The sequence below is a fragment of the Rhinatrema bivittatum genome, chromosome 15, assembly GCF_901001135.1.
Source record: "Rhinatrema bivittatum chromosome 15, aRhiBiv1.1, whole genome shotgun sequence".
Taxonomy (NCBI): domain Eukaryota; kingdom Metazoa; phylum Chordata; class Amphibia; order Gymnophiona; family Rhinatrematidae; genus Rhinatrema; species Rhinatrema bivittatum.
The window spans coordinates 76869316-77397923 of record NC_042629.1 but is presented as its reverse complement, the minus strand read 5'-3'; the positions used below and the strand labels follow the sequence as shown (position 1 = coordinate 77397923).

The following is a 528608-nucleotide window of genomic DNA, read 5'->3' as shown; positions in this document are numbered from 1 at the left end:
AGGCGCGACCCTAGCATTCTCCTCTCGGGCATAACCCCAGCACCTTTACTGTATTACATGCAGGTACTGGTGTGTGAATAGGTATCAACAAAATAATACTAATGAGGATAGAATAAGAGCATTAAGGCCAATCTCGGATGTCCCTCCATACAAACTAAACACTTCATAATCCCTACCATTCCCTCAGAGATAGATAAGAACATAAGAAAATGCCATACTGGGTCAGACCAAGGGTCCATCAAGCCCAGCATCCTGTTTCCAACAGAGGCCAATCCAGGCCATAAGAACCTGGCAAGTACCCAAAAACTAAATCTATCCCATGTTACTGTTACTAATAATAGCAGTGGCTATTTTCTAAGTCAACTTAATAGCAGGTAATGGACTTCTCCTCCAAGAACTTATCCAATCCTTTTTTAAACACAGCTATACTATCTGCACGAACCACATCCTCTGGCAACAAATTCCAGAGTTTAATTGTGTGTTGAGTGAAAAAGAACTTTCTCCGATTAGTTTTAAATGTGCCCCATGCTAACTTCATGGAGTGTCCCCTAGTCTTTCTATTATCCGAAAGAGTAAATAACCGAGTCACATCTACCCGTTCTAGACCCCTCATGATTTTAAACACCTCTATCATATCCCCCCTCAGTCATCTCTTTTCCAAGCTGAACAGCCCTAACCTCTTCAGCCTTTCCTCATAGGGAAGTTGTTCCATTCCCCTTATCATTTTGGTTGCCCTTCTCTGTACCTTCTCCATCACAATTATATCTTTTTTGAGATGCGGCGACCAGAATTGTACACAGTATTCAAGGTGCGGTCTCACCATGGAGCGATACAGAGGGATTATGACATTTTCTGTTTTATTCATCATTCCTTTTCTAATAATTCCCAACATTGTTTGCTTTTTTGACTGCCGCAGCACACTCCTATGTATTTATCCCGTGCTTTCCTGAATTCAGAGACTGTCCTTGTCTCCTCCATCTCAATGGGAGTCCATTCTATACATGCACTACCCTCTGTAAAGAAATATTTCCTAAGATTATTCCTGACCCCAGAGTTTTATATCTTCTTCCCTCTCCCACTTCTGAAGCCATTAACACACATCAATACTTCTGCTAGTCACTGCCATTGCTGTTTTCTCTACCTCCTTCCAACCTGAACATAGCAGGCTCATAAGAGCTTAATAAATTGCCATACTGGGTCAGACCAAGGGTCCATCAAGCCCAGCATCCTGTTTCCAACAGAGGCCAATCCAGGCCATAAGAACCTGGCAATTACCCAAACACTAAGAAGATCCCATGCTACTGATGCAATTAATAGCAGTGGCTATTCCCTAAGTAAACTTGATTAATAGCAGTTAATGGACTTCTCCTCCAAGAACTTATCCAAACCTTTTTTTAACCCAGCTACACTAACTGCACTAACCACATCCTCTGGCAACAAATTCCAGAGTTTAATTGTGCGTTGAGTGAAAAAGAATTTTCTCTAATTAGTCTTAAATGTGCTACTTGCTAACTTCATGTAGTGCCCCCTAGTCCTTCTATTATCCGAAAGTGTAAATAACAGATTCACATCTACTCGTTCAAGACCTTTCATGATTTTAAACACCTCTATCATATCCCCCCCTCAGCCGTCTCTTCTCCAAGCTGAAAAGTCCTAACCTCTTTAGTCTTTTCTCATAGGGGAGCTGTTCCATTCCCCTTATCATTTTGGTCGCCCTTCTCTGTACCTTCTCCATCGCAATTATATTTTTTTTTGAGATGCGGTGACCAGAATTGTGTACAGTACTCAAGGTGTGGTCTCACCATGGAGACATTATGACATTTTCCGATTTATTCACAATTCCTTTCCTGATCATTTTCTGGTATCTCTGGAGACCTGGAGATTTCATTGAAGTTGCTGAAGTCTCTGGGTCAAACCCAGAGAGTAGGGAAGGAAGAGCTTAGTGACCAGTCTCTGAGGGGAGGGATATTACTGAAGATAGGGAGGGGAAAGAGCTTAGTTTCCAGAGTTAGGGAGAAATTGTCGATGTCCCTTTCTCATGTTTATCATCAAATTCCCCCCTCCCTATATCTCCATCTGCCCTGAAATACACCAAACAAACAATGCCCCTAAACCGCTTAATACTGGCCTGCAAGGAGCCCCTAATAATGAGAGAGAGCTGTGCCTCTTCCAGCTTTGTACCCTGGCAGATGGAGCACAGCCTGTGGCCGCTGCATCTCCTGTCATTGAGCGTGGTCGTCCTGCAGAGGACACGCTCTTTAAGCTTGTTTCCAAGTCAGCTCTTGCTGCTTGGTTGGTTCTTTCTTATTTATGTTGTTTTATTTATTTGCTCATCTTTTAGACTTCTTAAGCAAAACAATTCTACCAAGGGGTTTACATAGCAGCACAAATATAAATTACAAGAAACATAAAACAAGCATAAAAATGGTGAAACGGAGATAAAATATAATAACACAATAAATTCAACTTCAGTTTTAAAATGTATTGCAGAATATATTTAGAGATCCTTCAGTTTTTTCCCCATTTCATCAGATATTAAAACTCCCCTAGATCTGATTAGTGTTCAGATCTGGTTAACTAACAATAAACTGAGAAGGCAGCGTTGAGCAGAATCAGCAGATCTGTACTGCCAGCTTTCCCACTAGTCTGAAGTTGAAGGGATTTTCAACGAGGTAGGAAAGTTGAAATATTTGACTGTGCAGTCTGTTGTACAGAGCTCTGTATGCTTTAGAAATTTAAGCTGTTTCTGAATTTAAACAATTGTCCTCCAGTTCTCCAGACCGTAGTTCTATTGGGATTGGATTATTGCACTGAGGTCTATTGGCTCTTCCCTCATCCACCTCATGGGCTTTGCAGATTGTTCAGAATTCAATGGCACAAGTTGTTACCATCACTTCCATGCATTCTTTTCTCAATGCACTGCTTACCGATAGGATTTAGAATATATTGAAACTATGAATAACGATGCTCCCCAATGTATTAGCAGGCCAGAAAGGAATGGGAGATCTGCTGGACAATGCCTGTCTGATGTCCCGTCCGTGTGTTTAGTGAGGCTGCTAGATTCTTGGGAAAAGATGTTTACGGAACCTCTTACGGGATATTCTCTGAAGAGAGTCCTAACTTTTATATGAGTGAGCATTTTCCCAGAGCTTGGAGAAAGAGTTGCTGCTGTTTTGACCAGACACAGACTTGCTGGTGATTTTAAATGCTCATTTGGTTATTTTTATAAGCTGCTTGGAATGTCAGATAAAGCGGCATAGAAATGTTTCAATAAATAAATACATAAAGTCTGCATTTTATCCTCCTGCTGTGTGAAATGTTTTACAGATTTTTAGGTAATCTGCAAACGTTAGATTTTTTCCTCAAGTTAATATACAATGGCATTAATAAAGATACTGGCAAAAGCTGGTCATAGCACCAAGGTCAGAGGGTATCGCACTGGTCAACACTGCTGACCACCATAATGAAATCTAATTATTACAGTAATGGTGAACAACTACTGCATAGAAATATTTATTAGACAAATCATCTTGAAAGCATGTGTCCTATTAATATTAGCCACACAAATCTGTGTCCCAGTGGGAAAAAAAAGGATGTTTTTTACATTCTATAGCAAAACATCAGTACTTTGCAAAAGACTGCACTGCTGACTCCCTTTTAAAGCTGGTGCACCACCAAATGCCCTTGTCCTGCTTCTCTGCTGCATGAGACATGTCAGCATCTTTTGCTGCAGCATTGGATCCTGCTGCTTCCAGGACTTGAGAAGAGTCTCAGCGGGCAGTGAGGGGGAGAGTCGTTACTTGTCTCTGACAGCACAGCACTGCAGGTGCGGCTGCATCCAACTGCAATACTGAGTTACGTTTCTGAGGGAATTCTAGTGGTGCATTGATACTGCTGAAGACAGCACAAGACATTCAGCTCTGCAACAAGAGCTCAGCCAGAGCCCATTGCACTCTGCTGTGCTTACCCAATTCTAATACAAAAGGAGTGCCCCTGTAACCTCCTGAGCTCTGCTCCCCTCTCCCCCCTATACTGTAACACTAGAGGAGCTCCCCCGTGTCCCTGTAACCTCCTGAGCTCTGCTTCCCTCTCCCCCTATACTGTAACACTAGAGGAGCTCCCCCGTGTCCCTGTAACCTCCTGAGCTCTCTCCCCTCTCCCCCTATACTGTAACACTAGAGGAGTTCCCCCGTGTCCCTGTAACCTCCTGAGCTCTGCTCCCCTCTCCCCCCTATACTGTAACACTAGAGGAGTCCCCTGTGTCCCTGTAACCTCCTGAGCTCTGCTCCCCTCTCACCCCTATACTGTAACACTAGAGGAGCTCCCCCTATACTGTAACACTAGAGGAGCTCCCCCGTGTCCCTGTAACCTCCTGAGCTCTCTCCCCTCTCCCTCCTATACTGTAACACTAGAGGAGTCCCCTGTGTCCCTGTAACCTCCTGAGCTCTGCTCCCCTCTCCCTCCTATACTGTAACACTAGAGGAGCTCCCCCGTGTCCCTGTAACCTCCTGAGCTCTGCTCCCCTCTGTCCCCCTATACTGTAACACTAGAGGAGTCCCCTGTGTCCCTGTAACCTCCTGGGCTCTGCTCCCCTCTCCCCCCTATACTGTAACACTAGAGGAGTCCCCCATGTCCCTGTAACCTCCTGAGCTCTGCTCCCCTCTCCCCCCTATACTGTAACACTAGAGGAGCTCCCCCTTGTCCCTGTAACCTCCTGAGCTCTGCTCCCCTCTGTCCCCCTATACTGTAACACTAGAGGAGTCCCCTGTGTCCCTGTAACCTCCTGGGCTCTGCTCCCCTCTCCCCCCTATACTGTAACACTAGAGGAGCTCCCCCATGTCCCTGTAACCTCCTGAGCTCTCTCCCCTCTCCCTCCTATACTGTAACACTAGAGGAGTCCCCTGTGTCCCTGTAACCTCCTGAGCTCTGCTCCCATCTCCCCCCTATACTGTAACACTAGAGGAGCTCCCCCGTGTCCCTGTAACCTCCTGAGCTCTGCTCCCCTGTGTCCCCCTATACTGTAACACTAGAGGAGCTCCCCTGTGTCCCTGTAACCTCCTGAGCTCTGCTCCCCTCTCCCTCCTATACTGTAACACTAGAGGAGCTCCCCTGTGTCCCTGTAACCTCCTGAGCTCTGCTCCCCTCTCCCTCCTATACTGTAACACTAGAGGAGTCCCCTGTGTCCCTGTAACCTCCTGGGCTCTGCTCCTTTCTCCCTCCCTCTATACTAGCCTGCAGGCTGCTTCTGGCCCCAGGTGTATGTCTTGCCAGCCTATAAAAATCTCCCTGCCAATGGGCAGCTCAGCTCAGAGCACTGTGAATGCTGCATTACTTGTGGGTTTCCCTGCCTCCCTGAGTAAGAACATTCCAGTAATTTTTTTTGTGCTCTGTACCAAATCCTCTATGGGCCGATACAGTAAAGTCTGCGGGCCACTCTCCTGTGCGCGCGATTCAGTATTTAAATGAGGCCCGGTGGTAGAAACAGGCAAAAGGAGGCGCTAGGGACACTCTTTCTTTCTTTCTTTCTTTCTTTCTTTATTTATTTATTTAAACACTTTTATATACCGGAATTTAGCTGGCTGCCTTCATTCTAGCGCATCCCTAGCACTAGACCTTTGGGTTGGCACTAATTTCTGAAAGTAAAATGTGGGGCTTGGCTGCACATTTTATTTTCTGAATCGCGCAGGAATACCTAATAGCGCCCTCAACATGCATTTGCATGTTGAGGGCGCTATTAGGTTCAGGGGATTGGACGTGCGTTTTTGGCCCCTTACTGAATAAGGGGTAACGTTAGCTCGTCGAAAACGCGCGTCCAATGGCGGGTTAACAGTGTCCTCCGTCAGAGCGCACTGTACTGTATCGGCCCGTTTGTTTGGTAAAATAATATGTGCAGTCCTCGCGCCTTCCAGCAGAGGGCACCAGCAATCTATAGGAAGTGAAGAACTGAAGCTTACAACTCAGCAGTGTCCTGGACTGGAGAAGCTGACAGCTCCACTTTGAAAGCTAAAAGCAGGACTCTAGCCTCAGTACTGCAGCTCAGAACAGCAAGTGGGTCTGCAGGCCAGGGGAAAAAAGATTAAGGGAAGGTTCTAAACAACTGTATTGTGTTTTTATTTCCTGATTTATTTTTCAGAGTGAGTTACAGAGGTGTTAGTAGCTTACATTCATATGACAGAAGAGAAAAAATAATAGTCATGAATGAGATAAAAGAGGAGTGCAACACTTGCGGGATATATAAAGAAGTCAAGGTAGCATTGTGCATGTAAGATAAAAAGATAGTATCAAAAACCAGGATTTAAAGAATGGAATGGTATGTGTTATAGTGCAGGGCAGGATGATATTAGTCAGCTGGTGGTATATGAATAGCAGTTTTGTCTATCTGAAAATCAGGACCAAATTTAGGAATAGACAAAATAGGCAAATTCCCCCTGCTGCTCATGGATTTCCAGGGGTCCTCTCCCTATAGAAGCCATGACCTTAAATCTGGCCCTGTTGACGTATGCAAGGAGATAGGGTCAGAGCTGGCTCCGCTGGAGTTTGGGAGAGCGAGCTTGCGGACAGAATTATAGTACAGTGGTAGCCAGTTTCAGAGTCTGAGAAGGAATAAGATGAAGGTGTACTTGCCAATTTAGGGCAACCTGGAGTTTTGGGAGCAGGGAGTCATAGCAGGGCCCCTGTTTCAGATCTCTACCTGCAGGTGGGTTTGTAGGGGAAAGGCCTATCCCTTATAGCTTTGCATTGAGCCCAGAAGGGGATTGGAAGCCAGTGAGAATCACAGAATTGTAGAAATGTGGTCTCTGTAGTTGCTCTTCATTGGGAGAGCCACATACAACGTGTTACAGTGCTCCAGTCAGGAAAGTACAAATGCACAGGTGGTCTTTCTCCGTGATTGTCAGGAAAGGCTTGTCTTTTTGTCAATGATACCAAAATCTGCAACAGGGTAGCTAGCCAGGAAGATGTATTTATTTCATTGGTTTTATATACCATCGATACTGTTTACAAGTAAATATAACATAAGCTAATACCGTACATCAGAGTAGTACAAATAAATTACAACTTAAAACAATGCTAAAATAGTAATATTATGGGGCAGGAGCCTGGGCACCTGTTGATATTCAGATTCAGTCTGTGCGTTGATCCTCAGTTTTCAGGTTTAGCCTAAAAGGTTTAGGGTCTGGTTGTGTTCCAGATTTTGGGGAAAACATGAGGAGGGATCTAGTGAAGTTCAAAGAATAGTCTAAGATTTAATACTAAAAAATTGTTCTGCATTTAGAATGCAAAAACCGAAGGGAGAGGTGCAGTATAGAGGGTGGAAATCTTCTATGCATGAAAGGAGCAGGATCTTGGGGTGACTGCATCTGATGATCATAAGGTGGCCAAACAGGTGGATAAAGCAATGGTAAAAGCCAGAAAGCTGCTTGGCTGCATAGGGAGAGGACTGGTCAGCAGAGAAAGGGAGGAGATGCTGCCCCTGTACAGGTCCCTGGTGAGACCTCACTTGGATTACTGAGTACAATTCTGGAGCCTGCACCTTCAAAAGGATATAAACAGGATGGAGTCAGTCCAGAGGGGGAGGCTGCTAAAATGGGCAGTGGTCTTCAGTCTAAAGCAGATGGGGAGAGACTTAAAGATCTAAACTTGCACACCCTGGAGGAAAGGTGAGATAGGGGAGATATGAGAGAGACAGTCAGATATCTCAGAGGTTTCCATGCACAGGAGGCTCTAGAATGAGGGGTCTTGGGATGGGATGAGTGTGAAAAGGGGGTCGACTCGAGAGTAATCTTAGGAAATATTTCTTTACGGAGAGGGTGGTGGATGGAAGAGCCTCCAGTGGAAGTGGTAGAACTGCAGAAGCCCAGGATAAGCGCAGGGCATCTCTGAGGGAGTTGGTGTGGATGAGCAGACTAGGTAGGTTGGATGCTCCTTTTCTGCCATCATGTTTCTATGGTTTAAACTGCTCGCCTTGCCTGAGGTGCTGGAGGGTCTTTCTCTCCGCCGTGGCAGACTTGCAGGCTCCAGGCTCGCGTGTGATTGCCAGTGGGGCATCACTGAGCGCTGGTTTGGCGCAGGCAGGCGAGGCAGTTGGCGGCAGAGTTTCAGTTTATTCCCTGTGGCCCTTCTGCAGATGTCTGAGAGGCGATGATGGCTGCGTCTCTGTTTGATCCCAGTGATTGGATGTTTTTATTTCATCAGTCGGGGGTCTGAGGTAGAAGCAGAGCAGAGTTGGTGAGAGGATGGATGCCTGAGGGACGCCGCATGGCAAGAGTTTGGCAAATGGGGGGGTATTACTCAAATCTGACCACGGAAATTGATCTTAAAAAGATCTTGCCAGATCTAGCAGCAGTGATCTGTACCCTAAGGGAGTGCCTCATGCTTTCAGAAGTTGTAATCCCAAATATATGGCTTGGACTTTCGGGGGTGGTTTACACCCGAATCTCTGTTCCTTGGGACGTTTGTTGGATGTCCCCCAGCATTGCTTGGAGAAGGGCTGGAGAAACCCTCTGCTCCCAGGCATTCATGGGGCTGCCCAGAGCGAGGTTTGTCCTGCATGGCCCGTGCAGGCGGAAAGCAGGAGCTGCAGTAAATCACCCCAGAGTGAGTGGGGAAAGGAACCTGCAGAGGGCTAGGGTCCCATATCTTCCAAGTGGGAGAAAGGGATCTTCCTGTCAGGTCAAGCAGAAGATGTGACCTTGGGAACTAATAGCACTGCAGTGGCTACAAGGCAGGCTCCGCTTCAAACAGTCCCATTACACTTTGAAGTGGAACTGGTAGATTTCTTTTCTTTGCAAGGGAATTCAAAGCTTGGCAGCTTTGGAGAAAGGTGCTTGCTTTCTGCTTTTGCCAGCTCTGGAGACTTTCAGCTGTGGCCGAGCTTCTGGCTGCTGTGGGGGAGCAGGCGGTGCTTTCATCTGGTAGCAGGGAGCCCATTCGTGTCACTGGGCCAGCACCCGGGGAGCACTATACTAGCGCTCCAGTGCCCTGGCAGAGAGGCTGCACGGAAGGATCTCGTCTTCAGATGGGGATTTGCTCAAAGCCCAAGCTTCAACAAGGCGAAAGGAACTGGAAGACTTAATCAAGGCCGGGCTTGGGCAACTACCATGGGGGGCAAATCTTCAGGCCAAAGAGGAGCCTCTGCTTCTGCTTCCTGGGCAGCTCTGGGGATGAGTAAAGTCCGAGATCCCTACCTGCCTGGGGCTTTCATGCAGAAAGCCGAGGTTTTGGGGAGGCGCAGGACCTCCCTCGCTCTCCGATGAGAACTTTCCCTGTCCTAGGCCGCGCCCCCTCCCCTCCTTAAAGTGCCGGCGCCGCGGCTGCGGCACTGGGGCAGTGCTGAGCTCGGCACTTTCCCGGAGGGGGCACTGCAGCACTCGGCGCCGCTCCTGCTGCCTCACTCGCCAGCCGGCTCTGCCGATCTCAGGACCCTGCGCTGCTTCCCGGGCTCCGGATTTGGGAAGTAAGAAGGAAATCGCTAATGGTGTGGCAGGCATTGTGTGTCACTGTGTCCTTGTGATGGGACTGGCATTGTGTGTCACTGCATCCTGTGTGTTAGGGGCTTGGGTCACTGTGTCCTGTGTGTGATGGGACTGGCATTGTGTGTCACTGTGTCCTTGTGATGGGACTGGCATTGTGTGTCACTGTGTCCTGTGTGTGAGGGGCTTGTGTCACTGTGTCCTGTGTGTGATGGGACTGGTATTGTGTGTCAGTGCATCCTGTGTGTGAGGGGCTTGTGTCACTGTGTCCTGTGTGTGATGGGACTGGCATTGTGTGTCACTGCGTCCTGTGTGTGAGGAGCTTGTGTCACTGTGTCCTGTGTGTGATGGGACTGACATTGTGTGTCACTGCGTCCTGTGTGTCAGGGGCTTGTGTCACTGTGTCCTGTGTGTGAGGGGCTTGGGTCACTGTGTCCTGTGTGTGATGGGACTGACATTGTGTGTCACTGTGTCCTGTGTGTGATGGGACTGGCATTGTGTGTCACTGCGTCCTGTGTGTCAGGGGCTTGTGTCACTGTGTCCTGTGTGTGATGGGACTGGCATTGTGTGTCACTGTGTCCTGTGTGTGAGGGGCTTGTGTCACTGTGTCCTGTGTGTGATGGGACTGGCATTGTGTGTCACTGCGTCCTGTGTGTGAGGAGCTTGTGTCACTGTGTCCTGTGTGTGATGGGACTGGCATTGTGGGTCACTGTGTCCTGTGTGTGAGGGGCTTGGGTCACTGTGTCCTGTGTGTGATGGGACTGACATTGTGTGTCACTGCGTCCTGTGTGTCAGGGGCTTGGGTCACTGTGTCCTGTGTGTGAGGGGCTTGGGTCACTGTGTCCTGTGTGTGATGGGACTGGCATTGTGTGTCACTGCGTCCTGTGTGTGAGGGGCTTGGGTCACTGCGTCCTGTGTGTGATGGGACTGGCATTGTGTGTCACTGCGTCCTGTGTGTGAGGGGCTTGGGTCACTGTGTCCTGTGTGTGATGGGACTGGCATTGTGTGTCACTGTGTCCTGTGTGTGATGGGACTGGCATTGTGTGTCACTGCGTCCTGTGTGTGAGGGGCTTGGGTCACTGTGTCCTGTGTGTGATGGGACTGGCATTGTGTGTCACTGTGTCCTGTGTGTGATGGGACTGGCATCGTGTGTCACTGCGTCCTGTGTGTCAGGGGCTTGGGTCACTGTCCTGTGTGTGATGGGACTGGCATTGTGTGTCACTGCGTCCTTGTGATGGGACTGGCATTGTGTGTCACTGTGTCCTGTTGTGTGAGGGGCTTGGGTCACTGCGTCCTGTGTGTGATGGGACTGGCATTTTGTGTCACTGTGACCTGTGTGTGAGGGGCTTGGGTCACTGCGTCCTTGTGATGGGACTGGCATTGTGTGTCACAGCGTCCTGTGTGTTAGGGGCTTGGGTCACTGTGTCCTTGTGATGGGACTGGCATTGTGTGTCACTGCGTCCTGTGTGTGAGGAGCTTGTGTCACTGCGTCCTGTGTGTGATGGGACTGGTATTGTGTGTCACTGTGACCTTGTGATGGGATTGGCATTGTGTGTCACTGCGTCCTGTGTGTGAGGAGCTTATGTCACTGTGTCCTGTGTGTGATGGGACTGGTATTGTGTGTCACTGTGTCCTGTGTGTGAGGGGCTTGGGTCACTGTGTCCTGTGTGTGATGGGACTGGCATTTTGTGTCACTACGTCCTGTGTATGAGGGGCTTGTGTCACTGCGTCCTGTGTGTGATGGGACTGGCATTGTGTGTCACTGTGACCTTGTGATGGGATTGGCATTGTGTGTCACTGCGTCCTGTGTGTGAGGAGCTTGTGTCACTGTGTCCTGTGTGTGATGGGACTGGTATTGTGTGTCACTGTGTCCTGTGTATGAGGGGCTTGTGTCACTGCATCCTGTGTGGGATGAGACTGGGATTGTGTGTCACTGTATCCTGTGTGGGATGAGATTGGGATTGTGTGTCTGGTGGAATTGTGTCGCTGCGTCCTGGGATTTCTGTTTCCTGGGATTGTGTGTCACTGCGTCCTGTGTGTGATGGGACTGGCATTGTGTGTCACTGCATCCTGTGTGTAAGGGGCTTGGGTCACTGCGTCCTGTGTGTGATGGGACTGGCATTGTGTGTCACTGCGTCCTGTGTGTGATGGGATTGGGATGTGTGTCTTGTGTGACACTGGTCAGTATTAGAGATTTGCTGCCCTGCAGGCTGTGGGCTTGTCCCATGTAAGTGCAGTGGTCAGCACATGGCTATGGGTCAGCACATGGCTATGGGTCAGTAAGGAGCTGAAGCCAGTCTGTAAATTCTCAACAGAAGCAGAGTCCCTGCCCAGGGTTTGAGGGCTCCGACGTGCCCGGGCTTGTCCTGTGTGTTAGGGGCTGGCTTTGGGAAGGATTTTATTGTAAATTCTAACTGGTTCACGAATGGAAACGTTTGCACGGAGAGAAAGCTGGACCCCAGCCTGGAGAAGGTTAGAATGGCTGCTGGGCACCTGTTAGGATGTTGGCTTCATTCGACCCCTCTCTGCTTTCATTTCTTCTTGCTTCAGTGCTCACTTCACAGGCACACGGAGGGGATGGACGCTGCTCAGAGAAGCCAGACCTGCTGGGAACCAGAGCTGAAGCCTTCTTGCGACAGACACAGTGGTAATGGAGAAGAAGGGGGTGACAGATACGAGAAATGAGAGGGGGCTAGAGTGTTGATTCTCCAAAGTTTAATATCATTGAGCAAATGAGCAGAATGTGGTGTAGGACTGCATCAGACGTCTAATACTGAGAGACTGCACGGAGCTCCAGCTCTCACAGGATGAGGGAGGGAGCTGCCCTCCTTATAGCCCTAACATGGCAGAGCATGCCTGGCACACATGCACAGGGCAGTGGCAGGGAGCTGCTGGGGGTTTAACTGTGGGAATGTATAAGATCTTCTGAAAAGTGGTATAAAATCAAAGAGGAACAATCTTAGGTGGGCAGACTGTCCTGCAGCAGCCCCTGCTATTCCAGTACTGAGAACACCCCCCTCCCCACACACACACAGCTCTGCCAATGCACCTCACTCCTGCCTGAAGCACCCCCTGCTATTCCAGTACTGAGACCCTCACACACAGCTCTGCCAATGCACCTCACTCCTGCCCTGCAGCACCCCCTGCTATTCCAGTACTGAGACCCTCACACACACAGCTCTGCCAATGCACCTCACTCCTGCCTGAAGCACCCCCTGCTATTCCAGTACTGAGACCCTCACACACAGCTCTGCCAATGCACCTCACTCCTGCCCTGCAGCACCCCCTGCTATTCCAGTACTGAGACCCTCAGACACAGCTCTGCCAATGCACCTCACTCCTGCCTGCAGCACCCCCTGCTGTTCCAGTACTGAGACCCTCACACACAGCTCTGCCAATGCACCTCACTCCTGCCCTGCAGCACCCCCTGCTATTCCAGTACTGAGACCCTCACACACAGCTCTGCCAATGCACCTCACTCCTGCCTGCAGCACCCCCTGCTATTCCAGTACTGAGACCCCCACACACATCTCTGCCAATGCACCTCACTCCTGCCCTGCAGCACCCCCTGCTATTCCAGTACTGAGACCCTCACACACAGCTCTGCCAATGCACCTCACTCCTGCCTGCAGCACCCCCTGCTGTTCCAGTACTGAGACCCTCACACACAGCTCTGCCAATGCACCTCACTCCTGCCCTGCAGCACCCCCTGCTATTCCAGTACTGAGACCCTCACACACAGCTCTGCCAATGCACCTCACTCCTGCCTGCAGCACCCCCTGCTGTTCCAGTACTGAGACCCTCACACACAGCTCTGCCAATGCACCTCACTCCTGCCCTGCAGCATCCCCTGCTATTCCAGTACTGAGACCCCCACACACACAGCTCTGCCAATGCACCTCACTCCTGCCCTGCAGCACCCCTGCTATTCCAGTACTGAGACCATAACACACAGCTCTGCCAATGCACCTCACTCCTGCCCTGCAGCACCCCCTGCTATTCCAGTACTGAGACCCCCCCCACACACATAGCTCTGCCAATGCACCTCACTCCTGCCCTGCAGCACCCCTGCTATTCCAGTACTGAGACCATCACACACAGCTCTGCCAATGCACCTCACTCCTGCCCTGCAGCACCCCCTGCTATTCCAGTACTGAGACCCTCACACACAGCTCTGCCAATGCACCTCACTCCTGCCCTGCAGCACCCCCTGCTATTCCAGTACTGAGACCCTCACACACAGCTCTGCCAATGCACCTCACTCCTGCCCTGCAGCACCCCCTGCTATTCCAGTACTGAGACCCTCACACACAGCTCTGCCAATGCACCTCACTCCTGCCCTGCAGCACCCCCTGCTATTCCAGTACTGAGACCTCACACACAGCTCTGCCAATGCTCCTCACTCCTGCCCTGCAGCACCCCATGCTATTCCAGTACTGAGATCCCCCACACACAGCTCTGCCAATGCTTCTCACTCCTGCCCCGCAGCACCCCCTGCTATTCCAGTACTGAGACCCCCACACACAGCTCTGCCAATGCACCTCACTCCTGCCCTGCAGCACCCCCTGCTATTCCAGTACTGAGACCCCCACACACAGCTCTTCCAATGCACCTCACTCCTGCCCTGCAGCACCCCCTGCTATTCCAGTACTGAGACCCCCACACACAGCTCTGCCAATGCACCTCACTCCTGCCCTGCAGCACCCCCTGCTGTTCCAGTACTGAGACCCCCACACACAGCTCTGCCAATGCACCTCACTCCTGCCCTGCAGCACCCCCTCCTATTCCAGTACTGAGACCCCCCCCCCACACACACAGCTCTGCCCATGCACCTCACTCCTGCCCCGCAGCACCCCCTGCTATTCCAGTACTGAGACCCCCCCCCACACACACAGCTCTGCCAATGCTCCTCACTCCTGCCCTGCAGCACCCCCTGCTATTCCAGTACTGAGACCCCACACACAGCTCTGCCAATGCAGCTCACTCCTGCCCTGTGGCACCCCCCTGTTATTCCAGTACTGAGACCCTCACACACAGCTCTGCCAATGCACCTCACTCCTGCCCTGCAGCACCCCCTCCTATTCCTGTACTGAGACCCCCACACACAGCTCTGCCAATGCACCTCACTCCTGCCTGCAGCACCCCCTGCTATTCCAGTACTGAGACCCACACACACAGCTCTGCCGATGCAGCTCACTCCTGCCCTGTGTCACCCCCTCCTATTCCTGTACTGAGACCCCCACACACAGCTCTGCCGATGCAGCTCACTCCTGCCCTGTGGCACCCCCTCCTATTCCTGTACTGAGACCCCCACACACAGCTCTGCCAATGCACCTCACTCCTGCCCTGCAGCACCCCCTCCTATTCCTGTACTGAGACCCCCACACACAGCTCTGCCGATGCAGCTCACTCCTGCCCTGTGGCACCCCCCTGTTATTCCAGTACGGAGACCCTCACACATACACACAGCTCTGCCAATGCACCTCCCTCCTGCCCTGCAGCACCCCCTGCTATTCCAGTACTGAGACCCCCACACACACAGCTCTGCCAATGCAGCACCCCCTGCTATTCCAGTACTGAGACCCCCACACACAGCTCTGCCAATGCTCCTCACTCCTGCCCTGCAGCACCCCCTGCTATTCCAGTACTGAGACCCTCACACACAGCTCTGCTAATGCACCTCACTCCTGCCCTGCAGCACCCCCTGCTATTCCAGTACTGAGACCCCCACACACAGCTCTGCCAATGCTCCTCACTCCTGCCCTGCAGCATCCCCTGCTATTCCAGTACTGAGACCCCACACACAGCTCTGCCAATGCTCCTCACTCCTGCCCTGCAGCACCCCCTCCTATTCCTGTACTGAGACCCTCACACACAGCTCTGCCGATGCAGCTCACTCCTGCCCTGCAGCACCCCCTGCTATTCCAGTACTGAGACCCTCACACACACAGCTCTGCCAATGCTCCTCACTCCTGCCCTGCAGCACCCCCTGTTATTCCAGTACTGAGACCCCCACACACAGCTCTGCCAATGCACCTCCCTCCTGCCCTGCAGCACCCCCTGCTATTCCAGTACTGAGACCCCCACACACACAGCTCTGCCAATGCTCCTCACTCCTGCCCTGTGGCACCCCCCTGTTATTCCAGTACTGAGATCCCCACACACAGCTCTGCCAATGCACCTCACTCCTGCCCTGCAGCACCCCCTGCTATTCCAGTACTGAGACCCCCCCAACACACAGCTCTGCCAATGCACCTCCCTCCTGCCCTGCAGCACCCCCTGCTATTCCAGTACTGAGACCCCCACACACAGCTCTGCCAATGCACCTCACTCCTGCCCTGCAGCACCCCCTGCTATTCCTGTACTGAGACCCTCACACACAGCTCTGCCGATGCAGCTCACTCCTGCCCTGTGGCACCCCCCTGCTATTCCAGTACTGAGACCCCCACACACAGCTCTGCCAATGCACCTCACTCCTGCCCTGCAGCACCCCCTGCTATTCCTGTACTGAGACCCTCACACACAGCTCTGCCGATGCAGCTCACTCCTGCCCTGTGGCACCCCCTGCTATTCCAATACTGAGACCCCCACACACAGCTCTGCCAATGCAGCTCACTCCTGCCCTGTGGCACCCCCTGCTATTCCAATACTGAGACCCCCACACACAGCTCTGCCAATGCACCTCACTCCTGCCCTGCAGCACCCCCTGCTATTCCTGTACTGAGACCCTCACACACAGCTCTGCCGATGCAGCTCACTCCTGCCCTGTGGCACCCCCCTGTTATTCCAGTACTCAGATATAGCATCCCCAAGTCTCCCTAGAGCTCCTGGAGCTATGCTGCTGCCTTTCCCTGGAGGTCATGGTCCATTGCAGGCCTGCCCATTGCTCAGGTGACCTCCTCCTGCGCTGCACAGGTAGTGCAGAGTGAATGCTGCCTATCGATTGAATTCTGATGCTGGGAGACTCTGACTGCAGTGGATTGTGTGTGTGGAAATGCGCTATTGGCAGGATGGCTGCTGCAGAGGTCAGCTTGAAAGGAGGAGGTGAGGGCAGGGGCTGAGATCCCAGACTGAGGCAGTAATAACTTAATTTCTATCATCTTCAGCCTCATGGGCTCTCCCTCCATATTTCTGCTGTCATAAAATGATTTCCAGGAGTAAGTGGCACTGACCACCGAGCTGCCTCCCTTCCGAAAGCCCCGCGTAGCACCTGTCACATGGACAGTGGTCGAGCATTCGCTGAAGGGAGAAGCCCTGAATTCTGATTGTATGCAAGGCTCTTTCACCTGCTGCCTTCTCTAGTCTCTCGCTCCTGTGGGTAAGAGACACGACTGCAGCAGGGTCACAGTGGTGTCTCCACATGAGCTTTTCTTCACAATTAACCCCTCCCAAGTCACTCAGCCCTTGGCCAGAGGCCACACGCTGCGGCTTGCTCCACAGCCCAGTTCACATGGCTTCTTGGTCTGGTGGTAGACGTTGTTCAATGCAGGTGATGTGAGTGCTGCCTCTGCAGCGTTACCAGCCCTGGCCTGCAGCAGGAATTGAACTTGCATCTTGCACATGGCAGGCTGCAGCATCTCCCTAACCCATTGCAAATGCCCTGCCTCCTCGTCTTCTTATTTCCCCACCTGCCCTTTAGACTGGCTCTGTTGCCTCTCTGGGTCAGGGGCTGCACTGCATTCTGCCTTCTGCTAGACCCGGCCTTCATACTGTGAGGGTTTTAGCTGCAAGGGCTGGAGTCTGGCTTAGGGTTTCCCATTTCCACCCTTGTCCAGATTAGCGGATATAAGTTCGTGCAGGCACTTTGTACGGGATGATTTCTGAAGCAAGCGTGCACACAAGTTCCCTGTGAGCATTGGTGTAATTTGGACCTCTGGCAGGCTGCAGACTTACGAGGCTGTAATTCCTTTAGCTCTCGAGCAGCCTGCGAGCTGCAAACTGTCTGGGGCCTTTCTATCTGTGGGTTCTGTGGCTGCAGTGATTAGGGCTATTTCTGCTTTGTCCTGGTCCTAGCCAGGCCTTTAGTGGCTCCTGGTGTAATGAGAGCTGGCTTTAGGAATGTATTCAGGCTTGCACACCCGCTGCAGGTAGAAATCGCTCTCTGTATTGTTCTTATCTTGCCTTTTGCTTTGCTCTGCAGCTTGCTTTGGGCGCCAGGCGTTTAGTAAAGTGAGCAGGGATTGGAGAGCAGAGATTGCACTTCCTGCAGTGATGGCAAAGACTTGGGATCGGCTCCGATGGAAATTCAGTGCTCGGTGTCCTAACACACAATTTCATTTTGTAAAAGCTTCTGACGCAGTAAGCCAATGACTTGTTAAAGCATAAGACAAGGCTTAGTGCACAGCAGAATGTGGCCTGTGCTTATATAATTCATGCATTCTGCACAGGAAGCAGAAATCCAGCTGCATGTGTGGCAAATGTAACATCCCACACTGGAAGTTTCCAGTGTTAAAGGGGGGTAAAGGCCGATGCCATCATTAGCATTGGATTTCCATGTTGCGCACACACAGGCCTGTCCTGTGCGCGTGATTCAGTAAAATAAAATATTTAAATTAGGTCCGGCGGTAAAAAGAGGCGCTAGGGACACTAGCGCGTCCCTAGCGCCTCCTTTTTGACAGGAGCGGCGGATGTCAGCGGGTTTGACAGCCGACGCTCAATTTTGCCGGCATTGGTTCTCGAGCCCGCTGACAGCCACGGGCTCGGAAACCGGACGCCGGCAAAATTGAGCGTCCGGTTTTCGACCCACGAGCCACGGGCCTATTACAAAATTATTTTTTTTTTTTACTTTTTTTATCTTTTGGGGCCTCCGACTTAATATCGCTATGATATTAAATTGGAGGGTGCACAGAAAAGCAGTTTTTACTGCTTTTCTGTGCACGTTCCTGGTGCAGAGAGAAATTAACATCTACCTTTGGGTAGGTGCTAATTTCTGAAAGTAAATGTGCGGCTTGGCTGCACATTTTGCTTTCTGAATCGCGCGGGAATACCTAATAGCACCCGCAACATGCATTTGCATGTTGCGGGTGCTATTAGGTTCGGGGGGGTTGGACGCGCTATTACCCCTTACTGAATAAGGGGTAACGCTAGCGCGTCCAATGGCGGGTTAGTGCGCTTCGCCGGAGCGCTGCACTGTACTGTATCGGCCTGACAGTTTCTCTGAACGACCTCATTACATGGGGCTGCCGAGCAGTTTCAGCCTCTTCTCTCTCTCCCCTGGGCGCTTGTCGTGTCTTTTTTTGTTTTTTTGATGTAGATTTAGCTCAAGGCGAGTTACATTCTGGTGGTAAGTGTGGGCAGTCACATGGGTAGGGTGGGGCCTGGGCAAATGAACTGCCTAAATGCTGATGTGCATAGCTGCACCCCCATTGTGGTGCTGGGGGCCCGTGGTGGACACAGTCACATCTGGGGAAGCTGTGACAGGACTATGACTAGGGGGGTCCATGAAAAGTCCAGGAGCTCCTGAATGTACCTTTTCCTGCTTTCCTTTATTTCCAGCTGGCGCTGCTGAATTCAGATGTTGCAGATTCTGCTGGAAGAGGAGGAATCGGTGGCTCCTGAGAGCAGCTCTGGTAAGGGCACATGAGCAGGGGAATGTGGCGAGGTCGGGCGGGCGCGGAGCTTTACTGGAAGAATGAATACAATTCTAAGAATGTCCTCCGTCCCAGATACCGGCCCAACCTGTTCTCGGGTACCGGCCGAAAACATCCACCTTGCAGGGCTCCTCTCCCAGCCAATGGCAGAGCTGCTTTGATAATGCTTAGTGATGTCACTGGCCTGAATGAGCTGGTGGCGACATGTCCTCTGTATTCAGGACACCACCTCAAGTGCAGAAGGCGAGCAGTCCCCAGGTGGCTGGGGGTTGCTGCCAGGCATGCTGGAGGAGCGAGTCCCATTTCTGATGTAATGGCAGGACTCAGGCCCTGTGATTGCAGAGTTGTGGAAGGAGCCCTGAACCTGCCGCGTAATGGGAGGGGAAATGATCGCAGCCGGGGACTGAGCTTGAGATGCACCCAGCATACTCTGCCCTCACAATCAGCTTCAGTTCTGCTGTGGGCACTGTGTGCTCTCTTCTCACTGGGTCCCTCCTGTCCTCACATCACTGGGTCCCTCCTGTCCTCACATCACTGGGTCCCTCCTGTCCTCACATCACTGGGTCCCTCCTGTCCGTACATCACTGGGTCCCTCCTGTCCTCACATCACTGGGTCCCTCCTGTCCTCACATCACTGGGTCCCTCCTGTCCTCACATCACTGGGTCCCTCCTGTCCGTACATCACTGGGTCCCTCCTGTCCTCACATCACTGGGTTCCTCCTGTCCTCACATCACTGGGTCCCTCCTGTCCTCACATCACTGGGTTCCTCCTGTCCTCACATCACTGGGTCCCTCCTGTCCGTACATCACTGGGTCCCTCCTGTCCTCACATCACTGGGTCCCTCCTGTCCTCACATCACTGGGTCCCTCCTGTCCTCACATCACTGGGTTCCTCCTGTCCTCACATCACTGGGTTCCTCCTGTCCTCACATCACTGGGTCCCTCCTGTCCTCACATCACTGGGTCCCTCCTGTCCGTACATCACTGGGTCCCTCCTGTCCTCACATCACTGGGTCCCTCCTGTCCTCACATCACTGGGTCCCTCCTGTCCGTACATCACTGGGTCCCTCCTGTCCGTACATCACTGGGTTCCTCCTGTCCTCACATCACTGGGTCCCTCCTGTCCTCACATCACTGGGTCCCTCCTGTCCTCACATCACTGGGTTCCTCCTGTCCTCACATCACTGGGTCCCTCCTGTCCTCACATCACTGGGTTCCTCCTGTCCTCACATCACTGGGTCCCTCCTGTCCTCACATCACTGGGTCCCTCCTGTCCGTACATCACTGGGTCCCTCCTGTCCTCACATCACTGGGTCCCTCCTGTCCGTACATCACTGGGTCCCTCCTGTCCTCACATCACTGGGTCCCTCCTGTCCTCACATCACTGGGTTCCTCCTGTCCTCACATCACTGGGTTCCTCCTGTCCTCACATCACTGGGTCCCTCCTGTCCTCACATCACTGGGTTCCTCCTGTCCGTACATCACTGGGTTCCTCCTGTCCTCACATCACTGGGTCCCTCCTGTCCTCACATCACTGGGTCCCTCCTGTCCTCACATCACTGGGTCCCTTCTGTCCGTACATCACTGGGTCCCTCCTGTCCTCACATCACTGGGTCCCTCCTGTCCTCACATCACTGGGTTCCTCCTGTCCTCACATCACTGGGTCCCTCCTGTCCGTACATCACTGGGTCCCTCCTGTCCTCACATCACTGGGTCCCTCCTGTCCGTACATCACTGGGTCCATCCTGTCCTCACATCACTGGGTCCCTCCTGTCCTCACATCACTGGGTCCCTCCTGTCCTCACATCACTGGGTCCCTCCTGTCCTCACATCACTGGGTCCCTCCTGTCCGTACATCACTGGGTTCCTCCTGTCCTCACATCACTGGGTCCCTCCTGTCCGTACATCACTGGGTCCCTCCTGTCCTCACATCACTGGGTCCCTCCTGTCCGTACATCACTGGGTCCATCCTGTCCTCACATCACTGGGTCCCTCCTGTCCTCACATCACTGGGTCCCTCCTGTCCTCACATCACTGGGTTCCTCCTGTCCTCACATCACTGGGTTCCTCCTGTCCTCACATCACTGGGTCCCTCCTGTCCGTACATCACTGGGTCCATCCTGTCCTCACATCACTGGGTCCCTCCTGTCCGTACATCACTGGGTCCATCCTGTCGTCACATCACTGGGTTCCTCCTGTCCGTACATCACTGGGTCCCTCCTGTCCTCACATCACTGGGTCCCTCCTGTCCGCACATCACTGGGTCCCTCCTGTCCGTACATCACTGGGTCCCTCCTGTCCTCACATCACTGGGTCCCTCCTGTCCGTACATCACTGGGTCCATCCTGTCCTCACATCACTGGGTTCCTCCTGTCCGTACATCACTGGGTCCCTCCTGTCCTCACATCACTGGGTCCCTCCTGTCCTCACATCACTGGGTTCCTCCTGTCCTCACATCACTGGGTTCCTCCTGTCCTCACATCACTGGGTTCCTCCTGTCCTCACATCACTGGGTCCCTCCTGTCCTCACATCACTGGGTCCCTCCTGTCCTCACATCACTGGGTCCCTCCTGTCCGTACATCACTGGGTCCCTCCTGTCCGTACATCACTGGGTTCCTCCTGTCCGTACATCACTGGGTCCCTCCTGTCCGTACATCACTGGGTCCCTCCTGTCCTCACATCACTGGGTCCCTCCTGTCCGTACATCACTGGGTCCCTCCTGTCCGTACATCACTGGGTTCCTCCTGTCCTCACATCACTGGGTTCCTCCTGTCCTCACATCACTGGGTCCCTCCTGTCCTTACATCACTGGGTCCCTCCTGTCCTCACATCACTGGGTCCCTCCTGTCCTCACATCACTGGGTCCCTCCTGTCCTCACATCACTGGGTTCCTCCTGTCCTCACATCACTGGGTCCCTCCTGTCCTCACATCACTGGGTCCCTCCTGTCCTCACATCACTGGGTTCCTCCTGTCCTCACATCACTGGGTCCCTCCTGTCCGTACATCACTGGGTTCCTCCTGTCCGTACATCACTGGGTCCCTCCTGTCCGTACATCACTGGGTCCCTCCTGTCCTCACATCACTGGGTCCCTCCTGTCCTCACATCACTGGGTCCCTCCTGTCCTCACATCACTGGGTTCCTCCTGTCCTCACATCACTGGGTCCCTCCTGTCCTCACATCACTGGGTCCCTCCTGTCCTCACATCACTGGGTTCCTCCTGTCCTCACATCACTGGGTCCCTCCTGTCCTTACATCACTGGGTCCCTCCTGTCCTCACATCACTGGGTCCCTCCTGTCCTCACATCACTGGGTCCCTCCTGTCCTCACATCACTGGGTTCCTCCTGTCCGTACATCACTGGGTTCCTCCTGTCCTCACATCACTGGGTCCCTCCTGTCCTCACATCACTGGGTCCCTCCTGTCCGTACATCACTGGGTCCCTCCTGTCCTCACATCACTGGGTCCCTCCTGTCCTCACATCACTGGGTCCCTCCTGTCCGTACATCACTGGGTTCCTCCTGTCCTCACATCACTGGGTTCCTCCTGTCCTCACATCACTGGGTCCCTCCTGTCCTCACATCACTGGGTCCCTCCTGTCCTCACATCACTGGGTCCCTCCTGTCCGTACATCACTGGGTTCCTCCTGTCCTCACATCACTGGGTCCCTCCTGTCCTCACATCACTGGGTCCCTCCTGTCCTCACATCACTGGGTCCCTCCTGTCCGTACATCACTGGGTTCCTCCTGTCCTCACATCACTGGGTCCCTCCTGTCCTCACATCACTGGGTCCCTCCTGTCCGTACATCACTGGGTTCCTCCTGTCCTCACATCACTGGGTCCCTCCTGTCCTCACATCACTGGGTCCCTCCTGTCCGTACATCACTGGGTTCCTCCTGTCCTCACATCACTGGGTCCCTCCTGTCCTCACATCACTGGGTCCCTCCTGTCCGTACATCACTGGGTTCCTCCTGTCCTCACATCACTGGGTCCCTCCTGTCCTCACATCACTGGGTCCCTCCTGTCCGTACATCACTGGGTCCCTCCTGTCCTCACATCACTGGGTTCCTCCTGTCCGTACATCACTGGGTCCCTCCTGTCCGTACATCACTGGGTCCCTCCTGTCCTCACATCACTGGGTCCCTCCTGTCCGTACATCACTGGGTCCCTCCTGTCCTCACATCACTGGGTTCCTCCTGTCCTCACATCACTGGGTTCCTCCTGTCCGTACATCACTGGGTCCCTCCTGTCCTCACATCACTGGGTTCCTCCTGTCCTCACATCACTGGGTCCCTCCTGTCCGTACATCACTGGGTTCCTCCTGTCCTCACATCACTGGGTCCCTCCTGTCCTCACATCACTGGGTCCCTCCTGTCCGTACATCACTGGGTCCCTCCTGTCCTCACATCACTGGGTCCCTCCTGTCCGTACATCACTGGGTTCCTCCTGTCCGTACATCACTGGGTCCCTCCTGTCCTCACATCACTGGGTTCCTCCTGTCCTCACATCACTGGGTCCCTCCTGTCCGTACATCACTGGGTCCCTCCTGTCCTCACATCACTGGGTTCCTCCTGTCCTCACATCACTGGGTCCCTCCTGTCCTCACATCACTGGGTCCCTCCTGTCCTCACATCACTGGGTCCCTCCTGTCCGTACATCACTGGGTTCCTCCTGTCCTCACATCACTGGGTTCCTCCTGTCCGTACATCACTGGGTCCCTCCTGTCCTCACATCACTGGGTCCCTCCTGTCCTCACATCACTGGGTCCCTCCTGTCCTCACATCACTGGGTTCCTCCTGTCCTCACATCACTGGGTCCCTCCTGTCCTCACATCACTGGGTCCCTCCTGTCCGTACATCACTGGGTCCCTCCTGTCCGTACATCACTGGGTTCCTCCTGTCCTCACATCACTGGGTCCCTCCTGTCCTCACATCACTGGGTTCCTCCTGTCCGTACATCACTGGGTTCCTCCTGTCCGTACATCACTGGGTTCCTCCTGTCCTCACATCACTGGGTCCCTCCTGTCCGTACATCACTGGGTTCCTCCTGTCCTCACATCACTGGGTCCCTCCTGTCCTCACATCACTGGGTTCCTCCTGTCCGTACATCACTGGGTCCCTCCTGTCCTCACATCACTGGGTTCCTCCTGTCCGTACATCACTGGGTCCCTCCTGTCCTCACATCACTGGGTCCCTCCTGTCCGTACATCACTGGGTCCCTCCTGTCCTCACATCACTGGGTCCCCTCCTGTCCGTACATCACTGGGTCCCTCCTGTCCGTACATCACTGGGTCCCTCCTGTCCTCACATCACTGGGTCCCTCCTGTCCGTACATCACTGGGTTCCTCCTGTCCTCACATCACTGGGTCCCTCCTGTCCTCACATCACTGGGTCCCTCCTGTCCGTACATCACTGGGTCCCTCCTGTCCGTACATCACTGGGTCCCTCCTGTCCTCACATCACTGGGTCCCTCCTGTCCGTACATCACTGGGTCTCTCGTGTCCTCACATCACTGGGTCCCTCCTGTCCTCACATCACTGGGTCCCTCCTGTCCGTACATCACTGGGTTCCTCCTGTCCTCACATCACTGGGTCCCTCCTGTCCTCACATCACTGGGTCCCTCCTGTCCTCACATCACTGGGTCCCTCCTGTCCGTACATCACTTGAACAGTTTGCAAGGCATTCATTCGTATGACTTTAGGTTAAGTTTGTCATCTTGTGACTTGCAGTAACCATCCTTATTAGAATTGCTAAGCAAATGTCCCAGGGAGCCTGCAGCCTCCCCTCCCGCGTGTGCATGTTAAGCATAGAAACAGCCGCTATGGACCCTCTGCCTAATTTACCTGCCCTCACCATTCCCATCACAGATCCCCTGTATTATTACGTGAATTCACCACCTCCACGCGGAGGCCGTTCCACGCATCTGCTGCCCTCTCTGTAAGGAAATATTTCCTACGATTATTACCGGGCCAACCCCCTTTCTCCCTCATCCCATGACCCCTCGTTCTAGATCCTCCTTTCCATTGAAAATGGCTTCTTTCCTGTGCATGGAAACCTCTGAGATATCTGAAGGTCTCTATAGGGGCTGCCAACATTTCCACAGACTCGACAGCTGAGGACTCTGGGGGGGAAATCACAAGGAGGCTTTTGTTCCCCCCTCCTTCCCTCTGTCTCTCTGCCACCCTTTCCGCCCTCTGGCTGTCTGTCTGTCTGTCTGCCACCCTTTCCTCCCTCTGGCTGTCTGTCTGTCTATCTGCCACCCTTTCCGCCCTCTGGCTGTCTGTCTGTCTGTCTGCCACCCTTTCCGCCCTCTGGCTGTCTGTCTGTCTGCCACCCTTTCCTCCCGCTGGCTGTCTGTCTCTCTGCCACCCTTTCCGCCCTCTGGCTGTCTGTCTGTCTGCCACCCTTTCCGCCCTCTGGCTGTCTGTCTGTCTGCCACCCTTTCCTCCCTCTGGCTGGCTGTCTGTCTGTCTGCCACCCTTTCCGCCCTCTGGCTGGCTGGCTGTCTGTCTGCCACCCTTTCCGCCCTCTGGCTGTCTGTCTGTCTGCCACCCTTTCCTCCCTCTGGCTGGCTGTCTGTCTGCCACCCTTTCCTCCCTCTGGCTGGCTGGCTGGCTGTCTGTCTGCCACCCTTTCCTCCCTCTGGCTGGCTGGCTGTCTGTCTGTCTGCCACCCTTTCCGCCCTCTGGCTGTCTGTCTGTCTGCCACCCTTTCCTCCCTCTGGCTGGCTGTCTGTCTGCCACCCTTTCCTCCCTCTGGCTGGCTGTCTGTCTGTCTGCCACCCTTTCCTCCCTCTGGCTGGCTGTCTGTCTGTCTGCCACCCTTTCCGCCCTCTGGCTGTCTGTCTGTCTGCCACCCTTTCCTCCCTCTGGCTGGCTGTCTGTCTGTCTACCAGCCACCCTTTCCTCCCTCTGGCTGGCTGTCTGTCTGTCTGCCACCCTTTCCTCCCTCTGGCTGGCTGTCTGTCTGCCACCCTTTCCTCCCTCTGGCTGGCTGTCTGTCTGTCTGTCTGCCACCCTTTCCTCCCTCTGGCTGGCTGTCTGTCTCTCTGCCACCCTTTCCGTCCTCTGGCTGTCTTTCTGTCTGTCTGCCACCCTTTCCGCCCTCTGGCTGTCTCTCTGCCGTCCTTTCCTCCCTCTGTCTGTCTCTCTTCTCTCCCTGTCTATCTTGCATTCTCTCTCTCTCTTTGGAAAACTAAAACAGATATTCCTGCCACAGATTAACGATTTCTGACCCTGATGCCTCTGCCCGCAGAACATATTATTACCATTGCTAATTATTACTGCCTCCTTTTTTTTTTTAACTTATAGTCTTCTTTTATGACCCTTCATGATTATATTCAGGGACCTTAGGCATTTCTGCTTGTATTACTGAAGCCTATGAGTGACTCAGTTCTTGTCTTTGTTGTTGGTGGATATTTCAGTCCTGGGGTGAACCAGCAGAGCTTAAGTCTGGTGTCAGCCTCTGATTCTGAACTTTCTACAAAGCTCTGTCCCCCACTCACTCTGGCAGTGCCCACCCCCTCCTCTCCCCGGGGCAGGGGGGGGTCATGGCAGGGTCATCGTCTCCCTCCTCTCCCCGGGGCAGTGCCCACCCCCTCCTCTCCTGGGGGCAGTGCCCTCCCCCTCCTCTCCCCGGGGCAGTGCCCACCCCCTCCTCTCCTGGGGGCAGTGCCCTCCCCCTCCTCTCCCCGGGGCAGGGGCAGTGTCCCCCTCCTCTCCCCGGGTCAGGGGGGGGTCATGGCAGGGTCAGCGTCCCTCTCTGTCAAGTCGATGTCTTCCCCATGCTGCAGGATTACTTAAGCGACCCCTGAACTCTGTGGCACTGACCTCATCTCCCCTGCTGGATTTTTGGGGCTGAAACTTCCCTCTGCTCACCCAGGGCAGCCTTAAAAGCTTTTCTCTCACACTGTGCCCGACTTCTTTATTCTGCAGCGCTGCCCTCCTGCTTCTTCACCGCTGCCGGAGCTGAAATGCGCTTCCTTGGCGTGGCAGCAGCGCTGCCCTCCTGCTTCTTCACCGCTGCCGGAGCTGAGATGCGCTTCCTGGGCGTGGGAGCGGCGCTGCCCTCCTGCTTCTTCACCGCTGCCGGAGCTGAGATGCGCTTCCTGGGCGTGGGAGCAGCGCTGCGGGCTTTCTGCTCTCTCTGCTGCCAGCTGTGAGTGTTTCTTTGGCAGTGTCTTAGCTGGTTGTTGTGAGCTATAGAGAAGGAAGCAATCAGCAAGTATACTGTCCTAGAAGTGCTGCACATTATACGGCCTCGCCCTGCCTCTGGGGCTGCAGGATGGACTGAGCAGGGAGCTCGCCCAGAGTCGAGAGGGACACCAGCCTTGTGCTTGCAGGTTTGACTGCTGCTGAAGGCCCTTCCTTAGTGCATGGCTTGGCCCTGGCTGCCGCTTTAAGCATTTGGTAACGTTTTATAGGGTTTGGGGGGTTTTATTTTGCACAGAGATGCTTTGTTGGGTCTCATTCTCCTGTCACTGACATCACTGGAGATGCCCCCTGCACCTTTAGATACTTGGAAATTGCTTAACGTTTCTCCTGCCTCCTCAGACCTCCACCCAGAAAGATGGAGCAAAGCCGTCCTGTCCTCTCCCGCACAGGTCCCGTTCACACCCAGCACTGGCGGGCCACCTTTTTGCACTTTGAAACATATTTACATGCGTTTCCTCACATATTCTGAGCAGAGATTAGCGGGGGGAGAGTTTTGGTGGGGACATGTTTACAGGGAACCTATGCATGCAGGTGATGCCTTACCCCCTACATATCCCGTTTCCTGGCTTCCATGCATTACTGTAGCCTGCTGCTGCTCATAATTTAACCTGCTCTCCGGGCTGCTAGTGGGGAGGCGGTGCAACAAGTGAGCCTGACATGTGCGTAAAATCGTGCCCAGCAACTGGGACTCCGTTTCTCTCCTGAGCACGCAATGCTGCCGTCTTACAAAGGCCTCACTCAGCTAACCTTGTGCGTCCCTAGCACTCAGAGGCATTGGATGTACAGGAGACGGGGCCAGGAAAATGGGCGCTCAAGGCAAGCCTGCATTTTATCCCGCCGCACATAACTCGCGCACACTGTTGCGTGTACACTGTGTGCACAGAATTATTTTTTTTTGGACTCGATCCCTTACATTTTTCCGCTAATTTTAAGCGCCGCAAGCAATAGCTAATAACCTCGCCTCCATGGAATTTACACGTGACGGGCGCTATTAGTTGTGCGTTTGTTTGGACGCATGTTTTGGATGCACTAATCCTCTTAGTGCATCGGGTGTTAGTCTAGCGCAGCCGATGGCGGGTTAACCTGTACGGTAAGCTGGGCGCACTGCTTCCCCCTGCTGGATTGTTTGATGGGGGGAGCACTCGGCTCTCTGAGGACCTGAGAGGACACACGGACAGACGCTGATGGGGGGGCGAGAGACGCACTGCCAGCTTCTGACTGCTTTTTGGGATGCTAAAGCCCAATAAAACACCAGAGAACAAAGCCAAGTTTTCAGGCTTTTTCTAAAAAGGACACATGGTCTTCAGGAACAAAGGCAGCGCCCTGTGCCCGCGAAAGCCCTCAGTCCAGTATCAGCCGAGGTCAGGGGCAGAGCAAAGGTGGCAACATCACAAGAACATAAGAACATAAGAAAATGCCATACTGGGTCAGACCAAGGGTCCATCAAACCCAGCATCCTGTTTCCAACAGTGGCCAATCCAGGCCATAAGAACCTGGCAAGTACCCAAAAACTAAATCTATCCCATGTTACCATTGCTAATGGCAGTGGCTATTCTCTAAGTGAACTTAATAGCAGGTAATGGACTTCTCCAAGAACTTATCCAAATCTTTTTTAACCTAGATACACTAACTGCACTAACCACATTCTCTGGCAACAAATTCCAGAGTTTAATTGTGCGTTGAGTGAAAAAGAACTTTCTCCGATTAGTTTTAAATGTGCCCCATGCTAACTTCATGGAGTGCCCTCTAGTCCTTCTACTATCTGAAAGAGTAAATAACCGATTCACATCTACCCGTTCTAGACCTCTCATGATTTTAAACACCTTTATCATATCCCCCCTCAGCCGTCTTTTCTCCAAGCTGAAAAGTCCTAACCTCTTTAGTCTTTCCTCATAGGGGAGCTGTTCCATTCCCCTTATCATTTTGGTTGCCCTTCTCTGTACCTTCTCCATCGCAATTATATCTTTTTTGAGATGCGGCGACCAGAATTGTACACAGTATTCAAGGTGCGGTCTCACCATGGAGCGATACAGAGGCATTATGACATTTTCCGTTTTATTAACCATTCCTTTTCTAATAATTCCCAACATTCTGTTTGCTTTTTTGACTGCCACAGCACACTGAACCGACGATTTCAATGCGTTATCCACTATGACACCTAGATCTCTTTCTTGGGTTGTAGCACCTAATATGGAACCCAACATTGTGTAATTATAGCATGGGTTATTTTTCCCTATATGCATCACCTTGCACTTATCCACATTAAATTTCATCTGCCATTTGGATGCCCAATTTTCCAGTCTCACAAGGTCTTCCTGCAATTTATCACAATCTGCTTGTGATTTAACTACTCCGAACAATTTTGTGTCATCTGCAAATTTGATTATCTCACTCGTCGTATTTCTTTCCAGATCATTTATAAATATATTGAACAGTAAGGGTCCCAATACAGATCCCTGAGGCACTCCACTGTCCACTCCCTGCCTCTCCTCCCACGGTGGCCCATGGCACTGAGCTCCTTGCCTCTCCTCTCATGGTGGCCCATGGCAGTCAGCTCCTTGCCTCTCCTCTCATGGTGGCCCATGGCAGTCAGCTCCTTGCCTCTCCTCTCATGGTGGCCCATGGCACTGAGCTCCTTGCCTCTCCTCTCATGGTGGCCCATGGCACTGAGCTCCTTGCCTCTCCTCTCATGGTGGCCCATGGCAGTGAGCTCAGATTGTAAACATAGGCCACTCCAAGACAAGACAAGGTAAAACACCAGAGAAGATGAAATGGCTCTGGCTGGAATCCCCCTGTGATTGCCGCTCTGGCATTAAGCCACAGAAGATGAGCGAGAGGCAGTTGGCACAGGAGTCTTCCCTACGGTTCTCTCTCTGATTTGGTCGCTGTTGTTCTTGGCAGACGTCTGCTGCTCACAGCATTCAAACTCCCTTCACACCAGGCCGAGCCCGGCTCCGAGCCGGAGTTCAGTGCCAGGAAAAATAGTGGAAAGTGTTCTAAACATCAAAATCACAGAACATATAGAAAGACATGGTTTAATGGAACAAAGTCAGCATGGCTTTACCCAGGGCAAGTCTTGCCTCACAAATCTGCTTCACTTTTTTGAAGGAGTTAATAAACATGTGGATAAAGGTGAACCGGTAGATATAGTATACTTGGATTTTCAGAAGGCGTTTGACAAAGTTCCTCATGAGAGGCTTCTAGGAAAAGTAAAAAGTCATGGGATAGGTGGCGATGTCCATGCTCACACACATTTACAGAAGCTTATGCTCGCACAGACTAACACTCATGTATTCACACACACACAAGTTCATGCTCACACACACTCATGCTCACGTGCATTTACACAAGCTTATGCTTGCACAGACTAACACTCATGTATTCACACACACACACAAGTTCATGCTCACACACACTCATGCTCACATGCATTTACACAAACTTATGCTCGCACATACTAACACTCATGTATTCACACACACACAAGTTCATGCTCACACACACTCATGCTCACGTGCATTTACACAAGCTTATGCTCGCACATACTAACACTCATGTATTCACACACACTTATACAAGCTGATGCTCGCATGCACTCATGCTCACGTATTCACACACGCAAGCTGATGAACGCACTCATGCTCACGTACTCACATACACTTGTGCAAGCTAAGGCTCGTACGCACTCTCACTCATGTTTCCACACGCACACTTGCAGTCTTTTACTTTCATTCTTACACTCGCATTAATTCACACACTCTCGCTCACACTTGACCATACCCTCGGGCATTCGCTCACAGAGATGCATCCATGCCTCGTTCCCCTCCCCTGGATTTGGATGATGCGATTGGCTGATCTTGTTGTGTGTCACATGGTTGTGACATCGGTCTTCAGGTCCCTGCAGCACGGAGCTCATTTTGAAAGATCTGAGATCTTGGAGGCAGGGAACTTCTTTTTCACTCTCAATTCATGAGAGAATGGTGCAGTATCTCCCCTCTCAACTAGGACAGAGGTCCTGGCCACACCCCCTCCCCAACCAATTGGATTTTCAGGATATCCCTAATGAATATGCATGAGAAATATTTGCATTCATTGGTGACAGTGCATGCAAATCTATCTCATGCACATTCATTACAATATCCTGAAAAGCTGAGTGGCTGGGGGCTCCAGGGACACCCAGAGCTTGTGCTGGAACCTGGGAATGCAATGCTTGCAGTTTTCATCTGCTAGCCCCAGTTCTTATACGCCCTTTCTCTGTTAGTTACCCGTTGTGGCTTTGTGGGAATCATTATCCCTTCCTTATCTCTGCAGGGTGTCGGGAACACGTTCCAGGGAGGTGCCAACTGCATTCTGTTTATCCTGTGCACCCATGTCATCCGTAGCCGGCTGCTAACGCTGCTGTGCTGCTGCGGCTACAACCGCTCTGCCGCCGTGTCCGGGACCTGAACTCAGAGCCTGCAGGATTCAAACAGCTTCCTCCTCTGGGCTTTACCTTCCATCGCACCTGTTTGCAGTCCGTAACCAGACGTGTGGCAGAATTTAAACGTGATGACAGCCAGGGCCCCGCAGAGGTGAGGCAGGCAGGTTCATCATGGTGCATTCCTCTGTCATTTTTATTATGGGTTGTAGCATGCAAAGCTGGAATTGGGCCTGATCGCAGCTTCTGATGGGGACCCAGCATGGACTGTAGCAATCCTGTCTTATCAGAGCCCCTGAGGGGGATCCGGTCAGAAAGACTTGAAACGGACAATTTTGGGATGATTAGCCGCAGACTCCTGCCTCTGGCACCCAGGGTTAGTGCGTACTTCACGTCTCTTGTTTCTAAATGTGATACTTCAGATCTGCAGCTGAGTAACACTGACCTCTCGACTGAAGTGAACGTCCATCTGAGACTCAGAGAAATTATTCTGATCCATCAGAGCCTACAGGGCCCTTTACCTCCCCTTCTGTATTTGACTGGCGTGCAAGTGAGAAAGAAATGGAGGAAGAGCACGGTGGTGCTGAGAGACACCTGTAACGGGCAGGGGATGGAGGGAGAGCGCGGTGGGGCCGAGAGACGCCTGTAACGGGAAGGGAATGGAGGGAGAGCGCTGTGGGGCCGCGAGACGCCTGTAACGGGCAGGGGATGGAGGGAGAGCGCAGTGGTGCCGGGAGACGCCCTGTGATGGGAGGTGTAGTCATGCTCATGGGTCTCGTATGATGGGAGGTGTAGCCATGCTCATGGGTCTCGTATGATGAGAGGTGTAGTCATGCTCATGGGTCTCGAATAATGGGAGGTGTAGTCATGCTCATGGGTCTTGTATGATGGGAGGTGTAGCCATACTCATGGATCTCGAATATTGGGAGGTGTAGCCATGCTCATGGGTCTCATATGATGGGAGGTGTAGCCATGCTCATGGGTCTCGAATAATGGGAGGTGTAGCCATGCTCATGGGTCTCATATGATGGAAGGTGTAGTCATGCTCATGGGTCTCGAAAAATGGGAGGTGTAGCCATGCTCATGGGTCTCATGATGGGAGGTGTAGTCATGTTCATGGGTCTCGTATGATGAGAGGTGTAGCCATGTTCATGGGTCTCGTATGATGAGAGGTGTAGCCATGTTCATGGGTCTCGTATGATGAGAGGTGTAGTCATGCTCATGGGTCTCGAATAATGGGAGGTGTAGCCATGCTCATGGGTCTCGTATGATGGGAGGTGTAGCCATGCTCATGGGTCTCGAATAATGGGAGGTGTAGTCATGCTCATGGGTCTCGAATGATGGGAGGTGTAGTCATGCTCATGGGTTTCATATGACGGGAGGTGTAGCCATGCTCATGGGTCTCGTATGATGGGAGGTGTAGTCATGCTCATGGGTCTCGTATGCAGACTTGTACATCTGTTGTCAGCAGGAGTGCCAAGTTAGGGGCAGAGTTTCATGATCCCATCCACCCCTGTGCTGCAGTCACCGGAGACTGTCTTCATGCCTCACAATCTTAGGGGGATGGGCAATTGTATCATTTCCAAAGTTTTATATTTGTTATTAACTTAAACCATTTTTTAAATGTTGGCATTAGGATCGCATAATTTCTTTCAGCCATGATGGGGAATATGGAGCAGCTGGAGCTGCAGGCCTTTGACTGGTAAATCTAGAGCCACAGCATGAGGCGCTGCAGCTGTGCTCCCTCCCCGATGCAGGACTTCATTACTCTCACTCCCAGCCATAGCACATCCTTACAGGTCTTGCAAACGTTGGGGAAAATACTTTCACATAACCCCTGTGCTTTGGGACACAACATCGTGAAGAGGATGAGTGAGAGTCTGCAGGCAGGGTGTGAGGGCAGAGTGGCTGCTGAGAATGAGCTGGAAGTTTCTTGCAAATCTCGCTGAAGGCTTAGCATATTGCTTGGTCACTAAGCTTGAGCTTTATAAGGAGCTGGCACTGGATAGCACTCTTCAGACCTCAGTATAAGATTATTGTAGGTCTAGAGAAAGAAAAGCTGAGTTTGCGTTATCAAACTGGACCTGCTTTCTCACCTGTTTGGCTATGGTTGACAGCCCAGATAGTTTTATCAGGCTTGTAGTTGCTGGATTGGTCTCAGGCAGAAACCATCTCTCTAAACTTCAGATTCACGAGGCGAGAGCTTCCTCCTGTGCTGGATCCCCGCACGGAAAGCTCTTCCTATTGAATTGTGTGGAGAAAAAGATTTGACAAGTTGTAGAAAGCAGGTTAAGGCCTGGATTTTAATGAGGCTCATCAGTGCTGCGTTACACTTGAAGCCTTCATTCAGCCTATGTTATTTATTTACATAGCATCCTTCCGAACATGATTATAACATACACAGTGTATAGAAACTTCAAAAATTAAAACAATTCATCATTACAACAAAAACACTGATATCAGTAGATCCCAAAATACACTTCTGCAAATCATTTGACTGCATAGGAAATCTTAAAGCAGTGCTATCAACAGATCTCAAACATTTATTTTTACAAGTCATTTGATTTCATAGGCTAACTTGAAAACCAGGTTTTTAGTTCTTTTTTAAAAAATCTTGAAGTCAGAAGAGAACAGAAGAGATTCCAGCATGGTAGCCTAGGGCCTGCGTTTAGGAGTGCACTTTGCAATGATGCGATATCTGGTGGTCACAAGTGGTAGTGGCAGATGTAAGAGAACTTCACAATGTAAAGCTGCGCATGGCCAGTCTGTGTCTTTATTAGTGAGGATTTGTGAATCAGAGTTAAAAGATAACCAAATGCGTGTGGCTGCATTTGGTCACATCTGGAATGATCTTCATGTGCTTGCTGGTAATCCAACAGGAGTGAGTTACAATAATCTGCTAGAGTCTTACATTTTATATTTCTGAATGTTTATATTGTAATCCACTCTAAATGATGTTTAGGAAGTACAGGGAATATAAATAAGAAATGCTGGCAGCTGTTTCCCCTCCATAAGGCATCAGCCAGGGTTGCCCTCTTCTCCATGCTCATTGCTGAAACTCTGAAATTCTCTCCTCAGTTCTGCGCTATCTTCTCACCAATAGTCATAAGCATTGATGATGTCCTGCTGCCTGTATCTAAGATGGAATTCCTAGACCTAGGGTTATTCGGGAATTTCTTCTGCTATGAGATCAACTTTGACAAATCAGAGGAAATACAAACAACTTCGACCTGACCCCTTTACGTAGATTTCATTTTCCTGAATGAGATACCTGGAGATGAACATAAGAACATGCCATACTGGGTCAGAGCAAGGGTCCATCAAGCCCAGCATCCTGTTTCCAACAGTGGTCAATCCAGGCCATAAGAACCTGGCAAGTACCCAAAAACTAAGTCTATTCCATGTAACCATTGCTTATGGCAGTGGCTATTCTCTAAGTGAACTTAATAGCAGGTAATGGACTTCTCCTCCAAGAACTTATCCAATCCTTTTTGAATGCATCCAAGAAGCTGGCAAAGAGTTACAAAGCCAACGAACCCTGAATTATTGCTTGGAAGGTTGGTAGGTGATAGCAGTGAAGAAACCTTCCAGAGCTTCTTGAGGATCCAGCTCACAAAATTCTACAAAATCTCTCTCATTTTCATTTCATTTTTTTTTTTTTTAATTAAAATTTATTAATCGCCTTTCACAAATGGTCAAGGCAATTTACAATAAACACATACATAAAATAATTGAGAAACATAAAACATGAATTTCATATAGAAAATGATTGAGAACATTGAACAGTGTCAACAAAACATTGCCCATATTCAAAGATATAAGCAATTGTTGAAAACATTTGTGAATATCCACAATCATCAGTCATATTCCAAATCAACAGAGTTGCACTTACTCTATAAGCCATAATCCCAGACTTCTGTAAGAAGGAGTAATTAGATTAAAGCAGCTGCATATATGGTTAACAGATATCATAAGCACGACTTTAGTGAGATTCATTTGGAAGAAAAACTAGCCAAGGGTTCACTTTGTATGTGCTTGCCCAACGCTCCCAGACTTACATCTCAAGCAATGACGATCGCCCAACGCCTTGACATTGGAAGATGGTAGCTCTCTGGGCAGGTCACTGCCACCATGCACTGAAAAGCATCTGCTGGTGGGTTTTCAGCTGAAACTGGGAATCCCCACTCATGCTCGTTGCCAGACGTCCAGGGCTAGCTCTTTCTTTCCTTCTTTTGGCATTGCAAGGATGAAACGCCCTGTTTAATTTTTCTGAATGTTACTCCTGGAATCCACCAGGATCATTTGAATGTGGGAATATAACTAGATAACAATCAGTGATGCTCTTCCTTTGCCTGCCTCCTACAATCTCATTGATTTATGTTACACCAAATAGTAAAGTCCTCCATTCCTTGACTCACATCCAATGGCAGTTATGGCTATGATACTTTTCCTTGAAATACACAGAGAAATTAAATGCTAAGGGGTTGTTGGAATAGCAATTTGGAGATCTCCATTTCCCCAAGTGAATGGTTGACTGTTTGGAAGAAAATTATTAATTGAATCTGATTATTCCCGTCAGCCATTCCAGATGTTCTGTGAATCTCCAGAATGCTAGCAAGAGTGTGGGGTCTGTCCCTCCTGTACTGTGGTCTCCGCCCTTTCTGGACTGAAGTTCTGAGTCCTGCTGATTCTTCCACCAGCCCTACGTATGCGACTGAGTCCAGTAACATTGCGACCGAGGACCTCTCTCGCCATCACCAGGAACTCCCAGGCTACTGAGGCTCTTAAACTGCTGAAACAGGACAGGAGCTTGCATTGCACTGAGGCAGGCGTGAGGCCCATTTCAGCTTTCAGATTCTTTCTGCGTTTCACCTGCCTCCATTGTGTTAAGCTTAAATAATTATCTGTTCCACTGACCTCTGTTCTCTGCCAGATGTGGAGCTTTCTCCTGCTACAGCATGTCACTCTGTCTGTCTGCTCTTACCTGTTTGCAGGGCCGCCATCAGGAATTTTGAGGCCCCATACAGCCAAAATGTCTGGGCCCCCAAGCGCACCTGCCGCCTGGCGGCTGCGGGCCCCCATATGTGGCAGTAGATCCTGGGGCCCCATACTGCAGGCCCAAGAATACTGCCCTGATGGCGGCCCTGCCTGTTTGTACCCGTTACTCTCTACAGGGAAACGTCTTTTAATAAACAGTTCAAAGCTTACCCTGCAAAGCCCTTTCTTGACTGGTTGGATTTTCCTTGGGACTCCTGGTGTGCCCCCTGCCACATGATCTGCAGCACCCTGGCTATCATTGTGCTCCCAGAGCACAAATTGTGCAAACAGGTTAATGATCCTGGGCTGTCACTTTAACCAAGGTTATTACCAGGCAGGATTGAGTGGAGCTGATCTGATGCCAGCCCTAGAGTAAATTCAGGGCTCTGGATGGCCTTGCACGCTCTTTGCTTGGGTTGGGGATGCCTCACCAGCTCCGTGGCCCCTGGCTGTGTCTGATTATCCCTGCTCTGAGGTCTCACTCAGCAGCACATGGTAGACGACACAGTAAAGCATTCACTCTGTGATGAGGAATGGAGGCAGAGGATGCATCAGCAGAGAGAGGCAATTGTTGGAGGGCGTGATCCATGAGCTGAAAAGGTTTCATTCCCTGTGGGTTCCCCCCTTACGCTGGGAAGAAAAGTCACAAGGAATGGCAATAGGATTTGAACCTTGGCTTCCCTGGTTTGCAGCCCAATGCTCTAACCTCTCACTTTTTGGGACTGTTATTTTTTTGTTCTCAGTCTTCGGCGTCTGCACTGGGGGCGCCGGAGAAATGTTTAATGGGATGAGGAGGCCTTTGGCTGCCCCACCCCCTGGGCCTAAAATTGGACTCCCCCATTCCCTATTGCCTGCCCTCCACCCTTCTCCAGGATCTGCCCCCTGGGGGTGTGAGAGGTGGTGAATAGAGGGAGTCTGGGTGTGTGACGCACTCTGTCTTAGGGCTGGTACAAGGGTATTAGATGCCCTAGAGAAACCTTACAGCCTCCCCTCCCATCCCCACACAATTAAACCTTATGCATTCTTTTCCATTTTAAAATTAATTAACTTCTGCAACCTAAAAAGGCAGATTGCACATGGAAAATAGACAAAGTACAATCTTCTGAAGTAAAAATATCACGTACAGCAAAATATATATTATATAGGCATACACTGCAAGAAAACACACTTTCAATAATAATATTTAATAGACTTAATAAACGACCTTTCTCATAGTAATCAAGGTGGTTGATTGGATCTCATATGGTATTAGGCCCATGGTAAAGTGCACTGGGGGTGGACTTGGCCCACAGAAAGCCAGGAACAAACTGAACTACAATTCCAGTATAGGAAGCCTTCCATATCATAACTGCCAGCACTCAACCTATGGAAAAGCCAGACTGCAAATATTACATCAGGCCCTAAACACCAATACCCCTCCTATTAGGAAGACAGATGAAAGCCAGGTTGTTGTAAATCCCTGCACAGAAACTACAGGCTGGCAGAATACCTAAAGCCTCAGTCACACAAGCAGAGCACAGATAGACTCTCACCAAATACAGAATAAAGAGATGATAAAATATAAATTGAAACGTGCAGACAAAAACTGAACTGGAAATTACAAGAAGCCAAACTCTGAAAGCAATGCAAACACAATCAAGAAATATAAAACATTAAACAGGGTGCGATGGAATTTTTCAGCTCCTAAAAATGTTGTCTGGCACCTACATTTTGGGAAAAATGTTCCAGCCCTTCCCATTATGGTGTGTGGCCTGTGCCTTTCATGTGTGTGGTCCCTGTCTCGGTGTCTGCCTCTTTGTGTCTCTCTGTCTGTCTTCTATCTAGGGTGGTGTCTCTCTGTTTTTCTGTCCTGTCTCTGCCTGTCTGGGTGTTGAATCTCTCTCTCTGAGGTGTGTTTGTCTCTCTGTCTGGGTATGGGATAGCTGTGACTGTGTGCCTGGTCCCTGTCTCTGTGTGTGCTCTGTCTGTGTTTCTGTCCAGGTGTGGTGTGCCTGTGTCTCTGCCTGTCTAGGTGTTGAATCTCTCTCTCTCTGAGGTGTGTTTGTCTCTCTGTCTGGGTATGGGATAACTGTGACTGTGTGCCTGGTCCCTGTCTCTGTGTGTGCTCTGTCTGTGTTTCTGTCCAGGTGTGGTGTGCCTGTGTCTCTGCCTGTCTGGGTGTTGAATCTCTCTCTCTCTGAGGTGTGTTTGTCTCTCTGTCTGGGTATGGGATAGCTGTGACTGTGTGCCTGGTCCCTGTCTCTGTGTGTGCTCTGTCTGTGTTTCTGTCCAGGTGTGGTGTGCCTGTGTCTCTGCCTGTCTGGGTGTTGAATCTCTCTCTCTCTGAGGTGTGTTTGTCTCTCTGTCTGGGTATGGGATAACTGTGACTGTGTGCTTGGTCCCTGTCTCTGTGTGTGCTCTGTCTGTGTTTCTGGCCAGGTGTGGTGTGCCTGTGTCTCTGCCTGTCTGGGTGTTGAATCTCTCTCTCTCTGAGGTGTGTTTGTCTCTCTGTCTGGGTTTGGGATAACTGTGACTGTGTGCCTGGTCCCTGTCTCTGTGTGTGCTCTGTCTGTGTTTCTGTCCAGATGTGGTGTGCCTGTGTCTCTGCCTGTCTGGGTGTTGAATCTCTCTCTCTCTGAGGTGTGTTTGTCTCTCTGTCTGGGTTTGGGATAACTGTGACTGTGTGCCTGGTCCCTGTCTCTGTGTGTGCTCTGTCTGTGTTTCTGTCCAGATGTGGTGTGCCTGTGTCTCTGCCTGTCTGGGTGTTGAATCTCTCTCTCTGAGGTGTGTTTGTCTCTCTGTCTGGGTTTGGGATAACTGTGACTGTGTGCTTGGTCCCTGTCTCTGTGTGTGCTCTGTCTGTGTTTCTGTCCAGGTGTGGTGTGCCTGTGTCTCTGCCTGTCTGGGTGTTGAATCTCTCTCTCTGAGGTGTGTTTGTCTCTCTGTCTGGGTATGGGATAACTGTGACTGTGTGCCTGGTCCCTGTCTCTGTGTGTGCTCTGTCTGTGTTTCTGTCCAGGTGTGGTGTGCCCGTGTCTTGCCTGTCTGGGTGTTGAATCTCTCTCTCTCTGAGGTGTGTTTGTCTCTCTGTCTGGGTTTGGGATAACTGTGACTGTGTGCTTGGTCCCTGTCTCTGTGTGTGCTCTGTCTGTGTTTCTGTCCAGGTGTGGTGTGCCCGTGTCTTGCCTGTCTGGGTGTTGAATCTCTCTCTCTCTGAGGTGTGTTTGTCTCTCTGTCTGGGTTTGGGATAACTGTGACTGTGTGTCTGGTCCCTCTCTCTGTGTGTGCTCTGTCTGTGTTTCTGTCCAGGTGTGGTGTGCCCGTGTCTTGCCTGTCTGGGTGTTGAATCTCTCTCTCTGAGGTGTGTTTGTCTCTCTGTCTGGGTTTGGGATAACTGTGACTGTGTGTCTGGTCCCTCTCTCTGTGTGTGCTCTGTCTGTGTTTCTGTCCAGGTGTGGTGTGCCTGTGTCTCTGCCTGTCTGGGTGTTGAATCTCTCTCTCTCTGAGGTGTGTTTGTCTCTCTGTCTGGGTATGGGATAACTGTGACTGTGTGCCTGGTCCCTGTCTCTGTGTGTGCTCTGTCTGTGTTTCTGTCCAGGTGTGGTGTGCCTGTGTCTCTGCCTGTCTGGGTGTTGAATCTCTCTCTCTCTGAGGTGTGTTTGTCTCTCTGTCTGGGTATGGGATAACTGTGACTGTGTGCCTGGTCCCTGTCTCTGTGTGTGCTCTGTCTGTGTTTCTGTCCAGGTGTGGTGTGCCTGTGTCTCTGCCTGTCTGTGTGTTGAATCTCTCTCTCTGAGGTGTGTTTGTCTCTCTGTCTGGGTTTGGGATAACTGTGACTGTGTGCTTGGTCCCTGTCTCTGTGTGTGCTCTGTCTGTGTTTCTGTCCAGGTGTGGTGTGCCTGTGTCTTGCCTGTCTGGGTGTTGAATCTCTCTCTCTCTGAGGTGTGTTTGTCTCTCTGTCTGGGTTTGGGATAACTGTGACTGTGTGCCTGGTCCCTGTCTCTGTGTGTGCTCTGTCTGTGTTTCTGTCCAGGTGTGGTGTGCCTGTGTCTCTGCCTGTCTGGGTGTTGAATCTCTCTCTCTGAGGTGTGTTTGTCTCTCTGTCTGGGTTTGGGATAACTGTGACTGTGTGCCTGGTCCCTGTCTCTGTGTGTGCTCTGTCTGTGTTTCTGTCCAGGTGTGGTGTGCCTGTGTCTCTGCCTGTCTGGGTGTTGAATCTCTCTCTCTCTGATTTGTGTTTGTCTCTCTGTCTGGGTTTGGGATAACTGTGACTGTGTGCTTGGTCCCTGTCTCTGTGTGTGCTCTGCCTGTGTTTCTGTCCAGGTGTGGTGTGCCTGTGTCTCTGCCTGTCTGGGTGTTGAATCTCTCTCTCTCTGAGGTGTGTTTGTCTCTCTGTCTGGGTTTGGGATAACTGTGACTGTGTGCCTGGTCCCTGTCTCTGTGTGTGCTCTGTCTGTGTTTCTGTCCAGGTGTGGTGTGCCTGTGTCTCTGCCTGTCTGGGTGTTGAATCTCTCTCTCTCTGAGGTGTGTTTGTCTCTCTGTCTGGGTTTGGGATAACTGTGACTGTGTGTCTGGTCCCTCTCTCTGTGTGTGCTCTGCCTGTGTTTCTGTCCAGGTGTGGTGTGCCTGTGTCTCTGCCTGTCTGGGTGTTGAATCTCTCTCTCTCTGAGGTGTGTTTGTCTCTCTGTCTGGGTTTGGGATAACTGTGACTGTGTGCCTGGTCCCTGTCTCTGTGTGTGCTCTGTCTGTGTTTCTGTCCAGGTGTGGTGTGCCCGTGTCTTGCCTGTCTGGGTGTTGAATCTCTCTCTCTCTGAGGTGTGTTTGTCTCTCTGTCTGGGTTTGGGATAACTGTGACTGTGTGCCTGGTCCCTGTCTCTGTGTGTGCTCTGTCTGTGTTTCTGTCCAGGTGTGGTGTGCCCGTGTCTTGCCTGTCTGGGTGTTGAATCTCTCTCTCTCTGAGGTGTGTTTGTCTCTCTGTCTGGGTTTGGGATAACTGTGACTGTGTGTCTGGTCCCTGTCTCTGTGTGTGCTCTGTCTGTGTTTCTGTCCAGGTGTGGTGTGCCCGTGTCTTGCCTGTCTGGGTGTTGAATCTCTCTCTCTCTGAGGTGTGTTTGTCTCTCTGTCTGGGTTTGGGATAACTGTGACTGTGTGCCTGGTCCCTGTCTCTGTGTGTGCTCTGCCTGTGTTTCTGTCCAGGTGTGGTGTGCCTGTGTCTCTGCCTGTCTGGGCTGGTGACTCTCTCTCTGTGAGGAGTGTTTGCTGTGTAAAGAGACAGCCCAGGATCCGGGCAGTGTCTGTTTCTGCAGGCACAGAGCAGTCTGCTTTGCTGTTTGAATTTACCTTTCCCAGAGATGCTTTGCTTGTCTGAAAGTGGAATTTAGGACTGGGTAAGTGGGACATAAAAGCAGCCCCAGATGTTTGTTAGTCCTGGCATTGGGTACGGGCAGTGCAAAGCCCAGGGTTGGTGCCTCCTTTCAGGCTCCCTCTGCCATTGCTTTACTGTGGGGCTGCAGTAACCGGCACTGATGGCCCAGCAGAGGCAATTCCCCGGATTGCGGGTATTATTTGGGGGGTATAATTTTTTTTACTAATATGGAATTTAAAGTTAGTGATGCCACCTCTGTGCTTTGTAGTCCATGCACACAAGCTGCCTCATCAGCTAATCCCAGTGCAGCTTTCCACCAGCATCCAGTGGTGCACTGGAATCCAGCCCTGGCACAGCTGGAGGCCTTCTTCCAATAGCACAGCTGTGGAGGGAACTCCTCTGATTCAGGGGCCGGGCTCCTTCTCTTTCTGGCTGTGGCCTGTGGCTTTGGTTCCGTGTCCTGCACGGCCCCACGGCTGCCGGCTTCGTAAATAAAGAAATAAAAGCAGCGAGGGCAGCGGAAAGCTTTGTGCCTGCGCGATGAGAGCTGAGCTGCGGCCCGGGGGAGACGCGCAACAGGCGCATTGCGCTTATCTGCTTAGAAGGGCAATAAAGTGACTACGAGCGGCCAAAGGGCAGGGCCAGGGAAGAGGAAGGGATGGGCTCGGAGGACATGGAGAAGGTGCCCGGGAGCGGGCAGCGGCAGGGGGTAAGTGTGAGGGGGGCAGGGAGGAACCGCAGCCTCCAGCAGCGGCCCAGGGGGTCCTCATTGCGCCTTTCTCTCTCATGCAGCGCCTGACGCTGGTGCTCGGCCTGGCCACTCTCATCGCCACTTTCGGATCCTCTTTCCAGTACGGCTACAATGTGGCTTCTGTTAACTCTCCCGCCCCGGTGAGTAGCACTCAGGGCATCCCCAAGCCCTAGGATCTGCTTCATTGGCCGGGGGCTCACCGAGAGAGACTGGGGGAGGGGGGAGACTTCAACGAAAAGAGAAAAACTTATCCAGAATATGCCACAGGGTGAGAGGTCTGGCACACTCAGTGACTTGGCAGGGTGAGAGATGTGGCACACTCAGTGACTCAGCAGGGTGACAGGTCTGGCTCACTCAGTGACTCGGCAGGGTGAGAGATGTGGCTCACTCAGTGACTCGGCAGGGTGACAGGTCTGGCACACTCAGTGACTCGGCAGGGTGACAGGTATGGCTCACTCAGTGACTTGGCAGGGTGAGAGATGTGGCACACTCAGTGACTCAGCAGGGTGACAGGTCTGGCACACTCAGTGACTCGGCAGGGTGACAGGTATGGCTCACTCAGTGACTTGGCAGGGTGAGAGATGTGGCTCACTCAGTGACTCAGCAGGGTGACAGGTCTGGCTCACTCAGTGACTCGGCAGGGTGAGAGATGTGGCTCACTCAGTGACTCGGCAGGGTGACAGGTCTGGCACACTCAGTGACTCGGCAGGGTGACAGGTATGGCTCACTCAGTGACTTGGCAGGGTGAGAGATGTGGCACACTCAGTGACTCAGCAGGGTGACAGGTCTGGCACACTCAGTGACTCGGCAGGGTGACAGGTATGGCTCACTCAGTGACTTGGCAGGGTGAGAGATGTGGCACACTCAGTGACTCAGCAGGGTGACAGGTCTGGCACACTCAGTGACTCAGCAGGGTGACAGGTCTGGCTCACTCAGTGACTCAGCAGGGTGAGAGATGTGGCTCACTCAGTGACTCGGCAGGGTGAGAGGTCTGGCACACTCAGTAACTCAGCAGGGTGACAGGTCTGGCTCACTCAGTGACTCAGCAGGGTGAGAGATGTGGCTCAGTGACTCAGCAGGGTGACAGGTCTGGCACACTCAGTGACTCAGCAGGGTGACAGGTCTGGCTCACTCAGTGACTCAGCAGGGTGAGAGATGTTGCTCACTCAGTGACTCAGCAGGGTGAGAGGTATGGCTCACTCAGTGACTCGGCAGGATGAGAGGAATGACACAGTGACTCAGCAGGGTGAGAGGTATGGCTCACTCAGTGACTCGGCAGGGTTAGAGGAATGACACAGTGACTCAGCAGGGTGAGAGGTATGGCTCACTCAGTGACTCGGCAGGGTTAGAGGAATGACACAGTGACTCAGCAGGGTGAGAGGTATGGCTCACTCAGTGACTCGGCAGGGTGAGAGGTGTGGCACGGTGACTCAGCAGGGTGAGAGGTGTGGCTCACTCAGTGACTCAGCAGGGTGAGAGGAATGACACAGTGACTCGGCAGGGTGAAAGGTATGGCTCACTCAGTGACTCGGCAGGATGAGAGGTGTGACACAGTGACTCAGCAGGGTGAGAGGTATGGCTCACTCAATGACTCAGCAGGGTGAGAGGAATGACACAGTGGCTCAGCAGGGTGACAGGTCTGGCACACTCAGTGACTCGGCAGGGTGACAGGTATGGCTCACTCAGTGACTTGGCAGGGTGAGAGATGTGGCACACTCAGTGACTCAGCAGGGTGACAGGTCTGGCTCACTCAGTGACTCAGCAGGGTGACAGGTCTGGCTCACTCAGTGACTCGGCAGGGTGACAGGTATGGCTCACTCAGTGACTTGGCAGGGTGAGAGGTATGACACACTCAGTGACTCGGCAGGGTGAGAGGTGTGGCACAGTGACTCGGCAGTCATTAAGGACTCAGCAGGATGATGGAAGCTGGACTGTAATCCTGGTGTTTCTCTGCCTTGTCTAGTTCATGAAGGAGTTTTACAACCAGACGTTCTCCAGCCGGACGGGGCAGTACATCAGTGACTCCATCCTGCTCATGCTGTGGTCATTCACAGTTTCTCTCTTTCCTCTGGGTGGCTTCGTTGGGTCTCTCCTGGTCGCCCCCCTGGTGAATAAGTTTGGCAGGTAATTGCTAGTTGGATCTGGGGAACTTCACGCGTCCAGCTTCCTCAGAGTTAGGAATTTCTGGATAAGATTTGAGCTAAGCGCTGCTGTCTGTTTTCAGGTTTAGCATTATCTTTGGGTTAGGGATGAGTAGGAGGGAAACCAGCTTTTCACCAGAAGGTGCATTTAGATGTGCTAGAAAGCTAACCCTTCCCTGGGGCAGAGGCGGTGAGTAAAAGGCACCCATGGGTCCTGCTGCAATGCCCCATAAAAGCTGAGCAGATCCGCTCTTCTCTCACCTCCCTGAGCTTTCCTCGCATACAGGACAATTCAGTAAAAGTCGCGGGAGAGCGGGCGAGTGCACAGGTCACTCTCCTGTATGCGCGATTCAGTATTTAAATGAGGGCCTGCGGTAAAAAGAGGCGCTAGGGACACTAGCGCGTCCCTAGCGCCTCTTTTTTGGACAGGAGCGGCGGCTGTCAGCGAGTTTGACAGCCGACGCTCAATGTTGCCGGCGTCGGTTCTCAAACCCGCTGACAGTCACGGGTTTGGAAACCGGACGCCGGCAAAATTGAGCGTCCGGTTTTCAACCCGCGAGCTGTGGGCCAATTTTACTTTTTTTTTTTTTAAGTATTTTTTACTTTGGGACCTCTGACTTAATATCGCCATGATATCAAGTCGGAGGGTGCACTTTCCCGGTGCTGGCAGTAAAATGTGCGGCTTGGCTGCACATTTTACTTAGTGAATCACGTGGGAATAACTAATAGGGCCATCATCATGCATTTGCATGTTGCGGGCGCTATTAGTTTCGGGGGGGTTGGTCGCGCGTTTTCGACGCGCTATTACCCCTTACTGAATAAGGGGTAATAGCGCGTCCAAACGCGGGTTAACAGTGCGCTCTGCCGGAGCGCACTGTACTGTATCGGCCTGATAGTCTGTACCAGGAGTCTGTGTGTCCCCAGGATCCATCCCAGCAAGGAACCCAAACCATCCCCCAGATGTTTAGGACTCACTCAGCAATCTGATCTCATCCCCCTCACCCCAGGTCCTGATGGCTCCATTCCCTACATGTGTCTTGCCTCTAACAAGATATTCCATATTTTTAGCTCCTGTTGGCAGGACAGTGTCTCATGTATTGTCAGGAGAGTGAGTGAAGGAAGCTACAGGAGTAGATTTAACTTCTCCATCTCTAAGGAGCAAGTGAATGGTACCTGTAGAGGTCTCCCATGGTATGCGCCCAGCCTATGGCTATCGGAAATATACACTGCAACAGCACCTCCTAGGGCACCAGGACACGTCTGTCCAATGCAAGCTGAATAAGGGGTAAAGCTAGCGTTTCGAAAACACGCGTCCAAACGCGGGGTAACAGTGCACTCCGTCGGAGCGCACTGTACTGTATCGACCTGTTAGGGAACAGCCACTGCTATTAATTGCATCAGTAGCATGGGATCTTCTTAGTGTTTGGGTAATTGCCAGGTTCTTGTGGCCTGGTTTTTGGCCTCTGTTGGAAACAGGATGCTGGGCTTGATGGACCCTTGGTCTGACCCAGCATGGCAATTTCTTATGTTCCCTAAGAAGCACCCCCTTTCCTTTCTGATATATAAGTTAAGTATCCCGTGTCTCTGTCTCTCTCTACCAGGAAAGGGACCCTTCTTCTGAACAACATCTTGTCCATTATCCCAGCTCTCATGATGGGGATCAGTGAGGTGGGGCATTCCTTTGAGATCATCATCGTAGCTCGATTCCTCATTGGGATATGTGCAGGTGACAGTGAGAAGAGAGATTCTCTGGTGCAAGCCTCACCTCTCCTCCTCTCTCCTCATCTCCTTCTTCCCTTTCCTCTCCATATGGTGCCCATATATACTGCTATCAGCCTCCCCTTACAATGAATCCTTTCTCTTCCCTCTTCCTCTAGGCTTGTCTTCCAGTGTGGTGCCCATGTATCTGGGAGAGATGTCACCCAGGAATCTACGGGGAGCAATAGGGGTGGCACCTCAACTATTAATCACTATTGGCATCCTCATGGCTCAGATTTTTGGAATTAGGAGCATCCTAGGGAACCACAAAGGTAAGGACAAAACACCTATGCACATAAGAATACAGGAAGCACTCTAAGAGTGAGTGAGATACCAGCAGAAAGAAATATATATTTGGTACTGCATGTGTGCAGAGCAGGACTTAATTTGGGGAGAAAATGCTGGGAATGGCATTCCACCCCTTCTTTTCAGACTTAAGAGAGAGCACCAGGGATGTTCTACTCCAGCCCCTCACATCCAAGCAGCCTGCAGGGAAGAGGGAGGTAAATCAGAAGGAGTAAGCAGAGAAAAGAACAGCCATACGGCTTCCTAATTTAGCCTTTCCCCTCCTGTTCTGCAAGGAACAGGAATGGAGGGTGTGAACCTGCAGCAGACACTGAAGTTAGGGATATGCATTCGCTTGTCCATTAGTTTCTAATGAATGGACAAATGAGTGCACAAAACGAATGGGGTGCACTTATCTAGATGCCCATAGACATAAATGCATTCCATTCGTTTTGTGTGCCTGGCATCCATTCGTTACATACATGCTTAGTAGCGAAATGAATGCAACAAATGGATGAACAAATGCATATCTCTAATTTCAAATAGTGGTTGAATTAGCACAAGTTTGATACTTGTGAGCAATAATGCCAATAATCAAGGATTCAGTTCTGGCTACTATGCTATTGTTAAAATATTTCAAGCTTGTGCTTTTTTTTTCTGTTACCCAGGGCTTAATTTCTAAAGAACAACCTAGAACAGATTTTTGGCATCTTTTTCACAGGAGCTGATGGTGTAAATCAGTTCTGGTGGGAAAAGGACACAGCTGGAGACTGAGCACTAGTGGGAGTTGGGGGTGGTGTATCACTAGAGTAAAGAGGAGGAGGAGGGTTTTTGGGAGAGAGAGAATTCACACCCAATGCTGGCCCCACAGCCTGGACCCTGGGTGACATAAAGGCTGACCCTCTTTTCCTCATGAAGAAAAAATGAGTTGGTACTGCCCTTGTATAGGTCACCTGGGAGACCCCAGTGCTCACTTTTGGAGGCTGCACCTTCACAAGCCCGTGGAGAGGATGGAAGTGGCTCAGAGAAGCGCTACTGAAGTGGGATAAGGCCTGCAACACAAACTCTACAAAGAGAAGCTTACGGAACTCAAAGATACGCCTCGGAGGAAAGATATTACAGAAGGAGCAAATATTTAGCAGGCTTCAAGAAAGTACAAGAAGGTGATCTTTTCCATAAAAAGGAAATTCAAGGACAAGGAGTCCTGATCGAAACTTGCAGGCAGGAAGGTTCGGAGGAAGCATGGAGAGGGGGGAGATGTCTGGAACAGCCTAGCACAGAGGTGCTGGGGAGCAGACCCGGGCCAAAACTGAAGCCTTCTTGGGACTCACAAAGGAGAACGGTAGGAAGGAGGCTGCAGAATTGCAAACAATCCAGCCTTGGCTTTCTGGAGAAGCAAAGAGAGAGCGATAAAGAGATCAGGAAAGCACCAGTTAGTGTTAGTGATACTGCAGGCTGGGACCCAGCAAGCTGCAACTCTACAAAAACCAACTGATCATTCATGGCCAGGAATGGACCAGCCAGGCCACAGAGAGATTGCCGGATTGATATTTGGCCAACAGCCTTATTAGTTTTGTAACTGCTTAGATTAGTAGATAGCTTGGTGGTAACATTTTGGGATTGGGGGATGAGTATTGGATTAAGTCTGGGAACTTGTGCTGAACCCGAAGACAGTAGACAAGACAAACGGGCCGATTCAGTAAAAACGCAGGAGAGCGGACGAACGCCCACTCTCCCGGCGTGCGCAGTTCAGTATGTAAATTAGGTGGTGCGGTAGAAACGGGCAAAAGGAGGCGCTAGGGACACTAGAGCGTCCCTAGCGCCTCCTTTTGGCCCGGAGTGGCGGCTGTCAGCGGGTTTGACAGCCGACGCTCAATTTTGCCGGTGTCGGTTCTCAAACCCGCTGACAGCCACGGGCTCGGAAACCAGACGCCGGCAAAATTGAGCGTCCAGTTTTCAGCCCGACAGCCGCGGGCCAAATTCAAAATTTTTTTTATTTTTATTTTTTTACTTTTTACAGCCTTCGGGACCTCAGACATAATATCGCTATGATATTAAGTCGGAGGGTACCCAGAAAAGCAGTTTTTACTGCTTTTCTGTGCACTTTCCCGGTGCCGGCAGAAACTAGCGCCTACCTTTGGGTCAGCACTAATTTCTGAAAGTAAAATGTGCGGCTTGGCTGCACATTTTACTTTCTGTATCGCGCGGGCATAACTAATAGGGCCATCAACATGCATTTGAATTTGCATGTTGAGGGCACTATTAGGTGCCGCGGGTTGGACTTGCGTTTTCGGCTCCTTACTGAATAAGGGGTAAGGGAAAACGTGCGTCCAAGGGCAGGGTAAGAGTGCGCTCCGTTGGAGCTCACTGTACTGTATCGGCGTGAAAGTGACTTGGATAAGGAGCAATATCCTGCAAGCTGCTGCAGCTCGCAATGGGGAACTATCCTTAGCAGTGCGGACAATTATCTCCTGTGTTCCTGTGTTAGGCTGGCCAGTGCTGCAGCTAGAAATGGGGAGTTATCCTTAGCAGTGCGGACAATTATCTCCTGTGTTCCCGTGTTAGGCTGGCCAGTGCTGCAGCTCGCAATGGGAAGCTATCCTTAGCAGTGCGGACAATTATCTCCTGTGTTCCCGTGTTAGGCTGGCCAGTGCTGCAGCTAGCAATGGGGAGCTATCCTTAGCAGTGCGGACAATTATCTCCTGTGTTCCCGTGTTAGGCTGGCCAGTGCTGCAGCTAGAAATGGGGAGTTATCCTTAGCAGTGCGGACAATTATCTCCTGTGTTCCCGTGTTAGGCTGGCCAGTGCTGCAGCTCGCAATGGGGAGCTATCCTTAGCAGTGCGGACAATTATCTCCTGTGTTCCCGTGTTAGGCTGGCCAGTGCTGCAGCTAGCAATGGGGAGCTATCCTTAGCAGTGCGGACAATTATCTCCTGTGTTCCCGTGTTAGGCTGGCCAGTGCTGCAGCTAGCAATGGGGAGCTATCCTTAGCAGTGCGGACAATTATCTCCTGTGTTCCCGTGTTAGGCTGGCCAGTGCTGCAGCTAGCAATGGGGAGCTATCCTTAGCAGTGCGGACAATTATCTCCTGTGTTCCCGTGTTAGGCTGGCCAGTGCTGCAGCTAGCAATGGGGAGCTATCCTTAGCAGTGCGGACAATTATCTCCTGTGTTCCCGTGTTAGGCTGGCCAGTGCTGCAGCTAGCAATGGGGAGCTATCCTTAGCAGTGCGGACAATTATCTCCTGTTGTTCCCGTGTTAGGCTGGCCAGTGCTGCAGCTAGCAATGGGGAGCTATCCTTAGCAGTGCGGACAATTATCTCCTGTGTTCCCGTGTTAGGCTGGCCAGTGCTGCAGCTAGCAATGGGGAGCTATCCTTAGCAGTGCGGACAATTATCTCCTGTGTTCCCGTGTTAGGCTGGCCAGTGCTGCAGCTAGAAATGGGGAGCTATCCTTAGCAGTGCGGACAATTATCTCCTGTGTTCCCGTGTTAGGCTGGCCAGTGCTGCAGCTAGAAATGGGGAGTTATCCTTAGCAGTGCGGACAATTATCTCCTGTGTTCCCGTGTTAGGCTGGCCAGTGCTGCAGCTAGCAATGGGGAGCTATCCTTAGCAGTGCGGACAATTATCTCCTGTGTTCCCGTGTTAGGCTGGCCAGTGCTGCAGCTAGCAATGGGGAGCTATCCTTAGCAGTGCGGACAATTATCTCCTGTGTTCCCGTGTTAGGCTGGCCAGTGCTGCAGCTCGCAATGGGGAGCTATCCTTAGCAGTGCGGACAATTATCTCCTGTGTTCCCGTGTTAGGCTGGCCAGTGCTGCTGGCAGTGACGGGGATTCCTGCTGTCCTGCAGCTCGTCTTCCTGCCCTTCTTCCCTGAGAGCCCCAGGTACTGCCTCATCCAGAAAGGAGATGTAGAAAAGGCCAGAGAAGGTAAGAATGTCTCTCTCTCACCCCCTCCGCCCTTCACTCCCTGCCCTGCTTGCAGACCTCTTCCTTCCTCCCCTTGCAGGTTTGAAGCGACTGAGAGGTTGCGAGGAGGTAGAGGAAGAGATTGAAGAAATGCGGCTGGAGGACCAGTCAGAAAAGGCCGAAGGTCAACTGGCAGTGCTAAACCTTTGCTCCTTCCGACCCCTGCGCTGGCAGCTTATCTCAGTCATCGCCATGAACATGGGGCAGCAGCTGTCTGGCATTAATGCGGTGAGAGGGCCCAGGCTCCTCGTCCCCTCTCCTCCTGCTCACCAGCCCTTTCTTTGTCTGTGCCCTGAGTGACAGAGGTTTGTATGATTGCAGGTCTATTATTACGCGGACAGCATGTACTCCTCGGCAGGTGTGGAGGAAACCTCCGTGCAGTATGTCACCGTGGGAACAGGCGCCGTGAACGTGGCGATGACCTTCCTGGCGGTATTCTCTCCTCCTCGCTGCAATGTCCTGAGAATGTTTTGTGCCTGACAGTCTGCCAGATGTTTGCTGACACCTGTTTTACCCTGGCCTTTTTGTACAGGGCAGCCTGCAGAGCCTGAGCTCCTGGCCGGCAGGATGAAATTATTTCTTTCTTTATTCTTTTTTGTTTTGTTTTTGCTCACTCTTAGTACAGTTGCTGACACCTGGCCGCCCTGCGCATGGAGAATGAATGTTGGGTGATGCTGCCTGTGCAGTGTGTAACTGCCGTGTGTATGTGCACTTTCCTACAGGAGGTAAACATGTTGACCCTCATAAAATGACCTTTGAATGTTCAACGCTGTTTGCTTTGGGGTAAGGGGCAGCAGTTACGTAGAGGCAGGGAAAGAAAGCATTATCATTTCGTTTTGCGATTACATAAGAACATAAGAAGCTGCCATACTGGGTCAGACCAAGGGTCCATCAAGCCCAGCATCCTGTTCCCAACAGAGGCCAAACCAGGCCACAAGAACCTGGCAATTACCCAAACACTAAGAAGATCCCATGCTACTTATGCAATTAATAGCAGTGGCTATTCCCTAAGTAAACTTGATTAATAGCAGGTAATGGACTTCTCCTCCAAGAACTTATCCAAACCTTTTTTGAACCCAGCTACACTAACTGCACTAACCACATCCTCTGGTAACAAATTCCAGAGCTTTATTGTGCGTTGAGTGAAAAAGAATTTTCTCCGATTAGTCTTAAATGTGCTACTTGCTAACTTCATGGAGTGATTCCTAGTCCTTCTACTAGGGTATGTACTTTTGTAGCTGTGGTGTGTTGCTAGCAGATCCCCTTCATGTACTGTGCTTCTACAGGTCATGTAAGAGCCTTACCCATGTTCTCTCCTCACCAGGCCCTCATTGTGGATGCTTTGGGTCGAAGAATTCTTCTCTTGACTGGATTTGGCATCTGCTGTCTTTCCTGTGCTGTACTAACAGTGGCCCTCAAGTTTCAGGTCTGTATCTGCTACACTCTGACCCGGAGTCGTAGTGGGGTTTTGGGAGGCGGGGTGGAAGGGGGCAGATAGTAAAACACTCCTCGGCAGGCTGCGTTGTGGAGAAAAGCTTGTGCTTTCTCTCTGTAGAAGATGACATTACCGGAACTCCTGGTTTTGTGCTGTCAAAATGCCAGGAACATCTTTTGACTTACAAGCTACATCCTTGTTTCTTGGTTGTTTAGGAATAATGCAATAGAGAGAAATGGAGGAGTCAGTTGACTCTCTCTGCACATGTTTCAAACATTTGTATTCAGATATTTTTATTGAACGCACAAGAAGTTTTGTTAACAATTTCCATTTTATTTTATTTATTTATTTATTTATTTAAGAACATAAGGCTTGCATTCTGGGTCAAACCAAGGACCCAGGGTCCATCAAGCCCAACATCCTGTTTCTTATATAGATCTCTATCGTATCTTCCCTCAGCCGTCTCTTCTCCAAGCTGAACAGCCCTAACCTCTTCAGCCTTTCCTCATAGGGGAGCTGTTTCCATTCCCTTTATCATTTTGATCGCCCTTCTCTGTACCTTCTCCATCGCAATTATATCCTTTTTGAGATGCGGTGTCCAGAATTGTACACAGTATTCAAGGTGCGGTCTTACCATGGAGCGATATAGAGGCATTATGACATTTTCCGTTTTATTCACCATTCCCTTCCTAATAATTCCTAACATTCTGTTTGCTTTTTTGACTGCCGCAGCACACTGAGCAGACGATTTTAAAGTATTATCCACTATGATGCCTAGATCTTTTTCTTGGGTGGTAGCACCTAATATGGAACCTAACATTATGTAACTACAGCAAGGGTTATTTTTCCCTATGTGCATCACCTTGCACCTTGTATCATCTGCAAATTTGATAACCTCACTTGTCGTATTCCTTTCCAGATCATTTATAAATATATTGAAAAGCACCGGTCCAAGTACAGATCCCTGAGGCACTCCACTGTTTACCCTTTTCCACTGAGAAAATTGACCATTTAATCCTACTCTCTGTTTCCTGTCTTTTAACCAGTTTGTAATCCACGAAAGGACATCGCCACCTATCCCATGACTTTTTAGTTTTCTTAGAAGCCTCTCATGATGACCTTTGACAAACGCCTTCTGAAAATCCAAATATACTGCATCTACCGGTTCACCTTTATCCACATGTTTATTAGCCCCTTCAAAAAAATGAAGCTGATTTGTTAGGCAAGACTTATGTTATATGTAAACCGATGGGATGTTCACAACGGCTGTCGGTATATAAAACTGTTAAATAAATAAAATAAATAAAATAAAGACTTCCCTTGGGTAAAGCCATGTTGACTGTGTCCCATTAAACCATGTCTTTCTATATGCTCTGTGATTTTGATCTTTAGAATAATTTCCACTATTTTTCCCAGCACTGAAGACAGGCTCACTGGGCTATAGTTTCCAGGATCGCCCCTGGAGCCCTTTTTAAATATTGGGGTTACATTGCCCACCCTCCAGTCTTCAGGTACAATGGATGATTTTAATGATAGGTTACAAATTTTAATTAATAGATCTGTAATTTAATTTTTTAGTTCTTTCAGAACCCTGAGGTGTATACCATCTGGTCTAGGTGATCTGCTACTCTTTAGTTTGTCAATCTGGCCTACTAAATCTTCTAGGTTCACAGTGATTTGGTTCAGTTTATCTGACTCATCACCCCTGAAAACCATCTCTGGAATTGCTATCTTCGCAACACCCTCATTAGTAAACACAGAAGCAAAGAATTCATTGAAATTACTCATTATTACTGTGCTGCTGATTTTGTTAGCATTTCATTGTCTGTTATTTCATTCTGGCCAGGTGGTTGGCAATACACCCCCATTACTATTTTATTCCCTTTTTCACCTGGAATTTCTATCCATAAAGATTCAACATTGCAATTTGTTTCCTGCAGAACATTTTATCCTGTTTGAATCAATGCTCTCTTTAACATACAGTGCCAGCCCTCCAAGAATTTGATCCATCGTATCATTTTGATATATTTGTAGCCTGGTGTGTCAATGTCCCATTGGTTATTATCCTTCCACCAGGTCTCTGAGTCACCAATTATATCTCCCTCTTCATCCAGTGCTATGCACTCTAACTCTCCCATCTTATTTTTTAGACTTCTAGCATTTGTATACAGACATTTCAAAGTATGTTTTTTGTTTGTATTAACAACCTATTTATTAGTTAACAGGGTTATTTAGAGTCTTCCTGCTCTGTCTGCTCTTTATTTAAAGGCACCTGGGTTACTTTAGTATTATTTATTGGAACTTCATTGCTTTCCTGTTAGACACCTCCCAAGGGAGTGTTTAATAAAAATGCAAATAAAGCATAAGAAAGAAAAATAGTAAATAAATAACCAAAAGTAAATAAGTAGGAAAGCTAAGAAGAGCTTGGTCACTAGCACCCCCAAGCTCACCTGCTACAGATACCAGCCTGGCCTCTAATCCACAGCCTTTTAACCCTTTGGAGGAGGATGCTAATCTATTGTACAAGAGAATGTATCTAATCATACAACAAAAATAAAGTTAAACTTGCAGTGCCTAGGACATAAGTCTATTGTATGTTTCAGTTGCATCATCAAACCTAGATGATTTGCAAGAATTCAGATGCTAATAGCTCGTTGTAGCCTCTATAGAGAACCCAAAAGCCCTGGATTAATCAGGCAAAACTCAGCAATGGGATCTTGGAGAATGTAATGGGCTACACTCCTGAAATAAGATCAGCCGGGCCATCTGTTCTTCCTGTGTTAGAAATGGCAGCAGCTGGTGGGGCTGGAGCGTAGGCTCCGTCCATCCCAGCATGGACATTCGATAGTCCGGTAAAGTCTAACCTCTGATTGAATTCCACAGACCACCATATCCTGGATGCCGTACCTCAGCATCGTCTGTGTCATCATCTTCGTCATTGGACACGCAATTGGGCCCAGTAAGTACGCAAGAGCTCAACTTGGTATCCAGGAAAATTTAGGGCAGTGGGGAGGGCATGGGTAGGGGATTCAGAAGATCACACGTAGGAGTTGGGTGGGGCTGAGGCTGAGATTTTATTTATTTATTTATTATTTAGATTCTTACTTTCTGCTTTTCGGCACTTCAAAGTGTACATCAAAGCAGATTACATTCAGGTACTGTAGGTATTTCCCTAGCTCCACAGAGCTTACAATCTAATGTTGTACCCGAGGCAATGGATGTGCTGTGACCTGCGATGTGACTGTGCAGTGAGTGAGGTTACCCCCAGCTCCAAGCACTGGCATAATCCCCTGAGTTCAGCATAAGGCACTGGATCATCCTGGTGGCACGGGGGAGGCTCATCCAGTGTTAGAGATGCTGTGGAGGCAGCGTTCACGGCCCCTGGGAGGAGGGAGATCCAGTAATTGTGCAATGGTGAATGTCACAGGTGCTAGACAGATCCCCAAGAGCAGATCTATTTCCTGTTACTCCCAGGGCTAGTGATGTCTTTCTTAAATCTACCTGACCAATAATGATTTATGGATTTGTCATCCAGGAACTTGTTCAAACCTGTCTTAAACTCCGCTATGCTTGTCGCCTTGACCACGTCCTCTGGCAACAGCTTGATGTGCGTTGAATGAAAAGAACTTCCTATGATCCGTTGTGAGTCTGTTGGTTGTTAGTTTCATGGAGTGTCCTCTTGTTTTAGTGGTATTTGAAAGGGTAAATAATCGTCCTTTCCACCCCACTCAACATGTTATAAACTTCCATCCTATCCCCTCTCAGCCGTCTCTTTTCCAAGCTCTAACCTGCGTTAGCAGAGATGCTCCATCCCCGTTGTCATTTTAGTCGCCTTCCTCTGCACCTTTTCCAGTTCTGTTCTGTCTTTCTTGAGATGGGGGCGACCAGGACTGCAGGCAGTACCCGAGGTGCCCTCTCACCATGGCTCGGTACAGGGCAGTATATTTTCTGTTTTGTTCTTGAGATGGGGGCGACCAGGACTGCAGGCAGTACCCGAGGTGCCCTCTCACCATGGCTCGGTACAGGGCAGTATATTTTCTGTTTTATTCTTGAGATGGGGGCGACCAGGACTGCAGGCAGTACCCGAGGTGCCCTCTCACCATGGCTCGGTACAGGGCAGTATATTTTCTGGTTTATTCTTGAGATGGGGGCGACCAGGACTGCAGGCAGTACCCGAGGTGCCCTCTCACCATGGCTCGGTACAGGGCAGTATATTTTCTGTTTTATTCTTGAGATGGGGGCGACCAGGACTGCAGGCAGTACCCGAGGTGCCCTCTCACCATGGCTCGGTACAGGGCAGTATATTTTCTGTTTTATTCTTGAGATGGGGGCGACCAGGACTGCACGCGGTACCCGAGGTGCCCTCTCACCATGGCTCGGTACAGGGCAGTATATTTTCTGTTTTATTCTTGAGATGGGGGCGACCAGGACTGCAGGCAGTACCCGAGGTGCCCTCTCACCATGGCTCGGTACAGGGCAGTATATTTTCTGGTTTATTCTTGAGATGGGGGTGACCAGGACTGCAGGCAGTACCCGAGGTGCCCTCTCACCATGGCTCGGTACAGGGCAGTATATTTTCTGTTTTATTCTTGAGATGGGGGCGACCAGGACTGCAGGCAGTACCCGAGGTGCCCTCTCACCATGGCTCGGTACAGGGCAGTATATTTTCTGTTTTATTCTTGAGATGGGGCGACCAGGACTGCAGGCAGTACCCGAGGTGCCCTCTCACCATGGCTCGGTACAGGGCAGTATATTTTCTGGTTTATTCTTGAGATGGGGCGACCAGGACTGCAGGCAGTACCCGAGGTGCCCTCTCACCATGGCTCGGTACAGGGCAGTATATTTTCTGGTTTATTCTTGAGATGGGGGCGACCAGGACTGCAGGCAGTACCCAAGGTGCCCTCTCACCATGGCTCGGTACAGGGCAGTATATTTTCTGTTTTATTCTTGAGATGGGGGCGACCAGGACTGCAGGCAGTACCCGAGGTGCACGCGCAATATGATTTTCTCCATTTCATTCTCCATTCCTTTTTGGAACGTTCTGTTTGCCTTTTGACTGTCACTGCTCATTGAGCTGAGGATTTCAAAGTATTGTCCACAAGAACCCTGGGTGGTGACCCCTACCGTGGAGCCCAGCATCGTGTCCCTGTAGTTGGGATTATTTTTCCCTACGTGCATCACTTTAGACGGGATAGACGTTTATAAAACCTTGGGTGGGGTGGAACGGGTAATCAAGTTGTGACTTCAGCCCTTTCCCACAGGCCTGCCTGTCTCCTTAACATCTATATTGCTACGTTGGGATTGCTGTAGTTTATCTATGTCGATGACATTCATTTTTTACTCTGGGAGATACTGGAGATGTTTTCCCCTTAGCTCTGTTTGGACTTTCTATGTCCCCATTTAGTGTTCATAAGAAGAAGCTTTTGTGGATAGGTGAGCAGGCTCCGGCATTAACTAAAGAGAATAGTGTGCTGCCAGTACAAAACGACGGGGACCTTCTCCAGGCGGTGCTCGATTCCAGCTTCACACTCAAGTTGCATATTACGAAGTTAGCCAGAACTGCTTTAGATAAGCCGAAGTTCCTAAACCCATTAAGATGCACACTTTCTAAGGATGTATTGTGTCCAGTACTTCAGTCCCCTGTTTTACACCATTTAGATGATTGTAATAAGCAGTTCTGGTTCCTAGGGCCATCAGGTTAGTCGCTGCTCTGGGATATCTTTATCACATTACCCCAGTCTCGGTGGCTTCCAGAACTTGCTATATGGGGAATATACCCGCTCTGTGGCACACTGCGTTCAGCAGCTCTTATATGCTAGCTGTCCAATCAGCAAACCAGGATGAAGGTGCCTGACCCTTTCCAATGGTTTCCTGGCTGAGGTTAGGAGTTTGTTAACCCAGCATGAATGAAACGCTTCCTTATCATGTAAGCGTGGGCTATCGGAATACCTTTGTACACTATGTAGGTTGATTATTGTTGTTCACACTAAACAGTTTTATTGAATATAGCAGAATATGAAACTTTTTAATAAATAAATACTAGAACAAGGGGACTCTCCATGAAACTGACCAGCAGACTCACAACAGGTCACAGAAAGTGCCTTTCCCTTCAGGGCACAATCAGGCTCTGGAATCTGTTGCCAGAGGACGTGGTTGAGGCAACGGGCAGGGCGGGGTTTAAATGAGATTTGGGCAAGTTCCTGGAGGAAAAGTCCATAGCACCCGCTTAGCCAGGTAGAGTAAAGAAAGCTACGGCTACCCCTGGGAGTGAGTAACAGGAAATAGATCTGCTGTTTGGGATCTGCCGGGTACTTGTGACCCAGACTGACCACTGTTGGAGACAAGACGCTGAGCTTGATGGACCTTTCTCGGACCCTAGCACGGCACTTACCTTCTTATGTATTTGTCCATATTAAGCTGCATCTGCCATCCAGATGTCCAATCTCGTAGTCATGCAAGTTCCAACAACTTTAAATAATGTTGTGTCATCTGCAAATTTGATCACATCACTCATCGCTCCCAATGAATGTTAAATAGCGCCGGTCCCAGTACCTGTGGCACTCCACTAATGACCTTTCTCCATTTGAAAATCTGACCACTTAGTTCTACCCTCCTGTTTCCTGTCTTATATCCACTTATCAATAAAACACTGCCTCCTATCCCAGGACTTTGTAATTTCATGGGAAACTTTGTCCAACGCCTTCTGAAAATCCAAATTCCCTTCCCATCCTTTTCTCATTATCCTGTTTACAGGCTTTCAGATATCTCACACAAAGAGGCAAGCAAAGGGAGCTTTAATGAGAGGTCCAACATCACACAGGAAGGGAGTGAGCGAGTTAACTTGATGGGGTTTCTGGTGCTATAGAAATCAGGACAATAGTGTCAAGCCATGGGCAGACAGTGCCTTGCTGAAGCACTACTAATAACGACCTCCCTTCCTAGGTCCCATTCCATATGTGGTGACCACAGAAATGTTCCGTCAGTCCTCAAGGCCTGCGGCATTCATGGTGGCAGGATCGGTGCACTGGCTGTCCAACTTCACAGTGGGACTCATCTTCCCCTACCTGGAGGTGAGCATGATGGGTACTCTGTAATGCTTCCTACTCTGTCTGTGGGGGGGTGTGACGGGAACCCCAGAGCTCACCTTCCTCTGTCTGTGGGAGGGTGTGACGGATACCCCAGAGCTCACCTTCCTCTGTCTGTGGGAGGGTGTGACGGATACCCCAGAGCTCACCTTCCTCTGTCTGTGGGTGGGAGTGACGGGTACCCCAGAGCTCACCTTCCTCTGTCTGTGGGAGGGTGTGACGGATACCCCAGAGCTCACCTTCCTCTGTCTGTGGGTGGGAGTGACAGGTACCCCAGAGCTCACCTTCCTCTGTCTGTGGGAGGGTGTGACGGATACCCCAGAGCTCACCTTCCTCTGTCTGTGGGAGGGTGTGACGGATACCCCAGAGCTCACCTTCCTCTGTCTGTGGGGGGGGGGGGGGTGTGTGACGGGAACCCCAGAGCTCACATTCCTCTGTCTGTGGGTGGGAGTGACGGGTACCCCAGAGCTCACCTTCCTCTGTCTGTGGGGGTGTGTGACGGATACCCCAGAGCTCACCTTCCTCTGTCTGTGGGAGGGTGTGACGGGTACCCCAGAGCTCACCTTCCTCTGTCTGTGGGAGGGTGTGACGGATACCCCAGAGCTCACCTTCCTCTGTCTGTGGGAGGGTGTGACGGGTACCCCAGAGCTCACCTTCCTCTGTCTGTGGGAGGGAGTGACGGGTACCCCAGAGCTCACCTTCCTCTGTCTGTGGGAGGGTGTGACGGATACCCCAGAGCTCACCTTCCTCTGTCTGTGGGTGGGAGTGACAGGTACCCCAGAGCTCACCTTCCTCTGTCTGTGGGAGGGTGTGACGGATACCCCAGAGCTCACCTTCCTCTGTCTGTGGGAGGGTGTGACGGATACCCCAGAGCTCACCTTCCTCTGTCTGTGGGAGGGTGTGACGGATACCCCAGAGCACACCTTCCTCTGTCTGTGGGAGGGAGTGACGGGTACCCCAGAGCTCACCTTCCTCTGTCTGTGGGAGGGTGTGACGGGTACCCCAGAGCTCACCTTCCTCTGTCTGTGGGGGGGAGTGACGGGTACCCCAGAGCTCACCTTCCTCTGTCTGTGGGGGGGGGGGGGGTGTGACGGGAACCCCAGAGCTCACCTTCCTCTGTCTGTGGGTGGGAGTGACGGGTACCCCAGAGCTCACCTTCCTCTGTCTGTGGGGGGGGGGGGGGGTGTGACGGATACCCCAGAGCTCACCTTCCTTTGTCTGTGGGAGGGTGTGACGGGTACCCCAGAGCTCACCTTCCTCTGTCTGTGGGAGGGTGTGACGGATACCCCAGAGCTCACCTTCCTCTGTCTGTGGGAGGGTGTGATGGGTACCCCAGAGCTCACCTTCCTCTGTCTGTGGGAGGGAGTGACGCGTACCCCAGAGCTCACCTTCCTCTGTCTGTGGGAGGGTGTGACGGATACCCCAGAGCTCACCTTCCTCTGTCTGTGGGTGGGAGTGACGGGTACCCCAGAGCTCACCTTCCTCTGTCTGTGGGAGGGTGTGACGGATACCCCAGAGCTCACCTTCCTCTGTCTGTGGGAGGGTGTGACGGATACCCCAGAGCTCACCTTCCTCTGTCTGTGGGGGGGGGGGGGGGGTGACGGGAACCCCAGAGCTCACCTTCCTCTGTCTGTGGGAGGGAGTGACGGGTACCCCAGAGCTCACCTTCCCACTCCCCCAGGGCCCTCATTATAGTGACTGCTCTCACTCTGCCTATGCTCCCGTTATAGTCTCTGCTCTCACTCCCTCTGTGCTCTCATTGTAGTCTCCACTCTCTCTCCCCCTGTACTCTTGTTGTAGACTCTTTTCTCTCTTCCCCTGTGCTCTTTTTGTAGTTTCTGCTCTCACTCGCCTGGTGTTCTCATTACAATCTCTGCTCTGTCTCCCCCTGGGCTTTCGTTCTAATCTCTGCTCTCATGCTCCCTGAGCTTTCATTGTAATCTCTACTCTCACTCCCCCTGTGCTCTCGTTGTCTCTGCTCTCACGTCCTCTGTGCTCTTTTTGTAGTTACCACTTTCACTCCCCCTGTATTCTCGTTGTTGTCTCTGCTCTCACTCCCCCTGTGCTCTCGTTGTAGTCACTGCTTTTACTCCCCCTGTGCTCTCATTGTTGTCTCTGCTCTCACTCCCCCTGTGCTCACGTTGTTGTCTCTTCTCTCACTCTCCCTGTACTCTCGTTGTAGTCACCACTTTCACTACACCTGTACTCTCGTTATTGACTCTGCTCTTATGTTCTTATGTTCTTATGTTCTCACTCTCCCTGTGCTCTCACTGTAGTCACCGCTTTCACTCCCCCTGTACTCTCGTTGTAGTCACCGCTTTCACTCCCCCTGTATTCTCGTTATTGTCTCTACTCTCACTCCCCCTGTGCTTTCGTTGTTGTCTCTGCTCTCACGCCCTCTGTGCTCTCGTTGTAGTCACCGTTTTCACTCCCCCGTACTCTCATTGTAGTCACTTTTACTCCCCCTGTACTCTCGTTGTCTCTGCTCTCACTCCCCCTAAGCTCTGTTGTTGTCTCTGCTCTCACTCCCCCTGTACTCTCGTTGTTATCTCTGCTCTCACTTCCCCTGTGTTTTGTTGTTGTCTCTGCTCTCACTCCCCCTATGCTTGGTTGTTGCTGTCTCTGCTCTTACTCTCCCTGTACTCTCGTTGTTGTCTCTGCTCTCACTCCCCCTGTGCTTTGTTGTTGTCTCTGCTCTCACTCCCCCTGTACTCTCGTTGTTGTTTCTGCTCTCATTCCCCCTGTACTTTGTTGTTGCCTCTGTTTTCCCTCCCCCTGTGCTTTGTTGTTGTTGCTGTCTCTGCTCTTACTCTCCCTGTACTCTCGTTGTTGTCTCTGCTCTCACTCCCCCTGTGCTTTGTTGTTGTCTCTGCTCTCACTCCCCCTGTACTCTCGTTGTTGTTTCTGCTCTCATTCCCCCTGTACTTTGTTGTTGCCTCTGTTTTCCCTCCCCCTGTGCTTTGTTGTTGTTGTTGTCTCTGCTCTCACTACCCCTGTGCTTTGTTGTTGTTGTTGTCTCTGCTCTCACTCCTCCTGTGCTCTCGTTGTTATCTCTGCTCTCACTTCCCGTGCTTTGTTGTTGTCTCTGCTCTCACTACCCCTGTAGTCTCGTTGTTGTCTCTGCTCTCACTCCCCCTGTGCTTTGTTGTTGTTGTCTCTGCTCTCACTCCCCCTGTACTCACGTTGCTGTCTCTGCTCTCACTCCCCCTGTGCTTTGTTGTTGTCTCTGCTCTCACTCCCCCTGTACTCTCGTTGTTGTCTCTGCTCTCATTCCCCCTGTACTTTGTTGTTGTTGTCTCTGCTCTCACTCCCCCTGTACTCTCGTTGCTGTCTCTGCTTTCACTCCCCCTGTGCTTTGTTGTTGTCTCTGCTCTCACTCCCCCTGTACTCTTGTTGTTGTTTCTGCTCTCACGCCCCCTGTACTTTGTTGTTGTCTCTGCTCTCACTCCCCCGTGCTTTGTTGTTGTTGTTGTCTCTGCTCTCATTCCCCCTGTGCTCTCGTTGTTGTCTCTGCTCTCACTCCCCCTGTACTGTCGTTGTTGTCTCTGCTCTCTTCCCGTGCTTTGTTGTTGTCTCTGCTCTCACTACCCCTGTGCTTTGTTGTTGTTTCTGCTCTCACTACCCCTGTAGTCTCGTTGTTGTCTCTGCTCTCACTCCCCCTGTGCTTTGTTGTTGTTATCTCTGCTCTCACTACCCCTGTACTCTCGTTGTTGTCTCTGCTCTCACTATCCCTGTGCTCTCGTTGTTGTTGTCTCTGTTCTCACTAGCCCTGTGCTCTCGTTATTGTTGTCTCTGCTCTCACTCCCCCTGTGCTTTGTTGTTGTTGTCTCTGCTCTCACCCCCCCCCCGTACTCTCGTTATTGTCTCTGCTCTCACTACCCCTGTGCTCTCGTTGTTGTTGTCTCTGCTCTCACTCCCCCTGTGCTTTGTTGTTGTCTCTGCTCTCACTCCCCCTCTTCTTTGTTGTTGTTGTCTCTGCTCTCACTCCCCCTCTGCTTTGTTGTAGTCACCGCTCTTGCTCTCTTACTCTCCTTTTGCAGAAAGGACTTGGACCTTTCAGTTTCGTTATCTTCGGGGCTATTTGCCTGGTGACATTACTGTACATCTACTTCATAGTCCCTGAGACAAAGAACAAGACTTTCCTAGAGGTCAGTGAGATGATGGCCAAGAAGAACAGGCAGGAAGTTCCCTCAGACTCAAAGGAAATTCACAATCTAAACCCTGCCCTCCACATCTTGGCAGAGAAGGAGGCTATGGCTATCACCAAACTTTAACCCAGTATGCAAAGCAGAACACGTGGAAAGCTCAGACTGGACCAAACCTCCAAGTGATGTGTATTTAGACTGACAGCTTAATCAATTTTTGTATTTAGTAAATTCTTTGCAATTAATAAATACTTGTTTTAATTCAGAAGGGGAACGCGAGTGCCTGATCACTTTTAATCCAGCATCTATAGCACTTTCCCAGTGCTGTTACTGCTTCTACAACAGGAGTCAGGAAAGGGTCACTATGGGAAAGAAGTGGCTGTCATCAAGCAGGAGAGGGATCTAGGTGAGCTCCTTCTGAACAAACAATTGGGAAGTTGATAGTATACTTGTGCACATAAGGGTGTGTATCAGTAGAAGGAAGCGCACCTCTGCACAGATCTCTGGTGCAGTTCTGGACACTCATCTACCAAAGGACACAACAGCACAGAGTCTTGGTCAGATTGTAAGCTCCATGTGCCCGCAGGTGGGTGTGAAGGGATACTCTGACCTCATCTTCCTCTATCTGCAGAGGGGTGTGAGAGATGCCTGCAGCTCACTTTCTTCTATCTGCAGGTGGGTGTGAAGGGGTACTCTGACCTTATCTTCCTCTATCTGCAGGGGGGTGTGAGAGATGACTGCAGCTCACTTTCTTCTATCTGCAGGTGGGTGTGAAGGGGTACTCTGACCTTATCTTCCTCTATCTGCAGGGGGGTGTGAGAGATGACTGCAGCTCACTTTCTTCTATCTGCAGGTGGGTGTGAAGGGGTACTCTGACCTTATCTTCCTCTATCTGCAGGGGGGTGTGAGAGATGACTGCAGCTCACTTTCTTCTATCTGCAGGTGGGTGTGAAGGGGTACTCTGACCTTATCTTCCTCTATCTGCAGGGGGGTGTGAGAGATGCCTGCAGCTCACTTTCTTCTATCTGCAGGTGGGTGTGAAGGGACACTCTGACCTTATCTTCCTCTATCTGCAGGGGGGTGTGAGAGATGCTTGCAGCTCACTTTCTTCTATCTGCAGGTGGGTGTGAAGGGTCACTCTGACCTTATCGTCCTCTATCTGCAGGGGGGTGTGAAGGGATACTCTGACCTTATATTCCTCTATCTGCAGGGGGGTGTGAAGGGATACTCTGACCTTATCTTCCTCTATCTGCAGGGGGGTGTGAGAGATACCTGCAGCTCACTTTCTTCTATCTGCAGGTGGGTGTGAAGGGACACTCTGACCTTATCTTCCTCTATCTGCAGGGGGGTGTGAAGGGATACTCTGACCTTATCTTCCTCTATCTGCAGAGGGGTGTGAAGGGATACTCTGACCTTATCTTCCTCTATCTGCAGGGGGGTGTGAGAGATACCTGCAGCTCACTTTCTTCTATCTGCAGGTGGGTGTGAAGGGACACTCTGACCTTATCTTCCTCTATCTGCAGAGGGGTGTGAGAGATGCCTGCAGCTCACTTTCTTCTATCTGCAGGGGGGTGTGAAGGGATACTCTGACCTTATATTCCTCTATCTGCAGGGGGGTGTGAAGGGATACTCTGACCTTATCTTCTTCTATCTGCAGAGGGGTGTGAAGGGATACTCTGACCTTATCTTCCTCTATCTGCAGGGGGGTGTGAGAGATACCTGCAGCTCACTTTCTTCTATCTACAGGTGGGTGTGAAGGGACACTCTGACCTTATCTTCCTCTATCTGCAGGGGGGTGTGAAGGGATACTCTGACCTTATCTTCCTCTATCTGCAGAGGGGTGTGAAGGGATACTCTGACCTTATCTTCCTCTATCTGCAGGGGGGTGTGAGAGATACCTGCAGCTCACTTTCTTCTATCTGCAGGTGGGTGTGAAGGGACACTCGGACCTTATCTTCCTCTATCTGCAGAGGGGTGTGAGAGATACCCATATATATAGAAATGACGGCAGAAGACCAAACGGTCCATCCAGTCTGCCCAGTAAGCTCTCACTTTTTTTTTATCCCCCATACTTATCTGTTTCTCTTGTCCCTTGTAAGTGACGTTTTGTTCTATTTCCCTTCCAACCCGCCATCCCTTCCACCCCTGCCATCGATGTAGTTAGCAGCGCTGGAGCTGCATCTAAGTGAAGCATCAGTGCTTGAGCTGCATCTAAGTGAAGTATCTAACTAATTGGTTAGGGGTAGTAACCGCCGTCATAGCAAGCTACCCCCACGCATGTTTATCCAGCCTGTGCAACTCAGTCCTTATTGGATGTTGTCCGAATATAAATCATCTTTACTTCATTCCCCCTGCCGTTGAAGCAGAGATCTTTTCATCATTCCCCCTGCCGTTGAAGCAGCTCACTTTCTTCTGTCTGCAGGTAGATGTGAAGGAATACTCTGACCTCATCTTCCTCTATCTGCAGAGGGGGGTGAGTGATACCCACAGTTCACTTTCTTCTCTCTGTAGGTGGGTTTACAGTGTACATATAGTATGTGGCTGTGTATACCAAGAGCCACTATAGAAATACTAAGTAGTAGTAGCAGATGACAGCAGATAAAGATCAATTGGTTCATCCAATCTGCCATTTTGTTCTTGGTCTCCACTGGTAAGGAGCTCTCCCAGTTGCCATCCGTAGATGTGTGACTAACTGCAGGGTGTCATTGCTTTATTCACCATCCTGGGCTGGTGAGGTACAAGCACCCAAACGTAATCCAGCACCCAGGTCCTCCTACCTCCCACCCTCTATCATTTCACCAATAAAGAATGGAAAGGTAAAGCCGTACATATGCACTTTATTTCTGCTGGTCCTTCCCCCCAGAAGCGAGCAGGAGACGGGGCAGGCGTGCATTAATGTGCCGAGAGGAAGCAACTGCGCTGTCTCTCCCACATTTTACAATTAAACATGCAGAAGATGATCTCTCTTTGCCATCTGTCTGGTCCTCCTATCCCCTCCCTACTGTACCTCTCCCCACCTCCCCTTTTCACAGACAGCTGGTATCTACCTCCAGCGTCACTCCCCCAGAAAGGGTCATTCGTGTCTTGCCCCAGGCAATGATGTTGCCCGTCAGATCCTCGTGACGACACTGACTTAACCTTTTCATGTCCAAAGGGCTGAGCGTATGGTTCCAGAGGTTGATGTGACTCATCCACCCTGTGAAGGCATTGGAGAAGATCCCAAGGAGATCGTCCCGGTCTTTGCCCAGAATAAGCACCCCACCCGGCTGTATCACATACCCCTTCTGGATCTGCTGCTCCTTGCCAGTGGCACCGTTCACCCAGAGCTCAGCGGCTCCCGATTCTGAAGCCCACCTCACACAGTAGTGAACCCACTCCTCAGAATTATGAAACAAGCGGAAATCCACAAAGTGCCCCCCCACCCAGAGCCCCACATCTGCTCCCACCGTCACTACCAGCTCACTCTCACTTTCCCGGGTGGAATAGGAAAAGATGGTCTCGCTGCCCTGGTTCTTGGTTCTGATCCAGAAGCAAAGACTGAAGGCACGAAGCTGCAGGTCTCCCAGTGGCTGAACCTCCACGAAACTGGCCATGTTTTCAGGGGAGAAATAAAACGCAGGAAATGTCAGGGGCTTCCCACCTGCAAGACGTAAGAGATGGCAGAGTGACTGCAGAGTCTGAGGATGCTCTGGCCCTGTCCCAGGGAGGGAGACCAGAGATGGAGAGACAGAGAGGGACAACATTTTCAAACCTGAGGCAGTGACTGCTAGGAGACAGCAAAGAAAGGAAGAGAAAACCCTAGAGAAGAGAAGGACTGGGAAGGGGGGCCCGAAGGGACACGGCGCTGACCCTCCCTCACCCTCCAGGCTGCTGCCTTCGCCTTTCTTGCCGAGGAAGTGGGTTTTCATCTCTCTGACGTCCACCTCCATTTGATCCAGTTTTGTTCCAAGGTCCCCAGAGAGGCAGTGCTCTACAGAGTAAGAGACAAGCAGAAGTCACTGACGCCATCACAGCGATGGCACGCAGGAAGAGTGGGAGGCGGCACCAATGCACTGCCCACCCCCAGGCACCACGGAGTGCACCCCACTAATCTCATGCAGCTGCTTTCTCTGCTTGGGCCCCCATGGATCTCAGCCCCTCAGCCTCTCTCCCACAGTGGCCAATCCACGAAGACCACCTCCTCGTTATTCTGATCCCAAGAAGATTTAATGCATGTGTCCTCCAGGCCTTTTTTACACCCCTCTGCGCTATCAGAGCTCAGCATCTCCTGCAACTTCCCTCTGATTGCAGATCCTAATGATGAGCACTGCCACTTCCTAATTCAACATAGTTTGCTGAAAAAGAAGTATAATGGGGTTGAATTATTGAATCACTGAACTAATCCTGTTTTTGGATTAGTCTGGGTGTGGGAATATGAAGAATCCGAGCAGACCTCTTGTTTCTTTACGCCCACTCCGTCACACGTTGCCTTAGTGATACAATAGAGCAGGAGTAGCCATTTCTGGTCTTCAAGAGCCACAGACAGGCCTGAGAGAGATTTGCATACAATGGAGGCAGTGCATGCAAATCTATCTCATGCATATTCATTGTGGATATGCTGAAAGCCCGACCGGTTTGTGGCAATGGAGGGCGGGAGTTGGCCAGCCTTGCATTAGAGTATTCTGAGCCCTGGGAAGGTCTCCCACAGGAGGATGCTTGCCCTACCTTTGACCAGTTTGGGTGAGAAGCTTGCCTCTACAACCCTGTCGTTGAGGGGTTGGGCGTGCCGGTAGTCATTTCTCAGAGTGTTATTGTTCCAGTCCAATAAGCTGCTTTCCAGAAGTGTAATCTGAAAGAGAGTTTTACTGGCATGGAGTTAAGAGGGCTGGTGAAGGATGCAAGCCTCTGCTGAAATAAGGGGTGGCTGAGACGCTTTTGTGGATGTGCTCATGTTCATGGTCCTGGCAGCAGAACCAAACGTTGCTATCTTAAATTGCTTTAAAATATTTTTTACTTTATACAATATACGGAACCTTTGCTTTCCTTACAGGGCTGGCGCATCCCAATAGGCAAACTAGGCGTCACCTAGGGCATCAGCCATTAGGGGGCGACAAAGAGCAATCACGTGGGGCTGCGAGAGGAGCCCATCCCACTCACAGCCGAGAGGCATAGAGACTCAGCGGGCCACAAGCAGCGCGCGCGCGTGTGTGTGTGTGTGTGAGAGAGGGATTGTGCGTATGAGAGAGCAATGGTGTTAGTGAGAGAGAGGGAGGGAGGCTTGTAAGGGTGCATGTGTGAATGAGACAAGGAACCTAAGTGTGTGTAAGAGCGGGGGCCTGTCTGAGTGAATGAGGACAGGGCTGGAGCCAGGGCCTGGACCGGGTGGATGGGGGAGGGCGCAAAGCAGAAGATTTGCCTAGGGCATTTAATAACCTTGCACCGGCCCTGTTTCCTTACCAGAAGGAATGCACTATCTGGCTGGGGAGGCTCAGAGAAATGTAGTGAGAAGAGGTTTGGGTTTTGACTCCCCCAAGAGAAAGCTGCAGGTGCTGTGCTCTAGCAGTATAGAAACCTCTGCCACCATCTTGGGGTGTGGATTTTTTATTAATTTTTTTCCAGGGGACAGGATCTTCCTGCCTCCTATTATTTTTGCTAATTTATTAAACAGATTTCTCCTGCATTGCCCTCTGGGGACAGTTTTTTAGTTGACTTATTTTGACCTATTTACTCTTTTTGATCCATTTTTGGAAACCTTTCTTGTGAGAGCCTTGGTGCCCCTTCACAGAAGATTTGAGGACTGTAAGGTTAGATCAGGGGGTAGGGACCTGCTGCTGCTCGCTGTCTTATCTCCAGTGGAGAGATCAGTCACTGACCCCATGCAGAGGAGTTTCACTTTTAATTTGCTTTCCCAATCTAAGAACATAGGAGCATAAGAAATGGCTTCCAGAGACTTTGCTAAAAGAGTGAGGTCACTAATTTATTCAGATTTATTGTTCATTCAACATGAAATTTTCAGCCAATTGTGATCAATGCTGCTTTAGATGCTGGAGATTGTCAGTGCTGTTTACAGAGCCTGGGAAAAGGGCTGTGCACGTTGGTTAATGAAAAGGTTCTTAAAGCTGCAGAGGCAGCCCTGGATTTCAGAAGTGTAAGCTCTCCGTGGAGTCTGTTTGATTTCTTGTGCCTCTGGGTCCTAGCCCACCAGAGTTACAATACTTTGTTCTGGATTTGATGCACTATAGAGCACTAATCCTATCAGAATGCTCTGAGTATTTCTATGGGAACGCTGTCAGGAAGCGAGCCGGACACTCATGCAAACGCACATTTTCTGAGCATAAACATTACTGCTGATGCAGCAAGGAGTTCTACGCTCACAAAATGTGCGTTCGATCAATGTGAGGTCAGCTCAGTGCCCTGGCATGGAAATCTCGTGCAAATGAGGGCATTAAGCAAGGCTTCCAGTTGCAGAGAGCTGCGCTGGCCAAACAACCCTTTCTTAGTGCTGGAAACTTAACTGTGAAGTGGGAGATGGAGTTATGTGCCAGTGCTGCGGTGCTGGTATTAAAAACCCATACAAGCTCAAAAACAGTAAAAAATGAAGTCAGGATTTATCAGGGTAACCATGGCCACTTAGCTGCATAAGTACTGATTTATCTGCCTATTTGACCATGGTTTTGTCACTGCCACTTCTCCTCCTGGCCTTCCCCCTTCCTGAGTTAAAGTGTGTGTTTGGCCTTTGCTGAATGCGCATTTCCCAGTTAATGCGCTTTTTCAAACTCCCGATGCATTTCATTAGCTTACTATTTGAATCTGAGCGTTAAAGCCACACATTATTACAGTTTGGTGCGCTGGGGTGGAGCATGGCTATGGTGATTGCGGCGTTTACCTGAGTGTGTGATAGTATAATCGGAATATCAAAGATGGTCCAGAGCACATTCTGGGTGCAGGGTGGGGTCGTTAAGGAGCCCTGGTATCTGTAAAACTTTTCCAGGCTTTCTGGCAGCATGGCCTCCACATTCAAGGAGCTTAGTGTAGTTGAGAGTCCTAGGGAAAGGAAAGCGCTAGATGTGAATTTAGATAGTGGCAGAAGAGCCGGTGGCAGATAACAGCTGGCAAGAGACAGCAGAGAGTCAGGACAGGTGGACAGGCACCTGGGCTGTGAGAGTTTCAATAAGATTAATGCACAACTACTCAGTGAGTGGCAGCGCTGGGATCCCCCAGATCCTTCTAATTACTTTTCCTTATCTCACCTGAGTGTCACTTACCTGGATGGCGGATTTTGGATAACTTGGAGATAAAGTCGCTGTAGTAAGTGTTCTCGAAGTTACCATCCTGCAGAAAGAGATGTGAGGTCTGAGGAATGCCCCGGTGTAAAATGCAGACCTGCTCTCTCAGGCAGCAGGAGGAGACTCGGACAGGACTAATAATGAGAGGGTTGTGAGGAGACAGTGCAGTCCCCTCCCAAACACCCAAGCCATTACTGAGTGAAAGAAACCCCTCTAACACTCTTTTGCCAGAGGAGTGCCAAGCTTCACCTGTGTCTGCCCCTGACTCTGGCATCTTCAGCCTGTCTGCATTTTGCACTCAGTAGCCCATGCTATAAATATTTCCCATCACAATTCTTTAAGAGGCTTTTCCTCCAGGAAAGGAGTGCACTGTACTATGCTTTATTCAGCTGCCTTGTGCTGGGCTGCCCTCTGACCTCTGACGGTGCGGAGCTAAATCTTGCTGCTCTGTGCCTGTTCCTGTGCTGTGCCTCATTCTGCCTTCCTGTCACTGGGCCAGCCCATTGCTGGGGGGATTTCCATACCGTGTAGAGGAACGCCAGCACTGCCAGCCCATCCGGCTTATCCTTGGCCTGCTGGAAGCTCTCATACAGGTCTGAGTTATAGTGAACAATGTGAAGCTGTGGAGACAAGTGAAGGTCAGTTAGAGGTCATTAGTCCAGTGTGGACAGAGCCTAGGACTCAGAGACTGGCAGGCAGTGCCTGGCATGGAGCCTGCATTGGTGCTGATAGTCTGAGGTAAACCCCTGGCAGACAGGGCTGCATCTGACAGGACTCTCCTCACCTGGATGAGAGATTCTCATCCACGCAAATCTCATAATCATAGTGACAATAAGAGGGACACAGCTGGGTCTAGAACCCGTGTAGAGGTAGATACAGTCACCTGTCCAGAGTTACACAGAGTGAGTGGCAGAGCTGGGATTTAGGTCCAGGAGTCTGCCCTATGATCTCTCCTCCTATGCTCACCTCTGCCAGGTATCTCATGCCATCCACGGTGTGCTCTGAGCCACTGAATTCCAGGTCCATCCCACCCCAGTGCAGGTGCATCTGGACAGCTGTGTAGCAGTGCGGGAGCCCTTGAGAGATGTTCATAGTGGAGGGCAGGGCGATCTGCACTGAGAACAGAGCGCCACAGTTACATGGAAAGGAAGGGTGTCTGACCCTGATACCCCTAGAGACACCCATAGCCACCCTCACACCACTCAGAAACATCATGACCCTGGCACTCTCAAAGACGCTGACCTCACCCAGAGGCATTGATAGAGAGAGATTATGAAACTGTCAGGACCCAGAGACACATGACCCTATCAAACCCGAGAGAAAGACCACATACTGACAGCGCTGAAACCTCACAGAGAGACCTTCTGATTCCAGCACCTTCAAGAGAGCTCACACTGACCCTAATGCTGATAGCCCTCAAAGACACCCACAGAAGGACATCCTGACTGTGCTGTATGGAAGATGTGTCGTGCATGAAACATCCCCACCTCCTCCTCCAGCCTCCAGCCATGCGAATTCTGACAGGAGCCAAAGCAACACTGCACGGTATTCAGTTCTACATCAACCTCACTGCTCCCACCCGAAAGCAGGTTAAAACCCAATGCATGAATAAACAGGTCCCAGGGTACCTATATCTCTCTCACGTGCCCACAAGAAAGCTCCAGTTCTCCCAATCCTCTCTTCTTTCCTCTTCCCCTCCGGCCCTGCCAGATCATCCAGTACTAGAAGCCTTCGGCTGCTATGCACAAATATTTGGCGTAAGATTCCACCTTCAGCCCTGCTCCCTCACTTTCACAGCTAAAGAATGGCTCTTCTTCCTGGCAGAAACCTCCGTCCGCTGACCTAACCACCGAGGCCACGTGACTACCTATCTTTAACAAGGCCACGAGCCACACATGTTGGATTCTTACTGCTGTGCTAACTGAAAGACCTGACTCTGTCTGTTAATAAATGTATTGTAAGCAGGCTTGAGGAATATCAGATGTCCAGGGGGATACTAGGAATGAGGGGAGAGAGCTTTGCCGGAGCTGCCACCACTATAAGCACAGCTCTGCCTGTGCTGCAGAAGGAGAAAGAGCAGGCACTGGTACGTGAAGGGGCCAGGGGGTCGTAACCCTGTCTGTTTGCCCCGGCTGCATGCACTAGATATCCATTAACTCCTGCCCCCACTTACCTGAGTGGCCATTGTTGGTCATCATGAATTGGCCTTGCTGAGGTCCATCGTAGCCGTTCATCCTCAGCTGCAACAAGCGGGGATTGTGCCTCACTTTCTTCTTCTGAATGTCAATGGGAGACTGGTGCTTCCCGCCACAGTCCGCGTAATGCTTTGCCCAGCTGCCTTCATCCAGCTCTCCATCTATAAGGAGCAAGGGCGGTGTGAAGGGGAGGGAAAAGCTCCAGCAAAGACCCCCAAGGAAGATCCAAATCCACCTGAGAAGTATCTCTGCACAAGGAGCCTGTGGCTCCCAGGAAGCTTAGCAAGGGCGGCCTGGCGGGGCCACAGGACGGCGAGGGAGCTTGGAAGTGAGGGGCAGAGTGCAGCAGGACGCTAGGCACTGGTTGGTTTGTGAAGGCTTTCATCATTCTCTGCGTTACTGATGTGGCAGCACAAGTAAGAACATAAGAACATAAAAAGTTGCCACATTGGGTCAGACCAAGGGTCCATCAAGCCCAGCATCCTCTTTCCAACAGAGGCCAAAACCAGGCCACAAGAACCTGGTAATTACCCAAACATTAGATAGATCACAAGCTACTATTCCTTACTGATTAATAGCAGTTTATGGATTTATCCTCCAAGAACTTATCCAAACCTTTTTTAAACCCAATTACACTAACTGCACTAACCACATCCTCTGGCAATGAATTCCAGAGCTTAACTGTGCACTGAGTGAAAAAGAATGTTCTTCGATTTGTTTTAAATGAGCTACTTGCTAACTTCATGGAATGCCCCCTAGTCTTTCTATTATCTGAGAGAGTAAGTAACCAATTTACATTAACTTGTTCAAGACCTCTCATGATCTTAAAGACCTCTATCATATCCCCCCTCAGTTGTCTGTTCTCCAAGCTGAACAGTCCTAACTTCTTTCTTTCCTCATAGGGAAGCTGTTCCATTCCCTTTATCATTTTGGTCGCCCTTCTCTGTACCTTCTCTATCGCAACTATATCTTTTTTGAGATGCGGTGACCAGAATTGTATACAGTATTCAAGGTGCGGTCTCACCATGGAGCGATACAGAGGCATTATGACATTTTCCGTTTTATTAACCATTCCCTTCCTAATAATTCCTAACATTCTGTTTGCTTTTTTGACTGCCGCAGCACACTGAACCGACGATTTCAATGTGTTATCCACTATGACGCCTAGATCTTTTTCCTGGGTGGTAGCACCTAATATGGAACCTAACATTGTGTAACTATAGCATGGGTTATTTTTCCTTATATGCAACACCTTGCACTTATCCACATTAAATTTCATCTGCCATTTGGATGCCCAATCATCCACTCTCACAAGGTCCTCCTGTAATGTATCACAATCTGCTTGTGATTTAACTACTCTGAATAATTTTGTATCATCCGCAAATTTGATAACCTCACTCGTCGTATTCCTTTCCAGATCATTTATAAATATATTAAAAACCACCAGTCCAAGTACAGATCCCTGAGGCACTCCACTGTTTACCTTTTTCCACTGTGAAAATTGTCCATTTAATCCTACTCTCTGATTCCTGTCTTTTAACCAGTTTGCAATCCACAAAACAACATCACCTCCTATCCCAGGACTTTTAAGTTTTCTTAGAAGGCTCTCATGTGGGAGTTTGTTATGCTGGTATAGTAATCTGAAGCTCAAATCCCTGGCAGGGCGCACTACACTAGGGGGAGTTTAGTTCCTCTTTGTCTGGTCCCAGAAGCTTTCACTATCCAACCTGCTCAGCTCAGAAGAGAAAAGCCGAGCCTGGGGAGAGTTGCATGCTATAAGGGCTCCACAGAAGCATTAGAAGAAGCTGGGTTGCCCCAGGTGCACTCCTCCTCTCCTCCTTACCGTTATATGTCCATTCTGGCATGTGACAGGAGCTCGGGTGGGCAGCAGTAAGCAGGAGCAGCAGCAGCTGAGGCAGGCAGAGAGCTCTCACACCCATGACCATGCTGAGCATTGGGCTCTGCAGCAGGGGGCTTTTAAAAGCCCAGAAAGTGTAAATAATAATTTTAAATGACCATCCGCTCTCACGCAGCCTCCCCTCTACTTCCACCACCACTCTCTCCTCTTTTCTGCTCCTCCTCCCCCAACAACAACAGGAAAAAAACATCCTTTCCACTTTGGACCTTTTATTGATCTGTTAGCAGAGGTCGTTAGCACTTATCAAAATAGTTATTCAGTTACTGTGTCTCTTTCCTTGGTGAAATTTGAGTGCACATGAAATTGTGGCAAAACTCTGCATGTCCCTGCCAGGAGCGATGCCTTGTCTCTAGCACCCCTGCACGCTGATGCCAGGGGCCGTGGCACATCTTCTCTCTGTCTCTGCCAGGAACGATGCCTTGTCTCTAGCACCCCTGCACACTGATGCCAGGGGCCGTGGCACATCTTCTCTCTGTCCCTGCCAGGAGCGATGCCTTGTCTCTAGCACCCCTGCACGCTGATGCCAGAAGCCGTGGCACATCTTCTCTCTGTCTCTGCCAGGAGCGATGCCTTGTCTCTGGCACCCCTGCACGCTGATGCCAGGGGCCGTGGCACATCTTCTCTCTGTCCCTGCCAGGAGCAATGCCTTGTCTCTAGCACCCCTGCACGCTGATGCCAGGGGCCGTGGCACATCTTCTCTCTGTCCCTGCCAGGAGCGATGCCTTGTCTCTAGCACCCCTGCACACTTATGCCAGGGACCGTGGCACATCTTCTCTCTGTCCCTGCCAGGAGCGATGCCTTGTCTCTAGCACCCCTGCACACTGATGCCAGAAGCCGTGGCACATCTTCTCTCTGTCCCTGCCAGGAGCAATGCCTTGTCTCTAGCACCCCTGCACGCTGATGCCAGGGGCCGTGGCACATCTTCTCTCTGTCCCTGCCAGGAGCGATGCCTTGTCTCTAGCACCCCTGCACACTTATGCCAGGGACTGTGGCACATCTTCTCTCTGTCCCTGCCAGGAGCGATGCCTTGTCTCTAGCACCCCTGCACACTGATGCCAGAAGCCGTGGCACATCTTCTCTCTGTCCCTGCCAGGAGCAATGCCTTGTCTCTGGCACCCCTGCACACTGATGCCAGAAGCCGTGGCACATCTTCTCTCTGTCCCTGCCAGGAGCGATGCCTTGTCTCTAGCACCCCTGCACACTTATGCCAGGGACCGTGGCACATCTTCTCTCTGTCCCTGCCAGGAGCGATGCCTTGTCTCTAGCACCCCTGCACACTGATACCAGGGGCCGTGGCACATCTTCTCTCTGTCCCTGCCAGGAGCGATGCCTTGTCTCTAGCACCCCTGCACACTGATGCCAGAAGCCGTGGCACATCTTCTCTCTGTCCCTGCCAGGAGCGATGCCTTGTCTCTGGCACCCCTGCACACTGATGCCAGAAGCCGTGGCACATCTTCTCTCTGTCCCTGCCAGGAGCGATGCCTTGTCTCTAGCACCCCTGCACACTTATGCCAGGGACCGTGGCACATCTTCTCTCTGTCCCTGCCAGGAGCGATGCCTTGTCTCTAGCACCCCTGCACACTGATACCAGGGGCCGTGGCACATCTTCTCTCTGTCTCTGCCAGGAGCGATGCCTTGTCTCTGGCACCCCTGCACGCTGATGCCAGGGGCCGTGGCACATCTTCTCTCTGTCCCTGCCAGGAGCGATGCCTTGTCTCTGGCACCCCTGCACACTGATGCCAGGGGCCATGGCACATCTTCTCTCTGTCCCTGCCAGGAGCGATGCATTGTCTCTGGCACCCCTGCACACTGATGCCAGGGGCCGTGGCACATCTTCTCTCTGTCCCTGCCAGGAGCGATGCCTTGTCTCTGGCACCCCTGCAGGCTGATGCCAGGGGCCGTGGCACATCTTCTCTCTGTCCCTGCCAGGAGCGATGCCTTGTCTCTGGCACCCCTGCAGGCTGATGCCAGGGGCCGTGGCACATCTTCTCTCTGTCCCTGCCAGGAGCGATGCCTTGTCTCTGGCACCCCTGCAGGCTGATACCAGGGGCTGTGGCACATCTTCTCTCTGTCTCTGCCAGGAGCGATGCCTTGTCTCTAGCACCCCTGCACACTGATACCAGGGGCCATGGCACATCTTCTCTCTGTCTCTGCCAGGAGCGATGCCTTGTCTCTAGCACCCCTGCACACTGATGCCAGGGGCCATGGCACATCTTCTCTCTGTCCCTGCCAGGAGCGATGCCTTGTCTCTAGCACCCCTGCACACTGATGCCAGGGGCCGTGGCACATCTTCTCTCTGTCCCTGCCAGGAGCGATGCCTTGTCTCTGGCACCCCTGCACGCTGATACCAGGGGCCGTGGCACATCTTCTCTCTGTCCCTGCCAGGAGCGATGCCTTGTCTCTGGCACCCCTGCATGCTGATACCAGGGGCCGTGGCACATCTTCTCTCTGTCCCTGCCAGGAGCGATGCCTTGTCTCTAGCACCCCTGCACACTGATACCAGGGGCCGTGGCACATCTTCTCTCTGTCTCTGCCAGGAGCGATGCCTTGTCTCTAGCACCCCTGCACACTGATGCCAGGGGCCATGGCACATCTTCTCTCTGTCCCTGCCAGGAGCGATGCCTTGTCTCTGGCACCCCTGCAGGCTGATCCCAGGGGCCATGGCACATCTTCTCTCTGTCCCTGCCAGGAGCGATGCCTTGTCTCTGGCACCCCTGCACGCTGATACCAGGGGCCGTGGCACATCTTCTCTCTGTCCCTGCCAGGAGCGATGCCTTGTCTCTGGCACCCCTGCACGCTGATACCAGGGGCCGTGGCACATCTTCTCTCTGTCCCTGCCAGGAGCGATGCCTTGTCTCTAGCTCCCCTGCACACTGATGCCAGGGGCCGTGGCACATCTTCTCTCTGTCCCTGCCAGGAGCGATGCCTTGTCTCTGGCACCCCTGCACACTTATGCCAGGGGCCGTGGCACATCTTCTCTCTGTCCCTGCCAGGAGCGATGCCTTGTCTCTGGCACCCCTGCACACTGATGCCAGGGACCGTGGCACATCTTCTCTCTGTCCCTGCCAGGAGTGATGCCTTGTCTCTAGCACCCCTGCACACTGATACCAGGGGCCGTGGCACATCTTCTCTCTGTCCCTGCCAGGAGCGATGCCTTGTCTCTAGCACCCCTGTACGCTGATGCCAGGGACCGTGGCACATCTTCTCTCTGTCCCTGCCAGGAGCGATGCCTTGTCTCTGGCACCCCTGCAGGCTGATACCAGGGGCCGTGGCACATCTTCTCTCTGTCTCTGCCAGGAGCGATGCCTTGTCTCTGGCACCCCTGCACGCTGATGCCAGGGGCCGTGGCACATCTTCTCTCTGTCCCTGCCAGGAGCGATGCCTTGTCTCTAGCTCCCCTGCACACTGATGCCAGGGGCCGTGGCACATCTTCTCTCTGTCCCTGCCAGGAGCGATGCCTTGTCTCTGGCACCCCTGCACACTGATGCCAGGGGCCGTGGCACATCTTCTCTCTGTCCCTGCCAGGAGCTATGCCTTGTCTCTAGCACCCCTGCACACTGATACCAGGGGCCGTGGCACATCTTCTCTCTGTCCCTGCCAGGAGCAATGCCTTGTCTCTAGCACCCCTGCACTCTGATGCCAGGGGCCGTGGCACATTTCTCTGTCCCTGCCAGGAGCGATGCCTTGTCTCTAGCACCCCTGCACACTGTGAGAGCCTCCTCCTCATCCCCACCCCCCTCTGACACCGCTGCAGCTTCCTGTGAGACCCTCCCGGTGCTCCAGTCTCAGCTTGAGTTTCCCTTTAAGAAGCTGTGACACAGGGAAGGGCATAGAGCATGCTCAGTAGGATGCTGATGCTTTACAGCAGCCATGCTTAAGGGCAGCAGAGTGCTGGATGGGCTGATGCATATAGGGGGCAGAAGGGTGGGGTAAGGTTTCCTCACTCCTGCACAGATCCCTGCTGCCAACAGGATGGCAGTAGGCCAGAGTGCAGTGGAAATCTGAGTGAGTTGCAGGACTCAGTTTGGAAACTTTCCTTCCAGATGGACTACTGGACTCCTAAAAGCAGTGCAGCCAGAAGAGTCCTAGAGAAGTATATTATTTCAGGAACTGAAGTCCTATTATAGAAGAAGGTTGCAAATAAGGTTGGCGCCATTCCACCTGGCACCGAGGCGGAGGGGGCTACCCACCAGCACCGGGCACTTTTGAGATGCTTCCCTGAAGAGAAAAGCTAAAAAAAAATGAAAAAAATCAGCTTTAAAATGTGAATGGAGATCGCTATAAAGAAAAACAGTGAGTATGAGACCCGCCCCCTTGTGATGTCATCCAGCCCAGCTTCGAGCCAGTAAACGGCGCCATTCCACCTGGTGTCGCGCACCAGGCATCGCGTGCCAAAGGGGCACAACAAAGGGGCACTCCCCTTTTTGCACCCCTTCGTGCAACCCTTGGTGCTACCTTTTTTTGTTTTTTTTTCTTTTTAACTTCTATGTTTCTTCCACTTTTGTTTACCTTTCTCTTTTTTCATAGTTGTTATCCCTTGTTAACAATTTTCATTGTTATTAATGTTAAATGTATTTGACAAAGGTAACTTTTTTTCCTGCATCTCCTGTTTTAATGTAAACCGGTATGATTTGCATATTTTACAAGAATGTCGGTATATAAAAATTAAAAATAAATAAATAACTGAAAGACATTGGATTCTTAAGAAACTCCATTAGTTTTTTTCTGTTACTAAAACTCAGAAAGATGATGGCAGAAAAATGATCATTTGCATGAATTTAGGGCTGAATTTTCGAAACAGGTATATGTGTGTATGGCTTTTGAATGTTGTCAGGGGGCTTGTTGAGAGAGGATTCTGTGCATGTTCTGAGACGCAGTGGAGCGAGAGCTGGGGGTAGACTTTTCACAGCACGCGTGTAAAACTATTCGCACACATTTACAGCTGCTCCCTGCAGGGCTATGTGTGTGCCTGCTAGTTTTCAAAGTGGAAGCCTGCAGTGAAGATGTGGGTTAAAGTCTGTGGCCCTTCCTATAGGCAGAGCTGAGCCCTACGTGTGCTCGGATAAAATTACCCTGGTAAGAATATTTAATTGAATGTTGTTTGCATGACTGATGAAGTGTAAGTTATGTAAATAAAGTTATCTTTGGTGAGAACAAATAACTGTTTCTCCCTCTCTCTGGCTTTTCCTCAGAAGCCGTCGGTGGTTACCAAAGGGAAAATGAAGAGGTCCAGCCTGTGACTTGAACTCTGAGTAAGTGTTACATCTGCACCTTACTGTGGGACCCTGTAAGAGACTCTGTCCCACTCCCCAACACTGCCCCTGCTCCTCCCTGCCCCCTCCGTACGCCTTGGGCTGTCCTCTCACCCCCTCTGTCCACTCCAGCTCAGCTCCTCCTTTCTCGTGGGATGGTCATTGCTTTGTTTTGCCCTCAGAACATGGGTTTCTCTGTTGGCCCGGTCCTGCTTTAAGCCTCTGGTGAGTGCATCCTGGGTTCTGGCAAGGGCTGAGAGACCGGGCTTGGAAAGCAGTCAAACTGCACTCTGAATATCACAAGGAAAGGAATGGGAGGACTTGGGTTTTCTGCAGGGATAATGAAGGTCCCTAAATAGGAATTGTGAGTGGTGGCCTAAGTGGGTGACCACCTGGGGCCCACACCTTTTGGCAGGGGGAAGGAAATGGCGCTGTTTGCATTTTAATTCTATTTATCTAATTCCCCCACCAAAGTACTGAAAGGACCACAATGGCACTTTCTCTGCATTTATGTTTGATTTATGTTCCCTCTTTCAGAGATTACAGGGATAGGGCAAAGTGAATTTGAAATCAGGAAATGCTGGGCTTGCTTATAGGTCATCACAATTTGATCTTGAAGGGGCCCCAGATAACCACCCTAAGGCCACCCAGTGCTTTCTTTATCAGCTCAGGTTACCCTTGCAGGCAGACTCAGTCCTGAAAGCCACAGCTCCCTGACTTAGTAACATCGGGCAGACTGCGGCATTCGCTCTGCCCGTGCGCTGCAGTAGTACAGCGGCTGGGAGAGAGCTCTGGCCAGCCAAGGGTCCCTTCCGAGCTCACTGACCTCTGGCACCTGCAGGAGGGGCTCAGGCCTTAGAGAGGACATATCACTTTATAAAGCACAGGTCAGAGGGCTGGCAGAGCGTACTCGGTGCAGCTTCCTGCCCTCTCCACTGCTGCCACTTTGTCACTCTTTCTTTCCATATGTAAGGCACTACCTAGGCCCCTCATGAGCCAAACTGACCCCAATGCAGTAGCGAGCATTAGCTGCAGCGCACGGCTCGACCCACGATTGGACACGTGTTTCAGACATGCATCTACAACCCCCGATACAAAATGGGGGCTAGCGCGTCCAATCACACACGCGTATCACATGCAAATGCACGTTAATGAGGCTATTACCTATTCCCCCACGCAAAAAAAAAAAAAATCAATGCTCGCCCGGAGCAGGCGTTAATTTTGCAAGAGCCCAAAAAGTGTACAGAAAAGCAGAAAATACTGCTTCGGAAAATGGATGCTCTAAAATTCAGCAGCTGTGATCCTAAGTGGCTGACAGCCACCTCTCCCAGGCTAGGGACACACAGTTCCCCTTAGCGCCTCTGTTTACCTCAGCAGCCTATTTCCATTTTGCATCGGGTGCCCCGGAGAGGTGGATCAGCGCTCAATCATGAGTTCCCTTATAAAGCGCACCCATATTGGCTCGGCCTGTGACTTTGGCTCCAGTAGTTTGCAGACCATCCCTGCAGGCACCTCCTCAGAGGCACAGTAAGAGCTGAGGTGCCAGGAGCTGGGGCACGTTTTGAGAGGAAGGTGAGTTGGTGCCTGATCCCGGGGAAGAGACTGGGAGAGTGAGGAGGAGTGTGGAGAACAGCTGTTTGTGTTTTCCTGCTCCTGCCCGAGGAGCTCAGGAAGTTGCTGTGACTCAAGAAGAAGAAACTGCTAGTTTTGCTCCTGTTTGCTTTTGGAGGAATATTTTTCACCAGTTCTGAACACTTTGGGAAGGTTCTGCCACTATAAATCCGGTCAGTAGCAGCAGAGAGAGGGAGAGGAGATCCCAGCCCCTCTCTTTCACTCCAGGGCGTTAGGATCCACTCAGCCTGCAACACTGGCAGAGAGGCACTTTTGGACTGTTTATTTTTTGTGTGAAGATTATCTGGAGAATTTTATTTTTTGTAATTAACATTTTATTAGTTTTTAAGAAGATACAGTACTCTTATAGCCAAGAGATAATATCAATGCTAAGAACAACACAATAACAGCTAACAATCAACCCTCCCTCCCATTTTCTATCAAGAGTTGGCTAACATGATAAAGCAGAGACTTCCACATCCATCTAAACGTACATCAATATAATATGTGATTGATTAAGCATGATAGAACCTAAACAAGTTAGAGAGGACATCATGGCAGACCATGTGGTATCACCGGGGTGAATCCCCTGGCCGGTCATCAGCGGGAATCCGTCCCTGAATGTAGAACATAGTTATCCGGTTTTCCTAATAAATAAAGCATGAAATAACAGAAAATAGCCATTATGCTTCATGTGCCCTGATTAGATAGCGGCTTCCATGTTTTATGAAAAGAGGCCAGTCGATCGTACCTAGCTGCAGTAAAATAAGATAAGCGACTTATGGCATGAACGCAACTAACTCGGGTATCTTCTCCGATTTCCAATAGGAAGCAATTGCTAGACGCGAGGCAGAATCTCGGTTGTACATTGGATAAGCCAGGACCAGGGACATTGAGTAAGACCGAGCTATTGTCAGGGAGCAGGTTAGTTTTAAGGGTGTTAACAATCCATGAAAAACTATCCTCCATAAAGAGGCTATCTTAGGACATTCCCACCAGCACCTATGCACCCTCATTTCCTCCAGCACAGATTAGACCGATTGGCATAGATTTTGTGCAATTTCTCAGGGGTGAGATGCCGGCGATATAACAATTTGAAGCAATTTTCTTGTAAATCTGGTGAAAATGGAGCACTTACCAGCATTAAAATAAACCTTACTCCAGGTTTTTAAGCCTAGAGTTTTCCCATATCAGCCTCCCATTTGAGGATATGTAGAGGATTATGCAAAGATGATTCGATAAGCAATCCATAAATTTTAGAGATTTTGCCTCTTATAGTGGTCGCATGCATACAAAAATTTTCAAAAAGTGATCTAGAAGGGCACAGCGTCCGCCTTTGGAGTAGGGATTCAGTAAAATGTCTAATCTGAGCGCAAGCTAGAAAGGAAACGCTCTCTAGTGAATATTTTTGTGTGTTGGTCTCTAGAGGTAACGTTGCCTTGTATCAGGAGGTGTTCTCTGGTTGTGATCCCTGGAATAAAGGGGTCTGAGACCCGGCTGGGAACGGGGGAGTCTGAGAATAACCAACCAACTTCCTCTTCCACCTTCTCCTTCTCCTTAATACGTATCTGCAGAAGTTCTGTTGTGAATCGGATAGTAGAAAGACTAGGGGACACTCCATGAAGTTAGCATGGGGCACATTTAAAACTAATCGGAGAAAGTTCTTTTTCACTCAATGCACAATTAAATTCTGGAATTCATTGCCAGAAGAATTGATTAAGGCATTTAGTATAGCTGGGTTTTAAAAAGTTTTGAATAAATTCCTGGAGGAGACTATTGTAATGTGGAATTGGTGGGTCTCTCTAAACAAATGTTTACAACGTTTACAGGTGGTGCAGAATATGGCAGCACATTTAATTTTTGGACTCCCACGTAGGGTGTGACACCTTTATTAAGACCCCCTTCATTGGTTACCTATTGAAAAGCGGTTTAATTTCAAACTAATGACTCTGATGTATAAGGCATTAAATGGAGGGGGCACAGATTATTTACAAGAAAAGATTAAGGGTTATGTGCCTACCCATAATCTATGCTGAAAATCAGTGGCGTTGGAGTTGGTTCCATTGAGGCAAGATAAATGTAAAGCATCAAATAGGAAAAGGATGTTCTCAGGTCTGGAACTCGGCACCACTGGAACAGAATTATCTTAATTTCAGAAAAAAGGTAAAGGCCTGGGTAAATTTGAAATTGAGAACAGCATAGATAGATGGGGCTTGAAGTGTATAGAGTAGGCCATTTAAGTATCAAGTTAGGCTATTGTATTTTTATTTGTTTATGAATATGTATACATTTTCATTGTAAACCACTCTGGCCAGATCTGATACCTGATGAGGGATATATAAGAAATGAGAAATACATAAATAAATTGCTGTTAATCAAGTTGATGCACTGTAATAACTGAGACCTGGAGCTGCCAGTGAAACCCACCCCTCTAGTGGTTGGAGTGAGCTGGGAAAGGCAGGCCTGGAGCCAGCAGCGGATTCCCGATGACGACCGCCCAGGAGATACCACGTGGTCTGCCGAGCGCAGCTCTGTCACGGAGCCACCGGCAGACTCATCCTGCCAAGGGCCAAAGAGTACAGAGCTACCAGCAGTAGGTGGGGCAATGCAAGACTGAAGATTGTTTAGGGTGCTGCCTAATCTTGCACCAATCCGCCCTGGTCTTGCAGTACACAAGGCTAAGGGTTTCATCTTGTGAGCCGATGCAGAACAGTGCATTCAGCCCAATGCACAGCTTTACCCGTTTAAACGCCTTCTTGCATTAAAAAATGTGAGCACTGCTTAGCGCCCTGATATAGAAATCCCATGCAAATGAGGGCATTAAGCACTACTCCCTGATGCAGAGAGGTGCATTGGCAATAACCCGGGGTTTCTTAACATTGGAAACCTAACTCCTGGGTCAGAGACAGAGTTATGTTTCCAATGCTGCTGTGCTGGCACTAGAACCCTTAAAAATCACCAAAAAAGAAGTCAGGATTTACCAGGCCAACCACCCCTACTTAACTGGATAAGTGTTGTTTCCTCCTGGTCCGTTTCAGTGATAACTCCCACCCCCCAAGTTCCTTTCAATGCATTTTTGAACTCTGGATTCATTAGCATAGCATTAGCTTACTGCATCCGGAGTTTTTAAAAACTGGAATCTGTGCTTAAAAGTGTGCCCTGAAATCTAGCACCCAGGCTCTTAATGCGCAGGTTACTGCACGGGCCTGTGAGCTAAGCTGCAGCTTTTTAGATAACAAATGCTCTTCTCTGTGCCCAGCTCAGTTGTATTTTTCTGCTCTTTCTATATGACCTCACATACCCCTGTTCCATTACTGCAGGTTTTGCATGGTAGGGAATCCGATTGCTCGATCCAAAAATCATTCCTGCATCTTAATTCTCTTACAGTGCAGTACAGCAATGCTCCCCATATCCTCCCACTATCCCTCTGGACACAGACACCCAGCCCTCTCCCTTCTGAAGCGTAGTGCCACCATCCCAGCAGGAACTGACCCAGAGCTCATGAATAGCACAAATCTCAGACATGGAATTTCAGCATTCAGCGGTGAGAAAAACGTTTGCATGTTAAGAGGTCTGTAACGTGTGTGCACTTACTGGAAAATGGAAGGGGTGGGGAAGTTGCAACGCTGAGGCACTCTAGCAGTCCCTGGGCTGTGATGAGTCAGGGAGGCCCTCAAGGTGAAAGGAAGATTTCAAAGGCGTGTTCATGCCATTCACAGAGGGGCCCATGCAATACACTGTTTAACCTGCAGTTGGACGTGGGTTATGTAGGTGCAGCCTAATCCCCTGATGCAATGGAGCAGGCATTAATTTCTGTACAGAAAAGCAGAAAATACTACTTTTCTGTATTGTTGCGATATTAAGTAGGAGGAAGGAAAGATTAAAAAAAAGTGCTGGCGGTCAGGTTCAGGAAACAGACGTTCAGTTAAACAGTGTGCTCGTTTTCCGAACCTGTGGCAGTGCGCAGATTTAGAAAACGGAGGCTGAATATCTAAACCGGTGGATGGCCCCATACAGCTGGTCTCTCCCGCGAGCAATGGACCCTAGCGCCTCCTTGACAGCGTGACCCCTAATTAGAATATTGCATGGCGCCCCCAGGAGAGGTGCCTGGGGGCATGTTAGGAAAGTGTTTTATTGCATCGGCCCAGAAAATACATAAGAAATTGCCATACTGGGTCAGACCAAGGGTCCATCAAGCCCAGCATCCTGTTTCCAACAGAGGCCAAACCAGGCCACAAGAACCTGGCAATTACCCAAACACTAAGAAGATCCCATGTTACTGATGCAATTAATAGCAGTGGCTATTCCCTAAGTAAACTTGATTAATAGCAGGTAATGGACTTCTCCTCCAAGAACGTATCCAATCCTTTTTTAAACCCAGCTACACTAACTGCACTAACCACATCCTCTGGCAATAAATTCCAGAGTTTAATTGTGCATTGAGTAAAAAAGAACTTTCTCCGATTAGTCTTAAATGTGCCACATGCTAACTTCATGGAGTGCCCCCTAGTCTTTCTACTATCCGAAAGAGTAAATAACCGATTCACATCTACCCGTTCTAGACCTCTCATGATTTTAAACACCTCTATCATATCCCCCCTCAGCCGTTTCTTCTCCAAGCTGAACAGCCCTAACCTCTTCATCCTTTCCTCATAGGGGAGCTATTCCATCCCCTTTATCATTTTGGTCACCCTTCTCTGTACCTTCTCCATCGCAACTATATCTTTTTTGAGATGCGGCGACCAGAATTGTACACAGTATTCAAGGTGTGGTCTCACCATGGAGCGATACAGAGGCATTATGACATTTTCCGTTTTATTAACCATTCCCTTCCTAATAATTCCCAACATTCTGTTTGCTTTTTTGACTGCCACAGCACACTGAGCCGACGATTTCAATGTATTAACCACTATGATGCCTAGATCTCTTTCTTGGTTAGTAGCACCTAATATGGAACCTAACATTGTGTAATTATAGCATGGGTTATTTTTCCCTATATGCATCACTTTGCACTTATCCACATCAAATTTTATCTGCCATTTTGATAACCAATTTTCCAGTCTTACAAGGTCTTCCTGCAATTTATCACAATCTGCTTGTGATTTAACTACTCTGAACAATTTTGTATCACCTCAAATTTGATAACCTCACTCGTCGTATTCCTTTCCAGATCATTTATAAATATATTGAAAAGTAAGGGTCCCAGTACAGATCCCTGAGGCACTCCACTGCCCACTCCCTTCCACTGAGAAAATTGTCTATTTAATCCTACTCTCTGTTTCCTGTCTTTTAACCAGTTTCCAATCCACGAAAGGACATTGCCATCGTGTGACTGTGCTAGTTCCAGAGGTCAAACAGATTTTAAAGATTTGAGATTTCCAGAAGCAAAACCAGTGTAGATGCACTGCAATTTTGACGGTATGAATAGAAAAATCTAACAAGCAATCTTGGAGATCTCACAAGATCCATATCTATCTGGTTGTCTGAGAAAGCTAACAGTTGACAGATAACTGGATATATCCTTACATATGTGGCTATTTGCTTCTAGTTTGCTAGGTAGCCCTAGCCAGCTATCCGCTGCCAAATAGCCGAATAAGTGGTAGCAGATAACGGGTCAGTAAGGTCTTATCCGGTTATCTATCGGCTTGCTAGGTGGCTAGCGGCCGCAGACTGAGCCTCACCCCGGCGCATGCTCACTGCCCGACTCGCTCCCGCTTCCGCGCGAGTGCAGCTCAGCACGTCCAGCCCGGGCGCGCTCTCAGCGGCAGGCGCGCGGCCGCAGCCCGACCAATCGCAGGGCAAGAGAGGCGGGCCCTCTGCCGGCACCGTCCAATGGGAGGCGGGCCGGCGGGGCGGGTTTCCCGGTTGATAAGGGCGGCGCGCGGAAGGAGCCCGGTCCCAGTCCGTTTGTCCAGAGCGTAAGCTGCTTCCTGTCGCCGCCCCCCGCCAGGTAAGAGCCGGTCCTAGCCCCGGGGGCGGTTTGTAACGGTTCTGGCTGCTGATGGCTCTTCTCCCCTTTCCGGTGCAGCCGAGGGCTCCTCCCCGCTGTTCTTATTTTCTGATTGGTAAATGTCCGTGAGCGCCTCCGGTAAAGGAAGGCGCGGTCTCCGGCCTGGAGCCGTTACCTCCCGGCAAAAGCCCTGCGCCCCTCCCGCCCTGGCTCCGATGCTGCGGTGTTTTTTCTCTCGGAGCCGCACAGCTCCCCCCCCCCCCCCCCCCGGCGGCGGCTGCACTATAAGAGGGGGGGGTTCCTTCTCTCGGAGATGCACAGCTTCCCCCCCCCCCCCCGGCGGCGGCTGCACTATAAGAGGGGGGGGGTTCCTTCTCTCGGAGATGCACAGCTTCCCCCCCCCCCCCCGGCGGCGGCTGCACTATAAGAGGGGGGGGTTCCTTCTCTCGGAGCCGCACAGCTCCCCCCCCCCGGCGGCGGCTGCCCTATAAGGGGGGGGGGGTTCCTTCTCTCGGAGATGCACAGCTTCCCCCCCCCCCCGGCTGCACTATAAGAGGGGGGGGGGTTCCTTCTCTCGGAGATGCACAGCTTCCCCCCCCCCCCCCCCCGGCGGCGGCTGCACTATAAGAGGGGGGGGGGTTCCTTCTCTCGGAGATGCACAGCTTCCCCCCCCCCCCGGCGGCTGCACTATAAGAGGGGGGGGGGGGGTTCCTTCTCTCGGAGATGCACAGCTTCCCCCCCCCCCCGGCGGTGCCTGCACTGTGAGGTGGGGGATGGGGGTTCTTCTCTCGGAGCCGCACCCCCCGGTCGCTGCTGCACTGCTGACGGTCCTGCGTCACGTTCCGGGGCGGCACGCGGGAGGAGCTGCTGGGGAGGTCATTGCAAGGACTCGGGGGGAAATGGCTTTTGGTGCGGAGTTTGTGAAATGCTCCCCTAGCCCGGGCTGCTCGCTGCTGCTTTCCCTGCCCTCCAGCCCGTGTAAAGGCTCGGAAACCTGAGCTGGGCGCCTCACCCTGCTCACAAGCCTTCAGCTGAGCAGCAGCTTCTTTGTTGCAGGTGCCACCTGGCAACCCTGGAAGGGCTGCTCGCTAGTCATGTGCCTGCCGGGTCCCACCTCTTGTGTAAGGAGGGAGACGTTTTGGGCCAGTAAGCTCTCATGCACGGGTCCGACTGTGGGAGCAGCACTCGTTTGTCTGAATACCACAGTACAGTTTCCCTCCATCTTTTTTTCCTACAGTAAATCTTAGGACTCCAGTCATGGGGGTTTGTATGGGAAACATAGTAAAGCACACTCCATCTAAGTTTTTTTTATTTTTTTTCCTTTGGGTAAAAGGTAAAGAGAGAGGGGAGTGTGGAAGCTGGCAGACAAGTCTGTAGGGATTTCCCATATCTGGCAGGACCTGAGGTACCTACCTTGTCAGCCTGCCCCATGTTATGAAAGGGAAACTCGACAGACTTTATCTCTGACTCTGCTTGCACGTGCAGCAGCCTCTGGCCACATCTGACTTTATCCTTTCAATGCTTGCTCTGTTTGACGATCTTCATGCACTCACTTTAAATCAATACTAATTTTAGACTCTGAATTTGGGTATGAATGGACTGTCTTTTCCTTTCAGCAGAAGACCACCATGTCTGTCTTGAAAATCCATGCTCGTAGTATCTTTGACTCCCGTGGTAATCCTACTGTGGAGGTTGACCTCTACACTGCAAAAGGTTAGCGTTGTGGCTTGGGCTTGTCCCTCCCTGCAGTTTCTGGGAGGGGGAGGGGGCTTGACTCGCTGAGCCATGCTTGTTCACACCTGCTCACCTCTGGGGGGTGGCAAGAAATATGCTTTGGGAGGGACTGGGCTGACACATGTTCCAGTGTGCACTTGTGTTCAGGAATGCACACTTGCTTAGCTCTGCTGCAGGCTGCATTACCCACACAAATCCATAGCATGGGATATGTTTTTGGCCATTAATTGTGAAGGTGCAGTGTTGGTCCATGCAGGAACTTTGTGCATTTATGGCTCATTATATAGCTCATTACAGAAATGCAGCAGGAAGTGTCTGCATCCTGGGCACTTACTGAGAGGACGAAGGGTGCAGGCTGAATCTAGGCAGGCACAGGCCTGTTGGGGATTAGCTTGTAATCTGTTGCGGCTCTTGCACAGCAGCCAGTCTTTCTGGAAAAGATTTAAATTGGTGCATTGGCATGCACTGGGTATGAATGTTAGATCCACAGGAGTCTCTAGCAGTGCATATTTACTGCTGTCCTGGCCTGGGGAGAACATCAGTGCATTAGCAGCTGGCACTTGCTGGGCGTGAGGGGGGCCCGTTCTAGAAACAGGATGCCTTGCTATGTTCAGGGCACAGTATCGGTTACCCTGCTGCTGGTGAAGTTGCTGGGGAGGAATCCTCTTTCTTGTGAGCACAGGAGCCTGTAATGTCGTCTTTGTGCCACACTGGGTAGAGCTGGCACCAGAGAGCTGGGAATGTCTTTTTGTGTAAATGAAGGGAAAATGACTCATCTTGGGCAGTGTGGACTCTCTTGTAGCATTCCTGTTCATTTTGGATGTGGAAATGTGAGGAGCAGACATGTTAGACAACTTAACCAATCCTCACCGTCCCCTCCCCCTTAAAAAAAAAAAAAACAAACCCAGGGAAGGTTTTACATCTTCTTAGAGTGGCTGTTAAATGTCACAATGCCTACAAAGAGGGAGCAGGTGATCCAGAAACTCTCTTAATCCTGAATCCTCTTCACGACCTGGAGCTTTTCCGAAGATGAATCTGGCCTGCTTAGTGGAAGATGAGCTGAAGGGACACAGTAGATGAGAACCACTGCCTGTAGTCTCATTCTGACCCAAGGGGCAGGAATATTTCCTGGCATTGCTCTTATTATCCTTAGGTGGGTACAAGAGTGTCTGCCTGTCCCACCAGAGGTGGGTACTGGGTTTGGAAGCCTTTGCGAATGTTTCAGTGATGACCTGTCAAGGTCCTTTCCTCCTTATTGTGGAGGATATAGCAAGGCTGCCTTTTCAGCTCTGCAGACAAGACTCCCTGAATACAGAGGATGTGATTCCCTCTCACCTGGCTCTGCATGGCCTGCCCCTCACTGAGTATTGCTTGTGGAATACAGCTGTGTCCCTTCTTGCATTTGGGAGCTGTGGCTCTATCACACGTCTGCAGGCGAGGGGTTTATTGCTTGGTTATATCTGTTTTATGAAGGTAATGTGTGGTAACTTTAGGTGTAACACTTCTGCAGGGGGAAATCTGTACAGATTAGAAGCCCAGACCTTTTGCAGGGCAGATTGGATGGACCTCAGTGATTTACTGTTGGGTTATGTCTTTCTGTCATTGTGCCCGAGTCTTCAAGATAATCTGAACATTGGACTGCAGACTCGTGGTGCCGAGCTGGAATGAGGTGTGGGCATGTTGCTGGGTGGAAAACCCAGAAGACCACCTGCAGCCTTGATGCTTTGCAAACTGCAGGGTACAAGATCTCTACTATTCAGTCAGCAAAGAATTAAGCTGAACAGATAGGTTTGTAGCCTCCTCCCTCACTTGCCCCTTTCTGCCTTTCCTGCTCAGGTTGCTTCCGTGCTGCTGTTCCCAGTGGTGCCTCCACCGGTATCTATGAGGCGTTGGAGCTCCGTGACAATGACAAGACGCGCTTCCTGGGAAAAGGTAAAGAACGCTTTGTGACATTTTGGGCTAGAGGAATTTCATGCCACAAACCAGCTGTCCTGATTGGCATAGATGGTTTGTGCTGTTTCCAAATAAGTCTTCCCAGTATAAAACTAGATGACACTGCAGTGCAAATGGAATGTAAAAATATAAACCCAATTCCCCCTAACTTCAGTAATCTGAGAGCTGGCCAGGAACCTGCAGATAAGGAGCATGGATGGCCTTCAAACTGAAGAGTTACAAATAAAGGAGCCAGATTTTGCCTCCAAGTTTAATGTTGAAGAGCAGTTGTCCCCTTTTTGTTACTTTCTATTCCTGCTGCCTTCAAGCTTAGCGTTGATTTGCATTCAGTGGTTATGATACTTAAGTAGCATTGGGTTGTGGCACATTGTGCAGTGGCTGTTCACTTGTACACATATGGTCCTTCTACCAGTTTGTGCTGTGTGGGTAGCGCTCATTCATAACGCAAGAAATGCCCAGCATCTGGTCTCCAGCGGATCACCTCCACGTGAGGTAGGAGAGGGCCATCCCCGTGCTAGTAAGGTAGCAGGCTGCCCCAGGGAAGACAGACTTCAGTCAGCAGATGGATGTAAAGTCTTCTCAAGGACTGTGCTGTTGTGCTGTGACTCTTCTATATCTGTTCTTGCCTTGGTAAGAACCAAATACAGAGGTTACTGCTGCTGAAAAGCACAAGGCATAGTCTTTATTTATTTATTGTTTATTTATTGAGGCTTTTATATACCGACTTTCTTGATACAAATCAAATCAACTCGGTTTACAATGAACTAAGCAGAATATAAAATTAACCAATCAACAAGAGATACGGAGCATACAGTGACATTATAACAAGGAAGCCTTAACTTGGAGTAGGAAAATAAAGAAGGGGTGAACGGAGCAATAAATATATAAAGTGAAATAAATAGAATAAATACTTTATTGTAAGAATGCTAATAAAAGACCAGGCCAGCATATTCTGATCTGATGCCATTTTTAAAATATACTTTCGTGGCATTGTGGCTTTACCGGCAAACTCTTCACCAGGGCAAGAGACTGTTGCATATTAAAGGTTAATGCGGTCTTTGTAAAGAAGCTGTTGAGATATTAGGATCTTTATTTGTAGGTGCCTTAAAATCTGCCAGGGTAAGGGTTGCTCTCTGCAGGGGAGCCATGCTTGCAGTGTCCCTCTTCAGCCCTGTTCATCAGAAGTGCCAAATCTATGGGCAATTACTCTTAACTTCCGTTGCACAGCACTTGGTCTTTCTAGATTCTGCTTTCGATAACTTGGGCATATCTGCCTTTCAGTCTACAGAGCTGTAGGTTGTTGAGCAAACTGGACTAGTTCAAAGTGATGCCTAATGGGAGTTTAAATTTCAGCCCCTACACTCCTTCTTTTTTTGTTTCTCTTCTGTCCTTCATGTACTCTGCTCCACTCAGGTGTCACTCGAGCTGTGAAATATGTAAACGAATTCCTGGGACCCGCGATGTGCACTCAGGTAACATGCGTGTGCAGCTTGCATTACACCAGTTGCCTCAAAGTGCATGGGGTTTTGCAAACTAACCTTGCCCGGCAGGTATTCCTAGACTATCTGCAGTCTCCATGTAACTCCTATCAGAATAAAGCCCAACCAAAGCTAGTGCTGACTTTGGATGGGGGCACAGAGTTCAGCACCTGTGGAGGTTGTTGATCCTCTAGTACCTGCTTAAGCTGTGTGGGGTTAGATTAGTGATTGATTTTGCTTGTCCTTCCAGGTGTATCAAAAGCTGTTGAGCACGTCAATAAAACCATTGCCCCAGCTCTGGTTAAGAAGGTAGGAGTTTTACTAACCTGTAAAGTTGAACTGGCATGTACTCTTCCCCTCAACCTTCGTGCTGTGCATGGCAAAGCCTGGGCCTGCAACCGTACTTATTCTGATGTTGGAATAACAACTTGTCAAAGCCTGGTATAAGAGATTCCTGCCTGCTCTGAACATGCAGGCCACCGCAAACCTTTTAAGAAGAGATGCTAGAAAGTACTATAAAAGTGAGAATCACACTCTGGCCTAAAGAGAGAAGGTGGGGTGGTTTAATGTGCTACGGAACAGTGCACATTTTGGCTAAGCAGCCTTTCCTGAACATTCCCAGCTCAGCCCCTACCAGCAGATGGAGGCAGAGCACAAAACCTTGGGGCACTGCAGGTGGCACTCAGTAGTTTGTCTCCAGCCGATGGTAGAGGTGCAGCCCTGACTGATCTACAGTTGGAGCTGCTCCCTGAGGTGCCAGGCTTCTTAGTGGGCCATCCCTCGAGCTGAGCCGGGCAAACGGGGGTTGGATTCCCCTGGCTGTAGTTGCCTGCTGTTTCTGGGGCCCCCCTTTGTGCTCTGAGCTCCCCTCCTGTCCTTGAGTGGCAGACTCGGAAGTGTGCTGCTGAAGTCCTGGCTCTTCAAACATTCCCAGATGAGGTCCTCAGCCCCGTCTATCCATTGCTCTTATTAGGCCTCCAATTCAATACCCGTCTTCTGATATGTGAACTTGCTCTCAGTTGGATTTCCTGCTTACTGTATATTATATTTACTCTTGTTACGTTCCTTCAGTCCACTGCCCAGTCCCTGTTTGATGTCATTTTCTACCTGCAGTTTTCATGTAAACCAATATGATGTATCTATTAATATTGGTATAGAAAAGCTGTTAAATAAAATAAATGTCCCTGCTGAGGTGTTTTCTTCTTTATTTTAGGGATCAGCTTCTGTAGTGTAGTAGTTTGTTTAAAGAAGACACTGAGGGACAGCCAGGAGAGTTGGCCTGTGGTGCAGGACCGTGGCTTGCTCTGCTGGTCTTTCAGGAGTGAGGAGGAGTGGCTGCTGATGCTCTGGGGGGGGTTTCCCAGGCAGGGAACCTCTTTTGCTCCAGCATGTGTGGGTTTATTTTTAGCTCTGTGCAGGCCTCTGCCTGCCCATGTAGTGCTGAATGGACAGCGGGCCAAGGCGTCCTCTGTTCCTGCTGCGTTTTGCAGTTCTCTGAAGCCTTTTTCCTGTGTGAGACTCCTGTATTTGCTGACCTTCACACTTGTTTTTGAGTGGTCTGCTGGGACCACATGGTGTGGCCTTGCTCACAACGGGGGCACAGCAACAGCAAGAATGTCTGAGAAACTGCATGTGGAGGCCAGTGGGACCGGGTCAGCTCACCTTAACTCCCTTTCATGTGCACTGGCTGTGCTGCAGGGGGGGGGGGGGGATCTACACTAAGAGTCCTAAGACCTGGAGGGCCTCCTGGTCTGTTGGGGGTGGGGGCTAAGATAGGGACATCACCCCCTCCTATTGCCATGGGGAATCGCAGTCGGGGGACTCTCTCCCCTGCGGCACAGGTTTGTGAAGGGAAGGTCTCTGAGCCTAGCGGCCCTGAATGGGTTTCAAAGTGCCTTTCTGGGTTTTCTCTGGAATTTATTTGTCCTTGTGTATGAGGTCAGGCAGCCAAGTGGAGCTCCAAGGAGCCCCCTCTGACTGTCCAAGAGAGCTCGAGTGTCCTTGGGGGCATCCTCTAGGAGACTGGATAGGTATCGCAGGCTGCTTGTCCAGATCAAGACCCTAGGGATCTGGGGACTCTGACAACCTGTTGGGAGGAGTAGGCGGCCTCTCCAGCTACAGACCTGAGGGAGACTGAGGACCAACCTTCAGAGGAGGGTGGCAAGAATGACCTGGACCTCCCAGAAGCAGCTGGAGTGGAGGGTGACAACCCCTAGGAGGTGGTGGTCTTATTTAAGAAAGAGGAGCTCCAGCCACTCATTCCTCAGGTCTTGGAGGAATTAGGGATCAAGCTGACTCAGGAGGGTGTTAACCCCATCCTGGATGGCCTGCAGGGCCCCCCAGTGCCTTTCCCATTCCAAAGAAGACTCAGAAGCTCAGTTTATTTAAAAATATTTCTATACTGCTTTTACAAAGTTTAGTCAAAACGGTGTACAGAGGTGTCAAACTAAAAAAAAAATAAACTCTATTAAAATTTTCAAAAAGCATATAATAAATACAAAAATAAAACCTTAATTATTAAAGATCAATAATAATAAGGTGCCATATGATTAAGGCAGGCTGGAAGGGCCATGGTGAAGCTGTATCCCTAGTTGGAGGAACACTTAGAGTGCCTTAACGCCTAAGGTCATTGCTGCGGTATCAGCTGTGACCAAGAAGACAATCCTGGGGCAGCGGCCCTCAAAGGTGTCCAGGATCACAAGCTAGAGGTCCAATTGAAGTGTTTGAGGGTTTAGCTCTGAACCTCTGGTTGTGTGTACTTGCTTATGCTGGATTCAGGGACTGCAGGAGCAGGTGTCTCCAGGGGTACTGTCCCCCCCCACACAGACAGCCTGTCTGGTGGTAGGGATGGTCTGTGGCAGATGCTTTGTGTGATCTGATGCACAATACAGCTAAGAGTACGCTCTTGGTGGTAGTGGCTCAATGCCTCTTGTGGTTGCATGATTGGTCGGCAGGCGTGTTGTCTAAGACTGTTATGTAACCTTCCCTTCAAGGGCAAGCTGATCTTTAGGGAGGATTAGACCAGCTCATAAAGTCTCTGGGTGAAACAAAGGGCAGACTCCTGGAGGATATGGTCATCGGGAGCTCATTTTCAGGAGACATGGAGTTCTTCCACTGTGGGGCAGAAGTCATCAAATCGTCAGTGGGCCTTTTGGGGCCTCAGCTGGTTCTGCTGGATGTGGCTTTAGTCAGGGATCTGGAGCCAGTAAGCCAGCTCAATGAAACCAGGGGCACCCACTCCTCTGTTTTAGTTGGGGGCATCTTATGATTTTAATATTGGGTCAGGGTCACCTCTGGATACTGGAGGTAATAAGGGATGGTTACAGCTTAGGTGGTGAGTGGGTGAGAACTTTCTGGAGTTGCCCAATGCAGTAGAAACTCTGTGCAGGCTAAGTCTGGAAGCCATCCTCCCGGTTCCCCGGCAGGGAGGTATTCCATCTTTGTGGTACCAAAGGAGGGCATTTTCCGTTCTATCTTGAGTTTGCAGAAGGTGATCTTGAACTTAGTGCCATGATTCCAGATGGAGACCTTGTGTACAGTGATCGTGGTTCTGCAAAGGAGTGTCTGGTGTCCTTGGACCTCTCTGAGGCTTATTTCCATATTCCTATCCAAAAGGAGCATCACAAATTGCTGTGATTCAAGGTGCTGGGCTGGCATTTCCAGTTTCAGGTTCTTTCATTCTCATGTATGTGGTAGCAGCAACCTTGAGACAGGAGGGGATGTTTGTTCACCCCTACCTGGACAACTGACTCATCGAGGTGAAGTTGGATGCGGAGTGTACTTGGGTGTAGTGGGTGAGGCAACTCCTGAGCTCCCTGGGTTGAGCCACTCAATCTCTGGAGTACTTGGGGGCACACTTCAATATCTGGCAGGACAAGGTATTTGTCTGAGGACAGAATGTCGAAATTGTGGGAGCAGGTTTCTCACTTGCTGAATCTTCCAGTCCTGCAGGTCTGGGATTATCTGCAGGGGCTTCGATGTCTGAGCTGGTTCCATCTTCCCATTGCAGAGAGCATTACTGTCTCAGTGGCACCCAATGTCCGATGAGTATTATGTCCCCTTACCACTAAAACAGGAGGCCAAGACCAGCCTGGAGTGGTGGTTTCTGACCAATCTGGGCAAGGGCATGCCTCTGGAAGTCCTAGATTGGGTGGTATTGACCATGGATGCCAGCCTCAAAGGCTGGGGAGCAGTGTGCAGGGCATTGGAGCTGTTTCTGCCCTGGTTCAGATATTGTCAACAAAGTAATGACTGCGGCATATCAGTTGTCAAGGAGGTACAAGAAGCCTTGCTTCGGCTTGGGAGGCTCAGCTGCTGTTTGCATGGGCAGAGTGCCACCTTGAAGCGATCCCACCCTCTCATGTCATGGGAGTGGACAACTTTCAGGAGGATTTTCAAAGCAGACAGCAACTGGACCCCATGAAGTGGGAACTTCCTGGAAGCCTGGAACCACATTTGTGCCAGGGGGGAGTTCTCAGGTGGATTTCATAGCAACCAGGGCAACTCAAAGGCATTCAGGTTCTTCAGTTGTAGGAGAGAAGTTGGCTCGGTGGGCCTAGATGCTCTAGTGTGTCCCTGGCCAACAGGTCTTCTGTATGTTTCCTCCATGGCCACTCATAAGTCGAGTGCTTTGTCACATAAAAACACATCCAGGGACAGTGGTTCTGGTCATGCCAGAGTGGCCACGTCATCTGTGGTTCGTGGACTTGGTGCATCTGGCCGTGGATGGTCCTTTTCGGCTAGCTCACCTTCAGGGGTTACTTCGCCAGGGTCCCATATTTTCAGATCAGGAGGATCAACTTTGTCTTGCAGCTTGGCTTTTCAGGCAGCAGCTGTGTATGAGCATAAGAACATAAGAAAATGCCATACTGGTTCAGACCAAGAGTCCATCAAGCCCAGCATCCTGTTTCCAACAGTGGCCAATCCAGGCCATAAGAACCTGGCAAGTACCCAAAAACTAAGTCTATTCCATGTAACCATTGCTAATGGCAGTGGCTATTCTCTAAGTGAACTTAATAGCAGGTAATGGACTTCTCCTCCAAGAACTTATCCAATCCTTTTTTAAACCCAGCTACACTAACTGCACTAACCACATCCTCTGGCAACAAATTCCAGAGTTTAATTGTGCGTTGAGTGAAAAAGAACTTTCTCCGATTAGTTTTAAATGTGCTACCTGCTAACTTCATGGAGTGCCCCCTAGTCTTTCTACTATCCGAAAGAGTAAATAACCGATTCACATCTACCCGTTCTAGACCTCTCATGATTTTAAACACCTCTATCATATCCCCCCTCAGTCGTCTCTTCTCCAAGCTGAAAAGTCCTAACCTCTTTAGTCTTTCCTCATAGGGGAGCTGTTCCATTCCCCTTATCATTTTGGTAGCCCTGATTTTCTACCCTTCAGGCTAGAAGGCCTTTTACTTCCATAGCTTGTTCCCTGTACGTACCAGGATCAGTCCAGGACACCTGGGTTGTGACTCCGCACCAGTAGATGGAGACAGACTAAAACTTGTGGGCGGAGCCATATATGCCCCTGTGCCAGTCACAGCCCCTCAGTCTTACTCTGTCTCCAGTAGATGGTGCAGGTCCGGTCACAGCTCCTTCCTGACCTGATTCTGGTATTCCGTCGGGGTCGGTTCTTTGTCTTGGTTTTAGGCCAGTTTGGGCTATAGTTGTTTTTATTTGGGAATTGTTGAATTTTGACTTTTTGCATTTTAAATTGTCACTGACGTCCCGTCCGCCCTGCCTCCCAGGGGGGTTGTGAGGTCCTGAGGGGACTACCCCCCCTGGTTGAGGCCGCTGCTAGGGTCGAGGACCCGGCTTTACCAGTAGCAGCGTCAGGGGTGACACCGGGGAGCCCGGTTCACTCACCCCTGCTGGATTAGGGCTCCAGGACTGTGGTCAGTGACAGGGTTTTGTAAAAAAAAAAAAGAAAATGAAGGAAATCAGTTGTTGCTTGTTTTCCGGCTCTTCGTTCCTTCGCGTCGCCGCTCCGGGGGGGGCGCCGCTGGCAGGGGGGAGGTCGGTTCATTATTTGTGAATCGCGTTGCTCGCTGTTTCCCCGCGGTTGCGTCGGCATGTCTCGTGGCTCGTCCTGTCGGGCCTGCGGCTTGGGTCGTTGGCTCCCCGGGGCTTCTCAGGTCCTGTAGGGACCATCCCCGCTGGTGGAGCACTGGCTGGGCTAGGGGTCGAGCCCGGCTCACTCACCCCGGCCGAAACGCTGGACCGCTGCAAGGGACAGTTCCCGGTAATTTAATTAAAAAAAAAAAAGGGGAAGATAGCCGGAGCGGTTTTCGTTTCGGCGCAAGCGCCGGGGTTTCTTTTTCCTCTCGCGCGGTTGATTCGGCGTTTTTTGTTTCTCTCTCCCCCCCCCCCTCCTCCCCTTCTCCCGCCGCATAGGTCGGCCTGATCGACTTGCGGCTCCAGCGCCGCGCGCCTCCCTCGCCCTCAGCTGTCCTCGGGCTGCGACACGGGAGGGGGGGGGCACGGGATCGGCGACCTGGCTTCGGGGGGGGGTGCTGGTTCAGCGGCAGCCTCTCGCTGTTGTGAGGGGACCGTCCGGCGGTCTTTCCCAAGCCGTTGCCGTCTGCTGCGGGACAAGAAAGTAAAAAATAAATAAATAAATAAATAATTTCTGCGCCGCCCGCTCGCGCGCCATTCGCGGGAAAGTCGGCCATTTTGGTGCCGGCGCCAAGCGCGACACCGAGCGCAGCAGGCTCCGGGGATTCCCCTCATTCTCCCCCCCCAACGTCCGGCTCCGCCGTCGGTTCGCCGTCGGGGGCAGTGGGGGGACGGCTGGGGGAGAAACGACGAAACCTGAAGGATCTGTGCCCGGGGTTTTTCTTTTGGCCAGGCATGGGGCCTGCAAGGCCCGCACAGCCCACAGGCGCCCGGATGGCTAGGCGGGGGGGCCTGCGAGGCCGATCCCGCTGCTCTAGACACGTCCTCGGCCGCGGACCGCAGTGGGGCGATTCCTAGCCAAACGTCCGTTCCGGGCCGTACCGCCTAGAGTGGGCACGGACCCTGCCTCTGAGTCTTCGGATCCGGACATTTCCAAGGGGGCCCCCCCCCCTCCTCCGAGGGGGGCTGAGGGAGAGGTCTACGTCTGAATCGTCAGGTCCGGAGATTTCCAAGGCGCCCTTCCCGCCTCCGAGGGGGGCTGTGGGACATGGCGTGCCACTGCAGGGGGCGGCGAGGCAGTAACAGGCTTCGGAAGGGGATGGCTCGAGATTGAAGGAGCTGGCCCCTGATTCCCGCCAGCCTGGAGGAGTTGGGAATCGCCCCGCCGCCTGAGGGCTCTCGGCTGGGCTCCATTCCTCTTCGCCTCTCTGTGACAGCTCTGCTCTATTAAGTGTGGGATTCTCCGGCTTTGAGCCTGAAGGTCGCGAAGACTATGGGTATGCTCTCTCACTTGCTGGAGGACGACTGATTTCCCTGGGGGACAACAGGGTTTTCAGGCTGCCCGAGGGCAGATCCAGGACGCGGTCTTCGTTTTTCGGCCAAGTCCCGCTGTTGTGGTTCCAGGAAGTCGCGCCCTCATAGGTCGTCCGGTCAGTCGTATTGGTCTTCCTCCTGCGGCAGCAGTCTTTTCGGGGGAAGCGAGGGAGCCCCGGGGTCGCCGGGACCAAAGCTTCGCCATGAAAGGTGGTCGGCCCCTCTCTCGCCGCAGCCCCAGCGCCCCGTCCCCACAGCCAGGGCGTGGTTGCTGTCAGTTTTCAGAGATGGGCCGGCGTACCGTCAGACCAGTGGGTCCTCCATGTGCACAGACGCGGCTACCTCACCCGTCCCGGTCAACCTCGGCGGGGACCGTTTCTCTGTTTCCGTCATCGTCCCAAAGACAGCCGGCACGTCCAGATCTCTTCTGGATCTCAAAGGGATAAACCGATGCCTTCGCGTTCCTCACTGGAGGCGGTTCGGTCGGTCATTGCCGTGGTCCGGCCCGGCGGTTTTCTGGCCTCCCTAGAGGTCTCGGATGAGTATCTTCACATAGGCATTCCGCCGTCGTTCCAGCGCTTCCTCAGGTTCGGCGTTCTAGGACGGCATTCCCAGTTTCGTGCGCTCCCGGTTGGTCTTGCGACGGGCCCCGTACATTCACGAAGGTGATGGTCGTGGGGGCGGCATCCTTACCTGGACGATTGGTTGATTTGGGCGACGTCCGAGGATCAGTGTCGGTTGACTGTGGCCAGGGTCCTACAACTGTTGGCAGTCCCTAGGAGGGGTGGTCACCTTCAACAAGAGTCATCGGACACCCACGCTGACCTTGGAATATCTGGGAGCCGTTTTCGCCACGAAGCAGGGCACGGTTCCTGTCACACGAACGGAGATGCTAACGGCGAGCTCAACTAAGGCGCTTATTGTCTCTCCGCTGGCTGCGGGTCTGCGACTACCTTAAGGTCCTGGGTTCTATGGCTTCAACACTAGCGCTGGTTCCCCAGGAGTTCGCGCATCTGCGACCCGTACAGTCGTCCTTCCTATCCCGCTGGATGCCGGTGTCGGAGGAGTTCCACTTCCTGCTTCCACTAGCAGGACACGCAAGCCCCAGCATGCGCTGGTAGCCGGATTCCAGTCGCCTGTTCTTCGGATGTGTCTCTTCTGGTGACCAACTTGGACGGTGGTAACCGCGGCTGCCAGTCTCTCCGGTTGGGGAGCGGTCTGTCTAGGAAGCTCAGTCCAAGGCCTCTGCTCGGGGTCGCCAGCCCAGTGGTCTATCCACAGACTAGAGACCGGAACGGTCCGTCTGGCTCTGCAAGCCTTCCTACCGTTAGTGCGGGGTAAGGCGGTCCGAGTGTTGTCAGGCAACGTGACCACCGTGGCCTACATCAACTGCCGGGGCGGGACAAGGAACCCACAGGTGGCGGAGGAGGCTCAGCGCTTGCTGACCTGGTCAGAGCTACTTCTCTCCAACGTTACAGCCTCTCGATTTGCACGAGTCGACACCGCTCAGGCGGTTTTTTTTTTTCTCAGCAGTCATCGCCTGGGTCCCGGAGAGTGGGAGCTGGTGGACGAAGTGTTTACATGGATCTGATGTCCACGGGGCACAACGCGAAGGCTCCGCGTTTTCAGTCGCCGTCCAGAACGGGAGGCAGAAGGCGTCGCTGCGTTGGTACTCCCCTGGCCGACGGCTGTTCTGCTGTCCGTCTTTTTTCCCGTGGCCGATGTTCGGCGAGATTCTGCGGCGCATGGAGTTGCACCCGGCCAACGTGATCCGGCCGCATCGACCGTGGTGCGCAGACCTCGTCCAGATCGCGGTAATGATACCCTGTCGGCTCCAGGGAAGGGCGGGTCTGCTCCATCAGGGCCCCGTCTGTTTGGCGGATGCGGTTCACTTCCGCCTCGCGGCATGGTTTTTTGCAATGAGGCAGCTGCAGGGAAAAGGTTACTCAGATGCCATGGTAACCACGTTGCTACGATCCAGGCGGCAGTTGACGGTCCCTGGCTTCTGTCCGTGTCTGGGTGTTTTTTTGAGGAATGGTGCGTCCCGCGTGGGGTGTTCCCCACGGCGGCTTCCGTCTTCGACATTCTGGCGTTCCTACAGGCAGGTCTGGCCAAGGGTCTGGCGTGCAGTTCTATGGCTCCAAGTAGTGGCGCTTGGTTGTTTGTGAGGTGCGGTCCAAGTTGTGGCGCTTGGTTGTTTGTGAGGTGCGGTCCGTGGATCACCCCTGGCTCTTCACCCGGATATATCCTGTTTCCTTCGGGGAGCTAAGCACCTTCGTCCTCCAGTGCGTCTATCCTGTCCGGTTTGGAACCTCAATTGGGGCTCTCCGCTTTAGGCGCGGCGCTGTTTTGAGCCCTTGAAACGCGCAGCGACTAAAGATCTCGCGTTCAGGACGGTGTTCTTGGGCGATTGCCTCGGCATGGCGGGTTTTCGGAGTTACGGGCCTTGTCCCGTAGGGCTCCCTTTTTTGCATATTTCCGATTCCGGAATTTTCCTTGCGGACGGTTCCTTCTTTTCGGCCGAACGTGGTGTCGTTTTTCCATGTAATTCAGTTGGTAGAGCTGCCCGCTTTCGCGGTCAGGGAGTCCTCTGCTTCTACGGCGAGGGGTTTCCGGAAGCTTGCCGTGCGGAGTTCCCGCCTTCGTTTTCTGGAGGTCTCTAATCCGTTTCCGGTCACACATCATCTGTTTGTTTGGTTCTCTGGTCCCGAGAACGGGGCCGCAGTGTCCTGCACGACGATCGCCCGTTGGCTCAAGGAGGCCATTGGTCCGGCGTGCTTGGTGCGGGGGAAAACCACTTCTCGTAGGTCTTCGGGCTCACTCCACTCGATCTCAAGCTGAGTCTTGGGCGGAAGCTTGTCCGGTGTCGCCTGAAGGGATTGGCAGGGCGGCTCCCTAGAAGTCATGGCATACCTTCTCGGGCTGTCTGGCGGTCGTTGCATGCCTTCTCAGGCCTTACCAGTTGGATGGCCGAGCTACCGATTCCGGGGGATTTGCGGATTGGGTACTCCGAGCGGGACTCTCTGCTTCCCACCCTCGGTGAGTTTGCTCTGGTACATCCCAGGTGTCCTGGACTGATCCTGGTACGTACAGGGAAAGGAAAATTAGTTTCTTACCTGATAATTTTCGTTCCTGTAGTACCAAGGATCAGTCCAGGATCCCGCCCGCAGTGCTACGCTAAAGTAACGGGGAGTCCGCTCATCGTTGTTTTCCGTAGGCTGACCTCTTGTTTCTTCGCTCTCCCGGTTGGGGAGTCTGGTCCCTGTGGGGGCGTTGGAATTCTTGCCGTTTGCATAACAAGTTTGTAGGGTTAGCTATGGTTGCCTTTTGGTATTTTCTACTTTGACATTACGTATGACTGAGGGGCTGTGACTGGCACAGGGGCATATATGGCTCCGCCCACAAGTTTTAGTCTGTCTCCATCTACTGGTGCGGAGTCACAACCCAGGTGTCCTGGACTGATCCTTGGTACTACAGGAACGAAAATTATCAGGTAAGAAACTAATTTTCCTTTAGTGTGGAAGGTCTTTGAGTCCTGGTGTGGCCAGTATGGGTTAGATCCTCTGGCTTCTATTCCACAGATCTCGTCTTTCTGCAGCATGGACTGTCCAAGGGCTTGGCTTATAGTTTGCTCAGAGTCCAGGTTTCAGCTCTGGGTTGTCTTGGGTGCAGGGCAGGCCTTTGGCATCTCATCCAGATGCCATTAGCTTCCCCAAGGAAGTGAGGCATGTGAAGCCTCTGCTTCAGGTCTGTCCTGACTGGAATCTTAACCTGGTCCTGAGAGTCCTCTGTGAACCTCCCTTGCCTTTGGGTCGCGCCTCCTTGAAGGATCTTACGCTAAAGATGGCTTCTGGTCAGTCTGCTCGGCCAGATGTATTTCAGAGCTTCAGGCTCTTCCTGTCACAACCCTTTCTTACGTTTTTCCACCGACAAATTGTCTGAGTACTGTGCCTTTTTTTTTTTGTCAAAGGGTAGACTCTGCCTCACTGTGAATCAAACAGTGGAGTTGCCAGGTTTTCCAGACTCTGCCTTGAGTGGAGATCTTCACCTTTTGGATCTTTGACATGTGCTCTTGTGGTACTTGAAAGTCACCAATTCTTTCCGAAGGTCAGACCATCTCTTTGTGTTCGGTGGAGCGAAGAAAGGAGAAGGCATCAAAAGCTACTTTGGCCCAATGGCTGAAAGGCTATTTCTGTGGCCTATATTGCTAAAGGTCGTGTGATCCCCGGGCGGCCTCTTGGGCTGAGGGTCACTGGGTGTCACTGCAGGAAACGTGTAGGGCCGCGGTGTGCTTCTCCCTGAATACTTCCACCAGGCATTACCAATTGGATGTGGGGTTTTTGGAAAGTGTTTGGAGAGCGGTCTTTGGGGTTCCTGCCCAGTTTAGGGAGCTTTGGTACCTCCCACGTGTCTGGATTGATCTGGGTATGTTCAGGAAAGGAAAACTGGTTCGTTCCTGTAATACCTGAAATCAGTCAGAGGCCTGCCCTGGTATTGTTACCAAAAGACTGACCTTTCTGGCACTCAGGTGTGTGGTATTGTCTACAGAAAGGAAAACCATTCGGGTAAGTAACTTCTCCAATATTTGATTGTTTAGTTTATCCAGCTAACTTTAGGACTACTCTGTCATAACCAGACTTAGCCTGATAAATTGTCTAACTGAACTCTGCCCCAGAATGCCTCCAACTTATCTGGCTGACTTCATCTGCTTACATTAGCTGGATACGTCAAGCATTTAGAGTAGCAAGAAACTTTTTAAAACTGGAGCTTAGTGGGACTAACTTAATTTTGACCCCACAGTGTGTTAATATATTTTTCTGTCCTGCAGAATGTGAATGTTGTGGAGCAGGAGAAAATTGATCAACTGATGCTGGAGATGGATGGGACAGAGAATAAGTGTAAGCTTTTTTTTTTTTTTTTTTTTAACTGGCGTCACATTCTGTAACAGATGATGGGTTTTGTCTCAGATTCTGGCCTGTGCAGTTGCCTGTGCTGCAGATTCCCAGGAAAGAGGCAGCCAGTGAGGCTTAATGTGTGGCTGTCCTAGGGCTTAGATTCATGCTTGGCTTCATGTTCCTCCTCTGATAAGCTGGTGAAGCACAATCCTGGGATGGATGGTAAGGAAGCCAGTACAGTGCGCTCTTGGTTTTGTTGGCTGAGATTCATTGAGCTACCTTCTTGTATTGTAGCTAAGTTTGGGGCCAATGCCATTCTGGGGGTGTCCCTGGCTGTCTGCAAAGCTGGAGCTGCAGAGAAAGACGTCCCTCTGTACCGTCACATTGCTGAGCTTGCTGGGAATTCGGAGGTCATTTTGCCAGTTCCGGTAGGTGATAATGTAGATCCTCGGCTCTTGCCATTAAACTCCCCTTATTGTCTGCCTGAACTGTAGCTTCTCATATTGACAGCTCTTTGCACTGAGGCCTGTGTCCTAAGGCCTCTGAACTGCATAACTATCTGTACATAAGACTTGCCATACTGGGCCAGACCAAAGGTCCAAGCCTCTTATCCGGTTTCCAACGGCGGCCAGGTCACAAGTGCCTGGCAGATCCTAAGGGGTTGATAGATTCCAAGAACAAGCAGTGGATTTCTGCAAATCTACCTCCAGGAACTTGTCCAAACAGTGTTTTTTTGTTTTTTTTTTAAATGCAGCTACACTAATAGCTTTCATCACATCTGGCATTGAATTCCAGAGCTTCATTATGCATTGAGTAACAAAGTATTTTTAGTTTTAAATGTACAGTTTAACTTCAGTGTGTGCCCTCTAGACGTTTGTATTTCTTGAAAGCAGGGGAGAAACTGTGAATTCCAGTGGTAGTGCTTATCAGCGTGCTTTCAACATCCGATTCTCCCCTCCATCCCTCAGGCATTCAATGTGATCAACGGTGGCTCCCATGCTGGCAACAAGCTGGCCATGCAGGAGTTCATGATCCTGCCTGTCGGGGCCAGTAACTTCAAGGAGGCCATGTGCATCGGGGCAGAAGTGTATCACCACCTGAAGAATGTGATCAAGGAGAAGTACGGCCAGGATGCCACCAATGTGGGGGACGAGGGTGGATTTGCTCCCAACATCCTGGAGAACAAGGAAGGTACACACACAAGGTCCTCCTGAGAGCCACCTTATCCCAACCCCCTTGTCAGTAGGCAGGGAGATTCTGGGTTACTTTCAGCAGTTATCAGGCAGCTTCAGAGGAACCTATGCCTGCAAAGACATTACACGATCAGACTAACAGATCCCTAAAGCAGCACTAATAGATCAAACTGGTATTGCTTCTCAGTTGGTCTAAATGCCAGCTCTCCTGTAACTTCTATATTTTCCCATTTTAAATAAAAGGTGTATTTTAGATTTGATGTTTCCCTGCATCAGCTCCTTGACGTTCCATAGTAGGACACTTTTTTTATTTTATTGCTAAGAGTTTAAACTGACCAGGATTTCTTGCTTGCACTATGGATTCTTGCTAGTTCTGCTGTTCTGGGTGGGGGGTCTCTAACATTGAGCTGGGTGGCTGCAGGGGGTGAGTGTGCTAATATGTAAGCTCTGGAGCTGAAACCTAATATGCAATGAGCCAGAAATGCGACTGGCATCCACTCAGCTGCTGTTCTGTGAAATAAAGCTGAGCTGAGTTCTGCACACAGTCACTCAAAATGAGCTTAGCTTGTTACTTTACACGTGTGGCCTGGCTGACCCTGTCTCTAGCTTTCATCCTTGTGAGCTGAGGGCTTATTCCCTATTTATATAGCTCATAATGATAGTACTTCCTCTGCCTCCGCTGCCAGATTGCAGTGGGTGACTTCATAGCTCAGCCACTGCTAGCAAAAATAACTTCCCTGTGCATACCCAGATCAGCCCAGACATCGCCGCTTAACCCAGTGTGCCACCTGCAGTTCCTCAGTACTTTTGTCTCAGCAGATGGAGGTGCAAAACCTGCACTTCTGTATCTGAGTTATTTGTTGTTTTTTTTTAATTTGTAGCAATAGTTTCTTCCCAGGAGGTTGGCAGGGGTTGTGGACCCTAATTTGCTTTTTGTGCTGTGGAGTGGTGCAAAAAGGTCAGAAGGCATCAAAAGCCATGATTGTGCGTTGGTTGAAGGAGGCTGTTGGATCCACATTTGTCGTGGTCATCCTATCCTGGAGGGGTTAAGGCTCATTCTGCCTGGGCAGAATGTCAGCTGCTGTTGCCATAAGAGATTTGCAGAGCAGCTGCTTGGAAGTTCTTACACATCTTTGCCAGGCTCGGAGGGCTGCCATTCTGTTGAAAGTATACTTCAAGCTTTGGTATATCCCAGAAGTCAGGACTGCTCTGCTATGTACAGGGAAAAGATTTGATTCTTTCCTGTAGCACCACAGTTGAGTCCAGCATCCTGCCTGGTGGGGGAGACTGAGCAGACTCTCCAAATCTAATCTGTTTACTATAATTCTGAACTGCACACCTTACAACTAAAGTTCCAAACTTGGTTATAGTTATCAGTTACAAATTGTCTTTCCTCTGCTAGTTTTGGGGATAATATAGCATTGGTTTATTAGTGTGACTATTTTCTGCTTGGTACTTAGTAATACTGAGGAACTGCAGTTGGCACACTGGGTTATGTGGTGGTGTCAGTAAGTCTCAAACTGGAAAGGAGGCAAAACCCAGGAGTCTGGACTGATCTGTGGTACTACAGGAATGAGAACTTGCAGCTAAGAACCAATTTTCCTTTAAAATGTACAAGGAAGGGTGTGTATGTGTAGCTGGTGTTGCTGAACATGGCAGTGGTAGTTCACACTAGTACTACACGGTCCCTGTTGGTGTTTCCAGTGGAGGTGGCTCATGTGCTGGTCACTTTTTTTTCCTCAGCTCTGGAGTTGCTGAAGACTGCTATTAGCAAGGCTGGCTACACTGGGAAGGTGGTCATTGGGATGGATGTGGCTGCCTCAGAGTTCTACCGTGATGGCAAATATGACCTGGACTTCAAGTCAGCTGATGATCCCAGCCGCTACATCTCCTCAGACAAGTTGGCAGACCTCTACAAGAGCTTTGCCAAGGACTATCCAGGTAGGAACAGGGAGTGTACTGAGTGGCTGAGCAGCCTGTCAGTGACTGGCTTGGAACAGAAGTAAGGGAAAATGTTGGTGGGGGTGACTGAACTGGCATAACTTGCCCTCTTTGTATAGAAATTAAAGGGTGCCTGAAGGTCACGGTACAAAAGTAACTTTGCATCTCTCTCTTCAGTTGTCTCCATTGAAGACCCCTTTGACCAGGATGACTGGGCTGCTTGGTCCAAGTTCACAGGCAGTGCGGAGATCCAGGTGGTGGGGGATGACCTGACTGTGACCAATCCTAAGCGAATCGCGAGAGCTGTGAATGAGAAGGCCTGCAACTGCCTGCTGCTCAAAGTCAACCAGATTGGCACAGTTACAGAGTCCCTGCAGGCGTAAGTGCACACGGATGGCCTGGGGAGGAAGCTAGTGCTGTGCCAGAACCGGAGGGGGTTGTACGTATGTCCTGGGTCTCCTTTACTAGCAAACCTCCTATGGAAGAGGTGTCGGGATCCTGAGAGGAGGCGCAGAATGAAGGCCTCGTGTGTGGCAGTCTGGAGAGAGACCTCAGAGTCCTGAAAGATCTATACAAGCTTGCATTTCTCTAGCACTAATTGAGCTTAATCTCCTTAAGATACAAACCAAGAGGCTGTTGAGAAACGTTAGTTACAGTAAATATATTTAACAAATCCATTGAGCTTGGCTGTCAGTGCCTGTTAGTCTTACTCTGGGGGCAGGGAGTCTGTGCCACTGTTATGCAGGATCTTTTTTTTTTTAATTTACTTTTCCTAGCGTGTAGCAGATGGACTCGGGGCCAATGGCTATAGTGTGCTGATAGCACTTGGAGACGGAGTCAGGTTTCAGTCTGACGTCAGCACTACATACACCCGTGCACGAGGCTCTGATCCTCAGTCTTTTCCATCTCAAAGAGGTTCAGGACTTCACAAACGCTTGCACAGTGTTAGAAAACCAAACTCCAAATTTAAGGAGTAAACAAAGAAAACCTTACCTCCAAAACAAGCCCCGTTCTGCTGCGGTGATACCTACGGGTCCCGCCCCCAGTCTAATGCCTGCGATCCCTCAGAATAAGCCTTGGTCCTGGCGTGGACTTAGCCCCCGGGAGAGGCAGTGGGTGCAGAACAGAGCACGGCAGTGAAGATATCCCCCCCCCCCCAGCCAGAGACCGCCTGGCAGAGGACCGGGAAGTGCCAAAACAAGGTAAAAGAGAGAACTTTTTCTAAGTCTCTGTTCCCTGTACGTACCAGGATCAGTCCAGGCAAGGGTCCTCCCACGTGGAGACCCCCTGGGGGGGCTGCCATCTTATCGTGTGATCACCGGCTCCCCCCCAGGTCACTGCATCGTCTGCACAACCAAGCCATGTGCACAGCAGGCAGCCAGGCACACACAGTACTTGTGCACATAGCGGCGCACGCATCTACGCCATGCGCACAGCGGCACGCTCAGGGGTGCCAAGCGTACAACTAGGCCCACGTGCACAGCCACGTGTGCATCTCTGTTCCTATGTGCATAACATAGGCGCACCCAGAACACATAACCAGGCCTCTAGGCACACTCACCTGTACAGGATACGCGTGCAAATCATGGCACCACCGTCCAAGACAACTAAAGGTCCAGTCCTCTGCCCGGCATGCCACCTGAGCAGCACGGCCCAAGGTGACCTCCGCCCTGTGCCTGCTATGCAAAGAAGCTTGGGGGAGCCGAGACAAGGACTCCGGATCCACCAGCGAGACTACCCCAGACCTCTCTATTCCCAATTCGGCCCCAATACTGCCCAGGCAACTTCACCTATGAGGGACTATGAGCCTCCAAAAAGGGCTTGATGCTGGAAAGCACAAGGTCAGGACTGCCTCAAGAGTCTTAGCAGTGGGAGTAAGCACCAGATGCTGGGCATGGCTCAAAACATCACTTATGCCAGGAAATCCAGGATAGGTTGGCAGATCTTCCATGCACAGGGGACAATCTGTTTGGCCAGAAAATTCAGGAGGCAGTGGCACAACTCAGATCACCATGAGACCTTGCGCCAGCGGTCCACTGTTCCTTCAGACTTTTCATCCAAAGTGCGTCTGAACACGATAGCTCCACGCTGTCGGGCATATCTTCAAGTGTTTTGGTTTGACGGCAACCCTGGAAGTAGTGCCATGGGTGAGGGCACATGCAACCACTTCAATACTTCCTGCTGTCTCAAGACTATTCGATTTGCCTCCACTTACCGATGGAAGTATGCTCTAGGCTCCAGTAGTGGCTGCAGGAAGCTCATCTGGGCAGGGGTGTACCTCTGTCCCCTCCGAACTGGCTAGTCCTCACAACAGATGCAAGCCTCTGGGGCTGGGGAAGCTCACTGTCAGGAACTGAGTGCCCAGGGGCATTGGACAGAGGAAGAGGCCCTCTGGAAGATAAACCACCTGGAAGCCCAGGCAGTCATAAGAACATAAACTTCCATGTTGGGTCAGACCAAGGGTCCATCAAGCCCAGCATACTGTTTCCAACAGAGGCCACAAGAACCTGGCAATTACCCAAACACTAAGAAGATCCCATGCTACTGATGCAATTAATAGCAGTGGCTATTCCCTAAGTAAACTTGATTAATAGCCATTAATGGACTTCTCCTCCAAGAACTTATCCAAACCTTTTTTAAACCCAGCTACACTAACTGCACTAACCACATCCTCTGGCAACAAATTCCAGAGCTTTATTGTGCTTTGAGTGAAAAATAATTTTTTCAGATTAGTCTTAAATGTGCTACTTCATGGAGTGCCCCCTAGTCCTTCTATTATTCAAAAGTGTAAATAACTGAGTCACATCTACTCGTTCAAGACCTCTCATGATTTTAAACACCTCTATCCTATCCCGCCTCAGCCGTCTCTTCTCCAAGCTGAACAGCCCTAACTTCTTCAGCCTTTCCTCATAGGGGAGCTGTTCCATCCCCTTTATCATTGGTATCTACAATTCAGGGTCAAATGATTCATGTAATGTCTGACAGTGCAACAGCGGTAGCCTACATTAAACTGTCAGGGTGGAACCAAAAGCCAGCAAGTGTCACAGGAGATATCCCTCCTTATGGAATGGGTGGAAATATATCTACCAATATGTCTCCTACATTGCAGGAAAAGACAGTCGGCAAACTTTCTAAGCAAGTAGAGTGGGTGTTATTGGCCAAAGCAGCTCGCTGGGATCTGCTGGCCACATCTCACAGTGCAAAGGTTCCCTGATTCTTCAGTCGCAGAAGAGATCAGTTGTCCCTGGGGATAGACGTGCTCGTTCAGACCTGGCTGGACCAGGAGCTGCTTTACAACTTCCCTCCATGGCCCCTCCTGAGCAGGATTATTCACAGAATCGAGCCCCACAGGGGGGATTAGTGCTAGTAGCTCCAGATTGGCCCAGGTGTTTTGTGGCATGCAGATATGTGGGACCAGTCCTTGAGAGGGCTTGCCTGATGAGAGGATATTCAGCAGCAATAATTGCCACCTTACTCCGTGCATGGAAGTTCTCTACTTCCCTAGTGTATCTGCAGGTCTGGAGAGTATTTGAGCCTGGTGCAAGGAACAGTGTTTCCCCTTAGATGGTCAAAATCCCACTAATTCAGGAATAAAGATTTGGCTTTTTAATCCTTGACGGTGAGGTAGCGGTGCGCTCCTGTTTCAGGGGCAAGGTGAACGGATCCTGCCTGTCGGTTCATCTGCACTTCCGGCCACCCCTATGGTGGCCGATTCCCCTGTGGAATCTTAATCTAGTTCTGAAGCTTTTGGCAGGGCCTTCCTCTTGGCTGCTGTGCAGTCTTTTCCTTGAATGCTCGGCACATTGCCAGGAACCATTCCTCCTGATGACTCCAGGAGAGTTGCAGCTTCTTACCGTTGCATCCTTCTTGCCCAGGGTAGTCTGAATCATTTAAATCAATCTATTTTGTTACCATTCCTAGATAAGCACAGGGATGTGGAAGAATACTGCCACATTTGAATGTTAGGCTTTTGGTGCAGTATCTTGAAGTTTCAGAACCAGTCCGAAAGATGGACCACCTGTGTTGTCCTTCACAGTGGAAGGAAGCAGGGTGAACCATAGATCACTGGATGAAGAAGGTGGTCTCGGTCCTATGTGGAGGTAGGACAGCCATTACCTTCTCAGGTTAAAGCTCATTCCACCAGGGCTGAGGCAGTTTCATGAGTGGAATATCTGCCGCGTGGTGCCATGGTCTTCCTTGCACACCTTCTCCAGGTTCTATCGCCTGGACGTTCAGGCTCGGGAGGATGCAGCCTTTGCAAAGGTGGTGGTGGTAACTGGACCACGGGCAGCTTCCCTCCCCGATCGGGAGTAGCTTTTGTACATCCCATCTGACTATCCAGGGAAATGGAGAAATTACCTGAATTTGATTTTCTGTAGTGTAGACAGGTGGACTCTGTATCTCTCCCAAGTCTGCTTAAGAATGGTCTTACATGAAGGAATCGTAATCATGTACTATCTTCTCCTTAAATTGAAGGCACACTCAATTCAAAAATACTCATTTAAAATCTATCACATGAATTTAATACAATAGAAGTACAACAAAATTAGACCTAATACATATGTAGTCAGTTTACACTAACTCATTCATTCCCATCCATGCCTGCTTACAGCAGTACTGTCCAGTATGCATAATAAAAATTACATATGCAATATGTCAGTGCTAAGCTGCAAAACACTCAATGCATATATTCATGAAAAAATACACTTGTTTTAACAATGTAACATTGTATCATTAAAGGGTAAATACAAATATATCACTGAAAGGTAAGTGTAACGTGTAAAAAGACTAAAGGATGCTTGAGGTCTCAATAGCAGCAGAAACTACATCTGATAATCTACAATAAGCACAACGGATCTTTCCCAGTAGTTTTGCCCATGGAATGGAGATGGGTAAGATGTCATAGTCCAGTCCCTAGATCAGGGCATCTATAATCTTACTGGGGTTCAGTGTTTGGTTGAGTAGTTATGGTTATCAGTTTTTAATCAAGTTTTTTCAGTAGTAAGTCCACGGTGGCTTTTGAAGAGAATACTGAATGGCCAAGGTCACTGCAGGGGATGTATCTAGGGTGACGTTAGCTTTGAAACCTGACTCCACCTCCGTCTGCTGGCAGGGGAGCACATAACCCATTGCTCCTGAGTCTGTCTACACTAAGGAAAATGAAATTCAGGTGAGCAATTTCTCCAGAGGGTAGGTGCTACTGTTAAGCCCTCACACAAACTTGGAGCGGCCATGTGTGTGAACAGAACATGCAGCATTGCAAAGTGAGCTGCTAGGATCTTTACTGGTATACACTCTGCCACTGCTGTGCTGTCCTTCTGGCAGCTTGTGGCTCTTGGGGGAAATTGAACTGTGCGGTACTGTAGTCCTGCTGCTGCTGTGTGACCAGGAGACTGAACAGCCCAAGCAAACTGCTTGACCTTTGCTGTGGTAAGTCAGACTGACAGGTTAGTGGGTAGACAAATTGAGGGCATAGGAGGGAATGAGTTGGTGCTTGGAGTGTGGGAGGGTGTCAATTGATAAACATGGGTAGTGCTTTTGGTTGGTTTGATTTTAATTTTGGCAATCCAAAGTATCTGGAGCTGCAGGGGGCTCGGACTTCTGCATTTTGTACCAACAACCACAGCGATATGCAGAGTGCCAGATTAAAACCTCCAAAATCAAGAAGCACTAGTTATGCACAATTATTGTACCAGGAGACTTCTACACCAGAATGTTTTCAGTCTAAGTTGTTCCTCAGAATTCCCTGCAGTGTAAGGCAGCACTGGTGCTGCTCGTACCTCCATGTGGATACTTAGTCCTGTGCTTCTGCTTCAGTGGGACAGGATAACTATTTTTTTTTTTTTTTACTCTGCTTTTTATTTAGCTGTAAGCTGGCACAGACAAATGGCTGGGGTGTGATGGTCAGTCACCGCTCTGGAGAAACAGAGGACACCTTCATTGCTGACCTGGTGGTTGGTCTCTGTACTGGGCAGGTGAGTGCTCAGCTGATATGCTACAGGTTTAGGGGGTTAGAGTGGGGCAGTGTAACCTCTGAATATTTGCCACTTCAGTCTATGGCTTATATCCTATTAAACTGCATCACTGCTTGCAGTACCTGACCCTTAACTCCCCTGAATTGCCCTGTAGCTGCTCAGTCTTCTCCTCTCCTCTTACAGATAAAGACAGGAGCTCCCTGCAGATCTGAGCGTCTTGCTAAATACAACCAGCTGCTGCGGTAAGTGGAGGGGAGCGGGTAGAGTTGGAGACAGCAGTAGCTGCTGCTGTGAGTGAGCCCTGTTCTTTCCAGGTGAATAATCATAGCTGTTTAAAGGTGCAAGGGGTTAGTCTCAGCATCATCTGCAGCTCATGGCCCTGTATAAAAATACTGCAGGCCCCATAGGAGTGAGGGTCCTGACTTCATTGAACAGGCAGCACGGGGTGCATAATCAGGATAGCCTGGATGTTTCTCACTTACCCACTCAGTCATGGACAAGTCTAAATATCACTCTACGGCAGTGTTGTGCATGGGAAGGATCTTGTCCATAGCTTCAGATTGTGCTGGACTGAACCAATGCTGCCTTGCGCCCATGGGCTGGGATAGCATCCATGATCAACTTGTTCATCTGCTCTCTCCTCGTTACAGAATTGAAGAGGAGCTGGGCAGTAAGGCGCGCTTTGCTGGCAGGAACTTCAGGAAACCACTCGTTAACTGAGGTGCCCTCAGAGGATGAGGTCCTGCTGCAGGCACGGCATGCACTCACTTGATCATCGAACGCACATGAGACCCTCACACGGGCAGCAGCTGCTTCTTTCTGCCGTGTGAGCTCCTCCCTCACTCTGCTCTGCTTCCCATGAAGCTACAGCTTCTCTTGCACTGTGATGTCTGTCTGTCTGTAAAAATTGTTTGACTCCCTTTGTGCCTCTGAGCTTAAATGGTCTATCTTTAGTAATGAAGTTGTTATGAGGGTACCTGCTAACGGTTTCAGCAAGAAATAAAATCTGTCCGTGGTAATCCTGCCATGTCTGTGTGGGGGTGACTGGAAGCGTTCAAAGGTGGATGCTATTTGCTTGGTTTATTGGGGAAAGCTGAGACTTGCCATGGGTCTTCCTACTCTGTAATCACAGACAGGGGTAGAAATATTTAGGAAAAAAGTACTAGCTGTAACCTTTTTTGTTTTTTAGCTTCTCCTCTAGCCATTTTTCTCTGTAGGCATGCAGATGGACTCAGGACCAATGGGTCTAGTGTGCTCCTGATAGCTTGAAATCTGACCTCGTCTCCCATCTGCTGACAGCAGCCTACATCTACCTGTGCAGGAAGCTTAGCTCTTCAGTATTTATCTGTCTCCTAAGCAGAAAGGGACACTAAACCCAGTGTTAGGAAGCAGGAAACATCTGGATGGAATTTTCTGAGAGGGGTCAAACAACTCTGCCCATCATTAAAGTGGCTGGTGCCCCTCTGGAATCTCAATCTAGTACTAGACTTCCTAGCAGGAGCTTCCTTCAGTCCTACTCATGGTCTGTCATTGCAGCTCCTGCATTGAAGACTGCATTCCTAGTGGCAATCTGTTCAGCCCGTTGCATCTCCGAACTTCAAGCCCTATCCTGTCGAACAATTCCTCAGGTTCACAGCAGGATCCATACAACTCACACGGTCCCCTCCTTTCTCCTGAAAGTGGTTTCTTAATGTCATCTAAACCAAAGCATATTGCTACCATCTCCAGACAAACATAAGACTCTGAAGACTCATGCAATCTTCGCCATCTAGTCCAATACTTGGAAAGATCGGAATCTGTACAAAAGACCACTTATTTGTCCTTCACAGTAGAAAGAAACAAGGAGAAGCAGTCTCGTGGGCAACCATAGCCTGCTGCATCAAAGATCTAATCAAGGTCTACGGAGAGGCCAGGGAAGCCTCCACTTCTACAAGTCAAGGTCCATTCTACAAGACCCCCAGGCAGTCTCCTGGGCAGAAACCAAGCTGCTGTCCCCTGCTGAGATCTGCAGGGTGGTGACATGGTCCTCCATCCACAACCTTTTCCAGGTTTTACCGCTTGTATGTCCAGGCCAGTGAGGACACAACCTTTGCAAGGGCAGTACTAAGTGGGCCATAGGCAGCCTCCCACCCAGTTCAGGAGCAGCTTTTGTACATCGCATTGGTCCTGAGTCCATCTGCTACACACTAGCAAATGGAGAAATTACTTACCTGATAATTGAGTTTTCCTTAGTGTAGACTGGACTCTGCATCCTGCCCCGTCATCCTCAGGTGACAATCCCAGAGAACAAGACAAGCATGGGTAAGCCAGGTATTACCCCTAGTTCAAGACGCTGAGTGCACTGGTGTTCTCCAATTTGGAAATCAGTTGAACCAGTCCTAGTTAACTTTGATTATTAAAACACATATATATATATCCACAATTGCTGTTGGAGGAGAATACTGAAGAGCTTCCTGCAGGGGTATATGTAGTGCTGATGTCGGATTTCAATCTGACTGTCTCCCATCTGCTATCAGGAGCACATTATACCCATTGGTCCTGAGTCCATCTCTCTACACTAAGGAAAATGAAATTATCAGGTAAGTAATTTCTACATTTCTGCTGCTGACCTCAACTCTTCCCTTTTGACTTAGCACTAGCTCTGGCTGTAGCTAACAAAAACAGATTCCCCAGCATGGGTGCTAGGGCTCAGCCTTTATTCAGAAGAAAATAGGATAAAGCATAAACATTGGCAAGTTAAATGTAAGACATTGATAAGACAGGCTAAGAGAGAATTTGAAAAGAAGTTGGCTGTAGAGGCAAAAACTCACAGTAAAAACTTTTTAAAATATATCCGAAGCAGAAAGCCTGTGAGGGAGTCAGTTGGACCGTTAGATGATCGAGGGGTTAAAGGGGCACTTAGAGAAGATAAGGCCATCGCGGAAAGATTAAATGATTTCTTTGCTTCGGTGTTTACTGAAGAGGATGTTGGGGAGGTACCCGTAATGGAGAAGGTTTTCATGGGTAATGATTCAGATGGACTGAATCAAATCACGGTGAACCTAGAAGATGTGGTCGGCCTGATTGACAAACTGAAGAGTAGTAAATCACCTGGACCGGATGGTATACACCCCAGAGTTCTGAAGGAACTAAAAAATGAAATTTCAGACCTATTAGTAAAAATTTGTAACTTATCATTAAAATCATCCATTGTACCTGAAGACTGGAGGATAGCAAATGTAACCCCAATATTTAAAAAGGGCTCCAGGGGCGATCCGGGAAACTACAGACCGGTTAGCCTGACTTCAGTGCCAGGAAAAATAGTGGAAAGTGTTCTAAACATCAAAATCACAGAACATATAGAAAGACATGGTTTAATGGAACAAAGTCAGCATGGCTTTACCCAGGGCAAGTCTTGCCTCACAAATCTGCTTCACTTTTTTGAAGGAGTTAATAAACAAGTGGATAAAGGTGAACCGGTAGATGTAGTATACTTGGATTTTCAGAAGGCGGTTGACAAAGTTCCTCATGAGAGGCTTCTAGAAAAAGTAAAAAGTCATGGGATAGGTGGCGATGTCCTTTCGTGGATTGCAAACTGATTAAAAGACAGGAAACAGAGAGTAGGATTAAATGGGCAATTTTCTCAGTGGAAGGGAGTGGACAGTGGAGTGCCTCAGGGATCTGTATTGGGACCCTTACTTTTCAATATATTTATAAATGATCTGGAAAGAAATACGACGAGTGAGGTTATCAAATTTGCGGATGATACAAAATTGTTCAGAGTAGTTAAATCACAAGCAGATTGTGATAAATTGCAGGAAGACCTTGTGAGACTGGAAAATTGGGCATCCAAATGGCAGATGAAATTTAATGTGGATAAGTGCAAGGTGATGCATATAGGGAAAAATAACCCATGCTATAATTACACGATGTTGGGTTCCATATTAGGTGCTACAACCCAAGAAAGAGATCTAGGTGTCATAGTGGATAACACATTGAAATCGTTGGCTCAGTGTGCTGCGGCAGTCAAAAAAGCAAACAGAATGTTGGGAATTATTAGGAAGGGAATGGTTAATAAAACGGAAAATGTCATAATGCCTCTGTATCGCTCCATGGTGAGACCGCACCTTGAATACTGTGTACAATTCTGGTCGCCGCATCTCAAAAAAGATATAATTGCGATGGAGAAGGTACAGGGAAGGGCTACCAAAATGATAAGGGGAATGGAACAACTCCCCTATGAGGAAAGACTAAAGAGGTTAGGACTTTTCAGCTTGGAGAAGAGACGACTGAGGGGGGATATGATAGAGGTGTTTAAAATCATGAGAGGTCTAGAACGGGTAGATGTGAATCGGTTATTTACTCTTTCGGATAGTAGAAGGACTAGGGGACACTCCATGAAGTTAGCATGGGGCACATTTAAAACTAATCGGAGAAAGTTCTTTTTTACTCAACGCACAATTAAACTCTGGAATTTGTTGCCAGAGAATGTGGTTCGTGCAGTTAGTATAGCTGTGTTTAAAAAAGGATTGGATAAGTTCTTGGAGGAGAAGTCCATTACCTGCTATTAAGTTCACTTAGAGAATAGCCACTGCCATTAGCAATGGTTACATGGAATAGACTTAGTTTTTGGGTACTTGCCAGGTTCTTATGGCCTGGATTGGCCACTGTTGGAAACAGGATGCTGGGCTTGATGGACCCTTGGTCTGACCCAGTATGGCATTTTCTTATGTTCTTATGTAAGAAAGCTACAGCCTGGATGGTTTTCCCCCTATTGTAGAGGTTCTCTGAGTAGCTAGCCCATGTTTGTGGGGTTAACATGCAGTTGCAGTGGTACTGTAGATAGTGATCATGGGCCCTGCATTACAAAAAATTTCACTGCCTGTTCATAAATATCTCTGGGCGATGCCTGGCTAAAAGACAGGAAACAGAGTAGGATGAAATGGACAATTTTCTCAGTGGAAAAGGGTAAACAGTGGAGTGTCTCAGGGATCTGTACTTGGACCGGTGCTTTTCAATATATTTATAAATGATCTGGAAAGAAATATGACAAGTGAGGTAAGCAAACTTGCAGATACAACATTGTGCAGAGTAGTTAAATCACAAGCAGATTGTGATAAACTGCAGGAAGACCTTGTGAGACTGGAAAACTGGGCATCCACATGGCAGATGAAATTTAATGTGGACAAGTGCAAGGTGATACATATAGGGAAAAATAACTCATGCTGTAGTTACACAATGTTAGGTTCCATATTAGGAGCTACAACCCAAAATAGAGATCTAGGCATCATACTGGATAATACATTGAAATCATTGGCTCAGTGTGCTGCGGCAGTCAAAAAAGCAACAATGTTAGGAATTATTAGGAAGGGACTGACTAATAAAACAGAAAATGTCATAATGCCTCTGTATTGCTCCATGGTGAGACCGCACCTTGAATACTGTGTACAATTCTGGTCGCTGCATCTCAAAAAAGATATAATTGTGATGGAGAAAGTGCAGAGAAGGGCAACCAAGATGATAAAGGGGATGGAACAGCTCCCCTATGAGGAAAGGCTGAAGAGGTTAGGACTGTTCAGCTTGGAGAAGAGACGGCTGAGGGGGGATATGATAGAGGTGTTTAAGATCATGAGAGGTCTTGAATGGGTAAATAGAATCTGTTATTTACGCTTTCAGATAATAGAAGGACTAGGGGGCATTCCATGAAGTTAGCAAGTAGAAAATTAAACTCTGGAATTTGTTACCAGAGGATGTGGTTAGTGCAGTTGGTGTAGCTGGGTTTAAAAAAGGATTTGATAAGTCCATTCCCTGTATGTACCTGGATCAGACCAGACTGCTGGGTTATGCCTCCCTTCCAGCAGGTGCAGTCAGAGAACAAACTGAAAAGGCACCCCCTGATAACCCAGGGTGCCATCTGCGATCCTTCAGTATTTCTCTGACTCCAGCGGGTGGAAGACAGCATAACCTGTGGTCCTGGTCTTACTAAATTAATTCTGATTTATTCAACAGTACTTTCTTTCTATACTTTGTGGACCCTCAGGAGGCACCCTGGGCTCCGTTACCTCGGACGGTCCCTGATGCAGGGACGCTGCCAGATCTGTTGGCTGACCCCGTGCCCCAGGACCCAGGTCAGGATCTGGGCGATGATGTGAATTCTGCCGCTCCCGTTGAAGGGGATGATCTGCTGGTGCTTCGATTGTTTAGGAGGGAGGAGCTAGATCCTCTAATTCCACATGTGCTTACAGAGCTGGACTTGCCAGTTCCACAATCAGTGGCGGATCGACACCTGGGGCATCCGGTATTGTCCGGTCTTCGCGCTCTGCCTAGATCTTTTCCATTCCACCCAAGCCTCTTGCAGCTCATGACTCTGGAATGGGACGTTCCTGAAGCCACTCTGCGTTAGCAGAGCCATAGAGAAGCTCTACCCGCTCCCAGATGAATATTTGGACCTCCTTAAGATTCCTAAGGTAGATTCATTGCCAAGCACACTACCATTCCAGTGACTGGCGCCACAGCCCTCAAAGATCTACAAGACAGGAAGCTTGAGATCCTTCTGAAACAAATTTTTGAAGTGTCTGCTCTTGGGGTTAGGGCGGCAGTCTGCAGTAGTTTCATGCAGAGCCACTCTTCGATGGATTCAGCAGCTGCTTATGGCACATGAGCTACCCCCGGCAGAGGCGGAACAGGCAGACCGCCTGGAAGCAGCCGTCTCTTATACGGTGGATGCTCTGTATGATCTCCTGAGGACCTCCTCCCGAGCAATGTCATCCACGGTGGCAGAGAGGAGACTACTTTGGCTGCGCCATTGGTCAGCAGATGTTTCTTCCACATCTCAGTTGGGATCCTTCCCTTTTAAAGGTAAGCTTTTATTTAGACTATCTGGTACAGCTTATCAAGGATTTGGGGGAGAACATGGTTTACAAATTGCTGGAGGACAAGCCCAGGTCTATTCATCCTTACAATTCCTATAGGGGTCGTTTCCAGGGCCAGCAGCATTTTCGCTCGGCTAGGGCCCTGCCTTTTCCTTCTCAGCAGGCTCCGTCGAGGTTGCAGGCTTGGGCACGTTCCTTTCGAGGCAGGCGGCCTCTCCCAGATGGAACTTCCCAAGGTTTCTCCAACACCAAGTCGGCACAATGAAGGTGCGCTGGCCCATTCCTCCGTTCCGGTGATAGGGGGCCGTCTCTTTTTTTTTTTTTTTTTTTTCGAGAGGAATGGATCAAGATCACATTGGATCAATGGGTCTTAGACATTGTAAATCGAGGTTAGCTTTAGATTTTGCTCGCCCACTGCGGGACCTTTTCTTGGTATCTCCTTGCGGGTCTCGAGTGAAAAGGCAAGTAGTACTCCAGACCCTGGCTCGCTTGAAGGACCTAGGAGTGATCATTCCAGTCCCGCCAGGAGAGTGCCGGACCAGCAGATATTCCATTTACTTCATAGTTCCCAGAAAGGAGGGCTCATTCCGTCCCATCCTAGACTTTAAAGTCAACAGAGCTCTTCGGGTTCCCCGTTTTCGCATAGAAACCTTGAAATCCGTCATTGCAGCTGTACACAAAGGTGAATATTTGGCCTCTTTGGATCTGACAGAGGCTTACCTGCACATCAGCATACAGGAGCATAATCAAAGGTTTCTCCGGTTCATGGTGCTAGGAGAACATTACCAGTTTCAAGCACTACCTTTCGGTCTGGCGACGGCACTGCGCATACTCACCAAGGTCGTGGTGGTAGCAGCGTCTCTGCAGAAAGAGGGGATTCTGGTTCATCCCTATTTGGACAACTGGCTCATTCGGGCGAAGTCACACCTATGCGAACAGGCAGTTCAGTCTGTGTTACTGCAGCTTCAGTCACTCGCGTGAGGTCAACTTCCGTAAGAGCCAGCTGGTTCAGTCACAAGAATTGGAATTTCTAGGAGCCCGATTCGACACGGTGGTGGGCAAGGTTTTCCTTCCCATGCAGAGAATGGCCAAGCTCATGTTTCAGGTTCGGTGGCTGCTGGCCCTCCCATTGCCCACCGTTTGGGACTACTTAAAGTTCTTGGTTCTATAGCTTCTACTCTGGAGTTGGTCCCATAGGCGTTCGCTCATTTGAGGCCTTTGCAGAGGGCGTTACTTTCCCGCTAGGATCCCAAGTCCAAGGCGTTTCACCTTCAATTGCCTCTCCTGGATCCAGCCAGAAGCAGTCTCCAGTGGTGGCTAGTACCGGAGCACTTACAGCAGGGGATGGATTTGGAGAATCCACAGTGGCTATGACAACGGATGCCAGCCTTTCGGGTTGGGGGAGCAGTTTGCCAGTTGCACTCTGCTCAAGGTCAGTGGTCGGTTCCAGAGTCAAAGTGGTCCATCAATCATTTGGAAACCAGAGCGGTTTGTCTGGCATTGCACAGCTTCCTTCCCCTGGTCCGCCATCAGTCTGTAAGGATCCTATCCAACAATGCCACCACGGTGGCCTACATCAACCGGCAAAGAGGAACACTGAGTCGGCTGGTGGCCGTCGAAGTGGACAAGCTTATGGTATGGGTGGAGTGCAATCTGTGGCGTCTCTCATAGCCGAAGTCAACAACATCCAAGCAGACTTTCGCAGTCATCAGCAGCTAGACCCCGGGGAGTGGGAGCTATCAGAGGAGGCGATGCAGCTCTTGACCAGGCGGTGGGGTGTTCCCCACCTGGACTTGATGGCGATGCGATTGAACGCAAAAGCGGTACGGTTTTTCAGCCGCAGAAGGGACTACGGAGCAGAAGGGGTAGATGCTCTAGTCCTTCCTTAGCCCAGTGACATGCTTCTGTGTTCCCTTCTTGGCCTCTAGTGGGCAAAGTGCTCAGACGGATAGTAGCACTGGGGACCGGTAGTTTTCGTTGCTCCAGAGTGGCCGTGGAGACCATGGTTTGCAGACCTAATCAACTTGACGATCGACAGTCCCTTGCATCTCGGGCACCTTCCGAACCTTCTCCGACAGGGTCCAGTATTTTTCGATCAGGCGGATCGCTTTTGTCTAGCAGCTTGGCTTATGAGAGGTGACGGCTGAGGAAAAAAGGTTATCCTGAGGCAGTGATTTCTACTCTGCTTCACGCTCGTAAGACTTCCACGTCACTTACCTATGTGCGGGTCTGGAAGATCTTTGATTCCTGGTGTAGCGGTTTCCAGGTGTCCCCGAGAAGGGCAACAGTGGTTCACATTCTTGCGTTCTTACAGGAAGGCTTGAAGAAAGGTTTGGCATATAGCTCGCTGCGTGTTCAGGTGGTGGCCTTAGGCTGCTTGCGCGGCAAGGTGGCCAGTACTTCCCTTGTGGGACATCCGGCTGTGGCCCGTTTTCTGAAGGGAGCCAAACATTTGAATCCTCCAGTATGACCGGTCTGCCCTTCATGGAGTTTGAACTTGGTTCTGAGGGCGTTATGCCACATGCCCTTTGAGCCTCTTAAGCGGGTCATGTTAAAGGATTTGACACTTAAAGCGGTATTTCTTGTGGCTATTTGTTCGGCGAGATGGATATCAGAGCTTCAGGCGTTGTCTTGCAGGGAGCCGTTTTTGCGGTTTTTAACCTTGGAGTTTCGCTTCGAACGGTGCCATCCTTCCTTCTGAAGGTGGTGTCTGCTTTTCACTTGAATCAGTCAGTTGAGTTACCAGCCTTTTCAGATTTGAATCGCGATTCCCCTCAGCCTCAAGAGTTGAGAAAAGTGGACGTTTGTCTGGTCCTTCTCAGATACTTAGAAGTGACTAATGCTTTTCGCTTGTCAGACCATCTTTTTGTTTTATGGAGTGGCCCTAAAAAAGGGCAGAATGCTTCCAAGGCTACTATGGCCTGCTGGTTAAAAAAAATCCATTGCCTTAGCATCCATATGTAAGGGTAGCATGATACCTGCTGGTCTTAAGGCTCATTCTATCAGATCTCAGGTGGCGTCTTGGGCGGAGAGTCAAAATATTTCTTCTCAGGAGATTTGCCAAGCGGCGACTTGGAAATCTTTGCATGCCTTTGCTAGGCATTATCGCTTGGATGTCCGGGCTCCAGATACCAATTGTTTTGGTAGCGGAGTGCTCAGAGCGGGACTTACCGGGTCCCACCCCAGTTAAGGCGGCTTGGGTACATCTCAGCAGTCTGGACTGATTTGTGTATGTACAGGGAAAGGAAAATCGGTTCTTTCCTGCTAAATTTCATTCCTGTAGTACCATGGATCAGTCCAGACAGCCACCCAGGAAGTCCGGTAACTCTGTTCATTTTCTTTCTGTTTATTCCTGCACAGGACGTTGGACGATGATAAGCTCTGGCCTAGGCAGTGAGCAATGGAAGAATCTACACTTCTTGCGTGTACATAGTTCACCATATTGGGCCAATTGGTTATTTAGTTTTCTTGGTCTAGTCAGTGGCTGTTATATTGGTTTTTTTCATTCTACTTGGATATTGTTTATGCTGTAGGATCGCAGATGGCACACTGGGTTATCAGGGGGTGCCTTTTTAGTTTGTTCTCTGACTCCACCTGCTGGAAGGGAGGCATAACCCAGCAGTCTGGACTGATCGGTGGTACTACATGAATGAAAATTAGCAGGTAAGAACCAATTTTCCTTTACCTGCTATTACTAGCAACAGTAGCATGGGATAGAGTTAGTGTTTGGGTACTTGCCAGGTTCTTACGGCTTGGATTGGCCACTGTTGGAAACAGGATGCTGGGCTTGATGGACCCTTGCTCTGACCCAGTATGGCATGTTCTTAGTGACTGCAGGAGGCCCTATGCGATTGTAGTGGCCCTATCTCAGAACTACCATTTTGTCAGTTTGGACCTAAGGTCATACATGGTAGTATAACAGGGTTTTGCTGTGGCAGATTGTTCCTTCACCTTCCTATGGGCTTCCTGCCCTCAGCATTCACTTCCCCATCATCAGGTGCAGGGGCGAGCCTAGCATCTCATTTTAACTGAGAAGATGTCTTCCTCTTCACTAGTCCTCTCCATGGACCCAAATAGGTAAGACCCAATGTGACTGCTGTGGTGTACTGAAAGATATTTCTCTTAGGACAGTAGGATGTTGAAGCCACCCGTGCGTGAGGACTATCAGATGAAATCCAGCACGGAAAACTTCTGCCAGAGTTTCCAGAACTTTGCCTTGGCATACTGAGTATGCCAAGGCAGGGTCCCTCTGCAGTCTGTGTACCTCTCTCCCCCTGCCACCCAGAGCTGTTACATCATGGTTTGAATGAGCTATTACCTTTTTCATCTTCTAATTCAGGGGTCGGGAACCCATGGCTCGCGAGCCAGAGATGGCTCTTTTGAGGGCTGCATCTGGCTCGCGGACAAGTGTCGCCACACTTCGCGGTTCCCCGCTGACCCAGCTGCTCCCCGGTCCTCCGCCGCCCGGGCTTAAAATGCTGTCAGCCCGGGCGGAACGCGGCAGGACAGCTGGAGTCAGCGGCACCGGCGTGCTCTCTTCTCCTCCCTCCCCCCCCCCCTCCCGCGGCCCGGAAGAGGAAGTGGAGAGCATCGGGTGCCTGCGCGGGAAGAAGAGACCTCTTCTTCCCGCGCAGGCACCCGATGCTCTCCACTTCCTCTTCCGGGCCGCGGGGGGGGGGGGGGGGGGAGGAGAAGAGAGAGTCAGCGGCACGACTGGAGTCAGCCGGGTGCCTGCGCGGGAGTCATCGGGTGTCAGCCGGGTGCCAGCGCTGGAGTCATCGGGTGCCTGCGCGGGAATCTTCCCGCGCAGGCACCCGATGCTCACCACTTCCTCTTCCGGGCCGCGGGAAGAAGAGAGCGCACCAGCGTGCTCTCTTCTTCCCGCGGCCCGGTAGAGGAAGTGGTGAGCATCGGGTGCCTGCGCGGGAAGAAGAGGCCACGCTAATGTCCGACGGGAAGAAGACTGCAGCGCGGCTCGGAGGAAAATGAAGAGTTTCAACCGCGACCGATGGGACTCCGCCTTCGCCTCCGCGAGGGCTGAAAATGAAGGAGGTTAGCGTTGGGAAGAGGCTGCTGCTGCTGCTGCCGCGAGTTCCCGGGGTGGGGGTGGGGGAGAGTGATAGTGAATGAGCGAGCAAGCATGTGTGTTTGAGATCCTGTGTGTGTGAGTGAGAGATTGCATGTATGTGAATGATTGAGAGCCTGTATATGTGAAAGAGAGTATGTCTGTGATTGAGAGCCTGCCTGTGAGAGAGAGCATGAATGTAAGTTTACCATTGGGAACCTGTATGTGTAAGTTTGTGATTGAAAACCTGTTTGTGTGAAAGAGTATGTGTGTATGATTGAGATCCTTTGTGTGTGAGAGAGATCATGTGTATGTATGATTAAGAGCCTGTGTGTATAAGTAAGAGAGAGATCATGTGTGTCTGTGTCTGATTGACAGCTGGTTTAGGTGATGGAGTATGTGATTGAGAGCCTGTGTTTCAATGAGAGAGAGAGACCATGTGTGTCTGTGTGTGATTGAGAGCTGATTTAGGTGAGGGAGCATGTGATTGAGAGCCTGTGTGTAAATGAGAGAAAGAGAGGACATGTTTGTAAGCATGTGAATGAGAGTCTGTGTGTGAGAGAAATGTGTGTGATTGAAAGCCTGTGTGTGTGTGTAAGCGTGAAAAGATAGACAGCATGTGTGTAAATGTGTAATTAAGAGCCTATATAAGTGAGAGAGAAAAAGCATGGGTATATGTGAGTACTGAGAGCATGTGTGTATAGGTGTGTCATTGAGAGCCAGTGTGAGAGAGAGCGCTGGTATGTGACTGAGAGAGAGGAGAAAGTTCCAAGCAAACCACTCCGCCTCCTCCTAATTCAGAACAATCTCAGGACACCTGGATATCAAACGTTCCCAGGTATGCAGAGCAAAAAAAATTTTGTATCCTTATTATTTTTCATTACTGGGTCTTTGTGTCTGCTATTTTGAAATATTTTGTTGGTATCTGGAAATGTTTTATATGAGTTTTTAATTATTGGATATTCCACTCATCAGCTGTTTCGAAATATGTTCTTTTTGTTAGTACAGTTTTAATGCTGATGATTTTATATTTCTTGATTTGTTTTATAAGGATGGGTGATGTTTCTTTTTTCCTTTGTTACACTGCATACAGAGACTCTGGCTTGTTGCAGTTTCCAATTCAGTTTTTTCTGCATGCTTCTTGTTATGCGTTTTGGTCTCTTTATTCTATGTTAGGTGAGGGTCAGCACATGTGATTCAGGTGAGGTTTTCTGCTGGCGTGTTGTTTCTGTGTAGGACTCTATAGCAGCCTGACTTGGTCCGTTTTCCTAATAGGAGATGTATTGGTGTCTTAAGGCCTGGTGTAATATTTTCAGAGACTTATTGTACATTAAAAGTGTGATCTTACATAAAATGCACACATTTACTTGTATTTAGTTTTAAACATATTGTATGGCTCTCATGGAATTACATTTTAAAATATGTGGCGTTTATGGCTCTCTCAGCCAAAAAGGTTCCTGACCCCTGTTCTAATTGGTGGAAAACTTCTTCCCTTCAGGTTTTCACATCCGATAGACAGACACTACACCCTCTCTGACCCCTCCTCACCTAGGTTTCTCTGTCTTTTTGGGTAAATTTTGTTTCGCATTAACCTCCCCCTGTGGCGGCCTTGCCTGCAGGTCTTTGCAGCCTGCTGCCATTGTTTTTGTATCTCTTGTTTATGGCCACAACCAGTCTTCATCAATGCCCAAGGGCTATGTCTATCACAGACCCTTCTGATGTGTGTTCTTTGCCTGGAGCCATTTCATGACATGCGGGGTTGCTGCAAGTGCACCCAAAGGGGACGTCAAGCTCAGCTTGACAAGATGGAGAAACTCTTTGGGGTGATGAAGTGTGAGCCAATGACTTCAGTGTCTGCACTAGTGGAGACCACATTGTTAACAATGGCAAGAGTCTTATGCTGCCAGTGGATAGGGGCATCAGAGCCCAGCCATGCTCAGTCTTCTCCAGCGTGAGGAGGACTGTCCTCATCTTTCACCTCTGCAAAGGGGAAAGACCTGGGCTGAGCCCCAAGTGAAGCTGAGGAAGCATAGGCACTGGCCACCTTTGCCCAGTGCAGGGTTCTGGATGTTCCAGCTCATGCCATAATGCCTCCCCAAGTGACCCTCATAGTGAGGAACACCTATTCCTGTTCATACCCCAGATCAGTCCATACAAGTTGGTTTTGCATCCCTACCAGCAGATGGAGGCAGAGAGCAAACCTTTGAGGCTCAGCTACTTAACTGAGAGCCCCCTGCAGTCCCTCAGTATTTCTCTGTCTCCAGCAGATGGTGGAGGTGCAGATCTGCAGTCCCTCAGTATTTCTCTGTCTCCAGCAGATGGTGGAGGTGCAGACCTGCAGTCCCTCAGTATTTCTCTGCCTGCAGCAGATGGTAGAGGTGCAGACCTGCAGTCCCTCAGTATTTCTCTGTCTCCAGCAGATGGTGGAGGTGCAGACCTGCAGTCCCTCAGTATTTCTCTGTCTCCAGCAGTGGTAGAGGTGCAGACCTGCAGTCCCTCAGTATTTCTCTGTCTGCAGCAGATGGTAGAGGAGCAGACCTGCAGCCAAGTTCAAAAAAAGAAAAAGGTTTGGCTCCCTAAGTTGCTAGGTTCCTTTGTGGACCATCCTTTACGTTGAGATAGGTGACGGGGTTTGGAAATCCCTGCTGAAGCCTTTAGAGGACTCGAAAGGCAGGGGTTCTGGCTCCCTGAGTTCCTCTGGACCCCCCTCACCAGTTCCTGGCTACAAGACTCTGGCAAGTATTCCTGTTTTTTGTGTACTGCCTCCCCCTTGTTTTCTTTTTAGGCTGCTGGAACAGAGTTAGGAGGGAGGCCGCAGCTGCACCCCAGAGGTCCAGGAGTTTTATTGCTGGCGGTGCAATGTGTGGTTGGAGGCTGTCTTTTTAGAGCCAAGTCTGGGAGGGCTCGATGCCATTGTGGGCGCTTGGTGACAGCATTCGGGACCCTGTCGGCATGGTGCCAGTAGCAGAGCTGGGGGGAGAAGTGGTTGCTTCTGAGGGCAGCAGACAAGCATTTTACCTGCTGGCATCAAGGCCACCAGTGAGGGGGGGGGGGGGCAGCTATCTTGCTTCCTTGGGGTAGAAGGCAGATAAGAATTGGAAGTCAGTGGTGGAACCCCCCCCCCCCCCGATCTATCAGAGGGTGTTGGAGCTGAGGACTGGGAGAGCAGGGAAGAGTCCGATGAGATCGCTGAGCATACGAGTGATGCAGAGGACCTGGTTCCTTGCTGCTCAGGTCCACCTAAGGAGGGGGCCCCAGGCAGAAAGGACCCCGTGCTCCCATTATGCTAAGAATCCCACAGGATTGAGCAGGCAGCCATGAGTGGGGAAGCTCATCAATTTTCAGGGATGCACAGGCACCAAGACTGCGTGAGCAGCATGGCCCTCATTGTCAGACTACATCATGCTGAGGGCTGCAAGAGAGTCCGGGGGGGCTGCTCTCTCACCTGGGCTATGGATGTTCTTTGGCGGAGGTTAAGCTGTTTGGTCCTAGCTGCCAGAGATTATGGAGTGCGACGGCTACTACGGTAGATGCAAAGGAAAAGAAGCCTCCTTAGGAAAGGAGAAGATCTGTGTGCAAAATAAATGTCCAGTGCCACAACGAGGCCAATTTTCCCCGCATTATAGAACCCCCCTCTCACCTGAAGGGCTGGGACCCTATCTGTGTCTCTGGCCAGTGGCTCCTTCTCCCTAACACCTCTCAGCGTGAGCAGCCGTGTCCGCCCAGTGGCAGGCAGAACACCAAGTCCCTTGTGCTTGAAGTGGATTCTCTCCCTCCTGGTTTTTCATCCGTGGAGGGGGAATCTGTTTTCCACTGCACTATCTGGTCCTGCATTAATGCATGGATGTAGGCTTTCTTCTTTAAAAAGCCATGGGTTTGGCAAGTACACTGTAGTTCATGCACAAAACATGACAAAATATATAAGACAGGGAACTGAAGCGGGCTTATCTCCTTTAATTTACTACACTCTTACTGGGCAGATGGAAGGGTGGTTGCATTATTTATTCAGAAAAATCTGAATGCACATATTGAACACATGGTACCAGAGGCAAAAAGGGGTTGGATTAACAAACCTGCAAGAGGATTCAATGAAAATGCCAAGTAATTTTTCACTTTTTCTGCATTTTCTTTTTATTCTTAAAGGGTGTGCAGTCTTGGCTAGTGTTACATATGCTTTGCTACTGTATGTCTGCAATCTCACTGTAAAGTGAACAGGGAGGGGGGAGGGTGCCTGAGCGCTCCGTGCCCTGTGAAGGGAAGTGGAGACCAGAATCCCAGAGTGTGGGGGTTGGCTGGAGCACTAATGATGCAGTTTCAAAGCTTGGCAATTTAACAAGGTTTTAAGTTGTGATTTTTTAAGTGCCTAAAAGGTGGCATATGAATCAGATGACTAAATAAAGGTTGGTTTTAGATCTGATTTTGAATTATGTTCTCCATCCACAAAGCATGGATGAATTGCCCCTGATGTGGGTGAAGATATACGCAGCACAGAAGGGCCCCCATCGTTCAGATCTGAAAAGTGTCGCGTGTTTTTGTTTTGTTTTTACTATAGATGTGGAAGTTGCCTTGTAGGCTACTGCACACATGTGTGTATCTCTTCAATGTTTTTCCTGCTCCCAGTAGAGCAAGAAATTGCCCCAGCTGTTATCGCTGTGTGGACAGAACAAGCATCTGGAAACATCTCAGAAGATAAGTGCCTTGCTCTGTCAGAGCAAGGTCCATGGAGCCCAGCATCGGGTCCCTGCTAGTACCAGTCCCAAATGCCTGTCAGATCCCCAGTAGTTGATCTACTCCTTGTATCTCACTTCCAGGGATAAGCTCTGGCTTTCCCAAGTCTACCTACCTAGTATCTTTATGGGCTTCTCTGCAAGAAATGTGTCCAATCCTCTCTTAAACCCCCCCTCTTAGTTGTGTTGACCACATCCTCTGGCAGCAGCTGCTTCACCTTCCATTGTCTCAGCTACATCCTTTAGATTGTAAGCCCTACCTAGCGTATCTGAATGTAATCAGCTTTGATGTGGCTGCAAGGTGGAATATAAACAAATAATTCAATTGCTTGATTATGGGCTGAAGGTTTGGAAGCATGGCGGCATAGCTGGAGCGACAATGCAGTTGGCGCTGAGCTCCTCAGCACTGCCACCCACTCTTGCCTTTGGAGCGGAGATGCTCCAGGAGGTCAGTAGTCACAGGAACACTCCCTCCCCCTGAGAGAGGAAAACTGGTGCCAAGAGTAGGAGACTTTAACCTCCAGGTAGCCAAAACACCAAGAACTTTAGCCTATGAAATGTTTTTAGAAGTAATGGAAGCCCTGGGATGATCACAATTTGTCTTGAAAGCCACTCATAAAATGGACCCCACTCTAGAACTAATCTCTGCTAATACCAGTAATAGCTTAATCAATACTTCGCACATGATATTGCTTTGGACTGATCACCATTTAAAAGTGGAAATAACCTTCACTAACCAAATCCATAGTAATATAGAGAATGAACTTACTTTTACCTGCAGGAAAAAGATAGAGATGGAAGTACTTGCTGAAGCCTTAGAAAATAAGCTCCATGAAATAAATCAAACCAATTCCACATCAGCATTTGATTCCTGGTATAAGATTGTCAATGACATAGCTGAAAACCTTAATAGTTTTTGTCTAAACAGGACTAATAGAGAAAGGAATAACTCAAAATATAAGAAGCCCTGGAACAATGATGAATTAAGAAGCACTAAACAGAACCTTAAACTAGAGAAACAATGGCGGAAATGCCCCTATGCTGAATCCCTAGGAAAATATAAATCTTTCCTTCTAAAATACCATACACTAACCAATAAAGCAAAAAAAGATTATGCTAAACAGATTCATGGGGTTATATTTAATTCTAAACTGCTCTTCGAGGTTAAGAATTTAATCAAAGGGAGATCAAGATGGCCACCGGCTTAACCACACACTTAGAAGCTCTCTATGCGATTTTTTTCATAAAGTATATTTTCTTCTTTCTACAATGCCGCACAGCAAAAGGAAAGCAAAATTAAGAGAAGTTTCGACTTCATCCCCTTTACCTAATCAGTGACAATTGCGAATTGAGCCATTCTTGTCTCTCGGTGGCAAATGCCACCGAAAGACAGGGCTGCTGTGGAAGGTGGTGAGGAGCGAACAATGATTCCACAGGCCAATGAAATATCTTTAAGTCCCGGTGTGCCGATGACTCCCTTGCCTCCATTTGCAGTTTTCGATCTTAAATCTAGTGAGCAGACCTCTCTCGAGGCAGAAAGGTCCCAGAAGCAGATGCTGGAAGCCCTGAGAAGGGATGCCATTTTGGTGCCGCCTTTGGAGAGTCCTTGTTTGCAGGACTCCACAGGCTCTTTGGGTGTTTTGGACATACTTTCTGCTGCAACGAGTAATGGGAACCCTACAGAAAGAGGAGTTCGGGACTCTAAGATATGCTCTCTACCACAACCTTCTCTGACTAAGCCATCGATAATAACCCTAGATTCCATATGGAATGCCCTGGTATCATTGGGAAAAAGCTATTTCTTCCTTAACAGTAGTATTGATGGAGACTAATACCAAGCCATAGACAATGTAATCTGATATTTCTACTCTAGATGTAAAATTAAGAGACTTGGATGTGTGATTGACGTCTGCTGAAGCGGTTCAAAACAAATTGGTTCATTCAGATATTATTTACTTGATGAAGGTGGAAAATTTGGAAAACTCCTTGAGAGAGCTGAACCTGAGGGTTTTGAATTTCCCATATATTAAATTGATCTCCCCAAAGGAAATATTCAAGAATTATTTAACCCAGATTCTTAAGTTCTCGTTGGAAGGTATTCCTGTAATAACAAAAATTTTCTATCTTCCTTCATCTAATGGAGTGATTCCTGAAGATACCTCTCTAAATATATCGGACACCTCTCTAAATATATCAGACATTTTGGAACTTACTCAAGAAACTAATATTAATAATAGGAAAACATTGTTGGTAACCTTTTGCTTTCCCATCAGAGAAAAATTTGGTCTTGAGATTTTTTTTCAGGAATAGATCTGAGTTGTTCTATGGACAAAAAGTGTGGATGTTTCTGGATGTCACCTTTAATCTCCATGAGATTAGAAGTGACATCACGAGGCGCAAGTTTAAATTTAAAATATCCTTGTAAATGATTATATTTCAGACTTCTAAATATTTCTTTTTTGAGCCTTCTCAGCTAAGAGCTAATGTTTGCTGTGGGAGTTTTGGCAATTATTATTAATACAGGGGCTTTAGTTAAGTAAGGGATTTCCTTTTGCAATCGCTCTTAAAATTCTCCTCCTTTATTTTCTTTTGTTTGGTAATGAGATACATGTAAATGTTTCTTGCTATATAAGATGTCATTTTTATTCTTGATACTGTATCTCAGTTTCTGGTGCAAGTTAATCTTGTGTTTATTTTTGAAAATTCAATAAAAATAAAATTAAAAAAAATCTAATCAAAGACCTGACATCTTCCAACTCAAACTATTAACTTCATAAAGGCCACCTGCAATGAATATGCCACCGCATTCTTAGACAAAATCAATTCATTGAAAACACAACTCCCTAACTGTTCACCAACAAAAGCATCTGATGATTGGTATGGCATAGTTAGTCTGTCGACATTGGACCATTTATCGAAACTGGAAATTAATCAAATCATTACTAAAATTAAACCTGCCATTCACCTATTTGACCCAATCCCAGACTGTTCCTTGAAACAAGTACATGGGACCGTCACTCAGTCTACTATAACATTAATTAACTTGTCTCACTCAGAAGGATCTGTTCTAAATGGGTTAAAACAAGCAGTGATAAAGCTGATCATAAAAAATAAGACAGCTGGGAGGCGGAGGAGCGAGGAGGAATTTTGATTTCCAAAGAACTTTACCTGAATTTGCCTGTTTGTTGAAGAAGGGGTAAGGTGGAAGCCCGGCCCCCTACCCCGACTCACAGTTGAAAATCATTCGAAGACTTCCGGGTGTGCTGATGTCATCCAGGGGCGACTGGCTGAGGTTTAAAGCCAGCCCTCTGCGCCAGCCCCCTGCGCCGCCGGCGAGTCACCAAAGGGGCGCGCGGCTTTGTTGAAGCTGTATTGAATATTTCCTTTGATTTATTCTTTTACTGACTACAGAATTCAGCAACTGTGAGTAATATAATTTCCTTCCTAGTATCGCTCCGAAACCTCCATTTAACTATAGGAGTTAAGTTATATAAGGCTTGTGAAGGAAGTTTGTTTTTGATCAGTGGGTACAAATATTGAGTTACCTAAATAAGTATGCCTCATACAAAGAGAAAGGCAAGAATTAGGGAGATGACCACATCATCTCCCACATCAGAGCCTTTACAACCATAGAGCTCAACTTTCTTTCCACCAGCACTTATTAAAGATCCGGTGAACATGGCCATTGAAGAGTTTGGCTTAGAGTGGACGCCAAATCTTCCGGCCGAGGCATCTTTGAGTCCCGGAGCTCCATAAACACCTCCTCCACCTCAAATAATTCCTTTTGACTCTTTAGTTATTAATTCCTCTAAAGATGAGAATGGAGAAGGAAACCAGGCTAAAGAGGGAGAAAGTGAACCAAGCACCCTGAAAGATGTCAAAACCTGAAGAAATTACAATGGATTCTATTTGGTCTGCAATAAAATCGCTTGAATTGGCAATTGTAAGTTTAACCAAAGTATCTGAGATATCAAATCAGCAATTTAACAAAATTGAGGCTGAGATCTCAAATTTGGATAAAAAACAACATGTAACTGAAGGAAGACTGAATAAGTTGGAAACCTGCCACCAGAGATTCACTAAAACAGAGATTCTTTATGAGAAAAGACTTGAGGCTATCGAAAATACTTTGAAGTATTTGAATTTAAGGGTTTTGAATTTCCCAAGACATTATTTAATACCACCAATAGATATGTTTAAAGAATATCTTAATGTCATTTTGCAGATGCCAGTAAAATCTATTCCCCCTTTATCAAAAATGTATTATGTTACGTGGATGGTAAATTGTTAGAACCACAATTAAATTTGTCTGAAATTATAGAAGCATCCACAGAAACTAAAATTGCAACCAGGTTGACACTGCTTGTCTCATTTGTATTTCCAGAGGATAGAGATGCTGTATTTCGCATCTACATGAGGAAAAGACTAGAGAAATTCCACGGAGCGCCTATCTGGATATACCCTGATTTCTCTAGACAAACACAGTTGAGGAGGAAGCAATTCCTTGCTTGTAAAACTGAAGTAGAAAAATCAGGGGGGAAAATGATCATAAAGTTCCCATGTAGATGCGAGATATCGCGACAAAATCAGAAGTATATTTTTTACGAAGTGTCACAATTAAGAGTGTTTCTGGAATCACTAACCCATGAGTCTTTAGTCTTGGTTAATGAGACAAAGTAAAAAAAAAAGAATACATGCAGCCTTTTTTCAATTGTATTAGTGTTTTTCACTTATTACCTTTAACTGCTTATGTTTCGTATTATAACTCCTAGTAGTTTTTCCTTATTTTAATGTTTGCAGAATTAACGTATACTTAAAATCTTTTGTTTATCAGATTTCGGATATCTGTGATGAACATTGCTTTTCTGTACTTTAAAAATGCATAAATAAAAAATTTATGTTGCCCCATTTCCAACTTGTCTTTTCTCACAAAAGTTCTTGAGAAAGTAGTGGTATCCCAACTTCTAAATCACCTGGAAGGAAAAATATTCTCTCCTCAAATCAATTTGGATTTAGGAAACAGCACTCAATTGAGACTTTACTCCTCTCCTTAATGGACTCTGTTTTATGAGGGCTTGATGCAGATGAATCTTATTGTCTTGTGCTAATTGACTTAACACTGTGGACCATAACCTGTTATGTAATCAGATGAGAAAAATTGGGATCGACGGCAGGGTTCTCAGATGGTTCTCTTCATTCCTATCTAACAGAACATTCCAAGTCAAACTGGGCAATCACATATCTGATACCTTCCAGTGTGATAAAGATGTGCCTCAAGGCTCAGCCCTCTCAATAACACTATTCAATATTTACATACTCCCAATATGTAAATTACTGACAAATCTAGGAATAACTCTTTTTGTATGCTGAAGACTTTGTTGGAAACAGGATGCTGGGCCTGATGGACCCTTGGTCTGACCCAGCATGGCAATTTCTTATGTTCTTATGTTCTTAATTCTGGTCACCACATCTTAAAAAAGATATAGTTGCAATGGAGAAGGTACAGAGAAGGGCAACCAAAATGATAAAGGGGATGGAACAGCTCCCCTACGAGGAAAGACTAAAGAGGTTAGGGCTGTTCAGCTTGGAGAAGAGACGGCTGAGGGGGGATATGACTGAGGTGTTTTAAAATCATGAAAGGTCTAGAACTGGTAAAAGCTGAACTGGTTATTTACGTACTTGCCAGGTTCTTATGGCCTGGATTGGCCTCTGTTGGAAACAGGATGCTGGGCTTGATGGACCCTTGGTCTGACCCAGTATGGCATAGCTCTTATGTTCTTATGTACAATGAAAATGCACATCAGTAAATTAATCAAGACCGGTTATGCCAACTGTTAAAGCTTCCTCTATGCTTATGGCCAGGGGCATAAGAACACTTAGACTCATGCGTATTAACTGTTTTAGACTTCCAAACTCTAATCTTCAGTTCTCAAACCTAGATGACTGTAACTCCTGGGTATTCCAGCAAGTCACTTAAACCCACTCCAACTAGTACAAAATGCAGCAGCAAGACTCTTATCAGGATCTAGGAAATATGATCACATTACGCCATCGCTTGTGTCACTGCATTGGTTACCAGTACAAGCCAGAATCTACTATAAAGTATTAACAATAATATTGACCATTATTTATTACGACAACAACGGTTTGTTAGGAGTGATACTAAAACCATACAATCCATGGTGAACACTAAGATCTCAAAATAAAGGACTTTTGACTGTACCCACTATACAGAGCACTCATCTGATGCAAATAAGAGATCATGTGCTATAAAATGCTATTAACCTTTTCTTTTTCCTTCCTCTCCCAGTTTAAGCATCCCTGTTTTTTGTAACTGCTTTCTTCCGCACTACAGTTCCAGTTTGTTTTTTCTTTCTATGCACCACTGTTTTAATGTAAACCAGCATGATGTGATTTTATCATGAATGCCGGTATATAAAAACCTTAAATAAATAAAATAAATGTGTTTTCCATAGTGGTCCAAAGCTCTGGAATTCTCTGCCTGAGACATTACGCATTTTACCAGATATAAATACATTTAAATGTGAGCTAAAAACATGGCTATTCAAAAATGCATATGATCTAATCTAAAAACAGCAGAATATACTGAACCACACAGACATTAAGGATAAAGGAGTGAAGCAAATGAGAGAATGTAGGATTCTCCAAACACTCTAAGATGAGAAAACTATAATGTCATTTTAATTTTCCATACTCTTTAACTTAAATACTAGATCAATTATTAAGCACTAGCTAATTTTGTTTGATAGATATTAATGTGTGTCCATAAAGACCCCTCTGTAACAAATCATTACTGTGCGTGGTTTATAGTTATGAATGTCACTTTGTGACCTGCTATGGTCTATATATGGAATGGTATATAAAATGTCTAAATAAATAAATACTTCCCACAATTGGTTTTAAATCTGCTGATTGCTAGTTTCATGGAGTGCCCCCTAGTCCTAGTACTGGGTGAATAACTTCTTTATTTACCTGTTCCTCCTCCCTTGTGCTTTTATAAAGCTCATTCATATCCCCTCTCGGTCGTCTCTTTTCCAAGGTGAAGAGCCCTAATCTGTTTAGCCTTTCTCCATAAGGGAACTTTTCCATCCCCTTTATCATTTTTGTCACCTTTGTACCTTTTCTATGTCCGCTATGATTTTTTTTGACTCTCAGACCTGTCCATTTCACATTAGCTTAGAGAGTGTGTCAGGTAACAGAACAGCAAAGAAGCGAAACCATGGGATAGACTCCTGTGTTGCCAGCAGTGCCCGGGTTGTTTTTCCAGTGTAGCGGAGATAGTCACAAAAGGTTTCTTTTCATGTTCACAAATAGGAGTGGAGGAACAGCTTAATGGTTAGAACACCAGGCTACGCACCAGGGCAGTCAAGCTTCAGATTCTGCTGCCATTCCACAAGACTATGGCCCAGACATCCAATTACTTTAGCATTATAATTCTCATCACTGCTGTATAAATCCCCTGTATTTATCCCATGCTTTCTTAAATTCAGATAACTCTTTTTGTCTCCACCACTTTCACGGGGAGGCTGTCTTATCAATAAATATTTCCTAAGATTACTCCTGAGTAAGGTTGCCTCAGGTACAAACTGATGATTATAAGCCCCTGGGAATAGGGAAACACCTACAGTATCTGAATGGAAAAAAGTGGAATAAGAAAAAGGTAATGTATTGTTTTCTGACTTCCTTATTTCAGGCACGTCTGAAATCTTTTGTGCCTTGATTAGATTGTAAGCGCTGCTGCGCAGAGTCTGTCTCCTGTGTACAGTGCTGTGTATGTCTATTATAGGATAGAAAGGGTGGTGGTGGTAGTAGTAGTAGTAGTAACCAGCCTGGTTTGGAATGAAAAGCAGCAGGCTGCTTCTTGAGATTCTCTCTGCTGTTTGCTCACAGCTTTGTTCTTTATGATTTGTGTGTCAGCTCTTGTAACAAACAGCAGGGGGCAGTGTGGTCTGCCTAATCTCCAGATAGTGTTTGAAAGCCTTCTGACTGCTTGGCCCAATGTGTTTCTAAAATATTACTTTAATTTGAAAATTAGTAAATAAAATGTCATCTCAAAGCCCTAATCCTCCTGAGAAAGCAATGAGATGTTATATGACTGGTAGGGACCTAATTTATTCCCACCTATGTAAACCAAATCAAAGAAGGCAGGTTCTGCCATCCTCAGGTGTGAGTGTGTGTGTGACCTCGCCTGTAAAAGCGCTGGTGGTTTCCTGTTGTGGTAATTCAAGATAAGAATCGCAGGAGAAAGTAGTGTTCCTCGTGAGCCCTGCCAGCCTGGACGCTCCTGAGGAAGGGCATCTCCATCTCTGGAAGCAGAGACCTGCAATACTACAGACTCTATTTGTTCTCTGGCTTTACTTTTGATCCACAGCCAGCAAATTGCAGAAGGAGAGAAAAGGCAGCGCTAGTCTCTGTGCTTTGCTCCCTGACTTCCTGCACTCTTCTGTCATACAAGGACAGCAGAAAGGTCTAAGGCTAAAGGCAGGATTATTTGGTTTTTCTTACTTTATCTTTGACTCTTCCTATTCTCCTACAATCTTGTTTCCCCCGGATGTAATTTCAAGCATTAGGAAATTGGCAGAAATAAGATTCCATTTATTTGGTTAGCTCAATAAATAACACCTTTGACTGTAGACTGGACTGGAAAGGAGACTGCAAAATATGCAATAACCTAACTGTGTCCCTCTCCTATAAGCCAATGTAATGAAGTGAACACAAACTCCTGATTTAGAAAGCAATTTAGTGCACAAAAAATGTGCACACATCTTGGTGCTTCTCCATGCAAATCCCATGTTAATCAAGGCATTAGCTATTACTCCCCAATGCAGGGAGATGCCTAGGCTTTAGTTATGTTTTCTTAATGCTGCAGTTTATGGTATTTTTTTTATGGTCTGGGATACTGATAAGCAGACATAAGGGAAAAAGCACAGGACTGTTTCTACAACCAAGTCCAAAAGCAAAGCACGTTCAAGCAGCATTGTCTGAATTTTCAAGAAGGCTCCTCACCCAGTACAAATGTTGCTAGCAGTAACAGTTGCTTAGTTTTGATTGTAAATATTACTACTCCTTATCATAAGGCTTGGGGATAACTGCACAGAACAGCAGTTTCTTAAGAGAAACATGGAGGTAACCTGCATGGTGTGGCAGAGAATTACTACTATAAGAAGCTTGCTGGGCAGACTGGGTGGCCCACGTAGTCCTTTTTCTGCTGTCATTACTATCAGCCAGATGCAATATGAGTGCACGAAAAACGGGAGTGCAATGCGGTACACTAATGAGCTGTGGCGTTAAAAAGGAGGCGCCAGGGGAAATTGTGCATCCCTAGCGCCTCCCAGGAGAAGTGGCTATGTGTGGGTTAGGAAAATGGACGCTTGTAAATTGAATGTCCATTTTCCGAATCTGACCGCCGTCAAGACTTTTCAAAAATTTTATTTTCCATTTTGCTGTTTTCTGTGGCTCCTCTGCCTTAATATTGCGACGATATTAAGTTGGAGGAACCACAGAAAAGCATTATTTCTGTTCAACTTATGGGGCTCCTCAATACTTAATGCCAGCTCCGTGGTTGGCATTAATTTTTTGGGGTTAAAATGTGTGCGTTGGGTGCAAGGTTATTTTTTACATTGGGGGTACAAGTAGCTAATAGCGTCATCGACATGGCACTTCAACCCTCGTGCCTCCTTGATAATGGGAGCCCGCGAGCATCGGCTGTCTGCAGGTTAGAAAAACAGATGCCAAATGTATCTGCGTCGGTTTCCTAAACAGCGGACAGCCAGGGGTTCAGAAAACGGATGCTTGTCAACTAAGTGTCTGTTTCCTGCAATTGACTGCCGGTGCTTTTTAAAAAAATGTTTTTTTGTTTAATTGTTTTTTGAAAGATTTCTTCCTCCTAAATATTGCAATGATATTAAGTAGGATTACCTAGCGCCTATACAACCTGCGTCCAACTGCGGGTTATACAGTGCACTTGCCCCCTCAGTGCAGTAAGATAATGTTATGTTAATGCATCTGGAGTTAAAAAAGTGCACTGATAGGAAAATGTGCACACAAACTCATTCAGCACAGGCTAATTGCACAGTTAACTCAGGAGCACGGGGGAGTCTCTCAAATGTGATTTATGTGCACAAAACTCAGCTTTTGTGCACATAAAAGAATTTCAGTGCAGAAAGCATTTTTTCAGCACATAAATCATCTTTTCTGTTCATAAATTCAGAGTGGAGAAGTAGCCTAGTGGTTAGAGCAGTGGGCTATAATCCAGAAGACAAGGGTTTGAGTCCTGCTGTTGCTCCTTGGGCAAGTCACTTTACCCTCCATTGCCTCAGGTATAAACTTACTGCCTGATACAGAAAAACCTGTGCGACCCGCGGGCAGATTTTTAAATTTTGGGGCCTCTGACTTTTCTGTAAACTTTCCTGGTGCCAGCTGAAAGTAAAATGTGCACATTTTACTTTCTGTCGCTGCACATTTTACTTTCTGTATGGTGCGGGAATTACTAATAGGCCCATCAATGTGCATTTGCATGTTGCGGGCACTATTAGTTTTGGGGGCGTTGGCGGGGCATTTTCCAGGCGCTATTACCCCTTACTGTATAAGGGGTAAAAATAGTGCGTGGAAAACGTGCGGCCAAACGGGGTCTAACAGTGCGCTCAGCCTGAGCGCACTTTGGTGCATCGGCCCGTTAGATTGTAAGCCTTGTGGGGATAGGGAAATACCTACAGTACCTGAATGTAATCCACTTTGAAGTGCTGTGAAAAGTGGAATATAAATCTAAATAAAATAAAATAAAAATTCTGATTACAGATCACAGAGCTGAAACCCTGGCTTCTGCCCCTAGATTGACACGAGCGCGGAAAACTTTATTGCATCTCTGCCCAGCGCTAAGAACAGCCGAGCTATGGCGGGGTGGGGGGGATCGTTAATGCCTCCATTTGCAAGGGATCTCCACCAAGTGCTTCGGGCTGCATCTGCAGGGGCGAAACCTTCCTGCACACGTGACGGTCGGACCCCCGGGCCTGGCCCAGTGAAAGGGCTGCAGAAGGCAGGAACGCTGAGGTCATCGCTCCCAGCCAATGGGGGAGCAGCTGATTATGCAGTGGAATGTTTCACTCTGGCGCGAAGCCGCCTCCGGCTCGGGCTCATTCACTTGCCTCATGTATCGCACACAATCTGTTTGTCCACCCGGCGCGCACCCTGGCCGCGGCAGGACTACAGCTCCCAGCATGCACGGGGGGGGCTTTGCCTCGGAACTACAGGGGCCGGAATGCCCTGTGCGCGGGAGGGAGGGACCCGGATGTAGGGAGTGCGCGCTCCCCCGGCTCTTTCTTCCCTTCTATTTTTTTTAAATCACTTCATGCTGGCCTCTGATTGGCTGTCGCCGGCGCCGGTCACCGGGGCCCACGGCACGGCCAATGAGCGGGCGCGATACTGGGAGGTGGGCCGGGCCTGCAGCGGTTCTTCGGCTGTTGTGCAGGAAGGAGGCTGATCCTGGAGAGAGCCGGAGCGAGTGAGCCCCGAGAGCCGCCCCCCTCCCCCCAGCTCCGTACACCTCCTCCCGGCCGGGGGAGAGCCGCCCCGCACACCCCGCCCACATCCATGGTGTAAGGCAGCGGCCCAGGTAAGGCTCCGGCCGCCACAGCTGAGAGAGGGGGGAAAGGGGTAAAGAGCACAGGATGCGGAGAGGGGGAAGGAAAAACGAGCAAAGGGTGTGGAAAAGAGCTAAAGGGCAGGAGGTATGGATAGTGGAAGGGGTAAAGGGTGGGAGGTGCAGAGAGTGAGGGGGTGTAGAGAGAGTACAGGGCAGGGGTGCAAAGAGAGGGAGGCAGTAAATGGCAGGGGGTGCAGAGAGGGGTACAGGGCTGGGGGTGCAGAGTGAGAAGGTACAGAATTGGGGTGCAGATAGTGGAAGGGGGTACAGGGCAGGGGGTTCAGGGAGAGTGAGGGGTGCAAAGAGCGTGTGGGGGTGCAGGGAGAGTGAGGGGTGCAGGGCAGGGGTGCAGGGAGAGAAGGGTGCAGGGCAGGGGTTCAGGGAGAGTGAGGGGGGCAGGGCAAGGAAAGTGAGGGGGTGCAGAGAGCGTGAGGGGGTACAGGGTGGGGGTGCAGGGAGCATGAGGGGTGCAGAGAGCGTCAGGGGTACAGGACGGGTGCAGAGAGAGTGAGGGTTGCAGAGAGCATGAGGGGGTACAGGGTGGGGGTGCAGGGAGAGTGAGGGTTGCAGAGAGCATGAGGGGGTACAGGGCGGGGGTGCAGGGAGAATGAGGGTTGCAGAGAGCATGAGGGGGTACAGGGTGGGGGTGCAGGGAGAGTGAGGGTTGCAGAGAGCATGAGGGGGTACAGGGTGGGGGTGCAGGGAGAGTGAGGGTTGCAGAGAGCATGAGGGGGTACAGGGCGGGGGTGCAGGGAGAATGAGGGTTGCAGAGAGCATGAGGGGGTACAGGGCGGGGGTGCAGGGAGAATGAGGGTTGCAGAGAGCATGAGGGGGTACAGGGCGGGGGTGCAGGGAGAGTGAGGGTTGCAGAGAGCATGAGGGGGTACAGGGCGGGGGTGCAGGGAGAATGAGGGTTGCAGAGAGCATGAGGGGGTACAGGGCGGGGGTGCAGGGAGAGAGGGTTGCAGAGAGCATGAGGGGGTACAGGGTGGGGGTGCAGGGAGAATGAGGGTTGCAGAGAGCATGAGGGGGTACAGGGTGGGGGTGCAGGGAGAATGAGGGTTGCAGAGAGCATGAGGGGGTACAGGGCGGGGGTGCAGGGAGAGTGAGGGTTGCAGAGAGCATGAGGGGGTACAGGGTGGGGGTTCAGGGAGAGTGAAAAGGTACAGAATTGGGGTGCGGAGAGTGGAAGGGGTGCAGGGCCGGGGCTGGGAGGTCTGGATTGTGCACTGACCTCCTGTTGAAGAAGCTCCTTTCAGACTTCTGATTGAGAGCTGGCAGTGTCTGTGGCTCTTGCTGCTTAAGCAGCTCTGGGGGACGGGGGTCCTGCTGCTGCTGCTGTTGCTTGTGAGAAACTGGGCTGATTTATTGTGAAGAGCTTTCTCCCCCCTCCCTGGCTGCACGGTGTGATTTGTAATTATTCCCAATCGCAGCCAGATTTCCTGCATCAGTTTGTTTGTATTTCACCTAGTGCCCTGGTGTTTGCTTTTAGCTGTAAGTAAACCCTTTGAGATTTGGAGGTCACCTGAGGGCCTGATTTCAGATCAGATTTTCTGCAGAAATGTGTGCACTGTTTAAAGCTGTGTTAGGGTAGGGCTAAATCTTTAGGATCCCATTCTGGAACAAGTTTATTCTTGCAAGCTTTTGCATTTATGCCTTTTTTTTCCCCTATAAGATTTTTTTTGGGGGTGGTGAATGACTTGTGCTCTCTCAGTGTGAAGTAGTCCCGACACGGGGAGGGGAGGGATGTGGCTTTGCTCCATGGTGCCTTTGTTTAAGGGGCTCGGGATGGAGAGCAGACATACAATGAGGTGCTTTCCTCACACTTCACAGTTTCCTTTAGAACCCTCTTACAGGCTTCAGTCTTTCACAGTTCAGGCCAGGGGAGGCTCAGTCAGGAGACAGAAGCAGCAACCCCACAACCGTCTTTGTGTCTGCCAGGATGTGAACATGCTGCATATCTCTGCCTCGTGTATCCCTTACACCATGGTTGATGGGGTCTGCAGGCTGCTGCCGTGGAGGACAGTGTTCTTCCTAGGCCGCTTTTAGGGTTAATGCATAGGGGAGGAGGTTAATCGGTGATTTGATCACAGGCAAACGTGATTTTGTTGACGTTTCCTCTGGGTTGTAGTCTGCCAGATTTATGTTCTCATTGAGCTGTCAGCTGTATGCTTGGGCTTTTGTAAACAGATTGAAGCTATGGTGCCTGGAGCTGGCTGGTGTTAGGCGAGGCTACCTCAGATTCAAGCTTTTGTCCTAGTTTTACCCGATGGGATCAGCGTCAGTAGCATCCTTCTATTATGAGTGCTGTATGTATTGCGGGGAAGCCCCATTCATATTGATGAAGAACGCATATATTGCCAGTTCATAGAAGTCTCTTTAACACACACTTCTTTTGGCTGGAGGGTTGAAGAAACCCTAATTTTACCTTGGGAGATGAGGTATCAGTGGCAGAGAAAGTGTATTCTGAATTCCGAGAAGGATGCAGATGGTTCTTCAATGCATTTTTCCTGCAGTGGTTTGTGCCTCCCTATTAATGTACGAGATATAATAATTAGACAAATCTTGGAAATTAGGTATGTTAGTATTGGCCTGTTCATAGAAACATTTTCTGATCCATTTTGTTCTCCTCATGACCTTGTGGGTTGGAGCAAGGTCACTCCTTTTATTGGTACTTCAGCTGCTTTTCAGTGGGTAGTAATCTGTATTTTTGTTGTATATTGTCTGCATTGAGATCGTTTAACGATAGTTTTAAAGGATTATTCTGCCTGGGGATTCCCAAGAGGAAAAAAGTACAGTATTTGTTTTTAATAGAGAGAGATTGATAGCTGTCTTGTGAATAGAAACAGGATCACAGTTGCCATGGCCTTAGGAGACCTAGGCTGGCGCTGCTGTTTACGCCAACAATCATCACATTGCAGTGGCCCCCTGTCCTTCGTTTAAGTATTTTATTTTTTGCATTTCATTTTCCATTGTTGGCAAATATTGACGAAGATATCTGTACGTTGCTAGTGTCTGATTCATTCAGTGTCACAAACCATGGAATATAACATCAATCATGTCCTTTGTGATGCAATGACATCTCTAGATACCAAGCAGTGACATTAGTGAGTGCATGGGTGTAGAGTTCCTATTTGGTGAACTGCTGTTATATTGAAGGAGTACAGTACATTGGGGTCTTTCATTATACTGCATTTGTCCCAAGCCCTAGGGGATTCATTACAATTAAAATCTAGCCATCCTCTCTTCATAATATGGTGCTGGTAACACTTTTACCTAATCCTTTAAGTGTACTGCATGGGATGTACCTTAGTTACATGCAATGCATTCAGGAGATGTGGAGGTGAATAAGAACAGAGAGTAGTGCATGACAAATATCCTAAGATTGCTCTTTGTGTTCTGTGCTGTGTGTCTATTACAAGTTGTCACATAATGACCAGGAATATGACATTACGGACACAGACGTGATATATGGCCTAGAGAGACATTGGGAGATGTGACTTTAACATGGCAGGCATCTGGCTCATTTCAGTGTCACCTTTTCTAGGAGAGGCATCTCTGGGCATTTGGTTGGTTATTCGGTTTACATACTGTATGGATTTTGATAAACATGACTTGTTTAAAAGGTATATGGAAAAGGCCTGATGTGGCAGGATTTTGCACACATTCTAGTGGGGTAACAGCTGTGTCCTTTGTCTGCTCTGCTCACTTTGTTTTGCAGCTGAGAGCAAACAGTGTGAAGAAAGAGATCTTTTTATTGTGTGAAGAATAACATAACCTGGCTTTGAATGTCATAAAAAGCCCTTGAACAATAAGCTTCTGTCTGTCTCCTCCTCTCTCACAGGCACTATATTCTGTGCTGTGGCTATCGTAAAATATTCTTACAAAGATTAGGAAGCAATAGCCTGTCATATTTCTAGAATCAAATTGTGCTAATTATGGCCAGCATGAGCTTGGTGCAAATCCTCACAGGAACTAATTCCTACATATTCATTAAACGGAGTTGCTACCTATCAAAAGCCATAAACACATATTTTGGCTTGGATTTGTTTTATGTATGTGCGGCAGGTTGTGCATTGAGTAGTAATTGTCCTTAATATAATGAGGCATAACGAAGAAAAGAGGAAGCGGCAATGCTGTTGGTGAAACCTCGCTTGAGTGTTGTCCAGTTCTGGAGACTTTACCTTCAGACATAGAGTCAGCTTGGAGAAGACGCTACCACAGGCTGGAACAGAAGTATATATTCCCTAGAGGATAGGGGAAATTAAGTAAAAGAAGCAAACTATGAGCAGCCTCAGGAGGAACACGAGGGGCTGATGCAATGTGAGTAAATGCTAGAAATGAGTTTACTCAAATGCATTAAGCTAATGCATGCAAATAACCGTCGTGTTAAAGTGACAAAAGTGCTTCTCTTTGTGGCAGGCACTTGCAGTAGCAGAATTGTTGTCATTGTGTGGTGTTTGCTGTTGCCGCCACATCATTCTTCTCCAGATTTCTGAGGCCTGCCTTCGTGTCCCTCCTGCCTGGCCAGCAGTTCAGCTTCAAGCTGTTCTCCCAGGTCTTACGTAGCAAGAAATGAGGTGATGGTGATAGGCAGATGTGCACGCAGTGAGCAAGGTACAGTGGGGGCAATTCTGCAGCAAAAAGTGTCTTCTCTCAAGAAATTTACCTAATGATAGTTCCACTGTGTCTGATTTGGGGTTCTGGGCAGTGTCCCTCTGGACTTAGGTACCCCAGTACTTAGCCTGTTTTTTTCCTTTTGTAGGCTTGAGATTTCTTTTTTATTCCATCTCTGATCCAGGAGTTAATGCAGGTTTCTGGGGCTAGTGTTAGTTTGTGGCACTGTGCCAGTGTGGTCACGGATGCAGTGGGGACTCCTGGAGCTCACTGGTACAGCCTTACAAGTGTGAGTTCACTTTACTCCACCTCTGAGCCAGAAACCGGAGAATTACATGGATGGCTGCCCACTTGTGCACACGTTTTTGAGTGCTAAAATCCTTATTAAGTTGTGAGTAAAAGAAGGTTATGCTTAGCGCACTTCATGATATTGGCCCCAGATGGAATTCCCAAAAGCCTAGGATAAGAGCAGAGGATCCCTAGTGCTGTAGCAGGGAGGGGACCTGTACAGCGCTGGCTCTGTTTAGCAGCACTTCAGAAATGATAAATAGTAGTGGGAAAGCCAGAAGTCAGCCGGGCTCTGTGACGTTGCACCAGGCATGAAATGGGGCCTTAGGGTCCTTCCTTATGTGCAGTCACATTCTCTCTCTCTACGAATGTTCTCTTAATAGTGAGGTGGTATCAGTGTGTGCAGACTATTAAAAAACAAACAAACAAAGCCCCCAACAGAGCACAATATCAAAAACACAATACACGGACTAGTAACAGACTAGACAAGGAGATCTACACTAACACAGTCGGCCAAGACATATCCACCCCCTCGTCATCTCTTGCACTCTTACCAGACCACCAGAGGTTACAAGTACATAATACACGGACTAGTAACAGACTAGACAAGGAGATCTACACTAACACAGTCGGCCAAGACATATCCACCCCCTCGTCATCTCTTGCACTCTTACCAGACCACCAGAGGTTACAAGTACATAATACACGGACTAGTAACAGACTAGACAAGGAGATCTACACTAACACAGTCGGCCAAGACATATCCACCCCCTCGTCATCTCTTGCACTCTTACCAGACCACCAGAGGTTACAAGTACACAATACACGGACTAGTAACAGACTAGACAAGGAGATCTACACTAACACAGTCGGCCAAGACATATCCACCCCCTCGTCATCTCTTGCACTCTTACCAGACCACCAGAGGTTACAAGTACATAATACACGGACTAGTAACAGACTAGACAAGGAGATCTACACTAACACAGTCGGCCAAGACATATCCACCCCCTCGTCATCTCTTGCACTCTTACCAGACCACCAGAGGTTACAAGTACATAATACACGGACTAGTAACAGACTAGACAAGGAGATCTACACTAACACAGTCGGCCAAGACATATCCACCCCCTCGTCATCTCTTGCACTCTTACCAGACCACCAGAGGTTACAAGTACATAATACACGGACTAGTAACAGACTAGACAAGGAGATCTACACTAACACAGTCGGCCAAGACATATCCACCCCCTCGTCATCTCTTGCACTCTTACCAGACCACCAGAGGTTACAAGTACATAATACACGGACTAGTAACAGACTAGACAAGGAGATCTACACTAACACAGTCGGCCAAGACATATCCACCCCCTCGTCATCTCTTGCACTCTTACCAGACCACCAGAGGTTACAAGTACATAATACACGGACTAGTAACAGACTAGACAAGGAGATCTACACTAACACAGTCGGCCAAGACATATCCACCCCCTCGTCATCTCTTGCACTCTTACCAGACCACCAGAGGTTACAAGTACATAATACACGGACTAGTAACAGACTAGACAAGGAGATCTACACTAACACAGTCGGCCAAGACATATCCCCCCCAGACTACCAGAGGTTACAAGTACATTCCACTATTAGGCCCCTTGGTCTTGAAGGGGAGTTGACCTTGCACTGGCCAGATGTCTGCCATGCGTAAGGACATGTGAAGAAGGGCACTGATGGAAGCAGTTCTGCTGCTGGATTTCTGAGCTGGGTTTTGCATGTCTGCAGAGTCAGGATCACATGGCAGTCTTATTTTTTGAAAAGTTTCTGTTGCCCCAGAAGAACCCTCCTTTCTGAGTTGACATACTTGTTTGTGTTGTAGTTAATGCAAATCCTCAATCCTTGACACAATGTTTGTTTTTCAGCAAAGCTTCAGTTGGAGTAATTAGGAAGTACACCTTGCAGTGCTTTCCAGTGTAGCTTTTAAAGTATCAGTGGCTTTGTTTAATGAGCTTTGAACTTTTTAACTAAAGTAAATACATTACCTGTCTTGTGGGATGTTAGAAATGACCTGTAGAAATCATGACCTTCACCTTTTGCTACTAAGAGTAAAGGTCACCAGATAAGTTCTAGATGATGGCAGTTCTAGTTCTCTTGGTTGCTGCAGAAGGTGGGATTTTGTGGATGAAATTAGAATAGCATAATCCTATATTCCTTTTCACTATTTTTGGCGCTTCCAACCTGGCCCACTAGGTACATGGCAGAGCTGCTTCAGCATTTACAAAACAAAACTGCAGTGTGGAGTAGCATTCCTGCACAGACCACTGCAGAGGTTTGCAAGCAATTGTGCAAAACAGCAATAACATTGTAAAAGGTAATTAGAAGCATGCTGCTGGAGAATAGCATTGTCCAGGCTCAGTTTGGTAGTCTGAGGTCAGGGATGGAAACATCTCAGGTCACTCGAGCACTTACAATTCAGAAAAACAAAAGCCAAAATAAAAATAAAAACAACAAGCAAAACAATCAAACAGAATCAGCAAAATAACAAGAGCAAGTAAAAAAAAAAAAAAAAGAGACAAAAGTAAAGAAGAAAATGTTCTCTGGTTCCTAAAAAGTTTTAAACTGGGGCCTCTGTTTGCTACATTTTCCACCCCTGGCTATGGCGATGCATTTTTATTGATTCCCTCCAAAGCAGAACAACTGGGAAAAATTTAAAGGCAGACAAGGTGGAGTGATCAAGGTTGGAAGTTGTGAAGCATGAGGTTAGTGACGTAAGGTACAAAATGATGTGGGGCACTTTAGTGCTCTTGCACTAGGGATAATGTTTTCTTAATTTTACTTTGAAAATTTTTGATGCTGTTTGCCTGTGTATGAAACACAACATCCCATGAGCAACCTGAAACATTGATCAACCTGTGCTGCATTGTGGAGTAAGTATGGGGAACATAATCCATCTTTGGCTATCCAAGGAGCCATAACGAAATGGAACTATGGACAGGACTGTCGAGTGCAAGAAGATTTAATGGTATTAATTTTAATGTGACTCTGTAAACAAGGCGTCAGAGATGACTGACAGCAGAAATAATAGAAATATTAGATACTTCTGTTTGGTGTTAATTAAACACGACCCTGGAATAGGACCATTTCTGCTTGACGAGTATGGATGCGAGTGGGGTAGATACAACCCTATTTACAGAAGAGAATGTATGGGTCGCAAAGGTGCCAACTTTTCAAAATGATTGTGGGTGCTAAGCTCCACTACAAATTACCCCTGCCTGGATACAGTGAAAGAGTTTGCTCAATATTGGGGATACAGAAGCACAAAAAGCTGGTATCTGTGATGGTAAGAGCTAGGAAAATTGAAGGTGGACAAGGCCATGGGGCCGGATGAGGTTCATCCCAGGATACTGAGGGAGCTCTGAGATGTGCTGGTGGGACCGCTGTGTGACCTGACCAATAGATCCCTAGAAATGGAAGTGGTGCCAAGTGATTGGAGAAGAGCGGTGGTGGTGATCCTGCTTCACAAGAGTGGGAGCAGAGAGGAGGCTGGAAACCACAGGCCGGTTAGCGTCATCTCAGTGGTGGGAAAATTAATGGAGACTCTGCTGAAGGAAAGGATAATGAAGTATCTACAATCTGGAACCGAGGCAACATGGATAATGAAGTATCTACAATCTGGAACCGAGGCAACATGGCTTCACCAAAAGAAGATTCTGTTAGACAAATCTGAATTTTTTTGATTGGTGTCACGATCAGGCGGGCTGGGATCAGGGATTACCTGGATCGTCTGCCTGTATCAGCCATCTCCCCAGCAGGTTGAGCCCTTGAGTTCTGGTGGCCAGCAGAACTTAGCTGGAACTGGACAAGCTGGGTCCTGAAGCAGTACTGAAGCTGAAACCAGGCACCGGCTGGGGACATGGGCTGGAACCAAGGGCAAAGCTAGAGTTGGAGACCAGGCCTGGGCCTAGAGTCAAGGCTGGTACTGAAAAACAAGCAAGGGCTTGAAATGAGGGGAGGACAGGACCAGAACAAGCAAACAAGGCTTGACTAGGCAAACCTAGAAGGCCCTATTGCTGCAAGGTGGAATAGGAAGACCTGGAAGGCCACAGAGCAAGGCAGGGAGGCTGAAGTAGGCTGCAAGGCAAGATAATACAAGAAAGTAAAAGTGACCAGGTCAAGGAGCCAAGGTGATTTGAAGAGGCAAGGAGAGAATGGACAGGTTGGGTTTAAGTAGGGCTGGGATCATTAAGCGGATGTGAGCGAGGCTTGCTGATGACCTCTGCTGGCCACGGGGCTGTGTATCAGAATCGGGACAGGTTGGGTGACTAGAGAGTTATATATGTGGTTTACTTGGGTTTTAGAAACACTTTTGATATGGTCCTGCATAGGAGGCTCATGAATAAAATAAGTCTGGGAGTGGGTGCCACAAATTGGTTGACTGACAGGAGACAGCATGTAATAGTAAATGTATCTACCTTGAAGAGAGAACAGTGTTGAGTGCTTTTGGGACTGGTCCTGTTCAGTATCTTCATGAATGACATCGCAGAAGGAAAAGCTTGTCTTTTTGCAGATGACACTAAGATCTGCAACAGAGTGGATGCATCTGAAGGAGTGGCGAGAATGAAAAGCTTTAAGAGAGCTTGAAGAGTGGCTGAATGCTTGGCAACTGGGATTCAGTGTAGTACAACACCAGAAAGGGAAATTGTCTGCTTCTGGCCGATGAATAAACACTCTCTCTAGCCACTGAAGCAGACCATCTTCGTGGAAACGCTGTCAGTTTCAGGCATGATACATCAAGCAGGACACCACAGACAAGACAGAGCAAAATGATACCGCTCAGAAGACAAAGTTAAGTTGTAAATGTACACCTTTGTCCTACCAGAGAGTAATGAACTTATGAATCATGACAAACAAATGATTTATAAATCACATTAGTCCAAGTGCCTATAATTAAAAACTCACCTGAGCTAAAAGATTCCGATTTCTCCCTGTCAACTGAAAAGCAGAATGAAAATACAAACAAAGAACAAACTTTGAAATGTTTGTATGCTAATGCCAGAAGTCTAAGAAGTAAGATGGGAGAATTAGAATGTATAGCAGTGAAGGATAAAGATCCTCGTGAAACGAATGAAAAATTTTTTTTAAACTATTAATAGAAGAAAAAAATTTTTTTGGAAGGAAAGGAATGTTTCATATACAAGATCATAAATCCCCAACCGGGGTAATATGACTATAAAGTGTAATCATAAACATCCCTCCTCCGACCAATGTGTGCAATGTGTGTACAAAACAATATTGCAGTCAAAACAGCTTTTTGTTAAAGAACTTTTTTTTGAAAAAATTTTTGTATGATAATCTAAAACAATTTTTAGCTCTGTAGAAAGTGGTGCAAAAATACACTCAAGTGTTCAAAATATTCAAAGTGTTATCAAATGAACACTCCTCGCAGCCTTGATAACTAATCCCAAACAAAGGGTATGAAACTTGAAAAGCCGCTGGTGGACGCGACCCAAGGAGGCTTAACCGGCAGTCTCTTATGGCTTACAACAAAAGCTCCTGCAACACCCCGACTTATCTGATGGTTTGATGGGTCACCGACGTAGCCACGTTTCAGGTCTGCACTGAGACCTTTCATCAGGGAGTTAATCCTCTTCCGATGTCTCGTCGGTCAGTGTTTTTTTCATTCGTTTCACGAGGATTTAAGAGTTTTTGAAAGAGTTGTTACATCTATCATGAAGGTTCTATTTTTGAGGTTCTATTTAGTACAGTAAGGATCCTTCTACCATTGTTTGGGTGCCCATTGATAATTTTTAGCAGTGAAGGATGACATAGACTTAATTGGCATCTCAGAGACATTGTGAAAGGAGGACAACCAATGGGACAGTGCTATACCAGGGTACAAATTATATCGCAATGACAGAGAGCAGCACCCAGGAGGAGGTGTGGCGCTTTATGTCCGGGATCGCATAGAGTTCAACAGGATAAAGATCCTGCATGAGACTAAATGTACAATCGAATCTTTATGGGTAGAAATCCCCTTGTATGCTGGGGAAGAGTATAGTGGTAGGAGTATACTACCATCCACTTGGCCAAAATGGTGAGACGGACAGTGAAATGCTAAGAGAAATTAGGGAAGCTAACCAAACTAGTAGTGCAGGAATAATGGGAGACTTCAAATACCCCAATATTTACTGGGTAAGTGAAACAGGGCATGCTAGAGAGATAAAGTGCCTGGATGGAATAAAAGACAGTTTTATGAAGCAATTGTTTCAGGAACCAATGAGAGAGGAAGCAATTTTAGATTTAATTCTCAGTGGAGCACAGAATTTGGTGAGAGAGGTAACGGTGGTGGGGCCGCTTGGCAATAGTGATCATAATATCAAATTTGAATTAATGACTGGAAAGGGGGTAAGTAAATCCATGATTCTAGTGCTAAACTTTCAAAAGGGAAACTGACAAAATGAGAAAATAGTCAGAAAAAAAACTGAAAGGTGCAGCTAGAAAGGTAAAAGGTATGCAATGGGCATGGACATTGTTAAAAAAAACAAAACAAAAAACCCCCAAAAACAAAACAAAAAAAACAAACCATCCTAGAAGCACAGACCAGACATATTCTATGCATTAAGAAAGGTGGAAGGAAGGCAAAATGATTACCGGCATGGTTAAAAGGTGAGGTGAAAGGCTATTTTAGCCAAAAGATCTTCATTCAAAAATTGAAAGAAGGAAGACATTGGTAAGACAGGCTAAGAGAGAATTTGAAAAGAAGTTGGCCGTAGGGCAAAAATTCACAGTAACAGCTTTTTTAAATATATCCGAAGCAGAAAGCCTGTGAGGGTGTTAGTCGGACCATTAGATGATCGAGGGGTTAAAGGGGCACTTAGAGAAGATAAGTTCATTGCGGAAAGATTAAATAATTTCTTTGCTTCAGTGTTTACTGAAGAGGATATTGGAGAGATACCCATTCCGGAGAAGGTTTTCCTGGGTAATGATTCAGATGGACTGAATCAAATCACGGAGAACCTGGAAGATGTGGTTGGTCTGACTGACAAACCGAAGAGTAGAAAATCACCTGGACCAGATGGTATACACCCCAGGGTTCTGAATGAATTAAAAAATGAAATTTCAGACATATTTGTAAAAATTTGTAACCTATCATTAAAATCATCCGATGTACTTGAAGATTGGAAGATGGCGAATGTAACCCCAATATTTAAAAAGGGATTCAGGGGCGATCCGGGAAACTACAGACCGGTTAGCCTGACTTCAGGTCTGGTAAAAATCGTGGAAACTGTTATAAAGAATAAAATCACAAAACATTTAGGTAGACCTGGTTTGATGGGCACAATCAGCATGGATTTACCCGCACAAATCTCCTACCTTTTTTTTTGAAGGGGTGAATAAACATGTGGATAAAGGTGAACCGGTAGATGTAGTGGATTTGGATTTTCAGAAGGCGTTTGACAAAGTCCCGCATGAGAGGCTTCTAAGAAAACTAAAAAGTCCTGGTATAGGAGGCGATGTCCTTTCGTGGATTACAAACAGGCTAAAAGACAGGAAACAGAGTAGGATTAAATGGTCAGTTTTCTCAGTGGAAAAGGGTAAACAGTGGAGTGCCTCAAGGATCTGTACTTGGACCGGTGCTTTTTAATATATATATAAATGATCTGGAAAGGGGATAGTGATGAATTGCAGGAGGACTTTGTGAGACTGGAAGATTGGGCTTCGAAATGGCAGATGAAATTTAATGTGGACAAGTGCAAGGTGTTGTACATTGGGAGTTACCACCCAGGAAAGAGATCTAGGTGTCATAGTGGATAACACATTGAAATCATCGGCCCAGTGTGCTGTGGCAATCAAAAAAGCAAACAATGTTAGGAATTAAGAAGGTAATGGAAAGTAAAACGGAGGATGTCATGTTGCTTCTGTATCTGTTGCTCCATGGTGAGACCTCACCTTGAATACCTTGTGGAATTCTGGTCACCACATCTCAAATAGGATATAGCTGCCCTGGAGAAAGTGCAGAGAAGGGCGACCAAAATGATAAAAGGGATGGAACAGCTCCCCTATGAGGAAAGGCTGAAGAGGTTAGGGCTGTTCAATTTGGAGAAGAGATGACTCTGGGAGGGATATGAAAGAAGTCTACAAAATCATGAAAGGACTTGAATAAGTTAATGCAAATCGGTTATTTACTCTCTCAGATAATAGAAGGACCAGGGGGCACTCCATGAAGTTAGCAAGTAGCTCATTTAAAACAAATCAAAGAAAATTCTTTTTCACTGAGCGCATAGTTAAACGCTGGAATTCATTGCCAGAGGATGTGGTTACAGCAGTTAAGTGTAATTAATAATCAATATTAATTTATTTTTATTTATGCTTTTTATATACCATTGTTCCAACAGAAGATCCCATTCGATTACATTGTATAATATTGTATTAACAGGTTCTTATTTAAAGTAATTGTATTTATTTTAATATTATTGAATAATCAAAACATTCAAAGTTAACAATCTAATATTGATATTTACTGTCTCAGTTTTGAATAGATTTTAGTCAAATATTATTTGCTGTGCTGAGAAGTAATATTTCTGTAAAAATAATGTTCATTAAGTGGCTTGTTTGAATTTCTTTTTTTCTGTTAAGTCTTATTGATTCAGGGAAGTTCGTTCCACAGTTTGGGTCCTGCTGTTGTGAGCATTCGTTCTTTTATTTGGGTTAGATGAGTGCTCAGATTTGAAGGAACTGTAAAGATTTTTTTTTGAGATCTGAGATCTCTTTGCGGGCTGTAGTTTTTTAGTGTTGTTATTCCTGGAGGAGATGGGTCATAGTTGTTGATATTAAAGATGAGGAATAAAACTTTTTAATGGATTGTGAACTTTATTGGAAGCCAGTGAAGGTTGATTAGAGAAGGGATAATGCGATCATATTTTCTAGTTCCTGTAAGGAGTCTTGCTGAAGCATTTTGGAGAAGCTGTAGTGGTTTAATTGTGCTTGCGGGAAGGCCCAACAGAAGTGAGTTGCAATAAATCTTAATGTTTGTAGGACCGTGCGGAAGTCTTGGAAGGTAAGTAATGGTTTTAGATGGTGTGCGATCCTGAGTTTACAATACCCAGATTTTTTTCAAGTTGATGTTTTCATCAGTCTGTATTCCGAGGTCATCTCGGGGTGTAACACTGGCTAGTCCAAGGTTGAGCGTGGGATGTTTGAGATTTTTGTTCTCTTAGCCATATTATTTCAGTTTTATTGAAGTTAAGTGTAAGTTTTAGAAAAGAAAGTTCTTGTTTGGATTGATCTCATGTATGTTAAGGTTGCTGTAGTTCTTTCACAGGTTTTATCGAATGGAAGGTAAAATTGAGTATCGTCGGCGTATATGAAAAACTTCATGTTCAGATTTTGAGAGTGCACGCATTGGTAGGAGGTAGATGTTGTCGAGAGTGCTGAGCCTTGTGGAACTCCTGTGTCTATTGTGAATATGTCTGATAATTGGTTGTTAAATTTTACTTGAAAAGTTCTGTTCTTAATAGAATAGCTTGTGATCTATCTAATGTTTGGGTAATTGCCAGGTTCTTGTAGCCTGGATTGGCCACTGTTGGAAGCAGGATGCTGGGCTTGATGGACCCTCGGTCTGACCCAGTATGGTAGGTTCTTATGTTCTAAAATCCTATAAACTCTTTACCAACTCAATTAAGGACACAGCGAGAAAAAAGCAAATTTAAAGCAGAATTGAAAACTTGGTTATTCAATGCAGCATACAGTGAAAATTAAGTGCAGGCCGCTTTTTATTAATTCGCAAGCAAGGCTACAATGTATATAGTTTTATTGTTCTTACTATATAGTTCTTATCGGTCTTATAGTTTTTATTCATATTTTATATTTTAACAGCTATGAGTTTGTAATTTATTTCTTTTAGAATCTAGCTGTTTTATCTTTTATGATTGAATTGTAATTTCCTTACTGTTTATTTATTTATATTGTAAACCGCTGTGAAGGCTTGCTGAGACAACGGTATATAAATGATAATAAACCTTAAACTAGATCAAAAGAAAAATTTCACATTGCGTCGGTGCAGTACTTTGATTATGGTTATAGCCAAAAGTGTCGCCTTAAGCTTCAGTCATTGTACTGGACAAAAACGTTCACCATAAAGTGTTAACATTTCCCCTTTCTGGTGTTTTGTGCTATATTATATATGTGGGGGTGAACCGAGAGGCGTATTGAACTTTATAGCTGGGATTCAGTGTCAAGAAGTGTAGAGTCATGCATCTGGGGTGCGGTAATCCAAAAGAGCTGTATGCGATGGGGGACGCACCAAGAGAGAGACCTTGTGGTGATTGCTTCATTGCCTTCAGATCTTCAGATGCAGTGGTTAAAGCAAGAAGAATGCTGGGCCTCAGAGAGAGAGGAGTAGCCAACAGGAAAAAGGAGAGGATGATGCCCTTGGTGAGGCCTCACCTGGAGTATTGTGTTGAGTTCTGCAGCCCGCATCTCAAAAATGATAGAGGCGGTCCAGAGAAAGGTGACCAAAATGGTGTGAGGTCTGTTGTAAGACCTACATAGATTTATACCCTAGAGGAGATATGATCCAGACCTTCAGACACCTGCAAGGCTTTAATGATGCATAGACATCAAATCTTTTCCATTAAACCATGTCTTTCTATATGCTCTATGATTTTGATCTTGAGAATAGTTTCCACTATTTTTCCCGGCACTGAAGTCAGGCTCACTGGTCTGTAGTTACCCGGATCGCCCCTGGGGGGTCACAATATGAAACTCCAAGGGGGATGACTGAGAACCAATATCAGAAAATATTTCTTTACAGAGAGGCTGGTAGATGCCTGGAACACCCTTCAGAAGAGGTTGTGAGGACGAGAACGGTAATGGAATTCAAAAGGGCATGGGATAAACATTCTGGATCCCTAGAAGCTAGAGGATAGAAATGAACAAGGTATCCTGAATTAACTTTAGGTGCATCCTTTCTGCTTGGGGTAACCTGCACGGAGCGGCAGTTACATTTACCCAGTCAATAAGGGTAGTAACATCAGGACTTGCTAGAGACATAAAGTTCCTGGATGTAATAAATGATTGCTTCGAGGAGCAATTGGTTCAGGAGCCAATGAGAGAGGGAGCTAGTTTAGATTTAATTCTTAGTGGAACTCAGGATTTGGTGAGAGAGGTAACGGTGGTGGGGCCTCAAGATCAAATTTAAACTAATATAAAATCCTGGCCATCAGACTGAATGGTTTTATAGCAGACTTGATCCATCCCGATCAGGCGGGATTTATCCCAGGGTGGCAGGCCAGTGATAATATCCAAAAGATCATGGATGCTATATGGTGGGTGAAAAAGCAGGGCTCTGCGGCTCTGGCGTTATCTGTCGACGCAGAGAAAGCCTTTGACAGGGTCCACTGGCCCTATCTTTTTTCTGTATTGCGGAAAATGAAATTTGGGGAACCTTTTCTGCGGTGGATAGAGCAATTTTATACGCAGCCTTGTGCTCGTATTAAAGTTAATGGCGGCTATACGGCTGCTTTCTCGGTAAGGAGAGGTACGCGACAGGGTTGTCCGTTGTCCCCCCTATTATTTGCTATTTTCCTTGAACCGTTGGCTATTAAGATACGGGGTACCGCTCATATTAAAGGGGTAGATGTGGGCCAGCTATCAGCCAAAATGTCTCTCTATGCTGACGATATTCTGTTTACTATCACTGACCCGGAGTCATCACTACCTCCTCTGATTGATGAGATGGAAGCCTTTGGACGGGTATCAGGTTTTCGGATGAATTGGGATAAATCCGAGATTCTGAATATTAATGTGGAACCCTCATTGGCGACCAAGCTCCGCAGACAGTATAAATTCAAGTGGGCACAACAAAAAATAAAATACTTGGGTGTATATTTAAGTGTAGACGTGAATATGTTTCAATTAAATTATGAGGCGTTATGGGCTCGAATATCTCTTGATCTGGAGGAGTGGAACAGATACCGGATCTCATGGCTGGGACGCATTGCGGCAGTTAAAATGATGGCGTTACCTAGGCTATTGTACTTATTCCAATCTCTACTTATTCCAGTACCGAAACAGTTTCTCCTTAAATGGCAAAATCGGATCTTGAAATATATATGGGGAGGTCGGAGACCAAGGGTTGCGAGGTCCACCCTATATCGGTTTAGGGGACAAGGAGGGTTGGGAGTTCCTCATCTGGAACGATATTATTTAGCGGCTAAGTTTAAACTGATTGTAGACTGGCATAGAACACAAGAAATAAAACCTTGGATACAACTTAGTCAGCAACTTTTAGCTGATATCCCCCTCACTAGCTTTATATGGCAACCATCCACCACATGGCGGCTGCGCCCGGGAGAGGTGTTACCGCCCTCCATGAGACTTCTGTTGCAGGTATGGGAAGCTAATCGACACTTATTAGTGGGTACCAAGGCTTATCACCAGAGAACCTATTTATATGCGAATAGTACGTTCCCAGCTGGATTTACTAACCCAGCATTTAGGGAGTGGAGACAGAAGGGAATTCTTACTTGGAGTTCCTTATGGGGTGGAAGGGCTTTTTTACCCTTCTCAGAGTTGCAGACTAACTTTGGTTTATCATCGGCGGGTATCTTTCCATACCTACAATTGCGACACTTCGCACTAACTCATATGTTACCGGCTGTGTTTCTCCAAGGTAAATCAGCTTTTGAGGAATTGTGTGTACAAGCGGACAACGCTCCGCATTTGATGTCTCAGATTTATTCCTTATTGGGTACTCAGCTGTTCAGCAAAACAAAACAAATGCTGGCTTGGGAAACTGATCTCCAATACCCACTTACGCAGAAGGAATGGGAAGGGATTTTTGGGAGATTAGGTAAGGGGTTAATAGCAGCCTCCATGAGGGAAAATGCTGTTAAGTTATTATATCGCTGGCACTACTGTCCGGTACAATTACATAAGATGAAACGTTTACCCTCAGATATATGTTGGAGAGGGTGCCAGCAGAGGGGTGATTATTTGCACATGTGGTGGACCTGTCCGAGGATTGTCGATTACTGGCGAGAAGTTGAGGAGTGGCTAGGGAAGCTTTTCTCGGTGCCGATACGACTGACCTCGGGCCAGGCGCTTTTGGGGCAGGAGGCGTGGATACTGGGTGGCTATGACAATCGCCTGCTCTCCTTCATTTTAACTGCAGCTAGATTACATCTTGCACAATTGTGGAGGGCAGAGCACCTTCCCACGCTTCGGGGAGTACAAGACAAACTGCAAAAAATATATACCCTAGCTGAAATAACGGCGTTTATACACAAAACATATGGGACATTCCTACGAATATGGCGTAACTACAGGCGGTGGCAATTATCTACCTCGAATACCATAGTACAGGTGGCTATTTAGACTTTTGCTCAACAGAGAACTTTATGGGTCACAACGATGGAGTGGTGTGGGGACAGGGGGGATATCATGGTAAGGGGGGGGGGGGACGGAGGTGGGGGGAGGGGAGGGAACAGATCAGTAAAGAGACGCATAGCTGGTGTTAAAAAGTTTTATTGATTGTTTACTCTCGAGTACAACTTATAAAAGTCTGAATTGTATGTATGATTACACCTAATGTTGTCATTTTTCAAGCATTGCTCTGTTAATATATCATATATACAATAAAAATTTAAATAAAAAAAAAAAAAAATTTAAACTAATAACTGGAAAGGGGACAATAAGTAAATCTGCAGCTCTAACACTAAACTTTCAAAAGGGAAACTTGGATAAAATGAGGAAAATAGAAAAAAAACTGAAAGGTGCAGCTGCAAAGGTTAAAAGTGTTCAACAGGCTTGGACATTGTTTAAAAATACAATCCTAGAGGTGCAGTCCATATGTATTCCACACATTAAGAAAGGTGGAAAGAAGGCAAAACGATTACCATCATGGTTAAAAGGTGAGGTGAAAGAGGCTATTTTAGCCAAAAAAAATCCTTCAAAAATTGGAAGAAGGATCCATCTGAAGAAAATAGGATAAACCATAAGCATTGTCAAGTTAAGTGTAAAACATTGATAAGACAGGTGAAGAGATAATTTGAAATGAAGTTGGCAATAGAGGCAAAAACTCATAATAAAAACTTTTTAAAATATATCCGAAGCAAGAAACCTGTGAGGGAGTCGGTTGGACCATTAGATGACCGAGGGGTTAAAGGGGCTCTTAGGGAAGATAAGGCCATTGCAGAAAGAATAAATGAATTCTTTGCTTCCGTGTTTACTGAGGATGTTGGTTTTCAGGGTGATGAGTCAGATGAACTGAACGAAATCACTGTGAACCTGGAAGATGTAGTAGGCCAGATTGGCAAACTAAAGAGTAGCAAATCACCTGGACCGGATGGTATGCATTCTAGGGTAATGAAGGAACTAAAAAATGAAATTGCTGATCTGTTAGTTAAAATTTGTAATCTATTATTAAAATCATCCATTGTACCTAAAGACTGGAGGGTGGCCAATGTAATCCCAATATTTAAAAAAGGCTCCGGGGCAATCCGATTAACTGTAGACCAGTGAGCCTGACTTCAGTGCCGGGAAAAATAGTGGAAGCTATTCTCACGATCAAAATCGTAGAGCATATAGAAAGACATGATTTAATGGGACACAGTCAACATGGATTTACCCAAGGGAAGTCTTACCTAACAAATCTGTTTCATTTTTTTGAAGGGGTTAATAAACATGTGGATAAAGGTGAACCGGTAGATGTAGTGTATTTGGATTTTCAGAAGGTGTTTGACAAAGTTCCTCATGAGAGGTTTCTAAGAAAACTAAAAAGTCATGGGATAGAAGGCGATGTCCTTTTGTGGATTACAAACTGGTTAAAAGACAGAAAACAGAGAGTAGGATTAAATGGTCAATTTTCTCAGTGGAAAAGGGTAAACAGTGGAGTGCCTCAGGGATCCGTACTTGGACCGGTGCTTTTCAATATATTTATAAATGATCTGGAAAGGAATACGATGAGTGAGGTTATCAAATTTGCGGATGATACAAAATTATTCAGAGTAGTTAAATCACAAGCGGATTGTGATACATTACAGGAAGACCTTGCAAGACTGGAAGATTGGGCATCCAAATGGCAGATGAAATTTAATGTGGACAAGTGCAAGGTGATGCATATAGGGAAAAATAACCCTTGCTGTAGTTACACGATATTAGGTTCCATATTAGGAGCTACCACCCAGGAAAAAGATCTAGGCGTCATAGTGGATAACACATTGAAATCGTCGGCTCAGTGTGCTGTGGCAGTCAAAAAAGCAAACAGAATGTTAGGAATTATTAGGAAGGTAATGGTTAATAAAACAGAAAATGTCATAATGCCTCTGTATCGCTCCATGGTGAGACCACACCTTGAATATTGTGTACAATTCTGGTCGCCGCATCTCAAAAAAGATATAATTGCAATGGAGAAGGTACAGAGAAGGGCAACCAAAATGATAAAGGGGATGGAACAGCTCCCCTATGAGGAAAGGCTGAAGAGGTTAGGGCTGTTCAGCTTGGAGAAGAGACGGCTGAGGGGGGATATGATAGAGGTCTTTAAGATCATGAGAGGTCTTGAATGAGTAGATGTGACTCGGTTATTTACACTTTTGAATAATAGAAGGACTAGGGGGCATTCCATGAAGTTAGCAAGTAGCACATTTAAGACTAATTGGAGAAAGTTCTTTTTCACTCAGCGCACAATAAAGCTCTGGAATTTGTTGCCAGAGGAGGTGGTTAGTGCAGTTAGTGTAGCTGGGTTCAAAAAAGGTTTGGATAAGTTCTTGGAGGAGAAGTCCATTAACGGCTATTACTCACATTTACTTAGGGATTAGCCACTGCTATTAATTGCATCAGTAGCATGGGATCTTCTTAGTGTTTGGGTAATTGCCAGGTTCTTGTGTCCTGGTTTGGCCTCTGTTGGAAACAGGATGCTGGGCTTGATGGACCCTTGGTCTGACCCAGCATGGCAATTTCTTATGTTCTTAAGGCATGGTGTAACCTGCACGGAGCGGCAGGTTCTACCCTTAACAGAAGGCACGGGGTAACCTGCATGGAGTGGCAGGTTCTACCCTTAACAGAAGGCATGGGGGTAACCTGCATGGAGCGGCAGGTTCTACCCTTAACAGAAGGCATGGGGGTAACCTGCATGGAGCGGCAGGTTCTACCCTTAACAGAAGGCATGGGGGTAACCTGCATGGAGCGGCAGTTTCTACCCTTAACAGAAGGCACGGGGGTAACCTGCACGGAGCGGCAGGTTCTATCCTTAACAGAAGGCATGGGGTAACCTGCACGGAGCAGCAGTTTCTACCCTTAACAGAAGGCATGGGGGTAACCTGCACGGGGCAGCAGTTTCTTCCCTTAACAGAAGGCATGGGGGTAACCTGCATGGAACGGCAGTTACTACCCTTAACAGAAACATGGGGTAACCTCCACGGAGCGGCAGTTACTACCCTTCACAGAAGGCATGGGGGTAACTTGCACGGAGCGGCAGTTTCTACCCTTAACAGAAGGCATGGGGGTAACCTGCACGGGGCAGCAGTTTCTTCCCTTAACAGAAGGCATGGGGGTAACCTGCATGGAGCGGCAGTTACTACCCTTAACAGAAACATGGGGTAACCTCCACGGAGCGGCAGTTACTGCCCTTAACAGAAGGCATGGGGGTAACCTGCACGGAGCGGCAGTTACTGCCCTTAACAGAAACATGGGGGTAACCTGCACGGAGCGGCAGTTACTGCCCTTAACAGAAGGCATGGGGGTAACCTGCACGGAGCGGCAGTTACTGCCCTTAACAGAAGGCATGGGGGTAACCTGCACGGAGCGGGAGTTACTGCCCTTAACCGAAGGCATGGGGGTAACCTGCACGGAGCGGCAGTTACTGCCCTTAACAGAAGGCATGGGGGTAACCTGCACGGAGCGGGAGTTACTGCCCTTAACAGAAGGCATGGGGGTAACTTGCACGGAGCGGCAGTTACTGCCCTTAACAGAAGGCATGGGGGTAACCTGCACGGAGCGGCAGTTACTGCCCTTAACAGACGGCATGGGGGTAACCTGCACAGAGCGGCAGTTACTGCCCTTAACAGAAACATGGGGGTAACCTGCACGGAGCGGCAGTTACTAACACAAACAAGGGCAGGCTTGCTGAATCATTTGCTCTTTTTTGGCTGACATTTACTGCATTGTTATGCTTGCATTGCCCGGACCTCACATGTATATATTTGTGCCACGTTTGCCTTTTATTGTTGAAGAAGTCTTGGAATGTATATGGGATGTTTTAGGGCCTGGTGTATGTTTCCATCTCCAGTGGTGATAGGACACTGGGTGAGGGCGGGGGCATCTGATGTGTGTTCAGGAGCACCATGGGTAGATGGCCGGATCTCGTCGGCGATGCTGCTGCCAGGTTTTGAATTGTGGCGTCTTCAGCACAGGGTTAGGTAGATTCACAGCTGCTTTGTGGTGTTGGCAGTTCCCCTTTAGTGATTGATGCATGACTGCCTCCTGGTTCTGTCTCCTGCAGCTGAGCACAGTCCACCTGCCATCATGTGAGCTTGCAGACTGCCTTTACATCTTTGGAATTGTTTTCTTCATGATGGCTGCCCAAGAATATTGTGGGGACTACAGGTGTTGCTAATAACCAAAAAATGAGCAGCCCATCAGGGTTAAGCTGCTGTTGGCAATGCCTTGGGTAGTTCCTCAGTATTAGGAGTTCTGGCCTTCCCTGGATGTTTGCAGGCCGCATAGATGCAAACGATTAAGCTTCTGCATGTCGTGACAGTACAGAGTCCAGGCCTCGCGTTCAGACAGGCACACTTTGTTTAATCCACAAGCAACGTTTCATGCATCCAAATGCAAAGCTTGTCTTGGCCAGACCGGCACTAACAGCACCGATCAGCACCTAAGGGCGTTAGGAAGCCACTGCTGTATCAGAACTTTCCATCAGCTTTCACCTGCTGCCGCCACAGACGCAGAGCCGCATCCCGGATGCTGAGAGGATGGGTATGCAGCTGGTAGCAGCGAGCTTTTTCCTATGAGGAACCTCGCTGCTGTTTAAGGTTAATAATGAATGGCCATCATAGCAGAGCTCTCTGCGTGTGTGTCTGTGGCTAGGCACCCGTGCCCATTGCCTCTCAGTCCGTGGAGCTGGTCTCGCACAGACAAGACGTGAGGACTGGTGACCTCCTCAGGGAAGCTGTTTCACAGGCGCACGCCTATTCCAGTTGTGTTGGCCACCATGTTCTGCATTCCCTGAAGCACCCGACCATCTTGCACAATATCCAGGCTGGTATTTCGGCGGTGCCTCCACTACTGAGGACATAGCCCCAGAAAGCAGTGGCCAGGCCCTGGATAGGAAGTCAGATCCTACTCGTGGTGCTGCCCTGCGGCTGGTAGCTGAAAACAGGCTGGATTGGCCAGGTGGTCTTTTTCCGTTGTTACAGTGAGGAGGGATTGTGTTCAAGCTGTTAAGCAAACAATAGAAGCGAAACCTGATCTGTTTTCTGTGCTCTGAACTGCAATGAAAGCATCATCTGTGCCATAGACTTGTGCTTGTTTTAAGTCCTGTTCGCACTGGGTATTGTAATCTAGTTGAGCCGGGTGCCTGAGCACTTTGTCTGCCCTCTGGGAGCATCGCAACCGGTTTACAATGGTTGGGCCTGGACTGTGGTGGACGTCTTAGGGTGCACTAAGAGCCTTTCTCAAAGCTTCCTGACTGCTCCCCGCAGGACAGGACAGAGCAGCAGCACTCAGTACATGGAGTCACCTGCCGGTGCTGTATACCCCAGAGCTCTGCTAACGCTTGTCTTCAGCGTCCGCGTCCATTTTCTGCACGCAGTCTACGGAGAGGAATACTTTCTGTGTCGGGAGTGCTTCAGAAGCTGACGGGAGAGAAAATTGATGCAAAGGAATGAGTAGACATGAAAGTTGAATGAGGGAGGAGTATGGGTGTAGTGGGTTTGTAAAGCTTCTCTGTGTGTATTCTTCCGCTGTTAGCAGTCACGAGACGGCTCGTCGTTCACATGTACTGGAGAGCTTCCAGTTATGAAAATGATGCTCTTAGATGGGAGCCTATAATTTGTGTAGAAAACACATTGAGTGTAAGATGAGCTCCTGTTGACAATGCTTGGCACAAGAATAGGCACACAAGTTTCATTTAGGGACGGATGGCTTGCGTGGGACTTACTGTAGGGTGTGTGTCAAAATCCAAGTGATGTGTGGAGTGAAACAACCGCAACACTTCAGGGATCTCCTAGGAGCCGCAAGCTTAATTTTACCTCTATTAAAGAAGGAAGAAAATCTAGCAGTACCAATGTAATTCAGTGCTACCCAGGCCTGTCCTGTTCATCCCACGGCCAATTGGGTTTTCATGATATGCAGGACGTAAATGGGCAAATGCTGGATCAGCCACGCATGCAGATTTCTTTCATGCATTTCATTGAAAACTGGACTGGCACCGATGTAACATGTGCTAGACCATCTCAATACCTTTTTTGAATCAGATTAGTAAAAATGTATTTGAAATACTTTTGTCTATAATTGCTTGGACTTTGAGGAGCTGGGTAGGTAGTGCATTAGCGTGAAAGCTGAGAGCTGTAAAGTGCATTTAGCTGGTTTTTAAAGTTCAGATGCTTATGGAGTAGGTTCCCATCCTGAAAATGTCAAAAGAATTCACATTCCTATTTCTCTTTGTGTATTCACAAAATGCTGGAGGCAGAGGAGTGCAGAGGGTTAAATGATGATACAGATCATGAGAGTGGGTTCTCCTTTGGCACCTTCTCAGTTTATTTTGGGGAGGATGGATGTAGTAGTGAAGTGTTTTCCGGTAAGTAATTGCTTTCCATTCTGATTTAGCCTTGCTCAGCAATTTTATCTGTGTTTTGAAGCTTATGCTGGAAGCCCGTCTGCCCGCAGCACTGAGTAGGCAGTGCGTTCAGCTTGGTGGCATTTAAAGAGCCAGGTCTGGGCGTGTGGTTTATCGGGACGCTGCAGCAGGCTTAGTTCTGCTTTGCTGGTTGCATACGCACAGGTCGGCCTGCAGTGTGCGGATTTGCTGGAGGAGCAAAGCTTTTCTCATTGTTCAAGCCTCCTGCCTATGTGGAAACTTTACAATATTTTGCTCCTGAGATTGTGAGTTTCTCCCTTTTTAAAGTTTTGACATACTCTTCCAAAAAATGTATTCCTTACCTCTTCCTCCTTCAAGAAAAGGACTGTGCATGGCTTAGTGCCCTGGCGCTCGGCAGTGCAGGATGAATGGAGCAGGCACTGAGCTGCAGCTGTGGCCTATTTGCCTCTTTCAGCAGAAGACACAGGAGCCAGGGCTCTCAGCTGCTGGCGACCCTTCTTCCAGTCTTTTTTTCATTTTCCCGGATTAAGGATGCCGTTAATAGTTTTTCTTGCCAGGTGAAAGAAGTGGCAGGCCCTGTCATTCCTTTCCTCGTGCTTCATATACATTAAACCTGCTGTACCTTTATCCTTTTTGAACAGTTAGCTAACAGGAAGTGATGTTTATAAAAGCATCATCGGGGTTTAAGTGGCAGAGAGTCCGACACTGCTGACTTGTCTGAGCCGACAGCCTGTACCATACGATGATTTATAAACCTCGAGCTTAATTTGTCAATGGTACTGTGTTGCAGAGACCTATGAAGAGAACAGAGATGCAAAGTCATGGGGGATGCCATTTTTGGGGACCTGAGGACATTAGAAAATAAGAAGAGGCAGGCCAGGTCCATCAAGCCCAGCATCCTGCCTCTGACGGTGGCCAGGCCGGCTCACAAGTGCCCGTCACATCCCCGGTAGTTGATCTGTTTCTTGTGTCTCGCGCCCCGAGATAAGCCCCGGCTTTCCCAAGTCTGCCTGCCTAATAACTCTTCATGGCCTTCTCCTCCAGGAACTCGTCCCATCCTCTTTTAGACCCCGCTGTGCTCGTCTCCGTGACCTCCTCCTCTGACGGCAGATTCCATAGCGCGATTGTGCGCCGAGTTAAATCAAATATTTCCTATGATTTGCTTTAAATCTGCCGCTTGCTCGTTTCATGGAGTGACCCCTAGTCCTAGTGTTGTCTGAAAGGGTAAATAACAGTTCCCTAGTTACCTGTTCCACCCCACTCATGGTTTTATAAATTTCAATCTTTTCCCCTCTCAGTCGTCTCTGTTCCGAGCTAAAGAGTCCTAATCTGTTTAGCCTTTCTCCTCAGGGAGCGTTTCCATCCCCTTTATAGTTTTTGTCACCTCTCTCTGTACCTTTTCCATGTCTGCTGTGTGCCCTTTGAGATGGGGGTGAGCAGAACTGCAACGCAGAACTCAAGGTACGGTCACCCCATGGACATTATGATATTCTCCGTTTCCTCTCTTCCTTTCCAAATCATCCCTAACATTCTCTTTGCCTTTTTGACCTTCGCTACCACACACTGAGCCGAGGTCCTTTTTCCTGGGTGGTGACTCCTAACACAGACCCCAGCGTCGTGCACCTGTAGTTGGGTTAATGTTTCCCTACGTACCTGACCTTGCACTTGTCCACATTAAATTGCGTCTGCCCGTTAGCAAGCCAGTCTCACAAGGTCCCTCTGCAGTTCTTCACAATCCACTACCATTTCCACACTCAAAACAATTTTGTGTCACCTGCAAATGTGGTCCCTTCCTGCAGATCATTTGTGAATAGCCCTCCACTCAGTCCTACCCGCTCTTTCCGCTCTGCCACTGGGAGGCCTAATTGGCTGTCACCAGTTTTGACCTCTTTTTGCGTTTTTTCTGTCTGAGGAAGATGAAGCATTGATTTTTGTTTTTCCTTCACCTTCACCTCTCCCGTTTTACTGTGGTGTTGGTATTTGCAAACTTGCTTATATGGTGAATACATTACTTGCTAATGGATTTGGTAATGGTCATGCGCTTGAAGAAGATCTGGAACCAGTGCAGCGGATGCCTTTCTGCTCTTAGGAAGCTTTGCTTTGCTTGAGCACCTTTCATTTGTCTCCAGTACATATAAGTACATGACGTCCATCCTGTGCTCCCAAAAAGCATGTTAAATTGCGAATCTTGCCCTTTCTGTTGTGGTTTCCAGAGAGGTGCTTAGCTTCCTAAGCCTGTCCTGGGCTTTCAGGATATCCCCAGTGAACGTGCACGAGAGAGCTGCATATTTATTTCATGAACAATATTTGTGCACGTTGTGCAAACCTGACCAACCATGGGCTCCAGGATGGGTTTGGGAAGCCCTGTTTTTAACCTGAGAAATGGAAAACTGAATTAGACTAAAGGTCCATCACCCCTGTATCGAGACTGCAAAGAGGGCATCATTTGTGTGGCTTATTCCCGGGGGTTTCAGGCACCTTTCCTCCAGGAATTTGTCCATACCTTTTTTTTTAAACCCCGCTGTGATGGTCACCTTGACCACGTCCTCTGGCACCAGATTGCACAGCCTGCTTGTGCGCAGAAGGAAAAGGAGCTTTCTATGATGTGTTGTGAGTCTGCCAGTTGTTAGTTTCATGGAGAGTCCCCGTGTTTCGCTATCCTTTGACAATATGTGCATCCCCTACTACTGTGCCACTGGTACCCTCTCTCTTCCCACTGAATAAAACCCACACACATAACAAAATCAGCAAACTGTTGGAATCAAAATTGGCCACAACTTTTTTTTTATCACTTTTATATAAATGTAGATGCTTCAGCAAAACAATATTAACACCTAAGTCATTGCCCTGTGAGCATCTGGCAGGCATCCAGCAGCACCACCACTGCTACCATGTAAGGGGCCCACCCGGATGTGACTGTACCCAGCCACGACGATCAATCAGCCCCCCAGCCGAGCAGTGAAAGGAGCCCGGTATAAATTCACTGGGGTAACACGGCCTTACATAAATCCAGCAGAATAAATGCAAAGGCCAAAGGTAGGGTGGAAGGGGAGAGAAAAATCCGGGTCCCCAGGAACCGTACCCCAGTGGAGTCCATCAGAGAGAAGCAAGGACCGCAGCCCTGTGATCCCCTACAGCAGAGCAGGATAAAGAGCCTTCCCCTGCTTAACCTGTTGCACCTCGCTGCTCACAAGGGGGAAGGGCATCTTCCTGTATGGGTTAGTGGTGCCGTTTCTCCCCAGTTCCTGACGTTCTGGCTTCCTTCTGAGGTTAGTGGCTGTTGTGTGTGTGACGTGTCTCCTTGATCAGTCTGGCAAGCAGTGCACCAAAATACTGTGTAATATGAAGGTGTCAGGGCACACATGTTAGCATAAAAACAGCAGCGAGCTTTCAGTTTTCACAGCATTTGTGGGTTTTCTTCTGGGTACTGTTCTAATAACCTAAAACTTGCCATGCTGGGTCAGACCAAGGTGGCCAGTCCAGGTCACAAGTACCCAGGAGACCCCCCTAACTCCCAGGGGTAGCCGTAGCTTTCTTTACTCTACCTGGCTAAGCGGGTGCTATGGACTTTTCCTCCAGGAACTTGCCCAAATCTCATTTAAACCCCGCCCTGCCCGTTGCCTCAACCACGTCCTCTGGCAACAGATTCCAGAGACTGATTGTGCCCTGAAGGGAAAGGCACTTTCTGTGACCTGTTGTGAGTCTGCTGGTCAGTTTCATGGAGAGTCCCCTTGTTCTAGTAATATTTGGCAGGGTAAATAACCGTCCTGTATTTATCCATTTCTTCCCACTCGTGATGCTTTAAACTTCCATCCTGTCCCCTCTCAGCGTCTCTTTTCCAAGCTCTAACCTGCGTTAGCAGAGATGCTCCATCCCCGTTGTCATTTTAGTCGCCTTCCTCTGCACCTTTTCCAGTTCTGTTCTGTCTTTCTTGAGATGGGGGCGACCAGGACTGCAGGCAGTACCCGAGGTGCCCTCTCACCATGGCTCGGTACAGGGCAGTATATTTTCTGTTTTATTCTTGAGATGGGGGCGACCAGGACTGCAGGCAGTACCCGAGGTGCCCTCTCACCATGGCTCGGTACAGGGCAGTATATTTTCTGGTTTATTCTTGAGATGGGGGCGACCAGGACTGCAGGCAGTACCCGAGGTGCCCTCTCACCATGGCTCGGTACAGGGCAGTATATTTTCTGGTTTATTCTTGAGATGGGGGCGACCAGGACTGCAGGCAGTACCCGAGGTGCCCTCTCACCATGGCTCGGTACAGGGCAGTATATTTTCTGTTTTATTCTTGAGATGGGGGCGACCAGGACTGCAGGCAGTACCCGAGGTGCCCTCTCACCATGGCTCGGTACAGGGCAGTATATTTTCTGGTTTATTCTTGAGATGGAGGCGACCAGGACTGCAGGCAGTACCCGAGGTGCCCTCTCACCATGGCTCGGTACAGGGCAGTATATTTTCTGTTTTATTCTTGAGATGGGGGCGACCAGGACTGCAGGCAGTACCCGAGGTGCCCTCTCACCATGGCTCGGTACAGGGCAGTATATTTTCTGGTTTATTCTTGAGATGGGGGCGACCAGGACTGCACGCGGTACCCGAGGTGCCCTCTCACCATGGCTCGGTACAGGGCAGTATGTTTTCTGGTTTATTCTCCATTCCTAGCTTTAGCAGAGGACTCGTAATGCAGAGCCCAGCATCCTGGACCTGTACTTGGGATTATGTGCTTGCACTTTTCCACGTTCAGTTTCATCTGCCATTCAATTCCCAGTCTTCTTGTCTCCTGCAGTTCCTCACAATCCGCTTCTGTTTTAACAACTCTGAATAATTTCATGTCTTCTGCAAATTTGATCCCCTCACCCGTTCCCTTTCCCAGATCATTTATGAATATGTTAGGGACATGAGCCAGCACCGGTCCTTCTGGTATTCCACTAACGACCTTTTTCCATTTAGAAAACTGACCATTTAGTCCTACCCTCTGGTTTTGGCCTTCTAGCCAGTTACCCTATTCTGAGGGGTCTCTCATGGGAAACCTTGTCAAATGCCTTCTGCAAGTCACAATACCCTGGGTTACCTTTAGCTACAAGCTTGGGAAGGCAAGACTTGCACTGTTAAAACCATGTTCACCCTTCTCCATTCAGCCACGTCTGTCTGGATGGCCAGTGAGTTTGTTTTTAAGAATGGTTTCTGCCATTTTGCCCAGCACCGTTGTCGGGCTCACGGGTCCATAGTTCCCTGGAGCCCTCTTCAAAAATCAATGCCCCATTGTGAGCCCAGTGGAAATGCTACAGTCCCTGGATGCAGTCCGCTTGGAAATGCCGCAATCAAATCAAAAAGCAGGGGAGCCAATTTACTTCAATGAGACTGGGGGTCATGTGTTTGTTTTCCGCAGCCCGTAATAAGCGGTGCCGCACAGAACGCTAGGATCACTTTCCTAATAGAGCTGAGATCATTTACAACCCATTTACACTCTGTTCTCGTGCCTAGAATGCAGTGTAGTTGGCTTTAAAGAGGTCGTCCAGGCCCGTTAATAATTGTTACTAGCTAGTTTGGGGGTTCAGAGACAGGTCTGACCCAGCAGGGCACTGCTTATCTTCTTCTCAGTCTCCGCTGAACTGACCTGCTCCCATTGAGCTGTAAAGGATTGAAGTCTGTTAGCATCAAGTTCCCTGTCCCCTTTTTGAGGACGTGTCTTGGAGTTTGTTCATTTCTGACTGCTTTGCATACAAATGTTTTTTTTGTATTACTCTTTGCGCACGCAGAATCATTGCTATCAGGCCCCTTCCCCTCCAGGCTGCACATTCTCTCTCCTTTACATCTTGTGGAAAGGCAGGATATTCTGGCATCCACCTCATGGGTTAACAAAAGGCGCACAATCAAATGGTAATAAATGAAACAAGTCTTTGCTTTCCTAGTTAATTGTCTGAAACGTGGCCCTGTGTTCTGGCTGCTCAAAGTGCAGTAAACTTGCATGACCAGAGCTCTGTTTTCACTTATTGCTATTGCTTTTTTTCCAGTGGGCAAAACATGATTTCACCTGAGCCAAAATTTAGGTGAAAGTGAGGGATTTAGGGGCGGGAAGGGGACTGTAGGTTTGAATGTGACGCTACTGATCAGATTACATAGCAAACTCTATAATGAATCTACAAGCAGCATGTCTTAGCGCTCAGTCCTGTAAGCTGCCGAGTTAACATAAGAACATGAAAAATTGCTACACTGGGTCAGACCAAGGGTCCATCAAGCCCAACATCCTCTTTCCAACAGAGGCCAATCCAGGCCATAAGAACCTGGCAAGTACCCAAAAACTAAGTCTATTCCATGTAACCATTGCCAATGGCAGAGGCTATTCTCTAAGTGAACTTAATAGCAGGTAATGGACTTCTCCTCCAAGAACTTATCCAATCCTTTTTTAAACCCAGCTATACTAACTGCACTAACCACGTCCTCTGGCAACAAATTCCAGAGTTTAATTGTGCATTGAGTGAAAAAGAACTTTCTCCGATTAGTTTTAAATGTGCCCCATGCTAACTTCATGGAGTGCCCCCTAGTCCTTCTGTTATCCGAAAGAGTAAATAACCGATTCACATCTACTCGTTCTAGACCTCTCATGAGTTTAAACACCTCTATCATATCCCCCCTCAGTCGTCTCTTCTCCAAGCTGAAAAGTCCTAACCTCTTCAGCCTTTCCTCATAGGGGAGCTGTTCCATCCCCTTTATCATTTTGGTTGCCCTTCTCTGTACCTTCTCTATCACAATTATATCTTTTTTGAGATGCGGCGACCAGAATTGTACACAGTATTCAAGGTGCGGTCTCACCATGGAGCGATACAGAGGCATTATGACATTTTCCGTTCTATTAACCATTCCCTTTCTAATAATTCCTAACATTCTGTTTGCTTTTTTGACTGCAGCAGCACACTGAACAGATTTCAATGTGTTATCCACTATGACGCCTAGATCTCTTTCTTGGGTTGTAGCACCTAATATGGAACCCAACATTGTGTAACTATAGCATGGGTTATTTTTCCCTATATGCATCACCTTGCACTTATCCACATTAAATTTCATCTGCCATTTGGTTGCCCAATTTTCCAGTCTCGCAAGGTCCTCCTGCAATGTATCACAGTCTGCTTGTGATTTAACTACTCTGAAAAATTTTGTATCATCCGCAAATTTGATAACCTCACTCGTCGTATTCCTTTCCAGATCATTTATAAATATATTCAAAACCACCAGTCCAAGTACAGATCCCTGAGGCACTCCACTGTCCACTCCCTTCCACTGAGAAAATTGCCCATTTAATCCTACTCTCTGTTTCCTGTCTTTTAGCCAGTTTGCAATCCACGAAAGGACATCACCTCCTATCCCCTGACTTTTTAGTTTTCCTAGAAGCCTCTCATGAGGAACTTTTTCAAACGCCTTCTGAAAATCCAAGTATACTACATCTACCGGTTCACCTTTATCCACATGTTTATTAACCCCTTCAAAAAAGTGAAGCAGATTTGTGAGGCAAGACTTGCCCTGGGTAAAGCCATGCTGACTTTTTTCCATTAAACCATGTCTTTCTATATGTTCTGTGATTTTGATGTTTAGAACATTTTCCACTAATTTTCCTGGCACTGAAGTCAGGCTAACCGGTCTGTAGTTTCCCGGATCGCCCCTGGAGCCCTTTTTAAATATTGGGGTTACATTAGCTATCCTCCAGTCTTCAGGTACAATGGATGATTTTAATGATTTTAATGATAAGTTACAATTTTCTTGTAATAGATCTGAAATTTCATTTTTGAGTTCCTTCAGAACCCTGGGGGTGCATAGTTTTTGAAGTTTTTCTCCTGCAGTTGTTTCTTATGTATTTTTCTGAAGTATTAAATTGTACAGCACGTTGGAATTATCTTTGAGTGAGAATGCTAAATACAAATTATTTGACAGTGGTATGGAAGTTAAATTACTGTATCTCAGTTTGTGTCCAAACTCAGATTGCTTAAAATATCTTTCAAGGTTTGGCTTCCAGAAACCACTTTGGAGAACTTTGATCCGGTCTTCTCAGGACGAGAGGTTTTTCTAAAGAGCTTTGGATGACTGCCATCGGCCTTCAGTCACCGCTGTCTGGGGATTTTTCTCCCTATTTCCTATCCTTGCTCAGCCATTTCAAGGACTCCCCCTTCTTCAAATTGAGGGTCTGTGAGGTGCCCAACCTTGCAGGATGGGGCTTTCCAGCTTCTGAAGATGAGGCCAATTGTCATTTTTTATAATGTATTTATTTAAAATTTCTATGTGCATTATCCAAAGTCCTAAGCGGCTTATACCAAACCATTCAGAGACAGAAAAAGACACAGAAAACCCCAAAACTTGCTGGAGGATGGAAAAAAGCTACTGCCCATGTGGCAGGCGTTGTGCTGTGAAAGAGTTTGATTAGTGCTAAACATTTCAAACCTTATTAAAGTCCAGCCTAGATAAATTAAGATTAAACATCTCTCTGTATAGAAACTTTTAAAACTTTCTGTCTCCTTCCAAAGAAAATCAGGCAGCCGATTGCATAGCATTGATGCTGTAAGTGTAAGCGTCCCGTCTCCTCCTTCTGCTGACCGACTGCAGGGGGCTGAAGGCACATCCAGAAGATGTTAAACTCTTCTCAGGACCATGCATGCAGGCTCTTATTCCTTAGAGCCTTCTGTTTTACTCTTCATGCCACCGAATATTGGCGAGATGCCCAAAGCAAGTATCACTAGAACCAGATTCTGGATTATCTGCAAGGCTGTCAAAGCAGATGGGATTACAGTCATCCAGTCCTGAGTAAGAGTGCAGCATCCAAAGCTTAAAAAAGGAGCTTCCCAGCGCTCACTGGAACTTTCAGAGACAAATGACTCCTAGGTTTCTGACTCGTTGACAACCGTCAAGCTGGAAACTGCAAGGAAATTATGAAGCAGGAAATCACTTAATGTAATGATGCCAAATTTAGTGCCGGTTTTGTTTTGTAAGTCATCTCTTGATTGATTGCAAATAACGAGTCCAAATGTGGCATTAATATCCCATGTAATAGAAACAAAATTGGGTGATATCTGCATACAATAAAAAATGAAAACCTAGGCTGGCACATGGGGCTGAGATAATAAAATGTGTTAAAAATTAGCTCAGCCCTTTTAACTTTCCTAGCAGAGTAATAAGTTAGAAGATAAGTGCCCTGCGAGGTCAGAGCAAGGTCCGTCAAGTAGCGGGCAGATCTTATTTCAGTTATAGCCGAGGCTCTCTCCAAACCTTTCTTGTACCCCGCTACGCTTGTTGACTTGACCATGTCCTCTGGCGGCAGATTCCAAGGCTTGCCAGGGCTCGGAGTGGAAAGTGCTTCCTCCTGTTCTTGAATCTGGAGTTAGTATGATTTGAAAGGGTAAATAACCCTTCTTTATTTACCTATCTCCACCCCGCTCATGATTTTATAAACTTCTATCCTGTCCTGGCCTCTCTCAGCCATTTCTCTTCCAAGCTGAAGAGCCTTAACCTGCGCAGCCGCTGTGCGAGGAGGCAATGGCCTGGGGCCACCAGGGGCCGCAGGGCCACCCCGCGGGCAGCCAGGGGCCACATCATCGGGGGCTTGCCAAACCCCTGCCTGATCCGATGTAGGGGGAAGGAAAGCACATCCCCTGCGTGAAGTCCTCTCTTGCTGCAGGGTCAGCCTCGTGAGATTTCACCCGTCCCGCAAACGCTGCTTCTGCTTCTGGCTTGCACAGGATGAGGGGGAAGCCAGAGTGTAATAAACTGCTCTAGGAGATGGGAGGAGGAAGAGACTGGGAGTGACTGGGTGAGAGGGGGAGGAAGAAAGTGATGAAAGCATAGGGAGGGGGGGGAAAGAACCTCTAGAGGGCCCGGCATGGGGGGAGAGCGGAGGTAGTGTGAGAAGAGGGGGGAGAGCAGAGGTAGTGTGAGAAGTGGGGGGAGAGCAGAGGTAGTGTGAGAAGTGGGGGGGAGAGCAGAGGAGGTGTGAGAAGTGGGGGGTCAGGGGGAGGAGAGCAGAGGTAGTGTGAGAAGTGGGGGGAGAGCAGAGGAGGTGTGAGAAGTGGGGGGTCAGGGGGAGGAGAGCAGAGGTAGTGTGAGAAGTGGGGGGAGAGCAGAGGAGGTGTGAGAAGTGGGGGGTCAGGGGGAGGAGAGCGGAGGTAGTGTGAGAAGAGGGGGGAGAGCAGAGGAGGTGTGAGAAGTGGGGGGTCAGGGGGAGGAGAGCAGAGGTAGTGTGAGAAGTGGGGGGAGAGCAGAGGAGGTGTGAGAAGGGGGGGGTCAGGGGGAGGAGAGCAGAGGTAGTGTGAGAAGTGGGGGGGGACGGGGGGAGAGCGGAGGTAGTGTGAGAAGTGGGGGGGGGACGGGGGGAGAGCGGAGGTAGTGTGAGAAGTGGGGGGGGGGGGGGAGGGGGGGGTAGGGAGACGAGGGGGGGGCGGAGGTAGTGGGGAAGAGGGCGGAGCGCAGAGGGGTACTGTGAGGAAGCGGGCGGAGAGGGGGGAGAGCAGAGGTTAGTGTGAGAAGAGGGGGGGGAAGAGCCAGAGGTAGTGTGAGTGGGGGGGGAAGAGCAGAGGTAGTATGAGCTGGGGGGGAGAGCAGGAAGGTATTGTGAGATGAGGGGGGGAGAGCAGATGGGTAGTGTGAGACAGAGGGGGAGAGAGCAGAGGTAGTAGTGTGAGAAGGAGAGGGGGAGAGAGCAGAGGTAGTGTGAGAAGAGGGGGGAAGAGCAGAGGTAGTGTGAGAAGAGGGTGGAGAGCAGAGGTAGTGTGAGAAGTGGGGGAGAGAGGGGGGAGAGCAGAGGTAGTGTGAGATGAGGGGGGGGAGAGCAGAGGTAGTGTGAGAAGTGGGGGAGAGAGGGGGGAGAGCAGAGGTAGTGTGAGATGAGGGGGGAGAGCAGAGGTAGTGTGAGAAGAGGGGGGAGAGCAGAGGTAGTGTGAGATGAGGGGGGGAGAGCAGAGGTAGTGTGAGATGAGGGGGGGAGAGCAGAGGTAGTGTGAGAAGTGGGGGAGGGGGGGGAGAGCAGAGGTAGTGAGGCCTTTGGCTGCCCAGTGGACCCCATCCAATCTGCCAATGGCCTAAGAAGTAGAGAAGAGGATTTGGGCTGCTGGTGGAGGCCACGTCCTGATCCCGACACCCGATAGAGGCCCAGAGCTCCCAGGGGAGACATTGGAAGAAAAGAAAAGGAGAAGAAGCGTGTGGGGGGTGGGGGTGTGTGGGGGTGGGGGTGTGTGTGTGGGGGGTGGGTGTGTGTGTGGGGGGGTGGGTGTATGTGTGTGGGGTGTGTGTGGGGGGTGGGTGGGGGTAGGGGGGTGGGTGTATGTGTGTGTGGGGGTGGGTGTGTGAGTGTGTGTGGGTGGGGGGTGGTGTGTGTGTGGGGGGGGGGGGTGGGTGTGTGTACACGTATGTGGGAGAGAGAGTTTGGGAGCCTTCCCCTCCCCCACTAATCCTGTATTAGTTTTAATTACTGGGGGTTTGTATCTGCTGTTTTGCAATACTTTACTGCTGTTTGGGGAAATAAAAGCAATTTAAATGAGTTTTTAAATACTGAATGTTTATTCTTCAGCTGCCTTGAAATATTTCTTTTCGTTATTGTTATGGTTTTACTGTTGTGAGTGAGATTTTATATTTCTTGCTTTTATGAAATATTTTATGACGCATGGTGTTTCTGTTTTTGCTGCGCTGCAGGTTTCTCTTCTGCTTGGTTTCTTTATTGGCTGAGGGTCTGTCACTTTCCTGCCTGTGTGACAGGGTGAGGGACTCCTGATAGGAGGTGCGTTGGTATTTTAGGAGCTGGTGTTCCATTTGCACGCTTTCCTTTTCATAGTGATCGTTGCTGGAGCTGGTGCCGTTTTGTCACGGGAGGTTTGCTGTGCTGTAATGGTTACGCAGGCTCACATTTCAGCATCCATTACAATAGCTGTTAATAGCATCTGCTTATTTTGGCAGGGTTTTCTGCTTGGTAAATAGAATATGCAGGTTGTTGTCATATCTTCTCCTCAGAAGACTGTGCTCTGCATGTTATTGTAATGCAAAATCTGTTATAAATGCATACGGGCTGCGGGAGAGCGGGCGCACGGCGCACGTTAACGCCACTCACCGGTGCGCACGATTCAGTATTTAAATGAGGCCCGACGGTAGAAATGGGCAAAAGGAGGCGCTAGGGACACTAGTGCGTCCCTAGCGCCTCCTTTTGGCCTGGAGCGGTGGCTGTCAGCGATGGCTGTCAGCGAGGTGGCTCAATTTTGCCGGCGTCGGTTCTCGAGCCCGCTGACAGCCACGGACTCGGAAACCGGATGCCGGCAAAATTGAGCGTCCGGTTTTCAGCCCGACAGCCGCGGGCCGAATTCAAATTTTTTTTTTTTTTACTTTTTTTACTTTTGGGGACCTCCGACTTAATATCGCCATGAGTCGGAGGGTGCACAGAAAAGCAGTTTTTACTGCTTTTCTGTGCACTTTCCCGGCGCCGGAAGAAATTAGCGCCGACCTTTGGGTCAGCGCTAATTTCTGAAAGTAAAATATGGGGCTTGGCTGCACATTTTACTTTCTGTATCCTGTGCGCATACCTAATAGCGCCCTCAACATGCATTTGCATGTTGAGGGCGCTATTAGGTGCCGCGGGTTGGACGCGCGTTTTCCTCCCCTTACTGAATAAGGGGTAAGGGAAAACGCGCGTCCAAGAGCAGGGTAAGAGTGCGCTCCATCGGTGTGATAGTTTGTAATTCTGTGCTAGGGCCAGGGGTGCACCCGGGCAGGGAGGGCGGAAGGTCGGCTTTTAAAGTTTAGATTACTGGGGGGAGGGGAGGCAGGGCACTTGTTCACACAGGCCGGCCTGGCCTCTCTAGGGGCGCTGAAGCTGCATTTCTAAGTGCGTTTTCTCGCGCAAAGGGTTTTGTGCACAGACTGCCATGCAAAGGAGGTGATTATTCATGGGTAACGGAGGCAGCTGCATTAGCAGAGAGATCGGGTTCTTAGCAGCGGGAAAGTGCCGGTGTGGAGAGCGGTTTTTTGCTGCTTTTGTGGGTCAGCCAAGAGGTGGGCGGAGCGGGCAGAGAGAAGGCAGCTTCGCCGTTTCACGCTCTTGCCTGCAGTCAGGCCGATCATGAAGGGGTTAGATATTGCTCCACCCACCTTCATATCAACTTCTGGACCACTAATTTATTCTTTTTTTTTTAAAAAGACTTTCAACCCAAGAATCATTCTATCACGGGGGTTCATATGCCGCTGGGTTTCTGCGCGTTTTACTTACATTACTGCGTGCATTATGCCGCGCATGTTTGCTGTGCGCGCTTTTGATGTGTGTATCTAATTAACATACGCAGCGTTGATTGCATCCCACGCTGACACTGTTTTTTGCCTTGCGCACCAAAAAAATCTGTGCAGAAAAATCAGCGTGGGTCTTATTACGTCGGCCCCTAGGAGAGCTGTTATATTCCCTTTTTCATTTACCTCTGCTACGTCTTTCTTGTGCTGATTCCTGCTCCTGAACTGGGCGGTTCGGCTGAGTTAACGAGTTACGTGCTGTGCATAACTTGCCCAGAGATGGAGGATCAATAGTTATTTAAGAGAGAATATTCAGCTCCCTTCTCTGTGCTGAAGCTGATTTACATGGAGGGACACTGGAGGTCTGTGCGGTAAATCAATACTTTAGTGTACCAAAAGTATGCTAAAGATAGAGGGCTATGATGTCACCCAGCTGCAGGTCTCCACGCTCTTCCGCGGATGCTTTCTAAGTGCATCCCTGAAACTGGAGTGCTTCAGACACCCACATAAAGAGCAAATGATCATTTATACAATTTTTTTTGTAATTGAGCATTAAGAACCAACAAAATGAGTATTTTCATGAGATCATTTATCAAATTGAGCATTTAAGCTTCCTGTGCAGCCCACTGATGAGACCCCAGTTGCTTGCTCGCTCTTCTCGGATGCTCCTGGGAGTAATGCATGTTTTAGAAAACAGATTTCTAGAAAATGAGATTTTGCATCCTCTTTGGGATCTGTGGTTTTGCCTAATGTGCACTTGCTGGGTGAGCACTATCAGGTGCAAACTGTTTTTTCTGTGGGATGCTTGTCTGGTGGTGGTGGTGGGATTTGGCGTCCTTCTGTCCTTCTCTACCTGCTCTACAGCGGCTGGTTAAGGGTTGAATTAAGTTGCTAGTGAGATGAGCAAAGTGTCTTAGCTCTTAAGAGCCTCTTGTGGACATCTCAAAGTGGTGGGATGGGATGACAAGTGTGCACTGTGCCAAAAAGTGCAATCAGTTGTCCAAGCCTGGGATGCTGTGAGTGTGAGTGTGAGTCGGCTGGCCGCATTGAGCTGTGTTATAACGGTGCTTTCTTTGGGCTCTGTGCTTCTTGTGCTGCTGTCTAGCAGGACGGAGCACATCTGAGGACCTCTTTTTACTGAACTACTTGTAAAATAGTATTTTTCCAGCTTGTATTTGCTGGAGCTGGTTCTAAATGTGGGGGAGCACATGAAGGTTTTGCCCAAAATGCTACTGCCCCATGAGTCCAGAAATAGTTTGTCTGCTTTCTAGGGCTGATCGCTCGTCATGGCTGCGTACGTTTGGGCAAGCGTTTTCATGTTGGTCCTGCTGCTGGGTGAGGCTCTCTGAGGCACTCACTATTTGCACAAGGTTTAAAGTCATTTTAAATTTGTTGCTGTGATGTTAGAGGACAGCCTGTTCTTTGGCTGTAAGGCAGATGTTTTACACAGCTTTTTTTTTTGTTTGAACTTTTTATTAAGAAAACAACTAAAGAACGGTCCAAACATTTAACTGGAGAATAAGGGGTCTGATGTCTCCAGGATACTGAGACAAAAAATATTTTCCTTTTTATTTTAAGGTATTATCCCTCCTGCTCCCCCTACAAACCATCATAACCTTATACAGTGAAAGACAAATACAGAAGCCCAGTACTTGTTCATGTAACCTCCCCAGAAATCCCTTCGAATCTGCAAATAGCAAACCCCGCCGCCACACTAGCACTTCAGAGGTAAGCTGCGGCATTGTGCTGAAAGGCTTGACATCGCTCGCTCCCAAAGAGTAAGACGAGATCTTTGTAAAGATGCACTCGGAGATGCCATTAGCAGAGTGCAGGTGGCTCTGACAGCACCACCTTTGTCTCTCCCAGTTCATACTGCTGCCGCCTTACACCGAGTGCTCTGGCCAAGGACACTACCAAGAAAGCCGCTGATTATGTATCATGAGAGGCTCTTCCTGGGGTGGGCATGGAGATGTTTACTCAGGATATCCGTCAAGGCTGCTGCTTTTATTTATATATCAAAAGAGAGGTTCTGTGAGTGGCAGAAGATGTCTTTATTTTCTCAAGTTTGCAGCGGTTGGAACAAAAGTTAACTTTTTGGACAGGGACTAGTTCAAAGACCATTTTATATTTGTTTGCTGAAAAATATTTTTATTATATGACAAATGATGGAGCTGACACTCTGTCATTCTTAAAAGACCAAAGGTCTAGCTCTTTCATGGCCGTGGTACCCAAACGTGCTTTACAGAGCAAGATGCAGTGAAGGAGTCATGGCTGTGGTACCCAAACGTGCTTTACAGAGCAAGATGCAGTGAAGGAGTCATGGCCGTGGTACCCAAATGTGCTTTACAGAGCAAGATGCACTGAAGGAGTCATGGCTGTGGTACCCAAACGTGCTTTACAGAGCAAGATGCACTGAAGAGTCATGGCCTGTGGTACCCAAACGTGCTTTACAGAGCAAGATGCACTGAAGGAGTCATGGCCGTGGTACCCAAACGTGCTTTACAGAGCAAGATGCACTGAAGGAGTCATGGCTGTGGTACCCAAACGTGCTTTACAGAGCAAGATGCAGTGAAGGAGTCATGGCCGTGGTACCCAAATGTGCTTTACAGAGCAAGATGCACTGAAGGAGTCATGGCCGTGGTACCCAAATGTGCTTTACAGAGCAAGATGCACTGAAGGAGTCATGGCCTGTGGTACCCAAACGTGCTTTACAGAGCAAGATGCAGTGAAGGAGTCATGGCCGTGGTACCCAAATGTGCTTTACAGAGCAAGATGCACTGAAGGAGTCATGGCTGTGGTACCCAAACGTGCTTTACAGAGCAAGATGCACTGAAGGAGTCATGGCTGTGGTACCCAAACGTGCTTTACAGAGCAAGATGCACTGAAGGAGTCATGGCCTGTGGTACCCAAATGTGCTTTACAGAGCAAGATGCACTGAAGGAGTCATGGCTGTGGTACCCAAACGTGCTTTACAGAGCAAGATGCACTGAAGGAGTCATGGCCGTGGTACCCAAACGTGCTTTACAGAGCAAGATGCACTGAAGGAGTCATGGCTGTGGTACCCAAATGTGCTTTACAGAGCAAGATGCACTGAAGGAGTCATGGCCGTGGTACCCAAACGTGCTTTACAGAGCAAGATGCACTGAAGGAGTCATGGCTGTGGTACCCAAACGTGCTTTACAGAGCAAGATGCACTGAAGGAGTCATGGCTGTGGTACCCAAACGTGCTTTACAGAGCAAGATGCACTGAAGGAGTCATGGCTGTGGTACCCAAACGTGCTTTACAGAGCAAGATGCACCGAAGGAGTCATGGCTGTGGTACCCAAACGTGCTTTACAGAGCAAGATGCACCGAAGGAGTCATGGCTGTGGTACCCAAACGTGCTTTACAGAGCAAGATGCACTGAAGGAGTCATGGCTGTGGTACCCAAACGTGCTTTACAGAGCAAGATGCACTGAAGGAGTCATGGCTGTGGTACCCAAACGTGCTTTACAGAGCAAGATGCACTGAAGGAGTCATGGCCGTGGTACCCAAACGTGCTTTACAGAGCAAGATGCACTGAAGGAGTCATGGCTGTGGTACCCAAACGTGCTTTACAGAGCAAGATGCACTGAAGGAGTCATGGCTGTGGTACCCAAACGTGCTTTACAGAGCAAGATGCACTGAAGGAGTCATGGCTGTGGTACCCAAACGTGCTTTACAGAGCAAGATGCACTGAAGGAGTCATGGCTGTGGTACCCAAACGTGCTTTACAGAGCAAGATGCACTGAAGGAGTCATGGCTGTGGTACCCAAACGTGCTTTACAGAGCAAGATGCACTGAAGGAGTCATGGCTGTGGTACCCAAACGTGCTTTACAGAGCAAGATGCACTGAAGGAGTCATGGCCGTGGTACCCAAACGTGCTTTACAGAGCAAGATGCAGTGAAGGAGTCATGGCCGTGGTACCCAAACGTGCTTTACAGAGCAAGATGCACTGAAGGAGTCATGGCCGTGGTACCCAAACGTGCTTTACAGAGCAAGATGCACTGAAGGAGTCATGGCTGTGGTACCCAAACGTGCTTTACAGAGCAAGATGCACTGAAGGAGTCATGGCCGTGGTACCCAAACGTGCTTTACAGAGCAAGATGCACTGAAGGAGTCATGGCCGTGGTACCCAAACGTGCTTTACAGAGCAAGATGCACTGAAGGAGTCATGGCCGTGGTACCCAAACGTGCTTTACAGAGCAAGATGCACTGAAGGAGTCATGGCCGTGGTACCCAAACGTGCTTTACAGAGCAAGATGCACTGAAGGAGTCATGGCCGTGGTACCCAAACGTGCTTTACAGAGCAAGATGCACTGAAGGAGTCATGGCCGTGGTACCCAAATGTGCTTTACAGAGCAAGATGCAGTGAAGGAGTCATGGCCGTGGTACCCAAATGTGCTTTACAGAGCAAGATGCACTGAAGGAGTCATGGCCGTGGTACCCAAATGTGCTTTACAGAGCAAGATGCAGTGAAGGAGTCATGGCCGTGGTACCCAAATGTGCTTTACAGAGCAAGATGCACTGAAGGAGTCATGGCCGTGGTACCCAAACGTGCTTTACAGAGCAAGATGCACTGAAGGAGTCATGGCCGTGGTACCCAAACGTGCTTTACAGAGCAAGATGCACTGAAGGAGTCATGGCTGTGGTACCCAAACGTGCTTTACAGAGCAAGATGCACTGAAGGAGTCATGGCCGTGGTACCCAAACGTGCTTTACAGAGCAAGATGCACTGAAGGAGTCATGGCCGTGGTACCCAAATGTGCTTTACAGAGCAAGATGCACTGAAGGAGTCATGGCCGTGGTACCCAAATGTGCTTTACAGAGCAAGATGCACTGAAGGAGTCATGGCCGTGGTACCCAAATGTGCTTTACAGAGCAAGATGCACTGAAGGAGTCATGGCCGTGGTACCCAAATGTGCTTTACAGAGCAAGATGCACTGAAGGAGTCATGGCCGTGGTACCCAAATGTGCTTTACAGAGCAAGATGCACTGAAGGAGTCATGGCCGTGGTACCCAAACGTGCTTTACAGAGCAAGATGCACTGAAGGAGTCATGGCCGTGGTACCCAAACGTGCTTTGCAGAGCAAGATGCACTGAAGGAGTCATGGCCGTGGTACCCAAACGTGCTTTACAGAGCAAGATGCACTGAAGGAGTCATGGCCGTGGTACCCAAACGTGCTTTACAGAGCAAGATGCACTGAAGGAGTCATGGCCGTGGTACCCAAACGTGCTTTACAGAGCAAGATGCACTGAAGGAGTCATGGCCGTGGTACCCAAACGTGCTTTACAGAGCAAGATGCAGTGAAGGAGTCATGGCCGTGGTACCCAAACGTGCTTTACAGAGCAAGATGCACTGAAGGAGTCATGGCCGTGGTACCCAAACGTGCTTTACAGAGCAAGATGCACTGAAGGAGTCATGGCCGTGGTACCCAAACGTGCTTTACAGAGCAAGATGCACTGAAGGAGTCATGGCCGTGGTACCCAAACGTGCTTTACAGAGCAAGATGCACTGAAGGAGTCATGGCCGTGGTACCCAAACGTGCTTTACAGAGCAAGATGCACTGAAGGAGTCATGGCTGTGGTACCCAAACGTGCTTTACAGAGCAAGATGCACTGAAGGAGTCATGGCCGTGGTACCCAAACGTGCTTTACAGAGCAAGATGCACTGAAGGAGTCATGGCCGTGGTACCCAAACGTGCTTTACAGAGCAAGATGCACTGAAGGAGTCATGGCCGTGGTACCCAAACGTGCTTTACAGAGCAAGATGCACTGAAGGAGTCATGGCCGTGGTACCCAAACGTGCTTTACAGAGCAAGATGCACTGAAGGAGTCATGGCCGTGGTACCCAAACGTGCTTTACAGAGCAAGATGCAGTGAAGGAGTCATGGCCGTGGTACCCAAATGTGCTTTACAGAGCAAGATGCAGTGAAGGAGTTAGTGCCTGCGTGCTGCCGGGACCCCGAGGCGTCCAAGGCCTCCTGTGCAGGCTGCAGCTCTGGACCTGGAAGTGGAGCACAGGCCGTTGAGATTCCTCTCTGGTTTCTACCATCTGACCAGTCCAGGCTGATATGGAATATGCTCTGCCACTGCATGCTCTACCCTTCACCAGTAAACTTCAGAAACTGACATCTAAACACTCATATTTTAGGAAGGCAATTGCTGATAATAAAAGAAGACAGAATTATGGAACTTTGATGCATTCATTTTAATAACGGCCTTCTTCTAAAAGCTCTTGAGCTGAGGTGTGAATTTATTGCAGGCCCTCCCTGTTAATCCTGCATTCTCTTCATTGCTTTCTCAAGTACAAAGTTACTACTCTGATTCATAAACTTGTAAGCGACAGCTCACCACCTGCATTAAATCAGCACTGCGGTTATATAGGCCTCTTGGAAGTTCCCCTCTTCCCGAGTACCTCACTCACAATTTAAGAAGTTGCCAAGCTGGGTCAGACCAAGGGTCCATCAAGCCCAGCATCCTGTTTCCAACAGAGGCCAAACCAGGCCACAAGAACGTGACAGGATCCCAGAAACGAAGTCTTGCATTTAGTGCTGAGGTTCATACTTGTTATCATCAGAATCCTTGTTAACTGAATTAGCAGATCCATGGCTTACGATATTGTCTTGGGCTGATGGGCATGGTCTGCACTTTTTTTATACAATCGGTCATTTTCAGAGGGTGCAGTATTTAATAACATTATTGATTTGGGGGTTAAGTGGATGTTTTTATGTTGTTGTGTATGTTTGATATGTAATCTACTGTGAACTGAGGATATGTGCAGATAAAGAGAGAATTGGACTCTAGGCTTCACCTTTCTGCCAACACCTTCCACCTTTTAAAACATTTTAAGCAGTGTTTCAGAATTTGGAAGGAATGTTTTAGCCGCTGTTAAAGCTTTCTGCTGGAGATGTTAGATGAATTAATAGGCCTTATAATTGCAGATAGAGCGCGCTCATTTTATTTTCTGTTATGGCTAATTTAGAGGTTTGGATTTACAGCGTCGTCTTGTTTATTTTTGGCATTGCTGTAGATGGCTACAATCCATACATTGCAGTCTCTCCTTCATGCACAGATATGCTTGCTTTTAGCATGTTTATCATATGACCAAGGGGGCTCTGCCTTTCATAGTCCTTTAATTTTCTGTAACTTGTACTTATTTGAACGATTGCTTACCCAGGAGATGACTTTGTATTTTGCCATCATCTGATGCAGAAACAAGTCCACTATCATCATCCTCTGTGCGCTTGGTCAGGCCCCGACACAGCTCAGAGCTGAATCCCTGCCTTCCTCACCTCTGCATCTTTATTCACTTCTCCTGCTCAGTGCAATCTCTCTGCATCTTACTCTGCTCTCTGCCTTCTCTTCCAGCTGATGCTGACCACGTGGGTGGCGGATGCAACGCTGTGCCAGCTTCCGCCCCTGGCCCCGCTCAGACCCCCTCCCAGTGCAATCTCTCTGCATCTTACTCTGCTCTCTGCCTTCTCTTCCAGCTGATGCTGACCACGTGGGTGGCGGTTGCAACGCTGTGCCAGCTTCGCCCCTGGCCACTGGCCCCGCTCAGACCCCCTCCCAGTGCAATCTCTCTGCATCTTACTCTGCTCTCTGCCTTCTCTTCCAGCTGATGCTGACCACGTGGGTGGCGGTTGCAACGCTGTGCCAGCTTCCGCCCCTGGCCCCGCTCAGACCCCCTCCCAGTGCAATCTCTCTGCATCTTACTCTGCTCTCTGCCTTCTCTTCCAGGTGATGCTGACCACGTGGGTGGCGGATGCAACGCTGTGCCAGCTTCCGCCTCTGGCCCCGCTCAGACCCCCTCCCAGTGCAATCTCTCTGCATCTTACTCTGCTCTCTGCCTTCTCTTCCAGCTGATGCTGACCACGTGGATGGCGGATGCAACGCTGTGCCAGCTTCCGCCACTGGCCCCGCTCAGACCCCCTCCCAGTGCAATCTCTCTGCATCTTACTCTGCTCTCTGCCTTCTCTTCCAGCTGATGCTGACCACGTGGGTGGCGGTTGCAACGCTGTGCCAGCTTCCGCCTCTGGCCCCGCTCAGACCCCTGCCCAGTGCAATCTCTCTGCATCTTACTCTGCTCTCTGCCTTCTCTTCCAGCTGATGCTGACCACGTGGGTGGCGGATGCAACGCTGTGCCAGCTTCCGCCACTGGCCCCGCTCAGACGCCTGCCCAGTGCAATCTCTCTGCATCTTACTCTGCTCTCTGCCTTCTCTTCCAGCTGATGCTGACCACGTGGGTGGCGGATGCAACGCTGTGCCAGCTTCCGCCACTGGCCCCGCTCAGACCCCCACCCAGTGCAATCTCTCTGCATCTTACTCTGCTCTCTGCCTTCTCTTCCAGCTGATGCTGACCACGTGGGTGGCGGTTGCAACGCTGTGCCAGCTTCCGCCTCTGGCCCCGCTCAGACGCCTGCCCAGTGCAATCTCTCTGCATCTTACTCTGCTCTCTGCCTTCTCTTCCAGCTGATGCTGACCACGTGGGTGGCGGATGCAACGCTGTGCCAGCTTCCGCCACTGGCCCCGCTCAGACCCCCTCCCAGTGCAATCTCTCTGCATCTTACTCTGCTCTCTGCCTTCTCTTCCAGCTGATGCTGACCACGTGGGTGGCGGTTGCAACGCTGTGCCAGCTTCCGCCTCTGGCCCCGCTCAGACCCCCTCCCAGTGCAATCTCTCTGCATCTTACTCTGCTCTCTGCCTTCTCTTCCAGCTGATGCTGACCACGTGGGTGGCGGATTGCAACGCTGTGCCAGCTTCCGCCTCTGGCCCCGCTCAGACCCCTGCCCAGTGCAATCTCTCTGCATCTTACTCTGCTCTCTGCCTTCTCTTCCAGCTGATGCTGACCACGTGGGTGGCGGATGCAACGCTGTGCCAGCTTCCGCCACTGGCCCCGCTCAGACGCCTGCCCAGTGCAATCTCTCTGCATCTTACTCTGCTCTCTGCCTTCTCTTCCAGCTGACGCTGACCACGTGGGTGGCGGATGCAACGCTGTGCCAGCTTCCGCCACTGGCCCCGCTCAGACCCCCTCCCAGTGCAATCTCTCTGCATCTTACTCTGCTCTCTGCCTTCTCTTCCAGCTGACGCTGACCACGTGGGTGGCGGATGCAACGCTGTGCCAGCTTCCGCCACTGGCCCCGCTCAGACCCCCTCCCAGTGCAATCTCTCTGCATCTTACTCTGCTCTCTGCCTTCTCTTCCAGCTGATGCTGACCACGTGGGTGGCGGATGCAACGCTGTGCCAGCTTCCGCCCCTGGCCCCGCTCAGACCCCCTCCCAGTGCAATCTCTCTGCATCTTACTCTGCTCTCTGCCTTCTCTTCCAGCTGATGCTGACCACGTGGGTGGCGGTTGCAACGCTGTGCCAGCTTCCGCCACTGGCCCCGCTCAGACCCCTCCCAGTGCAATCTCTCTGCATCTTACTCTGCTCTCTGCCTTCTCTTCCAGCTGATGCTGACCACGTGGGTGGCGGTTGCAACGCTGTGCCAGCTTCCGCCCCTGGCCCCGCTCAGACCCCCTCCCAGTGCAATCTCTCTGCATCTTACTCTGCTCTCTGCCTTCTCTTCCAGCTGATGCTGACCACGTGGGTGGCGGATGCAACGCTGTGCCAGCTTCCGCCCCTGGCCCCGCTCAGACCCCCTCCCAGTGCAATCTCTCTGCATCTTACTCTGCTCTCTGCCTTCTCTTCCAGCTGATGCTGACCACGTGGGTGGCGGTTGCAACGCTGTGCCAGCTTCCGCCCCTGGCCCCGCTCAGACCCCCTCCCAGTGCAATCTCTCTGCATCTTACTCTGCTCTCTGCCTTCTCTTCCAGCTGATGCTGACCACGTGGGTGGCGGTTGCAACGCTGTGCCAGCTTCCGCCCCTGGCCCCGCTCAGACCCCCTCCCAGTGCAATCTCTCTGCATCTTACTCTGCTCTCTGCCTTCTCTTCCAGCTGATGCTGACCACGTGGGTGGCGGTTGCAACGCTGTGCCAGCTTCCGCCACTGGCCCCGCTCAGACCCCCTCCCAGTGCAATCTCTCTGCATCTTACTCTGCTCTCTGCCTTCTCTTCCAGCTGATGCTGACCACGTGGGTGGCGGTTGCAACGCTGTGCCAGCTTCCGCCCCTGGCCCCGCTCAGACCCCCTCCCAGTGCAATCTCTCTGCATCTTACTCTGCTCTCTGCCTTCTCTTCCAGCTGATGCTGACCACGTGGGTGGCGGTTGCAACGCTGTGCCAGCTTCCGCCCCTGGCCCCGCTCAGACCCCCTCCCAGTGCAATCTCTCTGCATCTTACTCTGCTCTCTGCCTTCTCTTCCAGCTGATGCTGACCACGTGGGTGGCGGATTGCAACGCTGTGCCAGCTTCCGCCACTGGCCCCGCTCAGACCCCCTCCCAGTGCAATCTCTCTGCATCTTACTCTGCTCTCTGCCTTCTCTTCCAGCTGATGCTGACCACGTGGGTGGCGGTTGCAACGCTGTGCCAGCTTCCGCCCCTGGCCCCGCTCAGACCCCCTCCCAGTGCAATCTCTCTGCATCTTACTCTGCTCTCTGCCTTCTCTTCCAGCTGATGCTGACCACGTGGGTGGCGGTTGCAACGCTGTGCCAGCTTCCGCCCCTGGCCCCGCTCAGACCCCCTCCCAGTGCAATCTCTCTGCATCTTACTCTGCTCTCTGCCTTCTCTTCCAGCTGATGCTGACCACGTGGGTGGCGGTTGCAACGCTGTGCCAGCTTCCGCCCCTGGCCCTGCTCAGACCCCCTCCCAGTGCAATCTCTCTGCATCTTACTCTGCTCTCTGCCTTCTCTTCCAGCTGTTGCTGACCACGTGGGTGGCGGTTGCAACGCTGTGCCAGCTTCCGCCACTGGCCCCGCTCAGACCCCCTCCCAGTGCAATCTCTCTGCATCTTACTCTGCTCTCTGCCTTCTCTTCCAGCTGATGCTGACCACGTGGGTGGCGGTTGCAACGCTGTGCCAGCTTCCGCCACTGGCCCCGCTCAGACCCCCTCCCAGTGCAATCTCTCTGCATCTTACTCTGCTCTCTGCCTTCTCTTCCAGCTGATGCTGACCACGTGGGTGGCGGTTGCAACGCTGTGCCAGCTTCCGCCACTGGCCCCGCTCAGACCCCCTCCCAGTGCAATCTCTCTGCATCTTACTCTGCTCTCTGCCTTCTCTTCCAGCTGATGCTGACCACGTGGGTGGCGGATTGCAACGCTGTGCCAGCTTCCGCCCCTGGCCCCGCTCAGACCCCCTCCCAGTGCAATCTCTCTGCATCTTACTCTGCTCTCTGCCTTCTCTTCCAGCTGATGCTGACCACGTGGGTGGCGGATTGCAACGCTGTGCCAGCTTCCGCCCCTGGCCCCGCTCAGACCCCCTCCCAGTGCAATCTCTCTGCATCTTACTCTGCTCTCTGCCTTCTCTTCCAGCTGATGCTGACCACGTGGGTGGCGGTTGCAACGCTGTGCCAGCTTCCGCCCCTGGCCCCGCGCAGACCCCCTCCCAGTGCAATCTCTCTGCATCTTACTCTGCTCTCTGCCTTCTCTTCCAGCTGATGCTGACCACGTGGGTGGCGGATGCAACGCTGTGCCAGCTTCCGCCCCTGGCCCCACTCAGACCCCCTCCCAGTGCAATCTCTCTGCATCTTACTCTGCTCTCTGCCTTCTCTTCCAGCTGATGCTGACCACGTGGGTGGCGGTGCAACGCTGTGCCAGCTTCCGCCCCTGGCCCCGCTCAGACCCCCTCCCAGTGCAATCTCTCTGCATCTTACTCTGCTCTCTGCCTTCTCTTCCAGCTGATGCTGACCACGTGGGTGGCGGTTGCAACGCTGTGCCAGCTTCCGCCCCTGGCCCCGCTCAGACCCCCTCCCAGTGCAATCTCTCTGCATCTTACTCTGCTCTCTGCCTTCTCTTCCAGCTGATGCTGACCACGTGGGTGGCGGTTGCAACGCTGTGCCAGCTTCCGCCCCTGGCCCCGCTCAGACCCCCTCCCAGTGCAATCTCTCTGCATCTTACTCTGCTCTCTGCCTTCTCTTCCAGCTGATGCTGACCACGTGGGTGGCGGTTGCAACGCTGTGCCAGCTTCCGCCCCTGGCCCCGCTCAGACCCCCTCCCAGTGCAATCTCTCTGCATCTTACTCTGCTCTCTGCCTTCTCTTCCAGCTGATGCTGACCACGTGGGTGGCGGTTGCAACGCTGTGCCAGCTTCCGCCCCTGGCCCCGCTCAGACCCCCTCCCAGTGCAATCTCTCTGCATCTTACTCTGCTCTCTGCCTTCTCTTCCAGCTGATGCTGACCACGTGGGTGGCGGTTGCAACGCTGTGCCAGCTTCCGCCCCTGGCCCCGCTCAGACCCCCTCCCAGTGCAATCTCTCTGCATCTTACTCTGCTCTCTGCCTTCTCTTCCAGCTGATGCTGACCACGTGGGTGGCGGATGCAACGCTGTGCCAGCTTCCGCCCCTGGCCCCACTCAGACCCCCTCCCAGTGCAATCTCTCTGCATCTTACTCTGCTCTCTGCCTTCTCTTCCAGCTGATGCTGACCACGTGGGTGGCGGTTGCAACGCTGTGCCAGCTTCCGCCCCTGGCCCCGCTCAGACCCCCCTCCCAGTGCAATCTCTCTGCATCTTACTCTGCTCTCTGCCTTCTCTTCCAGCTGATGCTGACCACGTGGGTGGCGGTTGCAACGCTGTGCCAGCTTCCGCCCCTGGCCCCGCTCAGACCCCCTCCCAGTGCAATCTCTCTGCATCTTACTCTGCTCTCTGCCTTCTCTTCCAGCTGATGCTGACCACGTGGGTGGCGGATGCAACGCTGTGCCAGCTTCCGCCACTGGCCCCGCTCAGACCCCCTCCCAGTGCAATCTCTCTGCATCTTACTCTGCTCTCTGCCTTCTCTTCCAGCTGATGCTGACCACGTGGGTGGCGGTTGCAACGCTGTGCCAGCTTCCGCCCCTGGCCCCGCTCAGACCCCCTCCCAGTGCAATCTCTCTGCATCTTACTCTGCTCTCTGCCTTCTCTTCCAGCTGATGCTGACCACGTGGGTGGCGGTTGCAACGCTGTGCCAGCTTCCGCCACTGGCCCCGCTCAGACCCCCTCCCAGTGCAATCTCTCTGCATCTTACTCTGCTCTCTGCCTTCTCTTCCAGCTGATGCTGACCACGTGGGTGGCGGTTGCAACGCTGTGCCAGCTTCCGCCCCTGGCCCCGCTCAGACCCCCTCCCAGTGCAATCTCTCTGCATCTTACTCTGCTCTCTGCCTTCTCTTCCAGCTGATGCTGACCACGTGGGTGGCGGTTGCAACGCTGTGCCAGCTTCCGCCACTGGCCCCGCTCAGACCCCCTCCCAGTGCAATCTCTCTGCATCTTACTCTGCTCTCTGCCTTCTCTTCCAGCTGATGCTGACCACGTGGGTGGCGGTTGCAACGCTGTGCCAGCTTCCGCCCCTGGCCCCGCTCAGACCCCCTCCCAGTGCAATCTCTCTGCATCTTACTCTGCTCTCTGCCTTCTCTTCCAGCTGATGCTGACCACGTGGGTGGCGGTTGCAACGCTGTGCCAGCTTCCGCCTCTGGCCCCGCTCAGACCCCCTCCCAGTGCAATCTCTCTGCATCTTACTCTGCTCTCTGCCTTCTCTTCCAGCTGATGCTGACCACGTGGGTGGCGGATTGCAACGCTGTGCCAGCTTCCGCCACTGGCCCCGCTCAGACCCCCTCCCAGTGCAATCTCTCTGCATCTTACTCTGCTCTCTGCCTTCTCTTCCAGCTGATGCTGACCACGTGGGTGGCGGATTGCAACGCTGTGCCAGCTTCCGCCCCTGGCCCCGCTCAGACCCCCTCCCAGTGCAATCTCTCTGCATCTTACTCTGCTCTCTGCCTTCTCTTCCAGCTGATGCTGACCACGTGGGTGGCGGATGCAACGCTGTGCCAGCTTCCGCCACTGGCCCCGCTCAGACCCCCTCCCAGTGCAATCTCTCTGCATCTTACTCTGCTCTCTGCCTTCTCTTCCAGCTGCTGCTGACCACGTGGGTGGCGGTTGCAACGCTGTGCCAGCTTCCGCCCTCTGGCCCCGCTCAGACCCCCTGCCCAGTGCAATCTCTCTGCATCTTACTCTGCTCTCTGCCTTCTCTTCCAGCTGATGCTGACCACGTGGGTGGCGGATGCAACGCTGTGCCAGCTTCCGCCACTGGCCCCGCTCAGACCCCCTCCCAGTGCAATCTCTCTGCATCTTACTCTGCTCTCTGCCTTCTCTTCCAGCTGATGCTGACCACGTGGGTGGCGGATTGCAACGCTGTGCCAGCTTCCGCCCCTGGCCCCGCTCAGACCCCCTCCCAGTGCAATCTCTCTGCATCTTACTCTGCTCTCTGCCTTCTCTTCCAGCTGATGCTGACCACGTGGGTGGCGGTTGCAACGCTGTGCCAGCTTCCGCCCCTGGCCCCGCTCAGACCCCCTCCCAGTGCAATCTCTCTGCATCTTACTCTGCTCTCTGCCTTCTCTTCCAGCTGATGCTGACCACGTGGGTGGCGGATGCAACGCTGTGCCAGCTTCCGCCCCTGGCCCCGCTCAGACCCCCTCCCAGTGCAATCTCTCTGCATCTTACTCTGCTCTCTGCCTTCTCTTCCAGCTGATGCTGACCACGTGGGTGGCGGTTGCAACGCTGTGCCAGCTTCCGCCCCTGGCCCCGCTCAGACCCCCTCCCAGTGCAATCTCTCTGCATCTTACTCTGCTCTCTGCCTTCTCTTCCAGCTGATGCTGACCACGTGGGTGGCGGTTGCAACGCTGTGCCAGCTTCCGCCTCTGGCCCCGCTCAGACCCCTGCCCAGTGCAATCTCTCTGCATCTTACTCTGCTCTCTGCCTTCTCTTCCAGCTGATGCTGACCACGTGGGTGGCGGATGCAACGCTGTGCCAGCTTCCGCCACTGGCCCCGCTCAGACCCCTGCCCAGTGCAATCTCTCTGCATCTTACTCTGCTCTCTGCCTTCTCTTCCAGCTGACGCTGACCACGTGGGTGGCGGATGCAACGCTGTGCCAGCTTCCGCCACTGGCCCCGCTCAGACCCCCTCCCAGTGCAATCTCTCTGCATCTTACTCTGCTCTCTGCCTTCTCTTCCAGCTGACTGCTGACCACGTGGGTGGCGGATGCAACGCTGTGCCAGCTTCCGCCACTGGCCCCGCTCAGACCCCCTCCCAGTGCAATCTCTCTGCATCTTACTCTGCTCTCTGCCTTCTCTTCCAGCTGATGCTGACCACGTGGGTGGCGGATTGCAACGCTGTGCCAGCTTCCGCCCCTGGCCCCGCTCAGACCCCCTCCCAGTGCAATCTCTCTGCATCTTACTCTGCTCTCTGCCTTCTCTTCCAGCTGATGCTGACCACGTGGGTGGCGGTTGCAACGCTGTGCCAGCTTCCGCCACTGGCCCCGCTCAGACCCCCCTCCCAGTGCAATCTCTCTGCATCTTACTCTGCTCTCTGCCTTCTCTTCCAGCTGATGCGGACCACGTGGGTGGCGGTTGCAACGCTGTGCCAGCTTCCGCCCCTGGCCCCGCTCAGACCCCCTCCCAGTGCAATCTCTCTGCATCTTACTCTGCTCTCTGCCTTCTCTTCCAGCTGATGCTGACCACGTGGGTGGCGGTTGCAACGCTGTGCCAGCTTCCGCCCCTGGCCCCGCTCAGACCCCCTCCCAGTGCAATCTCTCTGCATCTTACTCTGCTCTCTGCCTTCTCTTCCAGCTGATGCTGACCACGTGGGTGGCGGTTGCAACGCTGTGCCAGCTTCCGCCCCTGGCCCCGCTCAGACCCCCTCCCAGTGCAATCTCTCTGCATCTTACTCTGCTCTCTGCCTTCTCTTCCAGCTGATGCTGACCACGTGGGTGGCGGTTGCAACGCTGTGCCAGCTTCCGCCCCTGGCCCCGCTCAGACCCCCTCCCAGTGCAATCTCTCTGCATCTTAGCTCTGCTCTCTGCCTTCTCTTCCAGCTGATGCTGACCACGTGGGTGGCGGTTGCAACGCTGTGCCAGCTTCCGCCCCTGGCCCCGCTCAGACCCCCTCCCAGTGCAATCTCTCTGCATCTTAGTCTGCTCTCTGCCTTCTCTTCCAGCTGATGCTGACCACGTGGGTGGCGGTTGCAACGCTGTGCAGCTTCCGCCCCTGGCCCCGCTCAGACCCCCTCCCAGTGCAATCTCTCTGCATCTTACTCTGCTCTCTGCCTTCTCTTCCAGCTGATGCTGACCACGTGGGTGGCGGTTTGCAACGCTGTGCCAGCTTCCGCCACCTGGCCCCGCTCAGACCCCCTCCCAGTGCAATCTCTCTGCATCTTACTCTGCTCTCTGCCTTCTCTTCCAGCTGATGCTGACCACGTGGGTGGCGGTTTGCAACGCTGTGCCAGCTTCCGCCACTGGCCCCGCTCAGACCCCCTCCCAGTGCAATCTCTCTGCATCTTACTCTGCTCTCTGCCTTCTCTTCCAGCTGATGCTGACCACGTGGGTGGCGGATGCAACGCTGTGCCAGCTTCCGCCCCTGGCCCCGCTCAGACCCCCTCCCAGTGCAATCTCTCTGCATCTTACTCTGCTCTCTGCCTTCTCTTCCAGCTGATGCTGACCACGTGGGTGGCGGTTGCAACGCTGTGCCAGCTTCCGCCCCTGGCCCCGCTCAGACCCCCTCCCAGTGCAATCTCTCTGCATCTTACTCTGCTCTCTGCCTTCTCTTCCAGCTGATGCTGACCACGTGGGTGGCGGTTGCAACGCTGTGCCAGCTTCCGCCCCTGGCCCCGCTCAGACCCCCTCCCAGGGCAATCTCTCTGCATCTTACTCTGCTCTCTGCCTTCTCTTCCAGCTGATGCTGACCACGTGGGTGGCGGTTGCAACGCTGTGCCAGCTTCCGCCACTGGCCCCGCTCAGACCCCCTCCCAGTGCAATCTCTCTGCATCTTACTCTGCTCTCTGCCTTCTCTTCCAGCTGATGCTGACCACGTGGGTGGCGGTTGCAACGCTGTGCCAGCTTCCGCCCCTGGCCCCGCTCAGACCCCCTCCCAGTGCAATCTCTCTGCATCTTACTCTGCTCTCTGCCTTCTCTTCCAGCTGATGCTGACCACGTGGGTGGCGGATGCAACGCTGTGCCAGCTTCCGCCACTGGCCCCGCTCAGACCCCCTCCCAGTGCAATCTCTCTGCATCTTACTCTGCTCTCTGCCTTCTCTTCCAGCTGATGCTGACCACGTGGGTGGCGGTTGCAACGCTGTGCCAGCTTCCGCCCCTGGCCCTGCTCAGACCCCCTCCCAGTGCAATCTCTCTGCATCTTACTCTGCTCTCTGCCTTCTCTTCCAGCTGATGCTGACCACGTGGGTGGCGGATGCAACGCTGTGCCAGCTTCCGCCCCTGGCCCCGCTCAGACCCCCTCCCAGTGCAATCTCTCTGCATCTTACTCTGCTCTCTGCCTTCTCTTCCAGCTGATGCTGACCACGTGGGTGGCGGTTGCAACGCTGTGCCAGCTTCCGCCCCTGGCCCCGCTCAGACCCCCTCCCAGTGCAATCTCTCTGCATCTTACTCTGTTCTCAGCCTTCTCTTCCAGCTGATGCTGACCACGTGGGTGGCGGTTGCAACGCTGTGCCAGCTTCCGCCACTGGCCCCGCTCAGACCCCCTCCCAGTGCAATCTCTCTGCATCTTACTCTGCTCTCTGCCTTCTCTTCCAGCTGATGCTGACCACGTGGGTGGCGGTTGCAACGCTGTGCCAGCTTCCGCCACTGGCCCCGCTCAGACCCCCTCCCAGTGCAATCTCTCTGCATCTTACTCTGCTCTCTGCCTTCTCTTCCAGCTGATGCTGACCACGTGGGTGGCGGTTGCAACGCTGTGCCAGCTTCCGCCTCTGGCCCCGCTCAGACCCCCTCCCAGTGCAATCTCTCTGCATCTTACTCTGCTCTCTGCCTTCTCTTCCAGCTGATGCTGACCACGTGGGTGGCGGTTGCAACGCTGTGCCAGCTTCCGCCCCTGGCCCCGCTCAGACCCCCTCCCAGTGCAATCTCTCTGCATCTTACTCTGCCCTCTGCCTTCTCTTCCAGCTGATGCTGACCACGTGGGTGGCGGTTGCAACGCTGTGCCAGCTTCCGCCCCTGTCCCCGCTCAGACCCCCTCCCAGTGCAATCTCTCTGCATCTTACTCTGCTCTCTGCCTTCTCTTCCAGCTGATGCTGACCACGTGGGTGGCGGTTGCAACGCTGTGCCAGGTTCGCCCCTGGCCACTGGCCCCGCTGATGTTTCAGATGTCGTCTCCCATTCATCCATGCGGATGTGGACATTGCCACCGCCTCCTTGGGCTGCATGGGCTGCTGAAACTGACCCCCGTTGGCCTGCCAGTGCCATAGGTACCACCCCTAAACTTCTAACTGCCGTGGCGACCTGGGGTTTGTAGAGCCCTGACTTAGGTCATTGACATTTGCAGCTTTGAAATAAAGTTACTGCCCTTGCCTTGACTTGGGACATCCAACTGCAGTTGTAATCAGTCAGCCAGGGGCAGAAGCAGTGCCACATTCACTAGCGCTTGCTTGGGAACTTCCCATCTTTCTGTTTGAAGCCATTTATTAAATTACCTTTTTCCAAATATTAAGGATAAAGAATACAGAGGAAATGAGAGCTACTGTGCATATAATACTTATATCTGGCATGGGGTCAATGTATAGCTTGCTAAATGCACAGACATATTTGAAGCAAAGCATGGATTTGGTTTCGTTCTGTTTGATATTGTTTCACTGTTTATCTTACTCCTTTATTGCTAGATTGCTTAGTAAACCACTTTGAAGCCATTGGAAAGGTGGGTATGAATCAGTAAATCTCTGAGGGAATAAGCCAGGCCTTGCTCTTCTGAGGGCTGTGCTGGTTGGGATCCTGGTGCACCAGGTATCTTGCATCTTCACTGCTTTATTGAAATGCTTGAAGGCTGTGCTCGTCACGTCTCTCCTGTGGCACTAGTCGCCTCTCCCCCAAAGTTTTCCTGTTGACTGAAATGGAAAGAGGCGTTAGAGCAGCCTTCCCCAGCTCCCTCCTGGAGGCACGCCTAACCAGATTAAGAGATTTGTATACGTGGAGGCCTGGAGTGTGCAGATCTGTTTTGTCCGTATTCCTTATGGCAGTCCTGGAAACCTGACTGTATGGGTGTGCCTGCAGGAGAGGGCTGGCAAGCAGCTTTCCAAACCTGTCGGGGACCCTGCAGCCAGCCCTATTCCGTCCTCTGCTGTCTGTCCGTCTGTTCCCAGCAAGATACGTTTGGGTGACAGAGTATTTTACCGTGGAGCTGCAGTGTGCGCGATGCTCTGCTCAGGCTCCCAGAAGATTCATTATTTACATTAGAAAGTCAAATCTGTTGAAAGCTGGCATATGAATTAAGGCGACCAGAGATTGAAAGGGAACAGGAGGAGGATGAGGGAGGGGATTGTGTGCACATGCTGAAGTCTGATTTTGGTGGTGATCCAAGAAAGCAGGCTCCTGATTCCCTCTCTCCTGCAGCACACACCTGGGCTTTCTAGCAAGGTCAGAAAAGCAGCAAAACAACGCAGTCTGCTGTCCATAAAGGGAGAAGTTTTTGTTTTTTTAAATAATAGAAAATCTTTTCGCCTAACTGCTGTCAATCAGCTACAATCATGGAGTGAAGTGCTCCATGGTCGGCTAAAAAACTTGGTCCTGATCAGGTTTCTCACCTTCTTTCCATGTTATCTTTCTATAGCTCTTCGGTCACGTGAGCGCGTGTGTTTCAGTTTAAAGATGGGTTCTGGCCGTGTGATGTCTTGCGCTGAGAAGCACGTGGCTCCACAAGGCCTTTTCTGCAGAGTCCATTCAACGGCCCATGGCAAGATGAAAAAGACCGAGGACGTCTCTTCTCACTGCAAACAGGAGCTTTGTGGCTTTACACTACTTACTAAATTGACTCTTCCTTTCATTGCTGTAATAAGTTTAAGTTCACACACAAAAGGAGGAGCGCCGATATGCAGTTTAATCACTAATAGACACAGACCTCTACAGGAAACCGCTTTCACCGAGCGCAGTAGTCAAATATCTTTCCAGTCTGTTTCCATATTTACAGCCCAACACTGACTGCCTCTCAAGACGGCAGGCACTATGTGCTGATGCACCAATAAAAAGACAGCCAGATCTCTGCCGAGAAGCTGCAGGTGTCAGCCCAGATTCAGGCATTTGCAAACTGTACTTTGCAACAGAACTAATGAGCAAATATTGAAGGGCTTCCTTGTCTGACAGCAAAATGCAGCAGCCAAAACTGTGGGACTAGAGGTTTCTCACTCTGATCCTTGCTTTACAGAAACGAACAGAGGGCAGTGAACAAAGGCCATCTCTGCATGAAATATTCTGCTTTCTTCGAGATCTGCTGGTTTATTAGCCCCGGAATAATCACAACATTTCACTGTAAATCAAAAGCAGTTTCTGGTGCCAGCTCTGACTCTCATGGGCCTGTGGCTAGGCTTAATTAAATGAATGCTGAATACAGAATAAACTTATTCACCTTAACTTCCACATAACCTAATCAATTTTCTATTAACTTGAAAACATCAAACCCAGATGTGAGTTTTCTTGCTGTACTGAGGGGTGGCCTAACGGGTAGAGCAGTGCTGTGAGAACCAGGGAAAGCCGGGCTCGTACCCCGCTCCTCGTCACCTTGCTCTTCATCTCCCATTGCATCAGCTGCCCACTTAGACTCTCAGTTCCTTGGGGCATGGATAGATGGTACCTGAATTCTAATAATGTAGTGAGCTGCCTTGAGCTAAGCATTCACAAATAATTATTATTGTGCGGCACTGCAATGGCAGCAGCAGTAAAGCAAGTTATCGGCAGTAACCCTGTCTATAACATCTTGGAAAAATACAGACAGCTGCATTTAGTGACAAAACTGACTCGGTTGTTACATTCAAAGAACCTTTAAAAGTCATTGCAATCTCCTGATGGGAAGGAATTCATGCTCTGGGATCCCTTGATGGAAGGAAGTCACTTCCCAAACCTGTCCTGATGATCTCCACAGCCAGTCGTGTTTCCAGGATATCCACAATAAATATAGTATGTCCAGCAGAGAACCCTAAAATAGGGTTTAAATGATTGGCAAGATGTTTTATTACACAATGGCAAAGAATATCAAAACCATTCAAGAAATATTTCACAAAATAAAATCAGCACAAGAACACACACATTTATCAATTGCCCTGGTCAATCATTCACCTGCTTCTAAATAAATAATAAATATACATTTACATATACTATAATCTCGTAACACACCAAGTGTGAAGGGAAGGAAATTGTAAGCAAACAAATGTTTGCCAAGTAGGGCATAAGTGAGAATATTGCACACATTGAGATGTTACCTGACTCCTGGTTTGAAGAGGCGTGAGAATATTGCACACGTTGACTTGTTAGCCACTGGATGGGAGTGAGAGCACTGGTCAGCCTTTCATTTATTTTGTTGAAGTGCTGTAAGATGGAGCATTGGGAAGGCAATATTCATACACCTGCATAGCTGCAAGTTGGTGGAAGCTATTACCTGGAGAATTTCCCTTTTGAAAGTGCCAGTCCGTATCTGCTTTTTCTGCGGGTAAATATTGTTCTCCTGGGACAGCAGGATGGTAGTCCTTACACATGGGTGACATCATCAGATGGAGCCCAGCACGGAAAACTTCTGTCAAAATGTCTAGAACTTTGACTGGCACCTACTGGGCATGCCCAGCCTGCCACTATTCACGCAGGGTTGCTCTTCAGTCTTTCTTTTTCCATGAGGCTTTTGCATCGCTGCTTTTGAGCTCGTGGCTAATTTTATGGAAAACTATTTCTTTCCATTTTTCCCAGTCGCATCAGGTCCTTCAATCTCCTGGAGTTAGTGGCTAGGCATTGTGGTAAGCATCAAAGCGGCCTCTACCAGAGGATATTCCGGTGGCCGGTTCCTCCAATGAAAAAGGTCTAGGTTCGGTGCTAGTGGGCCCCTTGATTCCCTCAGTGCCTGCGGTGCCACTGATGCTGGCGGGACCACTGGCGCCGGCACACATACCTTTGGGGCTCCCAGTGCCTTCGGGGTTTAGGCCTAGGGCCAGTGTAAGGGCTCCACCTTCAGTGTCCTCAGGCACTTTGAGTGAGTATGATGCCCCCTATGACCCTTGGGAGGGGGAGGCATCCCCGTCCTCTTCTGAGGACCTTCCCTCTGAGCCCTTGCTTCCGGAGGAAAGGAGTAAGTCTCCAGTGGAAGACCTGATGTTTGCCAGTTTTGTGAGGGTTATGTTGGAATCGGTGCCCTTTCAGCTTTTGACCGAACAGGCCCAAAATGCTGGAAGGGCTCCAATTTGTGGATGCCCCTAAGGAGGTGGTAGCAATATCTGTGCACAACATTTTCAAGGATCTGTTTGTCAGGTTGTGGGAGCACCCCATTTCGGTTCCTCCAATGAACCAAAAAACTGATGTGGTTTACTTGGTGCAACCTACCATGGGCTTTGAGCGCTGTCATCTTCCACATCAGTCCGTGGTGGTGGAATTTTCTCTGAAGAAAGCTAAGAAGACACGGAACCATGCTTCAGCTCCTCCAGGTCACGATCATAGCACCCTGGATGCTCTAGGACATAAAGTCTTCCAGGGGTTTATGCTCATGGCCAAGATTGCATGTTACTAGTTGTATATGGGTACTCCAGGAACCTCTGGAAAACAGGCTCAAGATTTGGTGGGATGCCTCCCGCAACAGCTTCAGGAAGACTTCCTGAAGGTGATTCAGCAGGGATTGTAGTGTGACAAGCAAGAGATCCGGTCCGCTTATGATTTTGAAACGGCAGCAAGAGTGGCTGCTGCAGGCATAGGCGCTACCTTGTACTGGTGAAAATCTCTTCGGAGATAAAATCAAGGAAGCAGTGGCACAGCTGAAGGATTATCACAAAACCCTCCAGCACCTGCCAGCCAGCACCACCAACCCTCAGTCCTCTGGCAAGAAGCCAGTAAAGCAGAGTTCGAGCCATCCCTTTTACTGCCCAAGGAAATATCCTCCAGTGGGTAGAGCAAGGTCGCAGCATGCTCCGCCTAGGACACACCTGCAACAGCTGCACATCCTCTGCCATAGCCAGCCCTGCAGCAGAGCCCTGAAATGGGGTTTTGACTGGTTGGGAGGGAGTTTAGGCCAGCACCCTGTCCCCACCATGAATGACCCTTCTGTTAGAGGCTGCCTGCAGTTCTTTGCAGACCGCTGGTGGTCAATCACTTCAGACCAGTGAGTCATATCCATTCGTCAGGGCTACAGACTGAACTTCCACAGGGTCCCCCCCGAAATCCCGTCCATGCCCCTTAGGGGGTTTTCAGCGAGCCAGCAAATACTGCGAGTAGAGCGCACAGCCCTTAGTAATGGCTCAAGCTATCAAACCCGTACCGCTATGTCAACAAGGTGCACCGGGTTCTACTCCAGGAATTTTCTGATTTCCAAGAAAACAGGAGGCCTCTGTCCTATTCTGGACCTGAGGGCTTTGAACAGATTCCTTGAAAGGGAACGGTTTAAAATGGTTTTGCTGGGGGCCCTGATCCCTCTCCTACAGAAGGGGAACTTGCTTTGCTCCCTCGACTTAAAGGATGCCTACGCTCACATTGCCATCTTTCCCAACCATCTTGGTTCCGATTCTTGGTGGGAGACAAACACTTCTAGTATCAGGTACTGCCCTTCGGCCTAGCATCCACCCCACATTTTCACAAAGTGTCTAGCGGTGGTGAGTGCTTACCTCAGAAAGCGGGTGCAGGTCTTCCCCTATGTGGACGACTGGCTCATCAAGAGCGACACCAGGCCTGGGGCTTGTAGTCAATTCTCATCTGAATTTTGGAGACCATGGGGTTTCTGATCAACTACTCAAAGTCCCAACTGGTTCCATCCCTACAGCTGGACTTCATTGGGGCCAGGTTTGATATGTACCGAGCCAGGGCGTTTTTGCCTCGGGACTGGGCGCTAACTCTAGTGTCCCTGGCGGGGGCAATCTCTCGGAGTCACCAGACCTCTGTGCACAAAATGCTGCGCTTGCCTTCCTGGATTGCCTCACCAGCAAGGTAGTGCGGAAAGCATTATAACTGGGAGTAGCTACGAAAGACAGGCCTTTGTTTAAAATTGAAGTTTCATTCTCATTTAAAGTATTTTTGAAATATTAATGATTCTGTTATCTTCATTAACTGGAGTATCTAATGTTGTGGATTGTAATATCCTCTCCCTCTTCCTCTGTGTCCTGGACTTTCCCATTTGTTTTGGTATATTTCCTGATTTGTCAAGACTCTCCATATTTTTCCTAACCAAAAAATCTGTTGATTCTTTAAGTCTGTATTGTAATCTTGAGATGTTTGTGTGATAAATAATGGTGCTTGAAGCATTTGGAATATTATCTGGAGTACTACGCATATGTTTCGTGTTCCTTTCGTACACTGGACAATCTATTGGCCTGCTTTCTTTTTCTCTTTGAGCTAGATTGATTTTTGAATTGTAATTAATAGGTTTATCTTTAGTATACCCCCTTATTATTTTGTTTTGTCTGTGCCATGGGTAAACCTAATTGTTTTTCTAGTCCAATTCATCTCGTTTGAATTTCCCTAATTTAGAGGATTTTAGTTCTTTTGTAAATTGATCTAAATTCTTTTTGTAATCAACATATATGACATCAAAACATAAGTCATTTTGTTTTAAAAAGGCTAGGTCAGCATCAAGTTCCTCTTTGATTTTTTCTTCTCTTTTTCGATGTTTTGATGATCAAAATCATCAAATCTAAGAAACACTTGTTCAAAATAGTTTCCCAAGAATGCATAAATTCCACGTCGTGTATACATTCTAGGGGGTTTATTAATTTATAGGCGCTTCGGGATATGTTTAAATCGGCAATATTCCAGCAAGGTAGAGGCATGTAGATTACTTTTTATGAGTCTTTTGCTATGACTAATATGGTGTCTTCCTATTTTTCATTGTCCTTGAAAAATGGTTCTGGAGATAAGACATTGTTGAAATGCCCATCCTCAAAACTAAGGATGTCTTTCCATAGTGAGAGACATTGTCCAACGTAAGGTTGGACCAAGGAAATAAGACTGTAGACGGTCAAGAAAAGCCAGGAGGCAAGCACAATGGAACAAGACCGATTAGGCCACCGGCGGAATCGTGGGACCTCAATGTGGTCTTGGCCCATTTGAGCCTCTGTGGTGTTGCAACTTGAAGTATCTGTCCTGGAAGGTTATCTTCCTAGTTGCGGGCACCTCTGCACGCAGGGTCAGCGAACTTCAGACTCTGGTGTTGTACCCACCTTATACAAAACGTTTTCATGGTAAGGTGATTCTGCGCACTCATCCTAAGTTCTTTCCTAAGCTGGTGTCTGACTTCGATCTCAGCCAGTCTATAGTCCTGCACACCTTTTTTCCAAAGCCACATTCATATCAGAGCAAGCAGGCTCCGCACACCCTGAACTGCAAGAGGGCCCTAGCCTTTTATCTAGAGCGTATGGCAGGCCATAAGTAATCCATACAACTCTCTCGTTTGACAAAAATAGACTTGGAGTTGCGGTGTCCAAGCAGACTTTATCGAACTGGTTGGCAGATTGTATTTCATTCTGCTACACACTAGCAGGATTGCAGCTTGGCGGCCATGTTGAGGCTCATTCTGTACAAGCCATGGCAGCGTCTGTTGCCAACTTGCGCGCTGTGCCAGTGGGTGAGAGCTGCAGGGCTGCAATCTGGAGTTCTCTCCATACTTTTGCCGCACATTACTGCCTGGATAAGGATGGTTGATGTGACAGCAGTTTTGGTCGGTCGGTCCTCTGTAATCTTTTTCAACTGTGAAACCCAACTCTCCCTAACTTAGGCCCTGGGGTTGAGTTCAGGCTGTCTCCAATGTTGTAACAGCATGGCTTGTTGTACACATTGGCACTTAATTGCTGGCTCCTTTTAGTTGGGAGCAATCTGTAGCTACATATTCACCCATGTGTGAGGACTACCATCCTGCTTGTCCTATGAGAAAGCAGAGTTGCTTACCTGTAACAGGTGTTCTCTTAGGACAGCAGGATGTTAGTCCTTACGAAACCTGCCCGCCACCCCTTGGAGTTGGGTTTCTCCTGTTTGTTTTATTTTTCATGAACTCTGTTATAAAACTGAAGAGGGAGCCCACGTGGACGCATGGTATAGGGCATGCTGGGCATGCTCAGAGTGCCAGTCAAAGTTCTAGAAACTCTGACACAGGTTTTCCGCATCGGGGCTCCATCTGATGACATCACTCATGCGTGAGGACTAACATCCTGCTGTCCTAGGAGAGCACCTGTTACAGGCAAGCAACTCTGCTTGCTGGAAAATGTGCATAGACTTGAAAATGAAAACTTGGTGAGTTATTTCTCTTCTGTGCCTTTAGCTGATCAGGGTGCATCGTTCTGAATAAGGTCTTCTCCTTTCTCTGCATGCTGTAACTCCAGGGTTCAGTGTGGCATGTGCTGGGCTACAGTGAACAAGACTAGTGGGACCAGTCCAGTGGTTCTGAGGACGTTGGGTAAGGTGGCTAGATTTAGGGCCAGGAGGAGCCCTGCTGCATGACCCTGGCTGGGAGGGGATGCATAATAGAGAGAAATATCCCCAGGTGCTTGTGCATAAAAGCCCTTGGTGCTACATAGTGGCCATGGGACAGATTTCAGCTGGAAGCCTAACAGTGCAGAAAAACGTCTTCGTCAAATTCTGAAATGCAGCCTGAAGAATACTATGGAGCAGGGGAATATAAATTAAGCAGATGGACAATATTTTTGTAGTTTAATATAGTAATTCCTGAAGGGAGCTGCATGAGTCTCCTGCTGGCTGAGACACCCTGGGAGCAGCGTCAGCCCACGAGACAGGCCTCCATGGATTTCACAGCTATAAATTCTGTAGGGTTTTCTTTTAAACAAAAAATATTTGGGAAGGAGGGTAACTGTTCCCTGCTCGTTACGTGCAAGCCCAGCCGGATGGAAACTGAGCCGATGCTAGTGTTTGGAGGTCAGACCGCTGGCAGACTCTGGGCATCAGCTGCAGGGTAGAGCTGTTCTGTGTCAGCCTGGCACCACTGCAGAGAAGCATTAAAAGGGGCACTGCTTGGCAGGAAGTCCTGGGCTTGTGTCCCTGTTAGACCCTGCCACTGGCATCAAACATCTTGGCTGGGAATGTATGTTGCGTTTGAGTTTGAGTTGTGGATGCTATCATTTGGTCTTTCCGCTCTAAATCAATGGGGAAGCCCTGTTTGCTTTCTATAAATAGCGGGGAGTAACTTTCTTGTGTTTGGCAATATTTTGTTTGTGGTTTGAATATTTTTCTCTTTCATTTCTTGTAATAAGAGAGCATTTTTGGTAGCAGCAGCTTGTTTAGTATTTTAAAACGCCCCGTGGAGGCTCCCTGGAGAGGAAGGCTTGACTGAATCACTTACACTAACCGCGTGCAGAATGATTGTTTCATAAATAGACCTTTAAAAAATTAAAATATTGATCCGTTTTATTTAGCTTGGTGAAAACATTGCCTGAGGTGGAAAAATATGTAGAAAAGTTTGAGAATGAGCCAACGTTTTCAGAAGGCAGAACTTTTTTTTTTTTAATAATTGTTTTTGTGTGTTAAATTTTTATTTTGATCATGGAATTCAAAAAGGCATGGGATAAACACAGACTAGCCATGAGACAAGAGACTGGTAATGAAGCACTGGGATGATTCTTGTCTAATAGCTGGGACCCTGAGATGGTCAGGGTAAGGAAAGTTGCTGAACCAAGCGCTCCTGGTACTGGAATAAGGAAGGCATGATCTTTCGCCTTGCCCTCAGCTGGAGCCCATGGATGGGGGGTGGGAGGGAATACTAAAAATGCCAAGGAATCGAGCTGATCCTACTCAATGGATAAGAGACGCTTGAGAGACACAGGCCAAAAAGAGACACTGTGACGAGTTGATAGCTGGGGAGCAGCAGAACCAAGGCACAAACACTGGACATATGTAGACACTCACTAGAGTAGTACAAGACCAAATGCATACTTAACAAGGCAGGAAGCAAGATGGCCCCTGAGAGGGAGCCATAGAGCAGCAGGTAGGAGTGAAGAAACCATACTGACACCTGCTGATGGATCACCAACAGCTTCCCTATGAGGAAAGACTAAAGAGGTTAGGGCTGTTCAGCTTGGAGAAGAGACGGCTGAGGGGGGATATGATAGAGGTCTTTAAGATCATGAGAGGTATTGAATGAGTAGATGTGAATCTGTTATTTACACTTTTGGATAATAGAAGGACTAGGGGGCACTCCATGAAGTTAGCAAGTAGCACATTTAAGACTAATCGGAGAAAATTCTTTTTTACTCAATGCACAATAAAGCTCTGGAATTTGTTGCCAGAGGATGTGGTTAGTGCAGTCAGTGTAGCTGGGTTCAAAAAAGGTTTGGATAAGTTCTTGGAGGAGAAGTCCATTAACTGCTATTAATCAAGTTGACTTAGGGAATAGCCACTGCTATTAATTGCATCAGTAGCATGGGATCTTCTTAGTGTTTGGGTAATTGCTAGGTACTTGTGACTTGGATTGTCCACTGTTGGAAACAGGATGCTAGGCTTGATGGACCCTTGGTCTGATCCATTATGGCAGCTTCTTAGGTTCTTATCAGCCTGGTGCATGATCTAGACCCGGAAGTGGAGAGTTGGGTTCTAGAGCAGACTAGTCAGAGCTGAAATAAATCCTCTAGCAAGGAATAACTGGGCAGCCTGGATGGGTTGTTGGATATTTTTCTGCCATCATCTACTATGTATGGTTGTGTGGAGCAATCTGCCTTGTCATGCGGTTGGTAAGCTTGGTGATGGCTTGATGCTGTGAAACTATGGTTCATATTTTAGAACTGGTATGCCAGGTAGTGGCCTGGTGTTGGGGAGGAAGTGATGTCACCAGGGAGGGGAGAAGGGAAGTAGCTGAAAAGGTGCTTCTGTCCTCCTAGCAGATGGTACCATATCTCATTAGGAGGCTGGTGAGTTATTGAGCAAGCAGCTTCTTTTCTTGCTGTGTCTGGTAGGTAAGCTGCTTGGCTAACTTTGCTGCTAGGATTGCTGGATACGTCTAGTCAGTACCGTGAGGGATGGAGTCCCAGGGAGCAGAGATGCAGCTGTCTCATCTTAAGTCCTTCATTTTTCTCCTGCTAGAAGCAGTTCCATGCTGCTCTCCTGCACACTTTTGGCAAAACCATCGCAAGCTTTCAGAGGAAGGGCAGCAGTATTTAGCTTTGGCAAAACTCATCTGAGAGGACTTAATATTATGTTGGGAGATGTAAAATAAAATTGAATGCATCCTTTGACTTTTGTTCCCGGGGTGCACCTGCATACTCTGCTTATGTCCAGAATTTTGCACGCATTTGTAGCTGGTAGGTAAGTTTCCAAAATGCTGATCTAAGCGTGTGACAACGTAACATAACTTGTTATCAAAACACAATCGTTTTGTTGCTGGCTTGGAAAAGTATGTAGAAAACTTAGGTGCCACTTACAAATGTTTAGGATGCAGGGACATTTGTTTAACTTATTTTCTGGATGTTTTGTCTTCATATTTTGCTTTTCTGTTTCTTTGCTCCTTCCTTCCAAATATTATTCTCTCACCCTCCCCTCCCTGTCCTGAGCCTCTAAGATTCAGATATATGTATGTGTTGCCAAGGTGAGTGATAAGGGGAATAAGATTTACTAACAGTAAGATGAAATTACAGGATCCAGAAAGAACACCGCCCAGGGTGCCTGCTGGCTCCCTGCATTGTCCCTGCTCAGATTACATTTTACAGCGGAGACCACATCTCCTCTCCTCCTGCCTCGGCAGCCCTGGTGCTTCTCTGAAAATGGGGGTCTTACCGGTGTATGGCTCCTGTTGCTGTCGCTCTCTTGTCTGATACCAGGCCTTGAGTTTTAGGTACCCGGGTGACCTGGCACCTGGAATGCTTTGTTGTGTCAGAATGTTATTTTCTGGGGCGAGGCTTCATTTAAAAAGCATATTTGCATATGTTCCTGGGACCTGCTTTGTGGCGTTGATTTTTATAGAGGCACAGTTTGCAAATCATAGAAAACCACATCTTCACATTAGCCCAGTGAAGCATTCAGAATCTGAATTAGATTGCAAAATGCTATTCCAGGTTACCAATTAAATATAATTATATGTTTGTGACTTGAGCTGGGATCCGCGGTATTATCTGTTTAATTATAAAATGCTCTAAGATAGGTCACACTATCGAAGAGCCTTTTTGCTAATGCATATCTGCTTCAGAATTAACGTGATCAGTTTGAAATTGCCTTTTCTATAGCCTGCTAGTTTAGGGAGCCTGAGCGTGCTGAATCCATGGAGTGCCTCTAATTAGATGTTAATAAAAGTGATGGATTTATTGTGACTTCAGGGACAGATCACCTATGTTTCCAGAGCATTATCTCCAGATCAGTGATTTCTTATTACTTTCATGTTTAATAAGCTGCTTTCCCACCTCAGCCTGGATATTCCAAGTTCTGGGTGGGTTTCCTGGTTAGAAAGGAGCCACTGGACTTTTAACTCTTTGCCCTCCAGCTTTCCTTCCTGAGGCGTGGCCAGCACTGTGCCACATGAGCCACGGGTCTCATTATAAAGCAGGGAAGGGCGATTTTAGATTCTGTTGATTTTCTCTGGGTTCAGCGAGACCTGGCAGGGTTACCTGCATGCCCGATTCTCTTCGGCAGATAAATTGCCTCTTTTGGCTGTGATTTGATCGATAGTTGGTTATCCATATTCCATTTCACCTAGTTCATTTCTTTCTTGCTGAACTGAATGTGCTTAGAGAATTCCTGGATTTCTTATTCCGAGCAATTACCCGAATGGGCTTAACGGACACATTTGCCAGTGGGTCTGCTTATTGAGTTCCCTGCAGACCACCCTTGCAGCCTGTATTGGACCTCTGTATTGTATGTGACTGACTCCTTTGGATTTTTGTAGTTTTGGAAAGCCTGCAGACTTTGCATATTTGTTTTATGTATACTGAAGTGGAAGCAGTATGGATCAATAAATTTGATTTCAAGTACAGCCTTAATGAAAATCCATAGCATGTCATTCTATAACTTTCCTGCCTTTCTCGCTGAGCCTATCTATTTGTGTTAACAGCAGCTCGTATACTGACATCACTGCTGCTGGTGGACAGGAAACTGCGCTTCTGATCTATAGACTCTGCTATTAAGCTGGCCATAGGCAATTAAAATACAGGAATTTGGGGCTGATCTGTGCTGTGCATGCCATGCGGCGGTCTTTGGGGTCTGAGTCCAGCCATGTCACATGGAGGCACATGCACCGTCTTCTGAAGAACGTCATGTTCTGTTACCCTTTACTGAGTATTGACCGGGTTATAGATAAAAATGTGGTAGTAAACCTTGGTAGGTGCAGCTTCTGGCTCCATAGTGAGCTGAAAGCCCAGGAATGATGACTTTGTAGAATGTCATCTTGTGTTTGCTCTGCTTTCAGAACTTGTATTTAACTAAACTGAGAAAATGATGTTCAAGGCCTAAGGAATGCACTCTTACTTTCCCAGATGCTTTGATATGCGTAGGAGGCTCCTCAGCTAGCTGCCAGGCTGTCATTAATATTGGTTATTGTAAGTCATCAGTATAGGGTCACCCTATGGCTGGTCACAGAGTCAGGAAAGAGAATTAGTGAGCCGTAGCAATCCTCAGCCCCAGAACCGAGAGACGGATTATCTGACGCCATGTGAAATTAGATTGGCTTCCCAGGCAAATAGGAAGGGAGTACTGGTGAGCGGGTATGGTCTTGATCTAAGCAGGATGAAAGGATTACTAGCAGACTGTCCTGATGCAGTGTGGCATACAAACCTGACAGCCAGTAACGAGACAAACTGGACAGGCTGTGGCATAGTCAGAATACTTACTAGGGTTACAAAACATCTGCAGCCTGTTTACTGGACCAGCCTAAATATTACATATTGGCATCCCAGACTCAAATCAAGCTACACTTCCCACAAATTCAGTTTTCATGAAGACCAACATGAACATAAGAACATAAATTGCCATACTGGGTCTGACCAAGTGTCCAAGCCCAGCATCCTGTTTCCAGCAGTGGCCAATCCAGGCCGCAAGTACCCAAACACTAAGTAGATCCCATGCTACTGTTGCAATTAATAGCAGTGGCTATTCCCTAAGTAAACTTGATTATTAGCTGTTAATGGACTTCTCCTCCAAGAATTTATCCAATCCTTTTTTTAAGCATATCTACACTAACTACCCTAACCACATCCTTTGGCAACAAATTCCAGAGTTTAATTGTGCATTGAGTGAAAAAGAAGTTTCTCAGATTAATTTTAAATGTGCCACATGCTAACTTCATGGAGTGTCCCCTAGTCTTTCTACTATCCGAAAGAATAAATAACCGATTCACATTTACCCGTTCTAGACCTCTCATAATTTTAAACACCTCTATCATATCCCCCCTCAGTCGTCTCTTCTCCAAGCTGAAATGTCCTAACCTCTTCAGCCTTTCCTCATAGGGGAGCTGTTCCATCCCTTTTATCATTTTGGTCGCCCTTCTCTGTACCTTCTCCATCGCAACTATATCTTTTTTGAGATGCGGCAACCAGAATTGTACACAGTATTCAAGGTGTGGTCTCACCATGGAGCGATACAGAGGTATTATGACATTTTCCGTTTTATTCACCATTCCCTTTCTAATAATTCCCAACATTCTGTTTGCTTTTTTGACTGCTGCAGCATACTGAGCAGACGATTTCAATGTGTTATCCACTATCACACCTAGATCTCTTTCTTGGGTTGTAGCACCTAATATGGAACCTAACATCGTGTAACTACAGCATGGATTTTTTTTCCTTATATGCAACACTTTGCACTTATCCACATTAAATTTCATCTGCCATTTGGATGCCCAATCTTCCAGTCTCGCAAGGTCCTCCTGCAATTTCACAATCCGCTTGTAATTTAACTACTCTGAATAATTTTGTGTCATCTGCAGATTTGAGGAATATATTTATAAATATTTTGAAAAGCACCGGTCCAAATATAGATCCCTGAGGCACTCCACTGTTTACCCTTTTCCACTGAGAAAATTGACCATTTAATCCTACTCTCTGTTTCCTGTCTTTTAACCAGTTTGTAATTCACGAAAGGACATCGCCACCTATCCCATGACGTTTTAGGTTTCTTAGAAGCCTCTCATGAGGGACTTTGTCAAACACCTTCTGAAAATCCAAATACACTACATTTACTGGCTCACCTTTATCCACATGTTTATTAACCCCTTCAAAAAAAATGAAACAGATTTATGAGGCAAGACTTCCCTTGGGTAAATCCATGCTGGCTGTGTTCCATTAAATCATGTCTTTCTATATGCTCTACGATTTTGATCTTTAGAATAGTTTCCACTATTTTTCCCGGCACTGAAGTCAGGCTTACTGGACTATAGTTTCCCGGATTGGCCCTGGAGCCCTTTTTAAATATTGGGGTTATATTGGCCACCCTCCAGTCTTCAGGTACAATGGATGATTTTAATGATAGATTATAAATTGTAACTAATAGATCTGAAATTTCATTTTTTAGTTCCTTCAGAACCCTGGGATGCATACCATCCGGTCCAGGTGATTTGCTACTCTTTAGTTTGTCAATCTGGCCTACTATATCTTCCAGGTTCACAGTGATTTCGTTCAGTTCGTCTGACTCATCACCCCTGAAAACCAACATCCTCATTAGTAAACACGGAAGCAAAGAAATCATTTAGTCTTTCTGCAATGGCCTTATCTTTCCTAGGAGCCCCTTTAACCCCTCGGTCATCTAACGGTCCAACCGACTCCCTCACAGGTTTCTTGCTTTGGATATATTTTTAAAAGTTTTTATTAAGAGTTTTTGCCTCTACGGCCAACTTCATTTCAAATTCTCTCTTTGCCTGCCTTATCAATGTTTTACACTTAACTTGACAATGCTTATGCTTTTTTCCTGTTTTCTTCAGATGGTTCCTTCTTCCTATTTTTGAAGGATGTTTTTTGGCTAAGCCTCTTTCACCTTTAAACATTGCCAGTAATCATTTTGCCTTCCTCCCACCTTTCTTAATGCATAGAATACATCTGGTCTGCGCTTCTAAGATTGTATTTTTAAACAATGTCCACACCCGTTGTACACTTTTAACCTTTGCAGGTGCACCTTTCAGTTTTTTCTATTTTCTTCATTTTATCAAAGTTTCCTTTTTGATAACTTAGTGTTAGAGTTGTAGATTTACATATTGTCCCCCTTTCAGTCATTAATTCAGATTTGATCATGTTATGATCACTATTGCCAAGTGGCCCCCACCACCGTTACCTCTCTCACCAAATCCTGCGTTCCACTAAGAATTAAATCTAAAGTAGCTCCCTCTCTCATTGGCTCCTGAACCAATTGCTCCATGAAGCAGTCATTTATTCCATCCAGGAATTTTATGTCTCTAGCAAGTCCTATGGTTACATTTACCCAGTCAATATTGGGGTAATTGAAGTCTCCCATTATTATTGCACTGCCAAATTGGTTTGCTTCTCTGATCTCTTAGTATTTCCTTATCTGTCTGATCATATTGGCCAGGTGGACGGTAGTATACTCCTATCACTATACTCTTTCCCAACACACATGGGATTTCTACCCATATAGATTCTACTGAGTATTTAGTCTCTTGTATGATCTTTATCCTGTCTGACTCTATCCTGTTGGACTCCCGGACATAAAGTGCCACACCCCCGCCAAGTTGATCCTCCCTATAATTCCCATGTAATTTGTACCCCGATATAGCACTACACTATTGGTTATCCTTCTTCCACCAGGTCTCTGTGATGCCAGTTATGTCAATCTCATCATTTATTGCTATACACTCTAACTATTCCCATCTAACTATTGCTATACACTCTAACTCTCCCATCTTACTTCTTAGACTTCTGGCATTGGCATACAGACATTTCAAAATGTGTTTTTTTGTTTGTATTAACAATCTGCTTTTCAGTTGTTAGGGACAAGTTAGAATTTTTTAGCTCAGGTGAGTTTTTAGTTACAGGCACTTGGACTACTTTTCTAATTATTGGAACCTCACTGTCGGGATGCCCTAATTCTAATGCATCATTAGTATCCTTTGAAGATACCTCCCTCCGAACCATGCGCTGCTGAGCAACTGTCGGCTTTCCCCTTTGTTCTAGTTTAAAAGCTGCTCCATCTCCTTTTTAAAGGTTAGCGCCAGCAGCCTGGTTCCATCCTGGTTAAGGTGGAGCCCATCCCTTCGGAAGAGACTCCCCCCTTCCCCAAAAGGTTCCCCAGTTCCTTACAAAACTGAATCCCTCTTCCTTGCACCATCGTCTCATCCACGCATTGAGACTCCGGAGCTCTGCCTGCCTCTGGGGACCTGCGCGTGGAACAGGGAGCATTTCAGAGAAGGCCACCCTGGAGGTTCTGGATTTAATCTTTCTACCTAAGAGCCTAAATTTGGCTTCCAGAACCTCCCTCCCACATTTTCCTGTGTTGTTGGTGCCCACATGTACCACGACAGCCGGCTCCTCCCCAGCACTGTCTAATATCCTATCTAGGTGACGTGTGAGGTCTGCCACCTTCGCACCAGGTAGGCGGGTTACCAGGCGATCCTCACGCCCACCAGCCTCATGGCTGCAAACTTTCATTTCTACTGATGAGAGCTGGAATTATGAGAATATCTGTCCTGGGCTCTCAACTCCTGAAAGAATCGTTATAAACACTCTTTCATACATGAAGCACATGCAGCAACTATTGCTACTTTGTGAAATTACAAGGCAGCAAAAAGATGATCACATTGCATTTCAAGGTGAAGTAAGACAGATCTTGACAGTACACCCCAGGTACCATATGTGTGTTTACTCCAAAAATAATGAAAAACAAACATTGTACCAAGTCTCCCAACAGCAAATCCATCAGCGTCTCAGCTTCCCTGAGTAAATATGACTTCTTCACGTCAACCTGTTTATTTCTCCAGCTATCCTTGGAATGACTAGGTAGTGCCAACAGTCATCTCGGGTACTGTCACCATCTGAAGCCCAAACTCTCCCTCGGTGACAGCCAGAGGTTCTGAGCTAAGGTCTGGAAGCCTTCACCCAACTGCCCTGCGATGCTACAAATCACAGATGCTAGGCAGGTTCCCTTAATGCGTCAAATAGTTCACAAAATGCTTCCTGTTATGTAGGCCTTGGGCGCTATTTAAATGAGATCTCTCTCTCTCCTCTGCCATCTACTGCATTCACCTGCTTTCTGTCTGCTCTGCTTGATTCCATTTCAGGGGAGGCTTTGGTTATCTCCAGGATTTTATTGGTGGTAATTTAATCTCCTCCTCTTCACTGTGCACAAGGCTCTTTGCTTTGTTTCAGAGTAAACAGAGGCCTTGTATTGATTCATGGCAGACACAATCCGTCTTCTGCAGTATTGCAGCTATTGTCATTCCTTGTGTTAATCTTTAAAAGCTTTAGCCCCTTCACTGTTCCTCTTCCTGTGCGTCCCTCACCTGCGGTGCATCATGGGTGTTCGAGACTGAGAAACTAAGCTGCTGAATCTAGCACTGCTTGAGTTCTTTTTAAATATTTTAATCCAATGCGGCACTATAAAGCTACTAAAATGGCTGAAAGAGGGCAAGGATTTTTCTGCTTCACAGTTTGAGACCTTAGAAAGGAAACATGAAGTGAATGGGTGGCTAAAAACGTCTCCCAAGCAGCGAATGCTCCTGAATATTCAGCTGACTATGAACCTTTTCCCCAAGGCCTGGGAGCCTCTGCCCCATGTAGCACAATCCATCACTCCCAGTGCACTCAGAGGCTGCGAGTTGTGCACTAATCGAGACTCAAATGGATGTAATATAACTCTTCAACAGTAAGAACTGAGTAGCGGTAAAGGTGGAGAGCTTTTAGGTGAAGTTTCACGTCAGGTTTGTAAGAGAGACATGGGTAGTGCTGCTCAAGCACAGACTGCGTGCCAGGCTTAGGGGTGAGCCACAGAAGAGAGAGAATGTCCTTGGGATTACTTTGTTTTTTTAATTACAGATTCTTTTCTCTGGCTATCTAAAGGACATTGCTTGTGCAGACTTGGATTTCCACAGCACGAGCCTCATTCCACGTGTGATGCTTTTCTGTCACTGTCATTGGTAGTCTAATAATTCACAAGGAGAAAAGGAGCTTTTCTGTGTATTTCGTTAGGGTTCATGTGCCAATCAAGGCGCTAGTGCATTGGAAACCGCAACGGAGAAATGATTTCTGCCATAGGCAGTTGGCGGGGACAGGGAATTAGGCCCCAGCTTCCCTTACACCCCCTTACAAAATGCTGTCCCCTTTCAGAAAGATTTCTCTCCCTTCTGCTTCACTGTGATTTGTGAAGCAATGGGTTTATTCCAAAAATCGTGATGGGCTGGTGAAAGGAAAAAACTGAAAACGCAACAAATCTTTCACCCAAATATTAAAAATCTTAATGTGAAAAATCCTGGATTTATGTTAACGTGAAAAAAAGGAGGAAAAGACCTCAGACACATCTTGTTCAACAGACTAAGAATATGGCACTGTTTGCAGTCATTGGTCAGAAAAACCTCCATCCGTCCACAAATCTTTATCCACCATATATCTTAATTTTTGAATATTTTTTAAATATTTTCTTCTTTATATATAAAAAAGAGAACTTATCTTAGCATAATTTTACTCTTCAAACGATCAGGAGTATCCGAACAATATGCCGCCAACGTTGGCCAATTGTTTCACCGACCTCTAAAAATAAACAATCCTATTATTATTACATATAAAAGATAAAACCACATTGATTATTTTTAAGTTCTCGATCTCTTACTCATGTTTCACTCTAATCCAAATGATTATAGTCGGCGCATCGCTCTCATTCACTATTCAAAGTCAAAAAATGCTAGCGCATGCACCTTACATTTAAAGTCGCAAGACTTACTCTGAAAAATGTTAACAAATTAACTGAAAGGAATTAATAAAAGGAATTCCATTCAATCATTGAATTAAGTCCGTGGGGCTCTGTAGTTTCCCGGTCTCCTCCTCTAATGTTGTTCCCTCTGTCAGTGGCGAAGCATTTTAAACTACTGAAATCATGTTTACAATTTTGACAATGAAGAACGATTGGTGCCTCTTTTGTATTTGTTTTTAAACAGCTTTTGTGTTCACACATACGTACTCTCAATGCCCTAATTGTTTTGCCTATTTATAACAAACTGCATGGACATTGGATTGCATAGATGACATAATTATAATAACAGGTAGTAAATTGTTTCAAAACGTCAGCAGTGACAACCATCGAACATGCCCCATAAACCACAATAGAGATTTGAGGATAGCCAAGCCACTACTACCGCTATACGTGGGAGGTCGAATTGCAAAATTTTTCAACAAATGGGAGGTGATCACATCAGACCATTTGCTTTTGAACATCATTTATGAGGGTGATCAACTGAAGTTAGTCCCCTATCGCTTCCGCGCCTTTCACCCACTTTGCGGAATTCCACCCAGGAGGAAGTGTCTCATCTACAACAACATCTCATTCAGCTAGTACCTGTCAGCAAGCGCAATACAGGATTCTATTCCCAATACTTCCTCATACCCAAGAAATCGGGGGCCTCTGCCCAATTTTGGACTTACAAGCCCTCAAGTTTATTCCAAAGGAAAAGTTCAAGGTGACCTCCCTCAAATCCATTCTACCCTTATTTATTTATTTATTTATTTTAAGTTTTTTTATACCGATTTTCCTGCATAAAATGCATATCAAACCGGTTTACAATGAAACAGAATGAGCAGGAAGTAAAATTCCTTAGTCTAATACATTTAAACATCAATAATGAAATAATTTTAAACAAAGCAAAAAGCTAAATAACATTAATAAAAGTTAAATTATTAACATAAACATAATTATATTAGAAGGAGCACAAAGGTTAGCATGAAGGGGAGCACACCCTTCTTGCAACCCGATTGGATGTGATCAGTAAATCTGAAGGATGCTTATTCCCACATTCTGATGCACCGTTCCTCCCGGCGTTACCTATGTTTCCAAGTCAACAGATGCCACTACCACTACAAAATGCTTCCTTTTGGTCTTTCGTCCGCCTCAAGAGTGTTTACCAAGTGTTTAATGGTAGCAGTGGCCCATCTCCGATGCAAAGGGATTCAGCTGTTCCCTTATCTGGACGATTGGCTCCTTGTGGCCTCAGGTGTAAATTCTCTTCAAACTCATTTGACAATCACGATCAATTATTTAGAGACACTTTGTTTCATAGTAAACTACGAGAAGTCCACCCTCCAGCCAACGCAACTTCTGCAATTCATTGGGGCCAAGATATACACGGTTGCTGGAAGAGCTTTCCTGCCAAAAGACAGAGCACAAACTCTCAGTTGCTGGTGCAGCAGCTCCAGAACACTGTTCACCTCTCAGCCCGTCAGACTTTAACCCTGCTGGGTCACATGGCAGCAGCTATATCTATGGACCCACACACCCGATCCACATGCATTGACTACAGTGATGTCTGAAGTCTCAATGCACACAATTCGCTCAACCATTGGACAAAACAGTACTATTAACAAATGCAATGCACAGAGACTTAGCATGGTGGCTTTCTCTGTGGCCGCTGTCGGGAGCCCTATTCCCAGCCCAGTACATCAGTTGATCCCTCCCCATGGAAGCTTCAACGAGGGGCTGGGAGTGCGTTTAGGCCGGCTGAAGACGCAGGACTTATGGTCGCCAGGGGAAAGCACCTGTCTGGTAAATTTTATGGAACTCCTAACTTTAACCAACCATGTTGGAGGGAAGTGTGTCATGGTTCACACAGGCAATCAAATAGCCATGTTTTATATAAACAAAGAAGGATCCAGTTCGTGGGTCCTTTGCAAGGAAACGATTCTGATCCTTGAGTGGGCAGAAACTTATTCCATCTCCCTACATGCGACACATCTTCCAGGAGTAGCCAACATCCAGGCTGACCACCTCAGCAGAGTGTTCCACCCTAATGAGGGGGTGCTATACCGGATAGTGGCGGAAGAGCTCTTCGAAGTGTGGGGTCTCCCTCACATGGATCTGTTCACGGAGGGCAACAGGAAGGTTACGATGTTCTGCTGTTTATCCCAGCCAGGAAAGATATGCGCGGGACGCTTTCCTCATTCCTTGGACGGGGGGGCGGGGACGACTCTTCTGTATGCGTATCCTCCAATTCCACTCATTTCTCGAACCATCCAGAGATACCCTGGTGAGGCCAAGACAACCATGGTATGCCTATCAAGTTCAGCTATCTAGCGCTCCTATCTCGTTGGGAAACAGCGCAACTCTTTTAACTTAGGAACGAGAAGCTTTACTGCACCCCATGCACTCCTCACTTCATCTCACAGCATGGAGGTTGAGAGGACAATATTGACCCTTTTAAACTTATCAACTGGGGTTAATGACATTCTCATATTGTCCCAAAAACCCTCTATGAGGAAAAATTATCGGGGAAAGTGGAGCTGCTAGTCGGCTTGGAGCCGAACGAAGAATGTGGACCCATCCTTCTCCTTACTAGAGGCCTTGCTGGAGTACCTTCACACACTCTCTTCCAGTCGGGCCTAGCAACTACTTTGGTTAGAGTTTCAGTGTCATTGCCGCATATCATCACCCATGCAATGGAATCCCAGTTTCGAATCATCCCCTGATTTCTCTTTTCATGAAAGGTATCTTACGATTGAGACCACCAGTATCAAAACCTCTCGTTCTGTGGGACCTAAACCTAGTTTTGGAGCAGCTCATGCTTCCACCCTTTAAACCGATGAACAACAATCATATGAAATATCTCACTTGGAAGGTGGTGCTTCTGGTCAAGGAGAGTCAATGAGCTTCAGGCCTTGATCACTATCCCCCATACTTATAATTTTTTGCATACTAATCCTGTTTTCTTACCTAAGATGGTTTCAGCTTTCCATCTCAACCAAACCATTACATTGCCAACGTTCTTCCTAAAACCACACAACAACGACACAGAACGTTGTATTCATACTTTGGACTGTAAAAGAGCATTAGCTTATTGCAAACATTGGACACGCTCTGATAATAGGACCTCTCAGCTCTTCGTGTCTTTCAATCTGAATAACCCTGGTATGCCAGTGACAAAAAGGACTTTATCAAGCTGGATATCTCAATGCATCCACTTTTGTTATGAGAAGAGATCAGCAATACTTCCAAGTAAAGTCACAGCACACCAAGTTTGAGCGGTGGCTTCTTCAATAGTGCATCTTCAGAAAGTGCCTTTGGATATTTGCAAAACAGCCACATGGTCATCTCAGGCATCTTCAGGTACAGCATTGGGTTTGGCAGTGCTAACCTCTTCTTTGGGGAACAGATGCTGTCCTCTTCAAGGGCGTATTGTGCATGCAGGACTGTCAAATTTAATGGGGGCACTCTTCCCTTGTTTAAGATGTCACATAAGGTGGACCACAACTCTAAGCTGGGGACTCCCAGACAGCATGGCTAATTCAGCCCTGCTATCGATGGGTAAAAGCAAGTTTGCTTACCGTAAATGGTGTTTCTATAGATAGCAGGATGAATTAGCCATGCTGACCCACCCGCCTCCCTGGACAACCTTCCAGAGTACCACTTCGCTGGACACGCTATGTTATAGACTAAGGAGAAAATAGAAAATCGTGCGGGAAGACGTCGCATCCGCACAGAGCCAAAGCTCTGTAATCTCTGAGAAGCTCTGGCTTGAGGCCGCCGGAGGACGTCCCCAGACAGCATGGCTAATTCATCCTGCTATCTACAGAAACACCATTTACAGTAAGCAAACTTGTTTATTTCTCAAGTTTTTGATAAAGATGCAAATTAAAATGTCTGTGTAGACAACTAGTCTACATATGCAAAAATCAAGCAACAAGCCCAACACGACCGATGTTTCTCAACTGATGCTTCCTCAGGAGCTATATTGTATCATTATAAACATGATTCCATTTAGAGAAAGGTAGACTGTTATCTGTAAGAATACACCCAAAAGAAAAAGTTCAAAAAATGCCAATATATCAAATAAAGAATTCACTTATCTGTAGTCACATTAATAGCATTGAGTTTCTGGACAAGGTTTCTCAAATCATTATAGTGGAGAACTGCGGGGCACACCGACAGCCATTTGGGAATCTGTAGGACTTGCTCTCTAGATGGTTTCTGGTTCCCTTTAAATGTAGTTATCTGCCATGCTTGACAGTGCCTCAGAGATATAATCTCAGAAACATAGAAATGACTGCAGAAGAAGACCAAACGGCCCATCTAGTCTGCCCAACAAGCTACGCACTTTATCCTTTTTTTTTTTCTTCTTCCTTTTTCTCTCTCCCACCTGTTACTCTTGGCTTCCAGTACCCTCCAGCCCTATTTCCCCTCCACCCAACCACCAATGTAGAGAGCATCACCAGATCTGCATCCAAGTGAACATCCAGCTCAATTAGGGGTAGCAACCTTTGCAACAAGCAGGCCACACCCCTGCCCCTGTCCACCCAGACTATACGGTCCAGACTCCGTTGGTTCCGTCCACACTCCCCCTGCCGTTGAAGCAGAGAGCCATGCGTTGAAAGAGAAGTATCAGACTCTCTCCCTCGCCAAAGCAGAGAGCTACACTGGTCATGCATTGAAAGTAAAGTATCGGCCCAGCTACACCTCGCTTCCCTGTGAATACACATTTTTTTTTTTTTAATTTTTCTTCTACATTTCCTCTTGCCATTGAAGCCCAGAGCTATGATGGAGTCTCATCAACCTTGTGTATGTACACTGAACAAGGGTATTATCTCCAGGTAGTAGCCCCATTTCCGTGAGAGCCACATTAACTATCAACAAATATTGAACAAGCCTAATAATTGGCAATACCTATAGCCTATGACCTCACCGTTAATTTTACATACTCTTACCCACCCCTGTTTTTTTTTGGAGATGGCAGCCCTCCATCCTTCCGCTCCGTGAAGGTGGAACACCAACCACTGGCATCCCGCTCCATGAATGCCTCTGTGGCTACTGCTGCTCCGTGCAAGTGTTTTGCTTCCTCCTCTTTATACACGTCCTCTAGACTTGATGGATCCACAGTGTTTATCCCACACCCCTTTGAAGTCCTTCACAGTTTTGGACTTCACCACTTCCTCCGGAAGGGCGTAAGTCTGTAGAACTGAAATTACAGCATCTCTAAGCCTGTTCTTTTCACAGGGCAGTTACTGCACTGTTTTTCTGAAAGTTCAGATGAGAGAAGTCTGCTACAGTATTTTTGATGAAGATGCTGTAAGCTCTTGTTGTTGCAGTCACATTGTGCACGTTATAATTATTTTTTTTTATAATTTTTTTTTATTATTATTTTTATATACCGACATTTGATCTCAATTGAGATATCACACCGGTTTACATTCAGGTACTGTAGGTATTTCGCTATCCCCAGAAGGCTTACAATCTAATAATGAGATGTGGAAACGTCTTCAGCTAGTTAGGATTGGATAGCATAAGAGGATGTGATTGCAGTGTGTGTATACTGCTTTAAAAGTGACACAGCTTCTGGGAGCTCAAATGATGGGTTCCTTTTGGACTGTCCAGGGAGAAAAATCCCTTTTATCAGGTCTTCACACTCAGAGACTACTTGCAGCAGAAAGTGGTTAGATATTTATTCATTGAAGAACTTATCTCTAGATTTGACCAGGGTAAGGCAAAACTTAATATTTTCCCTCATAGGATGGTTAATTTTGTTTGTTTTTTTATTTATTTGTTTTTATATACCGTCATTCGGTTTAGCCATCACAACGGTTTACAGAATCAAAACAACAATCAGATAAATTATATATAGTTGCAAAAGAAGAAAATATTAACAATAGTGAAATGATAGGTAGAGGGGGATGGTGGGGTGAAAGAGGGGGAGAAGGGAAAGATTTGATATCATTACTTGAGAGAGAAATGAACCACATACATCTCCAACCAGTGATGTTTGTAATCATTTTTGTTAAAGATGTCTGAGGATTTTCACAAGTCGTCAGGATTGCACAGTGGTCAAATTTGCCAGTTTCTAATGTAAGTTGGTTTCCTCCTGTTAGAGCTGGGATCTTCTCAGGAGCTGCTTGTGACCATCTTATGTTCTCCATATTGGTTTGCTGTTCAATTTTGTTTGCCCTGAATGTCTGTGGTGGTTAATTTTTATCTTGATGTGGCTGACAATATCCATGAAATCTCAGCTGAAAGCCTTCACTAGCGAGAAATACTCATCAAACTCTTTTCATTCATGCTTGGTACATACCTGAGAGCTGTTCTGGAGAACTTCCCTATTTGCCTTCTTTTATAGCCCCAGGAAGCCCCCCAAATCTTCCAGAATTCTTAAACTGGAATGGTCTTGGAGAAAGGCCCAAAGATTAAATAGGCAAAGATCTTTCTTTTTCTGACTTACTCTTTGCAAGAGAGATGAAGTTACAGAAGACACAAACCCTGAAACTTGGAGGCTTGCAGTGAAAGACCTGCTTGGCTCAGATTAGTGAGCCACAGTCACTGGACAGGCTGTAGGACAAAGGGGATTTTCCATCATGAACTTGGCTGCATACTATGATGGTAAAGCAAGTGAGGGAAATGTGCAAAGAAACTTCCTAGAACAATGCTTAGTAACGGATATTTCGAAGGAGCACCAGTGGAGGTCATCGGACGTTGCATGGATAGAGCTAAAAATGTGCTGCTTGTGATCTGAGCCAGGCAATTTGTGTGACCGAAGCCTGTCCCTGGTGGATCACTTAATAGAGCTGCTTCCTGTACCCTGCTTGCCAGGGTGGCAGACCCCATGCCTTTCATGTACTATGTTGTGCATATCAGGTCAAGTCCTACTTGCCTTGTAACTGCAGTGCGCAGATTAGATGCATTCTTTCTTCCCAGGTTGGGTGTATTTGTCATTACATGAAGAGAGAATAATTCTCTCTGGGTAATGTTGTACATGAGAGGAAGTAGAAGTGGGTGTGATAACCTCTTTATCCTTTAATAAAATTTAAACTAGCTACTGTGCCTGGCGAAGTAGGATCATTTCCTTCAGGAAGGATAACGACCAGCGCGTTTCTTTTCAGTTAGCCTGGACGCCAGTCGATTCACCAACCCTCATAAATCATTGTTTACAGGTCAGCATTAGCTCACTTCTTTCTATGCTAGTGTTGTATGGTTATCCTTTCAGGTTTTCTTGAGTCATTGATCTGCCACTAAAGCACTGGCACGTCACCTGCTTGAGAGAGGTGTTAACGGGGATAGCTCTGCTATGTGACATGTGCGAGTGTAAATGATTGTTACTTCTTGCAAAATGAGTCTGGAAGGTCTTCCCCAAGAATGTGGACGTGGTTTACTGCTGGGCCAGCCAATCTTAAAATTAACAGCCTCTTTTCCACAGCCATGAAATACTGGGGGATTCTGTGGCTTTAATTATGGAAAGCAACCAAGTCCTAAATGAACATTGATTGATCAGCCTCATGAGGAACAATCATTTATTTTTTGATCTCTGAAGTAGGAATTCATTTTGATGTCTTATGTGCTTCAATTAGCTTATATTTGGATCATATGTGTACCCTTGTTCCTCAAGCTTTGGAATATTTGCCTTAAAATTGGCTCTTGATTTAGAGTTCAGAGGTATATTCTGTAGGCCCTCTTATGATGTGGCAACCCTCATGATGTCACTAAAAGGGGATTATAACAGTGGTAGAAGAAGCAGCCTGCTTAGATGTGTTGAGGAAGGAGACAGGAAATGCCTGACAGGTAAGAAGACTTGCATCTAAATATTCTGCTGTTTCAGCAGGCTCGTCAAGGGCTCACAGTAACAGAGCAGGCATTAGATGCAAGCTGGTTTCCTCATCTCTGCACTCTTACTGTACTGAGTAGACGCTATTGATTCAAAGCCCATGGAAAGCACTGTGTCTAATTCTAATGGGGTTGTGCATTAACAGCTTGAGTGCATTAAAGAGGGTGATATAGTGTTTTCCCTGCACAAATCCTGTAGTAGCTCTGCATGGAAAGCTTTCTTCTCTGCATTCTGCCCTTTACCACAGTTCAGTAGAAAGTTTACAAAACTGAATGTTTAGTGAGCACTTGAGAGGTTTTTAGAGCAAGGCTATTTCATTTAGGTGTGGGGAGTTCCTGCACAGAGGTCTTCAGAAAACTTATGGTAGCTCTGAAATGCGCACACATCTATACAAACCAACCTAAAGTGCTAACTAGTGTTGGAGAGGGTGAAAATACGTCTTTCCTAGAAATAATCCATTGCCCTCTTTGGAGCTGTGCTTCATCCAGAGCCAATAACGTTTCTATAAGTGCTGCTTCTTTCGCTTGGAGCGGAGAATCACAAAACAAGTTGAATGTTAGAGCTACATCCTTCTGCCTTGGGAATATTAAGTGCTTGGTGCAACTTCTTGTCTTGGATTAGAGCTCTGTGATTTATAAAAGACCCCAAGGATCCCAAAGAGCCATTGGTGGATTGTGAGTCTTGGCCATGAGTAGCTTTATCAATCCTTAAGAGCAGCTTTATGGCTTTATTTACAAGCTTCCTTCCAATGTAAATAATTTGACTGTACAGAGAAGGGCGACCAAAATGCTAAAGGGGATGGATCAATTCCCCTATGAGGAAAGGCTAAAGAGGTTAGGACTCTTCAGCTTGGAGAAGAGACGGCTGAGGGGAGATATGACAGAGGTCTATAAAATAAGGAGTGGAATGAGTAAACATTAATCAGTTGTTTACTCTTTTCAAAAGTACAAAGACCAGGGGACACACAATGAAGTTACTGGGTAATACATTTAAAACTAATAAGAGAAAATATTTGTTTACTCGATGCATAATTAAGTTCTGGAATTTATTGCCAGAGGATGTGGTGAAAGCAATTAATGTAGCTGTGTTTAAAAAAAAAACATTTGGACAAGTTCCTGGAGGTAAAGTCCATTAACCATTATTAAGGGAGAGTTGCAGAAATCCACTGCTTATTCCTGGGATAAGCAGCTTGGAATCTATCGACCCCCTTGGGATCCTGCCAGGTACTTGTGACCTGGCTTGGAAACAGGATGCTGGGCTTGATGGACCCTTGGTCTGACCCAGAATGGCATATCTTAAGTTCTTACTTAATTTTGTTTTACTGTGCTGGGCAAGATCTCAATGCAGTGATTTCTGCATTTTACAGGGAGGGAACAATTCTGTTTCTTGTACTGAGCCACTTCTCCCCATGTTAAGTGCTAGAGCCCAGCATGGACTCATTTTGGACATTTGTAATACTGTTTCGTAGTAGGCCTGCATTTCTACTTAGTGTATTGAGCAATTACTTACTTTGAAAATCTGTTACTTGTGTTGATGCCAACTGAGAAAAACAACTTCACTGTTTGCAATGCAGGCCCAAGTAATGGGAATCAAGCTCATTAGACCGTGAAACTGGTTTCAGCAACAGCGACCCACTTTAAAGGCCAGTTTGAAACATTAGAAGGCAGATTTCAGAGTGAATTACAGCTTCCCTTAGTAAACCCTTTCTTTATTTGCCATCAGACTGGTGAAAAGGTTTTGCACAGTCTGAGTCTGAGCCAATGGCTTGACGTTTCCAGGCCCTGCATCCGACTTGCTCTAGTGCTTGGTGCTGACCGTCGGCCCATTGGATGCACTACAGGGAAACCTTTCATTTCTGTGGCCTCCTTGAAGGACGTTCTCATTGTTACTTTTTTTTTTTACTCTTTTCTTTCCTACCTCCTCCATGTGTTTCTTCCATTCTTCTGCCCTGCTAGTCCAGGTCATGGGTGCCAGTGCTCCTCCAGAGGGCTGAGTGTAGTCAGTGCTGCTAGCCTGGACCCTGCCAAGCCTGAACTGGCTACCAAGTGGAGGCTTCAATCACTCATGAGAGAAAATGAAACATTCGGGTGATGAGCTGGAGGAAGATGTTTGTAAGATCTGCTTTCCTTTCCTTTTAGAGGTGGAAAGAAGGCAACCAAAACTCCAAATCTGCACACACAAGTGAAACAAACAACATCCAAACCACTGAACTCACTCCCAAAAAAGTATTGCTCAAAACTGTACCAAAAATACTGCACCAAAAAATGTTTAAAGCTGGAACTTTCCTCCAAGGCTGCCTCTAACCTGGGTGCCAACTTAATCAACTCCATCTTACCCACTCAATAGTTTTATATTTTAATTGGCACAAATTTATTGTGTATGTGTGTATATATATATATATATATATATATATATATATATATATATATACACATACATACATATATACACATACACATATATATTTGAGAAATGACATGCTCCATATATTTAAAAGGACTTAGCTGAACTTAGCTGAACAAGCCACCACCACGATAATGACCCGACATGGCTGCGTTTCAAAGAATTTTCTTCCTCGGGAGTCAACGCTGTAAGTACTCAGATGGCTTAAACAGCTGAATGACGAGCATCCGTTATTGAAATTCTTTTTCACTCAACGCACAATTAAACTCTGGAATTCATTGCCAGAGGATGTGGTTAAGGCAGTTGGTGTGGCTGGGTTTAAAAAAGGTTTGGATAATTTCCTGGAGGAGAAGTCCATAAACTGCTATTAATCAATAAGGAATAGCTACTGCTTGTTGCAGGCATTAGTACTTTGAGATCTTCTTAGTGTTTGGGTAATTGCCAGGTACTTGCAGCCTGGTTTGGCCTCGGTTGGAAACAGGATGCTGGGCGTGATGGACCCTCGGTCTGACCCAGTATGGCAGCTTCTTATGTTCTTATAAATGACTTGTAACGCTAATTCTCTACTGAAGGAACAGCGTGACTTGGAAGTGTCCAATCTCTGTTAATCGAAACAAATCAACCAATGAAAAAAGAAGAAAAAGATGACAGCCAGTAAAAAAAAAAAAAATGCAACTGATGAATATTCTGCTTTCAAATATGCTTAAGGTTATCTAATTTAATGAAGCCCAATCTAGATCCTTATTTAAACCACGAGGTGAACAGGAATGTAAGGCATAAATCCAAACTTGCTCCTTGAAATTCAAGCCAGGCAATCTGTCTGCACCCGGGGTGGTTCCTGGATGTGCTCCAATATTGTCCACCTCAAGAGATGAAACGGTTGCTGGTAATTTATGCAATGCTGCACTCTAGGTGCACTTAAAATGCCTGTATGCAAAGCGGACTAATGCTCCAGGAGTCTAACTTTCATTTCTCTTTCAGTTTGACCTTTACATAATTTGGGACAGGGACAGAAGAGTGCAATGCCACAAAGTCTGACTTCCTTTTCATATGATTCCCACTCACTGGATCACAAATCACGAGGCTTGCATGCAATAAGGCTGCCAATAGTCTCTACAGTATTTGGTGAAAAAACTGGGAATTGCACTATATGATCTCTGAGAAAATGCAATCAAAGGTGGCTTCTTAAAAACCTCGTGAAGTGCTGGCACCTGCCAAAGTGTTTGCTGCCACAGTGTAGTGTATTAAAAAATGCAGAGCAATCTTGTAAGAGAAGCCACACAGAAGAATTCAGGATTTTGATTGCATTTTCTCGAGGACTCGGTATCCAAGATTCCCCGATTTTTGCACCAGATACTGTAGAGACTATTGGTGGCCATGTTGTATACAAAAAACAGTTGTCGATTAAAATATAAAACTGTTGGGTGGGTGAGGTGGAGTTGATGATTGACTTTGCAGGTTAGAGGCAGCTACCTTTAAAAACATTTTGCTGGTGTATTTTTGGCAGTGAGTTCAGTGGTTTAGGTTTTGCTCTTTGAAGAGCAAGGTAATTTTACCACTTGTACATTCTTATTATATATTTTAATTATGTATGTTGAGATTGTGTAAACTGCCACCATCATGTTTAAATAAACTGCCTTGGGGATTTTAATTTTGTATTGTACTTGTAATTGTGGAGACTGAATCTTGTTAATAAATCAGTGCAATCAATATTTTAATTCTGGGGCTGTATATGACTTCCTAGAGAAAGCTAAGTCTTGCGTGGACACTTGCCGAAAGGAAATACCAGGATAACGTGCATCACCAACTGGAGAATGATGAATCTGTAATGGAGACCTATCATGATTTTCATGAAGTGCATTCATTTACTTTGTCCTGTCCTATATAATACACCCAGGAGGAACAAACTGTTACAAGGCTACGTCATACTGAAAACCTGCTGCAATGAAAAGGGTATTAGAGACAGACACCCAGTGGTTAGAGAAAGTCTACACCCCCTTGACGGTTTTTCACATTGTGTTGACGTCTATGCATTTAAATGAGCAGAATTTCTTTTCCATGCATCAGCTCCCCATACTGGACCCCTTTCAAGGCCATACATGTGTATCCAGTATCCCCATGCTCCCACCATAGGAGTGCTGGTCTTTGCACTCAGACTAAAGAGTTCTACTTTAATTTCATCAAAGCAAGAGACGTTTTGCCACATGTCAAATGGGATTCAAGAAGAGCTTTGAGTAATGGCTGCGTTCTTGCTACCCTTGCTCAGGTTATTATTGTCACATGCATGCTTTAATCAGTCTGGCTTTAGCTCTTTCACAGTTTCCATTGGCTTCTTGGTTGCCTCCCTGATCATCTTGCTTTGGCCACTCAGTTTAGAGGGAAGGCCTGATTAGGCAGGGTCTTCTTATTCATTTTCTTCACCATACTCAGAAGGATAGTTGAGGAACCTGCAATTCTTATCTGTGCCTTTCCACAACTTTGTCATGGTGCTCATGGTTGGGTCTTTGCTTTGAAATGCACTACCCAGCCTAGGTAACCACCAGGGACTGCTTTTACACCCTGTAAAGTAGTTTTCTCCAAAGAAAATATTTGTCTTTGTTTCCTGGGATCTAACACCTTTACATGGCCCTAGGCAAATCTGAGAAAGCACTTTGGGATGTTTACAGGAAGCCTGAAATGAGGCACCTACAGGCAAAAAGGAGGAGCCGAAAGCAGCCCAAGATTCAGAATCTCAACTAAAACCTCTGGGCTTGCTCAACTAAAATGGACATTAAACGTAAAAGTGAAATGGTCAACAAGAAAATAAAATTGCCATACTTGAAAAGCTACAACAGAGAGGAATAGATTCTGAGCTCCTTGAGTTGCCAGGTGGGAGAGGGACCCCCCTGTGATGGCACAGCCATGCCGGGACGGACTTCTGCCCCTGCTGAGGGGAGAGTGATAGGGGGTGTTCTCCTGACTATATATGTTTCTTGATTACATTATTTGGGCCAGCCCTTAGTGCACTTTTATTATTTTCAATGTGCAAAGAAATTTTAGGAGAGATTTTTTTAAAGAGATCTTTCTACTTTAGCTTACAGAGCCAGTGCTGGATTTTGTGCTAAACACTATCCTTTGTGGCCACTTTCATGAATCACTGATGACATCGGTGCCATAGCTTGATCAAGGGATGGGTTAGTGTGTTAGTGGGAAACGTCCGGCCTGTTTCTCAGTTTAATCTGGCCTGCAGCAAGAGGTGATCAGGGAGTGTGCTCCTGCTCTGCTTTTTCCTGCTGTTTCACTCATTAAGAACATAAGCAGTTGCCATCACGCCCAGCATCCTGTTTCCAACAGAGGCCAATCCAAGCTTCAAGAACCTGGCAATTACCCAAACACCAGGTAGATCCCATGCTACTGATGCCAATAATGGCAGTGGCTATTCTCTAAGTCAACTTGATTAATAGCAGGTAATGGACTTCTCCTCCAAGAACTTATCCAAACCTTTTTTAAACCCAGCTACACTAACTGCACTAACCACCTCCTCTGGCAACAAATTCCAGAGCTTTATTGTGCGTTCAGTGAAAAAGAATTTTCTCCGATTAGTATTAAATGTGCTACTTGCTAACTTCATGGAGTACCCCCTAGTCTTTCTATTATCCGAAAGTGTAAATAACAGATTCACATCTACTCGTTCAAGACCTCTCATGATCTTAAAGACCTCTATCATATCCCCCCTCAGCCGTCTCTTCTCCAAGCTGAATAGCCCTAACCTCTTCAGCCTTTCCTCATAGGGGAGCTGTTCTATCCCCTTTATCATTTTGGTTGCCCTTCTCTGTACCTTCTCCAGTGCAGCTATATCTTTTTTTAGATGTGGCGAACAGAATTGTACACAGTATTCAAGGTAGGGTCTCACCATGGAGCGATACAGAGGCATTATGACATTTTCCGTTTTATTAACCATTCCCTTCCTAATAATTCCTAACATTGTTTGCTTTTCTGACTGCCGCAGCACACTGAGCCGACGATTTTAAAGTATTATCCACATGATGCCTAGATCTCTTTCTTGGGTGGTAGCTCCTAATATGGAACCTAACATCGTGTAACTACAGCAAGGGTTATTTTTCCCTATATGCATCACCTTGCACTTGTCCACATTAAATTTCATCTGCCATTTGGATGCCCAATCTTCCACTCTTGGAAGGTCCTCCTGTAATGTATCACAATCCGCTTGTGATTTAAGTACTCTGAATAGTTTTTATATCATCCGCAAATTTGATTATCTCACTCGTCGTATTTCTTTCCAGATCATTTATATATGTATTGAAAAGTAAGGGTCCCAGTACAGATCCTTGAGGCACTCCACTGTCCACTCCCTTCCACTGAGAAAATTGACCATTTAATCCTACTCTCTGTTTCCTGTCTTTTAACCAGTTTGTAATCCACGAAAGGACATCACCACTTATCCCATGACTTTTTAGTTTTCTTAGAAGCCTCTCATGAGGAACTTTGTCAAACACCTTCTGAAAATCCAAATACACTACATCTACTGGTTCACCTTTATCCACATGTTTATTAACCCCTTCAAAAAAGTGAAGCAGATTTGTGAGGCAAGACTTGCCCTGGGTAAAGCCATGCTGACTTTGTTCCATTAAACCAGGTCTTTCTATATGTTCTGTGATTTTGATGTTTAGAACACTTTCCACTATTTTTCCTGGCACTGAAGTCAGGCTAACCGGTCTGTAGTTTCCCGGATCGCCCCTGGAGCCCTTTTTAAATATTGGGGTTACATTGGCCACCCTCCAGAATTCCCCTCCCCATCCTGGGAACAGGCGTGGCCTGTATCTGCGTCTTCCATAGGAGGCACTGCCCTTGCATTTCCCTGACACAGGGATCTCACTAGGGGAGGGCAAGAGGAGCAGCTGCCCAGGGTTGGAAGCTCCGTGCAAGCAGAAGGAGATCTGAAATGAACGCAGGACTGAGGATGTGCAAGAAGCAGGAACTGGAGTTGTTGTGTGTGGTTGGGGGGCTCAGAGCTCGTCTGCAAAATGAAATAATGGAAGGGAAACGTGCCCAGCTGTTATCCTGCTCTTAAGCTGGCTCTAGCTGTTACCAGCAGATGCCACTGCAGTCTAGGAGAACCGACAGAAGGGATGGTGGAAAGCAGCTTAACGTGCAGGGGCGATGTGCTTTACTTAGGAAGAGTAGTTGGGCTGACCTGGGAGTGGGCGCCCAGAGGAAGTAGTCACTGGCATGCTCTTCACCACATCTGATTTATTATCTCTGCCTTATAACAGGGAAGGTGCTCTTCCTGGAGTCTGCTGTTTTATTTCCTTTCATTCTGGACCACCTTTAACTGCTCTCTGACAAAAAAACTGTACCCACTGTCCAAATCCATCCAGCCCCGTTCTGTGTCCTCCGAGGAGTCAGATGGGTCATGCTGTCACAGCTCTGTACCTAAAAGCATCAGTCCTTCCTTCTGATGCGTAATTATTCCCCGAGCAGGATGTTACTGGGACCCGCTGGCATTTGCAGCGCATTTCCTGCAGCACACAGGGAGCCTCCGACTTCCTTTTAATAAACTCCTACCTCGATGAGGGGGCATTGGTTAAGACCTGCTTTAACCTTTTGTCTGCAAGCGTTGTGCTCCTAGCTTCACTTCTAGTCATATGGTACAAGGTTGACTTGCAGAGACAAGCTCAGTATTGATTCGCCTGCTTGCCGCTGCTTTTGGGGTGCAACAAACTGAATTTAAAACACACAAACATTTGCTTTTAATGCATTAAAATAAAATTGCAGTTTTTGTTTTCCTATTGCTTCTTTGGATCCGTGATCAGAATGGACTCTGCATCCTCCCCTGGGTAATACACTGCATTTGTAAGACACCTCCCTTGTAGACAGGATTGTCTTGCCAGACAAATCTGATCAATTTCTTTGATTGGGTGACCATTGGATCAGCGGAGAGCACTAGATGCAGTATACTTGGATTTCAGTAAGGCCTTTGACACAGTTTCGTATAGGCAACTTGGAAAAAAATGAGGGCCTCTAATATGGAGCCTAAAAGACTGCTTTAAAAAGAAACTGGTTGAGCGGGAGATGGCAATGGATAGTAATAAATGGTATTAATTCCGAGGAGAGGGCCGCTACTAGCGATGTGCCAGCGATTGGTCCTTGGATCAGTTCTTTTCAAAATGTTTGTGAGTGGCATTGTGGAAGGATAATCAGGAACGCTTTGTCTCTGCTGCTGATCCCAAATTCTGCTACAGGGTAGACAGCCAGGAAGGAGTGGAAAACATAAGAACATAAAGCTTGCCATACTGGGTCAAATTCTCTCTTTGCCTTCCTTATCAATGCTGTGCATCTGACTTGCCAGTGCTTATAGATCCTCTCACCTCGCCGGTACGCTAAAGCCTTCTTTCCACCTTTTCTAATGCGTTGAATACATCTCTTCTGGGTTTCCAAGATGATATTTTTAAACATCAATGTCTGAGCTAAACTCTTAACCTTTGCAGTTGCTCCTTTCAGTTTTTTTACCTAATCATTTCCCTTATTTAATCAGTCATCTTTGGAAGCTAAATTCTGTCATAGTAGCTCCCTCCAGTTAAGTCAAATTTCTTGTTTGTATTAACTTGAAACATACTTTGAAATGTCTTTATACAAATGCTAGAAGTCTAAAAAGTAAGATGGGAGAGTTAGTGCATAGCCCTGGATGAAGAGGGAGATATAATTGGCATCTCAGAGACCTGGTGGAATTACGATAACCAATGAGACACTGATACCAGGGTACAAATTATATTGAAATGACAAGGATGGATCGAATTGGAGGGCTGGCACTGTGTATGTTAGAGAACATAAGAAATTGCCATGCTGGATCAGTCCAAGGGTCCATCAAGCCCAGCATCCTGTTTCCAACAGAGGCCAAAACCAGGCCACAAGAACCTGGCAATTACCCAAACACTAAGAAGATCCCATGCTACTGATGCAATTAATAGCAGTGGCTATTCCCTAAGTAAACTTGATTAATAGCAGGTAATGGACTTCTCCTCCAAGAACTTATCCAAACCTTTTTTGAACCCAGCTACACTAACTGCACTAATCACATCCTCTGGCAACAAATTCCAGAGCTTAATTGTGCGTTGAGTGAAAAAGAATTTTCTCCGATTAGTCTTAAATGTGCTGCTTGCTAACTTCATGGCATGCCCCCTAGTCCTTCTATTATTCGAAAGTATAAATAACTGATTCACATCTACTCGTTCAAGACCTCTCATGATCTTAAAGAACTCTGTCATATCCCCCCTCAGCCGTCTCTTCTCCAAGCTGAACAGCCCTAACCTCTTCAGCCTTTCCTCATAGGGGAGCTGTTCCATCCCCTTTATCATTTTGGTTGCCCTTCTCTGTAGCTTCTCCATCACAATTATATCTTTTTTGAGATGCGGCGACCAGAATTGTACACAGTATTCAAGGTGCGGTCTCACCATCGAGCGATACAGAGGCATTATGACATTTTCTGTTTTATTCACCATTCCCTTCCTAATAATTCCTAACATTCTGTTTGCTTTTTTGACTGCTGCAGCACACTGAGCCGACGATTTTAAAGTATTATCTACTATGATGCCTAGATCTTTTTCCTGGGTGGTAGCTCCTAATATGGAACCTAACATCGTGTAACTACAGCAAGGGTTATTTTTCCCTATATGCAACACCTTGCACTTGTCCACATTAAATTTAATCTGCCATTTGGATGCCCAATCTTCCAGTCTTGCAAGGTCCTCCTGTAAAATATCACAATTTGCTTGTGATTTAACTACTCTGAATAATTTTGTATCATCCGCAAATTTGATAACCTCACTCGTTGTATTCCTTTCCAGATCATTTATAAATATATTGAAAAGCACCGGTCCAAGTACAGATCCCTGAGGCACTCCACTGTTTATCCTTTTCCACTGAGAAAATTGACCATTTAATCCTTCTCTCTGTTTCCTGTCTTTTAACCAGTTTGTAATCCATGAAATGACATCACCTCCTAGCCCATGACTTTTAGAAAAAGGCTTAAGATTTGGTTATTTAAACAAGCCTTTCCTGAATCTAACTGATTCACCACCACAACAACAACAACAACTATTAAGAAAACTATTAAGAGACCTTTCAGCACAATGTAAATATTTTTTACTGTAAAGTTACTCCTAATCTTGTTTCCTTCCTCCCCCAGTTCCAGCAACCCTGTTTTATTGTAACTTTTGTTCCTTTCCACTCGTTAAATGCTCAAGGTTATTACACCCCCTGTTACCTGTAAACCGGCATGATATGATTGTATCATGAATGCTGGTATAGAAAAGCTCTAAATAAATAAATGAGGAACTTTGTGAAACGCCTTCTGAAAATCCAAATACACTACACCTACCGGTTCACCTTTATCCACATGTTTATTAAAACCTTCAAAAAATGAAGCAGATTTGTTAGGCAAGACTTCCCTTGGGTAAATTCATGTTGACTGTGTTCCATTAAAACATGTCTTTCTATATGCTCTACGATTTTGATCTTTAGAATAGTTTCCACTATTTTTCTCGGCACTGAAGTCAGGCTCACTGGTCTATAGTTACCTGGATCACCCCTGGAGCCTTTTTTAAATATTGGGGTTACATTGGTCACTTTCCAGTCTTCAGGTACACAATGGATGATTTTAATGATAGGTTACAAATTTTAACTAATAGATCAGAAATTTCATTTTTGAGTTCCTTCAGAACCCTAGGATGCATACCATCCGGTCCAGGTGATTTGCTACTCTTTAGTTTGTCAATCTGGCCTACTACATCTTCCAGGTTCACAGTGATTTCGTTCAGTTCGTCTGACTCATCACCCCTGAAAACCATCTCTGGAACTGGTATCTCCCCAACATCCTCATTAGTAAACACGGAAGTAAAGAATTCATCTAGTCTTTCTGTAGGAAAAACAAAAATCAAAATGCAGTGTTGAATTTTTATGGATAGAAATTCCAGGTGAAAAAGGGAATAAAATAGTAGTGGGGTGTATTACCCTCCACCTGGCCAGAATGAGCTAACAGACATTGAAATGCTAAAAGAAATTATGGAAGCTAACAAAATCAGCAGCACAGTATTAATGGGAGATTTCAATTACCTCAGTATGGGGTACGTGGTATCAGGACATTCTAGAGAAGTAAAGTTCCTGGATGGAATAAATGACTGCTTCATGGTGCAGCTGATACTAGAACATGAGGAGGGATCTGGTGAAGTTCAAGGAACAGTTAGGGTCTGGCAGCTAAGATTTAAAGCTAAAAAATGCAGAATGCATTTAAGCAGCAAAAACTCAAAGGAGCAGTACAGTATATAGGGGGTGAAATTCTAAGCATGAAAGAAGAGCAGGATCTGGGGGTGACTGTATCTGATGATCTTAAGGTGGCCAAATAGGTGGTAAAAGCCAGAAAGCTGCTTGGCTGCATAGGGAGAGGACAGGTCAGCAGAGAAAGGGAGGAGATGCTGCCCCTGTACAGGTCCCTGGTGAGACCTCACTGGGATTACTGAGTACAATTCTGGAGACCCCCACCTTCAAAAGGATATAAACAGGATGGAGTCGTCCAGAGGGGGAGGCTGCTAAACTGGGCAGTGATCTTCAGTCTAAAGCAGATGGGGAGGAGAGTTAAAGATCTAAACTTGCACACCCTGGAGGAAAGGTGAGATAGGGGAGATATGAGAGAGACAGTCAGATATCTCAGAGGTTTCCATGCACAGGAGCGGAGCCTCTTCCAATGGAAAGGAGGCCCTAGAACGAGGGGTCGTGGCTGCATGGAAGAGCCTCCCCTTGTGGCTGGTGGACACGAGGGCAGTGTCTGGGGAGCAGCGGATCTCTGAGGCATTGTAAAGGTGTGTGGATGGTAGAATCGTCACTTTGCAATGTTTTCATGTTCTGAGACACTGGAAGAGGCTTGAAGGGAGAGCAGGGGTTTTGTAAACCTCTCTCCCCTCTGCCCCAGGGTCTGCTAAGTGCAAGAGGCTTGTAACCTTTTCTTTTCTGAGCGCTGCAGCCTCCACATTTCCCACCCTTTCTCTTCACTCTCCTTTTTTTTTTTTTTTCCGTGAATTAATTTTCTGGTTGCGCAACAGCTTAGACTTTGTGGCAATCTGGGACAATCGAATTTTCCAACTGCTATTTATTTCTGACAGGAAGAGATGAAGTGAACAGAGACCCCCTCCTCTGCTTTGCTATCTTTCTCCTGACAGCTCCTGAACTCTGCTAGCTGTGCCGTCTCTTAGGGTTCTTCTTGTTTCACGCCGCTCCTCCTAGCTGTGCCGTCTCTTAGGGTTCTTCTTGTTTCACGCCGCTCCTCCTAGCTGTGCCGTCTCTTAGGGTGGTTCTTGTTTCATGCCGCTCCTCTTAGTTGTGCCCTCTCTTAGGGTTCTTCTTGTTTCACGCCGCTCCTCCTAGCTGTGCCGTCTCTTAGGGTTCTTCTTGTTTCACGCTGTGCCGTCTCTTAGGGTTCTTCTTGTTTCACGCCGCTCCTCCTAGCTGTGCCATCTCTTAGGGTGGTTCTTGTTTCATGCCGCTCCTCCTAGCTGTGCCGTCTCTTAGGGTTCTTCTCGTTTCACGCCGCTCCTCTTAGCTGTGCCCTCTCTTATGCTGCTTCTTGTTTCACGCCGCTCCTCTTAGCTGTGCTGTCTCTTAGGGTGGTTCTTGTTTCACGCCGCTCATTTTTTCCCCTGGTTTAATTTACTCTTCTATTACTAGGTGCGTTCTATGTAGCAGGGCTGCTATAGATGTGAGCTTAATGCAGCCTGCATGTCCCACTTAGGTAGCTTTCTGGTAATTAGTTCATCATTTTCAGTCTCCCATTATGCTGAAAAAAGATTTATTCTTGGTGATGCTGTTCTGTGTTGTCAGCACATTATGGGTCAATAAAGGCTTTGTTGGTTTCAGTGATGTTGCTTTATATATATTTTTTTCGTGTTACTGGCCTGACCGAGTTTTACAGCCCAAATTGGAAAGTAATCAGGATGCCAGTGCTAGCACTGCTTAATGACACCTTTTATTAGCGGCAGTGAAGGCTGGCAGAGCAGGAGCCTTCGGAATGTGTTTTTCACATCTTTATAAGCCACGGTTGGCACATTCTGCTCTTGCAGAGGATCTTCTTGCAGGAGGAAGGTGCCTGCCAAGCTTAGGTCGTCTTAATGGATTATTAATGAACTTGTGAAGCCTGCATGAACACTTTTTATTGACAAAACACTGGCATTAAAATTCAACAGTTTGTCTGTCAATACCCAAATCAAAGGCAAGGCGTTGCTAAAGGTAACTCATCTCCTAATGAAAACTTGGCAGCCTTTCCGTTCATTACTTGAAACCTCCTTAATTTCCTTCCCTGCCCTGTGTTTTAATTGATATTGGAAAATTATGAACAAGTGAACTGAGGGGAACCCCATTGAGGAAGAGAAGGAAGAAAACGCTGATCAGCTGCTGATGTTTGATTTCTGTCCTCCCAGCCTGCGCTTTTGTGCCGATTCCTGTGCTGTCACAGAAATAAAAATTAAACAAAAAATGCTCTTGAAAGCCATTCAAGAAATGTACTGTTGGCCCAATAAAAAGGGATCACCTTCTCGATCATGTTTTTTAAATCTTGCAACCTTTCAAGTGGACTAACATGGCAGCCAAACTACTTTGTCCAAGATCCGCTCTTACAGTCCTCGCTCGATCTTTGGCGCTCTCCCTCCTCCTCCTGCCACTATGGTTCCTTCCTGTTGGTTGCAAGCATGGTTTTGAAGTCCGTCAGTCTTGGCTCTTACTATAACTTTTTCTGGAAGTCGGTTCCAGGCATCCACACCCCTTTCAGTGAAAAGGGAAAATGAAATCTTACTGAAGCCTGCTAGATGTGCTAATGTTTATATCCTTTCTGCCAAAAAGTCTCTTCTTATTGCGCCAAGTCCCTTCCTGTTATTTTTAACAGTGATCTGGAAGCCGAGGGACCTATCTCTTCAGATCTCTGCCGCCCTGATTTGCATTTCTGCAAATGTTTAGCTAAATGTAGTTCCAAACACTGATAGTAAAGGCCCAAGCTTTAGCACTGCGAGAGGCCTTGGCTGATAACTCCCTGACCAGGGTCACTAGTCACGATGACCCTAACGACAGCTTTTATGAAGTGCTCAGGTATAGAAAGCTGCCTCTTTATATTCAAGCCAGTTCTGTTGTTTAGGGACCGGGATTTCACTTGGCTCTAGAAATGAAAGGGAGGGGGAACAGGCTGGACTGTGAGCCGCAAGTTACATAGTCTGTTCCTGCTGTCAGCCGCAGTGTGACCCCCGTACAAGCCTGCTCTCCTTATCTAGGACACGCTGTCTTCCTACTTCGTATTCCACCACGTGGGAGAAGAGAATACAAGTTCTCTGAGGACAGCAGGATGGCCGTCCTCGCACACGGCTGACACCATTGGATGATGACCTCAAAGATGCCCTACTGAGCATGTGCAGCTGTGCTCATCACCTTGCCCCCTAGGCAGTCTTTTTTTTTTTTTTTTTCCATGGAGCCGTGTGTGTCACGGATTTCAGCTTTGCTCTCTCCTTACAGTTTTTGTAAATGATAGTTTTTCTAGAGCTGCAGCTGTTTTTCTTTTCTTTCCCTTTTTCCTCTTCTTTCCTCTGTCTCTGAGCCACATGGCGGGCCTTAGTTGCTGTGCAGCCTGGCAGAGTCTATTTCTTCCCTTATAAAATATTGCACTTGCAGTTTAGTATCTGTCTCCTCTCTTTGCTATGTTTGCTTTTGTACCTTTGTCAGGTGCTGGCAGGACTGACTGAATGCAGTCCATGAGTGATTCACATAGCTCGCCTGAGTTCTACCTGGGCAGGAGTTCTATGTAGTTTCATCAATCGATAGGCAACAATGGAGGTTCAGACAGTAAAGAGATCGAGGACCACACCGTTCTTATGGGGGGGAAGAGCTCATCTTCCCCACATTCAGAGGAACTAGTCTCCATGGGCAGGAGCCCTAAATGACGTAGCCTCCCCTCTTGCTTGCCTGTGATGGCAGTGTAGTCTTCTTGAGAGAGAGAGAGGGTGAGCAGGAGCCTGGGCAAGCAACTTGCTGCCATACCTTCAGTGTCATGCCTAGTAACAGTTGCCCGTGCATCTGTGACCAGCACACCGTTGATCTGATGCATCAATGTAAGGATTGCGTCAGGGACCAGGACTGCCAATGAGTGCCATGGTCACCCTGGACGTCGTTGAGGTACCGGGGCACCCTCGATGCCGTAGGCATCGTCTCAATACACTGGAGTCATCGAGCACCTTGGGCCTCGATGTTGCGGAGTGGCGGTACTGACCTCTAGTGTCGAGGACCAGGACTGCCATCAAGCGCCATGTTCCCTCTCTGTGCCCATGGAGCTGCCCTCAATGATGCCCTCAATGCTATTGATGCTCTCTGCCATAGATACCATCAATGCCCTTGATCCCATCAAAGTGGTGCGTGTCCACCCTCTGTCGTCAAGGTGCATGGCCTCCATGCAGTGGTTGCCCTTGAGGCCATCTTAGTGCGTACTCTCAATGTCATTGTGGTGCGGAGCTGTTGTGATACCATAGATGTCCTCAATGCCATCGAGGTGTGGGGCTGCCATGGAGGCCATCAGGCATGTTGGCCACCGATGGCATTCGTTGCCACTCTCGGTGAGGTTGAGCATCATTAACAAGGCACTGGGTTCGCCGTCGAGCGCCCTGGTTGTCCTCAAGGCCACTGACTGCCAGGGCTCTTGAGAGCCCTCGAGTGCCACTGAAGCCCTCAGGTGACAGGGGTTTCGGCATTGGACAGATCAAATGCCGATGTCACCATCCACTCAAGGCACCCCGGGACGCCGAGGCATCCAGGCAGAATGGTCCGGTGCCCTCCAGGCTCCTTGCAGTCTCCTGACGGGGTATCCGTCTGTTCCATTGCAGGCCTACGGCTATCAGGCATCATGGATACTTATGATTTCGGGGGGCCTGAGCTGCTGGGATTGGGGGCATTAGAAGCCTCACCTGAATTAATGCACCATTGGTGCTAATAAGCGCTAGTGAAGCTATAATTAGCCATAGCTGCTGACGAGGGACACCATCAAGCTTGCAGCATTGACACCCTTGGACAGATAGGTGAGCCGAGGGGAACAGTCGATGGGTGCTGGCAGTCATCGGTTCCTTTGGGCACTGATGAGACATTTCAGGGCCATTGGAACTGCAGAGCCTCTGCCTGCAGGCGCCCCTGGAATCCTTGGATGCCACCGGTCCATTGATGACTTCGGGCACTGGGAACTCTATTGATGCCGTCAGACTGTCGATGTCTCTGGGCGCTTGTGGCACCAGGGATGGTACTATATACAGTTGAACTGATCAAAATACAGTCAAGCGCTGTCGAAGCCCTGGGTACAGCATAGTTTGGTGCCTTTGATATGATCCATTGTTGGTGAGTGCGAGAGTGCTATTGGCCCTATGGGCGCCATCATCCTAATGGGCACCAGTGGTAGAATGCCATGGACACAGTCTGTTGCCATGGACTTTGCTACTGTTCCATGAGGGAAACGGCTGTGAGCCATTCCTGATGCAATTTCAAGGGCTGTATCCAGCCTTTTGGAGCGTTAGGTACTGGAGGGAGCGATGTTATAGAACGCCACCCACTACCATGCCATAACTAGAGCCCCAGTAGTACTGGGAATGCCTTTGTCACACTGTTCCTATTCACTCCACTGGGAGTTAGTGTGACAGTGGATCGCAGCATACGCGGTCAGGTACAGCAAGGCATCTGCTCCATGTGTCTCGAGCAATGGCAGGCAGCATTCTTCCTGTCTGTGCAATACTCAGCCATACCAGGGTTCTGCCATCGTCCTGTCAAGGTATCAGCCTCCTTGTCAGATCTGCACTACAAAGTGCTGGGGCACTGGTGAGTAAGATGTCATCACACACACTGTGATTGGCTGCGGGCTGGCAAAAAGCAATGACTGTAACAAGTGGTGCTCGTAGGATGGGATACCACTGTATCAGCATGCTTTTACAGTGGAGGATGCTGTTCTTCCACTTGCCCTCGACTGTGCAGGGGTGTCTGTGTGTTTCCCTCATGGCGAGCACAATAGATTGTGCGCCGCAGCCACAGGACTGCTTTCCTGGTTGAATACTTAGGGGAGAAGACATCAGGAGGGTAGTGTTGGGAGTCTTCTCCTTCCTCAGAAGAGGAATATGTCTTTCGACCCCTCCCGGGTCACAAATCCCCTGGGACTCCATCCTTTGCAGGTTATCGCTGAATTGAAGCCTCGATTCTTTGAATCGGTACTTCTCCTCCTTGTAGGCCAGGATCAGGGAGCATCGGCAGCAGTAATTGTACCATTTTTGCTGGGCTCCCTCCATTGATTACCATGGTGGCCTATCCCATCTGAGGGTAGCTGCCAGAGGAAGATTGGTCACTTCTGAACCTCAGCAATCAGTGATTGTAACTCAACTCTCAACTGGAGAGTTGAAAGGCTTTTCGGGACTAGGAGGCCCAGATTCCTGTTGTTTTCCTGTCCCTTCAGGAAGGGGAGATTCGACTGGGGCAACTCTTATGGGTTCCCCTCTGGATTCCCAATTGTCCACCCCTCCAAGGGGTGTTCCTTGTTCTCCGTTTCCCAGAGAAGGGATGTTACTGCTTCTGACTGGCAGTTTCTCTCAGTTCCTTGCAGACTCTGAGAGCCAGTCGAGTGGTGGCACTCTCCTTACATCATCCTAAGGCACAGCAGGTCTATTTTCCGAAGGAGCCATTCCAGAGTAGCTCCCTGGTGAAAATGAGGGGTTTCTCACCTGCTGAACTCAATTGGCATTTTTTTTGTTAAGGACCACTGTTGCCAGTCATTCTCGCCTCAGTGAGGAGGGTTCTAGTCCATCTAATTGGCAAATATGCCTTTCAACCTATCGTCATATCCATGGCTGAGGGAGTTGGGGGTCGAGGGATCCCGTAACAGAGGAGCTGCTTTTTGGTTGCAGTGACTTGAAAGCCGTACTTCCCCATTTTAAGGATAACCCTGCCTGCGGACAGGGGAGTTCTGCTTCATGCAATGGTTGTTCCATTTACTGGACCGCGTACCTCCTTGGGGGAAGTATGTATAATCATAGGTGAGGTATTAATACCTAAGCCGGTTCGTGGCAGTCTGTTCCGCGATCACACTACCCTGTCCTGATACCCTTAGGGTTTCCTGGCCAGTGAAGAAATCCTGTTTGTCAGGGCTCTGCACTTGGGGCACCCCGGCTTCATGTCTCTTGGTGGAATGTTTCTGGATTTCCTCCCTGGGGGATTCGCTCTGTCTTGGTGGGTAACTCCCTATTGGAATTGGTAGCGAGTTATTTGCCTCTTTGCGTTGGAATGTCGAGGGGAGGCAGTCGGGGTGTATCTTAGGTATACCTGCAGGGATAGATACACCACTTTCCCTGTACTTCTCTCGGTTGTCCAAAGGGCCTTCCTGCTCACCTGAGCTGTCCTGTAGACAGGATGGATAGCCCTTCCCTTGACAGGGTGCAGTGTGGAGGAGCTTCAGGCCTAACTTTGCATTTTGACTGTAACGACTTGGATTAATGTACAGACAGCCCGGCCCAAGAAATCCTGCTTCCAGCACGTTTCTCTGCTTTCTTTCCCTGCATTCTGGGAAAAGCAATATTAACTTCAGAAATCCTCGTATGCTCCTTGCCCTTGACATAATTGGTCGTGTGACTGGGGAACTGCTCTTGAACCTATCTTGCTGATGTGAGAAATTCATATTTTTGCTCTTTTCCAAGATTTGAATACAGGAAAATCAGACTGTTCTGTTCCCAATGGATTTGAAGCCAGGACTTGAAATAATATTTGATCATGTGATTCTTGATGCCTGAAATAAAAGATCAACATTATAGCAGAGACTTCCTGTTTTTAAGCTTCTGTGGCCCTCCTTAGGGAAACGCTAATATAGCAATAGCCACATCCTGTGGTTACGGTCATTTAACTGTGAGTGCTACAAATAAATTGTCTATTGAATTTCTGGGTCCTCCTTTCAGTGCACAGTGACTGAGGCTTTAAAGAGCCTTATTTTGAATCTTTGCTTTCCCTGAGTAAAAGATAACCTGCCACCCTTTGCCGCCTGTTTTTATTGGTCCAGCAGCAGCTGCTACATTTGGCATGTGGAAATGAGAATCCTTTTCCCAGAAGGATCTGCCGGGATAGCAAAGGAAATCTTTCATCTGTACAAATCCACCTGCCTCCTATTAGAAGTTTAAATGTAGCTCAGCTATTTGCAGTTGGTTATGTCAGAAGTGTCGGTGGTGGGTTAAATTGTCATCTGCCCTGGGTAAATAAAATAAGAAATCTCAGGGCTCGATCCAGAGTTGGCATGGTTTATAGGAAGGCACAGGGAAAGCTGATTTCAGTCTGTCAGGGTAATCTGGAGAGACCTTGCCGTGGGTTTCTTGAAGCTGCCTTGCCTCGAGAGCCATCTCTGCCTCCTGGCCTGGCTGACTATAGAAGCCTTTGCGTCTCCTCCAGGCTTGGCATGGGAGGGGCTACCCTTCCTGTCCTTGATAAATAGGGAATCCAGACCAAGATTCCCTGCTTCCTAGTGTGCACCATTAAGGTCTGGGTCACAGAAACATCTTTTGCTTGGTTTTTAGCTGCTAAGTAGGCAGCGTTGTGCAGCGGCAGTCAGAAAAGCAAACCATGTTAGGAATTATTAGGAAGGGAATGGTGACAAAAACGGAAAATGTCATAATGCCTCTGTATCGCTCCATGGTGAGACCGCCCCTTGAATACTGTGTACAATGCTGGTCGCCGCATCTCAAAAAAAGATATAGTTGCGATGAAGCAGGTACAGAGAAGGGCAACCAGAATGATAAAGGGGATGGAACAGCTCCCCTATGAGGAAAGGCTGAAGAGGTTAGGGCTGTTCAGCTTGGAGAAGAGACGACTGAGGGGGGATATGATAGAGATGTTTAAGATCATGAGAGGTCTTGAATGAGTAGATGTGACTCGGTTATTTACACTTTTGAATAATAGAAGGACTAGGGGGCATTCCATGAAGTTAGCATGGGGCACATTTAAGACTAATTAGAGAAAATTCTTTTTCACTCAACGCACAATTAAACTCTGGAATTTGTTGCCAGAGGATGTGGTTAGTGTAGCTGTGTTTAAAAAAGGATTGGATAAGTTCTTGGAGGAGAAGTCCATTAACTGCTATTAATCAAGTTGACTTAGGGAATAGCCACTGCTATTAATTGCATCAGTAGCATGGGATCTTCTTAGTGTTTGGGTACTTGCCAGGTTCTTGTGGCCTGGTTTGGCTTCTGTTGGAAACAGGATGCTGGGCTTGATAGACCCTTAGTCTGACCCAGTGTGGCGATTTCTTATGTGCTTATGCTTACATGGTGACTCTGAATATGGGCAGATGTAGGTTGGCACACTTGCTTCTGTACTAATCGTCCAAGATAAATGTCCATCTACTGGCTCATAACAAGGGAGATGGACATGTCCCTGAGATGTGGAAAGTTATCTGTAGGATCTTGTCCTTTGAATGATGGAAGCTTTATTGCCTGAACAGCAAACCCTGAGCGGGGCCATCGCTGTAGTAACTGCGTGATTTCGTTTCTCCTTACTTAGGTTAAATCTTTTCCACAAGCTCCTTCCTAGCAATTTGGCTCTAACCCCCAGCTGAGGTTATTCCATTAGGTTTGTAGATATGGAAGTGCATGAGGGATCATATCTTACACATCCTGCCAAGTCCCTGAGTTCCTGGGCTCATTTATCTGTCATTTCACCTACAATCCTCACCACGTGAGAGATTTCTCTTCCTTGCCGTGTTGTGTGTCCTCCTTCGAAGTGTGATTGCCTTGGAATTGTAACTTCATGTATCTAACTGGGCCTCTAGGGATTGCTTTCCCGCTGTCACTGAAAATGCAGTTTTTAAAAGGTTTTAAAGCCTGAGTCTTGCAAACATTACATTGACTTCTCTTCATCTTTTTCCAAGCAGAATCGTTTTTACTAGAGTAATGTTAGGATGTTTTGGCTAGCTTTGAAGCACTCTTCCTTGGGTAAATAAGGGTGATCTTGCTTGCAACCATACTACTGTAGTTTGAAATACATTTTAAAATTCTAGTGAATGTACTTTTTTATGAAGTACTCGCACAGATTGTGAACATAAGAATTGTCTACACAAAGGGTCCATCAAGCCAGGATCCTGTTTCCAACAGTGGCCAATTCAGGTCACAAGTAAGTGGCAGGATCCCAAGCTGCTAATGCCAGGGAGCGACAGTGACTTCTCCAGGAACTTGTCCTAACCTTTGCTTAAACCCAGCTACACCAGTTGCTTTTGCTACATCCTCCAGCATTCAATTCCACAAAAAATATTTTCTCCAGTTTGTTTTGAATGTTCTACTTCCTAACTTCATGGATCGTCCCTGAGTCCTTGTATATTTTGAACGAGTAAATAACAGATTGCAAACATCAGCAGATGTAGTCACTCCGTCTGTAGTTCTTGCAAAGCTTGGGACCGACACATGTGTCCAGTCGAGCATGTAAGTATTAGCGCTCATCACGTGTAAATTCATGTTGATCAGGCTATTACCTATTTCTCCTCCCGATGCAAAACAAAAAAAATGTGTGCCTGATGCGCACATTTTAACCTGCAAAAAGTAACCCCTTTATGGAGTAGGCGTTAATTCTTGAGGAGCCCCAATTACAGAAAAGAAGAAAAGACTTCTTTTCTGTTACATTTTTGGCTCCTCTGACTTAATATCGTTGAGGAACCGAAATAAAGTTAAAAAAAACCCAAAGTGCCAGTGCTCAGGTTAGGAAAACGGAGGTGCTAGGGGTGCTCAGTCCCCCCCATCCTGGATGAGGTGGAGCAGGGGCTGAATATTGCAGCAGCCTACAGCCCAAGGTGGTGACTGTTCAGGACGGGATCCCTGGTAAGGGGAATTTACAGAATGGAGACTCGGTCGCTGTAAGGGAATAAACAAGATGGATAAAGGAAAACGTGGAAGAGAGAATGAGGGAGGGCTGAATCTCAGCTCTTCCTGTGCTGGCTGCATGGCGAGCACCCAAAGCTCACCTTACCCCACTGGGGCGGGAAGAGGAAATGATTTATGATGAGATCGGAGGTCATGGAATAGGAAAGGACGGTCCTTGTGATGGCGGCTGCGCTGGGGACCCCGGTTTGAGAGGTGCTCACTTACATTCTTTGCTTGGCGTTGTCCTGCTGCCTCTGCAGGCTCCTCGCCTTCTGCCTGCTTCATGGGGGATGCAACACTTCCGGCTGCTTCCTTTCTGACCCTGCTTTGTACTGGCGAATAATGGTGTTAGGCAGAGCTCCGACACTTCCTCTCTGGCTCTCTTTTCTATGCTGATGCTTATAGTGGGTTAAGTCCTTTTATTAATTCTACATTTTACATCTTTGAAAGCTCATTAATGAGCCCAACTCAGTCTTCCTTTTTTTTCTATTTTCTACGTTTTTTCTTTCATGCATGCCTTGATTTCTCCTGATTAGCATAGCAATTTGCTGCTCCTTGTACTGAAAAGGATGCTGATCACTCTGTGCTGAGAATGGATGGCGATGCCGCACTGTCCTGCCGTGCCGCCGAGCTCGGTGGTGTCCTGCACAGTGCCTTCTCCTGGGCTTCCTTCCATTCTTCGGCCTTTGTTTCCTGCTTTCGGTGTCTAATAGGTCATTTGTGATGAAGCTTTTTGTTCAGGTGAAAAAGCAAATAACAGAAAAGCAAGTGAGTATTTATTAAGAGTCTTCCTAGGGCACAGAGGGGTTATTCCGGCTCTCGTGCTTCCATCAGTCATGTGATGCCACAGCAGGTCAGCCTGCGAAGGCATCGCTGCTATGAGCAGCATTCCAGCTTCATACCTGACGCTCATTCAGCAGAGCCTCCCAGTATCCCGCAGCAGCACTGGTCTTTGTTGGAAAACAAAGGGCACTGGATCAGTCACGTCATAGGGTCATGATCTCTGTTAAGCTGCGTCCAACAAAATTGCCACTTATTCATTTAAAAAATCTGAGATTCAAAAACACATCTTTAAAAAGTGAGGAAAATGTCTAATATTGACTGCAAATTGTGGGGGCGAATAGGAAAGTGCAGACTGAAGGGTAGCTGGCTCGCTTTTCTTTATCCATTGTTGCATCTGAATAACCCCAGTGTTTTTGCCTGCCAGCAGACTTTTCATTTCCTAGTGAAGCCTCAGGAATTTAAAGCAGCCCTCTGGTGACAAGTCGCTGGATAGAAGTGAGACCACCGGGTCACAGCGGCTCTGCATAGTGAGAGGAGTGCGCTTGGCTTGGAAATCTGGGCTGTGTACTTTTCCCTTGCAAACCTAACAGCACAGATCCTATTTATGGATGGAGCTTGGGTCCCTCATGTTTATTATTACAAAATGCTCTTGTGCAAAGCACAAGAGTTGTACAAAATATACACATTGAAAAAAGGGTAAGCCCGTCACCATAGCAAAGCTGCCTCGCTCTGGGACACTCCTGGCCAGGCCGGTTTTCAGGCTATCCACAATGACTATGCATGTATTCAGATCTATCTCGCGCATAGTTATTGTGGACTGGCTCAGTGTGCCTCGATGATTGGGGCCATGTAGCATTCCAACCTGAGGGGGTCTGGGGCATTGCTTGGGTAGAATTTAATGAAACGTGCTTGGGACATGGGGGGTGCCTGCATCAAGCTGCACACCCAGACCTTCATCTCTCCTATCAGATAGCTTTAAAAATATGGTCTGGCTGTTGTGTTTTGTTTGCCCAACATTTGCACTTGAGGCTGAATGAGGACAGGCTCCTGCTGTGGGAGAATCTTTGACTGGGCTCCACACCCTTCAGCTCTCCCCAGAACCCGGTATGCGTGCACCCTGTCAGACCATTAGAGGTTCCTTTGCATGATGGCTGAGACTCCTTCCGTCTAGGAGGCCTTTTGCTGATTTTCCAGCCTTCAGATCTCGCATGTCTAGTTCAGTAGAGACCTGAAGAGCAAGACTGTCTGAGGGGACTTCATTAAAGCTTTAAAGGGGCTATGGAGCTGGGCCCAAAGTCTGACCCCAGAGTTTACCCTGCTTGTGGGACCAGATGGCTGAGACTTCAGGCTTGAAATAGCATTTAGTGGCTAGCTGGGTCATCCTGGGCTGCTCTTCTAAGGAAAAAAACTTGAGGGTCAGGAAGAAGTGTGCGTTCTATGACAAGGTGGTTGGAAACAACCGCAGGGCTGAGTAATGGCCAACATTTGATTTTGTTGCATGAATTCTTTATTCTCACATGGAGATGAAATAGGACAAAAAGAGGCTAGGAGTCATCCTACTTGGATTATGGAGAAGAAATGTACCCCACTAGTCTTGGATCAATATATCTGGTCTGTGAAGGAGCAGGTTCAGAGGTCAGGAGTGGTTGAAACTTCAGGGAGATTGGAGTGATACAGAGAGAGATCTTGAACTCTATTGTGGATTGGCTGAATGAGCATCTCAAGGCAAACCCTAATCTGTTAAGTGCCAAAGGTGGCTTCCCCTACAAGAAAGGGGTGATCTTCCTTAATAATAATCCTTATCAGTTTTGTAGTGTACTGGATGTACGCAGTGCTGTGCAATGGTGGTAAGTATTCAGGTACAATTGGTTCCTTCCCCATAGAGCTTACGAGCTAAGTGGGTAACTGAGGCAATAGAAGATAGTGGTTTGCCCAAGATCATAAGGTGAGTCAGTGGGAGAAGAAGAATTTGAACCCTGGCTTCCCTGGCTCTCAGCCCATTGCTCTAACCACTAGGCCACTCTTCCTTAAGAGTTCTTAAGGCCTCAGATTGTGTCCAATGCCCTCAGATGGGGGTTGGGGGGGTTGTTATCCTCCAGTTCAGAAGAGAGGCCACCACTAGAAGACTTTGGTTATTCACAAAATTAAGGATAGGGCTTTTAATCGGATGGGTGGTCCTAGAAGTAGAGGAGGACAGGAAGCTAGATTCTAAGAACATAAGAAATTGCCATGCTGGGTCAGACCAAGGGTCCATCAAGCCCAACATCTGTTTCCAACAGAGGCCAAACCATGCCACAAGAACCTGGCAATTACCCAAACACTAAGAAGCTCCCATGCTACTGATGCAATTAATAGCAGTGGCTATTCCATAACTAAACTTGATTAATAGCCGTTAATGGACTTCTCCTCCAAGAACTTATCCAAACCTTTTTTGAACCCAGCTACACTAACTGCATTAACCACATCTTCTGGCAACAAATTCCAGAGCTTAATTGTGCATTGAGTGAAAAAGAATTTTCTCAGATTAGTCTTAAATGTGCTACCTGCTAACTTCATGGAATGCCCCCTAGTCCTTCTATTATTTGAAAGTGTAAATAACAGATTCACATCTACCCGTTCTAGACCTCTCATGATTTTAAACACCTCTATCATATCCCCCCTCAGCCATCTCTTCTCGAAGCTGAACAGCCCTAATCTCTTTAGTCTTTCCTCATAGGGGAGCTGTTCCATCCCCTTTATCATTTTGGTTGCCCTTCTCTGTACCTTCTCAATCGCAATTATATCTTTTTTGAGATGCGGTGACCAGAATTGTACACAGTATTCAAGGTGCGGTCTCACCATGGAGCGATACAGAGGCATTATGACATTTTCCGTTTTATTAACCATTCCCTTCCTAATAATTCCTAACATTCTGTTCTAGAAGTCCTTCCAAATCCAAGATGTCTTCCTATTTATCCTGTATTAATGGAATTTTTAGAGACTGAATGGGCTCACTCAGACCACAGGGGAACAATCTGTGTCTTTCCAAGAAAATCCTGCTACACAAGGAAGGGTTGGATTGGTGGAACTTGGCCACTTTGGCGGGTACAGCTGTGTCATGGATCACAAGTATGACCATGTGCCTCTTCTGTTATAGGATCCCCATCCTCTCGTATTCATTGTAAAATTCTCTGTTTAACTTTCAAGGCATTATGTTTTCAAAACCTGCTTATCTTTTCAACTTACTTATCCCATATCAATCAACTAGATCCCTTCGTTGGTCTCAGCTAGAACTGTTAGACGTCCCCTCTCTTAAGAAAGTTGGTTTGGAAAAAAGTGCGAAAAGCGGAATATAAATTAAATATCTGTATCTGTACCCTTGAAATGGCCTTCACGTTTCTTGCTCTTTTACTCTGGAGCTCTTTACCTTAGCTCCTGTGATGAGCATGCTTATCAGAAGGTCAGGAAACATCTCAAGACCTGGCTGTTTTCAAAGACTTTTCATAATGTTTTTGCTGATTTATAGATTTTAAGCTGATATATGCTTTAGCATTATGCTGGCTGTATTTTCCATTGTATTCGTTTTATTTTGCTCATCTTTTTTTATCATTTTGATTCTTTTATTTTGTTTACTGTTGTATTTTAATGTTATAGTGTTTCATTTATTTTTTTCTGGCTGTGTTGTATTTTGTGTTCTATTTTTCTCATATGTTGCATTGATATGATGTGTGAAATGCGATTCATCAAATTAACTAGGCCATTGCCAGCATTCCTCAGAGAGAACATTGAAAGACACACAGGAATGGCCCTGAAAATAATTAGTTTAATGTAGCAAATGTACAGGCTGTATTTTATTTATTAAAATTTCTAGACCGGTATTTGGTTGAGACTGTCATATTTCATAAAACCATTTATAACCGAATCTCAGTTACAGGCTGTAGTGTTCTCCATGTGTCTTTGCAGGGCTGGTCACACAGGTCAAAGTGTGCTGTGGCTCTGATGACGCTCATGGCCCGTTGGGTCCCTGTCAGGAGAGGGAGGAGCCTCTGGTTAAAGCAGAGCCAGTGAGCTTTTCCTTTAAGGTGCATTCAAAGGTAAATATTAGGTTTCTGCCTGGATGAGATTATAAAAGGTGTGGCAGGGAGAGAAATAATCTCACATTCTTTCCTTACACTTTGTTTCAGATCATAGAAACCTTCCCAGCTTTCTGCTATTTCAGAATCTGGGGCTAGCAGGGAGGTCCTGAATGTTTCCCAAGCAGTGAGCCTTCAGACGTGACCAGGCGTGGCACGGAAAGTGGCTCCTTTCTGAGAACAATGTGCAATGCCGCATGCCTCTTCTCCCCAGGTACAGCATAGCCTGATTCGCTTGGGGCAGCCCACGCATTGTGCTCCTGCTGAGCCTTATCCTATGAGCCCTGGCAGCCTCTGTCCTGTTTCCAGCCTGAGTGAGAAGAGCCAAGCGTACACTGTTCACGCCTTGGGAGCTAACAAGTTGGCTGCCCACAGCGCACCAGCTTTTCCCTTCTCCTGCACTTGTATATAAAAGGGAACGGCTCCACTGTGTGTCTCGCCCTTTGGAAGCGAGACCGCTGGGGTTTCCGCTGCTTCCCTACCTCGTCTTTTGCGGTACGTGTGCCTGCTCCATGGAGGTTGCTCTGCCGCACTACCTTTTTGTTAGTGTAGGTGTGCCTTGTGTTTGACAAGGTTGGGAAACACTGCTGTAAAATATGCTAATATCAAACCCATTACATAACTAAATCAATAAAGGCCTGAGCAAACAGAGATGTTTTCTGCTCTTTCCTGAAGTTTTTCAAATCGGAAATCAGTTGCAATTTCCCTGATAAGGAATTCTACATTTCAGAAAACATACATTCACGTGTTTCCCACAGTCGGAACATTTTTGTGCTGGGTACGTCTAAAAGATTATGAAGAGAATGCACCGCTGAGTTGGATACATAGATCTTCAACAACGTGCTAGTACTAAAAGCTGATTCTGAGTTCAAAGTCTTAAAAATCAAAACAAGTTCTTAAGTTTTGGATTGTAAAACTCCCAGGAAGCCAGCGTAGACTGTACAGCACCGGGGTGAAGTGCACATTACGACTCAAGGCCATTAAAACGCTTGCGGCTGCATTTAGCATAACTAGCAAAGCATTGACTGTGCATGCTAGCAAAGCAACATGTTCTGCTTTACGATAATTAATGGGAGAATTCACAGTTTAAAAAGAGTTTTTAACTACTTGGGCAAGCAGGATTTTCAGGGATAGTGAAGAGTCACAAATAAGCTCCAGGTTCCATATCACCAAAAGATAAAAGAATCTGATATTCGTCAAACAGCAGAGATGTAGGAAAACATGAGGAATATAACACTTTTGCTCTTTCCTAGATTAAACTTAAGCTTATTGAGAAACAACCAATGTTGAGCAACCTTCAGACTTCACTGAGAACTTCCTCAATAGCATCAATAATTGGGGTAGAAAATTGTCATTAGCATATATAAGGTAGAATCCGGCATTTTTTCACTCAGAGGGCCCACAGCCGCAGGGAAGCCACTGACAGGTGATCCCAGACTGGGCTTTCACCTGTTTCAATACTGCAGTGAAGAGGGTCAAGAAGGCCGCATTATTTGTTCTATACACCACCGTCCCATGGTGGCATTGTTCTTGGACTTGACAGAGACAGGATCGAAACTGTCCAAAGAGAGTTAGGACTGGAGAATCTAAATCTGTATACCCTGGAGGAGGGGAGGAGCAGGCAAGATATGAGACAGCCTGAAAGGGATTAATGATGCACACAAAGAACATAAGCATAAGAACATAAGAAATTGCCATTTTGGGTCAGACCAAGGGTCCATCAAGCCCAGCATCCTGTTTCCAACAGTGGCCAATCCAGGCCATAAGAACCTACAAGTACCCAAACACTAAGAAGATCCCATGCTACTGATGCAATTAATAGCAGTGGCTATTCCCTAAGTAAAATTGATTAATAGCTGTTAATGGTCTTCTCCTCCAAGAACTTATCCAATCCTTTTTTAAACACAGCTACACTAACTGCACTAACCACATCCTCTGGCAACAAATTCCAGAGCTTAATTGTGCGTTGAGTGAAAAAGAACTTTCTCCGATTAGTTTTAAATGTGCTACTTGCTAACTTCATGGAGTGCCCCCTAGTCTTTCTATTATCCGAAAGAGTAAAAAACAGATTCACATCTACCCTTTCTAGACCTCTATCATATCCCCCCTCAGCCGTCTTCTCCAAGCTGAAAAGTCCTAACCTCTTCAGCCTTTCCTCATAGGGGAGCTGTTCCATCCCCTTTATCATTTTGGTTGCCCTTCTCTGTACTTTCTCCATCACAACTATATCTTTTTTGAGATGCGGCGACCAGAATTGTACACGATATTCAAGGTGCGGTCTCACCATGGAGCGATACAGAGGCATTATGACATTTTCCGTTTTATTAACCATTCCCTTCCTAATAATTCCTAACATTCTGTTTGCTTTTTTGACTGCCGCAGCACACTGACCCCACGATTTCAATGTGTTATCCACTATGATGCCTAGATCTCTTTCTTGGGTTGTAGCACCTAATATGGAACCTAACATTGTGTAACTACAGCAAGGGTTATTTTTCCCTATGTGCAACACCTTGCACTTATCCACATTAAATTTCATCTGCCATTTGGATGCCCAATTTTCCAGTCTCACAAGGTCTTCCTGCAATTTATCACAATCTGCTTGTGATTTAACTGCTCTGAACAATTTTGTATCATCTGCAAATTTGATTCTCTCACTCGTCGTATTTCTTTCCAGATCATTTATATATATTGAAAATTAAGGGTCCCAATACAGATCCCTGAGGCACTCCACTGTCCACTCCCTTCCACTGAGAAAATTGCCCATTTAATCCTACTCTCTGTTTCCTGTCCTTTAGCCAGTTTGTAATCCACGAAAGGACATCGCCTCCTATCCCATGACTTTTTACTTTTCCTAGAAGCCTCTCATGAGGAACTTTGTCAAACGCCTTCTGAAAATCCAAGTACACTACATCTACCGGTTCACCTTTATCCACATGTTTATTGACTTCCTAGAGCAGAGGGCCCATAATCAATAAGAAAGAGAGGCATGGGATCTCTTTTTATTGTTTGGGTACTTGTCACTTGGATTGGTCACTGTTGGACACAGGATGCTGGGCTTGATGGACCCTTGCTCTGACCCAGGAGGGCATGTTCTTATGTTCTTATGTATATATTTCTGAAGTCCTGTCATAAAGCTCACTGAAGCAAATTATACGATAGGAAACTGTACGTTTTCCATCTGTGCAGCTTGGAGGCATCTGCAGTAATTCAGTCACCCTGCGATCTCAAACCTGAATATGAGAGATGTGGGACTATTTATTTATTTATTTTACTATGAAGTATGAAGAAATACTATATATTTACTATGAAGCCGAGACCAGGACAGGGTGCACACACAATGGGCGAGGCGACTGTAATCCGTGAAAGCTTAGGCCCCTGTAACTGTTTCAATAAAAGGATCGGAAAGTGTGCGAGCGCTTATACAGTGCATGAGCCTAGGCCATAGGTCGTGCACTCACTTGCAAGGTTTTTGTTCTTTTGAATTGCAAGTAGTTATGATAAGCATACAGTAAGATGTAATTTAATATGAGAGGAATATATTGGCTGGTGCTGTGTAGGCAGCAGCAGACAGTGTCACACTTGAATAAGCAGAGTTAATCTCATGATTATAGTGCGGCTGCCGTGCAGGGTGGAGAGCGAACAGGTGGCTACTCACAGGCGAGGATGGAGGCCAGGAATTTCTGAAAGCAGCGCCTTTATTAATGGGCGTGGGCTGCAGGAAGTGAGATGCCCATGTCTGGCGGTGAGAACGTCCAGGCTGATTCTGCATCTTCTCCTCTCATCCAGCACCTTGTGGAATTCTGCTCCTTCCGAATGCTTTTTGTCTCTGCTCTGGGAACAGATTTCCTCCCTCCCGGTGGCCAGAGGCATGGGGGGGCCTGCTCTTAGCATTCAGTCTTTTAGTGGAAAACCTGCTGCAGTTGTGATAATTTAGCCAAAGCGTTTATGCTTAAATCTTACCTCTGCTTATAAATGCTGCACGTGAATGCCCGAGTTGGACAATTTCACAGCGTGCTGCTGGAGAGGGCTCTTAAATGTATGGCAGGGCTGCACAATTCCCGTAACCAAGCTTCTGAAGCAGAGGGGAAAAGGCGAGGAGGGTGTTTAACTACGGTAATTAAATGAAGCCCCAAGAGGTAAAGGACTGGGTTTCAAACTGCCTTCTAATTCAGTTGTCTGAGTCGTGCTGGCTCTCTCAGAATACCGGGAGAATGACCTTCCTGCTGATTGAAGTAGATGAGGTCTGATGCGCCCAAATCATAGTTTTCCTGTCTTCTGTAATGCAGCCAGTCTAGGCTGCTAAAGGAGGAAGTGTCTGCCCTGTGATTGTCACTTCTCTTATTTTTCTTAGTCTTTCCCAGAAAGACTCATTCATAAGAAGCTGCCATACTGGGTCAGTCCAAGGGTCCATCAAGCCCTGCATTCTGTCTCCAACAGTGGCCAATCCAGGTCACAAGTACCTGACAAGATCCCAAACAGTAAACAGATTCCCTGCTGCTGCTATGCAGTAATAAGTAAAGTCTGTTTCACAAGTTTACTTTCTTAATAACAGTTTATTGACTTCTCCAGGAATTTGTCCAAACCTTTTATAAACCCAGCTATGCTAACTGCCTTTAACCACATCTTCTGGTAAAGAATTCCAGAGCTTAATTGTGCATTGAGGGGCAGATTTTCAAAGGGTTACTCACATAACCCCCGAAAAGCTGCCCCTTCCACCCCCTGCGTGCGCCGAGCCTATCTTGCATAGGCTCGGCAGTGCGCACAAGCCCCGGGATGCGCAGCAGCGCGCACATGTTATAAAATCGGGAGTAGATTTGTTTGCACCAAGTTGCACGAACAAATCTACTCCCGCGCGCACCTTTTAAAATCTACCCCTGTGTGTGAGAATTTTCTCCGATTTGTTTTAAATGTGCTACTTACACACTTCTTGTCTTTGTATTTTTTAAAAGAGAAAATAACCACCTGTTCTGTTTCACTCATGATTTTATAGATCTCTATCAGATGTCTCTTTTCCAAGACAGACAGGCTAAAGAGGTTGGATCTTTCCTCATAGGGAAACCATTCCATCCCCTTTATCATTTTGCTCGTCCTTCTCTGTATCTTTTTTGAGATGCAGCGACCAGAATTGCACCCAGATTCTAAGCACAGCCTCACCATGGAGCGATACAGAGGCATTATGACATTTGCCGTTTGATTCTCCTGTCCTTTCCCAATAATTCCTAATGTTCTGTTTGCTTTTTGGCTGTCACCGCACACTGAACTGAGATTTCCACTAAGAAGATGACGAGTTCCTTTTCCTGGGCAGCAGTTTATTTATTTTAAAACATTTATTACCCGCCCTTCCTGTTTCAGGGCAGGGCACAATTGCACATTCACAATCTGTGTAACACAGTGAAAATAAATAAAAGTAAGGGATTATCATAGCGCTGATGGTAGTATGTGCCTCTAGAGTTATGACAAACTGTTTCAGCGTTCATTTACTTTTTTTCATCAAATAGGTCTTTAAAGCTTTCTTAAAAAATGTGGACTCTCACATTTCTTATTTCCTTTGGGAGAGAATTCCAGAGGGAAGGGCCTGCTAATGAAAAGACACGTTCCCTGGTTTCATCGAGAAGATGGGATATCTAGTAAAGTTTGGCCAGAGGATCAAAGAGCTCTAGAGGGAGTATGAACTTTCATAATTGTTACAAACCATGGTGAGTGGAATTCCTAATATGGACCCCAACATTGTGTAACTACAGCAAGGGTTATTTTTCCCTATATGCATCACCTTGCACTTATCCACATTAAATTTCATCTGCCATTTGGATGCCCAATCTTCCAGTCTTGCAGGGTCCTCCTGTAATGTATCACAATCCTCTTGTGATTTAACAACTCACTTTGTTACTTAGTTAATTTATTTAAAAGCATTTGTTTCCCGCACCCTCCAATGTTTGGGATGGGTTATTGTTGCAAAGTTAATATTTCACTTGTCGTTCCCTATTCCAAATCATTTATAAATATAATAAAAAGCACCATCCCAAGTACAGATCCCTGAGGCACTCCACCATTTACTTTTTTCACTGTGAAAACTGATCATTTAATCCTACTCTCTGTTTCCTGTCTTTTAACCAGTTTGTAATCCATGAAAGGACATCGCCTCCTATCCCATGACTTTATAGTTTTCTTAGAAGGCTCTCATGAGGGACTTTGTCAAACGCCTTCCGAAAATCCAAATACACTACATTTACCGGTTCACCTTTATCCACATGTTTATTAACCCCTTCAAAAAAATGAAGCAGATTTGTGAGGCAAGACTTCTCTTGGGTAAATCCATGCTGGCTGTGTCCCATTAAATCATATCTGTCTATATGTTCAGTGATTTTTCCAGCACTGAAGTCAGATTCACCCAGATCACTTCTGGAGCCCTTTTTAAATATCGGGGTTATGTTGACCACCTTCCAGTCTTCAGATACAATGGATGATTTTAGTAATAGATTACAAATTACTTGTAATAGATCTGAAATTTCATTTGAGTTCTTTCAGAACCCTGGGGTGTATACCATCCGGTCCAAGTGATTTGCTGCTCTTTAGTTTGTCAGTCGGCCTACTATGACTTCCACTTTCACTGTGATTTTGGGTCAGTTCATCTGAATCACTCTTGAAAACCATCTTCAGAACGGGTATATCCCCAGCAGCTTCCTCAGTAAACACTGAAGCAAAGAATTCCTAATTTCCCCAGATGGATCCTTTTTCCAATTTTTAAAAGAAGTTTTTGGCTAAAATAATCTTTCACCTCATGTTTTAACCATGTTGGCAGTCGTTTGGCCTTCATGCCACATTTTGTTTAATGTGTGGAATATATCTGGCCTGGGCTTCTAAGATGGCATTTTTAAACAATGGCCAATGAAAAGAGGAAAGACATCAAAGTTCAAACAATGTCCATAAAGTTCAAGATTTTATTGTATTCAAGCAAGCAAAAAGTTCAAATTGTCCGCATCAAGCCAAATCATTCATATCAATTATTTCATGGTCTCCTGACACGGGCCATGTTTTGAAAAGACTGCATTGGGAGGGAGCCCACAGGTGATCGGGCACTCATCTAAAATATGAGATGTGCTGTGTTCTGAACACTGAATCCCCAAAGCGAAAGATTTCTTAAAAAAAAATAAAAAGGTTATTGCACAATGGCTTGGCTCGGAAAAGGCTTTTTCTTAGTAGTTTTATTGTCTGCGTTTCCCTTGCCAATTTGTAAACTGTGACTTGCTAAATCCCTAATAAAACTACTAAGAAAAAGCCTTTTCCGAGCCAAGCCATTATGCAATGACCTTTTTTTCTTTTTTTTTTTTTTTAAAGAAATCTTTCGCTTTGGGGATTCAGTGTTCAGAACCCAACACGTCTCATATTTAGATGAGTGCCCGATCACCTGTGGGCTCCCTCCCAATGCAGTCTTTTTGAAACACGGCCCGTGTCGGGAGACCATGAAATAATTGATATGAATGATTTGGCTTGATGTGGACAACTTGAACTTTTTGCTTGCTTGAATACAATAAAATCTTGAACTTTATGGACATTGTTTGAACTTTGTCCTTCCTCTTTCATTGGCCATTCATATTTGATGGTTGGACTTTTGCCTATTATCTTTCTTGCTCATTTTTAAACAATGACCATACTTGATGTAAACTCTTAAACTTTGTAACTGCTTCTGTCAGTTTTTTCCTATTTTCCTCATGTTATCAAAGTCTCCCTTTTGAAAGATTAATGATATAGTTGTAGATTTACTTAATGTCCTCCCAGTCATTAAGTCAAATTTGATTGTTCTATGATTGCTGTTGCCAAGCAGCTTCACTACCATTCGATAGATCAGAAGTAGACAACTCTGGTTCTTGAGTGCTGCAAGCAGGTTGGGTTTTCAGGATATCCAATGAATATGCATATGAGAGATTTGCATTCACTGCCTCTGTTCTGTGTAAACATATCTCATTCATATTCATTATGGATATCCTGCAAATCAGACCTATTCGTGGCACTCGAGGACTGGAGTTGCCTATCCCTGTGAATCATGTGTCCTCCAGCTCACAGGATATAGTAGTTGACGCGGCTTAATAATTCTTCTTGGTGGTTAGTGATTGTGTTATCTCTTGCCATGTAGGGTGCAGTACCTCTGGCTCAGCAGACCAATGCCAGATCATCTTACGAAGACTTCTTAGGAGCCTTCTGCCCCAGTCTTGTTTGCCTGCTGGTTGCTCTTTTATACATGGGAAGGGCAGTAGTTTCCGTGTTGTAGCTGAGGTGTGTTTGAAGAGTAAGTCGGTTTGACCAAGGAGAAGGTATTGGATCTTGAATGAGGTCTGGTTCAGCCATCCCTGAAGTCTGATTACAGTGAGGTATATATTGAAAGCATTTAGCTGGCTAATTGAATAATAAGATAGGCAGCTAGAGTTTAGCTAGTTAAGTTAGGGGCATTCCGGAGGCGTAACTGGAAGGAGTTGAATTGATCTCCCATATTCAGAGTTAGCTGGATAACTTAGCCAGCTAAGTCTTGTTGGGCAGAGACCTGAACTGAAGTTAGTTGGCTAACGTTAAGATATCTCCAAAGTTAGCTGGATAACTTTTCTGTCCAGACTGTATCTGAATACGAAGGCTAACGATTTTAATAACATTGCTGACTATCATTAGAAGTAATTGTGGTGGAAGACAAGCAGTTTGAGTGTAGGACTTTTACTTTTGGTATGACATAGGCTGCAAGGCAGTTAGCCAGTTACCCAAGTTCAGTGCTTTGGAAGCAAGGGATCTTTGTAAAGATACAGTTACAAAATCCCTGTAGGGTCAAGGCTGGATTGTCCGTCCCCAGTAATGCAATCACTCAGAATAATATAAGGTAGCACTCTGAGAATAAGAGAGAGCAGTGAGCAGAATTGTACCCGAGTCTATAGGCTTCATTGCAGTGATGATAGAGGTGGCGCGGTTTCATAAGAGAGCTTTACATCTAGTTTTTTTGTAAGCAATGGTAGCTGCAGGAGGCAATAGTTTTCAGTTGTCTTGAAGTTTCTGGCCTGATGGAGAGGTATCATTCTACCTCCAGTGTAGCTAGAGGGGCGGCATGGGACGTCTTTCTAAATCCTTTACTGTACATGGACCAAACGTAGGAATATCTAACTAGCCTGCTTGGGCTACCATCTGCTTCCTAATGACATTGCACGTGCAGCAGGGCTGGCTAACATTCTGCCTTTTCCCTTCCAGATCAAGCTTTGTGCATTTCTATTCACTTAGGAAAAAATGATTACAAATCGACTGGGTTGTGACAGGGCCTGTTTTCTGCTGCGATTGTTCAATTTGCCCTTATGATTTTCATCCCTAACCTTGCGCTGGCATGATAACGCTCTGCCATGCACTGCCTTTCCCTCCATTCCTTCAGAGATAAATTTCCACCTCCCATACCATGAGATATGGTGCAGATTCTGGCCCTATATGCACATGCAGCGTCCCATCCCTTCTGAATTACTTAATAGCAAGAGATAATAGCAAACTTGCTAATTAATAGAATCACCTCTGTTGGAAAGCCCCAGGACAACAGGTAATGCACCACAGGGGTAGGCAACTCTACTCTTCAAGTGAAGCAAAGAGTTAATGAATATGCATGGCTGCCTCCATTGTATGCAAATGTAGCCTGAAAAGCAGCCCTCTTTGTGGCACTGGAAGACCAGAGCATATTCTACAGGCTGTCTGCAGGCACTGAGGACATGGGGAGGTTACAGGTCCTGCATGCAGCTTTGAAGCATGGAAATAGCATGCAAGCCGAGTGGCAGACACAAAGACCCACTGGTGAGGAGGTTTCTGAGCAGATAGTGGGGGAATAGCCAAGAGGTTAGAGAGGCAGGCTGACAAGCAGGGAAGCCACTGACTTTCCACTTCATTCTCCATTGCTTCAGTACAAACAGAGGCCGATGCAATAAAGGGCATTCAGCCAAACATTACTGCTGATGCGGAAAGGAGTTTTGCATGCATAAATTGTACATTTAAAACGGAGAGTCCTGCCCATGCAAATGAGGGCATTAAACACTACTCCCGATGCAGAAAGGTGCGCTGGAAAATGTACTCGTGGTTAGAGATGGAGTTGAGTTTCCAGCGCTGCCATCGCCTCGCAGAAGTTCAGGCTGCGGCTGGAGGCAGTGCAGTGTTTCAAAATAACCATAAAACAATGTAAGCGAGGAGACTTAAAAATATACAAGCAGAAAGCTGCTACTAAACAGTCGCCTCTAGTTTGTGGCGAAGAATATAGGGTTAGTCTTGCAAAACTATAGCAGGAACTGCAGGGTGAGGAAAAGCACCAACCTGCTGCTGACTTTCCAGAGGCTTTACTACAATCCGTCCCTGCTTGCCCGCCCGCCTGCCCGGGGGGGTTCTCAGTTGTGCAGGACTTGCTGCTTTTCTGATCCTCCCCTCCCCCTCACACACTCTGGGGTGCACGGGGCAGCAAGGCTGCGACAAGCAGCTCTATCCCCCCCCCCTCAAGTTAAAATGTGCATTCAGCCTGGGCGAAACGCAGTTTGTGCACATTTTAACTCCTGATGAATTAGCATGGCGTTTAAAATAAAAAGCAGGTTGTGTGTTAATTTTGTGCACTGAAATTCAGCAGCCAGTTTCTAGTGCTCAGCTTTCTGCACTGGGCAGCGAAATAGCTTCAGTAGCTGAATTATAAGTCGCCTTGAGCTTGACTCTAGAAAAGGCAAGTAATTCAATCTAAAATGCTCCTTCTCCCCCCCATGTGAGGCTTGCCGCTCTGGATGGAGGCTTTAGTTACCCCCCCTTTAGGTTTGCGAGTGCTGCAGCAGGTTCCAGGGCTTGGGGCCTTTGCACTCATGACCCCCTCACCAGGAACCTGTGCTCTCTTGTAAGTCACAGAGCGGTGCTCAGTGCTGTCTCTAGAGCTCAGACGGGTGTGTGGTTAACCTTCAGCCTTAGCGATGACTGAAAATATGTTCTGAAAGAAATGTACCCATTGATGAGCCGGCAAGGGCCGGATGGAACTGACAAAATCCGCTGCACATACGAAAAGCAGCCTGAGCAATCCAGGGAGGAAGGCACTCAAATCTTCCCCTTGTATTACTAGGAGTACATTAATCGCTTCGTTATTTACTGGCATTTGTAAGCCGCCAATGCCAAAGCTCTAGGCTGCTAGCAGTACTGCATACATAATCAGAAAAACAAACTGAACAAAAGAATCAGCAGCATGACCCAAAGAAAACAGACCAGAAAGCGTACAAGACCCATCTCAGACCTGCCTAAATAGATGTTTCCAATGATACCTTGCAGCTCTAGCACAGGATACTACATGCAAATCCTGTTCCTTAAAATGACTGCTGCCATAGAAAAGGCCCTTTCGCGTGTCTCCGCCAGTCAAGCACGACGCACAGTAGGGACAGCAAGCAAGCCTCTCTGAGCTGAACCCAAAATACATGCCGGATTGTAAATATGCAGCAAGGAAAAGAGTCCCGTGCAAGGAGCTTCTCTATTGGTCACCAGTGAAGCTGGTGTAATACTGGAGCAATGAGAGTACTCATAGCGCAGCCAGAAATTAGTGCTGCAGAGCAAGTAGTGATTTAAGCCAATGTCCAAGGTATTGCAATAATCTATGAAAGACATTACTACTGCTTGGAAATCCTCAGCTACCAAAAATGGTTTGAAACCTCACAAAATCCTGCTTGAACAGATCTGATTGGCTTCTTAAAAGATAAACCAGAATCAATAACAACCATAAGCACTGTACATCAGTGACTCACTCTGTAACAGAGCTCCCTCAATGGGCGACCAGAAGTTTTGTCTTTGAGAGATGAGAGCCAGTTTGTGTGTCAGCCGTTTTCGAATGGATGACACAGGAAGAGACCAAGGCGGAAGTATCGCACCAAGAAGAACCAAGTTGACCGTAAAACACAGTTGATATCCTGAACACAACCCAGCCAGCACTTTACAGATTGGTAACATGTAAATATTGAATAATGCCAACAAGGCTGAGCCCTGCAGAAAGCCAGAGCTGACTGGATGCCAGGGAGAGCAATTGTCACCAACTTGCACTTGCTGGAAACATCTCAGCTAATAAGAGGCAAACCAATTAAACATTGGCCCAATGATTCCAAACTCTCTGACAATATAAGAGAATCCGATGATCGACTGCATCAAATGCTGAGGAGATGGCAAAAAAATGTTTTGGTTATGTTTGTTGTCGTGGAGACCTCTTCTGACGGAATTGATCAAAGGGAGCTTTGGAATCTCTGTGTGGAAGGGGTCATCCAGTAAAACTGAAGGTTGTTTCAAGACTATCGCAATAATTTTCAGAACAAAGGAGAGCGAGAAATCAGAAGGATTCAAGCGTGACTTTGTGAAGAATTTGCTCCCAGAGAGCCCATCAAGTTGGGATGTACAATTAACGGGCAAAGGAGAAAGATCTAGATGTAAATTAAAATTGCCAAGTAAAATGTTCAAAGTTGCCTTCCATTGCTCAAATCATAATGAGCAATTGGTATTTAACAAATTGGTTGGAGCATAGATTAGATACATACGTTGAAGAATAATACAAACATTTCCAATGAGAATCTGTCACTTAGGCTCCCATGAGACAGCTTAGTGACCTTGAGTTTTATTTGTTAAATGGAGATCCAACACTATTTATTGGATTTATATGCTGCCTTTTGGCAATTGAAGCGGGTTGCATTCAGGAATTGTAGGTATTTCCCTATCCCCAGAGAACTCACGATCAAACAGGCTGATGCAGTACAATGCACTTGGCCGAGCCGGTGTCTGGACACACGTCCAAAACCCTTCATGCAATAAGGGGGATTAGCGCATCCAAAACGCACGTCCAAACCAGCACATAGCTAATAACTCTCATCACGTGAAAATTCATGTTGGTGAGTTCATTAGCTATTACCCCCCAATGCAAAATATTGCTGTGCACCCATGGCACCCATTTTATATTTAAAACTGTTTATTGAAAAAGAAATAACAATACAAAGTTGACCTACATGACTCTGAAGCTTGCCAAACATCAAAAACGTAAGTACAGTCAGCTGTTCACACATTTTCAAGTATTTCACCCCACCAGAAAGAGGAAACCCCCCCCCCCCCCCCCCATCCTCTCTCCCTCACAATTGCAAGACAGAGAAGAAAGAGAAATGCACATCAGGATTATATACTATCGAGCCGTACCAAATAAGGATGGTTAATTACCGCACTTCTGGGCCTTGCAGATAGGGTGCCAAACATTAACAAAATTGAGCTTACTTTTAAATGACCATGTCGTAAGTTGATCTTCTCCAAGTCCTCACATGTGGGTGACATCATCCATTGTCCGCCAGGGCTAGCACCTGAACCTCAGCAGGCTCCCAGAGACCGCTCCCCCATGTCCATCGTGGGGTTCGCCCGCCCATCAGGTTGTCCTTCAATCAGAACTTTCTGCCCTTCTAGCAGCAGGCACAGTAGAACAGGTCCCCTGCAAGTAGCGGGGCCACAGCTTCTACTTGAGGTACTTCCTCATTCCGAAACGGAATGGCGGTTTGCGCCCCATTCGCGACCTCAGGGTGTTAAACAGGTTTCTTGTAAGAGAAAAATTCAGAATGGTCTCTCTGGGCACGCTGATTCTGCTCCTCCGAAGAGGAGACTAGCTTTGCTCCTCAAAGGAGATTTACGCCCATATTGCAATTGTCCCCAACCACAGGAAGTACCTCCGATTCCTGGTGGGGACGGCACATTTTCAGTACAAAGTGCTGCCCTTTGGGCTGGCATCATCCCCATGCATCTTCACCAAATGCTTGGCAGTGGTGGCTGCCTACTCAGGCGTCGCTTGGTCCCTGCCTTTCCATACCTGGATGATTGGCTAATCCGGAGCGACTCCTTGCAAGCACTGGCCCTGATTGTTTAGACCTTGCAGACGTTAGGGTTTGTCATCAACTTCCCCAAGTCGCATCTCTGTCCATCTCCATAGCTAGACTTCATAGGTGCTAGATTGGACACAGCACAGGCAAAAGCCTGGCTACCCTCGTTCGCAACATCAAGAGGGTGCCAGCCTGCCTACTGCTCTGCCTGCTGGGCCACATGGTGGTCTCGTCCATGTGACCCCCTTTGCCCAACTCCGCATGAGGAAGTCCCAGCGGCGGCAAGCATTCCAGGATCCGGAAGTTCTGGTTATGGTCCGGACCCCCTCCGCTCTTCTCTGGCCTGGTGGGAAGCCCTCCCCAATTTGGAGAGCAGGCTCCCTTTTCAACCCACGCCGCCTCAGTTGACTCTCACCACCAGTGCCTCGCCTCAGGGGTGGGGGGCCCACACGGACGGCCTGCACTCTCAGGGCCTCTGGACTGCAGTCAAGACTCGCTGCCAGATAAACTTTCTGGAGCTTCAGCAATCTGGTACGCCTTGTGGGCCTTCCAGGACAGGCTGTCCTTCAGGGTTATCCTCATCAGAATGGACTACCAGGTGGCAATGTGGTACATCAAAAAGCATGCGGCATGGGCTCGTTCCTTCTCTGCCAGGAGGTGATACAGGTCTGGGATTGGGTCCTTTCCAGAGGGATGATTCTACGGGCCACCTATCTGCCGGGTCACTTAAACACACTGGCGGAACCGCCTTAGTCGGTCCTTTCAGTCACAGAAGTGGTCACTGAACCCTGCGGTGGAGGCCGACTTGTTCCGCCACTGGGGTATGCCGGACATGGACTTGTTTGCTTCTCCCTGCAGTCACAAGGTGAGCAGATTCTGCTCCCTGATTCCGGGGAAGTGCCATCTGGCCTGAGATGCCTTCTCCCTTCACTGGGGGCAGGGTCTCCTGTATGTGTTCCCCCCCGCTATTCCGCTCCTCTTGAATGTTGATGGAACTGCAAGAGGATGGGGGGACCATGATCCTAGTGGCATCCTCCTGGCCAAGGCAGGTGTGGTTCCCTCTTCTCTAGGACCTGTCAGTGATCGCACCTGTCCCCGGCTCCCAACCTCATATCGCAGAACCAGGGCACCATGTGCCACCTGAACCTCTGGGCCCTGGCCCTCATGGCGTGGACATTGAGCGCATGATCCTTCAGCCTTTGCAGCTCTCGGAGGGTGAGTCCAAGGTCTTGATTGAGTCTTGGAAACCTTCCACCCGGAAGTCTTACAGCTCGAAGTGGAAGTGGTATCTCCATCTGGTGCAGTGGTCACAGACTGGACCCTTTCTCCTGTCTGCTCCCCCGCCTGCTGCATTACCTCTGGCATCTGTCGGAATCTGGCTTCCAAACCAGCTCAGTCCATGTGCACCTCAGCGCTTCCCACCAGGGTGTTGCTGGTGCGCCTGTTTCGGTCCAGCCTCTTGGACGCTTTTTGCGAAGCCTCGTTCAGCTAAAGCTCCCGGTTAGGCCTCCGGCTACCCCATGGGATCTCAACGTTGTCCTGGCGAGGTTAATGCGGCATCTGTTCGAAACTCTTGTCCTCACCTGGAAAGTCATGTTCCTGTTGGCAATCACTTCTGCTCGCAAGGTTAGTGAGATCCAAGCCCTGGTTTCGTACACTACCTACACGAAGTACTTCCATGATCATGTGGTGCTGCGTATGCATCCCAAATTACTACCTAAGGTGGTGTCTGCTTTCCAAATCAACAAGTCCATCATCCTTCCCACCTTCTTCCCAAGGCCTCATTCCCACCTGGTGGGGGAATGTGCTCGCCATTCTATTTGGATTGAACAGCGACCCATAGGCAGTCCTTCCAGCTCTTCATGTTTGACCCCATAGACTGGGAGCAGCAGTGGGGAAGCAGACCTTGTCCAACTGGCTAGCAGATTGCATTGCCTTCTGCTAGGAGCAGGCAGGTCTCCAGCTGGCTGGCAGGGTGAAGGCTCACTCTATGCGGGCTATGGTGGCGTCTGTGGACCATCTGCGTGCGGTCCCTGTCAACGAGATCTGCAGGGCTGCGACCTGGAGTTCTCTCCACACATTTGTGGCTCACTACTACCTTGACAGGGATAGTCGCCAGGACAGTGCTTTTGGCCAGTCTGTCCTCTACAATCTATTCCAGTCCTGACCGCCCCCTGCTTTTCCCCACAGCGCCGCAGTTGTGTTGTGCCCGTTGGCACCTTGTTCAGCTACTGTGGGTGTCTCTGAGTCTGAAGCTCTGTAATCACCCTCGTGCGAGGACTACCATCCTGCTTGTCCTAGGAGAAAGCGCAGTTGCTTACCTGTAACAGGTGTTCTCCTAGGGCAGCAGGATGTTAGTCCTCAGGAATCCCGCCTGCCTCCCGACGATGTTGGGTTCACCTTTGGTTTGTTGTGTTATTTTTCTCGCTCGTATTTTTGCTACGTTACGAGACTGAAGGGGGACCTCGTGTGGACGCGCTGCTAGCAGGCTGGGCATGCTCAGTGTGCCGGTCAAAGCTTCTAGAAACTTCGACAAAAGATTTCCGTGCCGGGCTTCATCTGATGGCACCCACATGTGAGGACTAACATCCTGCTGTCCTAGGAGAACACCTGGTACAGGTAAGCAACTGCGCTTTCTGCCGTGAATTGTAATGAGCAGTGTGTCACACGTGAGCGATGGGGAAAAGGTTGAGAAGCGCTGTTCTGGAGGGATGGTAATGGCTGGGAAGGGGTAATAATGCAAGAGATCAGAGAGCTGGGAAGGGCCCGGATGGGAAGCCTCTGCAATTCTTCCAAGAGTGCCGTGATCCCATTGCTGGCCACACAAAAGCAGGCACACTTCTAGGAGGGCTACAGGAAATCGAGGAAGGCTCTGAAGGCTTTGAAACGTAGCACTACTCGGACATACAGGGTATTATTTAATCCTAGTTTTTAAGACTTTTAAAATGTATTTAGGATTTTTATTTGTTTAATATGACTGTTAGGAATTTCAGTCATTTAGATAATTGTTAACTTGTATTATACATCGTTTTGGTTCTGTAATAGGTGCATGGCATACAGAGATGCTTCCAGCACACGTATTTTACAGAGAAACAATGTGGCTGGTTTCTCTTTGAAGATTTGCATAATGTATGCATGTTAAAAGTGCCTGCGCAGTTTGTGAATCTGGTAGTGGTGACGTCGGAGAAGCGAGAGCAGCTCATTGGCTGCTGCTTGTCCCTGTGCTTTCTGTGGCCGAGCACTGAGCCTGAAGGCCTGCCGCTGTAATTACACATGACCAATACACAGAGCCTCTTAAGATTTGTGTCCTGGCTCGCTGAAATAAGACAGTGCTCCTGGTCTCCATTTTGTGGGTCCCTCATCTGTCTGGCCTTGCCCTGTCAGCTGCAAATATTTCTACTGTTCACTCATAAAGCCTGTCGCTGGTATTAATGTGAGGAATCTGTTTTCCTTTGTAGTAACAATTTGCAGTCGCACAGATCAAGCAGCAGGAAAGCATAGTGTGAGTTTCCTTGCATGGTATTTTGTAGCCTTGCTATCAGTATCTGTAAATGCTTAGATGTGGCCATTACAGGAGATTTGTTGTGTCCTGGAATTGAGATTGCTGTTTGACGCTCCTGGAGCAGAGCTGCAGAGCCTTTCCTGGTACGAGAGGTGAAGGCATGCACTGCCTAGCAGGGCATAATGTTCTCACCGGACAGGCCTGATGGTGTTCCAGGATAACGCTTTATGCATCGCCTCTTGCATGGCTGTCTATTACACTGGAATGTCATTTTGTTACAATTCCCTCCCTCTTCGCTGTTCAGTGAAAGAAACTGCTCTAATTTACATTGATTTTATGGAGCACTCTGTATCAGGGCGCTAGACAACAATTCATGTAGAAGTCCCTTCTTCCAAGAGCTTACAGCTAAAGGAGCATTGAGAGCAGAAGAAGATTTTGCTGGTGGCTGAAGAGTATTGGTATCGCATCGCTCTTCAGGGCCATTTTGGGATTTAAGGTTTGGGAGAGCGTGAGATTGTGGAGTAAACTAATCTTTAGTTTGTGTGCTTCATTACAAAGGAAAGGTAGGTAATTCAAAGTGTGGCTTTCTTTCTCTCCTACCCATCCCTAAGCAGATTCTTTGATTTATACAGTCCTATCTCACGTAAGAGTACAAGAGACCTTTTCACACCAAAAATCAATAGGGGCAGACCCAGCCCTTATCAATAAATCTCCTCTTGCAAACCTCTGCCAAATTAACTTTAAATACACCAGGTAAATATAAAGAACTTTAGCTTACACTTCACCACTCCCTTATAAAGCAGCTTGGAACACGGGCACTCAGTGTTGAGTGCTCACTTTCCTAAAGCGCGCCCAGCTACCTCTCCTGTTTAACATAGAAACATAGAAATGACGGCAGAAGACCAAACGGCCCATCCAGTCTGCCCAGCAAGTTTTACACTTTTTTTTTCTCATACTTATCTGTTACTCTTGGCTCTTAGTAACCTTTTGATTCTATTTCCCTTCCACCCCCACCGTTAATGTAGAGAGCAGTGTTGGAACTGCCTCTCAGTGAAATATCTAGCTTAATTAGTTAGGGGTAGTAACCGCCGCAATAAGCAAGCTATACCCATGCTTATTTGTTTACTCAGACTATGTAATTCAGTCCTTGTTGGTTGTTGTCTTTATATAGATCCACTTTTCTTCATTCCCACTGCAGTTGAAGCAGAGAGCTATGTTGAATATGCATTGAAAGTGAAGTATCAGGCTTATTTGGTTTGGGGTAGTAACTGCCGTAACAAGCAAGCTACTCTCCACTTTTTTGTGGATGCAAATCCTTTTTTCCACATTACCTCTTGCCATTGAAGCTTAGAGCAATGTTGGAGTCGCATTAATCGTGTGTATGTTTATTGAATAAAGGTATTAACTCCAGGTAGTAGCCATCATTCCCGCGAGCCACCCACTCTTCATTCACATCCTCTAGACTTTATGGATCCACAGTGTTTATCCCACACCCCTTTGAAGTCCTTCACAGATCTGGTCTTCACCACTTCCACCGCCAATGAGGGATCGCGCTGCCAAGGAGACTCTAGGGACAAATATGTGCCTCTAGCACCTCCCTGACAGCGGGTTAGGAAAACCGACGCTCGTTAATTGAGTGTCCCTTTTCCTAACCTGACCGCCAGTACACTTTTTAAATTTTTTTTAATACTTTCTGTCCTTTTGGTTCCTCCGACTTAATATCACCACAATATTAAGTTGGAGGATGTACAGAAAAGCAGTATTTTCTGCTTTTCTGTATACTTTTTTGGGCTGCTCTGGACAGGCGTTAATTTCTGAGGGTAAACGTGCGGATCAGGCGAACATTCTTTTTTTTTTTTGGGATTGAGGGAGAATAGCTAATAGCCTCATTAACATGTATTTGCATGTGATGAGCGCTATTAGTTTCGGGGGGGCTTGGCACGCGTTTTGGATGTGTTAATCCCCTTCTAGAATAAGGGGTTGTGGACGCACGTCCCAAACCTGCATACAACCGTGGGTTAAACAATGCGCTCGGCCTAATAGTAAGTTAAATTATCTAAGAACAGAACAATATTAAGATGCAGATAACGGTCCAGCAGAGAGATGGGGGGGGGCCTTCCAGTCTTTTGCACCAAGTGCCACATGTATGATTATCTATCAGTTGGTGAGAGCTTGTATGTTGGCACCCAGTGCAAAGAGCTCCTGCCTATCACAGCATGAGTCCAATCTCTGGAGGATAAATTAGCAGACCTGGAGGAACTGAGGCAGACAGAGTGGTATATAGAGGAGACCTTCAGAAACATATTAGCCAAGTCCCAATTCTAGTCTGCAGCCCCTCTTCTGCCTTGGAGGAACAAAATCATCTGGATAGAGAGCATCAGTTTGGTATAGCGGGGAGCGATCCTGTAGTTAGGACTTGCTCTCCAGGTATTGCATTATCCTCTCACGCTGAGTTTGGATCTCTGAGGAGCCGGCTATCAAGGTACATGTGAGCATGGGAATGGCAAATAAAACAGAGGATGTCATAATGCCTCTGCATCGCTCCGTGGTGAGACCGCACCTTGAATACTGTGTACAATTCTGGTCGCCGCATCTCAAAAAAGATATAATTGCAATGGAGAAGGTACAGAGAAGGGCAACCAAAATGATAAAGGGGATGGAACAGCTCCCCTATGAGGAAAGGCTGAAGAGGTTAGGGCTGTTCAGCTTGGAGAAGAGATGGCTCAGCAGCTCTTGGTTCAGAAGGCGGTATCTTCAAAGGATACTAAAAAAAAGCAGGCATTCTGATAGAGAGGTTCCAATAAAAGCATATACCTAGAGTACCTGAATGTAATCTGCTTTGAAGTGCTGAAAAAAGTGCGAGAAGCAGAATATAAAAAATCTAAATAAAATATGTAGCCCATTTGCCTATAAGTAAAGAATAGATTGAGTTAAGGTTCCAAATTATACCTGTCAACTGCTAAGAAAGTTGTATATACAAATTTATTTATTTATTTATTTAGCAGTTTTTTATACCGACCTTCATAGTAGATAACCATATCGGATCGGTTTACATTTTAACAAAGGGTAAAACTGAGGTAACAATTCTGGTAAATAATAGATAACAGGAAAAGGAATAAGTCAAAGTTACAATCAACAAGGTATGAAAAACTTGTTAGAACACACCTTGAAATGTCTGTATGCTAATGCCAGAAGTCTAAGAAGTAAGATGGGAGAATTAGAATGTATAGTAGTGAATGATGACATAGACTTAATTGGCATCTCAGAGACATGGTGGAAAGAGGATAACCAATGGGACAGTGCTATACCGGGGTACAAATTATATCGCAATGACAGAGAGGAGCACTCGGGAGGCGGTGTGGGGCTTTATGTCCAGGATGGAATAGAGTCCAACAGGATAAACATCCTGCATGAGACTAAATGCACAAACTAATCTTTATGGGTAGAAATCCCTTGTGTGTTGGGGAAGAGTATAGCGGTGGGTGTTTAGTATTGTTTGCCTGGCGAAAATGAACAGACGGATGATGAAATGCTAAGAGAAATTAGAGAAGCTAACAAATTTGACAGCACTGTAATAGAAGATTTCAGTTACCCCGATTGGGTAAATGTCACATCAAGACATGCTAGGGAGGTAAAGTTTCTAGTTGAAATGATGATTGCTTCATGGAGCAGCTGGTCTGGGAGCTGACAAGGGGGAAGCTATTTTAGACCAAATTTTTAGTGGGACGCAGGATTTGGTGCACACAAGATTTGGTAATGGGACTGGACTGCAACAGAGATCATAATACAATCAAATTTGAATTAATGACTGAAGGGAGGACATTAAGCAAATCTACTACTCTAACATTTTACTTTCAAAAGGGAGACTTTGGTAAAATGAAGAAAATAGTTAGGAAAAAGCTAAATATAAAGGTCGAAAGTTTACATCAGGCATGGACATTGTTTAAAAATACCATCTTGGAAGCCCAGACCAGATATATTCTATCCATTAGAAAAGGTGGAATGAAGGCCAAATGTCTGCCAACATGGTTAAAAGTGAGGTGAGAGGCTATTTTATCCAAAAGAACTTCTTTCAAAAATTGGGAAAAGGATCTAACTGAAGAAACTAGGAAAAAGCTAAAGTAGTATTTTATTTATTTATTTAATAGTTTTTTTTATATCGACATTAAAATACACATCATATCTGTTTACAATTTAACAAAAGAGGGAAATTACAATAAAACAGGGGAGGTGGAAAACAGGACAACCGATAAATAATCTATAGTATTATTAGTATTAGCAAGTTAGATGTAAAATATTGATAACAGACAAAAGAATTTGAAAAGAAGTTGACCATAGAAGCAAAAATTCATAAAACATTTTGTAAATATGTCCACAGAAGGAAGCCTAGGACAATTGGATTGTTAGAAGATCATGGGATTAAAGAGGGACTTAGGGAAGATAAGGCCATAGCAGAAAGACTAAATTAATTCTTTGCTTCAATGTTTACTGAATAGGATCATGGGGAGATATCCATGGTGGTAATCTGAAAGAATTGAAATAAATCACACTGAATCAAAATGATGTAGTAGGGCAGATTGACAAGCCAAAGAGTAGCAAATCACCTGGACCAGATGGTTTACAACCCAGAATTCTGAAAACTAAAAAAATGAAATTGCAGATCTATTACTAGTCATTTGTAACCTATCATTATAATTGTCTATTGTGCCTGACGTTTGGAGGGTGGCCAATGTAAACCCAATCTTTAAAAGGGGCTCTAGGGGTGATCCGGGAAACTATAGACCAGTCTGCCTGAATTTAGCGCTGGAAAAACTTATAGAAAATATTCTGAAGAATAAAATCACAAATTTATATAGAAAGACATGATTTAATGGGACACAGCATGGATTTAAACAAGGAAAGTCTTGCCTCGCCAGTCTGCTTTTGAAAGGGGTTAATAAACATGGGTAATGGTGATCCAGTGGATATAGTGCATTTGGGTTTCCAGAAGGCGTTTGCCATAATGTTACGTTTGATGCTCGTGGGATGACCCTGCGAGTGGCATCACTCACCTAACATCGCTGATGCCAGGACCTGCAACCGAGCATGGACGCTGCCACCATCATCCTCTCCAGGGGCTTTCCCCCAGGTGTGTGTGCTTACTTTAGTGTAGGCCCTGCGGTTGGAGTCGACAGAGGACGTCACATGGCTGGGTATTTAAACCCCGGCATTTCAGCAGTAAGTCCCCTTCAGCCTTGCCCTGCCTGTCCTCCTGCGTTGTCTCTCTGTCTTGTCTTCCCTACTCCCCTGTGTCCTGTCTGTTCTGGCTAATCTCTCCAGCTCCGACCTCAGGTTTGGACCTTGATATAACTCTTGCTGTGCTGCGCTGCATGGATCTGATCCTAATCTTGGACCTTGACTGTGCCTTGTCAGCTGCCTGGACTGTCCTGGACTCTGCCTTAGCCTGACCTGCACCAAGGTGCATTCTCCAGCTGTCTGCACAGACCTCGGGGCCCTGCCACAGCAAGAGAGGGGCTCATGCCATTCCTTACACACAAGAAACTCCTGAGAGAAATAAAAAGTCACGGGATAGAAGGCAATGCCCTATTGTGGATTGCAAACTGGTTAAAAGACAGGAAACAGAGAGGAGGATTAAATGGACAATTTTCTCAGTGGATAAGGGTAAACAGTGGAGTGCCTCAGGGATCTGTACTTGGACTGGTGCTTTTTAATATATATATAAATGATTTAATAAAGAGAATGATGCGTGAGGTGATCACATTTTCAGATGACACAAAATTATTTTGAATAGTGAAATCCCAAGCGATTGTGATAAATTGCAGGAAGATCTTGCAAGACTGGGAGATTGGGCACCCATATGACAGATAACATTTAATGTACACAAGTGCAAAGTGATGGACACAGGGAAAAGTAGTTACAAGGTGTTAGGTTTCTTGTTGGTTGTTACAACCCTGGAAAAGGATCTGGGCATCATCATGGACAATACTTTGAAATCCTCAGCTCAATGTGCATTCAAAAAATCAAACAATGTTAGGAGTTATTAGGAAAGGAATGGACAATAAAGAATTTTTTTCTGATTTGTTTTAAATGTGGTAGTTACTAATTTCATGGAGTATCCCCTAGTTTTTATACTCTTTGAAAGAGTAAATAACCAATTCACATATTTCTGTTCATTTCCACTCATGAATTTATAGACCTCTATCACATCCCACCTCCAAGCTTGAACAGCCCTAACCTCTTCAGCCTTTCCTCACAGGGGAGCTGTTCCATCCCCTTTATCATTTTGGTTGCCCTTCTCTGCACCTTTTCCAGTTCAGCTATATCTTTTTTGAGATGCAATGACCATAATCGCAACAGTACTCTGGGCGTGGTCTCAGCATGGAGCAATACAGAGGTATTATGACATTCTTTGTTTTTTTACTCAATGCACAATTAAGCTCTGGATTTCATTGCCAGAGGATATGGTAAATGCAGCTAGTGTATCTGGGTTTAAAAAGTTTTGGACAAGTTCTTGGAGAAGTCCATAAACTGTTAACCAAATAGATTTGGGAAAAGCCACTACTTATCTCCCTGGGTGTTAGCAGCATGAGATCTATCTATCTCATATCTTCGCAGGTGGCATTGCTTGATGTGCCCTCTGTTACACTGGCAAGCATATGTGCCACCAGGGAACATGCTTTTTCTATTATGGCACCTACCTTTTCAAACACCCTCCCGTTTGAACTTAGGTCAATCAGGTGTCCAAAGAGTTTTAAAGCTGTACCAAAGACATTCTTATTTAAGCAGGGCGTTGATTCATTTTATTTGAGAGATGTTTGTTTTACCTCACTCTTTTCTATTTTAATCTGTTGTTTTTTCTAAATTGCTGATACTGATTTTATTTTATCATGTTTTTATCTTAGTCTTATATTTTTGTAAATGGTTTGGTATTTTATTGTTTGTATTGTTCTTATCCATTTTATTGTGTATGTTTGTTTGAAATGTAAGCTCCTTTGCTATTAGCGGCCAATAGGTACCTACATAAATAAATATTTGTGATCCTGCCAGGTACTTGTGACTTGGATTGGCCACTGTTGGAAACAGGATGCTGGGCTTGATGGATCCTCAGTCTGACCCAGTATGGCAAGTCTTGTGTTAAGTGAGTACCTGAGAAAGGCGGCGACTTGCTCAAGGTCACGAAGCTTGGCAGTTGGGGAAGCAAGGAGTGACCCTTGGGGTCCTAAAATAATTATAATTTAATTGTTTCTTAGTTTAAATTCTGTACTGTCTTCCATTGCCCAGGTTTTACGCTCCCTGTTTAATGTAACTTTACTTTCTACCTTGATGTTAATTGGTTTTCCCTCAGTTACATTGTAAACCGGTACGATAAGACCTAGTCTTGAGCATCGGTATAGTAAAAGAAATTAAATAAAATAAATAAATAAATTATTCTAACCAGTAGGTCACACCCTCTAAAAACTCCAAAGGTCTCCGAGGTACTTACACCCGGACGAGAAGCGCGTAGCGGCCGATATGTATTGCTAACTTGAGTAAGTAGGACTGTTAGCGATGGCGAGGCCTGGGCTGGATTTATGCTCGATGGTGTGAGGGGCCTTTCTGATCTGCGGGAAGGTGGGGAGGCCACAGCTTTGCAAAGATTGCTTGATTAGGTTCTCTGCCGAGCTGTGGCACAGGTTAACGACTGCGCGGTGCTCTGCTTCCAGCCCCGAGGGTGCGGCATTTTCAGAGGCTGACACGGGACTCACAGTCCTGTGCGGTTTTCACGGGCCCTCGCGCTCCATTCTCTCTTGTATTGAAGATTATCCTGCCCTGTTCTATAGAGAGGGCAGAGCAGGGGTGTCCGTCTTTGATTTACTGTGGCAGCCATGCTGCGCTCTTCCCTTTCTGAAGCAGCTCCTCGGATTGGGATTTCTGGAGCCGTGGTCTCGCTCGCTCACCTTGAATTCTGGTAGCTGAATGACCGAGACTTGTGAAGGAAGTTTGGCGCAGTCCCAGGCCACTTGTGGCCACACAACTGCACAGCACAGAAGCTTGTTCATCTCTCATTGTGACCCAGCTTTAAACAGTTGCTTAATTACTGTTTTTGGCAATGCACAGGATGTATAAACCGAGTTTAATTTTAGAGAACAAGCAAAGCTTTGTGTTTGTTGTAGCAGTGTCTGGTTTTAAGATTTCCTAGCCCCTCAGTGCAGCGCTGTATAAGATGAGGGAAATACTGCAATGCTTTTTGACCTACAATATTCAGGAATAGATGGGGGGTAAGTAGAAGAGTGCAGGGACTGCGCTGGGGTAAAAAAAAAGCAAACCGTTTGCGAGGTGTGCTGAGAGAGCCTGCCTTGCTGAGCTTCGGCTCTTGGGATCCCTGCACTAGTACTTGCAGCTTGGTTTGCCGAGGGCTTCCTCGGGGAGCCGCGGGTGCGTTTTTCCCAGAGCTGCGAGCCTCCGTCCAGTGTAAATGAAGACCTGTTGAGTGTTTAGCTCTTTGTCAGCAGGACTGGTTTTCAGGGTTTGATTTTGGAAAGGTGAATGTTTGCACAGCAAGACAGGAAGTGGAGCAGCTTTTCAGGCCAGGGTGGGGGAAGCTTGTTTACTTTCTTGTGTGTAATTTGTGAGAATCTGCATGGACATTTGTGCTCTCTTTCTAGCTGAAATCACTCGGGAGTTTTGGGATGTGGGGACTCCTGCTTTATTGGACAAAGGCTGCAGGCCGGCCATTTGGCTAATATGTGCATTCATTTTGGAAGGCATGGGATTAGATCGCTCCCTTTGAATGCTGTGCTGCTGCTCGTCTTAGTTTTACCGCTGTGGGGTCTGTCAGCGTTTACCATTGTTGTGATTGGAGGCTGCAAGATTTGCTGACTGCTACCCAGCATATCTTTAAAGCCACATTCATGGTCTGTACCATGCTTAGCCCTGGAACAAAAAGGGTGTATTGCATCTGAGATCAGACAGCCAGGAGCACGAAATATCCTCACAGAGGGTGAGCTAGGAGCCACGTTCCATGATTGTAATCTGTCAGCGTCTCTGAAGGCCATGGCGGTAACACACAGATTAGTTTCAAGGGAGCGTTGCTCTAGTTTGGCTGAAGCGGGCTTAGTGTTCTCGCCTATAGTTGTGTAGCTTGTGCATTAAAATGACTTTTCCATGTTAATCTCTCTCTCTCTCTCTCTTCTTTCCTAAAGGGCTTTCTAAACCGCTGGGCTTGTCGGAGTGGTGGGATTTTTCCTGGAATTGCACAACAAATTCAGAAGACTGAAGCCCAGGCTCACTGTCTACCTTTCACGGAGGCCCAGCCGTGAGAGGACAGAAGAAGGCACGTGGCAAATCATGACAGCGGACAAAGAGAAAGACCGGGAGAGAGAAAGAGAGAAGAGAGACAAGGCCAGAGAGGGCGAGAACTCGCGGCCACGGCGCAGCTGCACGTTGGAAGGTGGGGGTGCCAAGAATTATGCTGAAAGTGATCATAGCGAGGACGAGGACAATGACAACAGTGCGACCACAGAAGAGTCCACCAAGAAAAACAAGAAGAAGCCAGCCAAGAAGAAATCCCGCTACGAGAGAGCGAACAATGGAGAAATCACATCCTTCATCACAGAGGATGAGCTTGTGTACAGGCCTGGAGGTAAGGAAACTCTCCTTTCTATGGGGCGGGATGGCAGAGCCTTTAGTAGCTGAGGCAGTGGAGGTGCAGCGACTTGCCTGAGCGGGATTTCGGCCCAGGCTGCTCCTCCACTCCGGGATGAGAAGGGCAAGGCCTCGCTTTGCTTGGTCAGGTGTAGAAGCGAGTGGATTAGGAAGAAAAGCTATGAAATCTAGGAGACATGGAGATTGGAGGTGGGGAGGGCTTAGACTTACTTACTCGGCTTTTCCTGCCCCCCCTGAGGGATGTCCCTGAGACAGTGGAAGGTGAAGTGGCTCTCCCAGCGTCCTGCCTGCTGCTGGGCTGCCGTGGCACTGGGTGGGAAGCCTGTGCTTAGGCTTGGTGTAATGGGGATTCGTGTGCATGTGCAAGCTTCCTGGACTTTGCTGCTCACAGTCGTGGGAGACTTAGACGGAGGCCTCTCTCTTTCCTAGGACGTGGAAAAAAATATGAAGCCTCGGAAGCAGTGGCTCATGATGCATAGCTTTAGACCCAGGTCTGAATGTGCTTGGCTGTGGTGGTGGTACCAGCTTGTTTTACAGATTTAGTCTTGCAGCTGCTTTGGGCAGGGGCGTGACTGGAAATGCAGTGAGATCCAGCAGAGTAGCCCAAAAGCATTGGTGCAACTAATGTCGTGCACACAGAGGAAGAGGAAAAGAAAGGTGCAGCTACATCTGAAAAAGAAAACACCAGGAACGTGTGAGGCAGGGTTTTCATAGTCTGGGATTCTTGACTTCTCTCCTCTGCCCATGCAATCATAGCTGCTCCAGCCAGTGCACCCAGTTATTCCTGTCCCAGCACCACCATCGCAGGGCTGACCTCCGTGCCTGTCGGACCGAGCCGGCTGTGAGAACCTGAGGACTGCCCCGCTGCTAGTTTCAGTGTTTTATTACATTAAGTGGAGCAGTGACTGTGTTCTAGCAAACAGGAGGGACTTGGTTTTCCTCTGGTGTGGATTGTTTTCTTCTTATAACACTGACATGTATGTATTTGTTCCCAAGAAACCCAAAAGCTGAAGGTCCCGGGGAATATTTCACTGTTGGTGCTGACCCTGCGCGCTCTCCTGCCTTTGCCCTGTGCCGGGCTCCTTGGTCTCTTTAGATAAATCTCTCCCTTGGTGGATGAGCAGATTGGTGACGGGCTTGGTCAGTCTTCTGCTCTGAACAGAACCAGAGGGCTCTACCTTCATTTTTATTATTTTTTTCCGTTTTCCCATGAATGTATCCATGTTTTACTGCAAGAACAAAACCAGCAGAAACTGGGTAGGGAGATGATTGGTGTTTATTTTGGTGGGCAGGAGCTCCCAGACACTTTAAGAAGAGCGTCCCATAACATTTTACTGAGCTCTTCTCCTCCCTCCCGCTGGGTCGGCCTGTGCGGCCACACTTCCTGTGCATGCCCTACCGTCAGGCGAGCAGCCTCCCTCTACGCTAATGTTTTTGAAGTTACGGTGAAAATCTGTTTAAATCGGTGTGGGAATTTATCAGTGAAAATTGGTTTTAGCTGAGAACAAGGGACCTTTAAAATAGGAAACTGTATCTTCCCCACTGCCAATGCATGAAACCAGTTGTGCTGGCTGCGGCTTCAGCATAATTCAGTGCGGACAGGACATCCTGCTGCCCAGGCGGTGCCAGGGCCTGACTGATGTGCATCGGATTCTCTCCTCGTAGTAATGGTGCTGCCATGGTAACGCATTGATTTATTGCCCGCTCAGTGTGGGAGCCAGCGCTGCCGCAGCGATTGATTTCCAAGGAAGCTTGATCAGGATGGAGGGATCGCGTCCTCTGGCAAGTCGTTCCATCACACGTTCTTGTGCCATTAAGCCTTGGGGTTCTCATCTCTTACATAGAAATGTTTAAGAAATCCTTTATCAATTTTCTGAGGAGCATGGGAATTAGGAAGTTACCTGGAAAGGTGGCGCATGCATGGGTCGCGGACAGGACAGATGCTAAGTACAAAAGCTGCAGCTGCTGCTGCTGGGGGCTCCACCCTGCAGACTGACCTCGCGAGCTGCGTCCTTCACTGCTTAACAGCCCATTCATGTTTCAGGGATGGGGTCGTCTTTTTTTTTGTTTTAACAGGAAGAATATCGAACAACTTTTCAGCAATTTCCTGCTGGTTACTATGATGTATAAAACACTGTTGTTAAAAAGAAAACATTTAGCAATCCATTGAGCCAGCAGAAGCCAAATCTACAGAGTTCGAGCAGTTGGTATTTGAACTATAAAACCTGAGGAAAGGTCGGTGCCATCACAGGAGCTCTGTCTAACGCTGTCTGCCTCCTGAGTCCTTCCTCTTCACTCACCAGCTGGCAGTCTGCAGCTTTCTGATCTGTTCAGCTGCAGGTGGCTTCATCCTTCCAGAGTGAGAGCATTCCCCATGCCCGTGTGCAGTAATGCTGGCTTCTCACTGACTCTACACCAGTGCTTTTCTGCTTCAGCGTACACTGCACTGTCATTTTTTTAAATTCGATTTATCACTTACCTGTTCTTACAGGCTCAAGGTGAAGTTATAATTTACATTGAAATATAGTATAAAATATATTATAAAAATCAGATAATACAGCTGCAACTAAAATATACCTCACTCTACAATGTGTGTGCGAGTTCTGAGCCTTTAACCCCCTGGGTTCTGAGACTGGTCAGTATTGGGACTCCACGTGAAACCTCACAGTGTAGTGCGATCAGAAGAACTTTGTGCAATGTCTGTGCGAGTTCTGAGCCTTTAACCCCCTGGGTTCTGAGACTGGTCAGTATTGGGACTCCACGTGAAACCTCGCACTGTAGTGCGATTAGAAGAACTTTGTGCAATGTCTGTGCGAGTTCTGAGCCTTTAACCCCCTGGGTTCTGAGACTGGTCAGTATTGGGACTCCACGTGAAACCTCGCACTGTAGTGGGATCAGAAGAACTTTGTGCAATGTCTGTGCGAGTTCTGGGCCTTTATCCCCCCTGGGTTCTGAGACTGGTCAGTATTGGGACTCCACGTGAAACCTCGCACTGTAGTGCGATCAGAAGAACTTTGTGCAATGTCTGTGCGAGTTCTGGGCCTTTATCCCCCCTGGGTTCTGAGACTGGTCAGTATTGGGACTCCACGTGAAACCTCGCACTGTAGTGCGATCAGAAGAACTTTGTGCAATGTCTGTGCGAGTTCTGAGCCTTTAACCCCCTGGGTTCTGAGACTGGTCAGTATTGGGACTCCACGTGAAACCTCACAGTGTAGTGCGATCAGAAGAACTTTGTGCAATGTCTGTGCGAGTTCTGAGCCTTTAACCCCCTGGGTTCTGAGACTGGTCAGTATTGGGACTCCACGTGAAACCTCACAGTGTAGTGCGATCAGAAGAACTTTGTGCAATGTCTGTGCGAGTTCTGGGCCTTTAACCCCCTGGGTTCTGAGACTGGTCAGTATTGGGACTCCACGTGAAACCTCACAGTGTAGTGCGATCAGAAGAACTTTGTGCAATGTCTGTGCGAGTTCTGAGCCTTTAACCCCCTGGGTTCTGAGACTGGTCAGTATTGGGACTCCACGTGAAACCTCGCACTGTAGTGCGATCAGAAGAACTTTGTGCAATGTCTGTGCGAGTTCTGGGCCTTTATCCCCCCTGGGTTCTGAGACTGGTCAGTATTGGGACTCCACGTGAAACCTCGCACTGTAGTGCGATCAGAAGAACTTTGTGCAATGTCTGTGCGAGTTCTGAGCCTTTAACCCCCTGGGTTCTGAGACTGGTCAGTATTGGGACTCCACGTGAAACCTCACAGTGTAGTGCGATCAGAAGAACTTTGTGCAATGTCTGTGCGAGTTCTGAGCCTTTAACCCCCTGGGTTCTGAGACTGGTCAGTATTGGGACTCCACGTGAAACCTCACAGTGTAGTGCGATCAGAAGAACTTTGTGCAATGTCTGTGCGAGTTCTGAGCCTTTAACCCCCTGGGTTCTGAGACTGGTCAGTATTGGGACTCCACGTGAAACCTCGCACTGTTGTGCGATCAGAAGAACTTTGTGCAATGTCTGTGCGAGTTCTGGGCCTTTAACCCCCTGGGTTCTGAGACTGGTCAGTATTGGGACTCCACGTGAAACCTCGCACTGTAGTGCGATCAGAAGAACTTTGTGCAATGTCTGTGCGAGTTCTGGGCCTTTATCCCCCCTGGGTTCTGAGACTGGTCAGTATTGGGACTCCACGTGAAACCTCGCACTGTAGTGCGATCAGAAGAACTTTGTGCAATGTCTGTGCGAGTTCTGGGCCTTTAACCCCCTGGGTTCTGAGACTGGTCAGTATTGGGACTCCACGTGAAACCTCGCACTGTAGTGCGATCACAAGAACTTTGTGCAATGTCTGTGCGAGTTCTGGGCCTTTATCCCCCCTGGGTTCTGAGACTGGTCAGTATTGGGACTCCACGTGAAACCTCGCACTGTAGTGCGATCAGAAGAACTTTGTGCAATGTCTGTGCGAGTTCTGGGCCTTTAACCCCCTGGGTTCTGAGACTGGTCAGTATTGGGACTCCACGTGAAACCTCGCACTGTAGTGCGATCACAAGAACTTTGTGCAATGTCTGTGCGAGTTCTGAGCCTTTAACCCCCTGGGTTCTGAGACTGGTCAGTATTGGGACTCCACGTGAAACCTCGCACTGTAGTGCGATCAGATGAAATTTGTGCAATGTCTGTGCGAGATCTGGGCCTTTAACACCCTGGGTTCTGAGACTGGTCAGTATTGGGACTCCACGTGAAACCTCGCACTGTAGTGGGATCAGAAGAACTTTGTGCAATGTCTGTGCGAGTTCTGGGCCTTTAACCCCCTGGGTTCTGAGACTGGTCAGTATTGGGACTCCACGTGAAACCTCGCACTGTAGTGCGATCACAAGAACTTTGTGCAATGTCTGTGCGAGTTCTGAGCCTTTAACCCCCTGGGTTCTGAGACTGGTCAGTATTGGGACTCCACGTGAAACCTCGCACTGTAGTGCGATCAGAAGAAATTTGTGCAATGTCTGTGCGAGATCTGGGCCTTTAACACCCTGGGTTCTGAGACTGGTCAGTATTGGGACTCCACGTGAAACCTCGCAGTGTAGTGGGATCAGAAGAACTTTGTGCAATGTCTGTGCGAGTTCTGGGCCTTTAACCCCCTGGGTTCTGAGACTGGTCAGTATTGGGAATCCACGTGAAACCTCGCACTGTAGTGCGATCAGAAGAACTTTGTGCAATGTCTGTGCGAGTTCTGGGCCTTTAACTCCCTGGACAGATGGGTACTGGACATCATACGAGAAGGATACGCTCTAGAATTTCTCAGCATCCCTCGGGACAGGTTCATGATATCATCTTGCCACTCCCAGCACAAAAAACTGGCAGTGGAATCCACGTTGATAAGGCTCCTCAGTTTGAGGGCTATAACCCCGGTACCTACACCCCAGGAAAATCTGGGGTGTTATTCCATCTATTTCATTGAACCCAAGAAGAAGGGTTCATTTTCTCCATCCTTCAGAGAATCCAGTTTGCTGTAGGAGCCAGAGCACTTACATATTCCAATCACTAGAAGGCTTCTTTCTGCTCCTGTTATCTGGCTGGGCTCTCTGTCTCTCTTACCTTCTCCTCATTCCTTTTCCAGGTTCTCCTTTCCATTTGACTTTATTCTCTCTCCTGTCTTCATCCCCTCCTTGACAACTTTCCATTTTAATGCTCCTTCTTGTCTCTTCTCTTCCTCCATATCTCTCCCTTACACCACCATCACTTCACTCTATCCTCTTGCATCTGGATCTCATCACTTCTTTTCCCTCATCGCTCACCCTCCAGTTCTCCCTGCCCCCAACACTTCCTGTCCCCATCTCTCTCCTCCAGTGTTCCTCTAACCTTCTCTTTAGTCCTCCCTGGATTTCTCCCCTCATCAGTCTCCTCTTCTCCCCTAACAGCCACCCACTCACACACTCTCCATAAGCCCCTACTGACTTTCTCCTCCTCCTCATTTCAGCAACCTGGTCACTCTCATCATTTCACATCCTCCTGTCCCCTGAAGCTTGTTGCTTTCAACCCATCATCCCTGCTCAGACTCCTTCACCCCAATTATCCCAGCTCATGCTTTTCCCCATCGCATACTCACTCCCCTGCAAACCTCCCCTCCCACCCCCAAAAAAAATCTTCCCTAGCTCTTTTTTGTAAATACTAATCCAAAGAGTTTTAAAGCTGCCCTAAAGACATTCTTATTTAAACAGGCCTTTGGCTAATTTTATTTGAGAGAGGTTTCTGTTTTAGCCCACTGTTTTCTTTTTTTTTTTTAATTCGCTGATACTGATTTTATTTTATCATGTTTATATCTTTGTTTTATATTTGTATAAATATGTTGGTATTTTGCTTGTATTGTTCTTATCCATGTTATTGTGTATGTTTGACATGTAAGCCTCTATGGGCTTCCGTATTAGCGGGGAATGAATACCTAAATAAATACTTCCCCATCACTCCTTATGGCTCTCACACACCAATCCTCCCCAATCAACACCCCCTCTCTTTCTCTTAAACCCTTCCTCCTCCCAATCTCTTGATCTGATGTATCTCACCCTCTTCTCCCCATCACATCTCTGGCTCTTTCTCTCATATAGAAACATAGAAACATAGAAACATAGAAATGACGGCAGAAGAAGACCAAATGGCCCATCCAGTCTGCCCAGCAAGCTTCACATTTTTTTCTCATACTTATCTGTTTCTCTTAGCTCTTTGGTTCTATTTCCCTTCCACCCCCACCATTAATGTAGAGAGCAGTGATGGAGCTGCAACCAAGTGAAATATCAAGCTTGATTAGTTAGGGGTAGTAGGGGTAGTAACCGCCGCAATAAGCAAGCTACACCCATGTTTATTTGTTTTACCCAGACTGTGTTATTCAGCCCTTATTGGTTGTTTTTCTTCTCCCCTGCCGTTGAAGCAGGGAGCTATGCTGGATATGCGTGTAGTATCAGTTTTTCTTCTCCCCTGCCGTTGAAGTATAGAGCTATGCTGGATATGCGTGAAGTATTAGTTTTTCTTCTCCCCTGCGGTTGAAGCAGGATATGCATTGAAAGTGAAGTATCAGGCTTATTTGGTTTGGGGTAGTAACCGCCGTAACAAGCCAGCTACTCCCCGCTTTGTGAGTGCGAATCCTTTTTTCTTCTCCCCTGCCGTTGAAGCAGAGAGCTATGCTGGATATGCGTGAAGTATCAGTTTTTCTTCTCCCCTGCCGTTGAAGCAGAGAGCTATGCGTGAAGTATCAGTTTTTCTTCTCCCCTGCCGTTGAAGCAGAGAGCTATGCTGGATATGTATTGAAAGTGAAGTATCAGGCTTATTTGGTTTGGGGTAGTAACCGCCGTAACAAGCCAGCTACTCCCCACTTTGTGAGTGCGAATCCTTTTTTCCACATTTCCTCTTGCTGTTGTAGCTTAGAGTGATGTTGGAGTCACAGTAACCATGTGTATGTTTATTGAATAAGGGTATTATCTCCAGGCAGTAGCCGTCATTCTGGCGAGCCACCCACTCTTTATTGACGGCCTCTTGATTTTATGGATCCACAGTGTTTATCCCACGCCCCTTTGAAGTCCTTCACAGTTCTGGTCTTCACCACTTCCTTCGGAAGGGCATTCCAGGCATCCACCACCCTCTCCGTGAAGAAATACTTCCTGACATTGGTTCTGAATCTTCCTCCCTGGAGCTTCAAATCGTGACCCCTGGTTCTGCTGATTTTTTTCCTATGGAAAAGGTTTGTCGTTGTCATTGGATCATTAAAACCTTTCAAGTATCTGAAAGTCTGTATCATATCACCTCTGCTCCTCCTTTCCTCCAGGGTGTACATATTTAGATTCTTCAATCTCTCCTCATAAGTCATTTGATGAAGACCTTCCACCTTTTTGGTCACCCTTCTCTGGACCGCCTCCATCTTGTCTCTGTCTCTTCGGAGATACGGTCTCCAGAACTGAACACAATACTCCAGGTGAGGTCTCACCAAGGACCTGTACAAGGGGATAATCACTTCCCTTTTCTTACTCGATATTCCTCTCTCTATGCAGCCCAGCATTCTTCTGGCTTTAGCTATCGCCTTGTCACATTGTTTCGCCGACTTCAGATCATTAGACACCATCACCCCAAGGTCTCTCTCCTGCTCCGTGCACATCAGCCTTTCTCCCCCCATCGAATACAGTTCATTCGGATTTCCACTCCCCATATGCATGACTTTGCACTTCTTGGCATTGAATGTCAGCTGCCATGTCTTCGACCACTCTTCCATCTTCCTTAAATCCTGTCTCATTCTCTCCACTCCTTCCGACGTGTCCACTCTGTTGCAGATTTTAGTGTCATCCGCAAAAAGACATACCTTACCTTCTATCCCTTCCGCAATGTCGCTCACAAAGATATTGAAAAGGACCGGTCCCAACACCGATCCCTGCGGTACACCGCTTAAAACCGCTCTCTCTTCAGAGAGAGTTCCATTTACCATCACACATTGTCTTCTGTCCGTCAACCAGTTTGCAATCCAGGCCACCACCTCGGCACTCACTCCTAAGCTTCTCATTTTATTCACCAGTCTCCTGTGCGGGACAGTGTCAAAAGCTTTGCTGAAATCCAAGTAGATGACATCGAGTGCTCTTCCTCGATCCAATTCCTTGGTTACCCAGTCAAAAAAGTCAATCAGATTTGTCTGACAGGATCTTCCAATGGTGAATCCATGCTGCCTCTGGTCCAGCAATTCTCCCGACTGTAGATAGTTCACTATTCTCTCTTTCAACAGTGACTCCATTACTTTTCCCACCACCGAAGTGAGGCTAACCGGTCTGTAGTTACCAGCCTCTTCTCTGTTCCCACTCTTGTGAAGCGGGACCACCACCGCTCTCCTCCAATCATTCGGCACCACTCCCGTTTCTAGGGATCTATTGAATAGGTCACACAGCGGACCTGCCAGCACATCTCTGAGCTCCCTCAGTATTCTGGGATGAACTTCATCAGGCCCCATGGCTTTGTCCACTTTCAGTTTCACCAGCTCTTCCCATACATTTTCTACTGTAAATGGAGTTACATCTACTCCATTCCCCTCCAGTTTCTTGTTAACTAGTGTCGGTCCTTCTCCAGGGTCCTCTTTAGTGAACACAGAACTGAAGTATTCATTTAATATTTCTGCCATTTCTTCGTCTCTCTCCACGCATTGATCCTTTCCACCTTTCAATTTCACTATACCATTTTGAACTTTTCTCTTTTCACTGATATATCTGAAAATGTTTTGTTACCACTCTTTACCTCTTTGGCAATCCTCTCTTCCGCTTGACTTTTTGCCATCTTGATTAATTTCTTCGTCTCCCTCAGTTCTACCAGATATTCTTCTTTGTGTTCCTCCTTTTGGGATCTTTTATATTTCTTGAATGCTGTTCTTTTAGCCTTTATTTTGTCAGCCACCTCCTTTGAGAACCAGATAGGTATCATTTTTCTTTTGCTTTTCTTTACTTTTCTAACATATAGATTAGTTGCCTTGGTGATTGCTCCTTTTAGATTGGTCCACTGTTGATCCACATCTCTCTCGTTTTCCCAGCCTTTTAGTTCTTCCTCCAGGTACTTCCCCATTTCATCAAAGTCTGTGTTTTTGAACATCAAAACTTGGGTTTTTGTGCTTCTTTTCCGTGATACATACAACTGCCCCCTCCAGTTTTTGTTTCCTCCCCATTACTACCAGCTTTTTTTGCACCTCTTCCCCTCCTCCACACACCTCCCATATAGAAACATAGAAATGACTGCAGAAGGAAGACCAAACGGCCCATCCAGTCTGCCCAGCAAGCTTTCACACTTATTTTTTTTTCTTATCTGTTACTCTTAGCCCTTATTAGTAACTTTTTGGTTCTATTTCCCTTCCACCCCCACCATTGATGTAGAGAGCAGTGCTGGAGCTGCATCTAAGTGAAGTATCTAGCTTAATTGGTTAGAGGTAGTAACTGCCGCAATAAGCAAGCTACTCCCACGCTTATTTGTTTACCCAGCCTGGCAATTCAGTCCTTGTTGGTTGTTGTCTGAATATAAATCATCTTTTCTTTATTCTCCCCTGCTGTTGAAGCAGTGAGCTGCGCTGGATATGTATTCCAAATGAAGTATCAGGCTTAATTGATTCGGGATAGTAACTGCCGCAATAAGCAAGCTACGCCCATGCTTAATTGTTTACCCAGACTCTATAATTTAGTCCTTGATGGTTGTTGTCTGAATATAAATTCTCTTTTCCTCTTTCCCCCCTGCCATTGAAGCAGAGAGCTATGCTGGATATGCATTGAAAGTGAAGTATCAGTCTTATTTGGTTTGGGGTAGTAACCGCTGCAACAAGCAAGCTACTCCCCCGCTTTTTTGTGAATGGAAATCCTTTTTTCCACATTTCCTCTTACTGTTGAAGCATAGAGCAATGTTGGAGTCGCATTAACCGTGTGTATGTTTATTGAATAAGGATATTCATCTCCAGGTAGTAGCCGTCATTCCCGCAAGCCATCCCCATGCCTCTTCTCTTCATTCACATCTCTAGACTTTATGGATCCACAGTATTTATCCCACGCCCCTTTGAAATCCTTCACAGTTCTGGTCTTCACCACTTCCTCCGGAAGGGCGATCCAGGCATCCACCACCCTCTCCGTGAAGAAATACTTCCTGACATTGGTTCTGAGTCTTCCTCCCTGGAGCTTCAAATCGTGACCCCTGGTTCTGCTGATTTTTTTCCAATGGAAAAGGTTTGTTGACTACCATGGATCATTAAAACCTTTCAAGTATCTGAAGGTCTGTATCATATCACCTCTGCATCTCCTTTCCTCCAGGGTGTACATATTTAGATTCTTCAATCTCTCCTCATAAGTCATTCGATGAAGACCCTCCACCTTTTTGGTCGCCCTTCTCTGGGCCGCCTCCATCCTGTCTCTGCCCCTTCGGAGATACGGTCTCCAGAACTGAGCACAGTACTCCAGGTGAGGCCTCACCAAGGACCTGCACAAGGGGATTATCACCTTCTTTTTCCTTCTGGTTATTCCTCTCTCTGTGCAGCCCAGCATTCTTCTGGCTTTAGCTATCGCCTGGTCACATTGTTTCACCGACTTCAGATCATTAGACACTATCACCCCAAGATCCCTTTCTGGGTCCGTGCACATCAGTCTTTCACCCCCCACTGAATACAGTTCATTTGGATTTCCACTCCCCATATGCATGACTCTGCACTTCTTGGCATTGAATCTCAGCTGCCATATCTTCGACCACTCTTGCAGCTTCCTTAAATCCCATCTCATTCTCTCCACTCCTTCCGGTGTGTCCACTGTGTTACAGATCTTAGTGTCATCCGAAAAAAGACAAACTTTACCTTCTATCCCATCCGCAATGTCGCTCACAAAGATATTGAACAGGACCGGTCCCAACACAGATCCTTGCGGCACTCCGCTCAACACCGCTCTCTCTTCAGAGTAAGTTCCATTTACCATCACACATTGTCTTCTATCCATCAACCAGTTTGCAATCCAGGCCACCACCTTGGCGCTCACTCCTAAGCTTCTCATTTTATTCACAAGCCTCCTGTGCGGGACCGTATCAAAAGCTTTGCTGAAATCCATGTAGATGACATCGAGCGCTCTTCCTCGATCCAATTCCTTAGTCACCCAATCAAAAAAGTCAATCAGATTTGTCTGACAGGACTTTCCCTTGGTGAAACCATGCTGCCTCTGGTCCATCAATTCTGCTGCTTGTAGAAGGTTCACTATTCTTTCCTTCAGAAGCAACTCCAATACCTTTCCCACCACTGAGGTGAGGCTAACCGGCCTGTAGTTTCCAGCCTCCTCTCTGCTCCTGCTCTTGTGAAGCGGGACCACCGTCGCTCTTCTCCAATCACTCGGCACCACTCCTGTTTCCAGGGAACTATTGAACAGGTCGCACAGCGGACCCGCCAGCACATCTCTGAGCTCCCTCAGTATCCTGGGATGAACTTCATCAGGCCCCATGGCTTTGTCCACCTTCAGTTTTCCTAGCTCTTCCCAAACATTCTCTTCCGTAAATGGAGTTTCATCCATTCCGCTTCCCTCCAGTTTCTTGTTAACTAGCGTCTGTCCTTCTCCAGGGTCTTCTTTAGTGAATACCGAACTGAAGTATTCGTTTAATATTTCTGCCAGTTCTTCATCTGTCTCTACCCATTGATCCTTTTCACCTTTCAATTTCAGTATACCACTTTGGACTTTTCTCCTTTCACTGATGTATCTGAAAAATGTTTTGTCACCTCACTTTACCTCTTTGGCAATCCTTTTTTCCACTTGAATTTTTGCTTTTTATGATTCCCATGCATCAGGATACCCTGGTTCTCTTTCATCAGCTCAAGTTTGCATAGCTGATTTCAGGGAGATGGGCTCATCTTCCCTTTACCTGCTTCCCCCAGCATTGTTCTTCCTCACCTCTCCCAACATTTATCTTCACACTCTTCTCTCCTCTCAATGACTCCAGCATCACATAGAAGCATAGAAATGACTGCAGAAGAAGACCAAACGGTCCATCCAGTCTGCCCAGTAAGCTTTTACACTTATTTTTTTCATACTTATCTGTTACTCTTGTCACTTATAAATAACTTTTTGGTTCTATTTCCCACCCCTGTCATCGATGTAGATGGCAGTGCTAGAACTGCATCTAAGTGAAGTATCTTGCTAATTGGTTAGGGGTAGTAACCGCCGTAATAAGCAAGCTACCCCCATGCTTGTTTACCCAGCCTTGTTTACCCAGCCTGTGCAATTCATTCCTTGTTGGTTGTCTGAATATAAATCCTCGTTTCTTCATTCCCCCTGCCATTGAAGCAGTGACCTGTGCTGGATATGTATTCCAAGTGAAGTATCAGGCTTGATTCGGGGTAGTAACTGCCGTAACAAGCATGCTACACCCATGTTTTTTGTTTACCCAGACTATGTAATTCAGTCCTTGTTGGTTGTTGTCTGAATGTAAATCCTCTTTTCTTCATCCCCCCTGCCATTGAAGCAGAGAGCTATGCTGCATATGCATTGAAAGTGAAGTATCAGGTATTTTTTGGTTTGGGGTAGTAACCGCTGTAACAAGAAAGCTACTCCCCTGCTTTTTTGTGAATGCAAATCCTTTTTTCCCACATTTCCTCTTGCTGTTGAAGCATAGAGCAATGTTGGAGTCACACTAACCGTGTGTATGTTTATTGAATAAGGGTATTATCTCCAGGTAGTAGCCGTCATTCCCGCAAGCCACCCCATGCCTCTTCTCTCCATTCACATCCTCTAGAACACCCCCTTTCAGCATTTACCTCCTCTCCCTCCCCATCAATCACTTAAGCTCCCTGATTGTGCTCTAGGAGGCCGCTTCCCTCTTCCTCACTCTGCTCCCATCTGAATCCTTGTCTGGCTGTGACTGTCTGGTCCAACCCCAACAAGAAAACAGGGTGGGAGAGTGAGACTAAGGAACCAGGACACAGCAGAACAGAGAATAAATTGCTCTGCTCCCTTGTCCAGCCCCTGTGCTCCTGTTTCCTCCCTCTCCTGTTGGGATGGGGGCTGAGTTTGGAGCAGATACTGCAGGTAAGAAAACAATTGCTCTGCTCCCTTTTCCAGCCCCTCCTCTCCTGTTCCCTGCAGAGAAGTAAACAGATCAGTTGTCTGCAATTGGGGGCCTTGGCCAATAGATTTGGGGCACGAGCCCTCTGTGCCCATGGCTAGCAACATCCCAGTGGCACCTTCCTAGCAAAGCATAAGGCAAAGCAGATGCAGGCGGAGTTGGGAATGTGCCTGTGCCTGGGTCTTCCCTTCATGCCTGAGAGTGCTGCTGGCTCATTTGCATTCCTGGGGCCATTAGTGGGTGCTCTGTGCTCTTGAGGGTGGTGTATCAGAACACAGAAGTGGCAATCGGACCTGCTTAAGACAAGAAGCTGTGCCCCTCTGGTATAAATCTGCAGGGCTGTTTAAGGGTGGGAGGTTGAAGTGTTTTGCAAGCGGGAAAATGGTTTTACAATTTTATCTTGTGCTGAGCAGAGCTGCAGGGAATTGCCAAGTTTCTGAGCTGCTGTACATGCAGTCAGTCTGGGTAATAAATTCCATTTATATTACATTTTCCATGGTGAGCTTAGTACTTCTGAGAGAGGGAATGTAGTGCATGGGTGAGTGATGCTTACAGCACTCCTGGCCCTGACAGTCTGCAGCCAGCCTGTGGAGTTCTTTGGGGTGCACTAAGAAGCTGTCTGTCTGTCTGTCACGTTTGAGCCCTGTTCTTAATGATGTGGCCAGTTGCTAATGCTGACATAAGAGATGTGGGGGCCTTGTAGCCCTGAGGGATCAGTTCCAGCTGCTGTTCCCCTCTTGTCGCCTCTACTAAACAGGCGGGCATGAGGACAGGATCATCTTCCCTCTGACAAATGGATTCTCGTTTGCAGATTGCTCAAAGCCACAAGAGATTGCCACTTATTTTATCTTGTAAATGAGTTACAGAGCCTGAGTCACAATAGGGCATTCTTTCCATTCCCTTTGACTGATGGTGATAAAATTATGAATTCAAACAGTTCCAGATTCCAATCTCCTGGTATTTTATGCTGCTTTCTGTAGGCAGTAGGTTTGTCCTAGGCTGGGTTTGACTTTATCAGATGTTGCCATGCAATGATTAAGTGCTGAGTACTGATGGCTCCAGACCTCCTGATAAAGGAAAAATGGCCCTGCCTGCCAGAATGTGACAGAAGGATTCGCAGGTCCTTAACCTGCCACAAGAAAGAAACCTTTACTTTCAGTTTCCGATCAAAGCAACAGTTTTTTGATAGGCTTGCTGCTTTCCTGTTGCATTAATGCGCTTCTGATAAAGAGCAGGGCTCACAGCATAGACTAGGGATTTATTCTGCTCTTCATGTTCCTTCTCCTTTCGGCTTCCTGCTGGATTGGATCCTGCGGTGCCCTGAGCAGCTACGTGAGGCTTTTTCCCACAGTGCCAGGCCTCTGAGTAATAAAGGGGGTGGAAAGAGATGGCTGTCGGGGACATGATAGAGCTCTATAAAATCTTGAGAGAAATAGGGAGCAGCAGATTTAAAAGTAGCTTCTCGCTGAACGCGCAATCAACCTGTGGAATCTGTTGCCAGAGGACGTGATCAAGGCAGTCAGCATCATGGGATTTAAAAGCGGTTGGACAAGTTCCTGGAGGAAAAGTGCAGACTCCGTAAACAATTATTAGGAAGGTGGTATGGGGAGTATGGGGAAAGCCACAGCTTATCCCTGGGATTGAGTAAGGAGGCGTTGGATCTGGATGCTGGTGCCCTGACCCAGCGTGCATGTCTCATATTCTTGAGTAGGTGCTGCTGGAGCACAGTGCCTAAGCCTTCCCCTGGGGCCTGTGCGAATTAAACCCAAGCCCTCCCCTCCCCACATGACTAAAGCATTTCAGAGGGGTTTTTAATTTATGCTTTTCTGCTATTAATATTCTCTCTCGCACATTTATTTCTTTGCAGCCCCTGGGATCTGTTCCCTTCTGTCTTTCTTACAGAGCAGTGTGCATCCTGCAGCTCTCCTTCTCCTTGTACTATCTTCTCTCACTCCGAGGTACATGTTAGTGACGTAGGAGTCAGGACTGTGCGCCAGGAAAACATACTGCTTTCTCTTAGTCCTTGTCACAGAGCATGGAAGTGGAGCGATACACGCACAGAACAGTACAGGACTGAAGCCCCAACATCTGCTATGAGCAGCTCCTGAATACTTTGCCCTATGTTTGTCCTACTTGCTTTCATGGTGCTGCTGTTGCATCACAGAGCCTGCTGCACATTTATAAATGTGGCTTAATTTCAGCCTAATGTAATACAATTATTTCTACTCATATGGCAAAATTCTTGACTCCCAATCAGTAAGCAGTTAAAGGCCTTTGTAACTTGTCTTCTGAGTGCCTGATGTAATAAGTCGCGTGCTACGTGTGTGCTGAAGGTCAGCTTGCAGTCTAACACATGCACTAACTCCAGTGCAATAAGCTAATGCTATAAAATGCACATCGGGAGTTTAAAAAAAACCTCGCTAATTCAAAAGTGTGCACAGAAGACCTGCTTAGCTCAGATAAAATATGATCTTAGTTCGGGGAGGAAGTGATGTCATCCACCGTAATGGACACCTAAGTCCGGAGCTCCGGACTTCTGCCACGATATCAGCTGCAATCGCAGCACACACTGGCTGAAAAAAGCTCCCTGCAACCGCGCTACTAATAGCGATCGTGCCCCATATGACAGTGATTTAAAAAAAAAAAAAACCAAAAACAGATCTCCAGCACTTTTCCTTCTCTAGCAGAGAGACACATGACGTGCTGAATCTGGAGGGGGAGGAGGAACAAGACCGCATGGTGGCGTCAGGGAATTGAGAAAGCAATGAAGGTGACCGTGAGCCAGAAGACAGCGGCATTCCAACAAGAGAGGACTTCCTCCGCTGGTTCGCCAAAGTGCGACAGGACACGGCATCTCTCTGCACCGAGGTCAGAGAGTGGATCAGTGACGTGGAGGGAGACAGCAGCACTAGGACACCGCATGGAGGAGGCAGAAGCGCACCTGGAAGAACAAACAGAAAACATCACTGCATTACAGACGGTAAAGCAGTCCTTCTCCAAATCGATCACAGACCTACAGGAAAAGATGGAGGACCTTGAAAACAGGTCCCATAGATCCTATGCTTCAGGGGAGTGCATTAACTTCCTGAATACACCAACTGCCACACCACAGTAACCAGTATATGCTCCACTTTACTGGAAACAAAGGAAGGCAAGTCAGAAGATACAATGATTACATTGGATAGAGCGTATAAATCTCTAGGCAACCCAAAGGACAACATTCCTAGAGATATAGTGGCATGCTTCTACAACGCCACCATCAAAGAGAAAGTCGCCCAGATAGCCAGAAAAATGGGCCAAGTGGACTGGCAGGGACAGAAGGTGAGGGTCTTCCAGGACCTGGCAGGGACTTCCGCGTCATCAATATCCTAAGAAAATCAGACATTAAATACCAATGGCTATTTCCATTTGGATTACAATTCACCTCGCAAGGCAAGACCATCAAGGTACAAACAGCAGCAGAGGCCAGCAAATCCCTGAAAGAACTGGGAATCAGCGCCCCGAGAGAACCACAGGGGAATTCCACCAAGATGCAGCCAAACCAGATGGCAGAGAGTTCTGGGGACAAACAGCTGCCTACAGAGACACGTGAACAACCCCCCACCACTGGGAATAGTGAATGGGTGACTGAGCAGATAGTGGTAACTGTAAAACACCTGGAACATTGTTCTCTCTTCATCCTATCTGACATACCTGATAATGATTATATTATTTCTGGCGTCTGTCAACTCACTGGGCTAGCGGCCTGCAGGTTGGTGGGTGTGTGAGCTTTTTATATATGCGACACTTTAAACTTTGAGTTGGAGCGGAGGAGTAGGCTCCTTTGCCTGGATGAAATCATTCCTCCGAAGGGAGGAAAGGCTCTACGTGGAGCATGGGTACAAGAGAGGAGGGATGAGGGATGAGGGCCTATACACGGTTATGGGAAGGCCAAGAATCGAAGAGGTCTGGGGTACCACCTCTCCCACCTCACCGGTGTTTCACTCCCCATTTAAGCTCAGAGATCCCTGGAAGAGGGAGGCTGAGAGAGAGAGTAGGTCTTAACATGGCAGGACTAAAAATAATACCACTGAATGTGAAAGGCCTAAATACAGTGAGAAAATGTAAGTTACTTTTTAAAGAAGCTGAGTCTAAGAATGCAAATATTTTCTGCCAAGAAACCCACCTCAAGGCGAGACATCTTTCGCTAATGCACTCCAGAAAATATTCAACACAATATTACTCCGCAGCCACTAAGGAGTGCAAATATGGGGGAGTAGGTATACTATTTGCCAGCAATTTAATAGCTGACGTCAAAGCTACTATCAGAGACATACACGTGAGATTCCTGATCCTAAAGGTACTAATACACGGTGAATTATTCACACTGATCAACCTATACGCCTCAAACTTGGAACAGGGAAACGTTTTAGACTCCTTATCCTCCACATTGTCGGGCTGAGCAGAAGGGCATATTATAATGGGAGGTGATTTCAACTTGACATGATACCCCTTTCTCGACAATTCAGCAGGGGGGCATGGCACTTCAAAGATGAAAGTCCTTATAGATGAAAGTCCTTATAGATATCTGGGGTCTAGTAGATGCATGGCGATTAAGAAATCCCACAGCAAGGGACTACACCTTCTATTCACAACCCCACAAATCCTACTCCAGAATAGTCTATTTAATAGATAAAGGCATGATGGGCAAGAAACAAGACATAGGCATTGGAAATATAACCTTGTCCGATCACGTCCCCATATGGGTAGAACTGATGATAGGCAGGGAACCACTTAGATGATCCTTCTGGAGACTCAACGAAAACCTAGTTACTGATAAGTCATTCACTGAAAGCCTATTAGACATAGAGGATTACCTTACTTAACAACGAGACAGGGGAAATCAGTCCCACAGTGCTATGGGAAGGACTAAAAGCGGTTATCAGGGGAAAATTGATAGCTAGGGCCACACACCTTAAACTAGAAAAAAGAAAAGACCAGAATGCAGCTACTGACACACATTGGGAAATTGGAAATCAAACACAAAAGATCAGGAGACAACTTCACTCTCTCTTCTCAAAGAGACAAGATGAGAATTGAGAGATCTGGACTTAGCAGACTTAGTCATTCAATTAAAGAGTAAAAAACAAAAATTCTTTGAATTTGGTAATAAAGCCAGCAGACTGTTAGCTAGGCGACTTAAAAAACAAAAAACAATGCCTGCAAAATCAGATTCTTAAAATCAAGAGAAGGGAACTTCCTATATGATAGTACTCAAATATCTAACAGATTCACCCAATTGTACGCAGAACCTTCATAAAAGAGGAAGATAGAGCGCTATATTTTGGATATCTCTCTACCATATCTTTCTGAGGAGGCAAGGAAATGCCAGAATGCCAAGATAGGTAGTAAATGGAATTACAGAACTTAAAATCAGGAAAGCCCCAGGACTAGATGGGTACCCAGCTAGATTCTATCAATGTTCAACTACTTGAAGGAGGGAGGCAAATTGCCTCAAATTCCAATGTAGCCGGCATCACTTTCAGGTCGATCCAGTAAAGTGTGCTCCGTCGGAGCGCACTGTCACCCTGCTCTGGACGCGTGTTTTCCCTTACCCCTTATTCAGTAAGGGGAGGAAAACACGCGGCCCACCCGCGGCACCTAATAGCGCCCTCAACATGCAAATGCATGTTGATGGCCCTATTAGGTATGCCCGAGCGATCCAGTAAGTAAAATGTGCAGCCAAGCCGCACATTTTACTCTAAGAAATTAGCGCCGCCCAAAGGTCGGCGCTAATTTCTTCCGGCGCCAGGGAAGTGCACAGAAAAGCAGTAAAAACTGCTTTTCTGTGCACCCTCCGACTTAATATCATAGCGATATTAAGTCGGAGGTCCCCAAAAGTAAAAAAAAGTAAAAAAAAAATATAAAAAAAAATTTTGAATTCGGCCCGCGGCTGTTGGGCCGAAAACCGGACGCTCAATTTTGCCGGCGTCCGGTTTCCGAGCCCGTGGCTGTCAGCGGGCTCGAGAACCGACGCCGGCAAAATTGAGCGTCGGCTGTCAAACCCGCTGACAGCCACCGCTCCTGACAAAAAGGAGGCGCTAGGGACGCGCTAGTGTCCCTAGCGCCTCCTTTTCCTCGTTTGCACCGCGTCACCTCATTTAAATACTGGATCGCTCGCACCGGCGAAGGGCCGGTGCGTGCGCTGGGAGAGCGGGCGTTCGTCCGCTCTCCCACGGACTTTACTGGATCGACCTGTTTGATAGCAAAAGGAGAATGGTTACCCCACACTGTGTGGGTCCTATAGACCTATTTCATTCATCAATACTGACCTCAACATACTAGCTAAAATTCTAGCAGAGTGCCTAAATTTAGTAATCCCTAATCTTTTCCATGGAGACCAGTCGGGATTCATACCAGGAAGATTGGGTGCAGACAATGTTCACAGAGTTCTAAACACCATGTGGTGGGTATATAAAGCGAAAATACCAGCAGTCTTGCTGAGGATCGATGCATAAAAAGCGTTCGACAGAGTGCCCTGGGCTTATCTATTCCAGGTCCTCCACAAGTTTGGTCTGAGACCACACTTCTTAACTTGGGTGAAGGCCTTATACCATCACCCAAAAGCTAGCATCCATGTCAACGGGGGATTCTCTGATTTCTTTGCGGTTAGCTCTCACTAGAAACCTTTGCTGCACAAATTAGAGCCAATGACGAGATTGGGGACCTCACAGGCTCACATTCATACAAGATGGCCCTATTCGCAGATGACCTGTTATTCACAATCACAGACCCAGCAAGATCCCTTCCCCTTTTACTAAAGGAGCTGTGGAGGTATCAGGCTTTAAAGTAAATGAAGAAAAGTCCAAAATTTTAAATCTAACCCTGGGGATAGAGGAAGCATCGTATATTGTCCAAGCTATGCTTTAAATGGGCAGGCCATAATATAAAATACCTAGGGATAAGACTGGGATCAGACTTGAGTAAGTTATTCAACATTAACTATGGGCCTCTCATAAGGCAAGTCACTGTGGACCTGGAGAAATAGGAATGGCTACAGTTAACCTGGTTGGGCAGGATACATACTGTCAAGATGAATATTCTACCCAGATTCTGTTTTCTTTTCCAGACACTCCCTATAAATATACATCCCAAAACCTTAAAGGTCTGGCAGAGGAAGCTTTTCTGCTTCATCTGAAAACGAAGGCCATCTAGAGTAGCAAGTGTGGTCCCCTTCTGCCCTAAATGACAGGGGGGATTAGGCGTACCTGATCTGGCCCATTACTATGCCACATCTCAATTAAGAGCTGTAATTTCCTAGCATGGAAAATCTACCCATAAATTATGGACTGTGATGGAACAGCACTTTATAGGCACTACTCCCCCATAGAGGCACTAGTCTGGTCGACAGACATCCCCTTAAATCTCTCGCAAAAACTATCCCCATCCACTCAAGCCACATTCACAACTTGGTCAGAACACATGAAACTATTGATTGGAGAACAGACCTTATGGCCCACTTATCGTTCCTTCCCACCTGGCATGGAAAGGAGCCACCATTGCTTTCTGGAGGGGAGTAGGATGGGATGGGAAATCCACACTCCTCTGACAAGGCGTCTTAGCTATACCCCCTAGAAGAAAGAGATAGGTTTGCCTATACTCAACGCTCATTCTTAAGGTCAAGGAGAATTCTACAAATGCTCCAAAGGAGTAAATCCATATTTGAGATAATCTGCTCTAAAGCACATAACATGACTAAAATGATATCTAAATTATATAAACTCCTGATCGATGAGGCGACGTCAAAACTACGACACATGCTCTCTTGGGAAAGAGACATGAATATGGAGCTAGATTTATCGGACTGGGACCTTTGCTATAAAATGACGGGGAAAAACCCGATCTCATCAGGAGCCATCAAGAATGGCTATAAACTGCTATTCCGATGGTATCTCACCCCGCACAAGCTATGCAAGCTGTTCCCGGGCCTTGATGGGCAATGCTGACGTCACTGTGGGAAGGTGGGACACCTCTTCCGAATATGGTGGGAATGCATCAAAGCAGAAGATTACTGGGACATGGTCTTAACTTTCGTTTTAGAAGTCACAGGGTGTAAGATTGACTGCTTCTGCTATCCATAGATATATGGACACTAGATGAGAGGGCGGTGTAAACCTGAGAAAGGCCACAATAAAACCAGATATGTATAGAGTAACCGCTGAAATTCGAGAAGACATGGATACCATACATTAAATGGCAAAAGACCCAGACACTAAGGTCTTTCGAGTCTAACCCCATTTGATTTAAAACTCAACACCCCTATAGGCACCTCATGGGGGGGGGGGGGGTTTACCACAAAGATAGGACACAGAAGGATAAATAAAACACAATTTGTACACAAGACTTCATTTTTCTTGAATTGTCACACCTATGTTTATTACAAACTAATGTTTGCTACAATAATGTAACTGATTTCTTCAGTATGGTACCAGCACAGTAACTGATGTAATCTGGAAAGGAGAAATGACTGCCGTGTGAGACTGTAATCTTCTCATTGTGTAATAAACACGTAAAACAAAAATATGACCTGTGTGTTCCTAAAACCTGTTCCTGCATCAGGAATAAAGGTTGAGAGAAAAGGTGGTGCTAGCTGGTCCCCTTTCTAGCTCCTGCTTTAGCCTGGCTGAGTTCAGAGGTGGACTCGCGCCCTGAGCCAGCCTGGAGAGCGTCTTGTAGCAGAAGCCTGCACGTTCCTGTGTGGCCGGGCTCCAGTCAACAGCGCAAGCTCTACAAGTCCAGTATTTGAAAGCAAACAAAAATAATTACTCTCTGCTGTGTCAAATGTAATTTGAGAAAGCTCAGCTCTTCTCTGAGGAAAATTGAATTTAGTTTTCTACGTAGCTGCTCTGATTGACCGCCATGGTTTTCTTTACAGTTAGATAAGAACATGTGTGTGGTTTTAATAGCCAGAAGTTCTCCTCAGGAGGGATTGAATGAGTCTCTCCTGCCATGGTCACTCTACCATCCAGGCAGCACTTAACCAAGCATTTCACTTTGATTAGTTACTGAGCGTTGCTGTAATTCAATGTCCCCCATCTAAGAGCAGTTGTTGCTGGCTCATGTGAGACATGGGTGGCTTAGATTCCCTGGGCAGATCTTCCGCTCCTTGAGCTGGCTGGGATGGGGGATGCTGTGGAGGTAGCACTCAGAGCCCCGGGGCAGTGCACGTACCGCAGTCTGTGGCTGCATCACCCTAGCTTATGAGCTGACAGGACTCCTGGCCTCGTTGCTTCCTGGCCCAAGAGAAGCAGGATGAAAGTGGCAATTAAATGGAGAGGATGTTTCTTACCCTGCAGTATTCCGGACGGGTGGATATTGCTGTCCTAGCACTTCTTGCCTTCCTTATCCTACTGCGGTCCTTCCCTGCCATCTTCTGCTGCTCTTGGTCAGGGAAGGGTGCATCCTGGGTCCTGTAAGCAGGTTATTCTAGCACGCTCTCGATGTATGTGAGGCTAATACTTTGTGCTCTGCGTCCTGCTCATTGCTTCTATGCGTTTGTCTAGCTTTTCAGAGCTCTGCTGCCTTCATGAGGTCGTTACAGAATTCACTCGGGAGGATGTTGCCTGAACATACAAGTAAATTACAGGTTGGATTTACAGCATCAGTGTTTGTAAAATGGAAAGTTGAGATGACATAAGGAAACACATATTGATCCTATAATCCAACCTGCAATTTACCTGCATATTCAAGCCACAGCATCTCTAGCTCATTTTGCACTGACCTAATCAAGGGAGCAGAGCTCTGAAGAGATACAGATAGATTACATGAGTCCAGTCAAAAGGCACCGCCCTTCAGTTTGTTCATTGACCTTTTCTTCTATGTATTCATGTCATATGGCAACCACACTATTTTATCTCGTAGCCTGCAGGCCATGAGGTACCCAGGATGCAGCGCCCCAAAAATCAACCTTATTGGTGCCAGAAGCTGATAGTGACTGGGTCCTAGGAAGCCTGATGTGAGCTGTTTAAGTTATGATGGGGAGGGTGGGAGATGCACTGCGTACTGGGCTTGTAAATTCATCTGCCAGGGTGGTAGGGAAGCACTGAGGTAACCTGCAATAAATGATGGGTACAGCCCAAAACAGCAGTAATGTGGCAGCACACACTGACCGTGGTTAAAATCCGCTTGTAGAAGATCCTGGCGTGGTTGCACGTTTTGGACAACAACCGCAGTAATTTTGGTGAGTGTATGCACTATTGCGAACTTGGAAATGAGATATGGAAGCAGCGCTGGATTTAGGTGCAAGCTACGGCGTGGGGCCTCTCAATCTTAAACTCGGCATACCTTAGGGCCTCAGGGAGCGAGACGAGGCGTGACGTGGCGCTACCTGTAAGGCGGTGGAAGCCAGCACTGAGGCAGGTTTTGGCAGTGCAGATGGGGGCCAGAGTATGTGGTGTTGGTTTACGAATAGGTTCGTGCACGCATCTACCCAAGCTGGTAAAAATAAAATAATAAAATCCAGAGGAAGAATCTCAACTGGGCAGGCTGTGACTGGACTAATTGGTTATCATTTACGGTGTTACTGTGCCTTACAAGAAGTACAGATTGCAGCCGGAGCCCGGCCCCTAGCTCTGTGTGGGCAAGATCCTTGCAGTGCTGCTGGAGGACGTGCTGCCAGCAGGGTTTGAGTTCAGGCAGCTCCTCTGTACTTTGTTACTGCTTAAGCACAAATCAGGATTCCTTTCACTTTGTAATCAGTCTCTTCTCTTTTTCTCTTTTAAAGACTGTGTGTACATTGAGAGTCGACGACCCAACACGCCATACTTCATCTGTAGCATACAGGACTTCAAACTGGTAAGCAGCATCTTTGTTACTGGGTGTTTGAGAGATGGGACTGTTGTTTGTTAACCCCTCGCTTTCTGCGGATCCCGTTATACTGGGCATGAGGGCAGCAGTGCCGTTTGCTAGGATCCTATTAAGCTTTTTCTTTTCAGAGTCTTATTGAAGTGAGTAGAGGAGAACTGCAAGGTGCTAAGTGGGCACCCATCCTTGTATGTGTAATCTGTACAATGCCCACTGTGGCCTGGTTTTGCACCCTGATGGATAAAATTGGTGACACCTATAATACCCCTTTCAGTAAAGGCTGCTTCTCTTTGCTGTGAAATTGTATTGAGCTGCATCTAATTCCTAAACCTGCTGCATGCTAGTCAGTAGCTTTGCATAATTTAGGCTGTATAAATCCATCTTTCATATCTTATTGCACTCTGTGTCTCTTGAAACTGAATGGGCAGGCAGGTGTGTGCTGCACGAGGTAAAGTCATTTGGGAGTATCCTTTTGAGCTCAGGAGCAGTTCAGCATCACTTCCTTCCATGTTCTACTGAAGGCAGCAGGCAATCAGCCATCACTTCTGCTTTTGTAGTCAGGGAGACTTTCTTGCATGGCTGCATATGAGCACCTGGGAAACGGCTAGTCTGAGCAAATATTATCTGAGGGGTGCTTACATGGTTCAGGTCACAGCACTGTGCTGTAGAGATTTTGTGCCATGCAGGGTTAGTCTGGCATATGTCTCCAACAGTGGCAGATCCCAAATAGTACTTCCATGCCATGTTGCTCACTACCATGAATAAGCACTGGTTTTTCCATGGCTGCATATGGACTTTACTTCAGGAAGTTGTCCAACTCTTTTTTAAACCCCTCTATGCTAGTCGTCTGAATCATATCCTCTGACAATGATTTCTACACTTTGAGTGAAAAAAAGTACTTTTTCAAATAAACTACTGCTTTATGGAGCAATTGGTTCAGGAACAGACGAGAGAGGGAGCAATTTTAGTTGTAATTCTCGGTGGAGTGCAGGATTTGGTGAGAGAGGTAATGGTGGTGGGGCCGCTTGGCAGTAGTGCTCATAACATGATCAAGTTTGAACTGACTGGAAGGGAGGCAGTAAGTAAATCCATGGCTCTATCACTAAACTTTCAAAGGCGAAACTTTGATAAAATGAGGAAAATAGTTAAACAAAACAAAACAAAAAAACAAACCTGAAAGGTGCAACTACAAAGGTAGAGTATGCAACATATATAAACATTGTTAAAAAAAAATACCATTTTAGAAACGCAGTCCAGATGTATTCCACACATTAAGAAAGGTGGAAGGAAGGCCAAACGATTGCCAGCATGGTTAAAAGGAGACGGTGAAAGAGGCTATTTTAGACAAAAGATCTTCCTTCAAAAATTGGTAGAAGGATGCACCAGAAGAAAATAGGAAAAAGTATAAGCATTGGCAAGTTAAATGTAACAGATTGATAAGACAGGCTAAGAGAGAATTTGAAAAACAGCTGGCCACAGAAGCAATAATTCATAATAAAAACTTTTTAAAATATATCCAAAGCAGAAAGCCTGCGAGGGAGTTTGTTGGGCTGAGGGGTTAAAGAAGCATTTAGGCAAGATAAGCCCATTGCAGAAAGACTAAATGAATTATTTGCTTCTGTGTTTACTAATGAGGATGTTGGGGAGATACCATTTCTGGAGATGGTTTTCAGGGGTGATGAGTCAGATGAACTGAACCCAAATCATTGTGAACCTGGAAGATCTGGTAGGCCAGACTGACAAACTGAAGAGTAGTAAATCACCTGGACCAGATGGTATGCATCCCAGGGTTCTGAAAGAACTAAAAAATGAAATTTCAGATCTATCAGTTAAAATTTGTAACCTATCAATAAAACTGTCCTTTGTACCTGAAGACTCTCAGGTGGCCAATGTAACCCCAATATTTAAAAAAGGCTTCAGGGTTGAACTGGGAAACTATAGACCGGTAAGCTTGAATTCAGTGCCAGGAAAAACTGTGAAAACTAATTTCAAGATCAAAAATCGTAGAGCATATAAAAAGATGTTTTAATGGGACACAGCGAGCATGGATTTACCCAAGGGAAGTCTTGCCTCAAAAATGTCCTACATTTTATTTGAAGGGGTGAATAAACACGTGGATAAAGGTGAACCGGTAGATGTAGTGTATTTGAATTTTCAGAAGGCGTTTCACAAAATCCTGCATGAGAGGCTTCTAAGAAAATTTAAAAGTCATGGGATAGGAGGCGATGTCCTTTCATGGATTACAAACTGGTTAAAAGACAGGAAACAGAGAGTAGGATGAAATGGTCAATTTTCTCAGTGGAAAAGGGTAAACAGTGGAGTGCCTCAGGGATCTGTACTTGGACCGGTGCTTTTCAATATATATATAAATGATCTGGAAAGGAATACGAGTGAGGTTATCAAATTTGCGGATGATACAAAATTATTCAGAGTAGTTAAATCACAAGCGGACTGTGATACATTACAGGAGGACCTTGTGAGACTGGAAGATTGGGCATCCAAATGGCAGATGAAATTTAATGTGGATAAGTGCAAGGTGATGCATATAGGGAAAAATAACCCTTGCTGTAGATACACAATGTTAGGTTCCATATTAAGAGTTCCCACCCCGGAAAAAGATCTGGGCATCAAGGTTGATATTACTTTGAAATTATCGGCTCAGTGTGCTGTGGTGGTCAAAAAAACAAACAGAATGTTAGAAATTATTAGGAAGGGAATGGAAAATAAAATAGATATCATAATGCCTCTGTATTGCTCCATGGTGAGACTGCACCTTGACTACTGTGTGTAATTCTGTTTGCCACATCTCAAAAAAAGATATAGTTGCACTTTAGAAAGTACAAAGAAGGGCAACCAAAATTATAACGGGCAAGGAACGGCTCCTCTATGGGGAACGACTAAAGATTTTAGGGCTGTTCATCTTAGAGAAGAGATAGCTGAGGGGGATATAATAGACATTTACAAAATCATGAAAGGACTTGAACAGGTAAATGTGAAAGAGTTATTTATTTTTTCGGATAATACAAGGACTAGGGGGCAACTCCATGAAGTTAGCAAGTAGCACATTTAAAACAAATCTGAGAGAATTCTTTTTCACTCTATGCACAATTAAGCTCTGTAATTCAATGCCAGAGGACGTGGTTAAGGCAGTTAGTGTTAGCTGGGTTTAAAAACTGTTTGGATAAGTTCCTGGAGAAGACCATAAACTGCTATTAATCAATAGGGAATAGCTATTGCTTGTTGCCTGGGGAAGGACAATTTCCAGTTAACAAGAAAATGGAGGGGGGTGAAGTAGACAAAACTCCTTTTACAGAAGAGAATGTATGGGAAGAGCTAGGAAAGCTGAAAGTGGACAAGGCCATGTGGCCTGATGAGGTTCATCCCAGGATACTGAGGGAGCTCAGAGATGTGCTGGTGGGACCGCTGTGTGACCTGTCCAATAGATCCCTGGGAACGGGAAAGTACCACAAGATTGGAGACGTGCGATGGTGGTGATCCTGCTTCACAAGAGCGGGAGCAGAGAGGAGATTGGAAACCACAGGCCGGTTAGCCTCACCTCGGTGGTGGGAAAATTTAATGGAAATTCTGCTGAAGGATAGGATAGTGACCTATCTACAGGCAGGAGGATTGCTTGTCCCGAAGCAGCATGGATTCATCAGGGGAAGGTCTTGTCAGAGACATCTGATTGACATTTTTGATTGGGTAACTAAGGAATTGGATCGAGGAACAGCATTCAATGTGATCTACTTGGATTTCAGCAAAGCTTTTGATACGGTCCCGCATAGGAGGCTCGTGAATAAAATGAGAAGCTTGGGAGTGAGCGCCAAGGTGGTGACGTGGGATTACAAATTGGTTGATGGATAGAAGACAATGTGTGATGGTAAATGGAACCTGCTCTGAGGAGAGAACGGTGTTAAGTGGAGTACCACAGGGATTGGTGTTGGTACCGGTTCTGTTCAATATCTTTGTGAGTGATGTCGCGGAAGGGATAGAAGGTAAAGTTTGACTATTTGTGGATGATACTAAGATCTACAACTCAGTGGACTTGGAAGGGGTAGAGAGAATGAGACGTGATTTAAGGAAGCTTGAACAATGGTTGAAGATTTGGCAAATGGGATTCAATGCCAAGAAGTGCAGGGTCCTGCATCTGGGGTGCGGTGATGGGGGGTGAAAGACTGATGTGCACGGACCCAGAGAGGGACCTTGGGGTGATAGTGTCCGATGATCTGAAGACGGTGAAGCAATGTGACAAGGAGATAGCTAAAGCCAGAAGAATGCAGGGCTGCAAGGAGAGAGGAATAACCAGCGGAAAGAGGAGGTGATAATCCCCTTGTACAGGGCCGTGGTGAGGCCTCACCTGGATACTGGGTTCAGTTCTGGAGACCGCATCTCAAAAAGGGACAGAGGCAGGATGGAGGCAGCCCAGAGAAGGGCGACCAAATTGGTGTGGGGTCTCCATCCAATGACTTATGAGGAGAGGCTGAAGGACCTGAATATGTATAACCCTGGAGGAGGGGAGGTGCAGGGGAGATGATACAGACCTTCAGAGACCTGAAAGGTTTGAATGATGCTCAATCGACAAACCTTCTCCGTTGGAAAGAAATCAGTAGAACTAAGGATCACGAAATGAAACTCCAGGGAGGACGACTCAGAACCAACGTCAGGAAATATTTCTTCATGGAGAGGGTGGTGGATGCCTGCAATGCCCTTCTGAAGGAGGAGGTGAAAACAAAAACAGTGAAAGATTTCAAAGGGGCATGGGATAAACACTGTGGATCTCTTAAGGTTAGAGGATGGAAATGAGGAAAAGTGCATGGGGGTAACTTGCTGGTGTGGTGGTTACTACCCTTAACAAATAAACCTTCATACTGTTGATGCAACTCCAGCATTGCTCTCTGCTTCACAGCCAGAGGTAACGGGGAATTGGACTCAGACAGTAACCAACAAGGGCCCTGACTTTGGTTTGGGAAACTAAGGATGGGGGTGACCTGAATGGCGCAGCAGATGCCACCATAGGATTGCTGGGCAGATTGGATGGACCGTTGGTCTTTTTCTGCCATCATTTTCTGTTTTGTATGTGTCTGTAATAGCATGGGATTTATTTAACGTTTGGGTTCTTGTGCCTTGCTTGGAGACAGGATACTGGGCTTGATGGACCCAGTATGGCATATCTTATGTTCTTATGTAAATTTGTCTTAAAACTGCTAACATGGAAGAGTTTTGAGACACGTCTCCTACTTCTAGTATTTATTTGAAGAGAAACTACTGGTTCTTAGCGTAATCTTTATCTCCTGGGCCCTGCATCTGCTGCCAGGGTGGTTCGCTTAGGTTGATTTTTTGGATATTGTTTTTTATGCTAGATAAGTGAAAGTTGTGGTTTATAAATAGGAGTTGACACGTCCCCTGCTACGGGAAGATCTGGGCTCCAGGCAGACTCTGCACTGGTTGCTCTTTGCAGGCTTCCTTCAGACGGGAGATCAGAGGGCAGAATGACTTGCTTTCTGTAAGAATATTTCCATGTGTGGGAGACCGCAGCACATAAGAACTGGTGCTGCCATATTGTAAATGAAAATTTCATGTTGAACATTTGATTAAAATGCATATAATTTAGCCTATGTAGGCAGGGCCTGAATCCTATGCTCCAGTCCAGTCCATTCAGTGCTCTGGTTCTGGGTGGACTTGCTGTGCTTTCCCCATGTTAAACTGTTTGCTGCTCCTTGTTGGTTCTCCAGGCTGAATGCAGAGCAGGCTCTGGTGCCTGACGCTTTTCTCTCTCCGGGTTTTGCTTCTTTGAGTTCCTTTCCTAGATTCTAGGAGCCAGTTTACCCGTGCTGTGTCCATGCCTGGCCCCTTTATCCTAGACGTGAGTGCTGCTGCATTTCAGCTTCCTACGCCTGCAGGATTCTGCTCTTGTGGGCAGAGCTTCCTGCCGTGTTAAAGTAATTGCTTAGGGCATTCACAGCAATAAAATCTGATGCTTCTGTTGTCAGGATTGGTCTAGTAGAGCTCATCTGTAAATCAATGGCAGACGTCGTATAGCAGCTTCAGCTCTGCTTTCAAGGCCTTGATATTCTCACTGGAACTTGTGTGTGCTATTTCTGGTGAGGTACTCTGTGTTAGTAATTCTGAGGCAATAAACTCTGTGCATGCCTGGCCCCTTCCTGTTTTCCATTCTGTAGCATGCAGAGAGGTCTAATTCCCATTGCAGTCTGCTCAGGGGTTTGGATGCTCCGGAGAGGATTTGACTGCCGAGCACATTCAGGCCACTCATACTTCCTGGGTGAAATCCAGGGTGGGAGGTAGCAGAGGAGGCAGCACTTCATTCTGTTTTACCCTGTGGCTTTGAGTCCTGGTGAGCACTTTTCCCTACTGAGGCTCCCAAACACTAAAGCAGCAGGTAATGCATGAGCTCTTGAAACCAATTTCTCCATTGCAAAAGCAGAAGAAAACACTTTAAGGCCTTTGATGCAGCGTTTCCTGCAGCGTTTCCTGCACCTTGCTCAGAGCTGTAACATTCAGTTTTAGGTTATGCTTGGATGCAGCGTTTCCCGCACCTTGCTCGGAGCTGTAACATTCAGTTTTAGGTTATGCTTGGATGCAGCGTTTCCCGCACCTTGCTCGGAGCTGTAACAGCGTTTCCCGCACCTTGCTCGGAGCTGTAACAGCGTTTCCCGCACCTTGCTCGGAGCTGTAACATTCAGTTTTAGGTTATGCTTGGATGCAGCGTTTCCCGCACCTTGCTCGGAGCTGTAACATTCAGTTTTAGGTTATGCTTGGATGCAGCGTTTCCCGCACCTTGCTCGGAGCTGTAACATTCAGTTTTAGTTTATGCTTGGATGCAGCGTTTCCCGCACCTTGCTCGGAGCTGTAACATTCAGTTTTAGGTTATGCTTGGATGCAGCGTTTCCCGCACCTTGCTCGGAGCTGTAACAGCGTTTCCCGCACCTTGCTCGGAGCTGTAACATTCAGTTTTAGGTTATGCTTGGATGCAGCGTTTCCCGCACCTTGCTCGGAGCTGTAACAGCGTTTCCCGCACCTTGCTCGGAGCTGTAACATTCAGTTTTAGGTTATGCTTGGATGCAGCGTTTCCCGCACCTTGCTCGGAGCTGTAACATTCAGTTTTAGGTTATGCTTGGATGCAGCGTTTCCCGCACCTTGCTCGGAGCTGTAACATTCAGTTTTAGGTTATGCTTGGATGCAGCGTTTCCCGCACCTTGCTCGGAGCTGTAACATTCAGTTTTAGGTTATGCTTGGATGCAGCGTTTCCCGCACCTTGCTCGGAGCTGTAACATTCAGTTTTAGGTTATGCTTGGATGCAGCGTTTCCCGCACCTTGCTGGGAGCTGTAACATTCAGTTTTAGGTTATGCTTGGATGCAGCGTTTCCCGCACCTTGCTGGGAGCTGTAACATTCAGTTTTAGTTTATGCTTGGATGCAGCGTTTCCCGCACCTTGCTCGGAGCTGCTTGGATGCAGCGTTTCCCGAACCTTGCTGGGAGCTGTAACATTCAGTTTTAGGTTATGCTTGGATGCAGCGTTTCCCGCACCTTGCTCGGAGCTGCTTGGATGCAGCGTTTCCCGCACCTTGCTCGGAGCTGTAACATTCAGTTTTAGGTTATGCTTGGATGCAGCGTTTCCCGCACCTTGCTCGGAGCTGTAACATTCAGTTTTAGGTTATGCTTGGATGCAGCGTTTCCTGCACCTTGCGCAGAGCTGTAACAGCGTTTCCCGCACCTTGCTCGGAGCTGTAACATTCAGTTTTAGGTTATGCTTGGATGCAGTGTTTCCCGCACCTTGCTCGGAGCTGTAACATTCAGTTTTAGGTTATGCTTGGATGCAGCGTTTCCCGCACCTTGCTCGGAGCTGTAACATTCAGTTTTAGGTTATGCTTGGATGCAGCGTTTCCCGCACCTTGATCGGAGCTGTAACATTCAGTTTTAGGTTATGCTTGGATGCAGCGTTTCCCGCACCTTGCTCGGAGCTGTAACATTCAGTTTTAGGTTATGCTTGGATGCAGCGTTTCCCGCACCTTGCTCGGAGCTGTAACATTCAGTTTTAGGTTATGCTTGGATGCAGCGTTTCCCGCACCTTGCTCTGAGCTGTAACATTCAGTTTTAGTTTATGCTTGGATGCAGCGTTTCCCGCACCTTGCTCGGAGCTGTAACATTCAGTTTTAGGTTATGCTTGGATGCAGCGTTTCCCGCACCTTGCTCGGAGCTGTAACATTCAGTTTTAGGTTATGCTTGGATGCAGCGTTTCCCGCACCTTGCTCGGAGCTGTAACATTCAGTTTTAGGTTATGCTTGGATGCAGCGTTTCCCGCACCTTGCTCGGAGCTGTAACATTCAGTTTTAGGTTATGCTTGGATGCAGCGTTTCCCGCACCTTGCTCGGAGCTGTAACATTCAGTTTTAGGTTATGCTTGGATGCAGCGTTTCCCGCACCTTGCTCGGAGCTGTAACATTCAGTTTTAGGTTATGCTTGGATGCAGCGTTTCCTGCACCTTGCTCGGAGCTGTAACATTCAGTTTTAGGTTATGCTTGGATGCAGCGTTTCCCGCATCTTGCTCGGAGCTGCTTGGATGCAGCGTTTCCCGAACCTTGCTGGGAGCTGTAACATTCAGTTTTAGGTTATGCTTGGATGCAGCGTTTCCCGCACCTTGCTCGGAGCTGTAACATTCAGTTTTAGATTATGCTCGGATGCAGCGTTTCCCGCATCTTGCTCGGAGCTGCTTGGATGCAGCGTTTCCCGCATCTTGCTCGGAGCTGTAACATTCAGTTTTAGATTATGCTTGGATGCAGCGTTTCCCGCATCTTGCTCGGAGCTGCTTGGATGCAGCGTTTCCCGCACCTTGCTCGGAGCTGTAACATTCAGTTTTAGGTTATGCTTGGATGCAGCGTTTCCCGCACCTTGCTCGGAGCTGCTTGGATGCAGCGTTTCCCGCACCTTGCTCGGAGCTGTAACATTCAGTTTTAGGTTATGCTTGGATGCAGCGTTTCCCGCACCTTGCTCGGAGCTGTAACATTCAGTTTTAGGTTATGCTTGGATGCAGCGTTTCCCGCACCTTGCTCGGAGCTGTAACATTTCAGTTTTAGGTTATGCTTGGATGCAGCGTTTCCCGCACCTTGCTCGGAGCTGCTTGGATGCAGCGTTTCCCGCACCTTGCTCGGAGCTGCTTGGATGCAGCGTTTCCCGCACCTTGCTCGGAGCTGTAACATTCAGTTTTAGGTTATGCTTGGATGCAGCGTTTCCTGCACCTTGCGCAGAGCTGTAACAGCGTTTCCCGCACCTTGCTCGGAGCTGTAACATTCAGTTTTAGGTTATGCTTGGATGCAGCGTTTCCCGCACCTTGCTCGGAGCTGTAACATTCAGTTTTAGGTTATGCTTGGATGCAGCGTTTCCCGCACCTTGCTCGGAGCTGTAACATTCAGTTTTAGGTTATGCTTGGATGCAGCGTTTCCCGCACCTTGCTCGGAGCTGTAACATTCAGTTTTAGGTTATGCTTGGATGCAGCGTTTCCCGCACCTTGCTCGGAGCTGTAACATTCAGTTTTAGGTTATGCTTGGATGCAGCGTTTCCGCACCTTGCTCGGAGCTGTAACATTCAGTTTTAGGTTATGCTTGGATGCAGCGTTTCCCGCACCTTGCTCGGAGCTGCTTGGATGCAGCGTTTCCCGCACCTTGCTCGGAGCTGCTTGGATGCAGCGTTTCCCGCACCTTGCTCGGAGCTGTAACATTCAGTTTTAGGTTATGCTGTGCTGACTTGACCTTTGAACTGCTGGGGCTGCTCTTGCAACTTTTATTGGATGCAGTAATGAGGACGTGAGCAGGACACGGGTTTTTGCATTTCCATGTTCGGTATGATTACAGCTTTTCCTTCTATGGCTTTTCTCTTCAGTTTCTTCTCTAAAGTGAGATTTTATCATGTGCACTTTAGTTTACCAGCAAAATGTATCCGGTGAGGAGGGACAAGGACCTGAGTGGCTGTGAAAAGTTGTTGCCTAGTTAGAATGGAGATGGGATGTAGTGGAGAGTGTCTGTGATTCCTTTAGCCACATCCGTGGCCTCTCTTAATGGCAAGCTGTTCATGGGAGCAGAGCGTGGCAGAGGAGGGTCCCCTCCCCTCTCTCCAGGGCAGGCTGCTTGTTAGCATGGCCTGTAATCCCTGCTCCAGCTCCTATAGATGGGGATTGAAGGAAGGGCGACAGGATGCAGCTGCCTCCAGTAGGACACCCGCTCCGGATGCTTGAGGGCCGTGATTGACTAAGCTGGTATCCAAAATGCGGGAAAGGATGGCGCTCCTGAGCTTCAGAGGTGCTCGAGCAGCTATTTATTTAGTAAAGTTTCTAACGCTTCATGGCGGTTTACACATTTACATACAAATATGAAATAAGATAAAACAGCAAGACAAATTACATAGTGGACCACTTAGTTTTGATCTGCTAGTGTGAGAAAATGAGTTTTTAATGCTTTCTTAAATGATTTGATTGTTGGGGCACATTTTAACAGGTTCAGGTGCCACAAACGTGGGTCAGCCGCCAGGAGAGCTCTGTTTCTGATTAGGTCAAAGCTGAACCCTCTGACTGCTTGCTTTGTGTAAGCGAGGCCATATTGATGAATTATTGTTCAGCAACTTCTAGATAAGGTTTGGTCCCAGTTAATATTCTTGCTGCAGAAGTTTGGATAATTTGTAATGGGTGAATTGAAGGTAAGGCCAGACCTAGGTAGAGGGTGTTCCAGTAGTCAAAAGCGGAGCTTGCAGAATGGATTGAAAACCAGAGAACTGGTTTTAGATTTTTCAGATTTCGAAGCTACACTTCATCCTGCGTTCAGCTTCTTCTTACCAGTTCCAGACTGGTGCTGAAGTGAATATGAACTGCTCCATTGCTTAGTAAAGCAGGCTGTTAGCAGGGGAAGAGGGCTTGGCTTCTGGAGATACCTGGGAATACTTCTCGCCCATGGATAGCAGCGTACAGCTGGCATTTCAGCCTGATCTGAAGCAGATCCAGTTGGGAAGCTTTGACTGTGTGCTGAGGCCTCATAAATTACAGAGGCAGGCAGATCGAATGCAGTGTAATGATAGGAAAGGAGTGGAAGACGGTATCATTAGGATGCCTTTCGGTTTGTTTTGGGTAGCCCTGATTGCAGCATTATTTGTTGTTTGCCTGCAGCTCTGGTATAAATCTGGCAAACACGCTCCTCCCATACTTCTCGGGTTTTCCAAATGCTATGTGCTGGGCATTGGGTAAATGCGGGCATTGAAACCTTGCTTCTCTATGAAAGTTAGGGGTGTGATGCCAGGCGGTGAGTGGAGCTGGGTGCCCCGCTGGGCTCTTTAAGTACAAATTACATGCTTGGCTGTTCTTGCAGCAAACGCTGTGTAAAAATACACGTTCCTCCTTTTCAGTGGGAGCCGGCACTGTGCCCACAGTAATTTAGATGTCTCTGCACAGGGGACTGAGCCTGGCATAAGCTGTAGAAGTGACCGATGGCACTGCCCTGCTGTCAGGTTGCATCTCTTGTGCTGCCACGCCGCATGTGTTTCACAGGATCCTCCTCGGGGCATTTAAGTTACTGCTGAGCAGTGGGGGCTGCTGCTTCAACTACTGCCTTACACGTTCAGGGCAAAGTTTGGAAGAAAGGAGTGCGTTTTCAGCCATTCCGTTTGTGTATCTACGTATCGTAGACATCTGTCGTTGGAAGTTGAGCAGGTCGGCGGCTCAGAGCCGTGAAAATGCAAAACGCAATGTCCTTTCTGCACGCAAGCCTGCAACCATACTGAAGCATCGTGAGCGGCAGTGTTTCAGCCTTTTACTGCTGGACACTGAGGGGGCAATGACTTACCTTTTCATAATCTGCATTTCTGGATTCAGGTCCTCATTAGGCTCTACTATTTGGGCTTTTCAAACATTTGGCTGCCTTTTTCCTACAAGCAGTCTTACAAAAGCAAAATAAAATAAAATTCATTAAAGCCATTTTAGAAAGCATAAGCCTGTGCCTTAAACCACAGGGGCCAAAGTCTGTATTTGTGGTGGACGTTGGATTTTGCAGAATAAGTTCTTTATTGCATAGATTGCGCCAGGGCCGCCTTTGGCTGGGGTGAATGCCATGCTAGCCCCATGCCCAGCATCCCAGGGTCAGCCCTGCATTGCTAGGAATGGCAGTCACTTTCCTGCTTAAGCTGTGAGTTGTAATGTGCAATAAATCAGTTGGGTACATATTCCAAGCAGCCCCCACCGAGGCCCGAGATGACTGGGGTTCTGTAATCTGCTCATTAAAGGGCTTGGACACAAGTTGATGCCAGTGGATGTTTCATATGCAGGCATCTAACAAGCTGAAGATTAGCCTTTTAATATTCTCAGATGTGGAAGTATTGTGAGTGCCAAGGTACAGGGCCTTGCAAGTCAAGCTGTGCCGGGCTAGCAGCAGTCCATGCTCTAAATGTCATTATTACACCGGAGCTGCTCATCTTCTTTTATTCCCTGTCAGTTTAAGAAACAGAGTTTTGTCTGTCCGGCCTTGTATAGAGGGAATTGTGCTTCATTTTAGTGTAGAAAGGGTGGAGGAAGAGTTTTGGATGGGATGGGGTGAAAGCGAATGCAGGAATGGGGAGGGGGGATAAGGGGTGAGAGGCTGAAGGCCGAGTTCCTTTGTAAAGTGAGAGATGCTGGTCAGGAGGGGAGAGAGAGAGGATCGCGTGGAGCAGTCTGAGCTGCTCTGAACTACATCCCTTCTGCCATTGCAGCCAGAAGCTTGGATTTAGCATCTGAAAGCGTGATCCTTCCTCATGCTATCCCCGGGAGGGAGGGACAGATACCTCAAACGTGTCACCTGCAGCAAGGCTGAGAAGGTGTCCTTGATTGTAACCGATGCAGAAAGCTTCATCCAGTTAAGGGGCCTCAGGTTGTTTCTGTTCTCCCTGTCCTGTTTCTAGCCCCCGTAGGCAGCTAAAGGCCGCAATCTGTAAGGTGGCAGCTGAAAAGGTTTTGAGGGGTCACTTAAAGATTAGGTAGAGCAGTGGAGGAGTGTGTGGCAGGCGTTTGGAAACAGCCGGTAAAATCCTTCATTTTCAAGCCCGCGATGTGTGGGAGAGATGTGAGTGTAGTGCTGCGCTCCTCTCGCTCTGTGTCTGCACGTGGGGTCCTTTGTCCAGCCTGCATCTGGCCGGGCACCCGTTTCAAGCACCGCTTCTGCACGTCAGATGAGAAAGGGAAGGATTAGCGGTGTGCTGGTCCCCCCCGGGCCTTGCAAAGGTCCTCGTGGAGAGGCCCTCCCGGTGACAGTGACGGAATTAGAAAAAACCACAGAGGACTCCTAGTGACTAAAGGGAAACTCAGGGGACCTTCACCCGGCAGTAATAAAGGAGATTGCTGGACTGCTGCCACCAGGACCCTGTCTGAGCTGGGATGAGGCGGCCGGGAAGCCTGGGATTTCAGCTTTCTCTCTGACTGCTCCTGTGCTCTTTGAGACTTTGCAGAATGTGAGACTGAATTGAAGCTCCAGAGGCCTCCCTCTCATCTCTCTGTGCTTGGGAGGCAGTGAGGTGACACTTTAAGGATTGCAGACGTGCAGGAAGAGTGGTGATTAAAGCCGCTGCCGCTGTCAGGCAGGCGATAACATTCTCTCCTCTGCTGGAAACAAGAATCAATACAAACCCTCTTGACAGGGACTAAATTATTAAACGGAGGCCTCCTTCCGATGTCTCATTATCTGGGATTCACCCAGCCAGCCGTGATCTGCTGGGCATTCTCTATTATTCAAGCTGAATCGGTTTCTGCAGATTTTCTTTCGTGAGACGATTTGACGAAGGCTCGAGGGCTGCTAGTGCTTTATGGCCCGTGGCTGCAGGACTGCCTGCACTCTGCACGCTGCAGGCGCCTCTGGCCTTGTGCCGGGCATTTCATGCTGGGCTCTGTGGCTGTGGTCCTGGAGAGCTGGGACTGTACCCGAGTGGTGTGGCTGCTCCCTGTGCCACTCCAGCTGCAGCGCCCTAAGCAGAGATGACCTGGCTTAATACTCAGCAGCTTTCAGCAAATGTTAATGGACGATAACTGGCTTGTCCTTTGTGTCTGCCTCTGGAAAAGTGTAATTAAAAGTAATTAGTCCAGCGCCGGTGCATCTAATTCTTCCCTGGCACGGGGGAGGGGTGCCTGAGTTTGGTTTTATGCATTACTACCTAGCAATCATTCCTGTGGCACGGCTAGATGTGCAAGAACTGTACAAATGCACAGAAGACTGTCCCTGCTCCGTAGAGCTTGCAATGCTTACACCAACTTCTTTTCAGTCGTCTTGTTTCTCAATTTCCGTTTCTCCCCTTTTCATAGTTTTTTTTAATTTTTTCTACACCTTCCCAGTCACGTCCTCTGCCCAGTCTCTTGCGCTTCTGCTTTTAGCATTGTCCACCTCATGCCGCCTCCGGTGTGAGAGGAAAGGTTTCTGTAACTGCAGTAGAAAGGCCGTGAAGTTGTTGCCTGAAGGCCGGATCTCGCTGTCTGTCACAGGCTGCAGGCTGACATAAGCCCCCGTCCACACTCCCTGCAATGAATATTGCAGAATTTGAATTCGCTGCGTGCGTGGAAGCAGCGAGAGTGTCTCCGGCTGCAGTCATGTAAATTGGCTTTTGGCTGTTTGCTGACAGTGTTGTGCTGTGATGGATTCCTGTTGCTTGCATTCACCCCTCGGACTCCTGAGCGTCTCTGTTGGCTTTTTGTTATGATTTGGGAGCCTGGTAGCTTTTCCTTTGTCGTGTTGTAATAGCGCCTCTGACCTCTTACATTCTTGAGGTTGAGATTTTCTCTCTGCCCTTCAGGGGGTACTTGAACACTCACGTCAAATTTTGTGTCAGCGTTTAAAGTCTCCAAAGATACATTGTTACACTTCGCAAGTCACCACGGGTAATTCATTAGAGAAATTTGTTTTGCTACTTCTAAATTGGTTTTCTTTCCTAGGCAGGTAGGATCTCAGCGTGATCCTGCAGATTTCTGCCTTGCAAGGTTACTCCAGCTCAGTACACTGCTTCTGCTGGGAATTGCCTCCTTGATTTGCATCACAGCGGACTCCCAGATTTTCATTTGGCCCTGGCTCCATGAGTTGGCTGAGCCAAGATCGTCCATCCGGGAGAGGGTGGGCTGGCTTTCCTGATGAGTGCCTTTCTGCTCAATAAAAGCCTTAGCTATTTCAGATGTGTAGAGCGGAAATGCCAGCTACAGCAGAAAAGGAGATTGAGAGTTCGCTGGAGCTCGAGGGTAGAGCGGGGATTGCCAGCTACAGCAGAAAAGGAGATTGAGAGTTCGCTGGAGCTCGAGGGTAGAGCGGGGATTGCCAGCTACAGCAGAAAAGGAGATTGAGAGTTCACTGGAGCTCCAGGGTAGAGCGGGGATTGCCAGCTACAGCAGAAAAGGAGATTGAGAGTTCGCTGGAGCTCGAGGGTAGAGCGGGGATTGCCAGCTACAGCAGAAAAGGAGATTGAGAGTTCGCTGGAGCTCCAGGGTAGAGCGGGGATTGCCAGCTACAGCAGAAAAGGAGATTGAGAGTTCGCTGGAGCTCGAGGGTAGAGCGGGGGATTGCCAGCTACAGCAGAAAAGGAGATTGAGAGTTCGCTGGAGCTCCAGGGTAGAGCGGGGATTGCCAGCTACAGCAGAAAAGGAGATTGAGAGTTCGCTGGAGCTCCAGGGTAGAGCGGAAATGCCAGCTACAGCAGAAAAGGAGATTGAGAGTTCGCTGGAGCTCCAGGGTAGAGCGGAAATGCCAGCTACAGCAGAAAAGGAGATTGAGAGTTCGCTGGAGCTCCAGGGTAGAGCGGAAATGCCAGCTACAGCAGAAAAGGAGATTGAGAGTTCGCTGGAGCTCCAGGGTAGAGCGGGGATTGCCAGCTACAGCAGAAAAGGAGATTGAGAGTTCGCTGGAGCTCCAGGGTAGAGCGGGGATTGCCAGCTACAGCAGAAAAGGAGATTGAGAGTTCGCTGGAGCTCCAGGGTAGAGCGGGGATTGCCAGCTACAGCAGAAAAGGAGATTGAGAGTTCGCTGGAGCTCCAGGGTAGAGCGGGGATTGCCAGCTACAGCAGAAAAGGAGATTGAGAGTTCGCTGGAGCTCCAGGGTAGAGCGGGGATTGCCAGCTACAGCAGAAAAGGAGATTGAGAGTTCGCTGGAGCTCGAGGGTAGAGCGGGGATTGCCAGCTACAGCAGAAAAGAAGATTGAGAGTTCGCTGGAGCTCCAGGGTAGAGCGGGGATTGCCAGCTACAGCAGAAAAGGAGATTGAGAGTTCGCTGGTGCTCCAGGGTAGAGCGGGAATTGCCAGCTACAGCAGAAAAGGAGATTGAGAGTTCGCTGGAGCTCCAGGGTAGAGCGGGGATTGCCAGCTACAGCAGAAAAGGAGATTGAGAGTTCGCTGGAGCTCCAGGGTAGAGCGGGGATTGCCAGCTACAGCAGAAAAGGAGATTGAGAGTTCGCTGGTGCTCCAGGGTAGAGCGGGAATTGCCAGCTACAGCAGAAAAGGAGATTGAGAGTTTGCTGGAGCTCGAGGGTAGAGCGGGGATTGCCAGCTACAGCAGAAAAGGAGATTGAGAGTTCGCTGGAGCTCCAGGGTAGAGCGGGGATTGCCAGCTACAGCAGAAAAGGAGATTGAGAGTTCGCTGGTGCTCCAGGGTAGAGCGGGGATTGCCAGCTACAGCAGAAAAGGAGATTGAGAGTTCGCTGGAGCTCCAGGGTAGAGCGGGGATTGCCAGCTACAGCAGAAAAGGAGATTGAGAGTTTGCTGGAGCTCCATGAAAATGCAGGACTGGTGTTGTCTGAAGGCGAGCAGTTCACCCTGGTCACACGTATAGTGATGGCACCCTGATGGTGCCCAAACGCCATGGCAGGAAATTCTTCGAGATGCCGGCAGGCGAGTGCAATGTGCCTCAGTTCCTCATTTTCTGCTCTCTTAGCAGCCTTCCTTTTTTTCAAGTCTTTGTACCTTAGTGGTTTTCTTTTCTCTTTACCTTACTAATTAAGGTTTTTTTGGATCATTTTCATTCTTAATTTGTCACCGTCTCTGTCAACAGGCAATGCCTTCTCTGTGGTTTCTGAGAGGCTCTTCAGTCATGACCCTATTTTCTCTCTCTCCAGTCATATTTACTTCAAAAGCATTTTTTTTTTAATTTTGCATCATCGAATCTTTTGGATGGCAGAAGAGAGAGCCAGCAGCTTCAAGATATGAAGATAAGTGCTATGCTGGGTCACCACCAAAGGTCTCTTGAGCCCGGCATCCTGTCTCTGCCCGTGTCCAGTCTGAGTGGGTGGGAGGTCCATCCAATTCCAGTCCTGCATGACATCCCACCAGATCCATGTGCTGCATACACCAGGAGTTCACCGATCTCCTCTTAGAGGGCACTAATGGCTGAAAGTGAGGAGTGCAAGAAGCATCTTGTACATGCTGCATGGGATGCTGGCCAGATGGTATTGAGGGCCTCTGCAGTGGCTACAGATGAACGTAGAGCAGCCCGCAGCCAGTCTTCGTATCAGTCCGCACATGCATATAAGCAATACAAGCACAGTCGTTACATCCTCATCATCACTGGGTCATGGCACGCTGAAATCCTTCCACATGGCGCCCTCACGAGAGGTGCCCCACTGCTCCTGACACAAGCAGATGACACGAGGCCATTCCACACACAATCTTATCCATAAGGTGACAAGAAAAATACATAAAACTTTCAAGCTAATCCCCCTCTCAAACACCCCCCCCCCATACACACCAAAATAAGTGACTTGTAACTATCCTGATTTCCCCCTCACCTCAGTAATTGGGCCACGAGCCTTTTACCCCTCTCATCCATCCCTTACTGTTCTTAAACCATTCCAAATCCAGAATAACTCAGTGAAAGGTTAGAGAATGGGTCAGCTCTTCCAGATGAGATCCCCCATTGCCTCCTTTGTCTGGAAGCCCGTGAAGAAACTGCATCGCTGCTTTAGCCCCTGTAAACATTATGGAACAAAAGCGCACTCAGCAGTCCTTATCTCTGCAGCTCCTGCTGGACTTCTCTGTGTGCTTCTGCACTTCCACAGAAAACTCCTGCAAGATATATACAGGGTAGCCCCGGCAGAAGATCTTCTTTCAATGGCTGGCTTCCAAGATTCTGCCTTTTTGCCGAACTGATGAATTCGGAAAATGAAGGCCCTTGAATGGCTATTTCCTGCCACAGCTGGTGTGAAGGCCCGAGGTGCCCGATCAATTGTCAAGTGGTCATTGTTACACTGCAGCTCCAGCGCGTCGGGCAGCCACTTAGTAAGAAATCCGGGATCGCCTTCCTGCGTTTTCTCTGGTATGCCAATGATCCTCAGATTATTGCGCCATCCTCTATTTTCTCTGTCATCCAATTTGCTTGCCACACTCTTATGTGCTCTCTGCAGCACTTCAAGTTGCTGCCGCGCACCGGTTAACCAGAGCTCCATGTCTTCCATGCGGTCGTTCAGATTGTCCGACCGTAGAGACTGGCTGCGCCTTTTCATATACAGCATTCTCCAGCTTGGCATCTGGGCTTATACGTATTTTATCCCCCAGCTGCTGCATAACGGTCTTCATGGCGTCGCATGGACCGTCATTCTCCAACTTGATCTCCTCTCCAGCTGATGGTTTTTCATTTGCTTCGCTTACAGGACTCTCTTTCCCCACAGCATGGGCAGAGATTTTTTCTGTATGTTGTCCACCATCGAATGTTAGAGAGAAAAAAACCAAAATGGTTTTAATAATAACAAAGCCGAGGTGGATTGGGCGCTCTAAGCCAAGACATGTCTGTTCACATCAGCTGCATCCAGAAAAAGGATTCAGTTTTTATAGCTGTAACCATTAATATCTGGCCAAATTTCGCCATAAACTCCCAGAGATTGTCCCGAGCACCTCAGCTGGTTTTTGAGAAACCTGAGGAAACTCACCCAGAGCCTGACTCTCCACAGATGGAAAACCAGAGGCAGCATCAGCCAGTTCAAAATCCACGGAAGATTTGTCGCTAGATATCAGTAATCTGGTGAGACAGATCAGAGATTGAGACAACATGAGCAGACGAATCCTACTCAGCCCCCTGCCGCGCTGACACTGTAGTCACGTCGTCATTCAGCACCACAGCGACCACACTGGAGGAGTCTGCGCTGACTTCCTGCAGGAGGTCTTGAGCCCAGGGACTGAGGGAAACCACCTCCCCAGACAAGGCTGATGCTCCCTCATCAAGCCCTGCATTGGGGACCTGGCCACCGAGCAACCAAGAACCCCAGCCATGAAAAAGGTGACTGTTTGCTGGCTTGGAGTCAATTCAGCAGGGAAATCCCTCACCTTCCCCCTTCTTCTGTTTGGGAGCCATTTGTAGAAATTTTCAGCAAGAAATCAGTATATTAGGCACAGCGACTTCCATGACTAGTTTCTCGTTGCCATCTTGCTCTGATGCCCCCGCACCCCCATCCAAAACAGTATTTAATGGTGGTGTTTTGTAAGAACTGAAACAAATAATGGAGGAATGTGGATGATGTACTAGAGTAGATTTACAACTAAAGATTAGCAAATCGCTTGGACCAGATGGTTTACAATCCAGGGTTCTGAAAGAACTAAAAAATGAAATTGCAGAACTATTACTAGTAATTTGTAACCTATCATTAAAATAGTCTATTGTGCTTGAAGATTGGCATTACATTGGCCACTCTCCAATCTTTAAAAAGGGCTCCAGGGCGATCCGGGATACTATAGACCAGTCAGCCTGACTTCAGTGCAGGGAAATGTTGTAGATACTGTCTAAAGAAAACAATCACATTTATATAGAAAGGAATGGTTTAATGGGACACAGCTAATATGGATTTATCCAAGGGAAGTCTTGTCTCGCCAGTCTGCTGTTTCTTTGAAGGGATTAATAAATGTGCATAATGATGATCCAGTGGATGTGGTGTATTTGGATTATCAGAAAGCGTTTGACAAAGTCCCACATGAGAGGCTTCTAAGAAAACTAAAAAGTCCTGGGATAGGAGGTGATGTCCTTTCATGGATTGTAAACTGGTTAAAAGACAAGAAACAGAGAGTAGGATTAAATGGACAATTTTCTCAGTGGAAAAGGGTAAACAGTGGAGTGCCTCAGGGATCTGTACTTGGACTGGTGCTTTTCAATATATTTATAAATGATCTGGAAAGGAATACGACGAGTGAGGTTATCAAATCTGCGGATGATTCAAAATTATTCAGAGTAGTTAAATCTCAAGAGGATTGTGATACATTACTGGAGGACCTTGGAAGACTGGAAGATTGGGCATCCAAATGGCAGATGAAATTTAAGAACATAAGAAATTGCCATGCTGGGTCAGACCAAGGGTCCATCAAGCCCAGCATCCTGTTTCCAACAGAGGCCAATCCAGGCCACAAGAACCTGGCAATTACCCAAACACTAAGAAGATCCCAAGGTACTAATGTGGAGAAATGCAAAGTCACGCACACAGGGAAAAGTAACTGTCAGTACTTACACGATGATAGGAATCACAACCCAGGAAAAGGATCCGGGCGCCACAGATTGAAATCGGCTGAGTGTGCTGCAGTGGTCAGGAATTAGTAGGAAGGGAATGGAGAATAAAGCTAAGGATGTCATGATGCCTGTGCATCGTTCCAAGGTCGCCGCGTCTCAGAAAAGATAAGAGTGGAAGTCTTCCTGGGAGAGCCCCGTGTGTTACAAGCAGCTGCTTAGACTCTGAATGGGGGGCGCCATGCACGGTGTTTGCAGTAAGTACTGGGGCTCGCTCTAGGCCGCTTCATAAGAATGCACAGCACCTCTAGGTTTATAGGAGTCGTCCAGCGGTAGAAATGCTCCTGCTGAGGCTGGTGCAAATGTAGCCCTGGAAAGAAAGCAGCTTGGGGTCCTGTACTCTTTCTGCTAGATACAGAGTGTGCATGGCCTATCCTAGCCCTGGCCACGTTAGCAAATTACAAGGATTAGTGATTAAAAAGTCTTGGTTTCTGTGTAGGAAAGAGCTCTTCCTTACAAGCACATGTTTCTTATCCTTGCAGTGCTGGAAGAGGTCACGTCTCACTCCAAAACCATAACACCCCCGTGCTTATTAATGCGTGTCTGGTTTTAGTAGTAATAGGTTTTGTGAGAGCTGCAGTGTTTACATTGGAGCTGCGGTCAGTGCTGCTAGGCGGGAGGCTGAGCTGCTCTCTGGCTGCTTCTTCCAGGCTGCTGCTTGCAGCCCCTGGTTCCTGTGCCAGGAAATGGTTGTGCACTGGGATAGCTCATCGGAGGTCTGGAGTGGCCTAGTGAATGCTGGCTTGTGCTGTGAGCGTGACCGTTCATCGTGGTGCAGGACCTGTCTCCAGATATCTCGCCTTTAGGCCGGGATGCTTCTGTGCTTTATTAATCAAGTCTCTTGCTACAAATGTTATAATGGCAGCTAAAACCCACACATCTCTTCTGTAGAGTACAAGGCATGAGCTGAGACCTCAGGGAGGGAATCTCCACTAATTTGCCACTAGAGCACTAAGGATCCGCACAGCTTTGGCTCTCTTCCTCTGCAAGCCTCTCGTGGGCATTCAGGCTGTCAGTCAGGTGTAAGCTTGCTCCTGGGGTGACTTGAGCAGAATGAGGGGTAGGCTCGCCCCGGCTTCATTTCCAGATGAATAGAAGCTGAATGCCTGCTGTAGATGCTGCCTGTGCATTTATTTATTTACCTGTAAATGTGAAAATTCTGACGTCTCTGCAGAAGTCCCCACCCCCCATACCAAGATTACATGATTTATTTACACTGTGTACCACCACCTCCTGAATTGTTTCAAACAGATGGCAGATGGCTCCCAGTCTTGCTTCTGGTAGTTCTTACTAATGTCACATTTTGAAAATTCCTGCGGATTTTCTTCTCTCAGCAGTGACTATTTCTTTGGGACTGGGGACAGCCGGGCTGTTTGCAATCGGGTGCTTCTGTCCCTCTGATCAGTAAAGCACACGATTGAAGTGGCAGGCAGCAATGCGGTTCCCTCTGTCCAGCGCTGTAGGTGGCACGAGACTCCTGTTGTTCAGGTGTGGGGGGCATAGCCATGTCACTGGATTTGCTGCTGGCTATGGCAGTGGCCAGTTGCCCATTGGTCTGCTTTGGCATTAGTGGGTGAGCCTTTGCTTGTGAAGCTGCTTCCTAAATGTTTCTCCTTTCTGATTTGGTGTCTCTGCTGCTTGTTTAAAGGCCAGACCCCTTGGCGAGATGTTCAGAGGCGTGCACAGCTCCTTGATATGTGAAAAGGTGAGAATTCTTTGTAAGCCACATGACGCTGTGCGCAGTTTGCTCTAATGCGAGGGATAGACGTGCTGGGGGCTTGTGTTCGGTAATGAGGGAAGCTGTATCCTGGAACTGACATTTAATGCCAAATGGCAAATGCTGTGAATGCACTGCTCCCTTTAAGGATTGCTTCCCTGTACATTGAATGGCATTGAATTACTGCAGTATACATCCAATGATTAGTTAAATGCATTTGGGTAACTGTGGAGTGGATCTGATTTACAGTCTGTGAAAGGTGGGCTCTGGCAGTAGGAATGCTAATTGGGTGGTGGGGAAGGGTCGCCTGTCAGCAGCATGGCAGCAAAACCCAGGGGGGGCCTGGGAGAAATCCTCAGAAGTGGGAACTTGCCTGGGAAGCTGCAGGATTTGTGAGCTGACTCGCATCCCGCATGCACAGATGCAGGGACTGATTTATCCATGCCCTGCTTTGTATTGGAGCAGGTGTAAAGGTTGCAAGCTTTGAGGCTAATGTGATAAAACACGTGCACAGCCACCTCACCCGGACACATGATGGTACATTTTAATTAGCTGCCACGTTAAAAGGGACGTGCTAGAGGAAACTGTGTCCCTAGTGCTGAGCATCATGCGCCCAGGGGAGCAGTGGCTGTGCGGCTGTTTAAAAAAAACAAAACAAAAAAAACCTGAGACTCAATGCAAGCATCCGTTTTCTGGTCCCACAGTTTGGCTGGTGAGAAAAGTTAGCTCATTATCATTGATGTCCTATATTTCCGCAGTATCACTGTGTAATTCCTGTGGATTATCTCGGTATCCCTGTGTAATTCCTGTGGATTATCTCGGTATCGCTGTGTAAATCCTGTGGATATTCTCGGTATCGCTGTGTAATTCACGTGGATTATCTCGGTATCCCTGTGTAATTCCTATGGATTATCTCGGTATCCCTGTGTAAATCCCGTGGATTATCTCAGTATCACTGTGTAATTCACGTGGATTATCTCGGTATCCCTGTGTAATTCCTATGGATTATCTCAGTATCGCTGTGTAATTCCGGTGGATTATCTCGGTATCCCTATGTAATTCTCGGTGGATTATCTCAGTATCCCTGGGTAATTCCCGTGGATTATCTCAGAATCCCTGTGTAAATCTCGGTGGATTATCTCGGTATCCCTGTGTAAGTCTCGGTGGATTATCTCAGTATCCCTGTGTAATTCCTATGGATTATCTCAGTATCGCTGTGTAATTCCGGTGGATTATCTCGGTATCCCTATGTAATTCTCGGTGGATTATCTCAGTATCCCTGGGTAATTCCCGTGGATTATCTCAGAATCCCTGTGTAAATCTCGGTGGATTATCTCGGTATCCCTGTGTAAGTCTCGGTGGATTATCTCAGTATCCCTGTGTAATTCCCGTGGATTATCTCGGTATCCCTGTGTAATTCTCGGTGGATTATCTCGGTATCCCTGTGTAATTCCCGTGGATTATTTCGGTATCCCTGTGTAAATCTCGGTGGATTATTTCGGTATCGCTGTGTAATTCTCGTGGATTATCTCGGTATCGCTGTGTAATTCCCGGTGGATTATCTCGGTATCCCTGTGTAATTCTCGGTGGATTATCTCTGTATCGCTGTGTAATTCTCGGTGGATTATCTCGGTATCCCTGTGTAATTCTCGGTGGATTATCTCGGTATCCCTGTGTAATTCCGGTGGATTATCTTGGTATCCCTGTGTAATTCTCGGTGGATTATCTCTGTATCGCTGTGTAAGTCTCTGTGGATTATCTCGGTATCGCTGTGTAATTCCCGGTGGATTATCTCGGTATCGCTGTGTAAGTCTCGGTGGATTATCTCGGTATCGCTGTGTAATTCCGGTGGATTATCTCGGTATCGCTGTGTAATTCCCGGTGGATTATCTCGGTATCCCTGTGTAATTCTCGATGGATTATCTCGGTATCGCTGTGTAATTCCGGTGGATTATCTCTGTATCATAGGAACCTGTGCATTATTTTAGTAACGCAAGCAGGAGGAACAAAAAAGAGAACAATATTTCTGTGCTTTACATGTGCCGTTGACTCATGATATGACTTAACGCTAGCTCCGGGGCTCGCATTAAATTTACCGTGTTAAACAGGTGCGTTAGCCAAATGGCGATTTTCTGCATTTCCATGTGGCGAGCGCTATTAGTTGCGAGTGAGTTTGGACGCACGTTTTGACGCGCTGACCGCCTTATTACACCGGGATCTTTGGACGCACATGCAAACGCTCGCTGAGTGCACGGTATTGCATTGGCCTGTTTGTTGGTTCAGCTTCTTAGGCACTTCTGTCACATAGTGGGAAGGATTAAGTGAAAGCAGATTCGTATTTTTACTGCTGTTTGCTGCTTTTCATGGGGTAATATTTCCTGGCTGTGTTTTGCTTTGCGCTGTACAGTTTGGCTCCCTTTTCGGGCTCTGGGGGCATTTAAGATGCGCTGCACATGCTTTGGGAGCTTTCAGTAATTAACCATCTGTAAATCCTTCCTGAACATCTCCAAAGCTGGGCCTTGTGGGATGATTGCAGAGGCTGCTTGGACTGGTGTCTGGTAGTGATGCCCTGGCGGGTGGCAGGTCCTGTAAGGGTCCTCATTTTGGACCAGATTGAGTGCTCAGCACTGCCTGGCCTGAAATCTTATCGGATGGCCCATAAGATAATAGCAAAGGAGGCTGCTGGATCCCAGACCCTTTTTCTGCCCATCGCACCTGCTGGTCGCTCTTTTGCATGTTGTCCTGGCTGAGAACCTTTAGCTCTCCTGGTAGCTGGGCTGTTTTTTGTGGAAGGTGATACTTTGGCACCGTCAGAGCCCTTTTGCGCTGTTGGTGTGTCTTGTGGTGGCTGAGGTTTACAAAGAATTGGTAACGGTAACAAACCCAGGCTGAACAAAGGCCTGCCTAATCATCTGTTACGCCAGCCACGTCACTCCCATATCATGTCCCAGCCCTTTCATCTTGTGAGTCTTCAGGCTTGGCTTGGGCTTATGCATATGGAGCAGCTCAGTCTGGGGTCACTGAAGGCAGGAAACACTCGGAAGGAGTTCTGGGGTTTTGCCTTGCCATGTGCCTCCTATTAAAAGATTAAAACAGGTGCTTTCCTGGGAGTGCAGGAGGCAGCCTAAGTGAGCGTTGCATGGGAGCTGCGCCCTCCTACTCCTGGGGGAATTCTGAGCAAGAAAATGTCAAATTCTGCAAAATAACACAATTTACATGACGGTCTTTAAGTCATTTCATTTTAAATTAATGCAGAAAAAAGTTGTTACTTAAAGTTGCAGAATTTTAAATATTTTGAGCAGAATTTCCCTAGAAACTCACTGTACATGTCCCTTCCACTCACTCTCCCTACTCCCCTGGCCACTTTGCCCTCTCAGACCCCAACTCTTCCATCTGCCAGTATCTCTCCCTCCACCTCTAGGCCCAACCCCTTCCACTCTATCACCAGTCCCAGAGTTTGACCCCATTCTCAGTACTGCCCCTCACACAGGCTCCCTCTGTCCCTCCCTCTCTCATACACATGCTCCCTCTCTCTAGTACACATACACACACCCTCATACAGGCTCTCTCACTCTCACACACACACATCCCCTCACACATGCTCCCTCTGTCCCTCCCTCTCTCACACACATGCTCCCTCTCTCTAGTACACATACACACCCCCTCATACAGGCTCTCTCACTCTCTTGCACACACACATCCCCTCACACACGCTCCCTCTGTCCCTCCCTCTCTCTAGTGCACATACACACACCCTCATACAGGCTCTCTCACTCTCTCGCACACACACATCCCCTCACATACGCTCCCTCTGTCCCTCCCTCTCTCATACACATGCTCCCTCTCTCTAGTACACATACACACACCCTCATACAGGCTCTCTCATACTCTTGCGCACACACACATCCCCTCACACAGGCTCCCTCTGTCCCTCCCTCTCTCACACACATGCTCCCTCTCTCTAGTACACATACACACACCCTCATACAGGCTCTCTCATACTCTCGCACACACACATCCCCTCGCACACGCTCCCTCTGCACCTTCCTCTCTCTCACACATGCTCCCTCTCTTTAGTACATACACACCCACACCCTCATACAGGCTCTCTCGCACGCACACATCCCCTCATACAGGGCCCTCTCTCTTGCATACACACCCACACAATCTCGCTTTCTCTCTCACGCATACATCCTCACCCAGGCTACCTATGTCTCTCTCTCACGCACCCCTTCACACAGGCTCTGTCTCACACATACACAATCCTTTCACACAGGCTAGCACCCTCACATACACACGATCCCTTTTTCATACACACGAGCTCCCAATCTCTCTCACACATACACACTCCTTCACAATCTCCTCACATAGGCTCCCTCTCTCTGAAACCCACACTCAAGCATCCCCCCAGCCCCCCTCACACCCATTCTCTTTCACCGGGGTCTTTATCTTTGCCGCGAGCGGAGCGCGCTCTGTTCGTGGCATGCTGGGGTCTTCTCTGCTATTTTCTGCGCAGAATTTGGCAAGGGGGAATTCAGCGCAAATTCTGCGCTCCGCAGCAGCTTACAATTCCCCCAGGACTAAGCCTTTGCCTTGCACCAGTGGGTCCGCGTGTTTCTTAATTGCGTCGCCTGCCTGCGTGGTTTTTTGCCGCCCCCCCCCCCCCTCCTTTGCATTGGCCGTTTGCATCCTGAATCCTAAGGAAAGGCCTCTTCCTGGTGCACGTGAACAGCAGGAACCCAACCTTTTTACTCTGTCTATTGCTTGTTTAATGTCGGCTTCCTGGTCGCTGTAACACTGCTTTGGGTGCCCTGCTATGGAGATGTAAACATTTGTTCAGCTCTTGCAGGCCTGCAGAGTCTGTGCTGAACACTTTGCATTCTTTCCATTAACGTTTACAGTAGTTTTGTAAGAAGAAACTTCAGGGGATTGTAGCTGTGCTCAGAGTTCAGCTTTTCTGTCTGAATCTGACAGCAAATGGACCATTGCGCACTTTGCTTCTTTTCGAGTGTTGCAGCTTTCTCTTCACTTCTTTGTAACTAGAGATCATCTGGGCTTAGCCCAGACTTTCCTGCTTCCCTCTGAAGATTGCTGAACGGGATCAGTCAGTGCACATGTGCTCTGCTTTCAGGCCTGTTTGTACAATACCAATTCCTTCCATTCTGAATGGAGCTGAAATCTCTCCATTTTCAATTGGTGATTCATTGTTACTCTAAATCTATCATGAAGCCCACATTCCATGGTAAAGTTAAAACATTGTGGTTAGTTTTTGGAAAGGCCACAGAGAGCATGTGTGTAACGGGTGGGGGATGGGGGTCTGGTTTTCAGAAGCCACTTTTTCTGACACAATGCTGCCACGGGCTGGGCATTCAGGGGTACTGCATGTGGGAGTGACTGAGCCCTGCCTGCTTCCACTAGCTGAAGCAGAGGAAAGAAGCAGTCCATTGGACGTTTTACACTGTGATGGGAATTTAGGAGCCTGAGTGAGACTGAGGATGCATCACTGCCTTTTTTTTCAGTGGGTTTTATCCAAAGCACCAGGCTGTTCGGATAATATAAATAATGACAGTAGATAAAGACCAACTGTCCCATCCCATCCACCCGCCCAGATTCTTTCTCTGGCTCTCAACTATTCCAGGTAAATGAGAACATTAATTGTCTTGGCCCATTGAAGTCCCCAGTGAATGCAGGCACTTGTTCTCTCACAGCAGCTGCTGTTCTTGGGCAAACCTCTAGCAGGGGAGTGGGGGGTGCTGATCTCTGCCAGCCTGTCCCATGGAGGGTAGCACTACCCGCAGCTCAGAAGATCACAGCTCCCATCATGCCGCCTCCTTACCTGTAGCAGGGGAGTGGGGGGTGCTGATCTCTGCCACTGTCCCATGGAGGGTAGCACTACCCGCTGGCTCAGAAGATCACAGCTCCCATCATGCCGCCTCCTTACCTGTAGCAGAGGAGTGGGGGGTGCTGATCTCTGCCAGCCTGTACCATGGAGGGTAGCACTACCCGCTGGCTCAGAAGATCACAGCTCCCATCATGCCGCCTCCTTACCAGGATCCACTGTTTACTCTGTAGTAGCAGGATCCTGGATTCCTGGTCTTCAGGCCTCCATTTTGCACATGGACAGATGTCAGTCGATGGGGTTTAAACTGCTGCAGAGGCTGTTGGCTTTCCTGGGAGACTCAGACACACCCCTGTAGTCTCCTGATTGGAGCAGCTCTGGGCATGCCCCATATTCCCAGCAATAAATAAGGCATACCCAGAAGGTGCACAGTGCTGGTGCAACAGCTTACGTCTGCCCCACGGAAGCGCTATCGCTTTGTCTGCTGTTTCTGGCCTGTAACCTTGTCCTACTGTGTTCCAGTTTTCCTGTCCTATTCTCTGTCCATTCCATATTTTTCTGCCTTCACCATCCATTGCTCTGCTTATTTCCAAATTTCCAGCATGCTTGTTCTGTGGTTCCCCCCGGCTTCTCTCCAGTCCACACAGTTCGTTCTGGGATGTCCTGTTGCCTGTCCTTGTTCCTGTTTGATTCTGGATCGGGCTGTCCTTCAGAGCAGAGGAACTCTCCCTCCTGGAAGCCTGGCTTCTCCCAGGTACCCTCCTGCTCAGACACCATTCCTACTAGTAGTATCCAGTGGAGCAGGCCGTGACAACAGACTGCTGATACCATGGCATGTTGAGGCTTGAAGAGCCGTGGGGATCATGTCGCGAGCCTGTATGACCCCTGGGGAGTGCATCAGAGCTTGAACAGTCCTCTAATCCTTGGTGGTAAGACCTGAAGGCTGCAGAGCTTCCTGTGCATCCATTGCCAACATTAGGTTTTCTGTTCACTCACTGAAAAGAAAGGGGCAGTCAGAAAGAGGACAGTGCAGACTGTGGGGAAGAGATTTATCAGAATGTCTGTCTGAGAGGGAGGAGAGGTCTAGGAGCAGCGCACTCCCAGGAAACCGACACATCCCGAGGGCAACCAGACTTACAGGCGTTTTAATCCAGAATCCTCAATAAGAACCTGCCATACTGGGTCAGACCAAGGGTCCATCAAGCCCAGCATCCTGCTTCCAACAGAGGCCAATCCAGGCCACAAGAACCTGGCAAGTACACAAAAACTAAGTCTATTCCATGTTACGATTGCTAATGGCAGTGGCTATTCTCTAAGTGAACTTAATAGCAGGTAATGGACTTCTCCTCCAAGAACTTATCCAATCCTTTTTTAAACACAGCTATACTAACTGCACGAACCACATTCTCTGGCAACAAATTCCAGAGTTTAATTGTGCGTTGAGTAAAAAAGAACTTTCTCCGATTAGTTTTAAATGTGCCCCATGCTAACTTCATGGAGTGCTCCCTAGTCTTTCTACTATCCAAAAGAGTAAATAACCGAGTCACATCTACCCGTTCTAGACCTCTCATAATTTTAAACATCTTTATCATATCCCCCCCTCAGCCGTCTCTTCTCCAAGCTGAAAAGTCCTAACCTCTTCAGCCTTTCCTCATAGGGGAGCTGTTCCATCCCCTTTATCATTTTGGTTGCCCTTCTCTGTACCTTCTCCATCGCAATTATATCTTTTTTGAGATGCGGCGACCAGAATTGTACACAGTATTCAAGGTGCGGTCTCACCATGGAGCGATACAGAGGCATTATGACATTTTCCGTTTTATTAACCATTCCCTTTCTATTATTTCCCAACATTCTGTTTGCTTTTTTGACTGCCGCAGCACACTGAGCCGACGATTTCAATGTGTTATCCACTATGACGCCTAGATCTCTTTCTTGGGTTGTAGCACCTAATATGGAACCCAACATTGTGTAATTATAGCATGGGTTATTTTTCCCTATATGCATCACCTTGCACTTATCCACATTAAATTTCATCTGCCATTTGGATGCCCAATTTTTCAGTCTCACAAGGTCTTCCTGCAATTTATCACAATCTGCCTGTGATTTAACTGCTCTGAACAATTTTGTGTCATCCTCAAATTTGATTATCTCACTCGTCGTATTTCTTTCCAGATCATTTATAAATATATTGAAAAGTAAGGGTCCCAATACAGATCCCTGAGGCACTCCACTGTCCACTCCCTTCCACTGAGAGAATTGTCCATTTAATCCTACTCTCTGTTTCCTGTCTTTTAGCCAGTTTGCAATCCACGAAAGGACATCGCCACCTATCCCATGACTTTTAACTTTTCCTAGAAGCCTCTCATGAGGAACTTTGTCAAATGCCTTCTGAAAATCCAAGTATACTACATCTACTGGTTCACCTTTATCCACATGTTTATTAACTGCTTCAAAAAGTGAAGCAGATTTGTGAGGCAAGACTTGCCCTGGGTAAAGCCATGCTGACTTTGTTCCATTAAACCATGTCTTTCTATATGTTCTGTAATTTTGATGTTTAGAACACTTTCCACTATTTTTCCTGGCACTGAAGTCAGGCTAACCGGTCTGTAGTTTCCCGGATCGCCCCTGGAGCCCTTTTTTAAATATTGGGGTTACATTTGCTATCCTCCAGTCTTCAGGTACAATGGATGATTTTAATAAGTTACAAATTTTTACTAATAGGTCTGAAATTTCATTTTTTGAATTCCTTCAGAACTCTGGGGTCTATGCCATCCGGTCCAGGTGATTTACTACTCTTCAGTTTGTCAATCAGGCCTACCACATCTTCTAGGTTCACTGTGATTTGATTCAGTCCATCTGAATCATTACCCATGAAAACCTTCTCCATTACGGGTACCTCCCCAACATCCTCTTCAGTAAACACCGAAGCAAAGAAATCATTTAATCTTTCCGCGATGGCCTTATCTTCTCTAAGTGCCCCTTTAACCCCTCGATCATCTAAAGGTCCAACTGACTCCCTTACAGGCATTCTGCTTCGGATATATTTAAAAAGTTTTTACTGTGAGTTTTTGCCTCTACAGCCAAATTCTTTTCAAATTCTCTCTTAGCCTGTCTTATCAATGTCTTACATGTAACTTGCCAACGTTTATGCTTTATCCTATTTTCTTTTGTTGGATCCTTCTTCCAATTTTTGAATGAAGATCTTTTGGCTAAAATAGCTTCTTTCACCTTCCCTTTTAACCATGCTGGTAATCGTTTTGCCTTCTTTCCACCTTTCTTAATGTGTGGAATACATCTAGACTGTGCTTCTAGAATGGTATTTTTTAACAATGACCATGCCTCTTGGACATTTTTTGCTTTTGTAGCTGCTCCTTTCAGTTTTTTTCTAACAATTTTTCTCATTTTATCAAAGTTTCCCTTTTGAAAGTTTAGCACAAGAGCCGTGGATTTGCATACTGTACCTCTTCCAGTCATTAAATCAAATTTGATCATATTATGATCACTATTGCCAAGCGGCCCCACCACCGTTACCTCTCTCACCAAGTCCTGTTCTCCACTGAGAATTGGATCTAAGATTGCTCCCTCTCTCGTTGGTTCCTGAACCAATTGCTCCATAAAGCTATCATTTATTCCACCCAGGAACGTTATTTCTCTAGCGTGTCCCGATGATACATTTACCCAGTCAATATTGGGGTAATTGAAGTCTCCCATTATTACTGCACTACCAATTTGGTTAGCTTCCCTAATTTCTCTTAGCATTTCACTGCCAGTCTCACCATCTTGACTAGGTGGACGGTAATATACCCCTATCACTATAGTCTTCCCCGAAACACAAGGGATTTCTACCCATAAAGATTCAATTTTGTATTTAGTCTCAATACCTTTCACTTCAGCCAACTAATTCCCAAGATGACAGGGCTGATGAGTATAGAGGTGAGTTAGATGTAAGGGGACAAACTTAAATTATAAGCCCTTTGGGGAAGGGACCCACCAACTGTACCTGAATTTGGAAAGGAAAGTAATTTAAATTAAAAAGCCAAAGGGGCGCCAATAGGCAGCTCTGGTTCTGGCGTGACCTCGCACATTCCGCAGGCTCTAGGACCCCGAGGGATCCCTCTGATCATGGATGAGTCTGGTTACAGTGTCTTCTGCTTCTATGTCCAGAGCTCTTCACCTTGAGGGAGCCCTCTGATCATGGATGAGTCTGGTTACAGTGTCTTCTGCTTCTATGTCCAGAGCTCTTCACCTTGAGGGAGCCCTCAGATCATGGATGAGTCTGGTTACAGTGTCTTCTGCGTCTGTGTCCAGAGCTCTTCACCTTGAGGGAGCCCTCAGATCATGGATGAGTCTGGTTACAGTGTCTTCTGCTTCTATGTCCAGAGCTCTTCACCTTGAGGGAACCCTCTGATCATGGATGAGTCTGGTTACAGTGTCTTCTGCTTCTATGTCCAGAGCTCTTCACCTTGAGAGAGCCCTCTGATCATGGATGAGTCTGGTTACAGTGTCTTCTGCTTCTATGTCCAGAGCTCTTCACCTTGAGAGAGACCTCTGATCATGGATGAGTCTGGTTACAGTGTCTTCTGCTTCTATGTCCAGAGCTCTTCACCTTGAGGGAGCCCTCTGATCATGGATGAGTCTGGTTACAGTGTCTTCTGCTTCTTTGTCCAGAGCTCTTCGCCTTGAGGGGAGCCCTCTGATCATGGATGAGTCTGGTTACAGTGTCTTCTGCTTCTATGTCCAGAGCTCTTCGCCTTGAGGGAGCCCTCTGATCATGGATGAGCCTGGTTACAGTGTCTTCTGCTTCTATGTCCAGAGCTCTTCACCTTGAGGGAGCCCTCTGATCATGGATGAGTCTGGTTACAGTGTCTTCTGCTTCTATGTCCAGAGCTCTCCTAAAATGGAAAGAGAGGGCCTCCCATGGCTCGTATCAGCTTCTTAGTGGACATGGTTTATTACTCCGAAGCTACATCTAAGGAGGGAGTCCCTTCACAATTCCTAGCAGAAAAGCAGACAAATGTGGGTCACAGTACTTCTATTGCTGCTAATACCAGAAGCTTTTCCAAACTCGCAGGCTGGCTGCACTCAGCTTACACAGGACGCAGATTATTTGTATTTATTTTTACACCATCCCTCCCCAGAAAAAAGCGACAAAGCGATGTATAGCACAAACAAAAACTAAAAATATCAAGCACAATTATTAAAAGTAAGATAATTACATAACAGTGAAGAGTAAATTAAATTAACAATGAAAACAATGTAAGAACTGGAATGCTAATCACCAAGAACTGAAATGACTTTCCCCAAAAGCTCCTGTCAATGGCCATGCTTTGATGCCTACCCAGCCAGGAGGGCTGTGCCCAAGGATGATCGGCTACAGTCCCAAGAGGCTCTCGCACCAAGAGCAGAGGGGTTTTCCAAGCGTCTGTTCCAATTATTTCATGTGCTGTGAAAATCGGGGCAGCCGCACAGAGCTGAACCTCGAGTGAAGAAATTTCAGGTTCTGAAGACTTCATGCAGTGAGACTCTGGGGTTTCTGGCCATCAGGACTGCCTTTGCCTTTTGAGGACCTTCCTTTTTTAACCTGGTATTGGCTGCAAGGATGTTCATGATGGTGTGCGTTGCTCTAGTGGAAACCCTTTGGGATCGAGATCTTCGCATATCCTTACCATGATGATTTAGTGGCAATAGAAGTGAGAGCCAGAGATGGGAAACCTCCACAGGATGACGGGAGGCATCAGGAGCTCAGTATTCTCCTGATTTGTGCTGTTTGAGATTGACGTGTGTCATTCAGTATCACTGCCAGAGAGAGAAGGCCATTTGTATGGAGGAAGGTCTCAAAGAGCAGGACGGTGCCTTTAGCTCCATGCAGTAATGGTAGAGGTGCTTCCATTGGAGAGAATGTTTATCGTAAAAAAACCTTTATTGATAAAAGAAACTCTAAATGTAACAGTGATCATTAATACAGCAGCTCTTGCCGTTCAGTCACATAACCGCAGAGTATGTAAGGCACGGCAGCTCTTGCCGTTCAGTCACATAACCGCAGAGTATGTAAGGCACGGCAGCTCTTGCCGTTCAGTCACATAACCGCAGAGTATGTAAGGCACGGCAGCTCTTGCCGTTCAGTCACATAACCGCATAGTATGTAAGGCACATGCTGAAATAGATGAACAATTGGCTGTATTCAGTGTCACGGTATCAGATAGCTTGCAGTTAGAGCAAATCGAGTTGCTTGCCACTTGTGTACTGCACATCACAGAAAGCATTTACATATTATAAATTAGGGTGGTTACATCTTCTGGGGAGTTATAACCCAGTTAACCTGCGGGTTCATTCTTCAGCTTCCGTGGAGCCCTACATCAGCCATTCCTAAAGCAATGGAAGCTGAGAGAAAAATCTAGAAGTGGGCTCGTCTCTGACCTGCTGCACTCGGAGAGGCCCATTCTAGTTGAGAATATTGGATATTTGCTCTGATAGAGAGACCACTGTGCTTGCACTTTCTGCAAAAGGGCTTTTGGTCTCAGGAAGAAGGAAGGTTGCACATGAATTTTCCCGTAATGAGGCGTGAGAGAGATTCTAGGACTTTGGTGACAAAGGGTCCAAACTTGATTTCAGACACTGAAGCTTTTGGAATCTGCAAGGTGCACTGGAGCAGGAGCTAAAGCACGAAGGTTCCCAGAAGTCCTGGGGCAGCTTCCTCTCTGCTTGAACGACATCGCTGTCCCTTCATGATAGCGACTGCCCAGGAAGCTGCTATAGGACAACAAATTCATAAGGAGCTGGCTTTCTGTGGAGTAACTGAACCCTTTTCTCGAGGAGGCCTTGTGGAAATGTAGCTGGAGAACCTTTCACACTCTTTCAAGATGGATTGATTCCTCGTGGGAATCCAGACTTGCTCAGTGCTTGCATGTTGAGGCTTCCCCCAAAGAAAAATGGCAAGAAGCTGCCCACAAAGGGCAGGAGAAATGAGCATTTCCATTAGTAAAGCAGCTTTAAAATCCATTTTTGAAGGGTTTTTATTCTTATTATTTTCTTTATTGAATGTTAGAGGGATTGTAAGCAGAGCAGTGAGGTCTTGTCAGTTTTCAGCAACCACATTAAACCCCCACCCTTCCCCTCCCCCAGCAGGGACCCGGAGCACTTCGTGGGCTTCCGTACAGTCTCGGTATGTATATTTAGTATATATTTCTTGGCTTGCGGGAGCATCGTCCAGAGGCTGAGATCTCGCAGTCGTATATTCATATTGCATCAGGTGAGTAAGGCGGGCGTGCCAGCGTTCAGCTCGTGCTCCATCGTCTTTAATCCACAATGTCATAATCACTTGTATGGCAACAATTGCCGCCTTTTTTAAGAACAGCTGGTCCTGCGCCGAGAGTCCAGCGAGAGAGTCGGGGATAAGTTTGGATCACTGGGAATCTGGAAGGGCAATATCAATCTCAAACTGTCCCGCACTTCCTCCCAGAAGAGAACCAACTTCTCACATTCCCACAAGCTGTGAAAATAGGAGCCCCTCGTCTACTGACATTTCAGACAGATATCGGAATCGCATAACTCAGCTGCAAACAACCTAGTTCTGGGCATATACATACAGTGCAAAATCTTAAACCCTGTCTCTCGTATGGCTACATTTTCAGATACGGAACAGCAATCATCTAACGCCAGATATATATCGGCCTGCATAACCCATTGGTTTTGGCTGAGTGATCTGGAATGCGTAACGTCTTAGAAAATGCAGAGCAGGAGTTTCCTTTTCGAGTACCAGGTGTGAAAAGCTCCAGATGTTCCCCTGTGGTTGCGTCCCAAACAGAGCATGTATGCAATGTCTGGCTTGTAAAAAGGCAAAAGTCTTTTGAAGGGAGATCCCCAAAGCATCGCATCATACCCGTGCCCCGGTCATAGAAGTGAAAAACCCCTTTCAAACCTTTCCTACTCCAGTGCTGGAATGTCTTAGTCTCTAGGCCGCTGGGGAATTGCGGATTCCCCCTGAAGCTGAGCAACGGGTGACACATCTGAACAAACGTAACGTTTTCAGGCATAAAAAGCACCATGCCCTTCTCCCCGAGGAGATTAACATTCGATGTCGACAGAGGGGGGCGTCGGGAGCTGCATGATATGGTCTTAACCATTCCTTTAAGAACGTATGGGGCGTAATATGCCGTAGAAGGCCTGCTAGATTGACTGCCTCCAACCTGGGCTTTTAGGTAAATGCAGCGTCTGTAGTGCCAATCTGGCGGTATGGCCTCCCTACAGCTTCCCCCTTTGTAAGCCAAAGCAGCATCTGCTGCAAGATATAGAGCCATCGGGGTAACGCCATCATTTTTAATAAAAATATCTTCCCGGTTAATGACAATGGCAAGGCCGTCCACAACTTTAATTTCGCCTCCATGGCTTTAAGCAGCGGGCCCACATTCGCCTCATGCATCCTAGTAATGTCGCTAGTTAGCTGTATTCCTAAGTACCGCATGCCCCCATCTACCCACCGCAAGGGGAATACCCCCGCCCATCTATCTTTTACCCGCAGGCTTAAAGCCATTGCCTCAGACTTTTTAATCCTGCAAAAGAGCCAAAAAGGGCCTGATGTTGTAAAGTCCTCTCTAGCAACCCTTGGGGTGAAGTTAAAAATACCAAAACATCATCGGCGAATGCAGATACTTTAAATACCTGCCGTCCCAAATGAGACCCCTTAACCAATGGGTCTGCTTCTTTCTTGCGTAAGAGGATCAATCGAGAGAATGGGGGAAAGCGGACCCCCGCGTCTGGTTCCCTTACTGAGCCTGAAATCCGCAGAAGCTTCGCGGATTGGGGAATTTTATGTAGCAGAGTGAGATTTTGTATGACTTCCCCCTGAAGCCATAGTGGTTCAAGGTGGAAAACAAATATGCCCACGACACCCTGTTGAAAGCTTTTTCGGAATCAAATCCGACTATCATCGCTTCTGTGCCCCGTTTCTTACTCTTCCATCGCTATTATTAACTTAGATTCGTACCAATGGAGCGACCTTTTACAAAACCAACTTGATTTTGGGGAATACGATACACCGTATTTTTCACTCTATAAGACGCACCTAGAATTCAGATGGGGGAAATAAAAAAAAAAAAAATGATGTGCTAAACCAGCTCTGTTCCCCGGGTGTCTGAGCGTCTTATAGAGCAAATTAGGGGAGTGCACAAAATTGTTTTTTGTCCTCATTTTGTTTTCGGGTCTGGGGAGGGCTATTTCGGTTCACTCCCCTGATTGGAAAACTTTTATCGTTCTCTTTCTGTGGGGGGAAAAAACCCCCATCCCAACCCTTTAAATTTAATTAACTACAACCCCCCACCCTCCTGACCCCCCCCAGACCTGCCAAAAGTCCCTGGTGGTCCAGCGGGGGTCCAGGAGCAATCTCCTGCACTCGGGCCGTCGGCCGCCAGTATTCAAATGGCGAAAGTCGGCCCCTGTGACATACTAAAGGCAAAGGGGCCCTTACTATGTCACAGGGAAGGAAACCAAACACCAAATAAATTTCCTGGAGCTTCAAGCAATCAGATATGCTCTCAGGGTATTTCAGGATCGCTTCTCCAATCAAGTCATCCTGATCCAGACAACCAGGTGGCCATATGGTACATCAACAAACAGGGAGGGATGGGCTCCTACCTTCTGTGTCAGGAAGCTGTACAGATATGGGCGGAGGCCCTCTCCCACTCGATGTACCTCAAGGCCACCTACTTGCAGGGAGTGGACAATGTGTTGGCAGATAAGCTGAGCCGCACCTTTCAACTGCACAAGTGGTCTCTCAACCCCCTCAGTAGCGAACTCGATCTTCCAACAATGGGATTATCCTCAAATAGACCTCTTTGCGTCACCTCAAAATCGCAAAGTAGACAACTTCTGCTCTCTCACTCGCAGCCAACACTACCAGCCAAGAGACGTATTCTCCCTCTCATGGACAACCGGTCTCCTATATGCATTCCCTCCACTTCCACTTCTCTCAAAGACTTTCTTGAAGTTACGTCAGGACAAGGGAACCATGATCCTGATAACACCTCACTGGCCGCGCCAAGTGTGGTTTCCAATACTTCAGGATCTCTGCATTCGCAGGCACATTCCCTTGGGAAAGGACCTGCTTCTAATCACTCAAAATGGCGGGTGCCTACGCCAGCCCAATCTTCAAGCCTTGTCCCTGACGGCATGGATGTTGAAAGGTTAATCCTTCAGCCACTTAACCTTTCTGAATCAGTTTCCCGTGTTCTGATTGCTTCACGGAAGCCTTCCACGAGAAAATCGTATTCTTACAAATGGAACAGGTTTACGTCATGATGCTCTTCTCAGTCCCTTGACCCCTTTACCTGTCCAATCATGAAGTTTCTGGACTATCTCTGGCACTTGTCAGAGTCAGGTCTAAAAACTTCCTCTATCAGAATGTATGTCAGTGTGGTAGCCGCCTTCCATACAGGTGTCGGGGACGTTCCCATATCAGTACAACCCCTTGTAACACGTTTTCTGAAGAGCTTGCTTCACCTCAAGCCTCCTCTGTGTCCTCTGGCTCCTTCTTGGGACCTCAACCTAGTTTTGGGTTGGCTCATGAAACCACCATTCGAGCCTCTTCAATCCTGTGCCCTTTGATATCTCACATGGAAAGTGATTTTCCTTCTGGCAATCACTTCCACTCGCAGAGTTAGTGAATTACAGGCTCTAGTTACTTATCCACCTTACACTAAACTTCTGCAGGACTAGGCAGTACTCCGCACTCACCCTAAACTTTTGCCTAAGGTAGTTTCGGAGTTTCATCTCAATCAATCCATTATACTACCTACCTTTTTTTTTTTCTCAGGCCCCATTCCAATCCAGGAGAGCAGGCTCTGCATCCCTTGACTGTAAACGGGCTCTAGCCTTCTATCTAGACCGTACAGCTGCCAACAGGAAAAACACTCAACTGTTTATCTCTTTCCATCCTAACAAGTTAGGGCAGCCTGTGGGTAAGCAGACTCTCCTCCTGGTTAGTGGACTGCATATTCTTTTGCTATCAACAAGCAGGCATTCCACTTCAAGACCGTGTTAAAGCACACTCTGTGAGGGCCATGGCGACTTCAGTAGCGCACCTACGCTCTGTGCCGCTTCCTGACATTTGCAGAGCTGCCACCTGGAGTTCTCTCCACACCTTTGCAGCCCATTATTGCTTGGACAAAGCCGGAAGACAAGATTCCATCTTCGGCCAATCTGTCCTACGTAACCTATTCCCAACATGACGTACCAACACCCTTCTGCCTGCCCGGTGGGGTTCAGGATGCCCTCTACCAAATTCATCCCAGTCTTTGTGCCTGTTGCACACCTGGGTACATTTCGTGCATCTTCGGACATCCTCAGCTCGGTACTCACCCATATGTGAGGACAACCATCCTGCTTGTCCTGTGAGAAAGCAAATGTTGCTTACCTGATGTAACAGGTGTTCTCACAGGACAGCAGGATGTTAGGCCTCACGAAACCTGCCCGCCGCCTCGCAATGTTGGGTTCGTAACATTTTCTTATTTTATTTTCGGCACTACCTGTAGCTTTTTAACAAGACTGAAGGGGGACCCCTGCTGGCTGCAGGGTTAGTGCCATGCTGGGAAGCCCAGTAGGGGCCAGTCAGAGTTCTGGAAACTTTGTGTTAGAAAAGCTCTGTGTTAGAGCTGGGAGTTAGCAATCTGTTATCTTCGGTGTGGACAGACTGCTTGGGAGACAGCAGTCTGTAGGTATTTGTAGGTCGATCCTTGGACCAGTGGCAGATGACCACGCCCCCGAGGGAAGATCCCGAGAGGGACCACCGGTCAGGCTCAGAGTATGGAGACAGACACACACCAGTTCTTTTATTAGACAGTATACTGAACCACCAGAGGGGGCAGTAGTGAGCTGGAATGCCCGGCTGGGCTGTAGTCCCTCAGATACTGGAACAGCGATCCCTGGAGGCTGAGCTGGAGAGAAATTGAAATGTAGTGAGTAGGCAGGGTATGCAGAGTTCATACCCCTGGTAAGTCCGAGGAGGCAGAGTAGCTTAGAACGAATCCTTACCCTTGCTAACTCGATGTGTTAGCAAATACTGAGACCTTAAATATCCGTCACGGGTGACGTCATCTTCGGGGGATGCCCCCGAGGTTCGCGCCATTGCTGTACTTCTGTCGGGGCCGAGTCGTGCATGTGCCCTTAGGACTCTCAGGAATATGGCGGTTTGCAGCGTGGAGCCAATCCGGGGATGCCGGAGGACCTCGGCAAGAAGACGCCGCGGCAGCCAACCTTCCCGCGGGCGAAGAGGGAGGTGCCAAAGAGGTAAGGAGGGCGGAGAGAGGGCGTCGGGCACCGATGGACACAACAGTACCCCCCTTCAAAGGGCGACTTCCTCTTCAGGTACCAGGCTTAGGTTTTGAAGGATGCATGAGGTGGAATTGATGAAGCAATTCTCCTGCTGTCGGCCATTTTAGTGTCGGCGCTGGCGGGTTTGATCTTTTCTTTTTCCTTCTGCTGCAGCTTCGCGGACATCGCCAGTGAGCTGAAAGCGGCTTCTATCGGCAGCGGATCCCTTCCCCTTACGGGGTAATGTTTTGGAGATTTTTGCGAGATTACTCTCTGAATTTGCAGTTTTTCGGAGGGTCAGCACCCGAAACTCTGATGGCCACGTCCCACCAGGCTCACCGCATCATGTGACCTCTTAAAATCCATTTTAGACTTTTTTTTTTTTCTCTTAATGCCTAAATGTAACCCCATTAAGGATGCAAATAACAACACTGAGAGCATTATGAGATCCCCATGTGCAAATTAGCGCTCTGAAGGCCAGGAATCCAGGATCCTGCTACTACAGGTAAGGAGGCGGCATGATGGGAGCTGTGATCTTCTGAGCCAGCGGGTAGTGCTACCCTCCATGGTACAGGCTGGCAGAGATCAGCACCCCCCACTCCTCTGCTACTACAGGTAAGGAGGCGGCATGATGGGAGCTGTGATCTTCTGAGCTGCGGGTAGTGCTACCCTCCATGGGACAGGCTGGCAGAGATCAGCACCCCCCACTCCTCTGCTACTACAGGTAAGGAGGCGGCATGATGGGAGCTGTGATCTTCTGAGCTGCGGGTAGTGCTACCCTCCATGGGACAGGCTGGCAGAGATCAGCACCCCCCACTCCCCTGCTACTACAGGTAAGGAGGCGGCATGATGGGAGCTGTGATCTTCTGAGCTGCGGGTAGTGCTACCCTCCATGGGACAGGCTGGCAGAGATCAGCACCCCCCACTCCTCTGCTACTACAGGTAAGGAGGCGGCATGATGGGAGCTGTGATCTTCTGAGCTGCGGGTAGTGCTACCCTCCATGGTACAGGCTGGCAGAGATCAGCACCCCCCACTCCTCTGCTACTACAGGTAAGGAGGCGGCATGATGGGAGCTGTGATCTTCTGAGCTGCGGATAGTGCTACTCTCCATGGTACAGGCTGGCAGAGATCAGCACCCCCCACTCCTCTGCTACTACAGGTAAGGAGGCGGCATGATGGGAGCTGTGATCTTCTGAGCTGCGGGTAGTGCTACCCTCCATGGGACAGGCTGGCAGAGATCAGCACCCCCCACTCCTCTGCTACTACAGGTAAGGAGGCGGCATGATGGGAGCTGTGATCTTCTGAGCTGCGGGTAGTGCTACCCTCCATGGTACAGGCTGGCAGAGATCAGCACCCCCCACTCCCCTGCTACTACAGGTAAGGAGGCGGCATGATGGGAGCTGTGATCTTCTGAGCTGCGGGTAGTGCTACCCTCCATGGTACAGGCTGGCAGAGATCAGCACCCCCCCACTCCCCTGCTACTACAGGTAAGGAGGCGGCATGATGGGAGCTGTGATCTTCTGAGCTGCGGGTAGTGCTACCCTCCATGGTACAGGCTGGCAGAGATCAGCACCCCCCACTCCTCTGCTACTACAGGTAAGGAGGCGGCATGATGGGAGCTGTGATCTTCTGAGCTGCGGGTAGTGCTACCCTCCATGGTACAGGCTGGCAGAGATCAGCACCCCCCACTCCTCTGCTACTACAGGTAAGGAGGCGGCATGATGGGAGCTGTGATCTTCTGAGCCAGCGGGTAGTGCTACCCTCCATGGTACAGGCTGGCAGAGATCAGCACCCCCCACTCCTCTGCTACTACAGGTAAGGAGGCGGCATGATGGGAGCTGTGATCTTCTGAGCTGCGGGTAGTGCTACCCTCCATGGGACAGGCTGGCAGAGATCAGCACCCCCCACTCCCCTGCTACTACAGGTAAGGAGGCAGCATGATGGGAGCTGTGATCTTCTGAGCTGCGGGTAGTGCTACCCTCCATGGGACAGGCTGGCAGAGATCAGCACCCCCCACTCCTCTGCTACTACAGGTAAGGAGGCAGCATGATGGGAGCTGTGATCTTCTGAGCTGCGGGTAGTGCTACCCTCCATGGGACAGTGGCAGAGATCAGCACCCCCCACTCCTCTGCTACTACAGGTAAGGAGGCGGCATGATGGGAGCTGTGATCTTCTGAGCTGCGGGTAGTGCTACCCTCCATGGGACAGGCTGGCAGAGATCAGCACCTCCCACTCCCCTGCTACAGGTTTGCCTAAGAAACAGGAGGGTTTTTGAAGGCCACTAAATTGTGTAATCCTCACTCTAGTACTTTCATTCCTATTTCATTTCAATCTGAGAGTGATATTGCCCACCTTATATCTGAAGCCCAGGTCTCTCTTACAGAAATATTCACACTGTCGATATTACAAGGTTTACAGATTTTCTGTGGCGAGATCAAGTTCTTTATGAAAATCAGACAGCGTGTCATGATTTCTCTTGCTTGTTTTCCCAAGGCAAGTTACATATAAAACAGTATAAAAAATACAATATTTTACTGTGTGTGGGGGGCGAGTGAGAAGGGTAAGCCAGGTGGATAAAGAATCTTTTAGCCCCAAGCTTTGACTCATTCAGCAAGAGCTGTGGCATTTCCATAGGCAGAGAGCGCATGTGGAGTAGAGCTTGGGAGGCGGGTGCAGCCTGGCAGAACAGGACCTGCTCTTGGCTCTTGCCCATCTTGGTGGGAGGAAGGCTGATGTTGGTCTGAGCCAACAGGTAGGCAGACATGAGGTGAGCAGAAGCCGGCCACAGCTTCAGAATGTGTAGTTGGTAGTCACTTGCTTCCCCCAGCCCTTTACAATGTCCTCTGTCTCTCTCCTTCAGAGTAAACGGGACCATTTGTTGATGAATGTGAAATGGTACTACCGCCAGTCGGAGGTCCCGGATTCTGTCTATCAGCATTTGGTGCAGGACCGGCACAATGAGAACGGTGAGTCCCTTCCGCTGCCAGCTTCTTTCTGAAGGGGGAGGGGGTTATTGATCCCGGCACGGACTTCACTCCCTTTCATGGGCTGAGGAAGGAATTTTAATTGTTACCAGACTTTGCCTCCTCACAGGGAAATACTCAGTGTGAAGAGAGAGAGTGATGCATTACTTACTGCAGGTGCACACTCTCAGAAACTACAGCTTCAGAAAATGGTGCCTTTTAGTTCAGTGCCAGATATTCCACCTCCCTGCTGCTCCTGCCTGGCTCATGGATGGATCCTTTTAATTCTCCTTTGGTGACTCCATATTGGTAGAAGAGGAAATGCTTTATGAGATTGGCAGGAAAGCCTTTCCTCCTGGGTGAGCCTCCTGTCCCCTCACGTAGGCCGGTCTGCTGGGGCTGTTTAAGGGCTTAGCTTCCTGGTGCTAGCTGCTTAACGTGAGCTCCACGTGTTGGCATTAATAAATAGAGCCTGGTTAGTGGCAAATTTTGTTTCCCCAATAGGAATATACAGGTAGGTAAAGGACTGGGTTTGAGCAGACTTTGAAAGGCTAAACTGAAACCCTCTGGCTCAGCTTTGGCTCCCCTCAGGCAGCTGGCGTTCTGGATGGGTGTTTTACCTGCCCTCTCTTCTGTGACTGCTCTGCCTGCTCAGGGTTTCTCTTCCTCTCTTGCAGACTCTGGCCGAGAGCTTGTCATTACGGATCCAGTCATTCGGAACCGAGAGCTCTTCATCTCTGACTATGTTGACACGTACCATGCTGCTGCTCTCAGGTGAGCTTCCCAAAGCTGCCTTCCCTCCCTCTTACTCACTTGTCTCCTCCCACTGCCCAGCTGATGCTGACTGCTCACCTCATTTAGTCTGCTTTAATGTGCAACCTGGAGCTTGGCTTTATCTTAGCTAGAGAGGCAGACTGGGAGCTGCTCATAATGCTGCAAAAGCTTCCATCCAGAGAGCAAAAATAGCCACAGCCAGATGCTCTGAGCAGCTCTATGAACATTGCAGTGAAGGTGGACAAAGCTGCTCGTGAGGGCCAGAAACGCACCTTATTCTCAAGCAGTTCATGGTGACGCTTCATAGGCACGTTTGCATAATGGTGGGAGAATCAATTTGCACAGTTTGGTTACTTGGAAAAATAGATCTGTCTTTGGTAACAATGATTTAATATTTAATAAACTGATTTATGCAATCACATCAAAAAATAACAATAAAAAAGATAATACAATATAAGAAACCAATATACCAAGAAAAAAGTAAGCAAGGTAGTACAATATGGCAAAACCAAAATAAAAAAACCACATTAAAACACAAAAAACATTAAAATCAATCTTAAAAAAAAACCAAGTTCCTCACAAGTGTTTCAGCAATAAATACAAGAAAAACTTAAAATGGTCATGGTTTTAATCAAAAACTTTGGAGAAAAACCAGGCTTTAACCAGTTTCTTGAATTTCAAATAATTGCCCTCCAAGCGAATATCCAGAGGCAATGAATTGCAAAGCACGCAGGCCTGATTTTGAAACACAGACTGTCGAGGACCCTCTAAATAAATTTCCTTCGGATAGGGCAACTTAAGACTTTTTTGAGCTGATCTCAAGCATCGTGATGGTTGATAAGAAATCGACAAATTGAACAAGTATTCAGGAAGCGCCATGGAGAGTGCTTTATGGGTCAAGCAGGGGCCAGCAACCAGGCTCCTTAGCACCAGGGTTGGGCACGTCTGTGGTTCGTTTTCTTAACAAGTTGGCAAGAAGGTTAAAGAAGCAAACAGTTGAAACACATAGTGGGAACTCCTTTAGTTATTGATGACTTGGTTTCATTTATACTCCGTCTTTCGGGCCCTTCAAAGCAGATTACCTTCAGGTATTCTGAGGGCCGGATTTGCTAAGGCTTTTCTTCCATGCTGCATTTATGGGGAAAAAAGCTGCCTCAATTTGTCACAGAGGCCATGGAGGGTGAAGAGCCTTGGCCGAGATCGCAAGGAGTGGCAGCAGGATTTGAACCCTGACTTCCATGGGACTCTGCTTTAAGAATTGAAATACTGAGTGTTGTGTGCGTGTGTGAGTACCACAGTGCTGCCTCGGCCGTCTTAAGCAGCAGATTTGTTAGCAGTATGTGACTAACCGTGCGCCTCTGCCATCACAGCAGGTGCTCCTCCCTATAACATGGCGTTGGGGAGGGTTGGTTTAACAGCGTTTGGGGTTCACTCTACTGTTTCCCCAGTGAGGGGTCTGAGAAACCTGCCCTCTGGTTGGCTGGGAGGTGTAGATTTTCCTGCCAAGCCCCCCAGCGTTTGTAAAGTGCTTGCTGGATGGATATTTACAGGCTCTGAAGTGATGAGACGCTAGCAGAGCCACATCTGCAAGCCTTGTTCCTTTCCTGGCATGGACTTATTACAGGGATGGAAATGAATGCATTAGATTCCAAGGCTGTGCTGTAATCAACCTCCCGAGTGATTTCCACTTTCTGGGATTCCAAAATTGCAAACTGTGGAGCTTGATGGCAGGAAGCTTAAGACTGGAGCCATCTTCTAATTAAAGTGAAGCTGCCTGGGGCACGGAGAGGCATCGCTGCTGCCTGAATGTCCAGATCCAGTCAAGCCAGGTCTTCCTGCTTACAGTGAATGCTTAGCAAGAGAGAGCAAAGGCTGAAGCCTGAGCATGAACAGGGGGACAGGGACAGGTAGGGAAGCGAAGTCCCCTCAGGGCACTCTCTACCTTCCAACGCTGCGGGGCCTGCATTCTGCTCCATTTCCACTTCTGTTTACTTTGTTTTCCCATTGGAAGAGCCTTTGGTTCTCTGCCTCTGCACTTTCTGCCTTCCTCTGGGTTCTTCCCCTGGCCTGAGCTGGAGGGGCCCGGCTGGGCCAGAGATTCGGGGGAGCAAATTGTGCTCCCATGTTTTACTCTGGGCTCTGAGTATTATTCCCAGGGTTGAAGCTGAGAGGTAATTATCACTGTAACCTTTTATAAAGTTTATAAAACTGATATTGTCAGCCCTTGAATGACCTGGATATCATCGGGAAGCAGGCTGCAAACAGGGAAGCCACTGACTTTGCTTGTGACCTCGGGCAAGTCACTGCATCTCCACTGCCTCAGGTACAATCTTGGCTTGTGAGCCTTCTGGGACAGGGAAAAACCTGAAAGGTGGACTATAAATCAAATAAAAGAAGGAAGGTTGGGCTGGTAATGGACATGTCTTCTGTAGTTGCCATAGTTCTGGGCACAGATCTGAAGAGTTAGCCTATGAGCCACATGCCCTGCTTCAGTTTTCTTAGCATGGCTGGTGCAGCACAGAAAGGGAAGCTTTCAAACCCAGTTTGAATTACATTTCAGTGCAAATGAAATGCTGTTTGTGTTTGATCCTGAATCCTTTTCCTTGGCGTGGCTGGCAGGGCCCATTCTCAGGGGCTGCCATTGACTCCCTTACTGCGGTTTGCATGTCTGTGCTGAGGGGTTAAGATGCAAGGCAAACATTGGCTATTGCCTTTCTTATGACCTTGACAGTGCCCCTTTAAACTGCTTCTTTCCTAGCATGTAGCCAGATGGACTCAGGACCAGTGGGTTATGCTCCCCTGCCAGCAGATGGAGACAGAATAAGGCTGTAAAGCTGACATCACGGTGCATACACCCCTGCCATGACCTCAGCCCTCCAGTATTCTCTGTCTCCAGCAGATGGTGGATGTACCTCTCCCTATGGGGATTGTACTTTGTGGAAGGAGAAATTCTGCTTTCTAAATTGGAGAAAATTTGAGCCCCGCTCTCCTGCGGTGATACCTAAAGGTCCCTCCCCCAGTTGAGAATTCCTGAGGTGATTTCCGAGATCCCTCAGAAGTTTGCCTTGGTCTGGTAGCCGGTTCCCGGTGTGGACTTTGCTGCTCAAGCAGCTGAAAGGCAACGAGTGCAGGAATCCAAGCGCAGCAGTGATGGCCGCAGCCAAAGACTGTCTCTATATTCAGCCAGTAAGCACTGAGCCCAGGTAAGTAAAAAAAAACAAAAAAAAATCGTCCTGAGTCAGAGACGTTTGGAGGGGTTTAGTAAGACTTCCTCTGGTCTCCTTGCTTGGCGCGCTGTACTGACGTTGTTCACGATCCCGTTGGGGTAAGGGGAAGTGGGCTTCCGAGCTACGCGCTATGCCCTGCTATGGGCTTGGCCGTGTGGTAGGCCACAGCGGTGCCATCTTGCATGCGTTTCTGTGCGGGCCGTATTGCCCTCCATATGGTGTCAGTGCGTCGGCTCTGCGCATGCGCTGTGCATGTAACGGGTGCGTCTCTGCGCGCATAACTTTTAAAACATGCAATGCAGGAAGAGCTGTGTGCACGGGCTGTGTGCGCCTCGCCACGCCCCACCTAGACACTCAAAATTTGTACGCATACATTTTTAAGCATGAGCCAATTGAATGCACAACTACCACTGCCAATGGCTCTGGCAGCAAAGAAACATAAGCGCCTTGCTCTCGGCGCTGCTTTTCATATTAGGGCTGCACAGTCTGACCTGGATTCTTGCTTTGTCAGCCCTGTGAGGAAGCCCAGGGAGAGTTGGCCTCCTTGGACTTTGCTAAGCCTGGCTTTAATATATACACCATTCAGAGGATGGGTCAGCCACAGCCTTAACTGGAAGTACGCCGGTCCTGAGGACCCCCTTGACTGGGTCATCCATGGGAGAGGGAAATTCAGGTGGACCCACCCCAGTACCTCCTGGGCTAGGCATGGACCCGATTGCCTTTTCTTGGGTGGAGTTTTTCCAGGGTCTACAAGCCTTCGTACAGGAACAGTCTGCTGCCTCACTTGTCCCTGTTGGCCGGTGACTCCGTCCTCTCCCGTTCCTACCAGCAGACCCTGAGGCATGCCTTGCCTTACCAAGGGTATTCCTGGCAGGGTCCCAGATGGCACGGATGAAGAGGAGGACTTAGATTCCTTGGAAGAAGGGGAAATCCCCCTGCGTTGGAACTCTATTGGACCATGTTACAGTACTTTCACAGAGACAAATTGCTGGCCCTGGTTTCCCAGACCCTGAAGATGCTGGGAGTTCCTGGAGTGGACTCTTATGATGGAAGCAAAGAAGAATCCCATCCTGGTGTCTCTACGGAAAGCCTCTTGCTACTTTCCAGTACTTGAAGCCATCCAGGAGTTGATGGACCTGGAATGGGATGCCCCAGATGCAAGTTTTAAAGGGGGATGAGTGTTAGAAGCTCTGTACCCTCTGGACCCTGGTGGTGAGTGAGCGTTTGCATTTCCCTAAAGTGGATGCGCTGGTCTGTGCCATCTCTAAGTGAACAACTCTCCCAGTGGAGGGAGGAGCAGCCTTAAAGGATGCGCACGATAGATGGATGGAGTCCATCCTTAAACAGGCCTTTGACGCAGTAGCAATGACCTTACAGATTGCTTCTTGTTGTGCCCTGGCAGCTCGTTCATGCCTGCTCCTCTCTTGGGAGGTGGATGACTCGAGTGAATCCAGAGTGGTTATGGACCCATTACCGCCTTTTACCTGATGCGGGCTCGGACCTAGTCCGTACCTCAGCCAGAGGAGTGGCCTCAGTGGTGGCGGCCAGAAGACAGCTGTGGCTGCAGAATTGGACAGCAGATCTCACAAAGATGCTCTTTAAAGGATCCCTCCTCTTCAGAAGGGAATTTGGAAAAGCTGGCCAGTAAATGGGGCGAATCTCCAGTACCACGGCTACCAGAAGATAAGAGGAAGCAGTTACAGTGCCCCTCGCCTATGAGGGGTCGATCCAGGGGCTCCCAACACTTTTGCCCCTACAGAAACGCGACATTTCAGAGGGCTCGGCCCTCTGAAATGTCAGCAGCCCAAGAGAGGGGCAGGCTCGGGTTCAGGCTTATCCCGAATCCCCCAATGAAATTTTACGGACACACCCTTGGAACGAGGAGTTAGGGGGTTGACTGTCCTTCTTCTACCAGAGGTGGGTCAAGATCACTTCGGACAAATGGGTACTGGAGATCATATGAGAAGGATGTGCGCTGGGACATATTCATGGTATCTCCTTGCCACTCCCAGCACAAGAAGCAGGCAGTGGCGACTACTCTTTTAAGGCTCCTCAGAATGAGGGCTATAATCCCAGTACCTGCGCCCCAGGCAAATATGGGGCGTTATTCCATTTATTTTGTCTTACCCAAGAAGGAAGGTTCCTTTCGTTCTCACACCTGCAGGTGACTCATTTTTGCATGGAAACCCTACGCTTCGTGATAATGGCCGTACAGTCTGGAGCGTTCTTAACTTCCCTGGCCCTATCCGAGGCCTACCTACATATTCCAATCTGACAAGAACACAGTTTCCTACATTTTGTGGTACTGGGTCGACATTATCAGTTTCAGCCTAGTCACCGCCCCAGAATACTTTCCAAGATTATGGAAGTCATGGCGGCAGCGTTGAGGAAAGGTGGGATCCTGGTTGATCTGGGCCAAGTCTGTGGAAGAGAGCCTCCTGGTAACCAATAGGGTGATCTCCTTGTTACTGGAACTCGGTTGGGTAGTAAACCTGACCAAGAGCAGCCTCCAGCCTTCCCAGTCCTGGGAGTATCTGGGAGTCTGGTTCAACACCAGGCCACACTGATACAGAAGTTGATGTACCAGGTGTGATAGTTGGTGAACACAGTACGCCTTGACAGTGTGGAGCTATCTCCAAGTCCTCAGCTTGATGGCAGCAACCCTGGAAGTAGTGCCGTGGGTGAGGGCACACAAGCATCCACTTCAGCGCTCTCTGCTATGTTGTTGGGAAATGGAAGCTTTCAAACACCATTTGAGTTACATTTCAGTGCAAATGAAATGACATTTGTGTTTGATCCTGAATCCTTTCTTCCCTTTTACTTGGTGAGGCTGGCAGGGCCCATTCTCAGGGGCTGCCGCTGACTCCCTTACTGTGGTTTGCATGTCTGTGCTGAGATGCAAGGCAAACATTGGCTATTGCCTTTCTTATGATCTTGACAGTGCCCTTTTAAACTGCTGCTTCAGTGCTAAGCTGTCTGTGCGGATGAGGAATGCTGGGTTAGATCCCACCTCGCACTGATGCTCCTTTGTGACCCAGGGCAAGGCAGTTTATCTCCTGTCGCCTCGGGTGGATTTTGGTGCCCGTAGGCAGAGGACCTGGGACAGGAGGTCCAGTTTTGGGCACTTTCAAAACATGGTGCCCTAGGCACGTGCCAATGTGTACCTCGCCCTGAGATTGTAAGCTCTGTGGGAAGGGACTTGTACCTGAATTACTAACAATCCTGTAAGCCACCTTACAAATCTACATCAATAATTATTGCAACCAGGCCTGAAAGGTTGGAGTGCATGACTGTTGCTGATCAGTTACAGGGACCTCTGCAGCTACTCAGTCAGGAAGGAGAAGGAGACTGCAGTGACAGGCAATACAGAAATGTACATCTCAGCCCAGGCAGGACTGAACTGCCGCTGGAAGAGGGAGGGATGAAGGTGGGCTATGGCCTCTCCTCCTCCTTTCTGGTAAAATAAGATGCTGAGGAGCATGGAGGAGCCTTTCCACTGCTGATGGTTTGACATTTGTAAAGCAGCAAATTGAGTTCTTGTCAGTTGCCCCTCCTGTGCGCAGGCCTGGGATGGCGACGTTGGACTGTGCATATTCAGTAGAGAGGGTGCTGGGCGGTTTCTCTCCTGTACTGGGGGAATTCCAGTTGTTCTTTGCAAAGTTGTTGTAATGAGTGAGTCTGTCTGTCTTTCTCTTCTGCCTTGCGGTGCTTCAAAGCAGATACATTCAGGTACTGTAGGATGCCTCGCTCATCTTCTCTGATCTTTTTCAGGGGGAAATGCAATATCTCTCATTTCTCAGACATATTCGCTGCTCGGGAATTCAAGGCACGAATGGATTCTTTTTTCTACATCTTGGGTTACAATCCAGAGACGAGGTAAGAGGCCCTTTTCCCCAGCCTTTTCTGCTGCAGGACACTTGTAGTGATTTCTTGCTGTGCATTCGTACTGCAGTGGGATGAGCAACATGAGAGTCTCTACAAGTAGAATATCCCTGCTGTATTTGCAGAGCAACGCTAGGAAAGGTGCACACTGTGATCAGTCCCTCTGGGAAAGTGTCTGCATTTTCTGTTCATCCTGTGTTCCTTCGTGCAGCTTCTCTCCTCTCTAACCCCTTGAATCCTTCCTTTCTAGCTTTCCTCTCCTTGTGGCTTTCTTCTGGGCTGTGTTGCATTCTGTGCATTTCTGTTAAAGCAGTGTTTGGCCCCTTCTTCCTGGGACAGTGTTTCCCAACCAGTGCGCCCTCAGACCTGATCAGGTGTGCCATGAGAAGTCGCCACTGCCTGATGCTCAGGTCCTGCTCAGCACCTTGCAGCAGTGGCTCTTAGATTTGTAGAAGCTCTTTCTGAGAACATGTGTAACCATGCATGCCTCTTCATAGCTAAAGCATGAGCCGCGCCAGATGCACATGGCACCTAGCACCTCCTCATCTTCCCCATGTCTTGTCCTCAGGTGTTGGATGTGACTCGCCTTACCCAGACTTATTCCTTCTCCTTTGTGCTGGGTTCATGTGTGTAATGTAAAATGTGGCGGAGAGGCTGTTGGGGCTTTCAGTGCTTCCCTTGCTCTTCTTTTGGTCTTACGCGTCCTCTCCATGGCCACACTGTCAGTGCTGTGGAGGTTGGTGTGCCACACTACATCTTTGTTCATGTAAGTGTGCATTGGCCATGAAAAGGTTGGGAAGCACTATCCTAGGGGCAGAGAGAGTCCTTTGCTCTTGCAAACTGCTAGGTTTCGGTTCCAAGCCCAACTTTCTGCTCTGATCCCTGCTTGGTAGCAAGAAGTCATTATCGGGCCGATACAGTACCTGCCATTGGACGCGCGGTTTCCCTTACCCCTTATTCAGTAAGGAGTGGAAAACGTGCGTCCAACCTGCCGAACCTAATAGCGCCCTCAACATGCAAATGCACGTTGATGGCCCTATTAGGTATGCGCACAGGATACAGTAAGTAAAATGTGCAGCCAAGCCGCACATTTTACTTTAAGAAATTAGCGCCTACCCAAATGTAGGCGCTAATTTCTTCGGACACCGGGAAAGTGCACAGAAAAACAGTAAAAACTGCTTTTCTGTGCACCCTCCGACTTAATATCATGGCGATATTAAGTCGGAGGTCCCGAAGGGTAAAAAAAAAAAAAAAATGTTTGAAGTCGGCCGGCGGCTGTCGGGTCGAAAACCGGACGCTCAAGTCCGGTTTCCAAGCCATGGCTGTCAGCGGGCTTGAGAACCGACGCCGGCAAAATTGAGCAGCGGCTGTCAAACCCGCTGACAGCCGCCGCTCCGGGCCAAAAGGAGGCACTAGGGACGCGCTAGTGTCCATAGCGCCTCCTTTTGCCCGTTTCTACCGCCGGACCTAATTTAAATACTGAATCGCGCGCACAGGCGAGCGGGCATTTGCCTGCTCTCCCGTGGACTTTACTGAATCGGCCCGTATGTTAGTCTGGTCAGTAGTGCCTGCTTAGACCCTGCTACGTGACACGTCCTAGGAGATGCAAGAAACACTGCCCCTATCTCCGAGGATGTTCCAAAGAGTAAATGTATCATCATTGGTGTGGTACATTCAAAATCAATGACACAAGGGTGGCCAGACAGAGGAGAATTTTGGGGGCACATGAATAAACCACTTTCTAAAAAGAAAATTATGCAAGAGCTTTGGTTTTGTGAGTTTAACAGCAAAAATCCCTCACTGGCATGTAAAGTAGTTTTAACTTCTCCATTATGTTATGGACTTTTCAGCTTTATCTGCCCAAATATTATCAGCTGTGGCATTGTATTGCCAGGGCAGCATCCCATAATGGATCTGCTTAGAGCGCATGGGAAATTGGGGAGAATTATGTAAGATTTCTGATGTGCTTGCAGGGCTTTCTATATGTCCATTTTTTGCAGTCTCTGGAGAAATCTGTTGTACTCCATGGACCTCCTTGGAGTTTGTTCTCTGCAGATGTCTGTGCAGCTGCAGCAAGCACAGATGGTCTGGAACTTGATCAAACATTCCCCTCCCAAAAAAATAAATAAAAAGTGCCTCAAAAAGAGAAAAATGTAAGAATGCTTTAGTTAGAAAATGGAGAATTTGCATTTGTAGTGAACTGTCCCTTTGGTGCTGAGGCTTTGCTGTGGCTACAGGTGGTTGCTAGGTAATTCTGGGCTCATACTGGCCAGTGTGCTACTGCAGCGTGAAAATGGAGTATGAAGCTCAGGATGTGTTCTTAGGATAGGAATTGTCCTTTGCATCTAGTTTTGCTGCAGCCTGTGTGTAGGATATCATTGAAGCAGTAAATGGTGTAGGCAGGGGAGGGGGGGGGGGCATTTCAGTTGTAGCTTTTCATTGTGTTAACTTGCAGGGATGCATTTGCCTGTGCTTTTTCCTCTGGCATCGGTTTCTCGTGTTTGAAAGTATTTGGTTTTAGATCAGGTTGGGCCAGTAATTAGTGCCCGATGTGTGAGAGAAGCCCATGTACACATGTAGCACGGTGGGGGGGCCGCCCCCAGGCCTGTCAGTGGGCGCGAGGAGGGCGGGAGAGAGCCGGCGCCGCTGCTGCTCCCTGCCGGCGGCGCGCCCGCCCAGCGCGCGCGCGCCCGCCCGTATTGACGGAAATGGCCGGGCCGGGGGAGGAGAGGAGGGGGTCACAGCACATGCTCAGTGCCTGGCAGGCGAGGGGCAAGTTTCTGCGTGGAGGTGGAGGTCACAGCACAAGCTCAGTGGAAGCTGCCAGGGCTCGGGCTGCATGTGCCTCCATTTTGAGCAGGGGGAGAGTGCGCGCCGGGCCGCGGGCTCGGAGGGACGATGGACGGGCGGCTCGGCCCCTGCAGGTAGGCTCCGGAGGCCCGGCCCGGCCCGCTCCTGGCGCCGTTGCCATGGCGATGCGCCTTGGATTCGCCATCCTGCCGCCCCGGCGCTCTGCCTGAAAATGTGGCGTCGTTGCATTTGCAGAAGCCCGGAGCGCTTCCCGCTTGTATCTCCTGCAGCCGCCGCGCAGAAACAATGTCCGCCTTGTGTGCCGAGCAGCAGCCCCGCTCGCCCCACAGCTCCTTCCCCGCCAGTCGCCCAAGTTTCAGCCCGGACTGCGGGGGCTGCACTGACAGTTCTGTACGTCTGGGGTTTTAGGGCAGGAATGAGCTGCACGGTCAGGGCTCTGGAAGGGAGTGCACTGTCCTTCCTGTATGGGTGATGTTTTAGGACTGAAATGTGGGGTTGCAGGGCAGGAATGAGCTGCACGGACAGGGCTCTGCTTTGGTTTTTGGAAGGGAGTGCACTGTCCTTCCTGTATGGGTGATGTTTTAGGACTGAAATGTGGGGTTGCAGGGCAGGAATGAGGTGCACGGACAGGGCTCTGCTTTGGTTTTTGGAAGGGAGTGCACTGTCCTTCCTGTATGGGTGATGTTTTAGGACTGAAATGTGGGGTTGCAGGGCAGGAATGAGCTGCACGGACAGGGCTCTGCTTTGGTTTTTGGAAGGGAGTGCACTGTCCTGCCTGTATGGGTGATGTTTTAGGACTGAAATGTGGGGTTGCAGGGCAGGAATGAGGTGCACGGACAGGGCTCTGCTTTGGTTTTTGGAAGGGAGTGCACTGTCCTTCCTGTATGGGTGATGTTTTAGGACTGAAATGTGGGGTTGCAGGGCAGGAATGAGGTGCACGGACAGGGCTCTGCTTTGGTTTTTGGAAGGGAGTGCACTGTCCTTCCTGTATGGGTGATGTTTTAGGACTGAAATGTGGGGTTGCAGGGCAGGAATGAGCTGCACGGACAGGGCTCTGGTTTGGTTTTTGGAAGGGAGTGCACTGTCCTTCCTGTATGGGTGATGTTTTAGGACTGAAATGTGGGGTTGCAGGGCAGGAATGAGGTGCACGGACAGGGCTCTGCTTTGGTTTTTGGAAGGGAGTGCACTGTCCTTCCTGTATGGGTGATGTTTTAGGACTGAAATGTGGGGTTGCAGGGCAGGAATGAGGTGCACGGACAGGGCTCTGGTTTGGTTTTTGGAAGGGAGTGCACTGTCCTTCCTGTATGGGTGATGTTTTAGGACTGAAATGTGGGGTTGCAGGGCAGGAATGAGGTGCACGGACAGGGCTCTGCTTTGGTTTTTGGAAGGGAGTGCACTGTCCTTCCTGTATGGGTGATGTTTTAGGACTGAAATGTGGGGTTGCAGGGCAGGAATGAGCTGCACGGACAGGGCTCTGCTTTGGTTTTTGGAAGGGAGTGCACTGTCCTTCCTGTATGGGTGATGTTTTAGGACTGAAATGTGGGGTTGCAGGGCAGGAATGAGGTGCACGGACAGGGCTCTGCTTTGGTTTTTGGAAGGGAGTGCACTGTCCTTCCTGTATGGGTGATGTTTTAGGACTGAAATGTGGGGTTGCAGGGCAGGAATGAGGTGCACGGACAGGGCTCTGGTTTGGTTTTTGGAAGGGAGTGCACTGTCCTTCCTGTATGGGTGATGTTTTAGGACTGAAATGTGGGGTTGCAGGGCAGGAATGAGGTGCACGGACAGGGCTCTGCTTTGGTTTTTGGAAGGGAGTGCACTGTCCTTCCTGTATGGGTGATGTTTTAGGACTGAAATGTGGGGTTGCAGGGCAGGAATGAGGTGCACGGACAGGGCTCTGGTTTGGTTTTTGGAAGGGAGTGCACTGTCCTTCCTGTATGGGTGATGTTTTAGGACTGAAATGTGGGGTTGCAGGGCAGGAATGAGCTGCACGGACAGGGCTCTGCTTTGGTTTTTGGAAGGGAGTGCACTGTCCTTCCTGTATGGGTGATGTTTTAGGACTGAAATGTGGGGTTGCAGGGCAGGAATGAGGTGCACGGACAGGGCTCTGCTTTGGTTTTTGGAAGGGAGTGCACTGTCCTTCCTGTATGGGTGATGTTTTAGGACTGAAATGTGGGGTTGCAGGGCAGGAATGAGTTGCACGGACAGGGCTCTGGTTTGGTTTTTGGAAGGGAGTGCACTGTCCTTCCTGTATGGGTGGTGATTTAGGACTGAAATGTGAGGTTGCAGGGCAGGAATGAGGTGCACGGACAGGGCTCTGGTTTGGTTTTTGGAAGGGAGTGCACTGTCCTTCCTGTATGGGTGATGTTTTAGGACTGAAATGTGGGGTTGCAGGGCAGGAATGAGGTGCACGGACAGGGCTCTGCTTTGGTTTTTGGAAGGGAGTGCACTGTCCTTCCTGTATGGGTGATGTTTTAGGACTGAAATGTGGGGTTGCAGGGCAGGAATGAGCTGCACGGACAGGGCTCTGGTTTGGTTTTTGGAAGGGAGTGCACTGTCCTTCCTGTATGGGTGATGTTTTAGGACTGAAATGTGGGGTTGCAGGGCAGGAATGAGCTGCACGGACAGGGCTCTGCTTTGGTTTTTGGAAGGGAGTGCACTGTCCTTCCTGTATGGGTGATGTTTTAGGACTGAAATGTGGGGTTGCAGGGCAGGAATGAGGTGCAGGGACAGGGCTCTGGTTTGGTTTTTGGAAGGGAGTGCACTGTCCTTCCTGTATGGGTGATGTTTTAGGACTGAAATGTGGGGTTGCAGGGCAGGAATGAGCTGCACGGACAGGGCTCTGGTTTGGTTTTTGGAAGGGAGTGCACTGTCCTTCCTGTATGGGTGATGTTTTAGGACTGAAATGTGAGGTTGCAGGGCAGGAATGAGGTGCAGGGACAGGGCTCTGGTTTGGTTTTTGGAAGGGAGTGCACTGTCCTTCCTGTATGGGTGGTGATTTAGGACTGAAATGGGGGGTTGCAGGGCAGGAGTGAGGTGCACTGGCAAAGCTGTATGTATGGGGTTTCACTACTAGATTAGCAGTGGGCGCTGCAGGGCAGGAATAAAGGGGCGTTGGATCTGTGTGTTGGGGGCTCAGTAAAGGGACAACAGATGGTGCTGTGGGGTAAGAGTGAGATGAACTGACAGGTGTGGTTTGGTTTTTGGACGGGAGTGCACTGTTCAGCCCTGTATGTGTGAGATTTCAGTATTGAAATAGCAGTGCTGCAGGGCAGGAATGAGGTGCGTTGGCAGAGCTTGGGTGTATGTGAAGTCTCAGTACCAGAATAGCAGGGATTACTGCAGAGTAGGGGTGAGGTGCGGGATAACTGTACTTCCTGTTGATTCTGAGGAACATGTAGCACTTCAGTTTATGATTTGATTGATAGCACCGATGATGACTATGGCTGGATGGTTTCTCTTTTTGACATTTTGGATGCAAAGAATTCTTCAGACTCTCGCCTCAAATCTGGTTGAACATCTGATCCTTCTTCCTCTTATTTACAGCACATTTCAGAAGGATACTGAAATAGCACCTAGTGACAGGGTATATGGAACTTGTCTGTCAGTGTCAGGGCTGGGATTCGGACTCCTGTGTATGGATAATAAGTCCATGCTGTCGCAGTTTCAGTAATGGGAACGTATTGCATAATCTGGAATAGGGGGAAATGACAGCAGCATGGTGTTGGCTTTAGTGAGGGGACTGCTGCAGCGTGGTTGGATTTGCAGATGGCCTTTTATGGCTACTCCACACAAGGAGATATAAAAGCTGGTGAACTCAGTTTGGATACAGGCTGAGGCATCATGAGCTAAGGTTGTCAAGGGAGAGAAACAGGAGTCTGTCCAGATCTCACAATATGTTTGTGCCCAACTCTGTGTGCATGGGAGTGGGAGCTGCGGCACCCAGGGCAGTCTGCCTGGGAATGTGATTGAAACGCCAACCTGCCTGACCTAGGGGGATCAGTGCAAGTGGCTTTCATTTCCTTGTTCACACTTTCAGTGTATTTGTTTTATAAGCAGTGTTTGTAAATAAAAGCAATTAGCTCTTTAAATGTAAATGTTTGTGGCGTGCTGTGTGCATGGCCATCCCTCCCAGTGGCGGCTGCCAGTCTGCCAGCGTCCGATAAGTCTGCTATCGCACCTTCCTAGACGGGGATTGTGGTTCTGCCTGGGCACCCTTCTACTTTTTGCCTGTTTACCTCACAGACTGCAGCGTTTCCATGACAACAGGCTATTTTTCAAAGGGAAGAGGCCGTGTCGCTTTATTTAATCCTCTGCAGCTGAAGATGGTTGAAATATTAAATGATTGTTGCTACGGCTGCTGCTTTCTTGCATGTTGGCTGCAATAATCCCAGCCGTGGCCCATTTGTGCTTCTCGTGTGGTGCTGTTCGGTTATCGGCGGAGAGGGAGAGGCAGAATTTCAGCCCAGAAAGCCGGCACTAAGTGTTGTGCTGTAGGGGCAAGGCCTGTGCTGCAGCTGTGCTCTGTGCCTCGGGACGGGACCGGTGCAGCGGCCCCTCTCCTTGGATGTGTGCTGGCGTAGCATAGCCAGCTCTGGCAGCAGCAGTGGAACCAGCAGCCTTCCTCTGAGGATGTAACTTAATGAGAACTGGGAGTCTGGCCCAGAACAGGAGAGACCGCCCCTTGCGCCCTTCCTCCAGCACCATATGAATCCCTGTTCTGGGCAGCGAGCCAGGCTATGTGGAGGTGCTCGGGATGCTTGTTTTTCTTGCTGCTCAGCACTGTGGGAAGGGGGTGGGAGGAAGGATTTAGGACTGCATCCTTGCTCTGGGTAGGGCGTGCTTACAGGATTCCTCTTCTGGGCTGCAGCCACACTTGCTTGTAGGGTAATTCTGTGGGCTGTCATGTAACTAAATGACAGGCTCTGCCTGCTGAAAAGCCCAGGTGCTGCCTTACAAGATGCTTTATGTCCAGGGGTTTCAGGCATGCACTCATTCTCTAGTAATGCGCTGCAGGAGATTTATTTTTGGGGGTGGGGGTGGTAGGTCAGAGGCCCATCAGCAGAGCTGTGTTGGCTAAGTGCCCAGATCCAACTTGCTGTGGCTTTAGCCTGCATTCACAGCTCCTTTGGGCTTTGTAACACCGTATTTAGTTTTGAGGGGTTGTCCATTGACTGGCATGGTTGCCATGACGCCCAAGCTGATGGAAAGGTTCCCAAGGGAGAAATCTGGCAGATCCCAAAAAGTAGATCTGGTTCCTTCTGGCTTGCTTCTTCCCCACAGTTTATCCCTGGGAGTGAGCAGCAAAGAACCGGATCTGCCTCCTTCCTTATTAGGCAATTTGGCCACTGTTGCTCATTGGGCCTTTGGTGTGGCCCAGCATGGCAAGTCTCAGGTTGTAAATAACTTGATGATGCAAATGACAAATGTCTCCTTTCTCCCCCTCCACACACACGCACTTCAGACCTTCCTCCTCCTCCTCTTCCTCTGCTCACTTGTCATCCAGCCAAACTGCTCAAGCCCACCCAAACCAAACTTCCATGTGCCAGCTGACCTCAGCGGTGGTCACAGCATGTGAAGTCGTGTGAGACATGGGGATGTTCTCCTCTATTCAGTGCGTGAAGAACTGAAAATCAAGTGACAGTTTCAGCCTTAAACTTGGGTAATGAAACAAATATTTGCTTACTTGCTCCCTAGGTATTTCTGTAGCATCTCCATCCTGAAGAGCGAGCTCTGGCAAAAGTGATTATCACTGCTTTATTCACCATCCTCACTGGGTTCCTGGCAGTGCAGAGATTCACTGCTTTATTCCTTGTCCTTGCTGGGTATCGGGCAGAGGGGATTATTACTGCTTCAATCCCCGACCTGGCTGGGTTATTTACAAGGGGATTATCATTGCTTTATTACCCGTCCTGGTTGAGGGGATCATCACCGCTTTATTCCCTGTCCTTCCTGGGTATCTGACAGGGGAATTATTGCTGCTTTAATCTCCAACCTGGCTGGTATTTACAAGGGGATTATCACTGCTTTATTTTTGTCCTGGCTGAGTGGATTATCATTGCTTTATTCCCCATCCTCACTGGGTATCTTCCAGGGGGATTATCACTGCTTTATTCCCTGTCCTTGCTGGGTCTCTGTCAGGGGGATTATCACTGCTTTATTCCTTTACTTGCTGGGTATCTGGCAGGGGCTTATCACTGCTTTATTCCCCGTCCTCGGGTATCTTCCAGGGGGATTATCACTGCTTTATTCCCTGTCCTTGCTGGGTCTCTGTCAGGGGGATTATCACTGCTTTATTCCTTTACTTGCTGGGTATCTGGCAGGGGCTTATCACTGCTTTATTCCCCGTCCTCGGGTATCTTCCAGGGGGATTATCACTGCTTTATTCCCTGTCCTTGCTGGGTCTCTGTCAGGGGGATTATCACTGCTTTATTCCCCATCCTCGCTGGGTATCTGGCAGGGGGGTTATAACTGCTCTATTCCTGTATTGGTTGAGGGGATTATCACTGCTTTGTTCCCTGTCCTTGCTGGGTATCTGGAGAAGAGACGGTTGAGGGGGGATAAGAGAGAGGTCTAGATATGAATCTGTTATTTTCTCTTTCTGATAATAGAAGGACTAGGGTGCACCCCATGAAGTTAGCAAGTAGCACATTTAAAACTAATCGGAGAAAGTTCTTTTTCATTTAATACACAATTAAACTCTGTGATTTGTTGCGAGAGGATGCAGTTAGTGTGCTGTGTTTACAAAAAGATTTGGATAAGTTCTTGGAGGAGAAGTCCATTACCTGCTATTAATCAAGCTGACTTAGGGAATAGCATCTGCTATTAATTGCATCAGTAGCATGGGATCTTCTTAGTGTTTGGGTAATTGCCAGGTTCTTGTGGCCTGGATTGGCCTCTGTTGGAAACAGGATGCTGGGCTTGATGGACCTTCGGTCTGACCCAGTGTGGCAATTTCTTAGGGGCATATTCATTTCATTGCTTCCAGCTCCTCTTGGGGAGTGTGAGTGCAGTTATCTTGCAGGGTTTGCTAATTGTGTTGGCATATCCTGCTAATCAGTAATCCCTACGTAGCCTTTGCTGTTGGCCTTGGGTTGAGCTTTCCACTCTGTGGTTTGGTGAAGTATGAATGTGAGGCAGTCACGCTTTGCTGTGTGATAAATGTTCTCCTCTTCTTTTACTTCCTTCCTAGAGGATATAGCTTGAGTAAGCCTGGCCTGGAAAGGATTCCTCTCCCAAATAGTTTCTAGCCTTCCCTGCAATCTGTGATTGGTGACTGTGGTGTTCACGGATCCTGTACACACACATCTCCCATCTATGTCCAATAGCCCATGGCCTCTATAATGGTTTCTGTCTGCTGTTCCCTACAGAGCATTCTCGTATTAATTGTATCTACGCTTTCTTTCAGGAGGCTCAACAGCACCCAGGGTGAGATCCGGGTTGGACCCAGCCACCAGGTATGAGGTGTGGTGTTGGATTGTCTGCACTCGTGTCCTGGTAACAGCAGAGCAGTGACTCTTGCTGCTTGGGTGGTCAGGATTGGAAGTTTGATGCTTTCCATTGGTTTTCTCTTCTGAATTGTATTGGGGTTGCAGTAGCATTACTGACTTGGAATGGGTGTTTTTGGGCTGCAGCAGCCTGGAATCAGATTGGTGCATTCAATACAGAGGGAGAAATGAACTGAATACAAATACTTTTATTTTTTGTTAGAGGTAGAAGGGGGTGCTACTGCCTGCAGTATTCTCCCAGGTCTCTGTCCCTCCCTGGTAGCACAGTCTGGGGTCTGGCTCCCCAGATTGCTGCTGCTCATTGGATCTGGCCTCAGGAGACTTCCTTCTCCACTACCCAAGGTCCTTCTCCCTTCATTTCACATCCTCACCCAAGCTGCTCCACAGGGGGAGCAGAAGACGAGTCATTTTCATTTATTAACATTTCTGAATTGCCCAACACAATGAAGGCCTGGGTGACATAATCGTGTTAACATAAAACCAATACAAGGACGATCACATAAAAATTATAATAACTAAAACATTTCATTCTCCAACTAGGGCCCCTCCACATGGCAGTGCACAGTGCTTGCTGGGGGGCTGGCCCATCACAGCGGATTCAATATTTAGTTTTTCTTTTGTAAAATCTGTGTGTTACATCAGAGTACACTAAGGGACTAGGGAGTAATCTTCAGTGTGCTGGAGATAAAGACCCATGAGTAGAATGTCAGATGAATAACATGCTGTCAGCATACAGTCTGAATTAGTGTGTAGAGCGGACCCGTGCCTGCTGCAGGCTGTACAGCGGACCCGTGCCTGCTGCAGGCTGTACAGTTTGTGTATTACCGGCCTGCAGAGCGGACCCGTTCCTGCTGCAGGCTGTACAGCGGACCCATGCCTGCTGCAGGCTGTACAGCGGACCCGTGCCTGCTGCAGGCTGTACAGTTTGTGTACTACCGGCCTGCAGAGCGGACCCGTTCCTGCTGCAGGCTGTACAGTTTGTGTATTACCGGCCTGCAGAGCGGACCCGTTCCTGCTGCAGGCTGTACAGCGGACCCATGCCTGCTGCAGGCTGTACAGCGGACCCGTGCCTGCTGCAGGCTGTACAGTTTGTGTACTACCGGCCTGCAGAGCGGACCCGTGCCTGCTGCAGGCTGTACAGTTTGTGTATTACCGGCCTGCAGAGCGGACCCGTTCCTGCTGCAGGCTGTACAGTTTGTGTATTACTGGCCTGCAGAGTGGACCTGTGCCTGCTGCAGGCTGTACAGTTTGTGTATTACCGGCCTGCAGAGCGGACCCGTTCCTGCTGCAGGCTGTACAGTTTGTGTATTACCGGCCTGCAGAGCGGACCCGTTCCTGCTGCAGGCTGTACAGTTTGTGTTTTACCGGACTGTCAGCTGGGATATCTTGTGCTGCCAGGTTTATTTTGCAGCCTGGTGGAACTCTGCAATACTGCTTTGTTTTTTTGTTTTTTTTAATATTAGGCTAAGCTTCCGGATTTGCAGCCATTCCCCACTCCAGATCTAGAAGTAGTAACGGAAAATGAGGAGCTAGTCTGGATGCCGGGGATAAATGATTGTGATCTGCTGATGTACCTGAGAGCTGCCAGGTGAGGCAAGCAGACAGGAAAATGTCTGCCTACCCTATTTCCAGTAGCTCTTCCTGCTTTCCTCTGCCCGTCCTGCATGCATGAGGTTTTACATGCTTAGTTCAGAGGTATAAACATGTTTTCCCAACTCGTGTTATTCTGTCTTCCCACCCCTTTCTCCTGGTGACCAGACTTTCCCTGGAAATCCCTTCCATGGCTGTAATTGTTGGGACACTGCTAGAAGAAGCAGGTGGCTGGAGGTTGTCTGCCTCGGCAGTGTCCTAGGCTCTGAGAAAGCTGTACAGCATGTGAGAGAAACAGAGCCCTGTGTAAAAGCTTTAATTCATTTCATTACTGAATCTAATGATTATGGAGTATTGTTGCCTAATAAGTAAGGAAAGGTTTCAGGTGAGAAGAAAAAGTGATGGGTAGTGAGTGTAGAGTCAGGACATCCTCTGTTTTGCACCTGCTACATGCTGGCAGGGTTACATTTCAGCATATCTTCTCCTCTGGCTAACTTGTGCTTCCCAGGATGGGATGAGATACTCCAGGCCAGCGCAAGTGCTGCCTCTCTAGTCCTGCTCGCTTTCTGACCCATGGAAGGCGCATGCTCCACAGCGCAGAATACATGTGCGGCTCACATAGGACACAATCCTGGGGGCACTAGAGTGCTGCTGTTGGATAGACATATGACAGATCTGTCTGAAGAACAAGGCAGAAATCTGTAAACTTGCTGTCTCTTTCAAGTCGTTATCTGACCAGGAAATGGTCATAGCCTGCGGTAAATTGAGCAACTCAGGAGTGGTGTTTGTGGTATTACATGATGTCAAAAAGGTCAAACAAGATCCTCATCACTGCAGAAAACCTCTTTCCAGGGTCATGAAGGACTGCTGGGAGAGAAATAGAAATACACACCCTTCCCCTTCTTTATTTCTTCACAAAAGTAAGAAAAACTTCTCCCTCTTAACATCTTTAATAGAGCAAAGCCTCTTAGTTCATATTAGGAGCCATGGTAAGGCCAGCCTCAACCACATGAAGCCCCATGATCCGCTGTCGCTTGCTGGCCTTTTCCCTGTAATAACTCTTTATACCCTGATTAATTGATTTCCACACAGCTTACAATTAAAAATAAAATTCATAAAAATGCTATATAATTACATCTCCTCCCAAATTTAAGTTGTTAATGTTGATCTTTCAGGCCTTATGGGTTGTGACCCATTGTATTGGCGAATAAGTTAACATGGCATGTTCCTGGATGGGATGTGTGCTCTTAAGGATACCCTCGGTGCAGGAAACGCAAAGTTAGAACGTTTCAGTGGCAGCTCAAAATCTCTGGAATAGAATACCCCAGCTTTTCTTTTTGTACAACATATTGTAGTGTTCTATCTGCTTTGAAGGTTGCTTAACACTACATTATGTGGTGGTTTGGATGTTTTATGTTCCCTGGGGGGGAGGGGGGGTTTGTTTTGTTTTGTGTTTTAAGTTTTGGTTGGTTTTGTGTGTTTTATATTTCGGGTTTTTTTGTTTTTGCTTTTATGTTTGGCTAATTTTGATTTCCTGGTTTGTGTTTTGTTTACTGGTTTGGTTGTACACTGTCTTGTATGGTTTTCCCAGTCAGGCAGTATTTAGGATTTTAAAGGTTAAAGATAACCCTATAACACCACTGAAACTTGCCCCGAACTCTCACTACTGAGAGAGACCTACCATGTTACAACAAATCATTGACTTATAATTATACTTAGATTTCTAAAAATCTCACAAAGAGGGGAGTAGCTGGCTTGTTACGGCGGTTACTACCCCAAACCAAATATGCCTGATACTTCACTTTCAATGCATATACAGCATAGCTCTCTGCTTCAATGACAGGGGAGAAGAATAACTGATACTTCACACATCCAGCAGAGCTCTCTGCTACAACGGCAAGGGAGAAGAAAAAGGGTTCGCACTCAAAAAGTGGGGAGTAGCTGGCTTGTTTCGGCGGTTACTACCCCAAACCAAATGTGCCTGATACTTCACTTTCCATGCATATCCAGCATGGTTCTCTGCTTCATCGGCATGGGAGAAAGACTGATACATCACGCATTTCCAGCATAGCTCTCTGCTTCAACGGCAGGGGAAAAAAAAAAACAAAAACAAAAAACTGATGCTTCACGCATATCCTGCATAGCTTCAACGACAGGGGTGAAGAAAAAAAGGATTCGCAATCACAAAGCGAGGAGTAGCTGGCTTGTTATGGCGGTTACTACCCCAAACCAAATGTGCCTGATACTTCACTTTCAATGCATATCCAGCATGGCTCTCTGCTTCATGGCATGGGAGAGGCTGATACATCAAGCATTTCCAGCATGGCTCTCTGCTTCAACGGCAGGGGAGAAGAAAAAAAAACCAACAAGGGCTGTATAACATAGTCTAGGTAAAACAAATAAGCATGGGTGTAGCTTGCTTATCGCGGCAGTTACTGCCCCTACTACCCCTAACTAATCAAGCTAGATATTTCACTTGGATGCAGCTCCATCACTGCTCTCTACATTAATGGTGGGGGTGGAAGGGGAATAGAACAAGGAGCTAAGAGAAACAGATAAGAATGAGAGAAAAAATGTGTGAGGCTTGCTGGGCAGACTGGATGGGCCATTCGGTCGTCTTCTGCCGTCATTTCTATGTTTCTATGTAAAAACAAAAAAAAACCTCTCACCCCACAACCTGTTAAATAATGAACAAAATCCACCCTCCTTTCATCTCCCAAAGGACTTCCTGAAAACCTGTCAGAAGTGAGAGGAAAACAAAATGTTATGTTTAGTCAAACCCCGCTCCCTACCTCTCCCCCTGAAGGACCAGCACAACCCAGAACGTGACTGGAGCCATCTCTGCTTTGGAAACGCGATCTGAGTCATGTTCAAAGCCAGTTTGCATCCCCTGCTTCCAGGGCAGAGTCACAGCACAGCACTGACTCCAGGCGCCCAGAGACTGCATGAACTGCAGGGAGGGACTTGCTGATAGAAAGATACTGTGACCCGGCCACAGGACAGAGGCAAAATCGTTGCTGAACTGCAAAAGGATTTTCTTTCTCACTCTTATTTCCATCTTAGAACTTTTCAGATTTTAGATGACGTGGAAGGCAATGAGCCAGTGGAATTTGTGCAGACGTTTCTGCCAGGGAAAATGGAAATTCAGTTACCGTAGAACTTTGAGAGTGAAAGAGTGCATTCAGCACTTTCAGAAGCTTGAAAATAAACCTGCAGCAGCACAGGAAAGGAATAAGCTGCTGGCAGTCCAGGAAGCTGAAAGCAAGGCTCCGAAACCAGCCTGGACTCTGTGCCTTTTATCTACTCTTCCTTCATTCACACACTACATTGTGATTTTTGCTGTAATGACAGAAAAAGTCTGTTATAGTTCTCTTTAAGATGCTTGATTACAGCTGGACTAGTGGAAAAATCTCAGTGCCTGGAGAGACAGGTGGAATTAATCTGAGTCAGTTCCCGTGAAGCTCGTGTAGTTTGAGCTTCAGGTATGCAGGTAGATGTGCGCTTGGGGACTGAAGTCCAGCAGTGTGTAAGAATTTACCACAAAAAAAACAAAATGGAGGCTTGCAGTGCTTTTGTGTGGTGTGAAAAGTCTTCGAGATTCCTGTCAAACACTGTGGCCTTGTAATAGTCTTTCTGAAAATCTCGCAGATGCATACAGATAAATCCTTTGACCTTAAATGTGAGCCAGCAAGTTTTACCATCAGTCTGTGGCTTGAAGATGAAGATATGAAAATGTTTGCAGCAGTGAAGATCACCTGTGGGCTTAGCTACACGACAGTCTTAATTTGGGCTCAGCCATTGCAGAGCACAGGAAAAGGTGGCAGTGAGCTTGCATCACGCGCGAGTTGTCAGAAGAGCGGCAGTTCATGCATTTACTGACAGTGTGATTCATGTTGGTAAATCCATGCCACATATTGAGAAGTACTTGTGAATTTAACTATTAAAAAAAGCACAAGATAAAGACCAGGTTCATTCATCCGCAAAGTGTGAAGGCTTCCAGAAAATTCCTGGGAAATGCAGCAAACACATGAAATAGCAGCATAATTTGCAGCTGTTAGTGAACGCATGTCATGGCTTTGTTTCAGAATTTGAAGGAAAGGACTTAGAAATGTATGATCTAAGGATCAAATATGGATTAACATTTACTCGTTCCATTCCACTCTTTTTTTTTTTTTTTTAATAGACCTCTATCATATCCCCCCTCAGCCGTCTCTTCTCCAAGCTGAAGAGTCCTAACCTCCTTAGTTCATAGGGGAACTGTTGGTCGTGCTTCTCTGTACATTTTCTAATTCTGCTGTATCTTTCTTGAGATGCGGTGACCAGAACTGCACCCAGTACTCAAGATGAGCTCGCACCATGGAGTGATACAGAGGCATTATGATATTCTCTGTTTTATTCTCCATTCCTTTCCTAATAATCCCCAGCATTCTGTTTGTGTATGATATATGAACACAAGATGAGGATGCACCATGGAGTGATACAGAGGCATTAGGATATTCTCTATTTTATTCTCCATTCCTTTCCTAATAATCCCCAGCATTCTGTTTGTGTATGATAAGATGAGGATGCACCATGGAGTGATACAGAGACATTATGATATTCTCTGCTATATTCTCCATTCCTTTCCTAATAATCCCCAGCATTCTGTTTGTGTAGGATATATGAACACAAGATGAGGAGGCACCATGGAGTGATACAGAGGCATTAGGATATTCTCTGTTTTATTCTCCATTCCTTTCCTAATAATCCCCAGCATTCTGTTTGTGTATGATATATGAACACAAGATGAGGTTGCACCATGGAGTGATACAGAGGCATTAGGATATTCTCTATTTTATTCTCCATTCCTTTCCTAATAATCCCCAGCATTCTGTTTGTGTATGATATATGAACACAAGATGAGGATGCACCATAGAGCAATACAGAGGCATTAGGATATTCTCTGTTTTATTCTCCATTCCTTTCCTAATAATCCCCAGCATTCTGTTTGTGTATGATATATGAACACAAGATGAGGATGCACCATGGAGTGATACAGAGACATTATGATATTCTCTGTTTTATTCTCCATTCCTTTCCTAATAATCCCCAGCATTCTGTCTGTGTATGATATATGAACACAAGATGAGGATGCACCATGGAGTGATACAGAGACATTATGATATTCTCTGTTTTATTCTCCATTCCTTTCCTAATAATCCCCAGCATTCTGTTTGTGTATGATATATGAACACAAGATGAGGATGCACCATGGAGTGATACAGAGGCATTAGGATATTTTCTGTTTTATTCTCCTTTCCTAATAATCCCCAGCATTCTGTTTGTGTATGATATATGAACACAAGATGAGGATGCACCATGGAGTGATACAGAGACATTATGATATTCTCTGTTTTATTCTCCATTCCTTCCCTAATAATCCCCAGCATTCTGTGTGTGTATGATATATGAACACAAGATGAGGTCTCACCATGGAGTGATACAGAGACATTATGATATTCTCTGTTTTATTCTCCTTTCCTTCCCTAATAATCCCCAGCATTCTGTTTGCTTTCCTGGCTGCTGCTGCTGCTGCACAATTAGATGAAGATTTCAAGTAATTTTCAACGATGACACCTAGATCCTTTTCCTGAGTGGTGACTCCTAATGTGAAACCTCGTATTTTGTAGTTATAATTTGGGTTACTCTTAAGAACATAAGAACATAAGAAAATGCCATACTGGGTCAGACCAAGGGTCCATCAAGCCCAGCATCCTGTTTCCAACAGTGGCCAATCCAGGCCACAAGAACCTGGCAAGTACCCAAAAACTAAGTCTATTCCTTGTTACCGTTGCTAGTAACATTAAATTTAATTTTCCATTTGCATGCCCAGTCTCCCAGTTTTGCAAGGTCCTCTTGCAATCTCTCATAATCCTCTTGTAATTTAACATTTTTGAATAATTTTGTGTCTTCGGCAAATTTGATGACCTCGCTTCTTGTTCCCATTTCCAGGTCATTTATAAATATATTAAAAAAGAATTGGGCCCAGAACAAATCCCTGGGGCCTCCACTATTTACCTTTTTCCATTGGGGAAAATTTACCATTCAGCCCTACTCTCTGTTTTCTATCTTTTAACCAGTTGGCAATCCACAATAGGACACTGCCCCCTATCCCATGGCTTTCTAATTTCTTAAGAAGTCTCCCATGAGGGACTTTGTCAGATGCTTTCTGGCAATCCAGATACACCGCATCAACTGGCTCACCTTTATCCACGTGTTTATTTATACCTTCATGCAAGTTACCCCTATATCTCTGTTTAGAGTAGTAACTGTCGCTCCATGCTGGTTACCCCCAAGCCTTTTGTTAAGGGTAGTAATATTTACAATCAAACAATGCTGCCTGAACGTGCTTTGGTTTTGGACTTGGCCGCAGAAGCAGTCCTGTGCTTTTCCCCTGATGTCTGCGTATCAGTAAAAGTTGGGGTCCAGCGTGGGCTGTCGTCTGAATCCAATTCCTTTCCCCCCTCCCACCACTGCTGTTGAAGCGGAGAGCGATGGTGCAGTTGCACCAAAAGCATCAAGGCTAATTAGTTAATGGTAGTAATCCCATGCCTTCTGATTAAGAGTAGTAACTGTCGCTCTGTGTAGGTTTCTCCCATGCACCCCGTTCTTCATTTCCAACCTTTAACTTTTAGGGACCCACAGTGTTTATCCCATGCCCTCTTGAATTCTTTCACTGTTTTGGTCTTCACCACCTCTTCTGGAAGGGCATTCTAGGCATTCACCACCCTCTCTGTGAAGAAATATTTCCAGACATTGGATCTGAGACCTCCCCCCTGGAGTTTCATTTCATGACCCCTAGTTCTATTGTTTCCTTTCCGATGCATCATTAAATATCTTCCCTGCACCTCCTCTCTTCCAGGGTAGGACAGGAAAAATGCAGAACTCTGTCTGGAATAAGTGAGAGGGTGAGACTGGAGGAAAGGACTGCTTCCAGAATATAGCACTCAGTTGCTGTTTTTAGTCCTATTGGGTTGGAGGTAAAATCTTTCGTGGGAAATGTAGTGTGTGAGAAGAAAGGTTGGATAGCAGATTCTTCTTAAAGGGCTTCTGAATGCAACTTGTGGAGCAGATTTTACAGTTCATAGTTCTGGTAAGTTTCTTGGTTGCTGATAGTAGGATGATGTTGTATAGAGAATGTAATACAATACGCTGCTTGTATCCTCCTTGATGTTATTCTTCAGAACGCAATAAAAACCTTCCCCCCACCCCCCCTCACACCTCAAAGGGACACAGGATGTTCCAAGCTGGTCTTTCTTCCTTTCAAATCCTGTCTTTAATAAACAAAAGACCTGAGCGGTGAAGATAGGAGCAGCTCAGAGATCTGGGATCTTCCTTCTCCATCCCAGTCCTAACTTCATTTTTTCATGGATTCAGTACTGTTGCCTTTATTGTTCCTGACAGTTCCTTCATAAAACAACTGTAAACTAAATAAATAAAATCAAGCCCTAGGGGCAAACATAAGCCCAAGCAGTGCCATGCAGATAAAGGCTGGAGTACAGGTGTAGTGTGTGCAGCCCCCTGTAGTGGGTACTAGTAAGCACTGAATAACAGCAGCCAGTAAGAGAAAAATAAATCTTCTATTGTAAGATATTTCATAAGAAGCAGTGTAGAGTTCCAGAGCCATTACTTTCAAATATTTATTTTTAACTTTTATATACTGACATTCTTGTATAGAATACAAATCACACCGGTTTACAATGAAAACATCGCAAGAGAGGCGTTACATAGAACAAATAACAAGGCATGAACTTTGAACAGATAACATTATACATGAGGGTAACATTGAATAAAAAGGGAGACGATGAAAGAACAAGGGAGAAGCCGATGGAAGGTAGGATGTGGTCTTGAACTAATCTGTGAGGTACAACGGGGTATTACTCTCATAGTTGAGGGTTCGATTGATATTTCATAAGCAAAAAGATCAGAAACTCCTCCAACAACTCCAAATCCCTTTACATTAACAACCTCATCGCTGAAAACATAAACTCCAACTCAACCGATTCCAAAAATTTATGCCATGATCTAGCATCTTTCTTCAAAAACAAAATAACGGATGTCCTCATTAACTCCCCAGCTGAAGAAATCCAAACACACACTTCAGCAACAACACACTGGTCTAATTTCGAGCCTATTTCCTCAACGGAAACTGAAAAAATGCTTAGAAAAATTAACCCAGCTCGACATGACCTAGATACCATCCCCACATGAGATCTAAAAGAAATTGCTCATTCAATAGCCCCCACAGTAGCAGCAATCATCAATAAATCTCTTGAAGATGGGGAGCTTCCAATGAAATTAAAAACAGCTACAATCAGGCCTATACTAAAAAAAAAAGAACCTTAACCCAAATGGCATGAACAACTACCGCCCAATCTCAAATCTACCTCTACTTGCAAAATTGACAGAAAAAGCGGTTCTGAAACTCCTCAACCAACACCTCGAGAACCACAAAATACTATATCCCACCCAACACGGTTTTAGGAAAAACCTCAGCACGGAAACTCTACTGCTCAACCTTTCCAACAATATACTAAGAAGCCTTGATAACAATGTAGGTCACATTCTAATTCTTCTCGACCTCTCAGCGGCTTTTGACACGGTCGACCACAAAAAGCTAATATCTAGTTTAGCCAACATAGGTCTCTCTAGCAAAACTCTTGCATGGTTCACTTCTTATTTAAAAGACAGATACTTCAAAGTTTCCATCAACAATGAAACATCTCAAGCTATCCCCCTCGAGACTGGTGTACCACAAGGGTCTGCCCTTTCAGCTACACTCTAATATTTATCTACTCCCTTTATGCCATCTATTATCCAGCCTAGGCGTATCTTATTACATGTATGCTGACGACATACAACTCATTATCCCAATCACATCAACCATAGAAGAGGCCTTAACACTTGCCACCTCTCACCTGAAAGCTATAAAAAAGATGCTAATCCACCTAAAACTATGTCTAAATATGAGCAAAACGGAATGTATCCTAATCGAACGAAAAAAACCAGGACCCAAAACCATCCAATCCCTCCAGATAGACAACATCCACATACAACTTAAAGACAACGTAAAAGACCTCGGCTTCTGGATTGATAGTGAAGTATCCTTCAAAAAACACATCTCAACTAAAACAAGTGAAGGCTTCTACAAACTCCAAATACTCAAACACCTAAAACCAATGCTTCACCACAAAGATTTCCGAACCGTCCTACAGTCTCTCATCTTCTCCAGTATTGACTACTGCAATGCACTCTTGTTAGGCCTACCCAAAGCGACCTTAAAACTACTTCAACTTTTACAGAATGCCGCAGCAAGAGTCCTAACTGGCAAAAAGAAATCTGACCACATTACACCAGTCCTCAATAGCTTACATTGGCTTCCATTCGAAAAAAGAATCGAATATAAAATACTTACAATCCTCCACAATGCAATTCACAAAACAGACAACACAGCCTTCGACAATGTCATACATGTACATAGATCGAATCGGACAACCAGATCAACAAGTAAATTACAACTAGAAATTCCATCACTCCCATCAGCCAAACTATCCAACACAAGGAGAAGAGCCATATCCATAGCTGGTCCAAAATTATGGAACTCTCTACCTGCTCACTTATCCGCTCAAACCAACATCAAGACATTCAAAAAAGAGCTTAAAACTTGGTTATTCTGTCAAGCTTTCAAAGATGGTATTGGCTAATTGCACACAACATATCTAGTTTACAATCGTTTATCAGAACACTTATAAACTAAGGACTAAATGGTTTGATGATAAACACATTGAGTGTTAAACGTTATCTTTCTCCCCACCTGAAGTTAATTGTTAAACTTTTTAATTTGTTTATTTTATAACATTGTTAATTTCAATTACTTAATTCTCGAATGTAACCTCTGTTTTCCTCTCAGTTTACTGTTTATTGTAACATGTTGTTGTAACTGTGAACCAGGGTGAAGGCTGATAGCTATACCTCGGTATAGAAAACTCTTTAAATAAATAAATATTAGATACTGGGTACGGAATAGTTCCCTTCTGCTCTCTCGCCATGATGTTATTAAAGTCTACAGCTTGTAGATTGTGGATAGGCTCGTTATTGGTTGATAGTTTTGGGGAATGCTACTTGGGTCTCTCTCTGGAAGGAGAAGGGTTATGTCCTCTCCCCTAAACTTAGACCAATAAGTTAGTTTTTCTGCATAGCTTTTTCCAATTTGTTGGCATTAGTATTTTAATTTTATATATGTTAAGGCTGCATTCTTGTGAGTCGTATGAATTTGTTTAAATTGAGCCCAGAAGGCAGAAGCAAAGCTCAGTGCTGACCTTTAACATACTGGTTAGCATATTTACTTTAGTATTTCACCAGCCGCCTAGCTCTACTAGTTTCATCAGGGCAATCTCATTGTGCTGTAATTATCTTTCTATTTCTTCACCACCAACTAGTCCCTCCCTACAGAAAGTCCCTGTCCAATGCTGGGTTTTCTCCACCTCTGCAGGAGCATGGCAGCATTTGCAGGAATGTGCGATGGGGGCTCTACAGAGGATGGCTGTGTGGCGGCTTCTCGAGACGACACTACACTCAATGCACTCAACACAGTAAGTTAAGGGCTGCTGATGCCTTTACGTTTTCTTGTCAGACCTCTGATAGACCTTTGTGTAAGGTATATGAAGGTAGTACATCCCTTGCCTCTACTACATTGCAGGTTCTTTAGGCCTCTCCTCTTACCCTAGATCTCACCCTGGAGGGAAGCCTCCCACAGAAAGGTCCATCTGCTGAGTGAGGAACGTGGTGGCCGCCTCCTAGAGATTTAGAGGCATTGCTGTGAAGAACTTCAAGAAAAACTTAATAAAATGTTTAACTGATATGGGCTGCTATTGCTATTAGAATTGTTATAGCACCAAGTAATTATATTTTTTTTAATAACCCAAACTTGTTGCCTCCTCCCTCCAATCATGCTGTGTGTTCCTTGTTGCTGAGTTAGGTCTCTCTGTTATTTTTCACAGTATTTTCAAGATCCCCTAGATATCTGTGTCCCTCTTTTTCAACCCATAAGTTCCCGGAGTGAAGCTCTGAGATGCTAACCCTGTTTTTAAGGGGCTATGATTAATTTTTCCTGACTGCTGTGCAATTCAGTGTCTTGCACAGGGAGCTCAGGGTTGGTAATTACAAATGGAAGTCCCTCTAAATCCGCTGCTACCAGATGCACTGCAAGTCTCATCTAAAAAGCTCAGAGCAAAAGGACATTAAAATGAAATTATAAATCACTGTAGAAGGCTTTGATTTGAGACTGCGGATGTCGTGGCTGAGAGGTGCCTGACAGCTGAGCCAGCGTCATATAGATGGACGATGGCCGCTCCAAGGAGAGGCTGATGTGGAGATGCACTCAGGATTCAGCTCAGTGGAAAGGAGATGTCCAGAAGACCCTGACAGAGAGAGAGCACAATAGCTGGGCTCTGTGTGGCATGCGCCCTTGATGTAAATATAACTCTGGAGAGCACATGGGCCTGCTCACTACTACCCAAGGGCTTCTTTCTGTGCCAGACCTTGAAGGAACGGCTCTCGGTCATCCATGGAAGAATGTATTTGCAGGCCCCTGGTTGAGGAGCCTCATTTTATTTGCCCCCTTTATTTTCATTGTCTCTAATGTCATTCAACCTACTTTGTTTTTGGAGTTGGATTTTGTGGTCCAAGTGCTCGTAAGTGTTGGTCCCCGCATTCTTTTCTGCCTTGTGGACAACCGCATCTCCCCCACCATGTGTACCCCCCATGTAGCTGCAAAAATCCTGACTACGCCTTACTCTTCCATCTCTCCTCAATCTGGTTTTCCCCATGGTTATTCACTTTGTTACGATCTTGGTGTCAACTGCATGGGGAAAAGACTTCAACTCACTTAGCTTCTTACAAGAACAACCTCCAGACCTCCTTCCACCAAAGTTAGTGAGGCTGTAAAACCTTTCTCTGCTGACTGAAGTTTGGGTTACCGCTGCTTTCTTGGAGGGCCAATGCAGTCCTACCCCTGATGTGTTGTGCTCTTCCACTCACTCTAGAGCAGAGCTTTCCAAACTTTTCATGTTGGTGACACACTTTTTAGACAAACATAATTTCACGACACGGTAATGCGGTCTACTAGCAAACCAGAGGTTAAAGGTTAAACGAATGAAATGTATTTTGACAATTTATGTATGTTTCCTTAAATATATACATAATAAAATGTTTCACGACACAGCCTATCTTGTGAAAACCTCTCATTTATATTAAAAATATATAATATTCCAAGATTAATGTTTTAATTTATGAGTAACAATAATAAAACAAAGTTATTGTGTTATTCAATTTACCTCTTTAATGAGATATATGAGCTTGATGGGATGAACACAGCTTTTGAATATTTGGTGTTAATAAAAAAGTCCAAAGGGTCTTCTGCGTAATTTTAAAAAGCTGGCCAGTTTCACACTATATAATTATTTGATAGCTTCATTCAACTAATTCTATATGGCTACGAGAGTGAAGTCTGGAATTTATAGGAAGGGACAGAATGTCAATATAAATCCTGCACCTCCAGTTCTGTAACTCTGTGCATCCACTGAAATTCCCCCAAACAATGGAACTTGGCTGTTTCCCTTACAGCTCATCATACTAAAGATATTTTCAAATGCTGGTGTCACCTACAGTAACAGCAGCACAAACACCTTCCACTGAGGCACATTGTGAACTAACACAAAACCCCACATAAAAGACACTCAAAATCTATACTGCAATCCCATTGTAACATAACAGTAATAACACCAAGAACTCAAACAACAATAACCCTACCTGTGAATAAGCAAGGGTAAATATTACACTGGGTCCTCGAATGCCAATACACCACCTACTGAGGAAACAAAACAAACCAGATTGCTATAGATCCCTATGCTAGCAGAATCTCTCATGGTCACATCCCCTACTGCTACAACTAGGTATAGGATACCATGTATAGTGGATTACATTCAGTCCTGAATACTAGAGTCTATTATAGCCTTATGTATATATCTGTATATTATTTATTTCTGAGACTAAATACTACCTATTTCTATGCTAGCCACTACTCTGGCTTTTCCTCCTCCCAGTTCAAGTACCCCTGTTTATTGTAACTTTTCACTCTCTCCCTCTCTCCTAGCCTATTGTTCACGAAGTTGTTAATTTTAATGTTATTGCACCACTGTTTATTGTAAACCGATACGATATGATTGGTATCATGAGTGTCGGTATAAAAAAGACCTAAATAAATAATAAATAAAATCCACAGAGCAGAGACAGACCCTCACCAAATACAGAATACAAAATAAAGGAGCACAAATTAGACAAAAACTGAAATGGAAACCCCAAGAAGCCAGACTCTGTATTAACAATGGAAAAACAGAACCACCATTCCTCATAAAACAAATAAAATCAAGAAACATAAAGCATCAGTTATAATAATAAAACCATACTAATAAAAGAATATTTTAAAACTACTAATAAATAGAATTTCTATTAATTAAAATCATTTACATTTTTTACAATTTCCCAAACACCAATAAAATATTTCAAAACAGCACATATATCAAATAACATTCAATAATTAAAACTAATAAGGATTTTAAAAAGCCCCTGCTGTCCATACGTGGGAGCTCTTGATTTCCAGTCACCCTGATATTGTCGAGGATTAGGAGGTTATCCTCTCTCACACATACTCACATGTCCATTCTCTCTCACACATACACTGTCACATTCGTGCTCTTATACCCACCATAACCTCTCGCTCTCACAGACACTGACACTCTGAGGCTCCTAGACACACACTCCCCCTCCACACACACTCTTACTCCCCTGGATTTTCTCATACACACTCATGCTCTCACTCTCTCTGGCTCCCTCACATACACACAAACACACACAGCCTGGCAAGTTCCCATTCATTCTCACACAAAACACACACCCAGGCAAGCTCCCAGTCATTCTCACACACTGAAACTGACCCCCAGGCAGGCTCCCATTCATTTTCACACCACTCCCTCACCATCCCCCAGGCATGCACACATTCATTCTCACACACACACATACACCACACACAGGCAGGCACCTATTCTCACTCATACAAACCCCAGGAAGACACCCATACATTCTCATTCACAGACACACCCTCAGGCAGGCACCCATGCATTCACAGACATACACCCCCAGGCAGGCACCCATCCATACACATGCACACACTAAAAGCAGACCCCCCTCTCTTTCTTTTGCCAGCAACCTCGGAGCCTCTCTCATTCCTCTGCTGCCGCATGGCTATTGGGGAGGCGCTGATTGCTGCTACTGGTGCTGAAGCCCATTCTGCTGCCGCCTCTGTGCAGGCCCCGTGGGTTTCCACTTCGTCCATGTTGATCTCGTACATTGTGAGATCCGCATAGAGAAAGTGCTACTCTTGCACATTCCCAAAGATTACATGTGCCAATCATTAAAAAGTAATTTTTTATTTTTTTTTTACCTTTGCTATCTGATCTTAGTTTTCTAATCGGTTGGTCACAGGCTTTTTTGTTCCACCTTCCCTTTCTTATTTTTTTGCCAGTTCCTTTCATATTGTCTTTTTTTCTATTTCTTTTCTCTCCATCTATTTTCTTCCCTCAAACACAGTCAGGTTCTCATTCTCACATGCTTTCTCTCTCTCACACACACACACAGACTCTCTCTCTCATACAATCATTCATACACAGTCTCTCTTGCACATGCTGTCTGACTCTCACACACCCAGGCGCTCTCTCACTCCCACATGCTGTCTTGCTCAAGCACAGGCTCTCACTGTCACATGCAGTCTCTCTCACACACACACAGGCTCTCACATGCTGTCTCTGCAAACATTCAGGTCCTCACTCCCACACACAGGCTCTCAACTCACTCTCACACACGCGCACAATCTCTCAACTCACTCTCACACACACGCGCACAATCTCTCAACTCATTCTCACACACACACTCTACGGGCCCTCAGCCTCTCTCTTGCCTCTGGGCCTCTTCTTCACGGGTTGCTGCAGGATGGGCTCGGTGGCGGCCCTGATCTTCTCGGGCCGATCCGTGGAGGCGGCGGCCCTGATCTTCTCGGGCCTATCCGTGGCGGCGGCGGCCCTGCTACCAGGCCACCGCCTCTTCTCAGCTGAACAGAGCCAAACATCATCTATACCAGTTCAAGGAATCATAGCAGTGATGCCAGAATTACCCCAAGAGGTTACATTGCTGGAGAGGGGTTTTTTTGCCATACTGGGTCAGACCAAGGGTCCATTGAGCCCAGTATCTTGTTTCCAGCAGTAGCCAAACTGGGTCAAAAGTACCTGGTGAGATCCCATACGGTCAATTGATTCCATGATGCTTATCTCAGAGATAAGCAGTGGATATCCCCGTATTTCTGCTTATTGCTTTGAACCTGCATCGTGGCTAAGTATTTCTGATTATTCTTGAAGTTGTGTAGAAAGCTTCTGTGCCTATTTATAGTGTGTTTCATTTCTTTATAGTAAGATATTATTCCAGTAAGTTCATTGCTGTTTGCTTGCACAGTGCTTACTGCTTTGTATTTGTGCAGAAAGCCTCTGTGCCTAATTCCTGACTGTTTTAATTTTCTTTATAGTAAGATAATAATTTTCTAGTAAGTTAAATTGCTGTTTGTTGCACAAAGTTAGAACCCCCCCCCCCAACAAAAACTCTCTCCAGCTTGTAAACTGTTATAATCTCTCTGTTTTGGGGTTAGCTGGCAGAAATAATCTATTCAAACTAAAATATTGGGGCATAAAGACTGTTTTTTAAAACAATTGACCAAAAAGCAAAGATAACCGTCCAGAAGTGCCCTGCTTTACCCAGCTTGTCCCAGGCTTAACTGTTTAACTCCCACCCACCCTACCCCTCTACCCACCCACCCCTGGGGCTTGTTTTCTAATAAAGACTGCCTAACTTGCCATAGGCAGCGACATAAATTAGTACATTGGTAACAGTCAAGGACATACAAATCATAAATTACCAGAATGAGGACTATCCAATGTAACTGCTGTGGAGCCTTTATTCTGAGGGAAAGCATCTGGAAACTTAGAGCTTGCCCAATTTGTGCACAACTCTCTTCCCTGAAAAAGGAGTTGACTGACATTAAAAATCAATTAGCTTCAATTAAAAATAATACACCCACATTGCATTACTCAGAAAATAATTCCCCAATATCACAGAAAAACCAGGAGTCAAGAAAAGGAAATTCATTAGGCTCAGGAAGGACCCACAGTCACCCATTCTTGACAGAAGAGCAGTCAACAGGTATACCCCGCCACTCGAACAGGTCATTAAGAAACTCTTTAAAATCCAGGAATACAGTGGGCTCTGGTAGAATTAGACCTGTGATGAGGAGACACACCATGTACCAAATGCAAAAAGAACAAGCCTTCTCTATATTAAAAACTGAAGAAGTTCATGAGAAAAACATTGAAGTGTTACCAGAAAAGAGGGAAAAAACACAATGCATGCAGTATTTCAGGATCCATAACCAAAAGAAAAATCTAATTGAGAGGAATAACTCTGTCAACAGTGGCACAACTACAAAAAGAAAGAGTGAAGTGAATAACAAATCTCAACTAATATCTTATAAGGAGTCCAGGAAATGCAATAACCTTAAAGAGAGTACCTGGAAGGTAATGACCACAAATGCTCATAGTTTGGGAAATAAAATCCCAGATCTGCAGGCCCTAATGGCTGAGGCAGAATTAGACATTGTTGCTATAACAGAAACATGGTTCACAGAATCTCATGAATGGGATACAACAATACCAGGCTACAACTTGTTAAGGAAGGACAGAAAGGATAGAAAAGGGGGAGGTGTGGCTCTTTGTCAGACAAAAAATCCAAGCAACTGAGCTACAAGGAAGTTGGGGTAAGGAAGAAGCTCTATGGCTCGACTTAAAAAAAGATGACGGAGCATCCATTTATATTGGAGTGGTTTACAGGCCTCCAAACCAAAAGGAAGAGCTGGACAGAGAGCTGGTTGAAGACATCCATAAGATAGGTAAGAAGGGAGAAGTGGTGATCGTGGGTGACTTTAATATGCCAGATGTAGACTGGAAAATCCCATCTGCAGAAACTAAAAATAGTAGAGCGATAGTGGATGCCATGCAAGTATCTTTGTTCAAACAAATGGTGTTGGAACCCACGAGAGAAGGAGCTATACTCGACTTAGTGCTCACTAATGCAGATAATGTCTCAGATGTCCAGGTGGGCGCCCACCTCAGCAGCAGTGACCATCAAACGGTATGGTTTAATATCAATAAAAGAATAGGGAAAAGAACCACAAAGACCCGAGTTTTACAGTTCAAAAACACAGACTTTGAGGAAATGGGTAAGTACCTGGAGGAAGAACTAAAAGGATGGGAGAACGAGAGAGATGTGGATCAGCAGTGGACCAATCTAAAAGGAGCAATCACCAAGGCAACTGCTCTATATGTTAGAAATGTAAAGAAAAGCAAAAGGAAACAAACCTATCTGGTTCTCAAAGGAGGTGGCTGACAAAATTAAAGCTAAAAGAACAGCATTCAAGATATATAAAAGATCCCAAAGGGAGGAGCACAAAGAAGCATATTTGAATCAACTGAGGGAGACAAAGAAATTAATCAAGTTGGCAAAAAGTCAAGCGGAGGAGAGGATTGCCAAGGAGATAAAAAATGGTGACAAAACATTTTTCAGATACATCAGCGAAAAGAGAAAGGTCCAAAGTGGTATAGCAAAATTGAAAGGTGGTAATGATCAATGTGTGGAGAGTGACGAAGAAATGGCAGAAATATTAAACGAATACTTCAGCTCTGTGTTCACTAAAGAAGACCCTGGAGAAGGACCATCTCTACACAACAAGAAACTGGAGGGAAGTGGAATAGATGAAAATCCTTTCACAGTAGAAAATGTGTGGGAAGAGCTAAAGAACCTGAAAGTGGACAAAGCCATGGGGCCTGATGGTATTCATCCAAGGATATTGAGAGAGCTCAGAGATGTTCTGGCGGCTCCACTGTGTGACCTGTTCAATAGATCCCTAGAAACGGGAGTGGTGCCGAGTGATTGGAGAAGAGCGGTGGTGGTCCCGCTTCACAAGAGTGGCAACAGGGAGGAGGCTGGAAACTACAGACCAGTTAGCCTCACTTCGGTGGTGGGAAAAGTAATGGAGTCACTGCTGAAAGAGAGAATAGTGAACAATCTACAGTCCGGAGAATCGATGGACCAGAGGCAACATGGATTCACCAGGGGAAGATCCTGTCAGACAAATCTGATTGACTTTTTTGACTGGGTAACCAAGGAATTGGATCAAGGAAGAGCACTCGATATCATATACTTGGATTTCAGCAAAGCTTTTGATACGGTTCCGCACAGGAGACTGGTGAATAAAACGAGAAGCTTGGAGTGAGTGCCGATGTGGTGACCTGGATTGCAAATTGGTTGACGGACAGAAGACAATGTGTGATGGTAAATGGAACCTTCTCTGAGGAGAGAGCGGTTATAAGTGGTGTACCGCAAGGATCGGTGTTGGGACCGGTCCTGTTCAATATCTTTGTGAGCGACATTGCGGACGGGATTGAAGGTAAGGTTTGTCTTTTTGCGGATGACACTAAGATCTGCAACAGAGTGGACACGCCGGAAGGAGTGGAGAGAATGAGACGGGATCTAAGGAAACTGGAAGAGTGGTCGAAGACATGGCAGCTGAGATTCAATGCAAAGAAATGCAAAGTCATGCATATGGGGAGTGGAAATCCGAATGAAATGTATTCGATGGGGGGGGGAAGGCTGATGTGCACGGAGCAGGAGAGGGACCTTGGGGTGATAGTATCTAATGATATGAAGTCTGTGAAACAATGCGACAAGGCGATAGCAAAAGCCAGAAGAATGCTGGGATGCATAGAGAGAGGAATATCGAGTAAGAAAAGGAAAGTGATTATTCCCCTGTACAGGTCCTTGGTGAGGCCTCACCTGGAGTACTGTGTTCAGTTCTGGAGACCGTATCTTCAAAAAGACAAAGACAAGATGGAAGCGGTACAGAGAAGGGCGACCAGGAAGGTGGTGGATCTTCATCGGATGACGTACGAGGAGAGATTGAAGAATCTAAATATGTACACCCTGGAGGAGAGGAGGAGCAGAGGTGATATGATACAGACTTTCAGATACTTGAAAGGTTTTAATGATCCAAAGACAACGACAAACCTTTTCCGTAGGAAGAAAATCAGCAGAACCAGGGGTCACGATTTGAAGCTCCAGGGAGGAAGATTCAGAACCAATGTCAGGAAGTATTTCTTCACGGAGAGGGTGGTGGATGCCTGGAATGCCCTTCCGGAGGAAGTGGTGAAGACCAGAACTGTGAGGGACTTCAAAGGGGCATGGGATAAACACTGTGGATCCATAAAGTCAAGAGACCGCCAATGTAGAGTGGGTGGCTCACCAGAACGATGGCTACTGCCCGGAGACAATACCCTTATTAAATAAACATACAGATGCTTACTGTGACTCCAACATCGCTCTAAGCTTCAACGGCAAGAGGAAATGTGGAAAAAAGGATTTGCAATCACAAAGAGGGGAGTAGCTGGCTTGTTACGGCGGTTACTACCCCAAACCAAATAAGCCTAATACTTCACTTTCCAAGCATATACAGCATAGTTCTCTGCTTCAACGGCAGGGGAGAAGAAAAGAGGGTTCGCACTCACAAAGCGGGGAGTAGCTGGCTTATTACGGCGGTTACTACCCCAAACCAAATGTGCCTGATACTTCGCTTTCGATGCATATCCAGCATGGCTCTCTGCTTCATGGCATGGGAGAAAGGCTGATACATCAAGCATTTCCAGCATAGCTCTCTGCTTCAACAGCAGGGGAATAAGAAAAGCTGAGGCTTCACGCATATCCAGAATAGCTTCAACTGCAGGGGAGAAGAAAAAAAAAAAAAAAGATTCGCACTCACAAAGCAGGGAGTAGCTGGCTTGTTACGGCGGTTACTACCCTAAACCAAAAGGGCCTGATACTTCACTTTCAATGCATAACCAGCATGGCTCTCCGCTTCAACGGCAGGAGAGAAGAAAAACAACCAATAGGGGCTGTATGACATAGTCTGGGTAAAGGGAATAAACATGGGTGTAGCTTGCTTATTGCAGCGGTTACTACCCCTACTACCCCTAACTAATCAAGCTAGGTATTTCACTTGGATGCAGCTCCATCACTGCTCTCTACATTAATGGTGGGGGTGGAAGGGAAATAGAACCAAGAGTTAAGAGAAAAAGATAAGTATGAGAGAAAAAAATGTGTGAAGCTTGCTGGGCAGACTAGATGGGCCATTTGGTCTTCTTCTGCCGTCATTTCTATGTTTCTATGTTTCTATTCACCTTAATGGTTTATGGACATGTCCTTCAGGAACTTGTCCAAACCTTTTTTAAACCCAACTGCACTGACAGCTTTTATCATATCCTCTGGCAGTGAGTTCCAAAGCTTAATTATGTGTTGAGTCAAAAAAAATTTCCTCCTGTTGGTTTTTAATGTACTACTTAGTAAGTTTGTGTCCCCTAGTCTTTGTACTTTTAGAAAGAGTAAACAACCAATTCAATTCTACTCATTCCACTCATTATTTTATAGACTTCTATCATATCTCCCCTCAGCCGTCTCTTCTCCAAGCTGGAGAATGTCTGTTTGCAAGAGCAGTTTCAGGTTATATTAATCAACCATGCTTCTTTTCCAGTGACACTGTTTTAAAACGGCAGGATCATGACAAAACTGGATGTAGTTTTTCTCATGTGGAGGGCTGGAAGCGAAGGTTTCTACTCTGTAGAGTGACTTAATTAAGGACAGTGTCATGCTTCGTCATTCAAATAAGAAACTTACAATTTATCAGTTTTTGTGGAAGTTGAGGGGTGATTCCGACAGAAATGTTACAAGTATTTTCTGCTGTGTTATGCGTCCCTGTGGAGGCCATGCCACCAGTCATCAAGGTCTATTACATACATAAAGAGATTACTTTTTGTGGACTAAAAACGAACGTGTTTCTGGATTTTCAAAAGAAATTGACAAAGATAAGGCCTGCCTGCCTGCCTGCCAGCAGGTCATCTTGGATTTTCATCTCCAGTTTCTTTGCATGCATATTGTGCACTTCATCTCCGTTAGAGGCGGCCTTGGGAGATTCTGCAGTTCCAGCAGCTGAATTGTCTGTAATGTGAGGGTGCAGAAAGTCATCTGGGGGCTTCCGCTGCCCTTTCCTTTTTTTTTGCATTTCTTCGTGTACCTCTACTTCCCGCCCGCCCCCCCTTTCTTTTCGTAGACCTAAATATTGATTGTCTGACATCTAATCTGTAACTTTCCTGATTATTTGCTATATCAATTCATTATGATTAAAATGTTTTTGAAACATTTGTGAAATACTTAAAAAGAAGAACAAAGAAATGCATTTGCAGAGCTTTGCAACATGGCTTTCTAAGTATCTGCTAAAATAATGAATCGAAGCCAGTGAAGTCTTGGTGGGCTTGTAAGCTCAGGTCATGGTCTGATTTTCCTTCTTTTTGGCTCTTTAGCTACATGAAAGCAACTATGATGCTGGGAAGGCCCTCCAGCGCCTGGTGAAGAAACCTGTGCCCAAGCTGATAGACAAGTGCTGGACGGAAGATGAAGTGGTAAGAGGGGCTTGGCTCACTCTGACTCTTTTATTCTCTGCTAACTGCATTTCCGAGAATGACATGAGTGATGTTTTGTTAGCTGTATAGATTATTAGAAAGCTTGGTGAGTAAGACATGGAAAGGACCTGCATGTTGGCTTTTTTGTTGATCTTGTATGAATCATAGAGAGATGACGCGGGCCTGTACTTCAGCAGATTCTGCATTGGCTTGGGCCTGATATGGAGAGCAATGGTTGTACGTGTGGGTAAGTGACATGGGGAGGGGTTTGACTGTGGAAGTGTAGAAGAATCGCAGCAGGGCTAGGCCAGTTTGGTCTTTTTGTGCCGTCATTGACTCAGGAAGCAGAGCTGTGACTGAAGCATTCCCTCCCGGGTCTGCACTACCACAGTGTGTCACTTACTTTCTCACACATTAGGTAGGGCTGCACACAGCCTGTCCCCAGTAAAGGTCAGTGTGCTTGCTTGTTTATTTATTTAAAAACTTTTATATACAGTCAATCTGTATTTTCAACCATAGCGGTTTACAGCGAGTGTTAAAAAGAAGATAATCAAAAAATACAATAATAAAATAACTAAAAAATATTCAGTAATGTCCTGTAGAATAAATCAAGTTTAAAACTAAAGTAGCTAAATTAAATCAGCTTAAGCCGAATTAGGAAACAAAGAAAGTGAGCACAGCCTGCTTACCGAGCAGAAATGCTGAAACCTGTTGCCTGAGTTTCCTTTACAGCAGCACTGCAGGCCGTGATGTGGGAAACCTCTGCACTCCTCCGTACTTGTGCCCTGCCCTATGGGAAGCACCAATTGCAGGCTTTTTATTGCTGTAAAGTTAATTCCCTTTTTTGAAACATCTCATAAGTAAATGATTGCAGAAAAAGACTCTGCTGTCTGCACTGCAAGGACAAATCCCGGCTCTCAGTCACAGTCTGCTGATTCTTCCCCCGTTTCAATGGGGCAGTGCTCATCTGGGTCCTGTACAGGGGTTCAATAATTACTCGGCACCCAGGACCTCCCATCTGCAGAGGCGGAGCGGCTGGAAGCTGCGGTTGCGTATGGGGCGGGAGCCCTCTATGATTTTCTTAGGGTACAGGCTAGAGCCATGGTCTCGGCGGTGTCGGCCAGATGACTTCGCTGGCTGCGAAATTGGGCGGCGGACTCCTCTTCTAAATCGCAGTTGGGCACTCTCCCCTTCAAGGGTAAGTTGCTTTTTGGCGAGGACCTGGAACAGCTTATCAAATCCTTGGGCGACAACAAGGTTCATAAACTGCCCGAGGACTGCCCTAAACAGGCCAGGCCATTTTTTCCATCGCGCTCTCGCTTCAGGGGGCAGCACAGATTCAGCAAGCTGAGAGGAGCCTTCAAATGGAACACCTCCACTAGATCTCAAGCACGGTCACATTCTTTTTGGGGACGACAACCCTTCCGAGACAGCTCCCACCAAAGCCCCGCCACAAAGTCCTCGCAATGAGATACGGCCGGCCCATTCCTCCGTGCCAGACTTAGGTGGTCGGCTGTCCCTATTTCTCGAGGACTGGGTCAAAATTACTTCGGATCAGTGGGTCCTCGAGGTGATCGAAAGAGGCTACGCTTTAGAATTTGCTCGGGATCTCCTGGACCTCTACTTAGTCTCTCCCTGCGGAACTCAGAAGCGGCCAGCAGGGTGCCAGACTCTTGACAGACTGCAGGCACTCGGAGCCATAGTCCCGGTCCCTCCATAAGAACTTCGTTGTCCCCAAAAAGGATGGCTCTTTTCATCCAATCCTGGAACTCAAGAGAGTCAACAAGGCACTCAAGGTTCCTCACTTTTGCATGGAGACCCTGAGGGCGGTCATAGCGGCAGTTCATACAGGCGAATTTCTTGCCTCCCTCGATATGACGGAGGCCTACCTTCACATCCCAATTCGCCAGGAACATCAAAAGCTTCTTCGTTTCAGCATTCTGGGACATCACTGTCAGTTTAGGGAGCTCCCATTTGGCCTTGCCACCGCTCCACGCACGTTTACCAAGGTCATGGTGGTAGTGGCGGCCTTCCTCCAGCGGGAGGGAGTCCTAGTCCATCCGTACCTGGATGACTGGCTCATTCGGGCAAAGTCGGAGGGCCTGTGCGTGGCAGTGGTCAACCGGGTCTTGTCGGTCCTCACCTCCCTCGGTTAGATAATAAATTTTTCAAAGAGCAACCTCAAGCCCTCTCAAGTACTCAAATTCTTAGGAGCGCGCTTCGACACCCGCTTGGGCAAAGTGTTGTTACCCGAGGCTCGTGCGCTCAAGCTTATGGATCAAGTTCAACATCTGTTATCTCTATTGGTTCCCACGGCCTGGGACTATCTCCAGGTTCTGGGTTCTATGGCTTCAACTTTAGATTTGGTTCCTTGGGCTTTTGCGCATATGCATTCTTTACAGAAAGCTTTGCTGTCCCGCTGGAAGCCAGTCTCAGAGGAATTTCAAACACCCCTGCCGCTCTCCAATGTGACCATTGCCAGCATGCAGTGGTGGCTCTTGCTTGCTCACCTATTGAAAGGGATGCCCCTGCAGACACCTTAGTAAATGATTGTAACGACGGATGCCAGTCTTACCGGCTGGGGAGTGGTGTGTCAGACTCAGTCTACCCAGGGACGTTGGTCCCCAGTGCAATCCCAGTGGCACATCAATTGCTTGGAGATCCGGGCGGTCTGTCTGGCACTCAAGGCTTTCCTGCCCTTGATCCATCGCAAGGCAGTGTGAGTCCTCTTTGACAATGCCACCACGGTAGCCTATATCAATCGTCAGGGGGGCACCAGAAGTTGTCCGGTGGCCCTGGAAGCCAGCAAACTGCTCTCTTGGGTGGAGCATCACCTGGATCGGCTGGCAGCCTCTCACATTGCGGGGCAGGAGAATGTTCAAGCCGACTTCCTCAGTCGTCAACGTATAGACCCCAGAGAGTGGGAATTGTCCGGGGCAATGGATCTGATTGTGCTCAAGTGGGGGGTCCCCCACTTAGACCTGATGGCAACTCTGAGCAACGCAAAGGCTCCCAGATTCTTCAGCCGCAGAAGGGAGCACTGCTCAGAAGGAGTGGATGCCCTGGTTCTCCCTTGGCCTCACAACATCTTTCTCTGTGTTTTCCCTTGGCCTCTGGTGGGAAAGGTACTCCGAAGAATAGAACTCCACAGGGGGCCCATCATTCTAGTAGCACCAGAGTGGCCCTGGAGACCGTGGTACGCGGATCTGGTGAACCTCGCGACGGACGGTCCTCTTCGCCTCGGTCATCTCCCAAATCTGCTCTGCCAAGGTCCAGTATTTTTCGATCAGGCGGATCGCTTTTGTCTAGTGGCCTGGCTTTTGAGCGGCAACGCCTGAGGAAGATGGGGTATAAGGAGGAGGTTATATCTACTCTGTTGTGGGCCCATAAGACTTCTACCTCTCTTGCTTACGTTCTGGTATGGAGCGTGTTTGAGAATGTGTGTTCCACGTCCGGTGTCTCGACGTGTAAGGCCCTGGTGTATCCCAGGTCCTCTCCTTCCTACAGAATGGTCTCTCCAAAGGCTTGTCTTTGAATTCCTTGCGAGTGCAGGTTTCGGCTCTCTGTTCCCTCTTTAGGTAGTATTGATGGTTACGCGGTGGCGGCCCATCCGGATGTCGTTCGTTTCCTCAAAGGGGCCAAGCATTTGAATCCGCCTGTCCGGGCTACTTGTCCTTCTTGGAGCCTTAATTTGTTGCTTTGGGTTCTTTGCGAGGCACCCTTCGAGCCCCTAAGGCGGGATACGCTTAAGGACCTCACCCTTAAGATCGTTTTTCTAGTCTCTATTTGCTCGGCCAGGAGAGTGTCCGAGCTCCAAGCCTTGCCTTGTAGGGAGCCTTTTTCTTCGCTTTTCTGATTCAGGTTTCTCCCTCAAAACGGTACCCTCAGTCCCAACCTAGCCTATTTTCTTTCTCCCTGACTTCAATTTACCATCCCAGTACCCCCCCGCTCCCTCCCTTTTCCCCACCTCTGTACCTCCCCTAGCCTCCCCCTACCTCGCCCCCCCACCCCACTAACAATTTCTCCCTGAAAATACTTTCACCATATGTACCCGGTTCCCTCCACCCCCTCCTCTCCCTACCCCCCCCCCCCCCACACCAGATTCTAATCGTACTTACGTGCACTTGCACCTGTCCTACTGTAAATAAGTTTCATATGTTAAGTGTCTCAAGTGCACATGCCCCTTAACTTTGTATATTAGTTCATTTTGCATATCTAATCCTAATCGAATGCAAATAGCTGTAACGCTGCCTGTTGACTCTCCTCTCCTGTACTTTTGTATATCATCCAGTTAACCCCCTCCCCTGTTCATTGTAATTTCCTTTCTCAGTTATTTGTAAACCGACATGATGTGTCCTACGAATGCCGGTATAAAAAAGTGTTTAAATAAAATAAATAAATACCCTCCTTTTTACCAAAGGTCGTGTCCTCTTTTTCATGTCAATCAGTCAGTGGAGCTTCCTGCTTTTTCTCCAGAAGACATTGCGAGTACGCCTGGCGGTGACCTACGGCACCTTGATGTAAAGAGAGTACTACTGCAATACTTACAGGTTGCAAATGAATTTCAAGTCTCTGATCATCTCTTTGTCTTATGGAGCGGTCCAAATATTTATTTATTTATTAATTTATTTAGAGTTTTTTTATATACCGAAGTGTAGCGCTCTGCCTTCACTCCGGTTTACAGATGAACAACTCATTACATATAGCGAACGATGTAAATGGGCAACATGTTAACTAAAAACGCAACAAAAACATAGTAAAAAGTCAAAGAAAACAGGTCATACAGTGTAAAACAATATCTAATCAGAGTAAGAACGAGTATTGCTGCATAAATTTCGTGAAAAAAAACAAGATAAAGACATTGAGTCTCAGGTGTGTTAGATGTAGGCTTAGCCAACACCATCTGTGAATGTTTGTCTGTATATCCAGGTTTTGAGTTCCTTTTTGAACAATTTTATGTCACTGAGTGAGCTCATTTTAATCTGGTAAGGAGTTCCATGCTGTCGGACCCGCAATGGAGAAGGCTCTGTTCCTAGTATTGGAGTGCTTGGCTGAAGGAAGAGAGGGTATGGCTAGGTGCAGTTTGCTTGAGGTTCTTGTTGTGCATTGAGGTTTGTGTGTTTGAATCATGTTATCGAGGGTGGTATTATCAGCTCTGTAAATTGCGTTGTGTAGGATTGTTAAGGTTTTGAACCTGATTCTTTGATCGACCGGGAGCCAATGAAGACTCCTCAGAATAGGGGTGATGTGTTCAGATTTTTTCTTGCCTGTTAGAACTCTGGTTGCAGCATTTTGTAACAGTTGGAGAGGTTTTATGGTAGATTTGGGAAGGCCGATTAGCAGCAAGTTGCAGTAGTCGAGGCTGGTAAAGATGAGAGATTGCAGGACTGTTCTGAATTCTTGTTGGTGTAGAAGTGGCTTGAGATGTTTTAGTATGTGGAGTTTATGAAAGCCTTCTTTTGTTTTCGTTGCGATGTTTTGTTTTTAAGTTTAGTTCGGTGTCGAACCAAATTCCGAGGTCCTTTGTATTATTCTTTAGTTGAATATTAGTGTTACCAATTTGTAAGGAGGGTAATGGGGTCATTTGACCTGCATTGTTTCTTCCAATGAGTATGCATTCGGTTTTGTCCATGTTGAGGCAAAGTTCTAGGTGGTTCAGCATGTTTCTAATTGAGATCAGGTGGTTGGCTGTTAGTTTCAGTGTGTCTTCGATCGTGGAGGTTATTGGGATGAGGAGTTGAATATTGTCGGCGTACATCAAAATGTTACGCCTAGACTTGCGATGAGTTGGCAGAGTGGGAGTAGGTATGTATTAAAGAGGGTGGCCGAGAGGGCTGACCCTTGAGGAACCCCTGTGTCGAGGGGGAAGGGATCAGAGGAGTTCACGGAGACCTTGAAGTATCTGTCTTTTAGGAATGAAGTAAACCCAGTAAGGCCTATGTTAGCAAGTCTTGATATCAGGCTTTTGCGGTCTACGGTGTCGAAGGCCGCAGAGAGATCGAGAAGAATTAATAGGTGGCTTAGTTTATTGTCGAAGCCTCTTATTTTTTGTTTGATATATTGAGTAGCAGGGTTTCTGTGCTGCGATTTTTCCTAAACCCGTGTTGTGATGGTTGTAAAATGTTGTTGTTCTCTAGGTGTTCGTTGAGCTGTAGCAGTGCTGCAGCTCAACTAAGGGAAAAGGCTTCTAAGGCTATGATTGCTCGATGGCTAAAGGAGGCGATCGCGTTGGTGTATATTTGTCAGTCGGACGGTTCTGGAGGGCTTAAAGGCCCATTCCTTGCGCTCACAGGCTACTTCTTGGGCGGGAGAGTCAGTCGGTCTCTCCACAAGAAATCTGCAGGGCGGCTACTTGGAAGTCTTTGCATACTTCTGCTGGTCATTATCGCCTTGATGTAAAGGCTCCAGTGTTGGCTCCTTCGGAAGGCAGGTACTTCGAGCAGGACTGTCTAGGTCCAACCCTTCTTAGGGAAGCTTTGGTACATCCCACTATCTGGACTGATCGGGTACGTAAGGGAAAGGAAAATTGGTTCTTTTTTTTTTTTTTTTTTCAATTTAAAATTTTATTAAACTTATGGTACATATACAAAATGTAACCAAATAACAATACCAGGAATAAAACCAAGAGTATAACATTCACAAGTCAAATATGTTCCAAAACATTCGGTGGCGTATACTTAAGAGCAGTCATGAACAAATCAAAGGCCACCATATGTACCTTCAAAACCATATCCCAAACCCCTCCCCTCCCCCCCCCCTTTCCCAATCCAGGTTACTCCGTGAAACACAGTGCTCTAAATAATGTCCATCTGGGCACCAATAAACCTTACTAATATATAATCGATCCCTGTGTCCATGTGTCATCTATGAACCCTAACACCACCTGCCCAAATCACAGAGAAGCATTCGTATGGATGTGTGAATGTACCCAAAAATATAATGAACTAGGTATGCATCCCCTACAAACTTGAGTTCTGAGCTTGGAAAATTGGTTCTTACCTGCTAATTTTCGTTCCTGTAGTACCACGGATCAGTCCAGACTCCCACCCTGACTACTATTCTGCATATATCCGCTCAAAGTTTTTATTCACAGGTTTTTTAGGAAATGGCTCCTTCCTATATGAGCTATGAGGCACCGGAAGTATCTGCTACATTACTAGCTATGTAAGAGCGTTTTCCTACATGTTTGTATTTCCTGGTTTTCAATTTGACAGTTATTTACTTGCTTGATCTTTTACTGGTTCACCATCTGTCTGCTTTGATAACGTTTATACTGAAGGGACGCAGGGGAGGCACTGTCGTGATATAGGATACCCTTTCAGTTTTTCTCTGTCTCCATCTGCTGGACAGGAGGCTCAACCCACGGTCTGGACTGATCCGTGGTACTACAGGAACGAAAATTAGCGGGTAAGAACCAATTTTCCTCTTTCTTGTGGTTCTGTATGTGGTCCGTATGCACATGCATGCTGCTATTGACTAGGAGGGGTTATCAGAAGCCTTTGCTTGCTTGATCTCTGTTAAAGGTGTAGTTCCTTTTTCAAGGGTAATTCTCTCGTACATAGCCTAATGGTCTTAAAGCTTTGCTTTTTTATATAAAAATAGGCAAGACCATTCTTAGAGCAGCATCTGTCAGAATGCAGGGGGAAGCCATGAGATCAGTGCTGGGTAGGGAGTTAATTTTCAATTCCTTAGGGTGGAAAAGCCCCGTGATTTATGCAGCTATGGCGAGGAATGCTGATTGCGTGCAGGGCTGAGGCGTAGAGGCACCTCCTGCCAGATACCTTTCTCTCGATTACTGCCTCATTTGTTTTTCTTTGCTGTGTATATTTACAGATCTGCATATTGATGGGCATTGTTGAGGACTGAGAGATGCTCTGAATACAATTCTGATTTGTAGATTCATGAGAGAGTGTGTGCAATGCCAGCAGTCTGCTTTATGGAATGAATCTCATGTGGGGAGGTCACATCGCATTCTGTGGCATAAACGACCTGTACTTGGGCTTAATCTGAGGCTGGGGCTTTTTCTTAGTTTTACTAACCTGGCGCTCCACAGTTCCTTGGAAACATCAAAGCTGTGTACAGTCTCTAAATGCATAATACAGTAAATATGCAAAACTGTCCCACACCAAGAAGAGGCTCCAAACTCTTCCCTGCCACTCCCCCAGTTCCTTTAGCTCTATCCTGCAGGATTTCTGCAGCCAAGGAGCAGTCTAATTTTAGTCTCAGTTAAACGGTGTAGGATGGCAAGAAGCCCTGCTACGTCAGGTCGCTGGGGAGTTGGTGGCAGATTTGAAAGTTTTGTGGCTCATCTTGCTTTCCTTTCTAAGGTCTGACGATTGCTTTCATTTCCCGTAGGCAGCATGCATGGGTCTGAAGGAGGAGAGCTACAGAGAATATCCTGGTCTAGTTTTAGGGATTACGTGGCAGGCAGGCAGGCAGAGACATAAATCCCAGCCAGTCATGTAAAAAGATTCCTTGTTTGAATAAATCCAGGTTTAGCCAGATGCCCTTCCACATCTGCTCTGAAGGTGCATTCTGAGCAGTAAACTCTACTCCTGTTCATCACATAGGGAGGAGGCATCCATGATGGCCAGGACCCTGCAGGAGCAGAGGGAAAGGGATGCCCTGTGCCAGCCTCCAGTTTACCTTAAAGACACCCAGATTATGAAGTTTGATGTTCCACCTCTCAGAAGATTAATCTGACCAACCCCCCCTCGCCATTAAACAGATTATTGCCACAAAAGTACCTAAAATCTTTGGAATGGAAGCTCAGCAGGAATTGTAGAGCTTGGTTGGGAGCTGTGGCATCCTAGCACTTGTGAACACGCAGAGGCGAGGATGGCCTTTTCTGCTTTTCAGGGATGGATTGATTGGATTGCGCACCAGATGTCAGCTTTGTTGGAAGTTTGTACAAAATGAATAGGGGACAGACGTGCATGTACAACTAAGGCTTTGTCTTTGGAAAGCAGAAAAGACTAAGGGCAGTTTTACAGACCCACAACGTTTCAGGGGTGAGAAGCTTCACATCACATAGGGTGCTGCTTGCCTTAGGAACATGATCCTAGGGTTCATATCCCACTGTGCCCAACAGTGGCCAATCCAGGCTACAAGTACCTGGCAAATACCAAGCTACTAATCCTTATTGATTGATAGCAATTTATGGCTTCTCCTCTAGGAACTTATCCAAACCTTTTTTTAACCCCCAGCTACAGTTAACAGCACTAACCGCATCCTCTGCTAATGAATTCCAGAGTTTAATTGTGCGTTGAGTGAAAAAGAATTTTCTCTGATTTGTTTTAAATGTGCTACTTGCTAACTTCAAGGACTGCCCCCTAGTCTTTCTATTATCTGAGAGAGTAAATAACCGATTCACATTTACTTGTTCAAGTCCTTTCAAGATTTTGTAGACCTCTGTTATATCCCCCCTCAGCCGTCTCTTCTCCAAGCTGAACAGTCCTAACCTCTTCAGCCTTTCCTCATAGGGGAGCTGTTCCATCCCCTTTATCATTTTGGTTGCCCTTCTCTGTACCTTCTCCATCGCAATTATATCTTTTTTGAGATGCGGCGACCAGAATTGTACACAGTATTCAAGGTCTCACCATGGAGCGATACAGAGGCATTATGACATTTTCCGTTTTATTAACCATTCCCTTCCTAATAATTCCTAACATTCTGTTTGCTTTTTTGACTGCTGCAGCACACTGACCCCACGATTTCAATGTATTATCCACTATGACGCCTAGATCTCTTTCTTGGGTTGTAGCACCTAATATGGAACCCAACATTGTGTAACTACAGCAAGGGTTATTTTTCCCTATATGCATCACCTTGCACTTGTCCACATTAAATTTCATCTGCCATTTGGATGCCCAATCTTCCAGTCTCACAAGGTCCTCCTGTAATGTATCACAATCTGCTTGTGATTTAACTACTCTGCATAATTTTGTGTCATTCGCAAATTTGATAACCTCACTCGTCGTATTCCTTTCCAGATCATTTATAAATATATTGAAAAGCACCGGTCCAAGTACAGATCCCTGAGGCACTCCACTGTTTACCTTTTTCCACTGTGAATACTGATCATTTAATCCTACTCTGTTTCCTGTCTTTTAACCAGTTTGTAATCCACGAAAGGACATCGCCTCCTATCCCATGACTTTTGAGTTTTCTTAGAAGCCCATGAGGGACTTTGTTAAATGCCTTCTGAAAATTAAAATATACCACATCTACCAGTTCACTTTTGTCCATATGTTTATTTACTTCTTCAAAAAAATGTAGATTTATGAAGCAAGACTTCCCTTGGGTAAATCCATGCTGGCTATGTCCCATCAAACCATGTCTATCTAAATGTTCTATGATTTTATTCTTTAAAACAGTTTCCATGGTTTTTTCTGGTCTGGAGTTTCCAGGATCACCCCTGGAGGCCTTTTTAAATATTGGGGTTACATTGGCCACCCTCCAGCCTTCAGGTACAATGGATGATTTTAGTAATAGGTTCCAAATTAATTGTAATAAGTCTGAAATGTCATTTTTTAGTTCTTTCAGAATCCTGGCGGTGTATATCATCTGGTCCAGGTGATTTACTACTCTTCAGTTTGTCAATCAGGCCTACCACATCTTCTAGGTTCACCGTGATTTGATTCAGTCCATCTGAATCATTACCCATGAAAACCTTCTCCATTACGGGTACCTCCCCAACATCCTCTTCAGTAAACATAGAAGCAAAGAAATCATTTAATCTTTCCGCTATGGCCTTATCTTCTCTAAGTGCCCCTTTAACCCCTCGATCATCTAACGGTCCAACTGACTCCCTCACAGGCTTTCTGCTTCAGATATATTTTTTAAAGTTTTTACTGTGAGTTTTTGCCTCTATGGTCAACTTCTTTTCAAATTCTCTCTTAGCCTGTCTTATCAATGTTTTACATTTAATTTGCCATTGCTTATGCTTTATCTTACTTTCTTCTGATGGATCCTTCTTTCAAATTTTGAATGAAGATCTTTTGGCTAAAATAGCCTCTTTCACCTCCCCTTTTAACCATGCCGGTAATCGTTTTGCCTTCTTTCCACCTTTTTTAATGTGTGGAATACATCTGGACTGCGCTTTTAACAATGGCCATGTCTGTTGCACACTCTTAAGCTTTGTAGCTGCACCTTTCAGTTTTTGTTTTTGGTTTGGGTTTTTTTTGTTTGTTTTTTTAACTATTTCTCCCATTTTATCAAAGTTTCCCTTGATCACTATTGCCAAGCGGCCCCCACCACCGTTACCTCTCTCACCAAATCCTGTGCTCCACTGAGAATTAGATCTAAAATTGCTCCCTCTCTCGTCTGTTCCTGAACCAATTGCTCCATAAAGCTATCATTTATTCCATCCAGGAACGTTATCTCTCTAGCGTGTCCCGATGATACATTTACCCAGTCTATTTTGGGGTAATTGAAGTCTCCCATTATTACTGCACTACCAATTTGGTTAGCTTCCCTAATTTCTCTTAGCATTTCACTGTCCATCTCACCATCTTGGCCAGGTGGATGGTAGTATACCCCTATCACTATAGTCTTCCCTGACACACAAGGGATTTCTACCCATAAAGATTCAATTTTGTATTTAGTCTCATGCAGGATGTTTATCCTGTTGGACTCTATGCCATCCCGGACATAAAGCACCACACCTCCTCCTGACTGCTCCTCTCTGTCATTGCAATATAATTTGTACCCCGGTATAGCACTGTCCCATTGGTTGTCCTCTTTCCACCATGTCTCTGAGATGCCAATTAAGTCTATGTCATCATTCACTGCTATACATTCTAATTCTCCCATCTTACTTCTTAGACTTCTGGCATTAGCATATAAACATCTCAAAGTTTGGTTTTTGTTTGTATTTTCATTCTGCTTTTTAATTAATAGGGATAAATTGGAATCTTTTAGCTCAGGTGAGTTTTTAGTTACAGGCACTTGGACTACTTTTCTTATTATTGGAACCTCACTGTCGGGATGCCCTAATTCTAATGCATCATTAGTATCCTTTAAAGATACATCTCTCCGAACCATGCGCTGCTGAGCGACTGTCGGCTTTCCCCTTTGTTCTAGTTTAAAAGCTGCTCTATCTCCTTTTTAAAGGTTAGTGCCAGCAGTCTGGTTCCACCCTGGTTAAGGTGGAGCCCATCCCTTCGGAAGAGACTCCCCCTTCCCCAAAAGGTTCCCCAGTTCCTAACAAAACTGAATCTCTCTTCCTTGCACCATCGTCTCATCCACGCATTGAGACTCTGGAGCTCTGCCTGCCTCTGGTGACCTGCGCGTGGAACAGGGAGCATTTCAGAGAATGCCACCCTGGAGGTTCTGGATTTAATCTTTCTACCTAAGAGCCTAAATTTGGCTTCCAGAACCTCCCTCCCACATTTTCCTGTGTTGTTGGTGCCCACATGTACCACGACAGCCGGCTCCTCCCCAGCACTGTCTAATATCCTATCTAGGTGACGCGTGAGGTCTGCCATCTTCGCACCAGGTAGGCATGCACTGAGTGTAACTTTGTTTCTGTGTGGTCCATATTCAAAAATATTTAGCTGGATAACTCAGAAGTTCTAGCTGGCTAATAAGTTAGACAGTTAAGTTAGGGGAATTCCGGGGGCATAACTGGGAGGAGATGAATTAGCTAAGATATCCAGCTAACCCCAATATTCAGAGTTAGCCAAATAACTTAGTCAGCTAAGTCTGGTTGAGCCAAAGAGGTGTCGTAAAGTTAGCTGGCTGTATTCACTGGTGTGGCCGCCCTATTGAATATACCTCTAGAGTTAGTCATATAAGTTTGTCTGGCTAAGTTTGCTGAATATGGACCTCTAGAAGTACTCCTGCCCTCCGTGTGTGCGCTCTCATGTCAGCTGGGACTGACATCTCTCGGCTGACTGAGGTGCATGGAGGGCCGTGTGCTCATCTTTCTACAGCAGCCATGGTGAGAATGTTTGTGCAGTAGTTATGGTCCCAGTAGGAAATAAAGTTTCTGATAAGACAGCTTAATAGCCTGGAAATAGTTAACTTAAAAGTATGAAATTAGTAAAGCAAGTCACTGTATAAACATTCACTCAGTTTACTTTCACAGGCCTTGTTTAATTGTTGCATACTGCAGAGCCAACTTAAATGACAAAGAGACAGCTGTATACTTTTAGAGCCTTGTTAGTGACAACTAAAACATCAATTCCTAATTGTGCGTGTTTCTGGTTTGTGATGCATTTTTTCCCTTTTCATTTTGGTTCAGTGAGCAAAGGCAGATTCAGTTAAAGCACAGTGAAAGCGCTGGCCGTTTGCTATGTTGGGAGGTGCTGGGCTCTTCAGCCCGCTTCTGGAACACCCCCTAGCCACTCTGCTTTTCAGGATATCTGAAACGTGTGTGCAGTTGTTGGGAGGTGCTGGGCTCTTCAGCCCGCTCCTGGAACACCCCCTAGCCACTCTGCTTTTTAGGATATCTGAAACGTGTGTGCAGTTGTTGGGAGGTGCTGGGCTCTTCAGCCCGCTCCTGGAACACCCCCTAGCCACTCTGCTTTTCAGGATATCTGAAACGTGTGTGCAGTAGATGCTCTCATGCATGTATACTTGAGGGTGCTCTAAGTGCCATGCCCGGCTGCAGTTTTGCGTTTGCGTAGCCTGCTAATGTTTGACCGCAGGCTTCCTAGTTGCTACTATCTTTGTTTTTGTTTTGAAAGAATGGTTTACTGTGGCCTGGTCTTAGCCACTACAAGAAGAAATTCATCAGGAGTTAAAATTCTGGGTTGGCTTTTCAGTTTGCTGCCTAAGCCTTTATCTTGATGACATGAAGTCTGTTGCACCAGAGCCATACCTCATGCTGCAGAGGGGGAATTGGGGATTGCAGGCAGCTTGTCAGGCTGCAGATACCATTTGGCTTCTACATTTAATACATCAGTCAAGTATTTTTGTATTTTAAAAGGCTGTGCTGTTTCTTTCATTTCTGATTCCCCTTGAGTGTCTGAAACGGTGCAGAACATGGGGCTTCCTGGCCTTCTCCTAAGGTCTGTTTTCTTTTCTTCTGGCCTTGCTCATGGCTTGCACTTCTTGCTCTCAGGGGGTAGTGGAGCCCTGCTCCAGCTGGAAATGTTTATGGACAGACCTAGGGGGCTCTTTTGGAGAGCGGGGGCTGGGGGAGGGAGAGCGCTGCTGCTCTCCGGGCTGTGGGATCCAGCAGAACTTTCACTATTGCTAGTGCCCTCCGGATGCCTCTGGGCTCGCTCTGGAGAGAGGTGGATGCTGCCGGCCTTCAGACCTTGGGCCGCTTTACCTGCACTGCTCCACTGACATCTTTTCTGCTCTTCTCCCGCAGAAACGCTTCATCAAGGGACTGCGACAGTATGGCAAGAACTTCTTCCGGATCCGCAAGGAGCTGCTGCCCAACAAGGAGACGGTAAGGCCCCCTCCAGGCCCCCCTGATTCTCACGCCATCACAGGGTCTGCCTGAACCTGCATTCCCCTTCCCACTCAGGACCCCCTTGATTGTGCACTTACTCCCCATATAGGGCCTGCCTAATCCTGCATTCCCTCTGCCCCTCGCAGGGCCTACTTGATTTTGCATTATCCCTCGCACAGATCCCCCCCCCATAGAGCCTACCTAATTTTAAACCCTTCCACTGCCCTCCCTCATACAAGGGGCCTATCTGTTCTCCCCCCTCACCTCACATCAACACACTCAGAGGACCTGTCTGAATTGGCACCTCTCATTCTCCACGTACAAGAGTCCTTAATTCTTCAGCACCCCCTCTCCCATACACACACGCTCCTCTCCCATACACACACACACGCTCCTCTCCCATACACACACAATCCTCTCCTCCCATGGTCATCTGGTTCTGCACCTCTCCATGTGTAGACAGTGACAGCAGGTTACATCTGCATCAGTGCACCCCTCCTGCCCGCCTCTGGGGCCTGCTTTTATCTGCATCCCCTTCCATGGCTCTAGGGCCTAACAGCTCTCTGGGACCAGCATCTGTCTGTATTGCTGAGCCATGCTTGCATGCCCTCTCCTGTTCTTACCTTTCCCCTAAGAAAAGAGAGGAACTAGGCTGCTTTTGACTGTGTGATCTCTGACCTTCATCCTCAGAAGGCCACGGCTTTCCTAAATCTGCCTTGAATAAAGTTTGTGGTTGCCATGTGATTTGTCTTGGATAGCTAGAAATAAGGCTCAGAAAACACGTTATAGATGAGACCTTTTCGCCGACTAAGCCTGTGCATCTGTGACAGACTTTTGAGATATAGCCACATCTCAGATCTTGTAGTGATCTGATGAAGGGAGCAGAGCTCTCCTGCGCTAGTGAGAAATAATTGATTAGCTCAATAAAAAGGTCTCCCCTACAATCTGTGTCTTCCTCCTGACAGGAGGCTCGCACCTTTCAAAACCTGTAAATGTCTTGGTAGTAGTGACCTTTGTTTGTACAAATGAATATTTTGCCCATGTTGATTGTGGCTTGTTTTGACATTTCAGCATTTTAGTTTAATGAATGCAAAGAGGTCTGTGTTAGGGCTACCCCCAATGAATATTCATGAGATGTTTTTGCATGTTTGGCTACCATGATGGTCTGACCTCTTTGTGACCCTCCAGCCCTGCATTTGTAAGCTCATTCTAGTTTTGATATCTTCATTTTATGTGGAGTTGGAGAGCACTGTTATACTGAGAGTGGAGCTCGTACGCAGAGCATTGCAAATCTCCCCCTGGATCTCACTTTCCCATTTCCTGGGGATGCTTCTCTGTTTTTGTTTTATTTCAGTGGGTACCCTAAATAGGAGAGGGTGAACAGGTACTGGAGAATGCTTTTAGGAAGGGAGACACGATAAACTGCTATTCCTTGTACGTACCTGGATCAGTCCAGACTGCTGGGTTTTGTCTCCCTTCCAGCAGATGGAAACAGAGAAAAACTTGTAGAGCACCCCCTATAAGACCGGTGTGCCACCTGCATCTCCTCAGTATTTCTCTATCTCCAGCAGATGGAGGTGCTGGGGATGCTTCTGTGTTTTATTTCAGTGGGTACCCTAAATAGGAGAGGGTGAGCAGGTACTGGAGAATGCTTTTAGGAAGGGAGACTGGATAAACTGCTATTCAAAGCATATCTTATTAAACTTCCTGAATATGAATACACGTCATGGAGAGTAGTTTCCATGCTGAAATCTTGGTGATATTGAGCGTGTTGAATAGCCACAAGTTGGTTGTTCCACGCTTGCTCCTTGGTGGAAGGAACTCACACCCTGGCTGTGTTAAAGGTGATTTTAGTAACTGCTCTGAAAAGTCAGAGACAGAAGAAAACTTTCAATGATTTCAGTAAAATTCTTGGCATAGTGTGATTGAACCCTTTGAAGGAGTTCCTCGTGAGATGCAACTCAGATTGGTTCCCTACAATGTTTTCTGGAAAATGTACTTCTCATGTCTCCTTGAAACAGAAGGAAACCCATTTGTGTCTGCATTTTGGTGAGTGGCTCAGGAGTTTTCCATGCAGCCTCCTTTTACTTTTTCCGTGCAGAGGACAGGGGAATTCATTGTAGAAAAAATAGACTAATTCTTATCTGAGTCTCAGCACTGTTGGACTGGAAGTTAGAATTAAGTGCACTAGAGAATATTGCTGTCTATCCTCCATGGAGGAGCAAGACGGGTACAGTGCTGGGAAAACCAGCTGACACTTTGCCATGTGTTAATGCAAACCTCCTCAAAGTTCTGGCTAATTACACAGGACAGCACATTTGACTGTGAGGCCTTGTCTCCTAGCTCTGGGAAGCTGAAGCATTATGTCTTAGGAGTGCCAGTGTGCTCTGCTCGTCCTCTTCCTGGCCCCCCCTAAAATGTCAGCAGATTGTTGCAGACAGTATATTTATTGCAAACCCAGCATGCTCTTAAAGTACACTTTCAAAGTCACAATTCATTATATGTCTGCATTTTTTCTAAAATAAAATAAAAAACTGAAAAATGATCTAGCAAGTGACCTGTAAGCTAGAGGAATTGCTTTGCTTCTGTCAGATGCTTCTCCCTGGAAGGAGCAGGACTGGCCAGGCTCCGTGCCTTGCTGCACAGTCTCTGAAGTGCCCCCTAATTCTTTGCCTTTTTATCCGTGCTCTCACTGTGATTGATTAGCCTGTGCGGGTGCATACGATCTCTCTCTCCCATCCTGTAACTCTCCTCACTGACACATTGCTAGGAAAGAGCACGAAGTAAGGGTCCAAGCCTTCAGGGATTGCCACTGCAGCTTGTGCTAGCTCAACCCCTTTTTATGTAAGTAAGAGAGCAGAGCACACTTCAGACGGGCTCCCCACTCTGCTAGTTTCTTTCTCAGTGGGCAGCTCCTCTTTTCAGACTGCGCTTTGCTAGGGAGGGTGAGCTTAATGAAAGGACAACAGCAGACATTTTAAGTTTTGTCAGATCTCACGGGCCCCATGCTTTCAGGAAGTCATTTATTTGTATTAGAAATGTGCTTTTCCTTTTCCTGCTAGAGTTATTTTGGCCTTGTAGGCAAGCTTCATGTGTCCTGGAAGCAGTGCAGCTCAGGAGAGAGCATTCTGCATAGGATCTGCCGGGGAATGAAACAGGGCCTTGCTGGCAGATTCTGAATCCGTGCTAGAACAGGGTTGGGAGGCTGCAGTATTGCTGGCATAGTACCCTTCACTCCCTCTAGGGCGAAGGCATGGGAGAGGTTTGAAGGAGAAAATGACGGCTGAATAAAAGAAGCACGATCTAGTGATATTGGAGGCCATAGGGTAGCTAGGTAAGCGCCAACTTCCTGGAAACTAACTTGGGGCCATGCCAACAAGTATTCTGTAGTAAGGCCACATGGTTGAAGGAGGCTGGATGTTAGGGTAACACCCTCACTAGTTTTGGTTTGTTGTGGTGAAACATAGGGAAGTTGGGAGATATTGGATTAAGTATGAACTGGTAGAGAACTAATGAACCAAACAAAGCTGTCATAGATGATAAACAGTATCCTGAAGTCGGTCACTTACATAGTTGGCGACTGGGGTGTAGCCTTAGCAGTGTGGGCAGGAATAATGGAGCAGAGCAGATAGGCAAATTGGTCATTTTCTGTGTCATGTGCTGTGCCTGGGACATTAGGAGCATCTGCCTGGCTGGCTGTGCACATGTTAAGCAGACACTATAGACAGAGATTATATGTAAAAGGAATGCACCTGCAGTTAAGAGAACATAAGTGTCCAGTGCAGGTTGCAAGACCTTGCAGATCTCACCCCCCGTTCCTTTCTCCCAGCGACAGCAGTAACTTCCTTTACTCTACCTGGTAATAACGTGTTAGCATAAATCCATGCTGCACTAATATTTGTTCTTTTTAGTGTTCTGTCCAGAATGAGCCATGCTGAAGCCACAAAAAGTGAAAGTGACTGTGGCCAGAGCCTGGGGCTTCACCTTTTCAATCCTGATGCACGCTGGATGGGAGGCCCTTATCCCACACTCCACCCCCATCTGATATGAAAACGTTCTGCATGGGAGAAATTGTCAGCTGGATTTTACAAGTCCTCTGCCAGACTACTGGCTCCCTATATTTAAGGAATGTATGATCTGCCCACGCCAAAACTTATTCCAGCAGAACAATTTTTAATAGTCTTAAGAGCAAGATTTTCCTTGTGCATGGAGGAAGCCTGGATCATGCTGATCCCTGAAGAAAATTAGAACAGGCTATGGCTTTTACTGCCTTTATATGTCCAATTTTAGAAGTAAATATTTTAGGTTATGCAGAAGCATTACTGTCAGATTGGATTCAGTCCTAGGTGATGGAGATAAGGCTATTGATCTCATACAGAGAGCAAAAACTGCGAGCATTTCCCTGTGATAGGCCACGCGTGGAACATCTTGAACAATGATTGCTTAAAATATATTATTTTAGTTTCAATGTTTTGACTCTCTTTCAGCAGAGCAAACTTAGGTGGCTTACAAATGCTACAATAGTAACAAAAAGGCAAACAACTAAACAATTATTTCACCAAGTAAAGCAAAACATACCCTCGTCCTACCCCTAGTTGGAATGTTTGCAGATTTTTGCTTCTGGACTAAATTCTGTAATGAGCAAGAAGCTTGCAGGAGAGTAAAGCGGGGAAATTCTGTGCTGCTTGACTTTGAGAAAGGCACCAGGCAGGATTATCCACGTTCTTCACTTTTGTGCTAACAGAGGAGTCATTTGCACAGGTCATTAGATCTGCAGGAAGAGACATTAAGATTTTCCTTGTAATACTTTCGGCTCCACTCATTACAATGCCAAATTTAAAGAAAGAGATAAAATTGTATGTAAATGTGTCAAAAAAAAAAAAACAGAAGCCCTCAGTAACTGAAATAGATCAAAAGAATTCTCCCTTTAAATGGGCAAATCTATAAAATATCTAGCAGGGAGCATTACCGATTCTAGGTGTCTGTTCAAACATAATTAAACTAAAGTACTCTGTAACTTAAAAGGGGATCTAACTGCATAGTGAATGCTTGCAAAAAAGACCCAAGTAGTCCATCCAGTATGCTCAGCAAGTTTTTACTTTTTTTAGGGAAGTAACTGCCTCTCCGTGCAGGTTACCCCCGTGCCTTCTGTTAAGGGTAGTAACTGCCGCTCCGTGCAGGTTACCCCCGTGCCTTCTGTTAAGGGTAGTAACTGCCGCTCCGTGCAGGTTACCCCATGCCTTCTGTTAAGGGTAGTAACTGCCGCTCCGTGCAGGTTACCCCCATGTTTCTGTTAAGGGTAGTAACTGCCGCTCCGTGCAGGTTACCCCCATGTTTCTGTTAAGGGTAGTAACTGCCGCTCCGTGCAGGTTACCCCCATGTTTCTGTTAAGGGTAGTAACTGCCGCTCCGTGCAGGTTACCCCCATGTTTCTGTTAAGGGTAGTAACTGCCGCTCCGTGCAGGTTACCCCCATGTTTCTGTTAAGGGTAGTAACTGCCGCTCCGTGCAGGTTACCCCCGTGCCTTCTGTTAAGGGTAGTAACTGCCGCTCCGTGCAGGTTACCCCCATGTTTCTGTTAAGGGCAGTAACAGCCGCTCCGTGCAGGTTACCCCCGTGCCTTCTGTTAAGGGTAGTAACTGCCGCTCCGTGCAGGTTACCCCCCGTGCCTTCTGTTAAGGGCAGTAACTGCCGCTCCGTGCAGGTTACCCCGTGCCTTCTGTTAAGGGCAGTAACTGCCGCTCCGTGCAGGTTACCCCCGTGCCTTCTGTTAAGGGTAGTAACTGCCGCTCCGTGCAGGTTACCCCTGTGCCTTCTGTTAAGGGTAGTAACTGCCGCTCCGTGCAGGTTACCCCCGTGCCTTCTGTTAAGGGCAGTAACTGCCGCTCCGTGCAGGTTACCCCTGTGCCTTCTGTTAAGGGTAGTAACTGCTGCTCCGTGCAGGTTACCCCCGTGCCTTCTGTTAAGGGTAGTAACTGCCGCTCCGTGCAGGTTACCCCCATGTTTCTGTTAAGGGCAGTAACTGCCGCTCCGTGCAGGTTACCCCCCATGCCTTCTGTTAAGGGTAGTAACTGCCGCTCCGTGCGGGTTACCCCCATGTTTCTGTTAAGGGTAGTAACTGCCGCTCCGTGCAGGTTACCCCCATGTTTCTGTTAAGGGCAGTAACTGCCGCTCCGTGCAGGTTATCCCCATGTTTCTGTTAAGGGCAGTAACTGCCGCTCCGTGCAGGTTATCCCCCATGTTTCTGTTAAGGGCAGTAACTGCCGCTCCGTGCAGGTTATCCCCATGTTTCTGTTAAGGGCAGTAACTGCCGCTCCGTGCAGGTTATCCCCCATGATTCTGTTAAGGGCAGTAACTGCCGCTCCGTGCAGGTTACCCCTGTGCCTTCTGTTAAGGGTAGTAACTGCTGCTCCGTGCAGGTTACCCCCGTGCCTTCTGTTAAGGGTAGTAACTGCCGCTCCGTGCAGGTTACCCCCATGTTTCTGTTAAGGGCAGTAACTGCCGCTCCGTGCAGGTTACCCCCATGCCTTCTGTTAAGGGTAGTAACTGCCGCTCCGTGTGGGTTACCCCCATGTTTCTGTTAAGGGTAGTAACTGCCGCTCCGTGCAGGTTACCCCCATGTTTCTGTTAAGGGCAGTAACTGCCGCTCCGTGCAGGTTATCCCCCATGTTTCTGTTAAGGGTAGTAACTGCCGCTCCGTGCAGGTTATCCCCCATGTTTCTGTTAAGGGCAGTAACTGCCGCTCCGTGCAGGTTACCCCCATGTTTCTGTTAAGGGCAGTAACTGCCGCTCCGTGCAGGTTACCCCCATGTTTCTGTTAAGGGCAGTAACTGCCGCTCCGTGCAGGTTATCCCCATGTTTCTGTTAAGGGCAGTAACTGCCGCTCCGTGCGGGTTGTCCCCATGTTTCTGTTAAGGGTAGTAACTGCCGCTCCGTGCAGGTTACCTCCATGTTTCTGTTAAGGGTAGTAACTGCCGCTCCGTGCAGGTTACCCCCATGTTTCTATTAAGGGTAGTAACTGCCGCTCCGTGCAGGTTATCCCCATGTTTCTATTAAGGGTAGTAACTGCCGCTCCGTGCAGGTTATCCCCATGTTTCTATTAAGGGCAGTAACTGCCTCTCCGTGCAGGTTACCCCCATGTTTCTGTTAAGGGCAGTAACTGCCGCTCCGTGCAGGTTACCCCCATGTTTCTGTTAAGGGCAGTAACTGCCGCTCCGTGCAGGTTACCCCCATGTTTCTATTAAGGGTAGTAACTGCTGGTCCATGCATACACTCGTATCGAGATCTTCCCAGGTTACAGGAAGTATCTCCAATTTGTGGTGGGAACATCACTTCCAGTAGCGAGTGTTGCCATTTGGACTCGCGTCCGCCCCATGGGTCGTCAGAAAACACCTGGCCATGGTGGTGCTGCTCCTCCGCAGACTTGGGAGTGCATGTCTTCCTGTATCTGGATGATTGGCTGCTCTAGAGCACGTCTCAGTTAGGGGTTGTCAGGTTCATGCGCTTGATCATTCAGGTGCTGGAGTCACTAGGATTTATCCTCAAATACCCAAAGTCCCATCTCAGAGGGCCCTCACCTTGGTGACAGTTACAGCAGAGATTCAACAGAGCCAGCAGGTGTCAGCCTGGCACATGGTAAGACCACAACCGTGAGGTCACAGTGGTGCCAGGCCACGCAAAGCCTCCAGGCTTGCATCCGAGTCGCCCTGTGTTCTCTGGGACTCATTGCCCTGGTCTGGAACAGGGAATCTCATTTCGGAGTCTCCCCACTCAAATTGTCCTAAGCACAGATGCATCTACCATGGGGTGGGGAGCTCAGTACTCAGGGAATTTGGTCTGCTCAGGAATATTCCTGTCCAATCATTTCCTGCAGCTTCAGCGATCAGGTATGCACTGTAGGCTTTCGGAAATTGGCTGGTCCTGATCCAGAATGACATCCAAGGAGCCGTGTGGTACGGGAACAATCAGGGAGGCAGGGTGCCAGGGAGCGCTTCAGATCCGGACGTGGGCCCTGTCCCACAGGAAGGAGAAAGGACCCTGCCTAGTCCGCACTGTTCAAGAAATCAGGAACGCCGGGCCCTCGGCGGCTCTCAGCCCCTCTGCTATGCCAACTACATTGGCTCCCCGTTCAACTCATTTTGGTATTTGAAGCTATGCAGATGGATGAAGCTTTCTGTTTGTCAGTTTTCCTTACTGCTTACAACACTTTCTGACTTCTTCATTCCAAGATAAGGGGTGATTTGCCATTTCCTCAGTTATATTTGGTTACTTAACTGAAACTAGGAAATGAGCTTTCTCATAGGACCAACATTGTGAAATAGTTCATGAAATCGGGACAATGTTTCACAGCTCCATAAGCAATTCAGGAAGCTTTTGAGATTGTCAAAAGTCCACAGAATCAACCAGATTTATCTATAAGGGCTGAATGTTGTATGTGGTGTTTGATTTAATTTTATAATTTGTGTTTGATTATTGTAATCTGCTTAGAACTTCTGGACTAATATAAGTGGAAAATACATATTTTTAATAAATAAATCGTCTGACGTGTGTGGCAACAACTACTCTTGCACCTTTGCAAAACAGGAACCTCCCTGCGTATCCCGGGCTTTGCTCTCGCGTCCTGCGTCTCGGGACCCTCCCCGCGTATCCCGGGCTTTGCTCTCGCGTCCTGCGTCTCGGGACCCTCCCCGCGTATCCCGGGCTTTGCTCTCGCGTCCTGCGTCTCGGGACCCTCCCCGCGTATCCCGGGCTTTGCTCTCGCGTCCTTGCGTCTCGGGACCCTCCCCGCGTATCCCGGGCTTTGCTCTCGCGTCCTTGCGTCTCGGGACCCTCCCCGCGTATCCCGGGCTTTGCTCTCGCGTCCTTGCGTCTCGGGACCCTCCCCGCGTATCCCGGGCTTTGCTCTCGCGTCCTGCGTCTCGGGACCCTCCCCGCGTATCCCGGGCTTTGCTCTCGCGTCCTTGCGTCTCGGGACCCTCCCCGCGTATCCCGGGCTTTGCTCTCGCGTCCTTGCGTCTCGGGACCCTCCCCGCGTATCCCGGGCTTTGCTCTCGCGTCCTTGCGTCTCGGGACCCTCCCCGCGTATCCTGGGCTTTGCTCTCGCGTCCTTGCATCTTGGGTTCCCCTCTGGTTATCTTCTGTTTTCTTAAAATGTTGTCATTGGATTGAATTTCAGTTCTTCGTATATGAAGTGGCCTCAGTCGGTTGAACTCCCGGCTTTTTCTTCTGATGACATTGCGAACACTCGGGGAGGTGATCTTCGCTGCTTAGATATGAAGAGGGTCTTGCTGCGTTACCTTGAAGTTGCCAATGATTTCCCTGTATCGGATCATCTTTTTGTTCTCTGGAGTGGCCTGAACAGGGGTATTAAAGCCTCGAAGGCCACTATTGCCGTTGGGTCGGCGTATGTCTGTACGGGCCGCCCGGTTCCGAATGGTTTAAAGGCGCACTCTTTACGCTCTTGGGCCGAGAGCCAAGCGGTCTCTCCTCAGGAAATTTGTAGGGCAGCTGCTTGGAAATCCCTGCAGGATGTTTGGCTCCTTTGGCTGGCAGGTTCTTCGAGCGGGACTTGTCTCGGTCCCACCCTGTTTATGGAAGCTTTGGTACCTCCCAGGGTCTGGACTGATCCGGGGCCGTACAGGGAAAGGAAAATTGGTTCTTACCTGCTAAGTTTCGTTCCTGCAGTATCGCGGATCAGTCCAGATGCCCTCCTGCACTAGTTTTCCTCCGTCCGCTCGAAGTTTATTTTTTTTCCTTTTTCCAGATACCTGAATATCTAAATCCTCTCTTCTTTCTCAATTAAGGCACCAGAAGCATCTAACAGATGAATATGACAAGATATAGATATATATATAGGCTATGCAGAGCGTTGTTCCGTACAGAATTCTTTCTAATTGTTCAGTTGTTCAACTGTTTCGTTCTTGTCACTTGCTTGATCTCTAGGGAGTGTGCTATCTGCTTTGAAAGTACTTTATACTGAAGGGAAGCAGGGGAGGTTCTGTCCTATTATGGGATGCCTTTTCAGTTCTGCTCTGTCTCCATCTGCTGAGCAGGATGCACAACCCATGGACTGGACTGATCCGTGGTACTACAGGAACGAAAATTAGCAGGTAAGAACCAATCTTCCTCTTTCTCATGAGCCCTTGACTCGCAGATTGATTTTATGCCACCTTCGGGGCTAGAATTAAATTTGCCACATTAAAAAGTGTGCATTAGGCACCCAGCGATTTTCTGCATCGGGGATAATAACTGATAGCGCTCATCACATGTAAATTCCATTACATGAGGTTATGGGCTACGCAATTGTTTGGGCGCGTGTTTTGGAAGCGCTAATCTTATTGCATCAGATGCTAGCCTAATGCGTCCAAAACGCACAAACCTGTGCACTAGGCTGGGTACGGTTTATTGCATCAGTCCCAACATTTTTGTTAGTGTAGGTGTGCCTTGTGCTGGAAAAGGTTGGGAAGTGAATGCTGGTTGCGATGCTATGGGATGAGCAGAAGTGAAGCTTTAGCCATCTGCACACACTGAGCCATGCTGTGCTGTTTGAGGCGAAAGAGCACCAGACATTAAAATACTGTGTGCTGCATGCAAGTGTCCCCATTCATAAGCACAGCCCCGGAGAGACACAGCACTTAGCTCCCTGTCCCAAAATCATTTCCATTGTCTGCCAGCCTTGTACTGGAAACAGCTGCTGCCTCTCTGCAGCAGTGCAACAGACTGATTGGCCTGCGCTCATCCAATCGGTAAAGAGACAATCGGCATAGAGAGCAGCCACTAGGAGGGGACTCTGGGAACGCTGCTGGTACTGCTGATGCCATCTAGTGCCGGAAGAGAAAACTGCAAGTTTCCCTTGGTGCTGCTGAATCTCCGGGAGATGGTGTGGACATAGTTTGGCCGTGTGTTATTTTTGCTAATATTCTACATATTTCCTGTATGTACCCGAATCAGTCCAGACTGCTGTGTTTTGCCTCCCTTCCAGCAGATGGAGACAGAGAGTGATTTCTATGTTTACATTTTGTTTTTGTTTCCCCTATAGTTTTTCTCCCCTCTTGGTTTCTGCCATCTCTTCCCCTCTCCAGATGCCTCGGGGGATCTCCCTCAGTGTACCCTGCAGTGTTACTGGTTGGTTGGCAGGGGTGACTATAGTAGTGGCAGACATCTTTCCTCCTCTGTGGGAGCCCCTCGTTATTTCTGCTATTTTATATATGAAAAATAGAACTTATTTAGTGGACGTGATAGAATACTGGTCATGCCCTATCTGGGACCACCACATTCAAATGCAATGAAACGGTTTTATTTCCACAGTTCAACTTCTGCAAAATAGTGTGCTGAGCATACATTCATTTGTGTCTCCCTTCTCTGGGCCGCCTCCATCTTGCCTCTGTCTCCTTTGAGATGCGGTCTCCAGAACTGAACACAGTACTCCAGATGAGGCCTCACCGAGGACCTGTACAAGGGGATAATCACTTCCCTTTTCTTACTCTATATTCCTCTCTCCTTGCAGCCCAGCATTCTTCTGGCTTTAGCTATCGCCTTGTCACATTGCTTCACCGCCTTCAGATCTCCAGACTCTATCACCCCAAGATCCCTTTCTGGGTCCGTGCACATCAGTCTTTCACCCCCCATCACGTACATCTCTTTTGGATCCACCGCACCCCAGATGCATGACCCTGCACTTCTTGGCATTGAATCCAAGCTGCCAAGTCTTCGACCACTCTTCCAGCTTTCTTAAATCATGTCTCATTCTTTCTACTCTTCTAGTGTGTCCACTTTGTTGCAGATCTTGGTATCATCCACAAATAGACAAACTTTATCTTCTGTCCCTTCCGCGATGTCACTCACAAAGATATTGAACAGGACCGGTCCCGACACGCTTAACACTGTTCTCTCTTCAGAGTAAGTACCATTTACCATTACACGTTGTCTCCTGTCAGTCAACCAGTTTGTAATCTCCGAAACTTCTCATTTCATTCACGAGCCTCCTATGCGGGACGGTATCAAAAGCTTTGTTGAAATCCAAGTAGATCACATTGAGCGCTCTTCCTGGATCCAATTCGCTCGTCATCCAATCAAAAAAATCAATCAGATGTCTCTGACAAGACCTTCCCCTGATGAATCCATGCTGCTTCGGGACAAGCAATCCTCCTGCCTGTAGATAGGTCACTCTCCTTTCCTTCAGCAGAGTCTCCATTAATTTTCCCACCACCGAGGTGAGGCTAACCGGCCTGTGGTTTCCAATCTCCTCTCTGCTCCCGCTCTTGTGAAGCAGGATCACCACCATCGCACGTCTCCAATCTTGTGGTACTTTCCCGTTCCCAGGGATCTATTGGACAGGTCACACAGCGGTCCCACCAGCACATCTCAGAGCTCCCTCAGTATCCTGGGATGAACCTCATCAGGCCACATGGCCTTGTCCACTTTCAGCTTTCCTAGCTCTTCCCATACGTTCTCTTCTGTAAAAGGAGTTTTGTCTACTTCACCCCCCTGCAGACTTGTCAACTAGCGACAGTCCTTCTCCAGGGTCGTCTTTAGTGAACACCGAACTGAAGTATTTGTTTAATATTTCTGCCATTTCTTCCTCTCTCGCCACCCATTGATCTTTACTTTTCAATTTCACTATATCACTTTGGACCTTTCTCTGATGTATCTGATGTGCTTTACCTCTTTGGCAATCCTTTCTTCTGCCTGACTTTTAGCTTTCTTGATTTCCTTGTTTGTCTCCCTCAGTTTCATCAGATATTCTTTCCGGTGTTCCTCATTTTCAGATCCTTTATTTGCTCTTCTTCCAGCTGGCAGCGAACAAGGAACTGAATAATTTGGGATTTGGATGCAGCTGTTTTGGTTTGCAGCATGGCTGGACAGGCTAAGGATGTAATAGCCTTAGACACTGCCTGTCCAGGTAATACACCTTTTCTTTAGAAATGAAGAGCTGCCTTTTGGCACGAGTCCATGTCATGTATGCTGTCTGTCGGCAGGGGAGGCATTCACGTGTTGGCATGCCAGGCTGAGCCTCTCTACTCTGCATCCTGGAGCTATTTTATTTTGACTGGTCATGCACCTAATTTCAAGAGCTGCGGCTTGGAGACCTAAACATTGCTGACTAGAAATGAGCTGAGCAGGCAGAAAAGCATTGTTACTCGACCTGTTCATGGGAAGAGCCTTTCTTCCACAGTGAATGTGCTGTGCATGGCTGATTAATGTTACCTGCCTTCAGCCGGCTGTCTCCTTTCTTTCTCTGTTTGTCCAGCCAGAGGGATATCATGTTCCTTTGTGCTCAAGTCTCTGCCACCTCTACACTCCCCACTATGCTCTTCCTAATGTTGCCAGATTGGCCCTTTTCTCACAGAATTAGTCAGAGCCACATGAAGAAGCAAAAAAGCTGCTGCTAACACCCACAACCCTGGATGAATTTCCAATCCTCTGATCATCTCCGACGGTCAGCTCCCTGGTGAGGACATTGTCGGATGAGTCCCACTCCCTCCGTCATGTTCAGCCCTTCACCTCCATCTCTCAAGGGTGATGAGACTCTAACTGGACTCTGTTATCTGTAGCCTTAATGCTGCTAGAGGAATGAGAAGAGGAGAGCGGCCTACGTCATGTGGCAGGCGAGGGGGTGCTTATTCTGTCTGTTTTCAATCCTTCAGGCAGTGTTTCTGTGGGTGAATTCTCCCTACTCTGTCCTTTCTTCATTGGCGAGTCGTGCTATACTGGTATTCATTTATAGAAAGCTCCATGAGGAGCCCTTCACTGCTAACCTTGCACTTTTCAGGCACCCTCCATTTATAAGTCACTGAGTTTTATACCTGGATTTCTCATGTAATAGCCTTTGCACCTGATTTATTAAACCTTTTTTTTTTTTTCCCATAGACAGAATGGGATAAAAAAACAAACCTTAAGAGAGTCAGCCCCCTTAATAAATCATCGCGGTATATTCCCTGATGTATAGCAGTGCGTGTCCTCGCCTCTGACCTCTTTCTGTTCTGTTCTACAGGGAGAACTAATCACCTTCTATTACTACTGGAAGAAAACGCCCGAAGCAGCAAGTTCCCGGGCTCACCGCAGGCACCGCAGGCAGGCCGTCTTCCGCAGAATCAAAACCCGCACTGCGAGCACGCCCGTCAGCACCCCCTCCAGACCCCCGTCCAGCGAGTTCTGTGAGTGCTAGCTCTGCCAGAGGCTTAGGGGCTTATTAAATCTTAGTGATAGCACTGCTGCGGCTCCCATCTCAGCGTGCATGTGTTACTGTACCTCTTAAATGTGAGCAGGTTCCTGACATCACGTCCTCCTCTTGGTTATCCGTCAGGCATAAAATGTGAGAGCAGGACAAACCATAAAGTGGTACCGGGGTGGCTGCGAGGGGGAGAGGTTTTCTCCTATGGTAGTGGCAGAAATCAGGGGAGCCAGGGTTCAGATGCCACTGCCTCAGGTACAAATTTAGATGGTGAGCCCTCTGGGGACAGGGAAATCCCTATAGTAGCTGAGTGTAATCCGCTTTGAAGCCTCTGAAAGGCAGAATACAAATAAATACAACAGCAATACTGTTTTTCCTTCCTCTTTCCTCATATGGACTCCTGCAGTGGATTTGAGTTCAGCCAGTGAAGATGATTTTGATAGCGAGGACAGTGAGCAGGAGCTGAAGGGCTATGCCTGCCGCCACTGCTTCTCAACCAGTAAGTATGGCAGTGTTTATTCAGCCAGCAGGTGCATGCTGCTAAGATAAATACAAGTGCTCTCAGCTGCAGGGGCCGGGGAGTACTGGAAGTGGCCCAGTCCACATTAATAAAAGCAGGTTTCTTTCTGGTGTCTGTGCCTCTGGCCTGCAAGCTTTGTGGGAAGCCGTATGCAGATTCTCATGAGTGCCAGGCAGTTACTGGGGCCTGTATTTTCCTTCTGCAGGTGGGAATGAATAACTGCCAGCTGCACTGCCCAGTGTCTGCCTTGTGCAGGGACATTTCCCACCTCCCATGGGAACATTGTGGCCATGCTGTGTGTGCAGGAATCTGCTGCTTATGTTTGCCTTTCCTTTCTCCCCTTCCCACAAGCCTCCAAGGACTGGCACCACGGAGGCCGAGAGAACATCCTGTTGTGCAGCGATTGCCGCATTCACTTCAAGAAGTACGGAGAGCTGCCCCCCATCGAGAAGCCTCTTGACCCGCCCCCCTTCATGTTTAAACCTGTGAAAGAGGAGGAAGATGGGCGCATGAGGACCAGGCGGAATCGAGGCTCGGTACGCGAGGGCGGCTTTCCTGCACTTTCTTCTTTAGGTACAGATCTAGCAGGAATTATTATTGCTCAGGTGTCTCCTTTGATTTTGCACAGATGTCTACGCTGCGCAGTGGTAGAAAGAAGCAGACAGCAAGCCCCGATGGCCGCACCTCTCCTATAAACGAAGACATTCGCTCTAGTGGCCGCAACTCCCCCAGCGCTGCCAGCACTTCCAGCAATGACAGCAAAGCAGATTCCAGCAAGAAATCCAGCAAGGTGAGCGGGCTGGGCTGGGCTGGAGGCCAGTCTGAATAGCAGTGGCAGTCCAGCAAGGTGAGCGGGCTGGGCTGGAGGCCAGTCTGAATAGCAGCGGGAGTCCAGCAAGGTGAGCATGCTGGGCTGGGCTGGAGGCCAGTCTGAATAGCAGCGGGAGTCCAGCAAGGTGAGCATGCTGGGCTGGGCTGGAGGCCAGTCTGAATAGCAGCGGCAGTCCAGCAAGGTGAGCGGGCTGGGCTGGAGGCCAGTCTGAATAGCAGCGGGAGTCCAGCAAGGTGAGCATGCTGGGCTGGGCTGGAGGCCAGTCTGAATAGCAGCGGGAGTCCAGCAAGGTGAGCATGCTGGGCTGGGCTGGAGGCCAGTCTGAATAGCAGCGGGAGTCCAGCAAGGTGAGCATGCTGGGCTGGGCTGGAGGCCAGTCTGAATAGCAGCGGGAGTCCAGCAAGGTGAGCATGCTGGGCTGGGCTGGAGGCCAGTCTGAATAGCAGCGGGAGTCCAGCAAGGTGAGCATGCTGGGCTGGGCTGGAGGCCAGTCTGAATAGCAGCGGGAGTCCAGCAAGGTGAGCATGCTGGGCTGCAGGCCAGTCTGGAGAGATTTCTAGACAAAGCTGAACCCAGCCAAGCAACAACACAGCAACTGCCACTTGGTTTGTGCAGGTCGAGCACCTCTGCAAAGTTTATGCAGCTTTTTGCTGCCTTTCCTTCATGGTTTTCCTGTTGTTTGTTCTATTGCCCCTAGATAATGGCAAAAGTGGCCCGAAATCCCTCTTCTCTTTCCTGTTGCTGTAGTAACCTATGTCTGTACTTTGCTGAACTGCATTGCGCTAGACTTGCAACCCATTCCGACTTTTTCTCTTTGTGGAGTCTTTTTGAAGTCAAAAATGCATCCTTTCATTTGGCTTCTGCTGTTTTCCACCCAGAGGTGTCTTTGGAGTGTTTGTATTGTGCCGTTAAGGTGTTAATCATGGGTCAGCATGAAATCTTCCTGCTGCCTCAGGAAACGTTGTGACATCTGCATGAGGATGTCCCATTGAGTGTCAAGAAGCTTGCCATCCACCTTGCCATCTGCTGAAATCCACCCAATCTTGAGAACAAGAACCAGGGAGCCATGCAGAATTCTGCTGCTGCTCGGGCCCTGTCAGAACCAGGCCTGGGCTTTCGACAATCTCTCTTGGCTAATTTAAATTGAATGGCGGTTGCTCTTCTGTCGCATGAGACCTTAGCCAGGCATCCTTGGAAAATATTCTAGAGTGGTCTCTTGACATTATCTAGATAATGTGCGTGACTTGTCTGTGGAACTGCTGTGGTGTGAGAGCAAGTGCTACAGGTTCTGTACTCGTGATGGACAGCAGACACAGCCTTCTCAGGCCAGAGTCTGTTACATAAACACATCACTTTTAATAAAGCATTAATATTCCTTCTGCCGACAGCGCACTGCATGAGTCAGCTTCACCATGTCCCACTACAGGTCTTCCCCACTCCCAGCTCTGGGGTGACACATTCAGCTTTTGTCCCTTGTTTTATAGAAGATAAAAGAGGAGGTGGTATCTCCACTGAAGAACAGCAAACGGCAGCGAGAGAAGACCTCGTCTGACACTGAAGATCTCACTAGGACAGGCGGGAAAAAGTCCAAAACACAGGTGAGTAGTGCCTGACCTTGCCTCGCTTGTAGCAGAAGGGATAGAGGGACCTTGCAAGCTTGCTTGCATGGAAAGTGATGAGAGACCAGTGATGCAGGTCCCTTCCTCCTCCACACTCACCCCGGGATTGAGCCTAGTGTTTATGAGATTTTGTTGGGGGCGGGTTTCTATGCCCAACCTGTTGTACTAAATAGTGGAATTTGTATTCAGGTTTCAGGGCTTCTGTTACTAGTACATTTTACCTACATCTGTCTGACTCAGCCACACCTCCTGTTTTTCTCCCTTTCTCACGACTGAGCAGGAGATCAGCCGACCGAACTCCCCCTCAGAGGGTGAAGGTGAGGGCGAGAGCTCAGACAGCCGCAGTGTAAATGACGAGGGTAGCAGTGACCCCAAGGACATTGACCAGGACAATCGCAGCACTTCTCCCAGCATCCCCAGCCCTCAGGACAATGAGAGCGATTCAGACTCCTCTGCTCAGCCCCCAGCAGTGCTACAGACGCAAAATGGGCTGCCTGCTCAAGTGCCTGCTCCTGGCTCGCCAGGATCAGTGATGCTTCCAGCACAGAGTGCCCCACTGACTCCGACACAGGTCTCCTCCCCATCACTGTCTCAGCCTCCAGCACATACTCACATACAGCAAGGCCCCCAAAGACTTCCCTCACCTCACCCGACAATGCAGCCTCTGTCAGGCTCCCAGAGCCAGCCTCCAGCACCTTCCTCTTCCCAGCCACATGCGCACTCTCCTCTCCACACTCAAACTGCTCCTGCACCCCATAGCCTGCAGCCTCAGCTGCAACATGCAGCCCCTCCCCAGACATGCCAGTCTCAGGTTCCCCCACAGTCCCAGGCTGCACATCACACTACTTCCCAGCTACAACAGTCAGCACAGTCCTTGCAGCATCCACGGGAGCAGCCTTTGCCCCCTGCTCCTATGGCCATGCCCCATATCAAACCCCCACCGACTACGCCCATCTCTCAGGTACCCACTCCACAGTCCCACAAACACCCTCCCCATCTCTCTGGACCCCCGCCATTCTCCATAAACTCTAACTTGCCACCACCTCCAGCTCTTAAACCGCTAAGTTCTCTTCCAACTCATCACCCCCCCATCGGCACATCCTCCTCCCCTGCAGCTGATGCCTCAGAGCCAGCAACTTCAGACCTCTCCAGCCCAGCCCCCGATCCTGACCCAAAGCCAAAGCCTTGCACCATCGGCAAACCATCCCACCAGCGGACTCCATCAGATCCCGCCCCAGCCTCCCTTCTCACAGCACCCCTTCATTCCTGGGGGAGGACCTCCTTCCATCACATCGCAAGCATGCTCCTCTACCTCCACCCCCTCCTCCATGTCTGCAGGTCAGGCTCACTCCCCTGCCCCAACAGCCGCAGCAGCCCCCAGTGTGTCCGTGCCATCTGCAACCCCAGCCTCCAACTCCTGCACAATTCCACCTATTCAAATCAAAGAGGAGGCAGCTGATGAAACAGAGGAACCAGAAAGCCCGCCACTGCCACCGCGAAGCCCGTCTCCAGAGCCCACGGTGGTGGATACTCCCAGCCACGCCAGCCAGTCGGCCAGGTAGGAGACCTTTAGCCTGCCTCCACTCTTATTGGCTCTTACACGGCCTGATGAGCTCTTTTTCCTTTAAAAGATTGGAATTTATTCTAGGTTTATTTGCCAGATTAAAATGGGACTTTGCAACCATATAGTCTGAATTACAGTTGGTGACAATATAACCCCTTTTTTATGGTAGAAGTATAGCAGTTTCTTGCGGGCAGTGCTCCCTGTAAGCTGTGCGTCTGCATGCACTCGAATAAGTACACTTACAAGAAAAGTGGAGTGGAGTTTCAAGGAGCACTATTGATCGATCGCGTGACCGCACCGGGTGTGCTCCTTCTTAAGAAACAGCGCGGAACTAGGAAAGGTGCAGAGGACGACAACAATAATAAAAGGGATCCTGTGATGAGAGACTGCGCAGTCTAGGAATCATCAGCTCGGAAAAGAGACGGCTGAGAGGGGACAGGAAAGACGTTTATAACATCATGAGTGGGGTGGAACAGTTATGCCCACTTTCACATACTACTAGGCTAGTAAAAGGTCCAAGAAACTGACAAGTAGTAGATGTAAAGCAAATCATAGAAAGTACTTTTTTACTCCATGCACAATCAAACTGTGAAATCTGTTGCCAGAGGATGTGGTCAAGGAGACGAGCATAGCGGGGTTTAAGAGAGGTTTGGACAAGTTCATGGAGGAAAGGTGTCCATAAAGCACTATTTCCTAGTGTGTAGCCAGATGGACTCAAGACCAATGGGTTATGTGCTCTCCTGCCAGCAGATGGAGACAGAGTCAGGTTTAAAGCTGACGTCACCTTAGATACTCCCCTGCAGTGACCTCAGCCCTCCAGTATCTCTCCGTCTCCTAGCAGATGAGGACATGCTTTCCCTACACCAGCATTGGTGTTTAGCGGGATTGTAGTACTCTTTAGAAAAGGAAATTTTACCTTTCAATTGGAGAAAGCTCGAGCCCCGCTGTCCTGCGGTGATACCTTAAGGTCCCTCCGCCAGTTGAGAATTCCTGAGGTGATTTCCGAGATCCCTCAGAGGTTGCCTTGGTCCGGTACCCGGTTCCTGGCACGGACTGTGCTGCTGAAGCAGCTGAAAGGCTGCGGGTGCAGGAAGCCGAGCTCGACGGTGACAGCCAAAGCCCTCTCCCCCCGCACCCAGAGACCGTCTCTGTACTCAGCCGGTAAGTGCTGAGCCCAGGTAAGTAGGATTCCTTCCGATTCAGAGACGGAGGGGCTTCGCTAAGCCTTTCCTCCGGTCTCCTTGCTCGGCGCGTCGTACCGATGACGTTCCCAATCCCGTTGGAATAAGGAAAGGGGGCTTCCAAGCGGGTTGAGCAGTACCCCGATGGGCTAGGCCTCGCTTCAGGCTCGGTGGGCGCACAGTGTGGCAGGCTGCGGCGCTGCCATCTTGCATGCAGTTTTGAGCATTTCCATTGCCCTCCATAGCCGTCAGTATGTGCGGGCTGTGCCGGTTCTACGCACGCACTGTGTGCCTAACGTGGCGCATACTGGTGCACGTACCTGCGCGCATAGGTTTGCATATACGTTTGCTTCTACTTAACACGCACCAGTACTCGATATGTGCGCACTTTATTTCAGGCGCTAGCCGGCTGAGCGCACAGCTACAGTTTATTATGGACCCAGCAGCGAAGAAGCATAAATGACACACAGTCTCATCCGGAGTCTTTCCTATGTCAGCACTGTGAGGAGGCCCAGGGAGGGTTGGACTCACAGAACTTTTCCAAGCCCAGCTCCTCCCATGACCTTATCCGGTATCATCCCGGATCTGAGTAATCCTGGGGCTTGGGTCTACCTCAGAGGAGGGAAATTCAGCTGCACCTACTCCGGTTCCTCCTGGGTTACGTATGGACCCGTCAACCTTTTCTTAGCTGGAATTTTTGCAAGGCCTTCAAGCCTTCATACGGGCGCAGTCTGTCTCTCCTGCCCCTGTCCAGACCGAACCCCAGCAGGGAAGGCCTCACTCTCCCAGCCCTGTCAGCAGGCCTCAAGACATGCCTCGCCTCACCAAGGGTATCCATGACAGAGACCCAGACACAACGAAGGGGATGCAGATTCATTGAAGGATGGGGAAATCCCTCCAGGTTTGGAGCCATATCGGACCAAGTTACAGTTTTTCCATAGAGATGAATTGCCGGCCCAGGTTTCCCAGACTCTGAAGACTATGGGAGTCTCTGACAAAGACCCTATGACGGAACCTAAGAAGAATCCCATCCTGGTGTCTCTATGGAAAGCCTCTTGCTATTTTCCGATGCTGGAAGCCATCCAGGAGTTGATTGACCTGGAATGGGACGCACTTGGAAGCCAAGTTTTAAAGGAGGTCAGACATTGGAAGCTCTGTACCCACTGGATCTGAACATATGCCATACTGGGTCAGACCAATGGTCCATCAATCACAGTATGCTGTATTCAACAAGGCCAATCCAAGTCACAAGTACCTAGCAAGTACCCAGATATTAAATAGATCACAAGCTACTATTGCTTATTAAGTATTGCTTATTTATCCTCTAGAAACTTCTCCAAACCTTTTTTAAATCCAGTTACACTAACTGCTGTAACCACATCCTCTGGCAATGAATTTCAGAGCTTAACTCCGTGCTGACTGAAAAAGAATTGTCTTCAATTTGTTTAAATGAGCTACTTGCTAACTTGATGGAGTTTCCCCTAGTCCTCCTATTATCTGAGAGAGTAAATAACTGATTTACATTAACTTGTTCAAGTCCTTTCATGATTTGTGGACCTCTATCATATCCCCCCCACAGTCGTCTTTTCTCCAAGCTGAACAGTCCTAACCTCTTTAGCCTTTCCTCATAGAGCAGCTGTTCCATGCCCCTTATCATTTTGGTCGCCCTTCTCTGCACTTTCTCCTTTTTGAGATGCGATGACCAGAACTGCACACAGTATTCAAGGTGCAGTCTCACCATGGAGCAATAGATAGAGGCATTATGACATAATTCCTAACATTGTTTGCTTTTTTGATTGCCAAAGCACACTGGGGCGATGATTTCAATGTATTATCCACTATGATGCCTAGATCTCTTTCCTGGGTGGTAGCTCCTAATATGGAACCTAACATTGTGTAACTACAGCAAGGGTTATTTTTCCCTATATGCATCACCTTGCACTTATCCACATTAAATTTCATCTGCCATTTGGATGCCCAATCTTCCAGTCTTGCAAGGAACCTGCAATTCATCACAATCCACTTGAGATATAACTACTCTGCATAATTTTGTGTCATCTGCATGTTGATCACCTCACTCATCATACCCCTTTCCAAATCATTTATAAATATATTAAAAAGCACCGATCTAAGTACATATGTCCCTGAGGCACTCCACTGTTTACCTTTTTCCACTGTGAATACTGATCATTTAATCCTACTCTCTGTTTTCGGTCTTTTAACCAACTTGTAATCCACAAAAGGACATCAACTCCTATCCCATGACTTTTTAGTTTTCTTAGAAGCCTCTCATGCGGGACTTTGTCAAACGCCTTCTGAAAATCCAAATACACCACATTTACTGGTTCACCTTTGTCCACGTTTATTCATCCCTTCAAAAAATGTAGGAGATGTGTGAGGCAAGTCTTCCTTTGGATAAAATCCATGCTAGCTGTGTCCCATCAAACCATGTCAATCTAAAAGTTTTGTGATTTTATTCTTTATAACAGTTTCCACGATTTTTCCCGGCACTAAAGTCAGGCTCACTGGTTTATGGTTTCCCGGATCACCCCTGGATCCCTTTTTAAATATAGGGGTTACATTGACCATCTTCCAGTCGTCAGATACATTGGATGATTTTAATGACAGGTTACACATTTTTACTAATAGGTCTGAAATTTCATTTTTTTAGTTCATTCAGAATCCTGGGGTGTATACCATCTGGTCCAGGTGATTTACTACTCTTCATTTTGTCAATAAGGCCTACCACATCTTCCAGGTTCACCATGATTTGGTTCAGTTGATCTGAATCATCACTTATGAAAACTTTGTCAGGAACGGGTATCTTTCCAATATCCTCTTCAGTAAACACTGAAGCAAAGAAATCATTTAATCTTTTCATGATGGCCTTTTCTTTAAGTGCCCCTTTAACCCCTTGATCATCCAATGGTCCAACTGACTCCCTTGCAGGCTTTCTGCTTCAGATATATTTTTAAAGGTTTTTATTGTGAGTTTTTGCCTCTATGGCCACCATCTTTTCAAATTTTTTCTTAGTTTAGCGCTAGAGCCGTGGATTTACATACTGTCCCCCTTACAGTCATCAATTCAAATTTGATCGTATTATGATCACTACTGTTACCTCTCTCACCAAATCCTGCGCTTCACTGAGAATTAGATCTAAAATTGTTCCCTTTCTCGTTGGCTCCTGAACCAATTGCTCCATAAAACTGTCATTTATTCCATCCAGGAACTTTATCACTCTAGCATGCCCTGATGTTTCAATTACCCAGTCAATATTGGGGTAATTGAATCCAAATCCAAAAGTGCAGAGTATAGACTTTTGTATGTCCTGATCAAAGGAGAATTTCAAACAATTGATGTGAATGCAATTTATAATTTTATTGCGGCAACTCCACTGCATAATACTATCACGGCAAAATAATTTTCAAGGTGCCCCAACACGGTCCCGTGTTTCGCCGGTGGCTGCATCGGGGGGACCAACAAGGAATTCATACAATTTTGGTGCGGAAGATTCAAAAAATGGCAGGGAGTGATTGAATGGCAGGGAGTGATTGAATTCTCCCATTATTACTGCATTACCAGTTTAGTTAGCTTCCCTAATTTCTCTTAGCATTTCACTGTCCGTCTCACCATTTTGGCCATATGGACAGCCAGAGAACACCTGCGTTTCCCCAAAGTGGACACCCTGGTCTGCGCCGTTTCGAAGCAAACAACTATGCTAGTGGAGGGAGGAGTGGCCTTAAAGGATGCGCATGATAGGCGGTTGGAATCCATTCTTAAACAAGCCTTTGACGCAACAGCAATGGCACTACAGATTGCTTCTTGTGGCCTAGTGGCTCGCTCGTGCCTGCTTCTCTTGATAGAGTAAGATAACTCAGGAGCGCCTTCCAGAGAGGCTATGGATCCTGCCACTGCTTTTTTTAGCAGATACGGGCTCTGACCTAGTCCGTACCTTGGCCAGAGGAGTGGCCTCAGTGGTGGCGGCCAGAAGACAGCTGTGGCTGTGGAATTGGTCAGCAGACGCAACCTCCAAGGCGCAAACATTACAAAGATGCCCTTTAAGGGATCCCTCCTATTTGGTAGCGAATTGGAAAAGCTGGCCAGTAAGTGGGGTGAATCTCCAGTGCCTTGGCTACCGGAAGATGATAGGAGGAGGTTGCAGCGCCCCTCGCCTATGAGGGGTCGGGCCAGGTGCTCCCAGCGCTTTCAGCCCTACAGGAACTAGTCATTTCAGCCATCTCGGTCCTTGGGAAGGTCTCAGTCCTTTCGGAGTCGACAACCAAAAAGAGGGGCCGATTTGAGTTCAGGTTCGGCCCGAACTTCCCAATGATGTTTTGATGACCCATCCACAAGATGAGGAGATAGGGGGTTGACTATCCCTCTTCTACCAGTAGTGGGTTGAGATCACATTGGACAAATGGATACTGGATATCATACAAGATGGATATGCTCTGGAGTTTCTCAGCATCCCTCGGGACATATTCATGATGTCTCCGTGCCACTCCCAGCACGAGAAGCTGGCAGTGGGAATTACCTTGACAAGGCTCCTCAATTTGATTGCTATAATTCCAGTACCTACACCCCAGGAAAATACAGGGTGCTATTCCATCTATTTCATTGAACCCAAGAAGGAGGATTCCTTTTTGCCCTATCCTGGACCTCAAGAGCATCAACCTTCATCTACGAGTAATTCATTTCTACATGGAAATGCTATGCTCTGTCATAATGGCTGTACAACTGGGAGAATTCTTAACCTCCCTGGACCTCACTGAGGCCTACCTTCACATTCCAATCCAAGACCACCAGTGTTTCCTATGCTTTGTGGTGCTAGGCTACCATTAGCAGTTCCGGGTGCTGCCCTTCGACCTGGCAACACCGCCCCCAGACGTTTTCCAAAATTATGGTGGTCGTGGCGGCGGCACTGAGGAAAGAAGGAATCCTGGTGCACCCATACTAGGACGACTGGTTGATCCAGGCGAAGTCAGTGGAAGAGAGTCTCCGGGTGACCAGTACCAGTACCTGCTTCAGGAGCTCAGTTGGGTCGTAAACATGGACAAAAGCAGTCTCAAGCCCTCGCAGTCCTTGGAATATTTGGGAGTCTGGTTTGACACCAAGCAGGGCAAGGTCTTCCTCACAAATAAGGAAGTTGATGTCCCAAATGTGTCGGTTGATGAAGTCAGTATGCCCCAAGATGTGGAGCTATCTTCAGTCCTCAGTTTGGCGTCGACCCTGGAGGTAGTACCATGGGGGAGGGCACACATGCAACCACTTCAACGCTCCCTGCTGTCACGTTGGAACCCGCTGTCCCAAGACTAATCAATTTGCCTCCACCTACCTATGGAAGTATGTTCTCGGCTCCAGTGGTGGCTACAGGAAGCAGGGCAAGGGTGCAACCCTGTCACCCTCCAAACTGGTTGGTCCTTACAACAGACAGCCTCCTTTTTGACAGAAGCGGCGGCTGTCAGTGGCTTTGACAGCCGACGCTCAATTTTACCAGTGTCTATTCTCGAACCCGCTGACAGGGCTCGGAAACCAGACACCGACTAAATTGAGCGTCTGTCTTCCAACCTGCGCCACGGGCAGATTGTTGATTTTTTATTTTTGGGGCCTCCGACGTAATATCGCCATGATATTAAATCAGCGGGTGCACAGAAAAGCAGTTTTTTCTGCTTTTCTGTGCACTTTCCCGGTGCCGGCAGAAATTAACGTCTACCTTTGGGCAGGCATTAATTTCTGAGAGTAAAATGTGTGGTTTGGCTGCACATTTTGCTTTCTGTATCGCGCGGGAATTACTAATAGGCCCATCAATGTGCATCTGCATGTTGCGAGCGCTATTAGTTTCGGGGGGGTTGGACGTGCGTTTTCCATGCGCTATTACCCCTTACTGTATAAGGGGTAAAGCTAGCACATCGAAAATGCGCGGCCAAACGGGGGCTGCGCTCGGGCTGAGCGCACTTTACTGCATCGGCCCGATAGATAGTAAAGGGAAATCTTGCCTTACAAATCTGTTAGATTTTTCTGAAGGGGGGGGGGTTAACAAACAAATGGACAAGGATGAACTGGACTTGCAGAAGGCGTTTGACAAAGTCCCTCAGGAAAACAAAATCATGGAAGAGGAGGCAGGGTCCAGCTGTGAAAAGACAGGAAGCAGAGAGCAGGACTGAATGCCTCGAGGATCTGTACTGGGACCGGTCCTTTTCAATGCATTTATGAATGATCTGGTAAAGGGAGCGACGAGCGAGGTGATTAAAGGTGCAGGTGATAAAGAATTTTGCAAAATTGTTAGGAATTTCAAGAAGATTTTGCAAGACTGGGGGGGTGGGTGTCTAAATGCAAAGTGGTGCACGCAGGGAAAAAGAATCCAGACTGGAGGTACACGATGCTGGGTTCTGTATTAGGACCTTGGAGTCATTGTGGACAATACTTTAAATCCTCAGCAAATAGAATGTTAGGCATTCTAAGGAAAGGAATAGAAAATAAATCAGAATCCGTGCTGCGATCACATCTTGAGCATTCTGTGCAATTCTGGTCGCCGCGTTTCAAAAAAGACGCTATGGAACTAGAAAAGTTCCGAAAAGGGCAACCAAAATACAGGAGATTTGGTAGAGATCTATAAAATCTTGAGTGGGTGGAATAGGTAAATAGGTGGACGGTTATTTACCCTTTCAAATAAAATAATAATGAACAAGAACTAGGGGGCACCCCATGAAGCTAATCGATAGCAGATTTGAAACAAATTGAAGACAGTATTTTTTACCCAGTGCACAATTAAACTGCTGCCAGAGGACGTGGTGAAAGCAGTTAGCGTAGCTGGGTTTAAAAAGGGTTTGGACAAATTTCTAGAGGAAAAGTGTATAAACTATTAGCCTTGTAGATTTGGGAAAGCCATTGCTTATCCCTGGTTATTCTTTGGGATGCTCCTGGGTACTTGTGGCCTGAATTGGCCGCTGTTGGAGACAGGATGGTGTGCTCGATGAGCCTTTGATCTGATCCAGCATGATATATGTTACATTCTTAAGGCTTAGCGAGGGTTTAGAGGTGCTGATCTCTTCTTGAGAGAGAGGTGAATCTGCTTTTGGCATAATTGGTGGAAGTCCTCTGCTATGCAGCTGAATGTCGTAAACAAACGCTGTTCTGGACCTGTTTGGGGTGACACCTGCTGAACAGTTTTTTTTTTTTGCCTCTTCCAGGTTCTACAAACACCTGGACCGTGGTTACAACTCCTGCGCGAGAACCGATCTCTACTTCATGCCACTAGCAGGATCAAAACTCGCCAAGAAAAGGGAGGAGGCAATTGAGAAGGCCAAGCGAGAAGCAGAGCAGAAAGCTCGAGAAGAACGGGAACGGGAGAAGGAGAAGGAGAAAGAGAGGGAGCGAGAGAGAGAAGCAGAGAGAGCCACGGTACGTTCCTGCCTCCTGGGTCATTGCAGGGTGTTTGAGAGGGACCTGTACCTAACCGCATGCTTCCTATCTCTCCTGTGCAGCAGAAAGCTTCTGGCTCATCTCACGACGGACGTCTCGGGGAGGCCCAGCTGAGCGGACCGGCACACATCAGAGCTTCCTTTGAGCCTCCACCTACAACTATTGCCGCAGTTCCGCCCTATATTGGGCCAGACACGCCCGCTCTCCGGACTCTGAGCGAGTATGCCCCGCTCCCACGTCATGTCGCCCACGAATCGCAACCATCCTTTCTTCGTTCCACTGAACCCCAATGACCCCCTGCTGGCTTACCACATGCCTGGTTTGTATAATGTGGACCCTACCATTCGGGAGCGGGAGTTGCGGGAGCGAGAGATTCGGGAAAGGGAGATCCGAGAGCGGGAACTGCGGGAGAGGATGAAGCCGGGCTTTGAGGTGAAACCGCCAGAGCTGGACTCGTTGCATCCTGCTGCCAACCCAATGGAACATTTTGCCAGGCATGGTGCTCTGACCATCCCCCCAACAGCAGGACCTCACCCCTTTGCCTCCTTTCACCCCGGTTTGAATCCCCTGGAACGAGAGAGACTGGCACTGGCGGGGCCCCAGCTGCGGCCTGAAATGACGTATCCTGAGAGACTAGCTGCAGAGCGGATACATGCTGAGCGTATGGCATCGCTGACAAACGATCCCTTGGCACGGCTCCAGATGTTCAACGTGACTCCTCATCACCACCAGCACTCGCACATACACTCACACCTGCACCTTCATCAACAGGACCCGCTGCATCAAGGTGAGCCTGGGCAGCCATGCATCCAGTCCTCCTCAGGCCGGGTGCGCTACCGTTTTGCTGTGATCACTCCCAGTTGGCATCCACCAGCACCTTCTGGGGTATGAATGGCATTTCCATAAATAGCAGGGGCATTGCAGCAGGACTGGAAGCATTTTCTATTTAAACGTCCCTTCACAGTTAGATTCTGTCAGCACGGCTTGCTCTCTGACTGGGTTGGATATTTGTATCTGGTCCTGTGAGACCCAGTCCAGCCTAGGACTGCTGACGGTGGACACTAAGCATTGGCAAGTTTACTGTGACAGGACAAGACAGAAAAGGTTATCGTGCAGTCTGAAATCAGTCAGGCCCTGCCTAGCCCTGAACTGCAGGGAATTCTCAGAGTGACCCAGAGCAGCCAGGGTTCAAATCCCGCTGCTGGTGCTGCCCCAGCTACAAACTTAGATTGTAAGCCCTCCGGGGTAGGGACCCCCACCTACTCTACCTGAAATGTACATTTGCGGTTCTGTTGGAGCTGGCATGTTGAGGTTCTCACAGCTGATGATGCGATTGCTTCTCTAATCCCTGCAGGCAGTCTTTGCTGGGCACCCTGCCCCTTTATATGTGCGAGTTCCCTGTTAGGACCCCATCTAAGACTGCACCATTGCTACCCTTAAGCTGGCCAGCAGATGTTGCTGTTTATGTGGCCAAGAGTCTCCTCTCCTACAGATGCTAGTGCCGTCTGTCCTGAAGAGCAAAGGTCCTTCTCAGGGCATGACCCAAACAGCCCTGCTGCATGCACTTGGTTCTGGTGCCTGCTCCATGTGACATCCCCTGACATTGGTGCTTAGAGAATGTGAAGCGTTTTTATACGCCGTCAGCGATCCTGGAAGCAGAGGCTCGAATCTGTGCTGTGCTGGACAGGATGGTAGAAGGCAGCTGGTGCCAGGCTGTGTGAGATGCTCTGTTGTGCTGTGCACATTGAGGGGTGAAAGGTTATGAGTCTGGATGTTTGCCATTGAGAGAGCTTGGGATCCAGGGCATGCTAGAGTCCCGGGAGGAGATGGTGGCGTCAGGTTTCCAGGCTCTGGGGGACAGGAGGTACGTTCTGCTTGCATTCTTCAGCTAAAGATAGCAGCATGGCTTAACGGAGGGAAGGATATTTCTGATTAGCGACAGACTGAGTGGCAGTTCTTACCTTCAGACCTATCCAGCGCTCCTGAGAATTCAGAGGAGGCATTAGTCAGTCAACATGAGAGCAAATGTAAAGTCTGTCGCCCAGTGAACAGCAAAGACCGATGCATTGAATAAAGTTAAAAGGGCATTTGAAAGAATTGAATGTGACTACATCTGTGTGCATCTGTAAGCAATAGAAGCATCTTATGCTATTGTATGTTTTCAGTAGACTGCTGCTGTAACGCTAAGGCGTGGCCAGGCGTGGCTGAAAGCGGCACATGTGTTCCAGTCCACTTTCCTGGTAAATAAATAACATGAATTTACAAGGCATGGAGGGCGCTGGGGATTGGGGAGGGGGCCAGAGTGGGGGCTAGCTGAGAGAAACACAGGGGGTGTGGAGAATTTCTCCATCTTGTGCTCGGTGAGCGCATCCTTTCCTTGGGGGTTGTCATGTTTATCCGTGCTTGACCACCACTGCTCCAGAAGCTATGGGACATGGTTAGTGTAACGAGTGTGTGCTGGTGGTGGTGGTCCAAGTGGCTGAGAGGCCTGTGAGAATGAGGTGCTGCCTCCCTCCTCTCCTGTCATTCAGCAGAAACCCCTCTCGGAGGTAGTGAGCACACAGTAAACATCAGTCCCAGTGGATTAAGTTAGATTTGCACTGAGGAGGAGAAATGGGAAGGCAGTCCGTCCCTTGGAGTGGGGTGACTTCTTGGGAAGTTTGTCTGCCATATGTCCAGGCAGCTCAGGACAAGTTGGTCTGTTCAGAAAGGCGAGAGGAAGATTTCTGACGTCAGGTAATGAGTTTGCCTTGCAGTCGGTCAGGCATGAGTGTGTGACCTCTTACCTTCTCACCTTAAATGATTCATCACACAGCCTGCTGCCTTAGGTCCTGTCTCTCACTAAAGCACAGCTTGATTTTCTTAGATACAATGCCACAAACATTCTCAGCTAATCCGAAGCGTTTGTATCCATATCCTAGCCCTAGGAAGCCTGGTCTTGGGCTCGTCCATTTTTTTCTTGGTGACTTCAGTTGGAATCTGAGCCCATCTTTATCTTGTAGCTAAGTGTCAGCCCGGCACACTCCACTTTCTAGTGCCTCCTGCCACTGGCCGTTGTGTTGCGACAGCAGCATCACACCTTAGATAGCACTGATTCAGGCCTCCTAGGCATGGGACAGAGTCGCTCCTGGGGATTATAACTCAGAAAAGGAGATGCTAGAATGTAATTGCTGTCACGAAGACACATGGAAAGGCTCTGGCACAGGCCACAACATCTCAGATCGGAGGGCATGAGAGAGAGTGGTGATGTGCTAGAGGACAGAAATGGAGAGAGATGGTTTGGGAAGGAAAAAGAGCCAGACACACAGGTCATACAATGTGCTGAACGTGGTCACGTCCAGTGTCTATAAGAGAGTGCCACATTGAGATTCCTAAATTTAAGCACATTCAGAGAACCGCAGTGTTCACACATTTGTGCAATATGTGGGATTGGGAGGCACGCCTCACATGCAGCCGTTCTTATATTGCTGCCTGCATTGTCTGACAAAACACAGGGGCTTTAATTTCACCTCTGCTCTGTGGTTGAGAAGCTCATCTACTCCTGCTTTCATTTCTTTTTTAGTTGTCAAGGTAAGGACCGGCCATGATGAAATGTGTGGTGTTTAAAAGGCAGGGGCAGGTAGTAATAGCAGTGATTGTTTCTGAGGCGAGGAGACCTGAGCAGGCCTGGGTCCAGGGGTGCTCTCTGCAGAGAGACAAGGTTTAAAATACTGTTCTGGCACAGCAGTTGTGGAAGAGAGCAGACGCAGCTCCAGGTAATGAAACGTGCTCGCAGCACTCTCCCCAAGGTGTGACTAACATCACTGCTTCTCTTCTAGGTTCGGCTGGACCCGTCCACCCATTAGTGGATCCCTTGACAGCTGGACCTCACTTGGCACGGTTCCCTTACCCTCCTGGTACCATTCCAAACCCACTGATCGGACAGCCGCCCCATGAGCACGAGATGCTTCGGCACCCGGTGTTTGGTGAGTGCGGGTGGATGAGATGTGTGTGGCCAGGTTCCACATCTGCATGCAGCTGCTGCTGGGGGGGGGGGGGGGGTACAACAACTGGGACAGACAGACAGACTCATTTCTTTTCTAATGGCTGGAACCAAACTGTACTGTGGATGAGAGCTGGGCCAGCTCCGACAAGTGCTCTGCACTGCCATGCAGAGGGCATCCTGTGGAGGCAGTGCTCACAGCCCCCGGGAAAGACCTGACAACACACAGCTACGTCTGCAACACAAAACCGCAAGGGCAATGGGCTTGCTTGGAGGGGCTGGATTCTTTTGCAGAAGCGCCGTGCTAATTGTCGTCATCTGTGGGATGCTGGGAACGCCTGGCAGGGCTTGGGAAATGGATCTGCTCATGTACTGGAGGTGGAAGAATCACAAATAGGCCACTGTGTTGATTATTCAGTGGTGACCCTAGTGGCCAGGCTTAGGGCTCACATTAGCCGGGTTCCTGGCCTCCAGCCAAGGACTGTTGTGCGCTGACTGAATTTGGAAGGGAGGAGAACCAGTGGGTAGCTGGGAATGGAAGGCTCTTGTGAGTATGTGCTAGCCCTGGGGGTGAGAGAGCATTCAGATGAGAGCTAATGCTAAGATCCCAGTGCAGGGTGCAAGCTATGAGCTTAGGACTGAGAGCCTGCACAATGGGAGGGGCATTAAACCTGCCTTAAAAAAACAGCCGCATGGGAAGCGTGGTTTTCTGGCCATCTGTTGCTGTTAGGTTTCACTCCATTCTGTTCTTCCTTGCAGGCACCCCTTACCCTCGCGACTTACCTGGAGCTATCCCACCCCCTATGTCAGCGGCTCACCAGCTGCAAGCAATGCATGCCCAGTCAGCTGAGCTACAGAGGTTGGCAATGGAACAGCAGTGGCTGCATGGGCACCCGCACATGCATGGGGGCCACTTACCTAGTCAGGAAGATTACTACAGGTGAGTGGGGCAGGCAGGGGGCTGGAGAAAGTGGGGGCTCTGTGCTTAACCAGCCTTACACCGTACCGGCTTCTCCTGTTGTGTTTGCTGATGAGATGCCCGCAAAGATCAGGATCTAGTGAGGAAGCCCAAAAAGCACGGCCGCTGAGCAGGGGAGACTTATCCCCGAAGGTCTGGACACCTGTTACTGTAGCCAGGGATTTTGGGATTTGTCTAAGCCCCAGCCGTGGCTGCTGAGTGGCACTCACTGTACACATGCATTGCCCCTGAGCGTTTGCTGATTCTGCTGTGACAAGTTCTCCTCCCTCTTTCAGTCGGCTGAAGAAAGAAGGCGACAAGCAGCTATAATCCCCTTACTCGGCGGCAGTGCTGGCAGTGGGATGCCCAGTTCTTGGGAGGAGAGAAGAAAGCTTTCTGCCGGACCATCAGAGGCGGTGGCAAAAGGAAATCAAGGGACGATTTCTGTGTATAGTTACAAAAAAAGACGTTCTGACCTGCTAGTGCTCATTGATGATAAAGACATTGCTCCGACGGGAAATCACCAATGAGCAGCCGGAGAAGGGATCCTTTCGTAGGTGCTAGAATCCAGTTCCTCTGTCACTGTGCGTTGAGACATTCAGTTATAGTAATAAGGATTGCAGACAGCTTCACCTTCCCAACTGAAGTGCTATAATTACAAATCTTCTTTTATTTTAATACAGTGTAGGAAACCTTCAGCATTTTCTGAGTGCTCCGTTCTGTAAGCATGGCTTTTGAAGTCTGTATATATTTTAAAGAGAAACAAACACATTTAGAGTCCTGTTTTATCCAGTCGATATTGCTAATTTTAAATTCCTACCTGTTACTGAGAGAATACAGAGTAGATTTTTTAACAGAATTATTATTATTATTATCCCTTTAATTAAAGGGGAAAAACTGGGTGGCACTAGTTTCCCAGGGAAAAAGCTTAAAGCTTGGCGTGGTAGCAGTGATAATCATTAGAGGAGGAGAGAGAGAAATCCATTTAGTAAACTGTTAGCCCAGGCCCTGGTGCAGACTGCCCTGTGACGCGCTCTCTCCTCTCCTCTGCCACTCTGAGAGATTCCAGTATCTTGCCCTCGGAAGGATGGTCGTACAGACTAAAGGTTTTCTGTCACTGACGCTGACGCCAGGGCCTCATCTTCTCCTCTATGCACATAGTTTTCATGCAAATACTATTTCAGCTGTCAAAATGGTTTTGTTCTCTTTTTGTGTGCATCACATGTTACTCTGACTCCCATGCCTTTTTTTTTTTTTTTACATAAGCAGTAACTGCTTTGACACCTTACGGTGCACCAAATAACCTCACAGCGTCCCTGCAATGAAGGGCTGTTACTGAGAGATTCCCTTCTATAAGATGAAATAAGGTTTGGCTGGCGGGTGCTGTACTACCCCATTCTGTTTCCAGGCTACTCCCGGAGCTGGATATCTTCTCTGAGGCAGCAGCGGAGAGAGAGTTTCCCAGGGCTCTGTCTGTAGACTGTTATATGTAGAGGTCAGCGTCTTGGTTCTGTACTGAGCTGCAGCAGATAAAGGGTGCACTTAATCATTCCTTGCACTATACTGTGTGCACATTGCTCAAAATAAATGCCCATCTGTCTTGGGCCATTCCTAACAGCAGTGGATAGTGTGTGCCAAGCGAGGAGAGCTTCATCCTGTTAAATAAGTGTAGCCTCTGCTTCCATTTCTTTGTATCCACTTTCTGTTCCTGAATCAGTTTCCTCATAGGTAGCTGTCACCATGCCACTGACCCCTCCTGATTATTAGCTGGAGCTCATGGGGTTCACACTGTCAAGTTCTGTCAGCTTAGTACCGACTTAATCACAGAACCAAAAATACCATTTCCACGCTGAGAAGCTCAGCTTTCCAGAGGGATCAACCCCAAGGACCAAACTTTCTAGGTTGATATTTCAGCAAAGAAGCAGACGTAGCCATGAAGTATTTCGCTGGTTGCTAGGTGTAAGTATTCCGATCACAGTCTTTGTAAATAGTGACCTCGGTGGAAGTCGTGTGGTGACAATGCCAGGGCAAAGATTCTAGCAGTGAACAAAGTGACGAGAGCTCAGCCCTTCCCCAGTTGTAGCTGAGGACAGGGAAGCCACGGTGAGAAGAGAGGTCTGTGTTACTGATCCAAGGAAGGCTTCCCACTCTCTCCCCAGCACGTTCTTGATTGAGTGCAATTCATTTTCTGGCCCATGCCTCCTCCGCCTCCTGGCATTTTGTTTTTTTAGCAGAAGTTTATATATGTCAAACTATTTATTTAAATATTTGAATGCTATTTTGGCCTTGGAGGGCAGCACTGGCGTTGGTTAGGAACACTTTTATCTGGAGCGGCGCCTGTTACCCCTTTCTGTTCAGGGATGCTAGGGAGGGGTCCTGTTTTTGTGTGGTTTTTTTTTCCCTTATCTTTGTGTGGTGTCGCCATGGTCACACCTCCTGTTTGTTCCAGCAGCATTAAGCAGAGTGTACATTCTGACAGTCATTTCTATATATATATATATATATCTATATATATATATATATCTTGAATCTTAATGTATATATGAGTAGTTTGCCATGGGGTAACACAGTGTAAAACTGAGTAGAAACCCAGAAAATTGTGAGTTCTGTGTTTTCTCCATTTTGAGTATTTTGTAATTTTTTTGAAATATTTGTGGACATAAATAAACAAAGCTACACCACAGCAGCTGGACCTGGCTATAGTTCCTGTGCCTGGACGGGCACAAAGGAGGCTTATGAGTGCTTTAGACCATTTTCTCAGATCTTGCACTGCAAGGAGGAGGCAAGGCTGCTAAACCTTTCCTAATCTCTCTCTGGCAGGGAAAGCTCTGAAAACTGGCTAGGCCATATTAAGATAGGAGCTTTGCATCCAACAAACGTGTGAAAATTGTAAAGAAAATTAGAGGACCCAAAGTATGGGCTGCACTGTACCCAGCGGCCAGTGCTGGCTTACTGGAGCTGCCCTGTAAATAGGATACTCTGCTTTCCACCAGCCTTAAAAGGCTTTTTCATGAGAAATTATTCCAATCTCTTTTGTAATGTGGTTAAAAAAAAAAAAAGGGACTTATGACCACTCATTTAAAATGTTTTATGCTAGAAGCAGCTCCCTCCCTTGCACAGCTGTTGGGAAGGACCCAAAGCTGTGGGTGCACTGGGCTGTTCTCTTGTGTTGCTTCTCTATGCATCAATCATGTATGCAGGAGGGAGACAGCTTGCAAAGTCCTGCTTATTTTGGGAGGTGGGGGTGGGAATGGGGCAAAAAGTTCCTGTAAGCAGCATTTGTGGCCATGTGGGCTAATCCTGCTCTTGCACATCCATCTTCAGTAGTATAGACCCTGGGGCCCTCTGTCCTCCTGCCTTCAGTTCTGTCTTGCCTCCACTTATCAGCTTGAAGTTGTACCATGTAGGGCATTCTACAGTGGCATAGTAGCTGCTGCAGCACTTCTAGCACAAAGGGTGCTTATAGTAGTATTTAGAAAACAAGAGTGCTTCACCTAGCACTAGACTGTCTCCCTGGGAGAATGGTCACTGTGCCAGGCAAGGTGGAACTTAGAGAAACCCAGCTAGGCAAGAGAAGTTAGGAAGTAGCACATTTAAAACAACATGCCAAAAATTGTTTTTTCAATATGCAATTAAGCTCTGGAATTCAGTGCCAGAGGATGCTGTAAAGGGGGTGAGTGTACCTGGCTTGAAGAAAGGTTTGGACAAGTTCTTGGAGAAGCCATAAATTATTAACCAATACTTATCACTGATTGATAGCAGCAGGGGATCTCTTTACTATTTGGGATCTTGCCCGGGCGTTGTGACCTACATTGACCACTGTTGGACATGGGATGCAGGGCTTGACAGACGCTGGGTCTGAGGCAGTGTGGCAATTCCTGTGTTTCTTCTGGGTAACTTCTATGACCCAATGCTGGGCCTGGTAGGGATGTGCTTCCTTTTTGGGCCTTTAAAATTCGGGGAGACCTGAATTTCATGTTAGTGTGCCCTAACCCCTTTGGGTTTCGGGCTCCCCGGACCAATGCACAGCCCTAGTGCCTGGCATCCTTGTAAGAGGGGGGGTTAGTGCTTTGGGAAGTGGCAGAGGTTTTAGCTTGGGTAGGGTTGAGGTGCGCATGTACCTGGGTAGAGGCTTTGCTACCTGATTTTGGGGTTGTCCTCACGTTCTGGGCTCTTTAAGGTGGATCTTGATGAAAGAGGGGCAGCAGCTGGGACTCCTCTCCAACTTCACCTTTATCACCTGAAAGTTGAAGGCTCATCAGAAACGTTTTATAGAAAACGATGGCCCAGCTTGAGCATAGCAGCAACGTAATTGTCTGGACTCTAATTGAGCTGAACTGTTGCATGCATAATTAAGGTGCGAGAGTTTGTAATCAACGTGCGGGGGCAGCGGTTGGAAAAGCCCCTTGCCCACTCCTAATAAGCTGCTGAGGTTTGGGTTGTCCAGACCTTCCTCTTTCCTAAATGTGACGGCACATTCCCGTCTCTTCCGTGCCCTTGCCTTAATTAGCCTGGAAGAGGGATGGTTACTCCCACGTCCCTTTCACTTTGTTCCGGGGGTAGGTGCGGGCCGGCTTGGAGGAGGGCAGAGGGGAGCACAAGGGCCACCTGATGGTGCATGCAAAGAAGCTGAGTCCTGTGTACAAACTTTCAGTTCTTGGCAAGCACAAAGACGCCCAGGGATGAAGCAAAGCAAGAAACGTAGAATAAACTGCTTGCAAGTGAAGGAGAATTGAGAGTGCAGGAGGCGCGCAAGCTCTTAGAGCAGGATTAAGGGAGGCAGAAAGAAAAGGAACCGCGGCGGTAGGGCTGTGATGACGTCGGCGACGCGGACGTGATGACGTAGACGCGGACCGAATGCGCGCCGCGGAGGGAAGGGAAAAGTTGCTGAGTGAGTGAAAGGCGCCGGCTGCGGCCGCCCGGGCCCAGCATGGGAAGGTGTGGGAGCGATCCTGCACGAGAGGACAAAGGGGGTGTGCAGCCCCCCCCCCCTTCAACAACAATGTCAGGGGAGCGGGAAGCCGAGGCTCCAGGTATGAAGAGGCTTAGTTTCAATTATTGGGGGCTTGATGTGGCTGTGCTTTTTACATCTTTTAGTAACTTTTTACATATTCTTATGAGTTTAATTATTGATTGTTCTATGTTCCTAGTAGGGTTTTATGATGATTGATGTTTTATGAGGAATGGGGATATTTCTGTCTTTCTATTGTTGAACTGTACACCGAGCTGGGCTTGTTGGAGTTTCCACTTCACCTTTTGTCTGCACCTTTCCATTTATGGGGCGGCTCCCTCTCTCTGCTTGGGTCGGAGGTGAGGTATTCTGGGGCCTATAGCACAGCAGGAGGTTTATTGGTGTTCTAGGACCTGCTGTAATATTTGCAGGGTTGTTACTATTTGGATGCTGGTAGTTAGTACTGTTTTGGTTTGGGATGTTTACTGTTTTGTAACATTGTAGTTCGATTTATTCATGGCTTTCTGATGGCTAAGTTCACACTTGCAACCCTTCTGTATGCACTTTACCATAGTCCGGATATCACATGGGTTCCAAGTCTCCTGCTTTTTTGCAAGGTTTTCTGATTGACATCACAATCGTGCATGTAAATAAAATATACCCATTGAAAGTGATGTTTTTACCTCAAGACTGTACTTTTTCATGTAAAGTCAGTTATTACAAATGCATAATTGTGTAGGGGAGGGCAGGGAGGTGAGCGCAAGGCTGTAAGATTTGCCGAGGTGCCCAATAGCCTTGCACCGGCCCTTGGAGAGTGCCACACATACACACAATTCACCCATCGCCCACTTCCCTAGGGGGAGAATGTTGGGGCAGGGTGGGAGGCAGGTGACAGAGTTCCTGGCAGTGTGACAAAAAAGGCACCTTATACATGAACCAATTAATGGAGCCAGGCTTTCACGGACAGAATGCACTTCACCGGATGGCAGTGTGACAAGGTCACCAACTTCCTGGAAATATCAAGAGCACCCTATACACTCCTCTGGAAACCCTGCCTCTCCACTTCCCCAGCATTTCAGATCTCCAAAAGGGGGACCCCCCTCTGATGTACCATGGGCTTTTCCTTGCCTTGAGCCGCACCCTGGGGTTAGTTTAAAAAAACAATGTTCTAGGGTTTTTTGCTAAATCAGGTGTTACCAGCAGAGGGCATCAAATCCCAAGCAGTGGCTGCAAAAGAGCCGCCAGCTGGCCTCTGGTTTTCCAGCACTGCTCGGTAGGAAGTTGTAAACACAGGGACATTCTTTGACAATTTAGATTGTTGTTAATAAACAAAACGTGGTTTGCCAGTTACAGAAGATGAGAGCAGAAAAGGTGCATGTACCCTGTGCCTTCTACTCCTTTATTCCTAATTACACCTGCCAGCCCTAAAACCTCTCCTTATCCAGGGCAGTTTGTCCTCCATCCTCCTGTACTTCACCATGCAAGCTCCCAGCCTGCGTGCCTCCCTTTCCATGACTTAACCCCTACGAGTGATGAACATTGCAAGTGTGATGGCTTTTTCATTTCTGTCCATCCTCACAAATTAGTCAGCTGTACTGACAGCCACCACCAGCATATACAGTCAGGATAATCTCAGGGGGACCCAGGATCTGCAGCTCTGTCTTGTAACCATGGTCTTAGCGTCTCTGTGCTTGGTTGCCAGGGCTTGTCCTATTAGCCCTATGTGGTGTTTATCGTAAATAATTTCCTCTGTCAATATGTATGGTGCTTAGCACTCATGAACAGCCCTGGGCTCTTGGCATGGTAGACAGGCTTCAGTGGAGTGCAGGAAGGGGAAACTCTCCAGAGCAAAGAAAATTCAAGGACCAAGGAGTCCTGATCTAAACTTGCAGGCAGGAAGGTTCAGAGGAAGCATGGAAAGTGCTTTGTTATTGAGAGGGGGGAGATGTCTGGAACAGCCTAGCAGAGAGGTGCTGGGGAGCCTTTTTGGGACACACAGAGGAGAGCGGTAGGAACAAGTGGGCCGATACAGTAAAATTCACGGGAGAGTGGGCAAGCGCCCGCTCTCCTGTGCGCATGATACAATAAATTAATTTATTTAAATTAGGGTCCGCGGCAAAAAGAGGCGCTAGGAACACTAGCGCGTCCCTAGCGCCTCTTTTTGGACAGAAGCGGCGGCTGTCAGTGGATTTGACAGCCAACGCTCAATTTTGCTGGTGTCGGTTCTCGAGCCCGCTGACAGCCACGGGTTCGGAAACCGGACTCCGGCAAAATTGAGCCTCCGGTTTTCAAGCCGCAGGCCCATTTAAATTTTTTTTTTTTTACTTTTGGGGCCTCCGACGTAATATCGCCATGATATTAAGTCGGAGGGTGCACAGAAAAGCAGTTTTTACTGCTTTTCTGTGCACTTCCCTGGTGCCGGCAGACATTAGCGGCTACCTTTGGGCAGGCGCTAATTTCTGAAAGTAAAATGTGGGGCTTGGCTGCACATTTTATTTACTGAATCGCGCGGGAATAACTAATAGGACCATCAACGTGCATTTGCATGTTGCGGGCGCTATTAGATTAGGGGGGGGGGTTTGGACGTGCATTTTCGACGCAGTATTACCCCTTACTGAATAAGGGGTAATAGCGCGTCCAATCGTGGGTTAGCAGTGCGCTGTGCACTGTACTGCATGGGCCTGAAGGTTAGGAGTTTGCACCTTTTTCATTCCCTGGAGGAGGAAAGGTGATAAAGAGAACAAGGTCTGCATGAAGAAAGCAGGAGCCAGAGCTGCTGCAGGGCATGGGTCGCTGACTGGGACTCAGCAGGGGACCCGCGACCTGCTGGGAGTGTGTGGCAGCCTGGCATGCAAAGCCTGCTTATCCTGACGGTCTGATTTAGCTTTCTGGGAGGTATGAATATATAATTTTGGCCTTCTGGAAAGCGGGTCCTATGAAAGGGTGCTTGTTAATAGTTAAGCATTTGCCCATTATGTAATCTCCAGCGGTCACTGCGGGTGCATGGAAAGCAGAAGCAGGATGTGTGTGGGGGTAAAAGATTATGCAGGCATCTAATTTGAGCCTTGCGATGTTCTCTGATACGCTGATTATTAAAGTGTAGTTCAGAATAAGTTGAGAGAGAGGGTGTCTGCACTCAGGCACGGGTCATGGCTTAGAGTGACATCCGAGCGTTGGCTTGCTGTTTTGGGCTTCCAGCTCATCCAGAACCAGGGCTGAGATCTGGTACCCAGAGTGTTGTCATTTGCAGTTATTTGTGGATTTTACCTGTTGTACATCCTTTCCCTGCAGTGATGGCCTCAGCTGGGGAGGTCCCTCTGCAGCCCTGAATCTGGCCACCAGGTGCCGCTATATTTCTTCTCTCTTCCCCCTCCCAATGCCTCCCAATGTTCTGAGGACCTGATCCAGGTGTTGAACCAGCCCTTGGGTAAATCCCGACTCCTTACATGCACAAAGTGTCCGCCAGGGTGACATCTCCCTGCCCCATAATATTCAGAGAGACACTTTCTGGGGGAAGGGTTTCCCTCTCCTTCATCCCCCACAGCTTCCCGCCCTGAATAAACAATCTCCATCCTATCGGTTCAGGATTTACACTTTGTCTTCCTTCAAAGCTGGAGGTCAGAAATTTAAATTCTGCTTGGAGCAAAACGTCAATACATTCCCAGCCCTCCTCTCTCCCACCTCCTTCCATCCCTGGCTCCCTCACTGAGATCAGGAGCAGCCTGGGGGAGTCTGCTGACATCTTGGGCTGGATTTATCCAGGGTGGCCTTTTCTGAGCTGAGGGAGACCCTGGGAGTCACAGGAGCTGTGCTGGATGGCAGTGGGGAGGGGTTTGCACCCTCCTCAGAGATTCCAGCTCTTACCCTGACCCCTTCCCCAGGCAGAAATACAATCTTGACAGCAGTTTTCATATAAAACCATCCAAAATAAAAACCTTCCTTCAACGAATCTGTGTGCTTGGTAAACCTTAGCAGCTCCCATCATGCACTGATAGTGTTAAAATGTTTGTTTCTTCCCTGCAAAAGATTACATTTCAGATTTGCATGCCAAGAATCCTTCCCATCCTTTGCTCCTGGAGTCAGATCCCTCTGGCTTTTCCATATTGTGAGCAGCTGGGTACAGCTTTATCACCTCCCTCACCCCGCCCAGGCTTAAATCCCACAAAAGTTGTACCTGAACGTGCGCTTCCTATTAATTCAGTTCCTCCTTAACATTTCTCTCCATTAAGAAACTACAAAAATGTTGCACGCGTCCAATGTTGAAATCCTACAAGATTTGCCCGAAACATTAACTTAGCACAAGGCAGAAAATTGGCCAAAATATTCCATAAACTGAAAGCTGTGGAAACAATGCTTAAGGATTTCAGGCCAAACATTAAATCTGACCCTGAGGTCTCCATTGTGGCGAAATAGCCTATGGCCAGAGAAGGGCAGTGTGGCTGCACTGACCAGCACAGAGCAGCCATGTTTATAACCCTGGGCTGCTGAGTTGTTGCACAACAGCCTCACTAATATTGGTGATAAAACAGGGGAGGATGCCTGGGTGTTGGATTAAGTGATGCACACGGGAAAATAATCCCCTCTATGGGTTTAGTGTTAGGAGTCCCCACCCAGGAAAGGATATTGGAGTCCTGTGGAGAATACCTTGAAATCCTCAGCTCAGTGCAATGGGGGTGGTTAATGTTAAAAATGATCCAAGGAGGAACAGAGAGTAAAATGGAAAATATCCTGTTGCCTCTGTATTGAGCCATGGTGTGCCTGCATCTTGAGTGCATTCAGATACAGATAACTTTATTGGCATGACAGTTTTACCTGTGTGCAGTTATGGTCACTGCATCTCAAAAAAGACACAGCGGAACTAGAAAAAGTGCAAAGAGGAACAAAAGTGATAAAGGGGATGGAACAGCTCTCCTAAGAGGTTAGAGCTCTTCAGGCTGCAGAAGATATGGAGGTCTATAAAATCTTCCCTATTAGGAGCGACCACCCAGGAAAGAGATCTAGGCATCATAGTGGATAATGCATTGAAATCGTCGGCTCAGTGTGCTGCGGCAGTCAAAAAAGCAAACAATGTTTATTTAACATTTTTTTTATACCGACATTAGTGAGCACATCATATCGGTTTACATTAAAACAATAGGTGGAAAATACAAAAAACAGGGAGCGGGGAGGGGACAAGAAATGCAACGTGTGCAGCAATGCTGCAGTTAGGGTAGCGCCTGAGACGGAAGAACTGGAAAGGTAATGTTAACATAAAACTTAGAGGGTATGGGGTTAGCAGTTGATGGTGGTGAAAGGAGGTGTAGTGTGTCTAGTCTGGGTATGTTAATTCAATGTTGGGAATTATTAGAAAGGGAATGGTGAATAAAATGGAAAATGTCATAATGCCTCTGTATCGCTCCATGGTGAGACCGCACCTTGAATACTGTGTACAATTCTGGTCGCCGCATCTCAAAAAAGATATAATTGCGATGGAGAAGGTACAGAGAAGGGCAACCAAAATGATAAAGGGGATGGAACAGCTCCCCTATGAGGAAAGGCTGAAGAGGTTAGGGCTGTTCAGCTTGGAGAAGAGATGGCTGAGGGGGGATATGATAGAGGTCTTTAAGATCATGAGGGGTCTAGAACGAGTAGATGTGAATCGGTTATTTACTCTTTCGGATAATAGAAGGACTAGGGGGCACTCCATGAAGTTAGCATGGGGCACATTTAAAACTAATCGGAGAAAGTTCTTTTTCACTCAATGCACAATTAAACTCTGGAATTTGTTGCCAGAGGATGTGGTTAGTGCACTTAGTGTAGCTGGGTTAAAAAAAAAGGATTGGATAAGTTCTTGGAGGAGAAATCCATTACCTGCTATTAAGTTGACTTAGAGAATAGCCACTGCTATTAATTGCATCAGTAGCATGGGATCTTCTTAGTGGTTTGGGTAATTGCCAGGTTCTTGTGGCCTGGATTGGCCTCTGTTGGAAACAGGATGCTGGGCTTGATGGACCCTCGGTCTGACCCAGCATGGCAATTTCTTATGTCTTCAGTGGGGTAGAACAGGTGAATGAAGGAGGGTTATTTACCCTTTCATGGCGGGTCTCCTTATTTTAGTATGATTTGAAGCTAACAAGCAGCAGATTCACAAGAGATCATAGAAAGTTCTTTTTTACTCCCTGCACAGTCAAGCTGGGAAATTGTTGCCAGAGGACGTGCTCAGGTTGACGAGCACAGCGGGGTTTAAAAGATGTTCAGATTCCTGGAGAAAGAGTCAATATAGCCAGGCAGACGTGAGAAAGCCATTACTACTGATCTATTTGGGATCTGCAGGGTATTTTGGACTCTTGGACACGGGATGCTGGGTTTGATTGACCTTAGTCTGTTCCTGCGTGGCACTTCTTATCCCTGGCAGACTTTCTACACTCAAGTAATTTCTCAAAAATTGGAAAAAAGCTTGCAGTATGAGGGGACTTTTGTAATGAGGATTCTCATTCTGGTGCCGTCCCCTCCAGTCTCATCACCTGGGACCCTCTCCCCAGTCAGTTCTTACTGCAGCTTGTTTCCCATGAAAACATCACCTGCTCGGTTAGTCAAGGAAAAGCTAGCAGTGAGGGAGAGGAGCAGCTGGCAATTTAGGGATGTGCATTCGTTTCTTCGTGAACCTCCTCGCCGGCTTTCTAGTGCACGTGAATAATTGGATGTTATCCGTGCATCTGTAATAGTGAATTATGTGCCTGCTATCCTTTTTCTTGTGTGTACTGACGAAGGCACATCCCGATCTGGCATTGTGGCACCGTTTTACTGAATTTGTGGGTTCTGCGGACATTGATTGTGGTGGTGTAGTGTAATCTGCTTTGCCCAGAGTGTTTTGTAAACCTTGGGAATTAAATTGTATGCTGGGGTCATGTAGGAAGCATTACCAGTGCGTTGTGAAGGGGCTGTAGCAGGCCAGTGTAGGGGGTGCATTTGGGACGTGATAGATAAATTTAGAAACATAATCAGGGGTGCCTGGGCCTCCGCACTTCCTCCAGTCTGATAGCCTTTCCTTTTCTCGCCTCTCTGCCCTCCCCCATACATCACGATTACCGAATCTCCTGATTTTTTGGGATTATACAGATTTTTGGAGCACTGTATGGAAAAAAGCAGGGATAGCTGAAATGTTCAGAAATGCCCGGTTTTTCATCCTCCAGCTTGTAGTTTGCATCCGCTCCTCCTCCGCAGTTACCCAATCCAGCGCCTGCTTTGGAAGCCGCTCGGCATTCAGTAAGTGTTGGATGCATTTCTTTTGGGTCACTTACGTGGACTTCAGTCCATGATTTAATCAGAAGCCAAAACATTGCACAAAACAGTAGTTTGGCCCCTGGACTGGTAAAAGGAAATCTTTAGCGTTCCTGTCACAGGAGGACAGGGTGGTGGGTGCCTGGACGGAGAGCCCTTAACTGCGGGCTCTCTGGCACTGCAGCGGGGCTTATCTGCTGAGGTGGCCCCCGTTTCTCTAAGGCTGAAGCCACCTGCGTAAGCCCCATCAGCACATTCGCTTTGGACGCTGGGGAGGATCGCCCTGGCATTTTGGGTGCTGCCGGCCCACGAGTGCCTTCCAGTCTTGGGGCTATCTCTGCCTAACCAGGGCGGAAATACCAGACCAGGGTCTCTTCTGTGTCCTTGGGCTCCGTCATCTTCCCTCCCCAGTACCACCCAGGCCTTTCTGAATTTCTCCCCCCTCACATCCCCGTCGCCTTCTTCCCTGATCAGCACAGAAATCTGTGTGAAGTTCTCTGAGCCCGGCTCGTTGCTTTGAAACTGGCAAAGCCCTGCTTGCAGTGGCCCCTTGTGTAACGGGAAGCAGCCGGACGTGTCCGGATCAAATATTCATCAGTCCTTGGGCTGATATGAAACCCACAGGAGCTTGGCACTCGCCAGCGAGCGGCTTCCAGACTAATTAGTGGCGACTGCGGAAGCAGCTACTGCTCAGTATCCGGCAGTGATAAATAAAATATTAGCGCAGGGGATGGGGGAAGGGAGGAGGGATTGTGCACACCACTGTGTAGGAGGTGTTGGTTGCTCTCCTTCTTGTCTTCCCTCTCTCTCTCACCTCTTCCCATCCTTTCTTTGTATAACCCGAGGTCACAGGGTATCGCGTGTCCGGTTACAGCCTTGTTAGCTTCTGCCAGATTTAATTTGCAAAATCTCGCACATCTCCTGCTGAATACCAGATGGGTTCTTATTTTATCCAGCAAATAAATCATTATCGTTTTATTCAAGATGTCAAAAATGTAGACCCCCCCTCCCCTGGGAATGACGGTAGGGTCCGAATTCAACTGATGCCTCTGTGGGGTATTGTAGGCAGAGCAGGGTGCAGATCATGCACTCGCCCAGGGTGGCGAGTTAGCTTGCAGGACCCTTCCACTCCATGCCTCCCCTCTCCCCCAGTGTAGCCCGCATTATCCTCTCCCTGTCTCACGTGGCATTAACACAGCATCAACGTCCTCTGTCGTGTGTGAGCCATGGAGATCCTCCTCGTTCTGCAAGGCTGGCCCCGTGTGGCAGGTGAAGTTGATGCCATTTCTGCTGGACAGAGAAGCAGGAGGCAGCCAGGCCTGGAGATCACAAGGGGGGACCGGCTTGGGGACTTTTGTTGGAGAAGAGGAGCTTGCGCAGAGGGAAGATTGAAGCTGGCATGGGGTGCAGACAGAGAACAGGATGAGTGGACCAGGGATGGGGGTCCAGGATGTAGGCCTGAGAGAGAGAGAGTACCCTGGCTAGGGGAGGGGGTTGGTGGAGGTCAGGGTGGGGAATCCAGGGAGGTAATGCAGTGGGAACGGGATGAGGAGAGCATTGGAAAAAGGAGAGCTGAGGAATAATGGGGAAAGGTGAGCAGCCAGGAATAAACGAGAGAGAGAGAGACTCAAGGGAGAGAAAAGTGAAAGGAAATTAAAAAAGGACAGAGACTGAGGCAGAGACTCCAAATGCTGGAAGCAGTTACCTGACGGGGAATACAATTAACCCGTCCTGGGACCCAGTTCAAAGTCTGACCAGAACGGGTCTACGTGTTGATGACTTTTTCGGATGCGTAATTAATTCCCTTGTATACAGGACATATCTGTCAGTCCTCGGGCTTTTGTTCTGGGTTCAAAATACTTTGTAGTAAGAAAATGTAAATAATGGGGAGATTACTGCAATGACCTCTCCCCATTCCCCAAAAGGAATAGCTTGCTCATTACTGACCCTCCCAGGAGGGGGTGCAGAGCCTGCCTCGCCCTTGCAGGGCTCCAGCATTGTGTGGTGATGGTCGGAGAGGAACCTCCTCCAGGCCCACCCCAAAGTGCAGTTTTGGGGAGGGAGAGGGGAGCTGCCACTAGACAAGTTTGTGGTAACAAATGTCCCTTGATGGACCCTTGCTCTGACCCTGCTGGGTCAGAGCAAGGGTCCATCAAGCCCAGCATCCCGTGTCCAAGCCAGGTCACAAGTACCTGGCAGGATCCCCAGGGGCAGAGAGAGATCCCACATCCTCTGGTGACAAATTCCGCAGTTTAATTCCGCGTTGCTTAAAACCATAGTTTTTCCTATTTGTCTGTAATTGGATTGCGTGTCCCCTGGGGATTGCACTCTTTAAAGAGTAAACTGGTTTGCGTTTTCCTGGTCCGATCCACTCGGGCTCCCCTGTAAGATGTTTGGAGTATCCGGGAGGTGTGGGGGCAGGGATCAGCCGTGGCCCTGGCTCTTACAAAGCAGCCTTTCCTATTGTCAATAAGTGCATTTGTCTGTGACTGTGTGAGTGGGAGGAAAGCAGTCTTGGTTTATGAGCAGAGCCGTGAGCAGGTTTCCTTGCCGCCCGCCTGTGTTGTTCACATGTTCTTACATTCTGGCTGTGTTGGGAGAGGATTTCCAATCAGGCAGTATTACTAATTGCATTATTAATGCAGCTAGCAAAGCCGATCCTTCCTGCTCCCCAGGTCAGCCCAAATGTCCCCATCAGTAACCCAGTGCTGCTGCCAGTCTGTAGGAGGATTAGACCCTCTACGTGAGCCCCCTTCTCCCTCTTACGCACTTCCCTATCCACCTGTCTCTCTACCAGGTCCCACGTCCCCTGCTTTCTCCCTCACTCCAGCTTCGCCCTTTATCCTCTGTCCAGTTTCCTTACCTTCACCTGCGCAGCACCTTCCCTCTCTCCCTCTCTATCTCTCTCTCTCTGTCTCTGCCTGTCTCTCTCTCTCTGTCTCTGCCTCTCTCTCTGTCTCTGCCTGCCTCTCTCTCTCTCTGCCTCTGCCTCTCTCTCTGTCTCTCTCTCTCCCTCTCTCTGCCTGCCTCTCTCTCTGTCTCTGCCTCTCTGCCTGCCTCTCTCTCTGTCTCTGCCTCTCTGCCTGCCTCTCTCTCTGTCTCTGCCTCTCTGCCTCTCTCTCTCTCTCGCTCTCTCTCTGCCTGCCTCTCTCTCTCGCTCTCTCTCTCTGCCTGCCTCTCTCTCTCTGCCTGCCTCTCTCTCTCTGCCTGCCTCTCTCTCTCTGCCTGCCTCTCTCTCTGCCTGCCTCTCTCTCTCTGCCTCCCTCTCTCTCTCTGCCTGCCTCTCTCTCTCTGCCTCCCTCTCTCTCTCTGCCTGCCTCTCTCTCTCTGCCTCCCTCTCTCTCTCTGCCTGCCTCTCTCTCTCCCTCTCTCTCTCTGCCTGCCTCTCTCTCTCTCTCTCCCTCTCTCTGTCTCTGCCTGCCTCGCGCTCTCTCTCTCTCTCTCCCTCTCTCTCTGCCTGCCTCTCTCTCTCTCTCTCCCTCTCTCTTCTCTCTCTCTCCAGTTGCCTACACACTTCCTCTAAGCAAGGCATCCCCACATACACACCCAGTATCCATCCCCATCTCTTCTGTGGTGCTGGATCTGAATGGGTTAAACACGGGATCTCGGCGGGAGTGATGATAAACTTAGATAGATGGGCCATAAGGTCTTTTTTTTGCCGTTATAGTCTCTGCTTCTTTAGTATTTAGCTTTTATTGTTTTAAGGAAATGTTTGATTTTTAGTTTTTGTTTTATGGAATGATGGTCGCTAAATATTTTATAAGTAATAAATGTGGTAGGTGCATCTGAAGGTTTCTGCCATTTTGGCACCTTATGCAACCAATTCACCCTCGGCCTGGGGAATGAGCTCATTTCATACGACTGAGCCCTAAGAAGCCAGAAGGACACGAGTGCTGGGATCTTCACAGGTTTCCTTTCACCTTCTCTTATTGTTCCATAGACGTATTAGATTTAAAATGCGGTTTATATTCTGCTTTTGAATTTGTGCAGTTCCTCGTTGGGAGCATCCGGCAGGTAAAAAAATTGAATGACTGGATAAACAGGGGACGGCTCCTAAACCCATGAGGGAAGTCCGCAGCTGCCCCACAGAGAGGAGAGGGTGAGGGTGTGGGGTAAAGCTTCGCTCATAGGACGCACAAAAGTGTAAACCGCTGGCTGCAGGCAGCAGGAATGGGCCTCGTGCCTTACAGGAGTTTGATGGTCATCTTTTGGCTTTTGAAAACTGGAACTACAAGTCCATACTGACAGTGGGGCAAAATTCAGAATTGGCGCAGAGGTGCTGAGCCTTTAACAGACCTTTGCCCAGATTTCTGGGGTCTGATGAGGCCCATGCAGTAACAGTGGTGGACGCAGAGGGGGAGCCAGGCCAAGAGAGCTGGGGATATTTTGTGCTGTCTGCATCGCTCTGTTTCTGGACTCATGCATGGGACACTGGGGGACAGAGAGCACTCTCATGTTAGCTGGCTTGCTCCTCCCGCTCATAACTGCAGTCTGAGTTTGTATAAAGGGCTCTGTTTTCTTCAGCTATGTTGACTCTGCAGTATCTTACGTTAACAAAACTGCCCTGTGCCTCATTGAGGTGGTGGAAAAGATTATTATAAATCCAGGGGCTGAGTCACACAGAGCCAGAACGTGTGTGGGATGGGGGCTGTATAGGATTTCTGCGTCTCTAGGGGATTTGTAATGAGTATTCCCATCCTGGGGGCCGCGGTCTGGGGGTGGGGAAGCTGGCAGTGCCCCCAGGGCTTGGAGGACAGCACATGAGAGAGGATTCCTTGTATCCCGGCTAAGGATTTTCCGTGGCCTCTGATGGGCGTGGGCCGGCTGAATGGGATCCTCCGCAGGGGTTGTGATGATGCGACGCGTTTCTCCTGCAGAGTGGGCAGAGAGGACACTTGCACACTTCATGCACTGGATCTACAGAGAATCCCTTTGCAGGATGTGCAAGCTGCACCCATTTTCTGATATTTTTTTTTACACGGATTCTGCTGTTTTCTTTCAGCATGTGAGGGTGTTGAATCTTCTTGCTCTCTAACTAATTCTGCTCATGGATATATTTTTTTTTACAGGTACATAGATACCCTGACTATAATTTATTAATATTTATTACTTTGAAATCTTACTGGCCTTTTTGAATACAAAATTCACCTAAAGCGGGTCACTGCATGTTACGATGCAAACGGAGGGCATTTGCAGCGTTACAGTATAAACGTGCCTTGGTACATCAGGAGGTCACGATCATGTTTGTTACAGGACATTTAAACAGAGAAACATGACCGAATCAGACTGTACGGCCTGTCCAGCAAATGCTCAGCTCTGCGCTCCCTAGCGTGCCTTCAGAGATGCCCTGGACTTATCCCAATCGAGATACTCCTCGCCTCCACCATCTCCAGGCGCCCAGCACCCTCTCTGGAAAGAACCCGGTCCTTAGATTGCGCCTGAGGCCACCCTCATCCCCCTCCTGTGCATGATATGAAGCTCTAAGGGGGATGGGGAGGGGGATGCATGGAATGTTGTAAAGACGAGAATTCCGAAGGGTCTGGGGATCCCATGGAAATGAAAACAAGGGGTAACCTGCACCGAGGAGCAGTTTCTGGGCAGAGTGAATGGAGCACTTGAGCCTTTTCCTGCTATCATTACTGTGTTTCCATGGTAAATGTCTCTGTCATAAGCGCCATACTGGAACAGCAAGGGCATTTCCATTAGGCAAATGAGATGGTTGCTTAGAGCGCCAAAGGTTTGGGGTGGCAGAATCCTGTGCCAGAATTAATACCAAAGGAGGGAGCGTTGGGTCAGCGCCACTGGTAGGAGGGAGCGTTGGGTCAGTGCCACTGGTAGGAGGCTGTGCCATTGCCGCTGGTAGGAGGGAGCGTTGGGTCAGCGCCACTGGTAGGAGGGAGCATTGGGTCAGCGCCACTGGTAGGAGGGAGCATTGGGTCAGCGCCACTGGTAGGAGGCTGTGCCATTGCAGCTGGTAGGAGGGAGCGTTGGGTCAGTGCCACTGGTAGGAGGCTGTGCCATTGCAGCTGGTAGGAGGGAGCGTTGGGTCAGTGCCACTGGTAGGAGGGAGCGTTGGGTCAGTGCCACTGGTAGGAGGGAGCGTTGAGTCAGCGCCACTAGTAGGGGGGAGCGTTGAGTCAGTGCCACTGGTAGGAGGCTGTGCCATTGCCGCTGGTAGGAGGGAGTGTTGGGTCAGTGCTGCTGGTAGGAGGGAGCGTTGGGTCAGCGCCACTAGTAGGGGGGAGCGTTGAGTCAGTGCCACTGGTAGGAGGGAGCGTTGGGTCAGCGCCACTAGTAGGGGGGAGCGTTGAGTCAGTGCCACTGGTAGGAGGCTGTGCCATTGCCGCTGGTAGGAGGGAGCGTTGGGTCAGTGCCGCTGGTAGGAGGGAGCGTTGGGTCAGTGCCACTGGTAGGAGGGAGCATTGGGTCAGCGCCACTCGTAGGAGGCTGTGCCATTGCAGCTGGTAGGAGGGAGCGTTGGGTCAGTGCCACTGGTAGGAGGGAGCATTGGGTCAGCGCCACTGGTAGGAGGCTGTGCCATTGCAGCTGGTAGGAGGGAGCGTTGGGTCAGTGCCACTGGTAGGAGGCTGTGCCATTGCAGCTGGTAGGAGGGAGCGTTGGGTCAGCGCCACTGGTAGGAGGGAGCGTTGGGTCAGTGCCACTGGTAGGAGGGAGCGTTGGGTCAGCGCCACTAGTAGGGGGGAGCGTTGAGTTAGTGCCACTGGTAGGAGGCTGTGCCATTGCCGCTGGTAGGAGGGAGCGTTGGGTCAGTGCCGCTGGTAGGAGGGAGCGTTGGGTCAGTGCCACTGGTAGGAGGGAGCATTGGGTCAGCGCCACTGGTAGGAGGCTGTGCCATTGCAGCTGGTAGGAGGGAGTGTTGGGTCAGTGCCACTGGTAGGAGGGAGCATTGGGTCAGCGCCACTGGTAGGAGGCTGTGCCATTGCAGCTGGTAGGAGGGAGCGTTGGGTCAGTGCCACTGGTAGGAGGCTGTGCCATTGCAGCTGGTAGGAGGGAGCGTTGGGTCAGCGCCACTGGTAGGAGGCTGTGCCATTGCCGCTGGTAGGAGGGAGCGTTGGGTCAGCGCCACTGGTAGGAGGGAGCATTGGGTCAGCGCCACTGGTAGGAGGCTGTGCCATTGCAGCTGGTAGGAGGGAGCGTTGGGTCAGCGCCACTGGTAGGAGGGAGCATTGGGTCAGCGCCACTGGTAGGAGGCTGTGCCATTGCAGCTGGTAGGAGGGAGCATTGGATCAGCGCCACTGGTAGGAGGCTGTGCCATTGCAGCTGGTAGGAGGGAGCGTTGGGTCAGTGCCACTGGTAGGAGGGGAGCATTGGGTCAGCGCCACTGGTAGGAGGCTGTGCCATTGCAGCTGGTAGGAGGGAGCGTTGGGTCAGTGCCACTGGTAGGAGGCTGTGCTATTGCAGCTGGTAGGAGGGAGCATTGGGTCAGTGCCACTGGTAGGAGGCTGTGCCATTGCCACTGGTAGGGGGGAGCGTTGGGTCAGCGCCACTGGTAGGAGGCTGTGCCATTGCCGCTGGTAGGAGGGAGCGTTGGGTCAGCGCCGCTGGTAGGAGGCTGTGCCATTGCCGCTGGTAGGAGGGAGAGTTGGGTCAGCGCCACTGGTAGGAGGCTGTGCCATTGCCGCTGGTAGGAGGGAGCGTTGGGTCAGCGCCATTGGTAGGAGGCTGTGCCATTGCCGCTGGTAGGAGGGAGCATTGGGTCAGCACCACTGGTAGGAGGGAGCGTTGGGTCAGCGCCGCTGGTAGGAGGCTGTGCCATTGCCGCTGGTAGGAGGGAGAGTTGGGTCAGCGCCACTGGTAGGAGGCTGTGCCATTGCCGCTGGTAGGAGGGAGCGTTGGGTCAGCGCCATTGGTAGGAGGCTGTGCCATTGCCGCTGGTAGGAGGGAGCATTGGGTCAGTGCCACTGGTAGGGGGGAGCGTTGGGTCAGTGCCACTGGTAGGAGGCTGTGCCATTGCCGCTGGTAGGAGGGAGCATTGGGTCAGCACCACTGGTAGGAGGGAGCGTTGGGTCAGCGCCACTGGTAGGAGGCTGTGCCATTGCCGCTGGTAGCAGGGTGCGTTGGGTCAGCGCCACTGGTAGGAGGCTGTGCCATTGCTGCTGGTAGGAGGGAGCGTTGGGTCAGCGCCACTGGTAGGAGGGAGCGTTGGGTCAGCGCCACTGGTAGGAGGCTGTGCCATTGCAGCTGGTAGGAGGGAGCGTTGGGTCAGCACCACTGGTAGGAGGCTGTGCCATTGCCGCTGGTAGGAGGGAGCGTTGGGTCAGCGCCACTGGTAGGAGGGAGCGTTGGGTCAGCGCCACTGGTAGGAGGCTGTGCCATTGCCGCTGGTAGGAGGGAGCGTTGGGTCAGCGCCACTGGTAGGAGGCTGTGCCATTGCCGCTGGTAGGAGGGAGCGTTGGGTCAGCGCCACTGGTAGGAGGGAGCACTGCACTGGAGCTTTTGCCAGTAGGTAAGTTAGGCAAGAGGGGTGCATGACTGAAGGTTTGCCTAGAATGACAAATATTCGTGCACCAGCCCGGGGCAGAGCTAGCGGTGTTGCTGTATTGCAGGACAGGAATGAGGTGCGCTGATGGTATCTTCTCTGTATTTGCAATGCCTGTATTACATATAAGTAAGATTAGCCTGCATGGTTCATGTATAAAGCACAAGGCGACTGTCACTCTTACCTTGCTCTCCCCCTGAGACAGCCCTGCTTCTCCCAGCTGCCTCTGGCATAATGCAGAGCCCCATCCCGCCTGAGGCTGGGAGCTGCCAGGGAGGAGACAGCTCAGGGCCGTCTCTGATTACAGCCCGCGGCAGCAGCAGCAGCACGTCAACAGATGCCTGCTTGTCCGGCGCTGAGCCTCTGTGGGGAAGATCTTACCGGCCAGGGGCACACTAAGCAGATATCCTTTCACTTTACCTGATGCAGAAATCTGGTAATTGCAACTCATTTATTTTCCGCTAACATAGAACTTTGCAAGAATAGGGCTCAGCGTCCTCGGGGGTCTCAGAGACTCGCGGCTGCCTTTCACTGTGCTGACAGTGGCTGGGGTGAGGGGAGCGGTGTCTCTGACGGAATAAAACACACGTGAAAAAGGTGCACTACATTTCAGTGCAGTTTCCTTATGCAGACCAAAAAGGGAACTGCTGTAAGCCCATGGGGTGCAAATGCATCCCGAGATAAGAACTACAGCGCAAGGAAAGCCGTGTGCCGTGATGGAGAATGGCCTGGGAATATGGCGGCTGCTTGTGTCCCTCCCGAAAGCTGCCAGGCCTTCTCGGTGCAGCTGCCACTTGATTTGGGCCGGACCTTTTTAACACTAACAGCACCATCTAAGGCAGGGGGGGTCCAAGCAATGGGATCCGACCCATGGACCTCTGTTACTTTTCCTTCCCACAGCTGGATCCCTCCAGAACCAGGTTTCTCCCCCCTCCCCATCCAGCCCCCTGCTGGCAGAGCTTCCCGAGCCACAGGTGGGGAGAGGGGAGGGAGTGGGATACCTCGGGGGTGGCCACCTGTCCAGAGTCCTCCTTTCCAGCATTCAGATCCCCACCCCTCAGCCATCTGTGGCCCTTCCCTTGAAAGGTTTGGGGTCCTTGAGCTATAGGAGCACTGAACCGGCTGCTTCCAGGCAGTTTCCAAAGCCAGTGGCCGCTCTGCAAGTAAAAACCACCCCACCTACTGTGGAAGCATTCCTGGGGGAGGCAGGCAGGTGGAGCCCCCAAAAAGCAGGCTTCAGTCCCCCAACACTAACCCAAAGGATCCTACGTGCACAAAACTACTGCTGCTTGCAGCAATGCAAGATTCCTGGGGCTGCTGACTGAGAGAGAGACCCTGGGCGTCTGCCCCGTTTGCATCCTACGTAGCCACCGTTTGCTCTCTCTCATCCTCCCGAGGTAAAGATGCTCAGCCGTTCCTCCTTCCTCCCTTTCCGTGCTTCCGTCTGTCAAACGCCCCCACAATTCTCCAGATACCTCCTTGCAGTCGTGCCAGCAAGCTTCATTAACAGGAGATTTCTGATCTCCACCTGCAGGGAGTCAGAGGAATATTATATATACAAAACCAACACCTCAGAGTAACCAAAAAATGTTTCTGTATAAAGCGAACTGCAAAAAAAAAATTCCAATTGAAAATAAGACTTCCAGAAAGGGAGGTGCGTAGTCTCTAGCAGCAGCAGCAGGAACAGGCTGGGGGGGTACATTTCAGTATAGATGGACTGATTTACAGAGCACAAACTCATAACCCGCAAGCCTGACTTTTGTGGCAGCTGAAATGGCTGTTAGCTTTTCAGGACACTGAGTCTCAGTTTTGCTGCATCTAAATATAGTTCAGCAAACCAAGGCCTCCTTTCTAACCTGCACCCCAGAACTGTCCCCTGCTTATTCTCCCGGGGCAAGGAACGACTGCACTGCAAGCAGCCCAGTGCTCGGGGACAGTCCAGACCCAGACAGCGTCGATGTTAATCTGCGGGAAGGAGAGGGGAACGTGAGCCCAGAGCTGTGCACCAGATCTTGCACTTCATTGCCTCCTTTCCTTTCCAAAGTAGACAACAAATATTCTTGACAAGGCAATATCTCCTGGAAAAAAACTGTCATTTAAATAACACATGGTAATTCTGTGCATGCAACGCATTAAGAAAGGTAGAAGGAAGGCAAAACGATTACATTCATGGTTAAAAGGTGAGGTGAAAGAGGCTATTTTAGCCACAAAACAAATCCTTCAAAAATCGGAAGAAGGATCCATCTGAAGAAAATAGGATAAAACTTAAGCATTGATAAGACAGGCAAAGAGAGAATTTGAAATGAAGTTTGCCATAGAGGCAAAAACTCTTAATAAAAACTTTTTAAATATATCCGAAGCAAAAACCTGTGAGGGAGTCGGTTGGACTGTTAGATGACCGAGGGGTTAAAGGGGTTCTTAGGGAAGATAAGGCCATTGCAGAAAGACTAAATGAATTCTTTGCTTCTGTGTTTTCCAGTGAGAATGTTGGGAGATACCATTTCTAGAGATGGTTTTCAGGGGTGATGAGTCAGATGAATTGAACCAAATCATTGTGAACCTGGAAGATGTAGTAGGCCAAATTGACAAACTAAAGAGTAGCAAATCACCTGGACCGGATGGTATGCATCCCAGGGTTCTGAAGGAACTAAAAAATGAAATTTCAGATCTATTAGTTAGGTTCCAAACTTTAACATTAAAATCATCCATTGTACCTGAAGACTGGAGGGTGGCCAATGTAACCCCCATATTTAAAATGGGCTCCAAGGGCAATCTGGGAAACTACAGACCAGTAAGCCTGACTTCAGTGCCAGGACAAATAGTGGAAACAATTCTAAAGAACAAAATCACAGAGTATATAGAAAGACATGGTTTAATGGAGCACAGTCAGCATGGCTTTACCCAGGGCAAGACTTGCCTGACAAATCTACATTTTTTTTGAAGGGGTTAATAAACATGTGGATAAAGGTGAACCGGTAGATGTAGTGTATTTGGATTTTCAGAAGGTGTTTGACAAAGTTCCTCATGAGAGGTTTCTAAGAAAACTAAAAAGTCATGGGATAGGAGGCGATGTCTTTTCGTGGATTACAAACTGGTTAAAAGACAGGAAACAGAGAGTAGGATGAAATGGTCAATTTTCTCAGTGGAAAAGGGTAAACAGTGGAGTGCCTCAGGGATCTGTACTTGGACCGGTGCTTTTCAATATATTTATAAATGATCTGGAAAGGAATACGACAAGTGAGGTTATCAAATTTGCAGATGATACAAAATTGTTCAGAGTAGTTAAATCACAAGCTGATTGTGATAAATTTCAGGAAGACCTTGTGAGACTGGAAAATTGGGCATCAAAATGGCAGATGAAATTTAATATGGACAAGTGCAAGGTCTTGCATATAGGGAAAAATAACCCTTGCTGTAGTTACACAATGTTGGGTTCCATATTAGGAGCTATCACCCAGGAAAGAGATCTAGGCATCATAGTGGATAATACTTTAAAATCGTCGGCTCAGTGTGCTGCAGCAGTCAAAAAAGCAAATCATGTTAGGAATTATTAGAAAGGGAATGGTTAATAAAACGGAAAATGTCATAATGCCTCTGTATTGCTCCATGGTGAGACCGCACCTTGAATACTGTGTACAATTATGGTCGCCGCATCTCAAAAAAGATATAGTTGTGATGGAGAAGGTACAGAGAAGGGAAACCAAAATGATAAAGGGGATGGAACAGCTCCCCTATGAGGAAAGGCTGAAGAGGTTAGGGCTGTTCAGCTTGGAGAAGAGACGGTTGAGGGGGGATATGATAGAGGTGTTTAAGATCATGAGAGGTCTTGAACGAGTAGATGTGACTCGGTTATTTACACTTTCGGATAATAGAAGGACTAGGGGGCACTCCATGAAGTTAGCAAGTAGCACATTTAAGACTAATCGGAGAAAATTATTTTTCACTCGATGCACAATAAAGCTCTGGAATTTGTTGCCAGAGGATGTGGTTAGTGCAGTTAGTGTAGCTGGGCTCAAAAAAGGATTGGATAAGTTCTTGGAGGAGAAGTCCATTACCTGCTATTTATCACATTTACTTAGGGAATAGCCACTGCTATTAATTGCATCAGTAGCTTGGGATCTTCTTAGTGTTTGGGTAATTGCCAGGTTCTTGTGGCCTGGATTGGCCACTGTTGGAAACAGGATGCTGGGCTTGATGGACCCTCGGTCTGACCCAGTATGGCATGTTCTTCTGTTCCTCTTTCTTGCAGGAAACATTTCTAAGGGAGAGGTGCAGGCTCTGCTCCCACGTTCTCTCAGTGGAGGTCGGAATCAGTCATTGATTGCTTTCTCTGGGTGGAGATGAGAGAGATCTTCCTGCCTGCTCAGTGCCTCCTTCTCGGGGGGGGGGGGGGGGGGGCTGTTTCTTGAATCTTAATGTCTCTCACTCTGCATTCATTGCAAGGCCAGAGTCAGAAGAGAGTGTTTCCCCTTTATTTTGGATGTTGTTAGCTTTCCTGCAGGTGCGATAGAAGATCCAGCTTGGCAGTGCCCTGTGGGAGGGGAGGGTGCTATACTACACCCACATTTTACAGCCTCTGCTTTACTTTTAATCACTTCAATCACAGATAATGGGAAAAGTCTGCTTTCTCTCAATATATTTATGATCCTCAGTCATTTTCAATTAATATTGTTTTCATATTTCAGTCAAAATGATATAAAATATGGAAGGGTTGGAAACAGGGAGAGGATTAGGAAAATGTGCCCTCCAGTGTGTGTGGGGGGGTGGGGGGGGTGAAGCTGGCACTGCTGCTACCTGGTATGTGGTGGGCAGTGTGTGTATGAAGCTGGCACTGCTGCTGCCTGTGCTGTATTTGTCCTGTGGAGGGACAGTATATGAGGAAAGATTGCACTGCTGCCTGTGCTGTATCTGGTCTATGGTGGGCAGTGTGTGCGTGAAGCTTGCACTGCTGCTGCCTGTGCTGTACCTGGTCTATGGTGGGCAGTGTGTGCGTGAAGCTTGCACTGCTGCTGCCTGTGCTGTACCTGGTCTATGGTGGGCAGTGTGTGTGTGAAGCTTGCACTGCTGCTGCCTGTGCTGTGCCTGGTCTATGGTGGGCAGTGTGTGTATGAAGCTTGCACTGCTGTTGCCTGTGCTGTATCTGTTCTCAGGATAAAGGGTTTTCATTTTTCACTGTAGCCATTCACTAGCACTATGATTTGTCAGATGGTCAGAGCTGGTAAAATGGATATTTGACAATTTTTAATATTTTTTTGCAACCATGGTACAGCAGAAAAGATCTGGAAAGTGAAACGGGATTGTACTTTCTTGTGAGTTGCTACGCTGTCTCTTCTGCAGCTTACGTCTGTCTGGCAGCAGCACAGATATGCAAATGCCTGTCAGCGCTCAGAGCGGTGCGCATTAGTCCTAAAATGAGCGCTACAACGGCCGGAGTGGCTGCGGTGGTCCATGTCTGCCTGCACGTCTTGCTGTGCCTTTACTCGGGTGAATTGAATCCTGGGACTGGTTCTGGAGAGTGAGTCCGGGTTCCCCTACGCTGGGCCCTGGGGGTGCAGAGCTTGCAGAGGGGATTTCTGACCCCCGTGCTGTAAGGCGTTTGCCTCCCTTCAGCCCTGTTTCGAGCTTGCGGTGGTAACCACAGCGGGGACGCGTCATGGCGCGAGCTGTGGGCGGTGGGGGATTCTCTGCTCGGAAAACGCTCAGATTTCCTCTGTGCCAGCTGATGCTCAGCTCTGCCCCCCCCGGGAAGTGGGGGCGGCTGAGAATGGAAGACATGAGAGGGAGAATGGTTCACTCTGAAACCGTGCGTTGTGTGCAATAATCTGTAAAAAGAACTAGAAATGCACTTTAGAAAGGGTGTGAGGAAAGGAGCCGTACAGCGCCTTGCACGTCCTGTTCTCTGAAAAATGTGCTTTTCGTGGATCTGAACACTTTTATCATGAAGGAACGACCATAGAAATATCCCAAAGCATGCAGATTAGATCTGCTTCAAAGTATTGCCAGTATAGGCCAGGCCTATAGGAAGTTATCTGGAGCTGCCTGCGTCCAGGCCCGGGAGCTGAGCTCCTGCAAATACTCCTGGCTGAAGAGCTGAGATCTTTCTGTTGTATTAAGTGGCTTTGAAGCAAAGGACAAAATATGAGCAAGTGCAGGAAAGCGTTATTCAAAGTTAGGGTCTGGGGAGGTGCCATGGGGGTTAAGACAAGCCCTGAGAGGTCCCTCTGCCACTGTTCAGTCCTTTCTCCATTACTCCACAAACACGGCCTGGACGGGAGGGATGTGCCGCATGCAGGAGACCACAGGCATGGCCTCCAAACCCAGCAGAAGACCAATCGAGCGCCACCCTACAGTAAAGCACGCAGTGCAGATCCCACAGGGAAACCTTTCAGCAGGAGCAAGGGTCAGCTAGAGGAGCGTGAATGTCCACCAGTGGCCCGGACCTGAATCCAATAGGAAATCTGCAGCCCAGAGATGAACCCCGGCCAACCTGAAAGAGCGAGAGAAGGGGCAAACGCTGCATAACGTTGCCAGAGGATGTGGTTAGTGCAGTTAGTGTAGCTGGGTTCAAAAAAGGATTGGATAAGTTCTTGGAGGAGAAGTCCATTACCTGCTATTAATTAAGATGACTTAGGGAATAGCCACTGCTATGTTCTTACTCTATTACCACTTCAGCAGGGGCTTCCACCAAGGGCTTGAAAGACTCATCCAATCAAGATTATTTTTGTTTGGGGGGGGGTTTTTTTTATCTTAATTACTTTCCCAATGTTTCTAGTGAAAGGGATACAAAATTATTCAGAGTAGTTAAATCTCAAGCGGATTGTGATACATTACAGGAGGACCTTGCAAGACTGGAAGATTGGGCATTCAAATGGCAGATGAAATTTAATGTGGACAAGTGCAAGGTGATGCATATAGGGAAAAATAACCCTTGCTGTAGTAACACAATGTTGGGTTCCATATTAGGAGCTACCACCCAGGAAAAAGATCTAGGTGTCATAGTGGATAATACATTGAAATCGTCGGCTCAGTGTGCTGTGGCAGTCAAAAAAGCAAACAATGTTAGGAATTATTAGGAAGGGAAGGGTGAATAAAACGGAAAATGTCATAATGCCTCTGTATCGCTCCATGGTGAGACCACACCTTGAATACTGTGTACAATTCTGGCTGCTGCATCTCAAAAAAGATATAGTTGTGATGGAGAAGGTACAGAGAAGGGCAACCAAAATGATAAAGGGGATGGAACAGCTCCCCTATGAGGAAAGGCTAAAGAGGTTAGGACTTTTCAGCTTGGAGAAGAGATGGCTGAGGGGGGATATGATAGAGATGTTTAAACTCACGAGAGGTCTAGAACGGGTAAATGTGAATCGGTTATTTACACTTTGGGATAATAGAAGGACTAGGGGACATTGCATGAAGTTAGCAAGTAGCACATTTAAAACAAATCAGAGAAAATTCTTTTTCATTCAACGCACAGTTGAGCTCTGGAATTTGTTGCCAGAGGATGTGGTTAGTGCAGTTAGGGTAGCCGGGTTTAAAAAAGGATCGGATAGGTTCTTGGAGGAGAAGTCCATTACCTGCTATTAAGTTCACTTAGAGAATAGCCACTGCCATTAGCAATGGTAACATGGAATAGACTTAGTTTTTGGATACTTGCCAGGTTCTTATGGCCTGGATTGGCCATTGTTGGAAACAGGATGCTGGGCTTGATGGACCCTTGGTCTGACCCAGTAGGGCAGGTTCTTATGTTCTTAGTTTAGGGCAGGGATGGCCACCTGTTGTCCTCAAGGGTGAGAAACAGGTGTCCATACTGAATGTGCAGGAGCCAGATTGCCTCACTGCATGCCAGATGAATATCCTGCTGGCGCTGCCCAGGCCTCTTCCCTCAGCTGCTTGGCAGTGTGGGTGCTGTCGTGCATGCTCTGGAGGTGACGGGTGGGAGGGGGATTCCTTGTGGTTACCTTGCAGGTATGTGAGATGACTGGGCACAGACAGCGTGTGGGAGGGGGACTCCCGGTACTCCCGGAAGAGCCGCTGTGTAGAGGGAGCTCTGCCTATGTTACTTCCTGGCCTTCTGCTGCCTGCACTGGCAGCAGCTCTCGGACGTGGGCCTGGCGGGGAGGGGGCAGAGTCACTGGGGGCCCCTGTGCTTTACCTCTTCTCTGCCAAACTGCATTGAATGAATGTCTTGCCAGGGATTTGCCAGGCTGCAGACGTCCCCTGCCCTCTGCATGTGCAGACCCTGCTGCTGCTGTGCGCTGCACTTGGGCTGACTCAGGAGCTGCTGCCTCCGGAGGTCCCTTGTCAGCTGCCCACAGCGACGCTGGACATCTGGTCCCGCTCACATCCTCTGCTCCGTTGTGAATAAGTTCCCTCCACTTTCCTCCTCCCCCCCTACCACACACATCCAGGCAAACGTTTAGCTGCAGGTCCTGAGCGTGGATCATCTGTGTGCCTGGCATGCAGGGAGGCCGAAGGTCACGTACCAGCTCTGCTCTGCTAATGAGGCGTCTCCTTTCTAATTTGTATCGCCCTTTTACTCTGCAGTTTCTTGTCATAACATTTGCTTTTACTGGACCTGTCCTAACCTTATTGCAGGGGCGGGTAACAAATATTTTAAATAAATGTATAACGTCCTGCCCAGTGTGGCCTGTGGCAGAGCGGTGGTGGGGGTCATCCAGCGCTTGACTGTCAGAGTGCGCCTCTGGTTTCCTGCAGTCCAGTGATGCCCGCGCTGTGCCAGTAGGAGAAAGGGTCCCGTGCCAGGGAATGGCGCGCGGGTACGGTGTCTCCCCGGGTCCCGTGCCAGGGAATGGCGTGTGGGTACGGTGTCTCCCCGGGTCCCGTGCGGGTACGGTGTCTCCCCGGGTCCCGTGCCAGGGAATGGGGCGCGGGTACGGTGTCTCCCCGGGTCCCGTGCCAGGGAATGGGGCGCGGGTACGGTGTCTCCCCGGGTCCCGTGCCAGGGAATGGGGCGCGGGTACGGTATCTCCCCGGGTCACGTGCCAGGGGATGGCGCGCGGGTACGGTATCTCCCCGGGTCACGTGCCAGGGGATGGCACGCGGGTACGGTATCTCCCCGGGTCACGTGCCAGGGAATGGGGTGGGTACGGTATCTCCCCGGGTCACGTGCCAGGGAATGGGGCGCGGGTACGGTGTCTCCCCGGGTCACGTGCCAGGGAATGGGGCGCGGGTACGGTGTCTCCCCGGATGCACTTCAGACCTGCTGGGAAGAGGAATTGATTGCTTGCCAAGGAGATGTCTTGTCTGAAGTTGTGAACAGGAGAGAAGCTCCTTGCCTCTCTCGAGTGGGGCACAGGCCTTGCAGTGAGGAGAGAGGGAGGAAAGGTGCTCGTGCCAAGCAGCTTCAGGGCATGGGGCAAGTCCTGCAGGGAGCGCATCTTTTTGGGAGCTGAAGCCTGGTTTGTAACCCTGGGACTCTCCGCTGACGTCCAGGTCACCTTTTCACACGCGTGCCACAAACTCCCTTTCCTAATGATGACCGCGCCCCTGGGAGTAACCGGATCTAAAAATGTCTCTGCAGGGGCTGCTGCGGGCAGCTTCAGTCTGTGCAAATAAAGAGGGTAAATGCCCCCCCCCCCCCCCGGGGCACTGCAGGTCCCAGTGCAGCATGAAGCAGTCCCAGCCCTGGGGAGAGGGGGAGGAAGGAATTGTGGGTTGGATCCCGTGGGGGGCAGGGGAGGGGCAGGTTTTCGGTGCCTGGGGCATGCGCCTGTGTTGCCTGTGACTGAATCCAGCCCTGCCTGCCTGCCTGGAGTTGCTTCTGGCTGCTCCCCAGCTGCCGTGGCTTGGGGCTTTTTCCAGGAAGCTCGGCTTCCCCCCGCCGCCGCTGCTTAGACGACAGGCGAGCAGCATCGATCTGACGGTGGGGGCGGCGGCAGGAGGGGGGACTGCGACGGGCGGCTGGGCAGGGGGCACTGGCCCCTTTGCTCTAGCTGAGGAAACCCTCTTTCTTGCTCACACCGTCTGACAAGTTTCCTTTCTGAACACATTCCCAGCATAAATGTGCTTTCTGCCTTTAATCTTTTCCTGCCCTTCTATATATTTTATATTTTTTGGACGCTCCTGAACCTCGTGGACCTCTGGGCTTCCACCAGCTCAATCAGAGCCAGGGCTGGGAGTTCAGTCACAATCACAGGGGACTTTTCTGTTCTTTTACAGTCCCAACCGGCGTGGCAGTCATCCTCAGGAACCCAGGTAACAGGACCCCTGAATCAGGCCTTCGGGTGTCTGCACTGCTCATTCAGTGGGACTCCTGTGCACTCCTTTCCCTCATCCCCCTTATACACACACACACTGTAATCACTCGTATACACACACACACACACACTGTAATCACTCGTATACACACACACACTGTAATCATCACTCGTGCACACTGACGTGCACTCACACACACATTGTAATCACATGCACAGACACTCTCTAACCAGGCGTGTATGCACACAGACACACAACACCCCACACTGTAATCACTCATGAACTCACACTGTATAATCATACATACACATGCACAGTCACAGACTTTGTAATCACACATGCACAGACACAGCACACACACACACATTGTAATCACAAGCGCACACACACATACAATAATCATCACTCGTGCACACATACATTGTAATCACACGCACAGACACACACTGTGTAATTGCACTAGCACAGACACTCTCTAACCAGGCATGTATGCACACAGACACACACACCCACACACTGTAATCACTCATGTACTCACACTGTATAATCATACGTACACACCACAGTCTCAGACTCTGTAATCACACATGCACAGACACACATAGCACACACACTGTAATCACTCATGCACTCGCTCACACGCACACACTGTAATCATCACTCGTGCACTCGCGCACACACTGTGTAATCGCACTAACACAGACACTCTCTAACCACGCGTGTATGCACACACACACAACACCCTACACTGTAATCACTCGTACTCACACTGTATAATTATACATACACATGCACAGTCACAGACTCTGTAATCACACATGCACCGACACACACAGCACACACACTGTAATCACTTGTGCGCGCACTGCGCCTCATTGCTGAAGACCTGACTAAGAATGGAAGCTATGTCTCCTGCACTGCCGTGAGGCACTAGGCCACAGTGATTTATTTAACACTTTGTAAAATCAAAGACTTCAAAACTGGTGAAAATTAATTTTGGGATTTTATTATATGCATTGCCTCATGAAACCACAGAGTGTTGTCCTTTTTTTTTTTTCTAAAGTCCTTCCTGTTACAAACGTGATTCAAGGGAAGTTATCCATCTTTCTCAGTGCTGTGGCAATTATTGACCCCTATTAAAAAGATTCCCAGCATTGATCTCTAGGTGAGCTGGTGTTATGCCCATCAGTCTCTATAAAGGCGATACGGGAGACTGTGTCGGCTCTGAGGGTGCAAACTCCTTCACTGTGTGCAGGAAGGGTGGGATTTAGCTGGTTCCCATGGGGTGTCTCCTGCACACACGTGTCCTGGTGGTCTGTTAAAGCAGTTCCCTGAACAAGGCACGGTTACGGAATCCGGCTGCTGGATCCAGGGCTTTAATTTTCGGATTTAATAATGAATGTGGAGTTAATTGAGGCTTTTACTGAACTGAAACAGGATGAAAGCAAGCAGCTGACTGGAGGAGCTACACCATGTGAACAGGTGCACTGTATTCCCCTGTGACCCTCTCCCCTTCCGCCACTGACAGGTATCGAGCACGACTACTCCTGCTGCTCCTTTCACAAACAGCCAAGGTGCCAAGCACGAGGGAGGGGTTGCTTAGAGGCCATCAGCCAAAGAAGCACCAGCGAGGCACTGCCAGGAGCTAGGAACAGGGTAGGATGCTTGGGGTGGGGGGGGAGCTTTCCTGGAAAATAGAGATAGAGAGCCTGAGAGAAGCTTTCAGAAGAAAACAGAGCCCACGGATCCGGAAAGCGCGGTGACTCGTTTTAAGAGAGAATCCTTTCTCTGGCGGAGGAAGCAGGGCCAGGTGCCGCCTCCTTCGGCCTCTGGACATGAGTAGCTGCACTGACCCTCAGTCCAGCAATGCCGTCTCTGACCCTGGCCAGCCTCGGTCACAATTACTTGGCAGATGTCAAAAAATAGATGGACTTCTTGTTGCTCGCTCCCAGGGATAAGCAGTGGCTTTCTTTAGTTTTCCTGGCTAATAGTGCGTCATGGACCCAGAAAACAACAAGGAAGACGCTCTATCAATGCCGTGAGGGTAACATAAAGAGGACAGATCCAAAAAGTCCTTAAAATCGCTTCATTGTAATGGAGACAAGTTGCACAATAATTGCCCAACTCTGGCCGAGTTTCACCCCCCTTATAGGGGGCTCCATCAGGGGCTACAAAAGTAAGCATAAGAATATAAGAAGCTGCCATACTGGGTCAGACTGAGGGTCCATCAAGCCCAGCATCCTGTTTCCAACAGAGGCCAATCCAGGCCACAAGAACCTGGCAATTACCCAAACACCAGGTAGATCCCATGCTACTGATGCAATTAATAGCAGTGGCTATTCCCTAAGTAAACTTGATTAATAGCAGGTAATGGACTTCTCCTCCAAGAACTTATCCAAACCTTTTTTGAACCCAGCTACACTAACTGCACTAACCACATCCTCTGGCAACAAATTCCAGAGCTTTATTGTGCGTTGAGTGTATTGACATAACATATAAAAGACATATAAATTTGTAGAAAACATATAAATAATAATAAAGACATATACAATGTTAGCATGTATAGTTGTAGTTATAAAACATCAAATGAATTAAATAATAAAATAATAGCAAGTACGGACAAAAGCAGCACGCAATAGATGTAACAAAATATAACGATTATAAAAAGACATAAGCAGCACATAAGAACAGAGAGAACAAATTTAATGAGGACCATAGCTCAATAATAAACGGAAGAGAAATAGCATATTAAATGCAGACTGGCATAATTCTAAAATTGATTTGAATAATGGATTCATTTTAAAAAATGTTATTTTACTTAAATTGGAATATGTATATTTATGCATAAAATACTCTGCATACAGGTAAAAAAACAAAAATATACATATTCCAATTGAAGTAAATGTTTTAAAATGAATGCATTATTCGAATCAGTTTTAGAATTGTGCCAGTCTTCATGTAATTCTGTTTATTATTATTGAGCTGTACTTGCATCAATTCTTTTATTTCATTTTTGAGGTTTTATAACTACAACTATACATGTTATCATTTTAGATGTCTTTATTTATTTGCTTACTATTTATATGCCTTTTTTATATGTTAGCTTAATAATTTGCTTACTTTTGTAGCCCCTGATGCAGCCCCCTATAAGGGGGGTGAAAGTCGGCCAGAGTTGGGTAATTACTGTGCAACTTGTCTCCATTACAATAAAGCGATTTTAAGGACTTTTTGGATCTGTCCTCTTTTTGTTACCCTAATAGTATGATATGGACTTTTCCTGCAGGAACGTCTCCAAACCTCTTTTAAACCCCGCAGTGCTCGTCGCCTTGACCACGTCCTCTGGCAATGGATCCCACAGCCTGATTGTGCATGGAGTGAAAAAGTGCTTTCCATGATCTGTTTTATTTATTTAAATGTATTTATAGACCGTGCCTTCCAAAGTTCAGGGCAGTTTACAGAAGTATATTCATAAATAACCAAAGAATAAAAAATATAAAGTTTCAATGCTTTTTTACATTCTTTGGGATTGGAAAGCAGCCTTGGGAAAGAGGGATGTCTTCCATGTGATGGGACCTGCGCTAGTCTAGAGGATCCTGGGGAAGGCACCCAAAGGAGTAACTGATTTGGGGATCTGACATTATGTGACGGGGAATATAAATGCAGAATAGAAGAAAGCCAGCAGTTTTTATTATTGTAAATGAGAGTATGTATAATGACTAAAATTTTGTATTGAATGTGCCATTTAATTGGAAGCCAATGTAGACTGTAAAGTGCTGGAGAAATGTGATCCTGAGCATTGGTGCTAGAGAGCAGACGAGCAGCTGCATTTTGTGGATGAAGTGTGGATTGAGATAAAGAGAGTTGCAATAATCCAAACCTGATAGTAGTGACTGAAGAACAGTTCGATATGCATTGTGGTCAAAAGCGTTTTTTAATTTTATTTATTTGTTTGGTTTTTCTATACTGATATTCATCGGACATATCACACCGGTTTACAGTGTAACAGAGGAGTCTAACAATGTAGACTTCTTGTTTTACATTGAAACATTGTAACATTTTACACTGAACTTTGTAACATTTTGCATCAGAGTTTATGAAAAAATTGTTTTGAATTTTATATAATATAGCATTGAACTTTATAACATTTGTGCCTTGAAACTTTGAAGTATGCGTATCAGTTGGCCTGTGGGAAGTCATTATAGGTTATATTAGAGGTGGAGAAAATCGTTAAAACTTGGCATCAAGTGTGAGGGTGGTAGGTGGCAGTTGGATATACTTTATTGAAGAGCCAAGTTTTAAGGTTCTTTTTGAATGATTGGGTTATGGGGTTGAGCCTGAGTTGAGGAGGGAGGCTGTTCCAGAGTGTTGGGCCTGCGACGGTTAGGGATTGTTCCCTTGTTGGGGTTGGGTGGGCAATTTTTGGTGATGGGGTAGGAATGAGTCCAGTGTTCGTGGATCGGAGTGTTCTCTGCATGGATTGAAAGTGAAGGGCAGGGCTCAGCCAGTCGAATCTTTCAGTGTATAGTGCTTTGTGTATGAGTGTTAGGACTTTGTATTGAATCCTGTGTGGGATGGGTAGCCAGTGCAGGTTTTTGAGGATTGGTGAGATGTGTTCAGATTTTTTGGTGTTAGAGAGTGATCTTACCGCTGCATTTAGGAGCAGTTGAAGTGGCCTGAGGGTGTGTTGGCTGGGAGGCCTAGGAGTAGGGCATTGCAATAGTCAAGTTGGGAGAAAAGCAGTGCTTGGAGCACTGTTCTGTAGTCGTGGGCATAGAGAAGTGGTTTGATTTTTTTGAGTATTTGCAGTTTGAAGAATCCATCCTTTATTATTGATTTGATATGATTCTTCATGTTGAGTTCATTGTCAATGAGTACACCTAGATCTCTGGCTGAGGAGGTTATTCTGTTGTCTATTGTAAGTGCTGGGTTGTTATCTTTAAGAGTTGAGATGGTCTTGTTGATGTGAAGTATTTTGGTTTTGTTGTGGTTGAGGGACATTTGAGATAGTAGTTGTGTTATCTTCGGAAGGTGGTTGTCCCAGGTTTTTAGTGTGTTTGCGATAGTTTCCATTATGGGGAGGAGAATCTGAACATCATCTGTGTATAGGAAGAAGGTTAGATTTAATCCAGTTAGAAGTGTGCATAGGGGGAGGATGTAGATGTTGAAAAGGGTGAAGTAGAGGGATGAGCCTTGAGGTACACCATGTGTAAGGGGGATTTGTTTGGATTCTGCGGAGTTAAGTCTGACTTTGTATGATGGTTTGTCAGGTATGATTTGAACCACTTGAGTGTGGTGTTGCCTAGTCCAATGTCACTCAGTCTGTTTAGTAGGGTTTCATGGTTGACAGTGTCAAAGGCAGCAGAGATGTCGAGTAGGATGAGGTATGATTGGCTGTGGACCAGGTGTCTGAGGATGTGGTCTGTGAGGGAAAGGAGGAATGTTTCGGTGTTGAAGTGTTTTCTGAATCCATGTTGGGATGGGGATAGGATGTTGTGATTTTCCAGGTGTGTTGAGAGTTGACGGTTGATGATTTTTTCAAGGATCTTGGTGATGAAGGGAAGGTTGGAGATGGGTCGGTAATTTGATGGATCAGCTTTGTTGAGTTTTTTTGAGGATTGGTTTGATGCTGGCACATTTGAGAGAGTCAGGGAAAGTGCCTTGTTCGAGTGATACATTAACTATATCTGCTATGGGTCTGGCTATGATATTTGGGATTTGCTTTACAAGTTTTTTAGGAATGGGATCGATGGGGTGTGCAGCTGGGTTTAGTTTTTGAATTATCGATTCTACTGCGGTTGAGGCAACTGTTTCAAATTGAGTCCAGGATGGTGGAGAGATGTGCTGAGTTGGGTGCATGCTGGATGGGGTGCGGATTGGTGGCAATTATTTTTTATATGTTTAATAGACTTAGCTTATAAAATGACGATTTAAATACTGACTGAATGTGGGAATGCATGTTTAGTTTAGAATCGTAGTAAACTCCTAGGTTGTAGACTTTGTTGGAGGTATTTATGGTTATGTTATCAATAGAGATGTAGTTTGGAGTATTATCGAAAGGAGGATTACCTAAAATCATAATTTCAGTTTTGGATAGATTCAGACTCAGCTTCTTGTGAAATAACCAGGTTTTTATCAAAGATAGACTGAGAGTGATGAATTTTAGAGTGGATTGGGAAAAAGAACTCAATGGAGAAAGATCACTTGTGAAATGTCACAATGATGGGTTTTGTTTTTAAATCTACCACTTGTTAGTTTCATGGAGAGTCCCCTTGTTCTAGTAATATTTGGCAGGGTAAATAACCGTCCTGTATTTATCCATTTCTTCCCACTTGTGATGCTATAAACTTCCATCCTGTCCCCTCTCAGCGTCTCTTTTCCAAGCTCTAACCTGCGTTAGCAGAGATGCTCCATCCCCGTTGTCATTTTAGTCGCCTTCCTCTGCACCTTTTCCAGTTCTGTTCTGTCTTTCTTGAGATGGGGGCGACCAGAACTGCAGGCAGTACCCGAGGTGCCCTCTCACCATGGCTCGGTACAGGGCAGTATATTTTCTGGTTTATTCTTGAGATGGGGGCGACCAGGACTGCAGGCAGTACCCGAGGTGCCCTCTCACCATGGCTCGGTACAGGGCAGTATATTTTCTGTTTTATTCTTGAGATGGGGGCGACCAGGACTGCAGGCAGTACCCGAGGTGCCCTCTCACCATGGCTCGGTACAGGGCAGTATATTTTCTGGTTTATTCTTGAGATGGGGGCGACCAGGACTGCAGGCAGTACCCGAGGTGCCCTCTCACCATGGCTCGGTACAGGGCAGTATATTTTCTGTTTTATTCTTGAGATGGGGGCGACCAGGACTGCATGCGGTACCCGAGGTGCCCTCTCACCATGGCTCGGTACAGGGCAGTATATTTTCTGTTTTATTCTTGAGATGGGGGCGACCAGGACTGCAGGCAGTACCCGAGGTGCCCTCTCACCATGGCTCGGTACAGGGCAGTATATTTTCTGGTTTATTCTTGAGATGGGGGCGACCAGAACTGCACGCGGTACTCGAGGTGCCCTCTCACCATGGCTCGGTACAGGGCAGTATATTTTCTGTTTTATTCTTGAGATGGGGGCGACCAGGACTGCAGGCAGTACCCGAGGTGCCCTCTCACCATGGCTCGGTACAGGGCAGTATATTTTCTGGTTTATTCTTGAGATGGGGGCGACCAGGACTGCAGGCAGTACCCGAGGTGCCCTCTCACCATGGCTCGGTACAGGGCAGTATATTTTCTGTTTTATTCTTGAGATGGGGGCGACCAGGACTGCAGGCAGTACCCGAGGTGCCCTCTCACCATGGCTCGGTACAGGGCAGTATATTTTCTGGTTTATTCTTGAGATGGGGGCGACCAGGACTGCAGGCAGTACCCGAGGTGCCCTCTCACCATGGCTCGGTACAGGGCAGTATATTTTCTGTTTTATTCTTGAGATGGGGGCGACCAGGACTGCAGGCAGTACCCGAGGTGCCCTCTCACCATGGCTCGGTACAGGGCAGTATATTTTCTGGTTTATTCTTGAGATGGGGGTGACCAGGACTGCAGGCAGTACCCGAGGTGCCCTCTCACCATGGCTCGGTACAGGGCAGTATATTTTCTGTTTTATTCTTGAGATGGGGGTGACCAGGACTGCAGGCAGTACCCGAGGTGCCCTCTCACCATGGCTCGGTACAGGGCAGTATATTTTCTGTTTTATTCTTGAGATGGGGGCGACCAGGACTGCAGGCAGTACCCGAGGTGCCCTCTCACCATGGCTCGGTACAGGGCAGTATATTTTCTGGTTTATTCTTGAGATGGGGGCGACCAGGACTGCAGGCAGTACCCGAGGTGCCCTCTCACCATGGCTCGGTACAGGGCAGTATATTTTCTGTTTTATTCTTGAGATGGGGGCGACCAGGACTGCATGCGGTACCTGAGGTGCCCTCTCACCATGGCTCGGTACAGGGCAGTATATTTTCTGTTTTATTCTTGAGATGGGGGCGACCAGGACTGCAGGCAGTACCCGAGGTGCCCTCTCACCATGGCTCGGTACAGGGCAGTATATTTTCTGGTTTATTCTCCATTCCTAGCTTTATCAGAGGACTCGTAATGCAGAGCCCAGCATCCTGGACCTGTACTTGGGATTATGTGTGCCACTTTGCACTTTTCCACGTTCAGTTTCTTCTGCTATTCAGTTCCCAGTCTCACAAGGTCCTTTTGCAGTTCCTCATAATCTGCTGCTATTTAACAACTTTGAATAGTTTTATTTGCAAATTTGTTCACATCACTTGGTATTCCCATTTCTAGATCATTTATAAATATTAAACAGCACAGGTCCCAGTACTGATCATTGTGATATTTCTCCATTCAGAAAACAAACCATTTAGTGCTACTCTCTGTAACCAATCTACAATAAGACACTGCCTCCCATCCCATGACTTTCTAATTACCTGAGGAATCTCTCATGAGGGACGCGCGAACAAATCTACGCCCGATTTTATAACATGTGCGCGCTGCTGTGCACGTTATAAAATCCGGGCTTGGCGTGCGCAAGGGGGTGCACACGTGCTCCTTGCGCACGCCGAACCCGAGGGGAGCCCCGATGGCTGTCCCCGTTCCCTGTTCCCTCCAAGGCCGCATCGAAATCGGAGCGGCCTTGGAGGGAACTTTTTTCCAACCCATCCCCCCCTACCTTATTTTATTTCTTACGCCTGCACCGGCAGGCGAACCCCCGACACAGCCGGAACAGAGGAGGGCTTGGGGCACGCCCCCGGACCGCCCACTTTTGATAGCCCCGGGGCTTGTGCGCACCACCGAGCCTATGCAAGATAGGCCCAGCGCGCGCAGGGGGAGGTTTTCAGGGGCTGCACGCGTATTTTAGAAAATCTACCCCAATATCAGCTGGCTCACCTTTGATTATTTGCACCTTCCAAAAAAATCTAAAACATTTCTAAGGCAAGACTTATTTTTATTTATTTATTTATTTAACATATACCGAAATTCATGTAGCAAAGCTTCCTTTGCAAAAGCCATATTTGTCTAAATGGCCAATAATTTTGCTTTTAAGAATAGTTTCTATCATTTTGCCTGGCACAGACATCAGACTTACTGGTCTGTAGCTTCCCATGTCACCCCAGAACCCTTTTAAAAATTGGCATTACATTGACTGCCCTCCAATATTCAGGTATTGTGACTGTTGAAATGATAAGTTACAGATTTCCAGAAACAGGTCTGTAGTTTCATGCTTGAACTCTGGGGTGATTACCATCCAGTCCTGGTGATTTCTTACTCTTTAGTTTGTTGGTTTGATCAATTACATCCTCCATTTTCACAGAGATTTATTTTAGTTGCTTAAAATCATCATAATCAAAGGAGTTTTTATTTTATCTGATTTCCAAGATGGTATTTTGCATGCCTCATGCAAACTTATAACGTTTGCCACCACTCCTTTTAGTGTTTTATCTAATTTCCTCATTCTGTCTCCCTTCTTAAAATTATCTGCTGCAGTAGTAGTTTTACTTAATGTCCTCCCTCCAGTGGTTGTCAGATTTGATAGTATTATGATTGCAAATGCTAAACAGCCCCACTGCAATAACATTTTGCAGCAGGTTGTGTATTCCATTGAGAATTAGATGTAAAGTAGCTGCCCCTCTCGTGGATTCTAGAATCAGCTGTTCCATGTAGTAGTCATTTGTGGCATCTACAAACTTAACCTCTCTAGCATGTCTCAGAGACACTGACTCACTCAATATTGGGTAATTGAAATCTCCCATTATTTTTGCATTGACAAATTTATTTGAGCATAAAAACATAAGGCTTGACATACTGGGTCATCAAGCCCAGTATCCTGTTTCCAACAGAGGCCAATCCAGGTCACAAGTACCTTGCAGGATCCCAACAGGTAGAAAGATCCCAGGCTGTTTATCCCAAGAACAAGCAGTGGATTTCTGCAACTATACCTTAATAATTGTTAATGGATTTTTCCTGCAGGAACTTGTTCAAACTTTTTTTTAAACACATCTATATGAACAGCTTTTACCTCATCCTCTGGTAACTAATTCCAGAGCTTAATTATGCGTTCAGTAAAAAAATATTTTCTTTTATTAATTTTAAATGTATTACCCAGTAACTTGTGTGTCACTGGTCTTTATACTTTTTGAAACAGTAAACAACTAATTGTTTACTCATTCCACTCCATTCATTATTTTATAGATCTCTATCATATCTCCCCTCAGCCGTCTCTTCTCCAAACTGAAGAGTCCTAACCTCTTTAGCCTTTCTTCATACAGACTCATTCCATCCCCTTTGTCATCTTGGTCACCCTTCTCTGTACCTTTTCTAATTCTGCTATATCTTTCTTGAAATATGGTGACCAGAACTGAACACAATACTCAAGATGAGGTTGCACCATGGAGTGATACAGAGGCATTAGGATAGTCTCTGTTTTATTCTCCATTCCTTACCTAATAATCCCTAGCATCCTATTTCCTTTCTTGGCTGCTGATGCACACTAAGCAGAAGATTTCAACATATTTTCATCAATGACACCTAGATCCTTTTCCTGAGTGGTGACTCCTAATGTGGAACCTCACATTTTGAAGCTATAATTTGAGTTACTTTTCTCTAAGTGCATCGCTTTTCACTTGTCTGCATTAAATTTCATTTTCCATTTGCATGCCCAGTCTCCCAGTTTTGCAGTGTCCTCATGCAATTATTCACAATCCATTTGTGATTTGACAACTTTGAATAATTTTCTCATCAGAAAATTTGATCACCTCACTTGTTGGTCCCATTTCCAAGTCATTTGCTTTTCTAATTTCTGCTAACACTTCAGTCTGTTTCTTCATCTTGGCCAGGTGGATGGCAGTATACACCCACTGCTATACTATCACATGGAATTTTTATCCATAAGGATTCCACATTGCAATCGCAACATTATACAATAATAATAAATCCCACAACCCACCTTCCCCATAACAAATAACCTACTGACATGCTATTACACGCAAACATTTTAGAACAATCTCCCCTCCTAACCTTCTCACATAGCTGCTTCTCCATTCCAGTACTGAGCACGGCACATTTGTGTATATCTGACAAGAAGTGCTATGACAGAGAAGTGAGGGATAGCAAACAGAAAACAGCAGATTAACAGACTGATGTTTGCAAGCTTCCTCTCTTCTTCTGGTCATCCTGTGCATGGCTCTTATTCTCCTCCTCTCCCAAACCCACCCTGCATTTTTCCCTTCACTCACTTATCTATGAAGGTCTTGTTTCATTTTGCTACTGCCTTAGCTCTTCACCTTTCTTCCTCTTATTTCCTGAGCGTTTCTGCATGGGATCCTCCTTCTCTCCTTTTCTGTGTCCTGTAATTCTAGGTCACTGTGTAAACAACCCCACACCCTGAAACAAACATTAATCGCTTAGTGTTTGTGAATTTTTCATAGTTTTCCAAAATATTTATTTTGAAACTGAATTACAAAAACAAATTGTATTTTGTGTTTGCTTACAGAGAGTTCTGATGAGGGTACAGTGTCTGGGAGGAGTTCCGCAGCTGCTGACTGGAGGGTTTGCGTCTCCTGTTGCTTTCTTTATAAGCCGCCGATATTCTGCCTTTTTCCTAAAGGTAGACCCAAGGCAGATTACCTATAGAAATCCTATGGCTGCCTTGGCTTTCAGTTCCCTAATTAAGGGCTTTCTGACTTTCCCCTCTGGCACATTTCAAAGGGTATTGTGGGTACAGAACTCTACAGAGATTACTGCCTAATGCGCTGCACAAGTAGCACCTGAGATGTGCATAGACAGGGAGCGTGGGTAGGCACTCAGGTTAATGAATGCTTAAAGATGTTGAGGGCTACTGATGTCCCTTCACTCCTTAATTATAGTGTAATCATGAGTGCACACATAGACACGCACATGTACATACACACTCGTGCACTCGCATATCTGCAGACATACACATAGATAGATAGATACACGCGTGCACAGACATTTGCAGACATACACATAACCATAGACACGTGTGCTCATGTGTCTATGTACATCTGGAGAGATACACGTACATACACACACGTGTACACATATCTGGAGACACACACGTACCCATACACCCACGTGCACACACTGTACTTGGGAAAACATTTCTTACTGTTGTGGGCTAGCCCTACGGTTCTTAATGATATAATAAATGTAGAAGCCGCAGCATAGCTGCTGTGGGCTCAGTGTCAGGACTGCTCAGCTTTTCCCATCTCTCTCTGCCTCGGGGCTCTAGCTGCAGAATGTTTTGGCTGAAAGTGCCTGGTTCTTGGGCTCTCTTGCCCGGCCCCCTGCTTGTGGTGTTTCCCAACCTTGTCAAACACAAGGCACACCTACACTAACAAAAAGGTAGTGCGGCAGAGCAACCTCCATGGAGCAGGCACACGTACCGCAAAAGACGAGGTAGGGAAGCAGCGGAAACCCCAGCGGTCTCGCTTCCAAAGGGCGAGACACACAGTGGAGCCGTTCCCTTTTATATACAAGTGCAGGAGAAGTGCTTGTGGTGCAAAGCAGCCGGCTCACAGGCCAATGCAACGATCTGTGTGTTAAAACTGTGCTGAAATGCATCCCACGCTTTCTCATGGCGCAGATGACATTTTTTTAACTCCTGATGCAGTAAGCTAAGGCTATGCTAAGGCATCCTGCTTTATATAAAAGAGCACAGATAGCACAATGTGCTTTAAGCAGCAATGGTACATATTGCATCTATTACCAGAAACTTTGTGAAGTAATAGAGGACCCTGCAATAAAAACAGCAAACAGCCCTGGCTCTACGGTGCCCCCAGCAGCTGCCACATGATTCAGCTGGCCCTGTTCCACCGCTTGCCCAGGGCTGCGAGATGGTATCTGTGAGAGTCCGGTGATGTGCATAGCTCAGGAGGAGGAGATTCTGTGCAAGAGAAGAACTCTGTAGCAGCTCTGCATATGTGTTTATATATATATATATATATATATATATATATAGAGAGAGAGAGAGAGAGAGAGAGAGAGAGAGAGAGACATTTATATAGGTATATATATGTGTTTATATATATATATATAAACACATATATAGAGAGAGAGAGAGAGAGACATTTATATAGGTATATATATAGAGAGAGAGAGAGAGAGACATTTATATAGGTATAAAAGGAGACTGAGGCTCATATGTTTGAATAAACTGTGGTAAGATACAGAAGGTATAGGAGAGCGGCGCTGCGCGTGGTGCATCTGCGGTCACCACGTTAATGTATATAAGCTGCATTTATCTAGGTATAGATATGCGAGCGTGCTGGTTGTTTTTATCTGGCGAATCGTACTTTGCCCCCTCGCATGCAGCCAGAGCCTGGCGCTCCTGCCCTGTGCATGACCTCCGCAGGAGACGCCCTTGCTGGTGGCTGGGGCTAATGCCAGGCGCTGAGCGGCCCCCGGGGGACAGCGCTGCCTCGCTAATTGAAACGTGTCGGCGGCTCATTGACGTCTCGGCTCCGGTTTCAGGGCAATTTCAGACCGCAGAGCTGATTGCTGGTTTCACATCGCAGGGAAAAATCAATGGCAGCCTGGAGCAGAGAGGCAGAGCTTAACCCCTGGCTGCCCTGCTCCTCCTGCTGCTGCCGTCCACCCTGGGCTCCGGCCCCCAGGACTTCAGGCGCCTTCCCTTGGCCCAGCACCCTGGACCTGTACTGGGATTAAGTAACTGCTCCTGCCCTCAGCTGCCCAGCCTTCTTGTCTCCTGCACTGCCCTTTTAACAACTTTCAATCATTTTACCTCCTCTGCAGATTTGATCCCCTTGCTCTTACCTAAGACAGAGAATCGGGTTCAGCTTGACCTTTTCTACCTTGGCTATAGATGAAGTCCTTCCCCCTTTATCAGCCTAGAACAGGGAACATCCTGCCCAGTTTCAGCCTTTCTGCAACATGGCGGCAAGAATAAGCCATCAGCATGGGGCTACTCACTGTACTGCCCCTCCCCCCCTCCGTCTGCCCTATGCTTGGGGCAAAACATTGCAGAACAGGTGCAGATGAACTGAAGTCCTAGGAGGAAGTCTGATGCCAGCCCCTCTGTGATAGGAGGAGGGGGGGGGGGAAGGGGGGTGCAGCAGGACCTGGGGAGGGCTCGGGGTTGTGTCATTAAAGCAGACCTTTCTTATTCTGCACTGTGAAACCGCACTCCCAGGCAGGTTTAGCTGCTGGCGATCGAGCCCTGGCAGCATGAAAAATGAATGGGGGAGCGATAAGAGAGGAATAATTTATGTTCCAAGCCACAGACTCACACCAGTGTGCCGGTGACTCCTAACTCACAATCTTTTATTGCAAAAATTATTAATGAGTCTGTAATCAGATCAGGCTTGCTGACACTGTTTTCTTTTTTCATGTGTGTAAATTCTGGAGCTGGGGTGTGGTGTGGGAGCCTTCCCAGGCCCCCCTGCTCTCCGGCACACACTGGCCTTTCACTGGCGGCTTTGCTTAGGCATTTTTTTCACGCTCCCTAGTGTGCACTTCTTTCCAACTGGTTTTACTGCAGGAGCCATCACTCAGCCTCTCGTCCCATCTCCAGGCCAAGGATCGCTGAAGCCTCTGATCTGCACTGAGTGCACACTCACGGTTGGGTTAGCTGGACCTTCGGCCTGACTCTCCTTAGACCGCTGGTGTTCACATTAGATGCAGACTGAAGAGTAAACTTTATATTAATCCTGGAGGAAGTAACCCCATCAGGGAACCACTTTCAGTGTTTGATTCCTTACTTTGGGGTAACTAAGAGTGGATGATGCTCCCTCCAGCAAGGTCCTGTTTCTTTCCACCGCTCGTGAGTCGGCCTCGGTGAGACGATGCCCTGGGAGGGCAATAGGCTGCGGGCTCTGCCTCTCGCCTCCATCTGCTAGCGCTTTCCCCGTCCCGCCTCCTCGCGGGCACTCACGGGGGGGGGGGGGGGCAGTTACAGGCCGCGTTATCTCAATGGAGTTTCAAAGTCAAGTCTCAGATTAAATTGGAACATAAACTGAACCTAATCCATGTTTAATGCCAGTGGGAACAGAGCAGGGTGTGAAATCAGGAATAGAAAGGGGTGTCTGTGTCTGTCTGTCTGTCTGTCTGTGTGAACGGTGCTTTGCTCTCTTCCCTGAGCCCCAGCTGGCATTGGCACCCCGGCTTCTCACTGGGCAGCACAGAGTCCCAACCTGTGACCTGGCCCCAGAAGATAATGCTGCAAGTGATGTCCTCTAAGGACTGTGATGGGTTTGCAAAGCAGGGTTTTGCATTCCTCTCCACATTCTCATTCTTAAGAAGGAAGCCGTGAACGAGGCATGGGAAATCGGCTGCTGGGGAGAAGATTTCTTGCTGTTGGATTCTTATCATTGCCCAAACCAGTGGATGTAAATGGCTTCCATTGCCTCATCCATTCCCCCTCCTGTGACCTCTGCCTGGTGCTTGCACGCGGATGGGGGGGGGCACGGACGGAGGGTCCTGCACATTTCTCAGCCTTCTTTAAACTTGGTTGCGGATGACCGAGCTGTAGATTTGGATTCCTCTGAGCTGTAAGTGAGTGAGAAAGATGGAGCGCCTGTGGCACGAGGCTGCCTGGCATCCCCCCCCCCCCCCCCCCCCCCGCTGGGATTTGCCTTTCTTTGTAAATTGACAGCTCTGTCCGGGTGCAGAAAGGGCAACCTTTCTGGTTATAAATTCATAGCTGAAGGGATGAGACCAGGGGGAACCCACAACCCCGGTTAGCAGCCTCTCCCCCTCCCGCCCTGAGATGTTACATTCACTTCTTGTGTTCTCTTAGTTATTGAGTTTGAAGCGTAGCAGATGCAGGAGTAAATTTTCTAAAATAAAATAAAATTACCGGGTCGGGGCCAACAGCCGCCTGTACCTTTTCACTTTTTCCCAATGTGGAAAAGGAAGCAGTTCAAAAGCTTCCAGGTCGGCCAAGTGAGGTGACCTGGAAGGAAATCACACCTGGGGCTGATGTGGAGGTGCCAAAAACTTGGAGCCTGGATCACAGCCCCCTGATGATTAGAGCGACTTGGGAGGATGTCGGCACTGATGGACGTCGTCATGGGTCGTCTTTCCAATCAGACCCTGCACTCAGCCCAGGACTGGACCCAAGAGCTACAAGGTGAGGAGAGGAAGCAGGTGATCAGAGCACGGTTTCCGATGTTATCCTCAAGGCGGATTACAATCAGCCACAGTCCAAACTGCAGTCAGTCCAATCCAAAACACTAAAGCCAAGGTCAGACCATGTATGCAGGAATGACTGAAGACAAGAGGTGCATCACAAGAAGTCATCTAGATTGAAACAGACGACATTGTAGATCTTAGTAACCTAGGAAATAACAGCAGAGAGAGACCAGTCTGCTCTGGGATGGGGGGGAGAGGGGTTGAAACCCACAGGAAGAGGAGAGGAGCAGCCTGACCACCACTACCATGGAATTCATTGCTGGAGGATGTGGTAAAGGCAGCTGGTGGAGCTGGGTTTAAAAAAGGTTTGGACAAGTTCCTGGAGGAGAAGTCCATTATTTGTGGTTAACCAGATAGACTTGGGGGAAAAGCCACTACCTGTCTGTGGCCATCAGTAGCGTGGGATCTGTTTGGGTAGTTGCCAGGTTCTTGTGGCCTGGTTTGGCCTCTGTTGGAAACAGGATGCTGGGCTTGATAGATCCTTGGTCTGACCCAGCATGGAAATTCTCGTGTTCTCAGCCAAGGGGAGACATACATGAAAAAAAGATAACCTCCATGACAGAGAGGAGTAACTGAAGACAGGTCCTCAGGGAAAACCCAATTCTCAGGCAGAGAGGCTTTGAGAGAGAGAGAGAGGTCTTAAATGTAGGCGGATGGCGTGGGCATCCCACAGGGATAAGGGATAAGACTGGAGGGGTGAAGGTTTTGATGTGCACAGATGGCGTTGGATTGATAGGGGGGGGGGGGGGTATGAGGAGGGGATGTTCTCGGAGAAGGTGGAGAGGGAGAATACATTTTGAAGCTGCAGAAGACAATGGGGGGAGGTGAAGGTTTTCGAGAATGGGGACAGAGACCTTGATGTTCATAGCAGGTTGTGGTAGGGAATAAGAGTGGGGAGCACTAGTGTCAGGAGACGAGAGATGAGATGCTGCTGTTATGCAAGCAGCTGGTTTTGGCTGCTGAGTGGCCTGGTCCATGCATTTTGCATGGCTTTCCCGCACCCCGCCGTGCACGCTGAGAACAGAGATGTGCATATGACGTGGAGTTCGTGCCATCTGTGGATCTCCCGCGAGGAATGAAATCTCGGCTAGCCTGGGGCGTCCAGAGGCGGCAGGTTTGCATTAAATCATCAATGCTTGCCCAGTACGTTGCCTACGGTGGCCGGACTGCGTTAGCCAAATGAGCCCAACTCGTGAGGCGAGGCCGTGCCAGAGATGGAGATAAAAATAAGAATGGAGACATTCTGCTTCCTTTTCCTTGCAGGTCTGTCCCCTCTTTGTTTCTGTAGTGCTATGAATGTCTGCACCTGCAGCACTAGGAAGGGAAATCCCATTGGTGCAGCTGGAGCTGGAGCCTGCAATCACCACATCAGGCAGGGGCAGTTCCAGGCCTCTCTATCATTATTTCCATTCCGGATTACATTAATCCCGCTGTCCCCAGAGGGATCACGCACCCCCCCCCCCCCCCCCCCTGTCTATGGGGAAAGGATTTTGTAAGTGAGCCCCTAAGTAATGGAAGGTGAAGGCCCAAGGTCACAAGGGGCAGCGGTGGGATTTGAACCCTGTTCCTCTGCTCTAACCACGCCACAGTAATGCATAGGAACGAGACAGAGAGATCCTGAAAATCTGACGGGTCAGGGGCCCCTGAGGGCAGAGTTGGGCCCCTGCAATCAGTCCTCCCTTCCCTGTGTGTAAGGCACAGCCTTGGGTGCAATCAGGATTAGAAGAGTTGGACTTGGCACACATTTCCCAGTGCAAGGTTTCGGATCACTCCTGTCCCCTCTCAGTGTGTGTGGGGGGGGGGGGGCTTGCTGTTTGCCTCCCTTCTGCTCTGTTTTGGGAAAGCCCCTCCCCCCCCCAATAGGATAAGGTGGCAGCAGGCGTAGGGCCCGGTGCCATGGCCCGGCTCTCAGAAAGGAAGTTGGGGGGCTGATGGGTTCCCAGATTTCTGCAGCCGGCTGAGGTGAGGCTGGAGGGGCTCAGGGACGTGGGATTTGGAGAAGTCCTGGCGGATCAGGACAGTAGCCCATCCCTGTTGATGCGTTTGGAGGTGACCGGGCACAGGTCCTGGATCGGGGCAGAGCCCCCGGGCTGCTGTGGGAGTCAGTGAGTGAGGGAGTCAGTGAGGGAGGGAGTGAGTGAGTGAGGGAGTGAGTGAGGGAGGGAGTGAGTGAGGGAGGGAGTGAGTGAGGGAGGGAGTCAGTGAGTGAGGGAGGGAGTCAGTGAGTGAGGGAGTGAGTGAGTGAGGGAGTCAGTGAGGGAGTCAGTGAGGGAGTCAGTGAGTGAGGGAGTCAGTGAGTGAGGGAGTCAGTGAGTGAGGGAGTCAGTGAGTGAGTGAGGGAGTCAGTGAGTGAGGGAGTCAGTGAGGGAGTGAGGGAGTCAGTGAGTGAGTGAGGGAGTCAGTGAGTCAGTGAGTGAGGGAGTCAGTGAGTGAGGGAGTCAGTGAGGGAGTCAGTGAGTGAGGGAGTCAGTGAGTGAGGGAGTCAGTGAGTGAGGGAGTCAGTGAGTGAGGGAGTCAGTGAGTGAGTGTCTGTCACTGCTGAAAGGTGCACTCCAGAGCTGCAGGACAGGCACCCGCTCTCTGGCCCTGCTGCAGGATTTATTCATCCTGTGGGCATCAGGCAGCTCAGAGCAACTTTCCGCCTCCTCTCCTTTCGGAAAGAGATTGAAAAGCGCCAGGCGGCGCGGGAGCTCCTGCTGCCACCTCCCCAGCGGCAGAGGGGAGGGGGTCCCGCTATCGATCCCCCCCTGTCTGAGCCTGGCTCCAGGCGCTGTTTGTCAGGCCAGAGTCTGCGCCGGGCTCCTCGGCTCTCTCTCCGGGTTATTTATTGCTTCTCTCCCCCGGCGGCAGGGCTGCGGCTCCGGGGCTGCTGCCAGCGAGCAGTGCAGGGGCCCCGGCCAGGGGGGTTCCCGCGCAGCGCCCGGCACGCACAGCACACGCCGGGGCCTTCCGTCACAGTTGCTTCCCCCTTGCTTTAAAGGGTCTTGTGAGTTTGGAGACAGAAAAATACGATTTTATTAATTTCTCTGGTTTACTGCCTGCAACATTTTCCATCAGATTTTCACAAAAACAGTTAAAGTACTTCCATTGCTCACTTAATACAGGAGAACAGAAAAAGCCCAGCCTGGGGTCTGCCAGGGTGTCCTCATCCTCCCATGCCCCGTCTGCACTCTCTCCCTCTCAATGGATGTCATACCACTAGTAATCTCTCAGTTGTAGGTATTATTTGCCAGAATGTCCTCTACCTGAATGTTTGAGCCTGGCAGCCTGTAAGCATGGCAGGGAAACAGGTGAAGTCTATAGCTGCTCCTGCTTCTGCCCTCATTCCTGTCCATACTGGTGCCAAAGCCCTGATGTGCAGGCTATGCTGGCACCAGTGTGCACTATTCCAGTTTAGCTGGAGCTTTGCACATGGCCAGAGGACGGACAGACGGACACACACATGTACCTGCTTATCTTTTCTCTTCCTTGCATGCATATAATTTGCTCCCTATTTCCATTACATACCAATTTAAATTTGGCATGTGTGTGACTCTTCTTCTTCCTGACATGGAGCTAGAGGATCTCTGTGCTTATAGAAATGACCTCTGAGGTCCCCGTGGACTTTCATTCCGATTTGGTACTATCATGGATGGCTGGGTAGGGCTGCAGTCTGCCGGACACAAGCACCCTGCAACTACCTTCTTTTCCCAAGGTGTCTGCGGTCAGATGAGGGTGGTGGCAGATGTGTGAGTCAAGCCAGGAAGGGACTGTAAAGCTCAGCAGGAGGTCTGGATGGATCCTACGGTCTTTATCTGCCCTCATGTCCTGTTCTAGGTTTCTATGTCAATAAAGATATCAGTCTGATTCTTATACCATATGCAAATAACATTTGAATTAAAATGTTATCTGAGGCAGCTGCAGCAGGGAGAAAACTGTAGCTTTCTTTCCTGTCTCTGCTCTGCTAGTTTCCAGCATTCATTTTTCTAGCTACAGATTTTCACTAAGAAAAAGCTATCTGCAAAAAAAAAAAAAAAACCCCAAAAACAGTGAAATGTGTTTTTTACAGTGAGTGGAGTATATGGGACCCTGTCCATAAGTTTACAAATATGTGCACTGGTGGGGCAGAGACTGGTGCTAGGATTAATGCATACACCCCCAAAAATGGTGCCCTCTGAGTATAGTGCTGTTTCATAATGTTATACCCACTAAATTGGTAAAATATAAAAACTCAATATCCTCCCCAATCAACTCTACCAGTCTTGCTCCTAATGGCTCTGCAGCCTGGCACCATGGTTAGATAGGTAAATAACTGGCTTTAAGGATAAAATCAGCAATAAATCCAAACAATGACTAATTAATAAAGCTGAGTTGAGAGGGTGCAGAGTGGATGCCCTGGAAGATCAGTGTCTGGCCCTGGTAAGGAAGAAATAGCCACACTCACTAATGGATGGAGACTGCCCTTAGAAATGAATCCTGGGTTTTATCAGCGTTCCATGCCCTCCTTATGCCACCGCTGGGAGCTACAGGCAGCAGGCACTTCGTGCCACTGTAGTAAAGGTACCTGAGTATCCTCACCGCAGGACCTCTCCCCTCCATCCGGGAGCCATCAGGAATGGCCTCTGGTATTTATACTCTCCCCTCACACTCCCAAACTTATGGAGTGACCAAGGCTTTTGGGACTCTGCTGTGCTCCTTCACAGCTACTTCCTATGCCAGCCAGCAGCTACTCCTGTCAGCAGTGCCTACATCCCTCTCACCGGGGCTAGGAGTGATATTTCAGCAGCTTGTGTGACTGTATTAATGTCTTTCTGTATTTTATTTCTGTGTGGTGGTGTCTGTGGAATTTTGTGAATGTTGTTCTTCTAATCTGCTTTGAATAATTGTATTAGATACTGTGGCAGAGTCCACATGTTTGTTGCAGAATGAGAAACAGACTGGGTGACACGGCAGACATCCAGGGCTCTGCCTCTTGCTTTCGTCCAGTCCAAAAGAAGACAGAAACTCACAAATTCAGACTCGGCCAGCTGAGATGCAAGTTCTGTAGGGATCGGATGGCTCAGGGGAATTGTTTCAGCCTTACAGAATCTTTCACCTCTGGGTCACTGGTTCAAATCTAGCACGTCAGGAAAGGCTTGAACAGATGGTCCATGCGAAATGAGTTGGTAGCCTCAATCCAGAATTTGTGGCCCCCTGCCAGATTCATGCAAGTACACACATTCATTCACGTCCACACCGAATACACACAGGACGTTTTTCAGGATTATTTGTAATCTTACTTTTACTGGAGTTACTCATTCACGTAAACCAGTATTGCCGTGGCTACCAGCCATCACATCTGGAATTTATATTTAAAGGAACCCAAACCCTATCTGCTGTGAATTTCCCTGGAAATGTGACCATTCTGTGGACCTGTCCCCTGGGCAGGTGTTGGACAGTTTCATTGGTACCTCAGAGTGAGTTATATTCAGGTACCGTAAGCATTTCCCAGGAAAGAGATCTAGGCATCATGGTGGATAACACATTGAAATCGTCTGCTCAGTGTGCTGCAGCAGTCAAAAAAGCAAACAATGTTAGGAATTATTAGGAAGGGAATGGTTAATAAAACAGAAAATGTCATAATTCCTCTGTATCGCTCCATGGTGAGACCACACCTTGAATACTGTGTACAGTTCTGGTCACCGCATCTCAAAAAAGATATAGTTGTGATGGAGAAGGTACAGAGAAGGGCAACCAAAATGATAAAGGGGATGGAACAGCTCCCCTATGAGGAAAGGCTGAAGAGGTTAGGGCTGTTCAGCTTGGAGAAGAGAAGGCTGAGGGGGGATATGATAGAGGTGTTTAAAATCATGAGAGGTCTAGAACGAGTAGATGTGACTCAGTTATTTACTCTTTTGGATAATAGAAGGACTAGGGGGCACTCCATGAAGTTAGCAAGTAGCACATTTTAAACAAATCATAGAAAATTCTTTTTCACTCAACACAAACTCAAGCTCTGGAATTCATTGCCAGAGGATGCAGTTAGTGCAGCTAGTGTAGCTGGGTTTAAAAAAGATTTGGATACGTTCCTGGAGGGGGAAGTCCATAAACTGTTATTAATCAATAGGGAATAGCCACTGTTTGTTGCCGGCATCAGTAGCATGGGTTCTGTTTAATGTTTGGGTACTTGCCAGGTACTTGTGACCTGGCTTGGCCACTGTTGGACACAGGATACTGGGCTTGATGGCTCGCATTTCTATAACTGTATGGCTAAGGGAGGAAAAGGTTTCTGGATTAGAGAATAAACTACAACCACACAGTTCCCCATCACATCTCTCTCTCTCACCACAGGAGAGGTACAGAACAGGCAGCAGCAGTGCAAGCCACACACACACTCGGCCCCACCAATGTGTGTCAGCTCTGTTCTGGATAGGCAGTGATGATGAGAGATTAAGGACTTTGCCCTTAAGCCCCTTAAAACCATTAGTAGTAAGAACAAGAAAAGATATAAACATTTCCCATTTTTCTTCCTGGTTTTCCTTCCTTCATCAAGTGAAATAAGTGTTTAAATTTGTAATCTCTTCCTCCATTTCAGTGGTGGGATTAGAAGTGAATAACAGCGCTGCAGTGCTGTTTATCAGCAGACCCATTCAGTAAGGCTACCCTTAAAGCTTATTCATTGAGTAATGGGATGAATTCGGATAAATAGAGGATGAGCAAGTGTATCTGGGTATCCTTATGGGGAGGCGTCATATTCCCAGGGTAAAACTGCTCTGTAATAGATTCATTGTATCAGTCCCTGTTCTCATTTTTTATTGTAATAAATTGCAAAGATTAAGAACATAAGAAAATGCCTGGCCTACCACTAGTTGGAGAGGTGGAGGGTCCATCCTGTTTCCCGGTACTGCTGAATGGAGGGCAGTGCGAGTCCCATGGGACCGCAGAGCAGGTCTCAGGTCTGAGATAAAACAAGGTTCTGGGTCAGGGTCCGCTTTCACTGCTTCCCAATGGGAGGAGAAGCTCAGAGGGGCCCTGCATCCATGGCCTGGCAGATCACCAGGACCATAACTGCCCCCTGTCTGGGGAAGTTCCTCTGAGGGCTTATAACCTGGGGCAAATTTCTTGCTATATTCAGTGGCATAATTTCTGTTTGCGCAATTAAAATTAAAATGTCATCCATTTTAAGAACATAAGAACATGCCATACTGGGTCAGACCAAGGGTCCATCAAGCCCAGCATCCTGTTTCCAACAGGGGCCAATCCAGGCCATAAGAACCTGGCAAGTACCCCAAAAACTAAGTCTATTCCATGTTACCATTGCTAATGGCAGTGGCTATTCTCTAAGTGAACTTAATAGCAGGTAATGGACTTCTCCTCCAAGAACTTATCCAATCTTTTTTTAAACCCAGCTACACTAACTGCACTAACCACATCCTCTGGTAACAAATTCCAGAGTTTAATTGTGCGTTGAGTGAAAAAGAATTTTCTCAGATTAGTCTTAAATGTGCTACTTGCTAACTTCATGGAGTGCCCCCTAGTCTTTCTATTATCCGAAAGTGAAAATAACCAAGTCACATCTACTCGTTCAAGACCTCTCATGATCTTAAACACCTCTATCATATCCCCCCTCAGTCGTCTCTTCTCCAAGCTGAAATGTCCTAACCTCTTTAGTCTTTCCTCATAAGGGAGCTGTTCCATTCCGCTTATCATTTTGGTCGCCCTTCTCTGTACCTTCTCCATCGCAATTATATCTTTTTTGAGATGTGGCGACCAGAATTGTACACAGTATTCAAGGTGGGGTCTCACCATGGAGCGATACAGAGGCATTATGACATTTTCCGTTTTATTCACCATTCCCTTTCTAATAAAAATAAAAAGTACAACTATTTTACAAAACAAGCTGAAATGTATTTATTAGCTTACATTTGATGTTCTACCAGCAAACCGTTGCCCACAGCAAATCCCAAGGAAGAGGTTCGGCAGGGAAACAGAACTTTTCTCCTTAATACCAATCTCTCTCTTCTCTCCTCTCATCTCATGCAGTTTTGCAGATTTCTATTTTGCTTTTAATTATCTTCACCCCCTGCTGAGGACAAGAATTGAAAATCTCTCTGGACTTTGCCAGGTTCTTTTACTGATGAACTCAGTACTCCAACCCACCCTGTCATGCTGTGCCTGTGTAACCTGTGGCACCCCCTGCTATTCCCAGTACTGAGACCCTCACACACAGCTCTGCCAATGCACCTCACTCCTGCCTTGCAGCACCCCCTGCCATTCCAGTACTGAGACCCTCACACACAGCTCTGCCAATGCACCTCACTCCTGCCCTGCAGCACCCCCTGCTATTCCTGTACTGAGACCCCCACACACAGCTCTGCCAATGCTCCTCACTCCTGCCCTGCAGCACCCCCTCCTGTTCCAGTACTAAGACCCCCACACACAGCTCTACCAATGCACCTCACTCCTGCCCTGCAGCACCCCCTGCTATTCCTGTACTGAGACCCCCACACACAGCTCTGCCCATGCTCCTCACTCCTGCCCTGCAGCACCCCCTGCTATTCCAGTACTGAGACCTCCCCACACAGCTCTGCCAATGCACCTCACTCCTGCCCTGCAGCACCCCCTGCTATTCCAGTACTGAGACCCCCACACACCCAGCTCTACCAATGCTCCTCACTCCTGCCCTGCAGCACCCCCTGCCATTCCAGTACTGAGACCCTCACACACAGCTCTGCCAATGCACCTCACTCCTGCCCTGCAGCACCCCCTGCTATTCCTGTACTGAGACCCCCACACACAGCTCTGCCAATGCTCCTCACTCCTGCCTGCAGCACCCCCTGCTATTCCAGTACTGAGACCCTCACACACAGCTCTGCCAATGCACCTCACTCCTGCCCTGCAGCACCCCCTGCCATTCCAGTACTGAGACCCCCACACACAGCTCTGCCAATGCACCTCACTCCTGCCCTGCAGCACCCCCTGCTATTCCAGTACTGAGACCTCCCCACACAGCTCTGCCAATGCTCCTCACTCCTGCCCTGCAGCACCCCCTGCTATTCCTGTACTGAGACCCTCACACACAGCTCTGCCAATGCTCCTCACTCCTGCCCTGCAGCACCCCCTGCTATTCCAGTACTGAGACCCTCACACACAGCTCTGCCAATGCACCTCACTCCTGCCCTGCAGCACCCCCTGCTATTCCAGTACTGAGACCTCCCCACACAGCTCTGCCAATGCTCCTCACTCCTGCCCTGCAGCACCCCCTGCTATTCCTGTACTGAGACCCCCACACACAGCTCTGCCAATGCTCCTCACTCCTGCCCCACAGCACCCCCTGCTATTCCAGTACTGAGACCCCCACACACAGCTCTACCAATGCTCCTCACTCCTGCCCTGCAGCACCCCCTCTATTCCAGTACTGAGACCCACACACACAGCTCTGCCAATGCACCTCACTCCTGCCCTGCAGCACCCCCTGCTATTCCAGTACTGAGACCCCCCACACACACAGCTCTGCCAATGCACCTCACTCCTGCCCTGCAGCACCCCCTCTATTCCAGTACTGAGACCCACACACACAGCTCTGCCAATGCTCCTCACTCCTGCCCTGCAGCACCCCCTGCTGTTCCAGTACTGAGACCCTCACACACAGCTCTGCCAATGCTCCTCACTCCTGCCCTGCAGTACTCCTGATGATATTGTGCTACTGACTCTGTTTCAAATCACAGTAGAACAGTTCTATCCGTTCTGGTTCTGTGAAGCTGAAATTCACCATTTTAGTGAACAGAACACTGTCAGGACTTGTAGAATAGGAACATGACATTTTGCAGAGAAGGATCTGAATAATCTTAACTTTCTCCTTTTGTTGTTTGTTTTGGGCATAAATGCGAGAGAGGAAGAGGAACCTCTGCAATCACTGCCATCTGTGTATAGATCCCATACATTAAACTCTGCAGATCTGTGCTGCTGCACCTCCCAGGAAGATGGAAATGTAGGAAGAGCCTTTCAGTGCTGAAGTAAGGAGAAGAGAGGCTGCTTGTGCAGCAGGTCAGACTGTGAGTCTCACCAATAGGATCTTGCTGAGTGTTGCATTGAGAGAGAATTTTGGAAGTGCCTTGTATGGTTTTGCTTTGATGGCTCAGGACACATAAGTTGGGCCCTGTTTTTGGACTGATCTGTGTTTTATAGATAAGTGCTGATTCAGGAGCTTAAGCCTGGGTAGAGGTCTTACTCTTCTGTTCTGTTTTGGGGGGTTTTAAGACCCTGCAGTTGCAATCAAGTGTTTCTGCATTGCGAGGTCATGAGGAGTGGATGTTTTGAAGTCTTTGAACCATATAAACTGGCCTTTTCTCTAGATTTTGTGATGCATCATGATTACGGGCTGTATAGTCCTTTTTGGAATATGAGCTCCATCACTGGATGTTTGAATGCGTATTTCTCACTCTTGTTGTAAAAAAAAAAAAAAAAACAAACCAACCCTTTTTTACATTTTAGTTTTTTCTGTTAACACAAGTTATGATTGATTTGTTATTGTGGGTGGTGCTTTTTTTTTTGTTTGTTTGCATTTAGTATTTATTTTGAGTTATCCTTCTGCCTTTGGTTGTCATTTTAATGAGTTTCATCTTGACCTCTGGGGCTTCAGTTGCTGGAACATAAGGGCAGATGAAGGTCCTCGCGCTCAATCTCATGTCCTGCTCAGCCTCTCCCCTTGTCTCTATCACCTCCACCATCCTTTCCCTAAAATGTAGTCCTGAATCTACCCCCTTTCTGTGGAGAGGTCGCTTCCTATACATTGATAGCATAGAGACATTCAAATAGCTCTGAGCTACCTCCCCTATCTCACCTTTCCTCCAGGGTGTGCAAGTTTAGATCTTTAAGTCTCTCCCCATCTGCTTTAGACTGAAGACCACTGCCCATTTTAGCAGCCTCCCCCCTCTGGACGACTCCATCCTGTTTCTATCCTTTTGAAGGTGCAGGCTCCAGAATTGTACTCAGTAATCCCAGTGAGGTCTCACCAGGGACCTGTACAGGGGCAGCATCTCCTCCCTTTCTCTGCTGACCAGTCCTCTCCCTATGCCAGCTTCTGGCTTTTGTCATTGCCTTAACCACTGGTTTGACCACCTTAAGATCATCAGATACAATCAGCCCCAGCTCCTGCTCTTGTTTTGAGCACAGAAAAACGTCGCCCCCTCTACTGTACCAATCCCTTAGGTTCTTACTCCCAAATGCGTAACTGGTTTTTAGCTGCCAAACCTTAGACTACAGAATTCCTCAGGTTTCATTATTTATTTGTTTATTAGAACATTTTTATCAACATTCTTGGTGGCTTACATAAAAACTCATAATCATAAAATTATAAGACACAAAATAATCAGAGCCCATAAAACATATGCACATAACACAACACAATGCCTAAGAACAAACAAAATACATAAGACAAAAGTAAATCAGATAATACTCAGAACATCATCTGCCATTATTGGGATCCTGCATCCAGAGTCACTTTCACTGTTGGGATTGAAATTAAAAGAACAGCGTTTAGCACTTCCCTGAATTTCATGATAGCTCTCCCAGCTTTTAGTTCTCTCCTCGCCTTCCAGGCTGTCCTCCCTGCTGCAGATTTTATTATCCATGAAAAGGCAAACCTTTCCTGATTGTCATTTCACAATATTGGGTATGAAAATGTTGGATCAAGGACGGGTCCCTTGCCTCATAGTGAACACCGTGTAGCCTCTCTCACCTCCCACTCAGCCAGTTTTAACCCTTTACGTTAGGGCTCATACCAAGGGCGCACAATTTATTTATAAGTGTCCGGTGTGGAAGCGTCTCAGAGGCCTTACTGAGACCCAAGCACGTTACGTCTCGCACTCTCTCTGCTCACCCAATGAAAGAACTTGATCAGATCCGTCTGACGAGATTCAGCGCTGGTAAAACCGAGCTGCCTGGGATCCTGCAATCCATTGGACTCCTCTGTTTAGCAGCGATTGCATTAGTTTGCTCACCACAGGGGTCAGACTGACCGGCCTGCAGCTCCCAGCCTCCTCCTTACTTCCATGCACAGGAACCACATCCGCCCTTCCCAGTCCTCCGGGTCTGCTCCAGGGTCCTCTGCGATGTATCCTGGGTGGCTCCTCCTGACCAAGGTCTTCCAAAACCTGTGAGCTCTAATTTGCTTCCATTTCTGTGCTCCTACTCCAAGTCCTTCCTCTGTGAACACTGAAGAGAAATATTTGTTAATGAATTCCACTTTCTCCTCCTTGAGCTCTGGGTATCTGAGCTTTACTTCCTCCTCCGTTTGTCTTGCTTCTCCTGCCTTCTTTCCCTGCTTCTTGTAGCTGTTCCAGATATTGGTGCCTGCCCTCATCTTGTACTTTTATGAACATTAAACCTTTTTTTCTTACTTTCTTTGAAAACCACAGTGACCTCTTCTTCCTTAGTTTACATTTTTTTTTTTTTTTTTAACAAAAAAGGTAGTTGGGCAATGCTCATCTTATCCCTGCCAGGAATCCCCCCTCTTAAAGTTCATTGTGCTGCCATGCAGGACCTCTGCTGCCAGTGATCCCCACTCTCACCCTAGAGCCAGTGATCTCACCCTAGAGCCAGTGATCCCCGCTCTCACCCTAGAGCCAGTGATCCCTGCTCTCACCCTAGAGCCAATGATCCCCGCTCTCACCCTAGATCCAGTGATCTCACCCTAGAGCCAGTGATCCCCGCTCTCACCCTAGAGCCAGTGATCCCCGCTCTCACCCTAGAGCCAGTGATCTCACCCTAGAGCCAGTGATCCCTGCTCTCATCCTAGATCCAGTGATCTCACCCTAGAGCCAGTGATCCCCGCTCTCACCCAAGAGCCAGTGATCCCCGCTCTCACTCTAGAGCCAGTGCTCTCACCCTAGAGCCAGTGATCCCCGCTCTCACCCTAGAGCCAGTGATCCCCGCTCTCACTCTAGAGCCAGTGCTCTCACCCTAGAGCCAGTGATCCCCGCTCTCACCCTAGAGCCAGTGATCCCCGCTCTCACGCTAGAGCCAGTGATCTCATCCTAGAGCCAGTGATCCCCGCTCTCACGCTAGAGCCAGTGATCTCACCCTAGAGCCAGTGATCCCCGCTCTCACCCTAGAGCCAGTGATCCCCGCTCTCACCCCCTCCTGTACACAGAGTCCTGTGCTGGGATGCCCCTAGCACTGGTGCTTCTGTGCCTCTCCTCCATTAAATCACCGCAGTAGAAATGGATGTTATGTTCTCTCTTTCCAGATTACCCCACCAGGCCCCTTCCTCCTCTCCTCAGCACTGCACTGCTCTTGCTTTAATATATATTTTTAGAGGTACTGCCACTCATCCTCTTTCTTTCCATCCGGACCTTCCTGCATGGATTGTGGGCCCAATAACTGTATCTCAGCTACCGTGTGCCCAGCTCTCCATGGCTTTCCTGCATCTTTGTAAAGACAGGAGGGGGCCTCCTAAGTCCCCCCCCCCCCCCCCGAAAGTTTCCCTAAAGGGGTGCTCGCAGCCTCCTCTGCTCCTACCTAGGAGGGAAGCGCTGGCCTGGCTCTTGTCCGACTCTCTAGAAGAAGCTGGAAGATAAATCCCAAGCCCCGCTTCTGCAATAGTTTTTCTGACTTTACAAATCTGCTTTCAGTGCCTTTCTTCCTTGCCGCTGTTGCACTTCGTCCTAAGAAGCATCTCCCTGCCTCTCTCTCACCCCCCATCGCCTCTGCTGCCAGCGGTGGCGGGAGGGCCTCCCAGCGGGAGGACGGCGCTGGCGTGGGGGCCCCTGGGCAGGGTCGGGCGCGCTCCGCGGCCGCGGAGCCCGGGCTGTGCCGCGCGCAGCAAGGTGCGGGGCGCTGGCGCTGGGCGCCGCTCGTCGGCCGTCGCGCCCCCCCCTCTGCCGGCGGCGCCCGCTGCCGCCTGTGCTGTTTAAATGGGCCAAGTTGGAGAAGCGGCGGCGGCGGCGGCAAAGCGTGCGGGGTCCGAGCGCCAGCCCCGCCGGCCATGCCGGCCGTCAAGAAGGAGCGCGACGAGCTGGCCCTGGGCGCCTTCCGCCTGCCCGGCTACCTGCCCGTGGTGAGCCCGCAGCCGCCCGCCTTCCGCCCCCTCCTGCCCTACCCCGAGGAGCTGCTGCTGGCCGAGCGCTTCCCCTCCGTGCCCGACTTCCAGCCCTTCCTGGAGAGCGGCGAGCCCTGCCTGGAGGTGGAGTGCGGCGACAACAAGGCGCTGCTCTACATCCACAAGCTGTGCCAGGGCAGCAAGGGGCCGTCCATCCGCCACCGGGGCGAGTGGCTCACCCCCAACGAGTTCCAGTTCGTCAGCGGCCGGGAGACGGCCAAAGACTGGAAGCGCAGCATCCGCCACAAGGGTAGGGAGGCCGGGGGCAGGGATCGGGGTGTCCGGGGCTATTACACGGGGGCAGAAATAGGGATATGTGGAGCTGTTGCACGGGGGCAGAAACCACAGTGGTTTTGGGCTCTTGCACGTGGCAGAGATCGGGGTGTCCGGGGCTGTTGCACGGGGGCAGAGATCGGGGTGTCCGGGGCTGTTGCACGGGGGCAGAGATCGGGGTATGTGGGCTCTTGCACGTGGCAGAGATCGGGGTGTCCGGGGCTGTTGCACGTGGCAGAGATCGGGGTGTCCGGGGCTGTTGCACGGGGGCAGAGATCGGGGTGTCCGGGCTGTTGCACGGGGGGCAGAGATCGGGGTATGTGGGCTCTTGCACGTGGCAGAGATCGGGGTGTCCGGGGCTGTTGCCACGTGGCAGAGATCGGGGTGTCCGGGGCTGTTGCACGGGGGCAGAGATCGGGGTGTCCGGGGCTGTTGCACGGGGGGCAGAGATCGGGGTATGTGGGCTGTTGCACGGGGGCAGAGATCGGGGTGTCCGGGGCTGTTGCACGGGGACAGAGATCGGGGTGTCCGGGGCTGTTGCACGGGGGCAGAGATCGGGGTGTCCGGGGCTGTTGCACGGGGGCAGAGATCGGGTTGTTGCACGGGAGCGATACTCGGGGGTGCGCATGTCTTGCACGGGGGCAGTAGTCGGGGTAGGGGGCGTTGCGCGGACTTGTCGCTGCAGCGAGCGAGGGTGGGGAGGAGGAGGAGGAGGAGGACTCTCTGCAGCTGCCGTGTAAGGGGGAGGGAGCTGGGGGAGGAGGATCCTGCTCGCTCGCCCGGCTGCGGCTCGCATGAGCGGAAGGGCTGGCAGGGCTGTGGGCCAGTGCCCGGGGCTCGCTGGCAGCCGCCCTGAAGCCTCCTCTTCTCTCGGCAGGCAAAAGTTTGAAGACGCTGATGTCGAAAGGGATCCTGCAGGTGCACCCCCCGATCTGTGACTGCCCCGGGTGCCGGATCTCCTCGCCCGTGGTAAGAGCTGCGCCTCTCCGCCGCTTTCCGACTGAATTCATTGCAGGCCAGGGGCTTCCTTTCTGATTAAGGCCGGCAGTGCCCCTAACCCCCGGCTCCAGCCTCTCTCCTGCCCGGGCTTTTTATTCCCTTTTGGACTCTCCCCAGACCGGGCTTGCTGGCAGTGGCTGCGTTATTGGCCCGTGGCCACCTAGGAGTGGCTGTGACAACTTTACTACCGGATACCTGCAGGCTTGAATGCCAGGGTAGGATTTGAATCTGCGTCCGTTCTAGCTGGGCCTTTCCAGCTTCAGGCTGACGTCTCAGACTCCTCCACAGCTCAACCAGCACAATTAAGAGATCACAATTATTAAACTAATCAGGAAATGGGTAGGAGGGCTCCCTCCCAAAATAGAGAAGGGGAGATTCTGGGTGCAGCACTGGGCTTCTGCGGCGGTGCTTTGGCTAGGAAGAGAGTGGCCACATCAAGTAGTAAAGGTTATGCAGACTGGGCTGAGAGCTTATCATTTAGCATCTCTCATTGCCCACGATTACAGAAAAGATGAACATCTGCTGCAGGTCACAGCTAAACAGAATACACCCCCCCCCCCCCCCCCCGTCACAGCTAAACAGAATACACCCCCCCCCCCCCCGTCACAGCTAAACAGAATACACCCCCCCCCCCCCCCGTCACAGCTAAACAGAATACACCCCCCCCCCCCCCCCGTCACAGCTAAACAGAATACACCCCCCCCCCCCCCCCCCCGTCACAGCTAAACAGAATACACCCCCCCCCCCCAAGAGAAAACAAAACAGCACCCCAGACCGGTTTTTACCAGATACCGGCCCGGCTGAGTAAACAGAAAATGCAGACATTTATCCAAACCCATGCAGAAGTGAATCTAGCCAGAGCCTTCAGCGAGGCGGCTGCTAATGGGCTGGACCTTAAATGTTTGGAAATGGAGGAGGGAGCCCTTGGCCTTCCCTGAGTTTGACTTCTGCTGACTCCTCTCCCAGACTAACCCAGCTGCCACTTTCTAGGGAAGACCCTTGTAGCCTTTCTGTCCGCAGCTCCTGAACGGGGACATCCATGGTTGGGGGAGGGTGGGCAGGTTGCACCTTTCAAAAAAAAAAAAAAAAATGCATAGGTTAGGGTTTGAAAGTCAAAGCTTCTGCTTATTGCTTCCTTGCAGGCCGATATCCAGCGCACCGCACCATTTAGCCCCCGTTTGGCCCCCGTTTGGCCCCCGTTTAGCCGATATCCAGCGCACCACACCATTTAGCCCCCGTTTGGCCCCCGTTTAGCCGATATCCAGCGCACCGCACCATTTAGCCCCCGTTTGGCCCCCGTTTAGCCCCCATTTAGCCGATATCCAGCGCACCACACCGTTTAGCCCCCATTTGGCCCCCGTTTGGCCCCCGTTTAGCCGATATCCAGCGCACCACACCATTTAGCCCCCGTTTGGCCCCCGTTTAGCCGATATCCAGCGCACCGCACCATTTAGCCCCCGTTTGGCCCCCGTTTAGCCCCCATTTAGCCGATATCCAGCGCACCACACCGTTTAGCCCCCATTTGGCCCCCGTTTAGCCGATATCCAGCGCACCACACCGTTTAGCCCCCGTTTGGCCGCACGTTTTTGACGCGCTATTGTTACCCCTTATACTGCAAGGGGTGATAGCGCATGGAAAACGCGATATTAAGTTGGAGGCCCCAAAAATAAAAAAATAAAATAAACTTATTAAAAAAAAAATTCTGCCTGCGGGTCGGAAGACGGACGCTCAACTTTGCCAGCGTCCGTTTTCCGAACCCATAGCTGTCAGTGGGTTCGACAACCAACGCCGGTAAAATTAAGTGTTGGCTGTCGAACCCGCTGACAGCCTCCTTATTAGCGCGGGCCCAAATTTAAATAAAGAATCACGCAGCCAAGAGAGGGGCCTGGGCGCGTGTCATGTCGGGAGCACGGGCGCTCGCCTCGGAGCGCCAGCTCTCCCGCAGACTTTATTGAATCGGCTTGACAGTTAACTGAGGGGGGATATGATAGAGGTGATTAAAATCATAAATGTAAATGGGGTAAATGTGAATCTGTTGTTTACTCTTTTGGATAATAGAAGGACTAGGGGGCACTCCATGAAGTTAGCAAGTAGCACATTTAAGACTAATCAGAGAAATTTCTTTTTCACTCAACGCACAATAAAGCTCTGGAATTTGTTGCCAGAAGACGTGGTTAGTGCAGTTAGTGTAGCTGGGCTCAAAAAAGGTTTGGATAAGTTCTTGGAGGAGAAGTCCATTAACGGCTATTAATCAAGTTTACTTAGGGAATAGCCACTGCTATTAATTGCAGCAGTAGCATGGGATCTTCTGTTTGGGTAATTGCCAGGTTCTTGTGACTTGGATTGGCCACTGTTGGAAACAGGATGCTGGGCTTGATGGACCCTTGGTCTGACCCAGTATCACAGTTTTTTATGTTCTTAAATCTGCGTTATAGCTGGCAAAGTACATGCTGAAGGGGTTTCAGAAAAGCCAGGAAGGGAGAGGGGGCAATAACGTGCTCCCCCATGTGCACTGGGAGCCAGGCAGCCTGCAGAGATCCAGTGCAAGTCTGCTCTGCAGATTCCCTCCCAGAATACAGCAGGAAGCTCCCAGTGCTTCTGATCACTGGCAGCAGCTGGCCCCGTCCTGGGCAGCGTCCCATGCTGCAGTGCCGAGGGGCTCCCATTCTGAAGGTGTCCAAAACTTGGGATTCTTCCTTGCTGGTTGTTGATTTCTGGGGACAAGACCCCCTTGCGGCCCTGAACACTGCATGGTTCCCCCTGCTGAAGGAAGGGCAGGCCTGAGGGGAGAAGCACTGCGCTTCCTCAGTGTCCCGAGGGGAGAAGCACTGCGCTTCCTCAGTCTCCCGAGGGGAGAAGCACTGCGCTTCCTCAGTCTCCCGAGGGGAGAAGCACTGCGCTTCCTCAGTCTCCCGAGGGGAGAAGCACTGCGCTTCCTCAGTCTCCCGAGGGGAGAAGCACTGCGCTTCCTCAGTGTCCCGAGGGGAGAAGCACTGCGCTTCCTCAGTCTCCCGAGGGGAGAAGCACTGCGCTTCCTCAGTCTCCCGAGGGGAGAAGCACTGCGCTTCCTCAGTCTCCCGAGGGGAGAAGCACTGCGCTTCCTCAGTGTCCCGAGGGGAGAAGCACTGCGCTTCCTCAGTCTCCCGAGGGGAGAAGCACTGCGCTTCCTCAGTGTCCCGAGGGGAGAAGCACTGCGCTTCCTCAGTCTCCCGAGGGGAGAAGCACTGCGCTTCCTCAGTGTCCCGAGGGGAGAAGCACTGCGCTTCCTCAGTCTCCCGAGGGGAGAAGCACTGCGCTTCCTCAGTCTCCCGAGGGGAGAAGCACTGCGCTTCCTCAGTCTCCCGAGGGGAGAAGCACTGCGCTTCCTCAGTGTCCCGAGGGGAGGAGCACTGCGCTTCCTCAGTGTCCCGAGGGGAGAAGCACTGCGCTTCCTCAGTGTCCCGAGGGGAGAAGCACTGCGCTTCCTCAGTGTCCCGAGGGGAGAAGCACTGCGCTTCCTCAGTCTCCCGAGGGGAGAAGCACTGCGCTTCCTCAGTCTCCCGAGGGGAGAAGCACTGCGCTTCCTCAGTCTCCCGAGGGGAGCAGCACTGCGCTTCCTCAGTCTCTCCCGAGGGGAGAAGCACTGCGCTTCCTCAGTCTCCCGAGGGGAGAAGCACTGCGCTTCCTTAGTGTCCTGGGCCATGGGGCTCTGCTTTCCACAGGCCACACACTGACATCTAGCAGGCTTTCATTTGCATGTCCCTGCTGTGGCACCCCTTGCATTTCCTGAGGCGGAGAATGCTTGTAGCGTTAGATCACTTCCTTACGTAAGTTTAGTTGTCTGCTGGGGTTTAAAGAATCTGCCACCCACAGACCTGGGGTCTCTTAATCTGGGCCCCCCCCCTCCCACGCTCTAACTTAGCTTTCCCTCCCCGGGGGTAACTAGGCTGGGTAAGTGTAAGCTCTACAGAGCAGGTACTGGAGCGTGGGGATCTCTGGCCTCTGCCTCAGGATGGGATTAGGGACCCTCCAGTCTTTCCATTCAGTGATCAGGGCAGCCAGTTCAATTTCCACCCCTAACCAATAAGTTAACTTCCAAGCTGCTTTGTTCCCATTGTAGGGCGTTTTATTTTTTATTATTTATTGCCTTTCAGCACTGAGCTACTATAACATTTTTAACTTTTGTGTGCTATGCATCTCATTTGCTTATTACATCACGAGTTAAAACCCCCCCTCAGGGATAGAAATGTAGCGTGGATGTTTCCTGCGGTCTTCTCCGGTCAGTGTACTTGGAGTGGCGGAGCTCGGACACAGATCCCTCCCAGTCTGTGCCCCTGTGACGCTGGGCATTGCTAGGGTCAGTGCTTCCCACTCCGGTCCGAGGTCTGGGGGAGGGAATTAACTGCAGGGCTTTGTGTGATTAGGAGAATTGATTTGAAAAGGAAATTGCATCTTGCCCGGGAGACACTGTTACTGCCCCTTCTCAGGGGCTCTGCAATATTTGGGGCTTCAGATGTGGGAAAGATTCCCCCTGCCCTCGGAGGTTGGGAGTTGGCAGCTGCAGGCCCCTGAGGGGCATGACCCTGTACCAGCACCTACAACCGCTGTGACCTTCTGCAGCTCCTGCGCCTCGCTGGGCAGTCCATGCCGAGGTGAGGATGGCCCCAGCTGAGCAGAGCTAGGAGCTCACTCACACTCAGTCTTTGCATTTCCAAGAGCAGACGCAGAGTGCGGGGCAGGCAGGGAAGCCATTCCCATCTCTGTGGCCCCTGCTGACGCTCACCACACACATTAGGGACCGGTGCAGGGTCACCAGCAGCCTAGAGGTCAGGCGGGATCTGTTAGGCTCTCCTTGGCAAATCTGATAATTCGTTCCGTGACTTTCCTAACCCAGTGGTGGAATTGGACTTTGTAACTGTTTGCTAACCGCGCGCATCCAACAGAAGCCTTTGCACTTGCTTCAGGGAATGGTGGACCTGGGCGATGCTCACAAGCCAATCTGATGGCAGAGCTCATGTGTGAGTGTCTGTGTGTGTTAGGGGGTAAATCAGGAGGGGGGAGGGAGAGAGGTACAGAACCCAATGCAAAACCCGGGGGGGGAGGGGGAACTGTGGAAGAGCCCGGGGAGGGGGGGGTGTGGGAGGGGGGACTCTGTGGAAGAGTCCGGGGGGGGGGGGGGAGGGAGGACTCTGTGGAAGAGCCTGGGGGTGTGTGTGTGTGGGAGGGGGGACTGCCTGGGGGGGGGTGTGGGGGGACTTTGTGGAAGAGTCCGGGGGGGGGGGGGAGGGGGAACTGTGGAAGAGCCCGGGGAGGGGGGTGTGTGGGAGGGGGGACTCTGTGGAAGAGTCCGGGGGGGGGGAGGGAGGACTCTGTGGAAGAGCCTGGGGGTGTGTGTGTGTGGGAGGGGGGACTGCCTGGGGGGGGTGTGGGGGGACTTTGTGGAAGAGTCCGAGGGAGGGGTGTGTGTGTGTGTGGGAGGGGGAGGGGGATTGTGGAACAGCCCGGGCTGAGAAGCGCCTGACTCTCAATCTGTGGACAGTGGGAGGGTGGGGGTAGGTCAGGGATGTAAGAGGGAGGTGTGATGAGGGCTCTCCCCAGCTGGGAGCAGGAGCCCTGCAGGATCCCTTAGTGCAGGTGGACAGACTGCTGCAGGGAGTTAAAATAACTTCAGTTTAGGTAGAAGAGCCTTTTGATGCCGAACTGGGATTAGAACTCAGGAATTTGCGGAGGAAATCCCCCGTATGAGAAGAAGTCAGGGCAGGTAACTTGCTGCAGCTTGGCAGGTCCCAGTCCTTCCTCGGGGCAGGGGCCTCTCTGCCTGCTCTCAATCTCTCCCCGTCTGCCCAGCCCTGCTGCCTTCCTCTCCAGGCCTGGCAGGCTGTGCACTGCCTGACAGATGCCTGTGCTGCGTTGTGTCTGGCACTTAGCACTCCTCCTCCTCCTCCTCAGTATCCCAGCAGCCACCTGCACCCTCTCTGGTGAGTCAGCCTGAGCATGGCGCTGCCCTCGGGGCATCCTCGCTCGCTCCTCCCCTGACCCTGGCTTGCAGGCTCCCTCTCTCCCTCCCCTGTCCTTTTGCTGGGATGTTTTTACAGAAGCACAGATTTCTCTTGGCTCTTGGCGCCTGTTGGAGGATGTGCTGGACTCTCTGCAAGCTCCGTGCAGTGCGAGACTCCCCCATGTCAGATTACTCCTTCTTTCTGGGGAGCTTTTAGTTTGCACCTTTTACTTTTTCTTTTTTCTGCAGTATCATTGCAAAAATGGCTTTTCCACCAGTTCTTCTCCTGTTAGTTACAACAGTCCCTTTTCTACTGATATATTTTTTTGTTATAATATTGAAATTGTCAGGAAAAATAAAGTAAAAACTGAAAATGATTGGGCATAACAATTACATATAAGAGAGAGTTCCTGTTCTATTGAGCTTAGAAATCTTACCTAAGCACTCGTGTAACATTAATCATCTTCAGATCTGCTTCAGGTATTTTGCTTGCTGTCAGGTGCCCATGGGATGCTGGCAGCCCCTAGGCAGACCCTGGTGTGCCATGGGGGGGCTGGCACAGAGCTCCCACAGACGAATTCTCTGCTCAGCTCTGTGGGGTTAATCCACAGAAGCAGAAACTTGGCAGCGGCTGCAGTTCTGGCGAGTCTGCAGGGCAGCAGCTGTGCTTCGCTTCCGGGGACTGGAAGTGACCTGCCGGGCTGCTTCTGCGCTAGAGCCAGGATGAGCGTGGGGTAGGGCAGGGCTGGGAGCACATTTCACTTCTGTTGGCCTCCTGGGCTCCCTGCAAGCTGCTGCTGTGTTGCCAAGGTAATGGCAGATAATGCCCGAAGTCAGCAACAGGCATGGGGAGCGCCGAGCTAATCCTGGCAGTCACGCCCAGTGCAAGTGTCCTGACGGGGAAATAAATCCCCCCCCCCCACACACGCACACACACACACATACACATATACACACATACACACATACACACATATACACACACGCACATACACACATATACACACACGCACATACACACACACATATACACATACACATATACACACACATACACATATACACACACGCACATACACACGCACATACACATACACATATACACATACACATATACACACACATACACATATACACACACGCACATACACATACACATATACACATACACATATACACACACATACACATATACACACATGCACATACACACGCACATACACATACACATATGCACATACACATACACATATACACACACACATACACATATACACACACACATGCGCACACACACACATACACATACACACACACATATACACACACATATACACACATACACGCACGCACACATACATACACACACACATATACACACATACACGCACACATACATACACACACATATACACACACATACACGCACGCACACACACATACACACACATACACATGCACGCGCACACACATACACACGCATACACATGCACGCGCACACACATACACACACGCACACACACGCACACATACACACACGCACACACACACACACGTACACACACACATACACACACACACATATACACACACACACACATATACACATACACATATACACACATATACACACATACACACATATACACGCACGCGCACATATACACGCACGCGCACATATACACGCACGCGCACACACATATACACACGCACACGCACACACAAACACACGCACTTATATTCCGTGCCAGGCCAATCGCTTTACAAATTCAACATAAAAAAACAGCCAACAATTAAGTGCAGTAAAAGCATTTGGGGGTCTGCTCCCAGCTCGGGGGCCTGTGACCCCCCCACAGCGCACGCTCCGTCTCCATTAGCAGTGCAGCTCTCCTCCCATGCACACAGCCCCTCGGACCCCCAGGCACTGAGTACAGAAGATACTCGGGGGGGCTCGCAGAGAACTCTTCCTTCCTTCTGCTTAAATATTCAGTGTTGCAGAAACGGGCGCCCCCCTGGGCTTTCCTTCTGGGGACTCGACTCGTTACCAGCTCAGTCGCAACCTTCATTCCCAGCCACCTGGGGGTTTTATCCCCTCCCAATTATCTTTTACTCCTGTCTTGGGGACCCCTCCAATTGTGGGTCCTAAATCCAGCCACTAGGTGTCGCCATTGCATGATATTAGGCCCCCACCCTACCCCAGGACTGTGATGGCCTGGCTGACGCTGCACGCCACATCCCTCTGTATAACACTGCACAGCTCTGCCCCTCCAAACTGCTTGGAACCTCAGAAGAACTACTTTAGGGCTCCTGCTGTATAATAAGGACAGGGCCTGGGCTCCTGCTGTATAATAAGGGCAGGGATTGGGCTCCTGCTGTATAATAAGGACAGGGCCTGGGCTCCTGGGGGCTCCTGCTGTTTAAGAAGGACAGGGACTGGGCTCCTGCTGTTTAAGAAGGACAGGGACTGGGCTCCTGCTGTTTAAGAAGGGCAGGGACTGGTCTCCTGCTGTATAAGAAGGGCAGGGACTGGTCTCCTGCTGTATAAGAAGGACAGGGACTGGGCTCCTGCTGTTTAAGAAGGGCAGGGACTGGGCTCCTGCTGTATAATAAGGACAGGGACTGGGCTCCTGCTGTATAATAAGGACAGGGACTGGGCTCCTGCTGTATAATAAGGACAGGGACTGGGCTCCTGCTGTATAAGAAGGGCAGGGACTGGGCTCCTGGGGGCTCCTGCTGTATAATAAGGACAGGGACTGGGCTCCTGCTGTATAATAAGGACAGGGACTGGGCTCTTGCTGTATAAGAAGGGCAGGGCCTGGGCTCCTGCTGTATAAGAAGGGCAGGGCCTGGGCTCTGGGGGCTCCTGCTGTATAATAAGGACAGGGACTGGGCTCTTGCTGTATAAGAAGGGCAGGGACTGGTCTCCTGCTGTATAAGAAGGGCAGGGACTGGGCTCCCGCTGTATAAGAAGGGCAGGGACTGGGCTCCCGCTGTATAAGAAGGGCAGGGACTGGGCTCCCGCTGTATAAGAAGGGCAGGGACTGGGCTCCCGCTGTATAAGAAGGGCAGGGACTGGGCTCCTACTGTATAAGAAGGGCAGGGACTGGGCTCCTGCTGTATAAGAAGGGCAGGGACTGGGCTCCTGCTGTATAAGAAGGGCAGGGACTGGACTCCTGCTGTATAATAAGGACAGGGACTGGGCTCTTGCTGTATAAGAAGGGCAGGGACTGGGCTCCTGCTGTATAATAAGGACAGGGACTGGGCTCCTGCTGTATAAGAAGGGCAGGGACTGGGCTCCTGCTGTATAATAAGGACAGGGACTGGGCTCTTGCTGTATAAGAAGGGCAGGGACTGGGCTCCTGCTGTATAAGAAGGGCAGGGACTGGGCTCCTGCTGTATAAGAAGGGCAGGGACTGGGCTCTTGCTGTATAAGAAGGGCAGGGCCTGGGCTCCTGGGGGCTCCTGCTGTATAATAAGGACAGGGACTGGGAGCGCAGGGTAAGTTCCTGGGGGTTTTGCTGTATAGTTGCAGGATCCTAGGCTAACATTTTCTGGGTTTTACTAGACAATCTTGCACTGGCACTGCTCCACGTTCGGTGCCTCGGTGCTTTAGACTCAGGAGTGTGTTTGTGGCCTGTCAGAGGAGGCAGTCAGCCCGCTGGGAGCCCTCTTCCGAGGTGTGCCAAGCTGGGCTAATGAATGGAGGCACTGGGCTGCCTTTACACACCTGGATGCCCTCCCTGGGCTGGGTGGTTTTCTCTAGATCCTGCCCGCCAGTCGTCTCAGGTGACTGCCAGGTTATAAAGCTGGGCGGCACTTGAATTATCTAAGTAAGCGATTATGTTCTGTTTTGTCAGGACTCGCACCTCCTTATACAAACACTTCTCCCTTCCTTGGCTGTTTGCGCTAAGGACTCAAAGGATGCCAGCAGGGCTGATCCAGCAGCAGATTTATGCTTTCCTGCACTAACTTTTATACCCAAATCCTCTTCCTTCACAAACTGAGCTGCTCCGCTCCAAAGGTGCAAATGTATCCAGGTAAAGTCAGCTGCAATGTGCCGCAGCGTTAAAGAGGCCTTCCTGCAATCCTGCTTTCTGCCTGCTCACACGTTGCACCTCTTCAGTTAAAACTAGAAACAACCTGAGGGCTTTTGCTTTAAAAATTGGCCTAAAGTTTGTGCATTGGAGCCTCCTTACAGCCCCAGCACACCCCCTCTCACCCCTTCCCAGGCAGTAGCCGGAGAGTGGCCGGGATGCCTCTGATCCTGCTGACTCCCAGCAGTAACAAGAAACTGGAGGAGCTGGGAAGGCTGCAGCCACAAACTCCAGTTCATTGCCAAGGAATCTGCAGCTGGTTTCTGTTACCTCTGTCTGCACTTCTGTTGCTCTTCCTCTCACGTACCTGCTCCCTTTCTCTTCATCTTGTTTTCTTTGGAACAAAACGAGAACCTTAGCTGTAAATGAAGCTTGACTTGCCTTATGACGTTGCGCAGTAAACCCCGAGATAGCAGGAGGAAGCCCAGCGCTGGGGCATTGCTAGGGCATGTGGCGTGGGGACGCCCCGTGAGCAGCACTGCTTCCCAGCAAGGCGTGACACGATTGCATTAGAAGGGAAGATCTTTTAAAACAGATCATAGCACAAGCCTGTGCCATTTACCCTCTCAGCACCATGGACTGATTGTGCGCCAGGAAGTAAAGGCTCCCACTTCCTGTCCCCACCGCCTGCATCACTGGGAGGGTCCGTGAAGGCGCTGAGCACAGAGCAAAGCTGAGGCCTGGGGGAGCCCCAGCTGCCCCCTCTCCCTGGGGAGGAGAGCTCGTGCCAGCTGCTTCTCCAGGGCTGCCCACCCACCCGACAGCCTAGTGACTCATTCCCCCCCCCCCCCCCCCCCGCCGCAGCCACTGGGGGTGGGAGCTGCTCTGCCATCAGCCCAGGTCTCTCTGCCAAGCCCCCCTTCCTGATTCTGCTAATTGCAGCACTTCTAGAGGGGGGGGGGAGTGGCGAGGGGATTTGTCCTGAAGATTGAGGGGCACTGCCTGCGGGTTTGTTATGATATAGAAAGTCCTCTTCATGTAGGGCTGGTTCTCACCGCTTTCACCCCTCGATCTGGCTAACGGTCCACGCGGCTGCTCCTGTGTGGGACGTGCCCGGCATTGAGGTGTGGGCTGTGGGGTCCCTGGTGCCCCCTGCTGCCCACCCAGCTGGGGCAGGGGTGCGTTACCTCGTCCAACCCTGCTGCCATCACTGGCCGCTCCAGCTGCTTTACTGTAAAACGTGTTGTTTTTTTAAACAAGCAGCCAGGAAGGAGCTTGTACGCGTCAGGATGGTGGGGCTGCCTGGCTTAGGTGGGAGGGTGCGCCGCAGCTGCCTGTGCTCTCTGACTGCAGGCGGGGGTGCCCTGCTTAACCTCGCTTTTTCTGTTTTGGTGTTTCCGGAAGCCACGTAAGATTCCCCCTGCCACCCATGCTTTCGTGTTATGAGTGCTGCGGGCTGCCCCTCTCAGCAGGGAGCTGCACCTTTCCAGCCGCCTTGCATTGTGGGGTGAGCAGCTCTTTACTGATCCGGGCTCGGCTCTGATGAGTTTGCACACGGGCTGGCACTGGTTTGGCGCACGATCACTGCAGGAAGTCCACATGTTGTCATCTAACATAGTTTCCAGCATTGCTGGGTTCTGGGTTTGCAGGACAGGCTAAGCATTCTGGGATTTATAGGCATGCTTTTGTTTTAGGACTACAGAGTACGGTGGCCAAAACAAGAAAGAAAAAAGTCTAGCTCAGTATAATCCTTGGGGAAAACAGGAGAGACTGCAGCCACAGCAGCAAGATATATTGTCTCTTGCCAATCTGATCAGCACCAGAACTGGGCCATATCCTTATTACTACTATTTGTAAATGTACAATGTTCCCCTTTTTATCTGAATCGTTCTTTCATTACTTTGCTAAGATGATCATGCCAAAAGTGATGTGAATCTGGTTCCCAGAGTGAAGGTGGCCTGTAGGAATCCTGCTGTTCAGAAGGACTTGGGCCCTTCTCATTCTCTGCCTCTGTGGCCTCTGCGGAGACCCTGGCACTGTTTTAATGTCATTAGGTGGCGCAGGGCCTGGAGATGCATTCCAGAAGCACTCGTGCAGCAAAGGCTTTGAGTGCAGAGAAATGAGGGTTAGAACGCCAGCCCCTCTACTAATGCTCGAAGCTTGGGGTCTGATCCTGTAGAAGCGCGAGTCCTTCTGGCAGGAACAGGGCACATCCTGCCTGGAGCCGGGCACTAACTATAGCACCAGGTGTGAGATACCAATTCTGTAAGGTCCCTGAACCCGCTGCAGCAGGGGAAATCTCTGGGGAGAAAACGTGTAGGATAGGATTGCATGGGGCGAGCACTTTGTTTTCATGCCCCAGGGCTCAGCTTGTCTTGTGCACTGCAGCCTGGTGCACTACCCTCCGCTGTGTGTATCCGGGGGAGAGTCCGTCCCTACAACCCCTCTCCTCATTAATGTATCCTGGAGGTGTTTCCCTGTCCCAGAGGCACTGGAGAGTGAAGTGACCTGCCCAAGGTCACAAGGAGTGGTGGTGGAATTTGAACCTGGGCTTCCCGGGTTCTCAGCCTGCTGCTCCTCCAGTCTCGGCAGTGAACCCTTCTGCTGGTGATCCTGTGTGCAGAGCTGGGAGGCACTGGATATCATCGTGCAGTGGGTGAAGTTGCTCCTGTGACGTGTGCTGATGACATGCAGGCTGTCACTTTTATTACCAAGATTTACTTTACCTCCCCTTCTGACTACCCTGTGCAGCTCAGGCGTCCCCACGCATGGCTGCCTCTCCCTTTTAAACAGTGCCAATGTCTTCCTGACCTCTCCTCCCTCCTGTCTTGGGCCAGCTCACCTGCCTCCAGGGCCTGTGCTGCCCACCCAAAAAATCCCAGCTCCCTTCAGTGCTACAAACTTTGAAAACTGATCCCACCCGCCCCCGGGTAATAGGTACTGTAAGTGAACCTCTTATAGCCTTGCACAATGCCCCCCTCGGCCTGCTCCACCCACACAGTTAAAAGTTATACATTTATAATGGAGAAATTACTTAACTGATAACATTTTACATGAAAAAAATCAAAGTGCCATATTCTGAGGTAAAACTATCACTGTTTCCATGCACTGCTGTGCTGCCAAGCAGAGATCCTGTAAAAACTCACTTGGAGCCCATATGGTATTAGACCTATTGTGACGTGAGTTGTGTGTGTGCTTGACCCTCCGAAAGCCCTAAAACACTAATACACTTCCTGTTAGGAGAATGCCTCACCTCAGTCACACATGCAGAGCATAAATAGACCCTCACCTAATACAGAATAGAGCAGCCATAAAGCAGAAATATAAACGTGCAGACAAAACCTGAACTGGAAACCGCAAGAAGCCAGACACTCTGTGCAGTGCAACAATAAAAAACCAGAACCATCACCACTCCTCAAACATCAAACAAAAAAACCAAGAAATAAAATAAACACATAATCATAATAGTAAAGACATGCTAAGAATAATATTCCAAAAACAGATGGCAAATAAAAGATCGAATAACTAAAAACTCACATGCAAGTTTTTTTAATGACCCAAACAGCAGATATGAAATAACACCTGAAAAATAAAATTAAAAAGGATTTTAAAAATTCACACTCTACATACCTGGGAACTTTTGATTTCCAGTTACCTCTTAGACAAACCCACAGTCATCTCCAGCTCTTCTTTAGTTGGGATCCACCTGCAGCCCCATTCTCTCTCTCTCTCACTCTCACTCTCACTCTCTCTCACACACTCACACACACACACACCCACCCACACTCCCAAGGCAAGTTCCCATTCCCTCACACATACATGCAGACCAGGCAGGCAGAGCCCTCCTCCACTGCTGCCAGCCTGAATCTTCTTCATTAGGGAGAGCAGCCATTCTGCCCCTCCTCTTGCATTCTAGATGAGATCACAGGAAGTGCTAGCAGGCACCACATGTGTTGAATTACTATGTTACTGTGGGGCCAGCACATGAGGAGGAACTGCAGGAAAGGCTTCCACACGGGCCTCCAGCGTCTTCCACCACTGGTGGGATTGAGTTCACTGGCATAGCACAGGCCTCTCCTTGCCTGACGCGGGCCCCCCCCCCAGATGTGCCACCCTGTGCAGTTGCATGCTTTGCACACTGGACCTGCCTGTCTCTGCCTAGGGCAACTGCTGCTGCTGGCAGTGCTGCTGGCATCCTTCTGTCTTCTAATGTCACAATAGCAAGGGATGGTCGTCCAGGGTACCAAACCTTTGAGGATAGTAAAACCCCCAGAAACCTCCAGGTTTATGACACGGCACCATAAGAGAGAAGGGAATGGATGCTGGGTAGGAACATAGAGGGAGGTGGGGACAGTCGATGCTGGGCAGGTGGAGAGAGAGGGTGGAGTGGAAAAAGAGAGAATTCTGGGCAGGTAGGAGGTGGAGAGAGGATGCAAGGTACTGCAAAAAGGGGGCAGCGAGGTAGGGAGGGTGGTGCTGTTGTGCTGAGCAGGGAGTGAAGGAGAGAAAGAGGAAGATGTGGCATGGGAGGGAGAGAGAAGGAGCAGCGGGAGGGGGGTGCAGAAGGGGAGGGGAGAGTGGTATGGGGTTGCTGTGGGGGTAGGCAGGTTCACCTAGGGCACCGGGGTTATCCCAGAGCTCCTAATCCCGCAGCACAGTGAAACCTTAATCTGCCAGCAGGTGCACAGTCAAAGAAAGAAAGCTGGGATATCCTCATCAGAGGAGGCCACGATGACTCCAGATCTCTCACACGATTTTCCGTTACAGGGAAAATAGCATTAAATGTTCATTATTTGTACAGGAAAATCAATTTGTGGGCAGTTGACCAAACTGAGTAATGTAATTTGCTGGAAAGTCTCTCAGATGTGGAGGTAGAAGCTCAGGCTGGCTTGGAGAAGGGGCGAGAAGAGAAGTCCTGATCCGACCCTTAATGCCAGAGTCCCTCAGAGATCTAAATTCAAGGTCCAGGAGCATCTTCACTCAGCTACTGCTGGCTCTTTACTGCCACAGAACAAGTTTGTTGCATTTTTTTCTATTTTCGCTTACAACTCTTTCTCTGCATCTAATTAAAGCTGGGTTTAATTAAAGCTGGGATCAGATAGGAAAGGTTAATTTTCTGCTCTATCACTGGTGCATCCAGTCTTGCAAAGTCTATTGTGCTGCCTATGGTGGCTGCTGGGTAGCCTCTCTGCTGGCACCAGGTCCCTCCTGTTTGCTGTCTGAGGTTTCCAGGAGCTGCTGGGCCGGTGATAGAAACATATAGAAATGATGGCAGAAGAAGACCAAACGGCCCATCCAGTCTGCCCAGCAAGCTTCACATTTTTTTTCTCATACTTATCTGTTTCTCTTAGCTCTTGGTTCTATTTCCCTTCCACCCCCACCATTAATGTAGAGAGCAGTGATGGAGCTGCAACCAAGTGAAATATCAAGCTTGATTAGTTATGGGTAGTGAATTGCTGTGCAGGTCCGAGGTGAAGAGAATACATTGCTCTCGCCAAGTCTTGCTGAGTGCCTTCGTGGGGTGGACCAGATCTCAGCAAGGTGACCCCTAAGCTTTAAGTATGAATGGAAGGGAAAGGATAAATTCATATTGGCCGCATGTTACGCAGGATAAAAAGAGACTTAGCACTGCGGTAATGATGGTGGCAGCAGTGGTGTAGCCTGGTCACTGTAGCAGGAGACAGGCCAGAAAAGCCTAATGAAGAGGATGAGAGAAGACTTACATGCAGCCCTGAAGATAAAAAGGAGATGAGGGTTTACAAAGAGAGCACAGCAAAAACTGAAATAATATTCAAGCAAAAGCTGCAAAAAGCAATCGACGCCTGTTTTAAGATCTCTGATGAGAAAAATGAAAGGAACAAATGTTTTAGACATTGACGCAGAGAGAGAGAGAGCAAGAGAGAGAGAGAGAGGTGATTCGGAGAGAAGTGCTGGAAAAGCTAGGAAGTGCCAGGGGAGAGCTGATGGGAGGCAGTGTAAGAGAGGCTGATCTCCTGCCCTCTGCGGACATGGGTACACGAGCTTGGGTCCAGGATAGGAAACCTGACACACAAAGAAAACATGGACAGTAAGATTAAGAAGGCCATAATCTGCATAAAGGGACCAGCTATTAATATTACAGAAAGAAATACATCAGAAAAGGTATTGTGCAGCCGAAATCATTACTCCTAGATTCCTACAACAAGGACACAAACCAGAAGTGATGGAGAAAGATAAAGCCTCCTTGGAAAATAAAATCACTCTGCGCAGAGATATCACCAGTAGACAAGAACCTCACGGGTCTGAGGACTCCAAAATAATGAGAAAAATCCAAAACCCCAAGCTGAGACCCACTGCACTAACAGAAGAAGACATTCAATTTATATTCACCAATAACAGATTGAAAATAACAGCAAAAGCAGAAAAGCTGCAGAGATATGATGAAAACAGAAATGAGAACCCAACGCAGTTCTACAGGGAGTGCAGGCAGATGTTTAGTGCAGATGAAATATCACCAACAAAAGCTGAAACTGAGAAGTTCTGGAGCAATGCAACATGGAAAACACAAACATCAAAGCTATGCAAGGGCCTGAAGGAACAAAAAAGAACTGGAAGCCAAGTTTAGAAGGGCCTTGGCCCCAGTGGAACATCCAACCTTTCACATCTCTCCACCAAGACCTGGCAAACTGCACAAATCAAGTGCTCAGACAGCCAGAAGAAGAGATCCAGGTAACATCCTCAGATATTGCTGACCCATTATGGGCCTACCTACAATCTCTAAGCTTCCACCACTGTAGATGCAGCTAGAATAGACGATCCCATAGATGTTAATAACATTACGCCAACAGAAGAGAAGCGCATGGAATCGGAGACTAGATGCTGAATAAATTCATCATGGCCATTTGTAAGAAAGGTTGAAACTTTGGTATAACATAGATAGACCACAAAAAAAAAAAAAGCATTTGACAACCTACAATATTGGATATTAAATTGCCTTGAAATGTACAGAGTAATAATCCCTGAGAAAAATAGAAAAAAAACTGAAAGGTGCAGCTACAAAGGTAAAAAGTGTGCAACAGGCATGGACATTGTTAAAAAAAAAAAAAAAAATCCTAGACGCACAGACCAGATCTGTTCCACGCATTAAGAAAGGAGGAGGAAAGGCAAAACGATTACCAACATGGTTAAAAGGGGAGGTGAAAGAGGCTATTGTAGCCAAAAGTTCTTCATTCAAAAATTGGAAGAAGGATCCTACAGAAGAAAATAGGATAATGTATAAGCGCTGGCAAGTTAAATGTAAGACATTGATAAGACAGGCTAAGAGAGAATTTGAAAAGAAGTTGACCGTAGAGGCAAAAACTCACAGTAAAAACTTTTTAAAATATATCCGAAGCAGAAAGCCTGTGAGGGAGTCGGTTAGACCATTGGATGATCAACGGGTTAAAGAGGCACTTATAGAAGTTAAGACCATCGCAGAAAGATTAAAAAATTTCTTTGCTTTGGTGTTCACTGAAGAGGATGTTGGAGAGATACCCGTTCCGGAGAAGGTTTTCCTGGGTAATGATTCAGATCAACTGAACCAAATCACGGTGAACCTGGAAGATGTAATAGGATAGATTGACAAATTAAAGAGTAGTAAATCACCTGGACCGGATGGTATACACCCCAGGATTCTGAAAAAACTAAAAAATGAAATTTCAAACCTATTACTAAATATTTTTAACCTATCATTAAAATCACCCGATATACCTGAAGATTGGATAATGGCCAGTGTAACCCCAATATTTAAAAAGGGATCCAGGAAACTATAAACCAGTGAGCCTGACTTCAGTGCTGGGAATAATTGTGGAAACTATTATAAAGAATAAAATCACAAAACATTTAGGTAGACCTGGTTTGATGGAGAAATCCATGTTGGCTGTGTCCCAAGGGAAGTCTTGCCTCACAATTCTCTCATTTTTTTTGAAGGAGTTAATAAACATGTGGACTAAGGTGAACCGGTAGATGTAGTGGATTTGGATTTTCAGAAGGCGTTTGACAAAGTTCCTCATGAGAGGCTTCTAAGAAAACTAAAATGTCCTGGGATAGGAAGCGATGTCCTTTCGTGGATTACAAACTGGTTAAAAGACAAGAAACATAGAATAGGATTAAATGGTCAATTTTCTCAGTGGAAAAGGGTAAACAGTGGAGTGCCTCAAGGATCTGTATTCGGATCTGTACTTTTTAATATATTTAAAAATGATCTGGAAAGGAACACAAGTGAGGTGATCAAATTTGCGGATGACACAAAATTATTCAGAGTAGTTAAATCTCAAGCGAATTGTGATGAATTGCAAGAGGACCTTGCGAGACTGGAAGATTGGGCATCCAAATGGCAAATGAAATTTAATGTGGACAAGTGCAAGGTGATGCATATAGGGAAAAATAACCCTTGCTGTAGTTACACGATGTTAGGTTTCATATTAGGAGCTACCACCCAGGAAAAAGATCTAGGCATCATAGTGGATAATACATTGAAATCGTCGGCTCAGTGTGCTGCAGCAGTCAAAAAAGCAAACAATGTTAGGAATTATTAGGAAGGGAATGGTGAATAAAACGGAAAATGTCATAATGCCTCTGTATCGCTCCATGGTGAGACCCCACCTTGAATACTGTGTACAATTCTGGTCGCTGCATCTCAAAAAAGATATAATTGCGATGGAGAAGGTACAGAGAAGGGCGACCAAAATGATAAAGGGGATGGAACAGCTCCCCTATGAGGAAAGACTAAAGAGGTTAGGACTTTTCAGCTTGGAGAAGAGATGGCTGAGGGGGGATATGATAGAGGTCTTTAAGATCATGAAAGGACTTGAACAAGTTAATGTAAATCAGTTATTTACTCTCTCAGATAATAGAAGGACCAGGGGGCACTCCATGAAGTTAGCAAGTAGCTCATTTAAAACAAATTGAAGAAATTCTTTTTCACTCAGCGCATAGTTTAAACTCTGGAATTCATTGCCAGAGGATGTGGTTTCAGGAGTTAGTGTTACTGGGTTTAAAAAATGTTTGGATAAGTTCCTAGAGGTTAAATCCATAAACTGCTATTACAGTAATTTAATAAGCAATAGTAGCTTGTGATCTATCTAATGTTTGTGTACTTGCCAGGTACTTGTGGCCTGGATTGGCCGCTGTTGGAAACAGGATGCTGGGCTTGATGGACCCTTGGTCTGATCCAGTATGGCATTTCTTATGTTCTTATGAATAATTTGAGTGCATCAAGTTCACTATGAAATTGTGGCAAACTATATTCCATCTGAATTATGAAGGTGAACAACATCAAGGTCCAGCAAAGTATGTTTCAGGGAGATTCCCTGTCGCTATTCCTTAATCCTAGAGACATTAATGGACCATAGATAACATTGCATCTTATACTTGTAGATGATTTGAAATTTTACAGCTCCTGTGATTTTCACTTGATGGAACAACTCCAAGTAATGAAGAATTTCTTGTATGATATCTTGATGATATTTAGTTTGGACAAATGTTCTTAGGTGTTATTGCTAATAAGAAAATTAAGCAAAACTGAAAATATCTCTCTGAAGACTTGAGCAGGAAGGCAAAGATAAATATCTAGAAGAATAAGGTTCAGCAATCCAGCACAAGTTACTGAGAGAAAAGATCGGCAAAGAATACTGCAAGAGACTGAAACTGATATTGAAAAGTGCTTTAACAGCACGGAATAAGATTCAAGCTTTCAGTCAATTTGCAATCCCTGCACACTCCTACAATTTTGGAATTCTAGACTGGCCCCACAAACATTGCACAGAATTGAAAGTAAGAACAAAAAACTTCTCCATACCGACTAAGTAATTTATAAGAATCAGTCTATGTCGAGATTATACATTCCAAGAGCTGAAGGCAGTATGAGTCTTATAGAAATATAATACATATTATAAGCTTCCAAATATATTCAACAGCATCAATAAATCCAAATACTCAGGAAGCACTTAAGCCTGAAAGTGAACAGCCAAAATCAGACTTCGTCCTTAAGCTTGGACCTTCATTTTGATGAGTAGAGAATGAGTGAGAATCTATGAGCACACTTGGGGGGGAAAAAGCAACAGAATTTGAAACACAGGAAAAAATATTTAAAGAATCAGACCAGCAAAATAGGACAGACAATTGGCTAATGCGCAAATACAATGGGAAATACAGAGAGTTACTTCTGCAACCACAAGAAGAGAAAAAACTGACACAGGAATGGTTAAGAAGAAGGTGAACTGAAACCTAAAGATAAGAGATTACTAAGTGCAGCAGAAGACGGAGAACTGTGGAGAAGATGGTTCAAGAACAGCTACAAGGAGAAACAGAGACCTGGGAACGGCCTCACATCTTGTTATTGGGTGGAATAAGCTGATGTGGCTTGCATAGTCCTTTGGAAACTGTTAACGCTGCTAAGAGAACAGCACTGGGCTGCCGACCCGAAATAACTGTAGAGAATGAAGAAGCTGTGAGCAGCCTGGGCATTCCTGTTCTAAACAATACAGAGTTTGGGTCAAGGAAAGCAGAAATGGGGGTAAAGGAGAAGAGCACAAGAAGAGCACTGTTGATAGGAGCATCAGTACCAAGCGACTGTTCTGTGGCCTGTATGGAGAGAGAGAGAGAAGATCCTTAAGTTCCAAATGATGCAATCAGAGAGCAGAAAAATACAGATATCGTCCCAACTGGCCTGATTATAAAGAGCTTCCATGGTAGACCCCATACTCTCCAGAAGGAGGCGCTCTTTGGCACAGTGAGAATCTTCAGGGCATTAGCAGTACATTTGAGAGAGTGAGATCAGACTCAACATGCCCTGGCTTACGAGTGGGGTTTGCTCCTATCATGGTGTGCTGTACAATTCCTGGCCTGTGCGGGAGGTAAGGCCCACCGAGAGCATAAACGAGTTTCACGTCTGCACTCTGCCAAGGGCTGAAGGAGGCAAGCAGCTGGAGGTAGGACTGCCTTTCCAGGATTAGCTAATGAAGACCCGGGGGAGATCCACAGCTCAGGCTGAAACTGCCGCCCCCTCTTCTCCTGCGGGGGATCATCCCCACCCCCTTCTCTTGGAAAGTTTTGTGATGAGAATCTGGTTTTGGTTTTCTCTGCATATTTGTCAGTGGTGGAGCAGTAACTGCTCCCAGAACTTCCTTCCCAGGGGGGAGAGGTGACCTGCTCGTGAAGCATCAGCACTGTCCTCGGGGTGGCATTCAGGCCTCCTTCCTCTGTGCATTCCCAGCTGAGGGAAAGAGCCGAATGCACGGTCTCTGTTATCTAAAAAAAAAAAAAAAAACCCTCCAACGTTTCATTTCTAAAAACCTTTACCGAGCTCGAAAAGCTTCATCTATTATTCAGCTGCATCAGAAGGAAAACATCTGTTCTTCTAACAACTTTGCTTACCAAAGGTTTCTCTTGCCCCATTCTAGTTCCCATCTGTGGGCATCGGGAATAGTTAGGCGGGGGAAGATCTTGGGTGTGTACCCAGGGCCGGACTTTCAAAAGCATTTACACGCTTACAACTGGCTTTTGAAAATCGAATTGTCCATAGGCTTTATCCACATAAGTGCACATCGCACGGGTAAGTGGCTTTTGAAAATTGCTACGATAGTAGTTACATTTACAGGCATAAGTAAATCATTTCGAAAATCCCCCCCCCCCCCCCGAGTGGAGAGAGGTCCTCGTGCCTGCAACCTTGTAGAAGGAGGGAGGGTCCTGCTAGGTGCGTTTCACAGCTGCACTGGAGCTGCATGTGTGTGCGCCGTCTGCAAAGGGAAAGCACCATCGGTGCTGGATCTCGCAGCAGTTCTGCCTGGAAATTCTTTCCCGTTTCTGGAGCAGTGAGATGGGGAGGGGGGCGGTGGTGCTGATGCGCTGCAGGTGCTCCTGTCCCAGAGGAGGCAGCAGTGAGCCCTCAGCACTGGGGGTGTCCTCGATGTGGGGAAAGTTTCAGTCCTGAACATGGAGATGAGCAGAGCCAGCTGGGTCCATGGGGATGTTGGAGAATCAGGAAACACCGTAATGTCCTGGTGCTCTCATCCCAGTGAGCCCGTTCCCTACTGGGGCACTGCTGGAAATGAAATGAACAGAAGTTCAAGGGATGGTGAGAGAGACGTGCATCCGTGGCGTGGGTATCGCTCGGCTCTCCGCGGGCCCGCCTGCCCCTTCTGAGGTGTTCAGGTGAGAAAAGCCGATTGAGGCCAATAATCCAGCCCTGGGCTGCCCGGCTAACTTACTGCAGATGCTGAGCAGCTCGCACTCGCCGCCGCTGTGGCCAGAGTGCAATAGAATGGAAAGAGAAAGAGACACAAAAATGAACGTGGCCCGGCAGCTTTTCAGCGCTGGAGAACCAGTGAGACACTGACTTTAGAAGGAGCGTTTGTTTTCCGGACGTGGCTGTGGCCGCACAGTGAAAGAGGAAGCCGTTTCTTGCAGCTTGGCTGAATTATCCTTGTAAATGTCTGAATAGATTTGAAGGTGTGAGCGAGCTTTTTCCCTAGGATTCTCCTCAGTGCCAGCCTCGGGCCCCTCTCCTGTGTCGTGGGCCCAGCAGGAACCTCCTTGGTGGTTGGCATGTGAGGTGCGAGCTTAGCGCTGCCTTTCATTACTCTGTTACACGTCCTTACCTTTCATTTCCTCCTTTCATCTGTGCACTGTGTGCACTCTGGCGCTGTTTTCCAAAACCAGACTTTTCTTGCTATCATAAATGAAAATTCAAAGAAATAAAATAGAAAAAGAAATAAGACAAAACGTAACTGAATGAGCTGCTGCCGAGCCCAGCTGGATGTGGGCAGAGAGCCTTCCAAAAGCCCAAATTATTTTGATTCTTGTAACCACCAGGCACTGCCTGTCTATAAGGGACGGCTTTCTTGTCTGTGGCTTCCATGGCTAATTCTTTCAGCTTCTGCTGGTAGAGTCCGCAGCCTGCTTACCAAGCTGTATTTTAAAATATTTCTGTGAAGGAGCAGAGCAAGCCCAGGGAAGCAGATCTAACATCCCTGCAGCAGTCATTCTCCTGCCCGCAAGGGTCACACCTGCTTGACCCTTAGGATCTGCTGCTGGCCAATCTTTCTGCACCAGCTTTTCATTAGCAGGGTTCAGACGAGATTGGCTGTGTGTTCTGGGGCTCAGTGCTGGGCTCAATTAACCAGCCGCCAGGAATGGCCTCGGAGGAATCTCTCTCTCTCTCTCTCTGGCAGACTTCTAATATCAAATCAGGTTTTCTGCGATTTGGGCCTCAGTGTAGGGATTCCCGTGGAAAGCAACCATCACCTCACCCCTCCAGCCTCCCATGCTCTACGTAGCTCACAGTGAACTTCAGGCAATAAACCTCCAGGATATCAGTCCTGTACATTTATTTTCCCTGTTTACTGAAGCTTTATCTATTGTATATTATCTTCCGGGGCAAGAGAAAGAGCCAGAGGTGTGACGGGGCGGGGGAGATGAGAGAGAGAGAGCCAGAGGTGTGACGGGGTGGGGGAGATGAGAGAGAGAGCCAGAGGTGTGATGGGGTGGGAGAGATGAGAGAGAGAGAGCCAGAGGTGTGACGGGGTGGGGGAGATGAGAGAGAGAGCCAGAGGTGTGACGGGGGGGGGGAGATGAGAGAGAGAGCCAGAGAGAGAGCCAGAGGTGTGACGGGGTGGGGGAGATGAGAGAGAGAGAGAGCCAGAGGTGTGACGGGGTGGGGGAGATGAGAGAGAGAGCCAGAGAGAGAGCCAGAGGTGTGATGGGGTGGGGGAGATGAGAGAGAGAGAGAGCCAGAGGTGTGACGGGGTGGGGGAGATGAGAGAGAGCGAGAGGTGTGACGGGGTGGGGGAGATGAGAGAGAGCCAGAGGTGTGACGGGGTGGGGGAGATGAGAGAGAGCCAGAGGTGTGACGGGGTGGGGGAGATGAGAGAGAGAGAGAGCCAGAGGTGTGACGGGGTGGGGGAGATGAGAGAGAGAGAGAGAGCCAGAGGTGTGACGGGGTGGGGGAGATGAGAGAGAGAGAGAGAGCCAGAGGTGTGACGGGGGGGGGGGAGATGAGAGAGAGAGAGAGCCAGAGGTGTGACGGGGTGGGGGAGATGAGAGATAGAGAGAGAGAGCCAGAGGTGTGACGGGGTGGGGGGAGATGAGAGAGAGAGCCAGAGGTGTGTCAGGGTAGGAGAGATGAGTGATAAAGTCAATGTGGGGATAATGGAGGTGTGAGAGGGGTGTGCTGCTGAGGAAAAGAGAGCCAGATGGGAGACACAACCCAGCGAGGGGTCTTGGAGGGTGAGAGGAACACTGGAGGAGAGAGATGGGGACAGGAAGTGTTGGGGGCAGGGAGAACTGGAGGGTGTGCGATGAGGGAAAAGAAGTGATGAGATCCAGATGCAAGAGGATAGAGTGAAGTGATGGTGGTGTAAGGGAGAGATATGGAGGAAGAGAAGAGACAAGAAGGAGCATTAAAATGGAAAGATGTCAAGGAGGGGATGAAGACAGGAGAGAGAATAAAGTCAAATGGAAAGGAGAACCTGGAAAAGGAATGAGGAGAAGGTAAGAGAGACAGAGAGCCCAGCCAGATAACAGGAGCAGAAAGAAGCCTTCTAGTGATTGGAATATGTAAGTGCTCTGGCTCCTACAGCAAACTGGATTCTCTGCAGGCTGGGATGGCCTTTATTGGATCAATGTAAGGATTATCCATCAATGATACACATGAGCTACAGAGACCAGCACCCAGCTGTGAATAATGTATCCGACCCATGGGACCTCATGTGCAATATTTCTAGATAAGGTTTCAGAACAATGTTGTTGTGTGTTCTCTGTAAAGCATGTTTTAGTTATATGGAGAGAAGTGGTGGAGGGCTACGTTTTGTGAAGAACAGATCAGCCCAGTACAGGGGATCCCCTCCACTCTTCCAGTGTGGTTGGTGGCACAGGATGGCTCTCGGGGTGCATCTCCGGAGGAGACTGTGTGGGCCTCAGGTGATTACAGTTCTCTCAGCATCGTGATCCAGTGCATGAGCCACACCAGTTTATTTCACCTCTCTGTGCACAAACTTTCTGACATCAGCACGTCCCGAACACAAACCCTTATTTTTATTTGATTTTTTAATTTACATTCTTCCTTTCATGACTGCTCATCCACTTCAAAGCAAAGTACAATTAGGCACTGGAGATTTTCCCCTCTCCCCAGAGGGCTTGCAATCCGAGTTTGTATCTGAGGCAATGGAGGGGGACTTGCCCAAGGTACAAAGAGTATCAATTCAGTTTTACGGTTTCTCCTGCTCTACATTCACAACCGTTTCCTCCAGCCTCATCCCTCGGGCGCCGTCACAGCCCACAGACAGTCGGAGCCTGATCCCTCGGGCGCCGTCACAGCCCACAGACCGTCGGAGCCTGATCCCTCGGGCGCCGTCACAGCCCACAGACCGTCGGAGCCTGATCCCTCGGGCGCCGTCACAGCCCACAGACCGTCGGAGCCTGATCCCTCGGGCGCCGTCACAGCCCACAGACAGTCGGAGCCTGATCCCTCGGGCGCCGTCACAGCCCACAGACAGTCGGAGCCTGATCCCTCGGGCGCCGTCACAAGCCCACAGACCGTCGGAGCCTGATCCCTCGGGCGCCGTCACAGCCCACAGACCGTCGGAGCCTGATCCCTCGGGCGCCGTCACAGCCCACAGACCGTCGGAGCCTGATCCCTCGGGCGCCGTCACAGCCCACAGACCGTCGGAGCCTGATCCCTCGCGCGCCGTCACAGCCCACAGACCGTCGGAGCCTGATCCCTCGGGCGCCGTCACAGCCCACAGACAGTCGGAGCCTGATGCCTCGGGCGCCGTCACAGCCCACAGACCGTCGGAGCCTGATCCCTCGGGCGCCGTCACAGCCCACAGACCGTCGGAGCCTGATCCCTCTGGTGCCGTCACAGCCCACAGACAGTCGGAGCCTGATCCCTCGGGCGCCGTCACAGCCCACAGACAGTCGGAGCCTGATCCCTCGGGCGCCGTCACAGCCCACAGACAGTCGGAGCCTGATCCCTCTGGTGCCGTCACAGCCCACAGACAGTCGGAGCCTGATCCCTCGGGCGCCGTCACAGCCCACAGACAGTCGGAGCCTGATCCCTCGGGCGCCGTCACAGCCCACAGACAGTCGGAGCCTGATCCCTCGGGCGCCGTCACAGCCCACAGACAGTCGGAGCCTGATCCCTCGGGCGCCGTCACAGCCCACAGACAGTCGGAGCCTGATCCCTCGGGCGCCGTCACAGCCCACAGACCGTCGGAGCCTGATCCCTCGGGCGCCGTCACAGCCCACAGACCGTCGGAGCCTGATCCCTCGGGCGCCGTCACAGCCCACAGACAGTCGGAGCCTGATCCCTCGGGCGCCGTCACAGCCCACAGACAGTCGGAGCCTGATCCCTCGGGCGCCGTCACAGCCCACAGACAGTCGGAGCCTGATCCCTCGGGCGCCGTCACAGCCACAGACAGTCGGAGCCTGATCCCTCGGGGGCCGTCACAGCCCACAGACAGTCGGAGCCTGATCCCTCGGGGGCCGTCACAGCCCACAGACAGTCGGAGCCTGATCCCTCTGGTGCCGTCACAGCCCACAGACCGTCGGAGCCTGATCCCTCGGGCGCCGTCACAGCCCACAGACCGTCGGAGCCTGATCCCTCGGGCGCCGTCACAGCCCACAGACCGTCGGAGCCTGATCCCTCGGGCGCCGTCACAGCCCACAGACAGTCGGAGCCTGATCCCTCGGGCGCCGTCACAGCCCACAGACAGTCGGAGCCTGATCCCTCGGGCGCCGTCACAGCCCACAGACCGTCGGAGCCTGATCCCTCGGGCGCCGTCACAGCCCACAGACCGTCGGAGCCTGATCCCTCGGGCGCCGTCACAGCCCACAGACAGTCGGAGCCTGATCCCTCGGGCGCCGTCACACAGCCCACAGACAGTCGGAGCCTGATCCCTCGGGCGCCGTCACAGCCCACAGACAGTCGGAGCCTGATCCCTCGGGCGCCGTCACAGCCCACAGACAGTCGGAGCCTGATCCCTCGGGCGCCGTCACAGCCCACAGGCAGTCGGAGCCTGATCCCTCGGGCGCCGTCACAGCCCACAGGCAGTCGGAGCCTGATCCCTCGGGCGCCGTCCCAGCCTGTGCACGGTGTGGCCTGCTGTTGCTGACGTTTTAGCTGCACTGTGAGCTGTTTCTGCTGGCTTTCTAGGCTTTTTTTCTTCTGTCACACTATCCCTCTTATCAGGCATCATGAGTCCCCAGATGGTCACTGAGACTCCTAACTGCTCAGAAGTAACATAAATGATCATGAAATGATTTTAATGGTGCGATCGGTATCTGGAGCCAGGAGGAGAGGGGTAGGAGAGTAAGTCAGATGAGTCGCAGCTCCTTCTGTTTTGCTGGGAGCTTGTGTAGTAAATTCTGCTCTCCGGACCCTGTTGCCAGCAGTCCCGCTGGGCTTCCTTCTCCAGGGGGCTGCTTAATCTGTCACTGAAATGCATCGGCGCACAGGGCACCTTTAGTTGGGGTTTCCTGGCAGGCCTGCCTGTTCTCACATCTCCAGGGTGCCTGGACCGTCCTCTCCTGCAGACTGGAAGTGGCTGCATCGCCTTGCTGACTGCGGTTTTGTTTTTTTTTTTTATCTCCCCTGCCAGAATCGGGGTCGCCTGGCCGAGAAGAGGACAGTTCCCCTGCCCCCAACCAGGATCCCCAAGAAGGAGCCAGGCTTCATTTTCTCCCACAGCGAGGACAGCGAGGAAGGCGAGAAGACGCATGGCAAACGGCCAGAAGTGAGACTGGAAGAGGATCTGCACTTCAGTATCATGAAAAGAAGGTGAGTGACTGTGACCTCGCAGGCCGCCGCTGCCCGGGGGATTGGAGTCAGCCAGGGCTGCAGCAGATGTTTTTCTAGCGGAGGAAGTTAGAAGGAATGAGCTGAACTGTGTCCAAGTGATCCCAGATGTCAGGGCAGCAGAGGTGACCCCACTCCGAATTCTCTAGGAGGGCAAACTGGTTTCCCTGCAGCCTGGGGAGCCTGAGCCTCGTTTCTGGAAGGGAAGAAGGCTTATGCGTGAGTGCCTCGCACCTCTAGAAACGTTTGTGTTCAGTGCGCGATCCACACCAAAATGTCAGCGCGTGTCGGGCGTGCGAGGGGATCCTAGCAATGTGGGATGCACAGCAAGAGGAGGTTTATTTAAAAGCAGGTCATGATCTCAAAAAGCTCTGCGTGCTGTAACACATTATATTACTGCTTGCAGTGACTAAGCAGGCACAAAATATCAATAAACAATCACATTGAATGTATTACAAAAGAAAGCAGCAGGAAACCATACTGGGGAAGAGTAAGAGGTGAGCTGCAGGCTCGCAGGGCCTGCTTGTGAGCTTTGCCCACTCCACCCCTCTGGGACCTTGCATTAAGTGACCAGACCCGGGTGATGGATCCAGAGATAAAAGCCCAGTCCAGCCCAGTGCAGGGGGTTCCTTGGGTGTCGCAGCCAGTGAAAGCCGCACACTGGACATGCTGGGAGGCGGGAAGCAGCCAGTGAGGCCTTAAGTAGTAGGACACTGTGCTATGAGAGACAGCGTGCATCGGACAGACGGACAAACCGAGAAAATCTTCTCGTTAGCAATTCTGCTTCTCATACTGCAGAATTGCACTGCGAGCTTCTGTCATTAGGAGAAAATAAGATAAATATTTAATTGATTCTGAAAGCCCTAAAATGTAAAAGTGCTTTTATCTTCAATCTTTAATTACAGGAATATTCAGCCATGCATATAGGGAAATGGTGTCTAATGGTTAATAATAATTGTAATAAGCTTTACCAGCACCTTGAAGTGCAGCATTGCTTACCTCTTTATCTGAAGCCCAGGCAGGGCTGAATGCACCGAACGCCCATCCACTTCTCGTGCCCTGTGGCATGCAGTGGCCACTGGCTGAGAGGGGCCAGCACTGCACGAGATTACCAGTGAAATGCCAGCGCTGGCTATCCGGATTGCCCTTTTTGGACTGTGACTTCTGACCCATTTTCCTCCGAGCTTGCTGGACTATAAAACACGCGTGGGGAATATTTCAGGCTTGGGTAGATCTCAGTCCAGGAGTTATTCGTGTACTCACTCACGCTCACTCGCACGTGGCATTGTGGTTCCTGGTCTCAGGAGCTCAGCATTCAGTTCCGGTAAGGAGATGGGGCTACGGCTATGCCATGATGGTGGCTGCGGTGCCTCAAACAGAGGTCACGGGAGGGGCTGTCAGTAGGGTACGAGGCGAGGGGCGCACAGTCACCGATAGGCTTGAGCCACTGCTGGGAAAGCAGCATTTGGTTTCAATATCAAACTTTCCATACAAACTGTGCTCCATAGTGCTGCTCAGAAGGGATGTTTGGGGCTGCGTTGGTCCTGGGAAACGTTGGATTGTCTGTCACTGGTGAGCTCTTTTCTTGGTACCAAGAATTATTGCGCAGAGCTAGAGATGGGAGTGCAGTGGGCTGCCTGGGGGAGGGTGGGACCTGCTTAACCCGAGCGTGAGAGCTGGAATTACAAATGCGGCCCGCTCTCTCCATGTGACCTGTCGGATGAGGGGAGGGGTCACCCTGGGAATAGGAAGATGTTCTCCTCACTCTTGAAGGGGGCTGGCCCAAG

At 48.2% G+C, this 528608-nt stretch overlaps 5 protein-coding genes across 11 annotated transcripts in view; 4 read left to right on the top strand and 1 right to left on the bottom strand.

The window, feature by feature from the left end:
• The first annotated feature begins 9316 nt into the window (after positions 1 to 9316).
• SLC2A5 (solute carrier family 2 member 5) lies at positions 9317 to 63863 on the top strand. 4 transcript variants are annotated; one of them, XM_029578914.1, is made up of 12 exons: positions 40512 to 42778; positions 42862 to 42960; positions 44784 to 44944; positions 46563 to 46687; positions 46839 to 46991; positions 50803 to 50928; positions 51008 to 51195; positions 51289 to 51399; positions 52292 to 52393; positions 55286 to 55361; positions 59345 to 59472; positions 63528 to 63863. In XM_029578914.1, exons 1-12 carry the CDS (start codon positions 42728 to 42730, stop codon positions 63759 to 63761), a joined length of 1554 nt encoding a protein of 517 aa, XP_029434774.1. In that variant the 5' UTR covers positions 40512 to 42727; the 3' UTR covers positions 63762 to 63863. The 4 variants fall into 4 exon arrangements, with proteins under 4 accessions (XP_029434778.1, XP_029434777.1, XP_029434775.1 ...); XM_029578918.1 differs by lacking the exons at positions 40512 to 42778; positions 42862 to 42960; positions 44784 to 44944; positions 46563 to 46687 and adding exons at positions 9317 to 9454; positions 12021 to 12117; positions 18966 to 19039 and having other exon boundaries at positions 63528 to 63862; XM_029578917.1 differs by lacking the exons at positions 40512 to 42778; positions 42862 to 42960; positions 44784 to 44944 and adding exons at positions 19009 to 19039; positions 31583 to 31842 and having other exon boundaries at positions 63528 to 63862.
• A 2586-nt stretch (positions 63864 to 66449) lies between these two features.
• On the bottom strand, positions 66450 to 75170 carry CA6 (carbonic anhydrase 6). Its single transcript, XM_029579266.1, has 9 exons — positions 74936 to 75170; positions 73071 to 73253; positions 71864 to 72012; positions 71422 to 71517; positions 70877 to 70943; positions 70498 to 70655; positions 68337 to 68460; positions 67492 to 67602; positions 66450 to 67272 (listed from the first exon to the last, which is right to left on the bottom strand). The coding sequence occupies exons 1-9, from the start codon at positions 75045 to 75047 to the stop codon at positions 66659 to 66661; spliced, it is 1614 nt and encodes a 537-aa protein (XP_029435126.1). The 5' UTR covers positions 75048 to 75170; the 3' UTR covers positions 66450 to 66658.
• A 12099-nt stretch (positions 75171 to 87269) lies between these two features.
• On the top strand, positions 87270 to 115447 carry ENO1 (enolase 1). 4 transcript variants are annotated; one of them, XM_029577876.1, is made up of 12 exons: positions 87270 to 87291; positions 89443 to 89536; positions 91394 to 91489; positions 93239 to 93297; positions 105248 to 105317; positions 105609 to 105742; positions 106283 to 106505; positions 108251 to 108448; positions 108626 to 108827; positions 114315 to 114423; positions 114607 to 114665; positions 115074 to 115447. In XM_029577876.1, exons 2-12 carry the CDS (start codon positions 89452 to 89454, stop codon positions 115141 to 115143), a joined length of 1305 nt encoding a protein of 434 aa, XP_029433736.1. In that variant the 5' UTR covers positions 87270 to 87291; positions 89443 to 89451; the 3' UTR covers positions 115144 to 115447. The 4 variants fall into 4 exon arrangements, with proteins under 4 accessions (XP_029433736.1, XP_029433734.1, XP_029433735.1 ...); XM_029577874.1 differs by lacking the exon at positions 87270 to 87291 and adding an exon at positions 87679 to 87823; XM_029577875.1 differs by lacking the exon at positions 87270 to 87291 and adding an exon at positions 87692 to 87823 and having other exon boundaries at positions 89440 to 89536.
• Positions 115448 to 142518: 27071 nt separating this feature from the next.
• RERE (arginine-glutamic acid dipeptide repeats) lies at positions 142519 to 439229 on the top strand. The gene is given in 26 exon segments (XM_029579229.1): positions 142519 to 142698; positions 280188 to 280627; positions 304964 to 305034; positions 327220 to 327276; positions 348292 to 348397; positions 349072 to 349168; positions 356167 to 356271; positions 366494 to 366542; positions 368057 to 368181; positions 378715 to 378814; positions 389783 to 389881; positions 404205 to 404285; positions 418280 to 418442; positions 418866 to 418958; positions 419331 to 419515; positions 419608 to 419769; positions 421296 to 421409; positions 421711 to 422514; positions 422516 to 422988; positions 431366 to 431576; positions 431663 to 431824; positions 431826 to 432384; positions 433763 to 433837; positions 435416 to 435562; positions 436339 to 436519; positions 436834 to 439229. Coding segments are annotated over 25 exon segments (4548 nt in total). The 5' UTR covers positions 142519 to 142698; positions 280188 to 280332; the 3' UTR covers positions 436868 to 439229.
• Positions 439230 to 497425: 58196 nt separating this feature from the next.
• SAMD11 (sterile alpha motif domain containing 11) overlaps positions 497426 to 528608 on the top strand; it is a 55194-nt gene continuing 24011 nt past the window's right edge. The window contains exons 1-3 of the mRNA XM_029579230.1: positions 497426 to 497976; positions 498877 to 498968; positions 526625 to 526803. Of these exons, the coding sequence (XP_029435090.1) occupies positions 497613 to 497976; positions 498877 to 498968; positions 526625 to 526803 (635 nt within the window). The 5' untranslated portion in view covers positions 497426 to 497612. The remainder of the gene's footprint in view (positions 497977 to 498876; positions 498969 to 526624; positions 526804 to 528608) is intronic.

Bases quoted from the DNA above. Each gene is read 5' to 3' on its own strand.
- CA6 (XM_029579266.1), bottom strand. From the start codon at position 75,047: ATGCTCAGCATGGTCATGGGTGTGAGAGCTCTCTGCCTGCCTCAGCTG. The intron at 71,518-71,863 runs GTGAGCATAGGA...TTGTCTCCACAG, and splicing joins GCATGAGATACCTGGCAGAG to CTTCACATTGTTCACTATAA. The intron at 68,461-70,497 runs GTAAACGCCGCA...ACTCTCTTTCAG, and splicing joins TTATACTATCACACACTCAG to ATTACACTTCTGGAAAGCAG.
- ENO1 (XM_029577876.1), top strand. From the start codon at position 89,452: ATGTCTGTCTTGAAAATCCATGCTCGTAGTATCTTTGACTCCCGTGGT. The intron at 89,537-91,393 runs GTTAGCGTTGTG...TTTCCTGCTCAG, and splicing joins TGACCTCTACACTGCAAAAG to GTTGCTTCCGTGCTGCTGTT. The intron at 106,506-108,250 runs GTACACACACAA...TTTTTTCCTCAG, and splicing joins CATCCTGGAGAACAAGGAAG to CTCTGGAGTTGCTGAAGACT.
- SLC2A5 (XM_029578914.1), top strand. From the start codon at position 42,728: ATGGGCTCGGAGGACATGGAGAAGGTGCCCGGGAGCGGGCAGCGGCAG. The intron at 44,945-46,562 runs GTAATTGCTAGT...TCTCTCTACCAG, and splicing joins CTGGTGAATAAGTTTGGCAG to GAAAGGGACCCTTCTTCTGA. The intron at 51,196-51,288 runs GTGAGAGGGCCC...GTATGATTGCAG, and splicing joins AGCTGTCTGGCATTAATGCG to GTCTATTATTACGCGGACAG.